Below are 576716 nucleotides of genomic sequence, written 5' to 3'. Positions count from 1 at the left end.
TACAATAATGATCATTCTTTTGTGACTGTAAGAGTCACAATATAATAATGTGACTTAATGTGTCATAATGTAACAACATGGTTTGTGTACATTACTTCTCTGCAAGCCTAACAGATATATTACTATCCCTGTGTTACAAAAGAGTCAGGTTCTGCAAAGTTAAGTTGCCATGTACACACATGCAGGGTGGAGGTATGGTGTAGGTGGTACACAGAGCCATTTGCTTCTAAGACGTTATCTTGGTGGTCTTCAGTCTGCCAGCCTTGGGCATATGGAAATAAGAGATGCCACATCCTTCCTTGAGAAGCCTATAGTCTGGTATAACAGTCCCTGTATATATAGCATTACAATAAAGTGGATTATTGGAAAGACACAGTTAATAAAAAGCTTACTAAGGTAGCACAGACATGGCGCACACTTCCCAACGTACCGAATAAGGAGTAATAATCAAGGAATGATCCTATTATGGGTGAAGACTCTATCTCTCTGGTAACATGCTAAGCCGTGAGACATAGAAAGCCTCCCTCCCTCCCTCATTAAATCCTCTGTGCATTTGCAATATATGTTAGGTGTCTCTGATAATTAATTCTACAGTAACAATTACAAAATCGAAGGAGGGCAGAAACAAAAAGATTGTAATAATTTTGAAATCCAAAAAGGAGAAAAACAAAATGTGAAGAAAATCTGTACACACTTTTATTTGTTCTTAATTTAATTTCTTTTTTTTTTTTTTGGTCCTGTCATAAAGTATGCAGGATCTTAGTTCCTCGTTCCCCAACCAAGGATTGAACCCACACCCCCTGCAGTGGAAGTGTCGAGTCTTAACCACTGAACCATCAGGGAAGTCACTGTACAACAGGAAGGCAATGGCCATGTGTGACAGAGCAAATGAGCAGACCGGCACTTAGAATCAAACAGGTTCTTGTCCCAGTCCTATAATTTCTTCATTGTGTGACTTCTTTAGGATTTCTAAGCTATCTATTGAAAAATGGCAATGATAACAAATGCTTAATAATAGTACCAACCTCATAGGGTTGTTGGGGGGATGAAGTGATAGGTTACCAGGTATGTTGCTTGGCAAACAGTTACTAAAGGGAGCTGTTATTATTAATTGATAAAAATATATATCTGATTAATGCAGATATATATTTGCATTAATATCTTCACTTTTAACTCTATCAAGACATTCAGAAAGCTTTAGCTCTGAAGATTCTAAGACAGTGTGGCTCTGGGGTGGGGAACAGGCATACGTATTTTTTAAAAGCTCTGCAGATGGCACTGGTGCAGAGCCAAGGCAGAGCAGCCTTCATGGGCTCAGGGACTGGTGACTTTCAACTCTGTGCAGAAGGGGGTCTGTTTAGCACCTTGGAATACAGATTTCCAGACCCCCATTCCACAACATTTGTGATCTGTGGATCTGGAGTAAGATCCACAAATGATATGATGAAGAGGGAACCAGACCATATATTGAAATACACTGGATGTTACTGGTTCTCTGTGAATGAATGTGAAGATGTAACTCAAACTCACTGGGAAGGTAAAATATTTTTGTGAACACATATCAACTAAACCATGGGAGTTTTGAAAGTTCACTTCACTGATTTTGCTCTTCCCAAACAGAAGTGAAAATGAGAAAATCAGATTTTGCTCTTCCCAATCATCTAGAAGAATAAGACTTGGAGGTCCCTCAGCCCCCGGGGTTTATTTTTGTCTATAACCTAGAGAAAGTGAATGCAAACAGCTAAGCAGTACCACCTGGGTAGTACAGGCTGGAAGAAGTGTCAGACCCTGCAATCAAGTCATCTAGATCTCATGTTTTCAGTCCAGAGAGGGAGCCTTTGTGAGGCAGGACTCAACCCAGAAGCTCCAATATGCTTTCGTTGAACAGAAATGGATTGGACTGCCATCATCCTGCCAAAACACTTAATATCCTGTCCTACTACAGCTGCAGCACGGTTCAGAGGGGCCCAGAAATAGTCACCAGGCACAAAGCAGGACGTATAGAGCAGAAAGGCCATTCTCAGGCAATAAATGGCTGTGGTCAGCACTTTTCAGAGCTTTCGGAAGAAGCGCAAATCTTAAATCCCAGAATGGTACAGACAATGACGTAGATACAGGTTATAGGAATACCACTGATAAAGGCTCCAAAGAGCCTGAGTGTAAGGCAGCTCCATGCAGGGAGTTTGACAATTTTCAGCTACACATTAAAATTAATAACATCTGTTCTGATCTAATGTGTGTGCATGCTCAGTCGTGTCTGACTCTGCAACCCTATGGACTGTAGCCACCAGGTTCCTTTGTCCATGGGATTCTCCAGACAGGAATACTAGAGTTGGTTGCTATGCCCTCCTGCAGGGGATCTTCCCAACTCAGCGATCGAACTCTTGTCTCCTGCAGCTCCTGCACTGGCAGGCAGATTCTTTACCACTGAGGCACCTGGGAAGCCAGTTCTGATCTAACATAGGACATAAAAAGTGTGGGATACCAAAGAGGTCAGCAGGTGGCAGCACTCGATGATGAAGAGACTCCAAACGGCCTGAGAGAAAACTATTTCCCTTGGCCCTCCTGGCAAAGATTTAAAGAAGAGTGTGTATTCACAGTGTAATTATCTGTGGTTTTTATACACTTAACAAAAATTTTAAGTAGAAAATGATAGTTTTATTCCTTTGCTAGGAAAAGGGAGAAACAGTGGCTTCTTGCCCTTGAAAGCTATGAAAACAAACACTAATAGTTTTTTGAATACTAGGGCTCTTGCCCCTTTATTATTATTATTTTTAATGCAAGGTTTTTATTTTTTAATACAAAGTTTTTTGAATACAAGGGCTCTTGCCCTTGAAAACTATGAAAACAAACACTAATAGTTTTTGAATAGTAGGTATGGATATTTTTTAGTCCACTTGTTCCATTATCCTATACTAATCCTTTTGTTTCTTCTTGTTTACACATAGATCATTACTGTCAAAAATCTTATTCCTTGCTAAGTGTGCTGAACTTGGCATAAGCACAGTCCAACTGCTGAGCAGTTTTATGGGGGGTGCTGACTAAAGCAGCCTTTTTGGATGTATTTGAAGAGAAAAAGGAAATTCACTATCTTTGTATAGAATAATTGCTTCAAAAATGTATGCATATTATAATTGTTAGAAAATATCATTGTCCTAGAACCTGCGATTATGGCAAGCATTTTTAAGAATCTTGGAGGTTGTTCATGCAACAGTTGAAGTTCCCTATGACGATGGCAAGATGTGATGAAAGAGAAAATCATGAGTCATTTTATCAAGTTCAACAGAAGGACATGACCAGAAGGTCAATGAGTGATAGCAGCAGAGGAGAGTGCTACCAAATATCACATATCAAACGAGGAAATATTTTTCACTCAAAAGAGAAAGTAATATATTTACAGGCAACAATGGTGAGCTAAGAGATTGCCAAAGGCCCTTCTGCTCTCTGAGGTAACAGAACCAGGATGTATAAGATATGACCAGGTGGTACTTGAGAGATTTTCAAGGGAAGTTATTCCTTGACGTGGTTGTGTTTAGTGTAGGAGGCTTAAAAAAAACATTGAGTGAGAAAGATGTAGATAAATATTTTTACCACAGAACTAGGATTCTAGAGAGCACCAAGATGGATTGAAAATAAATCAATTTGGGGGAAAAAAAGGACTTAAAAGGAAGGAATCACAGAGTTGTATGTGGATAGCAGGATTGATAAAGGGGCTTGCATTTGCCCAGTGACCAAGCATAAATGATAAGAAATATAGTTAAACTGAGAGTCTTATTGATAGGCTGCCATCTTGGAATGACAGTTAAAGCTATTAGAATCAGCATACATATAGTATGCGTGTGTGTGCGCACGCAAGCACAAACGCTCAGTTGGGTCCGACCATTTGCGACCTCATGTACTGTAGCCCGCCAGGCTCCTCTATCCACGGAATTTTCCAGGGAAGAATACTGGAGTGATTTGCCATTTCCTACTCTAGAGAATCTTCCTGACCCGGGGATTGAACCCATGTCCCCTGCGTCTCTTGCATTGGCAGGCAGATTTGTAACCACTGTGCCACCTGGTGTATTGCTGAATGTTTCTGTTGTTTGGGTTTAGCGTAGTTTGGTTTGGGTTCAGAAGGCATTTTTGTTTCTTTCTTTGTTTTTGTTTTTAGGGTGAATTTTCCCTGGGCAATAGAAGAAAATATTTAGCTCTTGAGGTTTTTACCTCCAGGTATAATCCCAGTTGCTCAATACTCTGAACAAGCTATTGAGGACACTGAACTTGGATAAAAACAGTTTTTAATTACAGTTCTTTATGAATGGTTGTGGGGTATTAGTTCAATTTGTAATTTTTATGTCATTATTTCATTCAAATCCTAAACAATCCGGGAATTTAGATATGGTAACCTATTGGTTTTTTCAGTGGTCATGTATGGATGTGAGAGTTGGACTGTGAAGAAGGCTGATCGCCGAAGAATTAATGCTTTTGAACTGTGGTGTTGGAGAAGACTCTTGAGAGCCCCTTGGACTGCAAGGAGATCCAACCAGTCCATTCTAAGGGAGATCGATCCTGGGTGTTCATTGGAAGGACTGATGCTAAAGCTGAAACTCCAATTCTTTGGCCACCTCATGCGACGAGTTGACTCACTGGAAAAGACTCTGATGCTGGGAGGGATTGGGGGCGGGAGGAGAAGGGGACGACAGAGAATGAGATGGCTGGATGGCATCACCGACTCTGTGGACATGAGTTTGAGTGAACTCCGGGAGTTGGTGATGGACAGGGAGACCTGGTGTGCTGTGACTCATGGGGTCACAAAGAGTTGGACATGACTGAGCGACTGAACTGAAGTGAACTGAACCTATTTGAACGATGAAACTATAATAACAGTTTCAGCAAGAGAGACACACAAGAATTTTGAACCTGTTCTTAAGGAAGGAACTAGGGAGGTAATCATGCCCGGATTTCTGCTCAAAGTCAGATTTGGGGACAGTCTGGTGAAAAGCGTGGCCTAGGGTCATGTCAGCAGTAGTTCAGCATCCTCTTCAGAGAGTGATCAAGGCTTTGATGGCTCAAGAATACACTTTTATCAAAACTTTCTAGCAAAATATTTGAAACAATGAAGAGTATTTTAGCTTCATATTCATAAAAGAGCACATAAACTTAGATAAATATTTTGGCTGATAAAACTATTGATATATATTTTTAAATAATGGTGTTAAAAGTCCAAGGGATTATGTAGCAACAGTGAATAACATAATTGAAGAAACAGAGCCAACATCACTTGCCAAAACCTGTAAGCTAAATTTAAGTTACACTGCCCAGGAAATCACTTAGCTTTATGCATTGTTGTATCTTCATTAAAAAAAAAAAAAAAAGCAAAAGGCCTCAAATATTTTAGAGGGGGAAAAAAGCCAGTATGCTATCAGACTTATATTTGACATCATCTGCAATGTACAGTAGAAGCTGTTATTTATTTTTCTATTCATCTCCTAGCTGCAGTGGGTCTTTTACAACTATGCCTGAAGTAGGGGTATGGGTGACAGTTTTCAGCCCTTCCTCTAGCAATTGAAAGCTTTTGTTCCATAGGATCTAGGGTCTGGGTGGGGCTTCCTGGTTTTCCTGCAGAAAGGACGTTTTCTCCCCTCCAACCCTGCACTGATGAGTTTTCTCCAGTCTCAGGTCCTGCTAGTATTCATTCATTAGCACCCACTGGAAGCCTTTAGAGAAGAGACTGTCAGTGGGTGTGGGTTGCCCTTGTGTCTATGGCTCCCAGGAGTTCTATTATCTAAAAATTGCCCTTAGCAGTCTGTGAATATGTTTAGCTGAATTCTCCTTACCCGCTTGTGTGCGTGCGCCTGACATCCATCTCCTCCTCTCCTCACTTGAGGCCACAGGTGAAGTGTGCTCATGTTGTCTCTGCTTGCAGGACCTGTCATCTCTTGGACTTCAAGTTACTTAGTTGCCCTACAGACTTAGCTCTCTGATAGTTTCAAGAGAATTTAGGATTTTACACTTTATCAGGCTTTTGTCATTGTTGTTCTTAGTGTAGGAGCAACACTCTTTTCATATTTCTACATCCTAACCATAAACACCAGGCTCTGTAACTTTTCTGAATATTTAATATTTACTACCCTGTTCTTTTCCTGCTATGTTTGGGTGAGGGTCTAAATACTTTAACTGCATTTATCCAGTCTGGTGTTTTTTATTTGTTAGTTATTTTTAGTAATTAAGTAGTAACAAAGAGTTACTAAGTAGTCCTGGAAGTAAATAAGTAGTCTTAGAAGAAAGCTACAAAGATTTAATATTACTAAATAGTAAATAATAGTAATATTTATTAAATATTAAATATTACTAAATATTATGTATAGAGATATAATTATATCTATATGTTTTTGAATTTTAGCCCTTATTTTTTGAGTGTCATTTCCTCCTCTATCTCTTTGACAATATTAAATATATTTATGTTATAGTGATTTTTATTGATTTATTTATCTGTTTGGCGATGCAGCATGTAGAGTCCTAGTTCCCCGGCCAGGGGATGAACCTGTGCCCCCTGCATTGGAAGTGTGGAGTCTTAAGCACTAGACCATCAGGGAAGTCCCTAAAGTGCTTTCTAGATGGCTCTGTTATTTTCAATTCACCAGCACCAGCAGTGAAATTGCCTCTTGGATTTTAATTTTTGTTAACTAACTTTCTCAGGAATAATTTTTCACTTGGAGTACTAATTTGCAACCTTTTTTTGAGTAGTTCATTTCTCTCTGTGTGTGCCCATCAGCTGTCTCCAGAAACTGTATTGATGTCTCTATCCCTGGGTCCAGGGTCCAGAACAAGATCTTATTTTTGTAACATGGAGGTCTTACTGCGCATGTAGTGGCATTGCATGTGGCATTTCCAAGCTGGTGGGTGGTCTGGTGCATGTCCAAGTTGCACAGAAGCTCTTACCCTGCCCACAGGAGCAGACCTGGGTAGGGGTCACCACTTTTATCCGTCATTATCCCTTGATGTCACAGAAGGTGGCTCTGATCATGTACAAATAGACACACACACATACATATGCATGTATCTATTTGCTGTTTTAAATATTGATTGCTTCGTCATTTCAAACCTTAAGTACCCCTTTACATTACATACTTAAACATACATTTTATAGATATCTCTGGATCTCATGTCATCAAACAAAAGGAACTATTAGGCAGAATCTCCTTCAACTTCCCATGTCTACCAGTAAAACGATACAGCACTTATCTCCTTGTTAGAAGGGCAATATCTTTTCTCTTAGCTTTAGTGTGTAGGCCCTTTTACATTCTCAAGAACCTATCAGTCTTCCTGCTCTTTGTTATCATTAATTTGACCTTCTCTACTATCTTCTTTCCATCAATATTTCAAAATTAATCTCTCCAATAATAAAAACTAAAAAGGAAAATAAAAACACCTCCTCTGACAACAATTCCTCTCTTCAGCCACAAATCTCCATCTTTCTCTTGGCAGTCAGACTCCTGAGTGAATTTTCCATAGCTGCTGTTTTCATCAACTCTCCTCTCCTCTCCCCACTGAATACACTTCTATCTGGCTTCTCTTCTGAACGCTCCACAGCAACTGTTTTCCCCGAGGCCACCCACATCTCTGCGAGACACTTGAGTTCTCATCCTGATCTTTTTCACTAGTATCGGATACTTTTTACTCAGTCCCCACAAATTCCCTTTTTACCTAAGCCCTAAAATTCTGTTGTTCCTTTGATTCTAAGTCCTTTCTAGTCCTTATTTATACCCTGTCCCTCATCATCTCTCCCAGTCACTCATATAGTTTCAATCACTACACATGTACTGACAGTTTCCCTATATATACCCACACCACTCTCACTCTAGATTCATAATCAATCGCCTAGTTGTTGTTTTTTTTTAACTTGGATCTCACAGGCACTTAAAATTCAGCATGTGCAAATAAAATGAATTATTTTTCTCCCCCAAGCTGCTATTTCTTCAGAATTCTCTATCTTCGTAAATGGTACAATCAGCTGCTCATTTCCTAAAGCCGGAAATCTGGAAATAATCTTGAATACTCCCTCTTCCTCACTTTCTTTGCCATGCCTTGCTAATTCTATCTCCTGAATAGCTTTCATAATTTTCTTACTCCATTTCTACAGCTACCAGTCTAGTGAATATCACCATCATACTGGTATGAAGGTTAACATCACTGATAGTCTTCTTTCTAATGTATTTATTTTCACTCATTTATTCAGAAATGTTCTGTTTACATGTGCAAGATAATGCATGTGCCAGACACTCTGACACATATTTTTTTTTAAAAAAAAGCTTTATAAACCATTTTTCAAATAGAGTAAGTGAGAAATGCATAAAAAGTCAATGAGTCAAATAGTGATACCTGCATCAAGGGTACTACAGAAAAGTGCCAGACAAGTTCAGAAGAAAAAGTGCTACTCCCTTCTTGAGGGGAAGGGGTATGAGGTTTCATAGAAAAGGGATATTTGAGCTGAACCCTGTTGCTTTGGTCTTGAGAGTATTGAGCTGAAAAAAAGATGAAAGAAAGAGAGTTGTGGAAAGGAAGGAAGGAAAAAAGGAGAACACAGTGAAGTAAGACCTGGAGAGTGCAAGCATGCACTTATTGAATCTGGCAACTGCCAAGTTGCTGGAGGATATGTGGTATAAGTCAGCTGAGACTTAACACTGAACATAATTCATGGGAACGCACTGTTTCCACATTTCCTACCGCTCTACACATTGCATTTTGTTACAAATGTGTGGAGATAGAGAGGGCCATGTGTGAAGTTCTTAACAGATTGAAGGAAGAAGGAGATCCCTCTGGCCTCTGGAAAAATGAGATATAGCCCAGAATGATGAAATGACCTTTCAGAGCACATTACTCATCACGTCTAACAACTTCAGAGTCACATTTTGTTTGGTTCCTTTCTCCACCTGTGATATTTACAAGAAAAAATTACTTTTAGGGAATCCTTGTTACGGTAGGAGGCTTCATTACCTCTCAGTATCTGTAGAAACAAATATCTACTACCTTCCAGTGATCAAAATGTTTTAGTTATAGCTCTAAGTGGCTGCTGCATAAATTAAAAAAAAAAAATCCATAGCATCACCGACTCAATGGACATGAATCTGAGCAAACTCAGGGAGCCAGTGAAGGACAGGGAAGCCTGGTGTGCTGCAGTCCATGGGGTAACAAAGAGTTAGATGTGACTTAGAGACTGAACAACTCAGTGACTGCTACATAAAAAAGAAAAAAACAAACAGCATATAAGAATATGGGATTGAGGTAAAACCTCTCCCTCTGCATGATTACAGCCCAAATATCGAGTTATTCTAATACATTTTCCATTGTGAGAGCGTTGGAATGAATATGAAACTGCTTCTTTAGGTTTGCAATCTGGTTCTTGAATTTAAAAATTGTAATTATTATTTTAGGTATCAAATATAGTACTTTTATTTCTATGAAACAGTAAACAAGAAAGAAATGTGAGAGGGCAATTATCTCTAACTTGAATCCTAAGATACTTAAATCATCTCTTGTTTCCTTTGCACTAAATATTGATTTCCTAATTCTGTAAGGGACACTTAACACCTCTATTTATATATTAATGACAGGAAGAACAGTTTTATACTTTCAACTGAAGATTATTAAGAAAGAGGCACTCGATATTGTATGAGGAAGTATTCTTTTACTTTAATGTAGTCCATAAATTATAATTGAGCATCTCTAAAACAATTATAAACAGAGAAATCCACTCTGAACTAATCTTTGCTATTTATATCTAAGTCAATTATTTAAAGAAAGGCATTTTCCCATAGCATTTTATGTTTTCCCCTTCCCCAAATCTATGTAAGATTTTTTCCTCAGAAGACTAGCTTTAACATGCTCCATTTATTTTTTGAATTTCATTCTCCTCATCTTTTTTGGACCTAAAATTTATATCTATCTAATTTTTTCTTAATGCTAAGATAATGTATCCTGTTTTGCATTTTTCTTCTTCAAACAGGCTCAGTTATCCAAATTAAAAAAAAAGAAAACTTATCTTTTCCTGACTCTGCTACATTTTAGAGTTAAAAACCTAATCTTTCTTCCTTTATGGAAGATCTAAATTGTATATGCTTTTGTTTTTTCATTTACATCAGTTCATTCATTTGTTCATCTATGCATTCAAAACAAATATGCACTGAATTTCAACCACTTTTAAGAGCCAAATCAACTACTTCCTTCTTAATAAAGCCTTTTTTGAAGTCCATTTTCCCCTCTCCTAAGAACGGTCCTTGATCCTTTCCTTCCGTGAATTCCCATTATTCTCTTTAATTTACTTGCATTGTTTTGTTTCATACTTTGGTTATTTGTATGTGTTTTTTCTAACTTTCTAATTAAAATCTCTTTGAGGGTATAATCTTGTCTCCTGAATGTCTCATGAATTACTTAGACAATTCCCTTCAATGAAATTCATTAAGTACTTAAAATATTCAATACATTAGTTTCTAAAATTTATGTTTCATCAAACAGGTTTAAAGAAGGAACTCAAAGTAGCGTAAACAAATTGAACAAAGACTCAGAGATGGAAAAGCATGAAATGTGGTTTCACAACATCTAATCCACTTCTGGGCTTCCCAGACATTTTATAGGTGAAGAACCTGCCTGCCAATGCAGGAGACAAGATGCAGGAGAGGTGCGTACGATCCCTGCATCAGAAAGATCCCCTGGAGGAGGAAATGGCAACCCACTCCAGTACAATCCCATGGACAGAGGAGCCTGGTGGGCTGCATTCCATTGAGTTGCAGAGTTGAATGTGACTAAGCATACACACACACAGACACACACACACACACAGACACACACACACAGCCAATCCACTTCTGTTAGATAGAAGGACCTGGAAAGGAGCTAATGGGAGGAAAATTGGGAGCAGCATATGGAAAACTATATTACTATGGCTACTCACCAGAAGGTCTTCTCACCTTTCTTCTAGTAACCATCCCAGGCCTTTCCTACATCAACCTTCACTGTATGTGTAAGTCCCCTTAGCTCATGTAGATGTATACCATGTGTCATGGGCTTGGTATAGCAAATTAACTATTTCTGGTTGCAGAAAAAAGTCCTTCGTATGATTTTTTTTTTTTCTAGAGTTAACAAGGTAATTTTGCCTAGGGATGATGAGCTGAAAGGGCTTCTCTGGAGTTGCTGACAGGAATTCACTCCCCAGAGTCTGCCTGCTAATAAAGCTGAGGCAAGCCAAGGAATGAAAAAAAGGGAAAGAAAGATAGTGACTTCAGTCAAGTCTCTGAATACAGTCATGTGAGAGTTCAATGCATCCTTAACTTCTCAGTTACATAACCCAACAAATTGTGGTTTTGTATTTTAGGAGTTTGCTTCTTATACTTAATTGGACTTAAGTTGAGTTTCTGTCAGTTACATGATAAGGGGAGTGGATGACGTTGAAAGGTGGTTTGTGTTTTCACTCTAAAGATAGAAGATCACTGAGGACTTTAAGAATCAGGAAGTTGGAATTATATTAGCTTTTTATTTATCCATTCTCTGATTATACTTAACACCAGTGGTCTTCACATCTTTCTTCTACTCATCCTTTTCCACAGAATTGTTACTGGATTCAATGACTCTTTCTCAGTTTGTATTTTCCTTGATTTCATTATAGTATGTGATATTGACCATTTATTCTTTCATATATTGACTAGTGCTAAAAAGGATGGGCTTTCTGCTAGATTTTAGTTTGAATCCAGTTTTACTGTGTTTCAATTGTGTAGCCTTAAATGATTCATTTTAACATGGGACTTCAGTTTCCTCATCTATAAAGTTGGGTTAGTAAATTTACCTTGTAGGGCTTCCTGGGTGGCTCAGTGGTAAAGTATCCATCTGCAGTGCAGGAGATGCCAGAGATGTGGGTTCAGTCCCTGGATGGGGAAGATCCATTGAAGGAGGAAATGACAACCCAATCTAGTAATCTTGCCCAGAAAATCCTGTAGTCAGAGGAGCCTGGTGGGCTTCAGTCTACGGTTTCTTAGCAGAGTAAGACATGACTGAGTGACAAAACAACAGACAACAATAAACCTACCTCAGAGTTCAGTTGTGAAGATTCGAATAATAATAATAATAAATGGGGAGTGATTGAAATAGAGTAAAGGATCAATCCTGGGTGTTCATTGGAAGGACTGATGCTAAAGCTGAAACTGCAATACTTTGACCACCTAATGCGACAAGTTGACTCACTGGAAAAGACTCTGATGCTGGGAAAGGTTGGGGGCGGGAGGAGAAGGGGATGACGGAGAATGAGATGGCTGGATGGCATCACTGACTCTGTGGACATGAGTTTGAGTGAACTCTGGGAGTCGGTGATGGATAGGGAGGCCTGGCGTGCTGTGATTCATGGGGTCGTGGAGAGTCGGACACAACTGAGTGACTGAACTGAACTGAACTGAACTGAAAGGCTCAATGTGAAGTAGCTAGTATAGAAAGTAAAGTGTAAATTCTCACTCTTTCCCAATGGGTAAACACTGATAAAGTATTTGCAGTGAATACTATCATGTCTTATTTTTACATTTATGTGCAGTATTTTAAATTTTTATTAATGAATCTTGGACTGCGAGGAGATCCAACCAGTCAATCCTAAAGGAAATCAGTCCTGAATATTTATTGCAAGGACTGATGCTGAAGCTGAAACTCCGATACTTTGGTCACCTGATGCGAAGAACTGACTCATTTGAAAAGACCTGGATGCTGGGAAAGATTGAAGGTGGGAGAAGGGGACGGCAGAGGATGAGATTGTTGAATGGCATCATCAATTCAATGGATATGCATTTTAGCAAGGAGAGATAAGAAAGCCTTCCTCAGTGATCAATGCAAAGAAATAGAGGAAAACAACAGAATAGGAAAAACAAGAGACCTCTTCAAGAAAATTAGAGATTCCAAGGGAACATTTCATGCAAAGATGGGCGCGATAAAGGACAGAAATGGTATGGACCTAACAGAAGCAGAAGATATTAAGAAGAGGTGGCAGGAATACACAGAAGAACTGTACAATAAAGATCTTCACGACCAAGATAGTCACGATAATGTGATCACCGACCTAGAGCCAGACATCTTGGAATGTGAAGTCAAGTGGGCCTTAGAAAGCATCACTACGAACAAAGCTAGTGGAGGTGATGGAATTCCAGTGGAGCTATTTCAAGTCTTGAAAAATGATGCTGTGGAAGTGCTGCACTCAATATGCCAGCAGATTTGGAAAACTCAGCAGTGGCCACAGGACTGGAAGAGGTCAGTCTTCATTCCAATCCCAAAGAAAGGCAATGCCAAAGAATGCTCACACTACCGCACAATTGCACTCATCTCACACGCTAGTAAAGTCATGCTCAAAATTCTCCAAGCCAGGCTTCAGCAGTATGTAAACCGTGAACTCCCAGATGTTCAAGCAGGTTTTAGAAAAGGCAGAGGCACCAGAGATCAAATTGCCAACATCCGCTGGATCATGGAGAAAGCAAGAGAGTTCCAGAAAAACATCTATTTCTGCTTCATTGACTATGCCAAAGCCTTTGACTGTGTGGATCACAATAAACTGTGGAACATTCTGAAAGAGATGGGAATCCCAGACCACCTGACCTGCCTCTTGAGAAACCTGTATGCAGGTCAGGAAGCAACAGTCAGAACTGGACATGGAACAACAGACTGGTTCCAAATAGGAAAAGGTGTACGTCAAGGTTGTATATTGTCACCTTGCTTATTTAACTTATATGCAGAGTACATCATGAGGAATGCTGGGCTGGAAGAAGCACAAGCTGGAATCAAGATTGCCAGGAGAAATATCAATAACCTCAGATATGCAGATGATACCACCCTTATGGCAGAAAGTGAAGAGGAACTCAAAGGCCTCTTGATCAAAGTGAAAGAGGAGAGTGAAAAGGTTGGCTTGAAGCTCAACATTCAGAAAACAAAGATCATGGCATCTGGTCCCATCACTTCATGGGAAATAGATGGAAAAACAGTGGAAATAGTGTCAGACTTTGTTTTTTTGGGCTCCAAAATCACTGCAGATGCTGATTGCAGCCATGAAATTAAAAGACGCTTGCTCCTTGGAAGGAAAGTTATGACCAACCTTGATAGTATATTAAAAAGCAGAGACATTACTTTGCCAACCAAGGTCCGTCTAGTCAAGGCAATGGTTTTTCCCATGGTGATGTATGGATGTGAGAGTTGGACTGTGAAGAAAGCTGATCGCCGAAGAATCGATGCTTTTGAACTGTGGTGTTGGAGAAGACTCTTGAGAGTCCCTTATACTGCAAGGAGATCCAACCAGTCCATTCTAAAGGAGATCAATCCTGGATGTTCATTGGAGGGACTGATGCTAAAGCTGAAACTGCAATACTTTGGCCACCTCATGCGACGAGTTGACTCACTGGAAAAGACTCTGATGCTGGGAAAGGTTGGGGGCGGGAGGAGAAGGGGACGACGGAGAATGAGATGGCTGGATGGCATCACTGACTCTGTGGACATGAGTTTGAGTGTACTCCGGGAGTTGGTGATGGATAGGGAGGCCTGGCGTGCTGTGATTCATGGGGTCACGGAGAGTCGGACACGACTGAGCGACTGAACTGAACTGAACTGAACTGAAGTTCAGGGAGTTGGTGATGGACAGGGAAGCCTGGCATGCTGAAGTCCATGGGTTGCAAAGAGTTGGACATGACTGAGCAACTGAACTGAACTGAATTGATTAATAAATCATATACCTAACAACGTAGGTTCTTCCTTTGAAATGTTTCATATGCACCATTTCCTTTCTATTCCAATTGCTATAATGCAATTTTTGACCTGAATATCTGGACAGATTTGTTAGCCCATAGTGCTTCTCTTTTAGCCTATCATATATTCTGCCTTTAATCTTTCGAAAGCATGGGTTTCTTTCATAAATAAGAACTTGCACTTTTTTTTCTTACTGCCAACTACCAACTGCACTAGGTATAAGTTTCTCTGTTTCAACTGCAAAATGTTTCATAAAATTTAACATTAGCTACATACCATTGGGCTTCCCTGGTGGCTCAGAGGTTAAAGCGTCTGCCTCCAATGCGGGAGACCCGGGTTCGATCCCTGGGTTGGGAAGATCCCCTGGAGAAGGAAACGGTAACCCACTCCAGTATTCTTGCCTGGAGAATCCCATGGATGGAGAAGCCTGGTAGGCTACAGTCCACGGGGTCGCATAGAGTCGGACACGACTGAGCGACGGATTTGATGGACATGAGTTTGAGTGAACTCCGGGAGTTGGTGATGGACAGGGAGGCCTGGCGTTCTGTGATTCATGGGGTCGCAAAGAATGAGACACAACTGAGCGACTGAACTGAACTGAACATACCATTTTTTTACTTTTATTCAGCTCTATTTGTGTATAATTTACATAAAATAAATTTCACTTAAGTATAGAGTTTAATGAATGTTGGCTATTAGATACAGGCTTAGAAACATGACTATGATTAAGGTACAGAACACATTCATTAGTCTTAAAAGCTCCCTCATGACCCTCTGCCATTGAGACTGCCATTGAGAGACTACTCAATAGATCTTCATGCTATTATCATAGTTTTGCACTTTCTAGAATTTCGTATCAATGGAATCATGAAGCAAACAGTCTTTTTAAAAAAAATTAATTTATTTAAATTGGAGGATAGTTTCCTTACAATATTGTGGTGGTTTTTGCCATACATCAAGATGACTCATCCATGGGTGCACATGTGTCCCCCCAATCCTGAAACCCCTCCGACCTCCGTCCCTACCCCATCCCTCTCCATTGTCCCAGAGCACTGACATTGAGTGTCCTGCTTCATGCACTGAACTTGCACTGGTCATCTATTTTACATATGATAATATATGTTTCAATTCTATTCTCTCAAATCATCCCACCCTTGCCTTCTCCCACGTAGTCCAAAAGTCTGTTCTTTGTGTCTGTTTTGCTGCCTTGCATTTAGGATCGCTGTTACCATCTTTCTAAATTCCATATATATGTGTTAGTATACTGTATTGGTGTTTCTCTTTCTGACTTACTTCACTCTGTATAATAGCCTCCAGTTTTGTCCACCTCATTAGAACTGATTCAAATGTGTTCTTTTTTTTAAAATTTATTTATTTTAATTGGAGGCTAATTACTTTACATTACTGTACTGGTTTTGCCATACATTGACATGAATCTGCCCCCGGTGTACATGCGTTCCCCATTCTGAACCCCCCTCCCACCTCCCTCCCCACTCCATCCCTCTGGTTCATCCCAGTGCACCAGCCCCAAGCATCCTGTATCATACATCAAACCTGGACTGGCGATTCATTTCACATATGATAATATACATGTTTCAATGCCGTTCTCCCAAATCATCCCACCCTTGCCCTCATGTTCTTTTTTATCAGTTCAGTTCAGTTCAGTTCAGTCGCTCAGTTGTGTCCGACTCTCCGCGACCCCATGAATCACAGCACGCCAGGCCTCCCTGTCCATCACCAACTCCCGCAGTTCACTCAAACTCATGTCCACAGAGTCGGTGATGCCATTCAGCCATCTCATTCTCCGTCGTCCCCTTCTCCTCCCGCCCCCAACCTTTCCCAGCATCAGAGTCTTTTCCAGTGAGTCAACTCGTCGCATGAGGTGGCCAAAGTATTGCAGTTTCAGCTTTAGCATCAGTCCTTCCAATGAACATCCAGGATTGATCTCCTTTAGAATGGACTGGTTGGATCTCCTTGCAGTATAAGGGACTCTCAAGAGTCTTCTCCAACACCACAGTTCAAAAGCATCGATTCTTCGGCGATCAGCTTTCTTTACAGTCCAACTCTCACATCCATACATCACCATGGGAAAAACCATTGCCTTGACTAGACGGACCTTGGTTGGCAAAGTAATGTCTCTGCTTTTTAATATACTATCAAGGTTGGTCATAACTTTCCTTCCAAGGAGTAAGCGTCTTTTAATTTCATGGCTGCAATCAGCATCTGCAGTGATTTTGGAGCCCAAAAAAATAAAGTCTGACACCGTTTCCACTGTTTTTCCATCTATTTCCCATGAAGTGATGGGACCAGATGCCATGATCTTTGTTTCCTGAATGTTGAGCTTCAAGCCAACCTTTTCACTCTCCTCTTTCACTTTCATCAAGAGGCTTTTGAGTTCCTCTTCACTTTCTGCCATAAGGGTAGTGTCATCTGCATATCTGAGGTTATTGATATTTCTCCCAGCAATCTTGATTCCAGCTTGTGCTTCTTCCAGCCCAGCGTTCCTCATGATGTACTCTGCATATAAGTTAAATAAGCAAGGTGACAATATACAACCTTGACGTACACCTTTTCCTATTTGGAACCAGTCTGTTGTTCCATGCCCAGTTCTAACTGTTGCTTCCTGACCTGCATACAGGTTTCTCAAGAGGCAGGTCAGGTGGTCTTGGATTCCCATCTCTTTCAGAATGTTCCACAGTTTATTGTGATCCACACAGTCAAAGGCTTTGGCTTAGTCAATGAAGCAGAAATAGATGTTTTTCTGGAACTCTCTTGCTTTCTCCATGATCCAGCGGATGTTGGCAATTTGATCTCTGGTGCCTCTGCCTTTTCTAAAACCTGCTTGAACATCTGGAAGTTCACGGTTTACATACTGCTGAAGCCTGGCTTGGAGAATTTTGAGCATGACTTTACTAGCGTGTGAGATGAGTGCAATTGTGCGGTAGTTTGAGCATTCTTTGGCATTGCCTTTCTTTGGGATTGGAATGAAGACTGACCTCTTCCAGTCCTGTGGCCACTGCTGAGTTTTCCTTCCAAATCTGCTGGCATATTGAGTGCAGCACTTTCACAGCATCATCTTTCAAGACTTGAAATAGCTCAACTGGAATTCCATCACCTCCACTAGCTTTGTTAGTAGTGATGCTTTCTAAGGCCCACTTGACTTCACATTCCAAGATGTCTGGCTCTAGGTCAGTGATCATGTTATCGTGACTATCTTGGTCGTGAAGATCTTTATTGTACAGTTCTTCTGTGTATTCCTGCCACCTCTTCTTAATATCTTCTGCTTCTCTTAGGTCCATACCATTTCTGTCCTTTATCGAGCCCATCTTTGCATGAAATTGTTCCCTTGGAATCTCTAATTTTCTTGAAGAGGTCTCTTGTTTTTCCTATTCTGTTGTTTTCCTCTATTTCTTTGCATTGATCACTGAGGAAGTCTTTCTTATCTCTCCTTGCTATTCTTTGGAACTCTGCATTCAGATGCTTATATCTTTCCTTTTCTCCTTTGCTTTTCGCCTCTCTTCTTTTCACAGCTATTTGTAAGGCCTCCTCAGACAGCCATTTCGCTCTTCTGCATTTCTTTTCCATGGGGATGGTCTTGGTCCCTGTCTCCTGTACAATGTCACGAACCTCCGTCCAGAGTTCATCAGGCACTCTATCAATCAGATCTAGTCCCTTAAATCTATTTCTCACTTCCACTGTATAATCATAAGGGATTTGATTGAGGTCATATCTGAATGGTCTAGTGGTTTTCCCTACTTTCTTCAATTTAAGTCTGAATTTCGCAATAAGGAGTTCATGATCTGAGCCACAGTCAGCTCCTGGTCTTGTTTTCGCTAACTGTATACAGCTTCTCCATCTTTGGTTGCAAAGAATATAATGAATCTGATTTCGGTGTTGACCATCTGGTGATGTCCATGTGTAAAGTCTTCTCTTGTGTTGTTGGAAGAGGGTGTTTGCTATGACCAGTGCATTCTCTTGACAAAACTCTATTAGCCTTTGGCCTGCTTCATTCCGTGCTCCAAGGCCAAATTTGCCAGTTACTCCAGGTGTTTCTTGACTTCCTACTTTTGCATTCCAGTCCCCTATAATGAAAAGGACATCTTTTTTGGGTGTTAGTTCTAAAAGGTCTTGTAGGTCTTCATAGAACCGATTAACTTCGGCTTCTTCAGCATTACTGGTTGGGGCATAGGCTTGGATTACTGTAATATTGAATGGTTTGCCTTGGAAACGAACAGAAATCATTCTGTCATTTTGAAGATTGCATCCAAGTACTGCATTTCGGACTCTTTTGTTGACCATGATGGCTACTCCATTTCTTCTAAGGGATTCCTGCCCACAGTAGTAGATATAATGGTCATCCGAGTTAAATTCACCCATTCCAGTCCATTTTAATTCACTGATTCCTAAGAATGTCGACGTTCACTCTTGCCATCTCCCGTTTGACCACTTCCAATTTGCCTTGATTCATGGACCTAACATTCCAGGTTCCTATGCAATACTGCTCTTTACAGCACCGGACCTTGCTTCTATCACTGGTCACATCCACAGCTGGGTACTGGTTTTGCTTTTGCTCCATCCTTTTATTCCTTCTAGAGTTACTTCTCCACTGAGCTCCAGTAGCATACTGGGCACCTACCGACCTGGGGAATTCCTCATTCAGTATCCTATCATGTTGCCCTTTGTTACTGTTCATGGGGTTCTCAAGGCAAGTATAGTAAAGTGGTTTGCCATTCCCTTCTCCAGTGGACCACATTCAGCTGTGGTGCATGTGATCAGATCGACTAGTTTCCTGTGATTACAATTTCAGTTTGTCTGCCCTCTGATGCCCCCTAGCAACACCTACCGTCTTATTTGGGTTTCTCTTTCCTTGGTCGTGGAAAATCTCTTCACAGCCGCTCCAGCAAAGTGCAGCCGCTGTACCTTACCTTGGACGAGGGGTATCTCCTCAAGGCCGCCCCTCCTGATCTTGAACGCGGAGTAGCTCCTCTCTGCCCTCCTGCGCCCGCGCAGCCACCGCCTGTTGGACATGGGGTAGCTCCTCTCGGCCGCCGGCCCTGTCCTCAGGCGTGGGGTAGCTCCTCACGGCCGCACCTCTTTGCGTGGTTCGTTGCGCCGGGGCCGGCGACTCTCGCGTCGCATCTGCGCCGCCGGGGCCGGCGTCTCTCGCATGTTCTTTTTTATAGCTGAGTAATATTCCATCATATATATGTACTACAACTTCCTTATCCATTCATCTGCCAATGGACATTAGGTTGCTTTCACGTCCTAGCTACTGTAAACAGTACTGCAATGAACATGGGGTTACACATGTCTCTTTCAACTCTGGTTTCCTCAGTTTGTATGCCCGGCAGTGGGACTGATGGATCATATGGCAGTTCTATTTCCAGTTTTTTAAGGAATCTCCTCATGTTCTCCATAGTGGCTGTACCAGTTGAAGCAAACAGTGTTTTTTGTACCAGTTGAATCAAACAGTGTTGTACTTCTTTCAGTTAGCATGATGTTTCTTGATTTGTTCTTTTTTTGTTGCTAAGTAGTACCCCCTAAGTATGCATGTAATACAATTTGTTTATCCATTAACCAATTAATGAACATTTAATAACATGTGTCCAGACTGGGCTATTATTAAAAAAAAAAACCAACAAACTGTTACTATGAAAATTTGCCTACAAATATTTGTGTAAAACTATATGTTCATTTCCTGTGGTAAATACTTATAAAACTGTTGGTTTCTAAAACAGATCCTGGCATGTATAGCTTTATTGTCATAAGCTAGCACTAAACTGTTTTCCAAAGTAGATGCACCATTTTGCATACTACCAGCAACATATGAAAGTTCCAGCTAATATTTAGTCTTTAAACATTTTACTCCCTTATTGTTCTTCTTTTTCTGAGACTACATTATATATGTTTGTTTTCTTTCTATTTTCTCTGTTCTTTACATAGGATAGTAGATCTCTGATCTACTAAACAATTCTCTCTTTCCTCAGTCTCCTCCATCATTTCACTTTTAAGCTCATCTGGAGAATTTTTAATTTCATCTATAGTATTTTTCAGTTCTAGAATATCCTTTGGTTCTTTTTTATTATTTATATTTCTCTGTTTAAATAGTTCCTGTTTTTTTATGTACAGCAAACTTAGATTCTTTTACTTCATTGAGGATTGTTATATCAGCGGTTTTAAAATCCTAGTTGGCTTATTCCAACATACAAGATAATCTAGAGGTTGGTCTCAACTATTTTCTTTTTTTTTGACAATCTATTATATTTTCCTAAATGTTTATACATCAGATAATTTTGGATTCTATCTTGAACATCACGAATGTTAAGACATGGAGACTCTGAATTCTATTTTTTCCTCCAAAAAGTATTATTTCTTTTATTTTATCAGGAAATTCTCTTGGTTATATTCCAGCTACAAACTGGGCAATGGCTCCCAAATTAACTCAGATCTATTTTCTTTAAGTGAACTGTTATGGATCTATTACACCAAGTGTTGTTTGGGAGTCTACCAAAGATGTAGGCAGACAGAATTTAAGCATTCCCTTTATGTCTATATTCTCTTCCTTCATATTCCCCCTCTTTACCCCTTCCCAAAACCAAGAAATCACTGGTTTTCCTGCCACACTGACTGCTCCTGGCTCTAGGTTAACAGATGCAAAAATAAGAATTCATTCTGCAGAACTCTCTGTGTATGGATTCCTTACGAAAATCTTCCTGGTTCTGTTTCCTGTGAAGTTCCTTTATGTGACTGCTTTTTTGTGTTATGTCCAGGAGTTTATGGCTGTTATCTTCAGGAAGGTCAATCTAATAAGGTCTTTCACAGCCATTACCAGAAGCCAGTACTTCATATTTCTTAAAAATAGTAGTGTCAATCTAGAAAATAAATTTATTCAGGCCATTAATTCTTTATCCTTCCATCCACATGTTTAACTCAAATTGATCTTATAAGATGCACTAGAAACTCAGTTCTCAATTGATCTTTTTCTAGCTGCAGCTTGGATTGCTTCTCTCTTAATCTTTCTTTTTCTTTCTCCTTCCCTTCCTTTCTTCCCTCCCTCCCATCCTTCCTTCCTTTCTTTTTCTTTCTGTCTTTCTCTTATTCTCTCTGTCTCTTCTATGTTTGTTGAAGTTTTGGACAATTCTTGACATCAAGCATACTAACTTATTTTAACTAATGACACAGAATATCTAAACTTTACACATTTTCAGTGATCTCCAGCTCAAGTAGTTTTTTTCTGAACTCATACTTAATACAGACTTGACCAACTTGTATTTGAAAGCCATATTCTCATACCTGTTCATTCCTTTTCTGTTCAGGAGGGTAGTGTGATGGTGGTAGTTACCTGAACTTACAATCAGAGGATGTAGTACCAAATTTAAAGTTTTATGCCTTGGATCTAGTATCTCCATCTATGAAATAGGTATATTATGTGAAATGCCAGGGTGGATGAATCACAGGCTGAAATCAAGATTGTTGGGAGAAATATCAACAATTTCAGATATGCAAATAACTGATAATGGCAGAAAGTGAAGAGGAAGAAAAGAGCCTCTTGCTGAGGGTGAAAGAGGAGAGTGGAAAAGCTGACTTAAAACTCAACATTCAGAAAACTAAGATCCAGTCCCACCACTTCATGGTAAATAGAAGGGGAAAAAGTGGAAGTAGTGACAGAGTTTATTTTCTCAGGCTCCAAAATCACTGTGGATGATGACTGCAGCCATGAAATTAAAAGATGCTTGCTCCTTGGAAGGAAAGCTATAACAAACCTAGGCAGTGTATTAAAAAGCAGAGACATCACTTTAACAAAGGTCTGCATAGTCAAAACTATGGTTTTTCCAGTGGTCATGTATGGATGTGAGAGCTGGACCATAAAGAAGGCTGAGTGCTTAAGAACTTATGCTTTCAAATTGTGGTGCTGGAAAAGACTCTTTAGAGTCCCTTGGACAGCACGGAGATCAAACCAGTCAATCCTAAAGGAAATCAACCCTGAATATTCATTGGAAGGACTGATGCTGAAGCTGAAGTTCTAATACTTTGGCCACCTGATGTGAAGAGCTGACTCATTGGAAAAGACCCTAATGCTGGGCAAGACCGAAGACAAAAGGAGAAGGGGGCAATAGAGGATGAGATGGATGGCATCACCTACTCAATGGTCATGAATTTGAGTAAACTCTGAGAGACAGTGAAGGCCAGGGAAGCCTAGCATGCTGCACTCCATGGTGTTACCGTGTCAGACATAACTTGGCGACTGAACAACTCTCTTGAGTTGATTTAAGAATTAACGACACAGTGTATTATAAATGTGATTTTAGGTTTTTATAACTGCTTCTATAAATTTCAAGTTCTTTAGGGATCAAACTCTCTGGGGTGGAAGTGTGGAGTCTTAACCACTAGACTGCCAGGGAAATACCATATAAATTCGTTTTTAAGTAATAACAACAAAATAATTTTAGAACTTAAGAAAAAGAACATTACCTAGATACCCTATTTAAATTGTAAAACTCAGGGAAATGAGCAAATGTGAAATCTATGTCATGTGTTAAAATACCATTGACTTTTAAAGAAGCAGATTATTTTTGGAAGTGGGGTATCTCTGCTTTAGGAACACATTTGGGGCTAACAATGCCCATTCTAAATATTATCTCAAAAAATGGGGACCTGTGTCCTTTTATTATGACATTAATACATTTTAAATAAGACACTTATTTTGAAAATATAACTTTCAACAATATCTGAGCAATTTCCTATGCCTTTATATTCCTATACCTTTATATTTGATTGCTGGCTGAGATCACGATAGTCTGTAACCATGCCCCCTAAACTGCTACAATATTAACAAATCAAATTGATTGCAACCATTCATTCATTCAATGGTTACAGACCACAGAGTCAGGCATGCATCTTGGTGCTTATCATACAGTAGTAAACAAACAGACTAAATACCTGATTTCGTGGTGCTGCTGTGCTTAGTTGCTCAGTCGTGTCCGACTCTGTGACCCCATGGACTTCAGCCCTCCGGGCTCCTCTGTCCATGGGGATTCTCCAGCAAAGAATACTGGAGTGGGTTGCTATGCCCTCCTCCAGGGGATCTTTCCAGTCCAGGGATTGAACCCAGGTCTCCTTCATTCCCAGCAGATTCCTTACTGTCTGAGCTACCAGGGAAGCCCAATTTTGTGGTACTTCCTTTCTGGTGCATGTGTGCTTAGTGACTCAGTTCTGTACAACTCTTTGCAACCCCATGGACTGTAGCCCACCAGGTTCCTCCATCCATGGAATTTTCCAGGCAAGAATACTGGTGTGGGTTGCCATTCCCTACTCCAGGGGATCTTCCTGAATCAGTGGCTGAACCTGTCTCTTGTTTCTCCTGCATTGGTAGGTGGCTTCTTTACCACTGCGAAACCTGAGAAGCCCTACCCTTTAGTAAGGAGAAACAAATACAGTCAGGTTATAATACATATTCTGAAGCAAATGTAGGAAGTTAAGAAGACAGGATAAATGAAGAGGAAAATGCTCTTTTTACATAGTTGAGTTGGTGAAGATAGCTTTTGAAAATGACACCTGAGCAAAGACCTCATATGAATGTGGGACGGAGGCATAGAGCCAATTAGGAGGAAGGGAGATGCTGGAAGAGGGGATAGTAAATGGAACGGTCTTGGAGTAAGAGATTGTATAGTATCCTATAAACAAGCTAAGAGAGACAAAAGATTCAGAAATAATGGTAACACAAGAGAGACTGTGCAATTGCATTATGGGAGGTGGACATTAGTTATATTCCGAGTAAATAAGGGAAAATAATTTCTGATGGAATGGATCTTTGAGGTAGTATTTTTGGAAGTGTTTAGTAGGTAAGGATGGTGATAGACAGCCCAAGAAAAGAAATCATTAGAATTGTCCTTGGAGACCAACAGATTTTATCTTTTGGGAGAAATGTAGAGATTAGGAAGAGAAGTAATGACAGAAGCTGAATAAAGATGTATGGGATTGAGAGTGTGGATCTCAGGAGAAGGAGCTTGCATTTCAAATGATAGGAGATACAGTTTCATTAAGCATTTTCAAGAATGGTTTGATTTGGTAAAGTGAAAGTGAAAGTTGCTCAGTCATGTCCAACTCTGGAATATACAGTCCATAGAATTCTCCAGGCCAGAATACTGGAGTGGGTAGCCTTTCCCTTCTCCAGGGGATCCTCTGAACCCAGGGATCGAACCCAGGTCTCCTGCATTGCAGGCAGATTCTTTGCCAGCTGAACCACAAGGGAAGCCCAAGAATACTGGAGTGGGTAGCCTATCCCTTCTCCAGGGGATCTTCCTGACCCAGGAGTCGAACTGGGGTCTCCTACACTGCAGGCGGATTCTTTACTAACTGAGCTATCAGGGAAGCCTCTTGATTTGCTAAGGACTAGATAAAAAGATGAATTTGACTTTGCTATACAGACTGTATGGAATGGAGAAGAGGTTTGTGGATGTACTAGCCTTAGAGACCAGGTGGATTGTGGCCAAATGGATACACTATCAGACTATGCTGGTAATTCTAAAAGTTGGGATCTGTCTTTTATCCAGGTTATAATAAAACATTGCCGGGAAGCTGAGCAGGTGGTCTACCTTGCATTGCCACAGTTTGACAGATTATGAGAGTTTATGTTTTATTTATTTCAGAGCTGAAATATTAATTCTCATTGCCCCTATGAACTCTTTTTCAGTATATTATTTATATTTAGTCTATTTTAACTAAAATACATATGTTTATGAGAAAGATTGTAGTAAAATTTCATCTAAGCATAACATTTTATTAATATTTTTTCTTCTGAAGCCCCTTGAAAGAAAAAAAAAGTGCTAACCTCCTGCTGTGAGTCTTTGTTATTTTCAAAGAATGGAGTAATATTCTTGCTTTTTCTTTACTTCAGGAGAACTTGCTGTTTAATTTTCTTTATATATATAATTACTGGGAAAAAATATCTTCCCACTTAATGGCTTTCTAGACTGAAAGCAAACTGAGTCTACATACCACTGTATTGAAGTATCTGAAAATATAATATAATATTCACCCTCAAGCCTACATTCCTTTTCTGATGTTTTCATTTTTATTTCTGAGAAAGGAAATTTTACCATTACAACAATTAACTTGTATACATACATTTTCAAAGTCAGTTTCACTACTCCCCTGGTAATTATTTTTCCCCCATTTCCACTCAATAGATTGTCTTTTCTTAACCTGTTTTTTTTCCCCCCAAAATGCTAATACTTTACATATGTGTTATATTAACATCTTCTTTCACATCTATGGATCAACAGATATGTTTGGGAAATTTTCACAAGGTTTTTATTTGTAATTGACTTTACAGAGAGTTCCAGTATTTATTCCAAATAGTATGTAACATGGTAAAAGACCATGAAATTCAATGTGGTTAATGTCACAACCTGGAAGATCACATGATCTGCAATGTAAATTGAATCCAATTTCTTACATTTTATTGATGCCTTCATCACCTATTCATATGTTTAGTGTTTCATTTTCTGTCTCATCTACATTTAATATGCTCCCTTAGACTAAAATTAGCTAATAGAAGACAGATACAGCTCCATAAAGAAAAGAGAAAAGAGGGAGGGCCTAGGAATTCACTAACCATGAATTATTTTCATGTTATGGGTACCATAAATGCAACCAAATTTCATAATCAGCATTTAGCACTAAGCCCAAATGTCACTACGTATATTGAAGTTTGAATCTGTGGAGGAAGCATATCACATAGACACTAAACATAGAATGAACCCTAAAAAATTAGTTACTCATGTGTCATGAGCTTTACACGCATTATTTTGGATAATTCTCACAACATTCCTACAAAGTAGATACTATTATTATCTGTATTTTGCAGTGGTGGAATATGAATTTAGGGAGATTATTGCACCAGGCAGTAACATATTCAGTGTAGATCCAGGATTCAAACTAAGCAATCTGATCCCAGAGTCCCAGCTCTTAATTGCATATCAACAAATGAAGAGAATAATAAAAAGCAAAATTTCTTGTTTTTTTAATTGCTTGTGGGATTCAGTGGTATGGTATGGGTTTATCTCCCTCAGGGGATTTGATTGAGAAAGTGGAGAAAAATTAGGCAAGAGAATTTGGTTCATTTGCTTGTATTTACAGATAGTGATAAATACTGTTTGTATGACAATTCTATTGTGTTAAAAATCTTGAGTTTTTGCTAGATTAACATAAAAATAATAGTGCCCAGCTGATAGAGTATAGCTGTGAAAAGAATAATGAAAAAACACAATAGAACCTATTTAGAATGAATCTATACTATAAATACCAAATATTAAAAACAAAAAATGTTCAGTCATACCCTTAGGATTCTGATATTAACTTCAATGGATGCATTTAGAATACGGTACCCACAGCCTTGGGAAAACAGAAAGTATACAAAACTTTATATTCTTTAATTGGGTTGGCCAAAAAGTTCGTTGGGGTTTTTTCCCATAAGATGGTATGGACAACATGTCAAATCATCCTTATTTCTTTTTTAAAAAGAAAGAAATAAGGTTCTGCGGTTGTCATAATAATACCTTTTATCAGGTTACCTTAATTGCATAATCCCATGAAAGATGAATGTATTCAGTCAGGTACTGTCATTGATATTGGAATAGATACTTATTTCTCATCTTTTTAAGGAAATTCTAGAGAACTCTCCAGATTCCAGAGAACTTTCATAGGATTTAGATAAACTGGGCAGGGTATATCTGTCACCAAGAATCAGATATATGTTTCACTTGAATGAAATTTCACTTTCCTGGGAGCAATATAAAAATCTATTTGTCAACACATCACCTAAACATTATGTCAAAAGAAAAGGGCGGGGAGTTGGTGGGGGGGGGGTAAGATGACAAGATACACTGAATTCTAAAACTATGTCAGGAAAAATGTGGTACTAAATTCCTTTTAAGCAGGAGGAATACGTCATATTTAAGACTTTCTATTTTCATTATGGGCTTCCCTGGTGGCTCAGAGGTTAAAGCGTCTGCCTCCAATGCGGGAGACCCAGGTTCGATCCCTGGGTCGGGAAGATCCCCTGGAGAAGGAAATGGTAACCCACTCCAGTATTCTTGCCTGGAAAATCCCATGGACAGAGAAGCCTGGTAGGCTACAGTCCACGGGGTCGCAAAGAGTCGGACACGACTGAGCGACTGAACGGAACGGATTTTCATTATATATGTATGTGTGTGTGTGTTTAGTTTCTCAGTTGTGTCAGACTCTTTGCAACCCCATGGACTGTAGCCCACCAGGCTCCTCTGTCCATGGGGATTTTCCAGGCAAGAATATAGTTGCTTTATAATGTTGTTAGTTTATGCTGTACAGCAAAGTGAATCAACTATACATATACATATATCTCCTCTTTTTTGAATTTCCTTCCCATTTAGGTCACCACAGAGCATAGAGTTCCCTGTACTATACAGTAGGTTCTCATTAGTTACCTATTTTATACACAGTATCAGTAGTTACATGTATCAATCCCAGTTTCCCAATCCTTCCTACCCCTCCTCCCCTCTTCCCCCTTAGTATTCATGTTTGTTCTTTACATGTGTTTCTATTTCTGCTTTGCAAATAAAATAATCTATACCATTTTTTCTAGATTCCACATATATACATTAATATATGATATTGGTTTTTCTCTTTCTGACTTACTTCACTCTGTAGGACAGTCTCTAGGTCCATCCGCGTGTATGCTGCGTCCTTAGTTGCTTCAGTTGTGCTGGACTCTTTGCCACCCTATCGACCATCACCAGGCTCCTCTGTTCATGGGATTATAAAGGCAGGAATACTGGGGTAGGTTGCCAAGCCCTCCTCCTGGGGATCCTCCCAACCCGGGGACTGAACCTGAGTCCCTTATGTCTCTTGCATAGGCAGGCGGGCTCCTCATCACTAGCGCCACCTGGGAAGCCCTAAGTCCATTCACATATCTGCAAATAATCCAATTTTGTTCCTTTTTATGACTGAGTATCATGTCATTTGAGTGAACTCCGGGAGTTGGTGATGGACAGGGAGGCCTGGTGTGCTGTGATTCATGGGGTCGCGGAGAGTCGGACACGACTGAGCTACTGAACTGAACTGAACATGTCATATTTAAAGATTATTTTTCAAAATCAGATCACATATTCTGGTTATTTATTATTATTAATTAATGAGTAATACATGAGAGCAACTGCATTCTAAGTGTTGGTTAAAGTTCCTTTCTTCGACCTGAATTTTACAGAGTAAAGCATACATGCAAATGAGAAATATGAAGCAAGCACTTAAACAAGCAAAAACACTTTTCAAGACCATGTGTCACGGATCTCTCCTAGGGATTTCCTACTTGTGAATTTTATTCTTATTAATATTATTACAAGTTGCAGTCAGTTAATTCAATGGTTCCCTTGACAGGCCCCTGTCCCCCAACTCACTTGCATTTAAAATCCACACAGAGAAGCTGCTAGGAGGTGTGTAGGTGTAAACAAAGCGGTATAGTGAGTCACACCCGGCACAAAAGCCAACACTGATTAGCTGTGATGAATTCTTAAAAATCACCAATCCAGGGGCAGAAGACGTGGGTGAAAGCAGCAGGAAGAGGCCAGAGGCAGTGGCTTTGCATTTACACTACTCCCACAGACGAGACTACAACCCACACTTTAATTCGGAGCTTACTCTGCCTCTGGCTGGTGGAAACAGAAAACAGGGCAGAGTTCTGTGGCAAGGGATCTACTAAGGGGGAAGGGAAAAAAAAGAAAAAACTGAAGAAGCATAGTAGAAGGCTGTTGCCTCCAACTCCACACTCTCAGTCACCAAGACGAAAACGCCTGGAAGGGACGCATAATGACGCCTAGAACAGAGAAACTCATCGCATCTGAGGCCTCGCAGCTTGCCGGCCGCGCGGTTCACTCGCACGCTCTGGCGAGGGGTTTGGTGAACGTCACACGTGACGCCGGGGGCCCTTAACCCCTCCTGCCGCCGCGGGCGCTGCGGGTGCTGAGGGCGGAGGATGCTCGGTCGCTGCTGGAGGAGCGAGGGAGGAGGGCGGAACTTGTAAAAGGGAAGGACCACGACCCGCATCACGTCTGCCACAGCTGGATCCATGCCCCCGAAGCCCACCCCCACGGCGATTGTGGCTCCGGCCCGGGGGAGGGGGCTTGCAGGGAAGGGGCTGCTGTGCAATAAACGGGGCGCAGAGAGAGTGGCGGGGGAGGGAATCGTGGCTCTGCGGGGGCAGGACGGGGTCGGGAGGATGGGTCTAGCTTGATTCAGACTCCTGCACCCAGCAACGCCACAGAGAAGGGGGGAGAGAGGGAGAGGAGGTTGTGCTGCGTGTGTGCCCGCGTGGGTGCGCGCGGGTGTGTGTGTGTGTGTGTGTGTGCGCGTGTCTACAGGTAGCAGCGGCGGCGGCGGCGGGGACCGGAGCAGGGGACGTGTCTGCAGCCACCTCCTCGACTGTGATTTTCGGAGGCGACTGCTCACTTAGCTGACGGATCTGTACCCTCGGGAGATCTTCTCAACCTCTCCATTTCCACGCGTCTTAGTCGTCTTCCAGTTTCAAGTGTGTGCTTTGGGTATTTTATTTTTAATTTTTTTTCCTTCTCCCTCTAAATCTTCTCGGGAATTCTGCATATTGAAGCAGGTGGCTCCTGGTACGAAATCTTTGGATACATTTGGCGTGCCAAGTTTTTCCTTTCCCCGTCCCCTCCCGCTTTCAGAGGCATCTGTGGTGCTTTTCTTTTTGGATTTATACTCAGAAAACGTATATATGTTTATATACCGACCGCATAATATATAAATACATAAACGCGTGCCCAAGCGCTGGGTTTTCGTCTCTCTTCGCGACAAAGCGGAATGTTTTGGAGCGGATGGATAACGAGAACAGTATTAACATTCTTTTGAGCCTGTTTTTTCAAAAGGGGAGGGAGAGTGAAGAATTGTTTAACATTCGGCCATCGTTTGGCTGCACACTAAGCATCACGAAGTATTTATGGTTGCAGATCAGGTGCAAACGGGGCTTAGAGAGAAAGGTAAGGGAGCTTCCTGCGTCCACCGAGCTCCGGCGTTTTTCTTAATCTTGGGGATTGCCGAGAACTTCCTACTCCTCGCCTCTCCCTCTTCTACCCCACCTCCACCCACCCTGCCCTGCTCTTTCCTCCTCACGCTTAACCCTTCTTCAATTCCGTCGGGTTGGGGCGGGGGCGGGAGAAGAGGGTTGCTGGAGGTGTTAACGTCTGTTAGAGTTTAAATGCTTCTCTCTCCCTGCCCGCGCCCCCCGCTGCCTCTCCCTCCCCACTCTTCCTCCCTCCCTTCTCCCAGCCGAGTAACTGAGTTTCCCAATCCCCTTTAAGCTGTTTTAGGAAGTCATTCCATCGTTTTGGAAAAGAATGCTACCTAGATAGCTGTTTGAAACGTTTCTTGGTGCCAACCCCTCACCTCTATCCTCTGACGAAAATAAAAGCAATAAAAAATGATGAACTTTAACGAACTGGGTGGTTTCTTCAGCACTGGGGGTCGTGGAACCTCCCAAATTGTTATTTTCCTGTAACGAACAGCCAGTACCTCTAGACGACTCCGCCGCGGAGGAAATTCAGCTTCCATTTCTTTCTGTCAGTTCATTTAGTTGGAGGGTCATTTACCAGAGTTGAGCGAGATGGAGCGGAGTCTAGTATAGGCAAAACTACACGACACTTAATTCCTTTTTAAATCCACCCTTCACAACACGATCAGTCCCTGTTTAACTCTGTTCAGGGGAAGCGTTTTCAGACTCGACCTTCTGGGGAGAGGTGGGAACTTGCCCTTATTTTCCCTTTCCTCTTTCCAGCCTCCTTCCTCCTCGGTTCACAGCTCGCGCCCCGGCACTTTGCAAATTGCCCCCTTTTGCCCACACCTGCTGGTGGGTGTTCTCGGCTCTTCTCCGCGCCTGCCCTTCTCCTCTCCTTACTGGCGTTTTCAAAGCAAATGCAGCTCCTCTCTTCCTGGGCTCCCTCCTCCCCCGCCCCGCGCCGCCCCCCGCGCTCCCCACCTGCCCCGGCTCGCCGCGCCCCTCCTCCGCACCTCCCGCGGCGCCCTGACCCTTCCAAGCCCGGGTCCGGGGCTGCGGGCTGGGGGGCCTCGTGTCGGCGCGCAGACGACTCGCCGGCGACGCGGCGCGCGCGGCGCGGTTGTGAGTGCAGACCGCGGGGAAGGCGAGCCGAAGTCGGGCTAAGAGGCCGGGGGAGCCCGTCCGAGCCGGAGAGCCCCGAGAGAAGGCAGGAAGCGAGAGCGAGGCGCGCGCGCCGCCCGAGCTCCGGCGGCCGAGTGCAGTCGCCTCCGACGCCTTAGAGCGGCGCCCCAGTCGCTGCAGCCTTTCACCCTAGAGCGGTGTCCAGGGACCAGAGACCGGGAGCCGAGAAATCGGCAGAGAGGTACCGAGGCGTTAGGGAAGAGATTACCAGAGAGCGGGGAGGGTTTCCTGGCGAAACGCGGAGGCTGAGCAGATGGAGGAACAATGCCTCCTCCGCGAGAAAACCCTCGCATGAGGCCGGGGCTGAGCGCGGAGGAGCTGCCTCCAGCCTCGGGCTCTCCCTCCCGGGCCCTCCGGCTCGTTCTGGGGCCGGTGCAGCCTCGTAGTTTGACAGGGCTAGGAAAGTTGCTCTTCCCCACATTTCCTGCGAAGTGGTTTTCAGATCTGCGTGGTTCCAGTCAAGATGTCACTCCGTAGATCCCCCGCGATGAGCAACTAATAGATTATGCATTGTGGGGCAGTCGAGTCCCCGGGCAGAACAGAGAGGGAGTCCAAACATTTCCAACCTTCTCCTTCGGCTCCTGACCGGCCAGCCCAATGCTTTGTGAGTAGAAATGAAAAGCCACCTGCAGTGAATTTAAAATTATTTAGGTTGAGATTTTCTAGTGGGAATGATTTATTCCAGAAGAGGTTGTTAGAGTGTTATAGAGATGAGGAAAATTCTGTGTCTAATATTTGATTCATTTGTGATCATTCTGAGTCATGAGTAGTTGCTCTCCACAAAGGTATTATACTATTTCTTTTTTCATTTCCAGGACCATAGTGATACATAAAGGACTTAGGAAACATGAATTCGGATAACTAACCCCGTGTCTGTTACTCTGTCATTTTATAGGTACTTGATATACTTTTTCCTTCTTTTTATACTGAAACTACAGTAGACTATTTTTGCTTAAATAAATGATCATGCCGTCCATGAAAATTCCAGTCATAATATATTTCTCAAAAATTAATTGTGCTTAATTATAAATAGGATGGTAGATATAAAAATATCACTTGGGAAAGGTGGAGGTACATGTGTGAAAAAGGTATAACATGCCTCAGCATTTCAATCAGCCTAACAGAACACCAGCTTTCTGAAATGAGCTCAGAAGCACGGGCCATGTAGGTACTTAAAATATTAAATGTTAAGTACAAAAACATTAGGCTTACCGTGCCCTTGGCAGAGAATAAATATAAGTCTACCTGCTCTGCGGAGTGATTGAGTGATTCACAGAGCAAGTGGAAGTTAATCATTACTTAGGCCTTCCGATTACATGGTTTGATGAAAAGAAGTAACTGTTATCTGTAAGCCTGTTATTCTACAGTTAGTCTTTCCAATCCTCTTAACATAAGCAGAAATCGAGGGAGTCAGTCTTTCAGCCTACTGTAGTAGACTTTCTGCAGTGTAGATTTCAGAAAAGCCCTCTGAAGCAACTCTCCTTTCCATAGTCTCCCTCCTTCCACTCTAAAGTACTTTCTCTCAGTCTTTTATTCCCTTAGTGGGGCTTCATTTTGCGAAAATTTCCTTTAAGTTTAGGTATAACATTTTCAAATACAAATGTCTGAATTGTTTTGAAATTGAAGATGGAATATACATTCACAGAAGGTAGGCTGAGAACTCCATTTGCTACAGGTAGAGTATTTGAATGTTTGATGACTCTTTTCATGGTTGGCTGATTTCCCTGAGTCTGAAGTCTCTTCCAACCCTGAAATTCTTATATTTTATTCTATTTTTATTATTTCCACATGGTTATCCAGTGACAGGGTCTATATCATCCTTCACATTTCTTTAATTAGTTACAATTTTTATAGGATAGTGAATTAGCTGTAGCTAGAGAACATATGCCCCAATGTTATTGGCAACTTTCTGAGGGACAGTATTGATTAGTGGATATAATGAATAAATACCTCTCTGGGTTTCCATGTGCTGAAACTAACCCATTTCTAACATTCTTTAAAGAAAAGCATAATAATCATTTATTTTTAGAATTCTTTTTTAAAATTTTTATACAAAGGAATTATTTTATGAATTATCTAACAAATATTAATTTGTATTTTTTGTAAGCAAAACACAATTGGAATTAACAGTAACATCGGAAACTGCAACAGTTCAACAATACACTTTTGCCACATTTAAATATTTTGAAGTGAAGTTTGGAATCTATCTTATTAGAATGTAAATGGAAAGTTATGATTCCTCAATTATATTTAATTATTTGTAAATAAAATCGTCCGAGACCAGTTCACCTAAGTTACCTATTTTTCTAAAACACAGGTATGGTTTTACATATCTTTTATCAGCCATGGCCAGTGCCTCTTTATATTTTGGATGCTAATATCCATAATTCTGAGGGCACTCAATTCTTTTCACGATTTACTATGCAGTCTCCCTTTTTAGGTTAAAATACCTTCTACCTGGGATCCTCCCCAATTTCAATCTTCATTCCATTCACTTGACTCCTCCTTACCATTTTCCCTAATACTACTTGACATTTTAGGCTTCTGTGCTTTCCTTATACTAATCTTCCTTTATGGATTACTTTCTACTCTCCTCTATGCCCCCCACCAGATATATCCTAACTGTAGGATGGGAAAACATTTGTTTCTTTAGAGTGCTCTTTTCTCTGTCACTCTTCTATCCTTACTCTGAGCTCCCACAACATGTTATCCACACTAGGAGTAGCCCACCTTTCATACTTGCTGATGGTTGGCTCCCTCACTGGAGAGTAAGTTCCCAGAAGTTAAAAAATATACCTAATTTATAATTTCATTCAGAATGCTTCGCTCCATGTCAGAACGTAAAGTAGACCATAAGTAAATGATAAATGTATTGCTTATAAGTACATTTGGCTATGAGGCAACAGAAAATCTGGCTAATAATGGATTAAGTAAATAAGGATTTATCTATCTCTCCTAATGATAAAAGTCAGGAGAAGAGAGTTGCTTAAGCATTTGAACAAGGAATCAGGCTTCGTCTTTCGTGTTGGTGGTTTCCTATGGTCCTAAGATCACTGCTGTACCTCAGGCATCATGTCTGCTTTCTAGGCCCAAAGAAGGAGTGGGTGGGGGAAGCTAACAGAGGGGTTTCCAGCTCAGGATTTCTTAGCTTTGGCGCAGTTGTCATTTGGGGCTCGTAAGTGTTTGTTGTGTGTGTATGAGGTGTCTGGGACATTGTATTAGTAGGATGTTTAGTAGCATCCTTGGCCTCTATTTGCTAGATGCTGGCAGCCCACCCCACCCACTCACCCACCCGGTTATGACAACCAGGACTTTCTCCACAAGTTGCCAAATGTCCCTTAGAGGTGAAATCATCCTGAGTTGAGAACTTGAGAATGATTGGAGTCTGGAGGAAGGAAATTCCTCATTTCCCACTTTCCCCTTTTCTTTGCACTGCAGTGGTGGTAAGGATCGGTTAATAATTTATTTAATTGGTTAATAAATGGGAGAGGGCTCTAGATGAGATTAAAAAAAGAAAAAATGGGAGAGGAAGGACCAAACAAGCCTTCTCTTTGAGCATTTTGTCTTTATTGTCATGTGGACATTCTCCCCATAGACTTCCATACCTACCAGAACTGTGTCAAATGGCTACTTCTAGGTGCCCGACAGGTTGGGAAATGTGTCTTTCCTTTAGCATACCACTACCTTGGAGAAAATCAGAATCTATGAAAAAAGAAGGGGAAACAGATTTGGGGCTGGAAACTAAAAGTTTTTGCCACTGTGAAAGAATAATATGTAAAATTTCACCTAAATACTTTAGAAAGGAGAAAAAGTAAATAAAAAAAGTAAATAGTCATAGAAGAGGATAGACATAATTTTTCACATGCTAAATATTCATAAAATAACTGTGATAAAACTGTGATTTTATTTTTCCTCTGGATGATAGTTTAATTGGAAAAATAATGAGCAGAATGGAGGCATCTTACTCTTCCTAACTTTGTTTTTTTGGGGGAGTCAGGGAGCACCTTGTCTCCTTCAATCTGTTGAATAAAGCAATAAAGTTTGATATTCATAATTATAAATTATATAGTCGTCAATTATGTGAGAAATATTGTCAGGGAAAGAAAATACAGATCTTTTGTTTTAATACTCCTTCCTAAGGTTTGTATAAAGAAAGCACATCCCAGTGATGGCATTTGGTTTATAATGTTTTCTGGTACAGGTGTGTTAGCATGGACTATGATAACTTTAAATTAGGTTGCTTAGTTATTTATCTCAGTGTAGGTTTTTTTTTTTTTAAAGTTCTATTGGATACAATAAGCATGGCTTCCCTGGTAGCGCAGCTGGTAAAGACTCCACCTGCAAAGAGGAGACCTTAGTTCAGTTTCTAGGTTGGGAAGATCCCCTGGAAAAGGGATAGGCTACCTACTCCAGTATTCTTGGGCTTCCTTGGTGGCTCAGTTGGTAAAGAATTCACCTGCAACGTGGGAGACCTGGATTCTATCCCTGGGTTGGGAAGATAACCTGGAGAAGGGAATGGCTATCCACTCCAGTATTCTGGCCTGGAGAATTCCATGGACTATATAGTCCATAGAGTTGCAAAGAGTTGGACAAGACTGAGCAACTTTTACTTTCATTGGATACACTTACAGGGAAGAATTACACCTTACAAAGATGTATCAGTATTGCTGTCCTGACCCATGATCTTATCTGATTGATTACAATTTTTTTCCATGAGTTTGTTGAATGCCAGGTTTTGCTCAGTTCTGTGTAGAATATAGCAATATAAAATACGATGGTTATTATGAAACTTTTGCATGTAGGCAACAAAATACCCAATTAAAAATTTAAACAGTAAAGACATCTCTCAGAACAAGAATTCTACAGTATACTACTGCTGCTGCTAAGTTGCTTCAGTCGTAACCGACTGTGCAACCCCATAGATGGCAGACCACCAGGCTCCTCCATCCCTGGGACTCACCAGGCAAGAAGACTGGAGTGGGTTGCCATTTCCTTCTCCAGTGCATGGAAGTGAAGTCGCTCAGTCATGTCCGACTCTTAGCGACCCCATGGACTGTAGTCTACGAGGCTCCTCCATCCATGGGATTTTCCAGGCAAGAGTACTGGAATTCTAGAGTATACTGGTCCATAGTTGGCTACCTTTCGACAGCCCTTGAAATGTCAGTGCTCTGGGACAGTTTTGCTATAATTCTCTTGGCTCCCAATTTTTGAAACAAACAGTATGGCTACCACAGAGCAAAACACCACCTCTTCATACAGTGTCACCCAAAGCAAAAAGAGAGGAAGTCTTCTCAGGGAAATCTCTGTTTTTATCAAAAAGGAATTTTTTTTTCCCCAGAAGCTATCATCAGACTTCCCTTTATGTCCTATTGATTAAAACTATGACCCATCCAAAGAGATACATTGCATGGTTTTGATCAACCATGGTCCTTTCCCAGGGCCTGGAGGAGAAGTCTGCTTTGCCCATGGACATGGCAGTGTTACACTTAAACCAAACCGGAGCTCTTGTTAACTGACAGGAAGGAAGCAATAGTTGTAATAAGGCACCTAATATGGTGTGCCATAAATGTCACACCCTGACCTCCTTGAAGTTCTTATATTAATAATATGGAATGTCTACACTGGAATTAAGTCCTTACACACACACAACGATTAAGCAGTCCTTGGATCCGTGGATACAAAGTGTATACATGTCAGGCTGCATGCTTCTGATGTAGAATGATTTGCTTTCATAATGTTCCAGAGATTTTTTTTTTTTAAATATTTTCTGAAGAATCAGAAAATGTAGGAATGGGCCTTATATAGAAGAATTACAAACACCAAATAATACTACATTCCATGTATAAATCCAAAACCCTACATTTTCAACTTACACCTATATATCACTTAATGGAAACCATAGCTAAATCAGAGCATGTTCTTCTTACATGATCTATAAGTAGCATGTAAGATCTTCTTACATGTAACAAGCATGTAAGATCTTATAATTTGTCATGTGTTTGTCATAGGATCTTATAATTATAAATTAGAAATAATATGATAAATGTCTGAAACTTTTTGCCAGTTATTCTCATGTAGAAGGACTTGATATCAGTTATGCCCAAATTGAAATACTCCCTGCTTTTGATACCTGTTCACTTGGAGAATCTAGAAGAGGGAACTAATTTTTAGCTCACATGCCAGTATCTTGTTGAACATGATGAGTCTTTTTGGTTTTAAACAAAGAAAGCCTTATTTTCATTTTTTTGGTCTGACTTCATGGAAGCTCAGAGCCAATTTTGTGTTCAGTAAAAAAAGGGATCCTGAATTGTCTCTCTTTATCCTGTTTCATTATTTGAATCCATTTTTGAACTTAAACTTTGATTCAATCAAAATTTGATTGTATTTGGGCTTTTTACCATCAGTTCAGTTCAGTCGCTCTGTTGTGTCTGACTCTTTGCGACCCCATGGCCTGCAGCACGCCAGGCCTCCCTGTCCATCACCAACTCCCGGAGTTTACTCAAACTCATGTCCATTGCGTCGGTGATGCCATCCAACCATCTCATCCTCTGTTGTCCCCTTCTCCTTCCGCCTTCTATCTTTCCCAGCATCAGGGTGTTTTCAAGAGTCAGTTATTTGTATCAGGTGGCCAAAGGTTTGGAATTTCACCTTCAGCATCAGTCCTTCCAATGAATACTCAGGACTGATTTCCTGAGGAAATGGATGGACTGGTTGGATCTCCTTGCAAATCTCCTTTTTATCATAAGCTGCTTCAAATTACTTTTGGAAGGAGAGAGTCTATGTGTGTACATGTATACATACATGTACAAGAGTGAATGGTGTCATACATCATTTAATAAGTGTCTTTTCCCTAAATGAATATATATATTCAGCAACTAGACAGTATTGTGTGCAATAAACTCTGAATTATACTCCCATCAATATGTGCAGTAGGGTTTCAGAGAAAGAAGATGCTGGTGATGTCTGAGTCATTTTGACAGAGATACACGTGGTAATTTGCAGACAGGTGGAAAAGTAAGGCAGGGTAGATGGAGGATGGATAGCTGAAGTCATTTTGCCAAAGTATTTTGCTTTGTCCCAGCATAAAGGGGCAATGAAACTTTAACACCAAAGCCACAAGGTAAAAGAACCGTGAACTAAGAAAGAATGGATCTGATTTCTCTTTGTTTCAAAGCAAATTTTGTGATGGATATTGACAGTCCTCTCCGTTACCTCGGGCGTTTTAGAATGTGTGTTCAGAGTCACATCTTTGCATCCTCAGTGTTTTATTTTCAGGCTCCAGGCCTGAAGCAGTTTGCCCCACAGAGACCACCTCTGACCTGGGCTCCTTGCCTCCAGGGAAACTGATTTTTGAATTAAACTTAAAATGATAATTAGCAGCTCCATCTGTGTTTGGGGTCAGAAACAGATGCTTCTACTTTTTGTTTTAAGAAGGCATATTTGAAAGTGAAAACAGTGATACTAAGTTTTAAATGCAGTAGTTCACATTTTAGTGGGCATGTTTGTATCAAGTAAAGATCCTAAGAGGAGTGGGTGTTCCAGGTATCTATCTGACCACCTCTCCACTGGACGTGGCAGTGTCTTGTACTTCACCATACTCCACTGTGACATAATTATGGTTCACAGTATTGGCCCTAAGGTACTGCAAGTTCTTGAAGCTTCTCTTAGGGGATAAAGTGTTTAGTTACATTTAATACTTTACAAATATTTCATTTAAACAAAGGAACCACTGATTACAGAACACATCATTACTTTACGTATGCTCTAGAAAGAAGTACCCCAATTAAATCGTTATACAGTATTTTTCTACCACTTAGAACATTATACTTTAATAAAGAGCAATTTAGACTTAAATGGATGTAGATTTTCCTAATATATTAATTTTGTGTATGTGTGAAAAGTATGTTAATTAACACATTGGTTTAAGAATTCAAAAATTTTTGTTCTTTTCAGCTTGTCATTCTTTTGAAGAATTTTTTTGACTGAGTCATATCCATACCCATGTTTTTGCTGACAGTAGTCTGTGTATGTGTTACTGATGCACCCTTTCTTAAGAGTACTTCATGATTGTCTTCAGGGTTTCATTCCAAGCAGCTGATAGCTTCTGAAAGGTTTGATGCCGGTGTTATGTTGATCTTGCTAGAATGTGACAATGGAAGATTTTCAGACAATAACCAGCTCTCATATTTCTTCTTTCAGTTCTCCTAAAATGTCAGGAGTGATGGTAGTCTGGTTGCAAGGGGAATGCAACCAATTTTTGCATACAAAGTCAATGGCCTCTGCTGCTACTTGGCTGTACCGAATTATAAAATGCGCCCTGATTCTAGAGATGTTAAAGGTTAAAAAATAGTGTGTAAGAGTCAATGAAATATGACAAGTTTAATGATATATGCATCCTCACTTTTAAACAACCTAATGGAATAATGATAATTAAGCAAACTGATTAATTTCTAAGCTTTTGGATAAGAGAGACTACCATGTAATTCTTAGCATGATTAGAATCTAATTTAACCCTTTTTATTCTCTTCTTATCCTCTCAGTTTGCAGTATAGAAAATGTAGCTAGTCTTCCAAATGGATAATGGTATGATAAAAAAACATAAGACTAGGAATCAAGAGACCTGTGTTTATAGAGCAGACTCTTCTAATAACTATGTGTGTCACTTCCTGTAATTCACTTCATCTCTCTGGGCCTTGGTTTCAATGTTTACAATATATAGTTGGGACAAATTGAAATTAAATGTATCTTTTGGCCCTGAGAACTGTTTTGCGTAAAGATAACCCATAGTAAAGAATGTTCACAATATTATATATATATATTTAAACTGGTGTTATATAAATATATAGTAATAGAAATATATTATTCTAAAGTGGTAAACTTAAGATATATAATATGTATTATATAGCTTTAAGATTTTACAACTTTTTTGAGAGGTTTACACATGCACATCTTATTTGGAACAACTGTGAGCTGTGCAGAAAGTTCAAAAGAACAGAGTTAGTATTGAGGAAATTTCTCAAACATTCTGAAATGGAAAGATTATGGAGTAAATCAAAGCCAAATAAAGGATTTAAAAGTGGGAAAAGGCAAGGAGGTAATGCATTTTCTATCAAGAACAAAGAAAACATCCACAAGAAATTAACTATCACTATATACAAATGTGGGCTTCCCTGGTGGCTCAGAGGTTAAAGCGTCTGCCTCCAATGTGGGAGACCGGGGTTCGATCCCTGGGTCGGGAAGATCCCCTGGCGAAGGAAACGGTAACCCACTCCAGTATTCTTGCCTGGAGAATCCCATGGACGGAGAAGCCTGGTAGGCTACAGTCCACGGGGTCGCAAAGAGTCGGACACGACTGAGCGACAAGACGGACGGACGGATATACAAATGTTCTGCTTAAAAAGAGAGTAATCAGTAAAAAGCAGGAGGAAATTGGCAAGTAAAAATGAAGTTTCTTTTTTATTTTTTGTTTTATTGTTACTCAGCCACATACTACTGATTTTAAAAGATATGAATAAAAGGAAAAGGATTTTCAGCTTAGATCAGTCAGATTCTACTATTTGTGGATATATCTCGACAGTTCTTACTGTGCAATTCCATAGAAAACAGTGTTTCTTCTCTGTATTGTATTTGAAAATTGCCACTGCTCTTAAGTGGTCAGAAAGCTGGGTACTTACTTTCTGATGAATAACAAGCTCTCCAAAGGTGTCCCGCTCTCTTTTCTCTCATTGTAGCTGTAGTCACCACAAAGAAAACACGATATTGCCTTTTACCTACCTATTTTGCCATAAAAATGAGTTGATTTATACAGTATGAAGAAACCCTTCCCTAGTTTTTTAAACTAGATATTCTTGAAACTTTTTTTTTAAAGTATGGACTATATAAGATAGAGATCCAGTATTGTTGCAAGTAGATTTTTATTGAATGATTACATTGTTTTAATCCTATATGTAGATCCATTTGTCCACAAGAAAAATATTCGAGATACATTGTTAAGATGGAGAATATTATTAATAGTAGAGTTTTATACTGTAAAATAGGATGTTGAGATTATATTTGCATTGCAATCACTTTTTTATGCTTAAAAGGGAAAAATCACAGTTTTTGACCCCAAATGATCTGTAATGCATGTTGTAAAAGAGAGTAATTTATTTTTAAAGCTTTCAGTAAATATTCAGTGGTATTTCCAGCTGAGAAACTGACTGGGCCATACTGGTTTTTTGGTCAGTTTTAGGGCATCGTTCTTAAATCGCAGGTGGCAAAGCTGAGGTTGAGATAAATGACTTGCTCAGTACGTACAATGATAGAACTTACTTATGTACATACATTGATAAATCAATCTTTGTGTAATATCTTCTTGCATCAGTTTTATATACAGGACAGTAATACATACACCAGCATCATGTATGACATATCTGTGATTATAGAATTATTAGTTTAGAAATATAGGCAATAAGTGCCAGAAGATATAAAGAAAAGAGTTTTATTTTTAGGAAGATTTTGTGAAGAAAGTGTTACTTGAAGGAGATTGGGCTATAAATAAATGGGGAAGAGGAAGCAAAGCATTGCTTGAAAAAAAAACAGTGAAAATTAAGAATAGGACATGTGACAGAGGCAACTGGTCATTCTAGAGTTTTTCTAAGGGAAAAGCAAAAAAACCCACAAACCCACATTGAGAAATGTTATTGTAGAAAAGAAAGAAGTGTACTCATTGAGAAAATTCATCTCATTCTGACCTGTGTTCAGTAGTTTGGCTTAGGACCTCTGCCGATCAGAAATATCAATAATATATTTATTCTGAGATAAACAGGTCTTTGGAAAAACTAGTCCATATTGCTTATATAATAAATTCATTTTTGCCAGAAAACAAATTACATTATTTGAAATGGAAAATACAACTTTCTGTATGTGTGTTTATGCATGTAAGTGATTGATACCAAATCAACTTGAGATCATTTGTTTGTCATCAAATTCTTATAAGGAGAGTCTTATAGCCTGTCTGCTGCTGCTGCTGCTGCTAAGTCACTTCAGTCATGTCCGACTCTGTGTGACCCCATAGATGGAAGCCCACCAGGCTCCCCCGTCCCTGGGATTCTCCAGGCAAGAACACTGGAGTGGGTTGCCATTTTCCTTCTCCAATGTGTGAAAGTGAAAAGTGAAAGTGAAGTTGCTCAGTCGTGTCCGACCCTTAGCGATCCCACGGACTGCAGCCTACCAGGCTCCTCCATCCATAGGATTTTCTAGGCAAGAGTACTGGAGTGGCTTGCCATTGCCTTCTCTAGATAGTGTTTTCTGACCTGGGTTCCCTCTCCCCAGGAAGCACTGGCTCTCCAAACATACCTTCTTTCCCAAGCTCCCTTTCAATATAGTGCTCCAGTCAGTCCTTTTCAGATCTGCTGATTATGGCACACTTATTGAAATGTCCTATTTGCTTTAGAGAGAGAGGGTCTACTTGGTGCTAATCTGCCTTTTCATACCCAGCAATCATCCTCATCATCACTTAAAAAATTGTACCATTTCTAAGATCTAAGAGGTGCAATTTCAAGTGAGATATATTCCTTAGTTTCTACTAAATTGCACACGAAATCAACATGTACCTTCTGACTTTCCTTGAATCTACCCTCTGTAAAAACAGCAGCTCATTTTGGGAATCAGTGGGTAGAATAACCAGCACCCAGGGAACAAGGAAGGAATCAGTCAGAAGAGCATGAGCATGTTTTCTATAGAACTCCATAAACAAGGTCGTAATTTCTCATGAATCAGTGCATTACGACTCTGCCAGTCAGAAATACACTGGGAATAGCCTTGGTATTCAGCTTAGAATGTCATTCCCTCACTGGTGTTCTCTAAAACTCTAAAGGAGTATGCGGCTTCACAGAACCACCTCTCCTCCTGGGGCCCTGTCTGTACCATGCAAACCCATAAAGAACAAGAGAGTGAGGCCTGGAAGATCAGTTTAAATTAGGACCATTGCCAGTGAGATGAAGCCTCTGTTCATGCCAGGTACTTACCAGAAAAATCCTTTAGGGCTCCAGAGAGAGGCAATCCCTGGAAAGGATGGGGGATTGAGAAGCTGAGGCATGGGAAAGGGACTGAAAAATGAACAATACTGAAGAAAAGGAACTTATTCTGTCCCTCTTTAGCCTCACTCATGGACAGAGGAGCCTGGTAGGTTACAGTTCATGGGATTGCAAAGACTGAGACACGACTGAGCGATTGAGCATGCATGAGTGCTTTAGCCTCAGAGGTGATTCTGTTGCCGAGCAGTACAAAATGCATGATTCTACGTAGTCTTCACTCTTTCATTGATTTAGTTTATGTATCTGCCCAAATACATGTGAGAGTTGGACCATAAAGAAAGCTTAGTGCCGAAGAATTGATGCTTTTGGACTATGATGTTGGAGAAGACTCTTGAGAGTCCCTTGGACTGCAAGGAGATCCAACCAATCAATCCTAAAGGAAATCAGTCCTGAATATTCATTGGAAGGACTGAGGTTGAAGCTGAAACTCCAACACATTGCCACGTGATGTGAAGAGCTGACTCATTTGAAAAGACACTGATGCTGGGAAAGATTTAGGGCAGGAGCTGAATGGAACAACGGAGGATGAGATGGTTAGATGATATCACTGACTCAATGGACATGAGTTTGAGTAAACTCTGGGAGTTGGTGATGGATAGGGAGGCCTGGCGTGCTGCAGTCCCTGGAGCAGCAAAGAGTTGGACGTGACTGAGCGACTGAACTGAACTGATCTGTCCAAAAGGGTTGTTATTGTCAACTTCATATGGCTTTTGTAGAATTACAGAAATAATGTAATATAGCTTAAAAAATGTCCAAAAGTGCTACTACCATGATAACCCTCCACAAATATGTAAAAACACAGTCTCTGCTTACTCAGTAATAGCCATTTAGTACACATTTTTTATATAACAGGTCAGACACAGTGCTCAGCATAGTGGAGAAGGCAAAGATAAGTCAGACTCTGTCTCGAGAGATTAAGGGGATCTTTCTTTGTGCCTCCTGAGCCTTTGAAATTGGACTGTAGAGAGTTCTACATCATTGTTTTGGCTAATGCAAGGAAGATAAGGCTGTTTTTATTTTCCAAGCACATGGAAGGAAGGGAAAAGCATTTAGAAATGGTGAAATTGGCAGCTTCAAAAAAATTCAAGGACTCTATCAGCATTAGAATGTGAAAACATTTGAGTCATACGCTTGCTAGGGAGTGAGTGTTTAATAGGCGCCTTTGTAAAATCTCCAAACTAAGCTGTATCATTTTCTATACATGCTTAAATCTCTTAATTACAAAGCAACTTTAATTATACATAAAGTATGCCTCTTCAATCATGTTTTAATCACACATGAAAAAAGTGAAATTTATCCCAAAGTTATTTTCTGCATTTCAATTCTGATTTTTAAACTCTGGCATATTCTGTACCAAAAAAATTGCATTAAGCTAATGTTTATGCTTGCACATAATCCCACACTTTCAAGGCAACACTTAAAATATTCAGAAGAGCTTCACAAGAGGGAGCAGTTTAATTCTGTTGTTGACTCAGAGCCATTGTTCTTCACAGTTACAGCTCCGCTGGCATAGGCTACATATGGTCACTTGTTTCTCAGTGTACAGAGTGATAATGCATTAACATTCTGGCTGATGGTGGAAGCTATGCTGTGCTTTAGAGAAGTATATCAAGGAGGATGCACTGCCTCTTGGAAAGAAAGGAGGACAAAATCAACATGGGAGAGCCTGTAGATTGCAGATGGGCTTTGACTAATCACCGTGGCTTTACAATGCGGAGACTGACCTAGGAGCCTAGACTTCAAACCTTGGCTGTCTGTGGGTAGAGCTTATTTTGAAAGAGCAGTCCTTGGAGACAACTGTGGACTGCAGCCATGAAAGGAGATTTTACCAGCTTCTTCCCCACTGCCATTCAGAGATGCTGTTCTAGAGCCCTCCGTTGCCTCTTGCAAGACTATTTATGACCCCAGGTTTGCTCTAATTACTACTATTTAGGTCACAAGTCAAAGTGGAGTCCAGGGCTGGAGACTTCATGGCTGCATGGAGGTCCATTACAAGTACTTAAATAGTTTCTTGGGGTATTAGCATTTTCAGCAACAGCAAGGATGGGGGACTCTGGCCAGGGTTCAGTGAACATGACTTTTCTTTTAACTTTTGTAGTTCGCTTTGGTTGGGAAGATCCCCTGGAGAAGGGAAAGGCTACCCACTCCAGTATTCTGGCCTAGAGAATTCCATGGACAGTCCATGGGGTCACAAAGAGTCGGACACGACTGTGTGACTTTCACTTCACTTGGTATATATGAAGTAAAGGAAAAAAGGACAAGGAAGAAATTGTGTCTCTTCCCATATCATAAAAGATGTCAACCTTTATCTAGTTGTATTCCGAGTGGGATTGTGTCCCAAGAAACCTTTCAAGTGATGCAGGCCCTCAGGGCTTCTCCTTACCTTTTCCAGCAACTAATCTGGTTTCCATCTATGGTTGTGAATTAAAAGAAACAAAACAAAGCAAAACTAATACTATTAGCAGCACCAGAGGGAGCCACTTGCACAGTTTAGTCTGAAGCATCAGCAAAGCTGACACTAAAGCTTGATATGCAGAAATAGTAAGATTTTATTGTATTTTCTAAAAAGAATAGCAGAAAAGTTGATGATATGTAAAATCTGTTAGCAGCAATTCCAAATTATGGGACTAGTAGCAACCACTTCATTTCTCCCACTTGAAATATTTGCCAATGGTAACTGTCTGGCTGCTGTCCAGAAAGTAAATCATATTTCAAAATGTTAAATAATATTTGAAGCAAGAGGTATTCTCTCTGATCCTGCCATTGTCCCTTTGCAGAAAACTATCAGCAAGTTTGTATGTTTGAAACTTACGCCAGTTTACTGTTTTTGTAATGTAAATGATGCTACCAAAAATAAAAATGAAGAATAAAATTCTACATGCACATTCCAGTGCTCAAACACTTACTCTATCTCACATATACACACACACACTCACACACACTCATAAACATGCAAACAGACATACACAAACACACGCACACACGTTTGCACTAGTGAATTTGTTGTAAAACAGTAGAACCAGGGTTGCTTTAAGGACATCTGGTAAGCTTGTCTTTGTGTCCTATAGTGGGAAAGAGAAAAATCTTTACACCAAAAAGAAAATAGATAGCACGTAACTTCATTAGCACACTGACCTTTTTTTTTATGAAGAAACAGTCAGATGCATACAGTTCTGAGGATAGTCTCTTAAATACCATGCTGACAAAATATTTCAGGAAAAAGTATTGATTCCAACTGTCTCATCTTGGAGGGGAGGTTTCTAGGTCTTCTGCTGTTTTATCTTTACCAGTTCTAATCCAAATCATAAAAACACTGGAAAGGGGAAATTGCTTTAGTTCTTTGAACAAAAAGGGCTTTATTCTTAACAGTCCCCAGTAACCCCTAGCCTTCTCCACATCAGGTAAATCTCATTACACAGAGTCACAAGAAAAAAATTATTCTATAAAGTAAGATGATCTCTATTGGCTCAAGTAATGGCACTTTCTTGACCTGATTACAATAAAGTCTGCAGTCCATAATGCTGACAATGAATGCTTTCTTAGGTTTCTTTCCAGGTAATAGTCATCTTCTTCAAGACAGTACTTGATTATTTGTGGTTTGTGCTACAGATGGAAAGGAGAAAATGAGAATGAAGATTAGTTGCACTTGTCTCTCTGGCAGTGCTTATTCTTCTTTCTTTACAACCACCTTTCATTTTCTTCCTGTATAGCCACCCCAGCCACACTACTCCCTTGAGGAAGTATTCATATTTAATCAGTGAGGGAAGTGGCTGAGAGCTGGGGGCAGTTAATGTGATCTGATCTAATATCCTTCTGCTTGTGGGACTTTAGTCATGCAAATTTGCCTCCAAGTCAGAGAAATAGGTATTGCTTACTTTTGGGGTGTTTTTTCTTCCTATCTATCAATGCACCCCTATTTTATATTTCATTTTTAAAATAATAATTCCACATCCTGAAAGGGGGACCATACTCAGGAAAGGATCCACAGGAGTTTTGCCATCTGTCAGGAGCCTGTCTGGTGTCCATTAGCACGTCCTCATGGAGCCTTGGCCCCCAGATGTCTAGAGAAGTTCTGTACAAAGTGAGAAGGCCTGAATCTGAACATATCAGGTGACCTACACACTCCATGGGCAAGAAGGGAGAAAGAGACTTCCTCTCCCTGGGAAGAGGATGGGGCAGAAAGCAGCAGTGGTGGTAGGGTGGAAGGCAGTCATAAAAGGCAGAGGGTTGGTGTGAGATTGGTCCTCAAACTACCTCAGTGGTGTCTCCATTCTTAGGTTTCATGGGGATGTCTGACATATCAGAACAGGAAGCCCAGAGAAGGGATTATGTAGGACCTGAAATGGTCTTTCTCACACCTTGTTGTCCCTGAGCTATGTCTTACAGCAGTATCTAGCTGTACCACTGGCTTAAGAGAACGAGAGAGGAATGCCTGAACATTGATTTGCATATGAGAAAAAGGTACTTATTCTGTTTGGGCTGCTGTAACAAAGATGCCCTAGACTGGTGACTTAATGAACAAAATTTTTTTTCTCATACTTTCTGGAGGCTGGGGAACCGCAAATCGGGGCACCAACGGATTCAGGGTTTGGTGAGGACTTCATTCCTAGTTCATAGACAGCTGTCTCTTAGGGTCCTTCTTATAGTGGCATTAATCTCATTTGTGAGGACTACAACCTCATGATCTTATCACCTCTCAAATCTTCTCCTTCCAAATATCATTACATTGGTGATTAGGTTTCAACCTGTGGATTTCGGAGGAACACAAACATTCAATCTGTAAGAGTATCTCCTGGAGAAGGGAGTATTCTTGCCTGGAGAATCCCAAGGACAGAAGGGCCTGGTGGGTTACAGTCCTTGGGGTCACAAAGAGTTGGACATGACTGAGTGATTTTCACTCTTATTCAGTTCAGTTCGGTTTGCTCAGTTTGTCCGACTCTTTGTGACCCCATGAATCACAGCACGCCAGGCTTCCCTGTCCATCACCAACTCCCGGAGTTCACTCAAACTCATGTCCATTGAGTTGGTGATGCCATCCAGCCATCTCATTCTCTGTCGTCCCCATCTCCTCCTGCCCCCAATCCTTCCCAGCATCAGAGTCTTTTCCAGTGAGTCAACTCTTCGCATGAGGTGGCCAAAGTATTGGTGTTTCAGCTTTAACATCAGTCCTTCCAATGAACACCCAGGACTGATCTCCTTTAGAATGGACTGGTTGGTTCTCCGTGCTTTCCAAGGGACTCGCAAGAGTCTTCTCCAACACCACAGTGCAAAAGCATCAATTCTTCACCGTCCAGCTCTCACATCCATACATGACCACTGGAAAAACCGTAGCTTTGACTAGACGGACCTTTGTTGGCAAAGAAATGTCTCTGCTTTTTAATATGCTATCTAGGTTGGTCATAACTTTCCTTCCAAGGAGTAAGTGTCTTTTAATTCACTCTTATTAGTAGTATGCAAAATCTGGGTGAGGGCAGAAGGCAGAATGAGTAGAAGGCCCAGTCTCTGCTCAGGAATGATTAGAAGGTTGTATTTGACTTGGACTGGAGAAGGAATAATCCTCAGGCAGCTAAGATACCAGTGGACTTCAGAGGGAAGTCAGGAGTGTTCAGTTCAGTTCAGTTGCTCAGTCATGTCCGACTCTTTGCAACCCCATGGACTGTAGCATGCCAGGCTTCTCTGTCCATCACCAACTCCAGGAGCTTACTCAAACTCATGTCCATTGAGTCGGTGATGCCATCAAACCATCTTATCCTCTGTTGTCCCCTTCTCCTCTCGCCTTCAATCTTTCCCAGCATCAGGGTCTTTTCAAATGAGTCAGCTCTTCGCATCAGGTGGCCAAAGTATTGGAGCTTCAGCTTCAGCATCAGTTCTGCCAATGAATGTTCAGGGCCGATTTCCTTTAGGATTGACTGGTTGGATCTCCTTGTAGTCTAAGGAACTCTCAAGAGTTTTCTCCAACACCACATTTCAAAAGCATCAATACTCGACGCTCAGCTTTCTTTATAGTCCAACTCTCACATCCATACATGACTACTGGAAAAACCATAGCCTTGACTAGACGGACCTTTGTTGGCAAAGTAATGTCTCTGCTTTTTAATATACTGTCTAAGATGGTCATAGCTTTTCTTCCAAGGAGCAAGTGTCTTTTAATTTCATCGCTGCAGTCACCATCTGCAGTGATTTTGGAGCTCAAAAAAATTAAGCCTCTCACTGTTTTCACTGTTTACCCATCTATTTGCTGTGAAGTGATGGGACTGTATGCCATGATCTTAGTTTTCTGAATGCTGAGTTTTAAGCCAACTTTTTCACTGTCCTCTTTCACTTTCATCAAGAGGTTCTTTAGTTTTTCTTCACTTTCTGTCATAAGGGTGGTGTCACCTGCGTATCTGATGTTATTGATATTTCTCTTGGAAATCTTGATTACAGTTAATTCTTCATCCAGCCTGACATTTCGCATGATATACTCTGAACATAAGTTAAATAAGCAGTGACAATATACAGCCTTGATGTACTCCTTTCCTGAATTTGAACCAGTCTGTTGTTCCGTGTCCAATTCTAACTGTTGCTTCTTGACCTGCATAGAGATTTCTCAGGAGCCAGATCAGGTGGTCTGGTATTTGCATCTCTTTAAGAGTTTTCCATCTTTGGCTTGCAGCCAAAGATGGAGAAGCTGTATACAGTTAGCAAAAACAAGACCAGGAGCTGACTGTGGCTCAGATCATGAACTCCTCATTGCCAAATTCAGACTTAAATTGAAGAAATTAGGGAAAACCACTAGACCATTCAGATATGACCTAAGTCAAATCCCTGATGATTATACAGTGGAAGTGAGAAATATATTTAAGGGACTCGATCTGATAGATGGAGTGCCTGATGAACTGTGGACGGAGCTTCGTGACATTGTACAGGAGACAGGGACCAAGACCCTCCCCATGGAAAAGAAATGCAAAAAAGCAAAATGGCTGTCTGAGGAGGCCTTACAAATAGCTGTGAAAAGAAGAGAAGCGAAAAGCAAAGGAGAAAAGGAAAGATATAAGCATCTGAATGCAGAGTTCCAAAGAATAGCAAGGAGAGATAAGAAAGCCTTCCTCAGTGATCTGTGCAAAGAAATAGAGGAAAACAACAGAATAGGAAAAACAAGAGATCACTTCAAGAAAATTAGAGATTCCAAGGGAACATTTCATGCAAAGATGGGCTCGATAAAGGACAGAAATGGTATGGACCTAACAGAAGCAGAAGATATTAAGAAGAGGTGGCAAGAATACACAGAAGAACTGTACAAAAAAGATCTTCACGACCAAGATAGTCACGATAACGGGATCACTGACCTAGAGCCAGACATCTTGGAATGTGAAGTCAAGTGGGCCTTAGAAAGCATCACTATGAACAAAGCTAGTGGAGGCGATGGAATTCCAGTTGAGCTATTTCAAATCTTGACAGATGATGCTGTGAAAGTGCTGCACTCAATATGCCAGCAAATTTGGAAAACTCAGCAGTGGTCACAGGACTGGAAAAGGTCAGTCTTCATTCCAATCCCAAAGAAAGGCAATGCCAAAGAATAATCCAACTACCGCACAATTGCACTCATCTCACACGCTAGTAAAGTCATGCTCAAAATTCTCCAAGCCAGGCTTCAGCAATATGTGAACCATGAACTTCCAGATGTTCAAGCAGGTTTTAGAAAAGGCAGAGGCACCAGAGATCAAATAGCCAACATCCGCTGGATCATGGAGAAAGCAAGAGAATTCCAGAAAAACATCTATTTCTGCTTCATTAACTATGCCAAAGCCTTTGACTGTGTGGATCACAATAAACTGTGGAACATTCTGAAAGAGATGGGCATACCAGACCACCTGACCTGCCTCTTGAGAAACCTGTATGCAGGTCAGGAAGCAACAGTCAGAACTGGACATGGAACAACAGACTGGTTCCAAATAGGAAAAGGAGTACGTCAAGGCTGTATATTGTCACCTTGCTTATTTAACTTCTATGAAGAGTACATCATGAGGAATGCTGGGCTGGAAGAAGCACAAGCTGGAATCAAGATTGCTGGGAGAAATATCAATAACCTCAGATATGCAGATGACACTACTCTTATGGCAGAAAGTGAAGAGAAACTCAAAAGCCTCTTGATGAAAGTGAAAGAGGAGAGTGAAAAGGTTGGCTTGAAGCTCAACATTCAGAAAACAAAGATCATGGCATCTGGTCCCATCACTTCATGGGAAATAGATGGGGAAACAGTGGAAACAGTGTCAGACTTTATTTTTTTTGGGCTCCAAAATCACTGCAGATGCTGATTGCAGCCATGAAATTAAAAGGCGCTTACTCCTTGGAAGGAAAGTTATGACCAACCTTGATAGTATATTAAACAGTAGAGACAGTGCTTTGCCAACAAAGGTCCGTCTAGTCAAGGCTATGTTTTTTCCCGTGGTCATGTATGGATGTGAGAGTTGGACTGTGAAGAAAGCTGATTGCCGAAGAATTGATGCTTTCGAACTGTGGTGTTGGCGAAGACTCTTGAGAGTCCCTTGTACTGCAAGGAGATCCAGCCAGTCCATTCTAAGGGAGATCAATCCTGGGTGTTCATTGGAAGGACTGATGCTAAAGCTGAAACTGCAATACTTTGGCCACCTCATGCGACAGGTTGACTCACTGGAAAAGACTCTGATGCTGGGAAAGGTTGGGGGCAGGAGGAGAAGGGGACGACGGAGAATGAGATGGCTGGATGGCATCACCGCCTCTGTGGACATGAGTTTGAGTGAACTGCGGGAGTTGGTGATGGACAGGGAGGCCTGGCGTGCTGTGATTCATGGGGTCATGGAGAGTTGGACACGATTGAGCGACTGAACTGAACTGAACTGAACTGAAGGATTTTCCGCAGTTGTGATCTACACAGTCAAAGGCTTTGGTGAAGTCAATAAAGCAGAAATAGATGTTTTTCTGGAACTCTCTTGCTTTTTCGATGATCCAGCGGACGTTGGCAATTTAATCTCTGGTTCCTCTGCCTTTTCTAAATCCAGCTTGAACATCTGGAAGTTCATGGTTCATGTACACTTGAAGTCTGGCTTGGAGAATTTTGAGCATTACTTTACTAGCGTGTGAGATGAGTGCAATTGTGTGGTAGTTTGAAGGGAGAGGGAAGTCAGGAGCTTTCGATAAGAAATTAGAATGACATTGTGTGTTGTGTTACTGTTTCTTTCCCTCTGTGATTAGCAGTAAAACCCTTGAAAGGAAAATGACCTGCATGTTTATATCTTCAGGGTGAGCAAGGAAGGAGGATTTGGGGAGCAACATCTGAGTTTGAAGTCAGATTTGTTGGAACAGGACCGCAAGGTGTGGAGTGAGTAGTGTTGAGAAGGCTAAAGGTGTTGGACCTAAAAAGATAAACAGTATGAGATATGAAGTCTCATATGGGAAAGGATTCTGGGCATTAACAGGGGAGAGTCCCTAAGACATCTGCATATGGAAAGGTCCATCCTTGAAATCTAAACAAATAACTTGAAATAAGAACTTACAATAAGATGCAGAAGGAAACAAGGGGCAGTAAAGCAGGATACTGCAAAATAAAACTTTTCTTTGGTCTTTGGTTCAATGTTGGTCAAGCTAACTCAGAGTACTTGAAGTATCTTGAAAACCACACTTGGTTTTCAAGCTACTTGTGATTAAAGGGTGATTTTAGATATTTAGATTTAACATTCCTTCAAATAATTATATTAACTCAGTGGTATATAGTTAAATTCTGGACCTTCAAGTGATGCTTTCAGCAAAAACCTCTTGTCAAGTGTAAAATAGGCAAATTTACAGCTCCCTATTATATAGGCATTGCTATTTAAATCTAAAGAGATGGCAGGGGATTGGAGGGGTGCAGTAATTTAAGGCAATTGACAGGCATTATATCTCTTTCTCTGATCCTTATTTATTTATTTTTTAGTCCTCGACAAGTAATTTTAACAGTATGAAGACAAACCTTAGTTGTTCCTAGAAGAAGTCAGATGGAAAAGAGCTTGATGCATTGGATAATGCCCTGAACTTAAAGTTGAATGATGTACACATAAGTCCTAACTTTGCCATGTAGTAATGCTTGGTGGAAGCTGCTTAACCTGGTTCAGTTTTTACCCATAAGATGGGAAAGACAGCATGTCCTTGCCTGTCTCATAAAGTAGTTGTAAGGATCAAATGAGCCAGAGTCTGAAAAGGCAGTTTATACAATACTGAGCTCTTTATGAATATAGGATACTCTTGAATATAGCAGAGCAGAAGGCAGCATCCTCAAGTGGGGTCAGGAAGTGTAGTGATTCAGAGTATAGACTTATGGTTAGAGAGGACTATTTGTGAATTCCAGCTTTTCCATCAATTTATTTAGCTTCTCTATGCATAGATTTCTTTATTTATAATGAAAGATAAAGCTAATGCTACTTTTGGAGTATTCAGAAGTGTAAGAAATAATGTAAATGAAGTGCTTGTCAAAGAGCCTGACATGTTAGGGTAAGTAAAAAAATGAATATTAGCTGTTACTACATGTGATTATTGTGCTTAACTCTGTTGAGTTTATTTATCTTGGAAATAATAAACCAATGAACCTCACAGAAAGAGATCTCAAAGCTCAAGCACTATATTCTATATAACACCCATGTCTGTTTATCTGGGTATGCAGTTTGGAAGAGCGAAGGGCTGAAATCTCTACGTTTTACAACTAACAATGTATAGGAAGAACATTGTTTTTTTCACTTGGGGAACTTGGTGACCTGAAATCTAACATTGAATTATTGGGATCTGTCTATCTCACCATCTAGTTTTATGGGTTGCAGCATGCTTCAGCATCCTGTGCACTACATCATTATCAGAAGGGTGAATGAACACACTGATTGTACAGACCCATTTGGCCACAATGAGGAAATTCTGAGAATTTCCCTTCCCCATTCTGTGGCCCCAACCATGTTTACTTAAGCTGTGAGGCAGCAAAACCCAGATGGTTTACAAAAGAGAAGGGCAGAGGTGTTTCCTTTTACTCTTTGCCTCTGCTTTCCTATTCTCGGCTATCACCCCCTTTTATTCTTCTTCTCCTGTTCTTTTTTACCCTAGACTTGGTCTTGTCCACATTCTTCCTATCCTCTCTCCCTTTCTTCTTTATCATTAGCATATGTAATTTTCTTTCAAGAAACATTATGAATATTATTTGTATATTTTGAATATTTTATAATCTTTTGCCAAATAAAGAATTTTTTTCTTGCAGTTGCTTATGACTTGGCAAGTTTGCAAACAAATGCTTAGAAGTCTAATGAAAGCAAAAGTTATTTTTTACCCTTATCTCTGTTCACCTTTCCTAATTCCTAGCCTCTGCAGTTCTTTCTCAAAGCTAATGTCAGTGAAGCAGTAGCTATCACTCTAGCTGTGGTAAGATACCTCCTTACTGCCTTACAGCACGATGACATAAACCAGGTTCTTCAAAGGCTCTGGAATTTGAGGATGTAACACATTAGTGATCATTGGACTTCTGCTTGGCTTCGGATGTCCCATTCTGATTTTGTTGTTTATCAGTTGGTAAATGGATACCTGCCTTGTGAAGAGCTACTTTGACAGAGATGGGCCCTTGAGCTTTGCCCGAGAGACTGAGGTTCTGCCTGCTCTTAGCACCCGCTCAAGCCAGCTCATCATCTGTGTTATGAATACATGCTTCTCATTTCCCCGTCACATTACCTGCCCTAACTTTGGGTATTTTATTGCCTCTGATTCCTGTTCTGCCCTGATCCATGCCCAAGGCCACACTGTGCTGTTGCAATCCATTTCTGTCTGTCTCCTTCACTCTATCTAAACTCCTTGAAAGGGAGATGCTATGGTCCGAATGTTTGTGTCTTTCCAAAATTCCTATGCTGAAATCCCAGTGCCCCGTGAGATAATATTAGGAAGTGGGGTATATGGGAGGTGGTTGTCATGGAATTGGAGACCTCATGACTGCAATTAGTGCCTTTTTTAAAGAGGTTTCAGAGAGTTCCCTTGACCCTTTTGCCTTGTGGAGAAATAAAAGGAGAAATCTGTGACCTAGACGAGGGCCCTCATAGAACAAATCTGGTGTTCTGATCTCAGATTTCCGGCTTCCAGACTGTGAAAAATTTCTTCTAATAAACCACCCACTCTGTGATATTTTGTTATAGCAGCCAGAACGATTAAGACAGGAGGCCATGTGGCATTTAGCTTGATATTCCTAATATCAAGCAGATTGAGAGCTTAGTCTCGTGAGTTCTCAGTATTAGTTTGGAAGACTGATGAACCACTCTGATACCTCCTCCCTCCCCCCATGGTTTGTTGCCGTGCTACAGGAAGACTTCCTCTCAACCTCTGCTGGTAACATTTAGGGTTGCAAATATTATCTGGTGATGACCGGTGATGCTGTGATAGAGAGGGCACCTGAATTCAGTCTCTAAAGGAGAGTAAGAGATTGCCAGTTATTGAGGTCTTTAAGTAGGTAATTCAAACAAAGGCATGGTGCTTTTTGTACCTAGGATAGTATGGTGTGACAATCCTATTAAAAAAAAAAAATCCAGTTATATTTGACTCCAAAAACTTTTGCTGAGACTTATAGCAGGATTCTAGAAGGTATTGCTTTCTGAATTGCATGAGTGAGCTTTAGAATAAGATAGACGTAGTTTCTAATCCATTCTCTCTTTTCTGGTCATTTTATGATCTCAGTTAAGTTAACTAACCTCTTTGAGCATCAGTTTGTTGCTAAGTGCCCGATATGTTGATGTAGGATGAGCTCAATAAATGTTCATTCCCTTTCATTCTTAACTCAGCTTTTTCTGGACAGATATTGACTTCCTTTCTCAGAAAGTGTGTTATACTTTTCACTAGCCATTTGATAGGCTAAATATTTTAGGTGACTTCAACGCTTTATCTTTTATTTTCATTCCTTAAGCTTTTGTAGAGATTTTTTTTCATGATTCAGATCTTGACATTAATTTCCATGCATGGGCTTGCATCTATCTAGATCATTTGTAAATAATCTTTCTGGCATTTGTAATGCTAGGCTCAGTTCTAAGATCTTGGGCTACAACAGTGAACTATACCAAAGAGAATCCCTGAGCCCATGGAGCTAACATCCTACTTTTGGGGAGACAGACTATAAATAAGATGAATAAATTATTTGTATAGTGTGTTCAGAGATAATAAGTACCATGGAGAGAAGTCGTATGGGGAACTTTGAGGAGAGAAGGTTTCATTTCAGTTCCAAATCAGATGATCAGAGTACATCTCATTAAGAAGGTGATATTTGGAAAAGACTTGAAAGACGATCTCTTTAGGTGGAGAGAACAGTAGTGCAAAATTCCTGCAGTTGACAGGAATATGCCTGGTGTGAACATCAAGGAAGCAACTAAGGCAGAAGTTGCTAAGGGGGGGTGGGGAAGTCAGAGGTCAGAGGTAAGGTCATAAAGTAAGGGAAGTGGTGCAGATCATGAAGGACCTTACAGATCCTGGTAAGGACATTGGCTTTAACTCTGATTAAGATGAGTTGGTTGAAAGATTGTGACTAGAAGAGTTTTGTAATCTGACAATGTAAAAGGCTAATTCTGGGACTTCCCTGGTAGTCCAGTGGTTAAGAATACTACTAACATGCAAGGAACATGGATTTGGTCCCTGGTCTGGGAAGATTGCACATACTGAGGGGCAACTAAGCCTGTGTGCCACAACTACTGAACCCACGTGTCCTAGAACCTGTGCTCCACAAGCGAAGCCACCACAGTGAGAAGCCTACACACGTCAACTAGAGAGCAGCCCCATGTGCAGCAACGAAGAGCCAGTGCAGCCAAAAATTAAATAAATAAATTAATTAATAAAAGAGGATAATTCTGTTTCTGGTGTCAGTAATAGAATACAGGGAAAACAAGTTTTTAAGTGGGGAGACCAGTTACAACACTACTGCAACCATCTAGGTAAATAGTGTCTAATGATATGGAAGTGTTTTTTTTTTTAAAGGTTGAATTCTGGAAATACTTTGACAATAGACCCTATAGGGTTTGTTTGTGGATTAAATGTAGTTTCCAGGAGCAGAATTGAGTACAGGATAACTTTAGTAAGATTTTTGGCATTAGAAATTGGAAGAATGAAGTTGCTATCACCTGTGGTGGAGAAGACTTAGGGTGGAATGGGTTTTGAGAGATGAATTTCAGGAGTTCAGTTTTGGACATATTGAACTTAGTCTTTTAGGAATTCAAGTAGAGATGTCTTTTGGGCTGTGGTACAAAGAATCCAGAGTCCGGGAAGAGATCCAGGCTTGCTATATCTGTGTGTGTCTCTCTCTCTGTGTCTCTATATCGGTATATATTTGGGAGTTGTTGACATACAAATGGCACTTAAGCCATGAGACCTGAATTAGATCACCAAAAGAGAAGGCAAAGATGAAAGCCCAAGATACACATTACATTCCCCAGATATATGAACCATGTAATTTTAGGCAAGCCTCTTTTCCCTCTGGGTTTCATTCTTCATCTGTAAAGTAGAAATAACAATCTTTTCCTCTTAACATAGGAGATTTAAGTGAGAGAGTGTAGAGAGAAGACATGTTACCGCACTGAATTGATTTTATTCTGTTCTTTCAATGATAACCCAACCTACAAAGATGACATTGGAGGGTCAAATGAAAAACAGGGCATCAAAGAGCAGCATGACTTTTTTCCTCCTTAAATTACATTTGCTTTTGCTTTCTCAATTTCTAAATGACTGATTCAGTTCAGAAAATATTGTCTTTGATTACAAAGCAGACCCCTGTCAAGTATAATCCTGAGACTTTGACCAGTAAAGTCATGTAAAAATTTACATATTGAGTAATGTGTTTTCTTCTTACTTGAACACCATTCCAAAACCTGAAGGAATCAAAATTGGAAATAAGAAATAAAGAAATAAATGCTTGAAAATAATAATTGAATTGTTGAGACTCTGTATGAGCAAATTGATGCTGGCATCAAGCACAAAGATTATTATCACTTTAAAATATATAGCTGAAGTAAGTCTAATATATTTGGAAAAAGTAAAAGAAAACACAGGTGTTCATTTTGAAATGTACCAATATGGTTTTAGAATTTTTTTAGAATAAGTAATTGTGTTTCCATGGATTGAACTGTAACATTTCACCCATCTGTTTTAATTCAAATCTTATGTCCAGTAATATCAATACATGCTCTTATAATTGTAAAATTAAAAATTTTTGTGAGTACAATGTAGTGCCATTGGAAATCTATTATTTGAAATTAGTACTTTTTGTTATTTTTTTATGGAGAATGATCTGCATGTTGTATTCAGTTCAGTAACTCAGCCGTGTCCGACTCTTTGCGACCCCATGAATCACAGCACGCCAGGCCTCCCTGTCCATCACCAACGCCCGGATTTCACTCAAACTCATGTCCATCAAGTCGGTGATGCCATCCAGCCATCTCATTCTCTGTCGTCCCCGTCTCCTCCCACCCCCAATCCCTCCCAGCATCAGAGTCTTTTCCAGTGAGTCAACTCGTCGCATGAGTTGGCCAAAGTATTAGAGTTTCAGCTTTACCATCAGTCCTTCCAATGAACACCCAGGATTGATTTCCTTTAGAATGGACTGGTTGGATCTCCTTGCATGTTGTGTTGTATTTGGACATATTCTTTCATTTCACAGTGTATTCCCTGTGGATGTACAAATTCCTTCTGTATGTCATTTATGTCATTGAATTTAAAAATCCTATTTAAATTTTAAGTCTAAGAAAGTTTGTACCATAGAAAATAAATTAGTTTTTCTGATGATTTTCAGAAAAGTGGTACTTTCTTCTAATTTAAAACTATAGAATTAGATAATCATTTCAAAGTTTACTAATTAAAATTATTTAAAATAGTTCTTGATATGATAGTTCAACTCAGTTCTCCAAATAGTCTATTTATATTTAAAAAGGATGTTTTCCTACTTTGCTTAATTATTTGAATCAAATATAAGCATTTCTAATTTCATGGAAACAGTCATTCTCTTTGTAAAATTAGTAATTCATATTTTATCATTGTGCATGCTCAGTTGCTCCAGTTATGTCCGACTCTTTGCAACCTCATGGACTGTAGCCTGCCAGTTTCCTCTGTTAATGTGATTCTCCAGGCCAGAATATTGGAGTGGGTTGCCATGCCCTCCTCCAGGGGATCTTCCCTACCCAGGGACTGAACCAGCATCTCCTGCATCTCCTAAATTATCTCTTGGAAAATATGATTCAAATACCAATGCTAAATCTTTTGGGTTGCTTAGTTTTATATCATACATGGCACAGAAATGTACAAATTTATAACATTGCTTGCAACAATGACTTGCAAATTTGTAGGTATGATTTTGTATCCCTATCAGCTGTACAATTCTTCTGTAACAATAGCAGATATTTTAAATTTCATAACAGATAATGTCATACAAGGGGCTTCCCTAGTAGCTCAGCGGGTAAAGAATACGCCTGCAATGCAGGAGACCCCGGTTCGATTCCTGGGTCAGGAAGAACCTCTGGAGAAGGAAATGCCTATCCACTCCAGTATTCTGGCCTGGAGAATTCCAAGGGGGTCACAAAGAGTCAGACACAACTGAGCAACTTTCACTTTCATTTTCAACGTCATACAAAATATGAAGAAAATGCAGTTTTAACTACATTCTTTAGATATTTTGAACTTCCCACATGGCACAGTAGTAAAGAATCCACCTGCCAAGCAGGAGATGCAGAGAATTGGATACAATCCCTGGGTTGGGAAGATCCTCTGAAGTGGGAAATGGCAACCGTCTCCAGTTTTCTTGCTGGAAAATTCCAGGGGGCAGAGGAGGACAGGAGAGAGGACAAAGAAGCCTGGCGGGCTATAGTCCATGGGGTCATAAAGAGTTGGACACGACTGAGAGACTGGCACTGGCACTTTTGTTTCTTTATTGACTAAAAATTTTGTACATTTTTCATCTCTATATTAATTTTCAGATTGTTTTCCTCCCAACTTTTTTAATAGCTTTTATTATTTTTACTAAATAAGAAACAAGCTAACTTTATAATCATTAGAAAAGAAATAGTGCAGATAGAAAAATCTTACAGTCCTATCATTCTGAGATAACTTGTTTTATCCATTCAATTTGTTTCTGTGACTTTCTTTTTAATTCTCTTCTTCTAAGAAGTGTTTTACACCCACTTTTAAATAAAAAAATGACCTGTTAAGCTCTGCCATGGGCTTCCCAGATGGTGCAGTGTTAAAGAATCTGCCTGCCAATGCAAGAGACACAGAGATGCAGGTTCAATCTCTGGGTCAGGAAGATCCCTTGCAGTAGGAAATGGCAACCCACTCCAGTATTCTTGCCTGGGAAATCCCATAGACAGAGGAGCCTGGAGGGCCACAGTCCATGGAGTCACAGAGTCAGATGCAACTGAGCATCCACACAAGCTCTGTGGTAAGTTTATTTCTCATATTTATATGTGAAATATTAGATGACATAGTAATTAGCTCATGTTTTAATGACATAGTTTAAAATTAATTGATTTTTAAATTGTTTCTAGTTGTTTTTTTTTCCTGTTACCAACAGCAAGCATTACATATACACTGTATAGTTATTTGATTATTTCCCTAGGATTAATTCTTGATATTTTTGGTGAAGCCTGTGCACATTTCCAATCCTTTTAATATATATTTCCAGTGTGCTCTCTCTTTTGGTGGTTCCCATATATAATCCCTCTGGCAAAGTTTTAGTGTGTGTTCTTTAATACTGGACATTACATTCTTTGCAATATTTGTCAATTCAGTAAATGTGATCTTCTTTCTCGTTGCCTAAATTGGAAAAACTTTTGACTACTAATAATTTAAACACTTTAAAATATATTTCTTAGTTAAATGAGATTTACCTAATTTTTCTAATCTATTGTCCCTTTATTCTGTTTATGGGAATATAGATCTCCTTTATGATTTCTTTCTTTGACTTCAAGTTTAACTTCTGTAACGCCAAATTATATATATTAATACATATTAACCTATATTTTCTTTAGATACCTTTATGTTTTGAGGTTTGTTTTTTTTTTTTTTACAATTTTTACTTCACTGTTTTGAAGTATGAGATAACGATCTAAATAGCAGTATTGAAGAGCCTATCTTTCCATCCTAATTTGAGGTGTGTTCTTTTTTATGTACAAAATGCATGTGCATGCAACTTCTGGATGTTTTCTTCAGTTTTGTTGATCTGTTTATTTGGAGAAATGCTACATTGTTTTAATTTATTGTGTATTTTTCATAATGTTTATAATGTCAAGTAATACAAGTCCTGTGTATTACACTTTTTAAAATATTTTCTTACTATTTTGTCCAGTCTTCTGGATGCAGTGTTGCATATTTGTTAAGTTAAAATAATGTTATTAGAATTTTTATTAACTAGCCAAATGAATTTTTATGCTGTTGAATTTTCAGAAACAGGAACCCAGTCTACCTATCACTTTTTTCAAATCATTATACACTTTTTATTTTGAAACAAACTTATAGAAGATTGCACGGAGAAAACAAATACCCATTTTTCTTCTAAGCCATTTGGAAGTAAGTTGCCCATCTCCTCTTTTAAATATGTTAGTGTGCATTTCCTAAGAATAAAGATGTTCTGCTTCCTAATCACAATTTAGCCATCAAAATCAGAAAGTTGACATTGATATATTACTGCATCTAATTCTCAGACTAGTTAGTTTTTGGCAAGTGTTTCAATAATGCCATTTATAACAAAAGGATCCAGTTTAGAGTCATGTTTTGTATTTAACTGCCATGTCTTTTTAACTTTATTCAATCTCATACAGTTTCTCAATCTTTTTCTTTTTTTTTTTTATTTCATGACCTTGACAATTTTAATGATTACAGGGCAATATTTTGGTAGTCAGTCAGTTTGTTTGATGTTTCCTCATAATTAGCTTGAGAGCATGAATCTTTAGGAGGAATATCGTAGAAGTGTGCTTCCTGGGACCTAACTGGGAACCACAGCTTTGGGAGGTCAGGAAAGGCCAGAGAATAGAAGAGATGCTGTGCTCTTCTTCATTGCATCCTCTCAGGTAATACTTGATTAAGGTGATGTTTGCCAGTCTTTTTCTCTATACAGTTACTCTTTTGCCCTTTGTAATAAATAATTATTTTCCAGGAGATGCTTTAACATTACATAAATATCTCATTCCTAGCTAACTTTTAATTAATTATCGAACTGATTTTCATCAGGATGTTCTCATGATACTCAGCTTTATTTAATAGGGTACAAGTTACTGTCATATTTTTGTTTCTTATGCTCATATTTGACCAGTTGGAGCACCTCTGGGAAGATCTTGTGATCTTTTGACATGTCTCCGTCATGCTTGAAGAAATAGTACCTTGCTTTCTGGCACAATAAGATGTTCCAGGCTCATCTTGTATTTTCCCTTCTCCAGCCTTGATGCCAGGTATTTCTCCACGGTACACTATTTCCTTTTTCCTCATTTTTTGGTCCTTTACACTTACATATTTTCCTTCAGTCTGTAGCTCATTCTCTTTCACAAAATCTTTCCGATAAGATGTTTTTAATTTTAATGAAGTCTAGGTTATCAGTCGGAGAAGGCAATGGCAAGCCACTCCAGTACTCTTGCCTAGAAAACCCCATGGATGGAGGAGCCTGGTAGGCTGCAGTCCGTGGGGTCGCTAGGGGTCGGACACAACTGAGCGACTTTACTTTCACTTTTCCCTTTCACACATTGGAGAAGGAAATGGCAACCCACTCCATCATTCTGATCGTGTTCTTGCCTGGAGAATCCCAGGGACGGGGGAGCCTGGTGGGCTTCCGTCTATGGGGTCACACAGAGTCGGACACGACTGACGTGACTCAGCAGCAGCAGCAGCAGCAGGTTATCAATATTGCTTTCATCTTTGATGTTCTCTCAAAAGTCTTTGTTGTACCCAGTCATTGAGATATTCTGTTAAGTCATATTTTAGGAGTGACTATTTCCTTTCAGAGGAAAATAATATATAAAATGTTACATATTATAGTAGTAATATGTAGTAGTATAGTAGTAATATGTAGCACCCCAAATCTGGATACTACATATTACTACTGGAGTGTTACTCCCTCCAGGCTGTCTCTATAGACAGAGCTAGGGAATATATTCATACACATTTGCATCAATATTACTAAATCTTTCTACCTATTTAAAACAGTGAGTTTACATTAATACTTCAGATTCTAGTCAAATACCATGGGATTCATTCTGATCTTGTTCCTTTCCATATTTGCAATTTTCTTGTCTGTAAGTCAGGTATATGGCTTCCAATATTCTTGAGATATGTTCACATTTGATCAGTTTCCCTGTATGAAGAATATCCTATTGCTACTGCTTCTCCCTCTGCATGGATCTGTTCTCTTCACCCCACCAGTGCTCTGGCACTCCTCACTGGGCTGTCCCCTCCTTCTCTCATTTGGGCTCCAACAGCCTGCGTCATTCTCCTCGTCATTATGCATTACTACATAATGCTCTGACTGCTCACACAGGGTTGCCTCTCTATGCAAAACCCCTCCTCAATCTGCCAGGGTCTGACACCTTGCTCTGGGCCATCCTGGATCTGGCCCTACCTTACTCTGCTTTACCCAGTTACTTTAGTGAGGGAAAATAAGGGGGAGAGAAGATAGCCAGATTTTTTACATCCTTCAGTAAAATTTACACTTAGTTGTTATTTCCTTTGGTACATTCCTAGCTGTTTTATGGTTGTTTTTATTCTGAACACTTTTTTTTTTTCTGTTTTCGTATAATGGTTAGTATATAAGAAAGTTTTGTTTATATGTTGAGTTTAATCTATAACCAACCAAGTTCTTAAGCTCTTCCATTTAGATTTGATCATTTTCAATTTAGAAATCATAATTTCATCTTCAGATAGTGTTCTTTTTGCTTCTTCCTCATATATATTTAATTGGGCTTTTTCTGGAACATTAGTATTTTTTATCATTTTATGCATGGAAGTTTTCTTAAATAGATAAAAAAGTTCTTTGCAGTTGGGAAGCTCTAGCTTAGCTTGTATAATTTGTATTTTTTGGAAAAAAGTTGCTTAAATAAACATTTCTGTAAAATGTCCTGCTTAGTATTAAGATTTATTTATGATTTATATTCTCATTAATATACTGTATTAACATATATAAAAGTATTAAATTTAGAATAGTCAGGATTTTTAAAATATTATTTAAGAAGCAGCTAACATCCTCATTGATCATTAAGATTATTTTTCCTTCCAGAATATAGAAGTAGAAATCCATGATTACACAGAATTCTAGAATCTACTAAATTCACAATCCTTAGCCAGAAGGTGGAGGGTCAGGAGGGATAAGAAATTTATGAAATTAAATCTATTTATTATGATTGATTCATGTTAGACAATTTTAGGCCTACTTAAATTACTCAAAATATCCTTTCATCAAGTTTCCATTCATTTCCTAAAATTTTCTAAAAATATCAAAAGCATGGCAAAGTAGGTCCTAATTTTCATATTCTTAACTTCTGAAATAATACATGAGCTTTTTGTAGCAGTGGTTTTCAAATTTTAACAGGCTTATAAATTACCTGTGTATGGAGGCTGATTTGGCATTTTCATCAAACATTCCATGGACTGTTGGGTCATGATCCTTACCTAAGAAACACTGATTTAGAGTGGAGCAATGTCTAAATAAATGTTTCAGTGAATATGCTTTTGTTCCAAGTGGAACAGATAGAAGTGTTTTTTCTCAGTGAGGGTATTGGAATTCACAGAATAGAGTGTATCGTGTAGTTGGAGTCAACTGCACTATATATATTTTACTTCTTAAAATAGGCTTGATGGTTGTCTGGGACTAAGAGCTAAGTTCTTTGAATGTTCTTGTCATTTTTCAGGTTTTTAGGAAAATGGCACTATATAAAATAGTCTAAAAGGAGTTGCAAAACTACTCTAGTCTTCAGTTATTTATCCAATTTTCAGTGTTTCAGAAGCTTTCTTCCAGACAAGAGTAAGTTCAAGATTATCTGTGAATAGCTACAAAATATTGGCAGTTGCTTGAACTTTCCTAAGTATAGCATATGTTTTGGAGGAAATTATTTGGTCATTTAGCTTAATGTAAAACTGAAAAGGTAGCCTGAAGTTTGTCCAGCAAATTAAAATATGTTGGTGTTCAGTTCCGTGTAAGTAATGCTCTACTTTCTCTGTTGGTCTTTTTGCTTTCTGTCACTTCTAAGAGCCAGAACTGTGAAGCTGGAGGCCACTCAGGTTCCAAATTTGTGACAAATTCCCCAGGGCTCACTGGAGTGGCAGTAAGTTCTCACAGTTTGATTTCCTTTCAACCATTGAAGTGTTAGAAAAGTAGCAACAAAGACTCCCACAGAAAACGGCAATTCCATTTCCTGACTGTCCGCCATAGTGATGACTTAACTCTTTTGTTCCATAGCTTTTTGTTGTTGTTGTCGAATAATTTTAATACATTTCTCCATATAATGTATGGTATGGTTTTCATAAACTGGCATAATCCTTTAACTGTGCTTTGAGTGTAGCCAGTGTTTCTCACATTCTTCCTCTGTCTATCCCCATCATCTGCCATAGAAAAGTTGATTTTATTTTTAAAGATTTCTTTACCCTCTTCAGCTGTTATTTTCACTTTAAATATATGATATTCTATGTGTTATAAAGTTAGATCCTCTTTTAATAGTATAGTTACGAATAAAAACCTCATGTTCACTGAAGCATTATTTTGTGATATTTTAGCATCGGTTCAGTAAAAGAAAGACATTTTTAGAGAAAAATGCAGTATAGTCTATGTATTAGGTCAAGCAAGAAGGGTAACATTTTTAATGAAGGAGAGTATTTATGAGGGGGAAGTAATGACTTTTTGGTTAGGCAGAAACACCAGTGCCAAGTTGCTCTGTTTTTTATAACTCTGTTCAGAAAACTATTCATCTACACTGACAAGGACTAAAGCAAACAACACATGATCTCTATTAGTAGCCGTAATGTTTTTCTTTTGAACATGTCTAAAAATCCCTTTTAAAGTAAACTTATCAAATACTAGGCACTTGATGAACAGAAAGGCAGAAATGATTTTTATATACCCTTTGCCAAGAAATTAAGAAATCTTACCTTTAAGGGACCAGCATTAAAAGCAACACAATTTTTCATCACCATTCAAATATATTAATGAAGAAACATGTAGAATCTATTTCCCAATAATCAAATCATTTCCGAATCTTTAGAAGTAAACACAAACTGCTACTCATCGCACATTTTCTGTTTGCTCTGGTTAATGGCTCCCATTCTTTGGCAAATAATGCATGGCACACATAAGGGTTCTGAAACATAGTTTAATAATTCTGAATTTCCTACCGCTCATGACTCATATCTCATAATTTGGGGGCCCCTTGCTATAGATATTTCAAATGGATAAAACTCTGTATCTGTGCTCCAGAAGACTGATTTCTTGGCATGGTTTAACTGAATGTGAAAGTGAAAGTCTCTCAGTCATGTCTGACTTTGTGACCCCATGGACTATACAGTCCATGAGATTCTCCGGGCCACAGAATTGGAGTGGGTAGCCATTCCCTTTTCCAGGGGATCTTCCCAACCCAGGAATCGAACCAGAGTCTCCTGCATTGCAGGTGGATTATTTACCAACTGGTTAAGTCTGTCAGGGACTATCAGGGAAGTCCCAATTTGCATTCCATTAATGCTATAATACAGGTACTGGTTGTTTTCTGTTTGTGACCCCACCCCACCTAGATCCATGTGCTGCCCTCTGTCTTGTTCTATGCCCTGAGAGGCTGGCTTTGACCTCTTTCAGCTACATTTTCTCAGGTTTCCTGGACAACTGGCTTGCTGTTTAAATCTAGCAGATGTCAGTCAATAGGAGGAGAATGGAGGGTAGTAGGAGAGAGAGTTTGGGTTATATTTTCCCTGCCCGTTCTCTCTTTGGACCATGATTTCTAGCATCCTTCCATGACTATGCGACTTTTATAGGTTTTTTCCCCCACCCTCTCGCACTAACTGTACTCCAGTAACACTGTGTATTTGTCTTGCTCTAGGTCAGGAGATGACTTCCTTCTGTTCTTCTTCTCTAAAGATGTTGTCACATTTCCTTTTTGATTCCTTTACCCTGTCCACACCTCTGTATGTGCCCTCTATTAAATCTTCTGAGTTGGACTCTGATTCCTGCATGGCTGACACGGAATGAAACAGCAGTAAGAGGCACTACCTGATCCATTTGATTGTCAGAATTTCATTCTCAGATATAGAAAAAGAGTGAGAAACTTAAGGACGAGTCTTGAGACCTAATCTACCTAGCAAATGCTTACATTTGATATAGCTTGACTATTGCTCCCTACTGCTCTTTAGCGCCTGCTTCCTCAGTTACTGCAATCAGCTCCTCAGCTGCTGGCATTAACTACCACCCCTAAAGCTACAGTGCCTACTATCACAATAACTACTGCTTTCACCTTCTCTCCTACTGCCAGGACCACATTGGCTAGAGTGATCAGAAGCCTTTTAGGTGGGATGAAAGAAGATGAGAGCTTTTCAGGAACATTAGTGAAAGGCAGGTGAGGCTGCAATAAAGCATGGGTTGGAATTCATCTAGCACTTTTGTGGGCAGCTGCTGTACCTTTTGCTTTTGAATCTTGATGGATGTGACTTTGCTTTTCATCCCAGTTGTGCTCCTGGTACTTGGCTGATAGTTGGTTTCCCTATTCTGACCTGACTCATTATTGGACTTTATTGGACTTATACTCTCCTCGTTTGTGCATTGTTTTAAAGATTTATTTATTTTTGGCCGAGCTAGGGCTTTGTTGCTGCGCTTGGGCTTTCTCTAGTTGTGGTGACCGGGGGTTACTCTGTAACTGTAGCACACGGGCTTCTCATTTGCGGTGGTTTCTCTTGTTGCAGAGCACAGGCTCTAGAGCATGTACTCAGTGGTTTGGTGCATGGGCTTAGTTGCTCTGTGGCATGTGGGATCTTCTCAGACTAGGGATTGAACCCATGTCCCCTGCTGTCAGACCAGGCCTCCCAGTCCATCACCAGCTCCCGGAGCTTGCTCAAACTCATGTCCATCAAGTCGGCGATGCCATCAAACCGTCTCAGGCTTTGTCGTCCCCTTCTCCTTCTGCCTTCTTTCCCAGCATCAGGATCTTTTCCAGGGAATCAATTTTTTGCATCTGGTGGCTGAAGTATTGGAGCTTCAGCTTCAGCATCAGTCCTTCCAATGAATATTCAGGACTGATTTCCTTTAGGATTGACTGGTTGGGTCTCCTTGAAGTCCAAGGAACTCTCAAGAATCTCCTCCAACACTACAGTTAAAAGCATCAATTCTTAGGTGGTCAACTTTCTTTAGGGTCCAACTCTTACATCCATACATGACTACTGGAAAAACCATAGCTTTGATTAGATGGACCTTTGTTGGCAAAGTAATGTCTCTGCTTTTTAATATGCTGTCAAGGTTGGTCATAGTTTTTCTTCCAAGGAGCAAGCATCTTTTAATTTCATGGCTGCAGTCACCATCTGCAGTGATTTTGGAGCCCAAGAAAATAAAGTCTGTCAGTGTTTCCATTGTTTCCCCATCTATTTGCCATGAAGTGATGGATGGGATGCCATGATCTTTGTTTTTGAATGGTGAGTAGTAAGCCAGCTTTTTCATTCTCCTCTTTCACTTTCTTCAAGAGGCTCTTCAGTTCCTCTTTGCTTTCCATCATAAGGGAGATATCATCTGCATATCTAAGGTTATTGATGTTTCTCCCAGGAATCTTGATTCCAGCTTGTGCTTCATCCAGCCCAGCAAGAATACATACATTTTGTATGTATTCAATACATACACCATCATACATTTTGCATGGTGTACTCTGCGTGTAAGTTAAATAATCAGGTTGACAGTATATAGCCATGACATACTCCTTTCTCAATTTGGGACCAATCTGTTGTTCCATGTCTGGTTCTAACTGCTGCTTCTTGACGTGCCTACAGACTTGTCAGCAGGCAGGTGAGGTGGCTTGGTATTCCCATCTCTTTAAGAATTGTCTACAGTTTGTTGTGATCTATACAGTCAAAGGCTTTGGCATAGTCAATAAAGCAGAAGTAGATGTTTTTCTGGAACTCTTCTTGCTTTTCCTATGATCCAGCAGATGTAGGCAATTTGATCTCTGGTTCCTCTGCCTTTTCTGAATCCAGCTTGAATATCTGGAAGTTCTTGGTTTACGTACTGTTGAAGCCTGACTTGGAGAATTTTGAGCAATACTTTGCTCGCATGTGAGATGAGTGCAGTTGTGCGGTAGTTTGAACATTCTTTAGCATTGCTTTTCTTTGGGATTGGAATGAAAACTGACCTTTTCCAGTCCTGTGGCCACTGCTGAGTTTTCCCAATTTGTTGGCATATTGAGTGCAGCACTTCCACAGCATCATCTTTTAGGACTTGAAATAACTCAGCTGGAATTCCATCACCTCCACTAGCTTTGTCCAAGTGATGCTTCCTAAGGCCAACTGACTTCGGACTCCAGGATGTCTGGCTCTAGGGGAATGATCACACCATCGTGGTTATCTGGGTCATGAAGATCTTTTTTGTATATTCTTCTTCTGTATATTTTTGCCACCTCTTCTTGATATCTTCTGCTTCTGTTAGGTCCATTCCATTTCTGTCCTTTATTGTGCCCATCTTTGCATGAAGTGTTCTCTTGGTATCTCTAATTTTCTTGAAGAGATCTCTAGTCTTTCCCATTCTATTGTTTTCCTCTATTTCTTTGCATTGATCACTGAGGAAGGCTTTCTTATCTCTCCTTGATATTCTTTGGCACTCTGCATTCAGATGGGTATATCTTTCCTTTTCTCCTTTGCCTTTTACTTTTATTCCTTTCTCAACTATTTGTAAGCCCTCTTCAGACAACCATTTTGCCTTTTTGCATTTCTTTTTCTTGGGGATGGTCTTCATCACTGCTTCCTGTACAATGTCAAGAATCTCTTTCCATGCCCATAGTTCTTTAGACACTCTGTCAGATCTAATCCCTTGAATCTGTTTGTTACTTCCACTGTATAATCTTAAGGGATTTGATTTATGTCATACCTAAATGGTCTAGTGGTTTTCTAGGACCTGCAGCAGTTTTTCCCAACCTGGGGATCTGGCAAAGGGACTGAGACCCCCCAGGGAATTTGACTTTTGGAGGCTAGTGGAAGACTGAACCAGACTTGCCTGCGAGTGTCCAGGAGTGTCTGGTGAGGTGTGGGTCAACAGTTTGGCCTCAAGCCAAACAACAGGGCAGGAACACAGCCCAGCCCATCAGCAGTAAATTGGATTAAAGAATTACTGAGCATGGCCCCACCCATCAGAACAAGACCCAGTTTCCCCCAGTCAGTCTCTCTCATCAGGAAGCTTCCATAAGCCCCTTAACCTTATTTATCAGAGGGCAGACAGAATGAAAACCACAGTCACAGAAAGCTCACCCAACTGATCACATGGACCACAGCCTTGTCTAACTCAGTGAAGCTATGAGCAATACTGTGTAGGTCCACCCAAGACGAATGGGTCGTGGTGGAGAGTTCTGACAAAATGTGGTCCACTGGAGAAGGGAATGGCAAGCCATTTCAGTATTCTTGCCTTCTCAACCCCATGAATAGTATGAAAAGGCAAAAAAGATATGACACTCATGCTTTCGCCTCTGCTAATGCCTTTCACCACAGCCCCCCCTGCCCTTTCCACTCCCTTCCTCACCACACGCACATGCTCCTGCTGCCTCCTGGTCTGCCATCCTTGCCTTCCTTGACTCTGCCTTCCCTACTGTCAGTCACCCACCAACTACTGCTACCAGCATCTCTGCCACCAACTCTGTATTTTGCACCAGCTGTCAATTTAACAGACTGTTTCCTTCTGGAGTTCAGCCCTTAAACTGAACTCCCAAATATCTAGTCCCCACAGATTATGGAGTGTGGTATTTTAAAATTTTCTTTTAATACTGCAGACAATATCAAGAGAGGTTAGTTCTCAAGGATTCATTAGTTTGGGGTTTATAGCAGGTACACATTAATATATTTTTCTCTTGAGGCAATAGATAATACCTTTGATCACTTTGTTATTTTGAGGTAAATTTCATTTTTATCTTTTTTCTTCCTTTGGACTCTGTTTTGAAACCCAAACTCTATTCATTTGACAGTGGAGAAAATCTTATGTCCTGGATACATAAATTGTGCAGTAGAGTTTCTATAATGGAAATCCAATTGCCTGGTTAACCTGTATGCAGGTCAGGAAGCAACAGTTAGAACCAGTCATGGAACAACAGACTGGTTCCAAATAGGAAAAGGTGTACGTCAAGGTTGTATATTGTCACCTTGCTTATTTAACTTATATGCAGAGTACATCATGAGGAACGCTGGGCTGGAAGAAGCACAAGCTGGAATCAAGATTGCTGGGAGAAATATCACTAACCTCAGATATGCAGATGACACTACCCTTATGGCAGAAAGTGAAGAGGAACTCAAAAGCCTCTTGATGAAAGTGAAAGAGGAGAGTGAAAAGGTTGGCTTGAAGCTCAACATTCAGAAAACAAAGATCATGGCATCTGGTCCCATCACTTCATGGGAAATAGATGGAAAAACAGTGGAAACAGTGTCAGACTTTGTTTTTTTGGGCTCCAAAATCACTGCAGATGCTGATTGCAGCCATGAAATTAAAAGACGCTTGCTCCTTGGAAGGAAAGTTATGACCAACCTTGATAGTATATTGAAAAGCAGAGACATTACTTTGCCGACCAAGGTCCGTCTAGTCAAGGCAATGGTTTTTCCCGTGGTCATGTATGGATGTGAGAGTTGGACTGTGAAGAAAGCTGATCGCCGAAGAATCGATGCTTTTGAACTGTGGTGTTGGAGAAGACTCTTGAGAGTCCCTTATACTGCAAGGAGATCCAACCAGTCCATTCTAAAGGAGATCAATCCTGGATGTTCATTGGAGGGACTGATGCTAAAGCTGAAACTGCAATACTTTGGCCACCTCATGCGACGAGTTGACTCACTGGAAAAGACTCTGATGCTGGGAAAGGTTGGGGGCGGGAGGAGAAGGGGACGACGGAGAATGAGATGGCTGGATGGCATCACCGATTCTGTGGACATGGGTTTGAGTGTACTCTGGGAGTTGGTGATGGACAGGGAGGCCTGGCGTGCTGTGATTCATGGGGTCGCGGAGAGTCGGACACGACTGAGCGACTGAACTGAACTGAACTGAACTGAACAGTTTAAATAAGGTGTTGACAAGCTGAATCATATACATATTGTCTTTCCTATTAAAATAATATAATTAGAAATGACAGAAATGAAGGAGATGAGCAAATGAAAGAGACCTGCCTGCTTTCTTCAGAAAACATTCTCTAGATTCTGAGCTATGTCACTGGTGCTGGGATTATAGACAGACATAATATGCAGCCATTCCTAAGCAGTGTATAACACTTTTTAAAAAAAATAACATGATCCTACAAAATGAACATGATCCTGGGATCTGTTGCTAATTGGGGATCATAGAGAAAAGCTTTTACTTATTTTTCTAGTTTTATTTTCACAGTTTAGGGTTACCATTTTTAAGAAAGTTATAGACAAACTATGGAAGATTTCAGTTCAGTTCAGTTCAGTCGCTCAGTTGTGTCCGACTCTTTGCGACCCGATGAATCACAGCATGCCAGGCCTCCCTGTCCATCACCAACCCCCGGAGTTCACTCAAACTCATGTCCATCGAATTGGTGATGCCATCCAGCCATCTCATTCTCTGTCGTTCCTGTCTCCTCCCACCCCCAATCCCTCCCAGGATCAGAGTCTTCTCCAGTGAGTCAACTCGTCGCATGAGGTGGCCAAAGTATTGGAGTTTCAGCATTAGCATCAGTCCTTCCAATGAACACCCAGGATTGATCTCCTTTAAAATGGACCGGTTGGATCTCCTTGCGGTCCAAGGGACTCTCAAGAGTCTTCTCCAGCACCACAGTTCAAAAGCATTAATTCTTCGGCGATCAGCTTTCTTCACAGTCCAACTCTCACATCCATAAGTGACCACGGGAAAAAATATAGCCTTGACTAGACGGACCTATGTTGGCCAAGTAATGTCTCTGCTTTTTAATATGCTGTCTAGGTTGGTCATAACTTTCCTTCCAAGGAGTAAGCGTCTTTTAATTTCATGGCTGCAATCAGCATCCGCAGTGATTTTGGAACCCCCCAAAATAAAGTCTGACACTGTTTCCACTGTTTCCCCATCTATTTCCCATGAAGTGATGGGACCAGATGCCATGATCTTTGTTTTCTGAATATTGAGCTTCAAGTCAATCTTTTCACTCTCCTCTTTCACTTTCATCAAGAGGCTTTTGAGTTCCTCTTCACTTTCTGCCATAAGGGTGGTGTCATCTGCATATCTGAGGTTATTGATATTTCTCCCAGCAATCTTGATTTCAGCTTGTGCTTCTTGCAGTCCAGTGTTTCTCATGATATACTCTGCATATAAGTTAAATAAGCAGGGTGACAATATACAACTTCACGTACTCCTTTTCCTATTTGGAACCAGTCTGTTGTTCCATGTACAGTTCTAGCTGTTGCTTCCTGACCTGCATACAGGTTTCTCAAGAGGCAGGTCAGGTGGTCTGGTATTCCCATCTCTTTCATAATGTTCCACAGTTTATTGTGATCCACACAGTCAAAGGCTTTGGCATAGTCAATGAAGCAGAAATAGATGTTTTTCTGGAACTCTCTTGCTTTCTCCATGATCCAGCGGATGTTGGCAATTTGATCTCTGGTTCCTCTGCCTCTTTTAAAACCTGCTTGAACATCTGGAAGTTCATGGTTCACATATTGCTGAAGCCTGGTTTGGGGAATTTTGAGCATGACTTTACTAGCGTGCGAGATGAGTGCAATTGTGCGGTAGTTTGAGCATTCTTTGGCATTGCCTTTCTTTGGGATTGGAATGAAGACTGACCTTTTCCAGTCCTGTGGCCACTGCTGAGTTTTCCCAATTTGCTGGCATATTGAGTGCAGCACTTTCATAGCATCATCTTTCAGAATTTGAAATAGCTCGATTGGAATTCCATCACCTCCACTAGCTTTGTTCGTAGTGATGTTCTCTAAGGCCCACTTGACTTCACATTCCAAGATGTCTGGCTCCAGGTGAGTGATCACGCCATCGTGATTATCTTTGTCGTGAAGATCTTTTTTGTACAGTTCTTCTGTGTATTCTTGCCACCTCTTCTCAATATCTTCTGCTTCTGTTAAGTCCATACCATTTCTGTCCTTTATCGAGCCCATCTTTGCATGAAATGTTCCCTTGATAGGTCTAATTTTCTTGAAGAGATCTCTTTTTTTCCTATTCTGTTGTTTTCCTCTGCATTGATCGCTGAGGAAGGCTTTCTTATCTCTCCTTGCTATTCTTTGGAACTCTGCATTCAGATGCTTATATCTTTCCTTTTCTCCTTTGCTTTTCGCTTCTCTTCTTCTCACAGCTATAGGAAGTATTAAAAATGACTCAAGAGTCTTAAAATGGGAGCTCTGAAGAAAGCTTAAAGGAATTAGAATTATTTAGGAGAGAGAAAGATGAAGGTACAATTGCCTTCAGGGGATTAATGGGGACCGAATGTTCCTTTTTCTTCTTTGAATGTAAGGAGAATGAACAGTGATGTATGTTAGTGAGGAAAGTTTAAAAAAAAAAGACTTGTTTCCATGTGGACATTTTTAGAATTCTATTTTCTGAAGTTCTTCAAAAATAGACTTACCTGGAAACATTTTCCAGCATTTCCCAAATTACATTCAGTAAAGACATGGCTTGGGTTCATTATGCTTAGATTTTCTTGATCAAAGATGCTCGAGAAATGTTACATACCCAATCCTCTCCTTGGATGTAAGCAAGGATGTAGGCATCAGCATATTGCACGCTCTGAGAAGACCTGGAAAGATGAGCTTGCTGAGGTCTGCTTAATGCTTAGGGAACAATGTTTATTTGCAGAAAGGGAAAAAAAAAATTTCCCCCATAACACACATCTCAGATTGTAGTTTTCTCTTTAATACCTGTTTAGGAAGCACTAGTGTAAAGCTTGGAGAACAAACTTCCAAACCTGTTGAGGCTCACTGTTGACTTTGAAGATTATTTTAAGAAATGGTTATAAACTCATGGAATTTAATCCTAGCAATGAATGGGAATTAAATAAGAAATATGTAGGAAACTGTACAGAAGAATTACCTGGAGGTTGCATAATGTCTTATGCTTCTCTTCCTATGAAATATGTGTACCAGGATGGATAATACAAGGGGAAATGTTCTGGTTCCATGCATTTGGAGAAGCTGAAGTTTATTTTATCCTATTAAAAGCACTCTCTCTGTACCTGCAAAATAATGTATGTGAAGTGCATGTTAAATCTTTTAAGCCACCAGGCTCTGATTGTAAATGCCTGGATGCTTTCTGCATTAATCTAATTTTAGTATTTTGAAATAAACCTATTTTTGTTATAGAAAGCAGAAGTGCGTATTAGCCCTTTTAACTTCAAAATCATCACACTTGGTTTCAGATTATGTAAAAGTATGTATAAACAGCAATTAATTTAAAGTTGGAAGAATGAATGTATCTTTGTAGGCTGGAAAAGTGCCAATAGCATTGGAGAACTTAACTTTGTCACCCAGTATTCTTGCAGTGACTTATGTTGAGTGCGTTGTCACTTCACTCTTGATTTTAAAATCATTAAATATTTAAAATTGCAATGCTATAAAGAACTAGAAAGGATTTTCAATATATGAAGAGTATTGAGTTATTATAATTGTATTTAAAATGTGTTGAGTGGTTATTTTTCCCCTTTGAAATTTAAACCTTTCTCATTATTTAACCTTTTAAACCTTTTTCCATTTAAACCTTTCTCATTATGTTTTCCATTTAAACTTTTCTCATTATTTTCATTATAGGGTTAACTTGATTTAGTCTCTTCCTTTTAATAAAGTAGATCACATTTTCCTTGTATTCATCTAAAAATAATGTGTAACATGAAAAATGTGCAGTGTTCTCCAAGGAAGGAGAGACTCCTACAGAAATCTACAGAAGGAGAGAATAATTTTTGTAACTTTACTTTGTTGCCACATAAATAACTATATACAGATGTCCTTGTTAAAGGGTTTAAATTTCACTTCAGTTTTCGTATATATTTTCAGTAATTAATGAGTCTTAACATTAGATTTGAAACAACTATAAAATATATTTTCATGCTTATATTAAAACAAAAATATTATATTCTTTTGAAAGGTGTCTGATTTATTCTATAAAGTTTAACAAGATTTTATGATAAGAATTGGGGGGAAAATGAAACCTAGTGTCCTTGAGTTGAAAAATATTAATATTTTGGCTCTTTTTAGTAATAGTTATAAATCTTCTAAAATTTTTACTCTGCTTAATTAATTATAGTATGACTTGATTGAAAAACTAGGATATACACATTGTGGTTCAATGGCTAAGTTGTGTCTGACTCTTTGGGTCTCCATGGGCTGCAGCATGCCAGGCTTCCCTGTCTTTCACTGTCTCCTAGAGTTTTCTCAAACTCATCCCTTGAGTCAGTGATGCCATCCAACTATCTCTTCTTCTGTTGCTCCCTTCTTCTCCTGCCCTCAGTCTTTCCCAGCATCAGTGTCTTTTCTAATGAGTCAGCTCTTTGCATCAGGTGGCCAAAGTATTGGAAATTCAGCTTCAACATTAGTCCTTCCAATGAATATTCAGGGTTGGTTTGCTTTAGGATTGACTGGTTTGATCTCCTGTTTTGGAAATTAGTTATTTTTCAAAAAGAACATGTTATTTATGCTACCACATAAGCGTTCATTATTGTTAATGTATGTTTTTAAAATTGGATGAGTTCAGTTCAGTTGCTCAGTCGTGTCTAACTCTTTGTGATCCCATGGCCTGCAGCACACCAGGCTTCCCTGTCCATCACCAACTCCCGGAGCTTGCTCAAACTCATGTCCATTGAGTCGGTGATGACATCCAACCATCTTGTCCTCTGTTGCACCTTCTCCTCCTGCCTTCAATCTTTCCCAACATCAGGGTCTTTTCTAATGAGTTAGCTTTTCACATCAGGTGGCCCAAGTATTCAGGTTTAAGCTTCAGCATCAGTCCTTCCAATGAGTATTTAGGGTTGATTTCCTTTAGGATTGACAGGTTTGATCTCCTTACAGTCCAGGAGACTCTCAAGAGTCTTCTCTAGCATCAATTCACTGGCACTCAGTCTTCTTTATGGTCCAGCACTCTTATCCATACATGACTACTGGAAAAAACCTTAGTTTTAACTAGATGGACCTTTGTCAGCAAAGTGCTGTCTCTGCTTTTTAATACAGTGTCTAGGTTTGTCATAGCCTTTCTTCCAAGGAGCAAGCATCTTTTAATCTCGTGACTTATTGCTTAGGGAGGAAGAAAGTATAAACATTACTGGTAAGCTGGAAATTTTTTCTAGAGAACAATTTAATTGTTTTTCAGTAGAAAGAATATTATGCAAGTTAAACTCATAACCATTTAATACTGAAAATTGTAATGCTACAAAAAATTCAGTCAGTTCAGTTCAGTTCAGTCGCTCAGTCGTGTCCGACTCTCCGTGACCCCATGAATCAGCACACCAGGCCTCCTTGTCCATCACCAACTGCCGGAGTTCACTCAGACTCATGTCCACAGAGTCGGTGATGCCATCCAGTCATCTCATTCTCTGTCGTCCCCTTCTCCTCCCGCCCCCAACCTTTCCCAGCATCAGAGTCTTTTCCAGTGAGTCAACTTGTCGCATGAAGTGGCCAAAGTATTGCAGTTTCAGCTTTAGCATCAGTCCTTCCAATGAACACCCAGGATTGATCTCCTTTAGAAAGGAATCAAATTCTTACAAGGTAACTCACTTTTGATGCTGATCATTTGAACCTACTCATAATTATTCATGGATAGCATGTCACTCTGTAAATAATGAGTTAACTGACCAGTACACATACTTTCTTGGCTAATAAGCTATAAATGATTCTATTGACACTTTGGTATTTATTTGCTCATAATTATATAATTTTACCTTGAAAAAATCTTCAAAAAATACAGTTTGAAAAATATAACAACTATTGTTCACCTTTTAGCCTATCTTGGAGATATTATTGGAAAACCATACAAAAATTATTGAAATTGGAAATTATAGTCCTCTTCATAAAACTCTGATTTAAGACATCTTTTCAGAAAGTTCAATATCTTCTTTTTTAAGTTATTATGAAATTTATTTCATATTTGATATTATGTTGTATGTCTAATAAAATGATCGATGGATTTCTGTGGCTACTTGTCTGTATAGCAGAAGGAGAGCAGGCAGTGCTGCTCATCAGAATGGATAGACTCTAATAGCCATAAAATGGAAGATGAAACTTAGGCTTCTGCTTGAGTTAAATGAACCACTGATGTAATTTCATGCAAGTTCAGGATACATTTATTCCACCTTTACTACTGCCATTCTCTTCTTCTAATCTTGACAAGGTAACTTTTGCATAGTTCATTTATGATCCATGTATTATGACTGTTACTTTAAGTACAGATGTACAGATTTGGTCTTTAAAAACTTCCTGCCCCTGAAGCCCAAAAATCTATGTTGCTTGTTTTACTTTCTTCAGTTTGGCTGCCCTGAAGTAAATGTGTAATGATCAAAATGGTTAATATTTGAAAATGCCCTTATTCTATTATTTTCTTATTTTTCTGCCTGGCTTTGAAAGTTATATATTCTCAACTATAACCTGTGGAATTATACTGAGATGATTAATTCATATATATTATTGTATTGCTTATTTATTTTATTTAAATTATTTAGCTTATTTAATTTAAACAGCTTATTTAAATTATTTAAAAATTTTTTCTTTAGTGTTTTGTTCTGCTTCAGATATGAAAACTATAAGGAAATACATGAAAAAAAAAATTATGTGAAGAACCATCATGGTTTCCTGTCAATCAGTGACTCTTCTTTCATCTGATATGATAGTGTAAAGATCTGTTTTATATGTATTACATTCCTAGGTTAGTTAAAATTTAATTCCCAGCCTCAAAATAACTCCTCAAAAAGGCATACAGGTTTCAAATTATAGAAACAAAACCTGAGACTTGGAGAGATTAGATATTTTGCCAATGATCACACAGCTAGTATTAACAAATGACCGAGATCAATCCTGGGTGTTCATTGGAAGGACTGATGCTAAAGCTGAAACTCCAATACTTTGGCCACCTCATGCGACGAGTTGACTCACTGGAAAAGAGTCTGATGCTAGGAGGGATTGGGGGTGGGAGGAGACGGGGACGACAGAGAATGAGATGGCTGGATGGCTTCACCGACTCGATGGACATGAGTTTGAGTGAACTCCGGGAGTTGGTGATGGACAGGGAGGCCTGGCGTGCTGTGGTTCATGGGGTTGCAAAGAGTCGGACAGGACTGAGCTACTGAACTGAACTGAACTGAACTGAGCTGACTCCAGTTCTGAGCTTGTTGCCCTCCCCATGCATTGAGCTCAGTTGTTACCCTCTGCAGTAATATACTAATTCTGTTAGATCCTGCTGAGGTATGTTGGACAGTTTCCTTCCACACTAAATGGCTTCAGATTGCTAAGCCTTTGGAACCATTGTGCTTTTTATAGATCAGCAGCCTTCTTTTTCATTCTTGGTTGATTCCACTAGGGTCTGTTTTCTTTGTGTTTGCACCAGGGCACCTGAGCACTGTTGAAGGAAATCAGAAAACAGAGAAGTTTGGGAACACTTTAAATTCATACTGACCAACCTCAGCTGAGCTCTCAGCATGGCCTAAACAATTCTACTGCCCTTCTCTAGTGTCCTGCTCCATGCAAAAGATTTCAGAGCCGTCAAAAAATTTCTTCACTTTTAGCAGATAGTTGATCTGTCCATCCTCCCTATTACTGTCAACAGATGACCCCTCTTTCTGCTTAATGGATAAAATAAATGCTATCAGATATAAATTCTGTCAGCTTTCTTGCCAGCATTCACATTCAGATTTTCTTAGTGTAGCATTAAAATCAAAGTCATATTTTGTTGAAAACTTACCATATATAAACTGTATTTTATGCATTGTGTGTATAGATATGAATAAGCCAAACTAGTTTTCTGGTCTCATGGAGTTATCATTCTGTAGTAGAGAATAAGCTCCCATATAAATTAAATATAAAAAATAATTTTAAAAAATGATAGTTTCCAGAAAAAGAATAAAACATGTGTGGGAGGAGGCGGCCCTGAATAGGGTGGCAAGGAATGATGCCTCTTGGGCAGCAGTACAGCTTGTTGATTAAGAACATAGAGCAAGATCCAAATTCTACCACTTATTGACTGGGAAGCCTTGAGAAAGTTAAACTCTGTTGCTGAGTTTCCTCAGCATTTGTACAGTTGGAGCCTTAATAAAACCTTTATACTAAGGTTAATGTGAAGATTAAATATATACTGTGAGTTTAGAGCACTGGCTGGATTGTAGTAATTGTTCGATGGTCATAGCTATTATATCTGTCAAAGATCAATTAGCATACTCAAAAGAGTTCAACTGAAGAGAGTTTAATGAGCAAGGTGTTTGTAGAGGTGTGGACTCAGCTAAGGGAACTCTCAGGACTTGGCAGATCACCCAGATAATAGCATCAGTGGGAAGCCATTACTACCTTTGAGCCTAAAGGGACAAAGAGAAGGAATGCTGTTACTTACCAGAGGATATGGGAGGGAGCAGTAACTGTGGTTGAGGATGCCCCCTAACAAGAACTGAGGTGATAGAGAAACTCTGCCACTGTTTGAAGAGTGTCTTGAAAGGGAAGAAACTAGAGATGGAGTGTGGACAATACCTTGACCTCTCTTGTCCGACCCTTTAGTCTCTTGGCACTGTTCACTATCAGGACACCCAGCCAGAATTCAGGGATAAGAGAGTTTAGGTGGGGCCATCGTGGGAGGTCATCTTTCCAAAGCACAAAACAAGGAAGAGAAGAGTAGAGAATAATTTGGGGAAGACAGTAGGCAATCAGCTATCATCATTATTTTACCATTTCACATTAAATATTAAGGGGGGATAGATTGGGAGTTTAGGATTAACATGTACTCACTGCTATATTCAAATTTTATTTTTTAAAGAAATAATTCAGGCTTTACTTTTAAACTTTTTAAGTTAGAGAAGTTGCAAAAGTGATACAGAACATTTCTATATCCTTCATTCAGTTACCATTTTCTACCACCTTCTGCATTTCAAAATTGTCATATTTCATCTTATTTAGTTTACTTTTTATGATGTGATGTACATATATATTGGGATACTATTGTCATCATTATTAAGTGTATTTGGAGCTGAGAAGTCAGACCATTCAGAGATCAGGGGAAACAGTACCAGAAAGAGAGAAAAGTAAGTAGCTCTGAAGCAGACTGGCTGCATTGGTTGTGCAGATTTTGTAGGGTCTGGTATTCACAGAATCTATATTCCCCCAAAGACCTGGGTTCTATCCCTGGGTTGGGAAAATCCCCTGGAGATGAGGTTTTAAATGAGGAAGTGACTTGAGCTGATCTGTGCTGACAACTGTACAAAGACAACTTTGGATGCTACACGGAGACTGAAGTTTGACCAGGGAAGCAGAAGCAGTTGTCACAGTCCTCTTGTGAGAGATGATGGTAGCTTGGACTAGAGTGGAGGTTATGGAGAGAGAAGTAGACTCAATCTGGGTATGTGTAAAGTAATGCCAATAAGGCCTTTGGATTGATGGATCGAATATGGGAGGAATTGGGGATGGTGAAAAAGAGGAATCAGGGATCCTCCAGGTCTTTGCTTTAAACAAGCAGATAGATGAGATTGGTATTTACACAAGAGTGAAAGCCTGGAAATAGAAGAAATCCCTGTATTTTGCATGTGTATGGGGGAATGGGAGAGGGAAGGTGATTGGTAATTGTGGATCAGGACAGATGTCTGTGAGGCAAAGAAGTAGACGTATTTAGGAGATAGTGAAGCAGTCTGTGGTGAATTAAGAACTGAAATACACTTTTAAATGTCCTTGGTATATTGATGGTAATTAAAGCTATGGAAAGTATAAAGAAGAGGATTAAGGATTGAGCTCCCTTTGAGAGATCCTACAAAGACAACATAGGAGACAACATATAGATGACTCTCCTATAGACAACATGGGAGAGTAAGAATAAGCTGATGGTGAGGTAGGAAGGAAACCAGGAGTGTTAGTGACATGACTGTTAAAAAAAAAAAAACAGAGAAATGAATAAAGAATATGTGATACATTTATACAATGGAATATTACTTAGCTATTAAAAAGAAGGAAATAATGCCATTTGCAACAACATGGATGGACCCAGAGAATATCATATTGAGTGAAGTTATACGGAGGAGAAATATTATATGACACCCCTTACATGTGGAATCTAAAAAGAGATGATATAAATGAATGTACAAAACAGAAGCAGACTCAGAGACTTGGAGAATAAGTTTATGGTTGCTGGGGGAAGGGATAGTTTGGAAGTTTGGGATAGACATGTACACATTGATATATTTAAAATGGATAACCAACAAGGACCTACTGTATAGCACATAGAACTCTGTCCAGTGTTATGTGACAGTCTGGATTGGAGAGGAGTTTGGGGGAGAAAGGATACATGTATATGTATGGCTCAGTCTGCTCCCTGTTTACCTGAAAGTGTCACAGCATTGTTTGTTAATTGGCTATATCCTAATAAAAAATTAAAAGTTAAAAAAAATTAAATATTTTCTGAAATATGATTCTTAAATTTAGCAAAGTGATTTTGTGGGGGAAAAAAAGAACCAAAAACCCAGTAAAACCCAGAAAGAAAGTGTTTTAAGGAAGAGGGAATGGTGTCCTGTGGGGCTGTACATACCCTCTCCTTTCAGTTTCATGAAGCTTATGCTAAATTTGATTATTTTTCTCTCTGTATCATTTATCTTCTCTATATTGAGAGATTATAAGGGAGTTAAGATTTTGTTAGCCATGTGTCCTTCCAGCCGTAGAAGCAAGGACTTCCTACCCCAACAGGATGTCTTCTGGAATCTGAGACTGAGATGCGTTAGTGAGTTTGTTTTTGCTGTTCTGGTTTCTAGCAGGCTGAGCTGCTTGTCACTTCCATCGCACTGGGTTTTCTTCATGTTCAGCTTCCACCGTGGGAGCTTTCGCTGAGTTGGGCTTCTGCTGTGCTCAGCCTCCACCTTGAGGGGCCAAGCTGAGGTTGTTTCAGCCAGGTTAAATCTGAGAAATGGAACCATACATGTTGGGGGAGTTTGTAATTTCCCTGGTTCTGTCTTGCTGCAGCAAAAATTTGAAGCAAAGGATGGACCAGTGTTATAGCTCAGTTTTATTTGGCAAACAATGGAAAATGCATCCTTGAAGTGTGAGGGTGGGCCGACCCAAAAGACTTGAAGAGAAGCCAGAGGCTCAATTTTTGCTCCTCTTTTTATGTTTTTTTTTCCTTCTCCTCCTGAGACTATGTAAATTGAGCTAGCCAGGAGGGCTGTTTGTTTTACCTGAGGTTCTCACTCTGGTACTCAGACCTTCCTTTGTTCTATTTTCATGGGCTTTTCCCTACTATGTTTTTTAACCACTGCCATGCTGGACTCCTTTTTCCTATTCTAACTTTTCTCTCTTAAAAGCAAAAATTAACCAGCCAAACAAATAAAAATAAAAAACACAAATCTCTCCCTAAACTCCAGATCCAGCAGCTTCCCCACTGTTCCATATTTCAGTCATTTTCAAGAGCAGTTTAAACTCTCTGTTTCCAGTTCTTTATCACCCAGGTAGTTCTTCATCCACTTAACTGAGATATGATTCTTTTGGTAGCAAGTTATTAAATGCCCAGCTATAAGTGACTTAAAAATGATAACTTATTTGTTTACATCAGGTGATTTCTTTGCATACTTAAATATTTGTGTGTGTGTGGGTGTGCACACATGCTTAGTCACTCAGTTGTGTCCAACTCTTTGCCAACCCATGGACTGTAGCCTGCCAGGCCCCTTTGTCTGTGAAATATTTCAAGCAAGAATACTGGAGTGGTTTGCCATTTTCTACTCCAGGGGATCTTTCTGACCCAGGGATCAAACCTGCGTCTTTTGTGTGTCATGAATTGGCTGGCAGATTCTTTTACCACTGTGCCACCTGGGAAACCCCTTAAATATTTTTGAAAGTGAAAGTGAAAATCGCTCAGTCATGTTGGACTCTCTGTGACCCCACAGACTACAAGTCCATGGAATTCTCTAGGCCAGAATGCTGGAGTGAGTAGCCTTTCCCTTCTCCAGGGTATCTTCCTAACCCAGGGATCAAACCCAGGTCTCCTGCATTGCAGGTGGATTCTTTACCAGCTGAGCCACAATTTTAGGCATGTTTAATTCAACAAGTCAGTCGTGTTGATATTCTGTGATCTTGGTTTTCCCCTCATGGTCACAAGGCAGCTGCAGTGGATCTAAGGATATATTCTCAAATAGGACCTGTTTTTATCTCTCAGTATTTCTTTCACATTTCTTTAAGGGATGAAAACCTTTCAAAAAGCCACCAGCAGAGGTCACTTAGATTTCACTGGTCAATAGTGGAAACCATTCTCTAGCTATGAGGAAGGCATCTTTAGCCTCAGTGGTGGGAGACAGGATCTGCCAACAAGAAAGAAGAGGGCAATAGCCATTGGGTAGGCAACAGTATGCTCTCTGCAACACCACTCCAGTATGGCTCCCGCCAGTTTCCTCTGAAAGAGCTTAGATGTCAATTAGTGATAGCAGCTTCACTGTGGTTTTTAGTTTTTGTTTACTTGATTGCCTTCCTTTTTCGAAAAAAGCCTCTTCCTTTGCCTTCAGCAACATCATAGTGTTTTGGAATTTTTCCTCATGTGTCTACTTCTCAATGGCTTCCCATTGTTCTTAGGATAAAACCAAATGTCTATACTAGCCTACTATCCAAGTTTCATCACTAACTTCCCCTGCCATTGCAACTCTGCCAAATAACTCATTACTCCTGATCTTTTCCCTTCGGCTACATGGATCTGCGTTCAGATACTTGAACTGCGCTCCCCTGCCTTAGAGCTTTCCTACAGTCTATTCAGTTGTTTCCCTGGAGTTCTTCTATCCTTTTATCTAGTTTATGCCTATTTTCCAATTTCAGTTCAAGAGTCACTTCATCATTAGTATTTCCTAATTCTCTCCACTTGCTCTGCCCCATGCTGCCCTCCTCTTTCAAACTTGTAGCTTCCTGCACTTTTGCTTTGTTGCATCCATCAGTTTGTGTATTTATTAGATTACCAAAAAGAATACATACTAGACTAAACTACTTGATCTTTAGCAGTATCTGTTTTGTTCACCATTTTATTCTTTGTGTTCAGCACATCGCTTAGCTCAGTTAAAATACAGTTGTTTAATGGGTGAATGAATAAATTTCAATGTGTCTTTTCAGTCAGCTATACTCAGTTTTAATTTTGTATTTCTACTTTGCTGGGAGTTAACCAAGTCCCCAAGTCCTTTCAAGTGTGTGTGTGTGTGTGTGTGTGTGTGTGTGTGCGCGTGCACCCACATTAATGTGCGCATATACACACACATGAATGTGTTATGTGACTATCTTAGCAAATAGGCTTGGCAAGAATGAGTGACAACTCTTAGTAACTAAGGCACAAACTCTGACATATATTTGGTTACTCAGAAGCCTTATATGCTAATTTTCTGGTTCTTGAGTTTGTTAAGGTAAACAGAGATTGGCATCTAGACCAGAGAGGTCTAGGCTTCCCAGGTGGCACCGGTGGGAAAGAATCCTTCTGCCAGTGCAGGAGATACAAGTATGATCCCTGGGTCAGGAAGATCCCCTGGGGAAGGAAACAGCAACCCACCCAGTATTCTTTCCTGGAAGATTCCTTGGACAGAGGAGCCTGGCAGGAGTCTATGAGGTCGTGAATAGTCAAACACTGTTGAGTGCGCACACACACACACACACAGACACAGACACAGACCGATGAGATATTACTTAATTTCTTGTTGACAATAAGATTATCAGAGAGTATGACGAACTTCCCTGTGTTCGTATTTTTCTCTAATAACTGAAATAATCTGAAGAAATTAATGTCTGATTGCGCTTAAAGTAGAAAAGTAAAGCTATTACCATAACTATATTTATGATACTTTTATGCTATAATCATAAGGCATAAACAGACCCATTTCAAGAGTCTTTGTAATGGATTTGAGTAAGAGGCAAGTCTTAAATAATTTGGAGTTAAACACTCTAATAACGCTTTTGTAAGAGTGTCACATACACATTTTAATTTTATTTAAAATAAAATTATAATCAGGGACCTGAAGCAGTTATTCTGGGTTACTGGGAATTTTTAAGCTTTTACTTAAAATAAAAATGTTATATGAGATGCAATTACTTTTTTAGCCTATGTGGATGAAAATTGGCAATGCAGAATTATATTTGGCTATGAGAATTCTTACATACATACCCTAAATAGTATTTATAAAAATCAATATTTATTAATTAGCATTAATTAACAGATATTTAGAGAGCTACTGATGTAGGCTGGGCAGTGTGGTAATGAGTTGATTACAAATTTCTGAGTTGGGATATGTTTTTATAAGTCATATAGGAATTTTTATGTGCTGTAATTATCCTTTGGACTTAAAACAGTGTAATATAGGTATTTTCAGTTATTTGTGAAATACTTCTAAGCTCGTTTTGTGTGTGTGCACATGCATAGTCACTCAGTCATGTCCAGCTCTTTGCAGCCCCTTGGACTGTAGCCCACCAGTCTCCTCTGTCCATGGGATTTCCCAGGCAAGAATACTGGAGTGAGCTACCGTTTCCTTCTAGGGCATCTTTCCGACTCAGGGATCAAACCTGCATCTCCTGCATTGCAGGTGGATTCTTTACCACTGATCCACCAGAGAAGCAGGCCAAAAATAAGCAACAGTAATAAATTTAAAAAGCCCACATGTTTTGTAACTAAGACAACCAGCCTGTCCTCCAGAAAATTCCAAACCTTTAGTATTTCATTTTTTAAACTCTGATATTTCTTCCTCCTGTAATAGTTCAATCAGCTAAGACTAAACTGTTAGAATGTTGGATGTTGTGACCCAGATATTACCTCAGAGCTCAAGAACTCCTCCAGAAAATTCTAAACCTTGAGTATTTCATTTTTTAAACTCTGACATTTCTTCCTCTTGTAATAGTTCAAACAGCTAAGACTGAACTGTTAGAATGTTGGATGTTGTGACCCAAATATTACCTCAGAGCTCAAGAACTCAAGGCATGTTTTATTGATCTTTCTTGGGGACCAATAAAGATAGAAGTCCTAGTCAATAGAGTTCAGCAATTGATTTTGCATTGATCTTTGAATTGTACTGTTTGCCAGAAGTTAGATGTGGTCTATTTTGAAGAATTTCTGTTTTCTTGGCCCAGACCAAAGTTGGGTCTACAAAGGATAAAGAAGTGTCAATTTGGTTGTGATCTATTTTCTTGGTGTCTACATAACAATAAAAGAGAGATTTTCAGGGGTAAATCATCTTTGGGGATAGGCATTAGTTGCAGGTGACTCTGATGTTCCCACAGTGTAAGGATCTGTCTAGGAATTCTTTTTTCTGACCTAAAGCACAGTTCTGTCTCTTCTGTAACTGTCTTACAGAGTTGAGTTTGAAAGGGACTTAGGCTGTTTCCCTAGGGTCATCTAGACAGCATCAAACATGAGAATGAATCAGAGAGAAAGGAGTATGAAGAGACAGAAATTACTCTAGAAATTATTGAGTGCCAGAGAGGTCCATTACAGGCAAGTCAGGTACATCAACTCCAAGCAATTAACACCTATATAAGCTTTGATGTAAGGAAATCAATCAAACAGATTGAATTGTCGATGCATGGCTGAAATCCTTGATTCTGAATTAAAAGGATGGTAAAGTACCAAATTCAGTTAGAGCTTTTAGTAGCACTTGGGGAATTTCACAATTTAGCTAACCATATGGTTATCTAGTCCTCTTGGGAAAATATAAGGCTCCTGAGTACACTTGTTCCTCCCACCTCATTTATTTCTGTTTTTATTTTTTGAGCCTTTGCATTAGTAAGACATTGCACTGAGTTTTACATGGACTGTATCATTTAATTCCAACTGGGGAAGATTCTATTCCCATGACTATTACATAGATTTGGAAACTGAGGCTTAGGAAAATTATCAGCTTACTTTGCTCAATTAGAACATATACTGCTCCCAAGGCCCAGTTTTCAGCATAGCCCTATGTCATACATGTAGTAGGCATTCAATACATATTTGAGAAAGAGAATAATAACTCACAAGTCAACAGTAATACTTTTAATTTTCAAGTTGGTTTTATCATTTTTCTATACACATTCATGACAGCCCACAAATATCGAACCAACCATGTGCTTTGCACTCACAAAGGAGACTAGAAAGATTCACTCCTTGTGTGATACTTTCTTTATAACTTGAAAGTGTACTGTGTTTTCTACGAAACTCCTTCTGCTACTGCTCATCCCTTCTCATACATTGTTTTAAATGTTCTGAACCTATGTAGGGCTTCCCAGGTAGTGCTAGTGGTAAAGAATCTACGCCAAGGCAGGAGACTAAGAGATAGGGGTTCGATCCATGGGTTGGGAAGATCCCCTGGAGGAGGTCATGGCAACCCACTCCACTGTTCTTGCCTGGAGAATCCCCTGGACAGAGGAGCCTGACAGGCTACAGTCCATAGGGTCTCAAAGACTGGACACGACTGAAGCAACTTAGCATGCACATACCTGTGTAGGTTAACTTTCTTACTACTTCACAGCTGTATGAGTTTGCTCAGTGCCTAAATTCTCCACCTGTACAGTGGCCCTAAGAATAATACATCATGGCATAGCTTTGAGAAATAAATTAGATAAAGCTTGTGAAGTTGTACTTTTCAGACTGTCTGTGGTGAAGGACCATTTTTGCAAATAATGTTTTCCTTAAGGAAAAATTAAATGAAAAATCAAAAGAAATTTTTATGATTAGATTTAGCAGATGAGGTTACTATGTCAAGCGGCTATAACATTTTTGCAAAGGTTACTCTCATTTCTGTGCTTGTCTCACAGCAGACTGATAGGGGATAGATCCCTGAATGGTGGTAGTTCCTCAGTGCTGTTTTGAGTGACACTGATGTAAAGCCCATGAGAGTACCCCTGCACGTGATAAATGCTTGAAAAGTATTTGCATTTCCATTGAAAACAAGAAAGGTACCAATGGCACTCCTAGTTTCTACCTTTCTTGCCCTTTAACCCTCTCTGTCCTCCAAACTATTTCTTTCCAGATTTTCTCCATTAGAGTTTTAACTACTTCTTTTCTTCCTCTGTACCATTATTGCTCTTGTCAAATCTTCCTTAAAATTTAACCCTTGGACTGGAGGCTCCCTCTTTGTGCATGCATCTCCTTGGGTCTTCCATTTCATTAGAAGGTCACTTCTAAATCCCTATTACCTAGTCCTTCTTCCCTGCCTCTACCACTTCCACCCTGAGGGCTTTGTTTTCCCATTCAGTTCAGTTCAGTCGCTCAGTCATGTCCAACTCTTTGCGACCCCATGGACTGCAGCATGCCAGGTCTCCCTGTCCAATCACCAACTCCCAGAGCCTACTCAAACTCATGTCCATCACATCGGTGATGCCATCAAGACATCTCATCCTCTGTCGTCCCCTTCTCCTCCTGCCCTCAATCTTTCCCAGCGTCAGGGTCTTTTCAAATGAGTCAGCTCTTCGCATCAGGTGGTCAATGTATTGGAGTTTCAGCTTCAGCATCAGTCCTTCCAATGAATATTCAGGACTGATTTCCTTTCGGATGGACTGGTTGGATCTCCTTGCAGTCCAAGGGACTCTCAAGAGTCTTCTCCAACACCATAGTTCAAAAGCATCAATTATTCGGTGCTCAGCTTTCTTTATAGTCCAACTCTCACATCTATACATGACTACTGGAAAATCCGTAGCTTTGACTAGCTTTACCTTTGTTGGTAGAGTAATGTCTCTGCTTTTTAATATGCTGTCTAGGTTGGTCATAACTTTTCTTCCAAGGAGCAAGTGTCTTTTAATTTCATGGCTGCAGTCACCTTCTGCAGTGATTTTGGAGCCCAGAAAAATAAAGTCAGCCACTGTTTCCACTGTCTATTTGCCATGAAGTGATGGGACTGGATGCCATGATCTTAGTTTTTTGAATGTTGAGTTTTAAGCCAACTTTTTCACTCTCCTCATTCACTTTCATCAAGAGGCTCTTTAGTTCTTCACTTTCTGCCATAAGTGTGGTGTCATCTGCGTATCTGAGGTTATTGATATTTCTCTCTGTAGTCTTGATTCCAGCTTGATTCCCTCCTTCATCCAGCCTGGCATTTCTCATGACGTACTCTGCATAGAAGTTAAATAAGCAAGGTGACAATATACAGCCTGATGTACTCCTTTCCTGATCTGGAACCAGTCTGTTGTTCCATGTCCAGTTCTAACTGTTGCTTCTTGACGTGCATACAGATTTCTCAGGAGACAGGTCAGGTGGTCTGGTATTCCCATCTCTTTAAGAATTTTCTACAGTTTGTTGTGATCTACACAGTCAAAGGCTTTGATGTAGTCAATGAATTCAATAAATTCCACCATCACGGTGAATTTACCCTTTAGCTTTGTTACTGGACTCCCAGATTAAGGCAATAACCCCCTACTGGTCTCTCTACCATCATTTTCCTTCTGTTTCAAATTATTTCCTATGCAGTAGTTATTATTGACCATTTTCATACCTCCCTCTACTTCAAAAATGATTGCCATTTATTTATTTTTCCTTTTAAAATTTCTATTAGGAGTTGATAACAAATTTCCAAGCAAATTCAAAAATAAATGTTTATTTTCTCCTATGTTTTAACTCCAACAGTGTCTTCTACCCATTCTATTAAAAATTCAGAATCTATCTCTTAGTTTCTTCCATTTATCTATCCACCATTCATCCTTCACCTCTTCTCTGAAGACTCTTTATAATTCTAGTAACGGAGAATTATTTCATATAAGAAAGGCACAATTTACATCTTGTTCTAATGCCTCTGGGACATTATCTTTGCTCAAATCTAGCTCTGTGAAGAAACCCATTGTTCTTAGACTATGGACTGAAGGTCTTTGGGGAGTGCTAAAATTTCTACTAGTGATCTGTGATTTTATTGGTACACCCAAGCATTGATATTATTATCTGTTCTGCATAATTAAAACTCCACTTACACTAGTAAGAATCATCTCGCTCAAAAACATCAGTAGAGCATAATTCATTCAAAACTATTTGACAACAAGTTAATACAAGATATAAATACAAGTATGCTTTCTGTCAGTTGATTTTGGAAATTTTCACAACCCACGTTTCTTCCATACCTGAACCCTTCAATTTATCTCTATTTTTTTCTTTGTTCTCTTCAGTACAGATGTATTACTCCTGCTGGCTTGATTATGTAATGATATTTCACATTGGTGAAATATGTCATATTTCACATGGTGCTGCTGCTGCTAAGTCACTTCAGTCGTGTCCGACTCTGTGTGACCCCATAGACAGAAGCCCACCAGGCTCCCCCATCCCTGGGATTCTCCAGGCAAGAACTCTGGAGTGGGTTGCCATTTCCTTCTCCAATGTGTGAAAGTGAAAAGTGAAAGTGAAGTCGCTCAGTCGTGTCTGACTCTTTGTGACCCCACGGACTACAGCCTACCAGGCTTCTCCATCCATGGGATTTTTTATTTTACATTAAATTCCTCAACTTTCATCACAGGTGTTACCATTGCCTTGAATGTTTCTTTGTCACTTTTCTGCCATTTAGTATTTATTACTGCTTTTATCATTGTTATTATCATTGTCATTGTCATCATCTCTGATTTTCTTAGTGACTCACTTCCTCCCTTCAAGAAATTGTCTTGACTAACTTCAGGCAATCTGTTTTTAAAGTATGACCTGAGAATCCCTCAAAGTTCCTGATATCCTTTCAACTGCATATCTGTGTGTGGACAGATTTTCTTGTAATATATCAAGCAAAACAACATATCACAACAGACTGAGTGCCGAAGCAGATATGACAACCCAGCTGTCTTATAATAAGCCCAGCATTAAAGACACTTACAAAAGTGTAAACCAATACTACTATTCACTTCTCACTGAATCTTTTGATTTGAAAAGTATTTTATTTTTATAAAATATAAATTGTTGATGTATATTAGATTTATTATTTTTATTTTAAAATGAAGCAGGAAATACATATTTTAAATGTTTCAAAATTTAATTTATATTATGATAATCCATGGGTGTACCCTAAATGTATTAATAGAAAGAGTCTTTGACATACTCTGTAATTTTTCAGAGTCTAAAAAAGTCCAGAGACTAAAAATTTGAGAACTGTTGTTTTAGGCATACAAGGGGCATTTTGTTAACTATCTGCTCATACTCTCCAGCTGTTTAAGTAATAATAAATGTCGTTTACTGAGCATCTACCATAGGGATGCATGTTATTTACTTTATCTCTAACCCACATAATAACTCTGTAAATTAGCTTTCTTATTCTAATTTTACATATCGTAAACTGGAGTTTAGAGAAATTAAGAAATCCTCCAAGTTCTCCTAGAAATTAAGTAGTAGTGTCAGACTACCACTTGACTCCAAATCTTTAGTATTTCTTACTATTTAATACTGTCTTTCATAAATGAACGTTATTCCTAAAACCACCTCCTGTGGCATGAGTTAAAACTCTATACACAAGGAGTTAATGAACAAAATGATTATTGGATAGATATGGACATTCTCCAGAAACCCTTAAAGACAAAGGTTAATCTTCAAATGACCTGTTTATCTTTAGAACTATTTTTTTTTTTTTGAAATTATCTTCAGTTCTGAATTGCCTTCTTTAGACAGTGGAATATTGGTTTTATAAATCAATATGTTTCAAAGAATGAACACAGTTCATTCAGCTTTTTCTAGGATGAGCTTTTGAAGCCTAATTCTATGTTAATTCACCTGTAGTTGCTTAACTTGATGTGGAAACACTTAATAATTCCATTTCTTGATAATAGGCTTAGTCATTTCACCACAGAGGTTAAGATTTTTCAAAGTTATCACTGCACGATTCAGCTTTGTTCAATTAACTGGCCTACTGCCATGTTTGTAGGGTGCTGTGTCCTGCAACTCAGAAAACTAAAACAGCATCACAGAGGATACTGGCTTTTGTAGACTGAGCCCACATTTAAGATACAGTGCTCAGAAAAAAAGTGAATCATTGATTTTATTTGTTCCTTTGAATTTCGTGGAGGAAGGATCACTGCAGGATTGACTCATCTTGTAGGAACCTTATATAAATTTGTAATGGAAAGATCCTAGGAGATGAGACCTATCAGGACAGCAGGGAAAAGAGAAACACCCCAGTTTAGTGTACAGAAACACAGTAGTTACCTGAGGAAGGGAATTGGTAAAACAAGGTAATGCATTTAGTTTTAGTCAGATTTGATATAAAGACCTGACTTTCAAATGGAAATGTCCAAAGAGGTAGTTGGAAATCTCTGACTGAGCTTAAGGAAAGAACAGGATGGAATTTCTATAAGTGAACAGTTTGGATTAGAAGTGAGAGATGAGGCCTTGTTTCTTTTGAATGGAAATCACAAAGAAATAAGCCTAAAGGGATGACTGCTAAGTATTGTACAAATCCTGTGTCAGACTGAAAGATGAAGAAAAGAATAAGATAAAAATGGCCAAAATAAAATATGGGAGACATGTAATTACAATACACAAGTTTAAGTGAGAAAGAATTTCAGGAACGGATATTTCATCAACAGTATAAGGTGTTTCAGAGGAGGTGGAATTAAAAGAGAAAAAGAACATTGAGCTTGTCAACCAGAAAGTCATGGTGACCTGTGAACTGTTGGTGTGAAGACTAGATCCTCTAAGAATGAGAATAGAAATAAGATGGTAGTTTAAGGAGCTAATGGAAAGACAACAATTGTAAATAAAGAAATGAAAATAAACAGACAAGGTTTTAAAGTAGACTGATGGATGAAGTTGGAATAATGCATGGTTGACTCAAGAGAAAAATTTCTTTATCCTCAGGTTGTCTGGTCAGCATGTGAAACACATACCCTCTGAGCACCTGTGCTATATGGCACTCTTCTCGGTACTTGGAATACATCAGTATATTTTAACCCCGCATCCCTACACTGTGAAGCCTAATGTCTTTTTTAACTACTTAAGAATCACTGTGGATGCTGATTGCAGCCATGAAATTAAAAGACGCTTACTCCTTGGAAGGAAAGTTATGACCAAACTAGATAGCATATTAAAAAGCAGAGACATTACTTTGCCAACAAAGGTCCGTCTAGTCAAGGCTATGGTTTTTCCCGTGGTCATGTATGGATGTGAGAGTTGGACTGTGAAGAAAGCTGATCACCGAAGAATTGATGCTTTTGAACTGTGGTGTTGGAGAAGACTCTTGAGAGTCCCTTGTACTTCAAGGAGATCCAAGCAGTCCATTCTAAAGGAGATCAGTCCTGGATGTTCATTGGAAGGACTGATGCTAAAGCTGAAACTCCAATACTTTGGCCACCTCATGTGATGAGTTGACTCACTGGAAAAGAGTCTGATGCTGGGAGGGATTGGGGGTGGGCGGAGATGGGGACGACAGAGAATGAGATGGCTGGATGGCATCACTGACTCGATGGACATGAGTTTGAGTGAACTCCGGGAGTTGGTGATGGACAGGGAGGCCTGGTGTGCTGTGATCATGGGGTCGCAAAGAGTCGGACACGACTGAGCGACTGGACTGAACTGAATGATCTCCTGGCCCTGGGCTAATTAAGCACCATTTGAAGAATCATATTGTTGTGTACGTGATATGGTGTGTTAGTAAACTGGCTCCCTGGGGAGAAAAAAACATAAAAAATGAAAAGCCATAATGTTCTATTGGATTATTTCCTTGATATAAATATTATATGATGGCCAGTTTCTAGCTACAACATCATACCATGCTCATGAATTGGGCATGTGCAGAATGGCCTCCTTGGAGCCAGTACAGCCAGACTTCAGCATGGCCCTGGCGTGTCTTGTTTTGTTTCCTGAGTGTATTGATATGCTTCTGACTTGACTTCATTCATCTGTACAGTGGAGAAACTATTTTGCAATTATGTGGAGATGGAATTTATTGATGAATAGTTTTGGTGGAATAAAAAACAGGAAGATGCAAGCTATCAAAAAGATCACCTTAATCACAGATCTTTATATGTGAAAATAATTTTAAATTTAGATGTGAAAAACAACAGACAATTAAAAAGTAAACTCACAGATGGTAGACAACTTTTAGAAATACTGTAATAACACCTCATTTATCTAACACCATCAGGGGATGAGCTGTTTCAAATAAGTGAATTTTCTTATTAAATAGAACTTACAGATTTAAGCACTAGCACTTTTTAATTTTAAACAAGTTTAAGTGGAAACTTCAAAAATGGATTAGACAATCCCTTGCCTTCCTTATATTTATAACATATGTTGTGAATTCAAAAATAATGTATGATCATTATATAACATTTTAAAATAGAGACATATAGAGCATAATATAAAAATCTATTTTTAATCTCAACATGTAGAGATAATTAATATTAGCATGTTGGTTTATTTTATTTTTATCTTATTTGCATTCATGTTTCTAACAAGTTGAATTATTTTGTATCTAGCATATGTCACATAAATTTATTTGTAAGCATTTTCCTGCATTATTAACTATTCTTGGAACACATGATTTTTAGTGGGTGCATAATATTTTGGCAAATGGATGTATTCGAATTATTTTAAATATATGCATATGGTTAGTTCAGTTCAGTTGTTCAGTCGTGTGTGACTCTTTGCGACCCCATGAACCACAGAACGCCAGGCCTCCCTATCCATCACCAACTCCCAGAATCCACCCAAACTCATGTCCATCGAGTTGATGATATATCCAACCATCTCATCTTCTGTCGTCCCCTTCTCCTCCTTCCTTCAATCTTTCCCAGCATTAGGGTCTTATCCAATGAGTCAGCTCTTGACATCAGGTGGCCAAAATATTAGAGTTTCAGCCTCAACATCAGTCCTTCCAATGAACACCCAGGACTGATGTCCTTTAGGATGGACTGGTTGGATCTCCTTGTAGTCCAAGGGCCTCTCAAGAGTCTTCTCCAACACCACAGTTGAAAAGCATCAATTCTTCGGTGCTCAGCTTTCTTTTTAGTCCAACTCTCACATCCATGCATGACCACTGGAAAAACCATAGCCTTGACTAGATGAACCCTTGTTAACGAAGTAATGTCTCAGATTTTTAATATGCTGCCTAGGTTGGTCATAACTTTCCTTCCAAGGAGTAAATGTCTTTTAACTTCATTGCTGCAATCGCCATCTGCAGTGATTTTGGATCCCAGAAAAATAAAGTCAGCCACTGTTTCTACTGTTTCCCCATCTATCTGCCATGAAGTGATGGGACCGGATGCCATGATCTCAGTTTTCTAAACGTTGAGCTTTAAGCCAGCTTTTTCACTCTCCTCTTTCACTTTCATCAAGAGGCTCTTTAGTTCTTCACTTTCTGTCATAAGGGTGGTGTCATCTGCATATCTGGGGTTATTGATATTTCTTTCGGCAATCTTGATTCCAACTTGTGCCTCCTCCAGCCCAGCGTTTCTCATGATGTACTCTGCATATAATATAAATAAACAGGGTGACAATATACAGCCTTGATGTACTCCTTTTCCTATTTGGAACCAGTCTGTTGTTCCATGTCCAGTTCTAACTGTTGCTTCCTGACCTGCATACAGGTTTCTCAAGAGGCAGATCAGGTGGTCTGGTATTCCCATCTCTTTCAGAATTTTCCACAGGTTATTGTGATCCACACAGTCAAAGGCTTTTGCGTAGTCAATAAAGCAGAAGTAGATTTTTTTGTGGAACTCTCTTGCTTTTTCAATTATCCATTGGATGTTGGCAATTTGATCTCTGGTTCCTCTGCCTTTTCTAAAACCAACTTCAACATCTGGAAGTTCACGGTTCATGTATTGCTGTAACCTGGCTGGAGAATTTTATGCATTACTTTACTGGCGTGTGAGATGAGTGCAATTGTGCGGTAGTTTGAGCATTTTTTGGCATTGCTTTTCTTTGGGATTGGAATGAAAACTGGCCTTTTCCAGTTCCGTGGCCACTGCTAAGTTTTCCATATTTGCTGGCATATTGATTGCAGTACTTTCACAGAGTCATCTTTCAGGATTTGAAATAGCTCAACTGGAATTCCATCACCTCCACTAGCTTTGTTCATAGTGATGCTTCCTAAGGCCCACTTGACTTCACATTCCAGGATGTCTGGCTCTAGGTGAGTGATTATACCATCGTGATTATCTTTGTCGTGAAGATCGTTTTTGTACAGTTCTTTTGTGTATTCTTGCCACCTCTTCTTAATATCTTCTGCTTCTGTTAGGTCCACACCATTTCTGTACTTTATTGAGCCCATTTTTCCGTGAAATGTTCCCTTGGTATCTCTAATTTTCTTGAAGAGATCTCTTGTCTTTCCTATTCTGTTGTTTTCCTCTATTTCTTTGCGTTGATCTCTGGCGAAGTCTTTCCTTTCTCTCCTTGCTATTCTTTGGAACTCTGCATTCAAATGCGTATATCTTTCCTTTTCTCCTTTGCTTTTCACTTCCTGTCTTTTCACAGCTATTTGTAAGGCCTCCTCAGACAACCATTTGGCATTTTTGCATTTGTTTTTCTTGGGGATGGTCTTGATTCCTGTCTCCTGTACAATGTCAGGAACCTCCATCCATATTTCATCAGGCACTCTGTCTATCAGATCTAGTCCCTTAAATCTATTTCTCACTTCCACTGTATAGTCATAAGTAATTTGATTTAGGTCATACCTGAATGGTCTAGTGGTTTTCTCCACTTTCTTCAGTTTCTATCTGAATTTGGCAATAAGGAGTTCATGGTCCGAGCCACAATCAGTGCCTGGTCTTGTTTTTGCTAACTGTATAGTGCTTCTCCATCTTTGGCTGCAAAGAATATAATCAATCTAATTTCGGTGTCGACCATCTGGTGATGTCCATTTGTAGAGTCTTGTGTTGTTGAAAGAGGGTGTGTGCTATGACCAGTGCGTTCTCTTGGCAAAACTCTATTAGCCTTTGCCCTGCTTCATTCCGTGCTACAAGGCCAAATTTGCCTGTTACTCCAGGTGTTTCTTGACTTCCTACTTTTGCATTCCAGTCCCCTATAATGAAAAGGACATCTTTTTTGGGTGTATTGTTATTTAGGTTGTTTCCATTTTTTTCTTAATTTTAGTGTGCTGTAATGGATACTTTTATTTATCTTTATGTACATCTTTGACATTCATGATAATAGATCTTGGTAGTGGAATTAGTGGGTCAAAAGATACGGTGATTGTTTTAAACTTTTAGCGGAATTAGTCAAATTATAATACAAATTGGTTAAACTTTGATTTCAGAAAGATTATAAAAATTAATACTTCGATAAAAAATGTGTAAGAGTAACCATCTATTTGTGTTTTCACCGTGAGCAAGTTTAGCTATCTTTGCCACTGTTTTTAACCGACGTGCTGCATGTCATACTGACTCAGTCATCATCTTTCACATAAGTGGGATAAATGAGATAATGAAAGCACCTAGTCTGCTCCCTGGCACATAGTTATTGTTTAGTAATAGTTTCACAGGTCACAGTTATGGGTTCATGCAATAAAGATTTATTTCTCATTCACATTCAGTGTGGGTCAGTGAGGGGTCTGCTCTGTGCACTCATACAGGCATCCAGGCTTCTTCCATCTGTTGGCTCCACCATCACTTTGGGCCTCAGAATCCTCCTTTCTATTTATTTTTCCCAGGTTTGTTGAAATGTAATTGACGTATAAGAAATTTTAAGGTGTGCAACATGATGACTTGATATACATATGTTGCACAGTGATTGTCATAATAAAGTTAATTAACGCCTTCTTACATAATTGCATGTGTGGTGAGAAAATTTTAAATTTACTCTCTTAGCAACTTTCAGGAATACAATACAGTGTGTTAACTATAGTTACTGTGCTGTGTAGTACATCTGTAATAAGTGAGTTCAGTCAGTGCAGTTTCATCTTATGGTTGAAAAAATTGAAAATAAAACTTGTTCTAAATGTTATCCACTGCAGTTCAATTAAAAGTATATAAAGGGAAATTTACTATAAGTTCTGGAATTCAGGAACTGATCTGAATAGGTGTATGACTAGATTACGGTAGAGCTACTAAATGTGTGGTCTTCATCTGAAAGATGTTTTATAATATTTGTTCTGTATCCATCATAAGGTTATTAGGCTTGGGTGACTTCCAGCATTCAAAAGAAACAAAGGTGGTGTCAAAAAATACTACTACTATTAAAATAATATACTATTTATATTTGAAAGCTTTAAATTTTAATCATCTGTATTGCTTTCTATGTGTTGCTGGTTTGGATATATTTTACACAAAATTTCAGTAATTTATCCTTGACATTACAATAGATAATATACCTTTAAAATAATTACTGAAACATGTCTATTTTTTTAAATTTTTTTTAGTGTTGAGGTGGGGAGCCCCCAACCACATCAGATTCGTTTCACATATGATAATATACATGTTTCAATCCATTCTCCCAAATTATCCCACCCCCGCCCTCTCCCACAGAGTCCAAAAGACTGCTCCACACATCCAAGTCTCTGCTGTTGTCTCGTATACAGGGTTATCGTTATCCTCTTGCTATATTCCATATATATGTGTTAATATACTGTATTGGTGTTTTTGTTTCTGGCTTACTTCACTTTGTATAATAGGTTCCAGTTTCGTCCACCTCATTAGAACTAATTCAAATGTATTCTTTTTAATCGCTGAGTAGTACTCCATTGTGTAAATGTACCACAGCTTTCTTATCCATTTGTCTGTGGATGGACATCTAGGTTGCTTCCATGTCCTGGCTATTATAAACAGTGCTGTGATGAACATTGGGGTACATGTGTCTCTTTCAATTCTGGTTTCCTCGGTGTGTATGCCCAGGAGTGCGATTGTTGGGTCGTATGGCAGTTCTATTTCCAGTTTTTTGAGGAATCTCCACACTGTTCTCCATAGTGGCTGTACTAGTTTGCATTCCCACTAACAGTGTAAGAGGGTTCCCTTTTCTTCACACCCTCTCCAGCGTTTATTGTTTGTAGACTTTTGGATAGCAGCCATTCTGACTGGCGTGAAATGGTACCTCATTGTGGTTTTGATTTGCATTTCTCTAATTATGAGTGATGTTGAGCATCTTTTCATATGTTTGTTAGCCATCTGTATGTCTTCTTTGGAGAAATGTCTGTTTAGTTCTTTGGCCCATTTTTTGATTAGGTTGTTTATTTTTCTGGAATTGAGCTGCAGGAGTTGCTTGTATATTTTTGAGATTAATCCTTTGTCAGTTGCTTCATTTGCTATTATTTTCTCCCATTCTGAAGGCTGTCTTTTCACCTTGCTTATAGTTTCCTTTGCTGTGCAGAAGCTTTAATTTTAATTAGGTCCCATTTGTTTATTTTTGCTTTTATTTTCAGTATTCTGGGAGGTGGGTCATGGAGGATGCTGCTGTGATTTATGTCGGAGAGTGTTTTGCCTATGTTCTCCTCTAGGAGTTTTATAGTGTCTGGTCTTACATTTATATCTTGAATCCATTTTGAGTTAATTTTTGTGTATGGTGTTAGGGAGTTTCATTCTTTTACAAGTGGTTGACCAGTTTTCCCAGCACCACAGCAGTGCCCTTCTGTGTTGTTAACTATTAACATTTCTCCTACTTCCACTTACAGTGATGGTTGTCTCCTCTTCTCTAATGGTTCCTTGGAAAGCAGTTCTGTTACACAGGCTGTGGTATGTCTGCTTGGCTGATTAGTCTCTGTCACTTAAACATGCTTCTTGACTTGTGGTACTTGTACCCATAACTTTAAAAGATTCAAGAGAATATTCCTAGGATAGTTGGAGTGAAACTGGCATTTGGGAGATGTCTATAATGCAAAATTAAGTCCTCAAACTGTCGGTATTTATATATATTTGAAACCTTAAAAAGAATCAGTAGCATTTAGTACATCCACAGTGGTGTGCAGCCACAGCCTCCATCTTATTCTAGATCATCCTGATTACTCCAAAGTAAAACCCCTTACGTGATTTCTCGCTATTCTCCCTACTCTCTGACCCTTCAACCACCATTCTGAATTCTGTGTTTTTAAATGCTCTTTATTTAGAAATTATTTCAAACTTATGAAAAGTTACAAAATAAAAATAGTACAAAAGACACCTATATGCATTTTATCCAGATTCACCTACTGTAAATTTTTTAACCCTTTTGCCTCTTTCTTTAAATATCTAATTATTATAATTACATATTAATTATAGATATATTTTCTTATTAATTATACTTATGTATATAGATATATTATAAACCAATTTGAGGGTAGTCGTTAGACACCTGTGTGGTTTGAACAGATTCACCTTTAGAACTGACTTGTCCTCTTCTGTAGGCCACCAGAGCTGCATCTAAAGCACAGATGTGGCTATCTCTCATACAGTGAAAACCCAATAAAACTCCTTTTTGCTTACAGAGTAATGTGCTTTGTACAGCATTCAGTCTGCTCCACACTCTGTCTTCGATCTTCTCTCCCACCTCTTCAGTTGCCCCTGTTTCCTTGTCTGTCATTAGTTCCATCCATACTGAGCTGCCTCTGATTGCCTGTGTTTTGCATTATTTTTCTGGAAATTTTTTCTTGTAGATATATCTATCTCTTTGTCTCCTCATTAGGTTCATCCATGGCTCAGCTTAAATGCATATTTTTGTTATGCATTATACTTCCCTGACCTCTTCCCCCAACGCATAGAACTTGTAGCCTAGGGACTAAAATCATGGATTTGTTTGGTTGAATCTGGGTCTGTATTCTTTAGCCATGTGGTTTTGATAAATTTCTTTGTTGTTTCTTCTGCTGCTTACCTGTAAGCTGTTAGTAATGATAGTACTCATATCCTGAAGCTGTTCATAGTATTAAATAAGATAACATTTCTAGCTTCTAAGTGCCTAAAACAGTATGTGTTGTGTGTTCGTTGCTAAGTCATGTCCAACTGTTCGCAACTCTGTGGACTGTAGCCCACCAAACTCCTCTGTCCATGGGATTTGCCAGGCAGGAATACTGGAGTGGGTTACCATTCCCTTCTCCAGGACCCAGGGGTAGAACCCAGCCTCCTGCATTGCAGGCAGATTCTATACCGTCTGAGCCACCAGTAAGATTCTGAAGAAGTGAAGAAGTAAATTTGCTCAGTTGTGTCCACCTCTTTGCAATCCTATGGACTGTAGCCTACCAGGCTCCTCTGTCCATGGACTTTTCAAGGTAAGAATACTGGAGTGGGTTGCCATTTCCTTCTCCCTAAAACAGTATGGAAGATAGTAAGGAGTCAGCAACATGTTAATTACAGATTTTTGCAGCATACAACTCAGTATATTCTAATTTGTTGTTGTTTAGTCATTAAGTCATGTCTGACTCTTCTGCAAACCCATGGACTGTAGCCTGCCAGGCTCCTTTGTCCATAGGATTTCCCAGGCAAGGGTACTAGAGTGGGTTGCCATTTCCTTCTCCAGGAAATCTTCCCAATGCAAGGATAGAGCCCACATCTCCTGCATTGGGAGACAGATTCTTTACCACTGAGCCACCTGGGAAGCCAATATTTTATGTATCTGTCAGTCTCCCATGGAAGATTATAAACTTCTTAATGGTTAAGACCTTTGTTTATTCATCTTTATACCTCCAGCCCAGGCTTCAGTAGAGTTCACTCTTGGATAATAAACACTGCTGATTCTATAGGTAAATGTGCTTCTGACAGAATAGGTTGTAAGAGGCATCTTTGACGTAACATAAAGCAAAGGTGGAATCTGCATTGAGTCTTTAGCTCATAATTGCTTTTGTAATCTCAGCAAAGAAGTATTCTAATGTTTTTCTAGGGAAAAAAATCAAGTGAAAGAGTAAGTTGCTTTCCAGGAAAAAAAATAATACAATAGAAGCCTTTGTCATTTTAGCAATTTACTGAAGGAAGACATTACACTTTGGGATACTTCTGTTGGTTCAGATCATCCTCGAGGAAATAAAGGTAATTTCTAGGAAATGACTGTAATGCAGTGCAGGTAACAGAAATTGTGAAGGAAACAGATGACAAAGAGACAAAAATTCACAATAAGCTAATAGTACTTCAGAATCAGTTACTAAGATTAAAATTTATCATAGATGTACTGGTTAGCTAGGGTGTGCCGTAACAACTTATCACAAACTAAATGGCTTAAACAACAGACGTTTATTGTTTCACAGTCCTGAAGTCCTAGATCAAGGTTGAATCCCTCTGAGGGCTGTGAGAAAGAATCATGCCTCTTACCCAGCTTTTGGTGTTTTACCGGTGAACTTTGGTGTTCTTTGGCTTACAGATACATCACCCCGGTCTCTGCCTTCATGTTCAAGGCATGTATCTGTTTAAAATTCCCTTGTTCATAAGGACTTGTTGTGCCTGTGTTTAGTCACTCAGTCATGTCCGACTCTTTGCAACTCCATGGACTGTAACCCTGCCAGGCTCCTCTGTCCATGGGGATTCTCCAGGCGAAAATACTGGAGTGGATTGCCATGCCCTCCTACAGGGGATCTTCCCAACCCAGGGATCAAACCCAAGTCTCCCACATTGCAGGCAGATTCTTTACCGTCTGAGTCATAAGGACTCAAGTCCTTATATGGACACAAGTCATATTGGGTTAGGAGCCCAACCTACTATAGTATGACTTCGTCTTAATTACATCTGCAAATACCCTGTTGCTTTTGCTGTAGGTCACATTCTGAGATATCGGGGGTTAGGATTTCACCGTATAAATTTTGGAGAGACATCATCAACCTTCAGCAAAGATGTTAGAGAATGCGTTTAAAGTTTATTAAAGGCAGAATTTCAATACATATGATTTTGTCCTTCTGCTGGGCTTGGAATGGCATTGTTTTTATGCTGCTTTTTGGCACTTAGGTGTTGAGAACAAACACATTTAATGTTTCTCAATTTGTGTCTATGATATTTGCTATTCCTGTGCTCTAGAGAAATTTCCTGTCTAAATAGATAGGTTTATGATTGCTTAGAGATCATGAACCTGAACTTTGCTGAAGCAGGCAGGTTTGCAAATTTTAGCAGTATTGACATTCCAAGAAAGAAGATAATGAATTCCAGCTTTCAGAAATTCAGATCTGATTATTAATGCAGAAGTTAATGGGGTTAATATAAAACTCACCAGAAGTAAAATATTTAGAACAACTGTAGAGCTATCATAGAATTTAGGGACTTGGGGAACATGCTATCCTTCTCTTAAGAAAAGATAATTAGATCCAAAATAAAGAACCCTGTATTCTCAGTCCCTAAGCACAGACACAGGATGCTGGTTACATTACACTATAAGATAAATTTGAAAATGCTTAGCTTCTTAGTGTGCCCTGTGGTAATGTATCTTAAAATTTGACCATAAACTTTAAAACTGTCTCTTTCTTTCTTCTTCCTTTTTTCCAACAAAGAAACAAATCTTTCCTATCTTCTCTGTTATTTCATCCTTTTCATTATGCCTTTATGAATGACTCCATTGTTTTACCTCCTTACATCTTGACCTATATAGAAAGTGTATAGGTGAGCCATATAGGGAATTGTGTTCTTTATGCAGAAAGAAAGTTTCAAGAGTAAAATTTGTAGTTAGGAATTATATTAAACAGTTAAATAGAAAATAGCTTCTTTTAGCAAATTGTATTTGAGTTAACCTTGAGGACTGCCAGTATCTAGCATTGTGCCTTGGGTAGAAGGAATTTATTAATATTGCCAACCTCCTTAAACTTATTAAAATTATCCTCTATTTAATATTTTTTCCTGAAAATTAATATTTTCCTCTCTTATTATTATTAATAAAGAAATAGTCCTACCTAGAATGTGAACACAAAAAATGTCACAGGGACATAAGTTCTTAGAGAATTTAATTACTATGCCTGCAGTATCAGCATTTTTCAATTATCAACTTTTAAAAAATCTGTTATTTATGCTCTGTTAAGTTACTTTTATTTAACTCTTGAGTTTTTGACCAAAATAAGATAGAAAGTTGTTTTTATCTGTCCTCTTAGGAATCTTTTGGGTTGATGTATATCTTATCATGAATAATTAAACAGTGTTGGATTGTAAATTCCATAAAGAATGCAGTACTTCAGAGATCAATATTATTTCACAAAGACAGATATATTGAGGAAGCAAATCTTCCAATTCTATATAAAGCTTATTTTCAAGTGTACAGTATAAGAAATTTTTTATGTAATGAGAAGCCCAAACCTCTGATAATCAGAGTCAGTAAGCACACAACAGAAATCTATTTATGGTCCAGTATTCTTCCTAATATTAAGATCTATGAAAAATGTGCATGCTATCTCTAAGTCTGTGAATTTAAACTATTACAAAGTAAAAGAAATACTGAAAAGCTATATTTATAATTACTGAAAATTGAGAATCTTTATTGTCCTGGAAAGCATAGCAGGCCTTCCTAGAATAATGACACAAAACTTCAAAGAAAACATTGTTTTCTCTGTTCATTTTGAATGTTGGCCATTGGGTTAAAAGGAGGAATGGTTTCCCCACTGTGGAAAATGAGCTTTGAAGTTCTGTAAATTCTGATTTGCAGAAAAGATGTTTATAATGAATTCAATTTTCTCTGCTTTGACCTTCAAATGTACACCTTGAATACCAGAAATAAAAGAAAAATTACAAACTTTAGTGAAATAATTGCCACTTAAGGAATTTGAATCTTGAGTATGACTCCTTGCAGATAGTGATCCAACAGGGTCTCTCCCAGAAAACTCTCTCTCACCCCTCCCCTTCAATTTTCCCACTGCGAATGGTCTGTTAATAGGAGTATTATATAATAAAATAATGGATTTCTCTTTGCATTGGGCAATAATTCCTCATCTACTTTAAATGTGTGCATTCACTTTTCAGTCCCCAAAGAAATATCCTTCAGTCAGCATCTCAGCATGTTCTTACTGGTCAGGAGGAGAAACCTGCTGTGTGCTCTGCAGCTGACAGGATGCCAGCAGGCTAATAACACAGGGCTGCCTTTAACAAGGTGGCGAATCTCCTACCTCTGAAAATTAAGAATGTTGGTCTCTGCAATAATTTGGCACAGGGCTGCCTTTCCTTATAAAATTTCTTCCAGGAGCAGCAGAAAGAGTGCCACTATTAGCCTCAAACCTAGAACAAAAAAAAGGAAGTAAAAAATATATGGTTAACTAGGCCAGGTCTCTAGTGAAGTTTATAGTCCTGCGTATATTTTTTCTTCTCCTCCTCCTCCTCTCTCACTTTCCCTTCTCCTCCTTCATCATTTTTTCCTGTTCAAGTTTAGTTTGTCTTCTTTCAGAGTTTTAGAACCACCATTAGCTAGTGTGAGATAGAATCTTTAGTACTTGACAAAAGAAATCATCTTTCTTTGACTCGAAAACAAATAAACCTGAATCAGTAACTGATTGAACAAATTGTTCTGGAATTCTTGCATGGCAAACATGCCATGTATTCTGTGAAATGCTACATCATCCTAAAAAATTAATGCCAATTTATTTCTTAACAATACCTATGCATTTATAGATGTGTCCAGTTAGGCATACACATAGATGATACAGATTCAGACACATGCATCCACACATATATGTAAATTACCTGCACATTCAAATATGCAGCATTTAAATGAAATGTAAGAACAGAACAGAAAAACAAGAAATCATCTTGTTAATGTTTTAGAAGTCATTATGATGTAATTTGAGATACATATATATATATGTATATGTATACACACACAATGATAGCCATAATTTTCCCTGGTTATTTTAAATATAAAATATATATATATTTTTATTATATGTTCTCATGAAATGGTAGAAGTTAAGTATAGCAAGTTAATATGGTTTCTGATATTTTGATATTATATGTAAACTAAAAATAATTTTCAAATTATCTTAAGTGCAGAATGAAATTTACTGAAATAGTTACACCCTGGCTAATCAGTTTTTCAAAAATGAACAAATAAAAATGATACTTAATTTTTTACTAATTAACTTAGATTTTCAAGTCACACCTCTATCATTACTAAAACTTATGAAAAATAGAATATAGTTGCAAAGTAATTTTACTGCAATAACTTGTGTTAGTGTAGTCAATGTTATCTATACATGTAAAAAGTTACATATATAATGTTTTAAATGTTTTTTTAAATCATTCTGTTGTTTCCTGATTAATAAAAGCCTTATGAGATAACTATAATCTATGTGTATGCAAGTGTATATATACATGCACGAACACATACATACATATATATATATTATTACTTAGCATCTGATTACCCAACTCTCTTACCTGCCATTTATATGTAGAGTTATTATTATTTTTATTTCCAGCTTTCCAGCAGTGTGTATGAATTAGAATCAGCTGATCAAAAGCAAAATATTTCATATGATATGTGATATTTTTGCTTATAAGTCTGACTCATTAGAGCAAACCTTTGGGGAGCAAGTACTATATCTTGTCCAGCACTGAATCCCCAGATCCTTACATGATGTTTGATGTAGTGGGAATCTAATAAATATTTGTAGCATGCATTAATGAATGATTGATTTACTTAGTGAACAATTATTACTAATCATTCTTCAAGTGTATGTTTTGTCTTTTCTGACTAAGCCCATTACTCTTAGCAAGATTTATAAAATTTGAAGGTGATATAAATATTTTAATCTTTGGATAAGTTTCTAAAAGAGATCAACTGGTAAATATTGTTAGAAATCAGTTAATTGGATCCATTTATTAAGTAAACAAGCCTAGTGCTTTAAAAGAATTGGCATCTATTCCAGCTAATGGGATGAAAGGAAGGAAGAGAGTCATTTTCTTCTCTGAGAAATTAGTGAAGTCGGCATGGTGTTATGATGTTTTATGACTGTAGTTCTCTGCCTCCAGTGCCTCATAAATATTGATTACTTGAGAGGAGAGTGAGATAAGCTGGAGAATTACCTAAGGAGAAGGCCAAGAAGAGAACAAAACCCCATGTGGCAGGAAGACATAATTCAACTGAAAGCAAGCGGATGTCTCCCTTTGACCAGCAGAACAGGGACCTTGTCCTCTAGAGACAGTAGTAATGCTGTAAGTTGAAAATAGGTTTCCAGGCAGGTATTAGCAAAAAGTCCAAATTTTATAATAAGCTACATAAGAATGATTTTTCTTCTATTGACCTGTATATGAAAGGAAAGTTTGAATATTCTTTAGTGTAACTTTTAGAAGTTAAAACCATTAGGTAAGATAACCACATACATGTTGTGAATCTGTTTATCAACTCTTTGAAAATTGCTCTAAAAACTGGTGAGTGTGTGTGTTTGTATGTGTTTTGGTGTTTGTGAGCTTTCTTGATACTGGAGTAGGAATTCCAGGAAGAATAAATAGGATGGGTACAGCCCTTGAGACATGAAAATATGGAGCATTTAATGAAACTCTATAATAAATAGGTGTCATAGGTTGTGAAAATTGAGTGAAGAAACAAGAAGGACCCTAAGATGAAGGGTCTTGTGTGCTAACATAAAGAATCTATACCTTATCCATCATTAAACTGGAGTGAAAAATTAAAGTTGTATTTTGAAAGGTCATTCTGACATCTCTATAGAGTATGAGTGGATAGGATTTTATCAAAGATAGAGAGACCAGTAGTAATAGAATATTTCAGTATACTAGAAGAGATAGAAAATTTGTTTACTTGCATGTAGAAGGTGGAATTCGTATTTGTTATAGATTGATTATGAGTTGGAGAAAGAGAAGAATCTAAGGTGTTAACTCGAACCAAGGTCATTGTGGGGGCAATTGGATGGATGATAGTGATATTGACCAAGATAAGGAGGGGAGAAGGAAGAACAGAGGAGAGTGTGACTAATTCATGTTTTCATTTGTTGAGGTTGAGGTTATCTGTAATATCTGAATGAAATGAGCATTGACAACCATTTGTACATATTGCTCAGAATTCAGAAAGAAGATCTGGACTAGAAATATGGACATGGGTATCATTTACATATAAGTTGTAGGTGAAGCTGTGAAAAGTGAGATGAAGCCAAGAATTAAAATAATAATATCCCTAAGAAATAATACATGTAAGGGATAGGCATGGAAACAGATGCCCTGTAGGAATCCGAGATTGAATAATGAAAAAGGAAAAGCAAAGAGAATGGACCTTGAAGCCAAAGGAAGAGTAAGTTTCAAGGAGTTAGTAATCTATAATGTCATGTGTTGGAGATAGACCATATAAAACAAAGACAGAAAAATGAAAATTGGATTGGAAAAAGAGTATATCAATTTTAACTCATGCATATTGCATTTCAACAGAGTAAATAGGGCTAAAACCTTTTGCTAAAGTGGATGCAACAAGTATAGACTATTCTTTCAAGAAGCTTAATTGTGAAAAAAAGTAGACAGAGATGGAAGTTAATAGAGCAGGATATGCCGTGGAATCTGTCTTTGTTATTTAAAAAAATAAAATGAAGGCTGTGAGGGAATGAGTTGGTGAAGCAAAGTTTCTGAAATGATGAAAGGGAACCTTTGGTAAGAGTGAAGATGAAGAAGGTAAGCAAATATAGGAGGGAGGCAGAGAGGAAGTGGAAGAGGGAGGAGATAGAACTGATACATATTTTAAAATACCAACCCAAAATATCGCAAGCAAAAAGGCAATTGATTGATTTTCATCCTTGTGGGAATCAGGGCTGGAACTGACTTCCATAAAGTTAGATCCATAAAGTTAGATCAAAGTCATTGCAGCTGTGTCATGGTCCTTCAGGGTGCTGGTTTAATTCTGCACACAGGCATTTTTTTGTGTGTCATTAGTTTGGTGGTCTCTGAGAGGTGCAGATTTCACTCCTTCCATTTTAGCAACCTCTAGGGAAAAGATTCTTCTGCTCTCAATGTTGAAATATCAATCCAGAGAAGTTCTCTGCTTGACTTTTCCTGGCCATGTGCCAGAAAAAAGGTGGGACATTACAGACAAAGGTAGGGGTGGGGAACAGGCTTGACAGCCTAGTTAAGACCACAGGGGATGGAAATGGGATGGGGGAGGAACTATCAAAATTATCTGGGACAGGGAAGAAAAATCAGCTGTCCTCAAAAAGAAGATTTGATATGATTTGAGAAAGGGCTTACGATTAAGGGAGTAAGCACACAATCATCTTTATCTTTTGGTGTGCATGTGTGTGAAGTAGAAAAAGATGTTATAAAAGTGAGAAGAATTGGAGTCAAGTAGGAGACTTGCAGACAGTGATAGATTTGCAACTGTCATTGAAGAAAACTGGAAAGAAATCTGACCTGAATATGTAAAGCAATGGACAATTTGTAGGGTGTTTCTTATAGAAGACAGTTGAAAAGTTGCTAGATTTGGTTCAGAGGGATTGGAGTATATTCTAGTGCTGTCACATATTTGTGTGAGTTTAGGCAACTCCTCTTTGCTGACCCTCTATTATTTTCTTTTTTTTTTTTTTTAAATTTGTGCAAATGAAATGTGCAAAGCAGATGAATCCTGGGGCTGACCACAGACTGAATATTGCATTATGGATTTGCAGACTCAGAAACAGATGAATGACATTAAAGTGATAGGAGACAATGCATGACTTGCTTCTTGGAAAAGAAATGAATGATGGGTTTCTATTTGAAATTAATATTTAACTTTCACTGAACAGAAAATGTGAAAATAGAGTTCACTTTCCTTTCTCTAGTTTTGAAATATTTTTTAAATGAACATGTTATATTGGTGATGTTCTGCACATATATGTTCAGATCTGAATAAACCAATAGAAAATATAAGAAGAATAGGTCCAAGATGTTACTCAAGGGGTCTGGATAGATACTAAAACAGATTTATAGCAATTACTTTCCATGTCTCATTACATAATTACCCAATCAAGGACATCAACAGGATTTAGTCTGATTAGATTGGTAGTAAATGTAGTAAATTTTCTAATTTATCAATAGGAAATCTCTGGATAATTTGGCTAGGTGATAGTTCTAGCTTTTTAATTATTCAACTTAATTAGTCAATCACTTATCTAGGTCTCTAAGCTCTTTCAGTAAATGTTACTTGAATTTAGTAACTGCAGAGTCTTTGAAACTAAGCTGCAACAAAATTCTAAAATGTTTAGTTAATTTGTTCATCACTAGAAGTAAAATAAAATCAATCGGGTATTAAGTAGTTAGTATTTCATGAGCACAGTGAGTTTGTATATGTGCATGGGTACATGTGTATGTGTGTGTGTACACAAACCCTTATACTCTACTTATTGTGACAGGCACTCTTATAAATACTTCACATGTATTAACTCATTGAAATCTTCACCAACATGCCTGGAGGTAGATATTTGTGTTATTATTATTAGTCTGGTGGTAATATTCTGATTTCTCAGATGAAACAGAAAAAGCTGGTGTTCAAACCAAGGCAATCCAGCTCCAGAATCCATGCTCCCAATGATAAAATGATTATGCTCTAAGTATTTGCTGTTTTAGAGACACAGAATTTTGTACACAGAATTTTACTTTTTTCCAGAATTACTATTTTCCAGTGATGATTCATAACAGCTACTGGAATATTTGTAGTAAGTACCTACTATTTAAAATAGCATTTATTATTTTTCTGACTATACCATAATATGAATCATCATGGAAAAATTTTAAAAAATATTACATATAAACTATCATGCAGAGCTGTGAACTGTTATCAATTTATTTTCTTCTGACCTTCTTAATAAGACGTTAATTTTTTGTTTTGCAAATTTTAAGTAAATTTCTGTATTTTGCCTTTTTCATTTACCTTAAATATATGGGAAGTGTGTATTTTCCTAAATTTCTACATATTCTTTAAGTAAGTTTTTGGATAAAACATTTTTATATAAGTTTATCGACAGAGAATGAGATGGCTGGATGGCATCACCGACTCTGTGGACATGAGTTTGGGTGAACTCCGGGAGTTGGTGATGGACAGGGAGGCCTGGGGTGCTGTGATTCATGGGGTCGCGGAGAGTCGGACACGACTGAGCGACTGAACTGAACTGATCATGATATATTACTTGTCTTGTTGGTTACTTTGTGAATCCAGTATTTAATTTACTTAAATATTAATCTGATGATAATTGTTACACATTTTAGAGAATTTGTAAAGGTATTTACTTAGGTATTGAATTGCTCACTTAAAGTATATGAAGGTTTTAAGGCTCTTTGAAAGACATTCCCAAATTTGTCTCCAGGAATATTATTATGTCAGTTTACATTCTCACCAGCAGAGTGTGAAAGTACCCATCTCATCACACCCTCATTAGCATGAATATTTTCATTTAATAAAACTTTGGCAGTTTGATAAGTGACAAAATTACATTTCATTGGTACTTTAATTTTCATTTCTATGATATTAATAAAATAAAACAATGTTATGTCTCATGAATTGCTGACATCTTTTATTATTTATCTCTCTCTTATCAATTTACACATAGTGACTTTGTTTTCCAGAACCTCTCCACTATTTCTAAATTGTAATTGGCCTTCCGCTTTTGTTTGTGGTAGTGTTTGTTGTATTTCACATGTGTGTAATCAAATAAAGTGGTCCTTTTTGTGTTATTTTCAATTCTGATGGCACATATGGAAACATCTTCACTCTTCGATTATACTAATCTGTATATATTACTAGTGCTTTTATATTTTCATTTTTTATAATTAAACTTTAATATGCTCCCATTTCTATTTTATATAAAGTCTGAAGAGGAACTCATTTCTTTCAAAGTAATTTCAAAGTACTTTTGAAATACTAATTTGTCATGCAATACAAATGTTTTAATATACTTGATTTTTTTCCCCCCAGTGTAGATCTAACTGTGTCTTTTGGTTTTGGTAATCTAATCATTTGTATTCCTAACACTATCCCCTCCATCTCTATACCTCCAATGCACTATCAAAATTTTTCTGGATATAGGTTTTTACTTTCTAAGTGAATTCTAGGAATATTTTTCTGCTTCTTCACAATATCACGTAGGGATTTCAATTTAGAAAAATTGTAAATCCCTTGGTATTTTGAATCCCCAGATAGAGTGGTCACGGGATAGTCACTCTTCTCTTCTTTCTCTTTCTTCCTCCATTTCTTTTCCCTTGGGAATGCTGCCTACTCTCTCAGATAAACCTCATGGTGAAGGTTAGATGATAGCCCCTGTTAGCCCCAGGGAGCCAGGGAGTGAAGGGGAGTGGGTGAACCATAGGAAGTAGTGTCAGTCGCTAAGTAGTATCCAAGTCTTTGCCACCCCGTGGACTGTAGCCCGCCAGGCTTCTCTGTCCGCAGAATTATCCAGGCAAGCCTACTGGAGTGGGTTGCCATTTCCTACTCCAGGGAACCTTCCCTACTCAGGGACTGAACCTGGGTCTCCTGCATTGTGGGCAGATTCCTTACCCTCTGAGCCACCAGGAAAGAAGAGCCCCATAGGGAGAAGAGTGAGGCCCAAAGAACACAAAATCATAGAAAGTCTATCTTGTATCAGAAGATAAATCCTAGGATCAAAGCCTCTCTCTTTGACCCTGAGGAGAAGCAGCATTAGGGGAAAGCATCAGAATATGTGAAACAAAATCTCATTTTTATTTTCACTCTTATCTAACTGAATTTTAACATTTCTTTAAATAGTGAACATGTTAAGAGATATTATCACATTACATATCTCAGATGTTTTCAATGACTCTCACAAATGTTTTCATGCCGCTTATAGTTAGAGATATATATCTCAAGTATTTCTGCTTACTATTATTTTGAAATTACAGTAACTTCTAGTCTTGTTGCTATCACAGTTAATGGTTTATTTTTTCAAAAGCACACATAATGCTATATCATAAATACAAAAAAATATTTTGATGGTTGAATTTCAGTTTAATTTCTTTGTAATGCTTTGTTAATGGATATTTTGAGATGAGGTTTATAGGTTCCAGCAGACTGTCAAATGGGCTCATGGCATACAAAAACTAAGAACTTTAGATTGTAATTATCAGTTAGGGGTTTGGAGCAAAAGTTGTGGAGAAAAGACTTCATAAGTCTCTTTAGTACTCCTGTTTTTTTATTCCTTCACATACACAGGCTCTGTATCACTCAGATGTACTTCTTAGATACTGAAGAAGAGCTGAGTCACTGCAGCTCTCAGAACAGGCATTATTTGGTTCAAGGCAATGGCAGGAAAGAAGCAAGAGTATAATGCTAATTGTTCTTTATTATTTTATCCTTCAGTGCTCATGAATGGTTGTCTCCTGCTTAAGATGCATACCTGGGCAGTACAGTCCTCTTCAGTTTTGGAGTTTCTGTTTTCTCAGTTTCTTTTCACATAAATCAACTCTTGCCTGATTTATCCTAGTATAACAGTTTGCATATTTCATTAATTTTTGTTCAAATAGAATTTCCTTCTTTTTAATGATATCAAATTTTAATTTCTAATGTCTTAAGTTAGACTTTTACTTGGTTTTTAAAATCTTCCTTCTTTTTTAATTGTTTCAAATTTTAATTTCCAGTGTCTTAAGTTAGACTTTTGCTTAGTTTTTTAAAATCTTTTTTCTTTTCCAATATATGCATTTAAGCTTATGAATATTCCTCTAAATACTGTTCTAGGTGTACCCTGGAAAACATATAGTGTTTTTGCTACTATTTGAGATCTCTATATTTACTAATTACCTTTGTGGTATTTTCTTTGACCCATGAATTATTTAAAAGTATATTTATAAATTTTCAGACTATGATATGGAAGAGTTAAATATGTATTATTTGGCTTCAATGTGGTTTGTATTTCATTTCTTTAGTAGTAATGTTTTTGTGTGGTCATTTTTTGTAGATGTTCTATGTTTGTTTGAAATAACACTAATTCACTAGCTGATCTGGCTAGAGTTTTATAATTATTTATCGGATATCGTTATTTGTCTTTCCCAAATCCTCTAAATCCTATCTTTGATTGCTTTGTCTGCCAGATATTAAGATATTTATGTTAAAATTGCCAAATTAAATGTTTGTTTTTGTTGATTTCTTATAATCTACTCAAAATTTACACTGGGAAGATATAGGAGGAATATTATTATGTCTTCCTAGTGAAATATTTTTTTATCACTGTGTAATTAATTATTCATTTTGCCTCTAACATTTCTTTTTGTCACAAACTGTATTTTCTCTGAAATCAATACAATTACAGCAGTTTTCCTGAGTATTTGCTCAGTTTGTTCTTTTTCATTACTTTCTTTTATACTTTCGATATTATGTTTTAGTAATTTCTTTTTTAAACAGTATAGCTGTCATTTTTAATAAATTCTAAGAGTTTCAGTCTCATCTAAACTGATGAGTTTATTTAATGTGTTCTCATTGTAAATACTGATCCATTTTCATTTCTTCTTTTTTATATCTTTTCTAATTGCTAGTTTTTGTTTTATTTTGTTGTTTTGTGGGTGAGTTTTTTGCTTTTTCATTCTTCTTTCATGTCTTCTATTTGATAACATTTTTGTTCTATTTTGTATGTTTTGTATTCTGTTTTTCATTATCATACTTAAATGAAAAAAAAATTTTTTCTTGCCAAAACAGTGCCTGACATTGAACAATAATTGTACCTTTCTAACAGGGAGACCTGGTGTGCTGTGATTCATGGGGTCGCAGAGAGTCGGACACGACTGAGCGACTGAACTGAACAGTATAAAATCTCAGAATGCTGTTTACCTTTAATGGTGATTGAAGATGACATGAATGTTATGTCACTATTGTTTGTATTATTGTTTTAACTTTTTTTGGATTTCAACCTCTTATGAAACATATATACGTCAAGGGTGTCTGCAGAAGAGTTGGACATGACTTAGAGACTAAACAATGATGTATAAGTTTGTATGAGTCAATTCAGCAATGTTTAAATGCAGAAAGAACTGAAAGTTATAAATGATAGCATTTTGTTGCCTTAAGGATTTCCCATAGATTTGGATGTTTTCCAGCTAAGGTTAAGATTGGTGTGCATATATATGGTTTATGTTTCTATTAAAATTATTAAATTATAAAGATATTAGAATATAGTAATTAAGCAATCACAATTGCATACTAAGAAATAAAGGAGGCTATTTTATAAAAAAAGTAGGATATTTTATAAACATTTAAAATTATTTATTTATTCATGGCTGAGCTGCATCTTTGTTGCTGTGTGCAGACTCTTTTTAGTTGCAGCTGTGGGTGGGGGTGCTTCTCTCTAGTTGTGGTATGTGGGCTTGTCTATGGAATCACTTCTCTTGTTGTGGAGCATAGGCTATAGGTCCTGTGGGCTTCAGTAGTTGTGGTGTACAGGATTAGTTGCCCCAGGCATGTAGGATCTTCAGCGACCAAGAATGGGACCGATGTCCCCTCCATTGGCAGGCAAATTCTTAACCATTGGACCACTAGGTAAGTCCATGGAAAAATATTTTTAAACATACTGGACTAGAATCTCTTACAAGTGCAGTACAGTTGTCCCGTCATATCCATGGATTCTGCATTCTTGGATTCAAGCAACCTTGGATCAAAAATATACGGAAAAAATTCCAGAAATTTCCAAAAAGCACGACTTGAATTTGCTGTGTGCTGGTGGTTACATAACATTTTAATTGTATTTATAGCTATTTACATAGCATTTGTATTGTTTTCTGGGCTCCAAAATCACTGCAGATGGTGATTGCAGCCATGAAATTAAAAGATGCTTACTCCTTGGAAGGAAATTTATGACCAACCTAGATAGCATATTAAAAAGCAGAGACATTACTTTGCCAACCAAGGTCTGTCTAGTCAAGGCTATGGTTTTTCCCGTGGTCATGTATGGATGTGAGAGTTGGACTGTGAAGAAAGCTGAGCGCTGAAGAATTGATGCTTTTGAACTGTGGTGCTGGAGAAGACTCTTGAGAGTCCCTTGGACTGCAAGGAGATCCAACCAGTCCATCCTAAAGGATATCAGTTCTGGGTGTTCATTGGAAGGACTGATATTGAAGCTGAAACTCCAATACTTTGGCCACCTCATGTGAAGAGTTGACTCACTGGAAAAGACCATGATGCTGGGAAAGATTGAGGGCAGGAGAAGGGGATGACAGAGGATAAGATGGTTGGATGGCATCACTGACTCGATGGACATGGGTTTGGGTGAACTCCGGGAGTTGGTGATGGATAGGGAGGCCTGGTGTGCTGCAGTTCATGGGGTCGCAAAGAGTCGGACACGACTGAGCAACTGAACTGAACTGTATTGTATTGGCATCATAAGTAACCTAGAGATGATTTCAAGTATACCAGAGGTCATATGTGAGTTATATGCAAATACTGTGACTTTTTATATAAGGGACTTAAGCATCCTTGGATTTTGGTATGGGGAGGGTACAAGGGATGATCCTGGAACCATCTGTGAGTACCAGGAGTGATTGTAATTCATTGCATCAGAGGGCCAATAGAAAAGTAGAATAAGTGGAAGAATTTCAAAGAATAAGTGAATCGGTAATCTTTGATTTATTTTCACTGAATTATTAATAAAATGATATATGAATAAATTGGTTTTAAGACATTGAGCAACTAGGCAACAAGAATAGTATCTCTTCAAATTTGCTATTGGTAATAAAATGCAGTTGTTGGTTTTTTTTTTTTAATACACTCATGCCTCTCATTTTTAAATTTTGGAGAGACAAATAAACTACCTGAGAAGGTGATATCAGCTCAAATAAAATATTCAAACAATATGAATGTAAATTATAGACTATGATGCATAATCCTTATTTCTTGGGATTTTTTAAAAACTTATTTCTCTCTGGCACTTACATAGTCTTTTGGTTTATTTTATAAAAATATTGGAGTATTTGGGAATTTAATTTTACTAGTGCAACTCTCTACCTTGGGTTTAAAATTTGAAATACTGATATTATATCGTGACAATTAGAAGTATCTTTCTAAGAGTCCTGGTAGAAAGAACTTTCTGGATTTTTGAGCCTATCATACAGCTGCAGGTCATTGTCAGACATATTATTATACATCAATAAATATTTCTTAGATAGTAAAAAAAAAATGAGAGCTCCACTTATTGAGTTTATATTATATGCCATATTCTGTACTAAAGTTTTACATATAGTGAGTTTCATTTATTCCTCCATATATGGCTGTAGAGTGTTATCAACCTCATTTTACAAATGGAGAAATTGAAGTTCAGCAACATTAAATATCATGCCCCAGGTTACACAGCTGTTGAGTCACTTGTCTGAGAATTCAATCCAGGCGTGTTTATGAGGTATGAACCACAGTCGCTGCCTTCTGGATATGTGCCATATTTTGTCTGTGTAGTGAAGGAATTCATTTTTACATGCTTCCTGGTTCAAAGAATATAAAATGGCTTCATTTCAGCATTTAATAACAGATTGCAATTTGTGCTTATTAGATGAAACTGCTAATAAAAATGGGGGTCAGTTAATCAACATTTTCAGTGTGTACTCTTGTCTGTTGCAAATACATATGGACTGGATTACGTACTTGAGTTAATTTGTGTATGTCATATTATAAAGCTGACATTTTAAAGTATTTATATACACACACACACACAGTGTTTCCTTGGGTTTCATACTCTTATTTTTCAACTTTTTTGGGAAAGTTTCTAAATATTTATAAGATTTGAAAGAAAATTACAATAACGTTCCATATAGTCACTGCCTCATATTCAAAATTACTACATTTCACCCTATCAAATGATTGTTCTGTAAAATGTTCTACAATGTAGACTTGTCTGTTTGGTTCTTTGTATTTTTTTAAACTTGTTTTTCCAATTTTTTTATGTCTTTGCCAATATTTAGTGTTGCTAGATGGGGACTGCAAACCACTCCAGTACTCTTGCCTAGAAAATCCCATGGACAGAGGAGCCTGGTGGGCTACAGTCCATGGGGTTGCTACTAGTCGGACAAGACTGAGCGACTTCACTTTCACTTTTCACTTTCACACATTGGAGAAGGAAATGGCAACCCACTCTAGTGTTCTTGCCTGGAGAATCCTGGGGATGGCGGAGCCTGGGGGTCTGCTGTCTATGGGGTCGCACAGAGTCGGACATGACTGAAGCGACTTAGCAGCAGCAGCAGATGGGGATTTGTATGTTTTGGTATTTTGTTGTTGTTTCGTTTTAACCATTCTAGTCAGTGTAGACTTATAGTGGCATCTTATTTTGTTTTTACTTTAAATTTAGCTCCTGACTGAAAATGTTGAGCAGTTTTTCATGTGCTAATTGGCCATTTGTAAATCTTTAATGGAGTGTTTCCTTCAGGTGTTTTGCTCTTTTGTTTTATTGGTTGTCTTTTTATTATTGAGTGTAAATGTTCTGTAATATATCCTGATACTAGTCCTATGTCAGATTTATGTTTTACAGATAATTTTCTGAGTTTATTGCTTTCCTATTAATTTTCTCAATGTTCTTCCTTTTCTTTACTGAGTAGAACTTTTTGATTTAATGAAGTCTAATATGTGTATATATATATCCTTCTTCCTCTTTTGGTTTGTATTTTTGTGACCTGCTTAAGAAATTTTGACTACCCTCAAAATTATGCAGACATTCTGTGTGTTTTCCAGCAGCTTTTTATTTGTATTTTATGTTTAAATGTATGATCTGAGTTATTTTGATGTATGATATGAGATAGAGCTGAGAGTCTTTTTATTTTTTTCCTGTTATGGATATCCAGTTATTCCAGCACATTTACTGAAAAGACTTTCCCACTATCATTTGATTGCTTTTGCATGTTTATCAAATATCAGATGACTAAATAAATGGGAATTTGTTTCTTGGCTTGTTATTCTGTATCATTTATCTATTAGCCATTTTTAATCCCTGTATTACTAATATTATTAGCCTTGATTACTGTAGAGTTTTGCTAACTCTTGAAGTCAGATAGTATGAATCCTCTGAAGTTGCTATTCCTTACTAAAGTGCTTTCAATGTTTTAGACATTACCATGTGAGTTTTATAAGCAGCTTGACAGTTGTTCTGGCTGTTTAAATTAATTTGTGTATATATATATAATTTTTATAGTCTGCTTGTCAATTTCTACAGACAAGCTGTAGGGATTTTATTAATGATAATATTGAATCTATGGATTAATTTTGGAGAATAAATATTTTTTAATTCATAAAATGGAATATTGCTCCATTATTTAGAACTTCTTTAATTTATGTTGGCAGTGTTTTGTGATTTTCACTGTCTTGCATAGATCTTCCACAACTTTTGTTAAATTTATCTCTTAATATTTCATATAGTGATGCTATCATAAATGGAATTGCTTTTAATTTTAATATCATGTTAGGTATTGGTCTATATAAATATAATATTTTACATTGGATATGTATCCTAATAATTTTAAAGAATCACTTTCTAGTCTAATAGATTTTGGATCAGTTCTTTATGGTTTTCTGTGCAGATGATCATGTTGTTCACAATTAATGGTTTTACTTTTTTCCTTTCCATGTGTCTCATTGCATTATTTTTTCTCAACTGTGATTCACTGAGTAATACTTCTAGCACAAACTTGCATAGAAATGGTAAAAGCAGATATTCTTGATTTGTTTCCAATCTTAAGGAAAATATTCAGATTTTTACAATTAAGTAGGTTATTTGCCACAGTTGCTGGTTTTTTAAGAGGCTTAATCAAGTAGGAGTTTATTATTATAATTTTTTGACATAAGACTGGAGATATGCTTCTAATTGCATTTATTTGGCTAGTTGACTGTACCAGAGATTTCAGAAATATACATATATTTTTGCACTTATTTCTCAGAAATCTAAGAGATGCCACAAAAGTATATCAGTACACATATTTTGTCTTGTTTTAAGCCATATACTTTTAAATAAATGCCCTGTATCAGGTTTGGAAATTCCATTTGGTTACTAAGTTGTTGAGACTTTTTTCTTTTAACCATAAAAGAATATTGAATTTTGAGATTGTTCTTAAAAATATCTATTGAAAAAGTCATATTGGCCTCTTTTTTAGTCACCACAGTTAGTATGGTTGATTACACGCTGAATTTCAATTATTAAACCAACCTTGCATTGCCCAGAAAAGTTCCATTTCATCAGGCTGTATCGTCATTTTTATATATTGCTGATTTCAATTAGTTAATATTTTGCTAAGGATTTTTTTTCCATGCATGTTTATAGGTTTGTAGATTTATTTTCTTAGAATGCCCCTACCCACTTATTTGTTTTGATATTCTATTAAAGTTGGCTTTATAAGTTGTAAAGTTTTTCCTTTTTGTTTCCTGAAAGTTCTTTTATGGGATTGGTATTATTTCTTCTGTAATTGTTTAGTAGAATTCTTGAGTGTTAACCATCTGGGACTGGATTTTTATTTATGGGAATATTTCCCTTTAATTCAGTTTCAGTTTATTCTTGTATGGCCTTTATAGACTGTGCCTTTCATGGAATCTGTCCATTTTATCTAAGTTGTCAATTGTATTGTTGTAAAGTTGTTTATAATTTCTATGATAACTGAGTGATATTCCTTCTGACATTTCTTGTTACTGTTAATTTGTGTTTTCTTTCCATATTTCCTGATCATACTGATTTTTTGTGTTCGTTGCTTGTTTTGAACTTTTCAAGGAAGAAGCTTTTTTTCTTCCACTGATTTTCTGTACTGCTTTATAATCTCCTATTTCAGATTTCTGCTCTTTATGATTTTTTTCCTTTTACTTTCAGTTCAATTTGTTTTTTAAAATCTTTTCTATTTTTCTTAAAATGGACGTTTAGATACTTGGTTTTAAATCTTTTTTTTTTTTTTATAATAAAGACATTTGAAACTATAGCTTTCCTCAAAGCACTGCTTTATTTTTTCCCCCTATACATTTTGTATGTTGTATCTTTCTTATCATTTAGTTAAAAATATTTTCTGCTGTCCCCTGTTATTTTGTCTTTGACCTGTAGATTTCAGTACTTTTTAAATTACTGTGATTTTGTTTTTAAAGGCCAATCACATGGTCTGCCTTTGTGAATGTACCGTGTTCGTCTGACAAATGTGCTTTCTGCAATTGTTGCATGCTCTCTTCTGTAAATATCGATTAAAAATGAAAGGGTTAAAGTGTCATTCAGCTCATCTATGAGCTTACATAATTTTGGTTTAGTTTTCTAAAAATATCCTGACAAATTCTTAAAAATACATATTAAAATATTCAGTTGCTATTATGTAAATGTCTTTTTCTCCTCTTTTCTGTTCATTTTGTTTCATATATTTTAAAGATTTCTTATTAAGCCCAAATATCTTTATGGAATGTTTTGTATTCCTGGTGAATAAATTCATTTATTATCTGCAAGTGCATCCATAGTAATACTGTTTGTCTTGAAGTCTATTTACCTGTTATTAATATGGATAATCCTATTATTCTTTTGCATTATATATCTTTTTATACCTTTTCACTTAAAAAATTAATTTATTTTAATTGGAGGCTAATTACTTTACAATATTGTGGTTATTTTTACCATACATCAACCTGTATTAGCCATGGGTGTACATGTGTCCTGCCATCCTGAACACCCTTCCTACCTCCCTCCCCACCCCATCTCTCTGGGTCATCCAAGAGCACTGGCTTTGATTGCCCTGCATCGTGCATTGAGCTTGCACTGGTCATCTATAGTAATATACATGTTTCAATGATATTCTCTCAAATCATCCCACCCTTGTCTTCTCTCGCATAGTCCAGAAGTATGTTCTTTACATCCGTGTCTGTTTTGCTGTCTTGCATATAGGGTCGTTGTTACTGTCTTTGTAAATTCCATATATATGCATTAATATACTGTATTGGTGTTTCTCTTTCTGACTTACTTCACTCTGTATAACAGGCTCCAGTTTCATCCACCTCATTAAAACTGACTCAAATGTGTTGTTTTTTTTATAGCTGAGCAATATCCCATTGTGTATATGTACCCAACTTACTTATCCATTTGTCTGCTGATGGACATCTAGGTTGATTCCATGTCCTAACTATTGTAAACAGGGCTGCAGTGAACACTGGGGTACATGTGTCTCTTCCAGTTCTGGCTTCCTTGGTGTGTATGCCTAGCAGTGGGATTGCTGGGTCATATGGCAGTTCTATTTCCAGTGTTTTAAGGAATCTCCACATATTCTCCATAGTGGCTGTACTAGTTTGCATTCCCACCAACAGTGTAAGAGGGTTCCCTTTTCTCCACACCCTTTTCAGCATTTATTTGTAGACTTTTTGATGGCAACCATTTTGACTGGCGTGAGCTGGTACCTCATTGTGGTTTTGATTTGCATTTCTCTGATAATGAGTGATGTTGAGCATCTTTTCATGTATTTATTAACATGTGTTCATCTGTATGTCTGCTTTAGAGAAATGGCTGTTTAATTCTTTGGCCCACTTTTTTATTTAGTCTTTCATTTTTCTGATATTGAACTGAATGAGCTGCTTATACATTTTGGATAGTAATTCTTTGCCAGTTGTTTTGATTGCTATTATTTTCTCCCATTCTGAAGGCTGCCTTTTCACCTTGCTTATAGTTTCCTTTGTTGTGCAAAAGCTTGTAAGTTTAATTAGGTCCCATTTGTTTATTTTTGTTTTTATTTCCATTACTCTGGGAGGTGGGTCCTAGAGGTTCTTGCTGTGATTTATGTCAGAGAGTTGAACTGTATCTTTATACTTAAAATGTATCATTTTGTGGCTGCTGTGTGCTTCATTTCTTTTTTAATGCATTTTGAGAAAGTCTGTCTTTTAATTAAAGTGTATACTAGTCCATTATCATTTCATGTAATTTTTATCACACGAATCTGTGCATATTATTTTTATTATTTTTCTGTTTGTGTCTTCTTTTTTGATTTTCTTTTTCCTTTTTATGGCTTTCTAGATTATTTAAAATGTTTTTAGAGATTTTATTTTTTGTTAAATTTTTACTGTATCGCTTTTCCTTTTCTTGCAGCTCCTGTAGGGATTCCATATAACTCTTCAATGTATTGTAGTCTGTATGGATGCATGCTAACTCGCTTCAGTTGGGTCTGACTCTTTGAGATGCTATGGACTGTAGCCAGCCAGGCTTCTCTATCCATGGGATTTTTTAGGCAAGAATACTGGGGTGGGGAACCATGCCCTTCTCTAGGGGATTTTCCAGGATCAAATCTGAATCTCTTGTCTCCTACCTTGGCAGGTAGGTTCTTTACCACAAGCACCACCTGGGAAACCCATTGTAGTCTAATAATATTTATTATTATATCACTTCATCAAAAAAGAAAGAAAGAAATCTGAAATCCATGAAGGTCAAGCTATTCTTACCTCCACCATCATTTAGTTATCAGTTCAGTTCCGTCGCTCAGTCACATCCAACTCTTTGTGACCCAAAGGACTGCAGCACACCAGGCTTCCCTGTCCCATCACCATCTCCTGGAGTTTACTCAATCTCATGTCCATTGAGTTGGTGATGCCATCCAACCATCACATCCTCTGTGTTCCCCTTCTCCTTCTGCCTTCAATCTTTCCCAGCATCAGGGTCTTTTCCATTGAGTCAGTTCTTCGCATCAGTGGCCAAAGTATTGGAGTATCAGCTTCATCAGTCCTTCCAATGAATATTCAGGACTGATCACCTTTAGGATGAACTGGTTGGACCTCCGTGCAGTCCAAGGGACTCTCAAGAGTCTTCTCCAACACCACAGTTCAAAAGCATTAATACTTTGGTGCTCAGCTTTCTTCACAGTCCAACTCTCACATCCATACATGACTACTGGAAAAAGCATAGCTTTGACTAGACAGATCTTTGTTAACAAAGTAATGTCTCTGCTTTTTAAAATGCTGTCTAGGTTGGTCATAACTTTTCTTCCAAGGAGCAAGCGTCTTTTAATTCCATGGCTGCAGCCACCATCTGCAGTGATTTTGGAGCCCAAAAAAATAAAGTCTGCCACTGTTTCCACTGTTTCCCCATCTATTTGCCATGAAGTGATGGGACCGGATGCCATGATCTTAGTTTTTTGAATGTTGGGCTTTAAGCCAGCTTTTTCACTTTCCTCTTTCACTTTTCTCTTCATCAAGGGGCTCTTGTTCCTCTTCACTTTCTGCCATAAGGATGGTGTTATATGCATATCTGAAGTTATTGATATTTCTCCCTGCAGTCTTGATTGCAGCTTGTGCTTCACCCAGTCTAGCGTTTCGCAGGATGTACTCTGCATATATGTCAAATAAGCAGGGTGGCAATACACAGCTTTGATGTACTCCTTTGCCAGTTTGGAACCAGTCTATTGTTTCATGTCTGGTTCTAACTGTTGCTTCTTGACCTGCATACACATTTCTCAGGAGGCAGGTCAGGTGGTCTGGTATTCCCATCTCTTTAAGAATTTTCCATAGTTTGTTGTGATCCCCACTGTCAGGCTTTTCTGTAGTCAATGAAGCAGAAATAGATGTTTTTCTGGAATTCTCTTGCTTTTTCGATGATCCAACAGATGTGGCAATTTGATCTCTGGTTCCTCTGCCTTTTCTAAATCCAGCTTGAACATCTGGAGGTTCTTGGTTCATGTACTGTTGAAGCCTAGCTTGGAGAATTTTGAGCATTACTTTGCTAATGTGAAATGATTGCAATTGTAAGGTAGTTTGAAATTTCTTTGACATTGCCTTTCTCTGGGACTGGAATGAAAACTGACTTGCACGTAATATGTCGTTTTTCTATATCTGCTTTCAAGACTTTTTGTTTATCTTTGTAGTTTTGTGTTTATAATTTGTATTGTTATGTGCCTAGTTGTGTTTTTCTTTTTTCTGTATATATACTACTTGTAGTTTGCTGAACTTCTTTAATAGGTAAATTTATATCTTTTACTAAATTGTGCAGTGTTTGGCAATCAACTCTTGTTATATTTAGTGCCCCTTCTTTGTCCTTCAGTCCTTTCAAGACTCTTATATGTATACTAGACCTTTAGATTTCATCTCTGAGGTCCTTAAAGCTCTCTGTTTAAAAATATTTTTCTGTTTTTCTGATTGTATAACTTCTGTTATTTTATCTTCAGATTTTCCTGTTCTTCCCTCTGTTGTCTCCAGTGTACTATGCAATGAATTGTTTTATTTCAAATATTTTATTTTCAATTCCATATTTTATTAGTTATCTTCAGTAGTTGCTTTTTTCTGAGAATTCTTTGATTTTATTTGAATATATTTTTCTTTACTTTGTGCATGGTGATAAGGACTTCATTAAATTCTGCTGATTTCAGCCTCAAGATCATTGGAGCATTGGACTTCATTATTTTCTTGAGAATAGTTTGTGTTTCTTGGTCTTTCATAGGCTGAGCCATTTTAGATATATACTGTACATTGTGAATGTTACATTGTAGAGTCTTTGAGCTTTATTATAATCCTTTGAAGTGTTATTATTTTTGTTTTTATTAACTTACTTGCTTGGATTGAACTAAAACTGTTTTGGGCTCCAGCTCAAATTTCAGTGTTATTTTTCTTTCTTCTTTGATGGGCTGTTAGTTGTTTTGTTTTGTTTTTTTAATCAGGAGCCTCAAGCCTAGAGTTGAAAAAAGAACAAAACTTCTGCTGGGTATTTTTTAAAGTTTCTGCTTTTTAAAAACTTGTGCTTTTAAAACTTCAAAATACCTCAAATTCTTTTTTACTCAATTTATATAATGTTTATTTATTTTATAGTGTTTCCATGAGACTTCAATTCTATATTATTAGCCATTTAAGTAACATTATAATAACAATTAAAATTTTTCTAATTTGTATTATTGGTTTTATATATTGACTCTTTTTTTTTTTCTTTATCTGTAATAGTTTTTAAAACTCTTATTTTGCCCTTGGGGGTTTTGCTAATAAACTGTTTAAACTTTCAACTTTTGTTGTTTAACATTTTTTTTTAAATGTTTTATGCTGTAAATTGGAAGAAATCCATGTGGATTTAGAAGTAGACTTCCATCTCACTTAGTAAGGGGGATTTGTATACGTTTGTTTTATTTGACTTTCTCCTTAATAAATGCATCCTATATATAACACCCATACCCGGCCATCTTCATCTCATTCTTGCAAATATGAGCTCTAAAATTGTAACCAGAGACCTCAAATCTTCACTCATCTTCAGATATATTAATAATAATCATAATAAAAGTAATGTTTAATATGTGATTATTATGTGAACTAAGGGAAGTCACCATTATGGATTTTATTTGAAGGTTTTCTCTTTGAATGCAGAGAAAACAGTATTTTCTTAATTAATACCCAGGTTCAGTGCAGTTCAGTCGTTCAGTCATGTCCAACTCTTTGTGACCCCATGAACCACAGCACACCAGGCCTCCCTGTCCATCACCAATCCCGGAGTTCACCTAAACCCATGTCAATCGAGTCAGTGATGCCATCCAACCACCTCATCCTCTGTCATCCCCTTCTCCTCCTGCCCTCAATCTTTCCCAGGTTCACGGTCTTTTCCAATGAGTCAGCCCTTCTCATCAGGTGGTCAAAATACTGGAGTTTCAGCTTCAACATCAGTCTTTCCAATGAACACCCAGGAACGATTTCCCTTAGGATGGACTGGTTGGATCTGCTTACAGTCCAAGGGAACTCTCAAGAGTCTTCTCCAACACCACAGTTCAAAAGCATCAATTCTTCTGCTCTTCAGCTCTCTTTATAGTCCAACTCTCACATCCATACATGACCACTGGAAAAACCATAGCCTTGACTAGACGGCCTTTGTTGGCAAAGTAATGTTTCTGTTTCTTAATATGCTATCTAGGTTGGTCATAACTTTCCTTCCAGGGAGTAAGCATATTTTAATTTCTTGGCTGCAATCACCATCTGCAGTGATTTTGGAGCCCAGAAAAATAAAGTCAGCCACTGTTTCTACTGTTTCCCCATCTATTTGCCATGAAGTGATGGGACCAGATGCCATGATCTTCGTTTTTTGAATGTTGAGCTTTAAGCCAACTTTTGTACTCTCCTCTTTCACTTCCATCAAGAGGCTCTTTAGTTCTTCTTCACTTTCTCCCATAATGGTGGTGTCATCTGCATATCTGAGGTTATTGATATTTCTCCTAGCAGTCTTGATTCCAGCTTGTGCTTCCTTCAGCCCAGCATTTCTCATGATATACTCTGCATATAAATTAAATAAGCAGGGTGACAATATACAGCCTTGACATACTCCTTTTCCTATTTGGAACCAGTCTGTTGTTCCATGTCCAGTTCTGACTGTTGCTTCCTGATCTGCATACAGGTTTCTCAAGAGGCAGGTCAGTGTCTGGTATGCCCATCTCTTTCAGAATTTTCCACAGTTTGTTGTGATCCACACAGTCAAAGGCTTTTGCTTAGTAAATAGAGCAGAAATAGATGTTTTTCTGGAACTCTCTTGTTTTGTCGATGATCCATCGGATGATGGCAATTTGATCTCTGGTTCCTCTGCCTTTTCTAAAACCAGCTTGAACATCTGGAAGTTCACGATTCATGTATTGCTGAAGGCTGGCTTGGAGAAATTTGAGCATTACTTTGCTAGAGTGTGAGATGAGTGCAATTGCGCAGTAGTTTGAACACTTTTGGCATTGCCTTTTTGGAAACTGATCAATGAGGAGAATCATTATCTGGATATATTTATTATCAGTGAATTGCAGTCATAATTTCTTTTATAGTTACCTAGCTAGTGTTCTTGCCTGGAGAATCCCAGGGACGGGGGAGCCTGGTAAGAGGCCGTCTATGGGGTCGCACAGAGTTGGACACGATTGAGGCGACTTAGCAGCAGCAGCAGCAGCAGCTAGAAATGACTCAAGGATTGAGATCCTGCCACAGGCTCTACTTTCTTTTTATCTGATATAGAATCTAAAACTGTGCCTTGCTTCTGATACTCTGCTAGTAGATCAGTGGGTTGATGATGGTTTTTTGTCTACATAGATGTTTTCTGTCTATACTATCAGAAGATAATTTGATTACAAAGGTATTGAATGATCTTCTGGATAAACAGAATCTATATTGAACCTAACTCCACTCTATTATTGTTAGAACAGCCATCTTTGGTATAAAGTGGTGATTGAGATTTTAGTTAGTTTTACATGCAACTCCTTTTTCTTTATACTTGGTACAAAAAACCCAGACACATTTTCTTAGTTACAGAATACGTATTTTGCCTTCCATTTAACTTGACTATGTAATTAACTTTTCCTGGATCCTATGGCAGGGTCTTCCTTGTCTCTGGATAGCAATTAAGAAATATTGTATCCCTTCTTTTTGTAGCACCTACCTTATTTATGATAGCTGTACATGTATCGTATCTTTCCTTTGAAATGTCTTTCCTTGTCACAGTTTGGTGTTGCTTCAGCCGTACTTATTTTTACTCTTTCTCTTTTACCCTTTCCTTTTTACTCCTCAATTTCCCCTCCTAATTTACAATGAATTCCAATAAATTTTGTTTTCATTACCTAATTAATTACCTTTCTGCCATTTTGTTATTTCTCCATGTTGCAGATTCTGGCTGTAAAATTAATTGTTTCACTCTGATTTCAAAGTTCACAATTCTATACTCTTTTTTACTAGACAGATCTCTCTATGCTTTTGTTTTCATCTCCTCTCAACTTCCATGGATTTTATGCTACCAGTTATCCTTGGATTTTTATATTTTCATGCCTCTTCTTATATTTCTTCCTAAAAGGATTCTGATCTCTCTGTTGAGAATAGAGACCATATGTTTGTCATTCTATGTTCATTAATCGGTCCTTTATTGATCGCCTATGGTATGTCTGTATTATTTTGAGTATCCAGATACAAAGATATAGTTCTTGTCTTTGCTTGTGTAGGATATGTACTCTTTCATCCTTCATCTTTACCACTGTTCAGTCCTTAACACTTTGCAATAAAGAGCAAATTACTGAATTGCCATCAACTATTTAAGTAGTCTATAATTAGGTGCACTTTCACTTAAAATTTTTGTCATGCTGTGTAGCAAATTTTGATTTAACACAACGTTTGAGCTAAAGTAAGCTTCCTACTTTATTGAAATTGTAATATTATTTTATTTAATTTTTTTAGCCCATAACTGTCACTGCTTGCAGTCCCTCAGTACTTATCTTAACCTGGCAATTGAGACAGTTGTAAAATGTCTTGGTAATTGCTCATCTGTAGCAGTACTCACAAAGTTCTTAGAACAGTTTTTCATAAATTTTAATGTACATTTAAATTACTTGAAGATTCTGTCACAAGAAGTTTTTGGTTCAGAAAGTCTTGGGTGGGCCTGGGTTTCTGTATTATGGGCTTCAAAATAATGCCTGCTGGTTCGAGAAGTTTCAATAGCAGACTTCTAGAGTATTTTGGGATACTGGGGACAGATAAAGTTTAGATCAATAAATAATTTCCCATTTGATACAAATAAAAATGTAATTTTATGTAAGCATACAAAGTATTGAAATTTATATTCATCAAGAAGGCAGCATATACTGCAGGTCAGTCAGTCAGTTAGTTCAGTCTCTCAGTCGTGTCTGACTCCTTGGGCCTCCCTGTCCATCACCAACTCCCGGAGTTCACTCAAACTCATGTCCATCGAGTCAGTGATGCCATCCAGCCATCTCATTCTCTGTCGTCCCCTTCTCCTCCTGCCCGCAATCCCTCCCAACCTCAGAATCTTTTCCAGTGAGTCAACTCTTCGCATGAGGTGGCCAAAGTATTGGAGTTTCAGCTTTAGCAGCAGTCCTTCCAATGAACACCCAGGACTGGCCTCCTTTAGAATGGACTGGTTGGATCTCCTTGCAGTCCAAGGGACTCTCAAGAGTCTTCTCCAGCACCACAGTTCAAAAGCATCAATTCTTCGGCAGTCAGCTTTCTTTACAGTCCAACTCTAACATCCATACATGACCACGGGAAAAAACATAGCCTTGACTCGATGGACCTTGGTTGGCAAAGTAATGTCTCTGCTTTTTAGAACAGGGCTCAATTGAAGATATATACAAATGTACTAAATTTTATTTTTCTTTATTTTGCTGAAAATTGGAACCAATTAGTTAATAGATATCAAATAAATGAATACTTTTAACCAAACATAGAAAAATCTGTGATGCATTGAAATTGCGAGCAGTGGAGAGATTAGCTATGTGGATTCTGCAGTCAGGGCCACACTATTTAGCCATTCGGATGTTATTGCATCACAATTGCAAGAGACGTTTTGGTTGTGAGTTGGAAATATGAACATAAATGTGGCTGGCAGAGGAAAGAATAAAAGATTTTTCTTTGTGATAATAGGTAAAAATAGATTGATATAGCTATTAATATTACTCATATTTAAGCAGAATATATACTTAGAGTAAGGGTTAAAGAAATATGATTTCTTGTTTTAACTAGATGTCTTTTAATCTTTATTAATTACTAAATCCCTTCCTAATCCAACACTGAGATTTTGAAGTACTGGGGCTTCTGTTACTCCACCAGCAGTTTTTTTTTTTTTTTTTCCTTTTTCTCATCTTTTCTTGTTTTTTCATCGTTTTTAGTAAACAGTACCAAGTACTTCCAAAATAGCAGAAAAAGAAAGTTACACAGTGCTTTGAGGGCACTGCTGCTGCTGCTGCTCCTGCGTCACTTCAGTCGTGTCCGACTCTGTGTGACCCCATAGACGGAAGCCCACCAGGGTCCCCCGTCCCTGGGATTGAGGGCACTGTTCTCCATTAAATACATTTTCTCTAGACAAAGGATTTTTGTTTTCTGACTTTGTCATTGTTCCCTCAGAAAGCCTTATTTATGATCTCTCCTTGTCTCTATTTCTTGCTATACTGTGAGTGTCATGAAGGTTCTTATTTTCTTGCTGTACTGTGAGTTTCATGGAGGTTCTTGTTTATTCCAACATCAATTACAAAACTTGATTTGTGTTGGACACCAAAGACAATATCTGTTGCATTTCAGTGATAAATTAATGAGTATGTACCCACCTTCCCAGCTGACATCCTCCAGGTTTAACTCTTCCAGTTAGATATTTCAGAGTTGTGAACAGGAAATAAGATGACTTCAGAAGTCTAGTAATAATTATTTTGTAAGAACCTAGAAAATGTTAAAAATATGCAAGCAAATAAAAACAAAACCCAAAGTCCAAAATTGGAGGGGACTTTCCCCACCTACTTCTCTCACTTAGAAGCTTTCCTTTATCATATGACAATAGTGCCGTTTCCTGTATGCTATTTATTTTACCACTATAATTAGTGACTTTCAATGTTAGATTTTGTCCAGCTTTGAGAGATGTGAAAAAAATTTGAATGGAAGACAGTTATTAAAATATTAGTTTTTTATGTTAAATGCATAGAAAAAAATTCTCAAATTAGTGTAAAGTATAGATATAGTTTATACAATTTTATCAGAAGAAAGTTGGCTTCCCCCTGGCTCATTAATTAAATGCTGAACAATCCTTAAAGACTATTGATTGGAAGAGTTAAATGTTAACTGTTAGCATTTATGTTAAATGCTAGCCTACCCAGGGCACCCTCATGGCTTAGGAGAGTCTGGCCTGCTGCAGTCCATGGGGTCGCAAAGAGCAGATATGTCTTAGTGACTGAACAAGAACTGCCCAGGGTACCCTCACGCCTTAGTAGAGTCATAGCCCTGTAATAATAAGACCGTGAATCTGAGTACCCCCAGTTTGCAAGTCCATGACAGATGGCACCATTGTATCCTTTCATTAATTCTTGATTTAATAATACCTGTCATGACCTAGACTTTGAGGTTGCCAGACACTTATTGACTTTATATTTTAACTCATACTGTAATAATTTTTCTACAAATATTTTTGCAAGTTGAAACTTTTCCAGAGATAAGTCGTTCAGTTCGACAGGAATCAAACTCTGTTATCAAGAGTGGATTTCTGTTCTTCAGTGTTCAGAAGTGATTATTAATTTTTTTAGCCATAAACATTAAGCTTGTCCTTGGCAATTTTCCTGGAGACTTGGGAGGAGAGGATCTTATGTCTCAAAATCTCTTAAAGTATATAAATAAATCTCCAGATCTAAAGGGGGTAATTTCAATGAGATGTGATACCTTTATTTGTGTGTGAACTCTTAAATGACACAAATTAAGTTGATTTGAGGTTTGTGCCATGTCACGTCATGTATTTAATAAATGCTTCCAGGGAATATGAACTACTACTCTGATGTTACTACAATTCTTGGTTTTTCACAAGAGGGCTATAAGCTTTTCTAGCTAATATTTTTTCATGTGCCCACATATGTTTCAAGTATAGTGTGTGTGTGTGTTGCCAAATATTTAAGTTTATTCTTCCGTTCCGTTCTGTCGCTCAGTCGTGACCGACTCTTTGCGACCCCGTGGACTGTAGCCTACCAGGCTTCTCCGTCCATGGGATTCTCCAGGCAAGAATACTGGAGTGGGTTACCGTTTCCTTCTCTTACTGAACAATATATGGTGTTTTTGTTTTTTCTATGAAATAAGTCACCTGCAGGAGGGGTATTAATAATTTGCTACAGAGTATAAATACTAAGTGTAGAATAACTGGGAAAGAGAAATAGCAAATGCCACACATCACTGAATTTTAATCTACATCCTCTCCCGTGGCAGTACTTATAAGTTCTTACGTGACCTTCACAGAGAGGTTTCATGTTAAAACATTTAGGGGAAGCAGTGAGCAGGTGAGCAGCAGAAGCTAAAATGCACTTCAAGTCTTACAGCCTACTTATATTTGACTTACTGTTTGCTGTAGTTATATAAACTAAAACTGAATTATACATGATTACATTATATTTAGTAATTATATATAATTTTATAGACCTTTTATAATTTATGAAGCTTGTGTATAGTATCTCCTTTTTTCCCACAATTAACATGCAAGAAAATATGGATGTTTGTATATATACATTGTATATATGTATAATATAATTATATGTACATATTATATTTATAAAAATAACCCTATTTACAATGAGAGAATTGACACTTAAGGACCTCAAATGACTAGCCTGAAGCTTCATAGCTATTAAGGCCTTTACACAACAACTTGGATACTTAAAATCTTGGTTAAAGCCTACTTAAGTAAATATATAAGAATTAAGCAATGTGGCAATGAATAGAACAAATCTAATAGCAAATATTTTCTGAGTGCCTACTGTGTGCAAAGCATTGAACCTCATTTTCTCTTTGCTTAGTGGCACTTTCTAAACTCCTTGGCTGTTTTATAGATGCATTTTCCATCATTATAAAGGCATGACCCTCTCCTGGGCTTCAAGCCAAATACTGAACAGCATGAGATAATGTGCAAAGGCTTATTCTTGTCATCTGATAATTTATAAAAGCAAAATTGCCCATGAGAAAGATTTTTATAAATATGCTTTACATAAAAATGTGTAAAATATTTTACTTTTTGAATTAAACCATTTGTCTTCACTTATATTTTAAGATTGTTGATCAATTTGTCCTACTTAGTTGTTACAGAAGCAGACATTCCTAGTGCATGCCGTTCTCCCTGGGAACACTTGTCACTTTGTAGGAACCACATTATCTTTTTGAGGCCACCCGGGGATAGTTTATTAATTTGTTGGTTTACCAGTCTCTAATTATGCTGAAATACTTAACGCCATTTCCAAAGGTGCTACATAGAACAGCACTGTAAATCTGATACTTGGTAATTTTCACTTTATGATATCTTTCCATGGGAAATTCTGAATGTGTATCTAGAAGGCAGTCTTGGCTGGGGTTCTTTTTCCTTCACTTATTATTCCCCATTGAAGACAATTTGTTTCCTTTGCTCACTGAAGAGAAGAAATAACACACAAAAGTTATTGGCAGCAAAACAGGAAAATAGCAACATCAGAAACGTGATAATTAGGAGGCCTATAATGGTGCATATGTGTTGTAAACTGCCAATTAGTCTTGATTATAAGAAATGTAGTTGACTTCAGTTACTGATAATTCCTCTTCTAGAAGATACTGACAACCATCAGTGGTCAGTGCAGTTTCTAATTTGGCTTTTGTTTCACTGGACCACTGTGGGCAATCCTTTTAACTTCAGAATTATCATCTGGAGACTACAGGGAATGTATAATCCATATATTTGTTTATTCATACATAATATAGAACATATTTATACAGCACTTGCTGAATTCATGAAGAAACATGTGAAACCTATTCCAAGACTTTTAAACTGATAGCTCATAAGTGTGCTTCTTTTCCAGAAATAGTGTTTTGATTTCCTTTACATCAAATTTATTTCAAACTTTTTTTCCATCAGCTTCAATAACTCAAAATATAGCCTAGAAAGAGAAAAAACTGTAGCTTGTAAAATGCATATCTTGTGGTTCAAATGTTCCAATAGTATGAGGACCCTTGAAATCTCTTGACCTCACATTCATTCTCCACACTAGTCTGCTGCCATTCTCAGCCCAAGGTTAAAAAAGACCTGTTTACATCCAAGTTTCCCTGTCTTCTTTTCTCACTCACTCTTCAAACCACTCCAGTCCGGCTTCACATCAACTCTGCACCAAAATACATTTTATCAAATAACATCTTTCAGTCCTCTTTATTGTTGATCTCTCAGCAGCATTTGACCTCACTGGCTACTTTCTTTTTTCCTCATCTTTTCTTCCTATCATTCTCATTTCTTCTTTCAGAATTCGCTGCAGGCTTGTCTCCTCAAATATGACCATTTAATGTCAGAGTTTCTCAAAACCAATAACTCCTGGATGTAAACGGATGAGGCCCCAATTCTGAACAGCAGGCTCAGAGATTCAAGAGCCAGCTTGATATTTCCACTTCAGAGACATCTCATACATGTTTCCAGATTAACATGTCTGTAACTAAATAAAGTATACCTTTCTTCTCCCCTCTCACATACACACACACACACCCCACATGCACTACACACACACACACACACACACTCCTTCATAGCTAGCATTCCTCTTGTGTTCTGTCTCAGTAAATGGTGCACTTCTTCAACCACTGCTTGAGTCAGAAAATAGGAAAATATGCTGGACATCTGTCTTTTTTCATCTTCTTTATCTTAGTTATAAATTTTAATTTCCAAATCTTCCTTGATTTGCCTATTTCCAGTTTTCATTGTTACAACCTCAGTTCAAGTGACTTACATTTCTTGCCTGGGTTAAAATCTGCAGTGGTTGATGCTCACTGAACTCTCTGCATTAATCTAGCCACTGCATTGCAGCCAAAGTGAACTTTTGAAAACAGAGATCTATCATGTCACTGCCTTACTTAAAACTCTATGTTGTTTTAATGCAATTTAATTATATATTACAGTTCTTAGGGTAATGATCAAGTGTTTAATATATCCCAAGAAGCCCTACAGAACGTAATCCCTGCTGCCTCTCCAGCTTTACTATGCGTCACTCTTCTCGTAAGTGCCTTTCAGTGTTTCAGGTTTCTTTCTGTCTCAGGACTTTGAGATCCTCCATTCCTTCCATTATGACAACTTTCTGCACCCACTGAACCCTGTCTCATCTTCCTTCACCCAGTGAATAATGATGTATTCTTTAAAGCTCAGTGAAAGTGTTTGTTCCTCAGAAGCCTTCCTGACCATTCAGAATCCTCTTGTTTTAAAGTCTTTTTTGGCTCTCTATTCTTCTCTGTTATTGAATCTACCACAATTATTAAATAATCGCTTAGTTGACTACTTGTTTTGGCCTTCCCAGGTGGCACTGGGTGGTAAAGAGCCCGCCTGCCTATGCAGGAGACCTAAGAGATACGGGTTTGATCCCTGGGTTGGGAAGATCCCCTGGAGGAGGGCATGACAGACCACTTAAGTATTCTTGCCTGGAGAATCCCCAAGGACAGAGGAGCCTGGCGAGCCAAGTCCACAGTCTCAAAGAGTTGGTCATGATTGAAGCATCTTAGTATGCACACAACTGCTTGTTTGAAGTTTTTCTCACCTGCTATAATGTATGCTCCATGGGAGAACAAACTATTTATTTTGCTCAGTGCTGCACAATGCTGAAATATTACCTTGCCATTAAAGCAGTTTTATGTGTATGTATGTAATGAATGATCAGATGAACAAGTAATAATTTAAAAGATAAAACCAGTGACACATAGTAGGAGCTTAATAAATGTTTATAAGTAAATCAAAGTATATAATTTTTAAAAGGTACTATTTTTGCTTAAATAAAGAATGCTTCTGGGGGACAGATAGACAACCAGAAGGACTAAGGGTGGGGGTGAGTAGTTCCTAAAAGATTGTTGGAGTGTCAGAAGAAAGAGGAAAGGATCTGAGCTGACCAAACAAAAAACCCAGAAATTTCCATTATGGGGTATGTGGAAGAAGTCAGAAACCTGACCCTGATTACCTCAGATGCTGCTGTTGCATTCAGCCCCAGGATCTTGGCAACCTGCAGGAAAGGAGGTGTCAGAGTCAAATGTAAAAGGAGAACCAAATTAGGAGTGGAAAGGCACATGAAAGAAGTAACTACAGCAACTGCAAGTTACTAAATGCCTGTTGCAGGCTGTAAAGATGATTAAGACTGATGCTGCTTCAAGAATACCAAAGTTTTGACTAAGTATTGCATTGTATTCAAATGCCCACCTGGGCTTGATACTTAATACAAATGACTGAAGTGGCCTAAGAGGCAAACTGGGGTGACCCCTCCTGAGTTCCAGCTTACTGTTTTTATCTGGACCCAGTATTTCCAAGAGAAGCCAAAAATTCATGATTTAAATGATTTTATATTTTTTATATGAAACAAATGTTTGGGCTAAGCAAAATTCACTTGTACACTGGATTTAGCTCGTAGGGTACCAGACTGAGATCTCTGGTTTCAACAATAAGACAAGTAGGGAGAGTAGATGTGTGTGCTCACTCAGGTCTGACTCTTTGTGAATCCATGGACTGTAACCCGCCAGGCTCCTTTGTCCAAGGGATTCTCCAGGCAAGAATACTGGAGTGGGATGCCATTTCCTCCTCCAGGGGATCTTCCTGACCCAGGGATTAAACCTGCCTTTCCTCTATCTCTTGCATTGGCAGGCAGATTCTTTACCACTGAGTCACCAACTCCCTAGGACAATAGGAATTAGACTATAATTACCATATGAGGAGTACATTTAAAGTATTTATTTAAATAAGTCAGAGATAATTTCCAGCTGAAGCATTAGAGAAGATTTTGTGGAGAAAATCACCTTTGAGTTTATTTTATCAAAATGCTTCAGCTTTGTAGCCTCTATGATAGGAAGGAATGCTGATTCAGTTGTAGGAAATAGTAGGTGCTAAGAAACTCCAATACTTTGGCCACCTCATGCGACAAGCTGACTCACTGGAGAAGACTCTGATGCTGGGAGGGATTGGGGGCGGGAGGAGAAGGGGATGACAGAATGAGATGGCTGGATGGCATCACCAACTCGATGGAGGTGAGTTTGAGTGAACTCCGGGAGTTGGTGATGGACAGGGAGGCCTGGCGTGCTGCGATTCATGGGGTCGCAAAGAATCGGACACGACTGAGTGACTGAACTGAACTGAACTGAAGACCTTCAATGGGAAATCATAGGTCAAGGTCTGGGACCTCTGAGACCCCATGGACTGTAGCCCACCCGTCTCCTCTATGCATGGGATTTTTCCAGCAAGAATACTGGAGTGGGTTCAGTTCAGTTGCTCAGTCGTGTCTGACTCTTTGCAACCCCGTGCACTGCAGCACACCAGGCTTCTCTGTCCATCACCAACTCCTGGAGTTTACTCAAAGTCATGTCCATTGAGTCGGTAAAGCCATCCAACCATCTCATCTTCTGTCGTCCCCTTCTCCTGCCCTCAATCTTTCCCAGCATCAGGGTCGTTTCAAATGAGTCAATTCTTTGCATCAGGTGCTGTTCCCTTCTTCAGGGGATTTTCCCAACCCAGGTATTGAAGCACACTTCTCATATTGCAGGCAGATTTTTTACTGTCTGAGCCACCAGAGAAGACCCGAGTTACACCTACTTTGGTTTTTTGGTTGTTTGTTTCATTTTGGTTTGTTTTTTAGTTTCTTAACCAAAAGTAAATTTATTGCAACTATAGTCAGCAGGAAAAAAAAAAAAGAATGCTCCTGATAAATATTGAAAGCTGGCCAGATTATTAAGTATACCTTTTATTATTAAAATGATGTTTGTTATTTTTTGTTTTGGCAAATGAATTTTTCTGTGCTTTTGAAGCATACAGTTCAAAGAAGAGAGCACAGAATGCTTGAATGTCAATGTCCTAAAGCTGAGAGTTACCATTTTATAGCTAGGAAGATTTTTTGTTATTTTTTTTTTTCTTGCAAGAATCTATACATTTCAGATTTTAACAAAATGGGGTTGAATAAATTTTCTGCTACTCTTACATTTAATTCACTTTGTCAGCATATTATTCCAGATATTTAAATTAAAATCCCAAGACTTTATTGATAGATTCAGTATCCTCTGCTAAATTATAGCATTTCCTTTAATTATGAATTTAAGCACTATAAACCCTAGAAGTAGGTCTAATTGTGACATCATTACCTATAAAAATTAAAAACTTTTCCCATATTATAATTGCGGCAGGCATCTCAAATATCATTTTAAGTAATCTCTACTTTGAAATCATTGGTAGTTGCATTTTGTTACTTAATGCTCTAATAGACATATAAAATGTTACCTTACAAATTTGATTCATTTAAAATATTGATGACTCTATATTCCGTTCTGTTCAGTTCCGTCGCTCAGTCGTGTCCGACTCTATGCGACCCCGTGGACTGTAGCCTACCAGGCTTCTCCGTCCATGGGATTCTCCAGGCAAGAATACTGGAGTGGGTTACCGTTTCCTTCTCCAGGGGATCTTCCCGACCCAGGGATCGAACCGGGGTCTCTCACATGACTATATATTGGTTACTTTGAAATTCTGTGGGTTTTGGAATAAAATAGAAAGCCCAGAGATAAATCCATGCACCTATGGACACCTTAACTTTGACAAGGGAGGCAAGAATATTCAATGGAGAAAAGGCAATCTTTTTAACAAGTGGTGCTGGGAAAACTGGTCAACCACTTGTAAAAGAATGAAACTAGAACACTCCCTAACACCATACACAAAAATAAACTCAAAATGGATTAGAGAGCTAAATGTAAGACCAGAAACTACAAAACTCCTAGAGGAGAACATGGGCAAAACACTCTCCGACATAAATCACAGCAGCATCCTCCATGACCCACCTCCCAGAATATTGGAAATAAAAGCAAAAATAAACAAATGGGACCTAATTAAAATTAAAGCTTCTGCACAGCAAAGGAAACTATAAGCAAGGTGAAAAGACAGCCTTCAGAATGGGAGAAAATAATAGCAAATGAAGCAACTGACAAAGGATTAATCTCAAAAATATACAAGCAACTCCTGCAGCTCAATTCCAGAAAAATAAACAACCCAATCAAAAAATGGGCCAAAGAACTAAACAGACATTTCTCCAAAGAAGACATACAGATGGCTAACAAACACCTGAAAAGATGCTCAACATCACTCATAATTAGAGAAATGCAAATCAAAACCACAATGAGGTACCATTTCACGCCAGTCAGAATGGCTGCTATCCAAACGTCTACAAGCAATAAATGCTGGAGGGGGTGTGGAGAAAAGGGAGCCCTCTTTCACTCTTGGTGGGAATGCAAACTAGTACAACCACTATGGAGAACAGTGTGGAGATTCCTTAAAAAACTGGAAATAGAACTGCCATATGATCCAGCAATCGCACTCCTGGGCATACACACCGGGGAAACCAGAATTTAAAGAGACACATGTACTCCAGTGGTCATCGCAGCACTGTTTATAATAGCCAGGACATGGAAGCAACCTAGATGTCCATCCACAGACGAATGGATAAGAAAGCTGTGGTACATTTACACAATGGAGTATTACTCAGCAATTAAAAAGAATGCATTTGAATCAGTTCTAATGAGGTGGATGAAACTGGAGCCTATTATACGGAGTGAAGTAGGCCAGAAAGATAAACACCAATACAGTATACTAAGGCATATATATGGAATTTAGAAAGATGGTAACGACAACCCTGTATGCAAGACAGCAAAAGAGACACAGATGTATAGAATAGTCTTTTGGACTCGGTGGGAGAGGGCGAGGGTGGGATGATTTGGGAGAATGGCATTGAAACATGTATATTATCATATGTGAACCGAATCGCTGATCCAGGTTCAATGCGTGATACAGGATGCTCGGGGCTGGTGTACTGGGATGAACCGGAGGGATGGGATGGGGAGGGAGGTGGGAGGGGGCTTCAAGATGGGGAACACATGTACACCCGGGGCAGATTCATGTCAATGTATGGCAAAACCAATACAATAATGTAAAAATAATAATAATAAATACAAAAAAATAAAATAAAATGAATTTTGAAACATTCTGGGAATAAGAATTTATCTTTTACCTGATTTCCAAGGATTCCATATTATAAAATGGTAAAGGACTGCTGCATTATTCTATTTTTAAAGTTATGTCATTCATTGCATTTGGAGTCCATTCAGAAAAAAAAATTTTCAGAAGGAAACTGCAACCTTCAAGGGAAGGGTCAAAATTAAAACAGAACGCAGCAGATCCTACATTCAGATTTAGTTGTTAAAACTTTGGTTTTTTTCACTGTTTTGTAAATTCCTTGCTTTAACACATAATATGTTCTTTTCCATCCCTCTCTGTTTTGTATCCAGATTCTACTCATTTCAGGTTGTAATTGAGATTTTGAAGTAGAGCTGAACACTTGCTACTTCACACTTCTCTGCAGGGAAGTCATTCTTTTGGGCTAAATTTTTCTCTTCCACCATAGGTAATAAATACATGTTTGCTGATGATGAGAAAGAATTAACCTCAGGCTCACTCTATTCTGGGCTCCATAAACCTATGGTTCGGAATGAAAGGAGACTGCAAGAAGCATTCTTATTATTTTGTCCCACTGAAGGTGGAGGAGTTGGTTGAGGAATCTTTTCATGGTTGATAAGGGACCATCAGATACATTCAATTAAAACTTTTAGAAAATGGGGGCACAGTACATTTCTGTTTTTAACTAGGATTTGTAGTTGTTTGAAATTTTCATTTCTTATGGTCATTATTATCCCCTAATATGAGATAATATATTTGAACCCTGTGATTGCTATTGAGAATATAGTCACACTCAGTATTTCCACTGTGCAATAATGCCTTTAAACAAACTAGCAATAGACTGTTTTACTGAATTTTTTTATGTGATTGTGATTGTTGACTTGTTTTTATAAATGTAGACATTTTGTTTCGTGTTATTTTATTGATGAAATTACTTCTTAATGCATTACATCTTTCCTTGCTTTCTTAAAGTGTGTTTGTTGATGTGGTATACACATCCACATCCACAGACACCAGCTTTCCTGCATTCTAAAAATTATTTTATTGTGACCATAAGTATTGCATTCTGTTAATTATGACCTCCTTTTCCTGCTGCTGCTGCTAAGTCGCTTCAGTCGTGTCCAACTCTGTGCGACCCCATAGACGGCAGCCCACCAGGCTCCCCCGTTCCTGGGATTCTCCAGGCAAGAATACTGGAGTGGGTTGCCATTTCCTTCTCCCACTTTTCCTGAGATTTTCGGATAACCTATAATGAGAGTAAACTGTTGGTATCTGGAAGGACACTGGCTTGAAGCAACACATCTGGGCTTGATTTCTAGCTCTTTTGTTCAACAGTTTTGTCACCATGGACAATTTATTTACCCACAGCCCAGCTTGCTGCTGCTAAGTCACTTCAGTCATGTCCGACTCTGTGCGACTCCACAGACGGAAGCCCACCAGGCTCCCCCGTCCCTGGGATTCTCCAGGCAAGAACAGTGGAGTGGGTTGCCTACTCACCTATAAAAAGAGGATATTAATACTACCTCAGTAATCAAATGAAATAGGAGCTGTTCATTGAGAGGTACACATCTGGTACCTAATAAATGGTAGTGACAGTATTAGTGTGTTGTAAAAATTCTGCCTTCAGGACGACTGAATCTTTTGTGCTTTTTTTCCTGTATGAAAGATCTGTTAGAGTGCTCTTCTGTCTACTTTTAGTGGACGTAAAGTATATCTCTAGCATATCTGCTGAAAGAGTAATTGTTGTACCTTGTAGCACCTTCCTTATTATTGCCTTGTTTTTTTTCCTTCTTCGCCTTGTAATTTTGGTTCATAATTTTTAGTGTTACGATTTGCAGTGCTTTCATTTCATAGACAGGGTTAGCCAGTGCACATGCTTTTTCAGTGTGATCAATGAACTAATGAATTATTCTTTTAAGCATGCGATTATTTTTTTCTCACAAATCCTATGTTCTTTTTGGGTGGTTTTATGTTGTTCAGAGGCTTTTCTTCTTCTTTTCTTTTTTATCTCTTTTGAGATGATGGGAACTACCATGGATAAACAAATGTAGTCTGGGGCTGCTTTCCTGTGTGATCTTCAATGTCCCCTCAGCTCTGCAAGTCATACATCTGGGGGACGTCACTACTTCTACTGTCCCTCTCTTCCTATTATGCTAGAGCTTTGGGGCATTTGTCAGTCTCCTGTGTTGTGTAACCTACTCTTCTTGTCCTGTTAATTAAGAGAGAAGCCCATGGGTATATAGCTTGCTCCCCCAGGTATACAGTTCTCCAATCATATGAAACTGTTTTCTCCAAGGCATATAGCAGCCATAGGGTGACATTGAGGGAGGCAGGTTGGGTCCTGGTGGGGCTGAGTACAACACATTTGACACCCCGGTCTTGCTCCTCCACGTCAACCAGCCCATCTCCATTATGTGTCTTCTTACTCATTTTCTCACAATTTTCCTTGAGAGTCTTGCCATCTTCCTGATATTCTGATGTCATAATTCCACATCCTAAGTCCATCAGAAAGATTGTGTTTCTGAAATAGCTTCAAATTTCTTTTCTGTGGGGCCCATATTTAAGAATGTTGAAGACAGGAAGTTAATATTAGCTAATAAAAGGTTTTCTTCCCTTTCTTCCCCACCACCCCAAACAAAGTAAAACTCGAATTCAACCTTCAGCTCTAGCTGAGTTAAAACTTGCTGTTACAAAAATAAGTTTGACAAATCTTGATGTTTTCAACATTTAGATATTTTGAAGAAAGATTTAAAAACTCATTTTCATCACATGTGAAACTTTCACTGTACATTTTTCCTATTACTCTCTTTATGAATTTGCATTTTGAAGTCAAATTTTTGCAGTCAAAAATGTGCTTAAATTATAAATAGTATTTCTATAGTCATGAATTTTTCTTTTCAGTAGCAAGCAAAATTCAGGATATCATAGCAGTGTAATAGCAGTTCTAAACATTTTAGGTAAATTTGTGCACTTGGGAATTGTACCTTGCATGAAAGTATAAGGTTCGTGTGGTAGTACCTTATTGAATTTTAAAAATACTATGAAAAAAACACTGTGGTGTAGTTTACTTTTTTCCGAATCATGAATTGATTGTATTGAGGTGTTTTTCATCTCAAGTTACTCTTAGAAAGAATGGATTTGCTTTAAAAACACTACTGTAAATCTAACTTCAATGTTCAAATGATCCATAATGTGAAGGAGATAAGCACATGGAGGATGTTTCAGTACACAGAACAGAGTTTCATCATAGGGAAAGATTTGATAGGAATCACATTCAGCTGTAATAGGAATTTACATGTGGAGCAGCGTGGCAAGGTAAATCCTTTACGTGTTGCTGCTGCTGCTGCTAAGTCGCTTCAGTCGTGTCCGACTCTTAGCGACCCCATGGACTGCAGCCTACCAGGCTCCTCTGTCCGTGGGATTTTCCAGGAAAGAGTACTGGAGTGGGGTGCCATCACCTTCTCCGAAATTCTTCACTTAGGGGATCAAAATGTAAAGCAGACATACATAGCTTCTAGGTTTGCTTCATTATGATTATGGTGGTGTTTCATTACCACCCACTGCTAGGATTTATTCTGTGCCTCAGTGTGAAAGAGACCTTTTGTTTATTTGGGGTTTTTTTTGCGGGTTTTTAAACTGTATTTTGTTGTAAGCTGTTTATTTCTATTAATGTTTTATAATTTTGTTCAACAAATATTTATTCCATGATAAAATCTGGCAAAAGCTGTGTTAGTTTCTATGGAGCAACAGAAATGAATAAGGTATGAATTTGCACTATCTCCTAACCCACTAGGGCAAAGAGACGTAGAGACAACTAAATCACACAGAGTGGAAGGAGATGAGAACTGTGACATGTGTGCAGAGGAACAGCGATAAATTGAGTGTGGAGAGGAATATATCTGTATTTCATGAAGAGATTCTTGAAAAGGAGGTGGGATTTATGGTTGCTAGACCTAGCATTCAATTAATAGCTTATGAATAATATGAATTGTTATTAGATATTTATTTATTTTTGTATTCAATCCTGCTAGATGAAAAAATAATAAAAATTTTAAATCTAAAAATTGTGACAGGTAAAAAATATTTATAAGCATACATGTCATATTTGCATTTCTTTTGGGAGCAATGTGAAGTCAAGTCAGAGGAAAGTGACTATCTAAAGGGCTCTTTTAGGGATAACTAACATTTGAGTTAAATGTAGATAATTAGAGTCTGTCATACAGTATGAAGTAAGTCAGAAAGAGAAAAACAAATATCATATGTTAATGCATGTGTATGAACTTTTTAGAAATGATACAGATGAACCTATTTGCAGGGCAGGAATAGAGTTGCAGGTATCCAGAACATATTTGTGGACACAGTTGGGGAAAGAGAGGGTGGGATGAAATGAGAGAATAACATTGAAATTTCTATACTACTATGGGCTTCCCTGATAGCTCAGTTGGTAAAAAATCCGCCTGCAGTGCAAGAGACCCTGGTTTGATTCCTGGGTCAGTTAGATCTGCTGGAGAAGGAATAGGCTTCCCACTCCAGTATTCCTGGGCTTCCCTGGTGGCTCAGCTGGTAAAGAATCCCCCTGCAGTGCGGGAGACCTGGGCTTGATCCCTGGGTTGGGAAGATCCCATGGTAAAGGGAAAGACTATCCACTTCAGTATTCTGGCCTAGAGAATTCCATCGACTATATAGTCCATGGGGTTGCAAAGAGTCGTACACAACTGAGAGACTTTCACTTAATTTCACTTTATGTGTAAAATAGATTGTTAGGGGAAAGCTGCTATATAGCACAGGGAGCTCAGATTGGTACTCTGTGATGTAACCTAAAGGAGTGGCATGGGGGGTGGGGGGGATGCTCAAGAGGGAGGGGATATATGTATACATATGATAGATTCACGATGTTGTACAGCAGAAACTAACACAACATTGTACAGCCATTATACTCCAATTAGAAATTATTTTAAAAATTAAAAAAATATATACCAGGTGGATAGAACACTGCCTTTTATGTAGTTCAGTTTAGTTCAGTTCAGTCGCTCAGTTGTGTCCGACTCTTTGCAACCCCATGAATCACAGCACGCCAGGCCTCCCTGTCCATCACCAACTCCCGGAGTTCATTCAAACTCACCTCCATTGGGTTGGTGATGCCATCCAGCCATCTCATTCTTTGTTGTCCCCTTCTCCTCCTGCCCCCAATCCCTCTCAGCATCAGAGTCTTTTCCAGTGAGCCAGCTCTTCGCATGAAGTGGCCAAAGTATTGGAGTTTCAGCTTTAGCATCAGTACTTCCAATGAACACCCAGGACTGATCTCCTTTAGAATGGACTGGTTGGATCTCCTTGCAGTCCAAGGGACTCTCAAGAGTCTTCTCCAACACCACAGTTCAAAAGCATCAATTCTTCGGCGATAAGCTTTCTCCATAGTCCAACTCTCACATTCATACATGACCACTGGAAAAACCATAGCCTTGACTAGACGGACCTTGGTTGGCAAAGTAATGTCTCTGCTTTTTAATATGCTGTCTAGGTTGGTCATAACTTTCCTTCCAAGGAGTAAGCGTCTTTTAATTTCATGGCTGCAGTCAGCATCCACAGTGATTTTGGAGCCCCAAAAAATAAAGTCTGACACTGTAGGAACTATAAAAAAAGTAGATGATTACTTCAAATGAATATCGTTTAAATATAGTTTTCACCCAATGACTGTGTTTAAATTTTAGATAATCTATCTAGTCAACAGAAGCATGAGGTTTCAAATTGTTAAAACAGATAAGCATTCCTCAGTTGCCCTTTCTTGCCTATGTTTGCGGTTTCAGACAAAGCTGACTGATTAAATCTTAAAAAAATTTTTTTTTTTTGAGAGTAAGTCAAACGGATTTTGAATAGCTTAGGAAAGGATACTTATTTTTATTATAGTACTTACTCTCCTTTAAGAAGTTCAGTATGTTTTATGGGTTTATCACAGGCATATTTCGAAATCAAACGGAGAAAAGTCATGTTTTACAGTGTTTGTCTAAAGCTTCCACATAGTTATGAACTCAGCCACTAAAGTTGCTGCCATTTTGTGATGGTGGAACTTTAATAAATTCCTGCCTTTTCTAATTGTTAGATCTGAGAAATGTCTTCATACTAAGAAGACATACTAAGTCTTCATACTGAGAAATTGTCTTCATACTAAAAATTGTTAATTGCCTAGTCGTGTCCAACTCTTTACAACCCCATATACTGTAGTCTGCCAAGCTCCTTTGTCCATCGAATTCTCCAGGCAAGAATACTGGCGTGGGTAGCCTTTCCTTTCTCCAACCCAGGGATTGAACCTGGATCTCCCGCTTTGTGTGCAGATTCTTCACCATCTGAGCCACCAGGGAAGCCATACTAAAAAAAATATGTACAACATGGTAAATCACGTGGCTAAATCCAGAAAAGAAAGCAATGAAGAATATGAGACTAGAATCATTCCTCAACATTCTATCTTTAATTTTCCTCAGTACTGCACAATTTTAGCATATTGTACTTATTTCTGTACAGATTTTATAAATCTCCATGATCTTTGGGAGGTATAGCTATCTTTGTGTTCTTTGCAATAGATAACGTGGTTCTTCCCTATAAAAGACACTTGGTAACTATTAGACTGAATCACATAAATTGCCATTTGTCTAGAGTCAGAAATAGGCAAACACTAGTAATATCAAATAGTTCAATCTACATTGAACAATCTACATTGTTGCGTGAATGAAAAAATAAATGAATAAAGTATTCTTCCAACTCATAGTCTATAGATTTTTTATCACATAACCTAGAGCTTTCAGTGGATAATGCACCTTACTGAGCCTTGTCTAAAACGTTGCTCTCCAAGCTCTTTTGATCACACAGCCTCATTACTAAAACATGTTTGAGATGATACATTCAAATATATATTCTTATGATAATCCATCTAGTTAGATTTTATTACTATACTAAAGTATTCTTGCAATTCTGTGCATCATCTGTCAGTTCCCTAGTATATGCAATACCCCTTTTTGTAAACACACTCACAGTTGAGCTTTCTGGTTCTCACAGAGAATTACAACTATACTGTAACTGATCTTCAAAGTAAAATTCTGAAGAATTCCAACTGAAAATACAAGTTCTATGTAATGATGAATTCTAATCAAAGTGGGGAAAGGGATATTTCTCACAAACACATTAATTAAACAATAAAGGGAACCATCATGCATCCTAGCAGATTCCCCTTTTTGGAATCTACTTTAATTCAGTTAAATATGGCCATTTTAAAGTTCCAGATCATGTTGTTTTAAATTTGTATCTATTCAGTCTGTCACAAATTGCAGTATATTCTACCTAGGATTTATGATTTATGAAGTTGATACTGTCTCATAAAATACCTTGAATACTTTAGTATTCAAATACTTTGAATACTACATTTATTTATTCTTAAAGATTCTAATGGCATGCATTGTCTAATTCAAATACCTGCAGTCATAACCATATGCTGTTTTTGATGGGAAATCTAAGGAAGGGACAGAGGCTTGAACTGGATGATCTGCTAAATTTGGTGCTTCTGAGTTTCTGAGAAGGCTTTTAGGACTTGAAGGTCACCTTTCTCAATCTATGCAAGCAATAGCCACACAAACAAAAGTATTTTTCTACTTGATTTATTTAAAAAAAGCATGGAAAAGAGATGCTGAATGAAAGTTAGAAAAATTGAGACTCTGATTCTGCCTTTAAACATGTCTCCTTTATTCAATGTGAAGATTGATATCACTCACCTGTCATTTAACTTGATACTCTACTCTTGGCAAGGTTTATTCTCCATTAGGCTCAGGGGGTGATATCATCACTGTCCATATGATTAAATGACACTTAGTAATATGGTTTTCCCAAACTGTGTAATACCTTCCTACTGTGTCATCACTATCCCCACTTTATGGCCTTAACACAGGCAAATTTGGCTCTACAATGAAGGGTTCAGATAGATAAATACAAGAAGGGGAGGTTTTAATTTGGCACTGGCATTGTTTAACATTCATAAAAAATTGTTTTACTGCCCAGATGTTGGAAATTTATTAATTATCATATTGGCTCTTGGGCCTGGTTCTTGCAAGAGCTGTACTAGATGCCAGAAGCTAAATAACCTTTTGTCATTCTGCTGAATAAAGGATTGTTTGTACTCTCCAGTTGATGAATTATCTCTGTGCCTTGTCGTTATAAAAAGAAACTCATCTGTTCACTGGCCTGGCAGGAGATGAGAAGGCCCTAGAGAGAGCACAGAGGATTTTTACTTTCACAAATCGTATGTAGGATGTATGCTGTGAGTACTGTCTGGAAATGAATGTGAAAGAACCCAGGACAAACTTTCATTGTTACTGATAGTTGATATATGATAGATCATTCCAAACTTGCAGGATTAATATCTGCTTTTGCTAAATTATTTTAAAATAGAAATCAGTTGTAGCATAGAGAAATGCACTTTTGTGTGTGCTTTGGAAGTAGAGGGAAAACTTGAAATTCTAATGAAGCTAAGCTAATAATTTTATGTTATTGTATCCATTAATGACAGATTTATGGAAACATTTGATATCAAGAATATCATTGTGTATTAAAGAGAAAAAGCTGTTATTCCTTAAAATCATTTTGTTTCCAGTGAATAAAATGGGTGAAAACCTGCAATTGAATAAATTGCTTTGCTGTTTGTTTTTTTTAATTAGGGAATAAAAAACTTTATTTTTTTAGAGCAGTTTTAGGTTCGCAGTGAAATTGATCACAAAGTACAGACAGTTCTGATATAGGCCCTGCCTCCACATTGATAGTGAGTGATAGCCTCACCCACTGTCAATATCCCACACCACATGGTACATTTGCTATTATACATGAACCTACACTAACACACCATTATCACTCAAAGTCCATAGTTTATATTAGGATTCACTCATGGTGTTGTGCATCCTGTGAGTTTGAACAAATGTGTAATAGACATTTATCTACCGTTACGGTATCATACAGAAGAAACTGAACTCTCTGTGCTCTGCCTTCTCATTCCTTCCTCTCCAGTTCCAACCACTGGTTACCACGAATCCTTTTACTTCCCTTGCAGTTTTGCCTTTTCCATGTTATTGAAACCTTACAATATATAGCCTTTTCAGATTGGAATTTATTCACTTAGTAATATACATTTAAGTTTCCTGTGGAAGACTATTTTAAGGCTTTATAGCTCATTGCTCCTCGTCTGGGTGGTGGTGGTAGTAGTATTTTCCAGTTGGCCAGTCGGGTCCAGCTCTTTTTGACCTCATGGACTGCAGCACGCCAGGCCTCTGTGTTCCTCACCATCTCTTGAAGTTTGCCCAGGTTCATGTCTGTTGCATTGGTGATGTCATCCAGCCATGTCATACTCTGATGCCCTCTTCTCCTTTTGCTCTCAATATTTCCCAGGATCAGGGACTTTTCCAATGAATCAGCTGTTTGCATCAGATGACCAAAATACTGGAGTTTCAACTCCAGCATCAGTCCTTCCAATGAAGGGCTGATTTCTCTTAAGATTGACTGGTTTGGTCTCTTTACTGTCCGAGGGATTCTCAGGAGTCTTCTCTAGCACCATAGTTCCAAAGCATCAATTCTTCAGTGCTCTGCCTTCTTTACAGTTCAGCTCTCACAACCATATGTGACCACTGGGAAGACCATAGCCTTGACTATATGGAACATTGTCGGCAGAGTAATGTCTCTGCTTTTCAACAGACTGTCTGGGTTTGTCTGGATGTACATTGGTTTATTTTTCTATTCACCTACTGAAGGACATCTTGGTTGCTTCCAAGTTTTGGCAAGTATGAATAAAGCTGCTATAAGCATCCAAATATGGGTTTTTTGTGTGGAATAAGGGTTTAGTTTTGGAGGATAAATACTAAGGTGCACAACTGTGGATCACATGGTAAGAGTCTGTTTTTTTATGAGAAACTGCCAACTGTCTTGCAAAGTGTTGGTACCATATTGCATTCCTACCAGCAATGAATGGGAGTTCCTGTTGTTCAGCATCCTCCCCAGCATTTGGTATTGTCAGTATTTTTAGTTAGACTGTCTAGAAGTGAATCAGTTTTTTATCTTTACAAATTGGATTTGTTGATTTTTCTCTCCTGAGTTTGTGTTTACAACTTCTTTCATTCTTTTTCTATAATTTTTGTTCTTTTCTTCTACCTACTTAGACTTAATTTGATTTTTTTCTAGTTTCTAAGGGGGAAGCTTAGATTATTGATTTTTAGATCTTTCTTGTTTTTGAATATATGTGTTTGATGCTGTAAATTTCCCTCTAAGCACTGCTTTTACTTCATCCCACAAATTTTGATAAATCATGTTTTTATTTTAGTTCAAATATTTTAAAATTTCTCTTAAGATTTTGTCCCCCTTTGACCCATCTATTATCTACAAATGTATTGTTTAATCTCTGTTATTCAAGTATTTTAGATTTTTCAGCTTCTTTCTGTTTTTAGTTTCTACCTTAATTTCATTGTGGCCTGGGAGCAGACCTTGTAAGATTTCTATTTTTCCAATATTGTAGTGTGTGTTTATGGCACAGAATGTTGTCTGTTTTGGTGATTGTGACAAATCTTGAAAAAAAAAGTTTAATCTGTTGTTAGATATACCAGTCGTATATGCCAATTTTATCTAATTAAGTGATGATACTGTTGAGTACACCACTGTCCTTACTGATAATCTACCTTCTGGATCTGTCTATTTTTAATAGAGGGATATTACCATCCACAACTATAATAGTGCCTTTATTTCTCCTTGTTCTATCAGTTCTTGCCTTTACTGATTTTGACGCTCTGTTTTTAGGTACATACTCATTAAGAATTCTATGTCTTCTTGAAATATTGACCCTTTTATCATTTTGCATGTCCCATCTTTTTCCTTCATCATTTTTCTTGCTCTTCCACCGTTAGCTTGTGGACCTAAATGAAGTAACGAGGAGAGAACAGAGGAGTCATGGCTTAAGTTTCAACTTTTATTGTTATGACTCCTACATCTATACATCTAGCTTGGGTCAATCTTCATAAGCTACAGACCAGCATATTCAAGTGCTTACTGGACAGCTCCACTGGGAAATATTTCAGACATCCTGAACTCAATGTGTAAAATACTGACTTGAAAGATTTTCTCTAGTTCTTTTTCTGTGTCCCGTAACCTAGTCAATGATATTGGTTCACTCTAGCAGAGAAATATGGAATAATTCTTAACTCCTCTTTCTCATCTTCAATATTCAGTCATCAAATTTTGTGTATTTGAACTCCTTAGAATCTCTTGAATATATTCAATTTCCTCCATCTTTTCAAATTTGTGTTATTTGAATGGAATTGCCATCCTTTTTTGGGCTTCCCTGATGACATCACTGGTAAAGAACCCACCTCCCAATGCAGGAGACGTAAGAGACTCAGGTTTGATCCCTGGGTTGGGAAGATCCCCTGGAGGAGTGCCTGGCAACCCACTCTAGTATTCTTGCCTGAAGAATCCCATGGACAGAGGAGCCTGGTGGGCTACAATTCATAAGGTTGCAAAGAGTTGGACATGACTGAAGCAACTTAACACACATGCACGTTTGCCACCATTGTCTTCTAATTGGCTTTCCTCTCTCCAGTCTTTCTACTTATCCATTCTCTATCAAACTCTTGGTAAACGTTGTTGAAGTTTCAACCACTTTAAACTTCTTTCATAAGGGGCAATTGATACCTGTTTGTGCACACTCAGATTGTTTTCCTTGAATGGAACTCAATCTCATGACCAATTCCTTTCAGTTATTTTATTTGTGCAGCTTAAATGTTGATTTCTCTGGAAATCACTTTATGGACATCCAAAGTGTTTGTCCTGGAAGGTCTGTAAGTTCCCATAGAGTTCTGTATATTCTGTAGTGTAACACTTACCACAGCATTTCATTATAGCCTGATTAGTTGTCCTCCCTTAGGCTGCAAGTTCCATGACACTCCTAACCTTTTTCACTATTATGCCTCTGGAATCTAACAAGTGTTTGACATTGAACAGGTAGTTAAAAGTATTTTCTTAATGAAGGAATAAAAACTAAGACAGCTGGCAGAAAGCTTTATAAAGAGTAGCAGGGATTTTTGTTTATTTGTTTGCACTTTTGAAGTACTTACCCATGAATATTTCTGTTATTTAAACGGGGAAAGGGGATGCGTTTGAAAATGCTTGAAATGAAAGGAAGGAAGGGGGACGAACAGCAGGAGGATGCTTCTTAGGAAAGAGGTGGGAATAAACATGTTGGAGAGAAGGGATATCTCTTACTTTAAATATTTAAAATAATCATTTATCTTCAGGAGCCGATTTATACTCGCTATACAAAATTCAAAAATACAACAGATTATATAGTGAAAAAATTAATTTCCTGTGTCACATGTCACGCAGTCATCCTTTTTCCCACCCTGGGGATAATCACTGTGATTAGTTTTCTTCTTTTCCTTCTACATAGAGTCTATGTATCCTAAACATCTATATATGTTTATGTGTATGATTTTAAAATATATTTTAGAGTCAGCAGCATTATATACACTTTTCTGTGCTTTGTTTCTGCTGTTTATCTATTATCTATCTGTCACGTGTTCATCAGCATAACCTTATTCTTTTTAAACTTTCATAGAATTCTATTATATGGAAGTGGCAGATTTTATTTAATGTGCTGCACGCTGTGAACATTTAGACGGTGCTCTGTGTTCTGTGATGCTCTATGGTGTTCTGTGGTATTCTACGATGACAAAGAACATTACAATGTATACCTTACGTAAGCATCATTTTGCTGACATGACATATAAATACTTAACAGAAATATTTTTAATCTTAAAAAACCCTATAAGGTGCCTTCATTGGAAACTATATTAGTTATACTCCCACAAACTGCATCTTCATTTGCCTTTACAGGCACTGCCACCAAAGCAATTTGCTGCCAGGCAAATTTATTTTTGCCAAACTAATGGGTTAAAAAATATCTCATTTTAGTTTTACTTTAAATTGCTGCTAATATACCTGAAAATACAGTGTTCTTTTCTGTTTAAAAGCCATATGTTGTTGATTTTTTTTTTATGCTAAACAATCCATATGCTTTGCTCATTATTATCTTAGTGGACTATGAATCATGTGATGATTTATTTCAAGTCATATATCATTATAAATATATATAATATAATTATATTTAAATATTTATAACAGTAAAAGTAATAATTATATATGTATGTATTCAGTTCAGTTGCTCAGTCATGTCTGACTCTTTGCAACCCCATGAATCACAGCATGCCAGGCTTCCCCATCCATCACCAACTCCCGCAGTTTACCCAACTCATTTCCATTGAGTCAGTGATGTCATCCAACCATCTCATCCTCTGTCGTCCCCTTCTCTTTCTGCCTTCACTCTTTCCCAACATCAGAGTCTTTTCCAATGAGTCAGTTCTTCGCAATCAGATCAGTTCAGTTCAGTCGCTCAGTCGTGTCCACCTCTTTGCGACCCCATGAATCACAGCACGCCAGGCCTCCCTGTCCATCACCAACTCCCAGAGTTCACTCAAACTCATGTCCATTGAGTCGGTGATGCCATCCAGCCATCTCATTCTCTGTCGTCCCCTTCTCCTCCTGCCCTTAATCCCTCCCAGCATCAAAGAGAGTGATTCAACTCTTCTCATGAGGTGGCCAAAGTATTGCAGTTTCAGCTTTAGCATCAGTCCTTCCAATGAACACCCAGGACTGATCTCCTTTAGAATGGACTGGTTGGATCTCCTTGCAGTCCAAGGGACTCTCAAGAGTCTTTTCCAACACCACAGTTCAAAAGCATCAGTTCTTCGGCGATCAACTTTCTACACAGTCCAACTCTCACATCCATACATAACCACTGGAAAAACCATAGCCTTGACTAGACCGACCTTGGTTGGCAAAGTAATGTCTCTGCTTCTTAATATGCTGTCTAGGTTGGTCATAACTTTCCTTCCAAGGAGTAAGCGTCTTTGAATTTCCTGGCTGCAATCAGCATCTGCAGTGATTTTGGAGCCCCCAAAAATAAAGTCTGACACTGTTTCCACTGTTTCCCCATCTATTTCCCATGAAGTGATGGGACCAGTTGCTATGATCTTAGTTTTCTGAATGTTGAGCTTCAAGCCAACCTTTTCACTCTCCTCTTTCACTTTCATCAAGAGGCTCTTTAGTTATTCTTCTCTTTCTGCCATAAGGGTGGTGTCATCTGCATATCTGAGATTATTGATATTTCTCCCGGCAATCCTGATACCAGCTTGTGCTTCATCCAGCCCGGTGTTTCTCATGATGTACTCTGCATATAAGTTATCTTTTATCTTCTGACTTTCCTATGAAGTTGTTTCCCTTTTGGAGAATATTTTACCTTTGTGTAGTCAAATTTATCAGTGTTTCTTCTGCTGCTTCTGAGGTTTTTGTGATTTGGGAAGGCATTCCTCATTTAAAATTATGTTTTAAAAATTCTCTGCTGTTTTCTTTGAGTCATTAACTGATTTTAAATTTACATCTAAATTTTAAATTCAACATAATTTCCTTTTGTTTTAAAATAGATTATATCCAGTTTTCTTCAGATAGTTTCCCAGATTTTCACAGTGCTTTTTAATGTATTGATATAACACATATTTTCTTCATTGACTTGAAATCTTATTCTTTTTATGTATGTCAATGATGATTTGCTCAGTTTTCATATGTGATTTATAGGGTTTTGATTTGATTCAATTTTACTCTTCTTTCTACTTCTCCACTAGATCAAAAATTGTTTAATTATTAAAGCCTTATAATATATTTTGATATCTAGTAAAGATAGTTCTTTCTCGTTAATCTTTTTTTTTTTTTAAACTACCTAGCCTTGATTGCTTAAATGGCAACCCACTCCAGTGTTCTTGCCTGGAGAGTCCCAGGGAAGGGGGAGCCTGGTGGGCTTCCATCTATGGGGTCACACAGAGTCGGACACGACTGAAGTGACTTAGCAGCAGCAGCAGCAGCAGCCTTGATTGTTTATTATTCTATCTGGTCTTAGAATAGTTTGTCTAGCTTTTTCAAAACTTCTGTTGAATATTATTATTGAAATATATTAACTTACAGATACTAACAATTTAATAATTTTGTATCTTCCTTAGCAAGGGCATGGTTTTTGTTTTAATCCCTTTTTGGTCCTCAGGTTATTAAAAATTATTTTCATATATAGAATTTAAACTTTTTCCTATATATTTTTCTTATTAGTTTATTTCTAGATCTTTGACATTTATTGCTATCTGTGTGCTCACTCAGTCATGTCCGACTCTTGAAGCCCCATGGACTGTAGCCTGTCAGGCTCCTCTGTCCATGGAATTTTCCAGGTAAGAATACTGGAGTGGGTTGCCATTGCCTTCTCCTGGGGATCTTCCTGACGCAGGGATCAAATCCATGTCTCCTGCATTGACAGGCAGATTCTTTACCACTAGTGTCAGCTGGGAAGCCCCATTCTGTTTGATACTACAGTGATAAACATGTGTCACTATATATTTGTCAAATGTAAATAGAAATGTAGAATGTAAAGAGCCGAGATTCAACCCTAAAGTAAATGATGGCCTTTCAGGGACAATGATTTGTCAGTGAATGTTCATTAATTTTAACAATTATTGTTGCTGTTTAAAGGGAATGTTTTCTTTCATTATTCAGCATGACTAGTTTTGTATGCATGCATGAAAGCTGTTGATTTCTGCACGTTAATATTTTACTTAATCATTGATATCTTTTAATTTCCAGATAAAATAATTATAATAATAATATGAAATGATGTATTTTCACCTCCCTTCCAATTTGTATTTCTTTTCCCTATTTAATGTGTTGGATGGCATCTCTTTACTTCTGTCAAAAAAGTTTATGTAAGAGAAAACATCACTGTATTGCTACTGATATTAATGAAGGCTTTTCTATTGTAAATGTATTAAACTTGTGTTATGAGTTTATGATTTCACATAAATATAGTCATATTTTAGCAGAGTAATAAAATAATTCTCTATACCTCTCCTTATTAAAAATTATAGTCATTATCAACAATGGATTTTGCTTTACATAAAATCTAATATACTATAAAATATAATATTGCTGTATATAATAATGATCTTTTCACTTTAGATCTGTTATTAGGGTGAATTATACTAACATTTCTTAATATTTAGGTTTCTTCACATTTCTTGGGAGAGAACCTACTTGGTAGTTTAATATGCTACTGAAATCCATTTTTACTTAGACTGATAGGATGGGAATGGATGGAAAATTATATTGAGATGGGAATGAGCAAATATGTGTGCTTGCTATTAATACCCTTATTCACTATACTGAAGTAAGAGGAGTGATAATGTATTTAATTACCAAACATTTAAAAACCCACGCTAGGAGCAAGGATTTTGCTTAACACTGGGATTAAGAAGATGGGTAGGAGATTATTCCTGTCTTCAAAGACCAGAACATAGATGAGTGAGTCAGAAAAACATTCAGCAAATTATAATGCACTGTTGTCAATACTCTTACTTTATTTATATGGCTACCTTGGTGATAGCATTCTTTTCTAACCTGAGAGATGGTACTTAAAGCAACCAGGTGTAACCAGGTGGTCAAGTTGTAGCAGCCAGAGACATTCAGGGACCAAGACAATCTGGAATGTTTGGGATTGTTGGGGAAGGCACTGCAGATGGTGACACATCTTCTGGTTTAGAAGGACACGTTTAAGGTTTGTTATGGGAAGTGGAAAGAAAGAAACACAGGGTGGCATGTAGGATATCCTCATTTCATGATGATGTGCTGGAGACTGAAGTTTGATGTGAGAGATACTTGCAGCAGCAACAGTGTATGGTTTGCTAGGAAACAAAACAAAGATGGCTTCAGGTAGCCTGTAACTAGAAGGAAGTGCCAACTTGAATTTAAAACATATGTTTTTATAGAACAAATTTAAAAGTAGAATTGTTTTATAAGGGCTGAAAGGAAACTTGGGACTTACTTCATTTATATGGCTACCTTGGTTGATAGCATTCTTTTCTAACCTGAGAGATGGTACTTAAAGCAACGAGGTGTAACCAGGTGGTCAGTATACACAAGAAATCAAAGTGTGCAAGAGTCTAGTGAGGTTCTGGGCATAATGAGCATTTCCCCCAAAACGGGATGAGAATGATTCCAGTATATAAAGAGAGAGGCATTGGGAATAAACACATTCTGATTGTGAGACAAAGAAGTCAGATGAGACTGTGTAGCTAATACTTTACAAATACTTGCTGACTGTTTGTTAGACATTCCATGAGTAATATCTCCTAATCTCCAAGCAATCCTGAGAGAGAGTTTCATAAGTGAAGGATAGACACACTGGGCCTCCCAGGTGGCTCAGTGGTAAAGAATCCACCTACCATTGCTGGGCATGTGGGTTAAATCCCTGAATTGGGAAGATACCCTGGGGAAAGAAATGGCAACCCACTCCAATATTCTTGCCTGAGAAATCCCTTGGACAGAGGAGCCTGGCATGCTACAATCCGTGGGATTGCAAGAGTCAGAAACGACTTCGCTGCTAAACAAGACACACTACACAATGTGCTTAAGTCACAAGGTTAGTAAGTGACAGAGTCAGGATTAGAACCCATGTCTGGCGGGTTTTGGAGTATAGTGAGACACATAACATCACAAACCTGAAGAGATGGATGCCTTGAGATATCACACACGTCCTGTGCATGTCCATATCCTGTGGGGCTTATGTGAAGCGTGAGATCGGCGTGGAGACATGAGTAAGACCTTCCTGTGGGACTAACATTCTGTCTCTACCAACTGCCTTTGTAAGATCCCAGTTCTCCTTGTGGCTACTATACACCTTCAAGTATGGAACACCCAAATGTGGCAGTGACTCTACAAAAGGGTGATAAAGCCTAGATTTGGCACTGTGCTTATGGTCTGATCTCTTGTTCTTCACTAATTTTTAAGATGAATTCTTTACCTCTTTTCTGATCTCTGAGTTGTACCTGCTCTCGTAGATAGTTTGACGTCTATATATTACATCCAAAATCCCATACATTAGAACTTATTTCCAGAGCTTCCCAGTTCACGTATTATGAGCCTAATAATAATAGTGCTTATATAGCACTTATCATTTACTTGACACCATTATAAGACCCTTACATATTTTAGCTTATTTAATGCTCCCAGCAATGCTCTGAGGTAGGAACAGTAGCTTCTCAAGTCCGTGCTACAGCCTCAAGACACAGATCAGTCTTGGCTTTGAGGTGGGGTAGTCTCTGTGGTTCTGGTGGTAGGTTTCACTTGCCTTGTAGTCCACCAGCCTCACCTGTGGTGGATGTGTTTTAAATATAAAAACACTTCCAGAGCTGTAAAGGCCGTGCCAATCTGTGCTGGTCTTACTGATTTAGGATTATCACAAATAAATATTTTCATGATTAAAAAAAAAATTAAACTACAGAGCTTCTCATGGCAGAGCATGATTTGGGCTCAGATCTTAACAATGGAATTAATTTATCAAACACTTTCTGAGATGCAGTAGGTGCTTTGTTTGCATTGTTAGCTTTAATTCTCACAGTACTCTGTGAGATGGTTATTATTATCCCCATTTGGTAAAGGAAGAAAGTGCACATCACAGAGGGTAAAGAAGTTGCTAGTGGGTAGTGAGTGAATCTGGGGTAATTTAAGCATAGGCCTGTTTGACTCTAAAGCCTAAACTATTGCCCTCCATCCATATATGGAGTGTACCCATCATTCTGAACTAGCTCAATTCATCCACATTGGGTAGTGAGGGGGGAAGGAATAATGGACATTGCTGGGTTTGGTGTGCTGTCATACTGGATAATAAAGAGAGACGGTAGGGGGAATGAATGGAACAGAAGCTAAACTCACTTAAGGAAGAAATCTCTTTTGGGCAGTAGTAGATACACAATATCTCATATGCAAAATCTATTTGTGAAGGTAATTTCCAGAAGTGAGCTAGTTGGACTACTTTCAGATGTTAGAACGAACTCAGAATTTCATCATCTGTACTTACTGTAGCACTTTTGACTGAGAGCTGCTGGTGTTGGTCTTTTATCAGCAGAGAAAACATTACTGAGTTAATTGTCACTTAAGATATTAATCTGCTGGTTCTTTAATTTCTCACCTTTCTACTTGTAAATCTGGTTTGATGCTAAGTAAATGCTGCTCTTTTGCTATATTTCTGAAGTAGAGTCTAAATAATTACTTCATAGACTATTTCTTTACACTTCATCACTTCTTTTGTCAGTTGCTTAGTGTATAATTATATTTAAAATATTCTCTGATTTTTGTTGGAATTCTTCTCACTGCTTGATGTTCTTTTTTAAAAATTAAGCTTCTTGAAATATTTTTGTCTTGGGCTTTGCTTTAATTGACATAACCTTCCAGTTTTCCAGCTTTTTTGAACCTTTCAAAATCTTTTTCTCTTTTTTTTCTTCCCAAATCCTTGTTATTGTTTTGGTATTGTGACCTTTATAGCTCTTCAGTTTTAACATATACTATTAGCCTATTCAAAAAATTATATGCTAATATATTGTGACACTTAATTTTCTTAAAACTGACATGTATTTCATACATTTTGTGTTTGAGCATATAAACTAAAGAATTTTTGGATTTTTGTCTTCATTATTTTTATGTTGTTATTGTTTTTCCAAACACCTTAATGTCAGGACTTGTGTGGGAAAATAGGTGAAAATATATAGAAGTATAGTGCTTGAAGACCTTGTTTTTTCAAGAATTTTGAAACTTGGGATAAACAGAAGAGGATATAGGCAAAATATCATGGTCATGGGTATTGCAAAATCTTTTCTGTAATTTCCTATTGTTGCTTATTCTTTAGGATGTTTAAAAGTGCAAGTGTTTATAGTATTCAGTTTTGTGAAAAAAAAATCAATTATCATCTTTAAATTTTTCTTCATTCTTAAGTTATTCTAGTTTACATGATAGATTTGGTTTGATTCATTTTTAGTTTTTCTAAAATCTTATTCATTTTTACCAGTATGGAAAAAATACATACACATTACTATAGAAATCATGCTATTAGCCAGTCAAGTTCTCATTTTCTTTATCCTAGCTAAATTTCCAGCTACCTGTGAATCCCATGCCTCCTTTCATTCAGAATCAAGGTAACCAATTATTTAAACATGTAATTCTCAACAGATCAAAGATCTTACCTTTGATTGGCAGCCAGTCTAAAGCTCTACCTTACATTTTATTCCTCTAAGCCTCCAAATAGGATATTTGATCCTCATCTAAGTCCACTGCTCTTTTTTGCCCTCATGCCACTCATTTCCTTATAAAATCCTGCATTTCATTATTAGCTTCACACAGATCTGCAAATGGCTGTTTTCTCTTATTAAGTTTCCCTGGGCTCTTCAACTAAAACGGAGCTCTATTTCATAGAAATGCTTTTCTACTCTTACTATACTATATCCTTTCACTTATTGCTTCAATTTCTTCCTCACTAGATTTCCTTTGAATTTCCTTTAATTTGGTCCCTTAACTCATGAATCCACCAAAGCTACACTTTCAAATGTCACTAATAATCATTTCTTGTTAAAAACCCAAAGCTTTCACACTGTTGTTGGATTTCTTTCACTCTTGATTACTTTATACACATTTAAAAACACTCTTTATTGCTTATATATTTTTCTCAGCTCGACGACCCTATGAGCTGTAGATGTTTGATCTTTCGGATATGTCTTTCTAACTTTTTTTTAAAAAATGTCATTTGTATTATTTGGTCTCTTGAGGACCAACTGTGGATATTTTAAGGTGTAACACTTCTATTTTCAGGAACTGGCCAAGTGAAGGATAATTGGAACTGCATTTACATTCCTAATGTTTTTTTGCTTTTTTAGTTTTCACACTGTTCAGAGGACATATCCACTGGGATAAACCATTACAATCTTAAAGCAAACCAGAATTTACCAACTGTTTCCTATTTCTAACCCATTTGTCTTACTGTGTTTCTTGAAGGAATTTTAGTGATTAATTAGATACTATGCTATTGTCTGTATCATCATAATAAGTGGAATCTACTCTGATACAGTCGTCACTAGCCATGATTGGCTATTGAGCACTGGAAATATGACTGGTAATTAATTTCACCTGGTTCTTTTTCATTTTTAGATGCAAATGATATATTTTGTATTTGTAGGACTAAATATTAATGAAACCAGTTTCACCTGTTTATTTTGGCATTTGTATTACTTTTTAAAAAAATTTTTTAAAAAATTTTATTTATTTTTTATTGGAGGCTAATTATTTTACAATATTATATTGGTTGGTTTTGCCATACATTGACATGAATCCACCCCAGTGGTTCATGAGTTCCCCCTCCTGAACCCCCCTCCCACCTCCCTCCTCCCTTTATCCTCCCTCTGGGTCATTCCCGCACACCAGCCCCGAGCATCCTGTAACATGCATCGACCCTGAACTGGTGATTCGTTTCACATATGACAACATACATGTTTCAATGCCATTCTCCCAAATCATAAAGATTTTATTTATTTACTTGACTGTACTGAATCTTCACTGTTGCCTGCAGGCTTTCTCTAGTTATGGTGAATGGGGGTTACTCCTCACTGGGGTGTGTGGGCTTCTTATTGTGGTGGCTTCACTTGTTGCACAGCATGGGCTCTAGGCATAGAGGCTTCAGTAACCGCAGCTCCTGGGATCTAGAGCATAACTCAATAGTTGTGCCACATGGGCTTAGTTGCTGCATGGCATGAGCCATCTTCCTGGTTTAGGGATTGAACCCATGTCCCTTTGCACTGGACATCAGATTCTTAACCACTCGACCACCAAGGAAGCCCTCATTTGGCATTTTTAAATGCAGCTATTAGAAAACTTAAAATTGCATATATATGTTATATTTTATTTTATTAGGTAGTTCTGAGATAGGTTATATTATGGTTACAACCCCTAAATCTTAATGACTCATGGCTACAAAGGTTTAATTCTCACTCATGCTCCATGTCTATTGCAGTTTAACTGAAACTCATTTTCTAAACCCCTCATTTTATAATCTAAATTCGTGGAACAGCTACTGTCTCAAAGTTGGTCAGTCAGTGGGACAAAGGGAAAGAGAAGTCCACGGGTTTTGAATGAATAATGAAATGCTTTAGCCTGGAAGTGACTGACTTGATACCTCTATTCCTGATTCATTGATCAGCCAAGTTTGCATGGTCCAACACAGCTATGAGATCAGGAAGTACAGTGCTACTATGTCCAAAAGATAGAGAACCAAAATCATATGACAAATAGCATTAATATACTCTACAGTCTTTTGGAAAATTCTTTGTGATTACTGTTCTCCATTGATTGTAGTCTCTTTAATGTAAAAATGGCCTCAGTTGTCTATTTTCCCTTAGTTGGTTACTTACAAATGCTATTTTGGCAATCATTCTGTTTTTTATAGAATAATGGAAATAGTTATATAATCTTTAGCAGTACCTTGAATTATTTTCAATTTCTGATTAGAATTTACTCATTATGGGCAAGTCACACACAACTGTTATAGTTCAAATTAAATATGTGTTAGAAAATTTAGAAAAGAAAATATGGCGATTTTCACTTATCCTCTTTGTTTATAGATTATTACACTCATGATTTTTTCCACATTAAAGGACTATATACACACACTTATACACATATATTTTTCATATTTCTGTGTTTCCAGAGATATGTTTCCAGCTTAGCAGAGGCTTCATAGCAATTAACACATTTTCATGAGTTGTGATCACTAGAATAACAGAAAATATTGGGTTATTTGTTACCCCATGAGCATGGGGACAACCATTATTTCTATGAGACACTGCTGGTCTTGGCATTACCTGGTTTTTCTGGAAAATAAAGCCTGTAACTTTATTTATCTAAGTTCACCTTATGCTTTCTTTTTCAGAGAGTTGATATAAAATCCTATATGAGATGCTCACTTTCCATGAAAGTGACTAAACTACATTTTCGGCACAATCACCAAAGAAAAATCCCATAATATGCAATTATATAAAAAGGTATAGGATGACAGAATATCACAGGCTGTGGAACAGACTTTTAGCCAAGAAGCATCTCCATGTCATCATTTGCTAACTGACCTTAGTTAAAGTATTTAAGCTTGTTAAGCCTCATCTGCTCTGGAAAATGGGGGTAGTTCTTACCTTATAGGACTGTTACCTGTCTAATCAACTTCTGGCATGTATTAATTCCCCAGTGAATGCTAGTTGTTATGATAAGAGCTATAATGTAGCCTCATATCCTAATTGGTGACAACATAAAGAGCATATTACTTTTCACAGATAGATTCCTTATATAGAAGTGTTCTCATTATTGGTTTCTTCTTGAGAGCTTTTTCATTTTATTTTGAAACTGTATAATGTGTTCCAATTTGTCTTTTGACCCTGAGTCTTGTTGTACCTTTACTATGTGTTCTCAAACACCTTAGGTAACCCTTCATTTAAATCACTGGAGGCATTTCTTCCAGTTGTCACCACAGCTGGGTCTCTGACTTTGATCATTTCTCTCCACATCTTCCCCTACTTTGCTTATGCCACTTTCATGGCATTTATTACATATGGCCTTCTACTATAGTCTTATGTATAAGAGTTATTGCTCTATAAATTTTAGGCTTTTAAGGGAGGGAACTTTCACAGTAAGAATCAATTAAAAGTAAATGGAAGATGCATTCTGTACTAAGATCTTCAGTGCCTTTATCTCAATTTAAATCTCTGAAGGATGCGAAAAGGCAGATACTGTGTTATTCCTGTTTTATAGATAAGGGAAATTGAGGCTAAAACAGTTAGTTTTTGTTGTTGAGTCACTAAGTCATGTCTGACTCTTTGCGACCCCATGGAGAGTAGCACACCAGGCTTCTCTGTCCTGCTCTATCTCCTGGAGTTTGCTCAAATTCATGTCCATCGAGTCGATGATGCCATCCAACCATCTCATCCTCTGCTGCTGTCTTCCCCTTTTGCCTTCAATCTTTCCCAGCATCAGAATCTTTTCCAGTGGCCAAAGTAATGGAGCTTTAGCTTCAGCATCAGTTCTTTCAGTGAATATTCAGGGTTGATTTCCTTCAGGATTGCCTAGTTTGATCACCTTGCTGTCCAAGTGACTCTCAAGAATCTTCTCCAGCACCACAATTTGAAAGCATCAGTTCTTTGGTGCTCAGCTTTCTTTATGTCCCAACTCTCACATCTATACATGACTACTGGAAAAACCATAGCATTGACTCCTTGGACCTTTGTCGGTAAAGTGGTGTCTCTGCTCTTTAATATGCTGTCTAGGTTTGTCATAGCTTTTCTTTCAAGGACCAAGCATCTTTTAATTTCATGACTGCAGTCACCATCTACAGTGAATTTGGAGCCCAAGAAAATAAAATATGTCACTACTTCCACTTTTTCCCCTTCTGTTTGCCATGAAATAAATGATGGGACCAGATACCATGATCTTAGTTTTTCAGATGTTGAGTTTCAAGCCAGCTTTTTCACTCTGCTGTTTCACCCTCAATAGGAGTACAACAAAACAGTAAGTACCTATAGCAGTACCAATAGGAAGGATTCAAAGCCAAGTGGGCCTCTATCTAAAATTCAAGTTCTAAACCACTGCCCACATTTCCTGTCCCAACTTGGTCAATGCCTGTGGACCTCTTCACCCCAGTAACACTTAGCATACTGTCTTGATTCATGCTTTTACTTGATTAATAATTAAATTAAAATTTTCTTAACCATTATTACTTTTAATAGTAGTCAACTCATGTTATTCATGAAAACTGAAGGGATCAAAAGCATCAGTAACTTAAGAACCACAAAAATAATACCTTTCTTTCCATTATGTTATAAGCTTCAGGGCCACAGTTTCGAGCTTCCTTCTTGGTGCATGGCCTGTCTACACTATAGATAACATTTCCTCTTCTGTCTCTTTATTATCTGTTTATCATTTATACGTGTTTATCCTATGTTTGAGGTAGCTCATAAAAATACATACACTTTAATAGAATAACAATGAAAAGATTGAAGAAGAAAAATGTAATAAAGGAAACTAAGGGTAGCCTGGAGAATCCCAGGGACGGGGGAGCCTGGTGGGCTTCCGTCTATGGGGTCACACAGAGTCGGACACGACTGAAGTGACTTAGGAGGAGGAGGAGGAGGAGGAGGAAGGGTAGAAAAACAGATGCCATGAGTGTGGTTTGTTTCACAAGGACACATCATAAGACCCTGGGCAGGGAATGGGAAAAGACTGCAAATTTGTTGCTAATCTTCTTTATACGAAGTCAAGTAGAAATGTAATCAAATGTGAGGTTTAGTGTTCCTAATATGGAAAAGACTGCTTGCTCAGGGGGAATTTAACATATGCAGGCATGTTTTGGTGTTGTGTAAAGTATCGTTTGTTAAATACAACATTACTTTTTCCATGGCGACTTGATAAGTTTTGCTTTGTGTCACAGCAGTGAAACATAGCTCACTTATTAAATGCTGTGTATTCTGTCTTTTCACTAACTGCCCATCTTACTGCCTACTACATTTAGACATCAGACGCTAAGTGACAGGCCTGAGGAGAGAGCCTGCAGTATTAAAATACCTTGTGAAATGAAGGGGTAAATTGAGAGTAGGATTGTACTTAGGCTACCACACTGATCAGACTCCACAACTGGAGTGAGATGGTCAAACCGGACAAAACAGTGACCACAGATGTTGACTCCCTTTTGATGATGATGATAAGACCTATTTTCAGGATGATTTCATACATTTTTAATACTTGCTCATACTTCAGTGTTGTTTCTTTAGCATCCATTGCTAGCTTTTGGTTTTCTGTTGTCAAAATAAGTAGGAAAAACAGAAGGTTGACTGAATAAGGCACTTTTTATTCCCAAAAAAGGCATGAGATTTGAATATAGCCAAGGAAGTGGACAGATGAGTTTTGACAGAACTGAGAATACATTCACAGTCATCAGGTCAGCTGTCCTGATATGAAACTAATTAACTGATTTACAGAGTCATGTGGCAAAAGCAAAGCACTGTGACTAGGCAGCAGAAGGGGGTTGGAAAATACAAAGCAAGCTGCCTCTTGGAGTGATCTTTTTGAGTGGTGTTGGGTCCTCCGAAATTTTACTTGGCAAATCCCTTTCTCTCTGGTCCCCCTCTTCCTCTCCTGAATGCATCTGTGGGGATGGGAAGATGGCCATTGTTCCAGCTGATCTTTTACCAATCATTGAGCTCTTCTGAGAGGTGATCAAGAATGACTCTCTGGTTCCCACTCTCTCTTCAGTCAGTTCAGTTCAGTCCCTCAGTCGTGTCCGACTCTTTGCGACCCCATGAATCACAGCACGCCAGGTCTCCCTGTCCATCACCAACTCCCGGAGTTCACTCAAACTCATGTCCATCGAGTCGATGATGCCATCCAGCCATCTCATTCTCTGTCATCCCCTTCCCCTCCTGCCCCCAATCCTTCCCAGCATCAGAGTCTTTTCCAGTGAGTCAACTCATCGCATGAGGTGGCCAAAGTATTAGAGTTGCACCTTTAGCATCAGTCCTTCCAATGAACACCCGGGACTTGTTGGATCTCCTATCACAGTCAATTTTTGAGATGGTTAATCTTCCCTGATAATGAGGATTTAATAATATTTTACTTGTTATTTTTCTTCCTTCCAGTTTCCATTTCGATTACTTTTTTCACTGAGAGGGTTAATCATTCATCAGCTTGAAGATAAAGTAAACAATTTTTTGAACTTTAATATGTAAATAATAAAACATTAAGGCAGTATGCTCAAATTGTGTCTAAGGGCTACCAATATCAGAATCTCTTCATGTATTGGTTAAATGCAAATATATGATCCCCACTCCAGACTCATTGAAGTTTAAAAAAACAGTACTTTATGTAAACTAACATAGCAAAAAAGTAGTTCTTACTTACTTTTCATGGTTTAAATTATTTTAAAGTATAATAATGCTTAGCTTCCTAGGTGGTGCTAGTGGTAAAGAACCTGCTTGCCAATGTAGGAGACAAAAGAGATGTGGGTTCCATCCCTGGGTTGAGAAGATCCTCTGGAAGATGGCATGACAGCCCACTCCAGTATTTTTGCCTGGAAACTCCCAGCTACAGTCCACAGGCTTGCAAAGACTTGAACATGGCTGAAGTGACTTAGCCTGCATGCATCCATAATAATGCTATCTATAATTCCATTAGTTGCCATACTAACTCCTAAAGGTATTATGTTTGTTAACTGGTGTCCCACAAAGAACTAAACCCTAATGACTTAAGGCATCTACTATATGTAATGACCTTTTCTATTGTGCCTCTAGAATGATACTAGTTATGTACAAACTTCAGAGAATGAAGAAAATTCACTTTTCCATATTCTGAGGTTCAGAGGAGGAGCCTTATTGAGAAGTAGAATTAAAATCATTTTATTGAGTTTATAAATTTGGCGTTCTTATCCATTAACACAGAGATGATATTGATATTGTTTCAGTTCAGTTCAGTTCAGTTCAGTCGCTCAGTCGTGTCCGACTCTCCGCGACCCCATGAATCACAGCACGCCAGGCCTCCCTGTCCATCACCAACTCCCGGAGTACACTCAAACTCATGTCCACAGAGTCGGTGATGCCATCCAGCCATCTCATTCTCCGTCGTCCCCTTCTCCTCCCGCCCCCAACCTTTCCCAGCATCAGAGTCTTTTCCAGTGAGTCAACTCGTCTCATGAGGTGGCCAAAGTATTGGAGTTTCAGCTTTAGCATCATTGTTTAGGGCAAATTAAAAATTGGAAATGTCTTTTGATGTTTCAAAATGTCTTATTATCAAAGTAGACCATGAACACGTTGGAAAAAAATTTCACGTAGCATTGTTCTGTTAACATTTGCTACAGTAAAAAGCAACTCCAAAATTACAGTGGCTCATAACAGCAAAGGCTTGTCTCTAGCTCGTACTGTGCATCTATTGCAAGTTGTCTGGGGGCCAGCTCTGAAACGTGTATTCTCATTCTGGGACTCAGCTGATGATTAGCCCCTGGAGTTTCTGACTAATGTTATAAAGAAAAAGGGAGAGGGTGGTGGATTATGCCCTGGTTCTTAAGATTTCCACCTGGAAGTGACACATGTCACTTTCACTCAGCTCCATTGTCAGCAAGTTCAGTCCTGCCATATGCTCAGGGGGCAGAGACTGGGAATATTTGGTGAATTGCACTAGTGATTACAACTTTATTGAAAAGCAAGTTTATTTTTAAACTCCTTCCTCCTCCTTGGTTCCAGCCCCAGGTGACAACCACTTCTGTTTCTGTGTTTACTTTTTCTGATGTGTTGATATCTCTTTATTTTTTTTAATCTATCTATACATAGTTTATTGATTTCACTACAGTGAAAGGAGAGTTTTATTTATTTACCCCATCAGCCTTCGCTCTGCTCCCTGCCCTTGACCTGTCCCCCAGCTACCTAGCCTTCTTTGGAAGTTAATTGAAGATGGGTTATAGTAAGAAGAGGGTATACAAAGAAAGATGAATATATGATGTCAAGGAAAGAGTGGGCTTAACTTAGAAGCACAATCAAATGCTGTCCTACTATGATAGCTATACTGCTGGCTTAGAAAACAGTAGCACAACAGGTTTTGGGCGGAAGACTCTGGGGAATAGGGGGAGTCTATAAAATATAAAGAATGATCTACTACCTGTGCAAAACTAAGAATATGGTAAAGCGATTTGGTAGAGAAATGCAAAAGGATAATTCATTCTAAATGACACAAAAAAGTATTTTCCATCTAGAAATACAAGGGCTAAGAGATGAAATATAATCCTAGTATATGATTCAAGGTTGCAACTGACTACAGCAGCAACATCACAGTAATAATAATTACTAGGTGTGAGAGTTTGGAACTAATCAAACTACATAAATATAGAAGTAAATTTAAGGCTGTCAAAACTTGGGTAGAGCAAGGGAGAGGATGAGGTGTGGGTGGGAGCATTAATGTCCTTTCTCATTCTGCATAATGGGGAGTCAGTGCGTATTGTTTGTGATTCCTGACATTTGAAGTGAAGGTTTAGCTACACTGTTTGAAATTGCAAAAGTATCAATGAAGGGATTGAGGATAATGATTTAATTATATGTATATTGAAAGATTAACTTCCTGAGAAAGGAAGTAAGAGTGGTAAATTTTCTGATACTTTGCATCTCTAAAAATGGCTTTCAGTTCAGTTCAGTCGCTCAGTCGTGTCCGACTCTCCGAGACCCCATGAATCACAGCACGCCAGGCCTCCCTGTCCATCACCAACTCCCGGAGTTCACTCAAACTCATGTCCACAGAGTCAGTGATGCCATCCAGCCATCTCAGTCTCGGTCGTCCCCTTCTCCTCCCGCCCCCAACCTTTCCCAGCATCAGAGTCTTTTCCAGTGAGTCAACTCTACCCTTATAGTCAACTACTAGTTTCATTTTATATAGAATCTTTTTTTGCATTTATAGTCCATTAGTTTGTTTTGCTCTATTTGGTTTCATACTTGCAGTATTACTAGAATCCACTCTGATTCTTGTTCCTGCATTGGCGACCTATTTTTTTTTCTTCTTAAAATAATTTGATCTCATCCTTGAACTTGATGTTGTTAACTTTTACAAAGATGAATCTATACATGGATATCTTTTTCGTTCTTTTACTCATTGTTTGATGAACCTCTTCAATTGAAAAGTCATGTCCTTCAGCCCTGGGGAATTCTCTTCTACTATGTCTTTGATAATTTTTCCCCTACATTTTTTCTGAATATCTAGTTCTTGAATTCTGATTAATCAGATACTGGACTTGCTTTTTTGATGTCCTGCATTACATATTTTCTTTTATTTATTTGTCTTTTAAATATACTTTTACTGTTTGTAAATTATTTCCTTTAATGTGACTTTCATTTCTTGTATTCAACTTTTATTTTGGAAATTTTATTTGACTTTTTCCAAGAACTCTTATTCTTTTATTGTTCCATTTTTGTTGAATCCATTTCTTACATTCAGTGTGTCCCTATATCTTATTTCCAGATACGAATGAAAGCATCTTTAAAATCGTATTCTATTCTCTCATTTTGTTCTCTCTTTTTTGGAGTTGACTTTACCATTTGAATAGTTTGGTACCTTTTTTCTCACTTTTTTTTCCCCCTTAAATGTTCATTAGTGATTGGTTACCTTTAATGGTTAGAAATGAGTTATATAAGACTTTCCTAGAAGCTCTGTAGATGTGGACAGAATCGATCATTAGTTTTATCTTTATTGTGAACAGGAAAGAAGTAAGCTCTTATACTGGGTTTCTGTAAATGTTAGATACTGGGATCTCTTCTATTTTCTTTAGAGAGGAACTCTCTGATTTTCATTTTTGGCCCGGGATAAGTGATGGCTTCTGGGTAGTTTGCTGGATCTGGAATTCTCTTTAGAGACTTTCATTTAATCTCCCCATTTTTCAATCCCATCCCTAAACTCTTGTGTCATTTATATAGAATTGTCATTTTTATCTAAACATGTTGTTGCTGAAGGTGTCAGCTATTATACTGAGTGATTAAAAATCCATGCTGCATGTCTGTTGTCCTTTCATTCTGATAACTCTAGAATACTTCTCTTCATCTAAATGGTTGTGGCTGGTGTGATTTGTCTCCACAGTTCTGAATGTTAACTTTTCTACCCCATCATACTCACATGGCCTGTCTTCTATTTTTCTTTTGCACCAGGTGGTCTAGTAGAATATATCAATGAAAACTCAGTATTTACCTGCATCATTTTATCTAGTTCTTTTGCTTCACTGGCTTTAAACAATTCAGATGCACGTATTACCTAGCTTAATTTTGTCTGATTTCTTAATTCTGTTTGAAATATCTATTATTGATTTTGTTGTGGTGGTTTTTCTGCACTAAAATGTCAGAAACTATGTCACTGAAACAAACCTTTTCATCTAGAAAAAAAAAAATTATTGCTTATACAGCTTCCAGCTGATTTCACAACATATGTTCAGATTTTCTACTTTTGCCTATTAGCATAGCACTTAACAGTGTACTCCAAAGATAGCAAAAATGATACACTAATGAAATCCATCACTTGAATGTGAGGCTTCCATGACACAAGGACCTTCTTCAAGATAATACTTTATTTTTAGTGCTAGTCTCCCTTTTTAAAGCAGTGCGTAAACTCCTGGTGTATATACATATGAGTATATCCATCAGGTAAATAAATAAAGCCAGTTCTTGAACAGTCCTGAAGTTTTTTGATGATTTTGACAGTGTCCAGTGAGTGGAAAGTTTATCAAAAGATAGCAAGCATATTCTGATATTATCTTGTGTTCTGAAACATGACTAAATGAGTTTAAATAAAGTCACATAAGTTAATTTTTTATGAGTAGCCACAGAATCTTGAATTTCTAAGAATAAGACATCAGTAAGATTGATGATGATTCATTCATTTATGTATGCAGTTAAATGTTTATTGAACTCAAAATCTGTGCTAGTCACTACATTGAAAGCTAGAAATAAAATGCCTCTGTCTATGGGATTTCCAAGGCAAGAATATTAGAGTGGGTTGTTATTTCCTTCTTTAGGGGATCTTCCCAACCCAGAGATCAAACCCAGGTCTCCTGCATTGACAGATGTATTCTTTACCTTAGGCCACCGGGGAAGCCCCATAGAATTTGTACATGCTAGTAATTTAGTAATAAATAATGAGGAAAAAAGACTCAGGAAGCACCATATTTCTAGCTTGGGCAACTATGTGGTTGTCAGTACCATTCCCTGAAATAAAAGGACTACATGGAAATAATTGGGTTTGGAGAAATCCTTGAAACAAGTTTGAGATATATTGAGTTTGAAACACTTGTGGAACATCCAAAAAGAGACATGTAGTAGTCAGTAAGAAAAATAGATTAAAAAATATATTTGACCTAGATATAGAGATTTGGAAATTTTCAGTGGCAAATTAAGTCATAGAGTTGATGACACAATCCATAAAGAGACTACAGAATGAAAAGGGAAACAGTCCATAGTAGAAAACTGAGAAACCTTAACATTGAAGACATGGGAAACCAAGAAGCCCCTAACGTTAGGAGAAAAAAAACAGGAAGGAGTATTACAGTAGAATCAGGGAAAGAAAGTGCTGTAACACAGAGGGAGAAAGTAATCAAGAGTATGACATGATACTGACAAGTCAGTATATGACGAAGAGCATGTTATCTGTTAGATTTAGCTATAAGATAATCATTGATGACTCTGCAAAAATTTTATTGTCAGAGATGAAGCCTGAGAGGTAAGGTAAAAGCAGAGACAGAAACAAATGTGCACCTCAGAAGACTTATAACTCTAAGAAAGTATGTGAGGACTAGCTTTCCTTAAAGCCCTGTCATTTAAGAATAGAGAGATGTTAGGTAGATAAACAAATTAAATTTAAGTAAAATTTGAAACTTTCTCACAAGAGTAACCATAAAATAAAAATGCAGATGAGTTAGAAATCACTGAATCATCTCTCTGGTACACATTTTTATGATCAACCAGGACAGTTGGGTCAAACCTCTGCATTATTGTTCAAATGACAGTGAATTTATAAATGTTCAATATCATCTGTTTGAAAATACCTATAAAGAGGAACTCAAAAGCCTCTTGATGAAAGTGAAAGAGGAGAGTGAAAAGGTTGGCTTGAAGCTCAACATTCAGAAAACAAAGATCATGGCATCTGGTCCCATCACTTCATGGGAAATAGATGGAAAAACAGTGGAAACAGTGTCAGACTTTGTTTTTTTTGGGCTCCAAAATCACTGCAGATGCTGATTGCAGCCATGAAATTAAAAGCCGCTTACTCCTTGGAAGGAAAGTATGACCAACCTTGATAGTATATTAAAAAGCAGAGACATTGCTTTGCCAACCAAGGTCCGTCTAGTCAAGGCTATGGTTTTTCCCGTGGTCATGTATGGATGTGAGAGTTGGACTGTGAAGAAAGCTGATCGCCGAAGAATTGATGCTTTTGAACTGTGGTGCTGGAGAAGACTCTTGAGAGTCCCTTGGACTGCAAGGAGATCCAACCAGTCCATTCTAAAGGAGATCAATCCTGGGTGTTCATTGGAAGGACTGATGCTAAAGCTGAAACTGCAATACTTGGGCCACCTCATGCGACGAGTTGACTCACTGGAAAAGACTCTGATGCTAGGAAAGGTTGGGGACGGGAGGAGAAGGGGACGATAGAGAATGCGATGGCTGGATGGCATCACCGACTCTGTGGACATGAGTTTGAGTGAACTCCGGGAGTTGGTGATGGACAGGGAGGCCTGGCGTGCTGTGATTCATGGGGTCGCGGAGAGTCGGACATGACTGAGCGACTGAACTGATACTTATACACATAAATTGAGCAAACTGCAAACACAGATCTGCAAACAAAAAATTATTCTGCATCCTAAATGAAGAAAATATATATCTTACCAAATTCCTTAACAAAATGAGTAGTGCTCTTTAAAATATTGTTTTAAATTAGTACATTGATATGCTTAAAAAAAAAAAGAGTACACAACTCAAAAAGTATGAAATAAAAATATAACCCCTTACATTAAGTTCCTGGCTTACTTCCTGAAGGAAACCATCTTTTTTAGGGGAGGTTTATCCACTTTGGTGCACTTGCTAGTTGATTTTGGGGCTAGGGTGACTTGTATCTAAATTGTTCTTGGGTACAATTACTATTTTCTCTTGTGACTTCTGCAGTACACACAAGTTTGTATCTGTCCAAATCTCAGTTTCATACCAGAAACCAGCAGAAGCTGTCATTTGAGTTCCTTAACTACTGTAATGCTTAACTATGATCTTGTAAATCTTTTATGCATGCAACAGGATTATAGCCCATACTTTGAAAGAAGTACTTCATTCTAATTAGTTCCACAGGTACCTTTCTTTTAAAAAGGAAATAGTTTCCACAGTGTCTCCAAAAGAATGTTTTGGGTCATTATCCCTTTGATAAATGAACTCACCGTTGAGCTGGGGTTTCCCAGAAGGGTCTCTGTGATGTACAGAAATGCTGTGTTATACATTTTGATCCATGATTGCCCTAATATTCTCCATTTATCTAATATTATATCCGTATATGCAGTCCCAGACCTCCAATGAACCACCCTGATACCTCCTTGTTAATTTTATGTACTTGTTTTTTCCTCAGGTTGCTACTGAACATAAGTTCTTCCTTCATCCTAGTTGTATTATGTGACAGCTTTTACAGAATCAGGTTGTTTATGGCATTGGTATGAGAATAAAGTATTTATAGACAATGGATTGAATTCTTCCCATGTTATCTGTAATCAAAAGTTGTTAGGACTCCCTTGGGGTCAGTATAAAATGAAAGTGGTCTGATTACAATTTTAGGCCATTAAGAAGGAGCATGATTTCTATTACAGAGGGCAAGAACAGAAGACTTGGTAAAGATACCAGATGTCTCCTTTGAATGGCCTATTAAAACAAAACCTGAACATATTTGAATTTTTTTCCCAAAAGTTTTATATCCCTGGAGTAGTGATAAAATGTTGCATTCTTTCTTCCCAGAAATTTGCTCATACTATAGTAACTTACTCAATTACTGCTTTCCAACAGTGAAAGCTCAAAAAGTTCTTTTAAATTGTGTCTATTTCCCTTGTTCCAAATTAATGCCTGCCATAAACAAACATCTTTGGCTCTTTACTTAACACCTGCAGTTACCTTGTTACTGATGTTTCTCTGGATCTCATAGCTTATCATCCCATCAAGTGATACCTAGAAATCTAAGCTGCTCTATAAAATTAATTGCTGGTCAATATATCAAGGGAGATTTATGTACATATGACCAAGTCGAACTAAGATACAGAAATATATATTTGATGATTTTTAAATGCATTCTGTTGTATCAGCCAGACTTGAAAGTTTGCATGCCTTAATATAATAAAAAGATGAAAGAGAAAGCATTGAGGAAATCAAACTGGGAACTGTGCTTGAAAAGTAGAGTTTTTATTTGAGATCAGCACTTGAACTTTATTTTTTTAGATCATGTGATGCTTCTGAAGTGGTTACAGAAATAACATCATCTGTCTGGAGAGCAATGATGGTTAGTGAGTTTTAAGACAATTTTCCGAAGGAAAGTATAGTATATGATTTTAGTTTGATAGTAAAGCCTGGACTTTGATATTATTTATTGGAGAATTCTTCAATTGTTTTTTACTATGGCCCACAAAACATATATTATCTTATATTAAGATCCAGTATGCATAAGCACACTGACACATGTGAATATGTGTAAATATATATGTAAATATATTTAGACCCATATGTGTATATATGGGATAGGAAATGGAGATTTTTTTAAATGATCCTTACTTTACAGTGTGCAATGCCCTCTGACATATTCTATTTTTTTCTGTTTTACTGTGACCATTAAAAAATAACTAATCACATCCCATTAGGTTTATTTCATGTCCAATTATTGGGTTACATATTGAAGTTTGAAAAACACTATTGTGATTCCTTGAGAATTATGAATATATATTTCTGTATTTTGTTCTTCCTACCACAGTTGCTTTAATTTCAGAAAAAGATTTGTCATAAGATATGTTTATGCATTGGGGATTCTTTTAACCACTAACTCTGAATTTCTGTTAGATAAAAGTACCACATGTTCTGAGTTAAGACTACAAATGTGGTTACTATCACTGTGGGTTAAAACAGTCTTTAACTGTCCCTTTTTCACATAACTAGATAATACATCTGGATAAGCTATGTGTTTAAAAGGAGTATCAAGATTTTTCTTTTCACTCATCCCTATTTGTTTCCTGAATAAATGAAAGCTTACATCCAGCACACTTAAAGTGCTAAATAGTCCTTAGCCAAGACAAAACACGCACGTGCGCGCACACACACACACACACACACTCACACACAACTTCAAATTTTGGCTTAGCAGAGTGATTACATAGTATCTTTCATGCTGTATGTTTTTAAATATAGTTTCAATGAGCCATACAGGCTTTTTTCTTGTTTACTAATCTATATTCATTCCTGTGTCAATAAAAAGGTTGCCTATCATTTTATACTAAAATTTACTTTCTCCCTGAATGAAAACAATGCTTCCTCTTCTTAAATTATTTATAGAAGGGATGCTAACTCATGCAATGAATGCTGTAAAAGTTTTTGAACCAGTTCTTTGTGATACTTACATAACTTGAGAAGATGACCATGCATATTTTTGAACCAAATTTAGCCAGCTGACTACGTTAATCCTTAGGATTTGGAGGACAAAGCAATCCTTTAAAAATTATGTTCATATTCCCTTTGCTTGCAAGTAATCCAACATTGTTCACTCTATTACAGAAATCAATCATATAGTCTCTCCTAAAAACTAACCCTTCCCAGTGGACCATGAGTTGTGACATAACCATATCTTCTACCACAGTGATTGATTCCACAGGTCACTGGTAGTCATGAATTCTGTTGTTGGCTTAGTCAATATTTGACTTTTCATATCTCAACTGAACTTATTCTTTTTGCGTTTCCCGTACAATATTGTGGTTTGTTATATTTTTTTTTAGCAACCTTCCAGAAGATTTTTATAAGTGAAATGTGAATGGTAAGTATATTTAATCAATTAAGATGGAGAAAGTTTTGTTTTTAATAAGTACAAATGAGGTTTCGAGCAAATGTCAGTATAATTGGGTGTTGTATCCAATAGATGTCATGTTTTGATAAATAGCGTGTTTAGGCAGATGCGCCTGGTGTCATGGAAGAAACTTCTGCTTTTATTATGTGCTCCATCAGTCTTCATAAAGGACTGAAGTTTGGGGAGACCTGGAAGAGTAAACTAAAGAACCTAAAGGAGTTCATCAACAAGAATAACATTAGGTATCTGTCTTATTATTTCCCTTCAACATACTCATCACACAAAATTTTCAAATAACTTGAGAGTCATCATAGTCATCATATGGCCCCTTGATATTAAGTATATTTTCTAAAACTACTGAAAAACTATCGAAAGTATTTGCTAAATTCTTAAAGTTCACAAACTCTTTAGTAACCTATAAAGTCTTTGTGTGAACATTATGTTACTACTTAGTAAAGTTAATTTTACTAGCATAAACTTTTCTGGTAGGCCAGTGACTAGAACAGTAGAATGTAAACGAGGATATTGTTATCAAACATCTTAGACACTGAGAAGTTCTGACTTACTAAAATATATTTTACAATTTAGTCACTTATAGCTATATCCCATAAGAAATATTTTTAAATTTAAATTCCCTGACATTCTTCAAATTTTCTCCCTACATATATTGTCTTTTCTCATTGCAAACATTTCTATAATCAGATTTCTTTACTGTACTATCACTTTATCTGAAAAAACTTTATTCTGGTTCTTTCATCTAATCACTTCCACTTTTGTCTTATCCTTGTCTATAACTTTTGTCTTACCCTTATCTATAAATCACAGATTGAGTTTGGGCTCAGAAAGTACTACAGAAAGTAAAGGAATATCTGTGATAGGAAGTGTAATTTTCAGGTTCTTACCAAAGTTTTTACAAATTAAAAAAAAAAAAAAAGGAAGTGAAGGATCGTTACATTTGGGAAAACAGCACTACGTCAGCTAAGTCAGTGCTGTCAGCACCAAGTCAGTGCTAACTTTAAAACACACGTTAGTTCTGCTACTGTCTGTATTATGGATTCATTAAATTGGCTACATTCTCTTTGCCACTTGGTTAATATGAGAGATTTAAAGAGCTTAAAGCCTGGAGTGATTGTTTTGTAGTTTTAAAACTATTGTGCTTGACATAGGTAGATATATTCCTAAGTATTTAATTCTTTTCGTTGCAACAGTGAATGGAATAGTTTCCTTAATTTCTCTTTCTATTTTCTCATTATTAGTGTATAGGAATGCAAGGGATTTCTGTGTGTTGATTTTATATCCTGCAACGTTACTGTAATCATTGATTAGCTCTAGTAGTTTTCTGGTAGAGTCTCTAGGGTTTTCTGTGTAGAGGATCATGTCATCAGCGAACAGTGAAAGTTTTACTTCTTCTTTTCCACTTTGTATTCCTTTTATGTCTTTTTCTGCTCTGATTGCTGTGGCCAAAACTTCCAGAACTATGTTGAATAGTAGTGGTGAGAGTGGGCACCCTTGTCTTGTTCCTGACTTTAGGGGAAATGCTTTCAGTTTTTCACCATTGAGGATAATGTTTGCTGTGGGTTTGTCATATATAGCTTTTATTATGTTGAGGTATGTCCCTTCTATTCCCACTTTCTGGAGGGTTTTTATCATAAATGGATGTTGTATGTTGTCGAAGGCTTTCTCTGCATCTATTGAGATAATCATATGATTTTTATTTTTCAGTTTGTTAATGTGGTGTATTACGTTAACTGATTTGCGGATATTGAAGAATCCTTGCATTCCTGGGATAAAGCCCACTTGGTCATGATGTATGATCTTCTTAATATGCTGTTGGATTCTGATTGCTAGAATTTTGTTAAGGATTTTTGCATCTATGTTCATCAGTGATATTGGCCTGTAGTTTTCTTTTTTTGTGGGGTCTTTACCAGGTTTTGGGATTAGAGTGATGGTGGCCTCATAGAATGAGTTTGGAAGTTTCCCTTCCTCAGCAATTTTCTGGAAGAGTTTGAGTAGAATAGGTGTTAGCTCTTCTCTAAATTTTTGGTAGAATTCAGCTGTGAAGCCGTACACACCGAGGAAACCAGAATTGAAAGAGACACGTGTACTCCAATGTTCATTGCAGCACTGTTTATAATAGCCAGGACATGGAAGCGACCTAGATGTCCATCTGCAGACGAATGGATAAGAAAGCTTTGGTACATATACACAATGGAGTATTATTCAGCCATTAAAAAGAATACATTTGAATCAGTTCTAATGAGGTGGATGAAACTGGAGCCTATTATACAGAGTGAAGTAAGCCAGAAAGAAAAACACCAATACAGTATACTAACACATATATATGGAATTTAGAAAGATGCAAATGATAACCCTGTATACGAGACAGCAAAAGAGACACAGATGTATAGAACAGTCTTTGGGACTCTATGGGAGAGGGTGAGGGTGGGATGATTTGGGAGAATGGCATTGAAACACGTATGTTGTCATATGTGAAACGAATCACTAGTTCAGGGTCAATGCATGTTATAGGATGCTCGGGGCTGGCATGCGGGGATGACCCAGAGGGAGGATAAAGGGAGGAGGGAGGTGGGAGGGGGGTTCAGGAGGGGGAACTTATGTAAACCCGGGGCAAATTCATATCAATATATGGCAAAACCAACCAATATAATATTGTAAAATAATTTGCCTCCAATAAAAAATAAATTAATTACCTAAAAAAATAAAAAAAAAAATAAAACTATTGTGCTTGACATAAATTCTTTTCAGTGATCTCTTGTCCTGAGGATCCACACTTAAAAAGATTCTTTTGCCTTTTACATAACGTTTGGTTCTAGTTTGATATAATCCATCAATTTTAAGGATAGTTACAATTACTTTCTTCAGCAGAAAATCTCGTATGCATTGATATGAAATCCCTTCCAGAGACAGGCAAGGTTTGGATTCTGATCACTGAATCAAAGCCATCCAGCTTCAAACCCCAGCTTAACCATTTACTACTGAGGTGACCCAACCAAACTATTTCACATTTATAAACTTTTGTTTGTTCATTTATATAATGGTACCAATTGTACTTATTCAGATTTCTGTAAGCATGACCAGTGATGATACTTGTGCAAGAAATAGGTACTCAATAAATGGTAGTAGTAGCTGTTTTATTATTGCTATCACTAACAAAAACTCTGTATATAGTTCTTAGGAACTATAGTAAGTTGGTAGTAATTGCAATTTATATAGTAATATAGTTATTTATTATTTGCTAGATAATAAATTCATTTTCATCTTTGTGAAAACACTGAGAAGTCTTTTTGATGACAAAAGTGAGAGCTGGCCACCTGAGAGGAAAGAAAGTTGACCTATAGAAATCAGATTCTTGTCAACAGATACAGGGTCAGAAAATTTATGGTGATTTTAAATATACCATGATTTTGGAGCAATTATTGGCCTCTAAATAATCCAGTATAATTTGAAAGAATATTATTTTCCTTGCTCAAAGCATCCATACTTCATATAATAATTATGAGTGGAAAACTAATAGTCTGTAATTTTTCATATAAATTTGAGGGGTTTGTATTAAATAGCATCATATTTATATATATACATATATGTATGCTATTATTAATGTTTTGCCTTAATTATATATTTGTAAAATACAGTGGTTTAGAGGAGCACACTATATTTTTGAAGCTTAATGATTTTTATATAAGAAACTCTATTTAGATCCTGTTATTCAAAGTATAATCTGTGGATTAGCAACAAGGAAGCTTATTAAAAATGCATACTCTCAGATTCTGCCTCAGAACTACTGAATCAGACATTGTGTTTTAGTAAGAATTCAGATAATTCAGCGCACATTAAAGTTTGAGAGGCCCTGGGTTAGATTCCAAAGTTATTTCTGACTTTGGAGGTCTTTATTATTTCAAAATTATAAATAGCTGGAGATTTAGCCTTGCAAATCCAAATTTCCAGAGTGATGGGGATTATCACATTTAACTAGTTCATTAAGAAAGAAATCCTAATTAAAAAAAAAAAAACTAAGTGCACATAGATATGTATGAAAAGGAAATTATATTATTTACCAAGGCTGATATCAAATCCAGAGCAATGACAAGAGTCTCTCTGTATATGAAGGGCTGTCCGGTAGAAGAGGAATTGAAATTACTCCATGTAGATCCAGAGAGAATTACTATGATCAGTGAATAGAATATATCAGGAAAGGAGATTTTGATGACAGATAATTGAACTTTGCATATGTGCATTGCATTCCTTCACAAGTAATATGTTTATCTCCCCTCCCCAAGCATAGGTTACTCAGTTATCTATCAGGAACACTGTTGAAAGAGTTTCTTGGATAGGAGATTTAAACTAAAAGACCTCAGAAGAATGACCTCAAAGGTGACTTTCAACTACAAAATTCTAGGATTTGTCCACTGAGGTACTAAAAATGCCTGTGAATAATTGGATATATGTGACAAGTGAAAAGAGAACTGTTTGAAATGAACATAAGTAGTGGTTAGGTTTAACAGCTAATAAGAATTATCAGCTACACGGCCTGTGCAGATTTAAGAGGCAAATTACATGTTTAACAAAGCCGGCTAACAGAGGTGCTTTTAACTATTTTATGAGTACTTGGAAATTCTCTCACTGAGCCCTCTGCTGGCTGATATGCTGGGCACTAATGATTTTTTTGATCTGAAAGGAGACAAAACTTATCTTCTGGGTGTAATGTTAGTTGGTGTTTGTACATAAAGAGAGGTACAAAGAGTGGCAATCAGTTGATTAAGATGGCTCGTTAGAGTTGCAACTCATTTGGCTCTTGGAAATTTCTTTTTGATTATCATTTTAATAGCAGCTGATTCAATTGGTGCCATGTGGTGACATTTGCAAATGACTTATCTATTTTTAAATATTTAAACTGAATCTATTTTCAAAAATTTTGCCAAAATTTATAACTATATAAAGCTTTATAAAGTATAATTGATAACTGGCAGTTTCCTAAAATAAAAATAAAAGAGAATTCAAATTTACTTTAGAAGAGAAGCAAAACTATGTAAAGGTCTTCCCCTGCTTCAATATGTTTAAAGATAGTTTTGTTTAAGACTGAATCAGCAATGATGGTTAATTTACTGTCATTTTTAGGATGCAGCAGTAATATTGAGGGAAAATCCAACACATGGGGGGAAATACCCCATTGTAGAATGTTTCCATCATCCGCCAAAGTTCCTTTTGTGCTTTTTCTCAATCTCTAACACCTGCACACCCCAAGAAACTACTTTTCTGAATTGAGTCACACTTTAATCAGCATGGTTAATATTGCCCATCCTTCTTGAACTTTAGTATAAAGTGGCTTCTTTGAGTCTGAAAGATTCATTCAGGTTGCTGACTTTATCAGTAGTTTGTTCCTTTTATTTATAAATAGTATTCCACAACTTATTAGTTCTCTTGATGGTGAACATTTAGCTTATTTAAAATGTTTGGTTTCTATAAATTAAGCTTCTATGAATTTTTAAATTTCTCTTTTGTAAATAGGGAGTGGAATTCTAACTCAACAGTAATTGTGTAAATATAAAAAACTTACAAATTGCTTTTCATAATAGTTGAACCTTCTACATTCCCATTTGCAATGTCTGAGATTCCTGTTGCTCCATATCTTGTCAACATTTAGTATTTTCAGTATTTTAAATTTAAGCCCTTCTGGGAGGGTATGAAAATGTTTTATTGATGGACAGGGAGGCCTGGCGTGCTGTGATTCATGGGGTCAGGGAGAGTTGGACACGACTGAGCGACTGAACTGAACTGAACTCTAATAATATCGAACACCATTTTATGTGCTAATAGACCATTTATGTGTCTTATTTAGTGAGTGGTTTGTTCAAATGTTTTATTGTGCTATTTATCTACATATTTTTTATTGCTTATATCTTTGCTAGATATAAGTCCATTATCAGCTCAGGAAAAAATCCCTTTATTGTTAGTTTGCTGATACATATATTTAAACCACAAATGAGTATAAATTTTGATACTTATTTTTTCTTCATCAATTGAGATGCTTATATAATTTTTAACCTTTAATTGAAGAAATTATATTTAAAGGTTTTAAAACTTATTTTGTGCCTCAGTACATATTGCATCTTGGCAAATGTCCCATATGCGTTTGTAGTTTTTGTTTCAATTAAATAAATAAATAAATATCCATTAGTTCAAGATAGTTGATACCTAATTCAAATTTTTTGTAGGCTTACTGACTTTTTAATATATGTGTTTATTGTTATTGAGAAAATAGGAATAAATTCCATAACCATAATTGTGAATGCATTTGCTTCTTCCTGAGATAAGTTTTGAAGCTCGTTTATTAGGTACTTGAATATTCAGTTACTATATCTTCCCAATAAATTATTTTTTTATCATTGTGAAAGGTTATTATTATCTTTCATAAAGCTCTTTATGTTAAAGCCTAATTTTTACGGTATTATGATAGCCATGTTAGCTCTCATAATAAGGGTTTGCATGGCACATGTGTTTCTGTTTTTTATTTTTAATTTATTTATGAGTTTATAATTGAAGTGTGACTCTTGTACACAACATATAATCCACCTCACCTTTTAACCTAATTCTAGTCTGTCTTTGAATGGTTTAGTCCTCTTACATTTAACATAATTATTATAAGATTGTGTTGAAGTCTCCTGTTTTCTTTTATTATTTTGTTTACCCTATCTAATCCTTTTATTTTGTTCCTGCTTTTCTATATACTTCAAATTGAGTGTATTTCAGCATTCCATTATACATTCTGTTAAAATTTTAGTGAAACCTCTTTATTTTGTTTTGGTGATTACTTTAGAAATTGTAAATTATTAACTCATCAAAGTCTACCTTAAATAAAGTAATTATTACTTATCTCTTCACAGAGCCCTCTCCCTTGTAGTTTGTTCTATTGCTACATTTATTTCTATATTACTAATCCCATGACACTTCATTATCAGTATGCTTTAATTGTCTTTAAGCAAATTGAGAAATATCTGAAACTGCAGTGCTGCTGCTGCTGCTGCTGCTGCTGAGTCACTTCAGTCGTGTCCGACTCTGTGTGACCCCATAGACGGAAGCCCACCAGGCTCCCCCGTCCCTGGGATTCTCCAGGCAAGAACACTGGAGTGGGTTGCCATTTCCAAAATTGTAAGATCAAAAAGTCAGAGTCAGCACTGATGGTAGTTGGTACACCTAATTGCAGATGACTTTAATCTAGTTAAATATTAATGCCATTGCCAGATCAACTCAGTTGATCTACTAGAGTGCTGAAAGAGTAATCCCTCATATTAACTGCTAAGGAGAGGAAAGAGCTTACACTTTGAGATATTTTGGATCAGTCCCTAACAAAACCTCCAAATGTAAGGTCATGGGAATACTATGTGATCTCTCAACTTTCAGCCCGTCCTCTGCAGCTGCTTTCTTGGAAAAAATCAGAGGGAAGATCTGATGGTCCAAACAGTTCTAACATTTGGATCTCTTTCAGATATATTACAATTTACATGCCCTACACTATTATCTTATCTTTCCTTACTCTTTGGAAGGAAAGTTATGACCAACCTAGACAGCATACTAAAAAGCACATGTAAAAGGTCCGTCTAGTCAAGGCTATGGTTTTTCCAGTGGTCATGTATGGATGTGAGAGTTGTACTGTGAAGTAAGCTGAGAGCCGAAGAATTGATGCTTTTGAACTGTGGTGTTAGAGAAGACTCTTGAGAGTCCATTGGACTGCAAGGAGATCCAACCAGTCCATCCTAAAGGAGATCAGTCCTGGGTGTTCATTGGAAGGACTGATGCTAAAGCTGAAACTCCAATACTTTGGCCACCTCATGGGAAGAGTTGACTCACTGGAAAAGACTCTGATGCTGAGAGGGTTTGGGGGCAGGAAGAGAAGGGGATGATAGAGGATGAGATGGCTGGATGGCATCACCGACTCGATGGAGTTTGAGTGAACTCTGGGAGTTGGTGATGGACAGGGAGGCCTGTCATGCTGCGATTCATGGGGTCACAAAGAGTCAGACACAACTGAGCAACTGAACTGAACTGAACTGAACACTGTTATCTAAAGCATGGTTGATTTGACCTTCTCCTTGAAGAGTCTGTCTGTCTAAGACAGACTGTTCTATCTCTGCCTAGATAAAGTATTTAACTCAGTTTATAGAAGCTGCTGTACCCATGGTTCACCTATTGAGTGCTTGTGCTTATCTGGAATTTGGTTCATCAAAGCTTCCTAGCATCTACTACGCTTCATTCATCGCACAAAATATTATGAATTTTTGCTTGTCTAATTTTTTCTTATTATTATGATGGTAGTGAAAGACCCACCAGCAGTAAATACTTTAAATCAATGCTTTCTTTCTCTGTAGGTATAACTAGAGATATATAGATAGAGACTTAGATATAGTCTTAAAGAAATATTTTAGCTTAATATGTGTTTTATGTTCTATGAATGCTAGAAAGCTTTTTATATATATTTTATGGCTTGTTAAAGGAAAATTATATATTAGTAGATTTTAAAATAGTATATGAAATATTCTCTCTCATGAAGAGAATACATCTGATCATTAATAAAAGACATTAAAGTATATTATCAATTGATTTCAGTGATAACATTACTTTGTCTAGGTCAACTTCATAGTTAATCTGAGCATTATGATTCTCCTTAGAGCCGTAGAAATGTAGAATTATATGGAGGAAAGAGAGAGGGGCAAGGGAAGAGGGAGAGAAGAGGAAGAAAGATAGGAGGGAAAAGGGAAGACTGACTGGTTATTTACTGTTGTAAATTTAAAGCAATCAATAGAATGACTTTTTTCCTTGTTCAGACACACCAATTTTAGGTCAGTGCTAGCTTTTCTGTAGGCCTGTACATTTTGGACTAGATTATAACACATTAAAATAGTAGAAGTTTATAAAACTTGCAGAAAATTTTAGTTAATTGCATTTACCCCAAGATGAAAAGGCAAACACTAGAAATGGTGAAATGATTCAAGATTAACTGAAATGCCAAAATAACATATATATATATATTCATGTGTATATATGTATATATGAGAATATATGTTTTGCCAGTAGATAATGCTGTAAGGGGGCTTAATTCAACCACTAAAAACTGCAGCAACTAAAATTTATCTAGCAATTTACAGTCTAAAAAGTACAGTTACATATGTCATCTTATTTAGTCTGCTCATTAGTGGTACTTACTCGTGACCCCTTAGTCTCTTTGTTGGTTACTCCACTTCAACTAGACATTTTAACACTGGAGTGTTCTGAGGTTCAGTTCTTGGTTCTCATCCTCTGTGTTTCCATTCACTACCTTTGTTATTTCATTCAGGCTCATGGCTGAAAATAGCACCTATATGCTATGGTTTCTCAAAGCTACATCTCTATTTCAGAAAGTACCTTTGAATTCCAAATTTGTATATGAAGACACTCAGTACTGCCTACTGAACACTGCACAAAGATGTCTCATAAACTTTACTTAACATATCCAGAGTTGCAATCCCTATCTTGTCACATCTTCCAAAAAAATTTGTCTGTTCCACCTGTAGCCTCACCTCCTGAGGTAATGTTGATTCCACCATTCTAATCACTCAGCTTGTAGTATGATATGTCACAATATTAGAGAAGCCTGTTGCCAGTATGGGTCATCTGAGGATGTGAGTTGGCCACAGCACGAGGCTGCAGCTTTGCAGTCATCAAACATTGTGTAATGAAAACTCAGTGTGCCTGCTCAGAGTTAATGGCTGTACAATGAAAATTTGAAAACACCTTGGTATTATTGATAATGTACATGCATTTGCTAGTTGAAAAGCATCAATAGGGCCTTTTAGAGAAGCTCCAAATTCACCTGAAAAAGTTGCATGAGAAATTCAGAATAAACAGGTATATCTGTAGGAAAAGCTAAGGTAAGTTAAATATAGGGTAAATAGGCACCAAAAGCCAGGAATGATTTATCTACTATCAGGAGATATTTATTTACATCTATTAGTAAAATTATATTCCTGAAGAGATAAGAAAAGCAACAACTTTATCTAATTTAGAGCCTCTAGCATTAGCAGGACTCCATCTCTTCTCCAGTCTGCTTGTATATGTTTGCTCTCAGACAAATTTTTATTTTACTGAGATCTTTGAAAATGTGATAATGTTATGCAACAAGGTCACAGACCTTAGAATCATCCTTGAGTCTTTCTTTTTTTCATGCCTGAATATATTCAGGAAAACTTCTTGGGTCTACCTTCAAAATATATGAAAATCCCACACATTTCTCACCACTTCTATTACTCTCACCCAGTTAGGTCTATCAGCATATTCCATTTGAATTTCTGCAACTGGCTTCTTCTCACTGGCCTTCCTATTTCCACCATTGTCCTTTTACGTCCACTTTCAGCACAGTAGTGGACTGATTTTTTTTTACAAGATAAAACTTATTCTTTCACTCTTATGCTCAACATCTTGCCAGGGGTTCCCGTTTCTTATAATAGTCGAAATCCTTACAGTAGCAAATACTATCCTGTGTGATCTGTCCCTCACTACCTGTTTGACCTCATCTTCAGTCTCTTTCTCCTTTCTCTCTGGGGCACCAGCACTGGCCTCACTGCTGCTCCGTGAACAAATAGGAGGAACACCAGATACTTGCTCTTCCATTTGCATAGAATTTCTTTCTCCCCAAAAGAAGTTTACTTTTTCAAACACCTCCCACCTGTTGTAGGCACAGGCTTCTCCTAAATACCTCTGCTTTTTCTCTGTGCCTTTTATAAATCTGAGTGAAGGGACCACATAGGATATGGGATTAATAATGAAGAATGCAGATTTCTGTTTATCCACCTTGTTCAAATAGAAAGACATTAAATTTAACTATGCTGATCCTACTGAGAAATGAATGCTTAAGGATATCATCCTTTTTACTAATTGTGTAAAACGTGACAAGTGCTTATCGACATTTTTGGTTCTTGTCTCCATCTGGGGCCATGGGAGGATTAAACTTCCATGCCTTCTTGGAGTTTGATTGCTACCATATAACTTACTTTGGTCATATGAGAAGATGTTAATGGTATGCTGTTTGTCCATCTCAGAGCTGGTGTACAATTATCCATGCTTTCTTCTCCTTCATGAACTCTGAGTTCATGAAAAAATGGAAGTGTCACAAGATGGTTCAGCCTTTATTCTCTGAACACTTTAGTAACTCTGAGGACCATAATCTCTACTGAAAGCTGTTGAACATGGCATGCACAAGAAGTCAATCTTTATTGTTATAAATAATGGGGATTTTAAAGTTGTACTTACAGCCTAACCTAATCTTTTTTTTGAATAATATGCTATTGGTTTAATTCACTTATCATGTTTACCAGAGTTACAATAAAGAGTTCAGAAAGGTAACAGGAATTAATGAGGAAAGTCTTTCATCCAGTTACTATGTATTATTTACCCCTATGGTTTGGATATTGGTAATATAGTGATAAACAGAATTTCCTATCTTCATAGAGCTTACAGTCTAGGAGAAAATGGAGTCAAGTGTTGGGTAGAAGGAATTATGGGGTAAGCATCCTGCCAAATGGGAAACCCAGCCCAGGGTAATGAGGATGAGGGAACTAGGAGTGTGGCACCAAATTGGGAGGAGATGTCCAGCAAGGTTACAACCAATGTAAGGTGAGGAATTCAGCGAAGGACCATTGCAACTTAGTCCTGAGAAATGGGGAATGTGAGCGCTGTGAGGATGTGGAAAAGGGTAGAGAGCCAGGTGAATTCAAGAGAGTAGTCAATGCAAAGTCATCTGAGTAGACTGAATAGGGTAACATAGGCTGCAGGCTGCCTTACAGATGGAGGATGACATGGATGCAAAGATGAGAGCAGAATTTTGCAGAAGTGCATCATGGAGTAGGAAAAGTAACTGAGCAGCAAACTTATATTTTCCAAACTTCCAAATCCCAGGACCTGGGCTGTGGAATTCCCACTTGTTCTGCTGCCCTGAAGCCAGGAAGAGAGTGAGAGTACATTTAGAAAGCTGGAGCCTTCTTCTAACAATTTTAATGGACCTAGGGAAGGATGGCGGAGAAGGCAATGGCAAGCCACTCCAGTACTCTTGCCTAGAAAATCCCATGGATGGAGGAGCCTGGTAGGCTGCAGTCCGTGGGGTCGCTAAGAGTTGGACACGACTGAGCAACTTCACTTTCACTTTTCACTTTCACACATTGGAGAAGGAAATGGCAACCCACTCCAGTGTTCTTGCCTGGAGAATCCCAGGGACGGAGGAGCCTGGTGGGCTTCCGTCTATGGGGTCACACAGAGTTGGACACGACTGAAGTGACTTAGCAGCAGCAGCAGCAGGGAAGGATGGAACTTCCCAGGTGGCACAGTGATAAAGAATCTGCCTGCTAATGCAGAAGACACCAGAGATGTGGGTTTGATCCCTAGGTCAGGAAAATCCTCTCGAGAAGGAAATGGCAAGCCAGTCCAGTATTCTTACCTGGAAAATTCCATGGACAGAGAAGCCTGATGGGCTAGAGTCCATGGGTTGCAAAGAGTTGGACACAGCTGAGCACACATTCAGAATAGGGAAGGATAGCTACTAAAACGATGATGGAAGAAACATGGGCAGTTCTTCAAAAGATAACTTTCTTTTTCACATTGTGTGGGGGAAAAGAGGAAAGCTGTATGATATCTGTCACCACAAGAAAAGGAGGAACAGTTCCAGAAACATGATTTTCAAGACATGGCTCTTCAAATTCCTAGTTGTATGTTCTGTCACAAAAGATAAACTGATTCACACCACCACCAAGGTGCCTTGACTGAAAGAAGTGCTCTGACAGACCTGACAGTTTCAAATTTCAGCAGAATTAATTAGAGTGAAGATGGAGCAGATGTTACAATGAGAATTTTGTTAAGAGTATAGATGTATGTATTGAAGAACATTTCCTTTGGATGAAAGAAAACAATGCCAATTAAGGCTATTTTAAGCATATTAAAATTCAGTGAATTAAACTGATTTTTTCCATTAATTGTGAATAGAGATTTAATCCATCACTTTGTTAATCCTCTTCAAACTCAAAGCAAATAGAATTATTCATAGAGAAAGAAGAAGGGCTGAGAGAGTGGGATTATGTAAAGAATGGACTATAAGGAGTGAGATATAATAGAGAGATGTAAGCCTGTAATTAATGACACTCAGAGTGGCTGAGGTCAGGCAGCTATTACACAGTAGTACTTTATTATTTCAAATTCATCTAGAGAGAGCTTGAAAGCATCCATCACCATATCTTGTTAGTAAATGGGTTAACTGATCCACATATTTCATGCATCATGATTTCAATGGAAAATAGCTTTAGGATGGAGATTGAAGCTACAGATTATAGCTTTCCCCCCAGGCTTTTAATTGCTAGGCATTGTTCTTGACCTTCCCTCACCTCAACTTCAAAAGCATTCAGACAAATTAGTTAATTATATGTGTTAGTAGGTCACCCAAACTTGTATAATTAAACAAACCTTATGCAAATCAAGACTAAATTATTTGAGAATTAAATAATGCTTGCAAGACTGGATTCTTTAGTGACACTCATTAGCAGAGTTCTGTGAAATCCTTAAATTCAGAAAAAGAATTTGCTTTCTAAAATAATGTCACAGTCTACCCTATTTTATATCTCAATAACTGATTTTCTTCTTCCTTATTTAGCCTTTCTCAAGTATTTTCTGCAACATCCTCTATATCCTCATCACACAAGTGATTAAATAGTTTCTTGTCTGTGTGCTATTGATAGCTCTATTTCAGCAGTTATCACTTTTATTCCTACCTTTTAAAATTTATTTGTCTATCTCCATTCTTAGATTGCAGATCCTTTAATGATGAACTGTGGCTTGGGCATCTCTTTACCTCTAGGACTTGGCAGACTGCCTGGTACATAGTGTGTCTTCAAATTTTTATTCCTAAAAAAAAGAATGAACAAATAAAATGTAAAGAATTAAACTTTTTTCAGACTAAAAAAAATTCACTTATCTCTGTAAGTAAATATATAATGAATTATTCTAATATATGCTATCACAAGATGATAATTATGTAGAAGGAAGGTTTATGGTGAGTCTCATTCTGTGCCCCCATAGTACTTTAAGAAGTTAATTTAACCCTTTTATCTTTATCTGTTAAAAAAGCATGGTAATACCTATTCCTCTTATCTACTTTAATCTTTGCTTTGAAGAGAATTGAGAATTGAATAATTGTGTGTGTATGTGTGTGTGAAAATTCTGAAAACCATAGTATATTAAACATGTAAGTTTTCCATTGTGACATTAAAAGTAGTCACTCTATATAAAATAAGATAAATTAGAAAAGGCAGATTCATCAGTTTCAACAACCCCTATTTAATATCAGGGTTGAATGTTTGAGCCTTGCATATATTTTACTATTAATTCTAAATGGAATCATTTTTTATTAGAGGTACACTTAATCTCAATAAGTTTGAGATATTGATGAGAAAGATGGATAATTCTGTTGTTTTCTCCCTTTTAAAAAATCTAGTATACAAGGTTTATTAAATAGAAATAAGAGAGGTATGTATCATTCAAATAAATAAAATATTTTATTTTTATGTTATCCTTCAAATTACTCAAATGTTTGCATTTTTATATAATTGAAATCAGAGCACAAATTTAATTTTGAATACTATTTCCTTCACTTGCATTGCATCTTAAACATTTTTCCATGTTGTTACATAATTCCCTAATAATATTTATCAAGAATATTGCCTTATCTTACTTAAATATCCCACTAATACCCAAAATTCTGGGTATTTTGATTGTTGCTGATTTTGCTATTATAAACTATATTGCAAAGGATAGCTTTCCAAATAAGTTTTTCTTCTTTGGGATTATTAATCTGGATTAAATTTGTAGAGAAGGGGAAATTGCTGGCCTAAATTTACCTCCAGTAAACACCTATAGAGGAAAGGGAAAATATTTTCTTTCTTAATAAATAAGTCTTCTGTTGAGCATCAACATCTTAAAGCTAAATTAAATGAATGACACATAACAATCTGAGATATGTCAAGAATAATCAAAACCATTAAGTAACAAAACTAAAAAAATAAATTCGGGAAATAAAGATAGTTTAGCTTCAGGAAAAAAAAGATTCTAGGATTTATTTCTTCAACACTATGTGTTCATTTTCCCAGTACTTTTGCCTGAGGTGAAAAATGTAAAAGTACAATGGGAATGTTATGGTTCTTAAAAAGTGCAGTAAAATTGTTCTTCAAAAGGATTTCACACTGCTAATGTACTAGTTTATCCTATCAGTTTTGTGAGTGTTGTGTATACTGAAAATATATTTTATTAGACATAATTTTAATTAAATCATTATATTATTTACCTTAAAAGCAAAAGAAGTAAAAGAAAGCAAGGGCGAACCCAGGATTGTGAGCCTTCATATAAATGTTTCTTCACAATCTATTATGTATTAGATTTTAAAACAGACATTTTCACTTCATTTTCAGTGTATGACTTAATCAGATTCCATGTGCATTTGGTTACTGAGGGCATCTATTAAATTGTTCATTTCAGTGTTCAAATTATATAAAAGCTCTTCTTTCTTTTATAGGTATATTTTCAGAGAAACCTATTTTTGTTTCCTTAAAACAGTAGTCCCTTGAGTCTCATAAAGAGTAACAGATTAAATGAAAAAAAACAAGCAACAATTTCTTTTTCTTTTTTTCTTAAATATTTATTTCCCCACCATGATTTTCTTTCTTTTCTTTTCCTATTTAGTTATCTGTTCTTTTCTTTTTAATGCTATGGGTTTTCCTTAGATGCTTGCTGGTTCTGGTTTTCTGTTCAAATTCATGAATAAAAGATTAGATTGTTTAATATAGTTATCTGGCAAGGTTTTCCTCTCATGGTAATGGAAAGTTTAAGAGCTGTGAATTAGGAGCTGCTGACTCTCATGGTTGCCCTGTTTTCTGGCGGTATGATACAGCATGTGCAGCAAGTTCTCACTTCCACTGAAATGTATACCATGTTCTCCCATGTTCATGCTTTTTGTAAAAACCACTTAGAAAATAGCATTCCTTCATTCTTGCATTTCTTCTTTCAACAATTTTTTGTTGTTGTTGTGACACTGAATCTGTTCAAAGTGCTAGTGAAGGTGAAAGTCCCCCTCAAAAAGCAACTGGTTAAAGTGCAAGCATGATAAGAAAAGGAAAAGTAAAATTTGACTAAAATTCTTCCCTAACTTTGGGAGTGGGACCCATGAGAGGTGAGGTGGTGTCATGATCTCTAGACTCAGTGCTGCTGCTGCTGCTAAGTCACGTCAGTCGTGTCCAACTTTGTGTGACCCCCAGATGGCAGCCCAACAGGCTCCTCTGTCCTTGGGATTCTCCAGGCAAGAATACTCGAATGGGTTGCCATTTCATTCTCCAATGCATGAAAGTGAAAAGTGAAAGTGAAGTCTCTCAGTCATGTCCGACTCTTAGCAACCCATTGACTGCAGCCTACCAGGCTCCTCCGTCCATGGGATTCTCCAGGCAAGAGTACTGGAGTGGGGTGCCATTGCCTTCTCCAGACTCAGTGCTAGGTAAACTTATATTTGGTGGATCTGTACAGGTGAGAAAGAGGGCTTTCAAAGAAAACTTGCCAGACAAAAGGAAAGCCATGTGAAGAAGTCAGATGCTTGGCATGGTGGATTTGAAAAATCACAAGTAGTTCAGCATGCTTAGAGAAGCAGTGTGTGGCAGGTGTGATGGCTGGACAGGAGAGCAGGTGACTTACTTAGAGGGGGTAAGCAGGGCTGTCAACACCCACATGATCTAGAAGACATTTGAGAAAAAGGGGAAGAGCATTTGATTAGGAGTCAGGAGATGTGAAGTCACTAATTGAGCTTCTTGGACAAATCACTTAGTTATTTTCTCATGTGTAAAAGGAGCAAGTGGTTTTCCAGTGGTGCTTAAATTGCCCTCCTGTGGATGGAGGAGCATTGTGCCCAGGTCTCTTGGTCCCCTGCCTCCTTTACTTCTACTACATCAGTTCTGTTTTTACCTGAAATCATTTGCCTTATAATTTCATGTATTTTCTTTTCTTTTTGAGAGCTTACCACTACCAAAAATATTCTGAGAATTAAAGGACTAAGTATCTTGGGTCTTTATGCCAATTTAGGACAAATAGCAACATGTACTATTCAAAAGACATCAGACTGGGAGTCCAGAATCTGATTTCTACCCTTGAAAAACCCTTATGTGGCCATAAGGGATTTATTTTTCTTCCTAGTCCTTCTTTTCAATCATGAAAGCAAACAGATGTTATCTGCTTTCTTGTCTCAAAACTTTTTTTTTTTACAATGGAAATAAAATCAGATAGGCTGAAGTACTTAATAGTCAAAATACAACCATGCTTATTGGTATTCTTAAGGAAAATATCACCTATACTGAAAGGTGTTTCTGTGTATGAGTCTCATATCAAAGATGCTCTTGGCATGAAGGATTTGGTTATTTAATGGAATTATCAAACTTCTTATGTCATACATTTCTTGGTTCAGGTTCCTTTACTTAGAAGTGATATAAAAATCTCTATAGTGGACAATTTTCTCCACAGTTTCAAAGACACATCAGAATGGGTTTTATTTATTTAAAATTTTTATTTTAATAAAAATTAATAAAAATAAGCATTATGTGGTTCATTGACCAATGATGGTAACCCTGTATCCCAGGATGTTTCCTCTTTTGTTCTTTTTTTGACTGTAGTGTCCTGATTGTGGTATCTTAGTTTCCTGACCTGGGATTGAACTTGAGCCACCAAGGTGAAAACACTGAGTCCTAGCCACTGGGCCACCAGGGAATTCCCTCCAGGATGTTTCCTTGAATTATTCATTCCCTCTCCAAGTATATATTGAGATACTATGTATGTAGCAAAATGTATCTGTTGTTTATAGTACCTTCCTTACAAAGCTCTGGAGAGTCGGTTTCAATGTTTGGTTTTTTGATTTTGGCAGTTGTTTTAATAGAGCATTTATAAAACCAACAGACATTCCTCTTATTAATACTGATCATTCCCAATAGCAGAACTTAGGCATGGTTAGGAGATCTTTCTCTGTCGAGGGTGAATAGGGGAAAAGACTGAGGAAAATAGATAATTCTGGCTTTCCACAAATAATATGGCCATTTCAATATTGCAGATGAGGGAAAGAAAAACTCAGAGGGAGTAAAGGATCACTAGCCCATGGAGCACTTAGAAACAGAACTTGGATCCATCTGATAGCAAATCCTGTGCACATCACTCTGCACTAACAAAGTCCAGTTTAATTCAGTTAAATATATTTAATATAATGTATATTATATATATAATATATATTGTATATATTAATATATTGTATATTATATATATATATATAATATATACACTTATCTCTGGTGGCTCAGCTGGTAAAGAATCTGCCTACAATGCTTGAGACCTGGGTACGGTCCCTGAGTTGGGAAGATCCCTTGGAGAAGGGAATGGCTACCCACTTCAGTATTCTGGCCTGGAGAATTCCATGGACTGTAGAGTCCATGGGGGTCACAAAAAGTTGGAAATGACTGAGTGACTTTCACTTATACACTTATACATTATCTATTGTATTAAATGTATGTTAAAAACAACAGAGGTTGAATGAGAATAAGAGAAGAACGGAGGCAGACCATGTTGAGACTTTTCTGTCTTTTGTTATTATTATTATTACTGTTAATATTTTGTCTTTTACATTGCTTCTTAGTATATTCAGGGAGAGAGAGGAGAGAGAAAGATTTTTTTTTTAATTTTGCCAATATTAGGAGTCAAAAAAATGAAACAACATTGACATTCTGTCGTGAAATTTCATTTGAAATATATGCAGCCAAAATTAAGATTGATATTGAGTTGTATTTTAATTAGCTTGTTTTAGATATAGATTAATTTTGAAGCTATTGTTAAAAGCACTTTATTTATAACCCAAAGTTTTTTGTAAATCAATTAAATATTATCTGTAAGATATACTTTTTGATAAAAATATAGTTGATTAATGAAATAGAAATATTTATATGATATTGGTGTGGAAACCAGAAATAAGGAGATCTTATTGCTGCCTGCCAATGCAGGAGACGTGAGTTTGATCCCTGGGTCCGGAGGATGCCCTGGAGAAGGAAATGGCAACCCTCTCCAGTATTCTTACCTGGGAAATCCCATGGAGAGAGGAGTCTGGCAGATTACTGTCCTTGATTGCAAAAGTGTCAGACTAAACAACAAATAGGAAAAGGAATACGTCAAGGCTGTACATTGCCACCATGCTTATTTTACTTATTTGCAGAGTACATCATGAGAAACGCTGGTCTGGAGGAAGCACAAGATGGAATCAAGATGGCCGGGAGAAATATCAATAACCTCAGATATGCAGATGACACCACCCTTATGGCAGAAAGTGAAGAGGAACTAAAGAGCCTCTTGATTAAAGTGAAAGCGAAGAGTGAAAAAGTTGGCTTAAAGCGCAACATTCAGAAAACTAAGATCATGGCATCTGGTCCCATCACTTCATGGCAAATAGACGATGAAACGGGAAACAGTGAAAACAGTGGCTGACTATATTTTTCTGGGCTCCAAAATCACTGCAGATGGTGACTGCAGCCATGAAATTAAAAGATGCTTACTCCTTGGAAGGAATGTTATCACCAACCTAGACAGCATATTAAACAGCAGAGACATTACTTTGCCAACAAAAATCTGTCTAGTCAAGGCTATAGTTTTTCTGGTGGTCATGTATGGATGTGAGAGTTGGACTATAAAGAAAGCTGAGCGCTGAAGAATTGATGCTTTTGAACTGTGGTGTTGGAGAAGACTTTTGAGAGTCCCTTGGACTGCAAGGAGATCCAACCAGTCCATCCTAAAGGAGATCAGTCGTCGGTGTTCATTGGAAGGACTGATGTTGAAGCTGCAACTCCAATACTTTGGTCATCTCATGCGAAGAGCTGACTCATTTGAAAAGACCCAGAGGCTGGGAAAGATTGAGGGCAGGAGGCGAAGGGCACGACAGAGGATTAGATGTTTGGATGGCATCACCGACTCAATGGACATGTGTTTGAGTAAACTCTGGGAGTTGGTGACAGGCAAGGAGGCCTGGCATGCTGCGGTTCATGGTGTCGCAAAGAGTCGGACACGACTGAGTGACTGAACTGAACTGAACTGAAACAATAACAAAACAGTTGCACTAGAAGAGCAAGATATTGCATGTTAAATTTGATTAAGTAACCTTAAAATTTAATTTGAAATTTGATATTTAAATAATTTAAATCAGGCTATTGATAAATAGTTTGAAAAAGCATTATCGGAAAGCATATTTCTAAAAACAGTTGATCATTTTAGATATTCTGTTTTTAAAAAAGTCTATGATCAAGGGCAGGCTCCTACCAGAGCCTCTCATTCATACCCATCATTAGACTAATTTGCTTAATGGACAGTCCTGGTTACAAAACAAATCCCTTATGGAAACTTTAATCCTCAAAAAAGGGAAAAGTGAAGAAGACATCAAAATCCATTCACTGGATGCTACAGAAGAATGATTGTTCAACTTTCAAAGGGTCTACTGAATTACTCCATCATTCAGCTCATACTCAATTTTATGCAGCAAAAAATTATGAGTGGTTCTTATAAAAGTCTTTGGGTGGAGTCAAGATAAACAAATGAAGCCACATTTTGGATCTGGCATGCCAGTAGTTCTAATAAAAAGTTTTATTTTGATTTGACATACATTTAGATCTCATGTGAATGTGGGTCCTAGAATTTTAGTTAATGTAAAGAATAGTAAACTTCAGTTTCTGGAATTCTGTTTTGAAAAATAGGACAGTTAACAATTTTGCTGATGTTTTTCCATGGTGACTCAATAGATACTAGTTCCAAGAATTCATCTTCAAGTATTTTTAGTATCCTATTCAGTTCAGTTCAGTTCAGTTGCTCAGTCGTGTCTGACTCTTTGCGACCCCATGAATCACAGCACGCCAGGCCTCCCTGTCCATCACCAACTCCCAGAGTTTGCTCAAACTCAGTCCATCGAGTCGGTGATGCCATCCAGCCATTTCATTCTCTGTCGTCCCCTTCTCCTCCTGCCCCCAGTCCCTCCCAGCATCAGAGTCTTTTCCAGTGAGTCAACTCTTCGCATGAGGTGGCCAAAGTATTGCAGTTTCAGCTTTAGCATCAGTCCTTCCAATGAACACCCAGGACTGATCTCCTTTAGAATGGACTGGTTGGATCTCCTTGCAGTCCAAGGGACTCTCAAGAGTCTTCTCCAACACCACAGTTCAAAAGCATCAATTCTTCGGTGCTCACCTTTCTTCACCGTCCAACTCTCACATCCATACATGACCACTGGAAAAACCATAGCCTTGACTAAACGGACCTTTGTTGGCAAAGTAATGTCTCTGCTCTTTAATATGCTGTCTAGGTTGGTCATAACTTTCCTTCCAAGGAGTAAGCGTCTTTTAATTTCATGGCTTCAATCAGCATCCGCAGTGGTTTTGGAGCCCCCCAAAAATAAAGTCTGATACTGTTTCCACTGTTTCCCCATCTATTTCCCATGAAGTGATGGGACCAGATGCCATGATCATAGTTTTCTGAATGTTGAGCTTCAAGCCAACCTTTTCACTCTTCTCTTTCACTTTCATCAAGAGGCTTTTGAGTTCCTCTTCACTTTCTGCCATAAGGGTGGTGTCATCTGCATATCTGAGGTACTGATATTTCTCCCAGCAGTCTTGATTCCAGCTTGTGCTTCTTCCAGCCCAGCGTTCCTCATATAAGGAACTCTGCATATAAGTTAAACCAGAAAAACATGTATTTCTGCTTTATTGACTATGCCAAAGCCTTTGACTGTGTGGATCACAATAAACTGAGGAAAATTCTGAAAGAGATGGGAATATCAGACCACCTGACCTGCCTCCTGAGAAACCTATATGCAGGTCAGGAAGGAACAGTTAGAACTGGACATGGAACAACAGACTGGTTCCAAATAGGAAAAGGAGTACGTCAAGGCTATATATTGTCACCCTGCTTGTTTTACTTATATGCAAAGTATCCTATTAGGTAACCAATTTAGACTTGGAATCTTAAAACTAATTTAAATTACCTACAGGGTTTCTTACCATTTCCTCACCATCATATTCTTTTTCGGATCTGAACATCATTCTTCTCTGCAGAAGTTGGAAGCTAGAGTTTAATGCTTTGCTTTTCTCTTGGTCATTTGTTCATATTACCTAGTTGGCCCTAAGCAATGTCATTCTTGTCCTATCCTTGGTTATCTTTTTGAAAATATCAGAGAAATTTCTTTTCTGTTATCCTTAGCAGTTTTCAGAAACATCAGATGACTTAATGTCATTAGGTAATCTTATTTCTCTTTCACCTTATTTTGTTGTTCTTCCTTTCCTGGTTTTTCTTTTTAAATATATTTCTCCAGCACAAAATTATAAGAAAATGAGCCACATAATTATCCTGATCTTTAGATTTCATTATGATTTTTAATCTGAATTCTTATATAAGAGAATATTAGAATCATCTATAAAATAATATATGAATTTTTCTTTTAATTTGTTTCATACAGTTTGATGCTGCACTATTCAATATGGTGTATATAGTTATTGAGCTCTTGAAATGAAATTGGACACCTTCATGTCCAAGATTAGATTTTGGATACTTTGTATGAAAAATTACAAAATATCTCAATCATTTTTGATAGTGTTACATGTTGAAATTATATTGTTTAAAGTATATTGAGCTAAATTAAATAAATTATTGAATTTATTTCACCTGATTCTACTTCTTTTTTAAAAATGTATGTTAAGTAAGTATAAAATAGCATATGTTGTACACATTATGTTTCTATTGGATAGCATTGATTCTTCTCATAATACTTTTAATTTTTTAATTAATTGCGTTATATTTCTATATCTGCTGTAACAAGTTACCTTAAAATTTGGTGACTTAAACAACAAAAATGTATTAATTTATAGTTCAGGAAATCATCTATGTGTCTTGGCAAGGACTGTGATCTTCTAGAGGCTTTAGAGAGAAATCCACTTCTTTGCCTTTTGTACTTCTAGAGGCCACCTGCATTCCTTGACTTTTGGCCTTTTCCTCCATTTTTTAAGCCAATGGTATAACGTCTTCAACTCTCTCAGTTTATTTCCCTATGATCTCTGATTCTGTTATTACATCTCTGACTCTTCTGCCTCCTTCTTATAAGGACCCTTTGAATACATCAGGCCTATCTCAAGATCCTTAATCATACCTACACTCCCATATGTCACGTAAAGTTAACACATTCACAGATTACAGAGTTTAGGATGTGGGCATCTTTGGAGGACCATTGTTTTACTTACTATGTTAACTACATTTAATGTTATGCTTCCTTGGTTTGTTTGTTGATTACAATTTTTACAGTTTGGTTTAGGAATGATGACGAATTAATATAAGCAACCAAAGGTAAACAGCAAGTCTGAAGTGGCATGGTGCAATGTATTCTCATCTATGTATGCCATAGACTGCATGCAGTGTGATCTTAGTTACATCAGTCATTTGTCTTCTTGGGTTTTTTCCATTTAGCAAAAGGCGATTTTTGGAGTCTATGCAAGGACTATAAAATTGTAATTCTTTGGGTCACAGTTCAAATGTACTCTACTTCTTTTAATGATTGGTTTGAATCCTGGTAAAATTAATTTCAGCTATAAGATGTTTTCTGTATCTTTATCTGACTTGTGAATCCTGAGGATATGAATTATGAATTGGTTTAATGTATTATAGATAGCCAAGAATTATACTTGCTTCATTGTCCGATAGGTAAACTTTCTGTTTTCCAAAACTAACTGCCTTATAGTCTATTAACTTTGTGATTTATAAGAAATTTTGCTTTGAACTTTTTTGATGTTATCTTCTTGGCATAATCTACTTAAGCAACTACTTTGTAAAAGCTATTTTTTCTCTTTCCTTCTCTCCCTCTCTTCTAGTAAACTTAGAAATAGAGGCCAAATTTAATTTTTAAAATAACTAAACATTTATAAGCTTGCTTATTTCTAGGGTGGTTGGGAAAATTTTAGAGAAAAAGCAAAGTGCTTAAGCTGAAGGTTGTGATTTTTATATTGGATGGTTAAATGGTTGAACAACTCATACATTGGATGTAATGTGGTTTTATCATTCTATTTGCTTGCATCATTTTATTTGTTTCCAGGTATCAGAAATGATTTTATTCACATACTATCAAAAAACAAACTCTAACTCTGAATACATGTGATTTTAGAAAAACTCAGCTTTTTGAAACATTTGTGACATAATTTCTAATTTGATGTAAGTAATCAAAAATTAACTAAAGAGACAGATTTATGTGCTCTCGGATTCTGAGAGGGAGGGACAGATAGAGACAGAGAGAGAGGGAGAGGAAGAGAGAGAGACACACAGAAGCACACGGACATGCTCACCGAGAGAGAATATCCATTTCCGTTTAAGATGTAATTTAAAGGTCTCCTTTATTTAATGTTTTATTTAATGTTCCCTAAATATTTTGGGACAGGTAGATGATGCTCATTAGATCACTAATTGAACAATGATGACAATCCAGGCTTGTGTTTACTTTTAATTGTGTTATTAGCATAAAATCCTATTTAGCGAAGAAAGAGGAACCAACCCGTGTCTGTGAAGTCAATGAGATGGCGATGCCATTGGGATAGAACTGAATTTTTTCTTTTCCAGCTTGAACTATAGAACATTAATTTTCATGTGACTTTTCCATAATTAGGTCAAATTTTACAATACCTTTTACAAATACTGGCTCAAATAAGCTAATATTATACAATAAACTTTAATGGATGATTTACAATAGGATGGTTTCCTGGTTTTATTTATTTGGTACTAAGGGCATGCTTAAGGAATACTTTTAATGCTTATTATAAGATACATTCTAGACTACACTGCAGTGTACTAAAATTAATCATGATATGATAGAGTCTAATACAGCTAAACTACTGCTATGACGATTATGAGAGGATCAGCATAAATAATATTCATTCTTACAAATATATAAAAACCTACAATTTTAAATAAATAAGATACTCCATAAAATAATTATGTATTGAGCTAGTGACAGCTGAAATCTTTGAACCTGAAAATGTATTGTTAAGTAAAGAATAATTGTACCAATTAAATATAAATATCAATTGTTTGTTGTTGTTTGGTCCGTCAGTCGTGTTCTACTCTTTTGCCACCCAGGCTGCCAGGCTCCTCTGTCTATGGGATTTCCATAGACAGAATGGAAATGGGGGTTGAGTGGGTTGCCATTTCCTTTTCTAGGGGCTCTTTCTGACCCAGGGATTGAACCCATGTCTCCTGCATTCCAGGTGGCTCCTTTACTGCTGAGCCACCAGGGAAGCCTAAATATCAATTATTTTTTTGTTTTGTTTTGTTTTTTTAAAGAGCTCCTTCAAAAAGAAACATATTCTTAATTATTAGCATAATACCACAAATGTTTGGAAATTTTTAGTAATTCAAGGTGATATGTTTGTTTTGAAATTTTGGATACATTTCTGACTTAAGTCCCTGAACTTTGAATATGTGTTTCATTATCTCAAACCAGCTTTGATGAAGAAACCCTATTTCTCTATGTAACAATCTCATCCTAAAATATCTAGTCTTGATCATTCCTTCCTTGGTTTCCATTACAGGTCTTCCAACCAAGAAATATAAAGATGCATCTGGTAAATTTATCATTGGAGCAGATGTGTTCTCCCAATACATACCTGAAATATTCAGTATCAGTCAAGTGTTTTAAGTAGTCTTTTCTAATTAAGCAGGATTGTGTGAACAGACTATTCCCTCTAGAAAGAACCTCTTCATAAACAGCCACCTTTGCAGTAGTTAGGACTTGAAATATTGCAACACTTTTTATCTTTATGCCTTTCATAATTCCCAGTTGCCATTCATTTAGATTCAAGACTTGAGCACTTAAAATGAAGTTGCATCAGGGGAGTTCTAAAGATGGTGGAAGATTATTTTTTCCCCAGGACTTGCTTTTGAAATCTATTTTACAATATTTTATAAGATTTTTGTCAGACATAGACTAATCTTTCATGACATCCTAAAATGTTTATTATCAGACAGAACTTGATGGATTTGACATCATAAAAGTGTGCTCTTATATCAATTATTGAAAAAAATCACAATACTGTTTTCATAATGACTCTTGTATTAAAAGCAACAATACTTTCTCATCTATTATTTAGTAGAACCGTGTCATTTCTTTACATGATCCATTTGGTATTAATCTTTTTGTTTATATTGCAGAAATTGAAATAGGATGTGTAATCATATCTACCCTTGGTTTTAGCACAGCTGAAATTTTAGTGACATAATCAAATTGGAATCCCATATTCCAATTGGCACTCGAGTTTTCCATTCTTGGCCCTTCATTTGCCATTATTGTTTGTCATAGTAATTTTTTACTTTTCTATTTCATTCTCTAAAGAGAGAGCCCATCCAAGGTAGAGAATAAATTTGTTTTCTTCATGTATTAGTCGACTAGTTTCACTCTTTGGTCTATTAAGTCGTTCATTCACTGACGATTTGTAATGTGAGGAATATAAAGATTAAGTAATTTTCTAAAATCTGTGTAAAGTAAATCATCAGGGAAAAAAGTGAGTTTTATTCATGTTTTATTCTCATCCTCCTACTTCTCCTTCTTTTACTTTGGTACCTGCATGACTTTCAACCCATCAAAAAGTGTGCACTTAGATGGTTGGATGGTATCACCAACACAGTGGACATGGGTTTGGGTGGACTCCGGGAGTTGGTGATGGATAGGGAGGTCTGGAGTGCTGCAGTTCGTGGGGTCGCAAAGAGTCAGACACGACTAAACGACTGAACTGAACTGAACTGATTGAAACACACTGAAAATGAAACTTCAATTTTATATTAATATCTGTATCTCTTCAATATGCATGGTTAATTATTAATTCAGAATAACTGTTAACCATTTACAATCAACACATCAATCATCAGGAGCAAATTCAGGGACTGTGGTAGTTGTTTGTATTAAAGTCAACTCTTGTGTGATATGCTTTGTACTGTGCCCAGTATGCAAGAGGTATTCAATAAGTGGTTACTGGAAGAATATGTCAACCTCTCCAAATTTCAGAGATAGAACTACTCCTTCTGCCCTGTGTATTCCATTCTCAAAGGAAATTAAATTGTCCTTTCATTCTTTCTTTATAACAAACCTGCTTTGTTTATTGCTCAGGAAAACTGTTCTGAGTGGTCGACAGTCTGTTGTTGATTTTTCCAGACTTTTTTTCTGAGTTCAGTGAGTTGAGAATATTAACTATGGATGTAGCTTATTTTACTTCTAAGATTGGACTCTCCTTTGTATCCTTTCCTATTTTGCATGAATTATGAAAAATAATGACTTGGAAATGAAATTTCCATTTCTCATATTTCTCATCAACAAAGCCTCCTTATTTGAATTCACATGTGGGTTTTTTAAGTTCTGGAAGGATTTTTCTCCTGTGTTGTGTTTTGACTTAGGGCTACTCTATATTTGGTGGTTTCCAGTTAACTGGTCAGAACTGAACAGATCAATTGATTGCTGTTTCACAATTTCAGAGGTGTTATTACTATATGTTAGATCAAAGGAAAATACCACTCCCCACAAAAAAGGTAGTTGAACATTACTTTTCCCCCCTATTTTAACCACATTTTTTCTTATTTAGGTGATGATTTTGGCTTGCTAGCTGGACATTTGTATATCCCTTCTAGAAAGAAATAAGAATCTATACATTTCCAGTTCTTAGAAATATGAATTACTACAGATTTTTTAAAAATGCTACATATATTTAAAAAATCTGTATAGACTTCTGTGCAGACAGTGGATTCTGAAATTCTGAATTCCCATAATATTTTTTTACTTCTACATATACTTTTCTAAATAGAAAATTTTCTAAAACTGTAAGGGTTCATGTGTGAATGTGAAGTCGCTCAGTCGTGTCCGACTCTTTGTGACCCCCATGGACTGTAACCCACCACACTCCTTCATCCATGGGATTTTCCAGGCAAGAGTACTGGAGTGGGTTGCCATTTCCTTCTCCATAGCAATCATCTAACTTAAATATTTCATTTTAAGGAAATGGTTCAGACATACAGTCAATTTATAATGTAATTCTATAAGCATTGTGTACTCCAGATTCAGTTTGAGAAAGAAAGCATGAACATTGGGTTGAAGCTCCCCATGATGTCTTTCCAATTTCATTAACTTTGATTCTTTCCAAAGATAAAGTATACCTTGAATTTCAAGCTTATCATTGTCATGCATGTTTATATACTTTTGCTACATATACGTATGCTCAAAAATAAATATAATTATAAGCATATACATCATAATGTTTTCAAACTTGATATATAAATGCATCAACACACAGTTTATTTCTTGCTCTCTGCTTTTGTTGTTGCTGCTCCACACGGCATTTCTGAATGCAGTCGTGCTAACTCAGGTAGCTACAGTGCATTCATTTTTCTTTTTTACTGCATGTAATATTACAGTATGTGAGTATTCTATAAATTCCTTGTTCACTTATATATCCAAAGTTTCCTTTCTTTTTTTCTCTTTCAAGTAGTTCTGTAATGGGTATTTCCTGTACATGCATAGAGACACAGAAAAGAATGCAGGAGTGGAGAGATTGGAATTGGGGATGGAAGAATCTTTATTGCTAAACTTCTTTCTGAAGCTGTACTATTACCTGTCCTTCATGGTTTCTCCACATCCTCATAAATTTTTCTTATTGCTGGACTTACAAAATGTTGCCAATTTCATAGTTGTGAAATGATACTTCATCATTTTAACTTGCATTTCTTTAGTAACTAGGGAAATTCAATACTTTTTTCAGATGTTTATTGAACATTGAGAATACTTTTCTGTCAATTATTTATTTGTTGGCTCATTTTTAAAATAATATTTTTGTCTTTATAGATTTATGAGAGTTCTTTATGTACTTGGATACTAATCCTTCTTTGATTATGTAACCAAACATTGCATACCAAATATATCCTCTCAGTCTATGCTTTGACTTTTGTGATATACATACATTTTTTTCATATGCCTAATTTACTGTCTGAATAATTAATCTTTTTGTACTGCCCTCTGATGCCACCTGGTATTTATCAAGTTTCCATAAATGTGAGGATATATTACTAAGTCCTGTATTCTATTTTCCTGTACTAACTTCTATCTCTGAACCAAATTGCTTCAGTTACTGTCATTGTATATTAAATGTTAATAGTCAATACAAAAATTCCCCATACCTTGTTCTTCAAAATTGTATTGACAATTTTTGACCCTTTCCTCTTGCAAACAAACTAGAATTAACTTTTCAAGTTCTATGAAAAACTACATGGGCTTTCAATAATAATTACTTTAATTTTATAGATTAAATTACAGTCAAGTCTTCCTTCCAGGAACAAGTATACCTGTTAATTTATTTGAGTTTACTCTTTAATTTTTAATAGATAAATTAACCCTGGGTCAAAAGTGACTGCTCAAAGTCACATAGCCAATTAATAACAAAGCCAGTGGTAGAAGTAAGATCTCTTGACTCCTTAGTAGCTCTTACACTAAAAAAGGTTTAATTATTTAGTCAATTAGGAAAGAAAATTTTGGAGTCCTTGCAGCTACTACACCCACCAGCAGGAAGGTGAATTAAGCTTCCTGAGTTTACTGGGCCCTTGATAAATCAGAGTGTGGTCAGAAGACTTGCTGTGAAGGCAAATTTCATCCGTTGCCTGTTCCTATTAAATCGGAATCCTCATTTTAAAAAGATCGCTATGTTATTGGTAGGCACAGTAAAGTTTAAGAGAGATTGTTTACCAAATGGAATCCTGAAATTCGTTGCATTTTTTTCCCCCTACAACCTGCCATGAATGCACGTATATACAAATATATGTGTGTGTATACATATATACAAATATATGTATGTGCTCCTTTAAAGGAAAAAAATGTTAGGTTCCCCCACAAAAAAACCCAGCATATCTCAGGCACACCGAAGCTTCTTTTGATATCTGTAGTTATTCAGGAAGCAAATACATTTGCTTTGAAATCACTGGCTGCCCCAAATTGGCCTTTTAGCTACTCTATCCCACTGGGAAAAATTCTGTAAGAAAAAGATGGAATACTGAGGAGACAGAAGCACAGATTCAGTCTTTAAAGTAAAACAAAGAGGAAAGATCAGACGATTTTTTCAAGTAGTCAAATACTATTCATGTTAATATATGGTCAGCCTTCTTCTTGTTTCACTACTATAGCAGCCAGTTATCTACATGGGGGAGAGGGGAAGGGGGAAAAAAAAAGGTGAGGAGAAGGGATTTCAAAAAAAAAGAAAAGAAAAAAGAAAATGAGATCCCTGCAATATCACCTCAAGCCACTAGGGGTATCTTTGTACCATTTTTCATCCTGCACTGATTTGGAGTGGAAACCTATATTAGGGGAAAACCAGGGTCCTCGGCATTTTTTTGCTAGCTGTGCACCCAGAATCCAAAAACATTTTAGAAAGAAAGAATCCACAGTTCTTTTGGTCATCCGAACAGGGCTACGAAATCGCTCTACTGGACATCAGTACCAGGGATTCATTTTTGAGGTCAATTTCCAATCGAGATAAATCTATTGGATTAGTAGGATTATCTGATTGCAGCTGAAAGAAGTAACCTTGTTTGATCATTTGTATTTCTTGCCTGATGCTCGGATTTACATGGAGGTGGCTTTGGGTCCTAAGGATTCTGGATCGTTGTTGCAGCTGGAGAGAAAAAAGGATCAATCGACACGTTTTGGAAGTGTCCGTGGGTGAATAAAAAAAAAAAAGGAAAGGGGGCGCAAAACGGGTTGCGGCTGCTTAGAGAAGAAAAAAAAAAAAAAAAAATGAAGCATCTTGAATTGTCAAACAAGAATTACCGGGTGCTCAAGATTCCAAAATAAGCGTCTAGGAACTGGTAAATACTTGGAGCAATTCAGCTTGAATTTGACGCCGAAGTGTTGTAGAAACTGTCTCCTTGAATTATTGGAAGGGGACTGGGGAAAGATGAGGGGGGTCCCTCTGTGGATCTATCTTACCGAGGGTAAGTTTGGGGTCTTTATTGGGAGTGGGCTGCCTGGGTCTGTGTGCCGCTGCGCGGAAGGTGCCGCGGACTCGGTGCCTGTGAAATGGGGAGCGAAGTGAAGGGACGTGAACCGCCTCGCACATCTCCGGTAGATCTCTAGGGAGCTACCTAGATCGAGCTTAAAAACCGTGTTTTGTGGCGTCGGTGGGAAAGCCGAGCAACCCTCCAAGCTCTGAACTTTGCGTTGAAAATCTCTCAGTCGAGAGAGCCCTCTTGGATCTAGTGCTTTCTCCTACTGATACTTTAAAGAGAGGAAGCAGCGATGCCTTGGAAAACCTGCAAGTGGAGGGGCAAAGCCCAAGTAGAAACCGCTGCTATCTCTGCCGTGGTTTTGGCAGCTGTCTTGGCTTCTAGGGGAATTTTGCAGCGGGGATTGGCCGTTTTCGTATTGTCTCTTTCTCTCTTCCCCTTCCATCCTTCCCCTTCTCGCCTCTCCCTCCTCACCGCCGAACACTAAAGGGTTATCGGGTCACTGCATCGGATGGAGACTGTAAGAGTGGGTGACCGGCCACACATGTTGTCTTGTAATTCACCTCTACGACTTTGCATAATACAGTCCGAGGTAACTTTTCTTCGAGTTGGACCAGTCCAGGAAGGCGTTGCAGCCTTTCTGCTGAGGGCCCAGGCTGGCAAGTGCGCCAGGCAGCCGGCTGTATTTCCAATGCATGCCTGCCCTGGCTGCCTCGCCACTTACTGGCTTTTCTTTCCAACTGAGCGGAGCGCGCGCGTTTCCAGACGTTTTCTTGCTGCTGAATTAAGAGCTTTTTTTTTTTTTTCTTTTAAAATATTAATTGGTCTCAACAAAAGCTTATCTTTATTTGCAGAAGGGAAATCAATTTCAGCAGATGTAATTAAAAATGATCACTCCAATGAGTGACTATAACTTGCTTTGGAATCCAGAAACGCATGTAATTCTGAACCAATTTTGGAGTCCGCATAGGTTCAGAACACTTAAATAGAGAGAACGGATTTAAAATATGCATGTAGATATGTTAAGTAAGTTAAGGCACTCCCCTGCCTTCACAGGCTCCTTATACCTTCAGAATGTTAGTTGGCTTTTCCTGTTTAAGGCTATTTCGTTAAATTTTAAACCTCAGTCATTCAGCTGCATTAGACTAAAATGAAAATAGATAATTGTTAAAACATAAAATAATGTATTTTCTACATGTTATTATTTTAAAGAAGAGCATCAAATATTTTTTCAGGGGTCTGTTTATAGACTATGAAATATATGTAGATACCATATACCTTTATGGTTTTAGCATTAAAACCTCTTCATCCTGAACTCACTGAAAGGCAACTCTTCAATGTCATCTAAAGCACTCATCATCCAAGTACTTCAAGAATTCCAGATACATCAGACATTTGGGTATTAAAAGAGGAGCCTCACCAAACTTTCCTCTTGGATTTGTATGTATATATGTGTTTCTTAAGTCTAAATTCCAAAACGAGATCAATGCCATTCCTTTTCCTTTTTAAGATTAAATAGCAAAAAATGAAACTCTTGTCTCCTAAGGATTCTACAGTGGAAAAGTTATTACTTATTTCTGCAGACTTTGTTTTTCTAGAGATTATAAAATAGCAAGAAATAGTTCCTGCAGGCCTGTTAAGAAGATATCTCAGAGGCTGGGTTTGCCTTTTTTTTTTTTTTTTAAACACAGCTCTAAGTCATGTGGTTTATGTTCAGCATGAGCTAGAAGAATGGGTATTCTGTGTTTTGGTACATTCTAGCCACTGCTCATAGCTACATTGTCCACTAATATTAACATCTTTTTAAAAATTTAAGTTAAAATAGACAGCTAGCATACAACAAAATATAATAGTAAATAAATCATGAAGGCAAATGGGAGATAGATTAGAATCCCTCTTTATAGGCTAGTAGAAAATATAATGTTGATACTATAAAAGTAGATGGAGAGTATGGTATATGAAAAAGGAAGTTCTTGTAAAAGTTAATTTATATCTTTCACAACCACTTACCCAGTGGTAATGGCATGCACAATGGTGCGAAAGCCAGAATAGTTAGCTTAAAGTGCCTTTGTCATGACTGAACAATATTTTCCTCTGGCAAGAATAATCAATACTTTGTGGCCCCTTGTTCCATTTCTTTTGGCAGTGAAAATGAAAAGGGGAAAACTTTGACTCACTCTGTGGTTTCTACAAGCAGTTCCTACATAAAACTTTGGTAAACTTTGTAGGTGGTAGATCCACTTTGGAAAGTTACTAATAATAGGAATAAAAATAAATAAAACTATATACCCCAAAATAATTTAAAAGCTGTAACCAGTAAATGAAGAGCAACTTACCCAGTTACATATATATTCTCTATTAATAGAGTGAATTATTCTGAGAACTGTTAAAAAACCTGAAGAGTTCAGTTAGTTACATTTGCTCTACTTTGTTCAAATAACATTTTTGGTGGTTTTTTTGGTCATGACTGTTAAAAAGAACATGGTGGCCTTGAGCATCTGTCCCAATTTTGCTACAGAATATACAAAATGTGGTGGTTTGGGGTAAAGAAGTAGAAACTCTCAGTTAGCCCTGAAAGTTGCAAACATGGTTTCTAATTTGTGTGATGAGAAATAGCTTTGGATTCCCCAAAGCTTATCACCATGGAATAACCCACATTGCTTCACTGGAGCTTTGCTGCACCTGTCCCTAGAACCCTTCCATGTGTTCTAGCTGACTTAACATTCAGGGGGTGCTAATACATTTGCTGCAGATTTGTTTCATGATTTTGAGGTATTTAAATACAGTTCAATGTTATTCTATACCAATCGATTTTTTTTAAAAGGAAATTGCTCCACTCTTAATTGAAAGCAAAATGAAAAGGGCAATCCTTTTTTAATGATTTGTTGAAATTTAACACATGGCATCTCAAAACACAAATATTCTGTTTCTTTTGCTTTGTCAAGAAATGCTAAAAACAAAACTTAAAACTTTTAGTTTAAAACTTCAGTTTTTAATATTTCAAATTTGCAAAGCCCAGAAAATCTTTGAAAAATTAACATATAGAAGACTCATGATAAATCTAGAGTGTCCTTTTAAATGTCTTTTGAAAGATAATTTAAAACATTTTGAAGTAGCTAACCTCTTAATCTTGTGGGATAACAACATTCTCAACTGTTCCTAAGAATAATTTCCTAATACTAACTGGTTTGATTACTTTTCCTTTGTTATTAATGACATCACATCGACAATGTCAACTATCACTCTCTTACTATAGAAGGATATGAATTATTTCTGTCCCCCACCCCCACAAAAAAACACCTATATGGTAGCAAACATGTGAAAGGGAAAGACTGCCAACTCTAAGCTTAACTGAAGTTAAGGAAAACTAATAAATCACTCCAGGCATTTGAAATTATCAGACATTAAACTTTTGGAGGATTTTATATGAATTCTTTTTATAACAGTCAATATAATCTCTTCTGTGCCTGTTTCCGTTGCATGTAAGAGAAATTCTAGTCAATGGCGAAACGCTTTACTGCTGCCATTACTGCAGACTTTATAGATGAGAGATGTGTCAGCATGTTAGCTTTAGCAGTAATGCCTCTTTTGTGTGAAACCTTATGGGCCTTGCAGGCACTCTTTCATCTTGACACTCATAAAACGTTCAATCCCCATATTTATTATTTAATTTTCTTCCTATATATAGCAGCTGAGCACTTCAATATATGAATGTGTAGCCAAAAACTGACAAGCAAGCGTGAATAGGACTAATGAATTTTAATAATACACATATTAGGGACTGCTAAAGAAAGTTTAATTAAGAAAAACAAGTTAAGCGTGAAATTCATTTTGGAACAAATGCAAGTTAAGTTATTACTGTAGATGTAAAATCAAAAACCACAGGGGTACATGACAAGAAAGAAAGTTCCAGGTTGAGATTAGACCTACTAAATGCAGTTGACATCTTAGGGCCTGCCTTTAAGTTGATGCGCTTGAAAATCAAAGAACATACACTATTTCAGAGTTTTCACTTTTCTATAACAATTTTGGTTTAATATGTTAACTATATCCAGGCATGTGCTGTACCAGTTCCCTTCAGACACAGTAGCCTTTCAATAGCCACACGGTAGCCTTTCACTTTTCTGTGGTCAATTTTCCTAATACCATATATGCCTGCCTAATCTACCAGTCAGAATCCATGCCATCCCTTTGGGTGTGCTATAGGTGGTGTTTCAGTCAGAGGACTGCTCATATATCAATTTACCTGCACCGATAGTTCTGTTTAATTTTGGACATTTGGAAATAAATTTTAGAAATTATTTATGTTTGCCCATTTATTTATTTGGTGGTGGCGTTTTATACCTGGGCAGAAGTTGGAGAGGAGACGGAATACTGGGCAAATATTTCCTTAGAATGTGGCTTTCTTGCATTTTGTCTGTATTTGATGTAGGCACTTCTGGAAAGAGGGAAGCAGTCAGGCAATAGCATGAAGGTCTTAGACATGCTTTTCAACAACTGTCTTTTTGGCAACATCTGTTTGATAGGCTGACTTATTCTTATATACACCTTTGGCATCGCCTATGTGTAACAGTAGGTTTTTCCTCTTTGACATACCCAGTGAAGAGAAAAAAAAAGAGGTTTGTCGTAACATTTCAAAGTGAATTGATAATCTTCTTGCCATTTTTTAGATAGTTATGGTGCATAGTTTCATATGGAATAGTCCACGCTTGGAAATTTAACATGGTCACTCATTAAATCAATGAATACTGACTTGATAAAAACTAACTTGGAATTATTGTTAGTAGAAGTTTTTCCCATAGGACCACCATTCCCCTTATGACAGAACTGACCAGAAAAACAGTGATTACCACATATCACATTGACAGTTGTCAATATTAACACTTGAAAATCATACTCAGCCATCTAATAGTTAACCATAAGGCTACAAGGAGTAAAGGTTCACTTCAGTAACCATTATGTTTTAAGTTTCAAGTCAGTGCATCTGTCATTTTTAATTTAAATCTATATTACTTAGCTGTCCAAAACTTTACACACATGTGACATTGTTATCTATCCTTTTTCTTATGGGTAAAAAATAAAGTCACTTAGTGTCTTTACCTCTTTAACTGTGCCAAATATTCTAATGCATATGTTGCTATGAGAATGTTGCCTAAACTTTCTGTTATTTAAAGCTGTGGTCTTTAGTAATAAATCTGAGGAATTATTTAATATATGAGTAATACATTTTACATGCTGCAATAATACAGTGGTATAGCTCATATAATCTCTATAATGGCAGGGAGTATTGTCTGGCTTTTCAAAGCTATGTGTGTCCCCCCAACACCCAGAATAGTGCCTGACATATTACTAGCAACTGACAAATATTGCTGAATGACCAAAAAAAAACCTCATCCTAGTCTTGCATATTAACAACTAAATATGTAACCTCTTGCTTAATACCTGATCTCTTCATTTTTGCTTTTAATTTTTCTTAACCTAGGTCAGTTGTTACTTTTAATTGATACATATTTTAAAACTGTGCAAAATTCTGAAAGTAGTAATATATTGAAAAGATTGAATTTTAATTAAAGACAAGTAAGAATTGAAGCTTTTTAGTGAAATTTTTATGTAGTTTATTTATTGTGATAATTATTTTATCAGGACTCACAAGTATAATAGGATTATTCAAGGTTATAATTTACCAAAATGAATATTAGAGTTATTTTCTGCTGTGTAGAAGATGTGATATCTCAAGGAACTTTGGAAGCACTAATTCAAACACTTAGAACATGGACAGTAAGATCTAAAATATAATCATGTTTGGAATTTTGGTCATTAATTCTTTTTTCAGTTTTTAAAAAAATTATAGTTACAAGTTTCCTATTGTTCAATTTTATTTAAATGGTGAATTCACTTAAACTCATGTGTATATTAAATTCTTGTGTATTCATTGCTGTTTTGTTACACAAATGGCACATGGATAGAGTATTGCTTTGAATTTTGTTATTGTTAGTTCTAACAGAACTGTAATATGAAAGGAAATACAAGATGTGAATATCTGAAGAAGATTGCAAGTATAATCATCTGTCACTCTGGGGCAAAGCTTGAGCTCTAAGCCAAATCAGGAGTGACAGAACCCTTATTGTTGTCTGGTACCTTACATGAAAGGAGTTGGTGGTCTCAGTCCAGTTCCTAGCAGACAGTTACTCCTTAAACAATAGTAACTATAGTATTTGCCAATTCCTGCAGAAACCTAGGACTGAATGGGTATAAAGGTTTAACTACCCCCTCTCTGCTAATCATCCTGCAAGGGGTCAAGATTGACTCACCCCGGGCACAGGGCCACACTGAGAAACTTAGCACTGCCTCTGCCAACGTTGTAGCCATTGTCTGGCGGCACAGGATTTTTAAAGAGGACTTCAGTTAAGCAGGGCAGCAGGACTGGCTGTTCTCCGCTCTTCCCAGGCACAACTCACCAGAAACAAGAATAGACTTAACAGTGACTTAAGAAGGTAGCACTGCTCTTAGGTTGTACTGTCTTCATTCTAAAGATACTGGCAGGCATACTTAAGTTACTGAAGGCATACTTAAGATACTGGCAGGCATGCTTCTGGACACAATGACTTGCAACCCCAAAGTAGCCCTTTTCAGACAAAAGTTTCAGTTTAATATCAAGCGAAGTAATCCACTCTACCTGGCTGTCTCTCCTGAGCTCTTGAGTGATTATTCATTTCCTTCTGGGAGATTCACAACATCACCAATTGTTATTTGACGTATACATTAAAACAGTTGTCTGTGCTTTTATTTTTAAACATTCTGTTTTACAGTTGCTGCACTTCAAATCCTCTTAATGTCCTTGCACATTTGAAAGTTAACCCTCTTCTGTAGATTTTAAGACAGCAATTAATATGTAGAGATTCTGAGAGTAGGTTCAGAGTAAACAGAAAGTAAAACTTATTTAGTCAAATGTTAAATGGATTGTTTTGCTTGCATCCGCAAAACAAAATAAAGGAGAAACTAACGTTTAGCCATTTGTTGTAATGATGGTCTAAGTAGAAATATTCAGTTGTAGAATGCAGAAGGAAATTCTATATCTCTTCTTCTTTCTGCTGATAGAAAGCTGTTATGGCATCTTCAGATCTCACTTTTTTGCCAAATGGTAACAAAATTAGCCACCAGTCTATAAGACTATGCCTCCACACCTCTGCATAATAAGGAATTTTCATTGTCCTTCTATTTATCTTCACTTCTCTATTTTATCTCCTTTTGCTGCCAAGTGTAATTAAGATAATGCCATCACAAAGGTCATGTATCACAGTTGAATAAATAAAATCTGAGGGTAGGGTTAATGAAAGAAAAATAATATATAGAATGAATGGGTTAGTCATTCAAGAGATATTTTCTAATGACTTACAATATAATTAATTGTTCTGGGGATGGTTGCTTTCAAATCAACAGTTCAAAAGCTGTAGCCTCTCTTCTTAAATATTAAGGCTAACCTGATTGTTGTTTTTGTGATTATAATTATTCTCATCATACTTGGTGTAAGATCTCACATCCCAAATTTTTTTGGCTTGATGCCTCACCCTTCTCTAAAGTCACACTTAACTCTTTGTTCACCGAGAGGCCCAGGCTTCACAGTGTTTGGGTCTTCTCTTGCCTCTGACAGGATTTGTCCCCTGTCAACTTCCACTCATCTTTCAGAACCCAGTTTACAGATTACTTCTTCAGGACAGTCATCCTGTTTACTCAAGACTCATTAACTCTCCCCTCTGAGAATTATCCTTCTTTACAAAGCATTTATAACTAAATGGTTATCTATGTGATTGATTTACATAAAGTTTGTCTTCCCCATTTAACTTTAGTCTCTGTGAGTGTCATCACCACGACTGTCTCCTTCTTGTTGGCCTTCCCAGTGCTTGGCATTAAATGATGTAATAACAATGAATAAGGAATCTGAGTTTACAAATCCTCCTGAAGGAAAAAGACAACAAATGCTTTGAGAGTTGCAGAGAGGGAGTGTTTTTGTGGCTGGGAGGATCTGAACTGACATTTGAATCTTGTTAGTTCAAATGGCCTTGAGGGATCCTAGCTGGAGCCCCTCCTGGCAAAATCTAGTGGGAAGAGTATTCCCCAGGAAGGAAGAATCTTGGTAAACAAGTTGGATTGAATTCACTGATCAGGACTCTCAGTGATGTTTTTTGTTTGTTTGTTTTTATTAGAATTGTATTTTCACTAAGATAGTTTGCTACCAGGCATAATATCTGGAATATACTTACAATTTTTTCCTTGCTATTCTTTAAAATATTTTGTTGGTAAATTTTTTTCTCTTATTACTATCAAATTTTAATTTGCCTTTTCTCCTACCATTCTATTTTCTCTACTGTTTGCTTCCATCATTGGAGAAGTTCATTCAGAGTGGAAGTAGCCCAAGGAGAGAGAGAACAAGTAGAACTCTGCTTACATGTTCTGTGAAGGGAAGGGAGAGTGGGCTGTAAACTGAGAACCCACAGAGACCTGCCTGCCCTTCCTCTTGGAAGGAAGCTCTGGACAAAATTGAGGAGGAGGCAGGGTTTATCTTTAAACCTTTTAAATTCTTCTGCCTTATTTCTATTTGTTGAAATGCACTACATTCATAAAACTGTGTTCTTTTTTTTTTTTTAATTGAAAAATGTTTCAGAGGCTTTGTGTTTCTGATCTACTTCAGTTTAATTATCTGTTACACAGAGATGGTAATTCTCTAACTCGTGGTAGTTGGTGCTGGCATTAATGAAGTTATTAATTAATTGATGATCATTGCAGAATATACTTGTCAGGACATTTGTTCTCCATAGCTCCATGTTGGTATGGCCACAGCATGGGTTATGATAGCACTTAAACTAATCTTGAACTTTGATATTCCCATCTATGTGACTTTTGGTGCTAATCCTATCTTACTTTTTTCTCCTTGTGCCCTTCTGGTACTGCTTGCTTTCTTCCATAGATTTAGTTAACCTGTTAAACACTAAAGTGACCAATTCTTATAACCTTTGCTCCTTGAAATTCTATCATTACCTTGCTTATCCCAAGTCCTAACTTCTGTCATTTACTCTTTGCCTCATGTTATGGAACATTGTTGGAAAAACTTTCAATACCATGCCATCTGCTCCAAATCATGCCTATTAACCTCATATTTCCCTCCTGTTGGTGTCCTGTGTGTTTTTCTTTCTAAAATCTCTCAAGCTGAGCCCGCAACTTTATTGAGTTAGTCTCATTCAGGAGCGAAATGTCATGTATCACGCACAGGGCATATTCTTTAAGAGGTGGGGAGTCTTGTCTCTTTCTCTTTTTTTTTAAGTTCTGTGGTCTTGAGAAAGTTATCTGCTATATAAAGCTTTTTCCTTTCAAATAAGAATGATTGGATTATAAGTTTGTTGTGAGGACTAATGTAAAGTGCTTGAGACAGCTTGGCAAGTAGTTGTGACCTCTAATATTAGCTGGTTTTGATGCCATTTTCACATAATTGTAGATATATTTAACTATACTTCAAACTGACGTATAAAACATGAAAATAGAACTGTTTCTGGTTTCTTCCTCACCAGTTCATTTACTGAGGTAATGGTTTCCACACGTTTGTGGTCATATACTACTCTGTTTTTGATAACCAAATCTTAAAAAGTATGAAATATATATTTATGGCTTCCCTGGTAGCTCAGACGGTAAAGAATCCGCCTGTGATGCTGAAGACCTGGATTCAATCCCTGGGTTTGGAAGATCCCCTGAAGGAGGAAATGGCAACCCACACTAGTATTCTTGCGTGGAAACTCCCCATGGACAGAGGAGTCTAGGGGTCTATAGTCTGTGGTGTCGCAGAGTCAGATACGACTGAGCGACTAAGCATAGTACATATATTTATACTCCTCCATAAATATTTCTATCATCAAATTGCAAAAATAGACATACACAAAAATACATACACAAAATACATACATACACAAAAATAGACATTAAATAATGAGAAAAAGTCAGGTTTTTTAAATATCTTATAAACTTGCTAGCTTCTTTCCGTTATTTATTAATATCTAAAGTTGTAGAGATTCTTAAGGCACAGTTCAGAGCTACTAAAATGTATCTGTATTTCCATTTCAAAGTTATCTTCTTCATGTTTTCAAATATTTTTTCTGATTGTTATTATATGTGGTTAGGTAGTCATTATTTTCAGTCTTGCAATATAGCTGAGGAAGAGCTTATGCTAGAACTAGGAGAAGTTTCATTTCTGCTAGTTTCTTATCCATATTCTATTACTAGTACTTTCTTTTAATCTGTATTTATCTTGTGGGGAAAACTTAATTTAGTAGTCAGTTTTGTGAAGCTTATATTAACTAAAACCTGATGGAAAATGTGTAAATGTGCTTATCCAGTGGTATCAACTCTAATGCATCACCAAACATTGAAAAGGAACAGTAACAACAACGAAATGCCACTCCTGGCAAATCCACTACAGTATAGAACCATCACCTTCCCAGGAACATCTCAAGTGCTGTACGCAACATACAACCATGTGAAGTCCCTGGTATGAAACCATACGTACATATTATCAAGCTTAGTTTTTTTCTCTTTTTGCTTTATAACAAATTCTAATACATGGAAGTTCAATGATTTACTTCCCTTCTCTCATCTGGTCCTCTTGTGGTGGGGTGTAAACCCATTACTTTGTGGATATTTCTGCTCCACAGTACTGCCAGTTTAATTTTCTTGTGGATATATTTGATAATACTTTTCCTCTCCTAAGTCTATTTAATGGCTTTTCATCATACAGTGAATAAAATCCAAACTCTTTAGCCTTTTAATGAAGAGCTTGCTTGATTTGGCTGTAGCCTGCCTTTCCAGTCTCATCCAGTGCTCAACCAACCTCACTTACTCTGTGTTCTGGCCAAACCAAGCTGTGCCCTTCTCAAATGTGGCTCCTTCTTTTTCCATTCTTTCATAGGTCAGGTTTCTCAGGGGAAAAATTAAGAGAGACTCTGAGATGAAGATTTGCTTGTTAAAAGTTTATTTGGGCTTGCCATTGGGAAAAACACCTGGGTGGGGAGAACCAGGGGGTCACCACCAACCTCTCCCTTGGCCCCTTTCCATAGGGAGCTTGGGGGCTGGAATGGCTCCTCTGAGTGGGTCTGCATTGAGAAAGGAAGAGCAGACCTTTTTGCACTGGTGTGGACTTCCTGCCTTGGAGTGTAAGCTGCCCTCAGGGAAGTTGAGCGCCACACTATTCACGGCATATATTTTCCACTGTTTCTAGAATGTGCCCTCTACCCAGAATTCCTTCTGTGACCATCGATATTGGTCTGATTCTTTGAGGCCGAGCTCATATTCCTCTTGATTCATGAACTCTGTCCTCTTCCACTAACTCAAAGTAGACCTGTCTCTTCTTTTAAAGCCTAACATTTTTTTTCTGATTGCATACATTTGTTTATTTATTTCATTTTTAATTACTTACTATGTGAATTAATTGCACATTACTTACATTAAGTGGTCAGTTAATGAATGGACTCACAGTACTCAAATAGTTTATACTCATTGGGCAGCTTTATTACAGCAAATAGAGCAATAGCCGGAGAAGGGTATGCCCTGAATGGGGCCTGGAAACTCAGACTCTGGCTTCTTTGTTTTCCCACTGCTGGGTCTCATGGGATGCCCCTTATTTCAAGGTCTTGAACCACCACCAGTGTGAAAGTGAAGCATCTTGGTATAGGAAGCCCACAGGCTGCTGATGGTCAGGTTCTCTTACAGTGAGCTTCCCGAAAGCACATTTCAGTTGCATGGCCAGGCTTGGCTTTTGAAAACTGTCACACTCCACTGAAACCAGATGTTGCTAAATGAAAGTTTATGACATTATTATTACGAAATGCAACTCTTAAATCCCATTATTATTACTAAGTGCTGTTACAAGGCTAATATGTTCTGACCTCAAAATAACTTACAGATTCATAGATACAAAACATTATGTTTTCTTTAGTTAATACAGTCAGTCTTCATTATTCCTGGATCTGTATTACAGTTTGCCTGTTCACTAATTTTTTTTTTAAACCCTAAAGTCAATACTCAAAGTGCTTTTGCAGTCATTCACAGACATGAGCAAAGCAGCAAAAAATGTGAGTCACCACATGAACACACTTCCTGCTGAGATTGAGCAAGGTGATGATCTGACTTCTTGCTTCAGCTCCCACACAGAGAGGAACAGAGCATGGAGACAGTAGAAAGTGCACTGCAGTGCAAGAAGCTCCAGCTCTGGGGTCAGGTAGAGGGGATTTGAATCCAAACTCTGACATCTGTTAATTAGGTGCATGCATGCTCAGTTGCTTTAGTCGTGTCCGACTCTGTGCAACTCTATGTAGCCTGCCAGGCTCCTCTATCCCTGGGATTCTCAAGGCAGGAATACTGGAGTGGGTTGCCATGCCCTCTTTCAGGGGATCTTCCTGACCCAGGGATCAACCCACATCTCCTGCATTACAAGGGGATTCTTTACCCACTGAGCCACCTGGGAAGCCCATTAGTGAAGTGGCTTCAGACAAGTCACTAAACACTTTTGAGTTTTGTTTTCTCTTTTGTAAAATAAAGAAAATAGAATCTACCAGGATGAATTCATTCATAACAATGTGAAATATGTATATAAGTATATATATGTGTGAAGTATAAAGTGAACGTCTCTCAGTCATGTCTGACTCTCTGTGACCCCATGGACTGCATAGTCCATGGAATTCTCCAGGCCAGAATACTGGAGTGGGTAGCCTTTCCCTTCTCCAGGGGATCTTCCCAACCCAGGGATCAAACCCAGGTCTCCTGCATTGCAGGCAGATTCTTTACCAGCTGAGCCACAAGGGAAGCCCAAGAATACTGGAGTGGATAGCCTATCTTTTTTCGAGCGGATCTTCTCTACCTAGGAATCAAACTGGGGTCTCCTGTATCACAGGCAGATTCTTTACCAACTGAGCTATGAGGGAAGCCCATATATACACGTATATATACATGAGCCACCAGGGAAGCCCCATACACACACACACACACATACACACACAGATCCATTTTCTTTGACTGATGGATCCATATTTCCCAATTCAGTGTTTGCAGTGACTTTATGGCATGTAACTATGGTGAATAACAACCATTGGTTTTGTAGCACTGATCAAACTTTAAGCAGCTTGGTAATAAGTGTGTAGTCAGTCCAGATCATTTGCAACCTATGCCTACACTTGGTAAAGGATTTTCACATAGATTTTATGATGGATATAAAAATAACCCAAAATTCTTGCCCCTGAATAAAAAAATCAGTAGGAGGGGTTGGATTGAACAAATGAAAACAATCAGTAAAAACAAAGTAAGATAGAAAATATATAGGTAATATTAAAAATAAGACATAATAGGCTACGTAAAGTTAGAAGTTGGAGACACCTTCCTGGGTTCCAACTCCCTGTAATCATATGTTTACTGAACACATGTCACATTACAACCTGCAGTAGAGCCATTTTTAATGTGACATTTCTTTTCAATATTGTAGCTACTTGGAAACAATTAGTAGGCTGTTCTTATCTTTAAATTCTTGTAAGATTTAGCACAACAGCATATGTAACATAGATACCCAATAAATGTTTGTCGAGTAAAGAAAGAATTGGATGAATGTGTCCACCCACTGTGAATATTTGGTGTCCTAGAAATTTCTCTGTATTCTTTCTAGCATCATCTCTGATCGGGGTCACTCAGGAACAAACTAGTTAATGGACCAGGTGTTGTGATAAATTAATGCAGGAGATAATATATTCCCATTTTTGATGTTTTTTTTAATGTTATTTATTTTGTTTTGTTATTTTTGTTATTTTATTTTGTTTTATTTTTGTAGTCCCTTTGGAATTGCACATGCCTTAACCCAAAGAGGAATAACGGAGGAATCTGTGAGCTAGTTATCCTCACCTACTAAAAACTCAGAGGAAAGCTAGTCCGGTGTGGATTGATAAGTTCGTCTCCTTGCTTGGACTGCTGAATAAGGATTTTCTGACCTCATTATTTTAACGTAAAATCAATATTTATTATGAAATACTTCAAACATGCAGAAAAATGCAGAGAATTCCTCAACGAAGGTGTGTGTGCACACACGTATGTATTCACATGTGTGTATATACACGTCACCCAACACGATAAAATCTTAGATTTTTAGAACTTGCTGTAGTTAACTGTGGTCTTTTAAGGCCCCATCACAGGTTATCATTCATAGTTCCAATTAATCAATTAATAGCATTAATTTTTAAAAAATTTTTATTGGAGGCTAATTATTTTGCAATATTATATTGGTTGGTTTTGCCATACATTGACAGGAATCCGCCCCGGGTGTACATGAGTTCCCCCTCCCGAATCCCCCTCCCACCTCTCTCCTCCCCTTATCCTCCCTCTGGGTCATCCCCGCATACCAGCCCCAAGCATCCTGTAACATGCATCGACCCTGAACTGGCGATTCGTTTGACATATGATAATATACATGTTTCAATGCCATTCTCCCAAACCATCCCACCCTCACCCTCTCCCATAGAGTCCCAAAGACTGTTCTATACATCTGTGTTTCTTGCTGTCTCGTATACAGGGTTCTCATTTGCATCTTTCTAAATTCTATATGCTTTAGTATATTGTATTGGTGTTTTTCTTTCTGGCTTACTTCACTCTGTATAATAGGCTCTAGTTTCATCCACCTCATTAGAACTGATTCAAATGCATTCTTTTTAATGGCTGAGTAATACTCCATTGTGTATATGTACCAAAGCTTTCTTATCCATTCGTCTGCTTCCATGTCCTGGCTATTATAAACAATGCTGCAGTGAATATTGGAGTACATGTGACTCTTTCCATTCTGGTGTCCTCGGTGTGTATGCCCAGGAGTGCGATTGCTGGATCATATGCAGTTCTATTTCCAGTTTTTTAAGGAATCTCCACACTGTTCTCCATAGTGGCTGTACTAGTTTGCATTCCCACCAACAGTGTACGAGGGTTCCCTTCTCTCCACACCCTCTCCAGCATTTATTGCATGGAGACTTTTGGATAGCAGCCATTCTGACTGGTGTGAAATGGTATCTCATTGTGGTTTTGATTTGCATTTCTCTGATTATGAGGGATGTTGAGCATTTTTTCATGTGTTTGTTAGCCATCTTTATGTCTTCTTTGGAGAAATGTCTGTTTAGTTCTTTGGCCCATTTTTTGATTGGGTCATTTATTTTTCTGGAATTGAGCTGCAGGAGCTGCTTGTATATTTTGGAGATTAATCCTTTGTCAGTTGCTTCATTTGCTATTATTTTCTCCCATTCTGAAGGCTGTCTTTTCACCTTGCTTATAGTTTCCTTTGCTGTGCAGAAGCTTTTGATTTTAATTAGGTCCCATTTGTTGATTTTTGCCTTTATTTCCAATATTCTGGGAGGTGGGTCTTGGAGGATCCTGCTGTGATTTATGTCGGAGAGTGTTTTGCCTACGTTCTCCTCTTGGAATTTTATAGTTTCTGGTCTTACATTTAGCTCTCTAATCCATTTTGAGTTTATTTTGGTGTATGGTGTTAGGAAGTGTTCTAGTTTCATTCTTTTATGAGTGGCTGACCAGTTTTCCCAGCACCACTTGTTAAAGAGACTGTCTTTTCTCCATTTTATATTCTTGCCTCCTTTGTCAAAGATAAGGTGTCCATAGGTGCGTGGCTTTATCTCTGGGCTTTCTATTTTGTTCCATTGATCTATATTTCTGTCTTTATGCCAGTACCATACTGTCTTGATGACTGTGGCTTTGTAGTAGAGCCAGAAGTCCGGCAGGTTGATTCCCCCAGTTTCATTTTTCTTCCTCAAGATTACTTTGGCTATTTGAGGTTTTTTGTATTTCCATACAAATTGTGAGATTATTTGTTTTAGTTCTGTGAAAAATATCTTTGGTAGCTTGATAGGGATTGCATTGAATGTATAAATTACTTTGGGTAGTATACTCATTTTTACAATATTTATTCTTCCAATCCACGAACACAGTATATTTCTCCATCTATTAGTGACCTCTTTGATTACTTTCACTAGTGTTTTATAGTTTTCTATGTACAAGTCTTTTGTTTCCTTAGGTAGATATATTCCTAAGTATTTAATTCTTTTTGTTGTAATAGTGAATGGAATAGTTTCCTTAATTTCTCTTTCTATTTTCTCATTATTAGTGTATAGGAATGCAAGTGATTTCTGTGTGTTGATTTTATATCCTGCAACTTTACTGTATTCATTGATTAGCTCTAGTAGTTTTCTGTTAGAGTCTTTAGGGTTTTCTGTGTAGAGGATCATGTCATCAGCAAACAGTGAAAGTTTTACTTCTTCTTTTCCAATTTGGATTCCTTTTATGTCTTTTTCTGCTCTGATTGCTGTAGCCAAAACTTCCAGCACTATGTTGAATAGTAGTGGTGAGAGTGGGTACCCTTTTCTTGTTCCTGACTTTAGGGGAAATGCTTTCAGTTTTTCACCATTGAGGATAATGTTTGCTGTGGGTTTGTCATATATAGCTTTTATTATGTTGAGATATGTCCCTTCTATTCCCACTTTCTGGAGGGTTTTTATCATAAATGGATGTTGAATTTTGTCGAAGGCTTTCTCTGCATCTATTGAGATAATTATATGATTTTTATGTTTCAGTTTGTTAATGTGGTGTATTACGTTGATTGATTTGCGGATATTGAAGAATTCTTGCATTCCTGGGATAAAGCCCACTTGGTCATGATGTATGATCTTCTTAATATGCTGTTGGATTCTGATTGCTAGAATTTTGTTAAGGATTTTTGCATCTATGTTCATCAGTGATATTGGCCTGTAGTTTTCTTTTTTTGTAGGATCTTTACCAGGTTTTGGGTTTAGGGTAATGGTGGCCTCATAGAATGAGTTTGGGAGTTTCCCTTCCTCAGCAATTTTCTGGAAGAATTTGAGTAGAATAGGTGTTAGCTCTTCTCTAAATTTTTGGTAGAATTCAGCTGTGAAGCCTTCTGGACCTGGGCTTTTGTTTGCTGGAATATTTCTGATTACAGCCTCTAGTTCCGTGCTTGTGATGGGTCTGTTCAGATTTTCTATTTCTTCCTGGTTCAGTTTTGGAAAGTTGTACTTTTCTAGGAATTTGTCCATTTCTTCCAGGTTATTCATTTTATTATCATATAATTGCTGATAGTATTCTCTAATAATCCTTTGTATTTCTGTGTTGTCGGTTGTGATCTCTCCATTTTCATTTCTAATTTTATTGATTTGATTCTTCTCCCTTTGTTTCTTGATGTGTCTGGCTAGTGGTTTGTCAATTTTATTTACCTTCTCAAAGAACCAGCTTTTGGCTTTGTTGATTTTTGCTATGGTCTCTTTTGTTTCTTTTGCATTTATCTCTGCCCTAATTTTTACGATTTCTTTCCTTCTTCTAACCCTGGGGTTGTTCATTTCTTCCTTTTTTAGTTGCTTTAGATGTCGGGTTAGGTTATTTAGTTGACTTTTTTCTTGTTTCTTGAGGTGTGCCTGTATTGCTATGAACTTGCCCCTTAGCACTGCTTTTACAGTGTCCCAGAGGTTTTGGGTTGTTGTGTTTTCATTTTCATTCATTTCTATGCATATTTTGATTTCTCTTTTGATTTCTTCTATGATTTGTTCATTATTTAGCAGCGTGTTGTTCAGCCTCCATATGTTGGCATTTTTAATGGTTTTTCTCCCATAATTGAGATCTAATCTTACTGCATTGTGGTCAGAAAAGATGCTTGGAATGATCTATCCTGGAAAAGGTTCCGTGTGCACTTGAGAAAAAGGTGAAATTCATTGTTTTGGGGTGAAATGTCCTATAGATATCTATTAGGTCTAACTGGTCTATTGTTTCATTTAAAGTTTGTGCTTCCTTGTTAATTTTCTGTTTAGTTGATCTATCCATAGATGTAAGTGGGGTATTAAAATCTCCCACTATTATTGCATTATTGTTAATTTCCCCTTTCATACTTGTTAGTAATTGTCTTACATATTGCAGTGCTCCTATGTTGGGTGCGTAAATATTTACAATTTTTATATCTTCTTCTTGGATCGATCCTTTGATCATTATGTAGTTTCCTTCTTTGTCTCTTTTCACAGCCTTTGTTTTAAAGTCTATTTTATCTGATGTGAGTATTGCTACCCCTGCTTTCTTTTGGTCTCTGTTTGTGTGGAATATCTTTTTCCAGCCCTTCACTTTCAGTCTGTATGTGTCCCTCGTTTTGAGGTGGGTCTCTTGTAGACAACATATATGGGGTTCTTGTTTTTGTATCCATTCAGCCAGCCTTTGTCTTTTGGTTGGGGCATTCAACCCATTTACGTTTAAGGCAATTATTGATAAATATGATCCCGTTGCCATTTTCTTTATTGCTTTGGGTTCGAGTTTATACACCCTATCTGTGTTTCCTGTCTAAAGAAGATCCTTTAGCATTTGTTGAAGAGCTGGTTTGGTGATGCTGAATTCTCTCAGCTTTTGCTTGTTTGTAAAGCTTTTGATTTCTCCTTCATATTTGAATGAGATCCTTGCTGGGTTCAGTAATCTGGGCTGTAGGTTATTTTCTTTCATCACTTTAAGTATGTCTTGCCATTCCCTCCTGGCCTGAAGAGTTTCTGTTGAAAGATCAGCTGTTATCCTTATGGGAATCCCCTTGTGTGTCATTTGCTGCTTTTCCCTTGCTGCTTTTAATATTTGTTCTTTGTGTTTGATCTTTGTTAATTTGATTAATATGTGTCTTGGAGTATTTCGCCTTGGGTTTATCCTGTTGGGGACTCTCTGGGTTTCTTGGACTTGGGTGATTATTTCTTTCCCCATTTTAGGGAAGTTTTCAACTATTATCTCCTCAAGTATTCTCTCATGGTCTTTTTTTTTTTTTTTGTCTTCTTCTTCTGGGACTCCTATGATTCGAATGTTGGAGCGTTTAACATTGTCGCAGAGGTCTCTAATAGTTTCCTCATTTCTTTTAATTCGTTTTTCTTTTTTCCTCTCTGTTTCATTTATTTCTACAATTCTATCTTCTAGCTTGCTTATCCTGTCTTCTGCCTCTGTTATTCTACTGTTTGTTCCCTCCAGATTGTTTCTGATCTCATCTATTGCATTATTCATTGTATATTGACTCTTTTATTTCCTCTAAGTCCTTATTAAACCTTTCTTCCATCTTCTCAATCCTTTTCTCCAGGTTATTTATCTGTAACTCCATTTTGCTTTCAAGATTTTGAATCATTTTCACCATCAAAATTCAAAATTCTTTACCAGGTAGATTCCCTAAATCTTCCTCTTTTGTTTGTGTTGGTGGGCATTTATCTTGTTCCTTTACTTGCTGGGTATTTATCTGCCTCTTCATCTTGCTTATATTGCTTTGCTTGGGGTGGCCTATCCCTTTTCTGGCAGTTTGTGGAGTTCTCTTTATTATGTAGTTTCCTCGCTGTGTGTGGGTTTGGATGGGTGACTTGTCAAGATTCCCTGGTTAGGGAAGCTTGTGTCGGTGTTCTGGTGGGTGGAGCTGGATTTCTTCTCTCTGGAGTGCAATGAAGTGTCCAGTAATGAGTTATGAGATGTCAGTGGGTTTGGAGTGACTTTGGGCAGCCTGTATATTGAAGCTCAGGGCTATTTTCCTGTGTTGCTGGAGAATTTGCATGGTATGTCTTGCTCTGGAATTTGTTGACCCTTGGGTGGTGCTTGGTTTTAGTGTAGGTATGGAGACGTTTGATGAGCTCCTATCGATTAATGTTCCCTGGAGTCAGGAGTTCTCTGGTGTTCTCAGGATTAGTACTGTATTTCTTGTAGACCCCTAGAGCATCAATATGTCATCCAAATCAGGATGCTTCTTATATTTCTCCACAGTTTCAACAGTCATTGTAAATTTCTGTGGAGTCATAAAGTACATTATGATTTTACCACAAATATAAATCTCCAAGGTTCAGCATTTTATTACAAATTTGGCAATGTTTTTTCTCCCCACCATGTTTCCTTAGTTCCTTCTCAGCCTCTTGTTTCCAGACGTCCTCACGCAACTGTCTGGGGTGACAGGAGCGTCCACACCTGCGGGGAGCGAGCTTGCAGCTCCCACTTCTCGGACTTCAACTCCGGGGCCGCTGAGGTAGGCAGCCCCAAGCCCGGGATCAGCAGCCCACCGCAGTCTCCAGGGTCCAGCAGCCTCTCAATAGCATTAATTAATTGCTAGAACTAATTTCATATCCTTTTCTTCTTACCCATGGATAATAAATCATGTGTTATTACATATTCATCCATCTGTGAATAATGTATAGTTTTGTTTCACATATTTTAAGCTTTATTTAATAACATTTTATTGTATCTAATCTTTGTTCAAAATTTTAAGATTTATTCATGTTGATATTAGGTCTATGTTCTTTATTTTCACTGAAGTGTAGAATTTTAATTTGTGAATATATCATAGTTCATCTGTCAATATCCATTAATGGACGTTTGTACTATTATAAAGTTGGGCTTTTTTTGGTTACTCATCATTATTTTAAAATGATCTTGTATAAATGCATATGAACATCCATTCAATGTAAGGTTAAAAAAGGTGAAAAAAAGGTAACAAAATCTTGCAAACCTGTCCAGCCACTATGGAGAACAAACTGGGAAGAGAACTTAAAAAACTGGGAATAGAACTGCCATATGACCCAGTAGTCCCACTACTGGGCATACATCATGAGGAAACCAGAATTGAAAGAGACACATCTACCCCAATGTTCATTGAAGTGCTATTTACAATAGCTGTTTACAATATTTACAATGGAAGCAACTTAGAGGTCCATTGGCAGATGAATGGATAAGGAAGTTGTGGTTCATATACACAATGTAGTATTAGTTGTAAAAAGGAAAACATTTGAATCAGTTCTAATGAGGTGGATGAAACTGGAGCATATTATACAGAGTGAAGTAAGTCAGAAAGAGAAAGAAAAATACTGTGTATTAGCTCATATATATGGAATTTAGAAAGATGACAATAACGATACTTCATGCAGAGCAGCAAGGAGACAGACATGTGAAGAACAGATTTTTGGACTTGGTGGGAGAAGGCAGGGGTGGGGCGATTTGAGAGACTAGCACTGAAGCATGTACACTACCATATGTAAAATAGATGGCCAGTACAAGTGAATGCACGAACCAGGGCACCTAAAGCTAGTGCTCTGGGACAACCCAGAGGGACAGGGTGAGGAGGAAAGTGGGAGGGGGTTCAGGATGGGAGGAACACATGTCTGCTTGTGACTGATTCATGTTGATGAATGGCAAAAATCATCACAATACTGTAAAGTGATTATCCTCTGATTAAATAATTTTTTAAAAAGTCATTTAAAAAGGTAACAAAATCCAAAGTTCCAATAAGAACAGGGTAAGCATTTAAATTTCTGTTTCTATGAAATTGTCAGAGAATTTACTTGGAGTCTATCTTCTGAAGGAACATAAAACACTTTTACAATTCAATTTTAAAGGCACTAGGATCAATTTTTTAAAAAGTGTTAATTGTGAAGTTAGAGACTGTATCTAGTATAATGATCAAGAGGATGGCCTTTAAATTAGATGCCAGTGGGCTCCTGGATATGCTATTGATTACCTGAGAGCCAGGGCCAAGGCACTTAACCTCTTTAAGTCTCAATACCTTGTGAGTAAAAAGGGAATAACTGTTGAACCCAGTTTATAGGGTTGTTGTAAATGAAGTATAAAGGTTTAAAAGCTAAGGGTTTGGCATATACCACGGAAACAGCAATAAATAGGAAAAATTTCCTAACAACAAATTTGAGGGTCTGTATTTTGGTGTTCACGCACACACCCACACCCCTTCCCCGCCCCCACACACACAGCTTCTCTGGTGGCTCAGGCAGTAAAGGAGACCCGGGTTCTATCCCTGGGTCAGGAAGATTCCCTGGAGAAGGGAATGGCTACCCACTTCAGTATTCTTGCCTGGAGAATCCCATGGACAGAGGAGCCTGGTGGGCTACACAGTCTATGTGGTCGCAAAGAGTTGGACATGAGTGAGCAACTAACACACACACACACGTTTAAATTTTCAGTTATTTAACTAGTCATATTTGTACATTGCACTTGGGCAACTGTTATTATAACAGTGACCTCTGAAAACTATTTAGGGTCCATACTATAATTCTCTGTATAGGTCAGCCCATGTATAATGGGATGTTTTTAGATGTTAGAATTTGAAAACACCATGGCATGCAAAATTCTCATCCTCGACAATTTGTGTTAAAGTAGCACATTAGTGGGAAACAGCAGCCCTTTTATTTTTAACACAGTTAAGGATTTGTGAGCATGAAAATGAGAGTTATTTTGTTAGGAACCAAACAAGTACTTTTTTATTATTGATGAGTGTGTAAGTGTGTAAAGAATATTTGAAAATCACTATTGAAGATTAGGCTGTATAAAATATGGTGTTGAAGACTTTTAAATCCTCACCACAGGTTCTCTACTTTGGGTTTCAGAAATGCTGCATTTTAACACCAAAATGTGACCAGGAAAGACCTAGTTAGGTTTAAGACCAAAATGTGATCAGAAAAGACCTAATTGCGGCCCACCACAATTCTGTGCAAGAATGAGCATTACATACTCAACAGAAATGAGTTTCTGTAGCTAAATCTTCAACAGATGCTGGAGTTCTGGCACAGAAATGGGGTGGTCAAGCCTGACTTTTGTATGTTAATATGCTTTCGCAGCAAAGGTATGCGAATTAACACAGACTGAGATATTCTTGAAGAAAGACATTTATCTCCTTATTGCCATCTGTGATGAATTGTTCAGAGCTAAAGGAACACCAGGCTTGAATCAAATCTCCTGCTGCCCTATATAGTTTTCACAATCTCCTTTTCAATAACACAGAGTCAGGGCAGACTCACTGCCAGACCAGCACTTCTTCAGGAATTTTCCCATAAAATGACAGGATAGAACCATCTATAATACAAATCAACACCATTGTTTTCAAACTAAACACTCTAAAAAGTTGCTTGAGCAAGAAAAGACAAATTTGCCCAGTTGTTTGATATTTTGCAGTTAACATAAGGTACACTGTGAAGTGCATGGCACTGAATGTTACATTTTATTCTGATGTGTCTTAAGTTGAACTGGGTAAACAGTGTGAGATGTTTGATTAGTGTCAATATGTAGGATGTTATGATTAGGTATGGTTGTTCTTTTAAACTACCACATTCTTTTTTGTATTGTTCCTTTGATCTCTGTCAGATAGTAAGAACATTTCTAATTTAAAATATATTGACTTTGACTCAAAAATTCGTTTTCTTGTTGCAAATTTACTGATATCTGAAATATATAGTTTATGTCTCCTGCATTGGCAGGTGGGTTCTTGACTACTGAGCCACCAGGGAAGCCCTAAAATATATAACTAGATGGTTAAAAAATCTGCAAAATGATGATGCCAACTTCTGTCTCTTTTCTAAGTTGTGTCTAAAGTGAAGAAGAACTGGAGTCTCTTGATGAAAGTGATGAAATTTGTGTTTTAAATTCTTTAATCTTAATTGAAGGTGAAGGAACTGTAGCCAATGACTTTGTGTATACTTTTGAGAAATAGCAAGGAGACTGACCTTATAAGGTTCAGTTCAGTTCAGTTGCTCAGTCATATCCGACCCTTTGTGACCCCATGAACTGCAGCACCCAGGCCTCCCTGTCCATCACCAACTCCTGGAGTCCACCCAAGCCCATGTCCATCGAGTCGGTGATGCTATCCAACAGTCTCATCCTCTGCCGTCCCCTTCTCCTCCTGCCCTCAATCTTTCCCTGCATCAGGGTCTTTTCCAGTGAATCAGCTCTTTGCATCAGGTGGTCAAAGTATTGGAGTTTCAGCTTCAACATCAGTCCTTCCAATGAACACCCAGGATTGATCTCCTTTAGGATGGACTGGTTGGATCTTCTTTCAGTCCAAGGGACTCTCAAGAGTCTTCTCCAACACCACAGTTCAAAAGCATCAATTCTTCAGCGCTCAACTTTCTTTATAGTCCAACTCTCACATCCATACATGACCACTGGAAAAACCATAGCCTTGACCTTTGTTGGCAAAGTAATGTCTCTGCTTTTTAATATGCTGTCTAGGTTGGTCATAACTTTCCTTCAAGGAGTAAGCGTCTTTTAATTTCCTGGCTGCAGTCACCATCTGCAGTGATTTTGGAGCCCCCCAAAATAAAGTCAACCACTGTTTCCACTGTTTTCCTTGTTTCCCCGTCTGTTTGCCATGAAGTGATGGGACTGGATGCCATGATCTTAGTTTTCTGAATGTTGAGCTTTAAGCTTAAGCTTTAAGAGCTTTAAGCTCTCCTCTTTCACTTTCATCAAGAGACTCTTTAGTTCTTCTTCACTTTCTGCCATAAGGTTGGTGTCATCTGCATATCTGAGGATATTGATATTTCTCCCAGCAATCTTGATTCCAGCTTGTGCTTCCTCCAGCCCAGCGTTTCTCGTGATGTACTCTGCATATTAGTTAAATAAGCAGGGTGACACTATACAGCCTTGATGTACTCCTTTTCCTATTTGGAACCAGTCTGTTGTTCCATGTCCAGTTCTAACTGTAGCTTCCTGACCTGCATACAGATTTCTCAGGAGGCAGGTCAGGTGGTCTGGTATTCCCATCTCTTTCAGAATTAGTTGCACTTAAATGATTATAGTTGAGCTGGCATTGGTTTTCTTTTCTAACATTACTTTTGTCTTATCTGTATAACGTGGATTTGGGCCCATACTTTGTTTGTTTGTTTAATAAACACAGTCATTGTTACAAAGTTTGTTTATATTCTACTAATTCCCTACCAATATTTTTTAAAAAACGTTTTCTGCTATTGAGTTCTAGTTCTAATTTTTAGTATATTTGATGATTAATACTGTGGTTCCATAAAATGATTGAAGATCTTCAATAAAGGAAAAATTTAACATAAGCCTTCAGTATTTAAAAAAAAACTGTATTGTGAAATGCTCCTGACACTGTGTATTTTGACAAGAACTGCTTTCTGTTAAATGTGTATAAAGTCAGGAGGCAAGTTTCTCAATATTCTAATACTCGGTTATTTTACCTGTCATCTTACATCAAACCATAATTTTCCTGTGGTAGCATTTAACTCACCTGACTCCAGCCACTATTAATGTATTTCTGTAGCTTGTAAAACATCTAGTTATCACTGTCTATTTAGCTTGTTTGTACTAATTATTTATTTTCATTTTCTCTAGGATATAGACCTGCAGCTAACTGGATTTGATTTGTAAGCGGGAAATGTACAGTCAATGGCCACTCTTACCACATTGCTACTATGGAAAACAGAATAGTCAGTAGGATATGGTCTCATAAATAATGATGATTGAAGATGCTACTTCAATACATGTGAAATCAATGGAGATAATAGCTGCATGAAGAGCTGTCTGAGCTTTTCTTGACAAACTCGCCTTTAAGAAATCAGAGGTGTAGTCTACCAATATACAGTTTTTCTCAAGTGGATACAAATACCCTGGACTCACTGTAACCAGACAACTACACAACTAATGTGGGACCATGGCAGTGCCCAGATGCACGTGGCCAGATTATGTTTGGAGAGCGGTCATGGCCTGCTTGTTACACAGGGGGTTGGGTGCCTCATTGACTCTGTGTGTGTTAAGCTGTTTGCTTCACGCTGCGCATGTGCTCTCACAAAAATTGGATGATGCAGACCCGCTGGTGACTACCAACTTCGGCAAAATAAGAGGGATCAAGAAAGAACTCAATAATGAAATTTTGGGTCCTGTTATTCAGTTTCTTGGCGTTCCTTATGCAGCCCCGCCAACAGGGGAACATCGTTTTCAGCCTCCGGAACCACCATCTCCTTGGTCAGACATCAGGAACGCTACTCAGTTTGCTCCTGTCTGTCCCCAGAATATCATTGATGGCAGATTGCCAGAAGTCATGCTTCCTGTGTGGTTTACTAATAACTTGGATGTGGTTTCATCGTATGTACAAGACCAGAGTGAAGATTGCCTGTATTTAAACATATACGTCCCAACTGAGGATGGTGAGTTTACTACAGGAAAAACAGGGAGATATATTTATATTTCTCTTTTTTATTCCAGTGATATTAATTCATATGTACTGATAGCGTGCATGGCTTTTCCTGTTGGCATGTAGACATATTTTACATGCGTGCATGCTGCTCTGTTTATGTGTGTTAGTGTATCTGTTCTTATTTTTCCCTGTGCCTACTCCTTTTCTTTCCTCTGCAGCACGTATATTTAGGTAGAAATGGGTTCCTAATTTCCATTTCTTACCGAATGACTTCTGAGAAGATGCATCAACATTTCTCCATTGCATGTGCAGACTCAGCGAAGTTGGGGATCTCTCGCACTCAGTAAATGCAGGAGCATATTAAGTTAGATAGTGGTGTTGCATGTTCCGGCGGTCTGTGATGGAGCGCCATGTTATTTTCTAGTCTTCTATTCATTTTTCAGTAAAAAGAATATCCAAGGAATGTGCCAGAAAACCCGGCAAGAAAATATGTAGAAAAGGAGGTATGTATAAAAGTGGAAATAAAAAATGGGGGAAACAGCTTGCAGAGGAGGAACAAGATATTCTCCCTAAAGATGATTTGCTGATGCTGGAAGTGAATGGCTAGGTGACACTTGGAATTTAATGAAGCCTGTCAAAGAAGAGAAAGATGGTTGAGGAGAGCTCTAGCTGACTAGATGCTGACAAGCTCCTTGGTGGAGTCTTGTGTTGGTGCTGGTAGCGTGGGGAGGATTTGAATCTCTGCTTTGAGTTTGGGTATAGAGAAGATACTTAGGTAATTACATTGCCGGCAGGGTAACCAAAGATGTTGCCTTCCCAGCTGGTCAACTTTGATCTCTGAACCTTTTTTTTTTTTTTTTTAACAGATACTAGATTCCTGTTTCTTTTATAGGAAACAGGTCACAAAAACCTAGTTTTTGTTCGTTTATCCTTAGTTCTCTCTGAAGACCCTATGAACTTTCTCATATAAAGGTAATTTGCTGTAACTAGTGGGCAATCACCATTATTAAGTAACGGTATATTTTCCTAGACAGTCTTCCTATTTTCAGTCACTCCTCCAGAGAAAAAAAAAAAAAAAAAGGGATTTGCAGCTTTTTATACTAAATATTTACAGTCTTAAAATTGCTTTAACATTTTATATTTATGTTAAACAATTTAAAACATAGGGAAGAACATGATTCAGAAGCTACAATTAAATCAACCTTCAAATCATCCTCTAGCCAGATTGAGCAAATGTAGACACTGACAGCTGCAAGCTTGCATCTGAATGTAGCTTGTCCACACTCCGTTTTTATATAACATCCAGTAAATCACTCATAGGAGAGTATGATTTTCTCTGGCAGTAAATTATCTAAGTGTTATTTTGACCTTATTATAACTTTGCCGAATTTTCAATCTTCATACAGAAGTCATATTAATATTCTAGTGCCGTACATTCTCTCTCTGTATGCACTTCTAATCTCCTGGCTGGACCAAGTCAGATTTCATTACAACATCCGTGTGGGGTGGGGAGTGTCTAAACTGTTCGTTTTTACTGCAGTTGCATTATCTGGAAGAAGCTTCATATAACCAAGTCCTCAATTGCATATCAGAAGTATTTTCATTAATTGGAATTTTGTTTTTGTTCTTATTTCTTGGTTAGACTCATAGAATTGGATTTAACCTTCATTTTATTATTAATGTCATGATTTGGGCTGAAAGAATAGTATACTTAAGAAGGTGGATATGGAGGCAACAAAGATGTTTTAAATAACTAAAAAAAAAAGTCTCTTGTTTTTTCCCAAATGAGAATAACTGCAGTAATTTACATGCTTTCAACTAATGTACAATACTGCAGTGGTTATTATTATGCAGCTTATCAAGCATGTGTAATTAGCTAAGTGACTTTCGCCTCCTATCACAAAGATGTTGATTCACAAAGTCATAAATAAAGATGCTACTGAAGAATGCATAAATAGAGCATAATACATAAAAATGTGTACAATCAAAAAAATGATAAGGACATCAAAAGGTAAGCTAGTGAGAAAGTGACCTTTCTTCTCATACAACTTCAGAAGAAAACGGATTTGTCAAAAAATTATTTTTCATTGTCCTTTAGATCATTGGTTACATCTGCCTTATGAGACAGTTGGCAAAGAAGTATGTAGGCAATGCTGTTTACTTTGGCAAACTTTGAACTAAATTTATAATTAGCCTGAGGACAAGATCTATAGATACCTACATCAGTCTGTGTGGTTTATAGTCCACATCTATTGTGCTTCTATATTAAGAATTCTAAAAAATTGGTTTACTTTGGTATTTACTATATTATTAATAAATAAGTTATGCTTACTTATTTGCTACTTGTATATTATCCTAGAATCTAAATAACAAAAATTTTAATGTAATTTTTTTATAGATAATAGTTTTTTAAAAAAAGAAATAAATTTTAGAGCTAGTCTTTTACATAGAGGAGTTGAATTTTTCCCCCAAACTTTCACCTTTTCTTTTTCTTTCTTTTTTTTTTATCATGAAGTGTCTATTTTGGTCACTTCCAGAAATCATGTTTTCCTGGTTGAAAAATATTAATCATTTCATGTGTATGCATATACTAATATATATATTGCAAATAGACTCTGAGTTCTTCAACAAAATTCTGGAAGTTTATAAAGGATGATGTAGGAAGTATAGGAGTAGTTGTGTTGCATTTTATCTAGGTACCAATAAAATTCTGGCTTATTATTCATCTCTTTTTTTTAAATTGTGTATGGTCATCTGCAGAGGCAGATGGACTCCTACCCTTGTGTCAATCTGTGCATGCTGTATTCATTCAAAAATATTCCTTAATTGCCTATTATAGGCACTGTCAGTAACGAATGAAACAAAGTTCTCTCTTCCTATAGAATTTACATTCAAGTGAGTTTACAAAGGACAAACATTTTCTACACTTTTAATCTGAATGAGAGGAAGAAATCTTTCTCTAAGAGATGCCTTGCTGTGATTTTTAAATAAAGTCTTTATAGGATTTTTTTCGTGTACAAGTGAAGAAAAAACTATGTTTTTACCAATCGGCTTCCTCTCATTTACAACAGGTCCCAGTTGTACCCTTTAATCCATCTTTTTAAATTTCCCATGATAGTTTTAGCCATATGTTAATTACTCTCTAGATATTTCTTCAGGGTTTTATCCTTGCAAAATTGAAAGAAAGGATTAATGCTTAAAATGAGCTGACTGCCAACCCTTGGCCACATGGGCAGACAATATGTGATATAAATTCGAATTTGGACATAGAGGACTGACAATTTATCACCAAAACTTTATGAAGAACGTATACGACTGCCCTTACTTTAGAAATATGAAAGTAGGTTCTGTGAATACTTTTAAATAGTACACATGTTTTCTCTCTGTCCAAAGATTCCGGCATAGTCCTCTTGACTGCAATCAGGAGTAGCTTTAATTTGCTTATGTTTCATTTTTGCTTTCTCTAGTTTGCTGTCTTGTGAGAGGAATGTGGTCAAATATTAGGCAGTAAACATGAGAAGGAAGAACAAGGGACCCAGAGAATCCACTGGAAATCAGTTGGCTTACGGATACCCTAGAGATGTTTAGCTTTGTATTTCTCCAGTACTTCGATGGTTATTTGCACAGCTCTTGTGAGGTGAATGCAGAATCAGTTTTCATTTCTGCACAAGTTTTTTACCCCAGTTTTATTGTATAGAAAACTGGAATCTATGTATATGGCTGTGGTACAGTTCTTGACTCCTTGAGAATTTTATTCCTGATTTTCATAAATATTTCACTTTTGCATACTATCTTCAGTAGTCTTTACCTGAGATACTATTCAATTCATTCAAGAGCCTTTTCCATAAAGTTCAGGTTTATTTGGTGGTTTATTGAACATAGAAACTGATATTTCCCTAATGATATATGTATAAAAGTGACTATTGTTGCTGTCAGTGTGTTTAGGATTTTAAAGGGGAATTATATTCCAGAATATTCTTTCTTCATGCTTATCTAATTTTATCTAATTTGTTTATTTACTTAACAAATGTTTATTGAGTCCTTACTCTGCTGGTTAGATTACCACTGTAGGCCCCCAAAATACATCAATAAAATATAAAAAACAAAAACATCTTTTCCCTCTTGGAGCTTATATCTTAGTGTATGGGACACACTCTAGATTATAAACACAATAAATGACTAAATTTAAAGGGTTTCAAAAGATGAGAAATTAACAGAGTATGGAGGCTTAAGTGTCTTGTGGAACATGAAAATAATAGTATTGTCCTCTTTGGGGCAAAGACCTGAAGGAAAAGAAATAAGTATCTTTGGAAAGAACACAGCAAAGGGCAAGCACAAAGGCATTCGGATTAGATTCTGCCTCCTGTGTTTAAGGGACAACTGGGAGTATGGCAGATCTGGAGAGAGAACAGAGTGAGAGCAGCAGTGATCTTTATATTAAAGAGGCCTTTGTATTGACTGACTTTAAATTGGCTTCAGATATTGACTAATACATGACTGTATATTAAAGAGGTCGTGCTGGCTGACATATTGAGAGTAGATTGTAGAAAGGTATGGAGAAACTGGGAGAGCAAATAAGAGGCTGTTGTAGTTTGGATCAGACATCAGCCCGATCCAGTCACAGACCAGACAAGTAACAATAGAAGTGAAAGTCTTAATACAGTACAGATATATTTCTTAATCATTTGGTTATGGTTTGTGAAAGAAAATGGTCAGAGAAGATTCCTAGATTTTTATCTGAATACCTAGAAGAATAGATTTGCCATCAATTAAGATGGAAAAAAAAGCAACGCAGAATAGTTTTTTGGGGGGCACCATAGAAGGATGATGTTTACTTTTGAACACGTTCCATTTGAAGTGACTCTTAGACATCCACGTATAGATTTTAAGAGACCAGTTTGACATTCAGTAGAGAGATATATATGGAGATACAAATTTGGGAGTCTTATACTTTGGCCACCTGATGTGAAGAACTGACTCATTGGAAAAGACCCTGATGCTGGGAAAGATTAAAGGTGGGAGGAGAAGGGGACAACAGAGGATGAGATGGTTGGATGGCATCACCGAGTCGATGGACTGGAGTTTGAGCGAGCTCTGTGAGTTGGTGATGGACAGGGAAGCCTAGCATGCTGCAGTCCATAGGGTTGCAAAGAATCAGACATGACTGACTGCACTGAACTGAATTGTAATATAAAAGGTAAAATTTTGAAGTTGTGAGACTGAGAATAACATGAATTGAATGAAAATAGAGGAAAGAAAATGGTACCAAAGATTCATCCATGGGCCATTCCAACATGAAGAGGTCTGGAAGAAGAGAAGGAAAGACTATAGAGACTAAGAAAGTATTACATATGAGATGAGAAGATGATATTTTTGTTGTCCTCGAAGCTAAGTAAAGAAAATGCATCAAAATAGACAGGAGTGATTAATGCTACCAAATCAACTTTTGTGAGGTTATGTGGTTCTGGCAGACTGGAGTGGGTCAAAGAGAGAATGGGTGAAGATCTGAAATCACTAAGCATAAATAATAATTTTAAGAAGTTTTGCTATAAAAGTGAGCAGAAAAATGGGTGTATTAGGGACCATAGAGGTTGTTTTTTTGTTGTAGGTTAAGATGGAAGAAATAGAGAAATATTTGTGTATAGTTGGAAGGGAACAATTAAAAATATAGGAAAAGGATGATAGACTTCTAGAATAATATCTTTAGAAAAAGATGGGTTCCAGTACACAGTTGGAGGTTTTGGATTAAAAAAAGCATGTGTAGATAATTTAAATTAGCCTGTAGCTAGGTGGAGTCCATGGGTATGAGTACATGGGCAGAAGTCATGGTATGATTCTGTTCTTATTGATCCTGTTTTAATTATTCAATGCATAACATTAAGGCAAGTGGAGATAGAATTAACATTGTTGTGCTGTTTATATACTCTAGACATTGGCCTTATTAGTTAATGTTACAACAATCCTATGAGATTCTTATTCCCACTTTATAAATGCAGAAATGGAGGACCAAGAAAGTTAAGTATCCTGCCCAATGATATATAATCTGTTATCTGGTCAACTGTATTTCCTTTCAGGAGGTAACTTTAGAACAGAGGGAATAAAACAAAACAATACAACAGCAGCAACAACAATCCCATTTATCTGGATCCCATATCAAATGGTAAATGAAATTAATGGCCAGTTTGGTAGTAGAAAAATCACTGCATATTGGAATAAGTATAGCATCTGGATTGTTGGGGACTTGAAGATGAATGGGAAACAAGATTAAACCAGAGATATGGCTTCATATTTGAATTAGTACCTTGGACACTTGTGCTTAAGACTTCTGAAAGCTAAACATTTTAAGCCAAAACTCTGAAATGAAGTAGATCTAAAAGGGTTGTAAAAGAACAGCATCAGTTGTCCCATTGTTTATTGACAGGCAGAGAATCTACTGAAGCTGATGATTAAAAGACTATTATAGTTGACCAATTCAAATTTTCTGGAGAATAAATACCTTTTTTTCTTACAGAAAATTGGATTGAAATTGAAAACATATGATATGCCACCAGCAAAAAGAGCTATGCCAGGAAATAAACCCTCTGTAGAAAAGGCTTCCCTTTCTCTTACCCAGTATAATAATACATGTTTTAATATATTGATTTCACAAATAGAACATACTACTAGCTTCATAGTTATGATGTAATCTTTGCTTTAATTTTACTTTCCATTATAGATTTTGTTGATAATCTTTTCACCTTTCATGTTTCTCCTCCTCTTCTTTTTCCTTCCATGGTGGTATTGGGTTGGTGAAAAAATTTGTATGGGTTATTCTGCACAATTTTATGGGTAAACCTGAATGAACTTTTTGACCAACTCAGTACATGCTAAGTAGTTTAGGAAATTACCAGCTTCAGAAATCACACCGGTCATACATTTCTTAGTAACAATCGCATATCTCCTTCTGGATTTGATAATTTAAAATTCTGGACTAGATGTGGAAGCAAAATTTCCAGTCATAAATCTTCACATAGTCTTTTGTAAGTGGACAGAATACTTTATGTAACACTCCTGATGTTAGATTCCTAGGGCTGCTATAACAAATTGCATAAACTGTGTGGCTTTAAACAACTGAGATTATTCTCTCACTGTTAAGGAGTTGAGAAGTCCAAAATCAAGGAGTTGGCCGATTTGGTTACTTCTGGAAGCTCTGGAAATGAATCTTCCTGCCTCTCTCTTAGCTTCTGTTGGTGGCCAAAAGTCATTGGTGTTCTTTGGCTTGCAGTTGTATTGCTCCAGTCGCTACTTCTGTTGTTAGGTGGTCTTCTCTGGATGTCTCCCAGTGTCTCTGTGTTTTCACATGGTCTTCTCATAAGGACACCAATCATAAGATTTACGACCCAGCCCAATCCAGTGTGACTTCATCCTAATTATATTTTTTAAACCCTATTTCCAGATAAGGTCATTTCTTTGCTAGGGTTTCTGAAACAAAACACCACACACTGCATGATTTACAGATTAGAAAATTTTGGTCTCACAGTTTTAAAGCCTGGAAATCTGAGATCAAGACATTGGCATGGTTGGTTCTTTCTGAGGGCTGTGTGGAAGATGCTGTTCTGGGTCTCTTCCCCTGGCTTATAGATGGCTATCTTCTCCCTATATCTTCACCTGGTATTCTCCCTTTCTCTACTGAAGCATGGTTGACATGCAACGTTATAATAGCTTCAGGTGCATAGCATTATGGTTTGCTATTTGTATATACTGGAAAATAATCAACATAGTAAAGTCTAGTTAGCAGCCATCCCCATACATAGTTACAAACATTTTTTTTTCTTATGATGATAAGTTTTATGATTTACTCTTAGCAACTTTCAAACATATAATACAGTATTATCATCTATAGTCACCTTGCCGTCCCTAACATCCCAGTGACTTATTTTGCAACTGGAAGCTTGAACCTTTGACTCCCACCTTCACCCATTTCATCAGTGCCTCACCCCAGCCTTTGCTCTATCTGTAATTTTACTTTTTACTGTTTTGCTTGTTTGATTTTTTAATTCCACATTTATAGGTGAGTGTTTGTCTTTCACTGACTTATTTCACTTAGCATAAAGCCCATCCATGTCTCAAATGGCAAGGTTTCATTTTCTATGGCTTCAGTTTAGTTCGGGTGCTCAGTTGTGTCCGACTCTTTGTGACACCATGAATCACAGCACGCCAGGCCTCCCTATCTATCACCAACTACCAGAGTTCACTCAAACTCATGTCCCTCGAGTCGGTGATGCCATCCAGCCATCTCACTCTCTGTCGTCCCCTTCTCCTCCTGCCCCCAATCCCTCCCAGCATCAGAGTCTTTTCCAATGAGTCAGCTCTTCTCATGAGATGGCCAAAGTATTGGAGTTTCAGCTTCAACATCAGTCCTTCCAATGAACACCCAGGAGTGATCTCCTTTAGAATGGACTGATTGGATATCCTTGAAGTCAAAGGGTGTCTCAAGAGTCTTTTCCAACACCACAGTTCAAAAGCATCAATTCTTCTGCAATCAGCTTACTTCACAGTCCAACTCTCACATCCATACATAACCACGGGAAAAACCATAGCCTTGACTAGACAGACCTTGGTTGGCAAAGTAATGTCTCTGCTTTTTAATATACTATCTAGGTTGGTCATAACTTTCCTTCCAAGGAGTAAGCGTCTTTTAATTTCATGGCTGCAATCAGCATCTGCGGTGATTTTGGAGCCCCCAAAAATAAAGTCTGACACAGTTTCCACTGTTTTTCCATCTATTTCCCATGAAGTGATGGGACCAGATGCCATGATCTTCATTTTCTGAATGTTGAGCTTCAAGCCAACTTTTTCACTCTCCTCTTTCACTTTCATCAAGAGGCTTTTGAGTTCCTCTTCACTTTCTGCCATAAGGGTAGTGTTATTTGCATATCTGAGGTTATTGATATTTCTCCCAGCAATCTTGTTTCCAGCTCGTGCTTCTTCCAGCCCAGCGTTCCTCATGATGTACTCTGCATAGATGTTAAATAAGCAGGGTGACAATATACAACCTTGACGTACTCCTTTTCCTATTTGGAACCAGTCTGTTGTTCCAGGTACAGTTCTGACTGTTGCTTCCTGACCTGCATACAGATTTCTCAAGAGGCAGGTCAGGTGGTCTGGTATTCCCATCTCTTTCAGAATGTTCCACAGTTTATTGTGATCCACACGGTCAAAGGCTTTGACATAGTCAATGAAGCAGAAATAGATGTTTTTCTGGAACTCTCTTGCTTTCTCCATGATCCAGCAGATGTTGGCAATTTGATCCCTGGTGCCTCTGCCTTTTCTAAAACCTGCTTGAACATCTGGGAGTTCATGGTTCACATATAGCTGAAGCCTGGCTTGGAGAATTTTGAGCATGACTTTACTAGCATGTGAGATGAGTGCAATTGTGTGGTAGTTTCAGCATTCTTTGGCATTGCCTTTCTTTGGGATTGGAATGAAGACTGACCTTTTCCAGTCCTGTGACCACTGCTGAGTTTTCCAAATTTGATGGCATATTGAGTGCAGCACTTTCACAGCATCATCTTTCAAGATTTGAAATAGCTCAACTGGAATTCCATCACCTCCACTAGCTTTGTTCGTAGTGATGCTTTCTAAGGCCCACTTGACTTCACATTCCAAGATGTCTGGCTCTAGGTCAGTGATCACATAATCGTGACTATCTTGGTCGTGAAGATCTTTTTTGTACAATTCTTCTATGTATTCTTGCCATCTCTTCTTAATATCTTCTGCTTCTCTTAGGGCCATACCATTTCTGTCCTTTATCGAGCCCATCTTTGCATGAAATGTTCCCTTGGAATCTCTAATTTTCTTGAAGAGATCTCTTGTTTTTCCTATTCTGTTGTTTTCCTCTATTTCTTTGTATTGATCGCTGAGGAAAGCTTTCTTATCTCTCCTTGCTATTCTTTGGAACTCTGCATTCAGATGCTTGTATCTTTCCTTTTCTCATTTGCTTTTCGCTTCTCTTCTTTTCACAGCTATTTGTAAGGCCTCTTCAGACAGCCATTTTGCTTTTTTGCATTTCTTTTCCATGGGGATGGTCTTGGTCCCTGTCTCCTGTACAATGTCACGAACCTCCATCCAGAGTTCATCAGGCACTCTATCTATCAGATCTAATCCCTTAAATCTATTTCTCACTTCACTGTATAATCATAAGGGATTTGATTGAGGTCATATCTGAATGGTCTAGTGGTTTTCCCTACTTTCTTCAATTTAAGTCTGTTAATTTGGATACTTTTAAGTGTTTAAGTGTTTGACTTTGTATAGACAAATGATTCAGATTTTTAAAAAAAAATTCCTTGAATTTTAAGCGTCTTATCCAGATGGTTGCTCACATGCAAACATAGTTTTAGTTAAGGTTAGGATCTTACAAATTAAAATTCCGGTAGCATTGATTTTCAATACTGTTTCATTTATCGTATTTAGGAAATTGGACCAAGTTTTTTGTAAAATAATTTTTAATTAAAAAGTTATTTCTTTTTTTACTTTAATCCTATGCATCTGATATCTTTAATCCTATGCATCTGATATCTATGTGATGATAGCATTAGAGCAATTTAATTATAGCCCATAAGTTTCATTGACACGTGAAATTTTTCATAAGAATCAGTTATAAACAATTTCAAAAAGTGATACAAAAGCATCTTTCCTCTCTTCTCTTTGGCTCACATTCTGTTTTCCCAAAAAACTTCTGGGCTCCTCTTCTAGAATCTTCTTTCCAGCTTCTCCAAGTGGAAAGACAGAGGACAGAGGGATAAGTCTGTATAGCACAGTAATGACACGGGACAAATATCAACCCTTATAGTTGATATGAAGCAACTGTAGGTATTGCTGCTGCTAGGAAAGGAAGAGGGAGCCCTAGATAAACTTATTAATGATATTTATACTCCTGACTTCGATTCCTGGGTCTCTCAGGTATAGATATGTCCCCAGTGAAGGGAGTCTGTGGAAAGAGGAATGCCTGTAGCTAGTGATCACTCTGCATTCCTGCTGAGTTCCCACTCAGCATCCTCTTCAAGCTCACCATCCTTTCAGGTAGTGAACAGGTGAGGCCTCAGTTTGCAGCTCAAAGCTTTAACCAGAGAGAATTGATAGGTCCTTTGGGCGCAGTAATTTATAAATTAGGCAGTTCCTGAGGATTCTGAGCTGCCTCTGAGCTAGGCAGCCAACTAGCCTGCCAGCGCCTCTCTTGACCCACACCCAAGTCCCCACCATCACATACTGCCATGCTCCTTCACATTCATGGCACCAGCACAGCTCGACTTTCATTCCTTACACATACAGGGAGAGACTACCTACAGTTCCAAGATTTCTTTCGAGAGGAGGGAGGGATTCTGTTGCTTAAAAAATTCTGGGAGTCATTTATTTAGGTAATTAACTATTTCAATGAGAACTGAAATATTTATAAATTTGGATTCAGAAGAGGAATTTTTTCTGTAATGACCATTGAAAATATTTTGTATTACAACTCACTCCAAAAGAACAAGGATGAGATTTTTTTTCACGGTTTTATGAAGATTTTTGGTCATCTGTGCTGTCCACACACATACACACATATGTATGCATTTGTACACACATGTAAAACCTTGTTGAATGTTTCCTGAGGCCTCAGATTGTCATTAATGGAATCTTTGACTATCAAAACAGTGCTTTACCCTGTCCATCTATGTATCTATCTATCTTTCTCTATATATTAATTTATTATCTCTTTGGTGTTGATCCTGCTTTGCTCTGTACATCCAGAAGACCTGCTTTGCAGGGTACATCCAGAAGACCCTGCATCAGATTTCCTTCATGGCTGTCCCCTCTCTCTCTGTCTGATCCCACCGTGGACAAAGCACTCATGTCCCGAACTCCACTGGAGGTTCAGTATGGCAGGACACATCCTTTGCCCTCAGGGAGCTTAAACGGCCATGGCAGCTGGCAAGTAATAAGAAACAGGACATTTTTGTTAGTGACCATGTCAATACGATCAAGTAAATATAAGCCTGATCTTTACTGAAATCTCAAAACCAAATCAGGGAACGGTTGTTCCCGTGGAAAAAAATAAAAAAGGTAATGATGCTGATATTTGGCACTGTGTTCCCTATAATAAAACATTTAATTAAATCTTTAAATGTGTATGGAACACAAAATATGCACATCAGAATAAAACACATCAGGTATAACCAACACTATAATTATATCAGCCCTGTTGCCTAAGCCCACCTTTGTTGCTCTGCCAGCAAGCAGTGGTTTAAAACTTTCTGTCCATCTGTTAAAATAAATAAATAAATAAACAGCCTATGCTGTACCTATACAAATCTCTAACGCTTGGGAATGCTTTGGCTACTGATAGAACAGCTGCTGAGTTTCTGGGCTGCAGGCTGTCTCTCCTAGAGGTAAATTAACAGCTGCTGCTCTGTGGTTCTTTCCACACTGTCGTTGAGCGTCTACTCTCATAGGCCTAGGAGATAACAAAGGTGCATGCATGTGTGCTCAGTTGTGTCTGACTCTTTGTGATCCCATGGACTGTAGCCCTCCAGGCTCCTCTGTCCATGGAATTTTCCAGGCAAGAGTACTGGAGTGGGTTGCCATTTCCTATTCTGCCGATCTTCCCAACCCAGGGACCAAACCAGTGTTTCCTACATTTCCTGCATTGGCAGGTGGATTCTTTACCTGCTAAGCCATCTGGGATGAAAGGGGCATTAAAGAGCTCTCCTCAAAGCATTCCCTATCTTGTCGGGGTAGCAAATAGAGAAAGAGAAAACAAGGTAGTAAGCCTCCTGAGGAAGGGAAGCAAGAAGCGTTATGGGAACACGTGGAAGAGGTGTCCATGGTTTAGAGATGTCTTGTGATAAAAAGTTGTCCTTGATATGAGCACCCAGATAAGAATATGGTTGTCCCTGCATGCCTTCAAAGGTGACTGTGGCCTGTGGGACCATTTTGCTGAGTAATTCCAGATTAAAATATTTCTGCATACTTATTTCAAATGTTTGTTTGCTTGTTTATTTGTGGATGTGGATATGTAAATATAAGTATCTGTGTCTGCACCTTCTTTGCCCTAATAGCAATTGTCTTTTGTTATTTCTATCACTTTACCAGGCTTTAGAAACACTACCCGCCAGCTTCCGGGATACTGAAGCTGATCTGTCATGGGTTGGGAAACGAAACAATCACAGTTAAGAAAAAGGAAAAATAAACTTGTTCCTGAGATAAAAACAGATAGTCTTGAAATGACTGTCTCTATTACAAGTAATATATAACAATTTAAATAAATTTGTTAAAACAGTTTTTAAACAAATTTTATGTTATGAATAACTGAGGCTCTTGAAGATGTAGTCTTTAAGTAAGTGAGGTGTTTCCTAATTGTGAAGCTATAGAAGCCAACCCTGTCCTCATGAGGTGACTCCTCAGGCATGTGTGAAGATATCACTTCCTCCTCCTACTCAGGACACTACAGACATTATCCTTCCATGTCAGTGTACTCTTTCCCTCCTTCCTTCTCCACGTCCCTCACCATAATCTAGAATCTCCATAATTTCTTGCCTGAACCACTACAATAGCCTTATAATGGGTCTTTCTATTCCCATTTCTGCTCCTGCAATACATTCTACACAGAGGGGCCAATGTGATCATTAAAGTCTGAAATCAGTTGCTACGGCCGCTTTCTTGTCCCCTCAGGGGCTTCCTATTTCTTTTAGAATAAATGTAGGACCCCTGACCATAGTCTGTGAGATCCTCCATGATGATTCCTGCCCACCTCTGTCCATGTCTTCTTCCATATCTTTCACCCTTGCTTTCTAGATTCTAGCCTTACTGATCTCTTTTTGGTTACTGGAATAGCCAGTATATATATAATTTTTTTTTCTTTCTTTTTTTAAAATTAATTTATTTTTATTTGAAGGATAATTGATTTACAATATTGTATTGGTTTCTGCCATGTATCAACATGAATCAGCCATAGGTATACATATGTCCCCTCCCTTTTGAACCTCCCTCCCACATCCCACCCCATCACACCCCTCTAGGTAACAGAGCACCAGATTTGAGCTACCTGTTCCCTCATACAGCAAATTCCCACTGACTATCTATTTTACATATGGTAATCTGTATGTTTCAATGCTACTCTCTCAATTTGTCCCACCAATTTCTATCCTGCCTCAGGACCTTTGTACTTGCTACTCCTGTTACCTTGAATGTACCATGACTACCTCTTTTGCAAAGTCTTGGCCAAATGCCACCTTATCAAAGTAGTCTTTGATGAACACTCTGTTAAGTTAACCTCATCTCACACCTTTCCTCTGGTTATTGTCTTACATCCCCTTGGTTATCTCCTGCATTACATTTTTATCTCTATATGAAATTAGCTTATTCACTTATGAGCTTACATGTATACTGTCAGCCCCAGAAGAACATTTATTTTCTTCACTGCTCTATGCTCAGTACTCACAAGGGATTCAATAAACTTTCTTCCAAAACATAAATAGCCTTGAGAAACAGTGCACTTTGTTGGAGAAAGTCTTTGTCTCCCACCATCTGCATTTCTTTGAGTAATGTTATCATTCTTCACCTGACAGAGCAAGTAAGAATTTATAGTGTTCCTCTCTGCTATGAAATCACTATGTGTTTATGGCTCCCAAAATGAAGAAAATTTCAAAGCCAACACCAGAGTCCTTAACTAAGAAATAACAGTGTTCAGTGGCTCAGTCTTTGACAGATATAACCTGGATTCCATTGCAGGGGCCCTTGGGCCCGAGTGGCTGCCAACAACCAAGGCTCTTGGCTTTCTGCCTGTGCACGTTTCTGCCAGCCTTATTGCCTCTGCACTGAATTTATATTTTAATACAGGACGCCAGCAACGCATTTGTGTAATAGGAGCACGGAGAATGATTTTCCTTTTCCAGGCCAGCAGCTTCATTTTCCCTTCCCACCTTCTAATTTAATTTCCTTTCCCTCTTACCCAACTCCAAGTTCCCTCCTGTGACAAATATATTTTCTTTTGTAATTATTTCTCTTTCTTTGTTCTTGTTCTACCATCTACTTCTATGATAGGCCTTCTTACCACTATTTCTATTAAGACATTTCATTTGAGGTTCATTTCATTTGAGGTTATTCAAGAGGCAATGCCTGAGTGCTAGATGAGATAAGGAGAGGTCTAACTGGATTTGCTTAAGGGATTTTCTATGTGGTATGAAATAACTCCGCCAGGGACCTGTTCTGGGGAGCCTTTTCCTTAGGATTTAGCCTTCCATTCGGTTAGGTCATGTCACCATTAATATGTTAACGAACCCAGAGGGTTATTTAGCCCTTTTCTTCTTTTATTAGGCATTCGCAACTACTGACTTTCCTACAAAAAAACAGATATCTCTTTATAAAATGAGGCAAACCAGAGAATGAGACCTTCCGATATGTACAGAATCGTAGGCAGAGTTGTGGGGACAAAGTTTGTACCCTAAAAGGACTGATGAAGGCATATTTTGAGCCTGATGGATAAGGGGTAGCTTAGATTACTGAGATATTTGGAGAGGTCAGTGACTTTTCTAGTGGATGGTGGAGGCTGGATTTTCGGCAGTTCAAGGTGAAGAGGCATAGTAAGAGCGTGGTAGACGTAGAATATCACAGTCTATTTGAGAGAAATCTGGCAGTAACATAGACTAAATATATATTACAGAACACATTGTGGAACTGATGAGATGTTAGATTCCTGGTAGGGCTGGCTTCATAGGAGGGTAGTCTGTGCTGTCAAACTGATTCCTGTACTCAGAACAGCTTCACACTTAGTAAAATTCTCTGCTGTAACCATCTTGAAATTTGTACTACTTTTTGAACAAGGGATTTAGCATTTTCATGTGGCATTGGGCCTCACAAATTATGCAGCCAGTCCTGTTCCCTGGCTTTGCTGGCATTTTCCCCTTTCTGCATACCCATAGATGCTCTTGTAATTCTGAGATATGGTAGAATAGAAGCCCTCTGTGCAAGTTGGAAAGTTTGATTAAAACTGTCAACTATTAAAGCACTATGAACGTTTGTGTGTATCACCTTACAGTTCCCTTCACATCTAAGGAGAACAGTGGAAAAGGGACATGTTGTAATTTGAGAAAATAAAAGATCTGTTTTTCTCTTAATCCTATTTTTATGCATTTGTTCATTCTTTTATGAAATGATTATTAAGTGTCTAATTTGTCCTAGGGGCTATACTAGAAACTGAGGATAAAAACTGGTATTTACTGTTTGTTTTTTAAAAATTTTACTGGTCTTTGCCCGTAAGGGACAATCAAACAAGGAATAATAATGATAATAATTGTTATAATAGCTATCACTTGTGCAGTACCTATCATGAGCTAGTCATTGTTTTAAGGGTTTTAAATATTTAATTCTCGCAAAAGCCCTGCAAAGTTGTTACTGTTCGTTTCCCTGCTTTACTGATGAGAAATGTGAGACATGTGTAGGTTATATAAACCGTGTGAGATTCCACAGCTAGAGAATGGTGGAGCCAGGATTCACAATTAAGCAGCTCAACTCCTTTAACTGTGCTCTTGCTGCTGCTGCTAAGTAGCTTCAGTCATGTCCGACTCTGTGCGACCCCATAGATGGCAGCCCACCAGGCTCCCCCATCCCTGGAATTCTCCAGGCAAGAACATTGGAGTGGGTTGCCATTTCCTTCTCCAATGCATGAAAGGGAAAAGTGAAAGTGAAGTCGCTCAGTCGTGTCTGACTCTTAGCGACCCCATGGACTGCAGCCTACCAGACTCCTCCGTCCATGGGAGTTTCCAGGCAAGAGTACTGGAGTGGGTTGCCATTGCCTTCTCGGAACTGTGCCCTTAGTTACTAGTATAACAGATGTCAGAGATGCGTTGAGGGGAGTAAATAAAGGTTGTGTGTGCCCGGTGCTGCCCCAAGGAGGGAAGGGCTAGTTTGATCTTGGATGGGAGCTGGAGAGGAAAGGGTTTATCATCATCGTCTTGCTTGAAATGAACTGTGAAGCATGAGGAAGGAGGCCATCTCTCTCCTGAGCAAACTGGTCTACTGGGGTGAGGAAAAGGGAGTTTTGCCAGGTAGAGAGCAACATGTAATCAGAGAGTGCGTGAGAGAGAAACCTTGATAAGCAAGCTCCCAGATCTTCATGTCTAAGGACTTTGGAGGTTTTATCTAAGTGATGGCGGGTCATTAAACATTTTGAACAAAGGCTTCACTTGATCGGATGAGCACTTTAGAATATTCTCTCTGACAACAGTGTAAATGGTAGAATCCCTGGTTGAAACACCCCAGCAGAGATGACCAGAGGGCTCTTGTAATGGGTGTCAGTGACCACGCAGGCCTTACCAAAAGCAATGCCTGGAGGGTAGAAAGGAGGACATGAAGGATAGGAGATGCTTATTGACAGCCTGATAGAATTAGCAGGTTGACTAGTATTGGGAGGGCTGAAGAAGGGATGGAGCACAGGATGTCTCTAGGATGTCTCACTGCCCAGTGCCTCCCTTCCTGACCCATTGCCTTTACTTCCCATAACCAGCCATCTTGACCATGCTTTTTCACTAGAACTCAAGAGGGAAAGACAGGATAGAGAGCGAGTTAGAATAAAGGAATGAAGTTTGATAAAAGGGAAAGTGTCAGTGGCAGAGAGGAAAGATAAAAGAAAACAAAAAGAGTTGCAGATAACAAACAGAAGAACAAGATAGAATGCTGAACAAATTTTTAATCTCCCATATGCCAAATGTTAGGAAAACCGAAAATAATGTCATATATATAGTGGTGGTTTAGTCACTAAGTTGTGTCCAACTCTTGTGACACCATGGACTGTAGCTTGCCAGGCTCCCCTGTCCATGGGATTCTCTAGGCAAGAGTACTGGAGTGGGTTGCCATTTCCTTCTCCAGGGGATCTTCCTGACCCAGGAATCAAACCCAGGTCTCCTGCATTGCAGGCAGGTTCTTTACTGACTGAGCTACAAGGGAAGCCTGAGACACACACACACACACACACACGAACTTGAGGGAGAGATAAATATGTCAGAACAAGACAGAAAGAGATGACAGGAAAATGTAATGAGACAGAAGAAAGAATCCTAAGTTTGTAACCTACCCTTGGTTGCAACAAATTTGAAAATGATAAAAGAAACATACATAGATAGCAAATCACCAACTGTCAACTAGAAAGAGAGTAAAATCATTTATTTATATGTAATTTACTAAAAAGAACAGACAGGTGCATGATTTATGTAGCTTTGTGTTAATGACTAGACAAATGAACTTAAAATTCATTCAGTAATAACTCAGAAAATATATGTTGATTGAATTCAACATATATTTTTGGAGCATTTATTATGTGGGATGCCTCATGCTAGATGTTGGAATACAAATCTATACTGTACAAATTAATAACACACACAGACATACACATTATACACACTACACATGGGTAGTTAAAATCTAGTAAGAAGGTAAATTATAAATAATCAAGTATATGTGCTACAAGACCAGAGAGGTCATTAGGGGAAAGACATGCTATTGATCCTTATAAGAATGTAAGAAATCATCAAGTTGGATGTGCATCAGAAACGTTCTATAGAAGAGGTAATATTTTAGCTCAGCCTTGAACGATGGGTAGTCTGTCAACAGAAAAACATGTAGGACTTTCGTCCAGCAAAAAGAAAGGCATAGCAGTTAACAGAGACTGAGGACTGTAGTGTTTAGTTATTTATGTCCCAGAAAATATTGAATTGTAGTGAAAGATCAATACTAGTTTTAGTGAAATGTTAGAAGGCCTAAAAGGCTAAGAAGATGAGTGATTTTACTATCAACTTTGTTGTTCAGTTGCTCAGTCGTGTCCGACTCTTTGCGACCCAATGGGCTGCAGCACGCCAGCCTTCTCTGTCCTTCACCATCTCCCAGAGCTTTCTCAAATTCATGTCCATCGAGTGAGTGATGCCATCCAACCATCTCATCCTGTGTCGTCCCCTTCTCCTCCTGCCTTCAATCTTTCCCAGCATCAGGGTCTTCTTTAATGAGTCAGCTCTTCTTATCAAGTGGCCAAAGTATTGGAGCTTCAGCATTAGTCCTTCCAATGTATATTCAGGGCCGGTTTCCTTCAGGATTGACTGATTTGTTCTCCTTGCAGGCCAAGGGACTCTCAGGAGTCTTCTCCAACTCCACAGTTCAAAAAGCATCAGTTCTTCAGTGCTCAGCTTTCTTTATGGTCCAACTCTCATATCCATACATGCCTACTGGGAAACCATAGCTTTGACTATATGGACCTTTGTTGGCAAAGTAATATCTCTGCTTTTTAATACAGTGTCTAGGTTTCTCATAGCTTTTCTTCCAAGGAGTAAGCATCTTTTAATTTCATGGGTGCAGTTACCATCTGCAGTGATTTTGGAGCCCAAGAAAATAAAGTCTGTCACTGTTTCCATTGTTTCCCCATCTATTTGAAGTGATGGGACTGGATGCCATGATCTTAGTTTCCCATTAATGATTTTTTGGGCAAGGGATTATGATAAGAAGTGTGGTTTCAGAAGAAGTAAACAAGGGACAGGAAGGTTGTATGATTGGTTAGATTACAGGAAAGAAGCCTATATAGGAAACAATGGTCCTGTAGTTCATAGGAAAAATAGCTGGCAGTAGAAACAAAAAGGATGATGAATTTGAGAGACATTTCAAAGCAGAGTTGGCAGAATTGGAAATTGATTACAAAAATATGGTGGTGGACAGTGAGCAAGGAAGCCTTGGCAAGGTTGACAGCAGATTGGTGAGTGTATGGTCCTGAGGAAGATGAGGCTGTCAATAAATCATATTCCCAGATCTTCTCCATGAATACATGAGCTTATGAAATTTTCAGCAAAATTGATCATGGAAATTTATATGCCATCCTTTTCTTTCTTTTTATCAAAATGAAGGTACAAAAAAAGCTATCTGTGCCATTGTAGTGTGTTCAAATAAATTATTAACCTCATCAAGGCAGAGAAAGCCTCTGAAAAAAATACTATTTTCTTTTTTTTTTTAACCAAAGAGGAGGCAAAAGATGCTTGATATTCTGCTGAAATCCCTCTACTACTGTCATTTCAGAGCTGGACATAGCTCTAGATTTCCAAAAGAGAAATGAATAGGGTACATAACACTTTGCTCAGGAAAAGGCCACCCACTGCCACAGCCTGTGTGAGTATAATTCTCACTGACAAGCCAAGATTGAGAAAGGTATACAAGGCCAATTACACAGACTCAGCCTGTTTTTCCAGCTATTTAACTGTTCACATCAAGTGCTGTGTTTATCTGCATGGAAGTGGAATGGACCCAAAGAACCTTGGAGCAGCATAGCCACATGTCTTGCTGTGAGAAGTACAGATGGGATCGGGGAGGCTCTTCCCTCAGACTGATACACCTCGACCATTAAAATGACATAAACCTCAAAGAAAGACTAAGATTACAGGATGTGGGATCTAGAGCAGTGGCCAGAATATCTGGTAAGATGAGAACATGATAGAATGCCCCAAGTGCTTTTTGATGCTGACCTGCTAGAAGAGGAAGAAAAGTAGTCCCAGGAAAAGAGAAAAAAAATCAAATTCATTTTGAGATTTTAGGAAAATGAATGTTTACATTTCTAAAGTGATCATGTTGCTCACTTTTAAGAATCTGATTCAAATAGGGAAATTACTTCTTTGGGAGGATTTCTGAAAAATTTTAGAAAGAGGGAACAAAGTAACTAGCCAACCCAATTAGTAAACACAGCAAGCTGCCATATATCCTGCCCAATAACAGATGCAGGCCTTAGGGGAGCTGCACGCCATCTTCCAGATCATTGAACAAATGACTTTCTTCGGTGCACTAATTAGGCTGAAAGAGTTAAAAAGAAAAAAGCATCTAAATGTGTTCTATGCCATGAAATTTAAAAACACTTTCTCCTTGGAAGAAAAGCTATGGCAGACCTAGACAGTATATTAAAAAGCAGAGATATCACTTTGCTGACAAAGTCCATATTGTCAAAGCTATGGTTTTTCCAGTAGTCTTGTGTGGATGTGAGAGTTGGACCATAAAGAAGGCTGAACACTGAAGAATTGATGCTTTTTAAATATGGTGCAGGAGAATACTCTTGAGAGTCCCTTGGCCTGCAAGAAAATCAAACCAGTCAATCCTAAAGGAAACCAGCCCTGAATATTCAGTGGAAAGATTGATGCTGAAACTGAAGTTCCAGTACTTTAGCCACCTGATTCAAAAAGCCAACTCATTGGAAAAGCCTGATGCTGGGAAAGATTGAGGGCAGGAGGAGAAAGGGACAATGAAGGATGAGATGGTTGGGTGGCATCACTGACTCAATGGACATGAGTGTGAGCAAGCTCCAGGAGATAGTAAAGGGCAAGGAGGCCTGGTGTGCTACAGTCCATGGGGTCTCAAAGAGTTCAGACACAACTTGGTGACTGAACAGCAACAATGCCCAAGGGAATGTTGAGTCTCAAGGAAGCTCAGTTGTGTGAAGGACTAAACTTGATTATTCTTGAAACCCCATCCTGTCCCATCATCATTCTGCAGCAAGACATGTTTATTCATCTCTATCCATCTTGTTTCCCATGTCCATTTTGTTGACCTGTCTCTGACATGGACTTCAACATAAATCTCAGTGAAGATTCAACTTAGTGAAGGTTAGATCATTCTTGTCTGTATTGTCCTGAAAACCCTTTGTCATGAAAACCAGTGATACTGATTGCATGTTGGAAGCAGGGGAACCTGTGACTCTGTTGTAAAGGTACTCAGCTGGATGTGAAAGGAAATTAGGACAGGTCTGATATTCTGTAAAGGTAAGGGAATGTGATAATCTTCACTAAAGAAGAAAAACTGGAGTCCTTGGAGGCTGGAAAGCTAGGAGGGATGATATCTAATCGTAAATGTGTTTTAGATCAGGTTAGAATGTACAGACAGAAAATGATCATATTTAAGGTGACTTGGGTTTTGTACAAGTAGATATGAAAAGAGAACATGTGTGCCAAGAGGACAGACTAGCATGAGTGAGGGGAGGCATTAGAGGTAGGAAAAGAATGACGATTGTTACTGTCTCCTGGTTAACGATGATTGTTACTGGTTGGAGGTGGGCTGGGAAAAAGGAAAAAATACTAGGGAAAGAAAGATTGATTGGGATTTTGTGAAGGACTTTGAATGACAGTGTGAGGATTTCACATTTAATTTGGTAGGCCAACGGGAGCCACCAGATGTTTGTGCATAACACAGTGACATGATTAAAACTGTTTTAGGAAGATTAATTTGGCAGTTGTCTTTGGTGAGACTGATGTTGTAAGAGGCTGGGACTTGGGAAAAAATTAAATCTGACAAGAAATTGATCCGTAGTTTAAAAAATCTTACCAAATATTTTAAAATTTCCTGTAGTCCTATTGATATCTATTTAAAAGGCTCTAAAAGAGCATGCTGCTGCTGCTGCTAAGTCACTTCAGCCGTGTCTGACTCTGTGCGACCCCGTAGACGGCAGCCCACCAGGCTCCTCTGTCGCTGGGATTCTCCAGGCAAGAACTCTGGAGTGGGTTGCCATTTCCTTCTCCAATGTAAGAAAGTGAAAAGTGAAAGGGAAGTCGCTCAGGCGTGTCCGACTCTTTGAGACCCCATGCACTGCAGCCTGCCAGGGCCCTCCATCCATGGGAGTTTCCAGGCAAGAGTACTGGAGTGGGTTGCCATTGCCTTCTCTGCTAAAAGAGCATAAAGGATATTATTAGCTTTATCTTTTCTTTTTACAAACAAAGGAAGGTATGCTAGGAGAATCAGTAGATACACTTGAAAGGCTGATTTCTGGGGAAGGGACTGGCCCTCTAGCCTCTTGCCCACACATCCGCTGGGGAAAGAGCTCTGGCTGGATTCATGGCTTCCTATTCTCATTCTGTCACTGGGTTGCTGTGTGACTTTGAACAAGTCATGTTGCCTCTTTGGGCCTCCGTTTTCACCTCATCTATGAAATGAGGTTTGGGCTCCATGATCTCTAGAGACATTTTCATATTTCACTCTTTCAGAGTTTGTTTGTTTTATAGGAGCAAAGGGAATTGCAGTGGAGAAAGGGTTAATGTTTGCTGCATTTTCTTCTGCCTGTTTCACTGACTCACCAAGAATTTTAGCGAGGAGGATGAGTTGAACACCTCACTTCATGTGTGGATTTAATGTAGCGTGAGCTTGTTTCATTTCTTGTAACAGTTTAAATGCCATCTTTAATGTTTTCTTGCCTGCTGCTGTTGCTGTTTTTCCCTGTTTCCCAGAAACTGAACTGTTGCAGATGTCTGTTCCCATGTCTCACAATGAATTAAGGCTACAACAAGAATATATTTTCTTCTTTATATTTAAAAAGACTAACAATACCAATTTAAATAAATTATCTGTAGTGTAATATTGATATATCTAAGTTTTATCTGCAAGGGAATAATTTAAATCAGCTAGCGATGAAGTGTAATACTTTAAAGATGTGAATTCAGGATAGCCACCACATGTATTAAGAACAAATAGAGGCTGTTTCCATTAATTAGTTAAATTTTATACAGCCTAGAGGGCACGAGACAACCTGTGGTAGTATTTCCAAGATTAATTTATAGCTCATAGGTTGTCTAATTTTTCTTAACTAGGGAAGTAATAAGGTTTATAATTCTCATAGTTTAAAAAAAATGAGAAATTTTTTTTTCTAGAAACTTCCAGATAGTTTAATAAGCTTCTGAGAATAGCATTAGTACTATGTATTTCAGTGAGAATCTTCTTGAATTGTATTTAATTGTCAGAGATTTCATCCATGTCAGTTTGGTCATACAGATGGGTGAATCAAACAGTCTTAACTTTATTCATTTGTCACTTTTCTGATTATATTTAGAGAATCATCAAGTATTTCTGGATATATTCTATTATGTTTAAAAACTATTCTGCAGACAGAGTTTGAATCATTGAGGGGCTGGAGATACCACTGTTAGAAGTACCACTCCCTTTTTCTTTAATTTTGCAGAAAAATGGACAGATAAACTACAGTGGTGAAGAATTAGATTAAAGAATGATATTACATGCATTAGGACAGCATCCTTGATATGGGTTTCAGAGACAAGCTCATGTGGACTGGCCAAATATTTGAACATTGTTGAAAATGGGAAGACTATTCCTTTTTCATACTCTCACCCTCTCTCAGACATACATATCACCACTACTAACCACCCTAGTACTTTTGCTCAGATTGCAGTTGAATAAACAAATTTGGATTTCCTTATTGGTTTTAGTATATTTGGTTAAATGGAAACGTGAACATTTACTCATGCTTCTACATCTTCTCCCAAGTAGCATTTCCAAATGGGTCTTAGTCTTTCCCTTCTCTCTTTGAGAAGATGTAAAAGACATGTTTGTTTCAAGCTACAAATCATGAACCATTTACTAAATAATCTGTTATGCACTATTTATGAATTAACTAATACTTTAATATTTTAGCTTTTGATTCAAAATTAAGAGCTGTTAACTAGTAAGATAATAAAGTATTTAAGAAGTATTCATTCTACTTGCCTGATTTAGTCACCTACATCTACCTCAAAAATCTTGGAATGTTTAATATAATAAAAGAAATCTTTGAGGAGTCTACAGATATCAATCAATTGACATTTAACAAAGTTACCAGTTTGAAAACTCAGTACAAAAGTGAAAAAACCTAGTGTTAAGACTATAGACTTTGATTAATATAAAAGATGATAGAAACATCTTTGAAATTTAGTAAGATTGTTTTTCTTGTAGCTAGAAATATAGCTTTAGTAATTGAATTTATATTGGCATCTATATCATAATACATTCAAATGCATGAAGCCTCTTCTCTGTTTATGGCCTATAGATCAATGTTGTCTAATAGAAATCTCTGTAGTCATAGAAATGTTCTATATCTGCTCTGATTGGTATGCCAGCCCCTAGTTACCTGTGGCTATTAAGAACTCCAAGATATAGTTAATGTGATGGAGGAACTATTTAAATTCACTTAATTTTTATTAGTACAAATTACAATTTAAATAGGCATCTATAATTAACTGCTACCATTTTGGACAGTGAAGCTGGAGGATGAATAATAGTATCACCAGAAGAAAGATAAAGTTTATCTTGGATTTTCATATGTGAGTAAAAACTTAAGTACTTTATTTTCATAAATTTTGAATTTAGAAGATAATAACTAGAAATTGTTACAAAAAATGAACTTACTCAAATGGAATATGTCAAGTATGACTATTTTTAATTTCTGGCACTTTCAGAATAAGATTCTATAAAATTTATTTTAACCAGCTGTTTGCATGATTTTTTCCTTGAAATTGTATCATCAATGTTTCAAAATTGAAGTAAAAGATATTCAGAGCAATCTGTAGCATCAGAGGTTATTATTTTATATAGGGTACTCTTGATAATTTTTTTTATATACTTAAGAGCATTTTTTTGTCATTGAAACTAATGTTTACCAAATTTTCTCTCAAGGGTATATATCAGGGCGGGGGGCACATTCCCCCAGCTATTCTAAAATTGTTCTGTAAAAAATGACTTAATCATTTCAAATTATTATTAGTTTTTTTTGTGTGTGTGTGTGACTCTCAGCTTACAAACTTGTCATATGGTTTGTTTTTAGAGATTTTAAATTGACCATTATAACTGTAGACTTTTCAAATCATTTTCTAAGACTGTACTGATGATTCATAATCTTCATTTTCAAAAATTAACTGTTGCCAAAATGACAGAACTATCCCAGTGGGAGACAAAAGTAGATTTCCCTTGGGTATCTCTTGAAACTCACTGTCCAGGGAACAAAAACACTTTCATTAAATTGGTTCATGAGTAAGCCAGTGTCATCAAAAGTGATATCTTCTTTCTTGCCTTTCTTTCTGTAGTCTGATCTGGTATGGTTTTAAGCTGAATGCATTATATAGAAGCATTTACAATTGGTGATTTTCTAGCATATTAACTTGAGAGCCAAAATCTTATTATTTGCCTTATTGTGTCATAATGCTATTATTTTTATTGTTGTTTGCTTGTAGGAAATGAGTTCATTGGAGCCTTTAGTACAAAACTTCTTGCTTTAAAGGCTGTTCTTTTACTCATGATTTTCTTAACAACAGCTTGCATTTCTTTCCCCCCTAATTTTTAAGATGATTATGTGTCACTTATTTTACATACTTTTCTTTTTCCCCTCACAAGGACTCGTATTTTAAGTTTTCAACCAGTTAGCTGTACATTTCATCCAGGTGAGACTTTGTCTGTTGCCTGTTCAGCAAAATAAATTGTTCCTAAAAATCTGTACTCATTGTCTGAATTCTTTGGCTGTCTTCCTGTGAGCCTTTTGTTGATGTTGTACCTGAATCCAGTATTTGTCCTTCTCTTTTTTTGTATCTCTCTACCTTTCTCTTTATGTGAATGCTCTCTTCTCTTCTTGTCAGATACTGCTCTTGTCTTCTGTCATTTACATAGCTGGGAGTTTAGGCAGTGAAAATTAGTTCTTACTGACTTGAGTCTGGCCTGCCTGAATAAGCAACTTTCCAGAAGCCCCAGGATCATCTGAATAGGCTTGGATTCGTCACCTCTGAGATAATGTTTCCATATAACATACTCTTCTTAGTGAAGACTATCTTCTATTCTTGTTTACAGATGTGAGGATGTCATTTGGCATTGATCTTAGGGTGAGCTCACTCATCTTTCACGGGGGAATCCCACAAAATCTCTTTCTCATTCTTTCATTATTACTGTTTTTCTGCCTACAATTCATATGAATTTCCATGCATTTCATGAATTTTAGGTTTTGCCCTTTAATGGTAGTTAATGTGAGCATCCAAGCTGTGCAGTGCCACCTGTTGACCTTGTGATTAGTTCCAATGAAGAAGTCCTTGTAAATATGCACATAAAGAAAGAAATTAGAGGATATGCCAAATGAAAGTTTTAAATATATATTCACTCAATATGTAAAACACTGTATAGTTATTGTCTAATAAAATTGAAGATAATCTTAGAGATACTTTAAGCCATGTTTGTGTTTTGTCAGGCAAGTAATTTGTTTAGGACCTGACATGCCTGTAGAATTTAGTCTTAAGAAGCTAAATGTAATATTTTAAAAGTAACAAGTGTGAGAGACTGTCACCAATCTGTCTTATGTGGCCGGTTTGATTTACATAATTGCTTAGAAGCATTTCGTGAGAAAGACAGGGGTATCATTTGTTCATAACAAAAGCCCCTGAACTGACTTTTTTGTGCTGTTTCCTCCCCACCCCCAGTATATATACCCTAGAATTAAAAAAAAAAAAAAAGAAAAAAAAAGAAATGTAATATTTTAGCTACTTAATGGGGTCAAGCATAGAAGGCAATGGCAAGCCACTCCAGTACTCTTGCCTAGAAAATCACATGTACAGAGTAGCCTGGTGGGCTACAGTCCATGGGGTTTCTACTAGTCAGACACAACTGAGCGACTTCACTTTCACTTTTCACTTTCACGCATTGGAGAAGGAAATGGCAACCCACTCCAGTGTTCTTGCCTGGAGAAGAATCCCAGGGATGGCGGAGCCTGGTGGGCTGCCGTCTATAGAGTCGCACAGAGTCGGACATGACTGAAGTGATTTAGCAGCAGGAGCAATGAGGTCAAGGCACTTTGTGGAACGTTATATAATAATTATTGCTACTTTGTAAGCAATTTTAGGATTCCTATAATCCTTTCTTTTTATTATTCATTTTAATCACAGTGGTAAGGGGCATATCTAAGTTGTAGAATAACTTATTGCTTTTGTTTATTTAAAGTCTTTTAGACAGGAGGATCTAATTATTTCCTTGTACATGAACCATATTCCCAGATTGGAGTTGATCCAATATTAATTAGGTTGGCACACACCATTTCTAAGTTCTTAAAAATTATACTTCAAGAATAGCAAAGTGATCAATAGGCAATTACCTTTTTAATTAACAAATACTTCTCAAATTAAAAAGAAATATTCCATATTCAGAGACTTAACTAGTCATCATTAAAAAATATATATTATTAGTTTAAAGGAAGAGTCATATAATAATAGGTTGCAAAATACCCAATGCAAAGTTATTTGAAACTTGAGAATCTTTAGATGAAGAACTCTCAGCAAGTTGTATATATCAAGTTTCTATTAGGCAACTCCCTTTGAATCATATATGCATAACTAATCTTTTTATTTCCAACCCCCTTGTATCTTATTTAATATTGATGGTTTAAACATCTGAACCTTCATTTCTTTAAAATAAAAAAAATAAAAAAGCTTGACTCTGTTAAGACACTGAAGAAATCAATCTTCATTTCAGACTGTATCAGACTTGTATAATTATAGTTGAAAAAGCCTTCACAATCCAATAAATTCTTCTTTTAACTTTTATAGAAAAATTTTTGTCTAATAGTATATACCAAAAATTCAAGAGAACTTGAAAAATATTGAAGGTTAAAGAAGGCAGGAGTTGTTTGAGAAGGATTTTCTTTTTTCCAGAAAAGGAAAAGATAAAAAATGCATGTCTTTAGAATAAACTATGTTTCTCAGTTACTTATGAGACATGCCTGGGAAAGTGAACAAGGCAAAGCCAGTCAAGCATAGTTAGGAAGCTAAGATGTTTTGGAAGGAATTACCAAGTCTACACAGACGAGGAGAAAAGTATTTTCAGGAAGTGCTTAAATGGCTGACATTCTCTCCAAAGGATGAGGAAGATTTTCAAGGCACAGAGCTAATGTTTTCCCCTATTGGCATCATGAAGAGAGAACAGTAATGTTTTTAAAATAATGAATATGAAGTTCTAGAACTCCTAAATGTAATTATTCATACTCTTACCTCCTTTATTTTTGGAGTAAGTATGCTATATTTAAGGAGATAGAACCAAAGACCACTTCAAAATAAAGTTGGTTATAATCTATAATAATAATAATAAGAAAACTTTGTTAAAATATGTATGGATGGCAGGGTTCTTCATTTCCCCCCAAATGAAGTGGTTCAGCATATTCCTTTCAGGTAGTTCCTATTGACCTTTGATACTTAGACAATCTTCTCCTGCCACTGACATTTTGTGCAGTAATCAATATAACACCATTCATATTTAATATTATCATCCTTCAGAATTTCTTCTTTTCCATAGGGAGAAGCTCATTCCTTTGTGAGGTTCATTCTTGCAATGATATATGTTAGGCACTGCTACTGCTGCTACTAAGTCGTTTCAGTTGTGTCCGACTCTGTGCGACCCCATAGACAGCAGCCCACCAGGCTCCCCCGTCCCTGGGATTCTCCAGGCAAGAACACTGGGGTGGGTTGCCATTTCATTCTCCAATGCGTGAAAGTGAAAAATGAAAGTGAAGTCGCTCAGTCATGTCTGACTCTTCGCAACCCCATGGACTGCAGCCCACCAGGCTCCTCTGTCCATGGGAGTTTCCAGGCAAGAGTACTGGAGTGGGTTGCCATTGCCTTCTCCAATGCATGAAAGTGAAAAGAGAAAGTGAAGTTGCTCAGTCGTGTCCGACTCTTAGCAACCCCATGGACTACAGCCTACCAGGTTTCTCTGTCCATGGAATTTTTCAGGCAAGAATAGTGGAATGGGTTGCGATTTCGCATGCCAGCCTTACTTAAATTTTCTTTCAAATGTCATAAATCTTTGACTTTGTTACCTCAGTTAACATTGTATGCAGATATTAGAGTTGTTGGAGGTTGGAGCAGAAGAAACAGGAGAGATGAGACTTAAGAGGTGTAGTAAGGAAATGAAAAAGAGAAGAGGTATGATTTGGTGGAAGTTGGTCCAGATGGGGAGCTTTGGAGAAAATTCCAAGGTAAGAGAGCCAGTAGCTAAATTGCCTTCTCACGATTTGGAGTTGTTGTATGACAACTTGGCCTTGTCAGTGATCTTTCCTACTGATAACCTTGTTGATGATTTTAGATTTCAGTGATTGGAGAGAGACAAGTCCATTCTGAAAGCAGATTTTTTTTTTTTAATCGAGTGTATTGTTCAAATCATCATTATTATCAGGTATCTGTTAAATAATCATTCAGTAAGGAGTATTCTATTAAGCAAGCTGGTAGAGGATACTTACATGTGGAGAATACAGAGTCTTTGTTTTTCAAAAGATTGTTTATGATTCTATTTGTTCATCCTAAGTGTAGATTTAAAAAGATAAATAAATCTTTAGGGCATAGCTTTTCTTTCCTTTTATTTTTTAAAATTATTTTGGAACTTTGTTTTCCTTTTACTCCTGAACAGCCGAAAACAGCAAAAGACTTTGTACTTGGCTCATATGTTTATATGTTTCTGTTTGTGGGTATTTGGTGATGAGTACATATTTGTGTGAAATGAGAGAAAGTGATGCTACCAGGAGCAAGGGCTTCATTTCTGTCTTTGTCCTGTGAAAATGTTGTTTTTTGTCCCGGGGTTATTTTTGAAGTATAATATCATTTGACATTTCAGTGAGTATAGATATTTGTAGTTACTGATAACCATGGTTACAAGAGTAAATCTAGCCAACTAGGAGTAAAATCTACTCTGCAATGACAGTTATTTACTTGAGAAATTATTTTCCAGCATGCCTTCAGAATAAGTGAATATGAGTTTCCATCTTATAAATTTCTGGTCATTATTTTTTTCCATTGTATATTAAAATATGTTGTGGCACAAAAGCCTGGAAAATTATATTTTGGTAATTTATAATTGTTACATGGAGTTTAAAAATGTTCCTCTTTCATAATGAACTTTCATGTTTTTCTAGTTTCTTAAGCCGACAAAACTTGATCCAGGAGCAGATTTTTTTTACAGCTGGGATATAAACTTTTAGAAAATGGTTTTTATAATAGAAATGCTACGATAACTTTAAGAGTGCTAGGAGGCAGCCTTCAATCTTCATGATTTGCTGACAACGTAGAAGTTTGTTTTCAGATGCATCTGCGATGTCTATCTTGAGCATTCCAGATTGTAGGAAATAAAGTATCTTCTTAGAGAGAAAAAAAAATTCATTTTGCTGAGGGCTGCATCAGTGGAAATGGGTTTAGTATGCTGTGCATGTCACTTAGTGCTTCTTGAATTTTGCTGGATAGTTTGGTTATAACGTGGGGCTTCCTGAATGGTGGTTGTACAAACATTTGTTCTGCATTATTTTCCCCCCAGAGTGTCTGGAAACCATAGCTATGAAATTTCTAGGAATAGAGTGAAGAATTTCATCTTGCTTTCCTTTCAAAAATATTGGTGCATACTAATCTGGAGAAGAGTCTGATGCTGGGAGGGATTGGAGGTGGGAGGAGACAGGGACGACAGAGAATGAGATGGACGGATGGCATCACCGACTCAAAGGACATGAGTTTGAGTGAACTCCAGGAGTTGGTGATGGACAGGGAGGCCTGGCGTGCTGTGATTCATGGGGTCGCAAAGAGTCGGACACGACTGAGCGACTGAACTGAACTGAACTGAATCTTGTGGAAAATGCCTGAAGTTACTCTGAGATTATTTTATCTGAAGGGATGCTTTTGTTGATGGTCTATATATAAACACTCAAAAAATGGCATAAACTAAGTGCAGCAGCAAAAAAAAAAAAGACTGGTTTACTTTTTTGTTATGTCATTTTGTCCTTTATGATCAGGTGAGGGCCAGAAAATTCAATCAATCATAGATTTGAATACCAGCTGGCTGTTTGATTTTTAAAAAGCATTATTGGGGTAGAGTTGATTTACAGTGTTGTGTTAATTTCAGTTTTACAGCAAAGTGAATCTTTCATGCCTACAAAAGCTCCAGGAGGCAGAATTTTCTTACAGGTAACTAGGCTCTCTCCATCCATTCTTTCTCTCTTGAGATTAAGAGCCAAGGAAACAGCTGCTAGATATTTGTGTTTCTCTAATGCTGTAGGTTCACTAGCTACACAGACGGGACTTTTGATAACTACAGAAGATTCCAGATGTTCAAACAGGTTTAGAAAAGGCAGAGGCACCAGAGATCAAATTGCCAACATCCGCTGGATCATGGAGAAAGCAAGAGAGTTCCAGAAAAACATCTATTTCTGCTTCATTGACTATGCCAAAGCCTTTGACTGTGTGGATCACAATAAACTTTGGAAAATTCTGAAAGAGATGGGAATCCCAGACAACCTGACCTGCCTCTTAAGAAACCTGTATGCAGGTCAGGAAGCTACAGTTAGAACTGGACATGGAACAACAGACTGGTTCCAAATAGGAAAAGGAGTACGTCAAGGTTGTATATTGTCACCCTGCTTATTTAACTTCTATGCAGAGTATATCATGAGGAACGCTGGGCTGGAAGAAGCACAAGCTGGAATCAAGATTGCTGGGAGAAATATCAATAACCTCAGATATGCAGATGACACCACCCTTATGGCAGAAAGTGAAGACGAACTCAAAAGCCTCTTGATGAAAGTGAAAGAGCAGAGTGAAAAGGTTGGCTTGAAGCTCAACATTCAGAAAACGAAGATCATGGCATCTGGTCCCATCACTTTATGGGAAATAGATGAGGAAACAGTGGAAACAGTGTCAGACTTTATTTTTTGGGGCTCCAAAATCACTGCAGATGCTGATTGCAGCCATGAAATTAAAAGACGCTTGCTCCTTGGAAGGAAAGTTATGACCAACCTAGATAGTATATTAAAAAGCAGAGACATTACTTTGCCAACAAAAGTCCATCTAGTCAAGGCTATGGTTTTTCCCGTGGTCATGTATGGATGTGAGAGTTGGACTGTGAAGAAAGCTGATCGCCGAAGAATTGATGCTTTTGACCTGTGGTGCTGGAGAAGACTCTTGAGAGTCCCTTGGCCTGCAAGGAGATCCAACCAGTCCATTCTAAAGGAGATCAATCCTGGGTGTTCATTGGAAGGACTGATGCTAAAGCTGAAACTCCAATACTTTGGCCACCTCATGCGACAAGTTGACTCACTGGAAAAAGACTCTGATGCTGGGAAGGATTGGGGCCGGGAGGAGAAGGGGATGACAGAGAATGAGATGGCTGGATGGCATCACCGACTTGATGGAGATGAATTTGAATGAACTCCGGTAGTTGGTGATGGACAGGGAGGCCTGGCGTGCTGTGATTCATGAGGTCGCAAAAATCGGTCATGACTGAGTGACTGAACTGAACAGAGGATTCACTTTGAAGGAAAGTTTTTGTAGTTGATCTTCCAAAGAAGGGTTGGGATGAGATTAGTATCTACTCTCAGAGAACTATGAGTCTAATTGGTAATGAAAGCCCTTCCAGTAACCAAAAGTTTGTAGTTTGCTCTTAAAATATCCTTAACTTTTGATACCATGAGATATTTACTATATAAAAGAGATTTGTGAGAGCTAACATTTGATGAATTGGGGGATGGGAGGCGGATCACAGAAAGCCTTGTTGGCTACATTACGGACTTTAGCTTTTACTCTGAGATGAGTCTTTGAAGGATCTTGAGCCAAGTATTGTCAAGAGCTAACTTTTGTTGGCTCCTTTCAATCTTAATACTATATCTAGAATTAATATCTTCATAACACGACTGATTATTTTACTGTCCTTTCATAGATTCTAGTTAAAAACCCTTGTTTGGTGTTCAATTTCTCTTCATATAGTATCTCTTGTGGTTTGACCTCTGCCAATTTTTTCTAGCCTTATCTCGTTCTGCACGCACCCTTGATAATCTGGATTGTGCAGCTACTTTGTCATTCCTTTGGCATTTCTAATATACTTTCACTAGGACAGTTTCTCCCACTCTGTGCTCTTAGCCACATATATGTGTACTCATGCTGCTGCTAAGTCGCTTCAGTCGTGTCCGACTCTGTGCGACCCCAGAGACGGCAGCCCACCAGGCTTCCCCGTCCCTGGGATTCTCCAGGCAAGAACAATGGAGTTGGTTGCCATTTCCTTCTCCAATGCATGAAAGGGAAAAGTGAAAGTCCGTCCGTGGGATTTTCCAGGCAAGAGTACTGGAGTGGGGTGCCATTGCCTTCTCCATATGTGTGTACTATTAAGTGACGAAAATGGGTGTTTACAATTGATCTTACAGGAAATGGGAGATTTTGTAAGTTCCTAGCTTAAGAGTTCACACATGGAAGAAACTTTGGTAAAACTAGCCCAGGAGTTCATGCATGGAAGAAAATTTGGGGATATCTGATTCAAATATTTTCATATCATTCAGAAATGGCGATGTGGGTTCTTGTGGGCACCTCCAGTGACAGGCAAAGGAATTGTGACCTATGAAGGAAGTTCAGTCTTTTTGAGCTATTTGAAACAGCTTCTCTGAGACATGAATTTCTGGTGAAATTTATCAGATAAAGAAAATTAAACTTTCTAGGGCCACAACAGAAAAACTTTCTGATTTTCCTTCTAGTTCTCATTTCAGTTCAGTTCAGTTCAGTCGCTCAGTCGTGTCCGACTCTCCGCGACCCCATGAATCACAGCACGCCAGGCCTCCCTGTCCATCACCAACTCCCGGAGTACACTCAAACTCATGTCCACAGAGTCGGTGATGCCATCCAGCCATCTCATTCTTCGTCGTCCCCTTCTCCTCCCACCTCCAACCTTTCCCAGCATCAGAGTCTTTTCCAGTGAGTCAACTCGTCGCATGAGGTGGCCAAAGTATTGCAGTTTCAGCTTTAGCATCAGTCCCTCCAATGAACATCCAGGATTGATCTCCTTTAGAATGGACTGGTTGTATCTCCTTGCAGTATAAGGGACTCTCAAGAGTCTTCTCCAACACCACAGTTCAAAAGCATCGATTCTTCGGCGATCAGCCTTCTTCACAGTCCAACTCTCACATCCATACATGACCACGGGAAAAACCATTGCCTTGACTAGACGGACCTTGGTTGGCAAAGTAATGTCTCTGCTTTTTAATATACTATCAAGGTTGGTCATAACTTTCCTTCCAAGGAGCAAGCGTCTTTTAATTTCATGGCTGCAATCAGCATCTGCAGTGATTTTGGAGCCCAAAAAAACAAAGTCTGACACTGTTTCCACTGTTTTTCCATCTATTTCCCATGAAGTGCTGGGACCAGATGCCATGATCTTTGTTTTCTGAATGTTGAGCTTCAAACCAACCTTTTCACTCTCCTCTTTCACTTTCATCAAGAGGCTTTTGAGTTCCTCTTCACTTTCTGCCATAAGGGTAGTGTCATCTGCATATCTGAGGTTATTGAGCAGTATCATATTACAGACAAACAGAATATATTGGGCTGGATTTTTGTGGGTTTTTTTTCACTCTTAACTCTTTCCATAGCTTGTTAAGCTTCTTACACATGATTCACTTATATTAGCTTATACTAAGACAACACTGCAGGGCATTTTTCTGTTGCCCAATGTAATAAGATTCTGAGATTGTATGATAAATGACAACTTGTCTAAATAATTCCCCACTAGAATGAAGGCAATCTACTCAAGACTTTGTATTGCAATAAATGTAATCTTGCCTAAATCAATATTTTTAATATAAAACATTATAGGGTTTAAAATTTTTCAAATTACTAATAAAATACGTGTTTGTTGTTTCTTTCTAAAGCTAAACAATATAGTTTTAGGTAAACCAGTAAATAAATATCTCATTGACCTCTTCCATCTCACCAGATAATTTACAGATAGAATAAGTGAAAAATATGGTTAAAAATAAATATTAAATTTGCACAAAATGCCGATTATGTGCCCTACAAAATAAATAAATAAATAAGATCTCCTCCCTCATGCTCTTCAATCCTATCCCACAAATATCATTACTATGAACAATATCATAATCCTCTGTATTTACATATATTGCTGTGCCTTATGTTCTATCTATATTTCAAACATTTATCATGCAAATAAGTATATAATTAACTCTTACAAAATAGAATGACATAATAGATGTTACTCAGCAATTTTCTGTTTTTCAATTAGCAATAAATTATGAACCATCAGCCACATCTGTAATGTATACCTTACTTTTTTTGCACTAATTTTTAATATATACGTAATAGGATTTATCATGATTCATTTAACCATTCCTGTCTTAAAAATACAATATATTTTAAGATACATACTAACTATTATTTAATTTAGTGCATTTATAATTCAGCTTATTTACTGTTGTTAATGAAAACTGTGCTTTAGGAAGATTGTCCTGTCATCAGTCTGCAGGAGGAACTGGAATTGGGAAAGAAGGTGCACACAAAGAGCAATAAGATATTTTTTCTCCCTGTGATGATCCCAGTCTAAGATGGAGAGAGACTGATCCGGATGGAGTGGAGGAAGGGTTGAAGCTAAGAGATGGAGAAAGAAGCAGTCAGGGAACAGGGAAGTGCCCTTGGGATGACAGCATAACATTTCAGTGGATGAAGGTGCATTATCACACAGTGCAGGAAGGTTGCCATTGTGACACAGATATAGATTTAAATTTTGGGTCTCTCCTAACATATAACTACTTAAAAAATAAAATTGTTAATAGTAAAAATCTGCTTTACTTTTTACCGAGTCCGTGAACATTTAGTTCAGTTCAGTTCAGTCGCTCAGTCGTGTCCGACTCTTTGCGACCCCATGAATCACAGCAGGCCAGGCCTCCCTGTCCATCACCAACTCCCGGAGTTCACTCAAACTCATGTCCACAGAGTCGGTGATGCCATCCATCCATCTCATTCTCTGCCGTCCCCGTCTCCTCCCGCCCCCAATCCCTCCCAGCATCAGTCTTTTCCAGTGAGTCCCATGAGGTGGCTGTGAACATTACTTTTGCCTAAAAACAGATAGTTATATAATACCATAAATAATAATGAAAATATTTATAGGTTGTTGTATATTGCTGCTCTTACTGCTGCTAAGTCACTTCAGTCGTGTCCGACTCTGTGTGACCCCATAGACGGGAGCCCACCAGGCTCCCCCTTCCCTGGGAGTCTCCAGGCAAGAACACTGGAGTGGCTTGCCATTTCCTTCTCCAATGTGTGAAAATGAAAAGTGAAAGTGAAGTCGCTCAGTCGTGTCCAACCCTTAGCGACCCCACGGACTGCAGCCCACCAGGCTCCTCCATCCTTGGGGTTTTCTAGGCAAGAGTACTAGAGTGGCTTGCCATTGCCTTCTCCAACACATGCTTCTTATACACAGTTCCCCTTATGAAGCAGGCATTGTCATTCCTATTTTATTTATGTGTCTCAGAGATGTTAAGTAATTTAAGTTTATAAAGAGTTATTATCTTTGGAACAATGCTGATTCTGCAGATGAGGATGAGGGAGCCTATGTTTCCTATAGTAATTCTCATTAGTTCTCTAATAAATGGGAAATAAGGCAAGATCGCTATAGAAGTAAAGTCCTCTCTCTACTTTTTAAATAGAGGTATTGTTGTTCCATTTTTCTGCTTTTGAATGTTTGGGTTTATTTTTTCTGTTTGTTAGAAGAGGAAAAACAAGCACAAAGATTTATAGTGTCCTGATTGTATTTCTAATAGGAATATAGAAGATTTTCCTGAAGAGAATGATTTCAGACACACTTTTCTGGAATGAATGCTCATTGGGCCATTTAAGGAACTGATTATAATTCGATTTCTCTTCTTTTGTTTGGGACTTTCTGTACTCAAAATAATTTTTCTTTATTATCTTAATTTCTCATTACTGTTATTAATTAGAAGACATTTTATATCAATGAAAAGCTTGAAATATCATTATTTCCTCAAAATTATTAAGAGAATCTGTCCATGTGAATTAATTAAACACTTTTGAAAGGACTTAGTTTTATGTTTAATAAAATGAGACCCACATTTCTATGGAGTTGTTTTACTATTGAGCCTGTTGATAAATAGGTATGGAAAAAGATAGTGATCAAGAATGTTAGGCTTCTGATATGCAATTCCAAGGAAGAGGAGAACTGTAGTTTATTTATTGGCCATGCCAAGACATCAAGGGGACAGTGTTTTATTCCCAACTTCTAAGTTATTTTAATTTGTTATTTGGCAAATTGCATACCCTAGTTCTATATTTCTACTAAAAAGTAAGAAGGGGCCTTAAGAATGGCATTTATCAATTGGTTGTTTAGTAGACTGTAATTAATCAGTGTAAGGGGGAAATGCCATGTGTAAATAATATATGTGATTCCTCCTAACTCACTCCTCATTCCTCAGTTCCAGGAGAACTCACCCCTATTGATTTCCAGAACTCCACGTTTGGTTATTCCCTTTAGAAGCCAAAAGAGTAAAGGAAAGAAAGAGGAAAAAAAAAATCGCTTCTGTCAGCTATCTTTTCATTATATAATTAATGGAATGGTGAAGTGATCACTTAGAGGTAACATAGGTCCCCTAAGAAAAGTGAAACTTACAGTACCAGAATTGTGTGAAGGAGTTAAATCCCTAAAGGAAATTATAACCTGTGTAGATTATGATATTGAGGTTCAGAAGTTGCTGACCTTCCATAAAATCATAATTTGTCCATGACATTTCTCTCTCCTTTTACCTTCCTTCGTTTTATTGTATTGTTTTGTCAAGCAGAAAAACCCTTACTCCTCATCTTTAGTGTATCTTTTTTTTTAAATCTCAGACTGGAATATTTTGGGTATGTTATAACTAAAAATTTCTAAGCTGAATAGAATTGAGTTCATGGTCTGGAATTTCAGAACATGATTCTTTTAACTTTTTATTCATTTTTGGACTAGCTCAAAAATAGTTCTAGGGACATTCATTGTTAACGTCATCAAATTTTAAGGATGGATAGGATATTTGTCTTTCAGATAACACAGTGACTCTCATATTTCTCTTGGATTCATACACTATTTGAGTCCTTAATATATATAATGGAAAAGATAATGATAACAAAATTAGAAATCTGAAATAAAGAATTAGGATGAAAATGACTTCCCATGAAAAGAGGTTTAAAAAAAAGACATTTGGTTGTCTTCTGACAGTGCTATGCCTAAACCAGTATTAGAAATAAATTCTCAGTTGTTAACTTTATGATTTAAAGTAGAACAGAAGTGAGATAAATTCTGGGAAAATATTTTGTCTCTTTGTATTAGTCTAAGAGTGAATAAAGTAGTACAGGTTACTTTAATACATTTGTAAGAAATGTGTTACCTTGGCTGAAGGCACATACTGGTGATCTGAAACACTCTTTATTTCTCAAGAAAAGGACTTGGCTCATCCATCTCTAAAATCTATAGGTCAAGGAAAATAATTAAAGAGGCCTATGAGATGTCTTAGCATATTATATGTGGAATGATTAGGTGTTGTATCTAGGAGACAGTTTAATATAAAATAGCTTTGGAAATATGCAGTTTAAAATATTAAGAATAATTTTAGTTTCTTCCTACTTTTTCATTTGTTCTGCTATTATAATACATACAGGAAACAATGGTCACAGTGGTCCATAGTTGGCTTCTGAATAAAATTCACGTTGAAGGATTCATACTTGGTATGAGTCAAATGGAAGACAATTTTTTTACCACTATTCCCTTATATGTAAGTTTTTTTATGTTTTTGCTTTGGTCACTATAAAATGGTGAAAGTAACATTTAAAAAGCTAGTCAAGAAACAGTGCTATATACCTATTTAAGGCTACTAATATAATCAGAATTTTATTTTTTTAATGACCCTTATTGCTTTTACAGATGTTATTTTATAGTTGAGGTATTGCGATACTCTAATGTAATGAGGCATGTCTGTGTAGGTCAGATGTTTGTTATTTGGAGACTGAGCTCAGGGAAGTGTCTATTATGCCTTAAAATATAGAACTGAGTTGTAGGTGAGAAGGCAATGGGGAAATTATATCACGAATTGTACTATTGTGCAGAGACATTACACCAATGTATGTCCGTGCTCAGTCATGTCCGACTCTTTGCAACCCCATAGACTATAGTACACCACGTTTCTCTGTCCATGGGATTTCCCAGGCAAGAATAGGGAGTTAGTTGCCATTTCCCTAGGGCTTCCCTGGTAGCTCAGTTGGTAAAGAATCCGCCTGAAATGCTGGAGACCGCGGTTGGATTCCTGGGTTGGGAAGATCCACTGGAGAAGGGATAGACTACCCGTTCCATTTTGGGGGGCTTCCCTTGTGGCTCAGCTGGTAAAGAATGTGCCTGCCATGCAGAAGACCTGGGTTTGATCTCTGGGTTGGGAAGATCCCTGGTGAAGGGAAAGGCTATCCACTCCAATATTCTGACCTAGAGAATTCCATGAATTGTATAGTCCATGAGATCACAAAGAGTCAGACATGACTGAGCGACTTCACTTTCACTTTCTCCAGGAGACTTTCCCCAGCCAGGGCTCAAACCCTCATCTCTTGAGTCTCCTGTATTACAGGCAGATTCTTTACCATCGAGCAACCGGGGAAGCCCAAGGCAGAGACATAAAGATGGTTTCTTTTGTGCCTACATCTCTGTATTATGCACATAGGATATAAACTTTGCTGGGTGCTGTGCTTCTCTCTGTCTATGATTTGTATTCAGTCCTCTGAACACATAAAAATTCACCAGAGATGTTGTTTCATTCCTTACCTTTCTGCATTTGGAAGTGAAAAGTTCCAAAAAGTTTGAAGTTGTGAAACCTTGATGGTAAACCATTCACTGCAGTTGAAGATGTATGCTGTTAGATATACTGGTAGATTTTAGTATAGATGTTTTCTTTCCTGTATCCTCGAGGCATCTAAAACTTGAGATAAGACTTTTTTTTTTCCAGCTAGGATAAAACTCAGGTTTTATGCCACTTCATGTTCATCAGTACAGTTCCTTTTTTTTTTTTTAAACCAATGAATAGATGGGAGAATGTATATGTTAGAATTTTTCTTTTATGTAGCCATAAAGGTGAAAAACCCTGGGTGTGCTTCTGTTTTGATGTTCCAGGCTGAAGTCACTGTAGTTGTGAAATGAAGTGAGTATAAAATGAGTTTGATGGTTCTGTCAGCTTCAGTAGGAAGATGTTGATTTCATTCTCTAATAGGAAAAGGTAACACAAATTGTTGTAAAAGTAAAGGACAGTAAGTTGCAGATTTGTGAGCATTGTTAAAAGAAATGTATATAGAGATTTTTAAAATAAAGTTTTAAGAGCTTATTATCTTATATTTTTGTTTTATTTTTTAATAATTCCCTCCTATCAATCCCTCCCTCCTATCACTTCCTTTGATATTTGTATTTCTCATTTGTAAAATGAGGCAGAACTTTACAGGAAGGTACATTATAGGCACACAGTACAGGAAGGTTTCACCACACACTAAAGGAAATGTTGCATAAATTGAAGAAGTATAGTCATAATATTTAAAAGTCAAAGAAGTGGGAATTTAAGGAAGAGGTCAAACTTAGTTCTGGGTTTGATACCACCAGTATTTATAAATTATCACATTTTCATCTTTGCTGTTACCAAAGGTGAATGAATCATTCATGTAAAAGATTAATTAAGTGATTTTATTTTTAACAAAAATAGAAAAAAAGAGGAATTGAAACTTTAAAGTGAGGGACTATCATGCCTTTGTATTATTTCCAGCCTGTTTTGTGTGCTAAACATGAATGCTGAGGCTTTGTGAGGACTGCCGGGATAGGGGAAGTAGTATTGTTGAGCTTGAATCTTTGACATAAGATACTTTACCCAGTGAGAATGCGATTCCACTGTATTTGCTTTCTGATGCTAAATGTGAGTGGGACACACTATTAAGAATAAAATAGCTAATCAATAAAATTTTTCCTAGCCAGCCTGCTCTTTCTGACTCAGGGCTACATCCTAGGGAAATACTAACAATCAACAGTCTCTCACATACCTACACAACGGAGTGAGATAATTGTTTGGGGTCTTATAGTCCTGAAAGTTCAACCAGGCAGTGGACTAATTTGAGTCAAAAACTGAAGTGAAGGTATAGAACTTGGTTTGACAGGAGGCAACATGGCAGAGGTTAAGAGGACATCCATTCCATTCCGTCGCTCAGTCGTTTTCGACTCTTTGCGACCCCGTGGACTGTAGCCTATCAGGCTTCTCAGTCCATGGGATTCTCCCGGCAGGAATACTGGAGTGAGTTACCGTTTCCTTCTCCAGGGGATCATCCCGACACAGGGATCGAACCCGGGTCTCCCGCATTGGAGGCAGACACTTTAACCGCTAAGCCACCAGGGAAGCCCAAAGCCAGCCTAAATGTTTATGCCCAGTAGTAGTTCTTCAAAATGTATGAATCAAAACTTGATCAAAATTCATAGAGAAATAGATAAATCAGAATAATCTTCTCTCAATAATTGATCGAACCAGTAGGTAGAAAACCAATGAGAATATAGAGATGTTGAACAATATTAACAACCAGTTTGAAATAGTTGATATACATATAGCATTCCACTCAACCTAGAGTAGAATACACATTCTTTTTCAAGGTACACAGAATATTTACCAAGATAAACCATATTTGGGCCATGAAAGTCTCAGTAAATTGTAAAAGATTAACATCATTGAAAGTATGTTTTTTGACCAACCTTAAAGGAATTAAACTAGAAATCAGTAAGAGAAATTCTCTAGAAAATTTCCAAATATTTAGAACCTAAATAATATACTTTTAAACAACATATGGGTCAAAACAAATCAAAATGAATGTTATAGGTATTTTAAACTGAATGAAAAATTGCAATTATTAAAATTTATGACCTACACTTAAAGCACAATATAGGGGAAGACAGCAATAAACTCCTGTATTAGAAGGTCTCAAATCTATAGCATCAGCTTCCACCATATGAATCTAGAAAACAGAAGCAAATTTCAATCAAGTTTAACATAAAGACACACAAAATACTTAGGGATAAATCTGCCAAAAGATATTCAAAACTTGAAAAATGTTATTGAAAGTGAAAAAGACTGAAATAAACAGATATAACATGATCATTGATCCAGAGAGTCACTGTTGTTAAGGTTCAGTTCTCTTCCTAATGGTTTGTGGATTCAGTATAATTCCAATAAACATATTAACAGCCTTTTTATTTATTTATTTTAATTGGAGGCTAATTACATTATTGTATTGGTTTTGCCACACATTGACATGAATCTGCCCTGGGTGTACATATATTCCCCATCTTGAACCCCCCTTGCACCTCCTTCCCCCTCCCATCCCTCTGGTTCATCCCAGTACAGCAGCCCCGAGCATCCTGTATCATGCATCGAACTTGGACTGGCGATGCATTTCACATATGATAATATACATGTTTCAATGCCATTCTCCCAAATCATCCCTCCCTCGCCCTCTCCCACAGAGTCCAAAAGACTGCTCCACCCATCCAAGTCTCTGCTGTTGTCTCGTATACAGGGTTATCGTTATCCTCTTGCTATATTCCATATATATGTGTTAATATACTGTATTGGTGTTTTTGTTTCTGGCTTACTTCACTTTGTATAATAGGTTCCAGTTTCGTCCACCTCATTAGAACTAATTCAAATGTATTCTTTTTAATCGCTGAGTAGTACTCCATTGTGTAAATGTACCACAGCTTTCTTATCCATTCGTCTGTGGATGGACATCTAGGTTGCTTCCATGTCCTGGCTATTATAAACAGTGCTGTGATGAACATTGGGGTACATGTGTCTCTTTCAATTCTGGTTTCCTCGGTGTGTATGCCCAGGAGTGCGATTGTTGGGTCGTATGGCAGTTCTATTTCCAGTTTTTTAAGGAATCTCCACACTGTTCTCCATAGTGGCTGTACTAGTTTGCATTCCCACCAACAGTGTAAGAGGGTTCCCTTTTCTCCACACCCTCTCCAGCATTTATTGCTTGTAGACGTTTGGATAGCAGCCATTCTGACTGGCATGAAATGGTACCTCATTGTGGTTTTGATTTGCATTTCTCTGATTATGAGGGATGTTGAGCATCTTTTCAGGTGTTTGTTAGCCATCTGTATGTCTTCATTGGAGAAATGTCTGTTTAGTTCTTTGGCCCATTTTTTGATTGGGTCGTTTATTTTTCTGGAATTGAGCTGCAGGAGTTGCTTGTATATTTTTGAGATTATTCCTTTGTCAGTTGCTTCATTTGCTATTATTTTCTCCCATTCTGAAGGCTGTCTTTTCACCTTGCTTATAGTTTCCTTTGCTGTGCAGAAGCTTTTAATTTTAATTAGGTCCCATTTGTTGATTTTTGCCTTTATTTCCAATATTCTGGGAGGTGGGTCATGGAGGATCCTGCTGTGATTTATGTTGGAGAGTGTTTCGCCTATGTTCTCCTCTAAGAGTTTTATAGTTTCTGGTCTTACATTTAGATCTTTAATCCATTTTGAGTTTATTTTTGTGTATGGAGTTAGGGAGTGTTCTCGTTTCATTCGTTTACAAGTGGTTGACCAGTTTTCCCAGCACCACTTGTTAAAGAGATTGTCTTTTCTCCATTGAATATTCTTGCCTCCCTTGTCAAAGATAAGGTGTCCATAGGTGCATGGATTTATCTCTGGGCTTTCTATTTTGTTCCATTGATCTATATTTCTGTCTTTATGCCAGTACCATACTGTCTTGATGACTGTGCTTTGTTGTAGAGCCTGAGGTCCGGCAGGTTGATTCCCCCAGTTCCATTCTTCTTTCTCAAGATTGCTTTGGCTATTCGAGGTTTTTTGTATTTCCATACAAATTGTGAAATTATTTGTTCTAGCTCTGTGAAAAACACCATTGGTGGCTTGATAGGGATTGCATTGAACTTATAAATTACTTTGGGTAATATATTCATTTTCACAATATTTATTCCTCCAATCCTTGAACATGGTATATTTCTCCATCTATTAGTGTCCTCTGTGTTTTCTTTCACCAGTGTTTTATAGTTTTCTATATACAGGTCTTTTGTTTCTTTAGGTAGATATATTCCTAACTATTTTATTCTTTTCATTGCAATGGTGAATGGAATTGTTTCCTTAATTTCTCTATTTTCTCATTATTAGTGTATTTAAGATTGATACCTGATTCTCAGGCTTATAGAGAAATGCAAAAAATCTGGAATATCTAAAACAATTTTCAAAAATAAGGAAAAAAATAGGAGAATTAGTACTATCTGATTTCAAGAAAAATAATAAATTGAACTTCACCAAAATTTAAAACTTCAGCTCATCAAAGGATCCTGTTAAGAGAATGCAGAGATGCTACACATTGGGAGAAGTTTTTGCAAATCATATCTCTATAAAAGACATATCCAGAATATATAATGAAGCCTCAAAAAGCAATAATGAGAAACCAAAACACAGAAAAAAAACTGGTCAAAATATATGACCAAATATTTTTACCAAAGAAAATTTAGGGATAAGAAACAAGTACATGAAGAGATGCTCCACATAATTACTTACTGATGAAATGAAAATTAAAACAACAGTGGTATATACCGCTACATATGTATTAGAGTAGACCAGTTAAGAAGACTGACCATGCCACATTAGTGGAGGATGTGGAGGAATGGACACATTGCTGGTGGTAAGGTAAAATGGTACAACCTCTTTGGATAACTGTTTAACAGATACTTAAGAACCTTAACTAACAGCTACTGTATATGATCCTGTCATCATTTGCTAAGGAATTAACCCATAGAAAAGAAATAATGTGGCTATGAAAAGATTTATATGTGATTTTCATGAAATCCTTTTTAGCCATCATCTACTATCCATCAATAGCTGAACAGATAATCTAATTGCAGAATATTCATAAAATGAAATACCACTTCAGTTCAGTTCAGTTGCTCTGTCATGTCCGACTCTTTGCCACCCCATGAACCGCAAAACACCAGGCCTCCCTGTCCATCACCAACTCCCGGAGTTCACCCAAACCCATGTCCATTGAGTCGGTGATGCCATCCAACAATCTCATCCTCTGTTGTCCCCTTTTCCTGCCCTCAATCTTTCCCAGCATCAGGGTCTTTTCAAATGAGTCAGCTCTTCACATCAGGTGGTCAAGGTATTGGAGTTTCAGCTTCAACATCAGTCCCTCCAATGAACACCCAAGACTGATCTCCTTTAGGATGGACTGATTGGATCTCCTTTAGGATGGACTGGTTGGCTCTCCTCCCAATCCAATGGACTCTCAGGAGTCTTCTCCAACACCACAGTTCAAAAGCACTAATTTTGGGCACTCAGCTTTCTTTATAGTCCAACTCTCACATCCATACACAACCACTGGAAAAACCGTAGCCTTGACTAGACAGACCTTTGCTGACAAAATAATGTCTCTGCTTTTTAATATGCTGTCTAGGTTAGTCATAACTTTCCTTCCAAGGATTAAGCGTCTTTTAATACCACTTAGTAATAAAAAACAAGGAGATCCAACCAGTCCATTCTAAAGGAGATCAATCCTGGTATTCATTGGAAGGACTGATGCTAAAGCTGAAACTCCAATACTTTGGCCACCTCATGCGACGCGTTGACTCACTGGAAAAGACTCTGATGCTGGGAAGGATTGGGGGCAGGAGGAGAAGGGGACAGCAGAGAATGAGATGGCTGGATGGTATCACCGACTCGATGGACATGAGTTTGAGTGAACTCCGGAAGTTGGTGATGGACAGGGAGGCCTGGTGTGCTGTGATTCATGGGGTCGCAAAGAGTCGGTCACGACTGAGCGACTGAACTGAACTGAGTAATAAAAAAAGAGCAAACTATTGATACAAGCAACATGAGTGAATCTCAAAATAATTATGCTAAATGGAGGGAGCCAGACTCTTTCCCACTGAAACAATATGTGTTGGATAATTCCACTTGTATAAAACTTTTAAAAAATGCAAACTAATCTATAGTTACAGAGAGAACATGAATAGCTGCAGGGAAGGAAAACTGTGGAGAAAGGACAAAGCATAGGGACTACAAACGGATAGGAGAAAACTGCGGAGTGATAAACTTGAATTCAGTCTTTATTATAGGGATAGTAACAGGTTCACACGTCTGTCAAAACTTAACAAATTATGCATTTAGTGTATACAATTTATTATGTGTCAATTACGCCTTAAAAATCATTGAGTTCATATCTCTATCTCAAATTCAGATATGCGTTACCATAGGATTCTTTCTCAACTTCCCACATTCCATATTTGCATATTCCTTCTCTCATAGTGAAAACTGGTTCCTAACAAAATCAGAATATGTACTCATTGTTCTGTCTTGCAACATACACACGCGTGCGCACGTGCACGTTCACGCGCGCGCGCACGCACACACACACACTCTTTAGATGACATCTTTCCCGCTATTACCAGAGAAAACCAAAGAAGTAAATTCCAGTCCTTATATCTGTTGTGCTTGAGAAGAGAGATGGTCAATAAATATTTACTAAATTGATTAATGAATGTTAATTATGGCAATCATAAACCTTCAGAAGCAGTCTTTGTGAGTTTTCAAAATAAAGCAAAATTTTACCTTAAATAGCTTAAAAAAAAGGATTTCTTCCAATTCTTTTCACCCTTTATACGTTAAGGTACACAGACAGTGTCCAACTAGAAAATTGTATTCCGTTTACTTCAATTATTTCTTTTTATTTATGTGGGTCATGTTATGATTTGATATACAAATGCAGTAATTTGTTTCTTCTTGGATTGAATTTTATGATATAGAGGTATGATTTATTTGTTTATGCTTGGGTTAAATTTTGTTATAGTCCTCTTTAATTTACATTTTGAATATGTAAAGTATTTATATGGTCCAAAAGATAAAACATATGCTCAAATCTTTCTCTCATAAAAATTTCCTTCAACCTCTATTTCTACTTAGTTAATGGAAAGAAAATCATTCTCTGAATTTCTTATTGCAAAAAAAAAAAAAAAACCAAACTTTTTTTTTCTTATAAAAGTATTTTTATTTCTCTTTTTCATTTAAATGAGGCATAAATTCACAGTATCTCTTTTATCTATTCTGTTGCACTTTGCCTTTTTTACCTAATAATATGCCTTGGAGATAGCACTCTCTCTTGACGTCTTCATCCTTCATTTTCCACCTAGATAATTCTCTTTCATCATTGTTCAGTCAAATCAGTTTCCTATGGATAGCATTTAGATGGTGTCCACTATTTTGCCATGACAAGTAATGACACAGTGAATAATGTTTTGGATACATTGGTTTTTACCTTTGGAGGATTATCTTAAAAGGATGAATTTCTGGAATTGGAATTTCTTTTATTGTGGAAGATACTGCCAACTTCCCCTCCATGTGTTTGTCCATTTACACTGCCACCAGTAATCTATAAACTGTTCATTTCCCTACAGCCTCGTCTTTGTGTGTGCTGTCAAACTTTTGAAGTCTTACCTATTTGACAGATTGGGAATGGTCTCCCCTTTCATGTTAAATTTGGTCTTATTTACGATTTAGGTTATAAAGAGGTTGAGTACCCTTTAATGTTTGTTTAGAAACAATTGGTATCCTTTTCTCTGTACTGTCTTTCCATCTTGGTCAGTCTATGTTCTGTCTCTCTGTTCTTGATTTTTAGAATCTTTTTTATATATTAGGGTGTTTTTTTCTGTGAGATAAACTGCAGATATTTTATTGCAATTTGTAATTTTTTTTTCTTTTGCTTCTGCTTATGGTATCTTTTAGAACACAGTAGTTTTCTTTTAGTTGTAATTGAAGTTATCAAACTTTCTTTGTTTTTGGATATTTAGTTATAATTAAGAAATCTTTAATTATAATTTAGAAATCTTTAGTTATAATTTAGAAACCACACAGTTTATAAAGTAATTTATGCACTTATATATCCTTCTAGTATCAATATAGTTTACTTTCTTTTCACTTAAATGTGTTTCATTTAGAATGCACTCTATATTGGGTAATGTTAAGTGCAGAGCCAGTTTGATTGTTTTAAAAATAACTGTCTACTTGTTTCAACATAATTTATAAACTCCATCTTTTTCTTATTGACTTAGAATACTACTTTTATGATACACTAAATGTTCATGTATTCTTGAGCGTGCTTTTCAGTGTTCTAATTTGTTCCATTAGAGTGGCATCATATAGCTTTAAGATTGTAAAGGCTGTAGAAGTGTGTTTTTATATGTGACAGGATACTCAATTATTATTCTTATCTAGAGTTTTTCTAGCTATTCCTTCATGTTTATAGTCTTATGTAAACTGTAACATTTTTCAGCTCAAAAATACAATTAACACTTTTATAGACATCATAAATTATATGTTGATATGGATGATTGAAGACTCTTACAAATTCTTGGTTACTTATACATGAAAATGTGGAGTCTAATCTCCCTTCTTTTGAATCTGGGCTGGCCATAGTGACTTGCTTGTCTAGCAGAATGAAGCAGAAGTGTCATTCTGAGGCATAAAGGCCAGGGCAGAGAAAGTGTCACAGAAACTTTCCAGGTATCAAGATGTCCCAGACACCATGCTGTGAGGAGGTCCAATCAGCTCGATGGAGAATCCATATGGACAGGAATCAAAGATCCTGGCCAACATCCATGACTGAGTTAACAGGCCCTGCCAACTAGTCAGTCACGTGAGTGAATTTTCTTAGACATAAGTCCTCTAGCCCAACTGAGTTATCCCATCTTATGCTTATAGAATAGAGAGGATCTTCTCCACTGAATCATACTCAAATTGCAGATTTTGAAGAAAGAAAATAATTACTAAGGGTTATTGCTATTTTAAGCCACTAATTCTGGTGTAGTTTATTACATAATAATGCCAGAACAGTTACCTTAGAGAGAATTAAAAGCAGATAGCTAAATACTTTAACTTCCTATCTTGTGCTAAGATGCCTTTCATAACTTTAACTTTCATTTTCCTAAAATTTTTATTTAAAAAAAGAATTTATTACTTGAATAAAGAATATTGGAAGAGTTGTAGTTTAGTGCATTTAAACACATTGACAGTACTAGGAACATCTTATCAAATATTGATCCTGAATAGTATAACATAGGATTTGTCTTAATAGCATAATTTCTAACAATTGGAAGTAATCTGGTTATTGCTTTTATCCTATCTAAGTAAGTATTCAAGGCAGTTTAAAGCTATATATAGGTCAGGTCCTTGTTATGACAAAATATCAACAGAAGGAGAAACCCATAAAAAGAAGAAGGGATTAAATAATTGCATTATTTTATTGGTTCTAAGTTTCATCTTTTTACATTTTCACTGTTTCTCAAGTTGAATGCTCTTTGCTATTGGCATGTATGTTTGAAATAGTTGTTTTCCTTCCCCCTAAAACTATCATTAAATAAAAGAAATGTCTCACAATTGAGGAACCACGTGTACATCATAAAAGATTTTTCTTTTTCTCTTCAAAATAAAGTAAGAATCTATAAATGTCTAATATCTGAAAGAAGACTCTTCAGGTATTTTGTTTGAAATGGCAAATGTAGGTAGACATACATCTCCAGTCTCCCAAGAGGTGAAGAATTAGTGCATGGAACTATTTTTACTTTAAGATATTTTCTTTTTGGTCTCTATGTCTATATAGCATAGAGTCTGTAGAGTATTTAGTGGTCACAGATGCTGAAACCAGACTGCTTGTGTTCACATCCTGGCTCTTCCACAGTAGCTATGAGGTTTGGGGAAATTTTGACTGTGTGGATAACAGCAAACTGTGGAAAATTCTTAAAGAGATGGGAATATCATAGCTGACCTGCCTCCTGAGAAATCTGCATGCAGGTCAAGAAGCAACAGGTAGAACTGGGCATGGAACAACAAACTGGTTCCAAATAGGGAAAGGAGTATGTCAAGGATGTATACTGTCACCGTGCTTATTTAACTTACATGCAGAGTACCTCATGCGAAATGCCGGGCTGGATGAAGCATAAGCTGGAATCAAGATTTCTGGGAAAAATATCAATAACCTCAGATATACAGATAACACCACTCTTGTGGCAGAAAGTGAAGAAGAACCAAAGAGCCCATTGAAAGTGAAAGAGGAGAGTGAAAAAGTTGGCTTAAAGCTCAACATTCAGAAAACTAAGATCATGGCATCTGGTCCCATCACTTCATGGCAAATAGATGGGGAAACAGTGGAAATAGTGACAGACTTTATATTTTTGGACTCCAAAATCACTGCATATGGTGACTGCAGCGTGAAATTAAAAGACACTTTCTTTTTGGAAGAAAAGTTATGACCAACCTAGACAGCTTATTAAAAAGCAGAGACATTACTTTGCCATCAAAGTTCTGTCTAGTCAAAGCTATGGTTTTTCCAGTAGTCATGTATGGATGTGAGAGTTGGACTATAAAGAAAGCTGAGTGCCAAAAAATTAGTGCTTTTGAACTGTGGTGTTGGAGAAGACTCTTGAGAGTCCCTTGGACTTCACGGAGATCCAACCAGTCCATCATAAAGGAAATCAGTTCTGAATATTCATTGGCAGGACTGATGCTGAAGCTGAAACTCCAATACTTTGGCTGACTGATGCGAAGAGCTAACTCATTTGTAAAGACCCTGATGCTGGGAAAGATTGAGGGCAGGAGGAGAAGGGGATGACAGAGGATGAGATGGTTGGGTGGCATCACCAACTTTGGACATGAGTTTGAGTAAACTCTGGGAATTAGTGATGGACAGAAAGGCCTAGTGTGTTGAAGTCCATGGGGTTGCAACGAGTCAGAGATGAGAGTGACTGAACTGAACTGCCTATGTTATAGTTTGCTATGAAAATTAAATCAACTAGTATTTGTAAAGCACACAGGAAAATTACCTGCATGTATCAAGCATCATGCAAGTGCTTGTTAATTCAATAAAAGGCAGGGAGGATCTTTGAAGGGGCAAATTGGCATTTTAAGGGGAAAAGAATGAGAAACTGGTCTATGATATTACAATAGGATTTATTTAAGCAGCTGCTATTCATTTACTTCCACTCCTATTCACTTATTTGTAACATCTCTGTAGCAAGTATGAGAGGTGCTTTTGGAAAGTTTCCAAGCCTTTAGAAAGTTCCAAGGTCTAAATATATGCGAACCTTTTTGTATTGCAGCAAGTTGTTCTGTTATGTACACATTTTAGTACAGATGGCTATTTTGAGAGAGTGTAAGCAAAACTGGTTATAACAAATGAATTTTGCATTCTCACAATTTGTTTTTCTCTCAGTATGTTATCATTTTGAGCTACATTTTTGGAAGCATATATGACAGGTGTACTTACCAACTGTGCCTGAAAGAATTATGTTTTGAAAAAAAAACAAAAAACGACCGCTGCAAATCTCTAGCTCCCTGTCCTTGTTTCATGTTGAAATTATTCCTGCATGAATTTGTTTGCTTCCTGTTTCTCAGGTGTGTTTATTTATAATTTATACCCTGACTGCTTCCCAAATGATTTTAAGATAGCTTTTTAAAATCCATGTATAATAAGACAATTAAAAATAACTCAAACTCTAAAAAGAGCAAAATTCTGTAAAGCAATTATCCTTCAATTAAAAAGTAAAGAAATTAAAAAATAAAAAACTCATACAAATATTTGTGAGGGTGAGGCTCTCAGTGGTAAAGTGCATATGCCTAAAATCTTATTAATTTATATTAAATTCAGTTTTGTACTTCCTTGTAGGCAAGATAAAAAGGAACCATGTGTAAAATAGATAGCTAGTGGGAACCTGTTGCATAGCACAGGGAGCTCATGTGGGTGCTGTGTGGTGACCTAAAGAGATGGGATGGAGGGGGTGGGAGGCAGATCAAAGAGGGAGGGGTGTATGTATAGGTATAGCTGATTCACTTTGTTGTACAGCAGGAATTAGCCCTGTAAATGTTTTTTTTTTTTCTTTTTAAAGAGGGACTAAGCCAAGTTAATTAGAACTGATAATTTTCTTCTTCTTGTCCTGAATTTTGAAAAACAAATGGTATTATCATCTAACTGTACTAAGGAATATGTATGCCTTTGCGATCTTGTGGTATGTTTGACTCTTGAATTCCACTCACTCTGATATCTCAAGTTAGAGACTTGAGCTCTGGGGATGAGGGAATCTAGGAATCTTTCTGATTCTTACATATACTTTCAGAGAATCCTGCTGTTTTTAGACTTGATTCACCACCCTTCCCAGCTATTTGTTTGCCAGTTCTTGGAACAGTTGGAGTTCTACAGTGAAACTGGTTGTTTTTTTGACCTTCTTACTGCCAGCTTAAGAATCAACTTTTTTAGCGAAGTACTTCGTTTCTTGTTTTTCTGCATTCTGGCCTCAAAATAATACTGTTGTCTGCTTTCTCTTCTTTTATTATTTTGAGATTTTGCCTCTTTCAAAGGATCTAAATTGTCCTTTTAAGGAGTATTAGAAAGTAGTGAGGACTGCTATTACAAGTTTTTCACTTTGAGTTCAGTATTTTTTTAAGTATAAGTACTTTATCTTTAAAATCATTAGTTGGAAACCTGATAACACATTCTTGTTTTAGAATGTTTTACAATATGTATGTGTATCTTGCCGTTAGCTAAAAAAAAAAAAAAAAAAAAAAATTGAATTACTCCACCAATTCCAGAGCCCCAGATTGACTCATTTCATCCTCAGTAACATTAAATAAGTAAATAAATAAATAGCAGGGCTTCCAGAGAGACAGAGCCACGAACCATGAATCATTTTGAGAAGTACTGGATGATGATCCTTGTTGGAAACATTCTTCCCAAAAGTTTCTTATTGCTTCATGTTTCTTTCTCATAAAAGCTGATAAATGTGACAGCAGATGTATGCCCGGATCTGCTGTGGGAGTGATAAACCTAAGTTTGAAAGTGCATAGACACTTTCACCAAAATTTAGGAAAAAGGTTTGAAACAAATTAATCTTTAGCAACCCTACCAATAAAATGTAGATAATTAAGGAAAGAAAAATGGTAAAACTTGTGTCTCTTAAGTTAAAGTAACTGAACAGACAAGATGAATGTGGATATATTAGTAGATGTTGTGACTTTACATATTTATACCACAAGTCCAAAACATTGCATCCCACAACTGTTAGTATTCAGGAGGGTCTTGGGTCTTCGCAGACAAGGTCCCACTCCTCTTGTTTTCCTTCAGTTCAGTTCAGTTCAGTCGCTCAGTCATGTCCGACTCTTAGCGACCCCATGAACCACAGCACGCCAGGCCTCCCTGTCCATCACCAACTCCCGGAGTTCACTCAAACTCATGTCCATCGAGTTGGTGATGCCATCCAGCCACCTCATTCTCTGTCGTCCCCGTCTCCTCCTACCCCCAATCGCTCCCAGCATCAGAGTCTTTTCCAGTGAGTCAACTCGTCGCTTGAGGTGGCCGAAGTATTGGAGTTTCAGCTTTAGCATCAGTCCTTCCAATGAACACCCAGGATTGATCTCCTCTAGAATGGACTGGTTGGATCTCCTTGCAGGCCAAGGGACTCTCAAGAGTCTTCTCCAGCACCACAGTTCAAAAGCATCAATTCTTCGGCGATCAGCTTTCTTCACAGTCCAACTCTCACATCCATACATGACCACGGGAAAAACCATAGCCTTGACTAGACGGACCTTGGTTGGCAAAGTAATGTCTCTGCTTTTTAATATGCTATCTAGGCTGGTCATAACTTTCCTTCCAAGGAGTAAGCGTCTTTTAATTTCATGGCTGCAATCAGCATCCACAGTGATTTTGGAGCCCAAAAAAATAAAGTCTGACACGGTTTCCACTGTTTCCCCATCTATTTCCCAAGAAGTGATGGGACCAGATACCATGATCTTCGTTTTCTGGATGTTATAACTAAAGTATAACCTCAATTACTCCTTTGCTAATTCTGTTGGGTACAATTCTATTAGTTGCTTTATAGAAAAGAGAAACAGCTTGGGACAGACAAGTTTGGATGAGAAATAAGAAAAGTAATTTAGGTTCTTAGGGTGGACTACAGGATAGTGATCTACAAGAATGGTAATTTTTCTTTTTTTTTTTTTTACATGCTAATGTAATGCTACTTCTGATTTATATGTTGAAGCATTTTAGCTACTGTAACCTTAATCTGGAAATGGCACAGAACCCTCCTGTTCCTTCAGATGACCTGTCTTGTGTTCCCTCTCATTTGTGTGTCATCTTGCAAAGCTGGCAAAAATCCATCAGGGTGAAGAAGGTATCACAGTCTTCTTGCCACTCTGCTTTGGTTCAAAGCTAAAGGTGCTGCTGTGCAATGCTGAGCTTTATTGCTCAATCTTGTCTGACTCTTTGTAACCCCATGGATTGTAGCCCACCAGGCTCCTCAGTCCATGGGGATCCTCTAGGCCAGAATACCGGAGTGCGTTGCCATGCCCTCCTCCAGGGAATCTTCCCAACCCAGGGATTGAACCCAGGTCTCCTGCACTGCAGGAGGATTCTTTACTTTCTGAGCCACCAGGAAAGCCCAAAGGTGCTGCTAACCTAAGACTTTCTTTTGAATTAACCTTGCCTGTCTCTCCCCAGGGACCTATTTGAAGTATACGGAGGTATGTTGTTGATTCCAGTTCTAACCATGGCCTTTATGTGGAGGCCCCAAATGATATCTGTGTGTGGTTTATAATTCTTACAGGACTGCATCTATATGATTTATACACATGCAGATAATGGAGGGCCATCCTTAAAACATTTGTAAAACTATCCTGTAAAATAATAAAATTATTCAAAGAGAATACATATCCCAGGTAGCCTTATTTGACACTTATGTGAAGGCAGGCACACAATTATTGCAGCCCTGTGTTTTCCAACGGAGAACTATAACACCAGGGACGTGAAGCTTAGGTTGTCTTATTAGGCAGATGAATCACTTAACTTCTATTGCCTCTATTTTTATATTTTAACCAAAGAATCCTTAGTGTCACTGTGAGCAATAGCCAGTGCAACTGATAATAAAATGTTCACTGAAAGTAAACACAAATATAGAAGAATTTTAGAGTTCAGAAGGGTGCCAAATTAAGATATATGTATTCTCATATTATATTTAATTGTGATGTATAAGCTGTTAAAAACAAAGTGGATTAAAGAACAGATATTTGTATTGTAATTTTTTCGAATAAGCAAGCGGTGGTTTCTAAGTCTATTCTATTTGCTGAGTTCTCTTTTTGCCATGTGTCAGCTTTTCGTGACACAGCTAAAATGACAATCACTGCATGATATAACCATCTACCTGGCATATACAAGGGTATGTCAGAAATATTAACCATGTGGGAGTCATTTAAAAAGCAAGTAAGTATGACCAGAATCATTTAGCACTTAGAACCTTCCAGAGAAGCTGTTTGAAAAATAGCCTTGGGCCACAGAGTTTTCTCTACCAACTAACATGCTGGGTTTACTATATTAAAGGGTCACTGTGATTCTTTGATCCCCGATTCACACATTTTAGAGCATTGCTAACTTCAGATCTTGATATGTGAATTGTTGCTGCTTATTTGTGACTCTTTGGGTTTCTTTTGTGTGTCCGTGAGTGTGTTTTCTTCACTGCTTTTATCATTTGCACGCATGTGTTTGTTTTTAGCTAGGAGTTATCTGTCTGTGGTTCTATATTTTGCCAAAACTCTCTATCATAATGGTTTCCCACCTCAATATGCATCTTGTAGGCTAAGTGTGATTCCTGAAAGTCATGTGTTTTGTTCTGAATTTACTTAACTTCTTGTATCTAAATGATAGATAAATAGATTTTCTTCTTCTTTTCTCCGTTGGTTTATGTAGGTCTCCTATCCTAAGCAGGTAGCAAGAGAAAGTGTGATACATGTTGTAATAAAATGAGGGGTTGTTCTTGGCATTCTGTAGAAGCCTCCAACATAGAAAGAGTGGAGGCAGGTAAATTATGTTCCACTATGTCAGCCCCAAGCTAAATGGGGCTTTATCTTTCTCACACAGTGAAAGCATCTACAAAGAATGTAAAGTAGTTTCCATTGTACAATGAATCACTCATTAAAGTCAGTTGACATCCATGGAACACTTGTTTCAGATATCACAGCCATTAGGGCAGAAGCTTGTTATCAAAGAAAAGCAGAGTAGTCATACTGGACTAGTCAACTTTTATATTCTTTTCAAGTGAAAAACATGCTTGGGGTCACATTAAAGACATTTTCTGTATATGTGCATTGAAATTTATTTATTTAACAGAACTTTCAAATCTTGTGCTACAGGTTTCTGATCATGTGTTCATTATTATAACCTCTAAAATGTTATCAAAACTCTTAAGTTACCTGAATGATTAAGAATCAAAACTATTCTAGTTTGAATCTAGTCCATTCAAGATTAATATCAGAATTCCATTTCAGTGAAGATCTTTGGGATGTGATGTTTTATATATTAATTCAGCTTTACTTTACCTGACATTAAAAACAATTTTGTGGGATAAAAACTGCTTTAATATATCCTATCTTATATGATATCATTAAAATGCTGAATGTTACTACTGTTTTAAAATGAGGAATTAGAATCAAAGATACATGATGTGCTGTGCAATAAAGTCCCTTGGGTGACAAACGTTCTGGTTCACATTTTATGAGTCTCCCCAGACTGTGCTCTCCTTACATTGCCTTTGAAGGTATCATTATGAACTGGAAGGAAGTTTGGCTCAATTTCAGACTCAGCCATTTACTCTTTGTGTGGCTTCAGGTTAATGAATTTCTCTGGACTTTAGTGTCTTCAGCTGTAAGCCAGGAGACTATAAGAATGCTTTTAAAACATACTTTGAAGAGTCTGGTTAGTAAGCATGAATGAGTAGTATCCAGTTAAAGATCTATTATCTTAGTTCACTTGAAAATGACTGTGCCTTTCATAGGTGTTGTAGCAGCAGATTGAAGATAAATGAACTAATTAATGAAATATTTAGATGAACAGGATCAAGAGAAGTAAACATAGAATGGTGAGTTGAAAAATTTGTAGAGTTCCTCTCGAACTCCAAGACGAGAAATTTGGTTGATGACTATGTTGATTATAACACTTAATGTTTATTAAAGGCTTCCAACAATGTGTCTTAATAAAAGTGAGTGATATTATCCACATTTTTCAGATGGAGAAATTGAAATCAGAGAAGGCATATACCTTCCCTAGCATTACATGGCTAAGTCAATGCATATGGGTTTGACCCTATGTTTATCTGTCTGACTTCTAAGTTCAATCTCCCATTATTAGGTACAGACCAAACTATGTGGTAAGGGTATATGACTTACTATTATATTATGCAGTGGTAGTGATGGATTAGAGCACTAGTAATTCCCCTTAGAATACTGAAAGTGGCCTTATACCACTTGAAAAAATTTCTTCTTGGATTATATATTTGACATGAGTTCCTAGAGCAATGTATCACCAGATATGAGTCTTTGTCATGATTAAAGAAATGTATATTGTTCTTTGTCTTTAACTGACTCAAATGCAGCTGCCATTCATGATTATAAATTATTCAGCATCATTAAGTATTGTAATCCAGCATTTTTGGCCATTTAGTGAAGATCATAAGAATAACCATTTTATTGATTAAAAAGAAATGTATACTGATATAGTTAATATAAAAAGTGATCTACTTATGTGATTTGCATGGTAATCAGAACAAGAAGCATGTGTGCAACAGCATTTGGGATCCTAGCTAATCAAATGACAAAAGCAACTTTTTACTAATTAGGTTGCTGTGGGTTGATTGATGAAGATACTGGTCTGTCAGAACTCAAACGACAAGACTAATGCCAGTGTTTGCACAAGATAAATTCTTTAATCATTTCACTCTTCATTGTATAGTTTATAATTCTGTTACCCTCCCACTGAAGGAAAAACAAGCTATCTTTTCCTGGTTATTGAAGCCTCCTTTTAGCTCATGCACACTCATGACAGAGCACATTATGGGATCATAAGAAGAAAATTATTAAGGCTGTGCAAGTCCATTGTCAAACAGGCCCATGCAGGACTAACTTCATAAAAAAGGAATGACGAGCTTAAACTCAAATAACTGCCTTCTAAGCAGAGTTCTGCTACTTAAAAATTAAACTTTGACAACATCCCTTTATCTCAGTTTCCTCAAATATGAAATGAGGAGGTTGTACAATTTAAGGTTTCTCTCATCTATGATATCCTAAAACCTGGTCTTCTAAATATGTTTCATTTCATAAACTATATTAAAATTGTTAGAATAATCTATGTAGTTTAAGGCTGATTCAGAAATACATTTGAAGTATCTTTCAAGATGGCGACAGTCTTATCTATTATATTCTTAATAAATATTAGATGTTTGTTTTTCTATGAAAAATTGGAGTTTTTTTAATTCATTGTGGTAGAATTTTACTAATCAAATTTAATTAGCAGTTCCCAACTGGAGACACATGCCAGTGTTTGCACAAGGTAAATTCTTTATTCATTTCACTCTTCACTGTATAGCTTATAATTCTGTTACCCTTCCACTGAAAGAAAAATGTCTGGAGACATTTTTGATGGTCAACCACTGGGGAATGCTTCTAGCACCTATTGGTAGAGAACAAGTGGTTGCTTTATATCCTGTAATGTAAAGTACAAACCGACTACTCCCAATAAAGAATTATCCTGCTCAAAATGTCAACAGTGCTAAGATTGTGAAACCCTAAATTAGATACGTATTTCAGATTAAAGAGAAACTAGCCTGGGAGTCTTGTTTTGTACCATATTATACCCTGGATCATGGAGAAAGCAAGAGAGTTCCAGAAAAACATCTATTTCTGCTTCATTGACTATGCCAAAGCCTTTGACTGTGTGGATCACAATAAACTGTGGAACATTCTGAAAGAGATGGGAATCCCAGACCACCTGACCTGCCTCTTGAGAAACCTGTATGCACATCAGGAAGCAACAGTTAGAACTGGACATGGAACAACAGACTGGTTCCAAATAGGAAAAGGAGTACGTCAAGGTTGTATATTGTCACCCTACTTATTTCACTTCTATGCAGAGTACATCATGAGGAACGCTGGGCTGGAAGAAGCACAATCTGGATCAAGATTGCCGGGAGAAATGTCAATAACCTCAGATATGCAGATGACACCACCCTTATGGCAGAAAGTGAAGAGGAACTCAAAAGCCTCTTGATGAAAGTGAAAGAGGAGAGTGAAAAGGTTGGCTTGAAGTTCAACATTCAGAAAACGAAGATCATGGCATCTGGTCCCATCACTTCATGGGAAATAGATGGGGAAACAGTGGAAACAGTGTCAGACTTTATGTTTTTGGGCTCCAAAATCACGGCAGATGCTCATTGTAGTCAGGAAATTAAAAGACGCTTACTCCTTGGATGGAAAGTTATGACCAACCTAGATAGCATATTAAAAAGCAGAGACATTACTTTGCCAACCAAGGTCGATCTAGTGAAGGCTATGGTTTTTCCCGTGGTCATGTATGGATGTGAGAGCTGGACTGTGAAGAAAGCTGATCGCCGAAGAATTGATGCTTTTGAACTGTGGTGCTGGAGAAGACTCTTGAGAGTCCTTTGGACTGCAAGGAGATCCAACCAGTCCATCCTAAAGGAGATCAATCCTGGGTGTTCATTGGAAGGACTGATGCTAAAGCTGAAACTGTAATACTTTGGCCACCTCATGTGAAGAGTTGACCCACTGGAAAAGACTGATGCTGGGAGGGATTGGGGGCGGGAGGAGAAGGGGACGACAGAGAATGAGATGGCGGGATGGCATCACCGACTCTGTGGACATGAATTTGAGTGAACTCCCGGAGTTGGTGATGGACAGGGAGGCCTGGCGTGCTGTGATTCATGGGGTCGCGGAGAGTCGGACACGACTGAGCAACTGAACTGAACTGAACTGATACCTTATATTACAGGGGAAATATATAAATCAATCCATTAACTTTTAATTGCACAAGCAGCATTCAGTTTTAAATTTTTTTTTTCAATTTCTACAAAGAAATATTTGAAAGACAGTGGGATAGATAGTAAGAGATATTCTGGAGTCGTCAGATATGAGTTCATATCCTGACTTAATAATTTGATAGGACTTTGAACAGCTTATTTCTGTTTTTTGAGTCTCAATTCTCTTCTCTGCAAGGTATTTAATTATGCCTTCTTTTTATTATTGTGAGACTTAACATAGTGCATTTAAAGGCTTGTAACTAAAAGCTGTTTGAAACTGATACACCATAATGATTATGCTAGCATTGACTTAAATGAATAGTATGGTTTAGTTATTTGATTTTCTAAAAAAAATTATGAATCAGAAATTTCTTTGCACCAGTTTTTTGACTTATTAAGGTTTTATAGCAGAAAATGAATACTGATATATGCTTATGTTTCTTATTGAAACTGGAGAACAAAATTGGATAAGAGCAACTTTCAAAAAAGTTTCTTCCCCATTTTAAAATAATCTATGGAAAAAATAATTTTATATGCTGTAAAAAAGAAAGTACTTGCATATATAGAAACTGGTGCCAAAATAATAAATAGCATTGGAAATATACTGTAAAGAACTGTGCTGAACAAGAGGAGCTCCTAGAGATATTAAAACCACCCACGAATGAATCAGAAAAAAACTGCACTTGAAAGATGACTAGCAATGTACTGGTAGTTGAGCTGGGAACCATTTTCAACATGCTTCTTTTCTAAAGATTCCTTCTTTTCTGCACTAGTATGTCCTGTAGCGGTCAGTAATCTTGGTCAGAAAATGGTCAAGTGTAGAGCAATGAATTTACATTCTTGAAAGCCAAGCTCCTTAAATACAATCAGTTTAAAATCTGTAAATCAGTGCTATTATTTTCCATTTTGAGCAGTCTTTTTCCCAAAGGAATCCTGGCTGATGAGTAGGAGTGCACTGTTTGAAAGAACTGCAGAAGTACTTCTTAGGTGTTTTTCCCCTTTAGCAAGCTGTTGGGAAGATGGAGGAGTATACAGCGTGAGGTATACTGTCATTATATTTATTCTAAGGCTTTTTCAGCATTGTAATTTATTTTTGTGCCAGAACAATATGAATTGTTAAAAAATGTACTTCTTCACAAAATGAAACAATTGGACTGGATCCATATTGAATTATGCACTTATCATAGCTGAGACGATGGTATTTTCTGAATAAAAAAAATCACATCCTTTTGCAAAAACAAAATACTTAAAATCTTCATCATTACATGTTTAAGGGCTACTCTTCTATTTGGACCTAAAATGAACTTCTGAAAAAATTTAATGATTCCCTGAAAGTTCACCTCATCTTTAATTTAGAACACATGACATTCACTATCTCTTGTCTTTCTATTAAGATGCTTTCTTCTGGAAATGAGCATTTTAGAATCAGTGTCTAATTTTTAAAAATGCAGAGTCAACTTCATTGTACATAGAGACTCCTCTAGAAGGAGTATGACCAAATCATCCCCTTAAGGAGCATAAAAAGTAATGGGCATCTTGGGCTTCCCTGGTGGCTGCAATGAGAGAGACCTGGGTTCCATCCCTGGGTCAGGAAGAGCCCCTGAAGAAGAGAATGGCTTCCCACTGCAGTATTCTTGCCTGGAGAATCCCATGGACAGAGGAGCCTGGTGGGCTACAGTCATAGAGGTTGCAAAGAGTTGGACATAACTGAACAACTAACACTTTCACTTTCAATGGGTATCTTAGATAAGGGAACAATTAAAAGTTAAAAAAAATCACCAGATAAAACTAGCAATTCTCTCCTCTTCAGTCCTAAGGCAAATGATAAGGAAGTTTCCTGTCACTGAGCACCTACTGAGAGAAAAACACACTTCTGACACTTTCACATATGTTTTCATGGACTCCTTCAAGCCGCCATGTAGGGTCAATGGCCCTGCAGTGTGTATATTTCATAGATGAGAATATTGAGGTGCAGAGAGGTTAATCTCATTCAACTAGTTAGTAAAGGTCTGACTTTGAGTCCAGATGTGAAGATCTCTAAAGTTAATACCCTTTCCTCTAATCACACTGCTTACATTCTTTATTGTCCTTTTATATTTTTCTATTAAAAGAAGAATCTTTCTCAACCACCTTAAGTCTCCACTGTTGGATGAAATCTTGAGAGTCACCCACGGATTGCGCATTTTAGTGCTCATCAAATACAGTCAGTATTCAGTATTACTGACTGCCGTATGGTTGGTCTTTACAAATATTTGTTAAATAGATACCAAAATTGAAAACATCATCCTTCATTTGCTTAGCAGAGGTGGTGGAATGGCATACCTGTCAAAGCATTTAGATGTTCTGAAGGTCAGTGTTAAGTAAATGTGTGGTTCTAGTTATGCTAAAATGACACTGAAGACTTCAACATGTATAAATGCTGCTTAATTTCTGTCTACTTGAATCACTTTACCAAAAAACCCCAGTTCCTTTAAAAATATATATTACTGTAAACCCCAGTTCTTCAGGTGTGTGTTCAGACATAGTGTTTGTCTGGAACATGGGAAAAATATTAATACAAAAGTATGTATTTCAAAGGAAAGCATTTACATATACCTGTGTGGTGTGTGCTTTTCTCCATGTGCAAATGGAACATATCGACTGTAATTAGGAGATCTGAAAGAGTAGTGATCAAATCCTTTAGGTAAATTATTTTTATGTTAGGAAATGTGTTATAATTATTCAAATTTTTAAAATTTTTAATTGATTATTAGTTTCTAGCCATGATTGATGTTAAAATGGGCATTGCCAAAGCATTTTGTCTTATTATTATTATTTATTTTTTGACTGTGATGGGTCTTCATTGCTGCCTCAACTTTAGCAAGTGAGGGCTAGTTTCTAGTTGCAGTGAGAGGGTTTCTCACTGCAGTGACTTCTCTTGTTTCAGAGCATGAACTCCAGGGTGCATGGGCTTAAGTTGTGGCTGTGGGCTCTGCAGTTGTGGCTCCTGGGCTCTGGAGCACAGGCTCAGCAGTTGTGGCAGACAGGCTTAGTTGCTCCATTGCATGTGGGATCTTCCCAGATGAGGGATTGAACCCATGTCTCCTCATGGGCAGGTGGATTCTTTACCAATGAGCCACTAAGGAAGCCCCAAGCATTTTGTTTATATGCCTGATCTCTTTTCATAAACTCCTGGTGGGCAGGGACTGGCTATTCATCATCATAGGCCTGCAGGTGGTTAATGAGTGAATTTCTGTTTTACTATATTGTTGCATGGGAATAAGGATGCAAATTGTGATGTATTTGGAAAAAGCATCTTGCCGGACTGGAAACGCTAGCTCCAGATCTTCTCCTAAATGTCTCTTGATTTTGAGTTCCTGATAAAATCATGGCATTTCAGAAGTTATATAAAGTTTTTTCCCCTTCTGACAGTTTTATTCTATTGACATAGATAGACACAAGCCAAAGAATCATCTTCTCTATTAATATGATACATTGTTGCAATTCTGGACCAAACCATAAACTCTGACCAAAATGTGCATCATTTGAAATGAACTATATTCAGTGAGAGTTAAAAATAATACTGTGAAGAAAGTTGAAAGCATGCCTGATGTACTTATTTTAAAACAATGTATTGTTTTTGAAGGAAAATCGTGTTGTTAGTTTTGTTTTAATCGGAAGATGTCAGAGTTTAAGGATCTTTTCTCTTGTATAGAGATATGACTAACAGATCAGTCATTCCCTAACAGGGACTCTCTTGATGATGCTGTCTCTCTTTGAAAATGATCCCAGTTTTTTCTGAATGTGTCATAGATGCATTGCTATCCTGAGGGTAAAAGCTCTGCTCCCGTCACAAGCTAAAAAAAAAAAAAGACTTTTGTGTGAATATTAATTAAAATGATGATAAAGATGAGTAGTTTATTTATAATATTACTTTTTAAAATTGTACTCTTTACCAAAACATCTTGGAATCCAAGAAGAACAGTTTTTCTAAAATTATTAACAGATATTAACAAACAGAACACCCATTTTCTTGACTCGCTAAAAAAAGCAAATGTAAAATAAATACTGTATATTGTTTAAGATCAATTCTTTTGAACATATTCAGAGATACGAACATTTTGGAGTTAAATACAAAAAGTAAAAATAAACAGATGAAATAATAATTAGATTGTGTTTTATATTTATTTTATTCTGCATTTTTACATGACAGTAGATTGCAAATGGGCTTCACAGGTGCTCAGATGATAAAGAATGTGTCTGCAGTGCAAGAAATGGAGGCGCAATCCCTGGGTCTGAAAGATCCCCTGGAGAAGGGAATGGCAACCCACTCTAGTATCGTTGCCTGGGAAATCCCATGGACAGAGGAGCCTGATGGGCTACAGTCCACAGGGTTGTAAAGTTGGACACAACTTAGCAAAGGAGCACACACAGATTGCAAATATCTATTTATGCCAATAAACGTCAAGAAATATCCTACTTTTAATGGCTACATATATCTTCGTATAACAAACATAATTATTTCTTGGACATTTAGGGTTATTCCCATTTTAACTTTTAAAGCATTTCCATAATGGAATATGTATACACCTGTAAACATTCATGTACACATACAGCTTTGTGAGCTTTTCAGATTATTTCCTTGGGATAAATTCCTACAGGTAAATTTATGGGATTGATAGGTATGCAACGTGTTTTATATTTTAAAAAATAATTTTAGACTTACAGAAATTTGGCAAAATAATACAGAGATTTCCCCAACACCCTCCAGCAAGCTTCTTTTAATGTAACATGTAGTGTAACGATAGAACAATGATCAAAACCAGGATTTTACATTAGTATGACACTATTATCTAAACTTCAGACCTTAATTGAACCTCCAATTTTCTCTGTCTTCTTTTTTTTTTTCTTCTTCTGTACCAGGATCTTATATAGGTTCTCATTTGGATTCAGTTGCTTTTTCTCTTTAGTCTCTGTGATAGTTCCTCAGTTTTCTTTTCTTTCATGATCTTGACACTTTTGAAGAATACCAGTTAGTTTTTCTGGAGAATGTTCCACAATTTTGGATTCGAATGAGGTTATGCATTCTGGGCAAGAACTGCATCTTTCACAATGCCTGGCACTTAGGGCTTTGTGATGTGCACGTTTTTTAGCACTGGTAATATTACCAACCTTGAACACATGGATAGGATGGTATCTGCTGGGTTTCTCTACTGTGAAATTGGTATGGTTCCCCTGGCAACAAATAAGTACCCTGGAGGAGATACTTTAAGACTATTCAAATGTCCTGTTTCTCTTTACCGTATCATCACTAATTTTTGAATCCGTGAGTGTATCTTACCTGCAGCAATCATTAACCGTGGCATTTACCTAATGGTGATTTTTCTATTTCCTTTCTCTCTTCATTTCAAAAATGAAATATTCAGAAAACAATAAATCAGATATCCATGCACTTCCTCAACTTGATTTAATAGAATGGTAAGTAACATTTCACATATTAACATTAGATCTCTTACCTTTGCATATGATTTTTTTGTTTTGATATTTCTTTAGAAATAGAATATAATAGATATACTATAGCTAAATTCCCTCAGACTATCCTTTCATTCTCCTTCCCTCTCTAGGAAGTTGGCATTTATTAATCAGAGTCATTTTTAATCATATACATGCATATATATTTGACCATAAATACTATAAAATATTATACATTTCAATTTTATATCTAAACCCTGTTATACATATAACTTACTTTCCCTACTTTTTATCTTTCAACATTAACATTTTATCTTTTAGATTTATCAGTGTTAATGCATATAGACCTAGTCCATTCATGTTAACTGAGTTGATAATATTACACATGTTCAAGGAAATACGTTTAAGATTCAGCATTAATTCAACACATTTATTGAGCAACAACTATGGGGACCAAGAAATGTTTTGTTCTATGACTTTAAAGTGAATTCCTTAAAGAGAAAGAGGATTTATATTTTATTTTTTTAAGATGTTTAAAGGATAGAACTTTATTTTTTTATTGCATCAAATAAATAAATACTAGATTAAAAACTGAGAATAATACTGGGAGCATATTAACCTATCAATAGGAATAGATTATAGGCTTACTGAGCAGTATATTCTGCATAATAGTATAATTAGTACAGATATTGTAGCATTATTTGTAATAGCAAAAACATGGGACCATGAAAACTTAATATTATGCTATATTTTCATAAAAACATATAAAATGTAAGGTGATTGTTGTGTTAAGTTAATGGGGGAGTCCTTTCCCAGTGCAGATGTATATCAAATCATCACATTACACACTTTAAATAACTTACGATTTTTTGTCAGTTCACCTCAGTAAAGCAGAAAAATGTTACATCTCATTCATTTATTTGTGTAATCTATAAATGTGTGTTTATCTCATGTTGTAGGTACTAGGGATGCAATGTGCTTTCCTTAAGAAGCTTACAGTCTAAAAGGAAGATATAAACCTGAATATAATTAAGTGAACAGTAATATAATTGTCTAAAAAGTGTAATTGGATTTTTTCCAGATTATCTTGAATTCAGAAAGTAGGCAGTGATCATCAAATTTCCTTGTGGAGAACCTAACTAGGTTTTATGCAAGTGATAGTTCTCAAATATAAGAAGGCATGTGTCACTTTGGTTGAGAATTCAAAGAAGAAAAAGAAGAAAAAAAAAGATGTTAGCAGAAATAATGAACAGGGAAACATCCAGCTAAATTAAAGACACATAAAGACAGTCAAAGGCTTTTGCATAGTTAGTGGAGCAAAAGTAGATGTTTTTTCTGTAATTCCCTTGCTTTCTCTATGATTCAGCTAATGTTACAATTCGATCTCTGGTTCGTCTGCCTTTTCTAAACCCAGCTTGTGCATCTGGAAGTTCTCAGTTCTACATATGGGTATGTTGAATGGGAGGTAGGGTAGTGGGAAGGCTGGGATGCAGTGAAGAAATAATCTTGAATTGCAGCTCAAGTAGAAACCGTAGCTGAAGGGGACTTTCAGTTACCGTAGTTTCCACATGGTCTGTAACTATGTGTCCCACCAAGAAAGGCAAATCTGGGTGAAACCCCGACTGGACTTCTTTTTGTGGTATTCCTATGAGCAATTCACTTTCTCATTTCTTTTTTTTTTAATCTTTCATATAGACTCCGGGAGTTGGTGATGGGACAGGGAGGCCTGGTGTGCTGCGGTTCATGGGGTTGCAAAGAGTCAGACATGACTGAGCGACTGAACTGAACTGAACTGATAGACATATTAATGCTTAGTTCAAAAGAGTGCTAGGAGCATATAATAGTTGTGGCTAAACTCCATGCATGATCCGTAGTATTGTTGTTGTTCAGTCACGAAGTAGTGTCTGACACCTGTCCTTTTCTATCTCCGTAGTTTGAACAAATTCATGTGCTTTGAGTCACTGATGCTATCTAACTATTCCATCCTCTTCTGCCCACTTCTTTTGCCTTCAGTCTTTCCCAGCATCAGGGTCTTTTCTATGCTCTTCATATCAGGTGGCCAAAGTATTGGAGCTTAAGCTTCAGCATCAGTCCTTCCAATGAATATTCAGGGTTGATTTTCCTTTAGGATTAACTGGTTTGATCTCCTTGCAGTCCAAGGGACTCTCAAGAGTATTCTCCAGCACCACGATTCAAAAGCATCAATTCTTTGGTGCTCAGCCTTCCTTATGGTCCAACTCTCACATCTGTACATTACAACAAATAAAACCATAGCTTTGACTATATGAACCATTGTCATCTAAGTGATGTCTCTGTTTTTCAAAATGCTGTTTAGGATCCTCATAGCTTTCTTTCTAAGTGGTAAACATCTTTTAATTTCATGGCTGCAGTCACCATTCACAGTGATTTTGGAGCCCAAGAAAATAAAATCTGTCACTACCTCTACTTTTTCCCTTTCTACTTGCTGCCATGAAGTGATGAGACTAGATGCCATGATCTTAGTTTTTTGAACGTTGAATTTTTAACCAACTTTTTCACTCTCCTCTTTTATCCTCATCAGGAGGCTCTTTAGTTCCTCTTCACTTTCTACTACTAGGGTGGTATCATCTGCATATCTAAGGTTGTTGATGTTTCTCCCAGCAATCTTGTTTCTAGCTTGTGATTCACCCAGCCTGACATTTCCCATGCTCTGCATATAAGTTACATAAGCAGGGTGATATACAGCCTTGTTGTACTCCTTTCCCAATTTGGAACCAGTCCATTATTCCATGTCAGGTTCTAACTGTTGCTTCTTGACCTGCATACAGATTTCTCAGGAGACAGGTAAGGTGATTGTATTCCTATCTCTGTAAGAATTTTCCAGTTTCTTGTGATTCACACAGTCAAAGACTTTTGCATAGTCAATGAAGCAGAAATAGATGTTTTGTGGAATTCCCTTGCTTTCTGTATGATCCAGTGAATGTTGACAGTTTGATCTCTGGTCCTCTGCCTTTTCTAAACCCAGTTTGTACATCTGGAAGTTCTCAGTTCACATACTGTTGAAGCCTAACTTGAAGGATTTTGAGCATAACCTTACTAGTGTGTGAAATGAGTGCAATTGTGCAGTAGTTTAAACATTCTTTTCATTGCATTTTCTTTTGGATTGGAATGAACTCTGACTTTTTTCAGTCCTGTGGCCACTGCTGAGTTTTCCAAATTTGCTGGCATATTGAGTGCAGCACTCTATCAACATCATCTTCTAGGATTTTAAATAGCTCAACTGGAATTACTTCACTTCCACTAGCTTTGTTTGTAGTAATGCTTCTTAAGACCCACTTTACTTCACACTCTAGGATGTCAGGTTCTAGGTGGTTATGTGGGTCATTAAGAACTTTTTTCTATAATTCTTCTGTGTATTCTTGCCACTTCTTCTTAATCTCTTCTAATTTTGTTAGGTCCTTACCAATTCTGTCCTTTATCCTCCTTCAGATCAGAGTCTTGTCATGGCAAAGGGGGTTGAGTAACTTATGAAGCTATGAGCCATCCCATTCAGGGCCACCCAAGACAGATGGGTCATAGTGAAGAGTTCTAACAAAATGTGATCCACTGGAGGAGGAGATGGCAAACCACTCTATTCTTGCCACAAGAACCCCATGAACAATATGAAAAGGCAAAAAGAGTTGACACTGAAAGATGAGTCCCCTAGATTGGCAGGGATCCAGTATGCTACTGGGGAAGATCAGAGAGCGAAAACTAATAGCTCCAGAAAGAATGAAGCAGCTGGGCCAAAGCGGGAACAATGCTCAATTATGGATGTGTCTGGTAGTGAAAGTAAGTTCAACACTGTAAAAAACAATATTGCATAGGAACTTGGAATATTAGGTCCATGAATCAAATTGAATGTGGTCAGTCAGAAGATGAAGAGTGAACATTGGTATCTTAGGAATCAGTAAGCTAAAATGGGCAGGAATAGGTGAATTTAATTCAAATAACCATTGTCTCTACTACTATGGGCAAAAATCCCTTCGAAGAAATGGAGTAGCCCTCATAGTCAACAAAAGAGTCCCAAATGCAGTGCTTGGATGCAGTCTCAAAAATGACAGAATTATCTCACTTTTGTTCTAAGGCAAACTATTCAAGTTGCAATAATCCAAGTCTATGCCCCAACCACTAATGCTGAAGAAGCTGAAGTTGACTGATTTTTATGAAGACCTGTAACACCTTCTAGAATTCATGCCAAAACAGGATGTCCTTTTCATCACAGGGGGTTGTAATGCAAATGTAGGAAGTTGAGAGATACCCAGAATAACAGCAAGTTTGGGTATAAAGTGAAGCAGGGCAATGGCTAACAGAGTTTTGTTAAGACAACACACTGGCCAAAGCAAACTTGCTTTCCCAGGAACCCAAGAAATGTCTCTACACTTGGACATCACCAGATGGTCAATACCAAAATCAGATTGATTATATCGCTTGCAGTCAAAGATGGAGAAGCTCTGTGCAGTCAGCAAAAGCAAGACCTGGAGCTGTCTGTGGCTCAGATCATCAGCTCCTTGTTGCAAAATTCAGGCTTAAATCGAAGAAAGTAAGAAAAACCGTTAGGCCATTCAGGTGTGACCTAAATAAAATTCTTTATGATTATACAGTGGAGATCACAAATAGATTCAAGGGATTAGATCTGATAGATAAAAATGCCTGAAGAACTATGAATGGAAGTTTATAACATTGTGTAGGAGGCAGTGACCAAAACCATCCAAAGAAAAAGAAATGCAAGAAGTCAAACTGGTTGTCTTATGAGGTTTTACAGATAGCTGAGGAAAAAAGATAAGCAAAAGGCAAGGAAGAAAGGCTAAGATACTCACAACTGAATGCAGAATTGCAGAGAAAAGCAAGGAGAAATACAAAGGCCTTCTTAAGTAAACAAAGCAAAGAAATAGAGGAAAACAATAGATTTGGAAAGACTAGAGATCTCTTTGGAGAAGGCAATGGCAAGCCACTCCAGTACTCTTGCCAAGAAAATCCCATGGATGGAGGAGCCTGGTAGGCTGCAGTCCGTGGGGTCGCTAAGGGTTGGACACAAAGCGACTTCACTTTCACTTTTCACTTTCACACATTGGAGAAGGAAATGGCAACCCATTACAGTGTTCTTGCCTGGAGAATCCCAGGGACGGGGGAGCCTGGTGGGCTTCCATCTATGGGGTCACACAGAGTCGGACACAACAAGTGACTTAGCAGCAGTAGCAGCATCAGAGATCTCATTCAAGAAAACTGGAGATATGAAGAGAATGGCCTAGAGTAGTTTGTCATAAATATTAAAGCTATCACTGCTGTATTTTTGTGCTATGTTTATTTTTTCTTTATAAACGTTGTTTCCTAGATGTTTCCTAGAAACACTGTTGTCATTTTAAGTAGTAGAGTGAATTATTACATGTCTTTATTAAAAATTGGGATGGGATAATTTTATCATCATTTTTAGTTGAGGAAAATCATTACAGTCTTTTTTTCTATTCATTAACTTGTGTATTATCTTTTTTCTTATACAATACAGTGTTATCAACTCCAGTTACTGTGTTATTCCTTGAAGCTTTAGACCTCATTCATCTTATAGCTGCAAGTTTGTAAGCTTTAATCAACTTTTCCCTAATTCCTTCACCTCCAACCCCAGGCAACTACTTTTCTATTCTCTATGAGTTTGACTAATTTTTTTAAAAATTCCAGTTATAAATGATATCATGCAGTATTTCTCTTTCTGTCTGGTTTATTTCACTTAGTATAACATCCTCAGGACCCATCCATGTTGTCAAAAATAGGAAAAATTCCTTCTTTCTCATGGCTGAATAATATCCTGTTATATCTATATATATGCATTTTATTTAGCCTTTCATCTGTTGATGGACACAAGTTGTTTCCCTGTCTTGGCTACTATGAGTAATGCTGTAATGAACATTGGAATGCAGATATCTGTTTCATATCCTGTTTTCATTTCTTTTGGATATATACCCTAAAGTAGGATTGCTGGATCATATGGTAGTTCTATTTTTATTTTTTGAGGAACCTCATTTCTGATTTCCATAGTGGCTGCACCAATTTGCATTTTCAAAATGATTGTGTTTTTAATTTAAGAACAGTGTTGTGGCAGTTTGAAGAGTGACTTGAAGGGTCTTAAGAGGCAGTAATGGCATCACTGACTCTGTGGACATGAGTTTGAGTGTACTCCGGGAGTTGGTGATGGACAGGGAGGCCTGGCGTGCCGTGATTCATGGGGTCGCGGAGAGTCGGACACGACTGAGCGACTGAACTGAACTCAACTGAACTGAAGAGGCAGTAAGACTTCTTACAAAGGTGTTACACTTGTTGTTGTGTAGAGGTTAATACGGTACAATCTTTTAATATACTGTTTGTATTAGTTTCCTAGGGATGTTGTAAAAAGTACCATTAACTGGGTGGTTTAGAGCAACAGAAATTGATTTTCTCACAGTTCTAGAGTTCAGAAATCTGAAATCAAGGTGTCAGCAAGGCCGTACTCCCTCTGATGGTGCATGAATCTGGTAGTTTTCGGTTTGTGGCAGTACCACTCCAGTCTTCTTACATCAGTCTCCCTGTATGAATGTCTATCCTTCAAACGCCTCCTTTTTATAAAGACACCAGTCATATTGGATTGGGGCCCATCCTGCTCTAGTATGATTTCCTCTTAAAAGATCTGCAGCTATCCTATTTCCAACTATGATTGCATTTTAAGGTGCTGTGGATGAGAACTGTAACTTGCGAATTTAGGAGGGACACAATTCAACAGATAGTATAGTTCTTTCTGACTTCAGGGTCACATAGTTCTTTCTAGGTGTTTCCCATCATTGTGGTAATGATTGAGAGAATTCAAAGCTCCTTTATAGTTATAATGTCAGTTTTGTAATAGAGCCAGTTGCCATCAGTGCTAATCAAAAACAAACCTCACCATTCAAATACTGAGCAAACGTGGGTTGATGCCTGTAATTATTTCTTAATTATGCTTGCATTCATGGATTAAGCAGTTTAAAATTATTGAGTGAAAATCAGGTTTCAACATAGCAAAGTATAAAATGTTTACAATATAATTAAAACTATGTAAGAAATATTCATGTATGTGCATGTCTGAAATTAAACATACTAAAAATAAGTGTTAGTTTTGTTATGATGGTAAAATTATGATATTTTCCCGAAAATTGTTAAGTTGATTTTTCCTATACAGAAAGAAAAAGCAGATGAATGCAAAACATAAACTGACTTACTAAAACTGTTTGCTATTACTCTTAGATCTTGATTTCCATGCAATTTGAAAATGATCATCACTATTCTGAACACCCAGAAGAAGCTTAGTAAATGCTTGGTGCCTTGATGTGATTATTAATACCACAGCTCAGGCATGACATGGAAAGTGACTAGAGGTGGTGAATTGTTTTACAGCAGACTTTCTATTTTTATTTTAACTATTGACCCATTTCTTGAGGTTGAGAGAGGTAATGTTTAACTCGGTCTCATTTTAACTTAGAGTAAGGAAGAAAAAGTGATGATCATCTTATTTATTTACAGAAGGATTATAAAGTATCATGCTAGTCTTTTTTTTCTGGAAAATGTAATTTTGGATGCCATATAAAAGTGCACTGCTTTCAAGTGTGATGAAATGAGAAATAGAAGTGTGCCATTTTTTAATTATGAGTTAATGGTGGTATTTTCAGAAATTCAGTAAGTAGCTTAGTTTAAAAATGGACAAAGTGTATGAAGTTATTTTGAGAACAAAATGTCATTACCAAAGGTGTACTTTTTCATATATTGAACTAATAAATAGTTCAGAAAGTCCCTTGCAAATTTATCAAAATGTCATCTTCAGGTACTGGGTTGGAAAATTAGTAACTGCTGGAGTGTGTGACTGCTGAAAGGTGTCATATAGGCAGGGGCCTATCGGTTTTTAGCTTCTGGCATAAAGGAAAGATGTTAATCATCACTGTTGAGATTTAAAATGTCAGAAGTTCTTAACATAAAAAATAAAGGTTAAAAGTTAAGCATCTATGGTAGTGTATATCCCAGTGCGTAAAAAGGAAACAGAATGCTAAATCAGTACTCAACTAATTATTTGAGTACTTAAAATAATACTCAAATTACAATGGCTAAGAATGACACAGATAGTAAATACCTTTATAGTATATAATGGCATATTCCTTAATTTTGTTCTGATAAGATGATATGCCTTGGCTTTTAATTACTATAAGCAGGCAGAGGAATGGTTAGTGCATCCTTCAAACATATACCATTTATCCTTAGATACATACGTGGCTATTCATATGTTTGGGAAAATATAATTTTGCTTTCTTAACAAAATTCTTAGCAAACGGAAGAAGAAGTCTAAAATATTTAATGAAATTATATAGGATCAGACTATTTTACTTTAGCATGTTTATACCCTTGGAAGGGAGAAGACCTAGATAGGAAATGACTTCATGCTTTAATATACCTGCAACGCTATTTCTCCTGACACTTTGTATTAGGCTTTTTGTTCAACTTCCTAACACTTTCACACTGATTTTACTCATTTGGTCCTTCCCAGGATGCAGATGGAGTCAGTACCTCATCCCACTTGACAGGTGAGGTAAAGAAACTGACCCTCAGGTATTTCTAGTGTCTGACCCAAGGGCAAGCACATGCTAATGCTTGAAAGACCTGGGACAAGAACTTGGGTCTTCTAGAGGTCAAAGTATTGAAGATAAGATGATTTATTTAAGTGCAGAATAAGGATATAAGGCTGAGCACAGTTAAAGCAGAAAGGAATAGCTTATTTGTAGTCATGAAGCTATACTACTCTTTAAGGTTTTAGCAGAGTAACACTTGGGGTTTATATTCTACCTTTCCTTCAAACAGAATACAAGAATATTTCAAGTGCTATTAATCTATACCTGTGAGATAGCAGATGGTAACTATTAGAGTAGATAAAGACTGGCCCAAATGCTTAAGAGACCTGTATAAGATCACTGTTTACAGCTCAGTCTGTTCTGACACCTAATGATTTAAAAACCCTTGGATAGTTAAAGATTAAATCCTGGTTGAACTCTCAATGGCTTTGGACATGTTTTTAGTATTAAATCTCTAAGAGCCTCTGTGCTTCATCAGTACAGTGGGATGTTGGTAATATGTCTTAAAAAGAGTCGACATGAGGATTGAATGGAAGAGCACATGTAAATTGCCTAATAGGGGTCTGACCTGTTCAAGGAAGCTTACTTCTTCCCTCTCTCCTCTACCACCTGAGACACTTCTTTATAATTTCATCCTAGTTCACTTTAATCAAAAGGGAAGGGAAGTGAAAGTTGCTTAGTTGTGTCCGATTCTTTGCAACCCCAAGAACTGTAGTTCATGGAATTCTTCAGGCCAGGATACTGGAGTGAGTAGCCTTTTCCAAACCTCTTTATTATGGACCTCCATACCATATTTATAATACTTTGTAGTTTTATCCGAGCTTTCTTTCCTCCCATTTTGCTGTTTTTTTTTTCTTTTAATTTTAATATTGGCGTATAGGTGCTTTTCAGTGAGTGTTAAGTTTCTGCTGTACAGCAAAGTGAATCAGCTATATGTATACATGAAGTGAAGTGAGATGAAAGTTGCTCAGTTGTATTTAACTCTTTGCAGTTTCATGGACTGTAGCCTGCCAGGCTCGTATGTCCAAGGAATTCTCCAGGCACGAATACTGGATTGGGTAGCCATTCCTTTCTCCAGAGGATCTTCTTGACCCAGGGATTGAACTCTCGTCTCCTGCATTGCAGGCAGATTCTTTACCATCTGAGCCACCAGGAAAGCCATTTTGTGTATACATATAGCTCCCTTTTTTGGATTTCCTTCCCATTTAGGTCATCACAGTACATTGAGTAGAGTATTATGTACTATATAGTAGATTCTAATTAGTTATTTACTTTGCATATAGTAGTATGTATATATCAATCCCAGTCTCCCAATTTATCCCACCCTCCCCTTTCCTTCCTTGGTGTCCATATGTTTTTAAGTTTGTCTCTTTGTTTCTGCTTTGCAAATAGGTTCTTCTGTTTCCTCAAATTTAAGTACTTATTATAGTGTGCCTCTTTAAGCTGAATTATTTCGTTATTCTCCTTCCTGAAAAAGAGAGGTCTGTGTCACTTTATAACAACATAAATGATTATGCTCATTATTTGGGGACATTTTGTTTATTTATTTGTTATAAGTAGATGATTTTATTATTCATGGCACAGAAGGAAACATGAGTTCCAATTTTGCATTGACTTTCTTTGTTGGGGGATATTTTAGAAGGAAGTAGACTTTCTTGGACTCACTGGACATTTTTCTGGTTTAGGCCTTGTCAATAAGCATTTGATCTCTCAGAGTAAGGAAATTTGGAATGATTGTCTTATTTTTAAGAATTATTATGGTATGACAGGGGAGCTGGTTTGTGGTACATAAAGGTTGATATTTTTTAAGGACTAAATTGTTATTTTGGGAAATTTTATGGATAATTCAGAGATTTCCATTATCAATATCAAAATTTTTCCTCATGAATAATATGGAAGAACTATGCAAGACAAATGGCATTTTCTGACCCTGTGAAATGTACGCCTGGGTAATTGAGAAAACTAAGTTGCCAAACAACATAGAGAGTCGGATTGTGAAGAATGTCTACAAATATGGTGATTTTATTTGAGCATAATTCGTGCAAAGACATGTTAAGAGAATTTAGATAGTCTCAGTAGACATAAGACTTAAGCTCATAAACTTGGGGGAAATTATCCAAATTTGGCAAAAATTTCTGCCTCCAGGAATCTGTAATGGTAGTGATAGGAATCTAAGATTTATTTTTGTTGTTAAAAAACCTAATTGTTTCCATGTTTGATGAGGTTATTCAAGTTTGCTGTATTTCTTCAGTTTTTACTCAAATCCATCAATCAGAATGGTTGCATTATTTTCCCAAAGCTGCCCAGAAGTTTTGATTGGCAGCTATATCCTTTTAATTTGTAAAATGCATTGATTATTAAAAATGGTATTTATTACTGTTTAAAAATTTGAAGTTTTGGATTTAGTATAAAGGAGAGAAGCAATAAAAATGAAATATTTGGTGATTAAATATTTGAAAATGATTGCACTGAAATCTATGTGGATTTTTTTAATGAAATATTTTTATTCAGAAATGGATGAATATCAATAGAATATCCTATTTTTGTTCTTTTTTGGTCTTCAAAATAGTTGATTTTCAAAATGTCAGAATCCCAGCCTCATTTCATTGCACATACATCTCTCAATTGAGCAGCCAGCTCAGCTTCCAGACCTGATCATTTTAATAGGTTTAGGACTTCAGGTAGCAGAAGTAAACCGAGCAATTTATTAGAGCAAATAAACAAGCAAAAAAAGAGGAAAAAAAAAAAAACCAAACCTCTGAGAAGTCCTTACATAGAAGAACTAATCTGAAAGTCAAACTACAGGTAAATGAGAAAAAGTAGTGGTAGGTAGAGCAAGTATCACTTTACTCCTTAGTTTTAACCAATTATTTTATTCTTGGCATTTGCTAATACTTTATTAACTATCATTTATTGATGCCAGGAGCCAAGCTAGATGCTTTGTAAATATCTAACATTTCATGTTCTAAAAAACATATGAGGTTGGTTTGTACATGAAAAATAAGGTTAAGTAACTTGTATAATCTTATATAGCTTGAGGTTGAACCCATGCTTGCTTGATGCAAAAATCCATGGTCTCTTCTATCATGCCATTTAAAAATGCAGTATAATAAAAGATGTAGCAATGTTTCCATGGTATACTACTACTCAGCAATAAAAAATAATGAATTGTTGATATACTAAAGAACTTTGATGAACCTCAAGAGAATAATATTGAGTGAAAAAAAACCAATCCTAAAAGAGTACATACTATGTGCTTCTCTTTATTTAACATTCTTGAAATGGCAAAGCTGTGGAAATGGGGAACAAATAATAGTTGCTAGAGGTTAGGGAGGGAGTGCATGTGGGAAGGGACAAGAAAGAGGTGGATGTTGTTACAAAAGAATAATGCAAAGGATCTTTGTGGTGATAAAATTGTTCTGTTTCTTTTATTTATGCAATTATCACTTTATTCATTTATTTAATTTATTTAAATTTTATTTTTCTTGGCCTCTAATTGATTTATAATGTTGTGTTTGTGTCAAGTGTGCAGCAAAGTGATTCATGTATCAGTTCAGTTCAGTCCCTCAGTCGTGTCCAACTCTTTGTGACCCCCATGGACTGCTCCATACATGTATTCATTCTTTTTTAGATTCTTTTCTCTTACAGGTTTTCACAGAATATTTAGTAGTTTCCTGTGCTATACACTGTCTTTGTTTGTTGTCTATCTTGTATGTATTGTAGTGTATGTATGTTCATCCCAAGCACCTGATTTATGCCCCCCACATATTTCCCCTTTAGTAACCATAAATTTGTTTTGGATATCTGTAAGAGAGTCCCTTGGACTGCAAGGAGATCCAGCCAGTCCATTCTAAAGGAGAATGGACTGGGTGTTCATTGGAAGGACTGATGCTAAAGCTGAAACTCCAATACTTTGGCCACCTCATGAGAAGAGTTGACTCACCGGAAAAGACTCTGATGCTGGGAGGGATTGAGGGCAAGAGGAGAAGGGGATGACAGAGAATGAGATGGCTGGATAGCATCACCAACTTGATGGACATGCATTTGAGTGAACTCCGGGAGTTGGTGATGGACAGGGAGACCTGTGCTGTGATTCATGGAGTCACAAAGAATCGGTCACGACAGAGCAACGGATCTGAACTGAACTGAAGACCACTTGTTTTTGTAAATAAGTTCAGTTGTATTGTTTTTTAGAAGTTAGGTTTCACATATAAGTGATAACATAATATTGTCTTTGTCTGACTTAATTCACTTAGCATGGCAATCTCTAGGTCCATCCATGTTGCTGCAAATTGCATTGTTTCATTCTTTTCTGTGGCTGAGTAATAGTCCAGTGTATATATGTACCACACCCTCTTTATCCATTCCTCTGTTGTTGGACATTTAGGTTGCTTCTGTATCTTAGCCACTGTGAATAGCACTGCGATAAACATTGGGATACATGTATCTTCCTGTTTCTTGACTCTGGTGGTGAATACATGGAACTGTACAAGTTATAAAAGTGCACAGAACTACACACTCACACTGTCAGTCCTCACATATACACATGTACACATGTAAACACACATTTGCACATATACACACAGAAATACAAGTAAACTGGAGAAATCTAAATAAAGTCGGTGGGTTGCATTGATGCCGATACCAGGTTGTTATATTGTAATTCAGTATTGTAAGATGTTACCTTACTGGGTAAGAGTACAGAGGATCTCTCTGCAGTATTTCTTTCAACTGTATGTGGATCTACAATAATTTAAAATAAGAAGTTTAATTTTAAAAAGGTAGCAAAGGGGGAACCTTCAACAAGCTTTAGAGCTTGCTGGTCTTTACTGCTTTCTAAACAGCCAGGGAGCTGGGGTGGACTTTGCCAGACAGTGAATCTGTAAAATTTCCCAAATGGAAATGGAAAAAAGACAGCAAGGCCTGGTAATGGAACCAGAGCTCTGCTATATTTCAAATAAGTCTAAATCCCATGTAAAGAATTTTAGCCAGTCCTTCCTTCCTGGACCCTGACAGTGGCCATTCAGCCCCCAGTAACTGCTCAGATATAGAGAATGCACAGGCTATCTGTTTTAGATAAAATTAGCCTTTTTTTTTTTTGCTAATAAAGATACTATGTTAAATGTATAACTGATTTTGTGTATGTAACTTGGTTATACTATTCATATACAGTTATTTATCAGAAAATACACTTAATACAAAAGATATTTTTTATTGTGAATATGTAGTCGCTGCATACTGGAAATGTTAAGTAAATATCCATCCTTAACTTAAGAATGCCTAAATTTTCACTTGTACATCTTAATATACTCTAAACAAGGCAGTTTTTCATACATTCTTCTTATTATTTGTTTTCATGTCTCTTGCCTGTCTAGATGTTGAGTCCTAGGATTGTGGGACAATTCTCCATTTATTAAAATATCTTTAGTATTAAAGAATTAGTATTGTTAGTATTGTCTTTTACTTTGGGCATAATACCATGCAAATAGTGATACTTAATTAAGGTGTATTGAAATAATGTAAAAGTGAGCATTGAGGAGAAAAAAAAGGGTGAAATAGCATGTATAACTACTCAGAGCATGTTATTTCCAGGAAAGGAGAGGCTACAGGACCTGGGACCCAGAGATAGAATATTTCTGAAGCCCTCAGACAGTGCTTTGTTGAGGGACCAGGGCAGGATATACAGTTGTCCAAACAGTTACGGGAGTGAAAGATAGCTATCATCTGGGCCAGAAGTGTGATCTGGAAACCTAAGATTCACACCTAAGGATACAGTAGGAAGCCAAACAGTTATAGGATTTTGTCTTTCTCCAGACCTAAAAGTAGTTCCATCTTATATCTGCTTGGAGCTAGGTGCTGGAATATATTTCTGTCATCCAGAGTCCAGAAACATGTATGAAATTTAAGCTCTTCTTGCATATAATTCTGTGTATTTCATATATCTTTTGTCTGTCTTCATTGCTTCATCTTCATTTCCCAGAACTTATTAATAAATTTATCATTTAAAGTCTTCAAGTGGCCCTTAAATTATTTTGGAGAGAATTTGATTTTGAATTCCTTAGCAACAGCTGTTTTGTTTTGTTTTTAACCAAGATGGTTTCTTTACAGATAGATAGAATTATTGTTGTCCAGGGACCACCATACAGACTGGATAGCTTTATAACCAGTATGTGACACTTACACATGCTGAACATCTAGTCTTAAAAATGCAGATATAGATAGAAATAGATATGTAAATATCTAAGTACTTATATCCATGGGGAAAATACACTACTATAAATGCACCATCTCACTGCCAACCAGACACTGTGTGCTAACTACTCACATAACCTTCTTCACAATCATACCTTTGTTGTGTATTAATGTCCACATTTGGTCAGTATAGAAAATAAACTTTGGAAACAAGTAGTTGATTGAAAGAGATACAAAAATACTTGAGGTGGGATTAAATATGATGGCTGACTAGAGCCCTTTTCGTTCTGTGACATTAAGTGGCTGTTTTCAGAGAAAAAAAAGGCCCAATATAATTTAATTTTTAATTGTCTACAATTTCTGGTGTAATGTTTAAAATTTATGTTTGGTCCTGTGAGTGGAATATGTGTCATTTTCTCAATTTTTCCCTTATCTTGATATATGTAGGTGAAAACAGTTATGATATCAGCTGTTGAAACAGTTTCTAATTTGAAATGCGATACATGTAGTCCACCTGAGTGTCCATGGGCCTTTAATATGACAAGAGTAGTTCATTCTCATAGCATCTTTATAGTCATAAAACAAACATATACTAAATGCCTACTGTTTATCAGTACTTGCACTACATACTGGGAACACTAAGATGAGTATGTCATGATTCCTCCTCTTAAGGAACTTAATTGGTGGAAGGGATATGTAAGACATAAGAACTATGTAATCAGCATTAGAAGTAACAGAAAGGCCATGGGTTGTACAAAGAAGGGAGAGCTTATCTGTGCCCAGTTATTACAAAACCATGGGGAAACCAGGACAGGCTTCAAGAAATTGATGATGCTTGACTATGAATTAAAGGAGTAGTAGTAATTATCAGGTGGACATCCTTGAGTCAGTCTAAACAGAGATTCATGTCCTGAGATTTCAGAGGTGTCTCAATAGTTCACTGTTGCAATAGTCACTATGGACTGACTGAAAAGTTGAGGAAGTGGCTGAAAAAGAGGCTTGGAGAGGTACACTGAGGCCAGATTTATCAGGAACTTATATACGGTAGCCAAAGAATTTAGTCTTCATGATGGTGGTAATGAAAACCATTCGTGAGCAATTTTTTTTAATCAGGAGAATGACATGATCTGATATGAATTTCAAAATAATCACTTTTGGCAGCAGCATGGGAAAAAAGATTTTAAAAGCATCTGGAAGCAGAATACTAGTTGGGGGGCATAGATGTAACCTTGGGGAGAAATGTGGGGGCCTTCAAATAGTTGAGAAATATAGGAGCCAATTCAACAGGAATTGAGAAGAGGGGAAGATTTTAGAGAGATTTAGAAGAACATGTTGCTTTGTGACAGAGTTGAATAGTCTCTAAAGGCTGGGTGGTTTCATGAATAGAGAGAATATAGTAAGTGGAGCAGGGTTTAGTTGGGAATTAAATAAATTTGATTTAGGTATGTTGCTGAGTTTGAGAACACTCTGGAGACCACCAGTTAGTTAGTACTGAGCCAGTCTGTCAATACAAAGAATTTCATTCTGCAATGTTATTCAGTCTAGATGTTAAAAATGTAGAATTAGATTTTAGAAGCAATCTATGGTTAATAAAAGACAAATGGATGAGTTAATTGAGATTTTGGGTAAGAGAAAAATGTGGTTGACTAGGGCTAGTAAAAATGACTAAGTATAGGAAGAAACTGATAGATCAGCAGAAAATAAACAGATCAAGGACTCAGAGGTTCCAGGATCTCAGAAAGAATAAAGGAATGAAAGAGCTGAAAATAGTTTAAAGATTTTACAGGTAGAATAATCCTGAGTCATATAGTACTCTGTAGATTAGGGTTAGATGAGTGGGCTGCTAAAACAATTTGGGGATAAATTTTTTCATAGAAGAAGAGATTTAAAAAAACTGAGAAGCTGGGGAATAGAATACATATGTTGAAATCACTCAAAATTGTTACAGGAGTTAGATTTGACAGGAAGATTGTAAGCCAAGTTATTTTTCTCTGTGAGTGTAAGGGAATGATTTGAAGATCAGGAGAAGAAATGATTAGAGTGAAGAGTAAAAGGTAGTGTAGTAAAATACTTTTGGCCTCAAGGAGAAAGGACTTTTTCAAGAATGAATTCATGTTCTTAAAATTGAAGCCAGAAGCCAAGAAAATGCCTGAGGTAACCCTTGGGTCTGACGAGAAACCAGTTGCATGCATGCCATGACCAGAGGCTGACCATGGATGACTGAGTCATGGAAACCAGCTCCATGTTGTAAAGTATATAGCATGTTCTATGATAAAAGTTCTTTGGAAAATACATGCTGAAGGAACATTAATTATGATTGCCAGTAGTCAGGGAACATTCTACCAAAGATATAATATTGGACTAATACTTGGAAGAAGTATAGGATTTTGGGTGGAGGAAAATAAAGGAAGAAGATGGAGGGAAATACTTCAGAATAACAAATATTTTGAGGCTGCAGTGAAAAGAAGATGAGGATGGAAAGACTATCTTGTCTTTAAATTATATATTTTTCTTTAGCAGGGGTATTAGTTTTGTGCTAATTTATGTGAATATACTGCAGGTTTCTTAAAAATTTTATTTACATATTGCATGCTGATAGTCGTTTGTAGAATAGTAACAGCATTTATTTGAAAAAGAAGATGCCATTTTAGCGATGATCAGAAATATACTTTTAGTATAAATCACCACTCTTTTAGTTCTGCTGCTGCTGCTAAGTCACTTCAGTTGTGTCCGACTCTGTGTGACCCCATAGACGGCAGCCCACCAGGCTCCCCCGTCCCTGGGATTCTCCAGGCAAGAACACTGGAGTGGGTTGCCATTTCCTTCTCCAATGTGTGAAAGTGAAAAGTGAAAGTGAAGTCGCTCAGTCATGTCCGACCCTTAGCGACCCCATGGACTGCAGCTTACCAGGCTCCTCCATCCATGGGATTTTCCAGTCAAGAGTACTGGAGTGGCTTGCCATTGCCTTCTCCGTCTTGTAGTTATAGAAATGCCTAAAAAAATTTTTTTAAAGTAAAGGTTGAAAGTTAATAGTGTAATCTTTTGATTAATTTTAAACATAATCATTAGTTTTTAGAACAGTGTTCTCTGTGTTATGAAGGTGGTGCATTTTAAAAATTCTAAATGAAATTCATTTTAAATTCTAATTCTCTGAATGTCAAGTAGCAAGATGGACCAAAGTCATAGTCCTTGTGTTTTCTCGGTAACACCATTTTATGACCGTGATGATACTCCAGCATGAATTTGAAACGTGTTAAGGGAAAATGACTGAAGGAGGGGAAGTTGGTTGACAGCCCATCTAGACCTCTGTCACGAGGGGATATGTAAGGAAACTGAAGTAACTTTGGGGGTTGAATTATGTGTGTGTCTGTGTGTATGTATGTATATATAGATATATATTATAATTTGTTTAATTCTTGGCCTTAAATTTTTTTGATCTGACTTCATATTTAAATGAATATATATACAATGTATATATATACATAATATATACAATGCATATATGATGTATAATACATATTAAATATACCTACTGAATAGAGATATTATATATTACATATTTTGTATTATGTATACACTATGCTGCTGCTGCTAAGTCGCTTCAGTCGTGTCCGACTTTTTGCGACCCCATGGACTGTAGCCCACCAGGCTCCCCCATCTATGGAATTTTTAAGGCAAGAGTACTGGAGTGGGTTGCCATTTCCTTCTCCAATGTATACACTATATGTACATATAAATAAAACACAAGGCTAAAGACTATTTTGAACCAAGAACTGAAACAGATGCACTCTTTCTGACCCAAATTAATCAATCTGAAGCCTAGGAATGAGAATTTGAGACATGGGAAACTGGGTCAGACTTTCTGTTTCAGGCTACATTAAAAAGAAAGCTAGAATAATTCATCTTAAAGATTGCCCATTTACTTCATATTAAAGCATATTTTTCAGGAACATAATGTTTACCAGTAGGGATTTTAGCTACATTTTTTCATTTGTAATTTGTTAGGCTATCAAATACATGATGACAAGATTGACTGGTAACTTTGTATAATTTCAGACTACTCCCCAAAACATATGTAGCCTTTTCTATCCTGTGAGATGAGATAAAGAGAGGTTGTTTTATATGCTGAGCACTTTTTTTTTTTTTTTTTTAACACAACACAGTAAGGAAATAGAAACATGAAATGTTTGTTTCAAGTCAAGTTGCAAAATGACTTTATGGTCAGTGTTTGGGTATGGAGGAGGAATAGAAGAAGATTGATGTTTTGATGGATAATAATTGACTCTTAGCTGTTCTCCCTCTTCTAAAGGCAAGGATGAATTTGCACTGATGCTTCCTTGCTGTCATTCTAAATAATATATTTCTGTGGCTCAAGCTGTTATCAGTAATTGTAAGTAGGTATTTCTGTGACAGTCAGCCCTCTGGAGCCTGCCTGATGAATCTGTCCTTGGCCCCGTCAGCCCTCCCTGGCTGCTGAGGTATGCATACTTGAGGTATGTCTCTGCACCCCCTCCCTCTCAGGATGAGACCCACAGTCTTTTGGAACTGTTTTTATAATGAACTCCCTGAGTAAGAAGCATTTGAATGCTGATTAAGCACTTGTGCTCTGAACTCAAAACTGCCAATAACTACTTATTTGATGTGTGAGGGGGCAGGTTATTTCCGCTCTCTGCACCAGATTCCTGCACTGAGAGTGGGCATGTTGACAGCACCCTACCTCACAGGAATGTGGTCAAGCTGAATGAGCAGGCGTGGGATACCCTTAGCACAGAGCTGGTATGAGCTCAGCGAATGCTCAGTTCTGTACTCACTGTGATATTTGGGAATTCATTAAACTATCCCACTCAGCACCCTTATTTTTAAAAATATTTGTAAAGGATTCTGAGGTTTGTAAAATGACCTAAGACTGACAGACGATGTAAGTCTTATTAAGTAGGAAGCCAAGCTGTGAAGTTTGTGAGACCTGATTTGAACCTGACCTTTGCAACTTTCTTCGCTCCATTTTTCATTTTCAAAATGGTGATAATACACCTTACAGGGTTTTGAAAGAATTAGATGGAAAGTATATACATACCACTTCACATGACTGACATAGTGAATTCAAGAAATGATAACTATTGTAATTTTTAATATTATTTTGAAAATTTTTATTAAGTGATTCCTTTTATGAAGTCATCTCTGCTCATCTACAATAACAATAGCTATTACTATATATGCCATGATTTTCCAAAAGAAATTCCATACCTTTTAAATTGCTGCCTGAGATGTCATTGAATTATATACTAGAAAGTCATACGTATTGAAACCTGAGGGTTATATCAAATTTAGGTATCTCTTCAGTTGAAGAAATCCACCAAAGCTTTTGTAATTTAAGGAGGTTTCTCTAGGATGAGAGAATATTTAGAGAGTTTTATTAAATTGTCATCCCTGTAAGAGTTGCTGTTCTTGGAACTAGTGACAGAGATGAAAGCTGTGCTTTTATAGGGCATTCTGTATACAGCATGCATTTTTGTGGTTAGTTTTAAAAAAATAAATGTTGCTTTCTTCCATTTAGTGTTAATATGCAGCTGGCATGTATTTATAAATGATGTATAAGCAACTATTTTTTACTCCCTTTAAAATGCAGAGATTTCATTTGATTCGCATCTCTTTCATTTTTATCCCCTTGTGTTCTCAATGGAAGAAATTATCTTTCCTGCATATTTTAGGTTCTTTTTCCCTGCCCCTTCCTCTGTTCCTCATGAATTTAATGCTGTTTCCTGCACTGTGTATTTGAAAAGACCACATTTAGTGAGTGTTGCTGTTATCTTTATGGAGAAGGCAATGGCAAGCCACTCCAGTACTCTTGCCTAGAAAATCCCATGGATGGAGGAGCCTGGTAGGCTGCAGTCCGTGGGGTCGCTAAGGGTTGGACACGACTGAGCGACTTCACTTTCACTTTTCACTTTCACCCATTGGAGAAGGAAATGGCAACCCACTCCAGTGTTCTTGCCTGGAGAATCTCAGAGACAGGGGAGCCTGGTGGGCTTCCGTCTATGGGGTCACACAGAGTCAGACACAACTGGAGTGACTTAGCAGCAGCAGCAGCAGCTGTTATCTTTCTGGAAAATAGAGTTGAAATTTTCTCAGATCCCCCTAAGCTTTCCTCAGACTGTCATAAATGAGTGCGTAGAATTGACTCCAAATGGAGGGATCTCCCAGGGGCAGAATGATCACCAGTGCTGAGACATGTAAAAGGTAAAAAATTGAGAAAAGCCTAGATTTGATAACCTAGGGGTAGTAACACAAAATATAGTTTTCTTGTCCTCTTTTTCTCACTACCCATTTTCATAGTAATAAAGTAATAACTTAATTGGAAGATAACCACTTCCTGTGAGCAAATCATTTATGCCTGACCTCAGATCCATACAATTAAGATGCAAGTCATTCCCTTCACCTGGTTGGAAGGATCAAATAAGATAATGTATATGGTGGAGGCACAAGATAAACTGTGAAGTTGACAAGAATATGTCAGGTATTATGTTTTGTACTTTGTGAATGTTTGCAAATCTAATCATCCTTTCAATCCTAAGAGGTGCGTATTATTACCATTTGGCAGATGAAAAAACAGATACCAAGGATGTATGTTAGTAATGTTTGATTTTAACCAAGGTCCAGCTGATTCCAAAGCTAGTGGTTACAGTTTTTGATCATGATATGCAAATATAGGATATTATTTTTAAGACTTAATTATATGAATACTTTATTTTATTCAGTGAGTTAAAATTCAAGCTGATAATAATTCATGGTGATTATTAACTTTTCAAAAGAATTTTTTGCTTTTGATGACACAAGAGTGTATTTTAAATAGAACTTTTTTTCCTAGTGCAATTAAGATACAATTTGATATTTAGAGACTTCATTTATATTCAAATTTCCAGAAACGTGGCTTGGTGAAACTGACGAGTCCTTTCAGTACATTTTCACTTTGAGCTCAGAAAGTAGATGAAACATATTTGACAAGGATAAATTTGGAGGTTAAACATCAGAATCTGCATAGTGTACTTGCCGTGTTTTCAGCACAGTGTAAGTCTGAAGTGTCCCTGAGTAATAAGATGTAAGTGATGTTTATTGCTGTCATTTACTTACAGGCTATTAGCTTTCCTCACATCTCGACTTTGAAGACCTAGGCCAAAGGAAAATATGCTTGTGATGGCCAAAGAACTCAATTTTTAAAGTGTACTGAGGTGGTCACATTTGATCTGTGAGCTCATGTGATATTCAATTTAAAACATGTTTAAAGTGATGATCACTGAGTCAGGTTATTGTTTGCCTCTTTGTTAGTTTTAAAATTATATATCGAGAATTTATATGAAAGAGGCTTTTCTGGAAAAAATATTAAAAATTTGAAAGTTGTATGTTGTTTAATGGACTATACATTCATCTCAATGTAGTATTTTCCTGGCCAAAACAGCTCAGACCATTGCTCAGCTATTCTAAAACTTAAACAAATGAACAGTGGAATGATATTTCAAAAGCTTTAAAAGTAAATAATCCCTGTCTTACATTTATCTAATGATTCAGAAGTTATTGTTTTTATTAAAGTTCTTTTACATGCAGATAATATATTACTTCATACTGATAGAACTTAATTTGTGTCACCATTTTAAGCCTCTATGCCTCAGTATGGTGTCAGATGAGTCTTACCATGATGTTAGTCTTCATTATTAGACTGTCTAAGGGCCTTTTTTTTTTAATAATGGAAGCTCATTTAATAATGTATGGTTTGTGTTTCATAAAAAGATAATTACAGAATACCCAGTAGTTGTTTCAGTTGAAAATCAATTTAAATAAGTTACTCCCAATATTACAATAGACACAAAATGAAACTTATTGGTAATTACTAATTGTAAGACAAAATCATTAGGAACCCTGTGGACAAGAAAAGAACAGATTTGAATCATTTTTTATGTATGCTTAAGACATATCCTCAGGTTTTATGAGCTGTGTGGGCTGAGGTTACTAATATCTTAAGAAAATTAAGAGCTAAATGTATTCTGAATGCATTGATAATTTGAAGTGTTCTAAACACTATGGTAAAATGCTCCTAGGATTCTTACCCAAACAATATTGCTGGGTGATTTTTGGCCTTAAGTTAATAGGTATCACTGTTATTTCTTGGCCCCTGAATGGAACATGGGCTACCAGGCATGAAGCAAGGAGGATATTAAGATCTATCTATTAGAGATAGGTTGAGAGTCAGTGATTCAAGAAGGTGTGCTCTGTGTTGATAGGACAGGTGGTAAAGAATCCACCTGCAATGTAGGAGACCCCGGTTCGATTCCTAGGTCAAGAAGATCCCCTGGAGAAGAGATAGGCTACTCACTCCAGAATTCTTGGACTCTCCTGATGGCTCATCTGGTAAAGAATCCATCTGCAGTGGTGAGGCCTGGGTTTGATCCCTGGGTTGGGAAGATCCCCTGGAGGAGGGAATAGCTACCCACTCTGGTATTCTTGGCCTGGAGAATTCCTTGGACTGTATAGTCCATGGGGTCACAAAGAGTCAGACATGACTGAGTGACTTTCCCTTTCTTTCACTATGTTGGTAGGACAGGGAGATGAATGTCAGGTAAGAACTGATATCCAGGAAATTCAATAATTCAACTTAAATCAAGATGGGGTGATTCTGAGTGACTCTGAAGCAGGAACTGGGGTTCTCTGTATATTTTGTATCAAAAAGGTAAGCATGATGAGAGAGTTTAATCTGGGCATGAACAGATCATTTACTTCTCAACATCAGATGTCATCACACAGTTAAAATCAAAATAATAATCTTCTCACTTGGTTGAGAAGATCAGAATCCAAAACTCATGGGGGTAGGGGGTGTGTGTAGAGGAGGAAGGAAGTCGATTGTATCAAGCTACAAGAAGAGTAAAGGGAAGAAGGAGAAAAAGAGGCATAGCAGATTCCATTAATCATTGGACATGCTCACTTGTAGAAGTGGCTAGTATTTATAAATTTTAAAACATTTTATAAGGAAGTGAGTTGAGTTAAAATCCAAGGACCTTGTCATTTTGGTCACACTACACAATTGATTTTTCATAGCATAACTCAGGAGCAATATTGAGATAACTGAAGCTGGAGAAATTTTAGCTTATTCTTGAGTTGCTGAATTCAGAGTTCTCTACATATTGTATTGTGATGAAGAGACATGAAGTATTTGGTTAAAAATAATGAAGACAAAATAACCCCAATGGTTTAATCAGTGAATTTTTTTTAATTTTCAAAAAGGAGATTTAAACTTATTTTATTTCACTTCTGCTAAAGTCAGAGTTACGTATTCTAAAAGCTTTTGAATTCCTATTGTGGTCTGTGGTGATTTCCAAAGGATGTTTAATTTTTGTTTTTATCATTGTGAAAATTCTGCCAGCTGCTAATCATAGGTATGCTGTTGCTTGTCTGTGCTTCTCCTAGTCATGTAGATGAGCTAGACAACTGCACTTCAATGTCTTAAATATAGTAGACAGTCAAGGACTTCATATTAAATTTCAATGATGTATTTGGTATAGTGACATGTATTCAGGAAGGATAGTTATCATGGTTGAGAAAGTGTGTGGCATTGGGAAGTTCTTAATCTATGTATGTTGGGTTCTGCTGTGGTTGCCAGGAAACTCCAAATGGAATTGACAATTATGTTGTTTTCCTCAGATTTGGGACTTAACTGTATATTTGTGGAAGCATAGTAGGTTCCTGTGAAACAGTGGTTCTCAAAATGAGCAGACCCAGTAATTCATTGGTATAAAATATCTTATAATATGCTTTTTAGTTTTTCTAAAAAAATTTTAATTGGAATATAATTATTTTACAGTATTTTATTGGTTTCTGCTGTACAACATGGAGAAGGCAATGGCACCCCACTCCAGTATTCTTGCCTGGAAAATCCCATGGACAGAGGAGCCTGGAAAGCTGCAGTCCATGGGGTCGCTGAGGGTCAGACACGAATGAGCAACTTCACTTTCACTTTTCACTTCCATGCGTTGGAGAAGGAAATGGCAACCCACTCCAGTGTTCTTGCTTGGAGAATCCCAGGGACGGGGGAGCCTGGTAGCGCCTCCCTCCCACCACCCTAGATTGTCACAGAGCACTGGGTTGAGCTACCTGTTTTATACAGCAAATTCATACTGGCTATCTGTTTTATATGTGGTAATGGGTATGGTTCAGTGCTACTCTCTCAAATTGTCCTACCCTCTCCTTCCACTGCTGTGTCCACGTCTGTTCTCTATGTCTGTGTCTCTATTCCTGCCCTACAAATAGGTTTATCAGTACCATTTTCCTAGATTCCCTATATATGTGCATTAATATACAGTATTTGCTTTTCTTTTTCGGACTTACTTTACTCTGTATAACAGGCTCTAGGTTCACCCACCTCACTGACTCAAATTTGTTCCTGTTTATGACTGAGTAATATTCCACTGGGTCTTTGTACCACAACTTTTTATCCATTCATCTGTTGATGGACATCTAGGTTTCTTATGTGTCCCTGCTATTGTAAATAGTACTGTAATGAACATTGGGGTAAATGTGTCTTTTTGAATTATGGTTTTCTCAGAGTATATGCTCAACAGTGGGATTGCTGGGTCGTATGGCGTGCTGTGATTCATGGGGTCACAAAGAGTCAGACGCGACTAAGCGACTGAACTGAACTGAACTGATAGTAGTTTTATTCCTAATTTTTGAGGAATCACCATGCTATTCTCCATAGGGGCTGTATCAATTTACATTCTCAACAACAGTGCAATAGGGGAAGAGGGTTCCCTCTTCTCCACATCATCTCCAGCATTTATTGTTTGTAGATTTTTTGATGCTGGCCATTCTGACCAGTGTGAAGAGATACCTCACTGTAGTTTTGTTTTCCATCTCTCTAATAATAAATGATGTTGAGCATCATTTCATGTGTTTATTGGCCATCTGTATGCCTTCTTTGGAGAAATGTCGGTTTAGGTCTTCTGCCCATCTTTTGAATGGGTTTTGTGTTTTGTTTTTTTTTTTTTTTATATTGAGCTGCATGAGCTGCTTGTATATTTTGGAGATTAATCCTTTGTCAGTTGTTGCATTTGAAATTATTTTCTCCCATTCTTTGGGTTGTTTTTTCATCTTCTTTATAGTTTCCTTTGCTGTGCAAACACTTTTAAGTATAATTAGGGTTAAGAGTATAGTACAAAACTACAATGATCAAGACAGTATGGTACTGGCATAAATACAGAAATATAGATGAACGGAACAAGATAGAAGGCCCAAAGATAAACCCACACACCCTTCGGCACCTTACCTTTGACAAAGGAGATGAAAATATGCAATGAAGAAAAAACAGTCTCTTCAATAAGTGTTGTTGGGAAAACTGGACAGCTACATGCAAAAGAATGAAATTAGAACATTTCCTAACATCATACACAAAAAATAAACTCAAAATGGATTAAAGACCTAAATGTAAGGCTAGAGACTGTAAAACTCTTAGAGGAAAGCATAGGCAGGCCACTTTTTGACATGAATCACAAGATCCTCTTTGACCCACCTCCTAATGAAAATAAAAACAAAGATGAACTAACTTAGTGTACTTGTAATTATACTGAAATGAAACTAATAGATGATATTCTCTACCTATATATGCCTTTATAAAAACCAGTTTTAAAATGATATATACTTTATTATGTAAAGGCATGGGTATGGCATCACTAAAAGATAGACAAAGTAGTCAGATGCATATGCCTACGCATAGAATTGCTAAAATGGCTAAAATGCAGACAAATACATGTATGAGACACAGGTGTTGGAGACACAAACACTGTCAGCAGCTCTGCTGCCAGTCATTCCATTCTCCAAAATAGTAAGTGACTCTTGATAATGTTCTGAAAAAGAAAATACAAATGTGTCTGGATTTTTAAAATATAGTTGTATTTGGGAAGATTCATATTCCTATTCAACTGTGACAAAAATAAAATATTTAAATATTGATATGTAAAAAAGGGTTAAGTTATGGGCTTAGATAAGTACTTTTTTTTTTAACATATATGTCTCCAGCAAGGTGTTTGAAAAGTGCAGAAGTTGAGATTTCAGATAATTCTCCTGTACAAGATTGTTCTTAAAAACAGAACATCTAGCAAGTAATGCCAAACAATCAATAAGAGGTTCCCAAATTAGAAACAAACCAACATAAAACTGTCTAGAGGACACCAGCCACTCTAATTGCATACTAGTTTTTAAATCGGAGTTAAATTTCAAGAAATAATTTTCTAAGAAAGGTCTAAAATCAACAGTAGGGAATGCAATGTGAGACATTGTTGTTTAGTTGCTCAGTCATGTCTAACTCTTTGCGACCCCAGGAACTGTAGCCCTTTAGGCTCCTCTGTCTGTGGGATTTTCCCGGCAAGAATATTGGAGTGGGTTGCCATTTTCTTCTCCAATAATAATACATTCTAGTATTTAAAATGCCTGATCTTATTGGTGTTCTGTGGTACATACATGGAAATGTATTTGTTTGAGTTGTGGACCTAGACTGAGTCTGAGTGAGAGTGTGCTTGGACTTTTCAAGGCCCTTTTCTTCAAATATTAAATGACACTGCATGCCATAGTATTTGTTGAACGTGTTTTGCAAATCAATAAGTCAAATATGTGTGCTTAGTCGCTCAGTTGTGTCCAACTCTTTGAGATCCCATGGACTATAGCCTGCCAGGCCTCTCTTTCTATGGGGATTCTTCAGGTAAGAATACTGGAATAGATTGCCAAGAATACTGGAATAGATTGCCTTGCCCTCCTCCTGGCGATCTTCTCAACCCAAGGATTGAATCCTGGTCTCCCACATTGCAGGTGGATTCTTTACCATCTGAGCCACCAAGGAGGCCCATAAATGCTAGATATTTTGTTATGGAAATTTCCTTAAATACTGATGTAAGGATTTGTTAATGGCTCCTGAAAAGGCAGTGAAATCTTAATTTGTTTGTTGTCCTGAGGAAGCTTAGACCAAGTTAATGATTCATTGGGATTTGAATTTTGGCCTTGGAAAACGATATTGTTTTCTCAGGAATTTGGATTCCTCTGAGTGCTGGGAGAAATATCAATAACCTCACTTATGCAGATGACACGACCCTTATGGCAGAAAGTGAAGAGGAACTCAAAAGCTTCTTGATGAAAGTGAAAGAGGAGAGTGAAAAGGTTGGCTTGAAGCTCAACATTCAGAAAACAAAGATCATGGCATCTGGTCCCATCACTTCATGGGAAATAGATGGAAAAACAGTGGAAACATTGTCAGACTTTATTTTTTTGGGCTCCAAAATCACTGCGGATGCTGATTGCAGCCATGAAATTAAAAGACGCTTACTCCTTGGAAGGAAAGTTATGACCAGCCTTGATAGTATATTAAAAAGCAGAGACATTACTTTGCCAACAAAGGTCCGTCTAGTCAAGGCAATGGTTTTTCCCGTGGTCATGTATGGATGTGAGAGTTGGACTGTGAAGAAAGCTGATCACCGAAGAATTGATGTTTTTGAACTGTGGTGTTGGAGAAGACTCTTGAGAGTCCCTTGGACTGCAAGGAGATCCAACCAGTCCATTCTAAAGGAGATCAATCCTGGGTGTTCATTAGAAGGACTGATGCTAAAGCTGAAACTGCAATACTTTGGCCACCTCATGCGACGAGTTGACTCACTGGAAAAGACTCTGAATCTAGGAAAGGTTGGGGGCGGGAGGAGAAGGGACGACGGAGAATGAGATGGCTGGATGGCATCACCGACTCTGTGGACATTTGTTTGAGTGAACTCCGGGAGTTGGTGATGGACAGGGAGGCCTGGCGTGCTGTGATTCATGGTGTCGTGGAGAGTTGGACACGACTAAGCAACTGAACTGAACTGAACTGAACTGAATGGGTCATGGCTGGGAAGCAGAGAACAACTATAAGGTCATTTATATTTTCTATTTAATCTTAGTAAACCGTGGAATCAAAGAATCATGGTTACTTAGGGAGCCATTTAATTGGTTTAGTCATTAAAATAAGGGTGTTTGGTGATGGACAGGGAGGCCTGGCGTGCTGTGATTCATGGGGTCGCGGAGAGTCGGACACGACTGAGCGACTGAACTGAACTGAACTGAACTGAAGCATGTGCCAGACACTATGTTATTAAAGATACTGTAGGCAAATCACATGGTCTCTCATATTCTAACTGGCTGTATAGGAAAATTACTCTTGCCTTCCTCTACTGGTTAAAAATTAGCTAAACTTCCAATCTGTTTTAAATAGTCTTATAGTCAGTATTCAAAATTAGGCTTCAAAATCTCATGGACAAATTGCTACTTTCTGAAATAAAATTTTATTACTGCCTTTTCCTCCCTAAAGTTGTGTCAGGGATATTTGGAAGGGTGTTATATGTGAGACTATGGCAAAAGGTGAGTTTCTCCATTTCAGTATCCTGTTGTCAGATTTAGTTCCTGTACCTTCCATGTGAGTGTACCAATTATTTGTGATTGATATCTGCATCTAGTACAGTTTATGTCCCATCCTGATAGATCTTGATCTCCTCTGTCTGACTGCACTAACCCCATTTGGCTCCAAAGAAGTTGGACCCTGGTTTCTGCTCTGCTCCACTCATCCTGGTGGATGCCTCGCAGGCTTGCTGTTTCTCAACTCAATATCTTGACCATATGAGACAGTGCTTTGCCTGTGTGTGCTCAGTCATGTCCAACCTTTGTGACTCCTTAGACTGTAGCCCTCCAGTCTCCTTCTGTCTGTGGGATTTTCCAGGCAAGAATACTGGAGTGGATTGCCATTTCCGCACCCAACTCCAGTATTCTTGCCTGGAAAATCCCATGGACGGAGGAGCCTGGTAGGCTGCAGTCCATGGGGTCGTGAAGTCAGACACTACTGAGCGACTTCAGTTTCACTTTTCACTTTCATGCATTGGAGAAGGAAATGGCAACCCCCTCCAGTGTTCTTGCCTGGAGAATCCCAGGGACAGAGGAGCCTGGTGGGCTGCTGTCTATGGGGTAACACAGTCAGACATGACTGAAGCAACTTAACAGCAGCTCCAGGGGATCTTACCCACCCAGGGATGGAACTCACGTCTTCTGCATTGACAAGCAAATTGTTTACCACTGGACAACTTGGGAAGCCTTCAGATAGTGCTTGCAATCTGGCAAAACCAACCCAAGGGCCTTTATTTGTGTGATTACTTCTACTTCTAATGGTATGAGATTAAGCTGTGTTCCAAGATCATGTAAGGTATTCCATGAGTTGGCTTCTTCCAAATTTACAGAGACCAGATAGGATAATGGTAGAGCTTTCAACTAGTACGAGCTCCATTCTGCTCTTAAGGTTCCTCCCACTTACCTGATGTTCCTCTCTATCTTTTGGACAATCTGGGAAAGTCAGGACACACATCTACTGGAATGGCTCTTCAACTTTACCTTATTTTCCAGTATTCTCTGGGGACAGAAAGGGGAGAGTGGGATTTGACTCCATAGCCTTTTCCTATTGACTCTGCCAACTCTGATCCTCATTACCCTCAAGAGGAGACAAATTAATTTTGACATATTTCTCAAGATAAAATAATGCAAGGTTTAGATGTACAGAAAAATCAGATTTTGACTACCAAAAGCTTACCTTTATCTCCATTTCTTTTCCCTTTTTGTATTCCATCTTAAATCCTAGTCTTCCTGTTCTACCTCACCCCATTCAATTAGGTGCTTTGGGTGAATTACAAAATAAAAATCCTGTTCACATGATAAAAAAAACACTGATAGTTTTCAAATTATATCCCCGGTAAATTAAGTATTTAGAATATAGTGGTGGAGAGGGCAGAAATGATCCCTACATTCATGGAGTCCACATTTTATTTGTGCAGAATGGATGCAGATAAATAACTATAAATAAATAGAAATGAGTGTCCCAAAAAAAGTAAATAGGTTGTTAAAGCAGGGAATATTGGAAATTTGAAGATGTTGGGTGGTCCTAATTTTTTGTTTCTATTTAAAGAAACAGACTTAGAACTTTTCAAATATTAATCAGTTAGTTACTGGCAGAGTCAGGAGTAAAGACAGAACTCCAGAATCCTTTCTGGTGAACCCATTTCACAGGTGACACTTAATAATTATAGTGATTCTGAAGTGAGTGCAAGTTGGACTGGTTTGTATAAAATCTTTACAATTAAATACACTCTGCTCCAATTAAGGAGGAAGCAATGCAAGCCACTCCAGTACTCTTGCCTAGAAAATCCCGTGGATGGAGGAGCTTGGTAGGCTGCAGTCCGTGGGGTCACTAAGGGTCGGACACGACTGAGCGACTTCACTTTCACTTTTCACTTTCACACATTGGAGAAGGAAATGGCAACCCACTCCAGTGTTCTTGCCTGGAGAATCCCAAGGAAGGGGGAGCCTGGTGGGCTTCTGTCTATGGGGTCACACAGAGTCGGACACGACTGAAGTGACTTAGCAGCAGCAGCAGCAGCTCCAATTAAACTAGGCTGCTCACCACCTCCATCATAGCTTACATATTTCATACCTTTATGTTGTTTTTATGTTTTGTTTTGCATTCCTAGATTATCATCTCCTCTCATTTCTAAGCTTTATAATTCTTGTCCAGCTCAGACACATCCTTATTCATGAATCTAATTCTGACTACCATATGGAGAAATAAGCTCTCACCTCCTGAAATTACCTCATATAGCATAGCATTTTTCACATACTGCCTGAATTACTGTTTGGTTTCCCATTGAGTTGAAATCATTTTGTGGTCCAAATACTATATACTGTAAATGTATATGGTGCTTTGCTCACAGTTATCAGTAAATGTTTGCTTAATAAATGCATGAAGTATGTAATAAAAATCCATGATTCTAGATCTAATAGAAATTCCCTGGTACATAAATGGTTCAAGGGCCTCATAATCTAATCTAGTTAATGAAATATTTAGTTTCTGCTTCTGTTTATAACAACACTGAATGCGTGGAAAAATAAAGCACAGTGAAGCATAAACACTGATTATGTTTTGTGTATGAAGAGGATCTTCCCTGGTGGCTCCGTGATAAAAAAATTAAAATAAAATAACCACACAACCCTGCAATTCAGGAGATGCAGCAGGAGCTGCGGTTTCATTTCCTTGGTCAGGGAGATCCTCTAGAGAAGGAAATGGCAACCCAATCCTGTATTCTTGCCTGGAAAATCCCATGGACAGAGGAGCCTGGCGGGCTACAACCCATGGGGTCGCAAAGAGTTGGACCCGACTGAGCACATTATATACTGTCATGCACACTACATAGTTTGCTAAGACTAGTGTGTCTGTCCTCCAGCAGTGGCTAGTGAAGGGAACCAAAGACAGAAAGGCTTGAGTTTAAATCAGTTTTGAAGTTTTGAGTTGAACAGGCTGTGGTACCTTAGAGAAGTACCTTAGGAAAAGTTTTAGAGATTGCAGAAGTGATAACTCTGTAGAATTAAGTTGATAGTCCTGAATGGAGCATTAGCTGTAGGATCTAGGTGATGGGGAGGTGGACCTTTTGAAGATGATGATTAGAAATTTTAATTACATTCAAAGGATAATTGGGAGCCATTGTTGGCTTCTGGGAAGGAGAACGTGAAATAACATTTAGGAAATATTTCTACTCCTGTCCATTACTCACACTGTTTTTCCAACTGGAAGTTTCTTTTCCTTTCTTCCTACTTCTCTTTAGCCCATTTTCCTTCAAATACTAGTTCCAGCCTCTCCACCTCTGAAGCTTTTCTTTTCTGATTATTTTAGTCAAAGTGCATTCTGCTTCTCTCTCTTTATCATTTTCTTTCTCTCACCTGCATCCCATTGCATTTACTACAAAATTAGCACCCTTCCTAATTCTTTATTCTTAATTCATAATTGACTCCTTAAATTTTTTTTTGTTTTATTATATGGTCATATTCAGTAATCCAGAGTTTCTTTTGTATAGTGATGGAAAATAAGATCTCTGTAGGAAGGTATTGTATATTATATTCTAGAATAGATCTAAGTACATTGATGCTTAATACACATCTTTAAGCTATACTGGGAAAACATATGACCCAGGTATCAACTCAGAAGTAAATAAAGTTTAGAAGAGACCTTGCATCCTCTCCAGAGCTTATGTTGAGATCAAATATGGAATCAGTACAAATGGTTTCTATATCACTTTTGACCATTGGTGGTGTTTTCTAGATTGAGTGTATGCTAGATTCACCATAGCTGTTTCTGAATGATATTGATCTGTCTCAAAAATAAAATGAAATGAAGCATCAATAACAAATATTTCCTTTAGGTGAAATGTTTTCACTGTTGAAAGTTTTTGAAGAGTTCTTGGCTCCTGGGTGGTAACGGACAAATTGGATTTCTTTTTGCAGAAGGACTTTAGTCATGTGAAAGCCAAGATGGCCTAGCACAATGCATAGCTTTATAATTTAAAACAAAATTAATTTCATTGCTCTTGGATGCATATATTTTGCATGCTGTGGATTTAATACATCAGAAATTAGTAGAAGATTTATTTTTCTGATAGCAATAATTAGTAAAATTCCATGTATAAATAAATTCAGTGTACTGATGATTATGTCAAAAATTGACATCTTTAAAAAATCTGGCATCATTACAATTTCCTTAATATTTAGTTTTCAGAGATAAGAAAGTCTTCTTTAAAACTGATATTTTGTTAAGCCCATTTTCTTATATTAACCTTGTAGGCATCGTTGCATCACTTACTTATGTAGTCCCTGTCTTTTCAGGTGTAAAATAAGTAAGCTGTAAACCTTGTTTGGCATTCACCACTTCTCTGTGTATGGAAGACGTGCATTTTTACTCCATTATTTTTTAAAAAACTGTACTATGTTCACATATGTGGCATATAAGTTAACTGATAATTATCTCTGAGTCCCAATTACCATATGACTGCTGTATAATATAGCAAGTGATCTTTGAACATACAGAATACCATATAAATGTGAACTTTGACTTTTTTCAAACACATTTCTCTGAAGTACAGATCAGACAGTGGGTGTCAAAAATCCTTGGTAACGTACCAGTTTAACTTTTATATTATTTTAGAAATGTGTTTGATAGCTGAGATTTACAAGTGCACAGAAAGCTACAGAACCCTGAAGGCAAAGATGAGCTACTTGAATTTAACTAATTTAACTAAAATGATAAAACTAATACTTTATACTTAAAAGCTAACTTTTTTTTTTTTTTTGCAAGACACTCTCAACTCTTTAGTTGGATTAGCTCTAATCCTTAGAACACATCTGTGAAGATGGTCTCTATGAACAGGGTTAAATGCAATGGAAAGAAGGATGATAGAAATAAGGAGTCATTACCCCATTAACAGCTACAGTATAGAGAGAAAAGTAGGTGCCTGATTTCAGAAAGAACTGATGACACAACTGTCTTTTCCACAGGTGGGGTGGGGCAAGTCAGTCAAATCAAATATCTTTACTGTTTCACGCAATACAAATCTGTGGTCCTGGAGAGTTTGTTACATAATTTCCTCAAGAGGAAATAAAGTTGTCAATAAATAGTGTATTTCAAAATAAATTAATTTTTCAGAAGAAAAATAAGGAAGACTATTTACCTTCAGTATCTAAAGGGCTTTGAAAATGTACTTCTGTAATTTTCAATATTCTATCAACATGAGCAGTATTAATACAGTCAGACCCCAAGTTTCAAAGAGGTTGTGTCCAAACATTCACTTGTTCGTCAACAGTTTGGAAGTAAAAACATATATATATATATATATATATATATATATATATATTTATGTAGAAAGTGGTGATTAGGTTCCCAGACTGCCCCACAGTCTTTCTCAAAAACAGTGCCACTCATGGGATACATTCAAATCTGGGTTTTATTACCACCCATTTATTGCTTTGAGTTATTGATAAAGTTTTAGTGGCAAAACTTGCCATCATATTTGAATCTTCTGATCCTGTTGTTTTCCAGTGCTGTTTACACTGGTGTGCTACCTCTGTGTGTTTTTGTTTCTTTTGATTGGGTATCAGTGAGTAGTCTATACACTTTCTGGTTTGGATATAGGAAGCATATCTGTGAGTCAGTTTTGTCTTTCTCACTCTTGCAGTAAAATCTTGGGCAATTTAATCTCTGACTTGCACTCAGCTTCTCTCTCTACCTGTAAAATGCAGAGAGTAATCCCTTTATTATAGGATGTCTGAAAACATTAGAGAGAAAGTTTCTGAAGTGCCTGTCATTGCTATTTCTCATTCGCAAAGTTGTGTCCGAATACTCGTGACCCCGTGCCAGGCTTCCCTGTCCTTCACTATCTCCAGGAGTTTGCTCTAACTCCTGTCCATTGTGTTGGTAATGCCATCCAACTATCTTATCCTACGTTGTCCCCTGCTTCTCTTACCTTCCGTTTTCCCTAGCATCAGAGTTTTTTTCCAGTGAGTCGTTTTTTTGCATCAGGTGGCCAAAGTATTTTAGCTTCAGCTTCAGCATCAATACTTCCAATGATATTCAGGGTTGATTTCATTTAGGGTGGATTGATTTGATCTCCTTGCTGTCCAAGGGACTCTGAAGAGTCTTTTCCAGCACTGCAGTTCAAAAGCATCAATTCTTTGTTGCTCAACCTTCCTTATAATCCAGTTCTCAGAAGAGGTGGCAAGAATACACAGAAGAACTGTACAAAAAATATCTTCACGACCAAGATAATCACGATGGCGAGATCACTCACCTGGAGCCAGACATCTTGGAATGTGAAGTCAAGTGGGCCTTAGAGAGCATCACTATGAACAAAGCTAGTGGAGGTGATGGAATTCCAGTTGAGCTATTTCAAATCCTGAAAGATGATGCTGTGAAAGTGCTGCACTCAATATGCCAGCAAATTTGGAAAACTCAGCAGTGGCCACAGGACTGGAAAAGGTCAGTCTTCATTCCAATCCCAAAGAAAGGCAATGCCAAAGAATGCTCAAACTACCGCACAATTGCATTCATCTCACACACTAGTAAAGTGATGCTAAAATTCTCCAAGCCAGGCTTCAGCAATATATGAACCATGAACTTCCAGATGTTCAAGCAGGTTTTAGAAAAGGCAGAGGCACCAGGGATCAAATTGCCAACATCCGCTGGATCATGGAGAAAGCAAGAGAGTTCCAGAAAAACATCTATTTCTGCTTCATTGACTATGCCAAAGCCTTTGACTGTGTGGATCACAATAAACTGTGGAACATTCTGAAAGAGATGGGAATCCCAGACCACCTGACCTGCCTCTTGAGAAACCTGTATGCAGGTCAGGAAGCAACAGTTAGAACTGGACATGGAACGACAGATTGGTTCCAAATAGGAAAAGGAGTATGTCAAGACTGTATACTGTCACCCTGCTTATTTAACTTATATGCAGAGTACATCATGAGAAATGCTGGGCTGGAGGAAGCACAGGATGGAATCAAGATCACTGGGAGAAATATCAATAATCTCAGATATGCAGATGACACCACCCTATGGCAGAAAGTGAAGAGGAACTCAAAAGCCTCTTGATGAAAGTGAAAGAGGAGAGTGAAAAGGTTGGCTTGAAGCTCAACATTCAGAAAACAAAGATCATAGCATCTGGTCCCATCACTTCATGGGAAATAGATGGAAAAACAGTGGAAACAGTGTCAGACTTTATTTTTTGGGGCTCCAAAATCACTGCAGATGCTGACTGCAGCCATGAAATTAAAAGACGCTTATTAGATAGCATATTAAAAAGCAGAGACATTACTTTGCCAACAAAGGTCCATCTAGTCAAGGCTATGGTTTTTCCCATGGTCGTGTATGGATGTGAGAGTTGGACTGTGAAGAAAGTTGAGCGTTGAAGAATTGATGCTTTTGAACAGTGGTGCTGGAGAAGACTCTTGAGAGTCCCTTGGACTGCAAGATCCAACTAGTCTATTCTAAAGGAGATCAATCCTGGGTATTCATTGGAAGGACTGATGCTAAAGCTGAAACTCCAATACTTTGGCCACCTTATGCGACGAGTTGACTCACTGGAAAAGACCCTGATGCTGGGAGGGATTGGGGGCAGGAGGAGATGGGGATGACAGAGAATGAGATGGCTGGATGGCATCACCGACTCGATGGACATGAGTTTGAGTGAACTCCGGGAGCTGGTGATGGACAGGGAGGCCTGGTGTGCTGTGATTCGTGGGGTCGCAAAGAGTCGGACACGATCGAGGGACTGAACTGAACTGAACTGAACTGGATAAACGTAGCTTTGACTCGATGGACCTTTGTTGGCAAAATGATGTCTCTGGTTTTTAATATGCTGTTTATGATTTGTCATAGTGCCCAGCATATATTGAGATACTTAATATATGGTAGCCATTTATTTGTGAGTTGTGCCTATGTAGTAATTTAGTTCCAACTAACTTGATAAAAGGGAAGGAGAAGGAAATGGCAACCCACTCCAGTGTTCTTGCCTGGAGAATCCCAGGGACGGGGAAGCCTGGTGGGCTTCTGTCTATGGGGTCGCACAGAGCTGGACATGACTGAAGCGACTTAGCAGCAGCAACTTGATAAAAAACTAGAAATCTATTAGATTATATGTTTCAAGAAAATAGTGAACAATAAAACTGTGTAATGATATAGGGGCAACTGGCCCTCAGGAATAACAACCAAAGATTGAATGGTGACAACATTCTCTCCTGACGTTTTGTTTCTGTTTTTCTTGGTATCTTGTCTTTAGTGCCTCCCTGAACACTTTAACTTCTCTGATGACATAATGGAGGAATGACTGTGTTAGCTCCCAAGACTGAACTAATCATCTGTGGCCCAAGAATGGAGTCATTTTGAGATAAAGTGAGCATTCTTATGGGATCTGTTTATGAGGAGAGAGTAGACTGAAGTTTCTAGAAGGTGGAAGACAAGTGCTGGACAAACAACCCTGTTTGCTACTCTTCTGAGTCCTTTTCTATCCTTTACCTTCTTTTTCTTTTCCTTTATCTAAGAATATGCCCCATTGACAATTGAAAGAACACTAGTTAGACTTGTCTACTTGTTTCTTATAAGATTGAGCCACAGGGACATGTTGCCCCGCATGCACAGAAAATTCTCAATTTCTGAAGACTAATCATATTTCCATGATTATGTTATGATCATTATTCACCTACAAGGAGTTCTACAGTCATATAGAATAAATACCTAACAGAGGAACATGCTGTATAGACGTGTTTTGCCAGATAGGAATAGGTTTGTTGTAAAGAAAAAGATGTAAAGATATAACTGTCAAAATTTGATAGTTTACCATAGCCATAGAGGAAGCCCAAGTGCATCATCCTTGATGCTACTCTTCTCATATATCTTTAAAAAAAACATCAAAAGTAATATTACCACATTGGCTTTGATCATGGGGAAACTTGCATGTTTCTCTCCAGTTTTATGCTGTCTTCTATTGGCTAACATATAGATACATATTTTAATTTTATACATATTTTAATTTTATAGCTGTCTATAGAGAATTCTGATGAGAGTCAACGTGGTGCTGTATAAGAAACATAGGTTTGGGAGTAGACCAGTGATTATTTTTCTTTTTTGTGTGTGGAGTTTTTGGAGCTCTGAATTTCCTGTGAAATTCTATGTGACATCAAGGAAGTTACGATATTTTACCTTTTTAACCAAAATTGCTACACATGCAAGTGTTAGTCACTTAGTCTAACTCTTTGAGACCTCATGGACTATAGCTTGCCAGGCTCCTCTATCCATGGAATTTACTAGGCAAGAATACTGGAGTGGATTGACATTCCCTACTTCAGGGGATCTTCCCAACCCAGGGATTGAATCCGAGTCTCCTGCATTGCAGGCGAATTCTTTACCATCTGAACTGCCGGAGAAGCCCTCAATTTCTACATCTGGTAAAAAAGAAAATGGAGTTATAAATAGTGCTTACTTCATAAGATCTTTTGTGAGAAATATAAATAATGCATGCAAAGTATCTTGTACACAGTGTTTTAATATAATTTAGTGATAATAGAGGTTATTATATATGAATTAGTGATGATTTTTGACTCATGTTATCTGATTTTATGGAATTTTTAATTAAGATTGAGAGCAATATTTAAGTATCTATGCTATTTGTTAGATAGGGAGAGGGAAAACAATTTTAAATTAATTTTCATGTCTATTCTTCTGTATAGACTAGAATCTCTCTGTGATTAGAGGGTAAATTACTCACCTTTTAGTGTTACATTTATATATTTTCAGATTACTGGGGCCATTTTGTAAATGTGTGTTGCAGGGCAATGAATGGTAACTAGTGGACTAAAAGCATTAAAATAAGGCTTAAGAAGCGAGAACAAATTCCTTCATGCTTTACTCTAGGTAGTTTACAGACTATCTGCTTTTTCACATTTTATTGTCAGCCCATAAATTATTCAGTTTCAGTTCAGTTCAGTTCAGTCGCTCAGTCGTGTCCGACTCTTTGCGACCCCATGAATCACAGCACGCCAGGCCTCCCTGTCCATCACCAACTCCCGGAGTTCACTCAAACTCATGTCCATCGAGTCGGTGATGCCATCCAGCCATCTCATTCTCTGTCGTCCCCGTCTCCTCCCACCCCCATCCCTCCCAGCATCAGACTCTTTTCCAGTGAGTCAACTCGTTGCATGAGGTCCCCAAAGTATTGGAGTTTCAGCTTTAGCATCAGTCCTTCCAATGTACACCCGGGATTGATCTCCTTTAGAATGGACTGGTTGGATCTCCTTGCAGTCCAAGGGACTCTCAAGAGTCTTCTCCAGCACCACAGTTCAAAAGCATCGATTCTTCGGTGATCAGAAGCACAAGCTGGAATCAAGATTGCCGGGAGAAATATCAATAATCTCAGATATGCAGATGACACCACCATTATGGCAGAAAGTGAAGAGGAACTCAAATACCTCTTGATGAGGGTGAAAGAGGAGAGTGAAAAGTTTGGCTTGAAGCTCAACATTCAGAAAATGATCATGTCATCTGGTCCCATCACTTCTTGGGAAATAGATGGGGAAACAGTGGAAACAGTGTCAGACTTTATTTTTTTGGGCTCCAAAATCACTGCGGATGCTGATTGCAGCCATGAAATTAAAAGACGCTTACTCCTTGGAAGGAAAGTTATGACCAACCTAGATAGCATGTTAAAAAGCAGAGACATTACTTTGCCAACCAAGGTCCGTCTAGTCAAGGCTATGGTTTTTCCTGTGGTCATAAATTATTAGGAGGATCATAGCTTCGTTGCAGGAGATTGTTGATTTGTGGAGATTTGTATTTTTCTGTAGTGATTAGCCAGCCAATAAATGCTACTTGTTGATAATGGTGGTGTTTCTTTCTTTGCTTAAGAATGGAAATTCAGGCAACAAAGGCATTATATTGTAATACTGAATTATAAAATTGAAGATCTTTTTTTCCCATATACAAGTGAAAATAAAATCAGGGCTCAGGTGTTCTTTTAAATACTGATTCTTCCAATGATAAGAAATAAGAGACCTTTCAGACCATTCCATTAAATAGATTCTGGTAACCTAATGGATTCATGTACTTTCTAATGGGAGAACAACAAAATATTCCCTTTTGATGTTTAAGAGTTCACCCACTGATGGAAAAATTCCTTAAAAGGATAGTCGCTTCTCAGATTCAATTGACCACAATATTAATTCAGTTCTTAATCTATACTTTGTTCTTTATCATACCTTGTGTTCCATAAAAAGAAATATTTCCTCAAAAAGTAGTAGTTTGCTTTATAATTTTTTCTGTATTATGAAAAAAAATACCTAAAATTTTTAACAACAGAAACTACAACCCTCTACCCCTTAATCATGGCAAAATTATTTCTTAGATTACTATTTGGTCATACTCATAAACCATGGTTAAATCCTTACAATAGCCAATCTTAGGGACATCTATTCATGTGCCTAACTGTCCCAATTTTACACACTGTCTATTGTGTAAAAAATGAGGAAACTAAGTCAAATGTCTATTCTAAATAACATTTTTAGATGAACTAATCATACAATAAGACTGACAAATATATACTTTGACTGGTAATGTCGAATTACCTTATTTGTTCTAATAATAGTCAAAATGTTTCTTACAGCTAATGGAAGGAGGTTATTCTAAAATTAATCTAAATTTTCTTTTATTTGAATTACTATCATTACATAAATTGTAAAGCACATATGACCTCACACCTGTAAGAAAATTTTAAGATAACTGTTTATTTTAGCTTTTGTATGTACTGTTCTGGGCTTCCTAGGTGGCGCTAGTGGTGAAGAATCTGCCTGCCAATGCAAATACCCTTTTTTTCCTTCCTGCTTGCATTCATAGTTGTAATCAAAATTGATAATAATATGGATAGTAAGACACATTTCCATTCCGAAAACAGGACATGGCCTTAATAGTATGGGATACCTCATTTAAAACACATCTTACAAAGCCTTACCTCAAAAACAAACGTATATATGACTGATTTAAAATTTAATGGCTATTTGTTCTTTATATAGCTGTGCATACATAGATATTTTTAGCAACTTGATTGTTGATTTTTGTAATATGTCATATTTTTATCTTCTTGAATACAAATAAGCATTTTTCTATACTTAAAGAAAGGATATATTTAAAATGTAGGTACTGCCTCATCTTAATTGTATTCTGTGTTCTACCTACTCTGTTTTTCCATTTCAGAACCCAGATTTCATGATGATTTACCAAGCATGAACATGATAAAAGAATCCAAACTAAATATCATGAATACAGTTAAAAACATACATCTATACGTTTTAGGACCTAAAATCAACCTGACATTAAATATGTCTGTCTGTTCTTGTGAAGCCCTTTTCTTCTTGGCTTGCTTTGACCTAAATTTCCAGCCTTATATTTTTATTCAAATGTGTCATGAGGGCAGCCAGATGGCCTGATTTTTCCAGGCCAGAAGTAAAAACTGTCTGCTTTCTCATGGATTATTTGAAATAAGTTGCCCTTGCAGTGAATATAAGTGTCTCAGTCAGCTAAGCAATAGAACGGGAGGTTTAAAGTCAGAGGTCTGAGTCCTCCTCTCCAAAACTGAGTCATCATAACATCTGTGACCTTGACTTGTTTTTTCTGTCTTGAAAAATGGGAATTATAATATGACCAAGAACGTTGTATGCTCTAAGGCTTGCGGGAAAGATTAATGTAGAAAGGTATAGGAGTCACAGCAAGTTATATTTTGAGGACTGGATAATAGAGACATTGTAAAATGCCTCACAAATAATGAGCTTTCCTGTTCCCCCAGTGGGAAGAAAATTGCCCACTATTGGAAAGTTAGAAGATGATATGAAAGGAAAAAGGAAGAAGGATTTTGCTGGTCACAGAGGTACCATTTAGGGCACTGGAGCATCATTTATTAAGTGGACCTTTGTGGCTAAAAAGAGCTAATTCATGTACCAAACTGAGAAAATTTACATTCTTCCCATCCAGAGGATGAGACTCTGCATAGCTAGTTATTCATCTTTTGGGAAATAACTTGGTAAGATATGAGCAATGGAGTAAATCAGCAAAATGAAATGTATTCCCAAATGCCAAAAGCCACATGCCCCTGGGAAATATACTAAAATATTATTGTTAATTGTATATCTGCAAAAATTCTTGTAAATGCACTCATGTTAATCACTACTACAAAAGTGCTCTATTTCCTTATGTTTTATAACATTCCATTTCTTGGAAAAATACAAGATAATTTTAAAAGCAATCAAAAGAGCCAGATTACTTCATTTTAATTAAATCTTACAGAAAACTGACTTGTTAATGCTATGAACCTTAGTTAGTGACTTTCTCAAGGTGAGAAAAGATATATTCAGACCTTCATATTACTAAAAAGTACTTTGTACTCTACAGGTAGAAACAAATAAATCCCACCATCATTAAGACTGTATGAAGGAAGCTGAACAGTAGTGGTTTATGTTTTCGTAATGAGTTTCTGGTGTTGAACGCAGAACTTCTATCATAGTTTCATGGAATTTTCTTGGAATATGCACATAACGAAAGGTCTGTGTTTCCTCTCTAATGCATCAATTTTAGGCAGAAGCCTGTGTTTGTGTTTTTGGTGTTTAGCTACTATTTGAATCTAACCCAGTCTCCAAGGATTTCTGCCATTTCTGCTGAAAGATAAAAGGATTTATCTTTTGCATGCAAAAGACTTTTCTATAAGAGCTATGGCTGATATCTAGCACAGCAATCAATTATAAACAAACCAGAATAGACTGCTAATGTGTGTATTTGGGAGTGACTAATAGAAATCTAATAGAAAGTAAGAGAGTTCCAGAAAAACATCTATTTCTGCTTTATTGACTATGCCAAAGCCTTTGACTTTGTGGATCACAATAAACTGTGGAAGATTCTGATAGAGATGGGAATACTAGACCACCTGACCTGCCTCTTGAGAAATCTTTATGCAGGTCAGGAAGCAACAGTTAGAACTGGACATGGAACAACAGACTGGTTCCAAATAGGAAAAGGAGTACGTCAAGGCTGCATAGTGTCTCCCTTCTTATTTAACTTATATGCAGAGTACATTGTGAGAAACGCTGGGCTGGAGGAAGCACAAGCTGGAATCAAGATTGCCAGGAGAAACATCAATAATCTCGGATATGCAGATGACACCACCCTTATGGCAGAAAGTGAAGAAGAACTAAAGAGCCTCTTGATGAAAGTGAAAGAGGAGAGTGAAAAAGTTGGCTTGAAGCTCAACATTCAGAAAACTAAGATCATGGCATCGGGTCCCATAACTTCATGGCAAATGGATGGAGAAACAGTGAAAACAGTAGCAGATTTTATTTTTGGGGCTCCAAAATCACTGCAGATGGTGACTGCAGCCATGAAATTAAAAGATGCTTGCTCCTTGGAAGAAAAGTTATGAGCAACCTAGACAGCATATTAAAAAGCAGAGACATTACTTTGCCAACCAAGGTCCGTCTAGTCAAGGCTATGGTTTTTCCAGTAGTCATGTATGGATATGAGAGTTGGACTATAAAGAAAGCTGAGCACTGAAGAACTGATGCTTTTGAACTGTGGTATTAGAGAAGACTCTTGAGAGTCCCTTGGACTGCAAGGAGATCCAGCCAGTCCATCCTAAAGGAGATCAGTCCTGGGTGTTCTTTGGAAGGACTGATGTTGAAGCTGAAACTCCAATACTTTGGCCACCTCATGCAAAGAGCTGACTCATTGGAAAAGACCCTGATGCTGAGAAAGATTGAAGGCAAGAGAAGAAGGGAGCAACAGAGGATGAGATGGTTGGATGGCATCACCGACTCGATGGACATGGGTTTGGGTGAACTCCGGAAGTTGGTGATGTACAGGGAGGCCTGGAGTGCTGTGGTTCATGGGGTCGCAAAGAATCAGACATGACTGAGCAACTGAACTGAACTGACTGATCTGGGTGGACCCAATGTAATTACAAGTTCCCTTATAAAAGGGAGGCACGCCGCCCGCGGGAGCAGGCAGATCTGGGTCTCGTGGCTTCGAGTGACGTGGTCAGTCGAATCAAAACAGGGGAGGGGAGGAAGCCGGTGGCCAGGAGGCGGCGGCAGCGGCTTCCCGAGCAGCTGCATCGATTGGGAAGCTCCAGGCGGTCTTTCTGCGGAGGCTTAGTCCGGGCCCCCATCCTCCGCGCCCCGTCGGTTGTTGTCTGGGCGGGTTTAAACAGTCAAGTTAAATCAAGCTGGGTAATCATGGCAGAAGGCGGATTCGATCCCCGTAAATGTGTTTGCTCTCATGAACATGCGATGAGAAGGCTGATCAATCTGTTGAGGCAGTCCCAGTCCTACTGCACAGACACAGAATGTCTTCAGGAATTGCCAGGACCCTCTAGTGATAATGGCATCAGTGTTACCATGATCTTGATGGCCTGGATGGTTATTGCAGTGATCTTGTTTCTGTTGAGACCTCCTAATCTAAGAGGATCCAACCTAACTGGAAAACCAGCCAGTCCTCATAATGGACAGATCCGCCAGCCCCTCCTGTGGACTAACTTTGTGGCTTTGGAAAGTGAAAATAGTTTAACACCTTGCACGACCAAATGAACGAAGATGACCAGAGTACTCTTAACCCCATTAGAACTGTTTTTTCTTTTGCATATGCAGTGTGGGATGGTATTGTTTTCATGAGCTTCTAGAAATTTCACTTGCCAGCTTATTTTTGCTTCCTGTGTCATCACCTTTCCTATATTTGAGTAAATGATTACACTAAAAAGTTACATGGGGCTTTTTTGGTTACCCTAAACTTAAACATTCCATTCTTTCTGTTTGTAACTATGATCATAATTTTTATTTCTGGCCTGGTAGAAGGAAATTTGAGATCTCCACATTTAAATATTTTAAGTAGTTTCAATGGGTTTAAAAATTGTTTTTTAATAAGGTATTTATAAAGTTATTTGGGGTTACCTGAGATTGTATGAAAGAAAATTAGAACCACACTATTTATATTTACCTTGGTATTTTATTTGTGGATGGCAGTTTTCTCTAGTTCTTAGGACTGTGAGAACTTTTGGGATATTTTACAAATTACAGCTGAAATCTGTGTCATCCACTACAGATGATTTATGTGGCTAAGAAAAGGAGAAAAGAAATAACTGTTTATTAAGTTTTTATTCCCATAAAATGTCTAATATTAAGAAAACTTTAAATAAACATGATTTAAATATGAAAAAAATAAATAAAAGGGAGGCAGGATAATTAGGGTCAGAGGAGATGTGGGTAAGTAAACCGAAGGCAGAGGGATACAACCTTGAGCCAGAGACAACGGCAGCCTCTCAAAGCTGGAGAGGGCAAAGAAGCAATTCCCCTAAATCCCCCAGAAATAGAGCAGCCCAGCTGACTTCTTAAAACTTAGGCTAGTGAATCTGATTTTGGACTTCTGATTTCAGAACTGTCAGATAATAAATTTATGACATTTAAAAAACCCTAAAATTTGTGAAACTTTGTTAGCAAGAAACTAATAGTTGTGTGTGTGTGTGTTTTTTTTTTTTTATTTTTTAACTTTATAATATATAATTGAGGTTTCAATTAGAATACAGGGATTCAGACAGGACCCAGAGCCATACCCTTGGTTCTTTTCAAATAACAGAGATAGTATATATCTAAGTGATAAAAGCCTATTGCACTGGAGTAACTAAAGCCGGAGTAGATAAATGATCTGTTCAAGGTACACAGCTAGTTACAATAAATGTAACTTATTGCACACAGCTATTGTGTTCTTGCCTGGAGAATCCCAGGGACGGGGGAGTCTGATGGGCTGCCGTCTATGGGGTCACACAGAGTCGGACACGACTGAAGTGACTTAGCAGCAGCAGCAGTGCAAATAAGACTAACTTTGGGGTTAAGTACAACAGACTACAGATACGTAATTTCTGTTAAACTGCCTTTGTTTCATAATATGAAAATATTTGCCTACAAAAGGCCATTGCTTAAGAAATGTTTTTATATGTTATAGTAAGGAATGGGGTAAAAGTGGATGTGAGGGTAAGGGGATGGGGGGAGGGGATCACTTCAGAACAAGAATTTCTACATGTCTTGCTGAATTCAAGACAAGGCAAACAGGCATGAACTGATAAACCATGACCCCTGCCCTCTTGATACCTGTTAGGAAGGCAGACATAAACACATACAATTATAATTAATAAATAACTTGCAAGAGCAAGATTCAATCACAACATGCAACCAATGTTTCTAATAAGCTATTTGGTCTTTGAATAAGATGACGACCAAAAAGAATTTAGTTTCACCAAGAAACCATCATAATTTTGAGCTGTCGTTCTTGCTCTGTAGAGATTTATATGCTTTCTCAATATCTTTAGAAACATTCTTGTGTATATTTTAGAAGCCCAGGTTTGTTGATGACACATTACTGCAATACCATCAGTTTCTATGGAGACACTAACTATTGTGCAGTTAAGGGGGGAAAAAAAGACTCTTCTGCTTCCCTGTGGCTTTAAAACTGTTTTTACTTGTTTTCCTATTGCACACATGCAGAAATAAAATTAAAATGGTTTTCTTTTCAAACAATATTATTTGAATGCCAGTGGGATTCTCATTTATTTCACAAAGATTATAAACATTTACAGATTAAATACAGTCCAACAAAAGATGAGATCATCCCTGTCCATCCCATTCTAAGGGCAAAGATAGCGTTTCCTCTGTATGCTTAATAAATCTAGAATTTTTTGACATTATATTACTTAAGTTCCTTTTTTAATAACTCATCCATTAAACACTACCAATAACATTACATTTGGTCTTTTGCACAGCTGTGGTGTGTAGATAACTTCCGTTTATGTTAACCAAAGTTACATTTACATGCTAGTAGCAAAGTACCCTTTATACAACCCAATTAGTATAAAACTATATGAAAGAATAAATAAGTCTTTTCTACTTAAAAAGAGGCATGATGATTCTATTTAATAAAAAAAAAAATCACACTGGATTTGTTCCTGGATTCTGCTGGATCCAATCTGTTTTTCTTTTTTTGCATCATTCATTTAAAATAAGTTTTGAAATCATATTTGGTAAATTGCAGATCGGATTCTCTGCTCTGAAATCTTTTTGCATTGGCTTTACTTACTGTGTGGACGCTTTGATGAATTTTCATTCCGCCTTAAAATAGGATTCTCTGCCTCCTTTTTTTTAAGTTCTATGAAATGATGAATTACATACATATCAGTAAATATTATAGTTGGTGAAGGCATAAAACCATTCCTAAAATGATTGTAAGAAAAAATTCATACATTCAAATATATTTTAATATCAAAGTTAAATGTTAACTGTTAACAGTGAATCCATGGAGATAGTGTCATACTTCGCAGTCTGAGTACTTTTAAGTGGCACAAGGTCTTTCAACATAATTAGCACAGAATATTGAACCCTGCCGGAAGTATGGAGTTCGCCATTAAATTTAGAGGCTTCTTTATCTCTCTGAGTCTAATCATGTGTGCAGAAGACTAATTGTTAATAGCACGGTCTTTATTGCTCATAGCTTTCTTTTATTTTAAATGGAATGGTCTGCTTTGTGAGAAATAATTAGGTTTTATAGGCCTACCTGCATAGAGCCTTTTGTTGAATGTCTTACTGTTTTGCCAATTCAGATCCTGAGAGCAATTAGAGGCTTTGACGGAGCTGTTCCTTAAATCACACACATATTGTGTTATTGCCTGCTTTTTTATTTTATACCTGCAGTAACAGATGCAGAAGCTTCAGTTACTTGTGAGTACACCAAGTAATTGTCGGCCAATGCAAAAGCTTGGATTGAGGGGCATAAGCTAGAAAGAGGAACATGTTGTGGAGGTCTGGTACATGGCAGTGTGTCCTGGTGTCTGAGATTGTCTCCACAATGCTAATGTTCTCAGTCATAGAAGAACAAAGTCTTCAACCATTTTCCAAAATGACAAGGTGGTTTCATTGTTTAAAATGATGGTCAGAGTTGGTCAGACTGTAGTCTTTGGGGATGTATGGATTTATTCAACCAAAATAATTTATTTGCTTCCCATAGTCAGTTGGGAATTATGCATTGTTCAGTGAGGTAAATAATGGGGACACTTTTCAAAAGTGCTCATAGCAGTTGTCACAATCGACATTTCATCTGTGAAATTTCAATCTGTATGATGAGTCAGAGACTCCCCTGTGAGATCTAATAGAAGCATTGGCAAAAATGTTGCAAAGTTCAATAGTAGTTTGAAGGAATTCATCATGCTATGGTGGAAAATTTTGCAGAAAAATTTTGGCCACTTGGCCTAGTGAGTTTCTCCATGACACAGAAGTATTCAATGAGATTACTGTTAATAATTTAATGATGATGAAAATCACTGTTGTTTCTAAATTAAAATGCCTGTGTAAACTGCAGGTTATTGTACTTAGAGCTGTTAAATTAGTGATGGAGAGTTGGTATTCACTTTCCAAAACTTTCATCAAATGACAGAAAATTTTATGTGTGTACTGTTGCATTTGCCTTGAACTTAAGAGTGCATTTTCTTTTCTGTGTTTTCAGTATGTTAGCCAGCTACCGTTTGCTCAGGCAACTCTACTTCTGCTACCATATAATCAATAACAGTCAGAGTACTTTCAATCTTGACGATTTTCTTTAGTGGAAAATTACTTTGCATAGGCTTTTTACCATCCCAGCTGACAAACCAGCTTCACTCAAATCTCCAGTGTCAGGCATTATCAACCCCAAAAAGGCACTGACAGATTTAGACACATGCAAGTACAAATCAATATTATTTTTCAACTAATATCCTTTGGAAACATTTTTTTTTTTTTACTGAAATAATAGAAACTAGATAAATTTGTGACCTAAATCTAGTGACAAACCCGAAGCTAACTTTGAAAAATGTCATATGAAGTTGAAGGATCCACAATTTCAGCAGTGAAATATACCGGTCGGGGGTGGACCTGTCATTTTTGATGTAAAGAAATAGGTCATTGTGAAAGTGTTTAAATAGCAACCAGTGATACCAAGAATTTTCTTTCTTTCTTTCCTTCCTTCCTTCCTTTCTTCCTTCTCCCTCCCACCCTCCTTCCCACCTACCCACTGTCCCTCCCTTTCTGCCTTCCTTCCATCCTGCCTTTTTCTCCCAGCTATGTAAAGAAAAACTTGGAAAAATTCCTTTATATTACCTGGAAGATTTCATTTTATGTCATGGATTTTAGACAGGTATATATACATATTATTGCTTTGAAGCATACCTGAGATCTTTGAATTCCTAAGAGGGGTTTGCTGCTGCTGCTGCTGCTAAGTCGCTTCAGTTGTGTCCGACTCTGTGCGACCCCATAGATGGCAGCCCACCAGGTTCCCCCGTCCCTAGGATTCTCCAGTCAAGAACACTGGAGTGGGTTGCCATTTCCTTCTCCAATGCATTAAAGGGAAAAGGGAAAGTGAAGTTGCTCAGTCGTGTCTGACTCTTCACGACCCCATGGACTACTAGACTCCTCCATCCATGGGATTTTCCAGGCAAGAGTACTGGAGTGGGTCGCCAGTGCCTTCTCCGAAGAGGGGTTTACAGTTGTATAACCTAATTAAAATATTGAGGGAGTGTTTCTTTTTATGGAAAAGAGATGATGAAAATAGAAAATCTAAGAATAACTTTAGTGGGTAGAAAGTTTTATTTGAAACAGTCTGATATTTTTTATTATAAATGCAAATGGAATAATTATTTTGTTATCAAGCAGAAAACCTAACCTATCTGTCCTTTTTCTTTTCGCCTTTGGACATTTTGACCACCCAAGAAAACCTTATTTGTATTTATGAAAATTAGTTGTTGTAATGCTGCTTTGTGGTCTTCAGAAATGAAGCATAATTAAGAAAAAACTATTCTAAAAAGGTTGAGATTATTTGGGTACAGTAAGGTTGGGGAGAATTATGTGTTATGATAATTTATAATAATTAAACATACTTGTAAATACTCAAACAATGTTAGAGTTAAGTAGAACTTGAAAGTTCCTTTTAGTTCTATTTTTAGAGATAAACATTGTTTATGATTTGGTGAAGACTTTTCCATACTTGTTATGCTTATGTACATATATTTTATATACTTAAATGTTGGCATACTGTATTTTCTGTTCCATAATTTACACCCTGCAATTAATATAGTGATAATTTGTTCATACATGTAGATCTACTAATTTTAGAAAAAGATGTTCTGCAATTTATTTTAAAAATTCCATATGATTAAAATTTGGACTGTTCACATTTTCTCCATTATAAATTATACTACTCTACTATACTACCATACTACTATTCTACTATAATAAATGTACTTATATCTTTGAATGCATATTCAATTACTTCCTAATTATACATCATTTCAGTTCAGTTCAGTTGCTCAGTCGTGTCCGACTCTTTGCGACCCCATGAGTCACAGTACGCCAGGCCTCCCTGTCCATCACCAACCCCCGCAATCCACCCAAACCCATGTCCATCGAGTCAGTGATGCCATCCAACCATCTCATCCTCTGTCGTCCCCTTCTCCTCTTGCCCTCAATCTTTCTCAGCATCAGGGTCTTTTCAAATGAGTCAGCTCTTCGCATGAGGTAGCCAAAGTATTGGAGTTTCAGCTTCAGCATCAGTCCTTCCAATGAACACCCAGGACTGATCTCCTTTAGGGTGGACTGGTTGGATCTCCTTGTAGTCCAAGGGACTCTCAAGAGTCTTCTCTAATACCACAGTTCAAAAGCATCAATTCTTCAGTGCTCAGCTTTCTTTATAGTCCAACTCTCATATCCATACATGACTACTGGAAAAACCATAGCCTTGACTAGATGGACATTTGTTGACAAAGTAATGTCTCTGGTTTTTAATATGCTGTCTAGGCATGCGTGCATGCTAATTTGCTTCAGTCGTGTACGACTCTTTGCAACCCTATGGACTGTAGCCTGCCAGCCTCCTCTGTCCTTAGGATTCTCCAGTCAGGAATACTGGAGTGGGTTGCCATGTTCTCCTCATCTCCTAAGTATAGATTCCTGAAATTAGATTTGCTGGCTCAAATGTGTTCAGGCTGTTTACACTCCCACCATCAATGTAGGAAAATTAGGGTTTTCACAACCTTCATTTATTGTCCCTAACTTTTTTTTTGGCCTGAGTTGCTGTGGTAGGTTAAAATATATTTAATTGGCTTTTAAATCTACTGCTCTTTTCAGATGTCAGGTTTAACAGGTATTGCCAAACCTATTGATTTGAGTATCTGCCTATAGATACTGTGTTTATAGATGATATAGACATAGATGTAGATATAGACTTAGTTATATACTTTCAGATATAGCTATAAACACATAGCTATATAGCTGTAAAGACATAGATATAGCAGACAGCCATAGACACAGACACAGACAAAGGCACACATACACATGCACAAACTTTGATTTCTCCCTATATGCCTTGATTCATCATGGGAAGCTGAGTGCATATTCTGCTATCCCTATTAAATCATGACTGATTTGATTGCTCTTGTCAGAAATCATATCCCCCTCCTTAAATTGTCTGTGGTGTCTTGGACTCCTATGGAACACTTAGGCTTATCCTATCTTCTTAATTTGCTATAGGCATTTCTCAGCTTCAGTATTAGTAGGTATGCTCTCTGGTTGCAGGAACTACATCTTATCCATCGTTCATCCTCCATGGATAGCTTCAGTTCAGTTCAGTTCAGTCGCTCAGTCGTGTCCGACTCTTTGCAACCCCATGGACTGCAGCACACCAGGCCTCCCTGTCCATCACCGACTCCCAGAGTTTACTCAAACTCATGTCCATTGAGTCGGTGATGCCATCGAGCCATCTCATCATAATCAAGTAGCTTATGATTTGGCAATATTTATTAATTTAGGGAAGGTAATGTCAGTTTTGTCTGCTTATGAATTCCCATTGTTTTCTGCCACAAAAAGTGTGATTTTTTTGAGAAATATTGTATTGGAAAAAACAGGTTGTGGAATCAGAATTTGTCACTTTCTTGCTGTGTGATTTTGGGGCTGCTCCACTTCTTCTGTGAATGTTAGCTTAATTCATCTATGAAATGAGGGTAATAACAATATACTTCCCAAATAAATAATAAATGAAGAATAAATAATAGTTTGACAAGTGCTTTGTTCGTTTTTCTATAATCATAAATGTTAGAGTTAAGACGTAAATTTTTATGTCAGTAGGAAGTAAACAAGGAGACCGAGTCCCCTTCTCCCCATGTGTTCATAGTGATGTGAATCTTAAGTATGTAAATAGATAACAAGATTCCAGTTGTAAATGTTAAGACCATATGCATCCCTCAGAGATTGTTTAGTAAAAGCTGAAAGAAAAATCAACTCACAAATAGTGTTATACTCTTTTTCCTGTATGATAGAATAGTTAAATTAATGGCTAAATCTAATTAAGAAACTGAAAAATTACAGCACTGCCTGCTGCCAATACTAAACCCAATGGACTGTGAGATAGGAATATGGTAAAACTTGAAATTACCTCACCATTGTTGAATATTAAGGCAATTTTGCTACCTATCCTTAGAAATAAAACAGCCCTTGCAATTACACTTTGTAATTTGTTATTGGTTCAAAAATTAACGACTTTTGCCGTAATAAATGGATTATCACAGATGACAAAGTACAGTTTTAATTAACAGTGACAGGCAAAATCTCTTATAGTCAGATTAAATTTATATTAGCAATTATATAAGAAATTATATTTTGATCATCACAATTTTATATTGAGGTTAAGAGTATTAATCATATATAGCCTTACCCCTAACATTTTGTGGGAAATCAGCAAATTATTAAAGAATTGCAAAATAAGAAACTGTTAAATATGTGCTTCTGGATAAATACACTTTCATAATGACTCAGAAGCTCAGGTTTGAATTTAGAATTCTCTAACTCTTGGACTTCCACGTCAGACCTTTGCTGAAGAGGCCTCCCATTTGTTGCCTGAGGCATCACTTTTCCACCCTCCCCTCAGTGTTGCACCACAAGAAGTCTTGTGCTCTGATTCTAATGAATTCTTGATGCAAATTCCCAGGCCCCAAAGCTCTATCTTGGCCAACCTTCTGGTCTGGCAATGCACACAGAACATAGGGCTTCCCTGGTGTCTCAGTGGTAAAGAATCCACCTGCCAGTGCAGGAGATCTGGGTTCAAGCTTTGATCCAGGAAGATCTCACTTGCCATGGAGCAACTTAGCACAACAAGAGAAGCCACCACAATGAGAAGCCTGTGCAGGACAACTTGAGAATATCCTCTGCTCTCCACAACTAGAGAAAAGCCTGCGCAGCAACAAAGACTCGACACAGGCAAAAATAAATATGTAAATAAAATTATTTTTAAAAATGGGGCATAAAGAAAAGAGGTCCCCCAGTGAAACAAGACAGTGAAAGCTACTACTTACTGCATGTCTCTTTGCTGACATATAAAGGCAGGCTCTTGAGAAACCTGTATGCAGGTCAGGAAGCAACAAAACTGGACATGGAACAACAGACTGGTTCCAAATAGAAAAAGGAGTACGTCAAGGCTGTATATTGTCACCCTTCTTATTTAACTTATATGCAGAGTACATCATGAGGAACGCTGGGCTGGAAGAAGCACAAGCTGGAATCAAGATTGCCGGGAGAAATATCAATAATCTCAGATATGCAAATGACACCACCCTTATGGCAGAAAGTGAAGAAGAACTAAAGAGCCTTGTGATGAAAGTGAAAGAGGAGAGTGAAAAAGTTGACTTAAAGCTCAACATTCAGAAAACTAAGATCATGGCATCCGGTCCCATCACTTCATTGCAAATAGATGGGGAAACAGTGGAAACAGTGTCAGACTTAATTTTTTTGGGCTCCAAAATCACTGCAGATGGTGATTGCAGCCATGAAATTAGAAGACGCTTGCTCCTTGGAAGAAAAGTTATGACCAACCTAGAGAGCATATTAAAAAGCAGAGATGTTATTTTGCCAACAAAGTTCCATCTAGTCAAGGCTATGGTTTTTCCAGTGGTCGTGTATAGATGTGAGAGTTGGACTGTGAAGAAAGCTGATCGCTGAAGAATTGATACTTTTGAACTGTGGTGTTGAAGACTCTTGAGAGTCCCTTGGACTGCAAGGAGATCCAACCAGTCCATCCTAAAGGAGATCAGTCCTGGGTGTTCACTGGAAGGACTGATGTTGAAGCTGAAACTCCCAATACTTTGGCCACCTGATGGGAAGAGGTGACTCATTTGAAAAGACCCTGATGCTGGGAAAGATTGAGGGCAGGAGGAGCAGGGGACGACAAAGGATGAGATGGTTGGATGGCATCACCGACTCGATGGACATGGGTTTGGGTGGACTCTGGGAGTTGGTGATGGACACAAGGAGTCGGACACGACTGAGCGACTGAACTGAACTGAAAGGCAGGAAGGCTCATAATGTTCATATTACTAGGTTCAGATCAACAAAGGGTTAAATAAAAACTGGACGCTGAAGGGACATGTCCTCTTGTCAGGGGATGTCCACTATTCTATCTTTTACCTGCTCTTATGGGTAATTGCTGGGCTTCCCGAGTAGCTGAGCTGGTGAAGAGTCTGCCTGCAATGCAGGAGACCCTGGTTTGATTCTTGGTTTGGTAAGTTCACCTGGAGAAGGGATAGACTACCCACTCCAGTATTCTTGGGTTTCCCTGGTGGCTCAAATGGTAAAGAATCTTCCTGCAGTGCAAGAGACCTGGGTTCAATCCCTGGGTTGGGAAGATTCCCCTGGAGGAGGGCATGACAACCCACTCCAGTATTCTTGTCTGGAGAATCCCATGGACAGAATCCTGGTGGGCTACAGACCATGGGATTGCAAAGAGTCAGACACTCCTGAGCAACTGAGCACATTGTGGCATCATGAGTATCTGCTGAGTATGGTGGCTGCTTATGCTTGCTACAGGAACTGGCCCAACAAGGTGCTGCTGAGTCCCCATGAAATGGAGCCCAGCTACCTAAGGATAAGGTATTGTTAGAGCCAGAACTTTAACTGGCAATGGGGCTGTCTGGATGCCACCTCAAAGACTAAGCAACAGCATTTCCCCAGAGCAGCGACAATACTTGTTCCAGGTTTGGAGCGGTTTTGAGACCATGGCTCACTCAGTGGGTCAGAGAGTGAGCAATAGAAAACTGTGAGGGCTCAGAATGATACAGGCCATTTTACTTAAGAATGTGACTTTGTCAAGAGCCATGTGTATTATTTGGTTCCTGCTTTTAAGCAGCATCATGAGGAACGCTGGGCTGGAAGAAGCACAAGCTGGAATCAAGATTGCCGGGAGAAATATCAATAACCTCAGATATGCAGATGACACTACCCTTATGGCAGAAAGTGAAGAGGAACTCAAAAGCCTCTTGATGAAAGTGAAAGAGGAGAGTGAAAAGGTTGGCTTGAAGCTCAACATTCAGAAAACAAAGATCATGGCATCTGGTCCCATCACTTCATGGGAAATAGATGGAAAAACAGTGGAAACAGTGTCAGACTTTATTTTTTTGGGCTCCAAAATCACTGCAGATGCTGATTGCAGCCATGAAATTAAAAGACGCTTGCTCCTTGGAAGGAAAGTTATGACCAACCTTGATAGTATATTAAAAAGCAGAGACATTACTTTGACAACCAAGGTCCGTCTAGTCAAGGCAATGGTTTTTCCCGTGGTCATGTATGGATGTGAGAGTTGGACTGTGAAGAAGGCTGACCGCCGAAGAATCGATGCTTTTGAACTGTGGTGTTGGAGAAGACTCTTGAGAGTCCCTTATACTTCAAGGAGATCCAACCAGTCCATTCTGGAGGAGATCAATCCTGGATGTTCATTGGAGGGACTGATGCTAAAGCTGAAACTGCAATACTTTGGCCACCTCATGCGACGAGTTGACTCACTGGAAAAGACTCTGATGCTGGGAAAGGTTGGGGGCGGGAGGAGAAGGGGACGACGGAGAATGAGATGGCTGGATGGCATCACCGACTCTGTGGACATGAGTTTGAGTGAACTCCGGGAGTTGGTGATGGACAGGGAGGCCTGGCGTGCTGTGATTCATGGGGTCGCGGAGAGTCGGACACGACTGAGCTACTGAACTGAACTGAACTGAACTGAAAGAGTGAATGGAATGTAGATTAGGAAGTAATGGACATTTTTCCGTGGTTTTGCCAAATACTAATTTATAAGACATGTGGTATATGATAGCGATTTTTTGGTTTTAGTTCACTTCATTTTTATAGTGAGGTAGGTATTATACTTGGATGTCCAAGTATATCTAAGGAAACTGAAATTTAGAGAAGGTGAATTGCTTGCCGAAGAACACATAGCTAGTAAGAAGAGGGATTCACACCCCTGTTTGTTGAATTTCAAGCCTAAGCTACCTACTCTTTATTAGCTGTGATTAAGCTCACTACTCTTAAGATTCTGAATCAATAAGCTTGTCTGGTCTTTTAGCACAGTGGCTAAGCTATCTGGATTCAGAACCTAGCTCCATCACCACATGTGTGACCTTAAGCAAGTTGTTTTACTTTGTTGGACTTTAGATTTCTCAGTATAAAATGAAGATAACAGAATTCGGTTCCTAGGGATCTCATTAATATTAAATGAATTAATACTTGGGATGTGCTTAGAACAAATCATGCCCAGCCCATACTAGCTGATATTGCTGTCATTATCATTACTATTAGTAATTATCAAATACCGCCAACCCTACAAGTAAGAACTAAACAAAACCTTATAAAGAAAATTTCTTCTAACTTGAAATATTAAAATTCAAACTTTTAAGTTAAGATAAGCAAACTTAAGTGTTAGTCGCTCAGTTGTTTCCGACTCTTTGCAACCCCATGGACTGTAGCCTGCCAGGCATCTCTGCCCAAGGGATTCTCCAGGCAAGAATACTGGAGGAGGTTGCCATTCCCTTCTCCAGGGGATCTTTCAGCCCAGTTTCCGAACCTGGGTCTCCTGCATTTCAGGTAGATTCTTTACCTGCTGAGCCACCAGCGATTTCAAAACAGATTGGCATTGGTGGAGAGAACTGTAAAACAGCAAGAAAAAATGAAAAGGAGAGGACACACAGACATGAAGAAAGAGACAGAGAACTATATAGAAGTCGCCAGGATAGAGACAGTGATAAATGCAAAGACAAAGAGACAAAAGTACAACTTAAGAGACTGCTCATCAAGCAATACAATTAACTTGTGATTTCAAGTGAACTATTACTTTCAACAAGATTGCAATTTCATAATTCTAGGCAGACATCAAAATATTCTCTCTTTGTTCTGATTCACACGGAGGCTGATACGAAACTTTACAAAAAACAGCTGTCGCCATATCCCTGGGAATCCCATGATTATATGGAATCAGAATTTGAAAAAATGGTAGGTCATAAATAAGCAAAACATAAGAAAATGGATACTTTATCAGTGTTCTCTTTACTCAATAAAGTATTCCCATCTTGGGGTTTACAAATTACAGAGACACATGGTTTCATGACATAGTTCTCATTTATTTAAAAATGAACTTTGTTTTTTCTTTATCTGCAAAGAGGAAAGTGCTAATGAGTTAGTATGTGTAAGAGTAGAACATTTAAGGGAAGGAAAATGATGACATAAATGTTAGCTTTATTTTCAGATTTGATGCTTAGGACACTGAAAATTGCCCTCCTTTTTGGTAAAATTTGAAATTCTTTCCATTTTCAAAATTATAATAATCCTGCAATATATGGCCAGATTGCCTGGCTTTGAAAATCCCAACTTCACCACATACTATATGGCTGACTTTGCACAATTTATTTGACCTATCTGTACTTTTAATGCTCAAAATTCTCCAAGCCAGGCTTCAGCAGTACATGAACTGTGAACTTCCAGATGTTCAAGCTGATTTTAGAAAAGGCAGAGGAACCAGAGGTCAAATTGCCAACATTCGCTGGATCATCGAAAAAGCAAAAGAGTTCCAGAAAAGCATCTATTTCTGCTTTATTGACTATGCCAAAGTCTTTGATTGTGTGGATCACAATAAACTGTGGAAAATTCTGAAAGAGATGGGAATACCAGACCACCTGACCTGCCTCTTGAGAAATCTCTATGCAGGTTCAGTTCAGTTCAGTCACTCAGTCGTGTCTGACTCTTTGTGACCCCATGAATCACAGCACATCAGGCCTCCCTGTCCATCACCCACTCCCAGAGTTCACTCAAACTCATGTCCATCGAGTCAGTGATGCCATCCAGCCATCTCATTCTTTGTTGTCCCCTTCTCCTCCCACCCCCAATCCCTCCCAGCATCAGAGTCTTTTCCAGTGAGTCAACTCTTCGCATGAGGTGGCCAAAATATTGAGTTTCAGCTTTAGCATCAGTCCTTCCAATGAACACCCAGGATTGATCTCCTTTAGAATGGACTGGTTGGATCTCCTTGCAGTCCAAGGGACTCTCAAGAGTCTTCTCCAGCACCATAGTTCAAAAGCATCAATTAGGAAGCAACAATTAGAACTGAACATGGAACAACAGACTGGTTCCAAATAAGAAAAGGAGTAAGTCAATGCTGTATGTTGTCACCCTGCTTATTTAACTTCTATGCAGAGTACATCATGAGAAACGCTGGGCTGGAGGAACCCCAAGCTGGAATCAGGATTTCCGGGAGAAATATCAATAACCTCAGATATGCAGATAACTCCACCCTTATGGCAGAAAGCGAAGAGGAACTAAAGAGCCTCTTGATGAAAGTGAAAGAGGAGAGTGAAAAAGTTGGCTTAAAGCTCAACATTCATAAAACAAAGATCATGGCATCCGGTCCCATCACTTCTTGGCAAATAGATGGAGAAACAGTGGCAGACTTTATTTTTGGGCTCCAAAATCACTGCAGATGGTGACTGCAGCCATAAAATAAAAAGACACTTGCTCTTTGGAATAAAAGTTATGATCAACCTAGACAGCATATTAAAAAGCAGAGACATTACTTTGCCAACAAAGGTCCATCTTGTCAAGGCTATGGTTTTTCCAGTGGTCATATATGGATGTGAGAGTTGGACTGTGAAGAAAGCTGATCGCCGAAGAATTGATACTTTTGAACTGTGGTGTTGGAGAAGACTCTTGAGAGTCCCTTGGATTGCAAGGAGATCCAATCAGTCCATTCTAAAGGAGATCAATCCTGGGTGTTCATTGGAAAGACTGATGCTAAAGCTGAAGCTCCAATACTTTGGCCACCTCATGCGAAGAGTTGACTCACTGGAAAAGACTCTGATGCTGGGAGGGATTGGGGGCGGGAGGAGAAGGGGACGACAGAGAATGAGATGGCTGGATGGCATCACTGACTCAATGGACATGAGTTTGAGTGAACTCCGGGAGTTGGTGATGGACAGGGAGGCCTGGCGTGCTGTGATTCATGGAGTCGCAGAGAGTTGGACATGACTGAGTGACAACTGAACTGAACTGAACTGATGGATGTGAGAGTTGGACTGTAAGGATAGCTGAGTGCCAAAGAATTGATGCTTTTAAACTGTGGTGTTGAAGAAGACTCTTGAGAGTTCCTTGGAATGCAAGGAGATCCAACCAGTCTGTCCTAACGGAAATCAGTCCTGAATATTCATTGGAAGGACTGATGCTGAAGCTCCAATACTTTGGCCATCTGCTGCAAAGAGTTGACTTATTTGAAAAGACCCTGATGCTGGGAAAGATTGAAGACAGGAGGAGAAGGGGACGACAGAGGATGATGACATGATTGGATGGCATCATTGACTCGATGGACATGAGTTTGAGCAATCTCTGGGGGTTGGTGATGGACAGGGAAGCCTGGCATGCTGCAGTTCATGGGGTCACAAAGTGTTGGACTTGACTGAGTGACTGAACTTAACTGAAGTGTGCAAGGTGTTTAGAATGCTGCCTTACACCTATCTTTACTCAATAGATCCTAACTGTTAGTAGTAGATATAATGGCATGATTCTTTATCTTTACTTTCATTAAGCAGTTACATATGTACTCCTTAGATCCTATAAAAATGTTTCGATGATATTTTATGACTTTATTCCCAAAGAGTCATGTTTTTTATATTTTGTTCCCTCCAACCATGGTAGAGATGGTCATAGATACAAAGATAAAAGAAATATGCCTGTGGCTTTCCTGGTAGCTCAGATAGTAAAGAATCTGCCTGCAATGCAAGAGACCTGGGTTCCATCCCTGGGTTGGGAAGATGCCCTGGATAAGGGTATGGCAACCCACTCCAGTACTCTTGCCTAGTGAATTCCACAAACTGAGGAGCCTGGTGGGCTAAGGTTCATGGGGTCACAAAGAGTTGGACACGACTAAGTGACTAACACACACAACCATGATAGAAATGGTCAAGGATACAAAGATAAAAGAGAAATATGAAGGAACAAATAAACTAAGGAAAAGAGGGATGGCTGTTTGATGGCAAAGAATAATGTGGATATATTTGTAACACTATGTTTTTTGAGGATATTAACTTGTTAAGATTCAAATTACATTACATTGGTTGTGATAATTGGTTATAGCAATGTTTTAAAAACACTCATATTTTTGTTTTATATCATCAGCTCAGCTGAGAATGTCTTAAAAGTGGAAATGCAAGTGTTGATAACTCTAAGGATATAAACTTTCACTAACTCATTTATAAAATCTTTATTAAGTACTTTCAAAAATCATGTTTAATAAAATGGATTCTAGGAGCAAATGACATAGTGTTCAAAATTCTTTTCCATCAGTGACAGCTACAACCCTGGTTGACCTCTCCAATTCTTGATTTCTTCCCCTGGAAAAAGGTATGTCCATCACAAAGATTGTTGTGAGATTTATTGGACTAATGCACGTAGATTGCTTAGCACTGTGCTTGACACCATGTTTGTATTCCATAATTTTAACAATTATATTAATCTTTAGGCTAGGAGAGACAGTGATTAGAAAAATGCTATTCTTGGTCTCAAACAAATTGAAAGTCAATTGGAGAACACTAAGGAGTGTATACGCTCTATGAAATAAGTCAGAAAGAGAAAGACAAATATTGCTCTTGTGTGGAATAAAAAAAGATACAAAAGAAGTTATTTACAAAACAGAAACAGACTCATCGACTAAGAATACAAATTTATGGTTACTAGCAGGGAAGTATAGGGTGGAGAAATACATTGGGGTTTGGGGAGTGACATGTACATGCTGTTATATTTAAACAGATAACCATCAGGGACCTACACAAGGAACAATGCTCAATACTCTGTAATAACCTATATGAGAAAAAATTTGAAAAAAATAGATACATGTATATGTCTAACTGAAACACTTTGCTGTATACCTGAAATACAAAATCGATCAACTATATGCCAATAAAAAATTCATATATATACACACACATTAAAGAGGAAAGTGGAAGAGCTGGCTTGAAATTCAGCATTCAGAAAACAAAGACCAGGGCATCTGGTCCCATCACTTCATGGCAAATAGATGGGGAAACAAAGGAAACAGTAACAGACTATTTTTGGGGGCTCCACAATCACTGCAGATGTTGACTGTAGCCATGACATTAAAAGACACTTGCACCTTGGAAGAAAAGCTATGGCAAACCTAGACAGCATATTAAGAAGCAGAGACATTGCTTTCCCAGCAAGAGTCCATACTGTCAAAGCTATGGTTTTTCCAGTATTTTTGTATGGATATGAGGGTTGGACTACAAAGAAAGCTGAGCACCGAAGAATTAATGCTTTTGAAATGTGGTATTGGAGAAGACTCTTGAGAGTCCTTTGGACTGCAAGGAGATCCAACCAGTCCATCCTAAAGAAAATCAGTCCTGAATATTCATTGGAAGGACTGATGATGAAGCTCCAATACTTTGGCCATCTGATGAGAAAAGACAACTCAATAGAGAAGACCTAATGCCTGGAAGGAGTGAAGGTGCAAGAAGAAGGGGATGACAGAGGACAAAATAATTGGATGGCATCATCAACTTAGTGGACATGAGTTTGAGCAAACTTCAGGAGATGAAGAACAGGGAAGCCTGGCATGCTGTAGTCCATGGGGTCACAAAGAGTCAGACACAATTGAATGGCTGAATGACAACAAATACATTAAATAGTATATAGGCTCTTGAGTAAACAGGCTTTCACTTCCTAGGTGGCTCAATGGTAAAGAACCGCCTGCCAAGCAGGAGATACATGTTCATTCACTGGGTTGGGAAGATCCCCTGGAGGAGGAAATGTCAACCCATTCCAATAGTCTTGCCTGGGAAATCCCATGGACAGAGGAGCCTGGCAGACTATAGTCCATGGGGTCTTAAAGAGTTGGACATAACTTTGCAACTAAACAGGCAGCAGCAAATAGGCTCTTATAACATGCTATGGTAATTGTTCAGCAGCAGATAGAAGTGTGTATAGGTTGCTGCTCATAATGAGTAATGAGAACCCATTTACTCTGTGAATGAAAGATGCCTTTCTAGAGAATGGAATCTGTGAACTAGATCCTGAGAAAATGTGGTTTAATCTGAGAAGAAAGTGGGGAGGGTATCAAAATTTGAGGGTACAGCACATTCCCAGGACACATGGGTGCTAAGTCACTTCAGTCATGTCCAACTCTGTGACCCTATGGACCATAGCCCACCAGGCTCCTCTGTCCAGGGGGTTTTCCAGACAAGAATACTGGAGCAGATTGCCATTTCTCTCTCCAGGGAATCTTCTCGACCAAGGGATCGAACCTGTGTCTCTTATGTCTCCTATACTGGTTGACGGAGTCCTTACCACTAGGGTCACCTGGGAAGCCCAGGATATTTTGAGACAATTCAAGTTGCATAATATTGCTGGAGAAAAATGTGGGAGTTGGCTGAAGAGAGTGCAACTATTGGTAGAAGATAAAGAGAAAAGTGAGCAGGGGTAAGATCAGAAATGTCTGTTATAGGTGTTAAGGAGGTTAGGCTGCTAGGCATTCCTCAGAATAACCACATGGTAAGAATGAAGCTGTGGAAGACTACTCTTTGCTTCCTTTTGGTACAACATAGGGAAGAGATGGAAGGAAGGAAGTTTCTGACAACCCCTTTGGAGGCACTTCCTAAAATCAGCCCTCAGAAAACGGCCCCTCAGTGGGGAAAGAAAGAAGTGGATGCATTCTACTCAGGTGGAATCTGAGTAGATATTTCCTCACTTCCATAAATATGAATACAGGCCTTCCCTCAAATGATTGTTTCATATCTTTTTTCAATTTATTTCCTAAGTATAAATCTGGACATTATAATTTGTTTTGCCCAATAAGAACTTAAAATATTCATGTTTGATGGCCTCCACATAAGCATTGTTCATGCCCAATTCCACAACAATTATATAGACTATTTCTGCTCAGAATTTATTGTTAAGTCCATGGTTCTGGTACCAAGAGAAGAATAGCAAAATAAATATACCATTTCTTTTTACCTTGGTCCACAAGCAACAAACAGTTTTCTTGGTGTGATTCATCTCACTTCATAAAGAGCTTCAACATTTGAGGGTCTGGTATTATACCTTAACAGAATAAACGTAGCAAAAGGTACTATTTCTCTATAAAAGGAGAAAGGTTTTGCATTCTTTTTATGACAAACAACCTTGACTTCAGTTTTCTCTTCATTTTCTATCCATTGACCATTATATAGAGTTCTTATTATGCTTTCTCATACTGCATTGCTAAAAAAAATCAAATTACTTAAATAAGTAGCATGCTTTGTTTTTACAGATGAAAAGTTTATTAGTCAAAAATACATAAACTTTTTCACATACTGCATTGGCTGATAGTTTAAATGAAAAAATAAAGTCTTGTTCTGTTATGTTATAACACTAGGAAAACAGGATTTCAGAGTTATTTTTTCTTTATTTAGAGTTAATGAATTTTTTCAACTTTTGCTGAACAAAAACAATTTAATAAGACAGCAGAGAGTTGTAAATTACTTGGAGCCTTTTTAAAATGCCTAATAAATAAACATGTTTACAATAGATAGAGATATTCAAAAACAATTCTACCATTAATATAAAAAGCTTTGAGTTATTTTAAAAAATAAAATAGTTTACAGCTTTTTATTGGTTTCCTGTCAAAACTGACTACATACAAGAGCTTGTTGAGAGAATGAGTTTGAAGTTTTAGAAAAGGGATTTAAAGGAATTAATCTTTACTGACATTTTAAAATTCTGACTTTAAAATATTTTTCATTTACTGGAAAGATGTCACAGATTTTTTATATATATTCATTTTACCTGAACACATGAGTGTCAATAGGGTTTTTTTCTTTTAATGTATAATATATACCATATACAAAATGTCTGCATTTCAATTAAAGTATCATCTATATAAGGCTTCGCAGGTGGTGCTAGTAGTAAACAATTTGCCTGCCAATGCAGGCAAGACATGTTGGTTCGATCCCTAGGTTGGGAAGATTCCCTGGGGGAGGGCATAGCAACCCACTCCAATATTCTTACCTAGAAAATTCCATGGACAGACGGGCCTGGTGGGCTATAGTTCATAGGGTTGCAGAATCAGACATGACCGAGCCACTTAGACTGCTCGCACATCATCTATACAATCTATAAGAAAGGGACTTATTTAAACTTCTGTCTCTCTCCTAGATCAGCCTAAGCACTACTGATATATAGGAAGAAAGAGGCAGCAGAGTCTTTGCCTACAGAAAACCTCAGATGGCACCCCTTTGGAGCTTATCAGGGCCCATTCAGGTTTATCCTGAGGGGTTACTTGATGCACTGCCTGATTCTCCTTCTTCCTAGGGGCTGAATGCACAGCTTCAGCAAGACACCCAACTCCTGCTGACTTAAGAGTGTTATTTTAATGATGATTATAATGAGCTTTACTGTTGCTGGGAGCCAAATGTATCCTTAAGTCCAAGAGAAAATGCTGCAATCAGAGTGAAGTATAATGTGGCTTAGATTATTATTTGATAAGTTGGCCTTTTAATTTTTCCCTTCTTCTGTACTCATTTATTGCCTCCTGTTCCAAGGTGAATAATTGCCATGCATCTTTATGAAGATATCTTAGCAACGGAAGCACAGTGAATGCACTGAAAGGACAGGACTGCCTCAGAATGTTTATCCTGACACATTAATCAATGAAACTGTGCCTTTGATCTCAGGACCTGAATTCATTTCTGGTGTTTGATTTTGCCTCCAGCAGCCATTACAAGCTACTTTTTATTAAGTGACTCCAGCCTCAGCAGATGGTTTGTAACCACTGCTAAGCCCATCTTTGTACTGCATTGTCATGAGAAGTTCATTAAGGGAATATCTAATAAAAGAAACTTCAGTTAGACAATTTGATCTGATGATGCCATGGCAATCCTTGGAGTTAGTGGACATTGTGAGTGAACTTTGGTTTTAATAGAATTTGATGTGATCTGGTCTGAAATGGTTATGTTTATTTTATCTTCTGCTAGACTTCATGGTTGAAAGATTTATGGAAAAGAATAAAGGTAAATAGTTTTCATTTTTAAGCTATAAAAATCTCTTAAGGGAAGTATATTCACTTGATATTGCTCATCCATTTTCACACAAAAAAAGGTTTTTCCTGCCATAAGACTGGGCGAGGTAGAAAACTAGAGGTCTTGGTCCCCGATTATGATGTAACAGCTCTTAACCAGTCACTCCCAAAGTGCTTAGGGTATGATCCAGAGTAAGTAACACATTTTCCATGGCACCACAGTATACACAATACACTAACACAGTATACACAGTATATTAACATACACAGAATATTAAAAACTGAAAAAAATTGTTTCACATAATAATATCTTTTGTAACAGACAGTGGACTCTATTTTCTGCTTTATTTCATTGAAAAGAGATGCTGGTCACCAATCACTAAATTGATTTCACCATCCATGAATGGGTCACAGTTTGTAAAATTCTGCTCTAGACCACATATTATGCAACTTAGAATATAGGGAGGCATAAAATATATTTCTCAAAGTTCCTCCCAACTGTTAAAGTCTATGACTCCCACTAGAAAATGCATCAGATGTGATCCTCATGTGGTAGATTCAAATCAATGAATATCCTAAATAGGTCAATGGATGCATCACCTGTCTGGGTGATCCCATTCAGTATGAGGCTCTGTCTGATGAAGACTGTTTCTAAAAGAAGTGTTAAAATATATGAATTTTTTAAAATACTTTTTAAAAATGATTACCAAAACATTCTAATAAAAATATCTGAAACTTTACTGTTATGTATAAAATGAATTATGATTGGTAAACTGAATGTGAAAAACTTTTCTTAAATCACTGATACAAAATAATTATCTAGTTGCAGAGCTAAGTTGAGGGTAATTTATATAATGAGATTCACTTTTCATACCCCTGTCATTTTCTCTGTCCCCAGGATATACCAGGCTTTCATGGGGATTTCACAGGGACAGAGACCATCATGTCTTTTAGCCCTGTTGACCACTATTTTCCCCAACGCAAGGCATACCCCATATTCCAGACCCAGTTCCATGGCATTCATCAGGTATTTGTTGAGTGTATCAATGTAAATGAATAGATGAATGGATGGATGAATAAGGCTTTTTTTTTTAAGGCTTGTTCTAGGTAGTTTAGAAATAACAACATTGTCTTTTTATCTCTGGTTTTACTTTCTTTTAGCCCTTCCTGGACTTAATTCCCTTAGAAAACGCGCCCATTCTGATCTGTTTCACCTAGACTACTTCGTTATGAGGGACTTCTTACCTGACCAAATTCCTAACTATCTTCTCTTTGTATTTTTCTCACAGAACTAACCTGCCTGTTATCTTGTTCTTCAGATCATTTAGTCACACACTAACTAATGCTCACTATTGGGTTCTTCAGTCCCTCGAGTTACACATTAATTAATTCATTTTTAAGAATGGATCGTTCAGTTCAGTTCAGTCGCTCAGTCGTGCCCGACTCTCCGCGACCCCATGAATCACAGCACGCCAGGCCTCCCTGTCCATCACCAACTCCCAGAGTACACTCAAACTCATGTCCACAGAGTCGGTGATGCCATCCAGCCATCTCATTCTCTGTCGTCCCCTTCTCCTCCCGCCCCCAACCTTTCCCAGCATCAGAGTCTTTTCCAGTGAGTCAACTCGTTGCATGAGGTGGCCAAAGTATTGCAGTTTCAGCTTTAGATCAGTCCCTCCAATGAACACCCAGGATCGATCTCCCTTAGAATGGACTGGTTGGATCTCCTTGCAGTATAAGGGACTCTCAAGAGTCTTCTCCAACACCACAGTTCAAAAGCATCGATTCTTCGGCGATCAGCCTTCTTCACAGTCCAACTCTCACATCCATACATGACCACGGGAAAAACCATTGCTTTGACTAGACGGACCTTGGTTGGCAAAGTAATGTCTCTGCTTTTTAATTTACTATCAAGGTTGGTCATAACTTTCCTTCCAAGGAGCAAGCGTCTTTTAATTTCATGGCTGCAATCAGCATCTGCAGTGATTTTGGAGCCCAAAAAAACAAAGTCTGACACTGTTTCCACTGTTTTTCCATCTATTTCCCATGAAGTGATGGATAAGTCTCACTAAAACCTTATAGTATAGCTTTCGGAAGAATTTACGTCTCACTCATCTCTTTTCTGGGAGAAGGCATCCTATTGGATGGTGTTATTAATACTGTCAGAAAGATATGGGAAAGTTCAGTTCAGTTCAGTTCAGTCGCTCAGTCATGTCCGACTCTCCGCGACCCCATGAATCACAGCATGCCAGGCCTCCCTGGCCATCACCAACTCCCGGAGTTCACTCAAACTCATGTCCAAAGAGTCGGTGATGCCATCCAGCCATCTCATTCTCTGTCGTCCCCTTCTCCTCCCGCCCCCAACCTTTCCCAGCATCAGAGTCTTTTCCAGTGAGTCAACTCGTCGCATGAGGTGGCCAAAGTATTGCAGCTTCAGCTTTAGCATCAGTCCCTCCAATGAACATCCAGGATTGATCTCCTCCAGAATGGACTGGTTGGATCTCCTTGCAGTATAAGGGACTCTCAAGAGTCTTCTCCAACACCACAGTTCAAAAGCATCGATTCTTCGGCGATCAGCCTTCTTCACAGTCCAACTCTCACATCTATACATGACCACAGGAAAAACCATTGCCTTGACTAGACGGACCTTGGTTGGCAAAGTAATGTCTCTGCTTTTTAATATACTATCAAGATTGGTCATAACTTTCCTTCCAAGGAGCAAGCGTCTTTTAATTTCATGGCTGCAATCAGCATCTGCAGTGATTTTGGAGCCCAAAAAAATAAAGTCTGACACTGTTTCCACTGTTTTTCCATCTATTTCCCATGAAGTGATGGGAGTTAAGAGATCATATTTTGTCAGTATCTCACAAATAACCTTGTATAGTTTATTTTCAACTTTCCTCAGAAAATACTGACACTATGCTGGGGACAGAGATTAATGAGAAGTCCTGAAACTATTGAACTGTTCGTATTCATACACACACACACACACACACGCATATATATTCCTTTCTATGGTCTAGGCGAGTTTTGTCAAACTGTGGTTGTAGATTTTGGGGTGCTTCTAAAAAGTGTCAGTCTCTGAGTCATAGTCTAGACCTATTAAATCAGAATTTCTGAATATAGTAACCAGAAATCTTTATTTTAAACTATCTCAAGTGGTACCCATGCATGTTAAATTGAAGACACAAATTTGAAACTTTTACTTTTCATGTTTAAAAATATCTGTGATAACTTGTTTGAAGATAAGTTTCAATGTCCGCTTATCCAGATGATCCAAATGTCATTTATTTTTCCTCTTGCATTATAAATGGGCTTTGGGACCATGTGACATGAAACCACAGTTTAGTCAGTAGGAATGTATGGTGAATTATAGATCACTTATCAAGGCTTATCAAAAGTCTACCTACATAATAGGCAGACCCTGCTTTCATTTTATCACAAATTATTTGCTTAGGAAAGACAAAAGATGTTAAATGAGAGGATAGAAGTAGGTGGTCTTTTAGTCTTATTTCAGCTCTAGAAAAAAGAATCTTTCATTATCCCACACATTATTTAAAAGTTAAATCCACTAAAGAATAAACACAACAGAACTAAATATTTTATTTGTATCTCTATGCAAATATATTATGGAAATTCTAGACCTTTAGATTTTCCATTTGAGTTTCTCTTCTAGCAAGGGTAAGGGAATTAAATTTATTCTTTAAGTGAACAGTGTTGAATGCCTACTAGATAGCAGGAACAATGTTAAGATCTGGAGATGGAGGAAGAAACAAAGACTTCATACCCACTCTCATAGAGCTTTTGATAATTCTAGGATATAATTATTTTTGAAGTTAATTTTGAATGATATTGAAGTACAGTTGCAATAAGTATGGGAGTGGTAGACCAGGCCCCCCTCAGGGGTCAAGGAAGGCTGCCTTGAGAAACAACATTTCATCACAGTCCTGAAGAATAAACAAGAGGCGATGACCAGGCAGAGGGTAGGGGAGAGTATTTCTGGCAGAAACAGCATCAGTGAAGAGCCTATCCTTTCATTAGTAAACAACTTTTTTTTTCTTGAGGGTTCATATGAGACACAGCACATATTTTGTAAGTAAACTTTATAGTTTTAGTTGTATGTAATCAATTTCTTACTTTCTACTTCCAAATTTGTCAGTTCACCAAACTCTTTAAGGTTAAATACAGATATGTAAGAATTTATAATAATAATGATGATGTGTTTAGCGTGCTTGCTGTGTGCTAATTACAGCTCTTAGTATATTTATGAATTACTTTATTCCATCTTTACAACAACTCAGTGGGTTTTTCAAAGGCAAAACACACTATGTGCATTTCATGTAATTATTTATAGAGATTCTTAGAGAAGGCCTTGAGATAGTAGATAATTTTAAAAGCAAGAAAATATGTTTATTACTGCTAGGAAAATTATAAAATAATTTTGTATCATCTCTGCAGTATAGTAGTCACTGAACCATGACTTACCCTTCTCTCTGCATATCCATTAATAATTTTAACAGAATGGAAAAGTAGCCCCTATTTGGCCAGTATTAAGTACCAGGCAGGCATTGGCACTGAATAGGAGGCTACTATGATGCGATGGACATTGTGAGTATATACTGTGCAAAAATGAGCCCCTGTGGACCTGAATTAGGTATTTAATTATTAGCATTTTAGAGTCTTTCATATTTTTCAGGAATATGTTGTAAAATGTTCAATTTCTTAGATTGAAGAAATACCTGAAGCAATGACACCGCTACTGCTACTACTGCTGCTGCTGCTGAGTCACTTCAGTCGTGTCCGACTCTGTGCGACCCCACAGACGGAAGCCCACCAGGCTCCCCTGTCCCTGGGATTCTCCAGGCAAGAACACTGGAGTGGGTTGCCATTTCCTCCTCCAATGTGTGAAAGTGGAAAGTGAAAGTGAAGTCGCTCAGTCGTGTCCGACCCTTAGCGACCCCACGGACTGCAGCCTACCAGGCTCCTCCATCCATGGGATTTTCTAGGCAAGAGTACTGGAGTGGCTTGCCATTGCCTTCCCCCAGAATGACACCGCTAAGGGATTAGTAAAATAATAGAATTAATTGAAATATTGCTCCAAAGTTAGTATTTACAGGCTGGATTGGTATCCTTTTCAGTCTCAGTAGTAAGCTCTGTGATAGCTTTGTGAATGCCATCAACCTGTATAAGCTTTACATTTTTATCCTTGTAAGTGGCCTTAGACTGTATTCACATATTGAGCCATGAGAAACAATACTAAGGAAAGTTTCATTGTTTAGGCACTATAGCCACATCAAATCCAGGGTCTGACAAATCTAGTACCAGTGTGACCTTCACAAGCTTCTCTGCACCTCCCTTTCTTCATCAGTACAATAAGAATAATATTATCACTATCATTGATAATATTAATTCATATCATAAAATTTACGTGAAGATCCATTCATTCATTCATTCAATACATTTTTAAGAGCACCTACTATATGTCAAAGTACCGCACAATTGGACTCATCTCACAAGCTAGTAAAGTCATGCTCAAAATTCTTCAAGGCAGGCTTCAGCAATATGTGAACTGTGAACTTCCAGATGTTCAAGCAGGTTTTAGAAAAGGCAGAGGAACCAGAGATCAAATTGCCAACATTCGCTGGATCATGGAAAAAGCAAGAGAGTTCCAGAAAAACATCTATTTCTGCTTCATTGACTATGCCAAAGCCTTTGACTGTGTGGATCACAATAAACTGTGGAAAATTCTGACAGAAATGGAAATACCAGACCACCTGACCTGCCTCTTGAGAAACCTGTATGCAAGTCAGGAAGCAGCAGTTAGAACTGGATATGGAACAACAGACTGGTTCCAAATATTGGAACCAGTCTCAGGAAAAGGAGTACATCAAGGTTGTATATTGTCACCCTGCTTATTTAACTTATATGCAGAGTACATCATGAGGAACGCTGGGCTGGAAGAAGCACAAGCTGAAATCAAGATTGCCAGGAGAAATATCAATAACCTCAGATATGCAGATGACACCACCCTTATGGCAGAAAGTGAAGAGGAACTCAAAAGCCTCTTGATGAAAGTGAAAGAGGAGAGTAAAAAGGTTGGCTTGAAGCTCAACATTCAGAAAACAAAGATCATGGCATCTGGTCCCATCACTTCATGGGAAATAGATGGGGAAACAGTGTCAGACTTTATTTTTTGGGGCTCCAAAATCACTGCAGATGCTGATTGCAGCCATGAAATTAAGACGCTTACTCCTTGGAAGGAAAGTTATGACCAACCTAAATAGCATATTAAAAAGCAGAGACATTACTTTGCCAGCCAAGGTCCGTCTAGTCAAGGCAATGGTTTTTCCAGTGGTCATGTATGGATGTGAGAGTTAGACTGTGAAGAAAGCTGATCGCCGAAGAATTGATGGTTTTGAACTGTGGTGCTGGAGAAGACTCTTGAGAGTCCCTTGGACTGCAAGGAGATCCAACCAGTCCATTCTAAAGGAGATCAATCCTGGGTGTTCATTGGAAGGACTGATGCTAAAGCTGAAACTGTAATACTTTGGCCACCTCATGCGACGAGTTGACTCACTGGATAAGACTCTGATGCTGGGAGGGATTGGAGGCAGGAGGAGAAGGGGACGACAGAGAATGAGATGGTTGGATGGCATCACTGACTCGATGGACATGAGTTTGAGTGTACTCTGGGAGTTGGTGAGGGACTGGTAGGCCTGGCATGCTGTGATTCATGGGGTCACAAAGAGTCAGACACGACTGAGCAACTGAACTGAACTGAACTATGTGTCAGGCGCTATGGCTCTTTTCAGTGGAGGAAAGAAAGACAGTAAACAAAAAAAAATTAAGAAAATAATAGAATATGGAGAAAATTAACTTGAGAGGGACAGGAATATTTTAAATAGTATATGTAGGGAGGATATCACTGATAAAATGGCATTTGGGCAGAGACCTAAAAGAAATTAGTGAATAAGTCTTACAGGGGTGGAGGGAGGGGATAATATTGGTGGAAGGAGAAGCAGAGGCAGAGTCCTTGACATGAGCGTTTGTGACATATTCATAGAACTGCCAGAAGGCCATCATGGCTAGAGCTGTGTGAACAAGGGGGAGAATTTTCAGAGATAAGTTCAGAAAGATATCAGAATAAGAGCATTTAAGAGCCTTGTAGAACATTATTGGAGAAGGCAATGGCACCCCCTCCTGTATTCTTGCCTGGAAAATCCTATGGATGAAGGAACCTGAAAGGCTGCAGTCAATGGGGTCACTGAGGGTCAGACACGACTGAACGACTTCACTTTCACTTTTCACTTTCATGCATTGGAGAAGGAAATGGCAACCCACTCCAGTGTTCTTGCCTGGAGAATCCCAGGGACGGGAGAGCCTGGTGGGCTGTCGTCTATGGGGTCGCACAGAGTCGGACACGACTGAAGTGACTTAGCAGCAGCAGCAGAACATTATAAGGCTTTAATACCTGTCTTTTACCATATATTGTCACATTTAAGACTGTGTTACTTTCATCATTATTCCATATGTGCTGTGCTGTACTCAGTTCTACCCAACTCTTTGCAGCCCAGTGGACTGTAGCCCACCAGGCTCCTCTCTGTCCATGGAATTCTCCAGGCAGGAATACTGGAATGGGTTGTCAGCGGATCTTTCTGACCCAGGGATTGAAACCATGTCTCTTATATCTCTTTCATTAGCAGGCAGATTCTTTACTACTGAGCCACCTGGGAAGCCCATTATTCCATATATGACTAAGATAGATACAAACCTTCCATGTAAAGAGTAGTATCAGTTCAGTTCAGTCGCTCAGTTGTGTCTAACTCTTTGTGACCCCATGAATCACAGCACGCCAGGCCTCCCTGTCCATCACCAACTCCCGGAGTTCACGCAAACTCATGTCCATTGAGTCGGTGATGCCATCCAGCCATCTCATTCTCTGTCGTCCCCTTCTCCTCCCGCCCCCAATCCCTCCCAGCATCACAGTCTTATCCAGTGAGTCAACTCTTCGCATGAGGTAGCCAAAGTATTGGAGTTTCAGCTTTAGCATCAGTCCTTCCAATGAACACCTAGGACTGATCTCCTTTAGAATGGACTGGTTGGATCTCCTTGCAGTCCAAGAGACTCTCAAGAGCCCTCTCCAACACCACAGTTCAAAAGCATCAATTCTTTGGCAATCAGCTTTCTTCACAGTCCAACTCTCACATCCATACATGACCACTGGAAAAACCATAGCCTTGACTAGACAGACCTTTGTTGGCAAAGTAATGTCTCTGCTTTTTAATATGCTATCTAGATTTCCAATTAAATATTTTTATTTTCTATTTATTGAAAGAGTTCATTTAGCTTTATATAGACAATGATTCATCTTTATGCCATTCTTGCCTGCCACTGGGTCTTGTTTCAAATATAATAACTTCTGATTTCACCATTGAATCATAATAGAGACTTATTGAAGATTTTAACTCAAGATATGTAGTCCTAATAGTACCTATAATTCAACTGAAGTGATGACGCTGTGAGCAGCTATGACCAAGTTTATTCATGAATGAGCTACAAGTGCTGAATCACATTGAGAAGGCAATGGCACCCTACTCCAGTACTCTTGCCTGGAAAATCCCATGGACGGAGGAGCCTGGTAGGATGCAGTCCATGGGGTTGTGAAGAGTTGGACACGACTGAGTGACTTCACTTTCACTTTTCACTTTCATGCATTAGAGAAGGAGATGGCAATCCACTCCAGTGTTCTTGCCTGGAGAATCCCAGGGACGGGGGAGCCTGGTGGGCTGCTGTCTATGGGGTCACAGAGAGTCATACATGACTGAAGCGACTTAGCAGCAGCAGCTGCATCACAACTGCCAGATGGTTGACAGCAAACATCAGACAACTTTTGATTTCATAGGTAAAAGTGTGTTAGTTGCTCAATTGTGTCCGACTCTTCATGATCCTATGGACTGTAGCCTGATAGGCTCATCTGTCCATGGGATTCCCCAGGCAAGAAAACTGGAGTGCCATTTCCTTTTCCAGAGGATCTTCCCAACCCAGGGATCGAACCTGGGTTTCCGACATTGCAGTCAGATTTTTTATTGTCTGAGCCACCAGGGAAGCCCCTATATATAAAAAGTAAGTTTTATTATTATCAGTTAAATATTGGTCTAAATGCAGTTTCTATTGTTCAGAGGAAATGTTATTGTGAAAAGGGGTAATTATTTACTTCCAGAATCATTCTTGCACCCACGCAGAAAATAGACTGACTGAAATGAGCAAAGGTGGAGGCAGAGAGTGGGCGGGCAGTTTAATTACAGGGATTCAGAGAGATGGTGGTGATTTGATTTCACATGGGAGTTCAGAAATAGTGTGACGTGGTTAGGTTCTTCTGTATTTTAAAGGTATAATTGACAAAGTTGTTGATAATTGGATATGGGGAATGAGAGAAAGAGAAAAATCAGAATGACTCTTGGGTTTTGTCTTGCAATTGGGAAGACTGTGGGCAGTCGGTTTAAGGTCCATAGAGAAGGTCAGGAGTCTGATTTTAGACATGATACATTTGAAAATTATTGCTCATTCAAATAGAAATGTTGAACAGGGAGTTAGAAAATGGGTCTGAATTTTGGAGAAGTATAGTCTAGAGACACAAAATTGACATAAAATGACTCCATCCTAGAACAGATTCTGTTTAATACCATGAAACAGGGTAGCATCACCTAGGGCAGTGTTTCTCAATATTTTTGGTACTATCCACACTTAAAATAACATTTCACATCAGGAAGATACACAGACCTCAGCACTGGAAAAAGATGTACTGTTCCATGGTAACTTTATTTTACTATGTGTGATACATTTTGTTTTTCTTGTCTCGTTTTCTATTTTTGTTCAAAAACCACAAGTTACTACATGCTTCTCACCTTGAAAAACAATGGCCTCCAATGAGAATGAGAATAGAGAACATGTGCGTTCCAAGGGCTGAACCTTGTAGTTCTTCAGCATTCGAAAATCTAATTGATATAGTATATGCAAAGATATTCAACAATGCCTAACTCAAAATTTTAAGTTTTTAAAAATGTTTTTTTATTAAAATTATTCCCTCCTCCAAACATTCTTTGATTTATTTATACCAATCTTACAGTTAGAGGGCTCAGGCTATGTGTGTATGTGTGTTAGTCACTCAGTCGTGTCTGACTCTTTGCAACATTATGGACTCTGCTGCTGCTGCTAAGTCACTTCAGTCGTGTCCGACTCTGTGTGACCCCATAGACGGAAGCCCACCAGGCTCCCCCGTCCCTGGGATTCTCCAGGCAAGAACAGTGGAGTGGGTTGCCATTTCCTTCTCCAAATTATGGACTCTAGTATATAGAAAAAGAAATAGGTAATATGTTCGTTTTCTATGGTGTATAAAGACTAATCACAAATTTGGTAAGTTAAACAGCATACGTTTATTATTTCAGTTTTGATGGCTTAGAAATCTGAGTACAGTTTAGCTGAGTTTTCTCTTTCAGGATCCCCAGCTAAATTCTAGGTGTTTGCCAGGACTGTAGTCTTATCAGAAGCTCATCTGGGGAAATATCCAATTCATAGCTTCTTAGGGTGTGGGCAGTATTCATTTCTTTAGAATTATAGGACTGAAATCCTCAGTTGTGAGCTGTCTGATGGGGGTCAGTCTCTACTCCTGGATGCCACTCCTGTTTCTATTCCTTGACCCTCTCCACAGACAGTTTAGAGCATATGTCTTACTTGTTCAAGCATAGCAGGTGAATTTTTCAAGATCGAGTCCGCTAAGAGGACTTCCCTCGTGGCTCAGATGGTAAAGAATCTGCTCACAATGCAGGAGACCTGGGTTTGATCCCTGGATTGAGAAGATCCCCTGGAGGAGGGCATGGCAACCCACGCCAGTATTCTTGCCTGAAGAATCCAATAGACAGAGGAGCCTGGTAGGCTCCAGTCCCTGGGGTTGCAGAGTTGGTGAGCGACTAGGTACACAGTCTGCTAAGATGGACACATATAATGTAACACAGTCAGGAGAATGACAACACACTACCTTTGCCAAACACCATAATATAATCAAGGAGTGAATATCACTTTTTTCATACTCTGTTGGTGAAAAGCAAGTCATTTGTTATGCCCTTAAGGGGAAAGGATTATAAAAGGACCTGACTGGAGGTCACCTTAAGTTGTGTCCTCCTGCCTTTCTCCTTTTCATTCAGGTATTCCTCGCAACCTGAAACTTGTAGAAAAGAGTGAAATCACTGGCTCTCATCTTGGTTATAAAATAGGAGGGCACAAACTAAGGGTCAGGAAGACACGAGTTTTACTGAGTACTTTCACTGTTCTCTGGTAAATATGACAACGTAATTACCCTATCAGAACCCTTGTTTTCCCATCTTTAAAATGATGATGGTAGTGTCTTTCCTGCATCTTTTCTCATAGGATCATGAGTATGGTATGAAATAATTTATATAAAATTGAATTTTGAGCTATGCAGTAGTGACAGGATAAAAATGATAAGGTGACAGTATTCTATGTGGTGATGATTGTACTTTAATTCTCTGAATTCTCATTAGTCACCTGAGCAGATACAGCAATATTATCAATGACCTGTGGCAGTTCACCTTGCTCTAAACCTTATCCATAGCAAGCTCTCAAATATTTATTGAGTGAATAAAGTATGTTTTTCTCTTTTTGGTTTATAACTAGTTTTGTCTATCTTGGGAGCCATAGATAGTTTTACCTTCTTTTATAAAGTCTGTTTGATTTTTAAAGCAAACCACAAGTGTTGCACAGTTTGTACTAAAGGACTACTTTATTGCTTTTTTTTATTACCTAAAAAATGCAACAAAAGTTTAAAATTAATATCAGTCAGTAACAGGGAATAGGGATAATAAAAGTTATGTTTCTTGCTTCAGAAGCAACTCACTTTCCATTTGCTTATTAAAATATGAGAAAACTTTCTGGTGGTTTATCAGGGGAGTAGAAAAAAGTAGAGAGAGAAAGAAAGAATTTTTTAAACTTGAAGCTTAAATTTGCTACTCAGCATCTTTCAGTCGAGAACAAAATTGGGAATTTGCCTGATTTTGATGGTTCCTCAATTACCAGAAGACCCACAGTTATTTTGGGGAGGAGAAAGCAACAATGAAACATTAGGGGAGAAACAGATTAGAGCAGAGCAAATCAAGATACCATCACTATTTCATGGGATCGTGTCAGTTGGTCAAAGTGGTAAGCTTAAATGACCATTCTACGAAATCTTATATAATATACAGAGCTGAATTCCCAGGAGAGAAAGATATTTTTCTTTGTAAGACAGTATCTCTTTTGTATTTGTTTAAATTTTAAAAGTTTCATCAAATACATCTTGCAGTGCTCATCACTGAATAGCATCTTGTCAATAATTCCCATTTATGCCTGTCACTGATCTATCTAGTGCTGAATTTTATGCCCTTTTAGCATCTCAATCAATCTCCTGAAAATGATATTAACACAATCCAGGCTCGCCTTTCACCATCCAGTACTTCCAAATAAATAGTCTTCTTTCAATTGAAATTCATTTCAGTAAAAGCCAATTTCTAACCTTTCAACCTTGCTCTTGCTCAGTCCACTTTCCCTTCTTTTTCACAAGGACAAGAGCATCCACATGTATCATGTGTTGTGGGCCCACACTGCACAAACATGTATCTGAACTATTTATCTTTCATTCAGGGAAGAATTCTGGTGCATTTATCAAACTTTTCTGCCTTGGAGCCTCCCCTGGTGGCTGAGTGGTAAAGATTCTGCCTGCCAATGCAGGAGATGCTGGAGATGCAGGTTCAAAACTGGGTCAGGAAGGTACCCTGGAGGAGGGCATGGCAACTCACTCCAGTATTCTTGCCGGGAGAATCCTATGGACAGAGGAGCCTGGTAGGGTACAGTCCATAGGTTTGCAAAGAGTTGGACGCCACTGAGCATGCATGCAGAGTCTGCCTTGGAACACTGATTTAAAGTGGCTTGTGAAGCCCTACTGAACTGTATACTTCAAAATGGTGAAGATGGTGAGATTTCTGTTTTGTATACTTCGCCACAATTTGAGAAAATAAAAACTATGAATACAAAAAAAAAAAAAGTGCCTCATCAAATGAAGGCAGGATTATTCTGATATAATGTATTTGGTACTTTTTTTTTTTATATTGCTGAGAAAGGATTTTTGTAATTCTTCCTCTTGCAAGCAAGAAGCGAAGGAGGGCAACAGATACAATAAACTTGGGCTCAGTGGAGATGAGGTTTCCCATTTAGTGGTAAAAAAAGGATTTTTGAGTAAGTAATTCAGGTCAAAACATTAAAACCTTTGTCACTGATCTGAGGAGCTTAGATTCTACCCCAAAGAAATGGAATCACTGATAGTTTAGGGATTATGAGGAACTGTGAAAAAAAGTAAGCAGGTAATCTTTAGTGGTTTATCCTATGATTCAAATATCTTGAGACCAGTGTTGCTTTGAAGATAGTTATTCTCATGCTGGTGTGAGGTGCTAAGGTTGGGTAGAATTAGAAGTGAGAAAGACAAATGGATGTGAGAGATGTAGCAGAGAAAAATGACCAGAGTTAGTGATAGATGTGACAAATGTATAAGAGGTGGCTAGACTGTGAGTCCTAAGAAAAACAAAAATACAAAAACTTTTGTAGAAACTGTCTTAAAGGTGAGTTTTGGGAAATGGAAAAATAATATGTTTATACTACGGGTCAATGTAAACTTTGCATGTATGTACAAGAAGACAGTATATAACAGGGGTGACTCTTCTTTTTATCCTCTATGGTTTTTTACTTTTAATTTTCCTTAAAGCTGTGTGAGACTTTGAATTAGTCCAGTATCTAAAGTGGTTAGAATAGTGGTTTGAATAGGACCCCTTCAAAATTCGTGTGAGAGTTGGACCATAAAAAAGGCTGAGTGCCAAAGAATTGATGCTTTTTAATTGTGAAGCTGGAGAAGACTCTTGAGAGTCCCTTGGACAGCAAGGAGACCAAATCAATCGATCCTAAAGGAAATTAACCTGGAATATTCATTGGAATAATAATATTTCTGAACTCAACATTCAGAAAACTAAGATCATGGTATTCGATCTCTCACTTCATGGCAAATAGATGGGGAAACAATGGAAACAGTGAGAATCTTTATTTTTTGGTGCTCTGAAATCACTGCAGATGGTGACTGCAGCCATAAAATTAAAAGACACTTGCTTCTTGGAAGAAAAGCTATGACCAAACTAGACAGCATATTAAAAAGCAGAGACATTACTTTGCCAACAAAAATCTACCTAGTCAAAGCTATGGTTTTTCCAGTAGTCATGTATAGATGTGAGAGTTGGGCTGTAAAGAAAGCTGAGCACCAAAGAGTTGATGCTTTTGAACTGTGATGTTAGAGAAGACTCTTGAGAGTCCCTTGGACTGCAAGGAGATCCAACCGGTCAATCCTAAAGGAAATCAGTCCTGAATATTCATTGGAAGGACTGATGCTGAAGCTGAAACTCCAATACTTTGGCTACCTGATGCGAAGAGCTGACTCATTAGAAAAGACCTGATGCTGGAAAAGATTGAAGGCAGGAGGAGAAGGGGCTGACAGAGGATGAGATGGTTGGATGGCATCACTGACTAGATGGACATGAGTTTGAGTTAGCTCTGGGAGTTGGTGATGGACAGAGAAGCCTAGCATGCTGCAGTCCATGGGGTTGCAAAGATTCTGACATGACTGAGCAACTGAACCGAGCTCCACTGATTCATTGGAAGGATTGATGCTGAAGCTGGAGCTCCAATTCTTTGGCCACCTGATGTGAAGAGCTGACTCATTAGAAAAGACCCTGACGCTAGGAAAGATTGAAGGCAGAAGGAGAAGGGGGTGACAGAGGATGAGATGGTTAGATGATACCACCTACTCAAGGGACATGAGTTTGAGCAAACTCTGAGAGATAGTGAAGGACAGAGAAGCCTGGCATGCTGCAGTCCCTGAGGTCACAAAGAGTCGGACACAACTGAGCTACTAAACAACATCAAATTCATGTCCACCTAAAACCTCAAAATATAACCTTATTTGGAACTAGGATCTCTGTAGATGTAATTAGTTAAGATGAGTCATGCTAGATGAGGGTGGGCTTTATATCAAAGGACTGGTGTCCTTACAGGACAAGGAGTGAATACAGAGATGCACATGTAGGGGAGAATGCCATGTGAAGACAGGCAGGCTTTGGTGTGAGGCAGCTGTAAGTCTAGGAACACCATGTACTGCTGAGAAACACCATGTACTGCTGAGAACCACCAGAAGCTAGGAAGAGGCAAGGGAAAATTCTTCCCTAGACTTCAGAGGGAGAATGGCCCTGATGACAGCTTGGTTTCAGACTTCAAGCCTCCAGAATTGTGGCAGAATACAGTTCTCTCGCTTCAAGCCACTAAGTCTATGGTAATTTGTTGTAAACACTGTACTTAGTGCTTCGTTTGGATGAGTTTACAGTAATCTGTCATGGAGGGCTTATCATTGTATGTTTTTAAATGAGGAAACAAAGGATTGGAAGAATTTTTGCCCTGTGAACACAGTGGTAGTAACTCATGGAGATGGGATTTTTGTAATTAGAGTTTAACTCAGATCCACCAAGCAAATGCCCTCTCCTCCATTCCTTCAGCTTCAGAGCAACTCCCAGGAAATAAATATATTTCAAGGTTTAAGGGTATCCGAAAAAAACATTTTGTGTTGAATAATCAGAATCAGGAATAGGTCCAGGGTTCCTGTCCCAGGTAAGACATCTTATTCCTGTGCTTCAACTTCTTAGGTTTCTCTGGGCCTCTGAATCTTTGGGGATTACTTCATTTTGTTTTCACCTTTCCCAATTCTCCAGTCTTTAGTAACTAAAGATTTTTATAATCTTAATTTTTTTCTTTACACAGGGACATAAGTTCTGTGGGTGTTTTAAAATACACACACTTTATAAACTTGGAGTCTCAGTGAAGCAATATGCAAAATATTTAAGCTTTTTTAATGATTTCTTCTTAATTTATCATAATGTCTTTGATGGAATGCAAATCCACACTTTGGAGTTTCTCCTGTTTATAGAAGATGTATGCTAGCAAGTGAACTTTTTTCCTTTGGAAGGAGAAATGTCACCAAGATTGAAAAGAAAGCTTTAAAAATGTCTTTCATAGCCATGCTTATAGTATATTTGAAGGTAAATTCAATTTTTAACATGCCAAGTTTCCCCCATTATAAATATTTAACATATACATTATTGGATTTATAAATGGGTAAATTGATAATCTGATCACTTAAATTTTTATTTATTGCCAATCTCCATATTACTGTAAATGCTTTAGAAGTCTCATTTTTCATTTACATTTCTCTTTGTTTCAAATATTTCATTTATGGGACTTAAAATTTCTGAATGGGGCTGGAAGGCAAATTCCCTTCTGTTTGTCCTCTATTCTGAATTGTTTTAATACTAGAAAAATGAATTGGTTCAAAATACAATCAACAGCTCCTGATTAAGAGCCTATTATTGGCTAGACACTATTCTAGATATTGAAGATACATTGAACAGGAGAGTAAAATATGGTTATATGCTTATGTATATGCATGCATAAGTGATTAATTTGATTAGTTCTCTGGGAAATACTAAGATATAAAAGAAATAGTAAAGCAAAGTTGTTTTAGGGAATTATTTTGTACATAATATTAGAGACTTCCGATTTAAACCGCCAAAACTCATGCTTTGATTTTCTGACACAGTGAAATAGAATGTGAGCTACAAATTTCACCACATATAATTTAAAATTTTCTATCAACCATGCTTGAAAAATATATTAAAAAGAAATGAATATATTAAATATATTAAAACATATAGTAACTATATATTTTATTTAACCCAATATATCCAAATACTATCATTTCAGCAAGTAATTAACATAAAAATTATTAATGAGATCATACTTTTTGTACCAAGCATTGGAATTCAATGTATATTTCACAAATACAATATATCTCAATTTGGACTAACCACATTTAAGGTGCTCAAAGCCGCTTGTGGCTAGTGGTGACTATAGAACACAATATCTATCTAATGCCTTGGATATTTCCTTGCCTTTTTCATTTAAAATGGGGACATCCTATCTTTTCTCCTCTCTCTTATTCAACAGTCTACAAATGGAAGAGATGGGGGAGAAAAGCAAGGATTTATACTGTTATTTTCTTTGGTATTCCAATAGAAGCACAAATTATAGGATGTATTAAAAGGACATTTAAAAAATAAAAATGTTCATAACTTCCTTAGAAAATAAGTTTGGATAGTAGAAGTAGTTAATAAAATCTCTTGATATATTATTTTCTGAAAATAACTAGGTGAATGATATTTCTAGATTGAAAAATTTAAAGGAATTTGGAAAAGAAATCAAAGCCATGATATGAAACTTGACAGATTCTTGGCCAGCAACCAAGGGATTTTTCTCATTGGAGCAGCTCTGAAGAAGAATTTTATCATATAACCTCTAACTGTTTTCTTTCCAATATTTACTATGTTAAGTCTCAGATGATAATTTTTTTTCTTTTTCTCTGGCAGAATTCAGTACTATTTTATATATAATTTAGATTGTATTATTACTAGATGGCTTAAAGGGAAAACAGTTTTTTGCAATTCTTATTTTCATTTTATTCTTGATTAGTTATTAGGTTTGATGAGTGTTATACAGTTGTTAATATTACAATGAAACCTGGCACTGAAATCTGAGAATGAAAAGAGAAATGGAGTTACTTTGTAATTCTGTCTCTAATACTTTATAAAATCATAATTAAAGGATAGATTATTTTCAATTTTAAATTTTTACTTCAGAAGTTCTCAAATGGTATGAAACTGTATGGACTTTGCATCTTGGGTCCCACTAGGATTATGAGTTTCCTCATTGTGAAATGGGAACCATACTACCTTCATTGTAGAACTGATCAGAGGATTAAATGAAATAAATATGTGATATATGGCATTTTGGGCTTCCCCAGTGGCTCAGCTCTAAAGTATCTTCCTTAAGTGCAGGAGACACAGAAAATGCAGGTTTGATCCCTGGTTGGGGAAGATCACCTGGAGGAGGGCATGGCAACCCACTCCAGTATTCTTGCCTGGGAATCCCATAGACAGAGGAGCCTGGCATGCTGCGATTCTTAGGGTTTCAGACATGACTGCAGCTGCTGAACAGACATGCACACATACAGCATTTAAGATTATCAAAGCATTGTGTGGATATTAGTAAAGGTTAATTACTACTTTTCCCTTACCATAACCACAGCTTATTTTTTCTGTTAAAAACAACAAGAAAATAAAAACCAAGTCCTTTCTTCGAGCTGAACAACAGGAGATGAAACATTTTTTTTCCTTCTTAAGAAAACTGATTTAAAAAAAAGGACTTGGTTTTAAAATACCCATCAAGAACAAAATCCTGTTCCTATGATTTATGCAGGCTTATAAATTTTTAAGTGAAAAGTGCAAAATAGCATGGATTTAGGTTCTTGGATCATGACTGATTACTTGAAGTAATCAAAACATCAAAAATGAAAATTTTAAAGATAAAAATACTGCTCTTTGTCAATGTATTAATCAAAAGACAGTCACTGAGGAATTAACTCGATAAAAATCATAAAAGAATAATCATTATAGTCTTAGAATAGCTGATGTATAATTTTTTCAAGAGAAATACAAACTAAATTACTGTTTGCATTTATTCTATTGCACACCTCCCATTTATCATTGGCGAGGACAGTATTTTAAGCTAGTTAAGATAAAATATTGTCTGTCATTTAAATTGCTTTAAACCCTCTCCACTAGGACCTTAAATGCCCCAGTAGGACGTCTTAGCATAACTAGATGTTTTCTGTCTTTTAATTACTATGACTAATTTTTTACAGCTCAGTTACAAACCCTTGAAAATAATGAATATGGTGACACAATCTTAATTATAATGGTGCAAATAGCACCACTCTAATACAGTGTGAGACTTACATTGAAAAGGAATTTCCCCGGAATTGAAGCTCTTCTGATTGCTTTCCACATCACGTTTTAAACAAACACTGTGGTGCTTTAGCCATTACTTGGTTGCCTAGGATACACAGTTAATGTAGCCCTAAGATACTGCTACCAGTTAGGCTTTGAGGCCATGCCTGGAAGTGCTGCACATAGCTGCTTCTTTAATATACTAGATAAATTTAACAGAGACACTTTGGGAGAGATGCATTTTGATTAATGAAATAATCAACTATCTTTGAGTAGTTACATTGATAATAGTTATTTTTATTTTAATTTAGTGTAATCTTCTGTAAGAAGCTAAAAGTGTCTGTTTTTAAAGCAAATGCAAAATTGATTCAGTGACGTCATTCTCAGGCCATTGTCCAAGAATATAATTTTTTTTTTTTGGTTACTGAAATACTGAAAAAGATAACTAGCTATTCACAGGGAGTCATTTCTATAAACTTTTTCTTTTGATAATTTCTTTTATTGTTACATTGTTATTTAGTCTGTATGACATATTACAGTTTATTTTTATTAAGATATTAAAAGGTTCGTATATTATCATAAATTTTTATTACAATAATAGATGCAACCACTGAAATGTACATAAATTTTAACATTTGGTATATAGGTTACCATATCTTTCAGATTAACAAGTTATCTTTCAATTCCTCTAATAGTACATTTTAAATATTTCAACAAATGTGAATTTGGGATTAAATCTAAAATGGAAGTAGAAAGCTGTTTTAAATCATAGGAAATTTGAGGGTTATCTGATTTTTAAAATTGATAATGATTTTGCCTTATTCCTATGGAAAATTGAATTGTCTTCTTGGCTGATTTGAATGCAAATCAAATTGGAATTGTTGAGTGGGAAAATCTAGCACTGAACCAGCAGGTGGTGCTTGAGTTATAAGTGCATTTAAGATAGTGATTTTTTTTTAATAATATTGCACAGCCTTCAGGAATGGTTGCTCTTATTTTCATTTATTATATAGGAGTCATTACATTTTAGAGGGAAAGATATTATTAATATTTCAGTTCAGTTCAGTTGCTCAGTCGTGTCCGACTCTTTGCGACCCCATGAATCACAGCACACCAGGCCTCCCTGCTGCTGCTGCTGCTGCTAAGTCGCTTCAGTCGTGTCCGACTCTGTGCGACCCCAGAGACGGCAGCCCACCAGGCTCCGCCGTCCCTGGGATTCTCCAGGCAGGAACAGTGGAGTGGGTTGCCATTATCCATCACCAACTCCCGGAGTTCACTCAAACTCATGTCCATCGAGTCGGTGATGACATCCAACCATCTCATTCTCTGTGGTCCCCGTCTCCTCCCACCCCCAATTCCTCCTAGCATCAGACTCTTTTCCAGTGAGTCAACTCGTCGCATGAGGTGGCCAAAGTATTGGAGATTCAGCTTAGTGCTTCTAAATTATGTCTGGAATCAATAGGCTTAACTCCTTTCTATTCTTTCCTTCCCTCCCTCCTTCTTGTCTCTAATCATTGTTTCCTGCTCCACAGCTGATTCAGCAGTTGTACTATCTGGTAGGAAGCCTGAAGTCTCCTCCAAAGCAGAGCCCCTGGGTGCTGGGAGTGGTAATACATTGTTTCTACAGTCAGCTGTGCAGGGGGAGATTCAGGCATGTTGTCTGCAGGTGCAGCCCTTTCTATAAGGGAGGGCTTTGAGGAAGTCCCTAGCCCTTCATCTTGAAATCTTGGTGTATGTTATGGCTCCAGTTTCCAAGTTCAATCTGCTGTGGCTTTTGACTCTTTTTGCCTGTGGTTGTTAACAAGCAGAGTCCTTTATTATGATTCACTTTCTTAAATCCTCAAAACACATATGGTCTGAAAGGTAACAAAATTATGTCTTTTCACATCTGTTACAAGTACTAGAGAGGGTGTTTATGTACTAAATTGTTCAGAAAAAAAATTGACCATTTGGCCAAATTGAATAAGAAATCAAAAACTATTGTTTTTTGGTAGATTGTGCATTTTTAAATTGCAATATAGTTAATTTCTTTCAAGTGTACAATAGAGTGATTCAGTTATCAGTTCAGTTCAGTTCAGTCACTCAGTCGTGTCCGACTCTCCGCGACCCCATGAATCGCAGCACGCCAGGCCTCCCTGTCCATCACCAACTCCCGGAGTTCACTCAAACTCATGTCCATTGAGTCGGTGATGCCATCCAACCTTCTCATTCTCTGTCGTCCCCTTCTTCTCCCGCCCCCAATCCCTCCCAGCATCAGGGTCTTTTCCAGTGAGTCAACTCATCGCATGAGGTGGCCAAAGTATTGCAGTTTCAGTTTTAGTATCAGTCCTTCCAATGAACACCAGGACTGATCTCCTTTAGGATGGACTGATTGGACCTCCTTGCAGTCCAGGGGACTCTGAAGAGTCTTCAACACCACAGTTCAAAAGCATCAATTCTTCGGCGCTCAACTTTCTTCACAGTCCAACTCTCACATCCATACATGACCATGGGAAAAACCATAGCCTTGACTAGGCGGACCTTGGTTGGCAAAGTAATGTCTCTGCTTTTTAATATGCTATCTAGGTTGGTCATAACTTTCCTTCCAAGGAGTAAGCGCCTTTTAATTTCATGGCTGCAGTCACCATCTGCAGTGATTTTGGAGCCCCCAAAAATAAAGTTTTACACTGTTTCCACTGTTTCCCCATCTATTTCCCATGAAGTGATGGGACCAGATGCCATGATCTTCGTTTTCTGAATGTTGAGCTTTAAGCCAACTTTTTCACTCTCCTCTTTCACTTTTACCAAGAGGCTTTTTAGTTCCTCTTCACTCTCTGCCATAAGGGTGGTGTCATCTGCATTTCTGAGGTTATTGATATTTCTCCCGGCAATCTTGATTCCCACTTGTGCTTCTTCCAGCCCAGCGTTTCTCATGATGTACTCTGTGTATAAGTTAAATAAGCAGGGTGACAATATACAACCTTGACGTACTCCTTTTCCTATTTGGAACCAGTCTGTTGTTCCATGTCCAGTTCTAACTGTTGCTTCCTGACCTGCATATATATGTATATATAAATAGATATATGCAAATATGATACATTTTAAAATTAGATTTACTAATTCTAGTGAATGACCATAGTTCCTAAATAACAAAGGACATTATACTTCAGCTTACCTAGTGTAATTTCTTTCCATGAGCAAATCAGTATACTATTATATTTTAATTATTAAATATTAAATCTAAAATAAATTCAAGATAGTCTACTACGTCTACAAAACTAATCAGAGACCAATTTATAATTGCATTAACTTTAGAGGATCTCTTTATGGTTGTTTTTATTAAGCAATATTTTGTTTTATAGTATTGATGATTTTAAGGTCCTAGAAGCTTATCCATACCATCAGATTTCTGATGTTTTTGCTTAGGTGATAACTAAGTTATATTCCTAAAGTAATAGGAATGCTATTTCTCTATCTATTATGAATTATTTTTTATAATAAATTTGTGGACAGTTAACTCATTTTAATACAAGCAGTCTGAATAGATCACATTCTTTTTCTCTCAAAAAAAGCCCACTTTCTCCTATTTTTTTTTCTGCAGAAATTTACCCTCCTTAGTGTTAATTCTTCAACCAATTATTATAATGGTTTCTTCCTGAACGCTGATTTAAAGGGTCAGACCAGTTGGTATAAGCAATGGCAGAATAAAGCAAATAAATAATAGACCTTCTTTCTGTATGATTAACATGGCATCGCATATCCATTTCTTCAATATTTTTTTCTTTTTCCTCTTAGAATTAGACTTAATACACCATCTATCAGTTATAAATCAGGCTACGCAAATGGGGGTCGGCTAGGTCTCTGACGAAGGGAATGAAATTCATTTTGTCTTTGTGAGCTCCATTAGTGGTATGTCATTTTAATATTCTATTTTCCAGCTTCTTATGATTAGGAGTAGACATAGATGCAAAATGTATACATGGTTCATTCAAACTCCGACTGCTATTGAAAAACATAATAACCGAAATCCCAAGTCCTAATATTCTTGGATCCAGGGAGTGAATACTTTGTTGTTTTTATTCATGGGAGTTTATTTTCATATCCTTTCTCCCTTCGGATCTCGCATATCAGAATCAGTGAGACGAATTTCCTTCCTGGTTCATCTTTGGCTACTTGAATTTACTGCAGAGCTTGAGAAAAGGAATGTAAAATACTCATGAAACAATTCCAGCTTACATCCCAGAGTGCTGCAAATCAAAGGATTAGGAAAAAGACCCCTCTTACGAATTGATGAGAAGGACTAAAATTTCTTACTAGTTCACAAATTATATTTAACTTTTTATTCTTCCATTGCATATAAAGCTTTTCATCAGCTGGTTGATTCTTAGAACACCAGGCCTACTCTTCTGTCTCCAATCAGCATAGAGATAAGGTTTTAGAGGAGCAGAGTCCCTTTGGGGATGAAATTTGCTTTTGCTATTTTTGTTATTCCTTTGTCACGGGAGACTGTATAATAATTTTCTGCTCTAGGGTCTTGAAATAACATTAAAGATTGACAATTCAGTTAGGCTTGTCACTCTCAGGTCTAAAGTTGACTCATACTGCACTGGGGAATGGTGATGTCCACATGACTTTTTAAAGATACCTTTTATATATAAATATTACTTTTCCAATTACAGGTGGCATTTCAAAATGATTTTCTTGTTGGTGTCATTCAAATACATTATTAAAATTTTATCTTTGTATACCCATACTCTCCCTTTGGGTGATTTTAGTCTTTGGAGGAGTTCTTAGAAACTTCTTCCTCAGGCAGATACTAAGATGGGGGCACAGAAAATCTGGAAGACTCTATAATTGGAAGTTAGGCAAAGACAAAAGGAAATAGATGCCCTAGGTTAGAGATAGTTGTGGGACTAGAGTAAAAATGAACTCAGCTTAATTCATTTTTAAGCTTTATATTCATTACTTCATGCAATATGTGAAAATGAGAGCTCTTTCTACTTACCTTCAATTCTTTTGTACCTTTGTTCGTTCTCCACCCTTCTCATCCATAGAAGTGATATTACTCATTGATTTCTCAGTTGAAGAAAGAGGAACTTGGTCCTGTGCCCCATCCTCGTTCCTTACAAGGCCTTGCAAATGTGAACACTGAGCTCAGACAAAGCCTATAGGTTAATTATGGACATTTTATGTGTATTGTGTTGGCAAGCATAATGTCCAAGGAATATAATTCACAGACAGGTTTGTAGAACCTGTCAAAGGAGTGGGGAAGAAGTGCAAACACAGAAAGGGACCAGAACTTAGTTATGAGATATAATTAAGCCTTCTCTCTTTTGTTTTTATTTCTGAACAAAAACATTTCTCTTTTCACTTCTCATAAAGCCTTCTCCTATGTAGGAGGGATGGAGAAGGCAATGGCAACCCACTCCAGTACTCTTGCCTGGAAAGTCCCATGGATGGAGGAGCATGGTAGGCTGCGGTCCATGGGGTCGCTTGGAGTTGGACACGACTGAGCGGCTTCACTTTCACTTTTCACTTTCACACATTCAAGAAGGAAATGGTAACCCACTCCAGTGTTCTTGCCTGGAGAAGCCCAGAGATGGGGGAGCCTGGTGGGCGATCGTCTATGGGGTCGCACAGAGTCGGACACGACTGAAGCGATTTAGCAGCAGTAGCATATAGGAGGGAGGCTTGGGGGCTTTGGGAGGATTGCAGTGTGAGAAAGGAGTCATTAGAGTAATAAAAATGAGATTCACTTGAAAATCCACACACCAATACATGTTTATTTTTCCCATTGTGTGGTTGGTCTTGGCATCTTCTTTATGGTATCCTTTGCAAATTAATTTTTAATTTGGTTGCAATCTAGTCTATAAATTTTGTCTTTTGCCATTTGTGCTTTTGGTGTCATATATAAAAAGATTTTGCCTAACCCCAGCTCACAAAGATTTGCTCCTATATATTTTCCCTAAGAGATTTATAGGCCTTGTCCTTTACGTCTATGGCCCATTTGGCTTAATTTCGTTTGTGGTATGATGAAAGACCCAACTTCATTCTTTCATATGTGCATAGCCAGTTGACCTAGTACCATCTGTTGAAAAAACTGTTCTTTCCCCGTTGAACTGACTTGGTATCCTTGTCAAAAATTGGTTACTGCAAACGTGAGGATCTATTTCTGGACTCCTAATTCTATTCCATCAATCTATATATCTATCATTTTGCGAGTACCATGGTCTCCCTTGGTAGTAAGTTTTGAAACTGGGAATTATAAATCCTGTAACTTTGTTGCTTTTCAAGATTATTTTGGCATTTTCAGTTCAGTTCAGTTCAATTCAGTCGCTCAGTCGTGTCCGACTCTTTGCGACCCCGTGAACCACAGCACGCCAGGCCTCCCTGTCCATCACCAGCTCCCGGAGTTCACTCAAACTCATGTCCATCTAGTCGGTGATGCCATCCCGCCATCTCATTCTCTGTCGTCCCCTTCTCTTCCTGCCCGTAATCTCTCCCAGCATCAGAGTCTTTTCCAGTGAGTCAACTCTTCGCATGAGGTGGCCAAAGTATTGCAGTTTCAGCTTTAGCATCAGTCCTTCCAATGAACAACCAGGATTGATCTCCTCTAGAATGGACTGGTTGGATCTCCTTGCAATCCAAGGGATTCTCAAGAATCTTCTCCAGCACCACAGTTCAAAAGCATCAATTCTTCGGCGATCAGTTTTCTTCACAGTCCAACTCTCACATCCATACATGACCACGGGAAAAACCATAGCCTTGACTTGGCAGACCTTGGTTGACAAAGTAACGTCTCTGCTTTTTAATATGCTATCTAGGTTGGTCATAACTTTCCTTCCAAGGAGTAAACGTCTTTTAATTTCCTAGCTGCAATCAGCATCTGCAGTGATTTTGGAGCCCCCCAAAATAAATTCTGACACTGTTTCCACTGTTTCCCCATCTATTTCCCATGAAGTGATGGGACCAGATGCCATGATCTTTATTTTCTGAATGTTGAGCTTCAAGCCAATCTTTTCACTCTCCTTTAGAGTCCCTCAAACTGCCATTTAAAACTGCCATTTTAGAAACAGCTTGCCAATTTCTGCACACAGCTGAAAGTTTGATAGGAATTGGGTTAAGTCTATAGGTCAATTTGGAAAGTACTGCCATCTTAACAATAATAAGTATTTTGATTGAGGAATATAAACTTTTCTTCCTTTTATTTAGATTTTTAAAAATTTCTTTCAGTAATGTTTTATAGTTTTCAGAATAAAATTTTTGTAATTTTTATTAAATTTATTCATAAATATTTTATAATTATTTTTGTGCTTTTATAAAGGTGTTGATTTCTAAATTTTTTTGATTATTCATTCAAATGAAAATAGTATAGTATAAAAATAGAATTTAGCTTTTATATTGATCTTGTACAGTGCCAAATTGTTGAACTTGTTTATAAGTTTTAATAGTTTTTTAATGGAGTCTTTATGATTTTATAGAACAAGTTATCTCTGAATAGGTATTTTTTTGCCTCTTCTTTTCTAATATGGTGCCTTTTATTTCAATATTTTGCCTAATTGCCATGGCAGAAACCTTCAGTCCAATGCTGAATAGACGTACCAAGAGTAGACATGCTTGTTTCTGATTTTATGGGGAAAGCATTCAGTATTTAATCATTAAAATAGTAAAATTAGCTCTGGGTGTTTCATGGATGTCCTCAATCAAATTGAAGACATTCCTTTGTATTTCTAGTTTAATTGAGTGTTTTTCTCATGAAGAGCTGTAGAGTTTTTTTCAAATGAGTTTTCTGTATATACTGAAGTAATCATGATTTTTGTCCTTTATTTTGTTGATATAGTATTTTACTTTAATGAAATCTAAAACCAGCCTCAGATTCTTGGGATAAATTCTACTTGGTCATGGCAGATGATCTTTTTTAATGTGTTCCTGGATATAATATGCTAGTAGTTCATTTGGGAGGATACTCACTTTTATAATGCAAAACACTTGTAAAACCAGGCTGAAAGATAGAGACCATGTTTCACCCTTGCCCTATTTTCTTTCAACATGTTTAGCATCAGTAGCAAAAATGAGGAGGTACACATTTAAAGTATTTGATATGAAATATACATGTCCATTGAGCTTCCCTGGTGGGTCAGTGGTAAAGAATCTACCTCCCAATGCAGGAGATGTGGGTTCAATCTTTGGATCGGGAAGATCCACTGGAAAAGGAAATAATAACCCACTCCAGTATTTTTGCCTGGGAAGTCCCATGGACAGAAGAGCCTGGCAGGCTACAGTCTATGGAGTTGCAAAAGAGTCGCACATTACTTAGTAACTAAACAACAACATATATGCACATTAGTGGTGTGGTTAAAGAAATCCATAAAATAACGATTATGCCAATCCTGACAATCAGTTTATAGCCAGAAAAAATATTTTGAATCTGAATCTAGTCCCAGAAAGATATTCCTGCCTCCATTGTGAGATAAGGAGAAAAAAAAAAGTTGTAAATCTAGATGTATTTATCATCTACCTTATCTATTTATCTGTATTTCATATATATTTATCTATTTATCATCTATCTTATCTATCAACTATCTTATCTATTTATATATTATCTATCTTTATCTATGTATGTAATCTTCTTCCCACAAAAATTAAAAGCATTTTTTGAGGAATATAATTTTCTATTAATTTAGCCTTTACTTGGTAGGCAATGCAGAAACATCTTTTGATTGAGGGTGTGCTATAATAGATGTGCAAAATCTGGTTAAATGTAAAGCACACATATCTGTAAAGATTTTAACCTACACAAAAGGCTACGTACTAAAGGTCCAGGCTCTGACAACCGACCTAGTAGATCTTCTGGAAAACAAAGGGAAACATTGTTTATCTTGTCAATGGAAAGGACTTGCTTATATTAATTCAGGATTTAATAGCAAGCTAAGCCATAGGGAGCTGCTATCATGATGATAAACGCCACTGGAGTCCTCCGGAAAAGGTACTTCTGATGTAAGAGACCTCAGGGAAAGGTTTCTGGGGAATCCATAATTAAATGTCACATCATGGCAAGGGCAGAGGAAAAAAATGACTCTACTTGGAAAATGATAAAATATGAATGTCGGGTCAAAATATTTTTATGCCTTGTATAAAAGGCTGACTATCTAGTGGCTCTAGACTTCCAATCAAGCAGCTTCAGTGAATAGACTATTTGCTAACAAAACAAAGATAGTGAATCACTTTAGCTTTGCTAGTTGCTAGTCCAATAATGCTGATAAAAATTCCTGGATGCTTAATGGGATTTTTCCTTCTGGGTTGATGTCATGTGAAAATTTAATAGAATGATACAACAGTGTTTTTTCTCCTAACAGATCGTTTAAAACTTATTAGGGATAAAAGAGTTGTACTTGCTTTACTCACTTTCCCTAATTTAGTTTGTTTATTAAAAAAAATAATGGAAAAAAGAAAGCTACCTTAACTTTTGGATGTGTCTTCTGATAAGAGAATATTGTGATTCAAAACCAGTTCATTTCTCCAGATGGGTCCAACTCACTGTGATGAACACGTAAAATATGAAGGTAGGTAAGTTAACACAGAGTGCTACCCCTGGGGGCTGCCATAGGAGCAAACAGTTAAAATTATTGGGCATCAACTAAACGAGGTAGTTGGAATGGCTTCGTGATTTTGAACGATACTAGTTTATTCCTACAGTAAGGGTAAGTGAAAAATTCTAATCTTTAAAAAAGTGGATTCCCACTTTCATGACCTTCTTAGGTGAGTTTTTAACAGTTAAAGAACGGACCATCTTTTGCACAAGGTACAGAATGAAAATAGCTCTTTAGATAAACTCATATAAAACCAGATATAAAACCAAAGTATTTTGAATAAAACCTGTATCCTGCTCACCACTTCTCTCTAATCCCTTACCCAACCTACTTCTCCCAAGAAATGGTGACTGGAAAGAGAATAATTAATACAGAAAAGAAAAGAAAAATCTCAGGGACAGAAGTAGAATAACACAATGAAGTTTAGGAACTAGAGAATACAGAAAAGAAAAGTAATGATGACAGGCAACAACGTCTAAAGTGAAGATATGTTTTTTCTTTTTTATCCACTCATACCACGGTTTATAGGCAAGGAAGCACACATATGTTTAATTCTTGGATAATGACAGATTTTGGAATTGAAGGAGAAATTAAACGAATAAATTGTTCTCAAAACTAAAAAAAGTGGTACGTAGGTGGGAGAGGTAAGGGCTGAGGACCAATACTGACAAAGAAGAACCGAATGAAAGTTGATGAGACGGAAAATCAAGAAGGAATCAGATTATCTTCTGTGACCCTTTCAAGGACTAGAGAAAAAGTTTGACCTTATAAAACACACTGAATTATTAGCATCCAAAAACCAGTTAGTAGATTTCAGAATTAGTTATGAGAAAGACTACACAGAAATTTGACTTAGTATTTTATAAACTAAAGTGAAAGTTTAGTCACTCAGTCATGTCCAACTCTTTGCAACACCAAACCAATAGAGTCTAATTAAGATAGAACTTAAGTATTACACCTTAAATATCACAATAATCAAGGCAATAACAATCTATTAACTTGCTTCTTTGTTTTCATTAAGTGGCATGTATTGTATCCTTGTGCCTAGCAAAATATCTGGTATATAACTGGCAGTTCAGAACTATTTCTTGAGTTAATATAGAAATATATTTTATCCAATGCCTTCACAAAGCAGGTGATATTGTTGGCCTTCACCAGATATTACTTATATGTACATTATGTGGCAGATCAAAAGAACACACTGATGTTCTGAGGGGGTTGATAATCTTTGAAATGGCTAAATGGGCTCACTGCCATTTATTCTATTTGTTGTGGACTTTTGTAACACTACTCCAACTCATGGAAACATAGTCATGTTACAACGAAAAAAGTCTAAGATACAAAATCTGAGAAAAGTGAGACAGCTTATACCCCTGAGAAAGTTGAGTATGTATCCATATACCCACCACATCCCTCTATTTCATGTTCCCTTTATGGAAGCTGACATTCTTGTTCCCTCTAGGCCCTCTGGTGAGCAAGCAGAACTGGGCTCACTTCAATTCTTCTATCAACCAAATCACAGAGATGCCTTAGTTTATCCTGTGATGCTCTCCATCCTTTCGTGATATAATTTGTTTTGTTCATCTCTCTTCTCTCCAGAATCCCATTTCACTTCCTTTTCTCCCAGGATGACTGTATCATCTTTTTAGGGATGACAGTATATCTGTTTTCCCTTTAAAGGATATTGACATTTTTAGTGAAACTAAAGACTCGAGCAATCACCAACAGAAACATTGGAGAAGAAGAGGGAGGAAACAAAAGATCTGATATTCTCTTTTAATATTTTGATGAATTTTCACTGTTCAGTTCAGTCGCTCAGTCATGTCCGACTCTTTGCGATTCCATGAATCACAGCACGCCAGGCCTCCCTGTCCATCACCAACTCTTGGAGTTCACTCAAACTCATGTCCATCGAGTCAGTGATGCCATCCAGCCATCTCATCCTCTGTTGTCCCCTTCTCCTCCTGCCCCCAATCTTTCCCAGCATCAGAGTCTTTTCCAGTGAGTCAACTCTTCGCATGAAGTGGCCAAAGTATTGTAGTTTCAGCTTTAGCATCAGTCCTTCCAATGAACACCCAGGATTGATCTCCTTTAGAATGGACTGGTTGGAACTCCTTGAAGTCCAAGGGACTCTCAAGAGTATTCTCCAACACCACAGTTCAAAACCATCAATTCTTCGGCGATCAGCTTTCTTCACAGTCCAACTCTCACATCCATACATGACCACGGGAAAAACCATTGCCTTGACTAGACGGACCTTTGTTGGCAAAGTAATGTCTCTGCTTTTTAATATACTATCAAGGTTGGTCATAACTTTCCTTCCAAGGAGTAAGCGTCTTTTAATTTCATGGCTGCAATCAGCATCTGCAGTGATTTTGGAGCCCAAAAACATAAAGTCTGACACTGTTTCCACTGTTTCCCCATTTATTTCCCATGAAGTGATGGGACCAGATGCCATGATCTTTGTTTTCTGAATGTTGAGCTGCAAGCCAACCTTTTCACTCTCTTCTTTCACTTTCATCAAGATGCTTTTTAGTTTTCCTCTTCACTTTCTGCCATAAGGGTAGTGTCATCTGCATATCTGAGGTTATTGATATTTCTCCCGGCAATCTTGATTCCAGCTTGTGTTTCTTCCAGCCCAGCGTTCCTCATGATGTACTCTGCATATAAGTTAAATAAGCAAGGTGACAATATACAACCTTGACGTACTCCTTTTCCTATTTGGAACCAGTCTGTTGTTCCATGTCCAGTTCTGACTGTTGCTTCCTGACCTGCATACAGGTTTCTCAAGAGGCAGGTCAGGTGGTCTGGGATTCCCATCTCTTTCAGAATGTTCCACAGTTTATTGTGATCCACACAGTCAAAGGCTTTGGCATAGTCAATGAAGCAGAAATAGATGTTTTTCTGGAACTCTCTTGCTTTCTCCATGATCCAGCGGATGTTGGCAATTTGATCTTTGGTGCCTCTGCCTTTTCTAAAACCTGCTTGAACATCTGGGAATTCATGGTTCACATATTGCTGAATCCTGGCTTGGAGAATTTTGAGCATGACTTTACTAGCATGTGAGATTAATGCAATTGTGCGGTAGTTTGAGCATTCTTTGGCATTGCCTTTCTTTGGGATTGGAATGAAGACTGACCTTTTCCAGTCCTGTGGCCACTGCTGAGTTTTCCAAATTTGCTGGCATATTGAGTGCAGCACTTTCACAGCATCAGCTTTCAAGATTTGAAATAGCTCAACTGGAATTCCATCACCTCCACTAGCTTTGTTCGTAGTGATGCTTTCTAAGGCCCACTTGACTTCACATTCCAAGATGTCTGGCTCTAGGTCAGTGATCACGTTATCGTGACTATCTTGGTCGTGAAGATCTTTTTTGTACAGTTCTTCTGTGTATTCTTGCCACCTCTTCTTAATATCTTCTGCTTCTGTTAGGTCCGTACCATTTCTGTCCTTTATCGAGCCCAAATTTGCATGAAGTTTTCCCTTGGAATCTCTAATTTTCTTGAAGTGATCTCTTGTTTTTCCTATTCTGTTGTTTTCCTCTATTTCTTTGCATTGATCACTGAGAAAGGCTTTCTTATCTCTCCTTGCTATTCTTTGGAACTCTGCATTCAGATGCTTATATCTTTCCTTTTTTCCTTTGCTTTTCGCTTCTCTTCTTTTCACAGCTATTTGTAAGGCCTCCTCAGACAGCCATTTTGCTTTTTTGCATTTCTTTTCCATGGGGATGGTCTTGGTCCCTCTCTCCTGTACAATGTCACGAACCTCCATCCAGAGTCCATCAGGCACTCTATCAGATCTAGTCCCTTAAATCTATTTCTCACTTCCAGTGCATAATCATAAGGGATTTGATTTAGGTCATATCTGAATGGTCTAGTGGTTTTCCCTACTTTCTTCAATTTAAGTCTGAATTTGGCAATAAGGAGTTCATGATCTGAGCCACAGTCAGTTGACCCTTAAAGACTCATAATAAACTCACACTTTAGCAATATCTGCAACAGTTGAGTTGTGCAGTCTAAATTTAATTTATTTTATCATTAATATTTGATAGCACCTTTAAAATCACGCAAATATCTAACAAGGAGTGGTCACATATATAGCATCTTGAATAGCTTGTCCTCGAGTGTAGTCTAAATCATGTGCTCTGGGAGAATGATTTTGTAGTGACTAAGTACTCATCAGCTCGAGGGACAAATACACCGTTTACTCTACCGTGTTATATTTCCTTCCTTGAACAGCTGCTATTTATTATTCATATTACTTCATGTCAGGGCTTTGTACTATCAAATATATCATAGCAAGTATCCGTATCTTTGCCTTCTTCACATAGAATTTGGGAGGAAAAGCAGTGTTTTTTTTTTCTTTTAGAATTTTCTCATCACTGTTTTTCAACTTTGAAACAGTATTGCCAACATTCTGTTTTCTGTATCTTAGGGAAAAGTGTTTTATGGGGCTACAGGGATGAGATAACAGAAGCAGCAAGCTGCTGGCCTCTCATTGGGCTGTTTGATGGAGAGGGAGTGGGAAATATTCAAGAATAGACTCTGAATTCTCTGGGCAAGTTCTTTGTTTTCTCCTTCAAGGTTAACTCCAGCCTATGCAGTTTCATTGACAACCAGCAGAGCCCGGTGATTGCAGATAGACACTCAGATTTCATTTGTCGTTTGTTTAATTTTTAGTATAGTAAAACCTGTCAGAGGAGGCAGTTGTCAACTGTGTAAGATTTCTGAACACTAGCACATCACTATTTAAAAAAAATAAATCAGTTAGGAATTCAGACAAATTTATGTAACGTAAAGAGGCATCATGATATATTTAGTAAGGAGTGGTGAAAATACATGGATTTGGAGCCACACTGGTCAAGGTTTATGTCTGTGCTTCACATATTTTAGTTTGGGAACCTAAGATCATTGACTTCATTCTCTGAGATTCAATGAAATGAAAATAATAGGACTCACCTTGAAGGGCTGACATGAGAAATATATACCACATCAGGATAATAGATGCTATACAATATGTATACAAAAAAATGTTTTTTTTTTTAAATTTCTTCCTTCCTTTTCTTCCTCTTCCTTTAATCAAACATTTATTGAGCCCTCCGATGCTACGCTTTGGTCTAAGGACATGGCGATAAGCAAAAGTATGTGTACTATCTGCTCACAGTGGACATATAATTAGGTGGAAAGGAATACAACAAAGAAGCAGTCATACAAATAGAAGCACAGTCTCACTGAGACAGGTACTGCAGAGAGGAGGGACAGGTGAAAGCATATTTCAGAAGAATCTGAGTGCTGTGAAGGTCTGGCAAGCCTCCGTAAGGTGGTAACGGTTGATCTAAGCTCTAAAAAAGAACTAGGAATTAACTAAGCATAGTAGGAAGTGAAAAACCATCATCATCCTCATCATTATCATCATCACCACCACCATCATTATCCCTACCATCACCATTATAAAATACAGGACTCTTTGAAATGTTTTTCCAGAGAAGGAAAGTCCACCTCAAATTTTGCAGTTCATTTAATTGTGCTGTGTATCAGATCCTTGTTCTTCCTTCTGCCTTTCTGTATGCATATCCCTGCCTTCAGTCACTTTTGGAAGCTGCTGATCAGCAGTGGTACTGAGAGGCTGTTATTACTCTTTTGGCCTCTTGATTACTCTGTTGGGGTGAGGCTGATACATCTCTATTCACTACTGCGTATACCTTCCAACAACTAAAATCTCTCTATTCTTCAGCAGAGTCGTATCAGTCATTTTTGGCTCCCATCACGAACTCCAGATGTTCCTAGCATTGTTAACAGGCCATCTGTGTATCCTAGCACTAAACTGAAACTGGGAGGGCTAGTTGAGTCAGACGTGTGCATTCCTAATGATTCATTCCTGACCCTGGTAGATGAGCCCTGTGTACGGGCAAACCATGGCAGACATGTACAATGGCACTTGTTTTCTTCATTTACCATGAAATGTCTGCAGAATTAGTGACTTTATAATTCAACTCTTACCATGTTTTCTGAATTTAGAGATGTCTTGATTGTGACTAATGTCCTTATCACAGTTCGGATGAAGAAAAATGGAAAATGTGGGCAGAACAATAGCTTTCTTTGTCTTTTCTTACTTCCATATACTCAGCTAAATATGTTGCCAAAGATTACTTTTAAAGTGGTAAATATTAGGAGATCCTACCTAGTTTATGCTTAACTGGATTAACATTTAGTAATTGGCTAATTTAGTTAAATAAATGGACAATGATATTTTCTGCTTAAGTATATCTGAAATTATTTTTTTCTACAGGAGTCGGTTATTTATGTATATATTTATTTATTTTATAAGTTCAGAGAAACATAGAATTGCCTCCTGAGTTGCATCACTGACTAGAATAGGGAGGAAAGTAATATGTGTTATTTCAGGACTAAAATGGAATTTTAAAGATCGTAAAATCTGTACCTTTTATCTTATACATGAGATTGTGACTTGCCCAAGGTCACATGACAGGCATTTATGGAAATCTCCAAGTATCAGATGAGATATTTGGATGCAATGTGACATGGATATTGGATGGTTCAGTCTCAGGAAACAGCTCCTCCAGAAAAGGAGTCAGATTTCTATTTATTTATGTATGACAAAGGCATATTTGAGTCATAGTCTGTTCATTTAAAAGAGATTTCAGAGTAAGTATAATCAAACATATTCACATAGATGGGAAAACTGAGACTCAGAATATTGTGGTTACTTATCTAAGGGCGTATAACTGATTTGCAGTCAGGGCACTGGGCTTAAAACTAACTCGGTAATCAATGAATGCCTTCTCTAAGTGAGGCATTGTACTAGATGGTGGGTTATGAAGATAATGATAGAATTTGCTCCCTGAGGATTGATGTCTTGTTTTTGTAATTCCCAGCCAGCAGAAAGAATGGAAGCTTCATGCCCATCCTTTTAAAAGTTGATCTCAGGTTAAGGGGACCCTATTAAAATCCTTCAATTTTTCTCATTATTCTCAAGATAAAGTTAAAAATCTTTAAGAGCCTACCTAGTCTTCTATAGCTGGCCGTTCCCTTTCTGGCAGTTCTAACTCATCTCTCAATACACTCACCTCCACTCACTGGGCTCCAGCCACAAAACCCATACCCATCTCTAACTCCTATCAGGTCTTCTACATGCTGTTCCCTCTATACTAGCTATCTCTGACTCTTTTCAAGTCAAAGTCTAAATGCCCCTCAGGAAAACTGTTCCTATCTATCTAAACTGTATGAAATCTCATTTGACATGTACTCTTATAGAACATTTCAGTGAGTCCTTTACAGTCACATATATAATAATAGATACCTATACAATTATTTACTCAAGATCTGTGTTTATCAACAGAAAAGTAATCCCCATAAAACATAGATCATGTTTCTTTTTGTTTAATACATCACTTCTAGCATATCAAATGGAGCCTGGTAAATAGTAGGCCATCAATAATTACCTGCTAAGTGTCTGAATAGATGGATGAATGTCTCTTAGAATGACTTGTTACTGCTCTGCTTGATTGGCAAGGGAGAGTCGTATTCTAATCTCAACAGCATATTTTCTCATAATCTCTTTCAAATCCTTTAGGAGATATTTCTTCATGCACTCATTCATTCACTGAAGCACATTTCCTTGTATCCAGAATCAAATACTACACTCCATTCTAAAGCAATTCACAATCTAGTTTGTTTAGGGAATATTCTTAGGATATGTGCAAACATTGAGGTATGATGTGAAAGTTATAAAGCAAAATTTTCTTTCTCCTGAAAACATATATTTAAGAGCCTAAAAGTGTATTATTGTTTAATATGCTTACTGATCTGGAAATAACTGCATTGTTTTATTTTTGTTATAAGAGTTAAGAAGCATTCTACCTGGAAAGGTGTAGATAATAGAAAATTTTAAGCATTGGAGAGAGAAAACAGCATATCCCTTAGATTTACTCTGGTAGCTGACTTCCCTGTTTTTACAGAAAGAGCATTATATCTGGGCACATAGGGAAAGTGGAAATTATAATGGAGGAAATGGTATCTACCTAATATATGCAGAGCCATCTTTGTTACCTGGTGACAGCTTCTGGGAAGAAAATGTAATGGTGGGATGGAGTTTACCTCCAATGTGTTAGCAGAAACTGGTTGGACTTTTCATCTCTGTGTACATATTGACTGTTGTCTTCCCATGTCTAAATGAGGGAGAGAGAATAAGAAAAGGATGAATGTAAAGATTTAGCTTTGTAGTTACTGACCGTATCTACATATTATCAGTATAGCCAGAAATAATTTTTTTTTTAAATCAACTTTCTCCATAAGTGTTGCATGCTCAGTCACTCAGTCTGGTCTGACTCTGCGACCCTATGGATTGTAGCCTGCCAGGCTCCTCTGTCCAAGGCAAGAACTTGTGTATATTTGATTTATCTATTTGTAAGTTATTATATGTGGGTGTTTAGAAATGGAGAGTTAGCTGAGACATGTACTTCTTCCCCATAGGTGAAAAAAAATGTGGCATATATGTATGTATGTGTTAGTTGCTCATACATATATGTATGTATGTGTTAGTCGTTCAGTATGTATGTGTTAGTCGCTCAGTGATATCCAACTCTGTGACCCCATGGACTGTAGCCCACCAGGCTTATCTGTCCATGGAATTCTCCAGGCAAGAATACTGCAGTGGGTAGCCATTCCCTTCTCCAGGAGATCTTCCTGACGACACCTGGGTCTCCCACATTGCAGGTAGATTCTTTACCATCTACAGCACCAGAGAAGCCCAGTTTCATCATAACTATCTTTAAAAAGCCTTTGTAGAATAATGTGGAGTATAAGAAAATAGAGATAGATAAAGAAATACAGATGCATGCAGAGTAGAAGTGGCATTGGAAAATTTTCAGAATTTCAGATGCTTCCATATTTTTACAGAGGTTATAGTACATTTACAATATATCATCCTCTGAGTAAATGACATGGCCTCTGAAAAATGATGAACTTTGGACTCAAACCTATCTCTGACCCCCAGCTTCCCAGTCATCATATGTGTGACCTTAAGGAGATTTTTACCACTTCTATAAAATAACAATGATTGATCTGGAAAGATGGGAGAGATGAAATGATTATGTACATATGCATGCAAACACTGCCCAGTAAGGTTTTGGACCCACACCAGGACTTAAAGCATAGGAAAGTATATTCCTTTGTCTTCTATTCAAAGTCAAGGAACAAAGTAGCATTCTTACAGCAGTAGCAAATAGAACAATCTCTTCTCAGTTTCAGATGTGAACTATAAAACTAAAAGAAAAGTTATAATTCAGTTCCTCATATACTGACTAGTTTATCCATCATATCTCATGTTACCTAGAAGTAAAGGCTGAGGTGGAAAATTCTCATACAGGCAGTTATTGAGGGAATGCTCATGCAAGAAATGGCAGGATAGGGCAGGAGAAGAAGTTAGTAAGTAAGGTGGTCTTAGGGGGAACTGAACTTTAGCTTGATCACTCCAGAAGGCCTGGAGCATTAACTGCCCCACAGAGCTGTTCTCATCTTGCTGTATGGGGTTGGGGGACCTTTTGTCCAACATGTGAATCATTACAATGTGTAATATACTGAACAGAGTGGCTCCTGTTTTCCCAAAGACAGTTCTCCAAATAAAGGGCAAACTGTGCCTATCAGTAGCTACAGAGGAGAGTTCACTTGCCTGATGATGAGGACTAGGCAAGGCCACCACATTGGTCACAACAGTATCTCATTATTACACTGTATCACACGTACCGACCAAAGGAAGACACACATGGGTGAACTCTGGTAGAGTTCCAAATGAGAAGCTTCCATCATTTTCACAGATGTGTGGATGATGATCCTTATAGATAATTGTTAACCAGGAAGCTCACTTGAGCCTATTGTGTTCAGCGTTTTGTTGCAGCTTTATCACATGATAATTATTGATTTAATTACTGTCAGCCATTTTATGGAAAGAGTGACAGACTTTATTTTCTTAGGCCCCAAAATCACTGCAGATGATGACTACATCCATGAAATTAAAAGACACTTGCTCCTTGGAAGAAAAGCTATGGCAACCCTAGACAGCATATTAAAAATCAGAGACATTACTTTGCCAACAAAGGTCCATATAGTCAAAGCTATGGTTTTTCCAGTAGTGTTGTGTGGGTATGAGAGTTGGGCTGTAAAGAAAGCTGAGCGCCGAAGAATTGATGCTTTTGAACTGTGGTGTTGGAGAAGACTCTTGAGAGTCCCTTGGACTGCAAGGAGATCAAACCAATCCATCCTAAAGGAAATCACTCCTGAGTATTCACTGAAGGACTGATGCTGAAGCTGAAGCTCCAATACTTTGGCCACCTGATGCAACGGACCGACTCATTAGAAAAGACCCTGATGTTGGGAAGAATTGAAGGTAGGAGGAGAAGGGGATGACAGAGGATGAGATGGTTGGATGGCATCACCGACTCGATGGACATGTGAGCAATCTCTGGGAGATGTTGAAGATCAGGGAAACCTGACATGCTGTAGTCAATGGAGTTGGAAAGAGTCAGATGTGACTGAGCAACTGAACAACTATCAGTAGGGTTAAGCTCAATTTTCAGCCCCCTTCTCCTCTTTGGAGATATGTGCCTCGAAACCATGTGGTGGTTTTTTTTCAGTCTGACCAACCCCTGGACCCTAAATACATTGTTAGCATAAACTGTCAGATGTGGTCCATGGGCCCTCTATGAGTCACTGAGTTAGGAATAATGATGGACAGGAAGGCCTGGCGTGCTGTGATTCATGGGGTCGCAAAGAGTTGGACACGACTGAGCAACTGAACTGAACTGAAGAGGAGAAGTGTACATAGATACAAAGACACTCTTGCTGCTGCTGCTGCTGAGTCACTTCAGTCGTGTCCGATTCTGTGCGAACCCATAGACGGCGGCCCAGCAGGCTCCTCTCTCCCTGGGATTCTTTAGGCAAGAATACTGGAGTGGTTGCCATTTCTCTCTCCAATGCATGAAAGAGAAAAGTGAAAGTGAAGTCACTTAGTCATGTCCGACTCTTTGAGACCCCATGGACTGTAACCTACCAGGCTCCTCCGTCCATGGGATTTTCCAGGCAAGAGTACTGGAGTGGGGTGCCATTGCCTTCTCCAAAAGACTCTTTTATCACACAGGAAATTCCAAGGGTTTTAAAAGGAGCCAGGACAAAGACTACACCTCTCTGTAGGTGAGGTCAAATTCTTTACTACACATATGTGGTTGTTCTTTTTTTTTTAAACAGTTTGCATTCTCATAAAGAAAATATCAGAAGAAAGTTTAAGGTTCTGAAAAAGGAGAGGATGTTGGTAGCAGTACAGTTGAAAGAGTGGGAGATTTGTGTCTTTGTAACCTCTGGAAGCTACATTTGTAGATCAAGCCTACTGTTTAAGACTATTTACTTGGGGAAGTTTAGAGTGCAGCTGATCACCAAAGAATTCATGCTTTTGAACTGTGGTGTTGGAGAAGACTCTTGAGAATCCCTTGGACTGCAGGGAGATCCAACCAGTCCATTCTGAAGGAGATCAGTCCTGGGTGTTCATTGGAAGGACTAATGCTGAAGCTGAAGCTCCAATACTTTGGCCACTTCATGCGAAGAGTTGACTCACTGGAAAAGACTCTGATACTGGGAGGGATTGGGGGCAGGAGGAGAAGGGGACAACAGAGGATGAGATGGCTGGATGGCATCACTGATTTTATGGAGATGAGTTTGAGTGAACTCTGGGAGTTGGTGATGGACAGGGAGGCCTGGCGTGCTGTGACTCATTGGGTCACAAAGAGTCGGATACGACTGAGCGACTGAACTGATCTGAACTGAACTGAGGAGAAGATAATTGGCATAATAAGATAGTTACTCCTTGGTCCTGCATCTTGGAGAAGGCAATGGCAAGCCACTCCAGTACTCTTGCCTAGAAAATCCCATGGATGGAGGAGCCTGGTGGGCTGCAGTCCATGGGGTCGCTATGGGTCGGACACGACTGAGCGACTTCACTTTCACTTTTCCCTTTCACACATTGGAGAAGGAAGTGGCAACCCACTCCAGTGTTCTTGCCTGGAGAATCCCAGGGACGGGGGAGCCTGGTGGGCTTCTGTCTATGGGATCACACAGAGTCGGACACGACTGAAGTGACTTAGCAGTAGCAGGTCCTGCATCTGGGTATATAGAGAATTCAGGTTGTTTGTATCTCTGATTGCAAACATGTGAAGTCATGGTATGCATAATAGCATGATTAAGTTGTGAAATTGAGTTCAAATGCATGCTTATGTTTTGTTTGCATATATGAGGCATCCTCTCTTTCTTTGATGCCATCATCTGTCGGTGAACAGAATACCTGGCTATCACTCAGGTATACTTAGAGGTTCTGGTACATGGATTAAACCCCTCTGACTGCATCCTGTTTTGATGACCATGGAAGAGTGTGGTCATCTTTTCCTGGTCATACCCTTAGGCATGCTTTCTTTACTTTTTCACCTTTTCTTTTATTCATCTACTTTCTTTCTGTTCTATTTCTTTTTCTAGGAAGCCAAAAATGCCATGGCAGGAAAAGAACTATATATAGGTAGACTGTATTTTATTTTATGTCAAATTTACTCAAGTTAATCAAAGACTAAAAAGTAAAGATGAAACTATATGGTGGAGAACACTACAATTGAATTAAATATACAACTTGTCTCCAAAATTGTTTCTCTCACTCATTTTTTTTTTAAAACTTAAACATCTTCTTGCTATAATTTAGAAAGCAAGCTTGGTATAAAATCATAGGACAAAATAAGATAATTTATGGCCTGCTAGATTTACAGTCATTTTTCTATGTGATCTCATGGTTTAATAAAAAAAAAAAAAAAAAAGTCTATTGCATAGATGTGTTAGGAGCTGTGTTGGCCCTGAATGTATCAATTTGTCTTTCCTAGCCCTCTGTTTCTTCATCTGTAATATAAGGAGATTGTCCCAGCTGAATGGTCTCTAAGGATCCCATCTAATTATAATATTATATGTTTTACATTGGGTTAAACAGCTTGGGAATTTAGCATGTTAATGACATATTCAATTAATTTAGACAAATAATTTGATGTCAGTAAATCAAATCATAACTAATGATTTCCTTAACAAGAAAGACATTCCATCCAAAATAAAAGCTCAACTTTCTAGTTTGAAACACCAATGATTCTTATTCTGCATATAAGACACCATTTCCTAGCTAGTGTTTCTACTCTGGGAATTAATTTTGATAGTAACAGATACATTCAAAACATTTCTCTTTCAACAAAAGGTAATTATGACCCATTAAACATTGCTGTCACTGGGCTGTGATGACCAATGCATATTAACTAAAAACAGAATGAAATGTCCCTCCATTACTTGGTTTTCTGAGAGCAACTCCCTTTGTAACAGGGTCAAATTTTTATATTACAATAAAATCTTCTAAACTATATGAGGTTAATTGGAGAGTGGAAATGTTCCTGGTAAATTTTGTATACCTTCTGTTTATTCATGCTCAATGGAAGATGACAGTGCCTGAACTAAGTAAACTTAATAAAGTTTGTCTCCAGGCTTCTGCCGTGTGCTTTTCCTCTGCTCTGATCAGAAACTTGCCCAGCCTAGTCTGAGTTGATTCTGATATCCCATTAGAGGCTTCTTCCAGTATGTAATACTGCCCTGCCCTGACTTATCCTGTACTGAACCAATCTTTCTTATCCCCTGTCCTTCTCTTTCTACCCCTTGTAACCCTGCTCATTATTTTGGATTTCCTGCTGAAGCCTGTTTCATGTTATTCAGTCATTGTGACTTTATTTTGCTCCATATTTAATGAAATTTTATTACTACAACAACACTTTTCTCATGTCTTAGACCATAACCTTGTGCTTCCTTTATTTGTTTTAAACTCAAGTAATGAAGTTTCTGGTAACTGAGTGTCCCTGGATTGCATCGCCTCTGCAAATTGGAGGTTACTGAACTAAGATAGAAAACTCATTTCCTTGAGTCAGTGTATTATATTTTGTACTTAACAAAACATCAGCTTACAGACTGAATGGGATTTGCCAATTTTCTAAGGACTAGAATGCAGTACAGTACAAATAGTAGTGGATCTTACCAAAATAATTTTATATCTATTGAGAATTCAGAATGCACTTCTGTGCCTCAAAGGAATCATTATGCACACTAATTATTGTTGTACACTGCAGAAATAGTAGTTAGTAGAGGTTTCTTTTGATAGAAAGGCAGATAAATCAACTTCCCTGTAGTTAATTCTTTAGATAGTACATAATCCCTTTATGCAAATACCAGTCTTCCTGCAGTTTACATTCAGGTTTAAACTCCAACAGAGTTATGATGTATGGTAAAAAATTCAAAGGCAAAAAAGCTCTTTGTAATGTACTTGACCCTGAGATCATTAGAACATTTCAACACAACTCAACTGCCTGAAGAAAGAACAGTTCTGTTGAGGAAGTACTTTAACCATGGTGGTTGGGGTAAAAAATCACATTAAGCGTAATAGTTCCAGAGAACGTATTTCAGAAAACAATTGGAAGACCAAGTGTTCAACCATGTAACAAATATGTTCTTTGAATTCTGGTTGCAAGAAGTATAGCTTTGAATTTTAAAATATAATTTTAGTATGACCAAAGTAGTGGTGGTGGTTTAGTCACTAAGATGTGTCTGACTCTTTGTGACCCCGTGAACTGTAGTCCACCAGGCTCCTCTGTCCTTGGGATTTTTCAGGTTGGAATACTGGAGTGGGTTGCCATTTCCTTCTCCAGGAGCTCTTCCCCACCCAAGGGTTGAACCTGATCTCCTGCATTGCGGGCAGATTCTTTACTAAGCCGTAACCAATGTAGGGGACTACCTGTAATTGGACTATATTAGTTATAATTAAGTTATGTGCAAGGACAGATCATTTGCTTTTTGAAAACAAAAACAGAAATAAACCTGCCATGATCCAATTTCAAATGGCTTAAATATTCCCCATTTCCACACATTGCTTGCCAAGGAGGATTATAAAAATTACATGTTTTAATACACATAATAAAGACATGACGGTCATAATGAAACCACAGAAGTCAGATTGGGACTTGAACCCACTGTCTTTTAATTGAAATCACAGACAGTCTCAGGACTTAGTCACATTTTTGTAAATGTAGACATGTTTTAGACATGTTACATCCATTTTTTTCAGTTCATTCAAATAGGCCTTAACTAAGTTACCTCTGTGAGTGAGAGTCTGCTGTGCTAAGAATCAGACACTGATAAGACAGGCTTAAGTCAAGGCATTAAAAGTCTAGATAAACAAGCCAATACATTTTTTCTATACAGGATGGAACTGCATATTCTTAAAAGACAACAACAGAAATGAAGTCATGGAAATGTGAAAGTTTAAGAGAATTTAGGAATAAAATATAATAGTTACTAAGTACTGTTCTAGGTACTATGCTAAGAATTTCATTATGTAATATTATAATAATCTATTTATTCTTTAATATTATAATATTAGCCTTACCTTTTATGAGTCCCATGATCATCCTTGAAGTTTACTTCCCAATTTTACAGATAAGAAGCTAAGGGTTAAATAACTTGAACAAACTTTCACATCTAGTAAATCATGGAGCTGTGATTTGAATCTGGTTTTTACTCCAAGTCCTATGATGTGAAAACACTGTGTTTTAATGTGAGTGGTTTTTCACAGCCAGAGAAAAGAATTCTGGGAAAAGTGGCAGAAACACTGTCTCTTTACCAGACAGGTAAAGATCTTATGTACCATGTGTACTGTGATTGTATTTTTCCGATCTTCAGAATTCTATTCATGAATGTGAGTTATTTCCAGGATTATGATAACAAATATCCCTCTTGCCAGACTTCTGAGTTGCAAGTAACATATGTTTTCTGGTTTTTAAAAAATATAGATTTGTATTCTTGATTTTTTTTTTAAGCATGGAGAACTTCCCCAGTTTTTTCTGTGAAGACTGTAGACCTCCTGAGCTCTCTCCTTCCTTCTTGCCCTCAGCCCTCTGTCAACCACTCACTCCCAAAGGCACATCCTGTATCTTGTCAGAAGTAGAAATTCCTCCATGATCTTGTTTTCAGTATACCTCTCTACAATACCGGCTACTTTTTTCCAAGCTTACCCTTGATACCCCCAAATCTTTAAATTCTCAGTACTATTCAGCAATGCACTTGTTGATTTAACTAACTCTTCCTTGTTCTCATCCCATTAATATCTTCTTCCTCGAGTTTAAACAGCTTACGGTCCATGTTTGTTATTTCTTATCTACAACTATGTTTAATTATCTACCCTTCTCTTCCAAGACCTTGATTGTCTGCTTCTCTACTCATTCTGCTAAACACGATAGGAAAGGCCACTCCCACATTGTGAGGCTGGCCACTCTAAATATACTGCCAACTTCAAGTGGCTCTCAGGCTGCCCGATAATTATGTTACTGTTCTGTTGTTTATTTTCCTTCCTTCTGTCATTGACCTTTCCTTCCCTCAAATTGTCAATAGTTCGTCAGTCTTTACTCTCAGCCGGTTATTTTGCCTCCTATTTCAATGAAAAAATAAAAACAATGAGGAGAGAGTGTTCATGATCTCTCTTTGTCTTAGCTTAGCTTACCTTACCTCGCCTTACCTCATCTCACCTCACCTCCTGCCAGCCCCCATCTCTACCCTTATACTGCAAGAAAGGCCAAACCCTTGACTGATATACTAGACATCATCTCCTTTTGACAACTCCTGGAAATTGTTCCATAACAACCACTCCCCCCTTTACCACCTTCTGTTGTTTCTTTTTTTTTTTCCCCTTTATCATCAGCATGTGATCATTTCCATCAGCTTGTGAATATGATAAAAAGGGCTCAATCCTTGAACTCTTTTTCAAAGCTATGCTTATCAAAACTCCTGACTTTAAATACTATCTCTGAATTTATAATGGAAAATTTTCAATTTCTACTCCAGGTCTCCCCTTCAATTCAGATTTGAATATTTCACGGCCTGTTCTCTATCTCCACTTGGAATTCCAATAGTCATCTCCAGCATGACATGTCCATATGTTTTTTCTTGGCTTCATGGTCTTCCCTAACTTAGCTAAAAGCAGCTCCAAACTTCTAGTGGCTCAGATCAGAAATATTAAAGTCTTCCTTGACTTTCATTTTCTTCTCACATCCCACATCTACTATGCCCGCAAACTGTCTTTGCTGTATCTTCAAAATATATCTAGATTCTGATCTCTTTTCATCCATTCTGGACCAAAACACCATCATCCCTCACCTTCATTATACTTTCTCTCCTTCTATCCTTGCCCTTGTAGACCTGTTCTCAACAACCACAGTGATTTTGTTCAAATGGATGTCATATCATATTATTCCTTGCCTCAGAACACTTCAGTGGCTCCTTTTCTATCCAGAGTAAACATCAAAGTTCACACAGTGGCCTACAAAGTCTATCTCCTAATACTTTTTTGAGTATCTACTTCCTCTCTTACTTGCTTATCCTATACAGCTACACTGGCTTCCTTGGTCTTCTGTGGAGTAGGCATGCTCTAGCCTTAGGACATTTGTTTACTTGATGTTCTGTCTGTAAATAATACTTTCCCTCCAATATCTACATGGTGTGGTCTCTCTCTCTTTTTTTTTTTTTTTTGTCTTCACTAAAGTGTCATAATATTGTAAGGCTTTTTCTAAACTCTGCTATATGAAATTGCAATGCCCCTTTCTCTTAACAGGCCCTAGTTTTTCCTCTGTCATACATTTTTCCAGAGGACTTTTCACCATCTAAAATACTATATAGTTTATTTATTTATATGGTTTATCATTAGTGTCTTTATAAATGATTTTATTTGTGTAAAAATTTTTGAACATTTGTGCACTGATGTATTCCCTAGGCTTATTATAGTGGCCTTACAAGAAATATTGGGTTTATGAATAAATTTATAGGAAATTGTCAATAGGTCTGTCACAACTCTAACCTATGTAGGAAAATAAAATATAAACATGTGGTCCTCCTCTTAGCCCAAGATGGTGCCAAGCTTTCTCAAACATTTAAATGTTGATGAGAAAAAAGTTCTTTAAAAAATTATATGTATAAATTGTAGAAGACAGGATAACTAAGGAAAGTCAACATTTTTGCAATACCCAGTGAAGTCACTGATTTAGGGAAAATCATTAATAGATCAAGCCATCAGATGAAAGGTTAATGGAAAATCAGATGTCATCATCTTGACCCACTGTTTAATTTTAGAATTACTAAAAGTAGGACAAACCAACATCATGTGACATATTCACCCTGATATTTTGGGAAATAAAATATGCAGCATCACTTATAAAATATCCTTAAAAAATTAAAAGTTGTACCTGAATCTAAAAAAGTCTTTAGAGTTAACTAATATTTTACAAGAAATGTAGATAATTTGAGGGCACTTTAAATGATATCATAAGACATATACATTTAGAATATAGGACATTCTAACAAAAATTCTGACTCAGTTTTTAAATTAGGCTAATGGTAACAAAAAAATGGGTGAGAGAAGATAGTTATAGTAAACTAAATTTAAGATATATAACAACCAGTGGCAATGTGCAGACATTGTTTATATTCTGATTCAAACAAAACAACAGAAAAATGGTGTTTTGGAGACAGTGAAATTTGAAAATGGTGTGGTTGTTAAATTATACCAGGGAATTATTGTTGATTTTATTAGGTATGGAATGGCCAAGTGTTTATGTAAATAAAAGCTCATAGATTTCAAAATTGCTTACTGCAGTGTTCAGTTCAGTTCAGTCGCTCAGTCGTGTCCGACTCTCCGCGACCCCATGAATCACAGCACGCCAGGCCTCCCTGTCCATCACCAACTCCCGGAGTACACTCAAACTCATGTCCACAGAGTCGGTGATGCCATCCAGCCATCTCATTCTCCGTCGTCCCCTTCTCCTCCCGCCCCCAACCTTTCCCAGCATCAGAGTCTTTTCCAGTGAGTCAACTCGTCTCATGAGGTGGCCAAAGTATTGGAGTTTCAGCTTTAGCATCAGTCCCTCCAATGAACATCCAGGATTGATCTCCTTTAGAATGGACTGGTTGGATCTCCTTGCAGTATAAGGGACTCTCAAGAGTCTTCTCCAACACCACAGTTCAAAAGCATCGATTCTTCGGCGATCAGCTTTCTTCACAGTCCAACTCTCACATCCATACATGACCACGGGAAAAACCATTGCCTTGACTAGACGGACCTTGGTCGGCAAAGTAATGTCTCTGCTTTTTAATATACTATCAAGGTTGGTCATAACTTTCCTTCCAAGGAGCAAGCGTCTTTTAATTTCATGGCTGCAATCAGCATCTGCAGTGATTTTGGAGCCCAAAAAAATAAAGTCTGACACTGTTTCCACTGTTTTTCCATCTATTTCCCATGAAGTGATGGGACCAGATGCCATGATCTTTGTTTTCTGAATGTTGAGCTTCAAGCCAACCTTTTCACTCTCCTCTTTCACTTTCATCAAGAGGCTTTTGAGTTCCTCTTCACTTTCTGCCATAAGGGTAGTGTCATCTGCATATCTGAGGTTATTGATATTTCTCCCAGCAATCTTGACTCCAGCTTCTGCTTCTTCCAGCCCAGCGTTCCTCATGATGTACTCTGCATATAAGTTAAATAAGCAAGGTGACAATATACAACCTTGACGTACACCTTTTCCTATTTGGAACCAGTCTGTTGTTCCATGACCGGTCCTAACTGTTGCTTCCTGACCTGCATACAGGTTTCTCAAGAGGCAGGTCAGGTGGTCTGGGATTCCTATCTCTTTCAGAATGTTCCACAGTTTATTGTGATCCACACAGTCAAAGGCTTTGGCATAGTCAATGAAGCAGAAATAGATGTTTTTCTGAAACTCTCTTGCTTTCTCCATGATCCAGCGGATGTTGGCAATTTGATCTCTGGTGCCTCTGCCTTTTCTAAAACCTGCTTGAACATCTGGGAGTTCACGGTTCACATACTGCTGAAGCCTGGCTTGGAGAATTTTGAGCATGACTTTACTAGCGTGTGAGATGAGTGCAATTGTGCGGTAGTTTGAGCATTCTTTGGCATTGCCTTTCTTTGGGATTGGAATGAAGACTGACCTCTTCCAGTCCTGTGGCCACTGCTGAGTTTTCCAAATTTGCTGGCATATTGAGTGCAGCACTTTCACAGCATCATCTTTCAAGACTTGAAATAGCTCAACTGGAATTCCATCACCTCCACTAGCTTTGTTCGTAGTGATGCTTTCTAAGGCCCACTTGACTTCACATTCCAAGATGTCTGGCTCTAGGTCAGTGATCACATTATCGTGACTATCTTACTGCAGTGTATAGGTGTGAAATGATATGATATCTGAAACTTGCTTTAAGATACTTTGTAACTTAAGTAGGACATAAGATATAAGAGTGATTTGGGAGAATGGCATTGAAACATGTATATTATCATATGTGAAACGAATCACCAGTCCAGGTTCAACGCATGATACAGGATGCTCGGGTCTGGTGGACGGGGATGACCCAGAGGGAGGATAAGGGGAGGAGGGAGGTGGGAGGGGGGTTCAAAAAGGGGAACACATGTACACCCGGGGCGGATTCATGTCAATGTATGGCAAAGCCAACCAATATAATATTGTAAAGTGATTAGCCTCCAATTAAAAAAATAATAATAAAATAAAATAAAAGAGTGAGCAGTCTTTATCAAACTGGGATGATGGGTGCTATGGACTGAATTGTGTCTGTCTCAGATTCACAAGTTGAGGCTCTAGCCACAGTGTGGCTTTGGAGACAGGACTCACAGGAGATAATTATCTCCTACAGGAGATTATTAAGATAGAATGAAGTCATAATGGTGGGATTCTAATCTAATAGGATTGGTCGCCTTATAAGGAGAGGCAGGCACAGAAGTTTCTCTCTTTTTCTCCCCATGCATTCACATACCAAGGAAAGGTTGTGTGAGGCCACAGAAAGAAGGTAACCTTCTACAATCCAGGAAGAGAGCTTTTCCTGAAAACTGAATTGGCTGGCACCTTGATCCTAGATATCCAAGCCTCCAGCGCTGTGAGAAATCAATTTCTGTTGTTTAAGCTACCCTGTCTATGGAATTTTGTCATGTCAGCCCAAGCTGACAAAGACAATGGATAGAGGGGAATTGATGATATCAGACTCCCTAATTTTGTGTATTTAGAGAACAAAAAAATTCTTCTGCTGAAAGTTTCTGACTCATGACCATAGAAATAAATGTTATTTAAAATTAAATTCTCATTTTGCTACTCTGTCCCCTAAACTCCATCCAGTTGATCTTGTAGATTTCCTCTTAATATGTCATTAGCAGCCTAGAGCCTACAAGAGCAAGTCGAAGCTGCTTAGACAACCAGTCTTTCCCATAATTAAACTCTAAATGAATATTTCCAGAAATGTCTCCCTCTGCTCTCTGTTAACACATCTTTATACTTTAGCAAAATAAACTAACTTTATATTACCAAAAATGCCCACTCTCCATTTATATTTGTAATGATTCTTAAAATTCAACTCAATTTTTAAATTAAAAAAAAAAAAAAGGTAACTAAACAGTTACTATTTCCAATTACATGCAGCTAAATAAATGAAGGCTGTGTAGGTTCCAACAGCAGCCCTTGATTTTTCCTTCCTGGGGAACTGGTAATAACCTTCAATCAGTGTGGCTATGAAATTACTTCTGGTAGAACTGTAGATACTCTCCTATGGTTCTCACTCTGGGAGCCCCATTGGTGCAGAGATGTCTACAGTTTTCCATACCTTTACTGACGAGTAAATAGTTTTGCACTTACAGACATGCAGGATATTCAGCCCATATTATTAAGAGTTGCTTCTATTCTACCATATGCATTTTCCTTCCCTTTCCCATCACCTTTTTTTTCACTTTCTGCCCCCAGGATCTTGATTTTTAACTTGCTACTCCCATATTCTATTAACTCATATAATTATATACACACATAACACACACAACTTTCATATCTTTATGTAGATTACAGTATAGAAAGATTTCATCTATACATCTTTGCATCTTGCTTTTTCTTACTTACCAGCTCATTACTGAAATCCCGCCTCATCAGCTGGTGAAGATTATAACTGGTGAAGACTATAACTTCGTAATAGTCTCAGCAGAGATCAACCACAGTTCACTCAACCATGTCCCTAGTGATAAGCATTCGGGTTTCCTCTGCTAGTTTTGCCACTAAAACCCTGTGGGAATGGAAACACTGGTATGTGGGTTTTAATTTGAACGAATGCTTTCAAATTACTTTCTGAAAAGTTTGTGAAAATTAACATTTCTGTAAGCAATGTATGAGAGTTCCCTACAACATGGGGGAATGCTGGGCATTATTATGCTTTTGGTCATAGTCTGTTTATTGGAGAAAATAGTCATATTTCAGAATTGCTTTCATTTGCATTTCTCTCACTTTCCATGGTGGTTCATCATACTTCCCTTTATCTTTGGCCATTTTGATTTGCTCTGTAAATTGTCAATGACTATCTTTGGCTCATTTTTCTATTGGAATATCAGCTTTTTTTTTGTTATCTATTTTTAGTTTTTAGTATATGAAAAATAGACTTTTAAAATTATGTGTATTACAAGTAATTGTTTTTGAATCTATCATTTATTAATTGCTGAAGATGTATTTTGTTCATATATGAATTTTAAATGTGTATGTGAAGTGAAGTGAAGTTGCTCAGTCGTGTCTGACTCTTTGCGACCCCATGAACTGTAGCCTACCACACTCCTCCATCCATGGGATTTTCCAGGCAAGAGTACTGGAGTGGGTTGCCATTTCCTTCTCCAGAAGATCTTCCTGACCCAGGGATCAAACCCGGGTCTCCCGCATTGCAGGCAGACGCTTTACCATCTGAGCCACCATGTAGTAAATGTGTTTATCGTCTATGTTTTTTATCTTGTTTTTAACAAACTCTCAAATATCTAGGTTGTATTATATAATTGTCTTCTAAGATTTTTATTGTTTTATAATTATATCTTTAATCAATGGAAATTGGGTGAGACATGGAGGTATCCAATGTATTTTCTTCTAATGGACAGCCAGTTACGACATCCATTTACTAACTATACCATCATTTTCAATGAATTGAAAAACCTCCTTAGAGATCCATTATATTCCACAATATACTTTGGTCTATTTCTGAGCCACATGTGCTTCTTTGTCAGTGGCTTTAAAATTTTACATTCATATAAAATCTTCTTTCTTACTAGTTGGAAGTTCTGTCATCTTGCTTTGGGGTCCCATAACACTTTAATTTTACTTCTCTTAAGGCAATTACCACTTCCCACCTCAAATTATAGTTGCTTATATACATGTCTCCTTAATTTCGCTATAAAATCCTATAAGAGAAAAATCCCCAATTATCTTTTCACTTTTCACAGTTTCTTGAAGAATTTAGAAACTTTGGACATGGTTATTGAATGAATACACTATTTATTAAATATGGGCTTCCCTGATGACTCAGGGGGTAGAGAACCTGCCTGCAATACAGGAGACACAGAATATGTGGTTGGGTTCAATCCCTGGGTTGGGAAGATCCCCTGGAGTAGGAAATGGTAACCCACTTCAGTATTCTTGCCTGAAAATTTCCATGGACAAAGGAGCCTGGCAGGCTACAGTCCAAAGGGATGCAAAGTTGGACACAACTAAGGGATTTAACACAAATTGTGAAAACTATGAGTTTTGTACAAGTTTAGAAGCCTAAAATGATGATTCTAGTCAAGATGTGGCAGGTTTTTGTTTTCATTTTACTTCAGAAGTTCTTGCTACAGCAAATGAAATTGAACCAAGGAATTTTATTTATGTAATCTCTTAATGTTTTATTCGTTGGTGCATAAAACCAAACTACCCTTCTTGCATAGTTCATTCTACTATATGATCATTAGTAAGTGGTTCAGTTTAATTTTCCTTAGTACATTTTCCACTTATTAAAGCCATGCATGACCCAAATGAGTTCTTATGTCTGCAAGATTCAGAAACCTTTGATAATATTAAAACAAGCCATGGAAAAAATTTGCGTATTTTTCTAATTCACAGCTTTTGAAATGCCAGTTTTGCTGTGACAATAACAAAGGACAATCACAGCAACTAAAATTTCTAATTCGTGAATATGTTGGCATTACACCAATCTTGATATTCAAGTCAGCAAAAAAAGAGTGGTTAGCAAATGTTTTCCAGGAACTACCTAAAATCATACAGCTTTGACTCTGGGCCGTTAACAATTGTTATAGGAACTATTTTTGGTAGCCTCTGGGTAAAATAAGATAGTAAATTCGGCTTCATTTCCAGCCATTTTGTGAAGTACACTGGGAAATGCTGAGGGCTGACTCAATTTTACCTATTTTTGACATAATGTTTTCCTTCTTTATATTCAGCATATAAATTGAATATAAGCCAATGTGCAAATTTTTAAGTACTCAAATTAGCCTGTAATGATAATACTGAGATGGAGTCCTTGTGTTTAAAAAACACCCTAATTTGCTTGTTCTGGGGGGGTGCTCAAAGCCCACTGAAGAACCTGTTATCTCTTCTATTGAAAGAGAGACATTGTCTCCTTGGAGGCAGGCAGAGGTTCCAAACTGGGAGGACAGGTTGATCACTTAAGCTGTATTTATTGGCCCTGACAGCTAGGCAGAGTGTGATGGGTAAGATGTCAGGGAGACAGTTTGAATAATTAAGTGTGAATCAGAAGTGCAGTTGCATGGGGGTAAAAGTTAAGGGGTCCTGATGAGGCACTTTGATGGGCAAGATTTATGGAACATTACCACTTTTAAATATGGTTATTTAGCTCATTTTGGACAGCTCTTTCTGAGATTTTTTATTAAATAGATCATCATGTTTCTGAGATTGGGACCCTCCATTAATGTTTTAATAGACTTCATCTTCTTTAATAACCTTCATTTCCTACAGAAATACATCTAGCCTGGTAACTCCAAAATTAGTAAAAATGAGCAAATAAGGCCTTGGCCATCATTGTATGAGTTGAGAGAATGTTTTTTTTTTTTTTGTCCTTGTTACTTTTTTTCTCTGTTTTAAGCTCTCACTTGAAATAACAGACTTTTACCAGGAACAAATCAATGACAGAAGACCAACCTAGTAGCAATGAGCCAAGAAATATCAGCTTAATATCAAAGTCTTTGATTAAATGCTTGGAATGAGCCAGCAGAGACATGTAGTTCTCAGAGTTCAAAGCAAAGAAATAATTCCAGAAAGCAGTTGAAAGTTCAGAGAAAGTTTGAGGGACAATAATTGCTAGTAATTTTTAAATTAAAAAAAAAATTTTTTTTGATTTGCTAATAATGTTAGTTGGTAATATTGAGGCATTATTCTGATTTAATCCTGAATATTTTATTTATTTCTCCAGGACAGGAAATAAGCCAAGGGTGGTTTGAGGGGTTCTGAGGTGGTTGAGAGGTGAGAAGTGTCTCCCTTGAAAGGAAGGGAAATAACAAAAGAACAGTGTTAAATCAGACCTCAGAGAATGATCTTCTCTGACAGGCATACATGCTGTGTCTAAATTTGACTTCCTGGTAATGAAGCACATTTGTTTTATAATAAAATGAAAAGCAGTTACTATAACAGTGGGTTGCTAAACATGGGATCAATCTTGTGATGGTGTAAACAAATATTTGTACCTTTTAAAAATATAATACATAAAAAGTGAACAACAAAACATTTGAGTGATTAAAATCTAAATGAGATAAAATATAACATAGCTAGATAAAATATGCAAATGATGTGATCTTTTTTTTCATTTACTATGTCTTAATGGTGGGAGAAATAATGTACTTCCAATTGATACTAAAAATAAACCATTTTATTATGTTTACTACACAATGAGCCTGCCTAAGGCATTCTCTAGTTATGTTATACATTATTAACTGTTATAAACCATTACTCTGAATAGCACCCAAGAGGCCTGTAAGTTAATGTGTCTCTTTAAGTGCTTAGCTCACTGCAGGAGAGTAACTTAGGCATTGAAAAGTGACTGCTTGTTCATTGACTCTGATTCTGCCAAGATTAGGATCAAGTTTGGTGGGGGTCAGAACATGTTCAGTTCAGTTCAGTTCGTCGCTCATGTTAGGAAACATAAAAGGAAGAAGAGGAGGAAAGAGTCAGTTCATTGAAATAGAAATTCTAAATACTGATTTTATGACAATCTAGAATATCTATTTCAATAACTGTCACAGAATTCTCCAAACAATAAGAGAATATGGATCTGACATACCCTCCTTTCCCTCCAAAAGGCATGCCTGTAACCTTTTTCCTGATGAAGTTAAGTGTTAGTCGCTCAGTCACATCTGACTCTTTGAGATCCCATGAACAGTAGCCCACCAAGTTCCTCTGCCCATGGAATTCTCCAGGTCAGAATACTAGAGTGGGTGCCATTCCCTTCTCCAGGGTATCTTCCTGACCCAGGGATGGAACCCTGGTCTCCTGCATTCCAGGAAGATTCTTTACCAACTGAGCCACCAGGGAAGCCCTTTTCCCTGTTACAACTGCTGATAAGGATATGATTAGAGAGATAGGGTTTGGAGAACTTACTTCCCTCTTTTTCTTCTTCCAATCTGTTAAACTTATTTGGTTAGAAAAAATATCTTAATTTCCTATACTGCTAAGAACAGAGATAATTAACTGTTGATTATTTCATGAATGTTATCTTAGCACATGATGTAAAGGAAAATAAAAGTGAAAGTGTTAGTAACTCAGTCGTGTGTGACTCTTTGTGACCCCATGGACCATAGCCAACCACGTTCCTCTGTCTGTGGAATTCTCCAAGCAAGAATACTGGAGTGGGTAACCATTTCCTTTTTCAGGGGATCTTCACCACCCAGGGATCGAACCCAGGTCTCCCGCATTGTGGGCAAATTCTTTACGGTCTGAGCCACGAGGGAAGCCCTGATATAAGGCAGCCCCCCTCTGTTTTTGTTTTAGTATACTCAAAAGTACAAATATGTGTTCACTTGTCTGACTGAATTTTTTTCTTCATTCAGCAAACATTTATTCACCTATCTACTATGTGCCAGGTCTTATGCAAGGGGTAGGAAGAAAGTATCTATATACAGATAGATATAGATAAAGAGGTTTGTATATATATATATATATATATATATATGTTCTTTTGAATAAAATTGGAAAATATAAGAGAAAATCATAATTTTGGTTTCTTTTGTATATCAAGTTTAATTTTGCTTTGATAGGATACTTGTGTTCGTTTTCTTATTTTTTGGTTTACCTTACTTCATATCTCATTCATTGTGATTTTTTTCCCAGACCTGTAAAGCATTTTTTTTTTTGACAGCATGAAGTTTCTTATAATATACAGTGGAGAAAGATATGCAGGAAAATGTGTTTTCGTAGTCTAAAGCAATGTGAAGGGAAAGTTCCATTTTTTTGAAAATAAAAGATAATTTGATCAGATAGTCAAGAGCTGTTTCTACATGGTGGGTTAAGCAGATTGAGAGAAATCAGTGATAATGTCCCTGGAGAGGTGGTAAATAAAATGATATGCAAAGAAACAAAGAGAAAACTTACCACTATGAGCAGAAGGTGAAAAAGGAACTAGAATTTCTTATGTCCTGTTTTGAAATTGAAATTGTTTTCCTGTAGCCTTCTCCTTTCTCTAGAACCCAAAAGAGTCAGCAAGTGTTTACTAGGGATGGCATCCAGTTTTAGAGAATTTTATGTGCTTTTTTAAAACATCCATTCCATTGGTCCAGTCCACTGTGTTTGTTTTCCTTCAATTCCAGGGTTTTTGGAATGACCACTGATTCCACAAAGAGACCTAGTCTCATATAATGTGGTTGCTACACTTTTACTATCTGCTTCAATGAGAAAAGAAAAGTGAATTGATTTCCATTTCTTTTCAGCACATTTTTTTCCCAGCATATGATTATTTGGTCACAGATCCTTCATCATCTTTGTGTTACATCTGTTATGTCCTTTAGAGGTAGGTCAGACAGGGTTTTGGTAGCATAGTTCAACTTGGTGGAAGAGAATACCTTCTATTTTCTAAATTACTATTTTCATATTATTATATACATGTGTATATATATATGCACACACACGGACAAATGTGATTTCCTTATTGTATTTTGTCTTTTCTTCCTCTTTTCCTTGTGCTTTTTATCATTCACCTTATTTTTCTTTCTCCTCCTCCTTATTAGTATTAGTGTTTATTAGTAATAGTACTAGCAGCAGTAGCAACAGTATTATCAATATTATTATAATAGTAATAACAATATTATAACATTATATTATTATATAATATAAAAACAATAATAACAATATTAGTTATTGAACAATGACTGTATATTTGGTGTGTCCTTGTCATCCTATTATATACATTATGTAGAATACCTAAAATTTTTTTTTTCTCCATTTTACAAGGGTAGAAACAGAGGGGAAAAAATGGTTAAGTCACAAAGTTAGTAGAGCAGGATCCCTGCATTATTCTCATAGTCAGGTGTTGGGGTCCTTTGTGGACCAGGTAACTGGTGGTCCGAAGATGCCGATAAGAGTGAAAGACAGAAAGAGGCTGATACTCCCTAGTTTACACAGAAAACCAATAAAGTCCTTGACACAGGACTTGCGTCTTCCACGAAGGCACCGGGCGCCCTCTCGAGGGGGAGTGAAGGCACAGGGCGCCTTCTCGAGAGAGTCTTAGAAGCCCGGGCAGGAGAGTGGGCAAGACGGGTCTCTACACTCTAAGGAATCAGCCGAGGAGAGAGAGAGAGAAAGAAAAAAAGAAAGAAAGACATGGGGACCCAAGCTCTGATGGAGCAAAGGTACTTTAATGATTTCTCTCTGAGTATATAAAGGCTGTGGTACAAGAAATTTTTTTCAACAATGATAAAGATCAGAAAACCAAACGTACAGTAACTGTTACCAAGGGAACCAGGGGTTAATAATGGTCACAAGGTCAGGAGATCCATATCTCAAGAAAAGGGGGGAAGAGACTAAGCAGTTTTGTCAAAAGAGAATGTTTACTAGAGGAGATCCAAGCCTGTCTCACACAATGACCCCAGTTCCTGGGAGAAGCTTGCTTACTCCACTTGAAAAGAAACGAAGGACTTGTGAGAAACAGCACGTAGGAATCCTCCTGTTAAACATTCCCTAACAGTCAGAAAACTGTTGAAACTAAAATTTCACAATTTTTAAAGTGAATTTGTTAGCTCATAATTTAAGAGAGCTAGCCTCAATGGATATTGAAAGAAACAAAGGGAAACTTGTCTTCCAGATGCAAAAATAATAATTATTTCCATTTATAATTTTGGTACAAGTTTATAAATTAAGGCAGGGTGTGAACTTGAGTTATTTCTGGCTATCGTTTTATTATAGACAGAGCCATTTAAAAACTCCTGTGTTAAATGAAAATGATTTATTACCAAAGTTTTATCTGGTTAAATAATAACTGAAATTTTGATGAAAAGTTATCTGCTGCCTCTCTCCCTAAAATTATCTCCTTCACTGATGCTCCATTCTTCAGATCAGTAATGGTACAATAAATAGTAATTACAGTTTATCTTGAGAGGGCACTTTAAAACTTCAGCTATAAGTGGCTGTAAATGTTTAATGTGTAATTATAATGTGGAAATAAATTACTAACCTGGAAAAACAAAAGAAGGGGTTGGCATGCTTTCTTTTAGTGCTTAACATTTGTCTTTAGACACTGAACCAGTAATGTGAAATTGGTACTTAAAACCATACTGTAAACCTAAAGGAATTTCTTACACTTGATGACCAAGTTATATTTGGCACATAATATACAAAATATGTTGGTGAATAAATGAGTAATGGGCAATATAGATTGAAGTTGGCTTGTACTTAACATAAAAATATTTTCTTATATATAGGAAATGATTACCAAAATCTTGGAGTGTAAAAAGGTATTTTCAAGGGAACAGGCATTTTCACCTGAAAGAAACTAAAACTAATAGTACTGGATAATTTATTCAGATAGTCTCAGATTCTGACTTTTTAAGATCTCTCCATGAGAAATTTATTATTTGATTTAAACTATCCAGCTAATTCATTAAATCATTCCATATTTGAATACATTATTTACTAGGTAAAAAGAATGGACACAGTGACTCTCAATTTGGAGAAGTAAAAAACATCTTACTTGATATTCTGATTGTATATGTTTTAAAATTTCTTTTTTTTTTCAAATTATGATAGTTTCAAAATCTAGAAACTAGTCTAGATAAATCATTTGTCAAAGTCCAGCCATTAGAAAGATCTTCATATTTGATACAATTGCATCCCTAATCATTTTACTTTCTGCTTTTGGATAATATTATTTGTAATTTAAATTGTAATTTTTAAGGTTCCTTTAAACATTTACATTTTCCTTTTGTTTAAGTTTCTCAGTTCACCTCAGTATTACCTAAGTACAGTTATTTTTCAGAAATAAGTTCCTTCATTGACTTCTAGTTTTTTCCTACCTGAAGTTCTATCTTAAATTCATATGTATTTATGAAACATTTAGAAAAATATATATATAAGATATATATATATATATATATATGTATATATAATAAGAAATAGAAATTAGGTAGCCCAAAACAATTTGATTTTCCAATACCTGAGTTTTACCAAAAACAAAAAGAGAGAGAGAAAGATTAGAGTTATTGTTCAGAGTATAGTACTTCACTGACCCTTTAGAAAATATCTAGTTCCTGCTATGTGAGAGCAAAGATGTTCTTTGTGAAGCTCTTCTTATCTGATAAAGAATGAGTTTATTCATGAATTGTCAGTTACTCAAGATGGTTCAACAGGATGTGAGAGAAAAATGGGTGAGACAATTCATGCACTAAGCAGTTTTTGATGAATGAATAGCCCCCTCCTCCATTCCTAGTAAACAATCCTGTGCAGATTTGCTTCTTAGGATCTTGAGAAGATCTTCATCTCAAGCATAAGGTGTTCAAACTTATGTTTTTTCAAACGTTTATGTTCTTATGTTCTTTCAAAGGTGTTCAAACTCTTGGAATGGTCACCATTCATCAGCTTACACTTTACATATTACATATGTCAAATATTTCTTCAAGGCTATCTTTTTATTATCTCTTCCTAGTACTGTCTATTAAAAATTATTTCCATCAACATACATTTATGTACTTTTTAATTCTCATCCTTCTACTTATCAAATGCATGTAATAGCCAGTCGCAAGTACTAAATTATTTTTTTCAGTCAAAAGCAAAACAGCAAACTTAAATTTTAATTGACCTAGGGGGGTCTCCATTACTTTACTTGAGACTCATCATGGCCCAAAGAGTCTGAATTAGGAGGCATAGTTCGGTTATAATGATTAATAGTAATTTTTCAGCATTAATAATGATCTTTCCCCCATTGATCCATCTTTTTCACAGCTATCAGTATAGCATTTACCATGAAACCCTGCCAGTATCTTTCAGTGATATTAGCTATTTCTTCCAGAAGAAAAACCAAGCTAGTTAGCATGATTTACCAGGGGAGCTGTAACCTGACCCATCTTCCACCTTTACTTAGGTTATAGTACATGCTCAAGTAACTTAACCATTGGGCTTCCTGATCTGTACTTCACTTCTCAACATTCTCCTCAAACATATATACTAGTGTCTTGTATTCCCTGCCAGTCTAGCTCCTTCTCATAACCCAACTTTCAGTTCAGAAAACTCTTCTGAACTTTTCAGCACGTGCTCCCTTGGCAACTCGTGTGTGTATGTGTATGTGTGTGTGTGTGTGTGTGTGAGTGTGTGTATGGAAGCTGTCTGCCTTTCTAGGTGCTTAGCTCTTTGAGAGGTGAGTCTGTGTCTGAAGATCACTTATGAAGATCTACCTGGTGCCTGGCACACAAAATGCAGGTTTGGAGATAAGCATTAAGTTGGTAAGAGAGACCCTGAATGGAAAGAAGAGTAAAAGTTTAAGTTCATGTATTTAACTCCCTTTAGTCAACTGCCGGAGAAGGCAATGGCAAGCCACTCCAGTACTCTTGCCTAGAAAATCCCATGGATGGAGGAGCCTGGTAGGCTGCAGTCCGTGGGGTCGCTAGGGGTCGGACACGACTGAGCGACTTCACTTTCACTTTTCACTTTCACACATTGGAGAAGGAAATGGCAACCCACTCCAGTGTTCTTGCCTGGAGAATCCCGGGGACAGGGGAACCTGGCAGGCTTCCGTCTGTGGGGTCACACAGAGTCAGACACGACTGAAGTGACTTAGCAGCAGCAGCAGCAGTCAACTGCCAGTGAATAAATGGACAAGAGCATCTTATTAGAGTTATGATTTTAGCTACCCAAGAGTTCAGAGTTAGTTGGCTTCTGTTACATTCTTCCTCACACCACTTGCCCCATTGATAAAAGGTTGTATTTCCCTTATAGGACACGAGAAAAATACCAGTATTCTTGCTGTTTATAGTTTATGCATGCAAAATCTGTACTGTTCTCAGCTCAGGGCAGTTAATGGAGGTCTCTAGTTTCTACTGTGTTCTAAAGGTGCAGCAAAGTTTTCAAGTTATGTTCTTTTTCCTGGATTTCAAAAAAATGTTGGAACCTCAAGAGACCTACAGCAAATTTTTATTTTGCAGATGAAGAAACATTTGCTTATATATCCATCATCCATTTATTAGCTGAAAATGCCAGGAAAATGCCTGATGCTGTGACAAAATTGAGAAAGCTTACTCTTATTCCGGGAGTTCACTGTTTATTTAGAAATAATGAAATTTAATAAGATAATTACACAGATAAACCATTTGCAAAATTAAAGCTTTCTGCATAGATGATTGGTGGTTGATCTAAAGTGTGGGGTACAAGTGAATTGTCTTAACTTCTGTCCTTTGCTCTTCTAAAATTAATAGTTTTTAAAAGTTTTTTAAACTATAGAGTGATATATAAATATTTCCATTACCTCATTGTTACCCTCTGATATTTTACTTTTCTGTTGGTTCAATTTTAAAACAATATTTACTACAGTATATCTAAAATTCTAGCCCGGTGTTATTTCTCATGGACTCCTAATTCCCTTGAGAGAAGATACGGTGTAATGATTAAGAAAACACCATTTAGTGAGAGATACTTGAATCACAATTCTAGTCCACCAATTGTAATAAATACAACCTAAGACAAATTAATTGCCCTTTCTCTCTAAGTTTCCTCAACTGCGAAATATGAATGACATTGTTCCTCCCATATACGACATTTAATGTATTTAATAAGATACTGAATGGATGCAACAAACATGGTAAGCAATCCATAAAACTGGTGAAAAAGTTAGCTATTGTTGTTATTTTGCCACTTATATACTATCTTTATAGATGTCTTTATAGTTGAGTGAACTAGAAAACATGCTGCTAATCACATAACATTTTGGAACTGGAGTTCACTCAAGTTACAAAGTAAAAATCATTTCTTCACTCCTTTGCTCAAGCTGACGGCTCAGCTTGCAGTGGTCTTGCTCCTGTCTCTCGCTCCTCAAAAGCCCTCTGTTTCTTCAGTTTTCACCTCAAATGCACTTCCACGAAGAAGCCATCACTAAGACTGCACAGAAAAGTTGATTCTCCTTCCCCTTTTTCCCTACCCATAGTGGTTTGCTGTTATCACTCATTTAAAACATCCTGATTTTAAAATTGTCTACATGTCTATCTTCCCATAATATGATGAGATCTGTAAGAATATGGGTGATGTTTAGCACAATTTTGTGCATAGTAGGTTCTTCTAAACTGAATAGGAAATGAAGAACTTCATTATCCTTGTGACTCATCTTAATTTTGCAATCATATGCCATCATTTAAAAACAAATCTATAAGCGTAAATGCAGATGTGATGACTTGGTTATTTGAGCACATTGAGGAAATCATAATTCTAGAAATGTGTAGAGGAAATAATTTTCTGGACTGGAAAACAATGGTAAACTTACTCACTTTTTTATTTTATTTTTTATTGAGCTATCAGTTCAGTTCAGTTCGGTTCAGTCACTCAGTCTTGTGTCCGACTCTTTGCGACCCCATGAATCACAGCATGCCAGGCCTCCCTGTCCATCTCCCAGAGTTGGCCATCCAGCCATCTCATTCTCTGTCGTCCCTGTCTCCTCCCACCCCCAACCCTTCCTAGCATCAGACTCTTTTCCAGTGAGTCAACTCGTCGCATGAGGTGGCCAAAATATTGGAGTTTCAGCTATAATTGACATATAATATCATGTTAGTTCAGGTGTACCACATTTTGATTTGATACTTTTACACATTAAAAAATGATCACCATAAGGGTGGCTCAGATGGTAAAGAATCTGCCTGTAATGCAGGCGACCTGGGTTCGATCCCTGGGTCAGGAAGATCCCATGGAGGAGGAGATGACAACCCACTCCAGTATTCTTGTCTGGAGAATCCTATGGACAGAGAATCCTGGCGGGCTACAGTCCATGGGATTGCAAAAAATTGGACACGACTGAGCAACTTTCACTTCACTTCAAATATAGTTACCATCTGTCACATACAAAGTTGTTACAGTATTATTAACTGTATCTCTTATACTGTATATTATATTCTTGTGACTTGTTTGTCACAGGAATTTTATAACTCTTCAGTTCAGTTCAGTCGCTCAGTCGTGTCCAACTCTTTGCGACCCCATGAATCTCAGCACGCCAGGCCTCCCTGTCCATCTCCAGCTTCCGGAGTTCACTCAAACTCATGTCCATCGAGTTGGTGATGCCATCCATCTGTCTCATTCTCTGTCGTCCCTGTCTCCTCCCGCCCCCAATCCCTCCCAGCATCACAGTCTTTTCCAGTGAGTCAGCTCTTCGCATGAGGTGGCCAAAGTATTGGAGTTTCAGCTTTAGCATCAGTCCTTCCAATGAACACCCAGGATTGATCTCCTCTAGAATGGACTGGTTGGATCTCCTTGCAGTCCAAGGGACTCTCTTCATCTATTTAACTTATCTCCCAACTCCTCTCCCTTCTGGAAACCACCAGTTTATTCTCTGTCTCTGAATCTGTTGTGGTTTTATTTGTTCATTTTGTTTGTTTTTTAGATTCAACACATAAGTAAAACCCTATAGTATTTCTCTTTGTCTGACGTACTTCACTTAGTGTAGTACCCTCTAAGTCTTCTTTATCCATTCATCTATTGTTGGACACTTTCGCTGCATACCTATCCTGGCTATTGTAAATAATGCTACAATGAGAATAGGGGTGCATATATTGTTTGTTTGTTTGTTTGTTTTGATTTTTTGATTTAGTATTTTCATTTTCTTTAGATAAATACCCAGAAGTAGAATTGCTAGATCATTGGTGGTTCTATTTTTAGTTTTTGAGGCACCTCCACACTATTTTACACAGTGAATACACAAGTTACATTCCTTTCAATAGTATACCAGGGGTATCTTTTATCTACAACTCACCAATTCTTTTTATTTTTGTTATTAGCCATTCTAACAGGTATGACATGGTATCCAATTATGATTTTGATTAGCATTTTCCTTGATAATTTGTGATTTTGTTGTTCAGTCATTAAGTTGTGTCTGATTCTTTGGAACCCCACGGATTGCAGCACACCAGGCTTCCCTGTCCTTCACTGTCTCCTGGAGTTTGCTCAAATTCATGTCCATTGAGTAGGTGATGCTGATAATTAGGATACTGAGCACTTTTTTCATATTCCTGTTGGTCATCTGCATATTTTATTGGAAAAATGTCTGTTCAGGTCCTCTGGTCCATTTTTTTTCATAGAGTGCATGCTTTCTTATATTGAGTTGTATATGTTCTTTCTCTATTTTGGATATCAGTCTCCTATTAACATATGATTTGCAATATCTTTTTCCATTAATGCTTGCCTTTTCATTTTGTTGATGATTACCTTACCGTGGCTGATTGATGTTTCCTATTTATTTTTTCTGTGGTTGCATTTGCCTGAAAAGACATATACAAAAATTATTGCTAAGATTTATGTTAAAAAGCATACTGCCTATATTTACTTCTAGGAGTTTTATGGTTTCATGTCTCACATTTAAATACTTAATTCATTTTGAGCTTGTTTTTTATGGTGCAAGAAAGTGGTTCAGCTTAATTCTTTTGCATGTAGCTCTCCAGTTTTCCCAACACCATTTATTGAAGAAACTGTCTTTTCCCCACTGTATATTCTTGGCTTCCTTTGTTGTAGATTCAGTTCAGTTCAGTTCAGTCGCTCAGTCGTATCCGACTCTTTGAAACCCCATGAACTGCAGCACGCCAGGCCTCCCTGTCCATCACAAGCCCCCGGAGTCCACCCAAACCCATGTTCATTGAGTAGGTGATGCCATCCAACCATCTCATCCTCTGTTGTCCCTTCTCCTCGTGCTCTCAATCTTTCCCAGCATCAGGGTCTTTTCCAATGAGTCAGCTCTTCACATCAGGTGGCCAAAGTATTAGAGTTTCAGCCTTAGCATCAGTCCTTCCAATGAACACCCAGGGCTGATCTCCTTTAGGATGGACTGGTTGGATCTCCTTGCAGTCCAAGGGACTCTCAAGAGTCTTCTCCAATACCACAGTTCAAAAAATATGTTTAGATTAATTGACCATTAATGCCTGGATTTATTTTTGGTCTCTTTATTCCATTCCATTTATCAATGTGTCTGTTTTTCTGTGAGTACCATACTGTTTTGATTGTTATGACTTTGTAGTATAGTTTGAAACCAGGGAGCATGATACCTTTTGCTTTGTTCTTTCTCAAGATTGCTTTGACTATATAAGGTCTTTTGTGGTTCCATAAAAATTTTAGAATTTTTTGTTCTATTTCTTTGAGAAGTGCCATTGGAATTTTGATAGTGATATCTTTGAATCTGCAGGTTGTTTATATTTAAAAAATAAAATGGGTAATTTGTGTTTAATTCATGTATCCATTTATCTCTTTCAAATATTTATTGAACCTTTAATAAGACTCTAGAATTTGAAATAATCAGTTCTAGTTTATTCTCCAGAACTTAATATTGTTAACATATGGTAACATTAGACTTTATAGTTAGAATGTTTACACCTTAAATTAAAAAATAAATTTTGATATATATTAAACAAACTTATTTTATACATGCTGTATTGTAAGAATGGAAACCCTTTGAGGAAGAAGATGGGGAAACAAATTAAAATGCTATAATTCTAAATAAATATATACATTCAGGTATATTTATATACCCACTTGAGGTAGCTATGCATTCAAAATTTAACATGTTATAATTAACTTATAGTCATTTTAGTCCTGAATTTAACCAAAAAGTAGTAAAGTATAATTTTATTTTTAAAAATTAGATCAGATCATTACTATTGACCACATACGGAGCAAAATCCATGGCACATTTTTATTAGAAGCATAAATATATGGTTCAGTTATATAAAGGGAGAAGAGATTTAAAACATTATTGATACATTTGTTTTCCATTTTGTAGTTAAAGTTTTGACTCATTTATTCTCACCTTAAATAGTGTACAGTAGAAAGGTTTCTTTTATTTAACTTGAATAAATACTTTTTATTATAATGAAGGAAAACCCAAAATTTTTCTCAAGCTTGAGTAAGAAAGTTATAGAAGATATTCTTTTTAAAAAACATTATGAAAAAATGAATATAGCAAAATTATAATCATTGTGCTTCTCATATATACTTAAAATCAAGTTTTGTCATATGTTTAAATTAATTTCTTTCTTTACAAGTCAATACATTCAGAACTATATAATCTCTTTCCTTTATTTGATTTTAGCTTTTCAAAGTTATAATTAATAGAAAAAAATGTGATTATACTGTGGTTGTTGGTATTCAGTCTCTCAGTTGTGTCTGACTATTTGTGACCCCATGGACTGTAGCACACCAGGCTTCCCTGTCCTTCACCATCTCCTGGAGTTTGTTCAAATTCATGTCCATTGAGTCGGTGATGCCATCCAGCCATCTCATCCTCTGTGGTCCCCTTCTCCTCCCAGCATCAAGGTCTTTTCCAATAAGTTGGCTCTTCATATCAGGTGGCCAAGGTATTGGAGCTTCAGCATCAGCATTTCCAATGAATATTAAGGGTTGATTTCATTTAGAATTGACCGGTTTTATCTCCTTGGAGTCCAAGGGACTCTCAAGAGTCTTCTCCAACACCACAGTTCAAAAGCATCAATTCTAGCGCTTAGCCTTCTTTACAGTCTAACTCTCACATTCATACATGACTACTGGAAAAAACATAGCTTTAACTATAGAGACCTTTGTCAGCAAAGTAATGTCTCTGTTTTTTAACATGCTGTCTAGGTTTCTCATAGCTTTAAGGAGCAAGCATTTTTTAATTTCAAGACTACAGTCAGCATCCAAAGTGATTTCGGAACCCAAGAAAATAAAGTCTATCATTGTTTCCATTGTTCATTTGACATGAAGTGATGGAACCGAATGCCATGATCTTAGTTTTTTCAATGTTGCATTTTAAGCCAGTTTTTTCACTCTCTTTCAGCCTCATCAAGAGGTTCTCTAGTTTCTCTTTACTTTCTGCCATAAGTGTGATGTCACCTGCATATCTGAGGTTATTGATATTTCTCCTGGCAATCTTGATTCCAAGTTGTGCTTCATCCAGCCTGACTTTTTCCTTGATGTACTCTGTATATAAGTTAAATAAGTGGGGTGACAATATACAGCCTTGATGTATTCCTTTCCCAATTTGGAACCAGTCCATTGTTCCCTATCTGGTTCTAACTGTTGCTTCTTGACCTGCATACAGGTTTCTCAGGAGGTGGGTCTGGGGATCTGGTATTCCTAAGAATTTTTGTTTCTTGTGATCCACACAGTCTTATCCAGTCTCTTTTCCATTCTCAGAAACAACTGCTGTAATCAGTATATCTGCCATCATTTCCTATATATTTACATGCCTACTCAAAAATTTTGCAAGAATATTTTACATGTATTTAAACAGAATATACACATAATTCTACACCTTTTTTCTTTTCCTTTTTTTTTGTCTTTTGTACTCTTTAGTAAGTTAACAACTTAATCTATAATGCATTAAGTTTATTTTTAATTTAACATATTTTTGGTTACTATTATGAATGGACAGTTTTTTCTATCATATTTTCTGATTGTTCATTATTTTTATATTTGAAAGCTTTTGATTTTTGCGTGTCAGACCTAAGACCTATTGGACTTGTTATAGTTTGACATTGATTCTTAAACCATCTATGTAAATGTTAGCATTTCTTACAGATTTTGAAAATGTTTCTTCTCCTATATTTACATCTTTTTCCCCCTATTTTTGGCATAAAATTTTTCTGTGTTGAGTAGAATCAATGATGGAAATAGTGACTCATTACATGACAATCATAAGTAACTTCTTTTTTCCTATTGTGCCTTTTAATCCACTTGGTGGACCATATTCTTTTCCTCAGAGAAAATTTATGATAGGTCACACTTAGATTACCAAAAAAAAAAAAACCCAGACTGTTGTAATTGTGAAAATCCCACATTTTATTCAATGTTAATCTTCTCCCGCAGTTTGAAATTGCTTCATGTCAGAAGCCTGAAGCAGACGCTGGCATGTTTTGCTCTTAAGCTCTTCCCATTCCTGCTCCTCTGTGACTCTGATCCTCCTTCTCACTCACTAAGTGTTTTCTTTTGTTCTTTTGCAGGCTGCCTGACTCTTTCAGCCACTATTTCCTTCCTTCTGCCAGCAGGTTATAATTCCCCTTAATTTTGCACCCAAGGGCATCACTTTGACCTCCTTCTCCTGAAAAAGCTGTTTTCTCTGGCAAAACTCTGGTTGGTTAAACTTTCTTTTTAATGATCCCAGGTCAGCATTTATACCATAAATTTCATATTCACTTTCTCAGAAGTCTTCACCTTTGGTCTTCTATCAGTACAAGGGCAGTTACAGATCCAACACAGTGTGTTTGTGTTTCCAATCATTTTAGTTCCCATGTCAGGCCTGCATTGGCACATGCATGGATCCCTACATGTGGTTGTGATTTTGTGTGTTTTACTGTTTAGTGCTGCATAGAGTAGAGCAGTACAGTATCTTTATTTCAAGCCCAGGATGTCCAGAAGCAAGTAGAAAAGCAGCCGTGATGTAGCTGGTACTGCTAAGAAGTGCCAAGTGATAACGATGGAAACAAAAGTGAATATATTTGAGGGAGTGGAGTGACACAAGGAAGAAGAAATAAGTGAAGAACAGAAAAGATACACAAAACATGAAAAGGCCAGAAGATTGTCTTTATTTGAGGAGGTCCTGTTATTTTTTGAGTCACAAAACCCGAATGTAGACCAGTCCATGAAGGTTGCAGCAGCTGTTCAGAATGCAATACAGTGCTACCGTGTTGTCTATGATGAGAGATAAGATCTGCTACCCAGACATCACTGGATCTTTTCTTGAGGATAGATAGAATTGCATCCAGCAAGGAACCAGAACCTGTGCCATCAGTATCAGGCGTGAGTGAAATTGCAGCTTGCCGTCCATCTCCTACTATTGACAATCCTTCAACTCTGCCTTCTCCCATCTCTCCTCCCTCCTCCAGTCAGTAACTCTTCTTGCCTGTTCACTGGATGCCAGCCCTGTTGTATTATATACTACTGTACTTTTCAAGGTACTGTACTGTAAGATTAAAATGTTTTCTTTTTTTGTGCTTGTTTTTTATGTATTATTGTGTGAAAAATATTATAAGCCTATTACAATATTATCTTATATAGCCAATTTTTTAGCTGGATATCTAGGCTAACTTTGTTGGACTTGCAAAAAAAAAAATGGACTTATGAATACACTCTTGGAATGGAACTCACTCACATATAGGATACTTACTGTGTAACGTTCTGCTCCCCTGCCATAACTCATTTCAGCCAGGGTTTGCTTGTACCTTTTTTCCTACTCTGCAAGGTGAGCTCCAAGGCATGCCTGCCAAGGTCTTCAAGTCTACTCTTTGAAGCTACTCATACTGAATAGGAAGAGAGACAAAGCTTTCATCTTCCCTCCTCCATGGGGAGAGGAAGGAAATGTGTCTACATATAAATCATTTTTCCATATAATCAGTATTGTGTTAGGAATACAAGCCAGCTATTTTGTCATCTCCTTTGCAAGTTTTTTACTGATGCTCTAGAAGCTCACTTTGGAAATATTTTGTTCTTGATCTTGTCTAAGAAAGAAAACATTCGCATGAACATCTTGTTTTTTTGTTTTTTTTAAATCCTGGCCATTCTTGATTTTTCACCCAATCTGTTACCATGTTACCATTAAATGTGGTTTTTAGCACTTTGAATATATCATACCATTCCTTTTTGGCTTACAAAGTTTCTGGGAAAATTCAGCTGATAGCCTTATGGGAGTTCCCTTATATATTACTCTTTGTTTTTCTCTTGCTGACTTTAGAATTCTGTCTCCAACTGTAACTTTTGCCATCTTAATTATGATACGTCTCAATGTGGGTGTGTTTGAATTCATCTTATTTTGGACCCTCTGTGTTCCCTTTACCTGGATATTTGTTTTCTTCTTAGGATTTAGAGAATTATTAGCTGTAATTTCATCAAATTTATTTTTAACCCCCCCTTTCTCTTTCTATGATCCTATGATGCAAATGTTGGTACACTTGACATTATTCAGAGATCTCTTAAACTATTTTCATTTTAAAAATTTGCTTTTCTTTTTTTGCTGTTCTAATTGGGTGATTTCCTTTATTCTCTCTTCTGGACTGCCTGTGCATTCTTCTGTTTCATTTAGTCTACTGTTCATTCTTTCTAGTGTGTCTTTCATTTCATTTATTGTATTCTTCAGTCTGACAGGTTCTTTATATTTTCTAGTTCCATGTTAAAAATTCTCATTTTGTTTATCTATTCCTTTTTCTAATTCAGTTAGCATTTTTATCACTAATGCTTTATGTTCATTATATAGTAAAATATTTCTATAGTATTATATTTTTGAGGGATTTTTTTCTTTCAGTAGAGACCAGTTCCTTTGTCATTTCATTTTGCTTAACTTTCTCTTTCTCTATGAATTTAGATGAAACAGTTACCAATTGAGGTTTTTAAGGGGTGTCCTTATGTAGGAGTTTGTGCCCATGCCTATGGTGAGAGAGCTGGATTTGATGTGAAGAGGCGATGTTCCCCTCTGCTCAGTGGCCATCATCTCCATGTTGGGGATGGAGTCACATACCAAGCTGATGGAGCAGAAGTTGTGAGGATCAGATCTATGTTACCTCTCTTCCCTTTGCATCTGTGGTCTTCTCCTAGCACCACCATCATTGCCCTAAGGAAAAACAGTATTGGAGCAAAAGAAGTCTATGTAGGCTCTTACCTCATGACATGGGGTGGGCTGCAGTGGGCCAGCCACAGACAGAGGCAGTGCCTCCAGTGCACTGCCTATGCAGGTGCTGGCAATGACAATGGCTTTCATTGGATGAGTCTCCATTATTCTTTACAGCTGATCACTCCCTCTGGCCCCTGCTGCCCTCACTCTTTTGTGGAGCAGGCAGGGCCCTCACTGGCTCTTAGTATGTATCAGGGTGCAGACTGTCACAGTACAGCCACTCCAAACGATTAGGACCACCCATTATGCTACCTGTGTAAGTGCCAACAGTGGCTATTCCTACTATGATCAGACACTTCCCAGGGTCCCAAATTGCCTCTACATCCCATGGCCAAGGGCTGACTTCTCTTCCCATTTGTGGTAATTCTCACTCCAACGTGGAATTGTGAGGTGAAGTATACAGAGCTGGAACACTTACTTGTATGTGTTGAACACTTACTTGGTTCAGGCTGGAGTCTGTGCTGTGCTTATTGTGGGAAATTGGTCAGCCACTGGAGCAGTCCTCACCCTCTCTACCCTACCTTGGGAGCATACAAGCATTTACACACTTCTCACAAGTTGAGTACAGGCTTCCCTTTTGTTCTGGTGGCCCTCAGAACAGCCAAGGGGGCTTATCTTCCATGTTACATCCCAGGACTGGGCTGCCCAATTTATAGCTTGAACTGCTAACTCCCCAGGCTAGATCTTTGCCCATGTAATCTTCCTTTTCCTCTGAGCCTCCTCATGGGGCACAGGTTCCACCTGATCATTTATTTGTTTTTCACTTGCTACCCTCTTCCATGGGGATCTTTCTTATTGCCTTGGTTGTCCAGGAATCTTTCAGCTAGTTTTCAATAAGGTTTTTTCCACATGTTGATGTATTTTTGATGTGTTCATGGATGGAGGTGAATACCATATCCTCCTAATTCACCATCTTGATCAAACTTCAGCACTTTAAATATAAGAAAAGAAAACTAATTAAATGATTAAAAGAAACTTCCTCATACTTGATCACACTCTGATGATAAATCAAATTCCTGTGGAAGCCATATGAATGAATGACTTGTTATATGCTTATTTTGTTCTATACACAAAAATAATATGTACGACCCTAAAGTGATTCTCCAGCAAGAGTAACTGGTTTTGTCAAGCTAAATGCTAACCTCTACAACCTTTTCTTACGGTTCATAGAAAAAGAACTCATGTAGGGAGGCTTGATACATGGATTTTGGTAGAAATGTGTTTCATAACACAACCAGCTGAACACAAATCAGACCTGTGATCCTGACTTTATTTTTGCCATTATCTTTATATTCAAGCCAACAACATAGACCGTACAACGAGTGTTGATGAATTCAAAATCTTAAAAATAAAACTCAGTCAAAATAGAGCATCTATGTAATTAGTAAGCAGTGTTTTTTGTTGTTCAGGCACTCAGTCATGTTCAACTCTTTGTGATCCCATGGACTGCAGCACGCCAGGCTTCCCAGTCCTTCACTGTCTCTGGGAGTTTACTCAAACTCATGTCTGTTAAGTTGATGAGGCCATCCAACCATCTCATCCTCTGTTGCTCCCTTCTCCTCTTGCCCTCAGTCTTTCCCAGAATCAGGATCTTTTCCAATGAGTTGGCTCTTCACATCAGGTAGCCAAAGTTTTTGTGCTTCAGCTTCAACAAAAGTCTTTCCAATGAGTATTCAGGGTTGATTTCTGTTATGATTGACTGATGTGATCTCCTTGGGAGTCCAAGGGACTCCCAAGAGTCTTCTCTAGCATCACAGTTCAGAAGCATCAGTTCTTTGGCACTCAGTCTTCTTTAAAGATGGTCCCACTCTCACATCTGTACTTGACTACTGGAAAAATTATAGCTTTGACTATATGGACCTTTGTCAGCAAAGTGATGTCTCTGTTTTTTAATACACTGTCTAGTTTTGTCATACCTTCTCTTCCAGGGAGCAAGTGTCTTAATTTCATGGCTGCAGTCACATCTGCAGTGATTTTGGAGCCCAAGTGATTGAAACTGCAGGCTCTGTCACACAACTTAAATTCAGGTTCTCCACTCATTGTTTTGGACAAGTTACATAATATTTCTAGAAATATCAGTTTATTCATTCATGAAATGGGGATAATAACAGTATCTGCCTCATGGAGTTATTGAGTAGAACTAAGGTCATTCATGAAAGGGTGTTTTGCCAGTGCCCATAATATAATGAATAACAAGGGGTAATTTTATTAGATTTGTATTACAATCGTAAAAAGTACTTTAAGTATCCAAAGTAGTGTGTTATGTATTCTGTGAGTTAATCTTCATAAATAGGTGGTAGAATCTACCCTTGAACATTCAAATGACTTGTTTTGAAGAGGATTTACTACTCTTTTCCAAATTTCATGCTGGTCTGAAAGAGTTCATGAAACTTTCCTAAGTGTTTATTTCATGAATGAAAAATCAAGCATGTGTTTGTGACTAATAATGAGAATGATAATTTTATTAAACAATCAATGCTCTAATGGTTATAGTACATTCCTAAGGGGTATAATCCTATGAACATTAATCAAATTTATTTTTCAATTAAAGTTTTAAAGTTGATCCTTGTTCCCTGAAAGTCCATTCCTGATTATAGAAGCTGGGATTGTAAAAGTGTATTTCAAAATAGCATACAGTATCTTTAGTGCCTACTTTTTAGTCACCTTTCTTCATGGCCTGTGATCACACATTTATATTTATAATTATGAGTATTATTCATTTGGGTCCACTCTTTTTTTCTAGTTTTATGAATCTTTTATTTATTTTGAAATTAGACTTTAAGTTATTCAAAAGAAGTACCTCAGTATCCCTCTGATTGTTGAAAAATAAGAAAAATGGAAAAGACTAGAGCCTTGGAAAATATGCCCCAGACTTTATTAGGCAATGATTTGAGGAAACAGAAGTGAATTTTTTTGTGTGCCAATGTTTCCATCTTTTTACAGATGGCTCTTACTGGCAGAGATAAGGGCAGAGGGGAGCCAATAAACTTGCCATCTTTTCCCTAAAAAGATATGAATATTATAACGTATTGCTCCTAAAAATAATTTTTCCTATCATTCTCTACTAATATATGTTTCCTCTTGTTTATCTGCCTTAAGGTTGTCATCAGAAGGTTGTCATACAAAGACAATATTTAACCTCCATATTTCTTGTCAAAAATATTCTATCACTACTGAGTGTATTTTGTCTCTCAGTCTTCTCTTTCTTTACAATGAAGTCAGTGCTCTAAAAATGGATGGCAATAATAAATTTTAAGTGGCAGATGATGTTTGTTCAGTAAGCAACTTCAATTACTTCATTTTCTTTAAGTAGAGGAACAAAGGTAGAATTTAAGATTATACATTATAAGATAAGAATTTAGGATAATACAGACAAAAAGTAATAATCATTGTGCTTGAAGATTTTGCTATATTACAGTTTAACCAATAATATTTATAATAATAAAATTATTCTTATATAGTAAAACTAATCATAAAATTATCCTGTTTAATTTGTATAACTAATCTGTCCCTGGTATAACAAATAGCTAAAATAAATAGGCTAGCATCACATTTAATGTTTTATTTATAAAATATAAAATATTTTAAATAATAATATTCATAAGAGAGAGTTTCTTGGTGAATTTTACATCAATGATCTGTAGCAATAAATAGGATTGTTGAAACAGTAAAATTTAGATAAGTTAGAAAATTTTGATATTCTCATTAATTAGTTCAAAATTTCATTTTAACACTTTAATTGTTTCTAGAAAATATTATTTGATTGTTCTTAGTTGAGTACATTGTATTGAACACAGACTGAATTTTTAAAAAATTTTTCTTCTTGTATAAAGTGTCTGATAAGCCTCAGAATAAACATTGTGAATGCTGTAACTTAACTAATAGCATGTGGTACCTGTAACTATTTAGGTAGAAGAGATTAGTTTGATTCTTTATTTAGAAGGCATCCAGTTTAGGTGAAATGCTATTTTGATTCAAGTAATTTACCTTAATATTTGTTATTCTCCTTTACTTAACAAACCTTTACTGAGTTCTAAAATGTGTTAAGATTTAGACAGTGACTTAAGGTATAAAGATGAATTTGACATGACCCCCTTCCTTCAGATGCTCAAAATATATTGCAGAAACCAGAGAAGCATCAAGCCAACTGACAGCAGTATGGCAGGAATTGTTAATGTGGTTTGAACTAATTATTGTAGTACCTAAGATGAATCTTCATATTACAGAAATGATAAAATTAAACTGATTGCATTTTAGTTAAATAGATTTTGAGAAGAGCTGTCAGCTACAAATCTAACTGTGTGGGTCCCAGGCAATGGGTAACAGACTTTAAGGAAAAGTAGCCAAATATGTAGTCAAACAGCGAAAAAATATTTTACTAGCTTTCTCTCATCAAACATTATCTTTACAAGATTATGTGAAAGGTTCACAAACTGATGCTTCTGTTTACAAATTCTTTTAACATTCTTAAAAATCTTCTGTCAGTTATTTTTATTTATTTGTTTGTTTGTTTGCCAAAAAGTGCTATCCATTAACCTGGATGATCTGCTAGTCAGGGAATTAAAATACATGGGCAGACTTTAAAAATTGCATGCATAAAAACCTACACATTTCCTAGACAGCTGTCCATGGAATATATCATTTGTTCTTTGAAAAGTCCTTATTTAAACTTAAGGTTGACACTTTGTCCTTAATTCACGCTGCAATGCTTCTAACTTCCCTACATAATAATGTGAGTTAAGGAATGTATTAGTTGCTAGTGCTGTCACTTGGTTTAAATATTTAACAGTGTAAAAACGACTCTTAGATGTTTCTCTCTGTATGATATAGAAATGCATACATATGTGTGTGTGTGCTTATAGTGATCATAAATGGGTTCAAACGTTATATTTATGTCTTAAATGTGAGTCTCAAATCAGACTCAATATTTTATCAGCTAAAATAATTGCTCTGGTGAGTTCAATAACTGGAAGACTTTAAAGGTTGAGAGAATGTTTCTTGAACATACTTTTAAGTTGCCCATCTGTACCTTCAATGCCATGTGCACTGGTAATCAAGAAAATAGTGCGTGTCTTGTTCATCTAACCAGAATGTCATTCTGAGTGGCCATTTTATTGATGACGTAAAAATTCAACACATTTATCCCTGTGTAGTTTAAACTCCTCACAAGCATTATAATTAATTGGAGAAATCAAACATTTATTCAAAGAGTCAATATAGATTTTGGCACAAATAAAGTCAAAGCATCATAGAGCAAGAAGTAATCTAAGAAAAGCAAACATTTCAGGGTATGCCTAGAGTATTTATTTGATTTGTCTCAACTGTAACAGCAGTTGAAAATTAAGACTATATGATATTTTGAATGATAAAAAAATATATATTTATGATTAAAATGGAATACTGAGATAAGTGAAAAAGTAAACATTTAACCTATTTCCCCATATCACATAGCGTATTTACTCCTTGTTCTGTTCTTAGTTGCTCAGTAATGTCCGATTCTTTGAGACCCCGTGGACTGTAGCACACCAGGCTCTTTTCTCCATGGGGATTCTCCAGGCAAGAATACTGAATTGGGTTGCCATCCCCTCCTCCAGGGTATTTTCCCAACCCAGGGATTGAACCTAGGTCTCCCACATTGTAGGCAGATTTTTTTACCCACTGAGCCCCTAGGGAAGCCCAAGAATACTGGAGTGGGTAGCCTATCTCTTCTCCAGGGGAACTTCCAGACCCAGGAATCAAACCAGGGTCTCCTGCAGGCAGATTCTTTACCAGCTGAGCTACCAGGGAAGCCCAGTTTCTCTGTAGTGAAAACAATGTAAAACAGTTTCTAGTTATCCTTTGGGGGAATCTCTGTACATATGAACATGTGTAAGTTTAATTCCTTTTCTGTACAAATGAGGTGATGCTTTTCATATTGTTCTGAAATGTACCTTTTCTTCTTAATCATGTGTGTTATATAATTTTAATATCAGAACATATGGATCTATCTAATTCATTTTAACGAATGCCTAAGACTGAATTGGTTCACTGCTAATGGATGGATGGATTTGATGGATGTTTTAGTTGCCTTTTTTTTTTTTTATCATTTCATTTTTGGAATGACTTAATGATTATGTTGTTATCATGGGCAGTTGGTCATTTCTGAATCTGAAGATGGTTTAGATTGATCTCCATGAAAGGTATTGGATCAAACATGGGTAATATAGTTGCTATCACTCCTTAGTGATGGGATTTTGGACAGGTGGAGTTAACTTACAATGTTTCTGTGATTATATTTATAAGATGGATGTATTTTAAAACAAGAACATCAGCCCTTGATTTACAAGGTGATTAGGAGAACACAGTGAAGCAATGTATGTTTCAAAAAAGATGAAGTCCCTTTTAAATGTAAGAGTAGATTTAGCATCCCATGCTCTTAATAGAGTTATATAGCTCAAACATGGACTGTGTTATGTGCCTCAGTCATGGAAAAATAACTTCTGGCAATTTTACTTGATTATGCTTCACTTGATCTGAGATTCAAGGGAAGTCTGAGATCTCACTGGGCAACACTCAGGACAGTGGATGAATCTGCTTCTACTTGCTCCTTTAGTTACTGTTATTACAACTGGTCCTGTGAGCCCCACAAAAGCAATCCTACTGTTGGAGAATTTTCTGAAGCTTTTAGTCATATTTGTCTACTGTAAATTGTGGATGGATAGAGAAGAGTAAGTCAAATCAGACATGCATCTAGTTGTGTAACTTTGTGACAATTAGGGAAGATAGGTCTTTGAAAGTGCTAAGTTAAAAAACACAGAAGACCATTATAAAAGGGACCTTGTCAAAGAAATAGTATGACAACTTTTTGATGGAAAATATATTAGAAAAAAAATTTCCATACTTTCAGTGACCGATGGGATTAATCAAGTAGCTCTAGATTATGCACATTCTTAGCTCAATTAACATTTGAAATGTTAAATAAAATCATTAAAAATTTATTGAACAAAACTGGAAAAACTTTGTATATATTTTGGTAAACTGATAGCTTACTATTGTAGTTCTGAGCACTGCATATTTTCAAAAATTTCAGTTCCTTCTAACAGCTCCTATTTTATCAAAGTTCATATTTTATGGACTTTTGCTTTGGGGAATAAATAGTAAAATAACTGTAAGTATTTCTGCATGCCTCGGAGAACAGGGAAGGGAACAGGTGTGGCTTGGCAACTTTTATCATGTGCTCCAAGCTCAGCTCATTCCTTTTATTTGTATTGTTCCTTACCACCCATGAATGAAAATCATTACAGGAATTTCTCAAACTATAGCCTTATATCTAGTTAACACACTTCAGTTTCCCCCTTTAAGTATTCACAATTAATTAGATTTCTTTTTTAAAAAATCTGAAATCACTATCCAGTATTAATAAAAAAAAAAAGATGAGGAAGTTTTATATTTACAGATACAGAAAAATCTCCCAGATATATCATTCAGTAAAAAAAGCAAGGAGCAAAACAGTTAATTTAGAATATTATCCTTTATGTAAAAAAGAGTAAAAATACATATAGTTTATAATTGCTCATGGCTGTAGAAATAATTTTCTTGAATTTGCATGGAAAATATAGAAACGACACACACAAAACTGAAAAGTAGTTATCTACAGGATTGGACATAAAAGGAAGGAACAGGATAGTTAGGGGTAGATGAGATGGGACCATGACTTTTCAATGTACTTTGATATTTATTGATTGAGTTTTAAACTTTGTGAATGAATATCTATTTACAGGATACACTAAATGAAAAAAAAATTGAAATTCATAGTAGATATAGAAAAATGTATTATAAATGGAATGGAGTATAAATCTGAAGGAAATGGGTCTTGGTAGCACATTTTTTTTACTGTGGCCTGTAACTTAGGACAAGTTCCTGAGTCAGTCTCCCTGGTTTGCAATGTCCTCACCTGCTCCACATGAACAGGACGCAGTAGATTATCTCATGCCGTAGATGTCATTTGGGTTGTATTTTAATTGCGATAAGAATATGCATAATCTAGAGCTACTGGATTAATCCCATGGGTCACTGATCGTATGGACGTTTTTTTTCTAATATATTTTCCATCCAAAAAGTTGTCATAATATTTCTTTGACAAGGTCCCTTTTATAATGTTCTTCTGTGTGTTTTAAAAAGTAGAGACATTGTGTGACATAATTTCTCTTTAAAGTATTTGATTACAGAGCAGTTTTCCTTAGAGGAATTTAACTTTTCAACAAAAATTTATGCCCTGAAAGTAGTGATAGAATTTATGGAACACCAACTATGTGGCAGGTAGTGTGCTAAGAAGTTTACATCTGTAATTTTCACACCAATCCTACAAAAAGTTGCTTTTATGCATGTATTTCTTCTTGAGGAAATAGGGCTTAAAGATATTTAGATCACAGAATAGATATTCTAAGTATAAAACTTCAGTGTCAACAGATGTATTAGAAAAGGTAAGGAAGATGAATATTAACATTTCTCTATGGAATATGTGAGCTGTAGCTCTGTCTAGAGGCAGTTAAAGGCTAGATAATTTCCTTAAGTCTTCTCACTGACAGACCGGGTCTGAGAGAGGGTGTGTATCATGGGAGCTTTTCTTGTCTGCCTACTCTCCTACAGGCATGCTGAACAGAGAGACAGACAGAGAAAAGTGGACACAATGAGATAACCACTCAGTGATGCACACATAAATGGGAGCAAAAGAAAGACACACACACTCACAAACAAACCATACCCACAGGCCCAAAAAGAGAGAGAAAGGGAGACACATAAGGGGAAAATGCAGAACGAGGTATGCATGCCATCTAAAACAAACTCAGAGAGAGCCACTGTAGAGATACGGTGAGATGCAGTGGGGAGGCTCACAGAGGAAAATACACAAAAAATACAAACAAAATGGGACACAGAGTGTCAAAGACATTCAGAAGCAGCAAGACTCATAAATGGAGACACAGAAATATATATGACAGATAGAAAGAAAGCAGGTGCCTGGTCAGAGAGATACATAAGGCAGAGTGAAGCAAGCAGATAAGCAGCAAGACATAACTGGCCAGAATCTCATATATTCAGAGCCATTTAGACACAAAGCAAAGTGAGTGACATGTAACTCCACAAGAACGAAACACATGTTTAACTAGACAGAAAAACTCACAGATGCTCGTACACAAAGAAATAACACAGACAGAAGCAGATGTAAATTCCATGCACACAAAGATAGACACACACATAAACAGGGAGAGAGATATAGATATCCACAGTCTGTAGACAAAGAGAATAAGACTTTAGTTCTTAATATAATAATAGTCCCTTGCTTCCCTAGCTCCTGAACTAGACAGAAGGCCAAGAATTCCTCATTTCCCAGGCCACAGATGGTGCCACCACCCTTGGATCACTGTACTCTGTTCCTATTGCATTTTTATACTTCTCTTTATTTCATTATGTTCTAGGGAGTAAATTTCTCTCACTTTTTGATGTTTATCCCCCTTGGATATTTCTTGACAATTTTCAGATCTTCCTTATGTTACACTCCTTAATTATTCTAAAAAAGAATGTTCTGAACTGCTTCACACTGGGTTCATTGTCTAAAAATGACCTTTCCCAATTTTGGATTTCCTGCATGGTCTTTTTTCTTCCATTATGTGCCATAGTAAAGTAGATATCCCTGCTGATAGCTGAACCCCAAAGAATCAAGAATTTTGTCAGAATCAAATACATTTTATTTCTTCACACCAGTATGGTATGGAGTACTTTGAGATAAGGATTATTTCTTCAGTAGATTTATAAATATGAAAGCAAAGAAATAGAGCTACTTAGTATGTTTAATGGCACATGTATGTTTGCATTGATTTTATCTACATATATGATAGTTTTACCTTCTGTTTACATATTCCCACAAAATACAACTTTATTTGGAGTGGGCGACTTTGTTTCTTCTGCACATTGTCTTCTCAAAGAGAAGGCATCATTAGCCTTGAGCTTGCAGTCACACAGACATTTACAGCTGATATGTGTCATAGCCAAGCACATACGCAATGTGGTCAATTTTAATATATTTATGGACAACTTTTCATTTACTCCAGTTGAGAGTCAAAACAGGAAAAAAGAGTCAAGATTCCCGATATAGGAAAAGAATCTAGAACACAAGTTTTCCTCAAATTTTAGCCCATGGACCTCAGTCATCATTAATTTTTTGGATTCTTAGCTGAACCATGACCAGTCTCAGGAGAAAGGGGAGGTAAGAATTGTCATTTTAAATAAGCTCCTTAGGTGTTTTTATGCACACATGTTGGAGAAGCTCTGTCTGGAGAACTAAACTGTATTGATTTTTTATAGGCATTAATTCTGAAAGATAAGTTCAAATGCAGAAAAAGAGCAGTGTGTGAAAACTTCCCAAGTGTGAATTTTGTACATTGAAATTGTCCTGAATCTATCTATTCAGTTTCCTTTCTTCCTTTTTTAAGAAGATGAACCATTTTAGTCTTTTTATGTTCTTGTTCTCTTGTGAGGTTTTTCATTGTCCATCTGCTTAATCAGAAATGTCCGGAACAATTTAGTTGCCTCAGATTTCTACTCCATTTCAACAAAATCATGTTGAAATTCATTTGCTCTCAATGAAAAGTAATCTTCAGGTGAATCACAAAGGATAAATGAACTCTAATTCTATGCAATTTAAAATTAGATAGTGTTTCTTAACATGACCAAAAAAGCTGGGTTTTAATACTAAATAAATACAGGTGTGTGTGCTCAGTCACTTCAGTCATGTCTGACTCTGAAACCCCATGGACTGTAGCCCTCCAGGCTCCTCTGTCCATGGGATTCGCCATGCAAGAATACTGAAGCGGGTAGCTATGGCCTCCTCCATGTGATCTTCCTGACTGAGGGATCAAACCTGGGTCTCCTGTGTCTCCTACATTGCAGGAGGATTCTTTACCCACTAAGCCACCTGGGGAGCCCAAATACAGATGTAATCCTATTCAGAGGGGAAATACATAGGGATGGTAACTTAGAAAACACACATTGGAGTGATTATTCTCTTGTAAATGGGATTTATTTATCCAAATAATTCACCACAGAGTTTCAACACTGCAACCTCTCTTAGTGTATCTAAAACTTACAAACATTGATTCATGTGCAAATTTTTGAAACACATCTCTTGCCTGAAGTCAAGTGCATATTTTTTATTGCTTTAAATTTTAATGCAATTGTATCCAGTTTTCTATATTAAAATAAAAATTCTGTGGTATTCATGACATGGCTGTTTATCTAAATATGAAATATTTCACAAAATCAAATGTGATTTCCATATTTGAAAAAATGTGCTTTCTGTTTTCATTGTAAAAATACTGGAGATTAAATATAAAAGCATTTAATGGGTACACTTTTTTTTCTTCAAAGGCATTCTTGATTGCCAATAGCAAAATATAAGTATTAAATATGTCATCTTTGATAAGTATTATTATTTTGGACCATATTGCAAAAAGTAGCTTGATTTGTGGCATTTTAATGGCTTAAAGGGTAGAATGAAAATATGTGGAAGGAGAAATCAATAAAGCTTGGGGCCTCTTATCCCGCATTGATTCTTGTAATCCAGTAACTATTAAATACTTGAGAGATAAGCCTGTTTTAAGATGGCATGTTTGTATTTTGAAGATAAAATGCCTTAATTTTGCTCATGGGTTTCCCCAAAACACAGTTCATGCACAAAATAGAATGCAAGCTTTCAGTGGTCATGCTTCCTATTATAGATATTCTTAAACTGAGCGTCTTAAAGGCTCACTGTGAGTGGGGTTACCCTCAAGCAACTGCTTATTATAGTGTGATTTCACCTTTTAAAAAATGTTACACATTATAAAATAAAGCTAGAATGTCTGAGATGATAATAGAATGAACAAGAATATTTTAATGTTCAAATCATTTAAAAGCATAATCTCATCCTGAATATCATTCTTAACCTTTCTGCAAAAATTTTTTTGGTATCTTAACTGGGTAAAGTATGAGAAATGCTAGCTTGTCTCAAACCTGTCAACTCTCTTCTTGATGATTATTGTTACAATGGAAGTAAAGAATTGTTATGACGTTTTGCTTTTAAATTTTCTGTATTTTTTTATAATGCTAAAAATTCAGACCTGACATTTTGCCAAAAATGATAAAAAAAGTTGTTTTTTTTTTTCAGTTTTCATTTGCTGGTAATCATTTTCAAATCTATAATGGCTAGATATCAAAAGGGTAATGGTTTTATTAAACACATTTGGAATGTTTACTTCTATAAAGACACCATAAAATACCTATTTTATTTTATTGTGCAGTTGCCCTAGTATCAATTAATCTTGTTTTTTAATGTTTCACTTACTCTTTCAGTAATAATTCCTAATATTTCATGTGTTCTTAAAAATGTACCAGAGACTGGCTTAAAAGTACCAGATATATTACCACTTTTTAAAAAATTAATCTATTTATTTTTGGCTGAGCTGGGTCTTTGCTGCTGTACACAGACTTTCTCTAGTTGCAGTGAGTGGGGGCCATTCTCCAGCTGTGCACAGACTTCTCACTGTGGCGGCTTCTCTTATTGCAGAACATGGGCTGTAGGGCACATTGCACAGCCTTCAGTAGTTGTGGCCTGTTGGGCTCAGTAGTTGCAGCCTGCTGTCTCTAGAGTGCAGGCTCATTATTTGTGGTACATGGGCTCAGTTGCCCTGCAGCATGTGGGATCTTCCTGAATCAGGGATTGAACTGATGTCCCTTGCATTGCAAGGCAGATTTTGACCAGTGGACCACCAGAGAAGCCCTATTACCACGTTTAATATATGAGCTTCATAATATTTCTATTCCCAATTAACAGATGGATAAATCAAGGGCCAGGGCTTTCAAGTAACTTGCTTAAAGTCTGACAATAGGTAGGACAGTGGAGCCAGAATGCAGCGACAGGAAATCTGATTCCAAAACTTGTTCTTTATAGACATGTAAGGATGCAAGTGGATTTTAATTTTAATAATTGTCTTAAGTATATATGGATTTTTTCTTTAAGATAATACTGATGCTTTTCTTTTGAATATGTGATTCAGCCAGTTCTTTGTGTCATAACTGTGACCTTTGTAATTGGTAGTCCCCACGATTTATGCTTCACTTACTAATAATTACGTAATACAAGGTTCCTGTGTTACATGAGAAAAGCCTTTTGCAATATGTTCATAAACATCATCTTATTTGAGTCTACAATAATCTACTGAGATGGATAGAAGGCATTGTCTTTTCCTTTCTACAACTAAACCAAGGGAGATTTAGAGATGTGAAGTAACTTGAACAACGTCACACAGATTAAATGGTGAAATGGTGGAGTTCAACCTAGAACCTAGTTCTTTTGTTACTAATTTGGGCTCTTTCACTACAGATCCTGGCAGGTGTCATTTTGCAGTGAACCATCTCATGCCTGTAAGGCTTTTGGGTACTGTGAGAGCAATTGCTCATAGCTTCATCTAGGCTCTGATGTGCCTGTGGGGTCCATAGCCCTGGGACACAGTAACAGATTTGGTTCAAATGTGATGTTCTCCATCTAAATAGATCATGCTTCCTGACTTCTACCAGGCTGCCTTGCTTGTATAAAGCTTGTTTCCTGCAAACTCAATGTCTCTGTTAGGGACAGGACATCTATGAGACTCCTTCCTTCTGCAGAGCAAAGTACTCACACATGTCTTTATTTTTTTAATCCTGTGTATACAGTCTTGTTTCTCTTTCCTCCTACCATAGAAGAGTTACTTAGCACATCTTATGCTCTACTGTACCGCGTTTGTAATTGTTTCATTTACTGTTTTCTTCATCATTTCAATGCATCAATGCCGTGTAATAGATTAGAAGCAGAGTAAGGAGTCTCAGATTTCAGATATATATATCCATCTCATTGAGATTCTCTTGGATTTTAACAGCTATTCTATTGATCTCCCTGAATGCAATTTTTAAAACATTTTTGTGATATTCTGTGAGGGCACAGAATAGTCCTGATGGTATGAATTTCAGAATAATACAGATCTGGGTCCACATCCTGGCTCCCTGTTTACAGAAAAAGATACTGGGCTAATTTGTTATTTTTCTATTCCCTAGACTCCTTATCCACCTCACCTGTTAACAGAATAATAATAATCCTGGGATTTGAAATAGTTCTGAGGAGTCAGTGTGATAAACCATGTGGAGTAGTTAATATAGTATCAGTTTTCTTGAACAAGTTCATTAATTTCTATTTCCTAAACTCATAACTAAAGATAACACCACCTACTTCACTACAATAGCTAGTATTTTGGTTGCCAATTTACATTGCATCAAGTAAGCAATTTGATATTTTTGACTAGTTCTTATAACAACTTCACAGGTAGCTGTCATTATTAATGTCCTTATTTTACAAACCAAGAAATGAAGAAATAGAGAAATTAAGATCACAGAACTTGTAATTAGCCAAGGCAGGATTTGAACTAGGTAGCAGAGTTCTAGAACCTCTACTTTAATCAGTATGCAGAACTGCTTGGCTTAGCCTAACTGTTAAAAATATATGAAAATCCATTATTTGTTAGACACAAGATCATCCAGAAAGCTATTTATGGCATATTGTTATTGTCAAAATATGGAGCTATATGTAGATAATAGGGAAATTGTTCTTGGGTGAAGAAGTACCATAGTCTTACTGGATTCTATTCTGTTCTGTTGGCATTTTCCAACTTTATATTTAAAGATGCTTGAGTAATACAGAGCATAAGAACATTGCAAAAGTCATATAGCTGGTAGATGACTGAGTGGGAATGACCTAATTCTAAGTCCTTTTTCTTTAGAACATGTTATGAAAGGAAGTATATGTGTGAGTGTGTGTGTATGTGTGTGCATATTAAGAATTTGTTTTGAGTCAGTGGATAAAAGAGAGGTGAAAGATGAGCAAAAATTTAACCAAACTTCTCTAAATTAAGCCCTTTCCTAGGTAGAGTCAGACACGACTGAAGTGACTTAGCAGCAGCAGCAGGAGGTACCTTAATTATTACAATAATATTTAAGGGGATTGGCATTGGGCTGCTAAGAATCTATGAAGTTAAAAACTGTCCAAAGTTACACAATTGGCACATGAAAGAGTCAGTATTTGAACCTATATATATATATATGTATGTATGTATGCATGTATGTATGTATCTGTCTCTACACCTATATATATAGGCTTCTTGGTGGCTTATGGTAAAGAATCCGCTTGCCAATGTAGGAGATGCTAGTTCGATCTCTGGTCCTAGAAGACCCCCTGGTGAAGGAAATGTCAACCCACTACACTATTCTTGTCTGGAGAACCCCCTGGACAGAGGAGCCTGGTAGGCTACAGGCCATGGGACTGCAGAGTTGGACACAACTTAGCAACTGAACAACAGCAAACAATGAAACACACACACACACACACACACACACACACACACATATCTGTCTCTAAACACATTCACAATACCAAAAAGTATTACTATATATTTTGGGAAATGCATTTTAGAGTCATAGGCTTCTGGGTTTAGAAATATCTTTCAGATTAGTCCAGAGGTAATATTTAAAATACAAATTGTCTAATCAGAAAGACTATCAGCCTATATAGTGATGTTTTTGGTGCTGGGAGCCTCCTGCTGTGCCAGGCATCAATCCTTTAGTTTCTTAAATCTGCTACACTGAGGACATCTGGGGAAGAGGCTAGAGCTAAAGCATCTGAGGTGCTAGAGTAGAGGTTTCTAGACAACTAGTAATTTGCTGACCTGTACCGAGCATTTTCTGGACTGCAAAAAAGGAAGAATGCCCAAGAATTGATGTCTTCCAACTGTGGTGCTGGAGAACACTCCTGAAAATTCCTTGGACAGCAAGGAGATCAAACCAGTCTATCTTAATGGAGATCAACCCTGAATATTCACTGGAAGGACTGATGCTAAAAGTGAAGCACCAGTATTTTGGTCATCTAATCTGCACGACAACTCATTGGAAAAGTCCCTGAAAGTCCCTGATCCTGGGAAAGATCAATGGCAGAAGGAGAAGAGGGCTTCAGAAGATGAGATGGCTGGATGGCATCACCTATGCAATGAACATGAACTTGGGTAAACTCTGGGAGATGGTGAGGGACAGGGAGGCCTGGCGTGCTGCTGTCCACAAGGTCACAAAGAGTCAGACATGACTGGGTGACTGAACAACAGAACATTTCACTATTTCATTGACCTATATGGCTGTGCATTAGCCCTAGCTGCTCTTGCTCTTCTTTTTTTTTTTTAATTGTTTAGTTTTTATTTCATAATCATAAATTTAACTTTGTAATCCTTCTAAACTTGGAGGGGGATAAGGAAAATATGGAACCCAAAGAACTGTAGTGAGAGCAGAAAGATTATAGGATATTTCAAGCAGATGGGGGTGAAGGGATGCTCTCCTGGGCTACAGAAGGAATGGTCTGGTGGTTGAGTAAAACACAAGTAAAATTTATTAGATTTGTCCACAGTCCGCAATGGTGATCTTCTTGCTGGTCTTACCATTCTTGGACCCAAAGCGTTCCTTGGCTTCTACAATATTCATGCCCTCTTTCACCTTGCCAAAGACCACATGCTTGCCATGCAACCACTCAGTCTTGGCAGTGCAGATGAAAAACTGGGAACCGTTTGTGTTGGGGCCAGCATTTGCCATGGACAAGATTCCAGGACCTATATGCTTCAGGATGAAATTCTCATCGTCAAATTTCTCGCCATAGATGGACTTGTCACCAGTACCATTATGGTGTGTGAAGTCACCACTGTGCTGTCTTTGGAACTTTGTCTGCAAACAGCTTGAAAGAGACGTGGCCCAAGGGCTCGCTGTTGACAGCGATGTCGAAGAACACGGTGGGGTTGACCATGGCTAGACAGCTCAGGAGGCTCTGGGGTGGCAGCGTCTGCAAGGCCTCTTGCTCTTGTTTTAATCAGGTTGACTACTTCATTTGTCTGCACTTAAATTATTCCATAACAATTTAGTTTACTAATAATATTCACTGTGAGAAAGTTGTTCCTCTTAACTTACATTACTTATTTTGTTTAAATTCTATGATCTTCGTCCTTCCTAGTCTATTGGTTTGTTTTTAATATTTTTTCTGGCTTTTCCATTTAAAGGTGTTTCTGTAAATACTTATCTTTATTTAAAGTTTAATTTCAATGACTTCTAAATAAAATACTGGTTCAGTTCAGTTCAGTTCAGTCGCTCAGTCGTGTCCGACTCTCTGTGACCCCATGAATCACAGCACGCCAGGCCTCCCTGTCCATCACCAACTCCCGGAGTAGGGAAGTCCTAAAGGCTTTTAGTTGTAATATAATTATGGTAGGTTTATCAGTTTGTGGTTTATTTTTAAAAGATCTATATTGATCGATGTGGTGTGGTCGTGCTCTCCCGGGCCGAGCCTAAGCCGAGCCGGACGAGGGACGGGCGTTCCGGGTGGACGTGCCCGCTCTTCTCGGCCTGTCCGCGGCACCCCTCGCCTGTCTTTCCCCCCTTGCCTGCCCATCGGGGAGGGTGAGGAAGGCAGGGGCTGCATGCGGTCTCTGGCCCTGACCTTCGGCCTCCTGTCCGCCCCCCAGCCTCGGGGTGTCAGCCGGCGGGGGCCCGTTGGTCTTCTTGACACAGCAGATGCTCTCGCTTCGCCTCCCCTGCGGTGGGGAGGGCTGTGCCGCTGCCGCGCTCGCGTGCCCCGCGTGGGTGTGTGAGCGTGCCTCGTGTTGCCCCTCGGTGGTGCCCCTGGAGCGCTCCAGGTTGTCCCTCAGGTGCCTGAGGCCGAGCGGTGGTGTCGTTTCCCTTAACCCGGTGTCCTCCTCGGGTCCCCGCCGCGGTGGCGAGTGTGTCCCGTGAGTTGGCTCTCTTTGAGGGGGTCAAGATGGTAAGAGAGGGGGCGTCCCTGTTCCCCCTCGTCGTGGAAAAAAAAATAAAATAAAAAGATCTATATTATATCCGATACTTCCACATTCGGTTTTTCCATTTTCCTGCTTGTGGCAACTCACTCCAGTGTTCTTGCCTGGAGAATCCCAGGGACGGGGGAGCCTGGTGGGCTTCCGTCTATGGGGTCACGCAGAGTCGGACACGACTGAAGTGACTTAGCAGCTTGTCCTTTATTGTCATGTGACTTATTTTAAAGGAGCTAACTATGTAAGAAACCTCTAATCTTGACCTAGCTCTGCTTTTGACCAGCTCTGGGACCAGGTAAAGTCATTTCCAGCTCTACTTTTGTTTTGTTGAGGACCTGTGAAGCAAGAGGATTTGATAGTCACTCAGCAGGGTCACTTTCCAACTCTAGTGTCTGCCCTGTGAATCTGGCCATGTGATCACTGGATTCAAAAGTGTTTCTACAGTATCCAGTGTAAACTTGACATTTATTGCATCACGTGAGAAAGAGCACAGAACTGTCCTCAACAGATTCGAGCTCACATGGTAAGAGTCAACCCATGTGGGCTTGAGTATGTGGAGTAGAAAGAGTAAAACTGCTTCATTGGGTATCACAGATGATTAACAAGGACAGGCATGCAGGAGACTGGAACTCATGTAGTCATCTCAGGAACACACATTCAGCCACTAGGCTTACCTAGACTTCAGCATTAGAAGACTTATCTTCACTGGTTTATTTCCCAGTGAGACCCGCTTGGATAATAGGATCTTAATAATTACTGTGAAAGATGATGCTGTGAAAATGCTGCACTCGATATGCCAGCAAATTTGGAAAACTCAGCAGTGGCCACAGGACTGGAAAAGGTAATTCTTCATTCCAATCCCAAAGAAAGGGAATGCCAAAGAATGCTCAAACTACAGGACAATTGCACTCATCTCACACGCTAGTAAAGTCATGCTCAAAATTCTCCAAGCCAGGCTTCAGCAATACATGAACCGTGAACTTCCAGATGTTGAAGCAGGTTTTAGAAAAGGCAGAGGCACCAGAGATCAAATTGCCAACATCCGCTGGATCATGGAGAAAGCAAGAGAGTTCCAGAAAAACATCTATTTCTGCTTCATTGACTATGCCAAAGCCTTTGACTGTGTGGATCACAATAAACTGTGGACCATTCTGAAAGAGATGGGAATCCCAGACCACCTGACCTGCCTCTTGAGAAACCTGTATGCAGGTCAGGAAGCAACAGTCAGAACTGGACATGGAACAAGACTGGTTCCAAATAGGAAAAGGTGTACGTCAAGGTTGTATATTGTCACCCTGCTTATTTAACTTATATGCAGAGTACATCATGAGGAACGCTGGGCTGAAAGAAGCACAAGCAGGAATCAAGATTGCCGGGAGAAATATCAATAACCTCAGATATGCAGATGACACCACCCTTATGGCAGAAAGTGAAGAGGAACTCAAAAGCCTCTTGATGAAAGTGAATGAGGAGAGTGAAAGGTTGGCTTGAAGCTCAACATTCAGAAAACGAAGATCATGGTATCTGGTCCCATCACTTCATGGGAAATAGATGGGGAAACAGTGGAAACAGTGTCAGACTTTATTTTTTTGGGCTCCGAAATCACTGCAGATGCTGATTGCAGCCATGAAATTAAAAGATGCTTACTCCTTGGAAGGAAAGTTATGACCAACCTAGATAGCATATTAAAAAGCAGAAACATTACTTTGCCAACCAAGGTCCATCTAGTCAAGGCTATGGTTTTTCCCTTGGTCATGTATGGTTGTGAGAGCTGGACTGTGAAGGAAACTGATCGGCGAAGAATTGATGCTTTTGAACTGTGGTGCTGGAGAAGACTCTTGAGAGTTCCTTGGACTGCAAGGAGATCCAACCAGTCCATTCTAAAGGAGATCAGTCCTGGGTGTTCATTGGAAGGACTGATGCTAAAGCTGAAACTCCAATACTTTGGCCACCTCATGCGACGAGTTGACTCACTGGAAAAGACTCTGATGCTGGGAGGGATTGGGGGTAGGAGGAGACGGGGACGACCGAGAATGAGATGGCTGGATGGCATCACCGACTCAATGGACATGAGTTTGGGTGAACTCCGGGAGTTGGTGATGGGCAGGGAGGCCTGGCGTGCTGTGGTTCATGGGATCGCAAAGAGTCGGACACGACTGAGCGACGGAACTGAACTGAACTGAATAATTACTGGCTCAATTTATTTATCTAACTTATGGACCTGAAATATAGTGATATCCAAGAATCAAGGTATTTTCCCAATCAGGTCTTACTGAGGCATATAGAACTACCTCTAGTTCAAATCTCAAATACAGCAGTTGAGGCAGAAGCACACAGTAATACTCTTTTTCAGGGTAAAAACTTTTTACTCATTATTGTTGAGGAGATATTATGATTGTCCATCTCATTTTCTCCTCTCTGAGTTTATTTAAATAGAACTTTAAGGAATTAATGCTATGGGATAAAACACACAAGGTGTGAATGCAAGAGTGCACTTCTGTCAAATAGTGACAAGACTTATAATGGAAAGAAAAGCATTCTATTTTTATTATTTGGTTTTTCCTCACATATATTTGGTAAGAACATTTAAGTTATGCTCTCTTAGAAAGTTCAGTTATACATTAGAGTGTTATCACCTATAGCTGTAGTTATCACATGTGCATTAGATCCTCAGACTGTCTTCATCTTATAACTGAAAGTTTTTACCCTTTTCTATTTCTCCCACTCCCAGACCTTATGAACCCTACCTCTTATTTTTATATTTTTTCTATACGTTTGACTTTTAACCATTCCATTTGTTAATTGACACTATGTAAGATTCGTCTGTCTTTCTGGTTTGTTAACTTACCATAGTGCCCCCCAGGTTCATCCATTTTACTGAAAAGCAGACTATTTCTTTCTTTTCTGAAGCTGAGTAATATTCTATTGTGTGTGTATATGGGCTTCCCTGGTTGCTCAGATGGTAAAGAATCTGCCTGCAGTGCAAGAGATCTGGGTTCAATCCCTGGGTTGGGAAGATCCCTTGGAGAAGGAAATGGCAACCCACTCCAGTATTTTTGCCTGGATAATTCCATGGACGGAGGAGCCTGGCAAGCTACAGTTCATGGGATTGCAAAGAGTCAGGCATAACTGAATGACTAACACACTAACTAAAGGGTGGGGTGGTAAATATATACACTACATTTTCTTTATTCATTCATCTGCCAATGGGCACTTAGGTTGTTTCCATACCTTGTTATTTGTGCATAATGCTGCTATGAACATGGAAGTACAGATATCTCTTTGAGATAATGATTTCATTTCCTTTCGATGTATACTTAGAAGAGGGATTGCTAAATCATACGGTACTTCAACTTTTAACTTCTTCAGAAACCCCCATACTCTTTCCATATTGGCCGTCCCCATTTACATTCCTGCTGACAGTATACAGGGGTTCACTGTTCTCTACACTCTCACCAGAATTTGTTATCTCTTGTCTTTTTGATAAGAGACATCCTAAGAGATGTGAGGTGATATCTAATTGTGGTTTTGATTTACATTAACCTGATGATTATTGATGCTGAGAACCTTCTCATGTACCTGTTTATCATTTGTAGGTCTTCTTTGGAAAAATGTCTATTCATGTTCTGAATATTTTTATTGTTGTATGCTACAGAGTTGAATGAGTTCCTTTACATTTTAAGACATTAACCTCTTATTGGATATGGGGTTTGCAATTGATTTTTCCCATTCCATAGGTTGCCTTTGGTTTTGTTGATGGTTTCCTTTTCTGTGCAGAGTTTTTCAGTTTAATGTAGTCCCACTTGTTTATTTTTGCTTTTGTTGTCTTACTTCTGGTGTCAGATTAAAAAAAAATCATTGTTAAGATTAATGACAAAGATGTTTTCTTCTAGGAGTTTAATGTTTCATGTTTTGTTTTCAAGTCACAATGCATTGTGAGTTTTTATTAATGTATTATTAATTTTTATTAATAAATGTATTTTTAATGTATTTTTATTAATGCATTATTATGTTTTTGTGAATGATGTAAGATGGGGGGTTATTTCATTCTTTTGCATGTAGCTGTCCAGTTTTCCCAACATTGTTTATTGAGGAAACTATCCTTTCTCTATAGTATATTCTAGGCTCCATCGTTGAAAATTAATTGACCATTTATGCATGTGTTTACTTCTGGAGTCTTTATTCTGTTCTACTGATGTGTGTATCTATTTTTTATATGAGTGCATACTGTTTTGATTACTATAGCTTTGCAGTACACTTTGAAGTCAGTAAGTGTGACACCTCCAGCTTTGTTACTCTTTCTCAAAACTGTTTGGGTTATTTGGAATCTTAGGGGTTTCATACAGATTTTAGAATTTTTTGTTCTATTTCTGTGAAAAAATGTCACTAGAATTTTGATAGGTATTGCACTGAATCTGTAGATCCCTTCGAGTAGTATGGGCTTTTTCAAAATATTAATTCTTTCAGTTTATGAACATGGAATATCTTTCCATTTATTTGGGTCCTCTTCAATTTCTTCCATCATTGTTTATAATTTTTACTGTATAAATATTTTGCCTTGGTTAAACATATTACTAAGAATTTTAATTTTTTGATGGTGTTATATGTCAGATTATTTTCATAAATTCTCTTTCTCATACTTCATTGCTATAGAAACACCACTGATTTTTATATATTGATTTTGTATTCTGAAACTTTACTGAAATAATTTATTAATGTTAGCAGTATTTTGCGTGGAAACTTTAAAGGTTTCTATATATGATATCAGGTCATTTGCAAATAGTTTTTGCTTATTCTTATCTGATGGATATATTTTCTTTCTTTTTCTTGTCTAATTATTTTGGATGGAACTTCAAGTACTATGTTGAAAAAAGTGGTGAAAGTAAGCATCCTTTTCTGGTTTCTGATCTTAGAGGAAGAACTTTCAGTGATTCACTAATGAATATGATTTTAGCTATACACTTGTCTGTTATACAGAACTCTTGTTAGGCTAAGATACCTTCCCCCTTACAATTTAATAAAAGTTTTTTGGTTTTTGTTTTTATCATGAAAAGATACATAATTTTTCCAAGTACTTTTTCTGTGTCTATTTAGATAATCTTTGACTTATATCTTTTACTTTATTAATGTGGTGTCATCATATTAATTTGTGAGTATTGAACCATCCTTGAATGGTTCAATAAATCATTGAATAAATCCCATTTCAACCATGGTATGTGATTCCTTTAATATATTATTAAATTTGGTTTGCTAAAATTTTGTTGAGAAGTTTTACATCTACGTTCATCAGGGATATTCCTATAATTTTCTTTTCTTGTAGTCTGTTTGATCTTGATATCAGAGTAATGCTGGCTTTGCATCATGAATCTTGAAACTTTCTCTTCTCTTATCTTTTTTGGGAGAGTTTATAAAGAATTGGTGTTAGCTCTTCTTCAAATATTTATTAGAATTCAGATGTGATTTATTTTGGAAAGCTGTAGAATGAAAAGATGAAATCTAGAAAGAATAGGAGTGTCCTTTGGTTCAGTCTTGGGCATTTAGTCTAAGGTAATAGTTGGACTGTGAAGAAGGCTGACCGCCGAAGAATCGATGCTTTTGAACTGTGGTGTTGGAGAAGACTCTTGAGAGTCCCTTATACTGCAAGGAGATCCAACCAGTCCATTCTAGAGGAGATCAATCCTGGATGTTCATTGGAGGGACTGATGCTAAAGCTGAAACTGCAATACTTTGGCCACCTCATGCGACGAGTTGACTCACTGGAAAAGACTCTGATGCTGGGAAAGGTTGGGGGCGGGAGGAGAAGGGGAGCACGGAGAATGAGATGGCTGGATGGCATCACCGACTCTGTGGACATGAGTTTGAGTGAACTCCGGGAGTTGGTGATGGACAGGGAGGCCTGGCATGCTGTGATTCATGGGGTCGCGGAGAGTCGGACACGACTGAGCGACTGAACTGAACTGAACTGAACTGAATACAAAATAAGGAGATAGTAAACGTTTTTTAACAGAGCAGTGAAACAACGAAAGTAGTGTTTAATAAACACTAATCTGAACTGTTTTTAAAAAGCATATTTTACATGATTTGTTTCCATTTTGAATTTTAAAAAATCTTATTTTTGCTCATGAATTTCTAAAACATCAAAATGAGTGTTAAAGTATATTTAGTTTTCATCTGTCTTTATAACTATTTTAAAACTCACAGTACAAAATTGTTGTACATGCTTTTACAGTCCCATTCCCTTGGAGTGCTTGCAATTTTAGTCTTAGAAAGAGTTGAATGTGTGTACATTTTAGTTGATGATGATTATTAAATCTTTTTCTTTTTTGGTTCACAACTATTGTAATCTACTAATTCGAAGATTTATGGACTACAGGATGACTTGGGAGACAGTCTAGAGTCTGGATAACAGTGGGAGCAACTATAAGACTACTATAATAATTCAAGCATATGGTAACAGTGGCCACAGACCAGGCTAATAATAGTTTTGGGAAAAAGTGACAGGAACAAAATTTCTATTGAAAAATTAATGAAGTCTGGTTAAGGCAAAAGGGAAGAAGAAGAAATGGTTCAAGATTATTTATAGATTTATAGTTTAGAAACAAAGAAAAAGCAAAACCTATGATAGGAGTTAAAACTGACTTTGAGGTAGACATGTTGGGCATCCCTGATATACTGAGATGGAAATGAAATATCCAAGAAGGATTAGCTTGTGGGATATATTTGTCTATGAATATAAGAATAATTAGGATATATTAATTCTCTGTATGTTAATTTTCAGGCAAAATAAATCCAAGTATGGATTTAATAGAAAGCTTTAAAATATTTATAAAATCTCAGATATGCTAGTGTTATAGATTTCATTTTTTGGTGACATATTTGCAAACAGAAATAGAATAAGATACTGTAGTCTCCTTTTCCTGATCTAATTTCTTCTAATATAGCTATTTTTGTCTGATAAAAAATATAATCCAAAACCTATATAAAATTTCCTCTGTCATATTTATTAGAATGACTTTGCCTCTTTCTGATTTTATGTTTAAGATTCAAATAGAGCAGAGTTTATCAGTTTGTGCTTAAATCTTTTAAATGGCTTCATGTTGCTTTTAGGATTAAGAAAAAATTCCCCAGACTGAAAGAGCTGCATGCTCGGGATGATGCCTGTCTGTCTCTTCATTGTCATTACCCACTACTCTGTTCTACACCATAGATGGCAGCCACACTGACCTTCAGGTTCCCTCTCATTTTCAGACTTTACACGTACTATATTTTTCTGTCGGACATCTTTCCACCTACTTACCTATCTGCAGCCTTTTTTCCTGCTTAGTACTCACTTATCCTTCAGTAATCATGCTACATTGCACTTATTCAGTGAAAACTGCCTGGGCTGAACCAGATCACCTTGTATAACATCTGGTAACATCAAGACTTAATATCCTTAACACAGTTTTTGAATATGCACTTACGTGTGTGATTATTTGTTCAGTGTTTCTTTCTCCACAAAAGAAATTTTCATAAGGGCAAATGTCTTGCTTTTTTTGCCCACCATATGTCTAGAGGATGGATATAAAATATTAAACATTTGTTGAATGACTGAATATTGGAAGTCATAAGAGGGAAGTTGGACTATTGATGCCATCCCAATCATCTAGCCAAGCTGAGATATCTCTGAGCATCTAATGGCACTTGTATCCTCGTCATACTCCAAGTATATCTCTGGATAATATGTGAAAAGCTAGGGCAGTATAGAATGTATCCTCACAAAGTACTGAAAGGTTTATATAGCAGAGAGCCACATTGTCTCAGATGGGAAAGGAACATTATTCTGACATTCTTCAAGCTATGAAATATTGCATCTGCATTTTTTAATCAAACAAATATAGTGTTAAAAAATAATGAGCATGTGTAAATTTGGTGATGTTCAAATTAGGGGTTAGCCTAGTTTACTTTTTATCTAGTTAAAAATTTCCCCCAGATCTTATAATTTTTATTTTAGACAGGAATGCTTTTGACTTTATTTATTTATTTATTTTTATTTTTTTTCTCTTTTAATTTATTTTAATTGGAGGCTAATTACTTTACATTATTGTATTAGTTTTGTCATACATTGACATGAATCTGCCCCAGGTGTACATATGTTCTACATCTTGAACCCCCCTCCCACCTCCGTCCCCATCCCATCCCTCTGATTCATCCCATTACACCAGCCCCGAGCATCTTGTATCATGCATCGAACTTGGACTGGCGATTCATTTCACGTATGATAACATACATATTTCAATGCCATTCTCCCAAATCATCCCACCCTCGCCCTCTCCCAGAGTCCAAAAGACTGTTCTATACATCTGTGTCTCTTTTGCTGTCTCGTATACAGGGTTATCGTTATCATCTTTCTAAATTCCATATATGTGTGTTAATATACTGTATTGTTGTTTTTCTTTCTGGCTTACTTCACTCTGTATAATAGGCTCCAGTTTCATCCACCTCATTGTAACTGATTCAAATGTATTCTTTTTAATTGCTGAGTAATACTCCATTGTGTAAATGTACCACAGCTTTCTTATCCATTCATCTGCAGATGGACATCAAGGTTGCTTCCATGTCCTGGCTATTACAAACAGTGCTGTGATGAACATTGGAGTACATGTGTCTCTTTCAATTCTGGTTTCCTCGGTGTGTATGCCCAGGAGTGTGATTGCTGGGTTGTATGGCAGTTCTATTTCCAGTTTATCTAAAGTGTTGCAGTCAAAATAATTTTATGAAGAAAAAACTCACTTTTCATATAAATATAAATAAGCACTTCTTAGTGTTATTTAAAACACTAAGAACACTATTTAAAACACTCTGGGACCACCCAAAATTGTTCTTCCTCTCTTTATGGATTCTAACAACAGTGTCTCTTTTTTTCCCAAACATCGTGTTTTTATCTGTATTCTTCCCTAAAGAACTGTCTGAGGTAATATGTTTTGTGTTCATATTGGCAACTTCTTCAAGCACAAAGATAAATATAGAGAATGCTACTGCTTTCATAACCTTGGAAATCGATTTCCATAGCATGTGTACATATGAACCACTAGCGTAAACAGTCAGCTTACCTAAAGGATACTGAAATGTCATGAATGAGATACTAGTGCCATCAAAATTTGCACAATAGATGGATTCTTTGAAAACTATCAGTTGTTCCAAAGTTTGCTTCTAGTATCTCATTACAGCTGTTTGCATTACATTTTAATTTTATCATAATGTGGATTTATGGCATTATTCAAAAATATTTTTTCATTGAAAATTTTTCAGGAAAAATATTTTCACTATAATATTTTGATACATGTTGATATAATCGATTAAGAAGTGTGATAACTTTAAGTAGTATAGTATTAGTAAATTAATGAGTATTATTCCAAGTCAACTACTTTCACATATGTCTACATTCTTAAACCTTTTCAATGACACCAATTGTTGTGATATTTGATTTCTTAAAGTCATTGTATTTAAATGTTTATCAATTTGGAAAAAATCAGATATAGTAATATACTACTGTTTTTATTTAAAATGTATTGAAGTCTAGTGTTTTCCTCCATATATTCTTCAGACATAGTTAGATTTTTACATCCTTGATCTTGGTTTTGTAAATAAATTTGTCCTAACAACATCCCTGAAAAGATTTAGCCTGCTTCCAGTGGCTCCAAAATAACAATGACAACATTCTTAGATTTTCCCATTCTGTGGAAACTGCCTTAGGAATCTCTTACAGTCAGTTTACCTCAAAAACTGTTGGGTAAAGAGGGCTGGGAAAGAGTACAGCAGTGTCTTTAGCCAGGGCTCTCCATCTCTATCATGATGGGACTCACTGGAGCCTGGAGCTCTCAATAATTCTAAAAATTCCACATGTATTCTCTTAAGAAGGACACATTTCTCATGAACAGCTTTCTGAATCAGAGCCTAATGATACCCTCAACCTACTTGCCTATTTTTGCAGATATGTGACACAAAGTACGAATAATTTCTGTTGATTTGAACCTGTAATGAAGGAATTTGTAATCAGTACTAATGTATTTGAGACCTAAAGTATATTAGACCTTCATCAAAGGGAATGACAAAAAGAAACTTTAATGTGGGTGGATAGTAATTATTTCGGTGCTCATAATTATTCTACAGTTAACTACAGAGAAATGCTGATATTTTTATTCCTTTTTCAAAATATAAAAGGCACTGTGGTCAGATTCTGAAATGTAAGAATGCATCATGCATCTTTTGTAAAGGATGATACTTTGAATTATGCTTAATAGAAAAGGAACTATTTTGGATTTAAATGAGTTCAAAGTTCATGGTTAGGAGTTCCTGTACCTTTCTTAGTCCTGTTGTTTAACCACTGAATGTATTTATTGTCTGTGGGAGATATAAAATATAGTAATTGCTCTCACTTCGTTTCAAAAAGGCATGTGATCTGCTTTCTTATTAACTCTCATAAGAGGTATGAGTGAGTTCCTCAAGGAGGACAGACCCTATGGAGTTTCAATATAGAATAAATCACTTCCACACTCAGGTTTTAGAGGACTCATTTCCTTTATACTTTGATGATTTAAGATGCCCATTTAAACTGCTGGTTTTAAAGATGCACTATTTGTAGTTTAAAAGAAGCATAAGCTGTGGTTGGAATGTTGATAATGATTGTTATTTATGATGAACAGTAAATGTTTTGCCCTTTGAGGAAATCATGGTGATCAGCTTGCTGGAATCTCAGTCTCTAAATAGTGGTTGCTTATTTTTAATGACTATTACCCCTTAAAATATTTCTACTTAAATTTTTTAGCATCAGTAATTACATCAACAGTAACATTGAAATAAAGGAAAAGTGAGACAGAGCTGCTAATATTCTAGAAAGAAGAGAGATCAAGAAAATGGTTTTCTTTCCTGCCTGGGAATGATGAATCTTGAGATCATGTAGAGATATCTATAGAATCCATAAACATATTTACTCTAGTTTCTCAGTTTGCAACCCAAAACCTCTCAGATATTTATTCTCGGTGCCTTTAGGTACATAAGATAAAGGAAATCTGTTTTCTTTCTTTTTATAATCCTTTTTTTCTTTTCTTGCTGAGAAATTATCAGCCCTTCTTCCCAGGTACCCTTCAAAAAATCAGATGTGTGAAAAATTCTTGATGTTAAGAAAACCCAACTGTACTTGACCCACTAAAATCTAAAATGCTACTGAAACCCATAATGTGGAAAAAATTTAATATCATCCAATAAAAAGATTTTAAATAAAACCTACTAAATAGTATTCACCAGGGTTTCCCTGGTGGCTCTGATGGTAAAGCGTCTGCTTGCAATGCAGCAGACCCAGGTTCGATCCGTGGGTCAGGAAGATAGCCTGGAGAAGGAAATGGCAACCCACTCCAGTACTCTCACCTGGAAAATTCCATGGACAGAGGAGCCTGGTAGGCTACAGTCCATGGGGTCACAAAGAGTTGGACACAACTGAGTGACTTCACTTTCTTTTTTCTCAAATAGTATTCAATAAATGGAATTATTTAGTTGAGAAAGTGGCTTAACCCTTCCTTTGAATAATGATGCCCTCATCTGTACATGATGCTGAAGCAGTATCTGTATGTTTCTAACCCTTCATATTTGCTACACTAAAAGATGTTCCATGCAGTGTATATATGTAATCCTTATCTCACATCAATTAAAATCATTGCAACTCTCTGAATATGAAAAGTTAGTATAAATAATGTAGCAAAAAGCTGGTTCAGCCATTCCCTGTGTGGAAAAGTTCTCCCACAGACGTAGTATCATTTCTCTGGTTTATCTGCTAATATAGACCCAGAGGCAAATAGCAACTGAGAACTATGTTTGCCATGCAAACAACTGGGAGACATTGTGTTAATAAAATTTTTTTGCTATTTTATCTCATGTAGACCAAGAGCTAACAATTTTGTTTGTGTGTGAAGTATGTAAAATTGGGAGAAGGCAATGGCACCCCACTCCAGTACTCTTGCCTGGAAAATCCCATGGACAGAGGAGTCTGGTGGGCTGCAGTCCATGGGGTCGCTAAGAGTCGGACACGACTGAGTGACTTCTCTTTCACTTTTCACTTTCATGCATTGGAGAAGGAAATGGCAACCCACTCCAGCGTTCTTGCCTGGAGAATCCCAGAGATGGGGGAGCCTTATGGGCTGCTGTCAATGGGGTCGCACAGAGTCAGACACGACTGAAGCAACTCAGCAGTAGCAGCAGCAACAAAGTATGTAAAATTACTGACTCTTGGCTGTAGAACCTGATGATTTCCCAAAGGAATCATGTAAATTGCCTTGGGCACCCTAAGAGGAGAAAGAAAGATATCTTCCAAGAGAGATACATATCCACACACTTAATGTAATTGTGATAGAGTTTACGTTTGTCTTCAAAAATTATTGAAATAACAATTTAGCAAAGAAAAATTTGAGCTCACACTAAGGGTTTCCTAATATAGCCAAGCGGAGAAGGCAGTGGCAAGCCACTCCAGTACTCTTGCCTGGAAAATCCCATGGATGGAGGAGGCTGGTAGGCTGCAGTCCATGGGGTCGCTAAGGGTTGGAGCGACTTCAGTTTCACTTTTCACTTTCACACATTGGAGAAGGAAATGGCAGCCCACTCCAGTGTTCTTGCCTGGAGAATCCCAGGGATGGGGGAGCCTGGTGGGCTTCCGTCTATGGGGTCACACAGAGTCGGACACGACTGAAGTGACTTAGCAGCAGCAGCAATATAGCCAAGAGTTAAGCAAATAAAGTAATTTAGCTAAAATTGGAAAACAGATGTATTTTGGCATCAATAAAAACTATCCTGTACTTTAATCTGTGTTGTTAACTAGTAAATAAAACCATAATTTTTATACGGTGTCGTTGAAAATAGAAATGCAAGACAATATATTTGTTGAGGTTTATTAATTTATTCCTTTAGGTAATTACAGAAAAGTTAAACATGTTTCTAAGTCTAATATTTTACATGATGTAAGATATTCAATATTTCAAATATAGTTCTGATACAGTAATTTTTAAATCGAAATTAATGTTTTTCTATTTTTCAGAAATGCAGCAACATTGTTGCATGAACATCATATAATACTGAGGACACTTTCTTCATTTAAACAGGGTTATATTTGAGAAATTTTGATTTCTGTGAACTTGCAAAGGAGTGCTAATTGTAAACTATTGCTTTCATCTAGTTTTTCTTCTCAATGGAATGATTACTTGCAGGACTTTGACATTTGCCATTTAATTTTCTGTGTAGCGCTCCTCTGTATCAGGAATGGCCTTGAAACTATGACCTAACAATAGAGTAATCAATGGGTCCCTTTTGTTACATCATCAATTTCTCTATTTCCAATCTTTGATCTTTGCCAGTTATTACTATTTTTCAAGGCTGTCCCTCTGAGCTGATGATACTCATATATGTCTCCTCATTTTTTTCCTTCTGTTTTCTGGGATGGTGTTTTTTATTCTCTGAAGGCTGTGATATTAAATGTAGTTTTGAATTACAAATAATACATGGTAATCGCTGAAAAGACTTAGAAAACTTTCTCAAAATGTTTAACAGTCCCTTCCTTTCAAGTGTGCTTAGAATTAATGCCTGCTTCTTTACTATTTATATTATTAAAATCAACATATGGTGTTCAGTCCTCTTTTTTTCCTTCCTTTTTCTATAACTGTTATTTTATGCATGACAAAATTCTCTTGCTTATGGTTATGTGGTTGGCTGTCTTTTAACTTGAGTGTTATGCGTTTGTAATGATTGCTTTTTGCATGAGAATTATGAAATGCCATACAAATTAAATGGTTGTGGAAACAAAAAGAAATGTAGGGCTTCACATGCTTTTTTGTGTGCTGAATATGTCAATTATGTGATGCTTAAAATTACTTTCATATGGCCTTTGACTTCCCCTTTGGTGTCCTACTTTATTCTTAGCAAATTAATATTGTTAAGAATAATAAAACATTTATTAAACATTCACAGTATTTTAATACAATTATTATCCTAAAACATGATCCCATTATAAATAACTACACTGGGCATGAAATTGCACTAGGGCATAATTCATTATATTTCTAAATTGATTATGAAATATAAGGCCTGACTCTGTAACTACCTTAATTACGAACACTGACTTCTACAGTGGTACCTTTGTTCTACCAAGTGATGAGATTATTTATTCATACACTTGAACAAGTTGCAAAGGTTTTAAATCCACAGCTACTTCTTAATCAAAACACATGGGGAAATATTTGTGTAATGACAAGTAATTTTAAAAAAAAAATCACAGTTTTGAAAAATGTATGACATAAAAATGTGTAAAACCTAAGTGTTAATGCTTTTACAATAAAACAGAAGAAAAAAAAAGAAAAGAAAAAACCCTAAAAATTTTTATATCTCTGTTTTCCCTAATGGTATTATATTGTCCCAAATTAATAAATGAGTTTGGCCTACTTTCTTTATTGTTGTCACCAATTCAAATTAGAAAAGGCACTGAATAAATTAAGTTCTTTCAGAAAATAAAACTGTTTACTTTTTTTGTATGCAGTTGGTATTAAAAAAAAATCATTTCCTTTGCTTATGATGTGACTTTCAAACCATATGTATTTTTTATGCTGGATATATTCACAAGCCAAATCTGTGAGATATTTTGGGGAAAGGGAATTTTTTTTTTCTTAAAATAGATAACCAACTTTGATGTAATCACTCCCCCACGCTTTTTGGAAATAATCCTTGAGAATTTTAGTATTTGCACTTATTTTTTCCCCTCAGTCTTGTTTATTCTTGAATTGTCTTTTTTTTTTTTTCCCCCTCCATTTCTCCGTTCTCAATCCTAGGTCCCCTTACAAAGAAACAGACAGATGATTTAGGTGATAATGACGGTGCTGAAGATGAAGGTATTTTTCTCCACCCAATCTATTTGCATGACAAGGGCCTCAATCACTTTTTCCACCCTTTTCTATTTTTTTGCTTCTTGTCTTTTTTTGAAGAGTTGTTTTTAATTCCCGTTTTTGATGTGTTTTGTCTTCTTGCTTGTTGTTACATATGAATACACATTTTTAATTTTTTAAAAAATGAATGTTAAATTTTGATTTTGATGCCAACCATTACAACGTTTTAAAAAGAGGGGCATTTTTTGTTGTTGTTTTCTTGAACTGACTTTTGATATGTTTCATTCCACATTTTGACTGAAACTTGTCCATATTCTTTGAACTAACAATCTCTTCCCTGTAGTCTCTTTGTATGCATTTTGCATGTTTTCTAATCTATGTAAATATTTTACCCAATACAAAATGTTTCATTTGACATTTTATATTTGTTTTAAAAAAAAATCCACACCTAATAAAATGAAGGACAAGCTAAAAGCTGATATAAAGTGTTTCTTGAGCAATATAATTTAGGTTAAAAAAAATACTGTTTTCTGTTTGTGTGCTTAAATATTACATCAATGATAAAATATGGATGTGAAAGGCATACACCTATTTCGATAATTGTAGTAAACCTTACTTAACCACTTAAGAACCCTGAGAAGATTAAATTAATATCTTTTAATATCAAAGGCTCATAATTTGAAGACTGGCAAGTAAAATATTCTGAATTTCAGATTGTTGCTAACTATAAGTAATAATGTCTTTATACTGTACTAATATAAAAATTCTTTTCTCTTTCCAACTTTTTTATGACTTACAATTCTGATATACTCTGTACATGTAAGTACTCACTAGATTGATTTGAGATTTCTCATTCCATTATGTACCTTTACCTGGTATTAAATGGAGTGTCTAGAGAGGCCTATTGAGTCTTTCAGTTCATTTTGCCTCCAATTAGTTTTTTTTCTTTTAATGCCACCCTAGTTATGATTCTTATAGAGATGACTAATGTAATCCTAGGTTTAAAAATAATTCCCAGAACCTTGGAAATTAAATCTCATAAAAACAATAATGTGCTAAGAAAGATTTTCCAAAAGAAGATAATCCACACACAGGCCAGCAAAAGTGCTAGTTCCACGAGGAACAACTATGAATGTGTTTTTACTAAACAATTGAAATTATTTCGTTAAGATATATATGTTTAATAAACTACTTCAGAATAGAAAATTATAAATACAAATTACTATTTAAAAATTTTATTAGATGTTAATGTTTTTATAACATTTAAGAATTGTTTTGATTAAATGAAATTTATGACATTTGATTAAATATTCATTTGCCATGAATACCACCAGTAGGTTAAAGGTTAAATACAGCACAGTCATTAATACTTGAAATAAGTCTTTATAGCTGCCCAAGATTGTCATTTTGAGTGCTAAATAGCTAAAAATAAATTTATAATATCAAAATACAAATTGTGATTTTTTTAACCCTGTTGGAAATCTGAAGAATTAAAACATCAAAGACATTTATTCACCTTGAGGACGTGGGTTGTTCCTAGTGCTCTATAAAAACAACTTACACTTGGGGACCTTGAGATTTGTTGAATCCTCTGAAAATGCTTAGATCTTAGACATTTGTTATCAGATTGCTTGGTGTGTAACTTTGTAAACTCCAAATTTTTCAAGAATACTCACAACGTTTGTTTACATCATATCCCATTTAAAAAAAATATTTTGATGGCTGATTTTATGTGCTGCTTTTTTTTGTTTTTGGTAAAATAGCATCAAGTAAGATATTTACGTGTTTACAAGTGAAGTGATACCTCTGAACAACCACAGTGAACTAAGCACTGTAAATGTAAATATATCTCATAGACATAATTTGAAGCACATTTAACATTTTCAAATAGCCATTAAAAATATCGTAAACCCTAACTTAAATTGGCAGGTAGTATTTAGGTTGAGTACTAAGCCAGTCCCTAAGAGTTACCAAATCAGTAAATATTTTTAAATGCTCCTAAGTGTAGAGTCCAAGAAATCAGTCCAAGTTCTTTTTCCTCTGTGTTGTTTGTGTAATTGTTTAGAAGATAAGGATAAATTCAAAAGCCTCCAGGATAAAAACCTTTGAATAATAACTGAGGTTCATCAAATGAGTAGAGGGCAAAAATTTTATTGAAATATCTTTAAATGTGTCAGGGAAAGATTTGATTCAGGCAGTACCCCCCAATTTTAAAATTGTTAAATGCCCCCAAATTCTAAATTATGGACAATTAAAAACTTTATGAGTCCTTTAAGAAAAAAGAAACCAGTAAACATGTTCAAGGAGTTATGTGACTAATAATTATTCTCCAGGACTGTTAAAGGGAATTATGACTTCAAACATCGGTTGTCAGGCAAAAATAAATCCCAATTGACTGCTCTAGAACTATTGGAACTTGCTACATTGGCTTAAATTTTTGACTTATCAGAAAGAAAAAACGGTTACTAAAATTTAAAACCAAGATACCTACTCAGTTTCCAGTTTATTAGTTTATAACTTGAAAAGATGAGTTTTTTACTGTAAAAATTTTAGAATAAAAATAATCAGCAGTGTATAGTATTTCTTCCCACTTAGTTCAAAGACCTAGATGCTTAGCAAAACTTTAAGACATTGTAAATAACAGAAAATATAAGCATATGTTAGAAATATTTGTAGTTTTACTAAACCTGAGCTAGTATTTTAGTCTCTGAAAGTATTCTTTTGATTTTAGTAAGGTCAGTAGCAGCTGTTCAGGCAAAGTCAACCATCTTAGGTGAAATGCACTTAATTTCTAAGGGAACATATGAGACAAAGTAGAGGGACAATATGGCTCTAATAAATTCATTATAAATTATTGCATCTAATATATTTGCACTAAAGACCACGTGGCTATTCCAAATTTTATTATTAAAATGATGGCATTGGTTGATATTATTCAATAGTAGGTTATCTGGTATATCAATTTTTTATGCAGTCTAGTTCTTTTTAAAATCAAAATTTATATTTATATTAAACCATCTACCTTTATTGTTATGTTATTTTTATTATAGTTGAACAATTTACTATTTATATTTACATCAGAAAAGACCTGTAGACTATGAAGAAAAGTAAAATCTAAGATGAACCCTATGATAAAATGCTATCAAAAGTAAAGTTTTTAATGAGCCACTAAAGGTGAGCCACTCTGATAAAGCACTATCAAAAGTTAGCAATTGTTCTGTAGTATAAATATGGCATTTCCCAAACTTTATTAGCAGTATTGAATTTTTATGAACAAAAATTTTGCCTATGTTGGTGATTAATATGTCTAGCATTAACTTCAGGGTTCCTTCAAGCAAAAATAAATACTGTTTAGAACACAGCATCAGAATTTTATAGAACTTTCTGGAAAAGAACTGCTGGACACATTCAAGTACTTAAGCAAAGTTGAAATCATTGAGAAGTTTGGAAAGACAAATTTGAAATTAGAATCAGCCCAATCAATCAGTAATCCTTTCAAGTCTAATTTTCAAAGAAAACTAGAGAGATGCCATTTAGAGTCCCTCATAGAATCTATTGTCATATTTTCAGTGTATCCTGACACTGTCTACTCCATTCTGCTATATTAGGTGTAGAAGATGTGGCAGGTCTTCTCAATGTGTGCCTGTATTGTTTTACAGGTGAACAGAATGGTTCTGCCAAGATTTCATTACTGTTCACAGTTGGTGCTTTGTAATTCTATGTAATTTTAATTAAAGAAGAATTCTGAAACAGCCTCCCTCTGTGCTACCTCCAAGCATACAATTAGCAAAGTACAGTATCTGCTGTGAATAGTCAGTTAATGATTTCAATTTAATAATTTATTATTGCTTCTTCAGTGCCAGCCATACTAGAAAAATAAGCTAAAACTGTTTGCAGTGAACAGGCATTTGAGGAGAGTTTGACAATTTCAGAATTGTTTCTTCCTATAAGCCTAAAATGTCTATGAGTCCCCCAAGTCTTACAAATGAGTGAATATAATTTTCCCTCTCACGGATTCAAGGAGAAAATACATTTAGGTTTTTTCACTAAATGTAGGGTGTGTCTAGTAGATGGTTTTTATGTCAGAGTATCCTCCTCTCACCAGTTAAAAATAAGACACTTCTCAAGTACACATTTTTGGGGAGAAGGAGAGAGTATGATAAACTCACACTGATATTAGATATTAAGTCAAATTTAAACTAGACATTTAAAAATGTCTCTGAATTCTGCAATTAACTATTTCTCCCAACTTGAAAATCTGGACAAACAAGTTGAGCTACAGTTCCTGATTTTAAAATGATTTTCACTGAAAAAAAATATTATTATAGTAGAAAAATCGACGCATTTCTACTAGTCGCCTTTTTTTTTAAACAACAATGTAAAGCAGCCTCTAAATTATCACTAGCTTTTTCAATGAGTTCGTATCATATTAGTCTATTCTGAAAACTGAAACCTCAATTGTTATGATGTAGGGGATTTATTTGATAAAATATGTCAAAAGCAAAGAAACAAAGCCTAACTTTCAAATGACACTTTATTACTATTAACATTAAAAAAGAAAGATTATACACTGGGTGTAATTTGGTTTCAATTGTGGGTAGAAGAGATCATGGTCTATTATATAATAGTGTTTCAAATATGTACATGTTCATAATCATACAGATATATGTACACATAAAATATTTCAATTTATATAACAGTTAAAACCGTGTTAACCAATATGAGGTCCTTGGTGGCTCAGATGGTAGAGTCTGCCTACAATGCAGGAGACCTGAGTTTGATCCCTGGGTCAAGAAGATCCCCTGGAGAAGAAAATGGCAACCCACTCCAGTATTCTTACCTGAAAAATAGCATGGATGAAGGAGCTTGGTGGGCTTCAGTCCATTGGTCAGACACGGTTGAGTGACTTCACTTCCAGTGTTAACCAATATACAGTTTAGCATTTGTCTCTAGAAATTAACACATTTTTTTACCATTTAAAATTACCAAGTGTTTCCCTAATATATTATTTCTAGACCCTGTTGAAAGCTACATAATCATGGTAAAATATCTTAGAAAAGCAAATACATTTGATTAAAATTTAGAACTGTAGAAATCACTTCAACATCACTCTAAACTTTAGACTTGTTCACTTGAACTTAGCTGTATTTTTTCTAATGTCTACATGACAAAATCATAGAGCCAAAGTGTCAGTCAGTTTTCTTCTTTCAAAGGATAAGGGTAATTTGAATAAACAGATGACCGGAATGGAACTGAAAAATATCATTTGAATGAAAGTCCCCTAAATGCAACAAAGATAAAAATATAGATTTTTGCACTCTATTGCCTACAATTCATCTGATAGTACTTGAATAGTTAAATGATACTTCTTTCAAATTCTGTAAAATAATATTATAATTATGTTCTTAAATTGGAGCATAAGTTATTCAATGTAATTATGATGCAGTCAATATAAATCTTTACCATAATTAAGATGGGAAAAGAGTGTTTTATTCATAATAGCAGTGATAGCATTGTCCTTAGTTTTTGGCTCATAAATTCCATAGGAGGTCTAAACAATTGTTAAAAGAAGTTTTAAGATCATTATCATTCTATTATTTCTTTTAATTCTGCTGTCACATCAAAAATCAATTAAAAATAGCACTGAAATTCACACCTACTTGCAATTATTCCAAATTTTGTAATTCAGTTTTATAATATTTAACAAAATTTTAGAAAGAAAACAACAGATATCTATTGCTTTTTTCAGCAATGGATCTTAATACAAGTTGCTTAAGAAACACTTTAACGAAGACAACAATTTAAAGAACTATGTTAAAATCATGCCCTCTTGTTTCTAAATTGGAAAATATATTCTCTGCTTCATTATGCATGTAGAGGATAAGAACAGTTGCCAATCATTTGTTTTTCAGATATTCGGGACAGTGGGGGTCCCAAACCGGTGATGGTATATATCCATGGTGGCTCATATATGGAAGGGACTGGAAATTTATATGATGGGAGTGTCTTGGCAAGTTATGGCAATGTGATCGTCATCACAGTCAACTATCGACTTGGGGTACTCGGTAAGAAGTTTCTTTTTTTTTTTTCAACATCATTCCATGAATATGTGATAATTTTGTTTTGACTTGTGTTGTTTTGCTTTGCTTCCTTTCACTCATTGTTCTATGTTTGCTGATTTTGAAGCAAAAATTTTTATATTTTCAATAAATTCTATAAATATTCATAAATTACTTGACAAAAGACGGCTAGGGTTAGTTTTGATATTTAATGATAAAAGGTAATGAAATTATTCACATTGTTGAGGAATGCTTTTCTTGGCTTGACTGTATAGAAATGTGAAAAGCAGCAATGGCAGGGCCTTTCTTAAGAAGAATTAGTCTCTGGGCAGATTTTTCTCTCTTCTGCATTTCTTTTTTACAATGCTATAAAATTGGCTGAGGTTTGCCAGGAACATAGAAACTAGTTTATATTCTTTTCAAGAATATGTGTATGGACTAGGTTTGGGAAATGATTGCTTTGCTGTGTAGGTTTGTTTGTTTTTAGCTTATCACATGTAATTAGAAATATTTTATTTAGAAGTCATTTGTTGAATTATTTGATTTGCAAAACATAAATTGATTTCACAAAGTGTCAATGTGTTCAGTAATGTATATGCATGTCAAACAAAATCAAACTGTAGATCTTCTGTTTTTTGAAGAAAAGTATAGAGCAGTGTTATTATTTAAAATAAATTATCAAGTACTCTGAAATAGGTATAAACTTGCTATTCTACTTGTATTAGTTTATTTTTTTATAATACTATCACAATTTGAGGAGTAAAAAAGTCTGTATCATTTAATAAAACTCCTCTATCTGTGGTGTTTTAAAGATACTTGCCAAGAGTACAATTATTACAAGAAGTTGTTTTTTAATTCTTAATTAATCAAAGTCCTATCTCTTACTATGCACTTAGAAGTTATAATTTATGTTATTTGGGCACAAAGAGGTACTCCACTCATTCTTTACTCTGAAACATTTTGAAAAACAAGTTGGAATTATATTCTCCTTCACAATAATTGTTAATATCACTTATTTTAGCCACATTGAGAATCAGTTTATTTTTGTCTTCAGTGTTAGTTATTATTATTCTAATCCCTTCTATGTAGTCATAATTCTGTGTTTATGCCAGTCTCAAACTATAGAAAGGAATAATTTTTGTCAATCAAGGTTGTGTGTTTTGGGGAAGGGGATGTTTTAGCAAAGCAAAGTGAGACTTGATCTTTTTCTAGTGTGCTGTTTTGAATTTGGAGTATGGTGAATAATATAATAGATACACTCCAGAAATGTAGGTATAAAATATTTCTGTAGCATTGTTCAAATACACATCAGTTCAAGTACCCATCACGTGTCATCATGCATTGTTTCAGATGCTCTTATAATTTCACTACATAGGGGTGAATGACCTCCCACCAATGATAACTCTCCATGTTAGAAGATAAAGAGAGGTTAATAATAATTTCTAAAATTAATCTTAAATATCATAGTGTTGTCATTGGTTTCTTAGACTAGATTTGAATGTGAGAATCTTCATTATCTTTAATGCATGTAACTTTAATTATGGCACTGTTTATAGTTAAGTTGTTTTTAATGTTTATTATTCTCGTATTTTTTGAATTTCTTAAACTGAAAATCCTGATGCAGTGACTAGTTTTCCAATTGAAAATTCAAAATTAGATGCCAAATTATGGTAATAGTGTTTTCTAGGACTTGAACATCTGTATAGTCATATAGAGTGATTTTATTTAAAAAAAATCTTTTGGCCATACCTTATGTTGCCTATGATTGGTTATACTCACGTAAAGATCTCATAGAGTAACCTGTACTGTTTTGCTAGTATAAGTTCTGCCCATTTTAAAAAATATATTTGGAACTGATGAAAACATGACTTTAATCTTTGTTTGTATCCTCTTTAAATGTGTATTCTAAATGATTGGATTTCAGGACAAAAGATTCACCAGTAAAAAAATCAAGAACTTGATCTGTATAACAGTAGGCAAGTGTTGGGGTTGATGATGGATGATTTTTCCAGCGTTAAATATTTGCTCTGGCTCTGCTACATTTAGGATTTAAACTCTAGTGGGCTCCTTTGTTCCTGTAAGAGACATAATGTTTATCTGCCCTTTATAGATCTCCTTTCAACATGATAAAGTACTAAACTTTGTTAGTGAAACATTTTTAGGGGCGTTTTGGAAATTTAGCTCTAGAACCGATATTTTCTGTTCACTTCCTAAAATATGTGTTGGGCCTTAGAAAAAGTATTTAAGTGAATTAATTCATGAAGAATAAATTATCAAAATATTTGTTTCAGCACACTTTGCATGTGTGTTATACCACAGCCAGATCAACAGCTGATCTACCAGGGGAACTGCAACAGTAAAGACTTTAGGGTTTTAGTTGTTGTTAATACTTTGTCTAACAGTAACAAGGTAAGCCAAGTTTTCTTGGGTGTGGTATCCAAAAGTATTGCTATTTAGTTGGCTCTTGGGAGAGTTTTGGACTTTAAGTAGAAAGTAAGATTTGATCCCACATCAGAGGATATCCTGAGCTGTATTTTGATTTGAATGTTTTGCTGTTATGGAAATTAATTTTGGGGTCCAGTGTATACATTGACTAGTTAGACTTGCTCTCCGGTGATTGACAAAAAATATCAAGATGCCTGAAACAGGTAATGTAATTAGTCTTGCTTTGAACTTGCCATCCCAGAGGAAAACTATTACAAGTTTGTTTTAGCAATAAGTAAAATGTGATAATGTTTCAGTCAAAAATTTCATACAGATATTTAGCAGCCAAGTTTGCAGTTTAAAGTATTTTGTATTAAAAAAAATATTTTGTTTGTTTCAAAGTAGAATTAACATAGAAGGAAAAAATATACCTCCAAACAGCATTGTTTCCCAACCAAGACCCTGTCCTGGCTTCCTTTGAAATGGTAACACAGAATATCTCTGTCATTGAATTGAAAATGCTATATTGGTGGTGATAAGAAAACTATAATAAGGTTGAAGGAAAAAAAAAAGCTGGAGTATAGAGGATTCTGCCTGCTAACCTGCTTCCTTAGGTTCTCTTAAAGTTCTCCACAACTATATCTTATTCAGTGTCACATTCTTTTAGTAAAAATTTAGACTTTAGTTATATGCGTTCTTTGTCCTCATTTTAACTCTTTGTCCTCTGTTATCTAATATATATTATATAAATCGCTCTTTTAAATGTTTAGAAAATGATGATTAATAGTTTTAGTATTCTATCAATAGTATATGGTTAAAAAATCAGAATAAAAATTATAATGTTGGAAATTGAGAAATGCTTTGGTAAAGTCTTAAGAGAGGAAAATAGTATACTTTTTGATTTTACATAGGATATGTATATGTACTTATTGACAAACATTGAAAGGGAATATGAAATATATTCTTCTGTATTAAGAGGAAATATGCAGTAAACATTTTTGAAAATAGAAAACATTCAAATATATTTTCAAATCTTAAAAATGGAAGCATACATTAACTAATTTAGTGTTAAAAATGTGTTTCAGCCCCCTCTCTAAATTGATAATAAATTTATTGTTTTTTAGAGAAAAAAATTTAAAAATTATCTGTGTAGATCTTAGACAAACATTAGATTTTTATTTGATGGAAATTTAATAAGATAGTTTTATTTTGATATGAATATTTTAGAGGCAACTATGCATTCATAATTTAAACACATGTGATTTATTTTAGAAAAAAATTCTCTTAAATATTTCAGAGCTACTGATAATTCTGGACATTTGGCAACTTCTTAGTAAAGGGTCTAATTAAATATTTTGCTTAGTAATCTAATGTCTCTAATACCCATCTATGAAAAAAATAAGTGCTAGTTCATTTACCAGTTATGTTTGAAGAATTACATTTAGCTACCTTTATAATGTCATGTAAAGCTAAGCCATTTAAAACAAACTTTTATTGAGTATTATAAGACAAATGAAAGAAATAAATATAAATTTGGAGTTGTCTGTCATCAAATATATAACACTTGTTTCTAGCACTGTATATATTCTAAGACAATCCTAATCTTTAAAGAATTTTCAATCTAATCGAAGGAGGAAATAGGCAATCTATAAAGAAATTTGATATCCTACTTCATATTTTATAATAATATGTATTTATTAATTGATTTGTATGTACATGGTCACTTGATATATAAAAAATCAGAACAAGAAAGAAAACATAGAATATCAGATGGATCAAGATAATACAGTGATGAGAGTCTTAAATCTGAGAAGTTTAGCAGATTTGGTAAAGTTTACATAATGATCATGATTTAAAAAGAAAAACATATTCATTTAAGTGACTCAATGTTTTGTCATTATTTTTTGCATTTTTAAAATTTGTTTGGCTCAGAAGCCTGAAAGAAACAAACTCTAAATATGACCTTATATTTGAGATATATATATATATAATATAATCAAATATTATATATTATGATACTAATATTACAGTGTCATCCAAATGTGTTATTAGTAGGTGGAAGAGGGAATCAATCTGTCCTTGAAGAGTCAAACATGTTTTCATGGACTTGGTAGTATTTCAGCAAAACTGTGAAGATTGGGATTAAATGAAGAGAGACGACGTTCTTTTTATTTGTATTTGTTTATACTCTTTCTGCTTCAAAAAGCTGGAAGTGATTTGTGACAAACACACACATGTACATAGGTTGATAAAACCATATTGAATATGAATGTATATATCATACAGAAAAGATTCAGAAATTTAGGCTTTGAAAATATACTGAAATTGAACATAAATGTATATCCCAATTTCTTACAGGCAAAGTAAAAAGATTAATGGATTGAATCTCATAATTGTTATTATGAGATAAAGGAAATGTGTATATCAGAAAAATACACAGAAGTTTTTTTCACAGTATACTACAGAGAAATTTATCATGAGAAATTTATATATTTGAAATACTAAAAAAAAAAACAAAAAAAAAGGAATCCTGTGATAGTCTTTATGCCATTAGAAGATGTAGAAATATTCTCAGCATATGTTTATATACTAACCCTCTGCAAAAGCCAAAGACATAGTGATAAATGTCCACAACTTTTATAGTGTCATTTTAGCAAAAAACTAACCAAATGCAATTCAAGTAAGACATTTGGTGGTTTCGCATTTAATAGACTAGAGCTAAAAACCAATATAAAGCAATGATAGTAAACATGGTCCATAGATTTCTTCTCTGAAATACCAGTTGTGTTAACTGAGTTTTAATAGGGGCTGGATGGTAATCAATTTTAGTTTGAGAGCTTAAATGATCTCCTGGAGTAGAGATATTGTTTGCACTTTGGAAAAAAATAAACTTTAGATAGATAGGAGCTTTTGAGATTGTCAATTCCATTGGTCACTTCTCTGTTCTTACCTTAGCTCATCTCTCCATGGCACAGGACACAGTTAACTAGTCCCTTGCGTGCATGCTTGTTTGTTTGCATGATGCCAGGATTTCCTCCTGCCTAACTATCTGCTCCTTCTCAGCTCCTTTTGTTCTTTCTTGCCCTGATACCTAAATATCGAAGTGCTGCTACGCAGATGGTTTGGCTCCCTCCTTACCATGCCTCAATAGGGGAATTTATTCATGGTTCTTAGTTCAGTTCAGTCACTCAGTCGTGTCTGACTTTTTGTGACTCCATAATTGTGGCACGCCAGGCCTCCCTGTCCATCACCAACTCCCTGATTTTACCACAACTCGTCCATCGAGTCAGTGATGCCATACAGCCATCTCATCCTCTGTCGTCCCCTTCTTCTCCTGCCCCCAGTCCCTCCCAGCATCAGAGTCTTTTCCAGTGATTCAGCTCTTTGCATGAGGTGGCCAAAGTATTGGAGTTTCAGCTTCAGCATCAGTCCTTCCAATGAACACCCAGGTCTGATCTTCTTTAGGATGGACTGGTTGGATCTCTTTGCAGTCCAAGGGACTCTCAAGAGTCTTCTCCAACACCACAGTTCAAAAGCATCAATTCTTCGGTGCTCAGCATTCTTCACCATCCCTCACATCCGTACATGACCACTGGAAAAACCATAGCCTTGACTAGAAGGACCTTTGTTGGCGAAATAATGTCTGTCTCTGCTTTTGAATATGCTATCTAGGTTGGTCATAACTTTCCTTCCAAGTAGTAAGCATCTTTTAATTTCCTGGCTGCAATCAGCATCTGCAGTGATTTTGGAGCCCAAAGAAATAGAGTCTGACACTGTTTCCACTGTTTCCCCATCTATTTGCCATGAAGTGATAGGACTAGATGCCATGATCTTAGTCTTCTGAATGTTGAGCTTTAAGCCAACTTTTTCACTCTCTTTCACTTTCATCAAGAGGCTTTTTAGTTCCTCTTCACTTTCTGCCATAATGATGGTGTCATCTGCATATCTGAGGTTACTGATATTTCTCCCAGCAATCTTGATTCCAGCTTGTGCTTCTTCCAGCCCAGCGTTTCTCATGATGTACTCTGCATATAAGTTAAATCAGCAGGGTGACAATATACAGCCTTGATGTACTCCTTTTCCTATTTGGAACCAGTCTGTTGTTCCATGTCCAGTTCTGACTGTTGTTTCCTGACCTGCATACAGGTTTCTCAAGAGGCAGGTCAGGTGGTCTGGGATTCCCATCTCTCTCAGAATTTTCTACAGTTTATTGTGATCTGCACATCAAAGGCTTTGGCATAGTCAATGATGCAGAAATAGATGTCTTTCTGGAACTCTTTTGCTTTTTCGATGATCCAGTGAATATTGGCAATTTGATCTCTGGTTCCTCTACCTTTCCTAAAACCAGCTTGAACATCTGGAAGTTCACAGTTCACGTATTGCTGAAGCCTGGCTTGGAGAATTTTGAGTATTACTTCACTAGCGTATGAGATAAGTGCAATTGTGCGGTAGTTTGAGCATTCTTTGGCATTGCCTTTCTTTGGGATTGGAATGAAAACTGACCTTTTCCAGTTCTGTGGCAACTACTGAGTTTTCCAAATTTACTGGCATATTGAGTGCAGCACTTTCACATCATCATCTTCCAGGATTTGAAATAACTCAACTGGAATTCCATCACCTCCACTAGCTTTGTTCATAGTGATGCTTTCTAAGGCCCACTTGACTTCACATTCCAGGATTTCTGGCTCTAGGTGAGTGATCACACCATTGTGATTATCTGGGTCATGAAGATCTTTTTTGTACAGTTCTTCTGTGTTCTTGCCACCTCTACTTAATATCTTCTGCTTCTGTTAGGTCCATACCATTTCTGTCCTTTTTTGAGCCCATCTTTGCATGAAATGTTCCCTTGGTATCTCTGATTTTCTTGAAGAGATCTCTTGTTTTTCCTATTCTGTTGTTTTCTTCTATTTCTTTGCATTGATCGCTGAGGAAGTCTTTCTTATCTCTCTTTGCTATTCTTTGGAACTCTGCATTCAGATGCTTATATCTTTCCTTTTCCCCTTTACCTTTCACTTCTCTTCTTTTCACAGCTATTTGTAAGGCCTCCTCAGACAGCCATTTTGCTTTTTTGCATTTCTTTTCCATGGGGATGGTCTTGCTCCCTGCCTACTGTACAATATCACGAACCTCCATCCGTAGTTCATCAGGCATTCTATCAGATGTAGTCCCTTAAATCTATGTCTCACTTCTACTGTATAATCATAAGGGATTTGATTTAGGTCATATCTGAATAGTCTAGTGGTTTTCCCTACTTTCTTCAATTTAAGTCTGAATTTGGCAATAAGGAGTTCATGATCTGAGCTACAGTCAGCTCCTGGTCTTGTTTTTGCTGACTGTATAAAGTTTCTCTGTCTTTGGCTGTAAAGAATATAATCAATCTGATTTCGGTGTTGACCATATGGTGATGTCCATGTGTAGAGTCTTCTCTTGTGTTGTTGGAAGAGGGTGTTTGCTATGACCAGTGCATTCCCTTGGCAGAACTCTATTACCCTTTGTGTGCTTCATTCCGTGCTCCAAGGCCAAATTTGCCGGTTACTCCAGGTGTTTCTGATGCTTCTAAATACCATCTATAAATAGTGACTTCCAAACTGCATCTTTAGGACTGACTGTTCCTCAAAAGGAGAAGGCAGTGGCAACCCACTCCAGTACTCTTGCCTGGAAAATCCCATGGGCAGAGGAGCCTGTTAGGCTGCAGTCCATGGGGTCGCGAAGAGGCGGACCAGACTGAAGCAACTTAGCAGTAGCAGTAGCAGCAGTTCCTCAAAATATCAGACTTATGTACTTCCACCTACTCACATCTCTAATGATTAATTAAAATCTCCAACTTAATAGCTGAAATATATTGATTTTCTCAGGTCTGCATATTTGTCTTCTGCATTATAGTAATTATTGCAACAACAGTAATAACAATCACAGTCACATTCATTGAGAAATCCCAAAAGCTATTTTGGGCAGTTTGCTTTTTTTTTTTTGCTCCGCATTAGAGAATCTAAGGATTGTATTATTAAATTCCCATAATAACCTTATGAGATAAAATTGTTATTTTCCTGATTTTATAAATGCAGAAAAAAATGAGTAGAGAGGTTAAGTAACTAATTCATACTCATACAGGTCAAAGAGTGTTAAGTGGTAGAACCAGGATTCTAGCTCAGATGGTCTTCTCTTGAGCACAACCCCACACTGATGGCATTGGTACTGCCATCCATCTGGACAAGCAAACAAAACCTCTACAGACTTTTTCCGATTTGTCTTTTCTTTAGGCTGAACCTCCAATTCATCAGCTTCTCTCAGTGACTTGTTCCAACATACATCCTGGGTTTGTCTCCTTCCATTTCTCCCTTTGCCAAACTAAGCCAGTTCTTGAGACTCTTATATTATTTATCTCTTTCACTTTTGCTCCCTACCTATAATCCATTCTCCACACAGCAAAATCAAATTATCTTTTTAAGCCATAAATTATACCAGCTCACTTTTCTGCTTAATACCCTCCATGGCTTCCCCAGTGTTCACTGAGAATAGAATCCAAACTCTGTCCCTGCTCTGTGTCACAGAACTCTGTGTGAAGAAGTATTTGTATCACCGAGTATCTGTACTTCTTGTACATGTATCCCTTAGTTAGTCTCAAAATGCTCTTCCTCTCAGTGCCAGCCACATTTTGTTCTTCCTACACACCAACCTCATTCTCATTTTAGGGATATTATACTTGCTGTTCCCTCTGTATCAGATCCTTGTGGGGCCAGTTGCTTATTCTTCTGATTTGGTTTAAAATGTCTTCTTCTTGCAGAGACTGTCCACGTTTATCCAGTCTACAAAGAGTCACCATGTTGCAAGTCACCTACCTTTTAAAATTCTCTCTACTGCATTGATCAGTCATACCCAACTGAATGTGAATGAAATAGTCACTACGTCATGTCCGACTCTTGTGACCACATGCACTGTAGCCCACCAGGCTCCTCTGTCCATGGGATTTTCCAGTCAAGAATACTAGAGTGGGTAGCCATTTCCCTCCCCAGGGGATCTTCCCCACTCAGGGGTCAAACCTGGGTCTCCTGCACTGTAGACAGATTCTTTACCGACTGAGCTAACAGGGAAGCCCATCCCTAATTACTTCCTATTTATATTTGAATTTTAAAATTGTATTACTGTCTAGCACTCTGAAATCTCTTTAGGCTACTTTTAGTCTCCATGTGCTGTGTAGTCAGTTGCTTCAGTCATGTCCAACCCTTTGCTCCTCTGTCCTTGGGAATATCCAGGCAAGAATACTGGAGTGGACTGCCATGACCTCCTTCAGGGGATCTTCCTGACCCATAGATCAAACCTACGTCTCCTGCATCTCCTGCATTGCAGGTGGATTTTTTACCCAGTGAGCCACCTGGGGAGCCCGTTTTAATCCTTGGCACATGGTATTTTCTCAGAAAATATTTATTAAATAAATTTAAAGTGGATCTGAAGAGTCAATAAGTGCTGATCTGATGTGGTCATGGGGTGGAGGAGGTCAAGTCTGAGGCAGAGAGAAAAGTCTGAGTGAAAGCCAGAGGAAGAGAGAGGCTTGGCATATTAAAAGAGGTGAGCAAGGCTAGCAGGAATGCATTGAGTAAGAGGTGAGCAGTGTCAAAAAAGGCTAAAAACAGGCAACAGGTCACACAGCATCTCATTAAAGATTTAGGACTTCCAATAACAATAAGAAACAATGATAGGGCATTGAGCAGGTAGATGACATGATTAGGTTTGCATTTTAAAAACTGTGTTGAGTAGGCCTAGATCTTGATCAAAGTTGACATTCTGTTATGGATACTAAAAAAAAAAAAGAAATATCATGGCTTGTGCCTCATTAAAGTGACATGCTTGGTAAAGTCTGTGAATGAGAGAGATATTTTGCTCATAAAGGACTAAAGCACAAACTGCGTGCTGCCTGACTCAGGTGAGCATGGGAATCTGTCTTTTATACAAAGAGCATCACAGGGGTTTTGCTGCTTTTTCCTCCGTTTTTTGATAATGGAAAGAATCAAACCATCATTATGGAGCACTCTATTGAATGCCTGCTTTGAGGAATATGAGTTAATATGATCGATATTATTCCAGAGACTGGCCTGTGCAAGAAACTGCAATAAATTATTGGGTTGGCCAAAACATTTGTTCAGATTTTTCCTTAAGATGTTTATGGAAAAACCTGAAGGAATTTTTTTCCCAAGCCAATACTGTACTATGATGTCTTCTTATTTAAGTTTCTGTGTTGTTAATATTACCTCATTTGAGCTCTGGGTTGTCCTAAAAAAGATATTAAAAAAAAAATTCTGTGACGAGGTTGGAAGTATGTGGTTTATGATTTCATTAAGACCAGTGATTTGGAATAAGACCTCAGAACATAGGAGAAACATTTCCCTCATTTATAGTTACAGTGATCCGTGACTCGAATTGGACTACTATTTTCAGACACTCAAAAGGATTGCAACTCACTAGTCCATAAACAAAAAGATACCGAGTTTCGTTTTCAGAGCAGAGACCATCATCTTAACTCATTCATTGACTTATTCCATGAACTTATTCCATGAACATAATTCCATGAACATTTGCTATGGGCCCATTATCAGTTCCTGGTAGTTGGGGGTCTGTGTCACATTGTTGGAAAAAGTCAGACCAAAACCTTCCTTTCTGAACCTCACAGTGAGTAAAAAGAATGCCATTAAAAAAATAAAACTATTAGCACAAATTTTAAGTTGTATTTCCAAAAAGAATAGACTGTAAAAAGAAAAAAAGAGAAAAGAATGTTTGTGGTAAAATGTAGACTGAAGGATTCTGGAAAGGCCTCTATGCTAGTACAGTTGTAGCCTTTGGTTTGTGTTTCTCTCCATGTATTTGCAAAGTTAAATATTGGAAGATAGATAAATATTTTGAAATAATTTTAAAAGATGTAAGATAATTAGAAAGCAAAATAAGTCATTTAAACCAGCAGCTAAGTTAAAAATACAAAAATCCAAACAAACAGACCACCCACAATTAACCAGGCACAGTTCTCTATCAGAATTAAGTGAGCAAAATTGGTTTGTGAAATGCAAATATACCAGGAAAGAATCCCAAGGGAGGGACTAGCCCTTAGCTACTGAGAGCAGGACACCAGTACTTTTCAGAGACAGTTGAAGGTGTCCTCCTTCATCAGCCTTATATCCCTGAGATAGTCTATGCAAAGTAGTAAGGCAGTCCCATTACTGTTTTTTATTATTATTATTAAATGAAATATGGTCTCTTTTTCATCCAGTATCAGTTTGTTTTTTTTCTTCTTTGTTCCAAGCAAATAATGTGGGCTTGGATTTTGCTTTGGGGTTTAGTTTGCTAAAGGATCAAATGATCCTTTCCTTGTTCTGATGAGTCCTCAATATGAGACCAAGTCAGGATTCCCTCACCTTCCCATGACCTAGTGCCAGGGTCCTTGAAACCCGTTCACTTTCACTCCTTTGCCTTCAACACGTACTGTAACTTCATCTACCAGAGCATCTCATGAGGTCTTCCTCTTTTTCTTTCTTTTTTCTTTCTAAAGTCTTTTCTTGAACTACTTTATAAACATTCAAATTTTGCTCCTTTTCCTTTGTCTTCCTATTTTTAATTGGTACAATTTAATTTAAAATTCCTTACATTTGTTTCCTTCTTTCTATTTCTGTTGCTACTGACTGTTCACCTTGGGGCCCAGGTCTTCCAGGTGACCTAGCCTCTAGATTCAAATTTATATGTAATTTCATTCCACACTACAAGCAGGCAAAATAACTTATAAATATAAGTATCATTTTTTGCTTTTTTTTTCAATTTTAATTTTTGTTTTTTAGTTTTCCTCTGATCATCGTCTCCAAATGGTTCTCATTAACTTTAGGATCCATTCCAGATATTTCCTGCCATTCAGGTCTGCTAAGGAATGTTGCTCTTCTCTTCAGCAAACTGTATCTTCTATTCATTTCTGGAAAGTCCTGTCCACACAATCCAGGCTAACTTCTTCACAGACTACCAGGATCAGTTCCAATATCTTACTTGCCACATTTTGCCTAATCTCCCAAACTCAACTATCACTGTACCTTCTGCAGAGCTAACCCAGGCTAGATCTGTCTCTTCTTTCTGCTTCCAAAGCTTTCACTTCAGCATGCAGAAAGCCAATCCTACTTTTTATTGTTGCATGTAATAACTGTTTAATATAGTAGCTGCCTTGCAATTCAAACTAGAAGTAAACACTTTGTGTTATTTGGTTTTCCATTATGCTTCAGACTAGTAAGTACTCTGTATATATAATTCAAAACTCACTAATAAACGTGCAAATTAATTCACTGTCTCCTCTTGGGATATACATGTCTTAGGATACAGATGAGGTGGAAAGGGTGGCTGATGGTGGATGTGGGTAGTGAAGAGTACTACTTATGTGCATACATGAGCCTTGTGGCCAGTCCCACATAAATGAGGTTAGATCTTGTTAATGGTAGCAAAATGGTATTTTTCCCCCAGGAGCAGTGTCAAGAAAAGTATCCTCTGGAGAAGCACACTGTGTACTGGTACTGTAATACATGAAAGCTGTAATGATTTCATGTAATACATGAAAGCTGGTAAATGATTTCTGCATTTGGTGGTTGTGGTTTAGTCGCTAAGGCATGTCTGACTCTTGTGAACCCATTGACTATAGCTTGCCAGACTTCTCTGATCATGGGATTTCCCAGGCAAGAATATTGGAGTGGGTTGCCATTTCCTTCTCCAGGGGAGCTTACTAACCCAGGGATTGAACCTGTGTTGTATTACAGGCAGATTCTTTACTGGTGAGCCATGGTGGATTCTCAGTTTCTGCATTTACCCTGCATTTAATATTTGCTTTATTCTGTTTCCTGCTTAGCTTGGGATAAGTAAAAAGATTGGTGCTCCTGAGCATTAAACATAAAAACAGTATTAAACACCAATATTTGAATTAAAATATATAAAAATGGCAGAAAGGGTAACTATGGACTCTGTGTGTAATGGGTTATACAATCTATATAAATTTTTTGAACTCAGATTTGAGTTGCTTTTTTGTAAATGCAAGAGGAAACAAAAGGAAAATATTTTTTCTAATTTTTTTTTAGACTTTACCTTTTGATACTTTACCTATCTTGAATTGATTTACAGGTGTTCAACTATTGCCATGAGCAGACAGTGGTGGCTTGAGAGATCATAAACTAACTATTGATTAACTGCATCCTGATCCATTTTTTTTCTAAAAGTGCAATTAGGACCATAGGATTAGATATTATTCTTAGAAAAAATTTCCATGTATGAGACAAGTTGTATTTCTCAACTGATAATAAAGTCACCATTTAGAAACTTTCTAAAGAGCTGACTCATATCCCTGAGATGAGACAGATCCAAGAGAAATATTAATTTCTATTCTGGTGTGTGCTAGCTTCTTGTATTTGAACTTTAAAAAACATAATCTTTTCGAAAAGTTAGTTCTTGTAGAGAATATACAACACACTCAAACAAAAAGTTTTTAAAAGGATTTTTGTGTTAATATCATCATAATTAGGAACAGTTTTTCTGATGGAAAATATGTATCTCTTCTAAAGTTATCTAATTGTGCTAGAATTAAGTTTTTTTTCGTTTCATATGAAAATAAACTTTAAGAAATATTCATTATTCCTTTTAAACATAAATAAAAACATTGCTTCATTATATAATGTTTTCCCTTGAAACATGCCATAATTTAAATATGTTTAAAGTCATAAGAAACTTGTTTTTCAGAGTGTATGTTAAACTTTTCTGTTTTAGGGTCAATATGTAATATTTACCAAAGCAGATTGTTTATATTCTACAGTTTATATTTGAATTAATTTTCTAGAAAAACTTCTTTAGAGGGGCCATAGCAAATACATATAACAGTTCCCTAATTCCAGGCTACTCCACATTGAAATGAATAGTAAATGCATACTTCCATAGTAATATTTCACCATGACTTACATAATCTTGATATTTACAAAGGTAATTAGCTACATATTAAATAAACACCTATTTTTACCCTTCCATTTTCTAGAAAGTATTTGTGACAGCTTATCAGAGCATATACAATAAAATATGGTTACATATAAATAACGAATTGAGTTTATCAAAAATAGAAGGCATGGAAAAGGGGAAAAGACAGTCTCAAAACATTTTCAGAGTTGATAATTTGGGCTCTGAGCTGGGACTCTACCAAGTTTTCTTTATTTCTTAATAACAGAAGAATGGTGAATCATGACTATTCAGAGAAACCAAAGACATTCTAGGCATTAAGTTTTTCAAAAAAAGTTTTTCATGTATTGTTCCATTTTCAGAGGACAATTATATAAATAGAATTCTATGGTAAAAAACATAAAAATAAACAGCCCAAACCTTGTAGTTTAGGCTTAATCATGTACCTTGTTTCAGTGTGCTCTACTAACCTACAGTCATCTGCACCGTGGGTTACTTATCCTCTACCTGTTGCTGCTGCTGCTGCTGCTGCTAAGTCACTTCAGTCGTGTCCGACTCTGTGTGACCCCATAGACGGAAGCCCACCAGGCTCCTCCATCCCTGGGATTCTCCAGGCAAGAACACTGGAGTGGGTTGCCATTTCCTTCTCCAGTGTGTGAAAGTGAAAAGTGAAAGTGAAGTCGCTCAGTCGTATCCGACCCTTAGCGACCCCATGGACTAAAGCCTACCAGGCTCCTCCATCCATGGGATTTTCCAGGCAAGAGTACTGGAGTGGCTTGCCATTGCCTTCTCTGCTACCTGTTGCTAGAGCCAGCAAAAAAAGAACTTCCAAATACAGAGCAGGTGAGGACAAGGGATGTTGGGAAAAAAGCATATAGACAGATGGGTTTTTAAGGTATGTACACATTATATAGGTAAATTTTCTAATGGATATTTGTTTTATATGAGAAAATGACTATTTTCATTATAATATAATCAATATATTTAATTTTAATTTTGTAGTGGCCACATTAAACTACAGAGAAACATAAAATTCATTTCATTTTTTTCATTCAACTTATTATTTTACTCAATCAAAATGCTATGATATCTACGTGGAATAAACAAAATCTTAAAGGACATTGTGTATTTTTTTTCTGTTTTACAATAAAGTATATGTTTTACATTTATAGAACATCTCAATTCATATGCTTATTTCCAACAGATAAAGTAAAATGTATTCCTACCAAAATAGTGCAGTTGAGTTTAACAGAAAACAGCAGTTGACACTGATTTGTTTTTAAAATTAAGTAAAAATTTAAAATGTAGTTCTGTGCTACAAACCACATTTTAAGTGCTCATTAGTTACGTGCGGTTAGTGGCAACTGCATTAGGTACTATTACTCTAGACTTATTTCTTTATTTTTTGATTATACTCTCTGTTAGGATAAATTTTTGAAGCAAGAATCCTCAACTCATGGTTATATTTGTAATCTATATGCATATACTATGGTCCTAATATATTATCTATATTATAAAAATACATAAAAGACAAGTTTTAAAGATGAAATTGCATTTTAAAATAATGGTCATGTTGCTCATTTTTAGACACATTTTAAAAGCCATGTGCTTAAAAATCATTGTGATGTTTAAGATACTAGTTTCATACTTTATCATACAGATATTTCGAAGACTGTTTCTAGGATTAGTCTAATGTTTAGTTTTAATGGCTGTTAGGGCTGAAAAAGATGATTCACAAAGACACCAAAGTACTTTTAAGTTGCAGTTCATTACTAATCATAGTATATTTAAATCCATATAATAGTCTTCATAATTGTAAAGACTGAATTCTGGTTAATTAGATTTAAACTGTCATGGTTTCTGCTTTGGAGTGTAATTGGCTACAGGCCCTCACATAACAGAAAAAAAAGTGACATTTTGTCACTTTTGTGGCTTATTTGTACTTGTAACACCTTCAGTCTGTGGATATTTATTGTAGGAACCCTTTGAAGCCACCTGCCCTCTGTGAGTGCTAGATTTGTTACAATTAGATAATGTAAACAATAAATCCATCTAACTGAGCTGATGTAATGTGCAGTATGCCCTAGAACAACAAAATTAAAAAGGGCATAATAGACTGTTAAGCAATATCCTTTTTGCCCTCAGGAATCCTCATGCACCGTATATGACAGGTGTACGCAACATGTGCATTTACCTGGTGTGTTTGATTTACAGACTCAGGGAGAAGGCTTCAGTGTCATTCTGTATATCAGAAAAGTCAGATTTCTTTTTCCTTTACGAAAGATAAACATAAACATATGTTTTGTTGTTTTCTTCCTCCAATCCTTTGGATTACACTGTGACTCCCTTAGGCAAGCACTTCCCATATGAAGTCTACTGATAGAAGTTTAAATGTTCCTTATCATAAGGAGTATGCTTTAGTGACATTATGTACTGATATTATGGTTTGAGTATTTTTCTTTTATTGACCATTTTTAGTAATTTCAATATATCTAATATAAGTAACTAGAAATATCTTTCATTGTCTAACAGTGAGCATCATGGTATTCTTAAATCAGACTGGAAACTTTATATGGGTTCTTTCAGCTTTGTGAGTATATAAAAACTCCATCCAGCAATCTTGCAGCCTTAAAGTAGACCCAAGTAGCCACTTAAAGCTCCTTAAACTGTGCCCAAGAGAAGAGCACAGAAAACTGTGCCAGGAAAAGAACAAATGCAAGAGTGTTGGAATTAGGATCTCTGTTTTAAAGATATTCCTTGTTTCACTCACTTTATAAAAATTCAAATTAGGCTTTATTACACTTCAGATTATGATACTATGCTGAAAGGGATTGAGAAAGCTTTTTAGTCAAAAAAGAAAAAGCCTTTTTAAGTGATGTTTCAAAATGTTGGAAGTTTGAGTTACATTTATTTTTAAAAATAAAGTCTACTTCTTTGCAACTGTCATGATGATAATGAAAATTTAAAAAGATCTTTTTTCATATTTCATGGTGGGAAAAACAATCATGTGACATTTTTCAAAAATTCCAGCTTGACTGTGTTTTTTATATCCTTTGCTTGGCCATGTCATATTTATAGTGGCTAATATCAGTAAAATGTATTCTGTTATTTAATATTTTTCTTTTTATTCTATTTCCTCCTCAATGTAAGGCCTTTTACTAGTCAAAAATAATTGGTGTTTACACCCTTCTCTCCAAATCTCAGGAACTTTGCAGCCACGTTTATCTCGGATGCTCATCTCCATTTAACATGATCTTTTTTTATATGGTATTTGATATGCTCTTTTCCACTAATGGGAAATAGATCTATTAAGATTAGATCAAAGAATGATAAAATTGAAATCACCATATGCTTCCTTTTGATTATTGAAATTATTAAATTATTTCATTGATCCTGTTATTTCAAGCTTCTAAAATACTTGAGGTTTCCCAGGTGAAAGGTTACTAACCTCCCACTCTAAGATAGCTTCTCTGTAGATAGCTAAGTGAGAGCATAATGCTAAATTGTGATTTTGTTTCATTACACAGGTCATGTTGTTGAGCAAAATACAATGCTTTGTGAGTCAAGGCTCTGATGGAAGTAGGCAAAGTTAAGCCACCTCACTGAAAATGTACTCATCTCCTAATTCTATTATATAATTGCGCCAGTGAGACATATTAATTCAAAAAATTGACAAATTCATGCAAATTAATTCCAGAGTATTTTTAAATTACAAAAAGTACATTGACTATTGACTATGTGTGTGTCTAAATAGAAGGGTGTTTCTCTTTTCCTGCAAATAGGGTAAGTTTTGCTCCAGGAATTAAAACAAAGTATCACTTAATATGACAAACTATTTTTTTTTTCTTGTTCACTCAAATTCTTCTCGAGATACAGGCAACTCTCTTGATCATCTGTCCTCCGTGTGACATTTTTATAACTCAGATTATCTCAATCTCGATCTGTGTCTCTGCCATCGCAATACATGGCCTTCTTTTATTCGGAGGCCAGGAAAAGATCATAGGATTGCATGTAGCCTTTTCATTGCCTCAGGTCAAAGTAACTGATGGTGTTGGCCACAACAAGTGATGTGCCTCCTCCACTTAACTGCAAGAGAGTTGGTACACATCAGGAAGCAATGAAATATGCCATTACTGTTTCATTCATGATGCTTTTGTCATTTAAGGCAACACTTAAATTTATGTGTCTGATTTCTCAGAGATTCATTCTAAAGTTTGGTCTGAGTACTTTTCTTTATAAAGCTAGTTTGCAATGTTTTGAAAATAAGGGCTTCTGGAGAAAATACTGATGATGATTCATTCTTTTGGAAAACAATAATTAGATAGTTAATTTATCCTAAGCTAGATATTGAGGATACAAAGAGGAGTGAAATATAATCTTTCTGTTCTCGAGAAGCTTGCTGATCTGTGAAAAAGATATTTAAACTTGTAAATTATATTGGTAAACAATTCCTCTCACCTCTTCAACAAGTGTTTAGTCATCACCTATTAGACTTTAGGTCCTATAATAGGGATCAGGACAAAGTTTCTGGTTCATAGTGATTATATTCTACATGAGAATAAAGATAGTATATAGAAAAATTTAAGAAGTTATATCAGAGAGCAATATGTACTGTGAGAAAGATAAAACATTATGATGCTCAGAAATGGAGTTTGACAAGCTACTTTAGATTAGGTGATCAGAAAAAACTGTGCAGAGTTGGGGCCACTCCTGCTGAGATTTGAGGTGCCATCCATTCCAAGATCCTGGGACACAGCATTATGCAGAAAGACCAAGAAAGATCAAGTTCCTTAAATTGTGATTAGTTATCCTAAAGGAAATCGCCCTTGGATATCCAATGGAAGGACTGATACTGAAGATGAAGTTCCAGTGTTTTGGCCACCTGATGGGAATAGCCAACTCATTGGAAAGACCCTGATGCTGAGAAAGATTGAAGGCAGGAAGAGAAGGGGGTGACAGAGAATGCGATGGTTGGATGGCATCATCGACTCGATGGACTTGAGTTTGAGCAAACTGCAGCAGATAGTGAAGGACAGCGCAGCCTGGTGTGCTGCAGTCCATGGAAAGAAAGTGAGGTTGCTCAGTCGTGTCAGTCTCTTTGCAACCCCATGGACTGTAGCCTGTCAGGCTCCTCCACCTGTGGGCATTTCCAGGCAAGAACACTGGAGTGGGTTGTCATTTCCTTCTCCAGAGGATCTTCCATGGGGTCTCAAAGAATCAGAAATTACTTAGGAACAAGACTATAGAAAACAGACCAGTGGCACTGGAGCACAACATATCAGAGTGACAGAAATAGAATTTGGAGAAGGATGCAAAATCTAAGTTACATAGGGTCTGTAAGATTAGATGAGCATTCTAGTGAAGAGATGGAAATAAGCTTAGGCTATTTAGGGGCCACACAGTTGGTTCTTATCTCATAGCTAGGCAGGGGATCAATGAGAAAAACTGCTTGGGAAGAAAGGGTGCCTGAGCTGGATTTTAAAGAATGAATATGAATCAGTTGGTCCAGAAGAGTTGAGGGTCAGTACATGCAGGGAACATTAAGCTTCTCATTATTATTAAAACTGAAATTGAGAGGAGGGGGATCATAAAAATTTGTCTGACTGCCAAGAATTTGGAGGCGTGGACAGCAAAAGGACAGTGACTAAAGACTCCCAGTATTTCTTTATGGATCCTGAAAAAATATCAAACAAAATTGTACCATTTCTCACATTAACATTTTGATTATCTAAAGAAAAGAAAATTAAAGGATGTTTTATAGTTTTTATAATCTTCAGTTTGCTAAGATCATTCCTATGATTGAAGCTGCTTCATTATATGAATATATAATGGAATGATTTGAGTCGCTGTCATATTATGTAGACATATAAATGCTTATTAATTTTGACATTGCAGATTTCTTCTTGTGTGAATTCTGCCATGATTTTTAGGACTTAAACTATTTTGTAGGCTTTTCAGAAATTTGTGAGATTTAAAAAACTAGGCTGAGAGTTTATATCCAGAAATAAAGATCCCTTCTGTGTGATAAAGATAGGTGATTCTCAGGTAGGAGTCCTTCAACATTCATTCAGCTAATATTCACAGATGACTCTACCATGCTAGACACTGTTCTAGGTACCGAGGACACAGAAGCAAACAAGTAACAAAATTCTCTCCCTTGTGCCTCATATTCAAGTGAGAAGAGAAAAACAATAAACAAAATGAATAAGTAAAATATAGAGTATGTTAGATTGTTATAGTGCTGAGGAAAAAAGAACACATCATAGAATGCAGATGGGAAATTTGAAACAAGAGTAGTGAATCTTAATAGAGTGGCCAGAGAAGGCTTTTAGTAAAGATATGATTGAGAGTCTGTACTACTAAATACATAGAGAACAGGGTTTTAGGCAGAGAAGAAATCAAAAGCAAAGAAATCGAGCTGCAAAAGGGACAGAAGATCAGCCTCCAAATAAGTGAGATGAGCCCTGGGACTGGGATGGGGTGGATGATGCAGAGATGCCATTGGAGGAAATGTAGCTGCTCTCTGCCCACCCACCCCTGTCCCTACCCTTTGAGTAATATGGAAAGGCTTTGAAGAGTTTTGAGCAATGATGCCATGCCCTGAATTACTTTTTTAATTGTCATCCTTTGTCTTCTGTGTTGAGAATAGATTGGAGAGAGACAAGAGTATATGTAGGGTGAATGTGTGGGAGGCCACTGAGATTATCCAGGTAAAATATGATGGTGGCTCAGACCAAAATAGTAACCGTAGAAGTGGCTGGATTCTGAGTGTTTTGAAGGTAGAGCTAATAGGATTTCAAAGATGATTTAAAGGAGACAAGAATGTTTCTAAGGTTTTTATTCCTTAGCCACTGAGACAGGGAGCTTCCATATTCTGAGAAAAATAAGGTAATAGGAGGAACAAGTTGGTGGTGGTAGGGCAGGTGCTCAGGGCTGGATAGCAAATTGGAAATGCCTGTGTGCATGCGTGCTAAGTCGCTTCAATCATGTCTGACTCAGAGTGATGGTATGCACCATAGCCTGCCAGACTTTTCTGTCCATGGGATTCTCCCGGCAAGAATACTGGAGTGGGTTCCATGCCCTCCTCCAGGGGATCTTTCCGATCTGGGGATTGAACCCCCATGTCTTTTGTCTCCTGCATTGGCAGGCAGGTTCTTTATCACTGGCACCACCTGGAAAGTCCTGGAAATGCCTATTAGGTATCAGAGTGGAGATCTCTACTTGGTAATTGGATATGCAACTCTGGAGTTTAGGTGAGAGGTCCAGCTAGAAAGAAAAGTTGGTGAAATTAGTGGGTTTTCATAATCCAAATAATCATAATTTCAGGGTTTGTATTCCTTTATAGGGTTTGCCTGATTTGTTTTCTTAATCCATTTCATTCATATTTTTATTTTTTCTTCTGCCCTCTTGTATTCTAGCAGTTAACATGCAGCCCATCTTATTTAGTACTTGGCCTTGAGCATAATTATATAGCTTCCCTGGTGGCTCAGAGGTTAAAGCGTCTGCCTCCAATGCGGGAGACCTGGGTTTGATCGCTGGGTCGGGAAGATCCCCTGGAGAAGGAAATGGTAACCCACTCCAGTATTCTTGCCTGGAGAATCCCATGGACAGAGAAGCCTGGTAGGCTACATACAGTCCATGGGGTCGCAAAGAGCCGGACACGACTGAGCAACTTCACTTTAAAAATCATCTGTGATGTTTCCTTCTTATCCACAGCAAATAGGTAATTGATCCTAAGATGTCCCACTGAGTGGCCATAATATTTTCAAGATGACTTTTAGAAGGTTATAGGATTACTGGAGTTGGGGTATGTGTGTATATGTATAGATAAATGTGAATGTGTGCATATGCATGAAATATATATATATGTATAATATATATGTGGCATATATGAATATATATTCAGTTTATCAATATGTTTCCATGTGATGTTTTTATTTTTACTTGGACTTATCTGAGCATGTTAACGAGATATATATTTAATATAGTAACTATGCATATAGTCCAACCTGTCTCATCAAGGTTTATAATTCTCTAATTTCATAGGTCAGTTAATAGGGTTCCCATTCAGCTCCCAGGCTGCCATAACTTATGACGTTCAAGTATATGTTTTGGGATGGTTTTAGCCAAGGGAAGTCATGTAGCCAGTGAAGCAGAGAAAGGAAAGAAGATTGCCATACTTGAATCTGTACCATCAAAATGACAAAATAGATCTATAATAAACAATAGGTTAGTGCTTGATATGCCTACATATCAAGATAGAGCATCAACTCTAATGCACAACAGGCAAGTTATTTATGAAATGAACCTCTTGAAAATATATAGCTCTTTTAATATGAATCTCATTTCTATGTTCCTTTCAACAAAACGGTGTGGCATTATCCATCTATTTAGAACACATGGTTGCTTTATTATTTTTTTAATATGATGACACCATACTAGGAAGTGTCAAAGAAATTCAATCATGTCACAAATGGAACCCAATTATTTTTAAAAATATCTTTTGTGATATTTGCCTTTTTAAAATTTAGGAAAAAATAAAATATGACTTTCTAGAACACAAAACAGTCTATGTTAGTTTTAGGTATATATTATTTGTAAAAAGGAGAGAGACTTCTCAGTGAAAGATGTGTTTTTTGTTTGCAACTGATAGTCAGTAAAATTTTTTTTGTTAAAATTCTCCTAGAATGATAATTTAAATTTGCAACAGTAAAATTTAGGCCCCCAATTTTTTCTTTGGGAGCACATATCATTGTCTATAATCTAAGTCAACAGGTAATTTATTTTAATAGATATATATTTTGAATAATACACATTATTGGTATATGTAATAATATAGATAGTAATGTGTTCATGCAGTCCATGGAGTCACAAAGAGTCAGACACGACTGAGTGATTGAACAACAACAAAATGTATTCAATATTACATGTACACACAGAGATTCTTTCATCTATGCCTTCTCTATCTCCAAGAAGATTTAAAATAACAATTGGCTACCACTGATATGTAGAAAGTTTTTAATCCTGAGTTAAAGTCCTGAGACACAATCCAAGTATACCAGATGCTTCCTCCCTGGTAGGAAAGAAGTGGTCATCTGTCTTTCTCTTACTGAAAATGAAAAACTTATAACAAAAGAATGAATATAGCTCAGTAGACTAAAGGCAGTTAGAAAAATAATAGATTTACATAGAACTTTGAAATTTATGAATTGTTTTTACAATTCGTTTCTCATTTGATCCTCATAAGATCTTTGTAAATTCGTCAGGGTATGTCTTGATAATTCCAGTTTGTACGTGGAATATATGAGGCTCAGAGATGTTAGCAGGGATGGCTATACTGATAGGTTTACAAGCAAGGGCTGGAACTTGCTACCAGGACCTCGTTTATGATTAAAACATAAATTCAAAATGGTTAAGATAAGTCTGTAACATAAATCTATCCCATCATGACTATAGAGGCTATTAAAGACACTAGAATGTTTTGGAGTATAGCTCTAACTTTATAATGCCTAGTATATCAGATCTCAACCATAATGACAATTCTATAATGACTTCAGAGTCTTATTATGTTAAGTGAGAAATATATTGGAATTTTGAAATATTATTCATACTATGAAGTTAATTATTCTTGGAGGTTAGCATCATATTACAACTACTATTCTTATTATTACTACATCTAATACTATAGTAGTAATTATTTGACTACTAGCAACAATATTAATGATGGTTTATTGAGTTATAGGCATTATTGTTCATATAAGTTGGAGGATTTTATAAGTTTATTTTTAAAAGGAAAAAGTATAAATTCCTGACAACATATTCTCACTGATGGAACAATATAAACTTGGGGAAATAATTGTGGTTTTATGGAATTTTCTTTAGCAAACTTCTTCTAGGCAATTTAAATTTAATTGACTCTCTTAATTTCACATTTTGATGTGGCATTATGATTTATGAAAGAACTTTCTCAACTTTTGAGACTCAACTTCATTACTGAAAAAGAAAAGTTTTCAGACCCCTATCAATATGTCTGTAGTGTAATTTGTCTATATTCAGACAGTGTAGTACAATCTGTTAGAGTTAGAGCAGCATAGCATTTTTCTATAACTTCAAGTTAAAATGAGCATTTCTGGTTGTTTTTTCTTTTTTTTTCCTACAGTTGTCAACAAAATGTTAATGCTCACATGGGAAAGGGGATCTTGAATATACAGTTACTTGCTAAATTGATCTCAAGGCCCCTATATTGATCTACTAAGTAACATGATATTCATTTCTGAAAATCACTGTAATATGTGTTACAAAAATCACCTAAAATATACTTACATAATAGATGTAAATATCTCCTTTGAAGCTTTTTAAAGCCTTTTACATATTAATGAAATGGACTAAGTAATTTTAAAGTTGTATTTGAGAAAACAGTTTTATTCTTTTTTCCCAAACTGTGCATAAACGTGATAGGAAGTAGAAAAATAAGACTAATCCATTTTCATTCTCAATTCCCCTCCTTACTGGCTCATACTGTAGCTACTTTATTTTTACAAGAAAAAGAGAGGTTTGTCAAGTTTTTAATGCATGTAAAATTAACTGAAAGCATAGTATACTTTCAGTCCAGTCCAGTTCAGTTCAGTTCAGTCGCTCAGTCGTGTCCGACTCTCCGCGACCCCATGAATCACAGCACGCCAGGCCTCCCTGTCCATGACCAACTCCCGGAGTTCACTCAAACTCATGTCCACAGAGTCGGTGATGCCATCCAGCCATCTCATGCTCTGTCGTCCCCTTCTCCTCCTGCCCCCAGTCCCTCCCAGCATCAGAGTCTTTTCCAGTGAGTCAACTCGTCGCATGAGGTGGCCAAAGTATTGGAGTTTCAGCTTTAGCATCAGTCCTTCCAATGAACACCTAGGATCGATCTCCCTTAGAATGGACTGGTTGGATCTCCTTGCGGTACAAGGGACTCTCAAGAGTCTTCTCCAACACCACAGTTCAAAAGCATCAATTCTTCGGCAATCAGCTTTCTTCACAGTCCAACTCTCACATCCATACATGACCATAGTATACTTTAGGCTAACATTTCTATTTACATTTAAAATTATTTATCAATATTTAAATGTACCTAGCATAGAAACTGTTGGAGAAGGAAATGGCAACCCACTCCAGTGTTCTTGTCTGGAGAATCCCAGGAACGGGGGAGCCTGGTGGGCTGCCATCTATGGGGTCGCACAGAGTCGAACACGACAAGCGACTTAGCAGCAGCAGCATAGAAACTATAGAATAAAGGGAAATCTATAGACAAGTCTCCTTTCTTTATGATACAACATGAATTTTAAAAGAATGTCTATTATAAAATTATCTGAAGATTCTGAAAAGTCTTTTGTTCCCAAATGATATTCATTTATGTACAATATGTTGAGCAAAAGGAATAGCTGTTATCTGAGGTAGACTCCAGTTATCTGAGTCTTAGAACAGAAAGGCAAACTCAGTGTCATGCTGAGCATTCAAATTCAAATGCACTCTTTAAAAAGTTGTCCTTTGTATCTGTATATTAAAATGTATCTCTATATTAAAATGCTAATTAATTCTTTTTACTGCAGAGTATTTTCCTACCATATTTAATAATATACAATTAAGTTATTTTTCTTTTTAACTGTGGCAAATCAAAAATAAATAAGTAAAACAATTGGTTGTTGTTCAGTCACTAAGTCATGTCCGACTTTTTGCACCCCATGAACTGCAGTATGCCAGGTTTCCCTGTCCTTCACCTTCTCCTGGAGTTTTCTCAAACTCATGTCCAATGAGTCAATGATGCCATCCAACCATTTCGTCCTCTGTCACCCACTTCTCTTGCCTTCAATCTTTCTCAGCATCAGGGTCATTTCCAATGAGTTGGTTCTTCATAACAGTTTGCCAAAATATTGGAGCTTCAGCTTTTTAGCATCAGTCTTTCCAATGAATATTCAGGGTTGATTTCCTTTAGGACTGATTGATCTCCTTGCTGTCTGAGGAACTCTCAAGAGTCTTCTCCAGCACCACAGTTAGAAGACATCAGTTCTTCTGCACTCAGCCTTTTTTATTGTCCAGCTCTCACATCCATACATGACTACTGGAAAAGTCATAGTTTTGACTATATGTTCATTTGCAGGCAGATTAATATCTCTGCTTTTTAATAAACTGTCTAAGTTTGTCATTGCTTTTGTTCTAAGGAGCAAGCGTCTCTTAATTTCATGGCTGTAGTCACCATCTGCGGTGATTTTGGAACCCAAGAAAATAGTCTTTCACTGTTTCCACTGTTTCCCCATCTATTTGCCATGGAGTGATGGGACAGGATGCTGTGATCATTGTTTTCTGAATGTTGAGGCTTAAGCCAACTTTTTCACTCTCCTCTTTCACTTTCATCAAGAGGTTCTTTAGTTCTTCTTCACTTTCTGGCATAAGGGTGGTGTCATCTGCATATCTGAGGTTATTGATATTTGTCCTGGCAATCTTGATTCCAACTTGTGCTCCATCCAGCCTGGCATTTTGCATGATGTATTTTACATAGAAGTTAAGTAAGCAGGGTGACAATATACAGCCTTGACATACTCATTTCCCGATTTGGAACCAATCTGTTTTTCCATGTCTGGTTCTAACTGTTGCTTCTTGACATGCATACATGTTTCTCAGGAGGAAGGTCAGGTGGTCGGGTATTCTCATGTCTTTAAACTGTGACCCCACCATTTGTTTTGATCCAAACATTCAAAAGCTTTAGTGTAGTCAATGAAGCAGAAGTAGATGTTTTTGTGGAATTCTCTTGCTTTTCCTTTGATCGAACTCTCTTGCTTTTTAGATGATCCAGCAGATGTTGGCTATTTGATATCTGGTTTCTCTGCCTTTTCTAAATCCCACTTGTACATCTGGAAGTTCTTGGTTCACATAATGTTGAGGCATAGCTTTAAGGATTTTGAGCATTACTTTGCTAGCATATGACATGAGTGCTGTTGTGTATAGTTTGAACATTCTCTGGCATTGCCCTTCTTTGGGATTGGAATAAAAACTGACCTCTGTAACTACCCAAAATGTCTATGTATAGTATGGTTAGGTTCTGTGCAGAGGAGGGAGGTAAGAAAGGGTGGAGAACACACACCTCTAGACAATGGGTATTCGTGATCTGAAGCTTTCATATAATTTCAAGTCATAAAATAGCCAATTTGTATTTTTAAGCAGCTTTATTGAGGTATAATTGATATACTAAGTAAAGTCATGCTCAAAATTCTCCAAGCCAGGCTTCAGCAATATGTGAACCGAGAACTCCCAGATGTTCAAGCAGGTTTTAGAAAAGGCAGAGGCAACCGAGATCAAATTGCCCACATCCGCTGGAGAAAGCAAGAGAGTTCCAGAAGGACATCTATTTCTGCTTCATTGACTATGCCAAAGCCTTTGACTGTGTGGATCACAATAAACTGTGGAAAATTTTCAAAGAGATGGGAATACCAGACCACCTGACCTGCCTCTTGAGAAACCTGTATGCAAGTCAGGAAGCAACAGTCAGAACTGGACATGGAATAACGGACTGGTTCCAAATAGGAAAAGGAGTACGTCAAGGCTGTATATTGTCACCTTGCTTATTTAACTTATATGCAGAGTACATCATGAGGAACGCTGGGCTGGAAGAAGCACAAACTGGAATCAAGATTGCTGGGAGAAATATCAATAACCTCAGATATGCAGATGACACCACCCTTATGGCAGAAAGTGAAGAGGAACTCAAAAGCCTCTTGATGAAAGTGAAAGAGGAGAGTGAATAGTTTGGCTTGAAGCTCAACATTCAGAAAACGAAGATCATGACATCTGGTCCCATCACTTCATGGGAAATAGATGGAAAAACAGTGGAAACAGTGTCAGACTCTATTTTTTTGGGCTCCAAAATCACTGCAGATGCTGATTGCAGCCATGAAATTAAAAGACGCTTACTCCTTGGAAGGAAAGTTATGACCAACCTTGATAGTATATTAAAAAGCAGAGATATTACTTTTCCAACCAAGGTCCGTCTAGTCAAGGCTATGGTTTTTCTCGTGGTCATGTATGGATGTGAGAGTTGAACTGGGAAGAAAGCTGATCGCCGAAGAATTGATGCTTTTGAACTGTGGTGTTGGAGAAGACTCTTGAGAGTCCCTTGGACTGCAAGGAGATCCAGCCAGTTCATTCTAAAGGAGATCAATCCTGGGTGTTCATTGGAAGGACTGATGCTAAAGCTGAAACTGCAATACTTTGGCCACCTCATGTGACAAGTTGACTCACTGGAAAAGACTCTGATGCTGGGAAAGGTTGGGGGCGGGAGGAGACGGGTACGACAGAGAATGAGATTGCTGGATGGCATCACCGACTCGATGGACATGAGTTTGAGTGAACTCCGGGAGTTGGTGATGGACAGGGAGGCCTGGCGTGCTGTGATTCATGGGGTTGCAGAGAGTCGGACACAACTGAGCGACTGAACTGAACTGAACTGAATACCGTATTGGTGTTTTTCTTTCATGTATGTTGTCATATGTGAAACAAATCGCCAGTTGAGGGTCGATGCATGTTACAGGATGCTCGGGGCTGGTGTGTGAGGATAAGTGGAAGAGGGAGGTGGGAGGGGGGGTTCAGGAAGGGGAACTCATGTACACCCAGTGTGGATTCATGTCAATGTATGGCAAAACCAACCAATATAATATTGTAAAATAATCAGCCTCCAATAAAAATAAATAAAAAATATAAAAATAATAAAAATAATTCTTATATAACTGAAACTTTATACCAATGAAAACAACTTTCCTTCTTCTTTCCCCAGTCCCTGCTAATACCATAATGATCTCTGCTTTTATGAGTTTTTCTATTTTAAGTACTTTATATAAAGGGAATCATGTAGTATTTTGTCTGTGTTTGGTTTATTTAATTTGACATAATGTCCTCCCAGTTCATCTGTATTGTGATAAATGATAGGATTTCTTCTTTTTTAAGTTTGTATAATATTCCATTAGGTGTATATATCCCGTCTTTTTAAATCAATTCATGTGTTGGGGGACATTTAGGTGACTTACATAACTTGGCAGTTGTAAATAGTGCTTCACTGAAAATTTGTATTTTTGAAATTTTATAGTGTGCTTGCAGTTGAAAAAAAAAGTCTTACTTTGATTGGACAGAATAGGAAAAGTGCTATGCAGGTAAGTGACAGAAAGTAATAAAACAGTCTCAGTTCAGTTCAGTTCAGTCGCTCAGTCATGTCCAACTCTTTGGGACCCCATGTATCACAGCACGCCAGGCCTCCCTGTCCACCACCAACTCCCAGAGTTCACTCAAACTCATGTCCATTGAGTCGGTGAAGCCATCCAGCCATCTCATTCTCTGTCGTCCCCGTCTCCTCCCACCCCCAACCCCTCCTAGCATCAGAGTCTTTTCCAGTGAGTCAACTCTTCGCATGAGGTGGCCAAACTATTGGAGTTTCAGCTTTAGCATCAGTCCTTCCAATGAACACCCAGGACTGATCTCCTTTAGGATGCACTGGTTGGATCTCCTTGCAGTCCAAGGGACTCTCAAGAGTCTTCTCCAGCACCACAGTTCAAAAGCATCTAGAACCAGATATTTTTGGTCTCAGGGTCAAGGCTTGTTCTTTTACATTGTAACCTGGTTAACCTGAGAATTTCGTGTAGTGTGATTTTTTGAAATTACCTACCACCTGGTCAACTTGCTGTTTTAAGAAAGAATAATTGAAAGATAGATCTTGGTAATTGGCTATATAAGAACAACATTATATTTATATCTGTTTTAACTTCATATTTAGCCAAATATATAGCCTTGCAAAATAAGTATGACCCCCAAGATTTGGATAATTTACATATATCATACTTGGGTAATTTAAATGTGTCATATTTTGTTCGACCAAGTGCATATTTATGACGTTTTATTTTGAAAGTTAACTTTTAGCTTTTACATTGTGGTTTGTTCAATTACTGATTTAAGTTATCACATTTATCAAGTAAGAACTTGCTTAGTAATTTTGTATTCCTCGAAAAGTTATTTTTTAATATGATAAATAACTTTTACCAACCATAGTCTTAAAGTCATCCCACTAGAATGTATGTTTATTATGAACAGGATTTGTCTGCCTGTTTCAGTGCTGGATTCTAAGCCCTAAATCCCTGCCTGTCACAAAGAGACTTTTCAGAAATATTTGTTGAATGAATGTGTGATTCATTGCTGCTTTTCTACAGAACTTGTTAAAAAAAAAAAAGTAGATAATGATGTTGGTAGAGTTTCAGAGTATTTCTAAGAACTTCTGAATTGCTTAGAGAGAGAAAAAAATTGGGCTTATGATTGCTGAGGCAATGGATTCTATACTCATAGAGTGAGATTGTCTCTATGTTTGGAATCCTGAGAGTGCGAAGAAAAATATGATGTGCAAGCAGTCGAGCTTGGCTGATGCTTCACATGAAAAGTCTCGCTGATATTGAACTATAGTTTTCTTCTGAATATATTCAGGATGTTAGAATGTATGAATTATTGTTTATTCAGGAAACTAGTTTTCTTGGTTTAATTTTATATTATCAAAAATCAAATATTGAACAGAAAAATGAGACCCTCACGTTACTCTTTTTCTTAACTCCTTGAATTGAGTGACTTTTTCTTTAGAGATTAAGATACAGGCCAGAAACTTATTTCATCTTTAGTTATTGTGAATATATATATATATATCTCCATCAGCCTTTCTTAATTCATTAAGCTTAAATCATGTAACACTGAGTCATTTCCCTGTTATTTTGTTACTTTTCTTTTTTTTAGTTTCAAGTAAAGCTTGAATTTACCTGTTATATAAATTTGTCATATTCTTAAACTGAGTTTTCACCTTGTGTTGATCTAGGTCAAGTCGTCAGCACAGTGAGACCCTGAAGATCCTCTGAGGGTCTCTAAAAACTAGTGTGTACTTTTTTTTTTTTACTGTGACAAGACCATTTAACATATCTATGCTCTTAGCAAATGCTTAAGACTAGGTGGATATTACTTAAATCATCCAAACAGTTGTGACAATCAGAAGGGAAATATGTTATTATGGATGTGCCTAACAGCCCTGTCATTAGTGTTCTTTCTTAATAAAGCAAATGAGGCACAGAAAAATATAAGTAACTTCAAATATTTACTCTGCCAGTAAGTGGTTGCTGCGCATATTGGAACCCAGAGACAACCTGAAGCAGGGATTCCAGCCTAACCTCTGTGATATTTTACACAGGAAAACTTGAGTGAAGGTATATTTTATAGTTAATTTGACAAATTAAGATTGGAAATTTAGTGATCATTTTGGAGAAGGAAATTGCAACCCGCTCCAGTACTCTTGCCTGGAAAATCCCATGGACGGAGGAGTGTGGTAGGCTACAGTCCATGGGCTCACAAAGAGTCGGACACAACTGAGCAACATCACTTTCACTTTGAAGTAAAAAGATATGCCTGGACAATGATAGAGAAAATAACGGTAGATAATAGGTAGGTACATAATGGTAGGAGAGTATAAATAGGAGGCCCTGTACCTACACAGCAAGGAAAATGTGAGGTGCAGATTTGTTCACCAGAAATATGAGCATGAAAAGAAGGAGGATTTGTTGTTGTTAGTGAGAGATATTGTAGGACACCTCATGAACGGATGAAGGGAGGAAGAGTCAATGATGAAGCTGTGTTTTTTATATGCCCTGCCCAGTTTTTAATGTTTTCACAAGTTGACTTCAACTTACCTGTGCAGCTTCACTTCCTCCAGCATCTCTGTGAATATTACTGCTGTCACCTCACTCTGAGAATTAGATTGAGGATTATTAACATGCAGAATACTAATAATTATAAACAGGCAGATGATTTCGCACTGTAAGCATAGAAGCTACTAGCATTATAGTCTTTATTTCCCACTTTTTTCTTCAGTGTCTAAGCAATTCTAAATTTGGGGGAAAAATTTGAATTCTATCAAGCTATCTTTTTAATCTATATCTGCATCTATATATCCCAAATCAAATACCAGTCAAATGTGGCAAAATTGTTTGTTGTGGTATTATAAATGGATCATTATCTCCAGTGTAGAGTTCTCCTCAAAAATATATCATCTGGTGTGACTTCATCCCATTCCACTGAAATGAGAGTATATTTACCCATTAAGGCAGCTTTAGAAAAATTTTGAACCGAGTAACTAAAATAGATGAAATTGGAGGATTGTCTTGGCATTCCAAGGGAATGAGGGAAAGTTGTTCAGGGAATGGAGGATGAGTTCAGTCACTTACAATTGTGCTGATTTAAGTCTGTAGTGAGACAGTGAAGTGGAGATGCCCGATGAGCAATGGCAAACACTGATTTGTAGTTCTGGAGACACCTGTTGTGGAGATAGACATTTGGATGGTTTCCATAGAGGGCATAGCTGAAGTCTTGGGTGCAAATGAAATTGCTAAAGGAGATATATTGGGGAGCAAAATGTATTGAAGGTAAAAATTTTGGGAAACTTCTACATAGAAGAAATCACAACAAAGATGAATCAGCATAGGTAAGACGAGACACTCAAGTGAAAGGAGATCCAAAGAATAAAACATGATGAAAAACAATGCTTGACGCTCCAAGAAGGCAATGGAAAAATACTGGTAACTTTAGTGGTCATGCATTAGGGAACATGGTTTTTAAAGAATGATAGAGTCATAGTTCAAATGCAAAAGGCTAAGGAACACATACTTAACTGGGATTGGGAAGGGGGAGAGATCACCCTTGTAGACTGCTGTATCAAGAACTCTTGTAATGAGGGCATTGTGAGGGGAAAGTAGAGTGGAGGAAAGTGCTATATTTGTCTTGTTTTCATGTGTTGATGTAGTGTGTGGGTGTGGTTGCGTGTGGGTAGGTGTGTTTGGAGGGGTCGTCCTGCACATTTCTAAGGAAAATTAAAGATGAAAACAAAAGCAATGGAAAATGAGTTTTTGATAAGGGACTGAAAGTTTGATGCAACAAGTTGTTGAAACATGAGAGACAGGCTGAGGTATTCAGGCTGGAATCACAGTTAGTTCAGTTCAGTTCAGTTGGTCAGTCATGTCCGACTCTTTGCGACCCCATGAATCACAGCACGCCAGGCCTCCCTGTCCATCACCAACTCCCGGAGTTCACTCAAACTCATGTCCATCGAGTCGGTGATGCCATCCAGCCATCTCACTCTCTGTCGTCCCCTTCTCCTCCCGCCCCCAACCTTTCCCAGCATCAGAGTCTTTTCCAGTGAGTCAACTCGTCGCATGAGGTGGCCAAAGTATTGGAGTTTCACAGTACCTTTTCTGCAAATTTAGCAGTATTGTAAGAGAAGCTTCCAACTTGTGTCATCTGCTTTTACATTTAAATTTGTTTAATTTGCCTGTAAATACTGGAAGGAAGGAACAGTGAACAATAATGTTTTTCATTGTTTCATTCTAGATATTTCTTTAACAGAGTAAGCATAGTTCTAGACTTATTTGGCATGATCATTCAACATTTGCACTCATTTGACAACTTTTATTGAGTGTGTAGTATAGATTATATACTATATCAGAAAAGACAAGAAACATAGTTGCTGCCACTTTCAAGGAATTCACAGTCTAGCAGTTTAAAATGACCAAGAGTTATAAAGCAAAGAAGGTTATGACATAGGAATAAAGTCATTATCTTATGATCTGTGGATATTCTTTGAATTGGCAAAATACCTTGCACTTTAAGGTGGCATCTCTAGGGAGGAAAAGGGTTTGGGGGGATAAAAAAACTGACATTGGACTATGTGGAAAGGAGTTTCTTGGCATTATAAAAGATAGTGAACTTCCATAAAATGGTATCTCACTCTTTATTTTGTTCCATGCTCCCACCACTCCTGATGATATTAGTTGAACAAATTCCATTTTATTAACAGATATATGGTTATTTATGTTAGAACACAGATAATTTTGATCTTGTTGTTTAGTCACTAAGTTGTGTCCTACTCTTTTACAACCCTATGGACTGTAGCCTACCAGGCTTCTCTTCCCATGGAATTTCCAGGCAGGAGTACTGGAGTGGGTTGCCATTTCCTTCTCCAGGGGTTCTTCCCGATCCAGGGATTGAACCTGTGTCTCCTGCATCTCCTGCATTGGCAGGCAGATTCTTTACCACTGAGCCACCAGGGAAGCCCCAATTTTGATGTAGCAGTGTAAAATAAATCTATGCCCTAATGATCAAACCCTACAATTTCTTTACAGCATCAGTGCAAAAGAGAGCTTGCTTATTGGAACTTAATATATAGTTTGTGTGCTGTGAGATATAAGGCCAAATCTTATTAATACCTGTGTTGCTGTTCAGTTGCTAAGTCATGTCTGGCTCTTTGCAATGCCATAGACTGTAGCATGACAGGCTCTTCTGTCCTCCACCATTATCACCCGGATTTTGCTCAGATTCATGTCCTTGAGTCCATGATGCTATCTGACCATTTCATCCTCTGCCGTTCCCTTCTCCTCTTGCCCTCAATCTTTCCTAGCATTGGGATCTTTTCCAATGAGTCAGCTGTTTGCATCACATGATCAAAGTATTGGCACTTCAGCTTCAGCATCAGTCCTTCCAATGAATATTCAGGGTTGATTTCCTTTAGGATTGACTGGTTGGATCTCCTTACAGTCCAAGAGACTCTCAAGAAATTTCATCTATTTAGTTTCTAGTATAGAAACTCTAGGCTAATCTTCTATTAACAAAAGCAAAGAAACAAACCAAAACACACACACATAAACTCTGAAGTATCTTAATGTTATTATGATAAGAAGTTATATATTGTTATATAGAAAAATACTCATTTCAAATATATCTTTAAGATTCAGTAATATTCCTGATAGATAGTTGATTTAATCCAGGAGCAATTTAGTAGGATACAAAGAATCTTAGACCTAAAGGGACTGAAATAGAAATTATCTAGTCCAACTCTTTATAGGTTAAAAATTGAGGTGAGATATTAGAGGGAAATAAATTTCTGGACTCTAGTTCTCTTTACTCTCATTTTGAGTTTTAATTTAAAATGTTTTGATATCATAGTATTCAACACTTTGTCCTTTAGCCATCTGTTTATCACTCACCTCTAGGATAGTAGTTTTCTTGATGAACAAGAGCTGTGCTTTGCTTGTTTGTGACCCAAGTACAAGTACTATGAACATAATTGGTGGTTTGAAAATAGTAGAAATGAATGAATGAGTCACCTTATCTAAAATGGATATTTATAAATCCTCCACTCAGGGTTCCATCCAGTGTTGCCAAATGAAGTCTCATTAAACAGAAAAAACTGCCCGCACTCCATTAGATCCTCTGGCCTACAAGGGTACGGTCTCAGCAGGTAACAGGAGACCCGGGGCTCAATGATTTCATATAAGGTAATCTGGCCCTCATATTTCAGGGACATTTCCAAGCAGTTTAGAATGAAAGTTAGAAACATATCTGGAGATTACCTTGAGTGTCTGGAATCAGAGAAGATGGGAGGATGATAGGAAGGACCCAAGCTGGGGAATCCTTATTCAGATCCCATCAACATTGCACATTTAATTCTCTGGATACCACAACCCTGACTCTGACCTGGAAAGACAGGAAATCTGATTTCATTGTGTGTCATCCCTTCCCATTTCCACAAATACACTGGAGAGAACCCTGTTGGGGAGAGAATGATGATATTTTACTGAGGAGGAAATTGAAACATGGGAAGATTAACTCATTTGCTCAAGGGTAACGTGTGTGCTCACAGTACTACACGAAACTGATACCCTGCTTTCCACATGTTAGCATCAGTGAACTCAAACTGGTATCACTTACCTTTAGGATGGTAGTTTTCTTGATGGGCATGAGCTATGCCATTTATGAGTCTATGAGTTACTGAATTAAATGGAAGCTTTTTTTTAATAACCATGTGAACAGCAGACATTGTCCTTGTGTCTAAATGAATCAAGGAACCCCTCTAGTAAATATCTCCCTGAACTATTAATAGTTTAAAAAATTTTAGAACCTTCCTTTTTCTTTTCTACTGCTCCATGAGGGCTCCATATGGGATTTCCCTGGTGGCTCAGTCAGTAAAGAATACGCAGGCAATACAGGTGACCTCCTGCAATGTAGGAAACATGGGTTCGATCCTTGGGTCAGGAAGACCCATTGGAGAAGGAAATGACAAATCACTCCAGTATTCTTGCCTGGGAAACCCCATGGAATGAGGAGCCTCCTGAGCTGCAGGCCATATACATTTCTCGGTGTGGCACTTAGCAACTAAACTACGGCCATCACCACCACCACTGCTTCATGAGCGTACAAAAAAGGAAAGGAAAATGTTAAATTGCCCCTGACACTTAATAATATTTCAGAATAGTTGTCTTAAAAATATATTAAAGGTGCCTCTCTTACAGGTCTTCCTTTATCTGATTCAATGTTTAAAAAGCAACTGTTTGAAATGATGAGCTTGCAAAAGACATTTATATGTGTTCCTGTTTTAAAAAAGAAACACTCCAATGAGAAGGTTGTTTAAAAGATATCTTGTGATTGCATTCTGAGATGACAACTGATGAATAGCTTTGTTTTGCTCTTTTTATGCCAGAAAGATTTTTATACATTACTTAGATCTCTCAATGCATTTTTCTCACATCTTGAAGATGGTAGGGTTTTTATATTACTTTACAAAATGCAAATTAAACACAAAGGGAAAGCAGATATTTTGATTGAGGCTTCAATTCTTCAAATAGATGTTTTCAACAATGACTTCTACCAGCTATATTAGAAAGGTTAGTTTTTTAAAAAGTGATTTATTCCAAAGGGAAGTTTTTAAAACACATTAGTGTATTACTTTCAGTTCAGTTCAGTTCAGTCGCTCAGTCGTGTCCGACTCTCCGCGACCCCATGAATCACAGCACGCCAGGCCTCCCTGTCCATCACCAACTCCTGGAGTACACTCAAACTCATGTCCACAGAGTCGGTGATGCCATCCAGCCATCTCATTCTCCGTCGTCCCCTTCTCCTCCCGCCCCCAACCTTTCCCAGCATCAGAGTCTTTTCCAGTGAGTCAACTCGTCGCATGAGGTGGCCAAAGTATTGCAGTTTCAGCTTCAGCATCAGTCCCTCCAATGAATATCCAGGATTGATCTCCTTTAGAATGGACTGGTTGGATCTCCTTGCAGTATAAGGGACTCTCAAGAGTCTTCTCCAACACCACAGTTCAAAAGCATCGATTCTTCGACCATCAGCCTTCTTCACAGTCCAACTCTCACATCCATACATGACCACGGGAAAAACCATTGCCTTGACTAGACGGACCTTGGTTGGCAAAGTAATGTCTCTGCTTTTTAATATACTATCAAGGTTAGTCATTACTTTCCTTCCAAGAAGCAAGCGTCTTTTAATTTCATGGCTGCAATCAGCATCTGCAGTGATTTTGGAGCCCAAAAAAACAAAGTCTGACACTGTTTCCACTGTTTCTCCATCTATTTCCCATGAAGTGATGGGACCAGATGCCATGATCTTTGTTTTCTGAATGTTGAGCTTCAAACCAACCTTTTCACTCTCCTCTTTCACTTTCATCAAGAGGCTTTTGAGTTCCTCTTCACTTTCTGCCATAAGGGTAGTGTCATCTGCATATCTGAGGTTATTGATATTTCTCCCAGCAATCTTGATTCCAGCTTGTGCTTCTTCCAGCCCAGCGTTCCTCATGATGTACTCTGCATATAAGTTAAATAAGCAAGGGGACAATATACAACCTTGACGTACACCTTTTCCTATTTGGAACCAGTCTGTTGTTCCATATCCAGTTCTAACTGTTGCTTCCTGACCTGCATACAGGTTTCTCAAGAGGCAGGTCAGGTGGTCTGGGATTCCCATCTCTTTCAGAATGTTCCACAGTTTATTGTGATCCACACAGTCAAAGGCTTTGGCATAGTCAATGAAGCAGAAATAGATGTTTTTCTGAAACTCTCTTGCTTTCTCCATGATCCAGCGGATGTTGGCAATTTGATCTCTGGTGCCTCTGCCTTTTCTAAAACCTGCTTGAACATCTGGGAGTTCACGGTTCACATATTGCTGAAGCCTGGCTTGGAGAATTTTGAGCATGACTTTACTAGCGTGTGAGATGAGGGCAATTGTCTGGTAGTTTGAGCATTCTTTGGCATTGCCTTTCTTTGGGATTGGAATGAAGACTGACCTCTTCCAGTCCTGTGGCCACTGCTGAGTTTTCCAAATCTGCTGGCATATTGAGTGCAGCACTTTCACAGCATCATCTTTCAAGATTTGAAATAGCTCAACTGGAATTCCATCACCTCCACTAGCTTTGTTAGTAGTGATGCTTTCTAAGGCCCACTTGACTTTTACTTTAGTCACTCCAAAAAAGTATATTCATTATAAAATTAGATTTTAGGAATGTACAGAAAAAGATAAAACTTTTTTATGTTATGAAATTCATCCACTTCCACCTTTTCGTATTTATATTTTTCTAAAGTACAACTTTGATTATATGGGAACATTTTTTTAAAAAAAACAATAAAGTTAACCACACAAATTATTCCCCTTAAGAATAATATTTTCATTTAATCAGTAATAGAATAAAAGCTTACATTCAATGCTGTGTGCTTGTATAATGTAAGAAACCATTTATTGAAGATTTGAAACAGGCTAGGTGAATATAATGTCAAAGAGATCAATAAAGTTATTCAGTAAACAAATGCTTTCTGTTCTCAGGAAGCTTACCATCTATTGAAAAGAGTAAATAACAAACGGATCTGTTAGATTTCCCTGTACTGAACATTTACTCTATGCCATCCATATTGTTAATGGCAAGGCATGGTTTTTAAAGCCTTAATATCAGGAATTAGATTATAGATTGTCCAATTACTATCTGTGAGACCTTGAGCATTATATTTAACCCCTCTTTCCTTTTCTAGAAAATAGTGGTAATTGTAAGGTAGTTGTGATAATTTAATAAATTGATAAGGGTAAAGATACTGGAAGAGTGCTTGGTGCAGAGTAAGCATGAAATCAGTGTTAGCTATTAGTAACCTCAATCATTATTCCACATTCTGAGGTAGGTATCATAATCTCTGACAGAGAATTTTGGTGACATCAAGTCTTTCCTGGGTTCCTGTTAGCTCAGCAGTAATGGGAACCCATCTGCAATGCAGGAGATGTGGGTTCGGTCCCTGGTTTAGGAAGATACCCTGGAGAAGGAAATGACAACCCACTCCAGTATTCTTGCCTGGGAAATCCCATGGACAGAGGAGCCTGGCAGGCTACAGTCCATGGGGTCGCAAAGAGTTGGACACAACTTAGCAACTAAACAACAAAACCAGCAACCTGAGTCCTTATTCCACATTTACAAGGTAGGTATCATAATCTCGGACAGAGAATCTGACTGACATCAAATCTTTTCCAAGTTTGTACCCTAGAGAGGACAAAGCCATGGATTAGTCCCATGTCAGATCACCAGACTCCCAATTCCACTGGTCTTCACACTGGTTTTCGAATTAATTTTAATGAAGAAATCTTCAAGTCATGTTTCTCACAAGATAGTAATAGTATGAAAGTGAAGTGAAAGTTACTCATTTGCGTCTGACTCTGCCACTCCATAGACTGTAACCCACCAGGCTCCTCTGTCTGTGGAATTTTCCAGGCAAGAATACTGGAGTAGGTTACCATTCCCTTCTTCAGGGTATATTCCCGACCCAGGCATTGAACCCAGGTCTCCCTCATTGGCAGGCAGATTCTTTACCATCTGAGCTACCTGGAAAGCCCCAGTATATTTTATTTTTACTGCAAATGTCATCTTTGTGAATGGTACAGTGTCTTATTTCATTGTTTTTAACATTAAAAATATGTATGTATACATTTGTGTCTACTTTTATGTATAAAGTATATATATACATATTATATATATTTAAAGTATATATGAATATTTATATATTTTATTTATATATATAAATGACATTTTCCCCTGAACTGCTATGCTAAGAGAAGATTTGAAGTAAGCAATAGACCTTCTAGAATATCGATCTGCATTTACTGAAGTATAGACAACTTCCAATTTGGAATACTTAGTCGATTTTCTCACCTAATTTTTCTTCTATTTTTTAATAGATATTTAATCTTTATGTGAATTGTTTTACTTCCTATTGGGTTTTAATGAGATGTGAAGTATTTTTTTTCCTAGTTGTTATAGAATTAAACAGTATCTATTGACATTAACAATTAGCTATAATTGCCTGCAATAGGTGTATTTTTAAACCACTTATAAAGACTTGAAAAGCTGTTTTCTAGGCATAAAGAAGGTGTGTGTAGGGGGTGGGTGGGTGGCAAGTTGCACATGAAATGAATTCAAAAGTTCGTAACTTCTTATAATGCAAGAAATAAACAGATATTTCTAATAATTTTTTTTGTATAGCTTATCACTAACTCTCCTTGAACTATAGATGATTTTTTTTGAAATATCATATAAACTTTACAATAATTAGCCTATAATTAAAAGATAATTTTTTCATTGGGAAAACAGTTATATTTTTTCCTTCAACTTAATGTTGTTTTGTTTAAATAGTCTATATGTGGTACCGGATAAATATGTACTTAATTTTAATTCCCATTGGTTAGTCACCTAGGTTTCTACTGAATTTTATAGATGTTAAGAGAGAAAATGAAAAATTTGATCTCTAGTTGACTCCATGTGTTGTCACCCAGTCATCTAAAAAACCTTAAGACCAATTAGTCAAAGCAAGAGACTAAAGAGTGACAGTAGCTCCTTCATCTGAATATGATGAAGTATTCACATGTTATCAGAAGCTTGTTTGAAAATTCTATTTTATTTTATTTATTAATACTATTTTATTAATAAAAATCTGCGGTGTGAAAAATATTAAATACTTCTTAAGATTTTTAATTCAGCATAATTTAGGTATGAGTTTCATGCTGTCCTAAAATTGTCTTTAAAGCCAATGCTAATTATTTGTCCTTAGTCAAGCACTTTGGGGAAATGTTGGGAACATGGAAAGAAACAGTGTGACATGGTAAAATGGGTGCTGATTAGGAAACCATCCCTACTCTGGCGATAGCCTCAAGTGTGAATTTTGGTAACTCATTTCAACTATCTGAGGTTCCTTCTTCATATATAAAATTATGACAGGTGATTAAACCAGATGATTTCTATGGTGATGTAATTCTCAGATCCCATGACTATGAAAAATTTGCATTCAATAAATAGATGTGTTCTTTTAGAAGTGTGACTCATAGTTCTTTAATATCACCAAGTATATCTGAGCTCAAATGTAAGAGGGTCATATATAATAAAAAGAAATATATTAACCTGAGCATAATGCTTTGTCTATATTAATATATTTGTTTTAATCACACACACGCACACACACCAATACATATTTCTTAATATAAGTGTACTACTTACTGTGGAAAACTCAAATGATACAAAAAATATAAAGGGTATGAAAAGCCCTAAAATTTTACTGCTCATGAGCAGTCAGTAAAAATAATCATCTTTGATAATCATCTTTCCAAACATCAATCCTTGTTTTAAGACATTAATCCTTGTATATTAAGGTAATATACAACTTTATATAAACTGCATTTTTTACACATATACCTGTATATGTATATTGCTGTTAGTCACTAAGTTGTGTCTGACTCTTTTGTGACCCCATGGACTGTTACCCCCCAGGCTCCTCTGTCCATGGGATTTCCCAGGCAAGATTACTGGAGTGAGTTACCATTTCCTTCTCCCTGGGATCTTAGCTTTATACTATGATTTAATATCTGATGGGTCAAGACCACTTCACACACATTCACTACTTTGTGTTCATTTACTTTCCTAAGTATGTTCACAAGTTTATTTTTTCTGACAAATTTTAGAACTTTTCATCAGATCTAACCTCCTGAAACACATTATAGAATTGTAATTAATTCTGTAGTGAATATATAAATTAATTTTAAAAAGATAAACACTTTTTACAATGTCAAGTTATTTTTTCCCACAAATAAGGCCTCTTCTATTTTCAGATCTTTAATGTTTATTTCAATAATACATATGTCTAGGTTGCATACATTGGTAATTATATATATATTACTTGATATTTTAGGGTTTTGTGAAGGTACATTTGAGATTTTTTAAAAATTATATTCTATAAATAATTACTTTTCTGAAGTGATTCCTAAACAGTCACCCTTAAGAATGATTTTATACTTTATAGCTCTTCATATAACTTAAATTTTCCAAATGAACAATTAAGTATTTGAAAATATTAATAATGTTATCCATGTCTTTTCATACTTAGATTAACTGGATGAGGACTAGATCCAAGTTATTTACTAACAATACTATCCTTTCATTAACAGTGCTAGGAACCTGGAAGATGCTCAATAAATAACTCTGAGTATGTTAAAAGATTTTGATTCCATAGTTCTAGCTTAGGATTTAAACAAGAGAAGGAGTAGCCATCAATTTGCTTAATTTCTGGAATACTTCAAAAATCCTACCGTTAAACCAAACTTGGTCTTTTGGTCAGAGTCACAAGATACTCATGTTAAAATATTAACTACTCATTCATTTCTTACATGCTAATAGTCTTATTAAAATAGAACCTAAATTGTATCAAATGCAGTTTGATATCTGTTGGCATGGTTTTTTCTTTTTGCATATTAATGTGGTAAATTAGAGTGTTTCTAGTTGATATGGAGGCTAAAACTTACACAGTTTAAAGGACTCTTTAAGAAGGGGTACAAAACTCTAAATGCCTAGTTGACTGTGAAAGTGAATATTTATTTATAATGAAAAAGGAAAAGCTGCCATAGAAGAGTTCTCTAGGAGTAAAAGCTTCATCGAATTCATGTTGTTGTGAATTACAGTGAATTTCTAATGTTTAACTAACTTTTTGTTTCTGAAAGTGAAATCACTCAGTCATGTCCGACTCTTAGGGACCGCATGGACTGCAGCCTACCAGGCTTCTCCATTCAATTTGTTTCTGAGGTGAACCCTAATTGATCATGGCATAATTCATTAAAAATCTTGTTTAATTCTATTTGGTATTAATTAAAATTATTAAGATTCATATGAAATTGTCTTTTAGCATTTTTTCAGGATTTATTTATACAGTTTTAAATCAGCGATATGTTTGTTTTGTGAAAACAAATGAAAAGCGTACTTTCCTTTCTCTGTAGTTTTTATATTCCAATGGAGCTTAATGTTGTTGCTTAAACTTGTAAGTCTTTGTATTGAAATGATCAATAACAACTTGACCAGGTCTATGAAGAAACATTTATAATAGGAACAATATCATTTTAGTTTGAAAAAAAGTCATGTTTTTATCCCATCAAACTGATGTGGAAAAAGCAAAAGGCGAAGATATTTACAGATAGTCTCAAGTAAGTTTATTTGCGATCCAGTCTGCCTTCATTATTGCTATTCTAATATAATTGTTTATCGGAAATACAGCAAGTCTTCCACACCATTATACCCATATCTTCTTCACTTTGTATAATGTTCTGCTTTTAAGACACAGCCATAATCACAACTAACCTACTTCACTAGTCAACTCCTTAGACGTCGTCCCAAATTTTAACTGTAAGTTGTGAACACGTTGGTACTGCCATAGGTGTGTTAGTCGCTCAGTCGCATACAACTCTTTGCAATCCCATGGACTATAGCCCGCCAGGCTTCTCTGTCTATGGGATTTTCCAGGTGAGATTACTGGAGTGGGTTGCCATTTCCTTCTCCAGGGAATCTTGCTGATCCAGGCATCGAAATTGGATCTCCCAAATGGTAGTCAGATTCTTTACTGTCTGAGCCACCAGGGAAGCCCCACAGAAAGGACAGCAACAAATGATACCTTTCCTTCATAAGTTGGTCAGGTACTAAATTATTTGTGAGATGGAGAGATATTTCTCTCTGTCTTGATGTTCCCACTGCTGATGCATTTTGGGCTTAAAAATTTGAGTTCAAGTGTGAACTTAGAGTTTCAGCACATCTAAAAAGCCAGGAAACAGTTTGAACTGAATTTTTTTTTTACAATATTATATTGGTTGGTTTTGCCATACATTGACATGAATGCACCCCGGGTGTACATGAGTTCCCCTTCCTTAACTGAATCTTAAACAATGTTGTTTACTTTTTAAAAATAATATCCTTAATAACTTTTTCTTACCAACCCAGTCCCTTTTGCAGAATACTTTTGTATATAGTGTAATACATCTGACATTAGGTCCCATCTAAAAATAAATATAACAAATATAGAGTGTCCCCCAAATCTAACTATTCATACTATAGTGTACTAAGTGGCTGAATTTCACAAATGGGTTGAATTATAAACTGGTACGTCAACTATTTCTTGTATGTGTCTACTGAGTGCATTTTGACTAAGATTCTTTGACTTTGTACTGAATACATGTCTTTTGATAAACTGATACAGTCGTAGAAACTTGCATTACTTAACAGACTGTATTTCAGCTTCATATTTTCTTAAGATTTTTTTCTGTGCCAAATGTTATGATTTTAAAAATCAAAATAAATCAACCCAGTAGTATGTTAGGAACTCATGGTTAGCAGTAATAATGACAGTACCTTTTTTTGAGTTTTAAGCAAAATTACTGTGATAGTCATTTTACAAATTAGTTACCAAAATGTATATACTTTTGATGGTGATGTACCTTGTTTTATACAATTGATAGGTTACACCTCAAACATTGTTACTGATTATATGTAACATCTTTAATGTATCTATAAAGATTAATTGTAAAAACTGATCAAACACTTAAGAAATATGGAAAACAAAGTAGGTAACTTTTTTCCATTCAAATACCTAAGTTCTCATTTTTTCCTTTTTTTTTTGAAATCTCTCTGAAAATTAGTGTATTGATCCACCATTCACTCTTTTTTAGTCTTTCTTCTCTTATTCTTTACTTCTTTTCCTTTTAAAAAAATTATATTTATTTTCATTTTACCATTTTTATGGTATATATTTTTATGTTAGATATTTTTTGAAAGCAAAATACACCTTTAATATAGGGAAAAAGCTCAGTTCATAATTCAAATATCCATTTCCTTTATAAAGTACATCAGGATAGCTTTAAAAAAAACAGTAGTGACTTGGGAATTCATTTTAATTAAAGGAATCAAATTACATTTTCTACCTAATTTAAATACCCTATAAGCACTCTTCAATTTGAATATACAAAAAGGGAAACAATAAAAGAAGGCCAAATGAAAGTTTTACTTCATTATACCTTTGCCAAGGAAGACCCTTGCCTTTGAAACATGTATGAAAATTGTAAAAATTGTTAAAAAAAAAAGAAATATAAGTTGTGTGAGTATGAATTTGTGCTAACTCTCTGTGTATATATAATATTTACTCATATCATAACCAGGATTCACTTATCTACAAGATAATGAATACCTTTAACTCTTTTCAAATCAAAATGTACATTCATTCATTATAATAATGACAGCCAAAGAAGAAAGCTGTATGGGAAATTCAAAATTATATTGAGTGATAAAAAAATATGGAAGTGCAGGGAATGAAATGCCATTAAAATTTTTATTCATTAAGGAAAATATTGTGGAGTAATTGAAACCCAACTGGAGCTCAAAGGACATATAGGCCTGAAATAGAGGGAGACATGGAGAAAGATGTCACTGCTGTTTTTTCAAGATGAGGTTTTGCAAGATCGTTACCTCCCTGTTTATATTTGGGCTTTCCTGGTGGCTCAGATGCTAAAGAATCTGACTGCAATGCAGAAGACCTGGGTTTGATCCCTGGTTGGGAAGATCCCAAGGAGAAGGGAACGGCTACCCACTCCAGTATTCTTGGCTGGAAAATTCGGTGGTCAGAGGAGCCTGGTGGGCTACAGTCCATGGGGTCACAAAATGTTGAACACAACTGAGCAACTTTCAGTGTCACTTTACTTATACCTAGTGGCTCAGGTCTTTGCCAGGCTAGTTTGTTTGTTTCTTTAACAATACTATAAAACCGAAAAATCGGAACAGAACAGACTAAATATTTTGTTCAAAGTCATGAAGAATTATTCTTCATAGAGCAAAGTGTGTCAGTCCTGGTATTTTGTATATTGATGCACACTATCACATTTTCTCACTATTAGAAAGAAGGAATAAAAAGGAAATACAACATAGGCTATCACTTTAGGTGCTTCAATAAACAGTATTTGCCAAGATGTGGATAAATTATTTTAGAATCATTATAATTAACAAGTGATGACCATGTTCATAAGAAATGTAATATAAGAAATTTTTATTTTAAAATTTGTTCTATTTGTGTACCAAGTTACTGACTAAAGTTGACTCTTTGGAAGAATAATTGTTGAGTTGCTAAGTCAAGTCTGACTCTGCGACCCCATGTACTGCAGCACATCTGGCTCTCTGTCCTTCACTATCTCCTAAAGTTTGCTCAAATTCATGTCCAAGTAAGAATAATCATAGTACAATTAATTTGAAAACATTTTCTTTGCTCAGGTTGTTTCTTCTGGATGTTTGCTTGTTGTCACTCAAGTGTGTATATCTAAATAAAATAAATTTATCATTTAAAATTCTCATGAAAATATAATTTTTAGGAGTAACTGTACTCTAAGTGCTGTCTAGTAAATGTCTATGTTGCTAAGTTAACAAGAAGCTAACTAATGACAAAACTCTTGATTTTTTAAAATTGAGATGTGAATGTGCTTGGCAAAGGAGTTTTCTACACTAAGCCCTACATATTTGAAACATTAATTTTAGATGTGTCTATGGCAGCATAATGCATTCTTGTAGTCTTCCAAGATGTGCCAAATTTTGTAATCTTTTCTAAGAGTCACAAATCAAGAGACCTGCTATATATAAAGAATAACCAAGACTGTTCAGAGAGTTGCCAATACTAACAATTACCAAATTTCTGTTAATCAACATACATGGCTTGCATGTCAAGAAATATTGTAACAACACTTAACATGGAATTCTAGATAATTCTGAGTATTGCTAGTCACCCTCAATATTGGCAAGGCAACATCCCAATTCAACCCTATAAATAAATATGTCAAATCTGTTATAATTTATATTATTATGGTCCCAGACTGAAGGATGGGGAGCGTGCACTGGCACAGCACTATGATCCTTAAAAAAGTTAATTTCATGTTTCCTAAATCATGTTTGTTACTTTTGATGAAATAGTGGTGCTGTCCAGAATCTTCTCTCTCCCTGAATTTTCATTACCAGATCTTACTTTTCCCACAAATAGCAAAAAGAATGAAAGATGCTATTTCTCTTCTGTTACTCAATTGTGTCCAATATTGGGATCTTGAGTTGTTCCTCTTGGGCACTTTGTCAAGTGTTCAGTTCAGTTCAGTTCAGTTCAGTCGCTCAGTCGTGTCCGACTCTCCGCGACCCCATGAATCACAGCACGCCAGGCCTCCCTGTCCATCACCAACTCCCGGAGTACACTCAAACTCATGTCCACAGAGTTGGTGATGCCATCCAGCCATCTCACCTCTTATTTTAATGTGAATAGGAAAAAAAAAAGCTGCTTTCCTCATGTTGCAGAGACTCCTTCAATTCTATGTAATGTAGCTGCAACATGTTTATGCTGTTGCCATAGTAGTAATAGTAACATTACCACACATGGGTAGCAGTTTTTAGCTCTTTCACTACATATTATCTACTTGCTAGCCTATCTCACTTAATCCTTAAACCACCTGTGTCTTGGAGGTGTTAATCCTATTTTCCAACTGAGCATGACCGAATTTTAAAGAGTGCTGTCTTTGTCTAAGTCACATAGTTGAAGTGGAAATACAAGGCAGATCTCTCTCAGATGAAAACTATCTGAATTCATATTTTTTAAAAACTTGACATTTACCAGTTATATTTGCCAGAGGTTGAAAAAGAGAAGGTAGCATACATAACTCCTGTCACAGAAAATGTAACTTGTAACCAGGAGCTATTGTCTATAGGAGTGACAGTTCCATCTAAATTAGATCCAAAATAAGCTGTGCAAAAACAAAGAGGTTGAAGATCCTTCCTGGAATCTATCTGCACAAATACATATGCATACAGACCCTTCCACAGGGAATCAGAAGAAAACGAGAGTTGTTTGTATGTGGAAGACCAGAGAGTAGTAGAAGATTAGAGTGTACGGCAAATGTGGCAAGAGGTCCAATATCACTGGAAAAGCCAGACGTTGGCATGTGCAGTTTCATGAGGAGTTTTGTGAGACTCAGTGTCAGATGAACTTTAGAGCCTGCATTCCCAGGGAAGTACAAAGTACATGGGGTGGAGTCACCATTCTTTCACAAAGAATCCAATAATGCTGTGGCTTTGAGGACACTGGGAACTTGGGAATCTAGAAGAGGTTCTTTTGGCATTTTCTCAGGGCATTAGTAATAAAACTAGGTAAAATAAGAAGAAACAAGATCTTTCATGTGGCTCTTGTTTTTATTTAAGACACTCTTGATCACTAGAAGTTCATTTAAGAATCACTGACTAACATTCTAGAAACAAGTAAGAATAACAGCTAAAGGCTTTGAAGTGGGTGGCCTTGAGTGGTATTGCCTTAAGTCAAGCAGATGGAAGTAGAGAGCCATGGTAATTTGAGTTGATCCAGATTTTACTGTTGATCTAGCTTGAACTCACTGACTGCTTGATGCCTGGCACATTCGTGATCAAAATCCTAAAACATTACTCAGTATTTCCTCTGTGTTCAAATATCCCCAGTATCAAGATTTGAAACACACTGTCTTCTCAACCTAGGACTCCCTCTCATGTCAGTCTTACAGATCTTAACATTTGTTTTCCAAACCCAAGTTAACTTCCAACTTTCTTAACTAACTTGACTTATTTTCTTCCTCTCTCACCTCCCAATCCTACAAAGTGGACACGAAATGAATATTATTGGAATTGGCAGTATTGAACAAGCTTTGAAAATTGACCTGCTGTTAAGTCACTTCAGTCATGTCTGACTCTGTGCGACCCCATAGACAGCAGCCCACCAGGCTCCGCCGTCCCGGGGATTCTCCAGGCAAGAACACTGGAGTGGGTTGCCATTTCCTTCTCCAATCCATTAAAGTGAAAAGTGAAAGTGAAGTCTCTCAGTTGTGTCCAACTCTTAGCGACCCCATGGTCTGCAGCCTACCAGGCTCCTCCATCCATGGGATTTTCCAGGCAAGAGTACTGGAGTAGATTGCCATTGCCTTCTCTGGAAAATTGACCTAAAAGTACCAAAAAAGAAAAAAAAGGCAAAAAATCATGTCACCACCTTGGAAGGAGAAAAATGGGATCAAATTCTTAAAAACTGAGGCCTCGGAAATTTATTTCATTTATTGGGCTATATTGGGTATCTTTATTACTTTTTTCTTACTTTACTGCCCAAGAACTCCAGGATCCCCTTGCTTTCTATCTCAAGCATATTTTTTAAAAAGTAAATCAATAACAACCAAGTGCTAATAATAGAAAGAATATTTTTAAAAAACTGTTTAAGTCTCAGTATTACCCTAGGTACAAAAACATTTCTCTTCATAAACTGTGTATGTGTGTATATATATATACATATATATATACTGTTTCAATGACCTCATTTTGCAGTTACCTCTTTGTTATACTCTTCACTTACACTGTGAGCTTGAAAAGAGATTTCCAGCCTTTTCTTTTCCATTTTGAAATCTCAGAGGACAACATTGTGCTAGATTTAAAACATGCATGAGTGAAGAAAAATGAGCTCTGTCAGATTGCTCTGCTTTGGACTGAGTCATATATTTTCCCTATATCCATACACCAGACAAAATAGAAGGATAGGATGATTTGTCATTTTCTGTTCTGGGATGTTGGATTTCAGACACCTTTTCCAATGTCTGAAAAAAAAATGGTTACCTTCTGTTTTAAACTTATAATCTAGTAATCAAGCCTATGTAGGGCCTGGGTAAAATGGTAAAATTTGATATATTTCAGGGAGCACTGCCATTTGGATAGGTTTCCAATTTCTGAACTCTCTTGTTTATCCCAGTTGTTGATTAAAATGGGTCATGATTTCTATCATCGGTTATCCCGTTGTAAACATGCAACTTTAATATTGAAAGGAGTCGGTATAGATGGCTCCCATGATAATTCCTAACTCATACATTATTTGATTTAATTTCATTTGGAATGTCAGTTTTAAGCACTGAGCACAAATGAAATCTTTATATGAGACTCCTTATTCATCATTAGGACTAAATTGCATGTATAGTTCATACAGGTAGCTCTGGATTTTTCATTACTACAACATTTCTGTGAAGTACTCATTCTAACTCTGAAAGTGATTTTCAGATCATTTATTCATGTCTTCACAACTATAGAAGCCACACTAGTAATGTCAGTGGTTAATTGAAATCATGGATCATGTCTTAGTTTGAAAATGTCTCTACGGCTTTTGTCTATAATAAAACCTACTAAAGTTTTGGATTGGAGAAAATCATAATATAAATTAAAAGTGCTTCTCTCCTTAATAAAAATATATTTAATATAGTGTTTCAGTATGGCTTAATTTTATTTTGTTGTTGTTGTCTCACCTTGCCCAGCAATGAACCTGAAATACTTCAGGGGAAGAAAAAAATAAAAAAGAGAAAGAAAAGAAGTGAAATCTTTCTAATTCAAGGGCTCTGGTATTTTATTTATCTCGTTTGACAATAAAATGATAAAAGTATTTTGAGCATCTTCCTAATAACTAACACCATGAAAATGGTATTATGCTCTCAAAGACCTTACAATAATATTGTATTAAAAGAAAAAAAAACACACTTGTTTGTTTTGTCAAAAAATATGCATTTGAGCCTCTTTTTATTTTCTCCACCTCTGAGACATATGTAACTGTAACCTAGCAAAATTATTTTGGTTTGTTTGTTATGCTATTGCTTTGTACCAGTAGCAGGCCACACTCAGTATATTCAGAGAGATCTCTATGCTTGTAGGTGTCTCAGAAAATATTTGTAAGTGCTTTTATTTTAGTCCTTAAGAAACAGTTCTGTCATGTGATGCAAATGAGCAAGATAACAGTAAAAGAGATATTTGATAATATTCTTTGAATCCATCGATACAGTAAATAAAATTAGTTAATTAAAATAGCTCTCCCCCTTCCCCCATTGAAAAAATAAATTTTCTTCTCTAGGCCTCAGTTTCTTATCTGTTTATTTAGGGACTTGCTCTGGCTAATGTGTAAGTGGGGTCTCAGTGCACATACACTTACATTGTCCATTTCGTCCAAATTTTAGAAAATTTGGCATAAAATTGTTTATGCTATTTTCCTGATATTCCTAAATTTCAAGAGTATCAGCAGTTATGTTACTCCTACTGCCTTTCAGTCTTAATTTTTAAAAATTTGTGCTTCTTTCTTATTTTCTCAATCAGTCCTGCCAGAGTTTTATTTATTTTATACATCTTTCAAAGGGTCAACTTTTGGTATTATTAACCTTCACTAGTTCGTTTATTTTTCTTGTTATTAGTTGATAAGTTTTCTGCCTTATTATTTTTTGAAGTTTACTTTGTTATATTTTATAATTTTATTAGAACCTTTAAATTTATTAATTTTAGTTTACTTTTTGTTTTCCATTAGTAAATATTTTATTCATATTTAACTAACACTTAGATGTATCTGAAATATTTTTACAAGTAATATTTAACTTCTGTTCTACATATTTAGAAATTTCCATTATGACATCTTCTTTGACCCATGCATTATTTATATACATGTTTTTTTGAGTTTCTAAATTTCTGAGAATCATTGCCTACTTTTTGATTTATAATTATACTGGTTTTTCTGAGTGTGGTTTTTAGCTTATCGATTATTTTGTATTATTTTCCTTTGTAACCCATTGTTATTATAAAAATATTATCTATTTCATTCTAGAGATTCAAAAGTATTTTATCAAATTAGTAAATCAATAACTAGGTACCTTGGAGGGAAAATGAGTGCCATCAATAGATTAAAGTACATTAAATGAGTAAATAAACTGCCCTTGTGACAATGTGACCAGGTTGATTCGAAAAGGCAAGGACATTTGCATCCAAACTTCTATTCTTTTATAAAGAGAAATGCTCTCTAAAGAGTTGAAATGTAATTAAGTTCAATTCTTCATGAAACTCTTCTTATTTAAGAAGTGCTTGTCTTCCATAGTGCTTGTCTCCTGCCCTGCTTCAGTAAAAGGGCACATTCAGGGACAGGCCTGTGGGACAAAGACTTAAGACTGTCAAATGCATGCCAGTTGCCTATACTAGTCAACATAAACATAAATGGGCAGCCAAAGGGTATTTGACATCTTCTTTGAGTTGCAATATAGGTTTCTATTTACTTCTCTATAGTTCAATTACAGTACACAATTTCCACTCTTAATGCTATTATCTGCTTTAAGGTTTTCTTAATTAACATATTGTAACATCAGGAAAGACTATTATATCTCAAAATTTGAAGTACATATTTTAAACTTTGAAAGCGTACAAATAATAATTATAAAATAGCATACACTGGATGGTGGAAAAGGTATGATTTTGAAAGAACAGTGACTATTTCCTCTTTTATACGATGGACTCTATGAATGATGTGTAATTTTGCAAATCAAAAGAAAGGAGTAAAAGTCTATAAATCTTAAAGTCTATAAATCATGGTAACCACTAGAAGTTTTCTTAAATAATGATAAAATAAAAGAAATAGCAGAATCCAGAATTGGGAGATGGAGAGAAGAGAGGGATAGAGTTTTTGTCTCCTAAATTTCTTATTTTTCATAATGGTAAGTTAATAGATATTGTTGAATTGGCAATTCCAGTATTTGGCATGCATATGTTTATATAATTATTCATATTCAGCTGTAATATTTGTAATATTTAAAATAACAATAAAAGTTAAAGTTACTGCCAACAGAAAAGTTAAAATTACAACTTTGGATAGTGCAGATTATGTGTGTATGTATGTATGTGTGCTTCTGAACTTTTAATCGTATAGCCTTCTATATGGTTGAAAACATTTAATTATGGGCATGACTTAGTAATTTATTTAACATCCTGTATACAGGCAAAGAAACACTGTTCAGATAATTAACTTGCTACATCTGTATATACTGATATCTGTATCTACTGATATGGAAAAAGGACTACAATATCTCTATAAGTAAAATAAAAACATACTACATATAATTGTGTATATTGTGCTTAGTTGCTCAGTTGTGTCTGACTCAGAGCCCACCAGGCTCCTCTGTCCATGGGATTCTCCAGGCAAGAATACTGGAGTGGGTTGCCATGCCCTGCTCCAGGGGATCTTCCCAACCCAGGGCCTGAACCCAGGTCTCCCGCACTGCAGGTGAATTCTTTACCATCTGAGCCACCAGGGAAGCCCAGTTATGAATATTACATATTCTAATTGTTTAAGAATGATGAAGATACATGTATGTTTCTATTAATCAATGCATGGGAAATACTCAGAAAGAAACACACCAAACTAATAACAGAGACTATGTGGGCAGTGCTTTTTTTTTATTCCATCATATTTAATATTTAAATGAATAAGTTATTTTCACTGAAACAATTCATTGATTATACAGTAAAATTTTAAGAGTAAAGGAGATTCTAGTCGATATCTAACTTAACTTAGTTTACTCTGTGCTTCCAGTGTTTAGATTTCAACTCTTTAGATACAGGAATTATCTGTGCCTTGCTTTCTGCTCAGCAGCCAGACCAGGTCAGTCACAAATAACAGAAACTCTTTAAATATTTCTGGAATGAATTCATAAATTTAAGCAGATTGCTTAATATATGATATATAGGAGAAGGAAATGGCAACCCACTCCAGTGTTCTTGCCTGGAGAACCCCAGGGACGGGGGACCCTGGTGGGCTTCCGTCTATGGGGTCACACAGAGTCGGACACGACTGAAGTGACTTAGCAGCAGGAGCAGCAGCAGGCATACAATCTAGAATGAATTCATAAATGCAGATTGCTTAATATGTGGCATATAATATGTAGGCAATAGATGAAACCTCTTGTTTTGTTAGATAGCCTATATGAACCAATAAAAATAATTAGTTTTCAGGAATTAAAAATCATTCAAATAGCAATGTGAGTGATGGCTGATGGAAAACTTTGTTTTTTTCTATTATTTTCCTATGTGTAGTTTAAAAATGATCTACTTGTACACATATTTCATTTTTAAAACAATAGAGCTATTAAAAAGTTAACTCCTGAGTCTTTTCACTCAAGATTAAAACAGAACATTACCATTTGTACCTTTATATTTTTGTCAATGGCATATACCTGCCTTTCTTTACAGATTATGTTTAATCCAGATTTCTCCAAAATGGATAATACATTGCCTAAAGCTTCTTTATTATCATTCTTCATATCAGCAACCAATAGCAGAAATCTTTGCTTATTTTAGGTTTTAGAATTCTGATAAGCAGCTTGGTGCTTCTTTCTTGTAAGTTCTATCTACAATAAAATCCCATTGAGCACAAGAGTATATAATGGCATTTACTTCCTCAATTAATTTCATTGTGACTGTGCTAGAACTTGTGTCAATAAAGTCATTCTGAATGTCTTTAATAGACAAGAAGCCTCAGTCATGATCAGAGAGAGGAAAAGGGAGAATTGCACATGTGCTAATTTGATGGTTAAGGCTTCCGATGAGTTTCCATTTCCCTCAGGCTTTGGACTAAAGCTGAAAGTAAAAGTAAAATGTGAGATGCCAGAGGTACTTTGCTGCTCTGATTTAGCTTAAATTAAATCAGTTACTGACAGGACTGGCACTCCACAGTATGATAGTAAGCATAACACAGTACCTAGAAGATGGGGTCTGGAAGTCTTCAGGCAGATGAGAACTTGGTCACTTGTCATAGTGTCTTTCTCTTATATTAATAAAGGGAAACTGATCAGTCTCTCTCAACAGGCAAAGTTATGTTTCTCTTCAAACTCAAACATAGCTGTTTCTGATATTCTGTTGATGCTGGTGAGAGGAAAATTGGAAATGTCTCAAATGGTAAAATTATGATCAGAATGGAGAAATGTAACCATTTTGCTTTGGTATAAATAAAGTTGTCGATCCAGTAATAGACTGTTGAATGGCTTGTTTAAATGCAAGGATTTAGCATAGTATTGAAGATATTATACTTTTATACATAGTATTACGATATTATACTCTTTATTTAACAAGCATAATATGATAGGAAAAATAGCCTCTTGTCTCCATTTTACAAATGAGGTATAAGTAACATATTATAAATTTGTCCTAGTTCATTGATGTGACAGCTAATAGATGTACATATTGGAAATTTGCTTAGTAGATTATCATTTACTGTCACTTTTTTAATTAGAATGTGATCTTCCATTGTCTTTAATCTATTTGTATCATGATGACAAATTTCTTTCCCTTAAGCAAAATCTTTATTTATCAGAAGGCAGTTTTACCAAAACTGTTATATAAAGGAGGAAACCATATTAGGAATCACTTAGTTTTTGAATTTTCAGACTACTTGGCATCTTGAAAAAACTAATGAAAATATTTTATTTTTAGTAAAAATGTGATATTTACCTTCTCAAAAAAACTCAAATTTTTATTTTAAATATGTAATTATTTTACCATTAATTTTGTAAGTATACCATGGAAAATTTGAGTAGACCAAGGTATTGTTGATATATATACAACTGAAACTTAAGTGCAAGTATAATTAAACACTTCCAATCAGCTCTGATGGCAGGAGTCTTCTGTATGGTTTTAACTCTGCACATGCACCTCTTTTGCACCTGTAAAGAGGCTGTTAAAGTAAAGAGTTCTGCTGGTGTAAAGGAATTATTTTTAGAGGAATTCTGGGTAAATGGGTTAGGGAGGAGGGAGATGGGAAAAAATAGAGTAAAAAGTCTGAATTGCCTTTTGAGAGGAAAAAAATCACACAGTTTTGACTGGATATGTGGTGACAATCCTTCAGCTTCTATTGGGAGTATAACAGTAAGTGTATATAGATGATGTTTAACTAATGACACTGTTTAAATTATTTCAGAGTGGGCTGTCCATTACATGGTGTAATTAGCTAGTAACAACTCCAGAGTAAGATTGTGAGTTCAGTATGATATTTGTGAAAAGTAAATGCTACTCCATATTAAGAGACATCTTTAGCTTTATTTTAGAGACTTGGTATGAAGTAACTATAATTCCAACTGTGTTGATGCTTAACTTTAATTCTTTGTATTTATTTCAGTTCATCCACACTTTAAAAAAAAAAAAAGATATCAGTTCTAAAACTCACTTTCATCCCTTTCATCTCCTAAAGTTTTAGCATCATTGGTATATTATATGAGCACTGTATACCATCATTTCAATGTCTTTAGGAAAGATACTGCCTTACCTCCAAAATGCTCCACCCTCAATGATTGTGCTGTTTTCATGCATACATGATTATAGCCAAAATTTATTGGACGTATATTGTGCCAACGACCGTTCTAAGTGCTTTGATATACACTGTTTATTCCTGACTTCATCCTTAAGAGAGAATCCTGTTGTATTTGCCATCTTACAGATGAAAGCCTAAGACACAGAGAGATGAAGAAACTTGATGAATGTAACTTTGCTGGAACTGGAAATTTTGAAGTTTAAATTCAGGTAGCCTGATTCCAGACTTTAACCTGAATCTTAAACATAGAGTTTTGATATTTTGAAATACAGATGCCTCTTGCAAGGATGACCTTTAATGTGGCTTCCAGACATTATTTATGCTTCAGAATGAAAGGAAACTTTGATGAATATAAATTTGACATTGGAAGAGAGATGGTTCTTGGGAATGAAATATGACAAAGAACTGAGATGCTAGAATCTGGGAAACACAAGACCCTTAGTTGACAATTTGATTAGAAAAATGTGTGAGAGTTATCTTATGCTCTTTGAGAAGTAAGGGGTGGTAGACTCTCTCTTCAGGTGACTAGTTTAATAGCACTAGGCCTACACAGTTGAGAGAACCACCCCCTAAAAAACCCAGATACCTAAGAATACATCTGCTTCTTTTCTTTAAGCCTGACATCTGTTCTTTCATGAAGGTAATTTTGGAAAGATCTGGTTGCAAGAATATTTTTGTGAAAAACTCTGCAAGTAAATAATAAGGCAGCTTGTTACTTTGAGAATTTCTAATAGTAGGGGGCAGGTATTTGAAAAGAGTAATGACAGTAATTAAATAGTCATTATTTTTCTATAGTATATAACTAATAGGAGCTAAGGTCTAGTTCTTCGTATGTGAATGAGTGGATGAATGAATGAATAGATAATAAGAGAGAATGGGAGAATCATGATGGCTTTTTGAAAAAACCATCATGTTTGGTATCATCTATTATGAGTAAAACTATTTTAGAAATTGAATTTTTGAAAATTGACTTACATAGAGTTGATTTTATATTCTCAACTAAGTTTTAGTCAATATCAAATATGAAACCTCAGCAGCATTCAATTGATTTGCTGGATTTAGACAAAAAAGAATCTCATAGAAGACGTTGTGCCTTTGTTAACTCATAGTTGCTGAAAGGATCACTTTTTCAATAAAGCCACATTTTCTTTAATAATATGTATTAGGTTGGCAGTGGAGATTTATATAGTAGAGATGTTAATTATCTAGCATCCTTTGGGGGCCAGTCTTTCTCCTGTATTTAGATATAATAGGGTTTAAATTATTTCAGAAAGATATGCAATGTTTATAATGTCTTTATGGGGAGAGGAATAAAAATAGACAAGAGTTAAAACTTAGAAAATTCCATCATTCAAAACTTTAAGTTTCCAACTATAAATATGGAATGTTTATGTTATATGCACAGTACTATCTTCAACAATACAGCCAGTCTTTACTGCTAGGAAGATCTGAATAGTACATGAAAGATCACTTGGTGATCAATTAAAACTCTTAAAACTGATTTGTATACAAGCTGTCAAATAATGTTTAAAATGCAAAGCTCTCCTTATAAAAGTCTGCAGAAATGATACTAGATACCAGGAAATCAATCAGTCAGTTGTGCCTCCTGAATTAAGTTTCAACCTAGGAAAAACATGTTCACTCTACTGAAGCAGAAAGGAGAAGCAATTTTAGCCAGAAGCTTGAGTTCATACATTTAGTAAACAGGCTGTCTTAGATGAAAAGAAGTATATGCTTTCCAATATTTGCTAATTTATGTTTTTGCACAAGGTTACTGAAACTACCAATTTGTGTCATTTATATTGTGGTTTTGGCTTAGATAAACTGATTTTTATGGTAATTTTTTACCATAATTCTTTGTCCAATATGTTACAAATGTATCTTTCAGATGTTAAACCAAGTATACTAGTTTTCAAGGGAACATAAAATCTACCTGTATTCTCTTGCCTCATGGCTTGTTCGTTAACTATTAGTTCATGTTAATTATCAGGCAACTGCTGATAATGGACACTGTGACCAAAGGTGTTTTATTAGGTGATGGTGATTGGGAGGATGCTTCAGTTACTCTTTGAATTGTGATAATGTACACACATTTGATTCCTAGAAAACAGTCGCTTGAAGAAGCAAGATATGGGGACATGTTATAGGTTGAGAAGTTTCAAATTCAGTTACTAAGAATATTTAGAGGTACATACATGTTTTCAAAGTGAGGGAACCATGATTCATTTGTTTGAGCTAAGAGTTAGACTTGTTTTAGCTATTCCAACTATGGCCCTGGAGAAGATTCTTATGTGACTTACTTCCATTTTTAAAAAAGTAACTCACTGTCCAAAGAGCACCGAAGAATTGATGCTTTTGAACTGTGGTGCTGGAGAAGACTCTTGAGAGTCCCTTGGACTGCAAGGAGATCCAACCAGTCCATTCTAAAGGAGATCAATCCTGGGTGTTCACTGGAAGGACTGATGCTAAAGCTGAAACTCCAATACTTTGGCCACCTGATGCGATGAGCTGACTTACTGGAAAAGAGTCTGATGCTGGGAAGGAGTGGGGGCAGGAGGAGAAGGGCACGACAGAGAATGAGATGGCTGGATGGCATCACCGACTTGATGGACATGAGTTTGAGTGAACTCTGGGAGTTGGTGATAGACAGGGAGGCCTGGCGTGCTGTGATTCATGGGGTCGCAGAGTCGGACACGACTGAGTGACTGAACTGAACTGAACTGAAAACCTTAATCTTGCATGGATTAAAGTCCAGATTTTCTACATATCTTAGAACTTTGATGTAATTTTAAAACTGTATCTTTCTAATATTTCCTAGTTACATTCATAAATGCCATGCAATTCATATCTATGTCTTTCTCTTCACATCAGTGATTGAGAAATGGTTAGTAAAACTGCAACAATTGGAGAGTCCTGACCTTTATATAGCAGTTACAGAATCCTATGGGTCGGATTAGTGACAGGAGGGAGAAATAGTTGATGTGGGTGAGTATGGAGAAGGTGAATGTGAGAATCTACAAGGATTGGATACCCAAGAAGATAAGGGAAGATATCAAAGACAATAATACTTTAAATGTTTTATCTATGTAAGTTCAATTAATACTTATGTCTATATTGATATCATTCAGAGACTGAAAAGTATCATGTTTTTGCTGCCCAGAGATTCTGGTATATATGGCATCACATAAAGTTTACTTGTATTGTTGTTTTAAAATAATTAGGATACTGTAAATTACAAAGTTATTTATAAAGTTATATTGATCACTATTCACTGATTAGTGAATAAAGCAGCACTTGTACATCTGTGTCCCTGTAAAGTGTGTTTACACATCTTTGAGTGAGAGTAACATGGTTTTCGTTATGGCAAAAAGAAGGATTCAACCAGAAATCAGGCGGAATCTGACTGTTTAAAGCTTTACACACAAAAATGTCTAGAGCAGTGACTGTCAAGCTTCACCAGGCATATCAAATTTTGGTAAAAATGTGAACTTCTCAGGGTCCTATGGCCATGAAAACTGGTTCCTTAGTTTTGGTGGGAAAAGACCCTTGCATTTTACAAACACCTCAGGTGGTCTAAGGCAGGTTTCCATTGACCATATTCCATATTTTGAGGTAACCTGACTTCCCTGGTGGTTTAGACAGTAAAGTGTCTGCCTGCAATGAGGGAGAGACCCAGGTTCGATCCCTGGGTTGGGAAGATCCTCTGGAGAAGGCAGTGGCAACCCACTCCAGTACTCTTGCCTGGAAAATCCCATGGACGGAGGAGTGTGGTAGGCTATACAGTCCAGGGTTGCAAAGAGTCGGACACAACTGAGCGACTTCACATTCACTTTTCACTTTCAGTCACTAGTTGGACCTAAAGCCGTAATATTTCATGAGGCATTTGAAAAGTGGAAAGAGGAAAAGAAGGAGGGAGGGAGGCAAGAAAGGACAGAGAATTAAGAAAACAGAAAGAAAAGAAAATCCTTGGAAATACCTTCAGTTGGACTAAAAGGCAAAGGTTATCAGCAGAATCTGAAAGAGCACAAGGTACTGCCTCTTCTCAACTTAAAATGTCATTTTTCATATTTTTAAGTATATTTTTACTGAGTGGTATTTCAGACTTTTATGGAACATAGAAATAGATCAGAAAAAGTTAATTCCAACTGCAGAGGATATCATTTGACTATACCATTATTTTTTTAAGTGCAGATAAATGATGAGTAGCATTAAATCTGAACTTTGTAGCTTAAATGACAGAATCATGTACTGCTATTGAAATTGCTCTCAGATTTAGAATGAAATAAAAGCAATTCCTTTCAATTAGTAATTCCTCATATTTGATAAAAATGATTGATTTCCTCAACATAGAAATGAATATATGCCTTTAAAACCAGTTCCACGTATCAAAATGCTACTAGAATGTCCATAAATTTAATGAAAATGGTAAGTAATCTTGAACATTGCCAGATGACGGTATCTAAGATTGCAGATGTATGCTAATTAATTGCTTAAGGAAAATGTTTGGTTTTATTCCCTGGATACCAGAAACCTATAATCTTTTATTGTAAGGAAAAATGAAGGTTCTCTTTAAATCCCTTCCCAGAGCCTACCTTAAGACACTTTCTGTTTTTGAATCGGAAATGGATGAAAAACTCTGTCTGTAGGAAGCTGCATTTATGGGTGGTCAATAACCTAACCTGACCACATCAGTGGAAAGACAGGCTCCTTCATGTGGGAAGAGACCCTCAAACCAGCGTGAAAGAAGATGCATTTTTCCACTCATGCTTCCTGTTTTTGTACTGGCCTCAGTGAAATTATACATTTATATAATATTACGCCATTATATAATATATGTATATATATATATAATATATATGTATATTGCAAAAAAGCTCTAATTAATTGTCTGACTAGTGTTTTTGTTGCTGTTTGCATCATATGCCTGACAGAGGACAAATTACAATTTCACTCTGTATCGAGAATTTCAGCAGACAGAGGCATCTGATTCAGATAAATTAAGCACACATTTGAAAGAAAATCTTTTATTCTAGACATGGCTGACTTCATTGCTAGCTGTGATGTTCGGCAATAGATTCAGAGGCTGAGAGAGAGGAAGTGCTGACCAGTACAAATACATTTCAGTTTGTGAAGCATGTTGGATTATCGGAAAGTCTGTTCAGAATGCATTTCCTAGGTTTTAGCAGATATCTGTACTTTTCCATCAAAAATATCTAGTATTTACTATACACATCACCATGTGTCTTTTAAGGCCTGTTATTAAGTTATCTAAATATATTTTTGCCATTATTTTTATCTCATTTGAAATTCAAACTTTTAAATACATTTATTTATGTATATCAAAACCCCAAAATTATAAATTCCATGAAATTAGGGACCACATCTTTGAAAAAACCTAATAAAGTATATCTCACCTAGTTGTTGCCTCTTGAAATAATGAATACTTAATTAGCTTGAGACAGCTTGGGAAATTAAAGAGACCTAGAAAAACATATAGGCCTAGAGGTTGGTTTTAGATAAAATTCCCTGATGGCACAGATGGCAAAGAATCTGCCTGCGATGTGGAAGACCTGGGTTCGGTCCCTGGGTCAGGAAGATCCCCTGGAGAAGGGAATGCAGCACAATCCATTGTTTTTGCCTGGAGAATCCCATGGATGGAGGAACCTGGCTCTCTACAGTACATGGGGTCCCAAAGAGTCAGAAATGACTGAGCGACTAACACTTTCATCTTAGTGCCTTGTTTAGCTCAGTGTTTTCTTTTTAAGACTTTTATGTATATTTTATTGAAGTATAGTTGATATACAAAATTTTATTAGTCTCAGGTATACATTGTTAATGGAGAAGGAAATGGCAACCCACTCTAGTATCCTTGCCTGGGAAGTCCCATGCACAGAGGATCCTGGCGGGCTATAGTCCGTGGCATTGCAAAAAAGTTGGACACAACCTAGCAACTGAACAACAACAAGTACGTCATTAATTCAATATCTGTATATATTGCAAAATGTATATGGCAATAAGTCTAGTTCGCATCCCTCACCATAGAGTTATGCTTTTTTTTTATTGTGATGGAGGCTGGGAAGATGTATTCTCTTAGAAGCTTTCAGATATCAATACAGTATTATTCACTAGAGTCAATATATTGTATCTTACATCCCCATGACTTATTTTTTTTTTAACTGGAAGTCTGTGCCTTTTAACTTTTTTCACCCATTTGTCTTACCTCCTCAACCACTTTCCCCACCATGAGCTTTTTTATTTTTTGAATTGAAGTATAATTGCTTTACAATGTTGTGTTGGTTTCTGCCATACAACATAAATCAGCTGTAAGTATACATATGTCGCCCCCCGCCTTGAACCTCTCTCCTAGCCGCCTCACCCATGCCTTCAAAGTCATCACTGAGCACTGAGCTGAGCCCTCTGTTTCATACAGCAGCTTCTCACTAGCTATCTCTTTTACACACGGTAATGTGTATGTTTCAGTGCTGCTCTCTCAATTTCTCTGATCCTCTGCTTCCAAGCTTGGAGTTTTGTTAGCTTATTTGTTTTTAGACTCCACATATAAGTGAGGGCATTGACTTTTGTCTTTGTCTTAGCACAGAGTTTTCTGATAATTCCAGCAAAAAGGGGAACTGTTTAATTTTGCTCTAACAGTCCAATTAAAGGAGTACTCATAATGAGAGATTTATCTGGTTCTGAATGTAAGAATGGGTCAAGCTGGAAGATAGTTGAAACTATATAGTTTTTTGAAAGGAACAGAAACAATTTTTATGTTTCTCCTTTCTTCTACTAGCCCTCAGTGAAAATGGATAGTGTGAAATTTGATGTTTATGCACTGAGGATATTACATTGAGGAGACACCAGAGCCAGAAAGATATTGACCATTGTTTCCCTAGGATTTAACAAAATGCCTGGCATATAAGATCTCAGTAAATGCTTCTTGAGTTGAAATATCTCAGTCTCAATTAAAAAGCAAGCTGGAGATAGGTCACTGACTTTTGTTCTTCAAAGCCCTGCTAGTTGCTAAACATGTATAAGATACATTAATCCCAAACAACATGGTATGGTACAGTTATGTCTGGACCACCATCTTGATAATATATTGATACAAGCTCTCAATTGTGTCAGACCTGCATGTTGCTGTTGTTAATACTTTTCATCTGGTACAAGGGTGGTCTTTATAGAGACCACAAGAGCATACATGTCCTGCTGCTGCAGGTGAGGTGTGAAATACCTAATCATTGTCTTCCTTTGGCTGGAAATTTGGGGGACATTACTTAGAAAATGAAATTTTGAAACTTGGGTGACATTAAAATAAAATATAAATATTTATTATCCAGAGGACTTTTTATTTTCAAACAATCATGGCAGTTAACTGAAATCCATGAGAAATAAATTGCTGAATAGCACCTTTGGCTTATATTTTAAACAAATGAGGTGAGGCAGTGCCAGCTGCAGCCAGGGGGTAAGGAAACAGGGGGCTGTGACCCTGTGGGCAAAGGCATGGGAAGTTGCCTCCCTCTCATGGAAGTCCCAAGAAAGTCCCCTGGTCGGCATTAAACAGTCAGGATGACACTTTGATTTGACAGACTGACTGGCTAGCTCTTTAGTCTGAATTGAACACGTGGGCAATAGAAGGGTCTTTACTGTGTCTTCAGGATGGGCCTGTGCCAATGATTGAGCAACTGTGATTTAGAATGCAGTATGCATGAGTGCTCAGTCACTCAGTCGTGTCCAACTCTTTGAGATCCCATGGACTGTGCCTTCCAGGCTCGTCTGTCCGTGAAATTCTCCAGGCAAGAATACTGGAGTGGGTTGCCATGTCCTTCTCTAAGTGATCTTCCCGACTCCGGGATCCAACCTGCAAGTTCTGCATTGATACATGGACAGATGGATTCTTTACCACTGACCCACTGCACTATAGTCTGAACTAAAATGAAGCAATAATTTCTAGAATTACAAGCGACTTCTGTACTATCTTGGCTGTGTTCTCTTTATCTCTGTAGGCAGGCAGGATTTCTGGGAAAATGCCTAAGTGATTACTGGATTTGTCCAATGATATCTTGACTAAACAAAATTTTGTTTCTTTTTTAAGGGGAATTTGTTTTTCTGCTACTTTTGCTATAGAAAAATGTTTTCACTTGGTGATTGTGTGTGTGTGTGTGTGTGTGTGTGTGTGTATGTATGTTAGCATGCTGCAGCTTCTTAGTTCCCTGAGGCCAACCAGAGGGTCCACTGCATAGGACTCTTCAGTGTTTGGGGTGAGCCCATATGGCTTCAGTGGTAGCAGAATGAATGCTCTTTTATTCCCCCACTGAGGCCCTGCAGCTCGCTATAAGGATTTTAGTGTTTGGTTTTTATTTGGCTTTTCTAAAAGTAAAGTTTTGAAGTGGGCTTTAAAGCTTATAATCTCACTAAGTATCTAGTTTATTTCTTTGCACAGAGGGCTTTCGCCTGAATAATGTCTGGAAATTTCCTTTATCCTTTGGAAGCTTTGTCTTTGGTTCTTTATCACACAGGGAGACAGAGAGGATATAGGTAAGTAGGTGAAAGAGGAAGTGAACCAGATCTTAAGAGTTTGATGACATGATGTCAGTTACATCATATTACCAAGAAATAACCCAAACCCCGAGGTCAACTGAACTTGGTACATGAAGGAACTCAACTTGCTAACTGCACAAATGCCTACATTATAGATCTTAAAATATTGTAAGCTAAGGAGATGCTTTAAAAATTTTTATCAACATAATGAAAATTAGCATAGTAAAAATAACTATTCAAACATTTTATTATAAATTATTTAAATGATGGAGTCGTGTAATTCTAGATGTTTGTGTTCTATATTTATATAGAACAAGACATTATTTAACATCCATGTTTTGTTTTATTGTTGAGTTTTTGTTCTTAGTAAAATATAAATACTTACAAATATTATAAACATTTTTAAAGTAGTCTTTTATGCATATTATAATGTCCTGATCATCTGTGAAATCCTAGTTTTCTTAAATAGTCTGGGTTCAGATATAATATTTTCTTACTTCAGCTACATAGCCTGTCTCTTGGATTGCACACTTTGGACAGTGACTATCTTATGCTATTGGCCAATCAAGAGACTTCCTATCCTCACCCCTCCAGGGTGTGTAGACTGTCAGATTTTTCACTTTTAAAAGAAGATCCTTGACACTTTTTGGTCTGAGAATCATTTGACAATCTGGTGGCTCTTTTCTCAGAAAAATGTCTTTTGTTGTTGTTTAGTCACTGAGCCATGTCTGACTCTTTTGTAACCCCATGGACTGTAGCCTGCAAGTGTCCTGTGTTCATGGGATTTTCCAGGCAAGAATACTAGAGTGGGTTGCCATTTCCTCCTCCAGTGAAACTTCCTGACACAGGGATTCAACCCGCGTCTCCTGTAATGGCAGGCGGATTCTTTACCACATAGTCACCAGGAAAGCCAAAATATCTTTAATGCATAAAATAAAATATGTAAGATTACAAGGAAAACCAATTATATTGAAATATAAAATATCAAAATATTTTTAAATGTAAATCTTATGTGAGCATTCTTATTAACACATTGCATAACAATATCTGCAAGTGATCTAATAGCAACCATCATTTCAGAGTTGTGATGAGCATAAATATTAATAATATTTTGGCATATCTGTAACGATTATCATGTGATATGACATTACTGATACTTTCTATTGATAATAGAATTACAGGACTTCTAATACTGCTGTGGTTTATTGCCTGCATTCAAAATGAAACACAACACAAAACTGCAATTAGAGGATAGTGATGATAGACATATAATCTTTTCCCTTATCCAGTTCACAGACTTAAGTTATGAACCTCTGTCATAGAGCAGTAATAACAGCATCATCTCCACTGTGTTAAAAGGTAAAGTTTTATTACTCAAATGTTTCTAGTAGGATGTACATTTTGAGTAATAAATTTGCAAAGATCTATCCCCATCTCTTGATTATTCCCTTCTGTGACTAGTAGAGTGTTTTTGAAAGATAATGGAAGGAGGGAGCAATCTGATTATAAATAAAGAAAACCTAACCCATGCCCTAAGACAGTGTGCTTTTTAACTAGTGGATTTTGAAGCATTTAAGGCATACGTGCTCTACAGGCAATGCTCTACAGTCATGGTTAGTAATTTTAGCAGATCATTGGGTTTTGGGTTTCAAAGACTAAGGAGTTTTGGGGAATAAACCATGTCTTCTCAGGTATTCCTGTAGCAGAGCAAAGAGTTTTCACAAGCTTCCTCTGTCCATGTCAGACTTTGCCAGTTAGGACATAAGCACCACAAGAGAGGTGCAAAAGATGTTTGGCTACTGCAGGAATGTGTGCTTTGGTTGAGCTGGGTTCTAGACTGAATGTTTGTGTTCCTCCAAAATTCATGTGTTGGAATATTAACTCCTAAAGGTGGTGGTGTTAGTAGGTGGGGACTTTGGGAAGTGATTAAGTGAGATGGAACCTTCATGAATGGGATAAGTGCCATTAGAAAAGAAACTCCACAGAGCTTCCCAGCTGCTTCTACCATATAAGGATGCAAGAAGTCTGTGACCTGGGAGAAGACCCTCACCAGCCCTTTTGGGTCTGACTTCTGGCCTTAAGAACTATCATTTTTTTTATGATACTCAACCTGTGGCAATTTGTTAAAGCAGCCCTAACAAGCTGAGACACACCAACAGAAATTCTTGAATCCACAATTATTTGTTGCACATATGGCAGTGACTTTCAGCTCCCTCTCACTTCCATTCAAACTTGACTTTCCAGGCAAAATCTGTGTCTGGAACCTTCATTCATAAGATCTGTACTTAAGCCCTGACTCTGCACTATATGCTGAATTTCCTTCACCTTTGGTCTATTCATTTATAATATCTGGTCTGCCTTCTGAAAAGATTTGTTTAAAGCATCAGATGTAATAATGCACACAAAAGCCATTTACTGTAAATTGTGAAACACAATGCAAATATGGGTAATAAGATGATAATAAACATAAACAGACTGAACATTGTATTTGCAAATGAAAACTAATGTAGCAAGACTTTTTATTTATTCAAAACAATTTTAAACAAAAGCATGGCATCACTATTTTTTAATGAGAAAGCACTTTGGTTTTAACCCTTCATAGTCCAAAAAGATTCCTGATAATGTCCTACATTTTACAGCATTGTATTTTCAATTGGTTTTAAGATATTAAACAGGCTAGAAATACTAGATGTTAGGAACCTTCTTTCTAAAATTCTGACAGGAGTCCAATATTTTAATTGAATGTTTTATCTAATGGAATGACAGGCTTATGTTCATATGATTAGCAAGCAAAAACTCAGACATGACTCTGTGAATGAAGTCTACCCAGTATGAAATTAGAAGACACGTACAAAGAATTTAGTGCAGGTCCGTCTGGGACAGATAAGAGGTTCTAAAGCTTAACATGTGCCTGAAAAGCATCTCAAAAAATTCCTGAGAAAAATTTAAAACTGAAGATAGTGATTGATAAATGTGGTAATATTCTAAGTATAGTAACAGTGCTGAGGAGCTGAAAAATCAAATTGATTCTCCTGGAAGGCAGGAACATATTACGAAATGTCAAGTAGGTAGGGGTTCTTAGAGGAAACAAGATGTGTAATTTTTGAACAGTAGGTTATGACGCTTGCGGAAATGGGTAATTTTGACAGCACATTTGTGTTGGTTCTGTGTCAGAGCTGGTTAAATCACTTTTACAAAATACCTTTTCCTCTTTGTAACTTAATCACTAAATATTTATATCTCACAGCTGAAATCATTTGGGGAGCTTCATTTTATTTAAAAATTTAGCAAGAATTAATTCTGATTAATTAAAATAATGTTCAGGTGTTTGAATATATAAAATTGAAATAATACCTTTCACTTTAGAACAATTAATGACAGAACTAAAATTGGACAATAATTGAAAAAATTTTAGAGAGATAGTGTTGATTTACATTGCCTTGAAAGAAATATAGAGCATTGCTAAAAATAGTGTGATTTTTGAAGGGTTTTATATGGTTCCAGAGCTAGGTCAAGAAAACATAAGATAAGCCTGGGGCATCTTGTGTTGCCAGAAAATAAAAAATTCTAAAAAAATAGGATTTATCCAAAAGACATAGACGCTAACCTGAAATAGCTCCCAGAGGCTGAAGGTAGAACAAAACTTAACCAACAAAATGAATAGCATAAACAAATATATAAAATAAATGAATAATTTTTAGATTATACCCAAAACCTTAAATAAATATCTATAAATCCATACTAACAAAAATACATAAGCAGGTAAATGCATGAATGGGGTTGAAGTGACACGTTTTGCTGGAGAAGAATTTTAGTGAGTAAGTGTAGAAAGAATGAATAAGAAAATCACCATTAAACGCCAAAGTAATAATTGCTTTAATCAAGATCCACCGATGAATGCTAAAATTGGTGAGTAAAAGTTTAAACAGAAACTGGATATTTGTATAGTCTCAAAGTATCCCCTCCCCAAATGTGAAATTACAAAGCAAAAAATAATAGCATTATGACAGGGAATCCTGCTAGATACTGCACTACATTAACCAAGTGATCACGGTTAACAGCATCAGCAGCACGTGATGTTCCTCCACTCCACTCACTGAGAAGGGCATATCACCTGTCTGGTATCTTTGCTAATAATGCACAAACTGAAGCTAATCATGAGAAAACATTTGACAGACCAACTTATGATTCAGTCAGTATATGAAATAACTGACCATTACTCTTCAAAGGTGTCAAGGTCATAAAAGATAAGGAAAGACTGAGAAACCTTCAGAGAAGGGAGGTGGCTAAAGAGACATGACAATTAAATGCAGTGTAGGGTTTTGGACTGGATCCTGGAAAAGAAGAATTACGTTAGTGAAACAAACTGGAAAACTTGGATAAATTCTGTACTGTAGGTAATAGTACTCATCCAGATTAATTTTTCACTTTTGACAAACACTCTATGGTTATATAAGATGTCAACATAAAGAGAACTTGAGTGTAGGATGTATGGGAACTGCTATTTTTGAAACTCTTCTATTAAGTCTAAAATTATCTCAATATAATTTTTTTAAAAAGCTGTTAAAATAAAACTGGCATATATAAGTGCAAGGTAATGACTAACACGTATGTAGCAATATATGTCAGGCACCATTTTAAATGCTTAACCTGTACTAGCTAGATAATGTTTAACATATTTTAACTGCTATTAACATAACCATTTTAAAGATGGGAAAACTGAGGCAAAGAGGGGATAGTTTTTTTCCCAGTCTTCCTTTTTGATAATGGTGGACTTAGGACTTCAACTCAGAATTGTAACTCTAGAATCTGTACTCTTAAACCGTCTAATGGTCTCCAAGATAAGTGACTTTACCTATAAGTTATACAGCTACTTCATTGGTGTTACTTTTGTTTTAAGTGCCTTGGGAATTTATTTTAGAATTTATACCACTTGAAAAAGTTAACCTATGTATGCTAGCTAATGTTTGTACTTTGAAAATGTCTTTGGTATTTAAAAATTATTTAGAGTCACTAAGCTGCTGCTGCTGCTGCTAAGTCGCTTCAGTTGTGTCCGACTCTGTGCGACCCCATAGACGGCAGCCGACCAGGCTCCTCTGTCCATGGGATCCTCCAGGCAAGAACACTGGAGTCGGTTGCCATTACCTCCTCCAGGACACCTTCCTGACCCAGGGATCAAACCCGCATCTCCCTCAGCTCGTGTGTTGCAGGTAGCAACCCAGGAAGCCTATCCTCTACCTTTAAGGATCTCATATTCTTTAGGATAAATGCCTGGAAGTAGAATTTTGAGTCAGCAGTTATATGGATATTAACATATTTTGACTGATTTGCTGCATTACTGTCTAAAGAAGTTGTGGCAGTTTACATTCAGAAATATTTTAAACAGTCCTGGTTAACTGATTCTCCAATATTTTCTTCTCTGTTTTTTAGATTGAATGATTTCTGTTGATCCATTTTAAAATTTGCTGAATTTTCATAATATAAGAACTTAGAAATTTTATCTTAGTTATTATATTTTTCAGTTCAAAAAGTTCATGTTTTGGTCAGTGTCTATTTCCCAGCTGATGTACCTTATTATTCAATTAATGCTGAGTATAAGGTCTTTAAATCCTTGAGCAGTTATAATAGCACTTTAAAATCCTCATCTATTCATTTTTACCCTGCAGTACTTCAGAATCAGTCTTCATTAGTTGCCTCTTATTGAGTATAGATCACATTTTTCTATTCTTTTAATATAATTTGGATTATATCAATGAACATCATGAATGATATATTGTAGAAACTCCTGATTCTGTTATGTTCTTCCAAAGATATGCATACCTTTGCAGATGTTGTTCAGTGTCTTCAGATAGTTTTGTGTGGTTTATAATTGCCAGAATCCATAGTTGTCACATTTGGGATAGTTATTCCAATAAGAGCCACTTGGCCATGGCCAGAAGCATAATTTCCATGTAAACTGATTCTTGAAAGCATTTTTCAGATGTATTTGAAAATGCTTTGAACTTTAGAATAGTATTTTGCAAACAGACCCTCACTGGATAGATAAATTCTCTAGACTTTGTTTAAATTTAATTACTTTGTACCCATAGTCTGTAAGTAAATATGATTTTTTCTTTCTAATTTTTAAACCTATTAATGTGTTTGATAATCCAAAGAGGTTTTCTTGCTCATGAAATTAGATCAACATTAAAAAGTGATAAAGTTGCAATGCCTTTACAAAGAATTTCTGCTCTGTAATTGACAAGAATTCTCTAGGGGAGATAGAATTATAAATAGATTTTTTAAAAAATTAAAAATAAGGCAGAAAAATCAGACAGAATAGATCAACTTCAATTTATAACTTTTTTTCCTTGAACCAAATTTCTATTTCTGGGCATGCTAATACCACCTGTCCTAATCTTAAAGTTTTACCCTTATGTGCTATTTATAGTGCAGCATATTAGAATATAGATTGTTTAAGATTTATGGCCTGCCCTACATCTGTTCATAGTGATCTTTAGCTAAAAAATATAAATATAGCACTTTCTGTACTGTCCACTAATATATTGTTAACAGTGAACGATGGAAGTTCTGATTTAGGTTACTTAATAAGGAACGACAAACTTTGCGATGAACTGAAATTTTTATACCCACATATACCCATAAGACACAGAGGAAACTGAAAGGAAGTTTCCTACATATATATATATACACACACATACATTAGACCCTACATTCTATCTGTACACTTATTTTTATCTCGTATAGATTAAAATCGGATCAACACATATATAATCTACCAATGCAATAAGAGTCAGCTGAACTGTCACAGTGTTTATGGAATCAGAAGATCAGCCCTATGGAATCTAGCAAATATTAATGTTTTAGCGTGAAATGATGTTAACCTTTTCTCCTGACCTCAATTTTATTCTTAAAAGTGGTTTTTAAAATCAACTCCCCACACAATGTAGAACAATATTCATATCCTGTATTCTGTTATTTTTTCATAAATATATCTATTCAGCTCATATGAATCACTTTATTTAAAGGAAAGTCAAAGTATTTGTACTAGGTACAGTAAGTGATTGAGAAGTGAAAGAATACATTTATTTTCACTGCTATATTATAGTTTGAAAGTAAAGGAAATATTTTGAGGTATATTGCAAAGCTAAAATACTTAACATGATAAATGCTATATGGTTAGCCTAGAAATAGATCCTGTTACATGTAAGAATCTCATATATGTATCATATTAAATACATGATAAATAGGAATTTTAAATCATTAATAAAAAGAAGGTCATTCAATAAGTGATTAAGGGATATTATCTAAAGGAAATAAAATGTATGTCATCGTTGTCAATTCACTAAATATTCAGTTAAACACTTGAGTATTTTTAAAATGTTAAAAATCAAATCAGAGAAAACACAGGGAAGAAATAAACTGCAGAGAAAAATTTAATTTTTTGAGATATAACTTTTAGCAAATATTAAAAAAATACAAATCTTCATTACCAAAGCATTCAGATTCTGAAATATATTAAATCTCAGAAGATAAACGGACAAAGACATTATATAATCACTACCAAAAATGTAATTAATTAATCTATAAGAAAATTTCAGCCCTTCTATATTTAAGGACCTATACTTTGAAATAACATTAAAGATCTATTTCCAGTCCCTAAATCAATAACTGTTAAATAATAATATCATTTAGTGTCTGGTATATTGTGATTGGTAAAAAAAATTTTAGAGAGTAATTAGAAATTTGTACCAGGAATCATATACATAATAACTTTATTTATTATTATTTCCTTTAAAAGGCATTAATAGTAAAGAATCCAAAATATGAAAAAAAATATACTGTAGGGATTTTTTTTTCAATGTTACTTAAGACAGAGTATTTCATATTACCTAGAGGCCATAGCTCTGACGGTAAAGAATCTGCCTGCAATGTAGGAGACCCAGGTTGGATCCCTGGGTCGGAAAGATCCTCTGGAGAAGGGAATGGTAGCCCACTCCAATATTCTTGCCTAGAGAATTCCATGGAGAGAAGAGCCTGGCAGGATACAGTCTATGAAGTCATAAAGAGTTGGACACGACTGAGTGACTAATGCTTTCACTTTCGCTAGAAGCCATCAATAGTGAATTATTCAGTTGAGTTATGGTACAACAGACTGGTTGCAAATAGGAAAACGAGTACATCAAGGTTGTATATTGTCACCCTGCTTATTTAACTTATATGCAGAGTACATCATGAGGAACGCTGGGCTGGAAGAAGCATAAGCTGAAATCAAGATTGCCAGGAGAAATATCAATAACCTCAGATATGCAGATGACACCACCTTTATGGCAGAAAGTGAAGAGGAACTAAAAAATCTCTTGATGAAAGTGAAAGAGGAAAGTGAAAAAGTTGGCTTGAAGCTCAACATTCAGAAAACAAAGATCATGGCATCTGGTCCCATCACTTCATGGGAAATAGATGGGGAAACAGTGGAAACAGTGTCAGACTTTATTTTTTGGGGCTCCAAAATCACTGCGGATGCTGATTGCAGCCATGAAACTAAAAGACATTTACTCCTTGGGAGGAAAGTTATGACCAACTTAGGTAGCATATTTAAAAGCAGAGACATTACTTTGCCAACCAAGATCTGTCTAGTCAAGGCTATGGTTTTTCCAGTGGTCATGTATGGATGTGAGAGTTGGACTGTGAAGAAAGCTGATCGCCGAAGAATTGATGCTTTTGAACTGTGGTGTTGGAGAAGACTCTTGAGAGTCCTCTGGACTGCAAGGAGATCCAACCAGTCCATTCTAAAGGAGATTAGTCCTGGGTGTTCATTGGAAGGACTGATGCTAAAGCTGAAGCTCCAATACTTTGGCCACCTCATGCGAAGAGTTGACTCACTGGAAAACAGTCTGATGCTGCGAGGGATTGGGGGCAGGAGGAGAAGGGAACGACAGAGAATGAGATGGCTGGATGGCATCACCGACTCGATGGACATGAGTTTGAGTGAACTCTGGGAGTGGGTGATGGACAGTGAACTCTGGGAGTGGGTGATGGACAGGGAGGCCTGATGTGCTGTGATTCATGGGGTCGCAAAGAGTCGGACACGACTGAGCGACTGAACAGAACTGAACTGATGGTACATCCACTTAGTCTCCTATGCAGCCATTGCAAATAATGGTCACTAGACCCTGTAAGGTCATGGCAACTTATTTATTATATAATGCAAAATGAAATATCAGCATATAAAATGATAAAAACAGAATTATTATATCAATGTAAAAGAAGGATACTTTAAAATGAAAGTAAATACATCCAAACTGTAAAAGTATGTACATTATGGAGACACCGTGAGTAATTTTTTACTTCCTTCTTCTACTGCTCAAATTTATTCTTATTTGAATATTACTCTTTAACTATGAAAACAACTGCTAAGTTTACAATTTAAAAAATTTGCATCTTGTGTACCAGATAAACCCTAATGTGTATTCTACATTTTTAATAGTTTCATCAATTTTACCAATTATTATTTGTCTCTCCTTATGAGGACAAAGGGGCTTCACTGATAGCTCAGCTGGCAAAGAATCTGTCTGAAGTGTGGGAGACCTGGGTTCAGTCACTGGGTTCGGAAGATCCCCTGGAGAAGGGCAAGGCTACCCACTCCAGTATCCTGGCTTGGGAAATTCCATGGACTATATAGTCCATGGGGTCGCAAAGAGTCAGACAAGACTGAGTGATTTACATTTTCGTGTTTACTTTCACTTTCATGAGGACGAAGAGTATTCAACAGGAGGCAAGTGCAGACAACCCTCTGGTTCTCAAGATTTCCATAGCACATAAATTATAAACAGCCATTCCTTTCTCCAGGGGATTTTCCCAACCCAGGGATTCAAACCTGAGTTTCTTGCTAAAGGCAGAGTCTTTACCATCTGAGCCACTGGGGAAGCCCCCTTAAACTGTACATAGAGCAAAAATATTTTAGAAGCAAAAATAATTGTAATAATTCATTTTACCAGTAAAATCTAAAATATGGATGAGTCTAAAGATCAAAATGACAGACAAAATTCTTCAGCTATATAAATATCGACTTGATGTTTCAACTCAGGAAATTCCTGGAGAAAAAGTAGCCTCCTGACTTCACAGTAAGTGAAGTATAATATGTGCATGACCAGAGACAATTCAAACTAATAAAAATACCCGTCAATCCACTGCATGCTTTTGCAATCATGCCATGTTTATGATTCTCTTCATACTGCAAAATAGACTAAACATAGAATAGTTCAAGGAAAAATTTATTTTTAAAAAATATGGCTCTCTTATCTGATTAGATTTCACAGTTTTTCAGAGACAAAATGTCTTTACACTTCTTTGTCACCAGAATAAGTCTTGGGATATTAGCCGTTCAGCTTGTAAATCAAAAGTTGGATAGTCAAAATTCCTCATTACCATTTATTTTGTAAATCATAGATTCTTCATCTCATTTCGGGCAAAAAGCATTTCTTCAGAATCTTTAAACAATACTGTTTTGGAAAGATTGAAGACACCATCCAAGAATGGGAATACATACTTCTCTGATTCTCGGGACTTGATCACATTTAAGAAACTTTAATTGGGAGGACTCTAGTTTTGTTTCTTAGATCACAGTAGCTTTGGAAGCCTAAAGAGTTCAAAATTCACATACATATTTTCTCAATTTTGTTTCCTTATCTTCTTTCACCACTGGAGCTAAATGCTAAGTGTAAAGTCAAAATCCAGTCAAAATGTGGACTTAACATGTCTAGGAATCATGATAAAATTACTTGGTAAATTTTGTCTAAATATCAAATATTTTATATTTAGAGCTGGAACAAGTCATGAAAATTGTCACCTCATTCCCATTCTCCACTTCACTAAAATTTCGAAAGCTTTAAGTGACATACTGAATGACCGTAGCTAATTAGAGGCAATGTTCTGACAGAAAACCCAAATCTCTCAACTCCTGTTCAGTGCTCTATCCAATACTTTATGTTGCTACTGAGGACAATTTTAATTCTAATTTTCCATACTAGGGAAGCATATTTTTTTTGATTTCTAAAAATAACTAACTCTAAAGTAGATTTTCCCATTTTGCCTTAATTTAATAACTATTTTTAATTATCAATATGCTTTTATAAAAATGTCACTCTGAAGATTCAAAACAACAGAAATACATTACAAAGACACTTTGACCACTACTGTCATCACCAAAATATGCACTTTTCAATGAAGTAATTTATAAACTTTAGTTAGAACTTCCTAAGTGATTTTTTAACTGATATTCTAAGTATATCTCATTCTTTAAGGTAATGCAGATATTTAGCATCAGTAGGAAACATTTATTGCCAGTGACAGTGGAACATGTTGGTATATGTGATCTGCATGCACGAGGCAGGGAATAAAATCTTTGTGATTCACAATACCCTCTTTATTCTATTCCCAGGACTCTCAATTATCAGCATATCTGAACCTCCCAGTCCAATAATAATTGATTTAATAATAGCTATCCTAAAGCAAAATAAGATACTGAAGTGCTTATTAATATCACAGATAAACTAAAGTGTTGAACATATTTTTGTGTTATGCTTATTTCAATATAGGCTAATCTTTTAAATATATAGTGAATGTATATTATACTATGAAATTTTATGAATACGATTCCTTAGAACTTCTGTCTAAAATAGTAGATAGCAAAAAGTTTTTATGAAGTGTGTTTTTCTCTACATTATATTACTACATGATTTTTTTTTCAGTTGTTGAAGAGGGCATTGTAATTTTGGGGAGTATTTCAACTCTGCAACGTCCCAATTAAAACCTAGGCTCAGAAGTCAGTCCACCTTTCATTATCCCATTTGTCATTTGTGCATGGATTATTGACAGCAAATCACTTACAAGACATGCACAAAGACAGGGTTGTCATGAATTAGTTGTTAATCAACTGCTCTGGCTGGAAACTTCCTCTTATTAGGGCAGAATACTACATTTCACAACAGCTATAGAAATATTTTGTTTGTATTCACTATTTGCACGTAGCATCATTTAGAAACTAAAATTGAAGGCTTCTAATTTTGTGCAGAGTGACAGTTATGTATTTCCATAAATGTCTGAGCATTTTGATATGAAACTGTTATTTCTCATCTGAAGTCATAATTGTTCAGTGTGAAAGTAGGACATGGGGATGAATAATAATAATTTGCCTTTCTGGGATCATGGCAATAATAAGCATAATTTTCAGAACTTTGACTATAGGCAGCATGACAAGATGGTTATTGAGGGGAGGTTTGTGAATTGCTGACAGGTGAGTTACCCATCTTTGAGGCCATCTTGCTTCTCTGTCCTTTTTCTATGTAACTGCAGCCTCTAGCCAGCTACCTGCCACTGCTTTACTGGAGACTGTGACAAAGAAAGCAAAATAGAGCCAGAGTAGGAATCCCAAAGGGTTAATTTAATACCTTTTATTATAAAGCTTGGTGGCATGACCATTTAGTTGTGACGTGCCAATTTTTTAAGCAATCTGTTTCTGTTTAGAAGGATCCATTTCTCTGGGTTGTCAAGAAGTAAAAAGATCTTTTTTGTTGTTGTTAAATGATGTTTTAAATCCTGCCAATTTTATGTTAAAAAAGGTAGCTAAGATGGTTGAGACTGAAAGACAGTGAAACATGAAAAGGAATAAAAGAACCCAGCAAACATAAGGTCTGGCAACAACCATGATAGTTGTTTGGCTGCCAGTAGCAGTAATAAGGACTAGTTGTACTGGTTGAGAAAGCTGTTTAATTCAGATGCATCCAACAAAATACACACCCTTTGAAAGAGATATGGTGTTAAATTTACACTTTGAGAAGCACCATCACTAACTCCAATTCTGAATGATTCGGGAAAAAAAAAACATTTGAATTCTTCAATCTCATAGACATAAGAAGAGCGTGTCGAATTGCAGAAATCAGGAGAGATTTTGCCAAAAATAAAATGTTCATTGTTTTTGTGTCTGTGTGCATGAGCATGTGTCTTTATGTGTTTAAGTAAAATTGTGAGTTTATTTGGGCTCAGTATCATTTTTCTGATGACAAGTACTCATTTTCAGTTACTCCACTTAGCTATAAGGTCTATAGAATAGAAATCTGCAACCAAGCTGTCCCCTTTAGCATTCTGTGTTAACCTGGACTGTGAGAGGAAATTCCCTTTTAAAAGTGATTGTATTACCATTCACACAGGAAACCGTCTTTCATGTGTTCAAACCTCAAAACTGACCCTCATTCCTGGGACCTACACCCTTAGATTTTCAGAGAATGATGAGAGGTTTGTTCAGAACCACCCACACATGCTTGTCTATTTCTTGAATGATCAACAGAATGCATCTGTGAAAAGGCTGCCTGGATCAGAGATGGAGCCTGTGCCTTGGATACAGAGATGTGAGATGCTCCTCAGTGCAAAATCTCACTGACGTTTATGGATATTGCATTAGCATCGTGCACAAAATGTTCAACTGTCTTACTCTTAAACCCTTTTCCCTGACCCCAGACAAATGCTTTCTGGAGATATAAATGTGTGAAAGGTGGTCATCTATATAAACCTGAAGAAATACACAAAGATAGCATTGGAGGAAAATTGTTATTGCACTCTGATCTTGAAAGAAAATTGATTTATTATTATGAAATAACAAAGTACTCTTAAGGCTAAAACCTTTTTTGCCCTATTTCAACCTGACGAAAAGGTTTACTTTCAAGTTATAAACCCATCCAAAGTGTGGCCTCTAATGGAAAATCTGAGAGCTCCTTCACACATGGCCATAGGAATCCCTGCACAAATAAAAGACTTCATTAAAATATGGTCATATTCTGTGTGCTACAGCAATTTTCAGCTACAGATAGAAAAGGAATTGGTTGCACCTGTAATGAGAGTTAAATAATCTTGGGAAAAAATTATAAGGAAATTAAATATTGAATCCTTAATCACTGAGTATTTGTTTTGAAGTGGATAATATATAGACTGGAGAAGAGAAGAGTGGAGATAGGCGGGCATGGCCCCTTTTCTGTTTATTTTCTCGTGCTCAGGACCTATTCTCCTACCAGAGCCTCACTTCCATGTCTCGTTCTGTGAAAGAGCAGGGTGATACAGGACCACTTGTTCCACATAACACATAGATGTTCAAAAAGTCAGTAGGTGATGTCAGTAAAGCACTGTAAACTTTATGGACATAGTAGTAATACTGTACACTCTTTGTTCTTTGAGCTGTTGATCAGATGCAATGGCCTAAATAAACAAAAGTAGCAAATACATTTGTTGATTTCTCATTTCTCAGCTTGGAGCATTGTAGGCTAATAATATTTCCCACGATTCTCTTTAACCTGATGTGGTATTTTGTTGGATGTTCAAGTTATCTGAATAATCTGAAAATCATTTCAAATATTTATAGAGAAAAAGCCTTTCAAATCCCTCCAGAGTATTGCATTTGGTCAAAGCACAGCCCTAAAATAATTTCTCTTTTTTCTGTACATGATATCTTTGCCCAGTGCATCCCTCTTCCGCTAATGCCTAGTTTGACCTTTATCTTTTCCAACAAAATTCCCAAATCCAATTTTTTCTAGCTGAAAAATCCACAAATGTTTAACAGTAGGAATGATTTACTCCTGGCTAACGTTCAGGGCCACTTTCTAACCTCCTCAGAACAATCCCAAAATTTACCAGGACAGTGACTGTGAGTGGCCCCCACTGAAGGATCCTGGGGATTCTTCTGAAATCCAACATATTCAAATTTAGAAAGGTTGGTCCTTTCCAATACCCAGTGCTCCACTGAAATCTAATTATACTTTCCCTAAATAAACCCTCCAGCTCTGTCCTAATCAAGTCACAATAATGCCCATCATGCAGAAAAGACCAAATTGCTTCTAGCACACTGCCTCACACCTAGCAGTGAGTAATAAATACTTGATGAATGAATATGCAGGAAAGTGCACTAAATAGCATAATATTCTACAGCCAAGGTCATAGCAATTACATTTTAGAAGCAGGCTTCATGGGGAATTAAGTCACCTGCATCAGTGTTCTACTGAATCACATAGATGAAATGGTTTTTTTTATCACGGAAACTTGATACATGAGAGATATCATTTATTTTCACTTTATCAGTATTTACTTATTTTAAATAGGGGTTTCTCTGGCGGCTCAGATGGTAAAGAATCTGTGTGGAATGCAGGAGACTCGGGTATGATCCCTGGGTTGGGAAGATCCCCTGGAGGAGGAAATGGCAACCCACTCCAGTATTCTTGCCTGGAAAAATCCCATGGACAGAGGAGCCTAACGAGCTATAGTCCAGGGATTCACAAAGAGTCGGACATGACTGAGCAATTAACACTACTTTAAATATATTTTACAACAGAGTTTTATACACATATTTAAATATATTTCTTTGCAGTCACCTTATTTTTATGTATTTTCATTTTTAGTTACTATTGTTTTACTTCTTGGACCTGTGAATACAGGCTACTTTATAAGTTTCTATATCATGGTCTCCAATAGTTCCTGCCATCTCTGTTTTCATTTTATGCAGCTTCTGTTTTCAGATATGATGCATTCTTTCTAAATGTGGGTTGGCCAGATGAAGGTTGAGAGGAACAAAACAGTATTAGAATTTTCCTGTACATGTTTGGTATACATCGTTTTCTTTCTGCCTTCAGAACACTGTTAAGTAACTAATAGTAGCCGCAGTTTACAGATGAGAAAACTGAGTTTCAAAAAGTGTATAACTTCCCACTGTCAGCCCAGTATTCAGAACTTGGAAAAGACAAAGCAAAAAAAGAAAATGACAGTTAAGAAATGAGAGATAAGAAGTAGCATCTATTGATTGGAACACTTACTATGATTTCCACATTGCTATACTATTGTGGGGTTCCTGTCCAAGTCTGTATCCCAGTTATGGCTCAGGAACCACGGGGCAGGAAACTGTGAGGTAACTGAGTATGGTGACTTGCAGCAGTTAGAGAGGGAGGGCAGTGAAGAGTGCTGAAAGGGTTACTGCCGTAACAGGCAGGGATGTCTTAAGCTGCCTCAGAAGAAATATTGTTCTTGACAGCCTTTGCAGTAGATGGCGATATTGCACTGCCTTGCAAATTTGGGGAAGCCCCCCCCCTTTCTTTTTAATATCTGAAATGAATCTATATTACAGCTGTGTAATTCCTGGTCCCCGCCTCTTGTATACCTGCGAGTTACGTTAATGCTTGACCCAGACTGAGATTCAGAACAAAAACAGTTATCTCCCATCCACAACTCTCTGAGAAATCAGACCCCAAAATCCAAGAGTCCTTTGGTTCTTCACCTAGATGTCTCCTGGCACCTCAAAGTCACATGTCCTAAATGGAGTGTATTTCCAAGTCAAGCTATTATCTCTCTTTTCTGACTTTTCTCATTAGAGATACCCTCATCTACCTAGTCATCCAAGCCATTAACTTGGGTATAAGCCTTGTGGACAATGACATGGTGGTTTAGAGCTATAAAGCATATGGGTTCTGAGGTCAATTTTCGTGATTTGGAATTTGGCTCTCAAAATAACAGTGTGACTCTTTAAATCTCAGTTTTTCCATATCCAGAATGGATGTAACAGTCATACCATACTCAGTTTTATTGTACTAGTCATATGACATAATTTAGTGCTGAATGCTTATATAGGGAGACCTATATAAGCACCAGCAGAAATTAATTTTGATGGTGACCATGATGATTAATGATGATCTTTGACTGTTTCCTCAGTCATCCTCATGAAAGGTTACCAAATCCTGCAAATTCTAAGCATTTTCAGATCTTCACCTTATGTTTATCACTTTGCCTTGGTCCTTGATCTTTTTTGGTATAAACATTATTGTATGGGCTCCTAACCTGTTTCTTTACTCTTGATTAAACCAGCTCTGTTTGTCCTTCATGTTGCCCCACAAGCATAAATATGAGTTTGTTTTCCTCTGCTTAAAATTCTGTAGTAGCTTGCCTATTGTTTATAAATCCCAAACTCCTTTTCATGTCATAGAAGGTCTTTCATGATATGAGCTCTGAATATTTATCCAACAACATCCTTGGTCTCCTGCCGCTTACATGCTTTATCCTTGTTCATGCAGGGTTTGAATGAGAAGGAACCAAAGTCATTTCCCCTTTTCATGCCCTTACTTGTACCCTTACTCCTGCGTGAAACATCCTGTCAAGGTAGCCAACTTTCAAATTCCTATTCACTGTTTAAAATCCCATGAAGCACCTCCATGTCCTCTTTCCTACCATTTCCAAACTGGTTGCTTTCTCTCTTATGACACAATGGATTTGCTATCAAGTTCCATTATAACACGATCACAGGGTTTGCAGTAATATTAATGCAACCATAAGATGATTATCATTATATAGTTAATCTGGTCCTGCTGGATGCCTACATCCAGCACACCATTCTACAGGAAACTGGGCAGAAACCTGGGGAACTCGTGGAGCGTGGTGTCTTTCAGTTCAGTTCAGTTCAGTCGCTCAGTCGTGTCCAACTCTTTGCGACCCCGTGAATCACAGCACGCCAGGCCTCCCTGTCCATCACCAACTCCCGGAGTTCACTCAAACTCATGTCCATCCAGTCAGTGATGCCATCCAGCCATCTCATTCTCTGTCGTCCCCGTCTCCTCCCACCCCCAATCCCTCCTAGCATCAGACTCTTTTCCAGAGGTAAAAGGAAAGCACGCAAGTTAGTCACTAGACACAATTCATCTCAGAGGTGCAGTTTGTAAGAATGGAATAGTCCTTGGTAACTGGCAACTTTTCCAACCACTTGGGGTGAGGGAAGGAATCTCCAAGTCATTCACTGTCCTGAAAGATTCTTTAAATTGACTCTCATTCTTCTTTGATGTTCATTAGAGATACACTCTAATAGAAATTTCAGAGTCACACAATGTATTAGCTTTTCATTCAGTTCAGTTCAGTTGCTCAGTCGTGTCTGACTCTTTGTGACCCCATGTACTGCAGCATGCCAGGCCTCCCTGTCATTGCTGCTACTGCTAAGTCACTTCAGTCATGTCCGACTCTGTGTGACCCCATAGACGGAAGCCCACCAGGCTCCCCCATCCCTGGGATTCTCCAGGCAAGAACACTGGAGTGGGTTGCCATCTCCTTCTCCAATGTGTGAAAGTGAAAAGTGAAAGTGAAGTCGCTCAGTCGTGTCCGACCCTTAGCGACCCCACGGACTGCAGCCTACCAGGCTCCTCCATCCATGGGATTTTCTAAGCAAGAGTACTGGAGTGGCTTGCCATTGCCTTCTCCTGTGTCATTGCTGCCATACAAATCACCACAGACTTAGTGGCTTAAGAGAGCATACATTTTTTATCTTATAATCAAGAAATTAGAAAGTCAGACACAAGTCTCTCTGGGCTAAAATCAGGTGTCAGCAGGAACTGTGTTTGTAATTGCAGGCTCTATGGTAAGATCTAATTCCTTGTTAATTTATTGCAGTGGTGGGGTTGGATTCATTACGAACTACTGATTTTAGATTATGTCTGTCTGCATATCACATCTGCAAAGTTCCTTTTGCCATGGAAGGCAGTGTATTCACATGGTCTTAGGATTAGGGCATAGTCATCTTTGGGGAGTATAAATCTGCCCACATACACAGAACAGAACCCAATAATTACTGTCAGGCTGGTTTGTCTGAGAACTAGAAAAGCTTATGGTCTGTAGCCTTAAAGTATCTTTGGTTCTGGGAAACAATATATCTCCTTTAAGTCAAGTCTTCTGTATACCCTGTTGTAAAGTATCTGAAAGGACTAGATAGGTTTGTATCTCCAGTGTAACAAATTTTGGAGGTGGCTTTTGTGAATTCCCCATGACCTTGGAAGGCATTTTATTTCACTAGTGTTTAGGACCTTAGTTGGCATGTGGATCAAAGCTGGAATATGCTCTATTGGTAATTCTCTGACATTACCTCTGCTTTCCATTCTTGTTTGCATTCCAACCTCAGAATGCAGTTCCCATTCACTTAATGGACATTGGCATATATCAACATAAGGTGCTTCTCAGCCCTGAAACCTCCAGTTCTTTCAATCTAGCCTTCTTATCTAGCATCACTCCCACCCTTTCTCACTTAATTACAATCTTCCTCAGCTAGAGAATTTGACTTCAATTCTTATTTCACTAAAATAAATGCTTCATTCCTTGTCACACTCCTTTCTACCTTTCCTTGAACTGGACTGTCATCTGGTGTTCCCAACCTGCCTTGGTCCTACTAGGAAATACAGTCTGTCAAATTTTTTGCCATAAACTATTCCTATATCTTACCAAATGCTGTTTCCAGAGTCCCCGAAGTTCTTATTTGTTAGAAATAATGTTCTGTTACTCACAAACAAGTACCTTACTTCCCTTTTCCATCTAGCTATGTTTTGAAAATCTCTAATCTATTGAACCCAAGATTTTTTTACTTTTCTATGTTTAACATATTTTAAACTCTTAGGATCTTTCTGGACTTTTTTGTTTTGCCTCATAATAAGATTCCCCAAGATTCAGCCCCACTCTTTCCCCTTCTGGCAATCCTAATAGAGATCATAACCCATATAGCACAGTGATGTCCTGTAATAAAATCTTTAAGAACCTACTATTTTCCTAAATAACTACTGTGTTAAATTCAGAGTGTGAGATTTAGTATTTTCCCTCACTATATCATTGCTACCCTTTTCAATTCCTACCAATATAATCATTAAATAAACACACTAGCTGAGGCCCACTGTGGCTTTGTAGAACCTAGAAATTATGATATAAATTTGAATATCTAAGATTGGATAAATTGTTAAGCTACTAAGTATTGTCTAAATATAGTCTCAGTCACCAACAGGTCTAGTTCATCCTTATAAAGAGATTTTACTTTTAGAGTGTGCCCCTTAAATCCAGTGAGAATTTGAATTTTGAACTCATTATGTCTAGGTTGTGTATACTGTCATACTGATAACCTTATTTGAATGTAAAACAAGTAAAGTGTTTTTGTTCTAACTAGTGAAAGGCAAGATAAACAATAAATGTCTAAACAAGAGTCTTGTTCACTGAACTGGATAAATTTTAGGAACTCATTTCTACAAGAAAGCCATAGATTTCTTCTCTCCATACCATGAACATCCATCACTCATGTTACAAATCAATATCAATAAAATAGCAGTGTGTTCTCACTACATTTAGGCTACACGAGTCATTTCAATCAATCACATTTGCATTTGTAAATGCCATGGTGTAGTGTAAAACGTTAATATTTGGGAAAAAAAGAAGTTAAAAGTCACACATAAGAGAAATGCATATTGAGATTATACTGGAATTGCCATAATTTGAAAGAGAAAATATATCTAATGAAAGATTTTGTCTTAAAAATTAGCTTCTACTGATATTTTGTTGATATTGGTTAGTCACTAAGTCATGTCCAACTCTTTACAGACCCATGGATTGAAGCCATCAAGCTCCTCAGTCCATGAGATTTCCCATGTAGGAATAATGGAGTGGGTTGACAGTTCCTTCTCCAAGGGATCTTCCTAATCCAGGGACTGAACCTGCATCTCCTGCATTGCAGGCAAATTCTTTACCACTGAGACTGAGTAGGGAAGTCCTCTACTGACATAAATGATTATTTTTCTGCTAAATGTCCCCTTATTATATGTAACACTTTTAAATTTTACTAAAAGATATAAAGTATCAAGATCTTTAATTTGTAAGTTCAGTTCAGTTCAATCACTCAATTGTGTCTGACTCTGCGACCCAATGAATCACAGCACATCAGGCCTCCCTGTCCATCACCAACTCCCAGAGTTCACTCAAACTCACCTCCATTGAGTTGATGATGCCATCCAGCCATCTCATTCTCTGTCGTCCCGTTTTCCTCCCACCCCAAATCCCTCCCAGCATCAGAGTCTTTTCCAGTGAGTCAACTCATCGCATGAGGTGGCCAAAGTATTGGAGTTTCAGCTTCAGCATCAGTCCTTCCAATGAACAACCAGGACTGATCTCCTTTAGAATGGACTGGTTGGATCTCCTTGCAATCCAGGGGACTCTCAAGAGTCTTCTCCTGCACCACAGTTCAAAAGCATCAATTCTTTGGCAACCAGCTTTCTTCACAGTCCAACTCTCACATCCATACATGACCAGTGGAAAAACCATAGCCTTGACTAGATGGACCTTGGTTGGCAAAGTAATGTCTCTGCTTTTTAATATGCTATCTAAGTTGGTCATAAATTTCCTTCCGAGGAGTAAGCGTCTTTTAATTTCATGGCTGCAATCAGCACCTGCAGTGATTTTGGAGCCCTAAAAAATAAAGTCTGACACTGTTTCCACTGTTTCTCCATCTATTTCCCATGAAGTGATGGGACCAGATCCCGTGATCTTCATTTTCTGAATGTTGAGCTTCAAGCCAACTTTTTCACTCTCCTCTTTGACTTTCCTCAAGAGGCTCTTAAATCCTCTTCACTTTCTGCCATAAGGGTGGTGTCATCTGCATATATGAGGTCATTGATATTTCTCCCAGCAATCTTGATTCCTGCTTGTGCTTCTTCCAGCACAGCGTTCCTCATGATGTACTCTGCATAGAAGTTAAATAAGCAGGGTGACAATATACAACCTTGACGTACTCCTTTTCCTATTTGGAGCCAGTCTGTTGTTCCATGTCCAGTTCTAACTGTTGCTTCCTGACCTGCATACAGGTTTCCCAAGAGGCAGGTCAGGTGGTCTGGTATTTCCATCTCTTTCAGAATTTTCCACAGCTTATTGTGATCCACACAGTCAAAGGCTTTGGCATAGTCAATGAAGCAGAAATAGATGTTTTTCTGACACTCTCTTGCTTTTTCCATGATCCAGCGGATGTTGGCAATTTGATCTCTGGTGCCTCTGCCTTTTCTAAAACCAGCTTGAACATCTGGAAGTTCATGGTTCACGTATTACTGAAGCCTGGCTTGGAGAATTTTGAGCATGACTTTACTATTGTGTGAGATGAGTGCAATTGTGCAGTAGTTTGAGCATTCTTTGGCATTGCCTTTCTTTGGGATTGGGATGAAGACTGACCTTTTCCAGTCCTGTGGCCACTGCTGAGTTTTCCAAATTTACTGGCATATTGAGTGCAACATTTTCACAGCATCATCTTTCAGGATTTAAAATAGCTCAACTGGAATTCCATCACCTCCACTAGCTTTGTTCGTAGTGATGCTCTCTAAGGCCCACTTGACTTCACATTCCAAGATGTCTGGTTCTAGGTCAGTGATGACACCATCGTGATTATCTTGGTCGTGAAGATCTTTTTTGTACAGTTCTTCTGTGTATTCTTGCCACCTCTTCTTGATATCTTCTGCTTCTGTTAGGTCCATACCATTTCTGTCCTTTATCGAGCCCATCTTTGCATGAAATATTTCTTTGGTATCTCTAATTTTCTTGAAGAGATCTCTTGTCTTTCCTATTTTGTTGTTTTCCTCTATTTCTTTGCATTGATCACTGAGGAAGGCTTTCTCATCTCTCCTTGCTATTCTTTGGAATTCTGCATTCAGATGCTTATATCTTTCCTTTTCTCCTTTGCTTTTCACTTCTCTTTTTATCACAGCTATTTGTAAGGCCTCCCCAGACAGTCATTTTGCTTTTTTGTATTTCTTTTCCATGGGGATGGTCTTGGTCCCTGTCTCCTGTACAATGTCACGAACCTCCATCCATAGTTCATCAGGCACTCTATCAGATCTAGTCCCTTAAATCTATTTCTCACTTCCACTGTATAGCCTGTATTTTTTAAGTCAAATATTTTTCCATATTTTAATCATTTAGAGGATTTTATTTTTATAGCTATACATTTATGCAATTATATTTCATTGTACATTTTTTACTTTACATTTTGCTTAAGTAAATATAGGAAGGAGTTGTGCTTTACAGTTTCTCTTTTAGATATTGGGAGAAAATTACTATAGTTCCTTAGTACAGTAGCAGGCAGTGATGTGCTGAAGCTAGCTCTCACTGGTTTATAAAAGCCAATTGCATCCACCTTTCCCCAAATCTGGACTGAAATATGTTACACTGAGAATTTAAGATGAACCATAGTGGGAATATTCACGTCATAGAAATCAGCAAAAGCTACAAATCAGGCCTCTTCTTCCAGACAACTGGTTCTTAAGTATTAACCAGCATACCACTGATGTTAGGGTATATTGTTGTTGTTGTTCAGTCACTCAATCGTGTCCGACTCTTTGCAACTCCATGAACTGAAGTCCATCAGGCTTCCCTGTCCTTCACTCTCCCAGAGTTTGCTCAAATTCATGTCCATTGAGCTGGTGATGCTATCTAATCATCTCATCCTCTGTTGCCTTCTTCTTCTCCTGCCCTCATTCCCTCCCTAGGATATCCTCCCTTACATACTTAGCTGGTAGGTCTCAGGAGCCAGATAATGTGGTTAATTGTTTTGTTTTGTTTTTGTTATCATCTGTGTGGTGGTTGTGGTTTGTTTTTTAGTTTCCTTTTTTTTTTAACAGTTAACTAGGGACTTCTCCAATAATGAAGTAAAGCTGTCAGTATGAACTGTGAGTCATTTTTTAGTAGTAGGGATGTGCATTCCTTGACAAGGCACCAACCACAAATAGTTACTGTAATAAACAGACTATCAGCCACAGCATCAATACATTTTCAAAGAGATCCAAAGATGTTGAGCAAGCCGAAGTTTAAAGGAAAAGAAATTTTTCCATGGATGATTCAGATAGAGCTTAAAGAGAACATAGAAAATGATAATAGCAATAAAAAAATCAAGTTTGATCAGTGGGGTAAAAAATTAGTTGTTTCTAAAGATAATAGAATTATTTGAAAAAATTACGTGTTAATTCAGTTTAGAGAAAGAACGATAAACATATAGTTCTCTGAATCTTTTAGCAAAATAATATAAACAAGAAGCCAATTTCATTCCTTCTAATTTCCCTCCTTCACTCCCGTTTCAATCTCCATGAAACTGTGGGCTTTGTTTACTTTAGTAGAAGCAAAAAGCTTTGAGGTACTGGGGTACATAAGCTTCAAAACTTAAAGGATGATCTTAGAAAACAAAATTTTACCAAAGTTGATAAAGAGCCTAGAGTATGCATTAATGATTTTTGTGATTAAAATTAACACATTGACATTTTTCAAGTTAATTGGTAAAAAAATAATTGTGACTTGTACTGCTGCTGCTGCTGCTAAGTCGCTTCAGTCGTGTCTGACTCTGTGCAACCCCGTAGACGGCAGCCCACCAGGCTCCCTGTCCCTGGGATTCTCAAGGCAAGAACACTGGAGTGGGTTGCCATTTCCTTCTCCAATGCGTGAAAGTGAAAAGTGAAAGTGAGGTCGCTCAGTTGTGTCCGACTTAGTGACCCCATGGACTGCAGCCTACCAGACTCCTCCATCCATGGGATTTTCTAGGCAAGAGTGTCTTGTATAGTAGACTACATCTGTTTAACTTTTTCCAAGAACATTTTGAACAAGGCTGAAAGATGTTACCTCTATGAAACTCTTCAGTTGGGAACATGAATGACCCTAGGTCACTGCTGTACAGCTCTTAGTTAAAGTAGACCAGTGAGATTAAACCAGGCTTGGCAAACTCTGGCTGGTAGGCCAACTGTGGCCTACCACCTGATTTACATAGCTGCTGAGCTCAGTATGACTTCTCCATTTTTAAACGATTGACAAAAATCAAAGCAAGTATAACTTTATGACATAAAATTTATATGAAATTTAAATTTCCATAAGTAAAGTTTTATTGGAACATAACCATGCCCATTCTTTTATTATATATTCTTATGGTCACTTTCAGCCCATAATGGCAGGGTTGAGTGATTGTCACAGAGATTATATGGCCTATAAAGCCTAATATGTTTACTATATGACCCTTTACCTATAGAAATCAGCAGAAGAAATTAACCAAAGATATTTGCTTAAGCTGAGACTAAATTATACTTATTTTTATTTGATGTTTTATTTCCATTCCTTTTCTTGAATTAAATTAACAAAATCAACAATTTTCTTAAGGATTTCAAAGACATATTTAAGTAACTATGACATGTCTAAGCATGGAAATAAAATAATGCATATGCAATCAACTGAGTTCATAACAGATTATGTGTTCAAATTTTTCACTTCCCCTAAGTTGTCTCCAGCCAATGACTCTTGAGCAGCTGGCGGATCTTCCGCTCCTCATGTTCTCGCCTTACCAAAACACAGAAGATAAAAGGGAAAATTTTTTTGGAAATATTTAAAAGAGGTCAATAAAGATAATGGTCAAGACAGAGAAAATAAAGAAATACCTCAGAATTATATTGTATTCTTTTTTACTAAATGCTAAAAACATTGATTTCTCAAACATGTACTTTAAAATATGCCCAAGTTTTGTTAACTCTATTTTGGCTTTACTTCATTTATTTAATAATGAAGAGCCTCCAAATGATGGGAATGGTCCTTCTCAGAGTCTGACCATAGTTCTGGGTATATCTGTTACATTGTAGATGTGTATATACCTTAATGTCATTGTCCTGCTTATATGCAAATACAGGTAACCAACCAGGAAAATAAGTCATTATCTCTGGATCAAGGCTGGCCAAATGAAGACAAAAGACAAAAATGGATTTTGAAAACTCATGGATTTCTCCCCATGAAGCCCTTTTTATTACTTTCCTTATAACTAAATATGATTTTGAATAACTCTATCTTAATCTCTTTGCTGTACAGGTTTTCATTACTATGAAGGGGTTGTGGCAAGCAAAAGAGGGAATCTAACTTCTCATTGTTAAGAGGCAGGGCTTACTTAGGATTACCTGTCCCAATCCCAAACAATCTTGAGGTCTTCTGAGTTTCAGAGAAAGGCAGATATGCAAAGTACAAAGATTCAGAGACAGAATTGGCACTGATACAGAGCAACATTTATTTTGACCAAGAAATTCATCCTAGTAAATCAGTAAAACAATTCAAGCTTAATTATTTTCTGCTCAGCATTTTATCCTGATAGGAGAGGTGTGATATTTTGTCTATACTGCATCACAGAAAACTAGCTAATTATGAAGTAATTGTTTTAAAGTTACAAACACAATAATTAACATAGCCATGTTTTACAGCCAAGACTTCTGACTCCAACATCTTCTCTTTTGCAACTGCTCTTCGAGGAAAACAGCATAGAACTTAGGAAAAGCACATAGGCATGCTCTCTTAGGACATTTTGACCATCTAATTAAAAAATATTCCGCTGCTATCATTTAGCCTAGCAAAAGCTAATATATATATATTTTTTCCCTCACCTTCCAGAAAAACTATTTTCCAGTTTTTAACATGGCATCATGAAATGCATTAGGAATTCACATGTGTATGCTCTCTGTAAGATGTTTCTGTATATTGTGTGGCCCACCATGATGTAGGGAGGGGAGAAGAAAGAAGCAGGATTAATTACATAGACTTGCTTCTGAAACCAATAACTAAAAAATAGAATATTTGGAAGCTGGCATGAGTTTTTGTTGTTGTTTGTGTGACTTTTTTTTAAAAGAATGTGTTTTCTTTCAGCAGCTTGGCATTTTTCTCTATTGCATGTTAGAGTTGAATAATAAAAATTACAGTTAAATCTGTCTGCAATATCATTTTGGAGTTTATTCCATTTGTTAGCTGCCCCCTAAAGAATATTTTTTATTTTGCTTATTCATTGTTTGCATAGTTTGAATATAAAACTTAGGTAAATGAGATTCTTATTTCATAGATTCCCTGCAAAGTAATAAAATATTCTATTTTTCAAAACTCAAGTATAAAATGGTGGTATCTCTCTTCATGGTACTCAAGACATTTTGATTTGATCATTTCATTTTGGAAACTATGTTGGGAAATGATCTGAATTTACACAGGGGGTTTAACTTCTTTTTCAAAAATAGGCCCTAAAATGGTGTGGAATTTTATTGATTTACTTTGAAAATCACTGCACTGCCCTTCAAGAACTCTGAACTGAATTGAAAGGATGTACTGCAGTTGCTGTATCAGAGATGGAGCCATTTGTCTCACAACATTACACAGTATATATTGAAACTTCAGATACATTTTGCTTGTCTAAAATACAACTTTTATATTTAAGTCATTTTGATGACAAGCTAGTATAAAAACTAATGATCAGATCTTCTGGTGCAGGTTTTTTTATGATAGGTTTGCACTTGGCTTGGCATCCAAAATCTGGCTGCTTATACAGATAGCCTTTGAATAAAATGTTAATAATTATCCTAATCAATGCTCAGACTTTTTCAAGAAACCCTCCAGTTTCCCCCCTTCTACCATTTCCCCATATCCCGACTTCTTTTAGCTTGTGTAATTTTTCTTTAACTTATTCCAAATCCCACAGTTTTCCTATTCTTCTTGGGTAGGACCCATGACACAGGTCACTTAGGGATTGGGCACCTGACTGGGCTATGTCTTCACCTTCCTCATTAGAAGATTCAGGATTAGAAATAGCTGATTCTTGGGACTTCCACGTCTTCAGTGGTTAAGATGCTGTGCTTCCACTGCATGGGGTATGGGTTCCATCCCTGATCATGTAACTAAGATCCCACATGCTTATGGTGTTGTCAAAAAAAAAAGAAAGCTAATTCTTGACACTAGATGTGATTTTAAAATAGTTTGTATAAGGATAAAGAAAAATGTGATATCTCAGATTTACAGGTCAACTCGATTCATATAGAAGTGTTTTCTAATGGTAACATAAACTTACTTTTTACAAAATGGAATAATTTAAGATTGTGTTTATTCTTATACATGGTCTTTAGGTAACCAGGGCTACACAAACTGTTTTTAAACTGGCAAGCCTCTAGCAACTATATTCTATTATTCGATTTTCGGTACTTTCAACAGGCTACAGAGCCTTACGCTTTTTTTGGCGGGGGAGGTCATTGAGGAAGCTTGGAATAGACATGGAATAATGAATTTTGGTTTGTTTCTGGGTCAGCTGAGAACATAATTATAATTGTGTTAGACTATATCTGTTCTGTGAACTCAGAGAATCTAGTATAAAGATGATATCAGAAGCATCTATTTACAAAGATTAATCTCCTAACTATTGTGTGCCAGAGAGTTTTCTGGTATTGGAACCAAACCGATGGTGAGACTCATCTTATTAAAGAGCTTCCATGAACTGTGAACTTCCAGATGTTCAAGCTGGTTTTAGAAAAGGCAGAGGAACCAGAGATCAAATTGTCAACATCCACTGGATCATTGAAAAAGCAAGAGAGTGTCAGAAAAACATCTATTTCTGCTTTATTGACTATGCCAAAGCCTTTGACTGTGTGGATCACAATAAACTGTGGAAAACTCTGAAAGAGATAGGAATACCAGACCACCTGACCTGCCTCTTGAGAAATGTGTATGCGGGTCAGGAAGAAACTAGACATGGAACAGCAGACTGGTTCCAAATAGGAAAAGGAGTACATCAACGCTGTATATTGTCACCCTGCTTATTTAACTTATATGCAGAGTACATCCTGAGAAATGCTGGGCTGGATGAAGTACAAGCTAGAATCAGCTAGATTGCTGGGAGAAATATAAAAAACCTCAGATATGCAGATGACACCACCCTTATGGCAGAAAGTGAAGAAGAACTAAAGAGCCTCTTGATGAACGTCAAAGAGGGGAGTGAAAAAGTTGGCTTAAAGCTCAACATTCAGAGGACTAATATCATGGCATCTGTCCCATCACTTCATGACAAATAGATGGGGAAACGGTGGAAACAGTGTCAGACTTTATTTTTTTGGGCTCCAAAATCATGGCAGATGGTGATTTCAGCCATGACATTAAAAGACGCTTACTCCTTGGAAGGTAAGTTATGACCAACCTAGACAGCATATTTAAAAGCAGAGACATTACTTTGCCAACAAAGGTTGGTCTAGTCAAGGCTATGGTTTTTCCAGTAGTCATGTATGGATGTGAGATTTGGACTATAAAGAAAGCTGAGCACCGAAGAATTGATGCTTTTGATCTGTGGTGCTGGAGAAGATTCTTGAGAGTCCCTTGGACTTCTAGGAGATCCAACCAGTCCATCCTAAAGGAGCTCAGTCCTGGGTGTTCATTGGAAGGACTGATGCTGAAGCTGAAGCTCCAATACTTTGGCCACCTGATGCGAAGTGCTGACTCATTTGAAAAAACCCTGATACTGGGAAAGATTGAGGGCAGGAGGAGAAGGGGATGACAGAGGATGAGATGGTTGGATGGGATCACCGATTCGATGGACATGAGTTTGGGTGGACTCCAGGAGTTGGTGATGGACAGGGAGGCCTGGCGTGCTGCAATCCATGGGATCGCAAAGAGTCAGACACGACTGAGTGACTGAACTGAACTGATAGGGTAATACAGATAAAAACAAAAGTAAGTGCTGTTAGTACCATGAAGAAAATACTGTAAGAACTCTTGGGTTTTCCACCTAACTTAACTTTAGTGGATCAGGACATTCTATGCAAGATGAACAACACATGTCAATATCTAGAAAAGTTTAGTGTGGAGGAGAGACTTCTGAAGTACACAATGGCCAGGTCAAGAAGGGCATTTTCTCTTCTATTAAGTTTATCCTGGGAGAAAAGGACACCACACTGATGGGCTTTTAGGAAGACATGCTGGGAAGGATTGGGGGCGGGAGGAGAAGGGGACGACAGAGAATGAGATGGCTGGATGGCATCACCAACTCGATGGACATGAGTTTGAGTGAACTCGGGGAGTTGGTGATGGACAGGGAGGCCTGGCATGCTGTGATTCATGGGGTCGCAAAGAGTCGGACATGACTGAGCGACTGAACTGAACTGAACTGATGGCCTTATCAAATCGAATCTGTAGCCATCCAGGAGAGTGATGATTAGATCTAAGGAAAAGGGATTTTTATGAAAAGGGTGATTGGGAGAAAGAGTAGACCAGGTTGACTTGGCTACCAATTGAATGAGGGAAGGAAATGGAGTAGCCAGGACTAATCATGGTCAGGAAGATGATGAAGCTTTTACCTGAGATCTATATGTGTGTGCTTAGTCGCTCAGTCATGTCCGACTCATCATGACCCCATGAACTGTAGCTTCCCAGGCTCCTCTGTCCATGGAATTTTCCAGGTAAGAATATTGGAACAGGTTGCTGTTTCCTACTTCAGGGCATTTTCCTGGCCCAGGGATTGAACCCGCATGTCTTGTGTCTCCTGTTTTGGCAGACAGACTTTTTGCCACTGTGCCACCTAGGCTAGAAGTATATATGTGGTGATGTTAAAAAGCTCTTGTATGATAATGATGATTTAATTTTGTGCTTTGAATATTTAAAAATATGAAAAAATTATATAAAACATAAAAATTTTTCTTTAAAATTTTTAACAAAAGTCTCTACCACTTCAGTTTCATATTTCCCTTCTAGAAGGGACAGATGGCAGCTGCAGACTGGGAAGAGGTGATTAAAAAGTGGAAATTATCAATTGGCGAAGCCAGGGTTACCTCATCAAGGCAGTTGCCTTTGAGGTACGGGATATTGGAGAGAAGGCAGGAAACTATACCTGCGGGTATATACCTTCTGAAACAACGAAGGATTTGCTGAAAGCTGGGACAGTTTGTCTTCTATTTTAAAGTCTCAAATGAGAGTCAGTGTCTGTCTTAGCCAAATTCCTTGAAATACTGTCATATATTTCAGGCAGCTGTAAGGGTATCTTTTATTACATCCTTTCAAATCCTGATGTGCCCTCTAGAAGTTGGCTTTAAAATACTTGTAGTCTTTTTTTCTCCCCAGCACAGACTCAGAAGGCTCTCTCTTCTTTTTCCATTTTCAAGTAGCTACAAAGTTTATTTTTGAAGTAGAGATTTACTTTTTCAAGAAATTTTGAAAGTCTTCGATATGACAGTACAATTTGAACTTTAAGAACTTCATAATATATCCATCTTATGTGACTTTAGGTTGCCAATGTTATTTTCTTTTTTGAAAAATAAAACTTTCTGAGGTTTTCAGTCCGCATATAAATTCTTATTTATTACATATTATTTCATTAGTGTGTGGACTTTTTAAAATAAAACAGGTATTGGTGTAAATATCTTCGATTTTCATTTTTTTTTTCTCTGTCTCCCTATCTCTCCCTTTTATCTATTCAGTTTTGTTCCAACAAATATTTATTCTTGGACTAATACTTATGAAAGTTTGTGGGAGCCCTGGAAACACAAAAGGAAGTTATTTCTACTGTCAGGTGGTTAGAATCCCCATTTTTTTGCTTTTCTCTTTTTAACTTTCACCCCGTTTTTTTTTTTTTTTCAAATACATCTTGTCTATTTTCTCCTGCTCTGTTTTTCTAAATGGACTACACTTTTGTATGTATGTGAGTAGGTAGCATTTTTGCCCCATTCAGTTTTCAAGTTGTTTAGTCGCTAAGTGGTGTCTGATTGTTTTGGGACACCGTAGACTGTAGCCTGCCAGGATCCTCTGTCCATAGGATTCTCCAGGCAAGATTACTGGAGTGCGTTGCCATTTCCTTCTCCACGGGCTCTTCCCGATACAGGGATTGAACCCAAGTCTTCTATATTGGCAGGCAGATTCTTTACCACTGAGCCAGCAGGGAAACCCCAGTTTTCAAGTGGGCAAGCACAAATACATGGCATATAGGTTCATGGAATGTTTCCATCCTCAGCATGGCAGCTGGAAAAAGACATGAATGGTACATCTTTTCATTTCTTCTTCTGGATTACTTCTCCTTCTGGGAGGGAATGCTTGGGACCAGATCTGACAGTACAAAAATGTATTTGTGTTTGTGGCCTTGCTTGGTAGACAGCAAAGTGATGGCAATAAGATTTGAGAGAAAAATGCCAGCAGTTGTAGACTAGAATGAGCTCTGCCCAGTTAGATGAAGGATAATCTTACCAATACAGACTGCACAAAGCTGGAGAACCTTCAATGTTTCCAGTGAGGACAAGGTGCCCTGTCTTTCCTGGCCCCAGAAAGATCCTAATAGAGTGCTTTTTGCCATATTCTTGTAGTGAGGATCCTCTAAGAACTTTGGAAATGGGGTTTTGCACCCCCTTGGCACCTCCTGACAATAAAAGCAAGTTCAGGTTACCTGCCTGATGCAAGTAACTGGTAACAACTCCAGGATCTCTCTACATGCTTGCTTTAGCTCTCTTTCCCAAATGGACCATCTCCCTAGCAGATGAGGCCTCAGGCCTGCTGAGATCTATTCCTACAGGTTCCAGATTCTATTCATTTTCTACAGATGAATGGCCCTGCAAATGCCTTGGTTATTTCTTTATTCTTATTTTGCACAGCTTGAATCTGGAACTTCAGCCCAATTGTAAAATGACTCTAGAGCAGGTAGAGCCAAAAATTTCATGTTAACTTCCAACCCCAATTTGTACTGCCTGCTTGGAGCACCATGTTAAGGAGCACGCCAAAGTTTCGTTCTGGTTCAGTGAGAGAGCGCTCTGGTCTACAAGGGATATATTCCATCAGCAAGGCAGGGCAATAATGGCATGTGTTCCTGACATTTCCCATTCCTGGCCTGCCCTGGGTCACACACTGGCCTGTTGGATGCTGTCTGTGAATTGTATTATCAGAGCTGCTAGTGACGATGGATGTGATAAGAAATACATCATTTGTGCATTTCATGCAAACACAGAAATGTTTGGCAAAAATAGCAGAAGGTATGGATCCAGAAGCACTTTCTCTAGCATATTTGCTTCTGTAATTGCAAGGAAGTCTTACTATATAGTCTTTTCTTGAAGCAAAGTGGATGTCACTGACCTGGTAGGGCTTGTGAGGTTCTGAGAACTCTTGCCCTAACAGAAATAAAGATCTCTTCCATCAGTTTGTGGGTGCTTCTTGAAATTTAATCATAGAGAACATATCTCTATGATATACTATGTGAAAGAATTGTAATAAATAAATACTAAATTGTAATATGATTAAAGAACTCTTGGAGTGAGAAGAAACACTGGGTCATTGATTCCGGTTCTACTGTTTTCTCATCGAGGGAACTGAAACAACCCAACCAACTGGTTCTTCTTCATTTCAAGGGGAAATAAAACTGGTATTTATTCACTAGCTCCTACCGACTGTCTTGTAGATCAGGAGACTTGAAAGCAGGGAGTTTATGTAATATGTTTAAGATTATGCAACTAGGTTAGTAGTACAGTTAGACTTCATATCTAACTTTTTCTGGCCCATAAGCCCATATGCTCTTTGCGTGAGATCACATTGCTTTCTGTCTTATTATTCTTCCCATCTATTCTCATCCTTATCCAATTTACTCACTCTATTATCTAATTCTACTGAAATCTGATCTCTGATACATTTGACTTAGTAAACATCTGATAAACTAATTTGTGACTTGTGTTGGGAAGACTCAATGTCTTATGACACTTATTGTATACCTATTTTGTGATAGTCTCTAGGAATAGAAAAGAGAATTCACCCTGCTCTGAAAAATCCCGGAGGATTACTCCACTGCCATCTATCTGGGGCTTCCCAGGTGGTTCAATGGTAAAGCTTCTGCCTGCCAATGAAGGAGACTCAGGAGATGCAGGTTCAATCCCTGAGTTGGGGAGATCCCCTAGAGGAGGAAGCAGCAGCCCACTCCAGTATTCTTGTCTGGAAAAATCCCAAGGACAGAGGAGTCTGGAGTGCTACAGTTCTCAAAGTTGCAATGAGTTGGGCATGTCTGAGTGACTGAGCATGCATGCATGCACACATCTATCTAAACAACCTATTGCTTTTTGTAAACAAATTTGTGGTTAAGTTATTGATATAACTACATTTTCCATCATCCAACACAGAACTAAAGTAGTGGCTGTTTCTTTTTTGTTGGTGTTCGGTGGCTAAGTCATGTTCGACTCTTTGGGACACCATGGACTGCTGTACCCCAAGCTCCTTTGTCTTTCACTATCTCTTTGGTAGCCCTGAATGGCATGGCTCATGGCTTCATTGACTTGTGCAAGCCCCTTTGCCATGACAGGATTGTGATCCATGAATGAGGATGCTGCTTTGGAATATTTCAAATCTACTTATTCTGTAACTCTAG

At 37.2% G+C, this 576716-nt stretch overlaps 1 protein-coding gene and 2 pseudogenes across 1 annotated transcript; 2 read left to right on the top strand and 1 right to left on the bottom strand.

Moving 5' to 3' along the window:
• The first annotated feature begins 209462 nt into the window (after positions 1-209462).
• LOC148778830 (neuroligin-1-like) lies at positions 209463-477621 on the top strand. The gene is made up of 3 exons (XM_088842555.1): positions 209463-210065; positions 235275-236086; positions 477291-477621. Exons 2-3 carry the CDS (start codon positions 235594-235596, stop codon positions 477503-477505), a joined length of 708 nt encoding a protein of 235 aa, XP_088698681.1. The 5' UTR covers positions 209463-210065; positions 235275-235593; the 3' UTR covers positions 477506-477621.
• On the top strand, positions 346410-347024 carry LOC148778831 (small integral membrane protein 14 pseudogene; annotated as a pseudogene).
• LOC129553551 (peptidyl-prolyl cis-trans isomerase A pseudogene) lies at positions 455043-455487 on the bottom strand (annotated as a pseudogene).
• Positions 477622-576716: the final 99095 nt, after the last annotated feature.

This window comes from Moschus berezovskii, chromosome 1 (assembly GCF_049115385.1).
Source record: "Moschus berezovskii isolate FMDL1 chromosome 1, NW_MosBer_1.0, whole genome shotgun sequence".
NCBI classification, from domain to species: Eukaryota; Metazoa; Chordata; class Mammalia; order Artiodactyla; family Moschidae; genus Moschus; species Moschus berezovskii.
The sequence above is the reverse complement of the archived record's forward strand: the minus strand, read 5'-3'. Positions and strand labels throughout refer to the sequence as shown.

What these genes read in the sequence shown, in the direction of transcription:
- LOC148778830 (XM_088842555.1), top strand. Translation starts at nt 235,594, where the DNA reads ATGGCAGTGCCCAGATGCACGTGGCCAGATTATGTTTGGAGAGCGGTC. An exon ending in ATACGTCCCAACTGAGGATG is followed by an intron (nt 236,087 to 477,290) that starts GTGAGTTTACTA and finishes TTTGTTTTTCAG; the next exon opens with ATATTCGGGACAGTGGGGGT.